General features: G+C 41.7%; 7 protein-coding genes, 4 long non-coding RNA genes and 1 pseudogene across 36 annotated transcripts; 8 read left to right on the top strand and 4 right to left on the bottom strand.

Annotated features, from left to right (window-relative positions):
- Nucleotides 1–18,968: 18,968 nt before the first annotated feature.
- Nucleotides 18,969–33,037, bottom strand: TM2D1 (TM2 domain containing 1). The gene is made up of 7 exons (XM_082228465.1): nt 32,832–33,037; nt 31,506–31,579; nt 30,909–31,017; nt 29,732–29,823; nt 27,008–27,081; nt 22,603–22,721; nt 18,969–19,839 (listed from the first exon to the last, which is right to left on the bottom strand). The coding sequence occupies exons 1-6, from the start codon at nt 32,990–32,992 to the stop codon at nt 22,611–22,613; spliced, it is 621 nt and encodes a 206-aa protein (XP_082084591.1). The 5' UTR covers nt 32,993–33,037; the 3' UTR covers nt 18,969–19,839; nt 22,603–22,610.
- A 1,514-nt stretch (nt 33,038–34,551) lies between these two features.
- PATJ (PATJ crumbs cell polarity complex component) lies at nt 34,552–200,468 on the top strand. 7 transcript variants are annotated; one of them, XM_082228718.1, is made up of 45 exons: nt 34,561–34,948; nt 36,875–36,930; nt 37,021–37,187; nt 37,747–37,941; nt 38,901–39,040; nt 39,662–39,857; nt 40,347–40,475; nt 44,102–44,323; nt 47,259–47,349; nt 47,482–47,573; nt 48,741–48,882; nt 50,227–50,367; nt 54,946–55,022; nt 56,803–56,859; nt 57,904–58,038; nt 59,817–59,984; nt 63,352–63,477; nt 85,163–85,372; nt 88,383–88,502; nt 91,421–91,771; nt 92,681–92,771; nt 92,957–93,089; nt 93,855–93,926; nt 97,283–97,460; nt 98,314–98,424; nt 99,708–99,779; nt 109,949–110,063; nt 133,978–134,174; nt 141,223–141,314; nt 155,943–156,015; nt 159,427–159,519; nt 165,119–165,190; nt 166,799–166,913; nt 167,924–168,054; nt 173,382–173,465; nt 179,626–179,819; nt 181,046–181,193; nt 181,394–181,480; nt 182,886–183,003; nt 184,077–184,117; nt 184,794–184,916; nt 187,184–187,288; nt 191,073–191,176; nt 195,957–196,080; nt 198,364–200,468. In XM_082228718.1, exons 2-45 carry the CDS (start codon nt 36,909–36,911, stop codon nt 198,508–198,510), a joined length of 5,601 nt encoding a protein of 1,866 aa, XP_082084844.1. In that variant the 5' UTR covers nt 34,561–34,948; nt 36,875–36,908; the 3' UTR covers nt 198,511–200,468. The 7 variants fall into 7 exon arrangements, with proteins under 7 accessions (XP_082084847.1, XP_082084846.1, XP_082084844.1 ...); XM_082228715.1 differs by having other exon boundaries at nt 34,563–34,948; nt 109,946–110,063; XM_082228717.1 differs by having other exon boundaries at nt 34,564–34,948; nt 92,684–92,771; nt 109,946–110,063.
- On the top strand, nt 64,728–67,358 carry LOC309534695 (annotated as a pseudogene). Its single transcript has 2 exons — nt 64,728–64,739; nt 66,703–67,358. The product of its transcript is annotated as an uncharacterized misc_RNA (transcript).
- A 22,900-nt stretch (nt 200,469–223,368) lies between the features above and the next one.
- On the top strand, nt 223,369–233,790 carry LOC309535583. The gene is made up of 4 exons (XR_014221302.1): nt 223,369–223,654; nt 230,321–230,393; nt 230,553–230,696; nt 231,788–233,790. It is a non-coding gene; the product is annotated as an uncharacterized lncRNA (long non-coding RNA).
- On the bottom strand, nt 233,632–301,087 carry KANK4 (KN motif and ankyrin repeat domains 4). 5 transcript variants are annotated; one of them, XM_082228724.1, is made up of 11 exons: nt 300,501–301,087; nt 287,314–287,382; nt 258,698–258,784; nt 254,011–256,011; nt 251,453–251,564; nt 248,049–248,273; nt 246,387–246,474; nt 244,911–245,130; nt 241,099–241,241; nt 239,466–239,666; nt 233,632–236,195 (listed from the first exon to the last, which is right to left on the bottom strand). In XM_082228724.1, the coding sequence occupies exons 3-11, from the start codon at nt 258,711–258,713 to the stop codon at nt 236,094–236,096; spliced, it is 3,108 nt and encodes a 1,035-aa protein (XP_082084850.1). In that variant the 5' UTR covers nt 258,714–258,784; nt 287,314–287,382; nt 300,501–301,087; the 3' UTR covers nt 233,632–236,093. The 5 variants fall into 5 exon arrangements, with proteins under 5 accessions (XP_082084850.1, XP_082084848.1, XP_082084851.1 ...); XM_082228722.1 differs by lacking the exons at nt 287,314–287,382; nt 300,501–301,087 and adding an exon at nt 276,892–277,034; XM_082228725.1 differs by lacking the exons at nt 287,314–287,382; nt 300,501–301,087 and adding an exon at nt 276,892–277,034 and having other exon boundaries at nt 254,011–256,008.
- Nucleotides 301,088–301,293: 206 nt separating this feature from the next.
- USP1 (ubiquitin specific peptidase 1) lies at nt 301,294–315,822 on the top strand. The gene is made up of 9 exons (XM_082228729.1): nt 301,294–302,321; nt 303,252–303,484; nt 305,019–305,148; nt 307,115–307,210; nt 308,103–308,263; nt 308,791–309,488; nt 310,658–310,828; nt 312,474–312,675; nt 314,764–315,822. The coding sequence occupies exons 2-9, from the start codon at nt 303,315–303,317 to the stop codon at nt 315,482–315,484; spliced, it is 2,349 nt and encodes a 782-aa protein (XP_082084855.1). The 5' UTR covers nt 301,294–302,321; nt 303,252–303,314; the 3' UTR covers nt 315,485–315,822.
- A 1,188-nt stretch (nt 315,823–317,010) lies between these two features.
- DOCK7 (dedicator of cytokinesis 7) lies at nt 317,011–433,053 on the bottom strand. 13 transcript variants are annotated; one of them, XM_082228699.1, is made up of 51 exons: nt 431,525–433,053; nt 423,404–423,509; nt 409,268–409,443; nt 408,409–408,477; nt 405,416–405,545; nt 405,091–405,303; nt 401,976–402,061; nt 398,588–398,654; nt 396,682–396,831; nt 393,759–393,839; nt 393,364–393,529; nt 392,037–392,179; nt 389,272–389,365; nt 387,909–388,071; nt 370,086–370,203; nt 369,040–369,110; nt 367,083–367,221; nt 366,044–366,145; nt 365,736–365,822; nt 365,318–365,549; nt 364,122–364,286; nt 363,306–363,475; nt 361,095–361,187; nt 359,515–359,604; nt 357,402–357,497; nt 356,047–356,187; nt 355,765–355,878; nt 354,970–355,140; nt 353,682–353,821; nt 352,052–352,221; nt 350,677–350,831; nt 349,599–349,781; nt 348,507–348,642; nt 347,108–347,204; nt 346,378–346,395; nt 342,944–343,040; nt 342,599–342,733; nt 342,183–342,335; nt 341,340–341,498; nt 340,496–340,596; nt 340,213–340,405; nt 339,491–339,634; nt 338,198–338,329; nt 336,419–336,433; nt 328,305–328,439; nt 321,821–321,910; nt 321,070–321,306; nt 320,377–320,520; nt 319,372–319,478; nt 318,208–318,375; nt 317,011–317,494 (listed from the first exon to the last, which is right to left on the bottom strand). In XM_082228699.1, exons 1-51 carry the CDS (start codon nt 431,560–431,562, stop codon nt 317,452–317,454), a joined length of 6,423 nt encoding a protein of 2,140 aa, XP_082084825.1. In that variant the 5' UTR covers nt 431,563–433,053; the 3' UTR covers nt 317,011–317,451. The 13 variants fall into 13 exon arrangements, with proteins under 13 accessions (XP_082084825.1, XP_082084830.1, XP_082084833.1 ...); XM_082228704.1 differs by having other exon boundaries at nt 328,305–328,430; nt 431,525–432,783; XM_082228707.1 differs by lacking the exon at nt 336,419–336,433 and having other exon boundaries at nt 328,305–328,430; nt 431,525–432,783.
- LOC309535591 lies at nt 343,047–346,092 on the top strand. Its single transcript, XR_014221309.1, has 2 exons — nt 343,047–344,710; nt 345,296–346,092. It is a non-coding gene; the product is annotated as an uncharacterized lncRNA (long non-coding RNA).
- On the top strand, nt 372,397–383,969 carry ANGPTL3 (angiopoietin like 3). Its single transcript, XM_082228791.1, has 7 exons — nt 372,397–372,954; nt 375,773–375,883; nt 376,518–376,629; nt 377,289–377,402; nt 378,003–378,098; nt 381,886–382,158; nt 383,735–383,969. The coding sequence occupies exons 1-7, from the start codon at nt 372,466–372,468 to the stop codon at nt 383,917–383,919; spliced, it is 1,380 nt and encodes a 459-aa protein (XP_082084917.1). The 5' UTR covers nt 372,397–372,465; the 3' UTR covers nt 383,920–383,969.
- On the top strand, nt 414,328–416,750 carry LOC309535590. Its single transcript, XR_014221308.1, has 3 exons — nt 414,328–414,466; nt 415,793–415,857; nt 416,656–416,750. It is a non-coding gene; the product is annotated as an uncharacterized lncRNA (long non-coding RNA).
- A 1,903-nt stretch (nt 433,054–434,956) lies between the features above and the next one.
- On the bottom strand, nt 434,957–442,960 carry LOC309535581. Its single transcript, XR_014221299.1, has 3 exons — nt 442,788–442,960; nt 442,377–442,449; nt 434,957–435,554 (listed from the first exon to the last, which is right to left on the bottom strand). It is a non-coding gene; the product is annotated as an uncharacterized lncRNA (long non-coding RNA).
- A 146-nt stretch (nt 442,961–443,106) lies between these two features.
- ATG4C (autophagy related 4C cysteine peptidase) lies at nt 443,107–467,984 on the top strand. Of its 3 annotated transcripts, XM_082228776.1 has the most exons (12): nt 443,108–443,277; nt 443,894–443,958; nt 446,869–446,999; nt 449,054–449,137; nt 450,264–450,497; nt 451,524–451,854; nt 453,958–454,028; nt 456,085–456,206; nt 457,884–457,962; nt 458,671–458,747; nt 461,801–461,920; nt 465,376–467,984. In XM_082228776.1, exons 3-12 carry the CDS (start codon nt 446,924–446,926, stop codon nt 465,544–465,546), a joined length of 1,365 nt encoding a protein of 454 aa, XP_082084902.1. In that variant the 5' UTR covers nt 443,108–443,277; nt 443,894–443,958; nt 446,869–446,923; the 3' UTR covers nt 465,547–467,984. The 3 variants fall into 3 exon arrangements, with proteins under 3 accessions (XP_082084903.1, XP_082084902.1, XP_082084901.1); XM_082228775.1 differs by lacking the exon at nt 443,894–443,958 and having other exon boundaries at nt 443,109–443,277; XM_082228777.1 differs by lacking the exons at nt 443,894–443,958; nt 461,801–461,920; nt 465,376–467,984 and adding an exon at nt 460,683–460,766 and having other exon boundaries at nt 443,107–443,277.
- Nucleotides 467,985–490,595: the final 22,611 nt, after the last annotated feature.

The following is a 490,595-nucleotide window of genomic DNA, read 5'->3' as shown; positions in this document are numbered from 1 at the left end:
CCCTATTCCCAAATCAGCTATCCTCTCCATCAAGAGAGAAGGATCAAGGGAGGAAAGGATTATCTCTCCGTTTGTCCGAATCCATCAGTGACCCCAGTTACAAGTTCAGGAATTCAATTAGTTCCTTGGAATTTTATTGAAAGAGGGATCAGTATTCATGGCAACAGACCTTATGAAAGGTCAGCGTTTGGTAGATTGCTCCTTTCCTTTTCAGCACCAGTTGTGAAGACCAGTTTACTAGATAGGGTGCTAAGTGAGACAGATCACTCTGGATCTCAGAGTTGATCTCCCACGTAGCCATAGAGGAGTATTCATTCAGCCATGGCTCAGCACTTCGTAACCACAATGGATTTCAAAAAGTAAAGCATATGCATAGCATTCTCTTGCTGGACTGAAATGAAACTTAAAAGAGCTTAACTTTGATGCATCTTTAGCTTCTCCTCTCCTCCCAAACAACAAAAAAACTATTGTGAGCAAAGTGGTACGTTAACCTTTTGCCTGTTGATTTATCACTAGGAACTTGGTAAAATATGGGTGTATTTTTGATCACATATTTTGAGTCCCGTATTCTGTTGCATCGTGCATATTTCCAAGCGCATGCAAAGCAGGTGTATGTGCCACAAAGGCGGTAAAGTATAATGAAAAAGTGGAGGCCTGGAAGAATGCATAAATAACGCACATTCAGCAGTAATAATTGAAATGGGGTGGACGAGTTATAGCAGCCCTGGGACATCAGTAAGTTACATGCCCTTGACTTTTTCAGGTTGTAGTTGGGATTGTTATCCCATGATTCATTGATCATGAATAATAGCCAAGCCACCTCAACTTCTCTGTCATATTCTTCTCTTACTCTGACAGGCTTCCACGTCTCATGAGGGATCCTGCAATCTCTGTTTCCTGTCCTTGCCCTCAACTTCATGAGGGTTTTGCAAGCTGGTTTAATTCTGTGTCTTGTTTTCTAATATCCTGTGGGATGAGGTTTCTTCCTTCTTGCAAAATGCAACTACGTCTTCCTTCCGATTACATCATCACCCACTGCTGGCTGGCATGTTATTTGCCTGTCAATGTTCTAGTTTAATGCCTCACCTCCCAGGCCATTACCAGGCTTAGTTTCCCTAAGGAACCACACTCAGTGAGCTATCACCAAGCAGGCCTGGCTTGTATTTTTAACATAGGCTGAATCCAGGGATTGAGTGTTCGGCACAGTTTAACTCCCCAAACCTTGATTAATTCTAACTTTTATTGGGCCCATAAATTGAGGGTGTCTTACACCCCACAAACCCATAACATGTCCTTATCCCAGATACATATATTGGAGTTTCCACCTCCTCCTGCAACATGGGATTTTATTGACCATGAGCATACGTAATCTGTCTTCAACCTTATAATTCCTATTGCATTTCTAGATTTTCTAGATTTATTTAAATATTGTAGCACTTGCTTGCCAGTGTGAGTTCTTAGAGGCATGCACAAGGCCTGGGAACATAGATAACTGGTGTGCAACTGCTGCAGGCCTAGAGACGGTGCATGGACTAAGAACCTTGTTAGGCAAAGCTTCCACATGTGTAATGTGAACATTCCTTTGGTGGCTGCCATTTTGTTTCAGTTGACCCAAATCAGTCAGGCCCAAATATTTTTGTACTTATGATAACTATAGGTTTTGAGTGCTTGGTGTAATTTCCTTTCTTACCTACTAACGCGTTTATTATTTCTGTCCCTAACTGATCAGGGAATTTAGGATCCTCAAAAATGCTTGTAATCCACATTGTATGAACGACAGGTTCCACCTAATGGCGTCCTTTTGGCTGTGTAAAAGATTTGGCTTAATTTGACAAATCCACTAATACTATACTCATGCTTAAGGTATTAGCAATGTCTCTTGTTGAAATATGAGCCCCTGTGGTACCTGAGTGGGGCTGAGCTTATCGTATAACATTACTTTAAGTGGTTGGCTCCTACATATAATCAGTATGCAGAAATACACAGCAGTACACATGTTCTTTAATTTCAGATCACCTGAACTACAAAGTTCATAAATAGCCAGAATAAGAAGTACATTTAAGCACTTAAGTATATAACTTAAATGGAAGGAAACTATGATATCTGTCATCCCATTCACTTTGTCTAGGCCTTGAGGCAGTCTTTGAGGCTCTGGTTCAACTAGATTCCTACAGACTCAATTAACTTTTAAAGGCTGTGAATGAACCATTGAAACCACTGGGGCTACTCATGTGCTTAAATTAAATCACCTGCTTAAGTGCTGAGCTGGATCAGAGCCAGAATAAACTGAGAAACTGAAACCAAGGGAACTAGACATATCACTGTTGCATAAATAGTATAAAAGTTCTAGAAACAGGACAAAAGCTAGAAGGGGGGAAAAGGAATGACTTGGGCTAAACTGTTGAGATGCCTTGCCCATTTGAAATTCATTAACTGAATCAGGGCATTCATCTGCTTCAGTGAAAACCTGAATCATATTAATTACCTTTGTGAACTTTGTTGCTTCAGATACTCATTAAAAGCCCCAAATCCATAAATTTATTCAGTCAATTTAATCTCATGGAAATAATTGGCAGTCAATTGACTTAACCCCAACTGTGGGTTGACTTCATGTATAGATTGTACAAAACTTCTTCATTGAGTTTATGTGTATGAATGAAAAAGTGAAAGAATTATCTCAACTTATCAGTTTTCATCTGGGATCTTTAAACTTCAGATCCACAAGCTTATTTGGGACAAGTCGCAGCTCAGTGTCTTGTTGAAGTCCATCCTCAAAAGCGACAACAGCATTGCCCAATTTTGAAACTCCGCCCCCCCCTTTCAACTCCTGTCTTGCAGCACCATGCTGGCCTATTAAAGTATTGGTACACAACTGCATGATAATGTGCATTCAGTGCTGGTTGCAGGCATATTTTTGGGGTGATGTATATATGTTGTCTCTGTGACACCCCTGTTCCACACTCTTGCTTGTTCTAAAGCACATTCTGCAGGAACAGATTTAATCTGTTGTTATTGTGGAATTCTGGCATGTTCACTGGGAGTTGATCATGGTGTGGATTTGCCAAGTGTGCCTTCCTCTTAGAACATTTCTCCCTTGCGTTCTGAGTTCGAGTGTCTTCAAAGTCCACAACACCTTTGGTAAAGGCTGTTCTCCAACTGGAGTGCTCGCAGGCCAGTGTTTCTCAGTTGTCGGTGTTTATACTACATTTTTTAAGATTTGCCTTGAGAGAGTCTTTAAACCTCTTTTGTTGACCCACCAGCATTACGCTTTCTATTTTTAAGTTCAGAATAGAGTAGTTGTGTTGGAAGACGATAATCAGGCATCCACACGACATGACCAGTCCAACGAAGCTGACTTGGAAGAATCATTGCTTCAACACTGGTGATCTTTGCTTCATCCAGTACACTGATATTAGTTTGCCTGTCTTCCCAAGTGATGTGTAAGATTTTTCGGCGACACCTTTGATGGAATATTTCAAGAAGTTGGAGATGTCGTTTGTAAGTGGTCCATGTTTCACAAGCATACAGTAAGGTTGGTAGTACAATAGCTTTGTAAACAAGCATTTTGGTTTCCCTGTGAATGTCCCGGTCCTCAAACACTCTGCACTTCAATCGAGAGAAAGCCGCTCTCGCAGAGCTAAGGCGATGTTGGATTTTGGCATCAGTGTTGACCCTTCTGGAAAGATAACTAGGTAGGAGAAGTGATCGACATTTTCCAATGTTACACCATTGAGTTGGATTTGTGGCACTGCAGAGGGGTTATTTTGTACTTGTTGGTACAGCACTTTGGTTTTTTGGATGTTGAGTGACAGGCCAAACTTTTCACAAGCTTCTGTGAAGATATTTAGGATGGTTTGGAGGTCATCCTTTGAGCGTGCACACACTACGTTGTCATCAGCATACTGAAGCTCTATATGGTCCAGAAAACTCTGTTTCAACCACCTGGCTTCTTCATTTGCAGAAGCTGCAGGAGATGCAGGAAGAGGAATTGGCAGAATGATAATGGGAGAGACTCTTATGTGGAAGGTTTCCAAATACACCAGTGGATAATGCCAATTGAATCTTTTGGCTTTTTTGTCTTGGGGGTGGGGTGGGGGAAGAGAAACCTAATAAAAGGCAGTTGCCATCATATATAACCCCAAAGCATTGCTCCAACTGGCCAATTTAACTTTTTCCAAATGTTAAGGGACAAAAAACAACCTATAGCTCGATGGTAGAGCGGTTGCTTTGTGTGCAGAAGGTTGGTCACTCCCCAGAATCTCCAAGTAGGGCTGGGAAAGTCTCCTGACTGAAACCCTACAGAGCCATTACCAGTCAGTGTAAACAACACTGAGGTAGATGAACCAAGTATTAGTATATGGCGGCATAGGGTAGGCTGCATCTACCAGTGAAGGTCTGAGGTATGATTCTTTAAACAACACTAAATAATTTCAGCAGGAAGAAGGTAGCAACAATCCATGGACTTAACTCATTTGAGGATCAGGCCATAAAACTCAAACTATGACATAAAAAATAATAATAATGTCCCTATGTTTCATACTACTTTATGGAAATAATATGAAATAAATGAACATCTGGTGGGTTAAGGCTGCCCTGTGAGTTACAGTTGTTAGATTATGCCCATCACCTGCTAGTCAGAATAACTAGAGGGAAGTCATTTATGTCAGTGATCTGAGAAACAAGAAGGATTTGCCCCAGCTTTGGCCAACCTGGAGCCCTCTAGATGTTTTAGACTACAACTCCCACCAGTGCTGACCGGCACTGATAGGAATTGTAGTCCCAAACTTCTGGAGGGCACCAATTGGCCAAGGTCTCTGCACAATAATCAAGAACAGCTCTGAAGAAACTGTTCATCTCCATCAGACCAATAATGCACATTCCAGAAAGAAAAAAAAACTCTGTAAATGTATATCTCTGTGATAGATAGTGATTGCTCCAGCAGAGCCATTACAGCCTATTAGGTCAATATTCTGCATTGCTAAAGTGCTTTAATTAATACACATTTACATAAGATATCAGGAGTTTCTCTCTGAGCCATGACGCAGCCGGGTGGTGGGGGTGGGGGATGTGGAGCGCAGCACCGAGGCTTGCATTGCAATACACAGCACGTCTTAATGCTCAGTTATTTGTTTTAATTTATTAAAAGTGCCTGTCAGAGACTCAAGGCACCAATTACGTTCCTAACAGCATGACTATCTCCATATTCATCAACCGGTGTGTTCTCATGCTTCAGGAAATGAAGGGAATTATATGTTTATGGACTGTACGAGAGAGGATGATGTTCTTAAAGCTCTGCCAACTTGGCCTCCATTCACCAATTGCTTTCTCACTTTCTGGTGTTCTTTTGGAGTCGTTAAAAAACTGTGTAGCTGTGAACTATATGGATACCACTCCATTTATCTATAGGGATGTGAAGCTCCCCAGTTTCTCTATAGGACACATGAGAGTGAAGGGGGGGTTCTTGTTTCTCTCCCCACAAAAAGTTGTGCTTCACAAGCTGAGTTCAGATGCGTGAATGGATGAAATAACAGCTGGTTGTGTTGCTTCCCAGCAGCCCCATAAGCTGCCTGTGACTACGAATATGCCTGCTCAGACATCCATCCGTCCGTCCTTCCCAGAGCTGTGTCTGAACCAACCCCGTAATGCCATGGAGAGCCAAACACGAAGTTCTATGCAATTTACAGAACTGTTGCAACCACCAGTTCTCAAAAGCAAAACCTGACAGAGGAAGTTGTGTTGTTTGAGACTGTCCATTGGCTGGTAGTGATCTCACAGTCAGGGAGAGGAGTGAGAAAATAAAGTGTCAGGAGAGTGATTTGTCAGTGAAAATCTCCCAGTATGTTACCCTGTGAAGAAGGAAGAGCTGATTTGGGCTTTGGGTCGGTTTAGTAAATCTAAAAATGTGTAACTCCACTTGTCTTTTATACTGAATCATTTTAAATAAAGGCTTACTTCAGCGGTTATATTTTAGAGAAGAAGAGGTGTTTATCAGAAAATCCTATCTCCAGCCTTTTACTTTCCGTGGAAACAGACGGCTTGCCTTGCCTCTCTGTAGGATCGTGATTATGACAGAGTTATAAATCATCTGAAGAAACTTTTGCAATACAAATGGAGGTTTGGGATGCATGTGACAAGCTTCTTCAGCCAGCATATCTCATGCACATGTGGAAAATAAACAACTACAAGAGACTTAACGAGCAAGAAAGACGAGAGAAGGTTTGAAGCCTTAGCTCTTGAAGGTCGTGAGAATTTTATTTCAGCAATGTACTTCACCTCAAAGGCCTTATTTCACAGTGGAGTCACCATTATCTTTAGCACCTCTCCCCCCCCCCTCTCACACACAGAGCACTTATATCCCACACAGCGTAATAAAACTTGTCAAAATCAACACTTCACCCCTGTCATAATACCTCTCATCAGTGCTTTTTTCCTAAAAAAAATGTTTAGGGGCACTCTCATTTTCCTACTCATACTGAAATACTGCCCTGCAATGAGGCCAAACTTAGATTCACAAAATGTTTTGGGGTATGCGTACCCCCAAGAAAAAAAGCACTGCCTCTCATTTCTGAAAGTAAAACATCTGCAAGGAAGTACAATTGCAAGGGCCTGGTGGCACAAACACTTTCACCAGTGGAATGGACCCCAAATCAAAGGTGAAGTGGGCTCACTCATAGCTGTGGGACAGGAAGCCTTGAGACTTGGCTGCATCACGTACTTAAGACATATAGGCTTGGGTGGAAGGTGATTTGATCCTGCCTCCCTTGACAACCTGAATGGTGCAAAGTTCTAAACAGGAACTGGCCTGCCTTGCTGGGGGCCTTTGTGTACACCTCTGTCCCTATCTCTGATGTAACTCTTCAGGAGAATTTCTCTTTTGCCTCAGGCAGCCATAGTGTCTCTGACCGACCCCGTCCCATGACTCTTGGCTGCTAGGAGCAGGAGTGTATTTTAGGTGTCCTCTATGCAAAAAGAAGCAAGCCGTGGAGCAAGAGCTCATTGTATATGACAAAAGGGTACAAGGTTTTAGCAGCAGACAGTGTGAGGCCTGATTTGGGGTGTTATAAAAGACCAGCAAATGGGTAATTATTTGTTTTATGATTGCTTAATTCTCCAGCTAGGGGGATTTGCTTGTGAGATTTTCTCCCCCGGGCACCTCAATAACTTGACTGGCCTTTTGTGGGGAGAGTACTATTTGTTACTCTGCCTCAGATGTTTTGGGGCAGCCCTCGCTTATAGCCTGCCTAGAAGCCTCCTCCTCAGATCTCCCTTTAACACTTCAGCCTTTCTCTGTAACAATCATAATAATAGTGAACACCTGAACATTCATTTCCATCTCGCTGCCCCATTTTCCTGCTCCTATGTGAGTGTGGGAGCCTTTATGAAGCGATTACTTAGCTTTGTACACAAACATATTGACCCCACACATTTTCACTGATCTTTTATGAGCCTGTGCTGAATCAAACACATCATTTCCCCATAAAATCACAACATTTTGTGTGTTTTTCTTCTTCTGAAGACCCTGTGGTTTGCATGTTAATTTGGGTATGCCCAAGGAGAAGGGGAGACGGATCAATGGGCTTAAATTATTAAAATTATAAGCATCTGTTAATGATTCAGTCAGGTGTTGTAAAACTTACAGTACATCAATTTGCTTACTATATTAATTTTAGTCATGCACCTTGACAAGAGAAGGAAAGGTGTGACACACATCTCTCTTCTCCTTTACTCACAGTGAATGGAAGTGATTCAGAAATACATAGCCTCCCCCCACACCATCCCGCTTTTTTAAGATTTATACTGAGTGGTGAGCAACTTAGAATGCAGGTGAATGGCAGGTCTGCATTACAAATGCCTGAGGTAACTATAAAAATATAAATGGTATAAGGTTATTGATTTTTTTCCTTGAGGCCACAAATTAGAAATGGCATGCTGAAGGGGGAGCGGAATCACTGGTCTATTCACCAAATTTTAATTAAAACATAAATAAATCATTGTAGTCTCAGCACTTGCATATAAACAATGGGAAAAGATGGCATGCTTACAACAACGTGTCAGTGTTTTGTGACTAACGAGTCAGTGCAAAAATACAACATAAATGGGAACCAGACTCCCAAACTAAATAATATCATATGCAAAACATTTCAGCCTATTACAGCAGAAGCCACTGAAACCACACATTGGGTTTTGGAAGAAGTTGGGAAGAAAGAGGATGATTTTGCAAAGTACAGCAGTACTTTAAAAAACGTTAAACGCTCTTCTGACAAAAAAATTGTGTGTGTGTTGTAGATCTTCCATGGAGTAATGGGCCGCTATGTCCTTATAGCAAACAATAACCATATGCTGTGTTGGGTACAAAGTGTTTGTTGCTTCATCAGTGCTTAAGAAGCTTGGAAAAGGAAGAGTTTTTGTTGTCATAAGCACTCTGTAAAGGCTTTTAATCAAAGCTCAAGGGAACAAAATATTTAATATGGAAAAACAACAATAACAACAACAAGGAGGTTGCATTACAGTATCCTCAAAGGGCTCCCTTGCACTTTGGGAGCAGGAAAGGCTGCCCTGTGACTTCCACTGGGATCTAAGAAGATGCGGAAAGAGCAGTAATATACATTCCCACTTAAGAAAGGGAGATGTTGAAGAAGATAAGGGTAGCAGCATAGAGCTGGAGAAGGAGCAGAAAAGAGATGTACTAAGCTGATCTGAGGGCTGGAACCAGATTGGTGAAGGCTGCTTGAAGGCATCTTGAACATTACCATGACTAAGACGGAGCTATGGAGAGATCCAAGAAAATCAAAAGCTGTGAAGGGTTCCAGAAGAATCAAGAGGTTCACACTTGCCCTGTCCATCCCTCAATGTAGATTGTTTGAGTGACCAAAGCAGTTTTAGTCTCAAAGTGGATCAGAAGCCAGACTGGTAAGAATCCAGATAACATGTTGCTAAAACACTACCATGCAGTCCAACACTTTGCTCAGAAAGTAAGATTAGATAGAGATATAGATAGATAGATAGATGGTAGGTAGGTAGATAGATAGATAGATAGATGATAGATAGATAGATAGATGATAGATAAAAAACAAGCTATGCTATCTATCTATCTATCTATCCATCCATCTCACTACTATCACAGTAAAGCTATCCATAGCCATCAGCTCTGACCTTGTCTTCTTGACCCATCAATGTGCTTTCTAATTCTCTGGACAGGATATTTTGCAAAGTTAAGGGGAAACAGTGCAATAGAGTGCCAGCTGGCAGAGATCATTTACTGAGCCATTTTTGTACTCCTCCTAACTTCTTTAGTGCAGAAAAAGGGCCTGTGCTTACTCAAAGGCTACACACTAAGGTGAGACTGGCAGTTTTATGCTTTGTTTCTTTCATGCAAGGTTGTCTCAGCTGTTAAGTTATATCAAATGTATGGGAGGAAGGTCACAGGCTTGAGTGCCAAAGATTCATCAACAGGCCCCACTAAGCCCCATATCCCGGTTCAAATTCTTTTTAAAAATTCAAAAAGCCTTCTGTTTCCCAGTTGGAATGCTCCTCTAGAAGTGCCTCTAAAATTAAGCTTTAAAATAGAAATTTAAAATCCAGTAGAGTATTCCATCCAATTTGGGCACGACCATGACTGCCTCTTTGTGTTCTTCACAGCTGGTTTATTATTATCGTGATAGGGGTCGGTTTCCACATATAAATTCATAATGTAAGATCAATGCTGCTGGTCCACTGGACGGTTGAGTCCAGTCAAAAGCGACTATAGGGTTGGGGCTCTCATCTCACTTTCAGGCTGAGGGAGCCGGCTTTTGTCCACAGACAGTTTTCTGGGTCATGTGGCCAGCATGACTAAACCACTACTGGCGCACGGAGGACCATGACAAGTGCCAGAGCACATGGGAGTGCCGTTTACCTTCCCGTCGGAGCGGTACCTATTTATCTACTTGCACTGGTGTGCTTTCAAACTGCTAGGTGGGCAGGAGCTGGGACAGAGCAACGGGAGCTCACTCCGTCACGGGGATTCGAAACACCGTCCTTCCGATTGTCAAGCCCAAGAGGCTCAGTGGTTTAGACCACAGCACCACCCGCGTACTTCTGTGAATATATTCTACAGCTTCATTCATCCAAATGCCTTAGGTACATTCAAAGCATTTGGGCAATCAGAAATTTAACTTATCTTGCTAATATTATGTAGGACTGGTATGAGTTGCAGAAAGGACATCCAGTAATTATGCTTATTTTTTTCCTTTTAATATTTTGATTAAAGATACATCGAGCGTTCTTACAGGCCTTTTAACCTGGCAAATTATGGACTGTCCAGCCATTCAGCAGAATAAAACAAATAGGCCAGTGGAGGGTCCTATTGCTATCACAGCATAATCATGTGTATAAATATGGAGGGAACTGTGCTTATATGGCAACATTGCATTGGAATGACATGTGGTTGATGACAATGTAGGTTACATTGTATCGACAGAGGACATATTGATTAACTCAATCTATCTAAGTGGCAAGTACATCATCAGCGATTTGTCATTAATGTGGTATTTACAGTTTTCCCTAGGGATTTACTTTATGAGAATTAGCGTGTGGCAACAAAAGTAGAAATAAATTATGACCACAAAACATCTTCCTCTTCTGACTATAACACATATGCTAATTATTGTGGTCATATATAGATATATAGATATAGACCGAACAAAAGTGGCAATAGGTTTGGAACACAGACATGCTCCTAAGTTGCTCCCAGCATTGAACTATTATAAGGTAATATGGGGAAGTGTTACTGTCTGTCTCATATTATGGCATGTTTAAAGCAGACTACTTCTGGACCCATGGGGCAATGCTCAAATTATGATGGAAATCCACAAGCACCAACCAACCTCTCCAATTTTTGCAAAAACTCCCAAAGTATTTTAAAAACAGCGCTTTGGGGGCTGTGATGAAAAGGTGAGGAGACCAGCCCTGCTCCCTTTAGCTCAAGCATGGGAGTAGCTTTGTGTTCCAGGCCTTCTTCACACACATTTCAAGATAATTTTAGACATGAGAATTACCTGGAGAACCTCCGCTGAAGGTTTGGAAAACTAAACTAAAAAAGATGCATTCTTTTAAAATTAACTTAAATATTCCATCTCTGAGGAAGACGAGAAATTAAAAAAAAACACCACATATATAATGTTGAAAATTATCTACAATGCAAAGAGCACATTTGTATATCTCCACTAATAAGGAATTAGTGCAAAGACACTTTAGAAAACTGCTCAGCTTTGGGCTCCCATAAGTTGCCAGCAGGGCAAAGTGCCACTGTTGGGAAGGAAAGCACAAAGACTGCTTTGCGACATGCCTGTGGACACTTTTGCTTGGTCTTTTATGTGCTCCTGCTTGGCAGCAGCCCCATGTAAAACCAAATAAGGAGGAACTACTTTCAGGCTTGCTAACAATTCTTCCAAAGGGGAGGTCTTTTTCCCCTGCACTCTTCTGTCCCTTAGGAAGTTTTCAATAAATAAAGCATCCTCTGGCATTTGAAGAGTTAATTTGCTGCCATCTAGCGGCCCTCTAGTAATTTTGCAAGCTGTCCTTCAAAGTGCCCTGGAGACAGAGAAGGATCTGTAAAAGGTGTGATATGCTTTGGCATCACCTGTGCTGATACTATGGGCAGGAGGAGGAGGAGCACGCTGTCCCTGCAAAATTATTTGCCCAAGGATTCACGATCACTTTGTTGCTTGTTGAAAGCAGGTTTCTCAAGCACCTTTCAAGGAAAACCCGGCCTTGTTTCGTTTGGAGGGAAAGAAAAAACACCCCACAATTTGCTTATAGTTTCCCTGTGCAAAGATAAATAAAGCACACAGTATGGGATGGCATGCAAGGTCAGTCCAGCCTTGCAAGATAGCAAAGTGATCTGCTTCAGAGGGCACCACGTTGACGAAGGAAAGAGTTGATTCTGAATGGTGCAGAAAGTCTTTTCTTAGCATGAACCTCTTAGTCTCAGGGTCGTAGGTTAGAGACCCATGTGGGGCAAAAAGACCCCTGCATTGCAGGGGGTTGGACTAGATGGCCCTCAGGGTCCCTTCCAACTCTACGATTCTATGAAAAGTGTTAGCACCAGCAAGGGGGCTGGGGGACATTTGGTTTCTGTTCTGAAGAGCGAAATGTATTGGACTTTGCGGCAGAGGCAACACTCAAGTATATTTCATACACTTAGGAAATACACTTCATACACTTAGGATTTCATACACCTGTGTTAACTATCCTGCATACACACCATACGTTTAAAGCACATTATTTTCCTTCAACGAATCCTGGGAACTGCAGTTTACCCATTACAGAGCTACAGTGTCCATTACTCTTAACAAACTACAGTTCCCATGGTTTTTCAGGAGGAATTATGTGTTTGGGTGAAAATTAAAATTATTTGTCTTTTTTTAAATTAAACTGACTGCATTGTGTTGTTTTACAGTTGGATTTCCTTTTAAAGTCTCCATTTTCTCAGTGCCAGTTGTCAAAACTTGTTTATCCAGCTTCATGTAATGCCTTTCAATATGACCACTCGGTAATCATAAATCTCTGCAACTAGCTTGTTCAGTTACCTGAATTTTTGTTACCAAAACATTCTAAACAGCCTCACATGGCACTTACAAGTTGTATTGCATCTCTGCCTTGTTTTTTTTTAAGATATCTGGTTTCATGCAAATATTGCAGCTTTCTTTCCCTGCAGTGCAGGGGAAAGCTATCTGTGGGGAGTGAATTGTGTACTGCGGCAAAAGGCCTCTCTTTTCTATATATATATAATTTGAATTGATTTTCAGTTAATAACTTTTAACCTCCTGAACCAAAGAGTCTGTTGCATGGTACATGCATCAATGCCTGGATGATAGGCTGGAAACTGCTTTCCTATGTGTCTTCACATCCAGCTGCACAATCCTGATACCTGCTGAAGATCTAAGTGAAGATTTGAGATGCTAATAGCTGCTTCTTTTTCTCCAAATGGACTAGTTAAAATCCTACAACATTTAAACAATTTAGGCAAATAATGCAGCTGTTCAAAACAAATCCCTAGTTTGAGCAAGCCAGTAAGCCACAGGAAGAGAGAAAAGCCATCCTGTATTCTAATTTCAGTTTGATTCTCTGAGTGCTATTGCTTAGGAAGACAAAAATAGCCCAGTGAGAACTGAGCATGCTCTGTGGGCATGGAATCCTGACCAGCTATTAGGAGAGGGTGTAGAGAAATTGGGGGGGGGGGAGAGAAAGGAATGGAGTGGAGTGGCTGGAACAATGAACAGAAGTACTTCACGTTAGATATATTCCACCAACTCATTCAAATTCTCAAGGTGGGGTGCAATATTTACAACACAAAACTCTTGCTCATATATTAATAATATCTGTTAGCTTTTAAGGTGCTACTAGACTTTTTTTCTTTGCTGAAAAAGACTAACATAGCAGCTACCTGCTGGTGGTAATCACATCTTTGAAAGATTGCACCCAAACAACACCATCCATGAACAAGAGGGAGTTATCGACAGACTTGGGGTAACTGAGATTGCAGAAGTACAAAAAAACTTTAGGAAAACGCTTCTAAGACAGAGCTGGGAAATTTTTCCGTCCTGGCAGGCCAGATCTTTATTTCTCCCCCACCCCTGCTTGTGGGCCAACGTTAACAGGTCGGCAGGGCTATTGATCTGTCCACCACCCAACATCCTGATACTGTCTGCAGTTGACTGATAGGTAGGCAATCCCACCCATCAGAGTTGTCCTTTGGAGTTGGGGTTATGGGTCTGTTTCACCAGTGCATTCCCTACTGGGAACATTTTAGCAAAGGAGATCCTAGCAGATGAGTGGAAGGTTCAATCTTGTTGGCTACGAGGGTCTGCTTCACCCAAGCACTCTCCACAGGGAATGAGCTAGTGAATCGGTACCTAATGAAATTGAGCCCCACCTCCTTTCCCATCAACTGGGTGATGCCAGCTGATGGACAAATGGGCATGGTTTGGGGTAAATGGCTTCACAGGCCAGCTAGAAAAAGAATCTCCATAACAAAGAAAGGACAATCAAGGTAATATTCTGCTGTCCTACTGCTTTGACTGATTTACAATCAAGAATCACAATTGATCTTGAGCATCAATTGGGGAATATTGCACTAGGCAATTTAAATGACTGCCTGGGACAGTACATTGAAGGGAGAAGGTGGCATATTTTGAGCAGTGGCAATGTTAGATAGTAGTAATGGTCCATCACTAGCATTCCTGTGTTGTGTTTTTGCTTATGTTTCTCTCAAGGACTGCAGGATGTAAGAGGAGGCAAGCAAATGCAGTGCAATAGATTTTAATAAGTGAGGACTTTTAAGAATTGGATTGCAGTTTTATGAAAAATGTGCTCAACAAACATCATCCTAACCAGAAATGCTTGTGTCAAATAGGACTATGTGACCATGAAATTACATGAAGCAGTAGCTGCAGGTAGCAGATTTCAGAAGGGCAGCATTTTCTTATCTCCAAAGTCTAATTGGGAGCAGTGACCATGGTGCTATTAAATTAAACGTACATGTAAATGGCCATTTGCCAAGAAAATCCAACGTGGTCACATTTGATTTCAAAAGGAGAAATTTCCCCCGAATGAGGGGATTGGTAAAAAGGAAGTTGAAAGGCAAAGTCAAGAGGGTCAAATCATTCCAAAATGCCTGGGAGTTGTTTAAAAACACAATAGTGGAAGCTCATCTGGAGTGGATACCGAAGATGAGGAAAGGTACCATGAGGGCCTAGAGCATGCCAAAGTGGTTGATGAACAGAGTCAAAAGAAAGCTTCCTTCAAAAAAATATGGAAGTCTTGTTCAAATAAGGAGATTGCAGAGAAGCTGGACAAATTATTTTGATTTCTGGACATCCAATGAAACTGAATATTGGAATATTCAGGGCACATTAAAGAAAAAACTAAGCAGTTCATGATTAAACCATGGAACTTGCTCCTACTGGAGCCAGTGATAGCCACCAACTTAGACGGCTTTACAAGAGGATTTGATAATTTCATGGTGAATAAGGCTACTAACCACGATGGCTGTGCTCTGCTTCCATGGTTGGAGGGGGTAATACCTCTGAATACTAGATTCTGGAAACCTCAGGAAGCCCTGGTTGTAGGGTTCCCAGAAGAGGATGCTAGGTTAGATGGCACCACTGGCCCAATCCAGAAGGCTGCTCTTATATTTTATTGGTACATGCTGTTAAAACAAAAATGCACAGGGAGAGGGTTGGAATCAATTTACTAGTTTGCTGCAGGAGCAAAAATGTCTAAAGATGATTATATACACTTATGCCTTACGGCTGGTATTTTTCACCATCCCTGCCTTATCATCTTCGGTGTGTGAGAGCTTGTAGTGCAGGTGAGTAAAAGGCGGGCTTTTGTAAATAGTTATTTCAGGACCGAATCCTGACCTAGCAAGCTGTGACTCAAATGAAGCTTTACTTGATGGCTTTGGTTGCCGCCTCATCTGTAGAAGAACTGCAGCAATTTGAGTGAGCCGTTTGTGTTTGGTAACATTTAGGATAAACAACACCCAAGTCCAGTTTACTCTTTTGTGTCTTACATAACGGCCCCTGGTATCTGCTCTGGGCAGGGTAGCCATATAAGGGATAAAGTTCTGCATGTGTATAAAGCAGTGGAGCTGTGTGTGTTTAGACTTACAGTACAGTCATTATTTTAACAGCACTTATTGTGACTTAAGGTCAACATTCGTCTTCCAGAATTTTCTTTATTGAAGGAACGAAGCTTTATGCCATAACCCCATGTCTCTTCTAATTGAATGAGTGCTTCCTTTGTCCTTGAAGCAACAAAGAAATATGTGCATCTAGTCTCTGCAACATGGAGAGCATCTACTTTCAGATTTGGCATGTCTCAACTTTAAAACCAGCTTCTTCTTTTTTTAAAGGTGTATTGGCACACCCCTGCTTAAGTTGCAATGCACAGTACTGAAGGACATTGTTGTGGCTTTCTAGAACAAAGAATTGGCAACTACCACAGCTCAAACACTCACATGCCTATGTGTTTTAGGCATTAATGAGGTCTGTTGGAAGGTTAGGGTCCTTAAGCTTTTCCTTAGCTCTGCTACACATACCTGCAAATTTCTGAATATGCCAGAAAAAAATGCTTTCAAATAACTTGAGTTGGTTAACTGGAATGAAAAGACTCTGAATAGTGTAGTTCCTAAATAACCATGCTTGTTGCTGTTGCCATGTGCTTTCCTTCCTGCATAGAACGAGAGAAGATTGTTCCAGTGTGTGGCACAGAGAAAATGCAGCAAAGGATAATGTAGAGGTGCCCAAATGTGCTGGAAGTAGCTTTTGATACATCACCATGACATGTACGGATGCAGGGTGGCCACTTCTGCATTGTGATAAAAATGGGGATGCGGATTTGCAAAAGCTAATTTGTGTATATAGGTGCAAATTTAGAAATAATTAATACACTGCACTGCCTGAGCAGTGAGTACCTCAGAAAAATCCAAGTACTGATACAGAGAATATTGTTCCCTAGTTTTGCTAGTCTAACACACTGAAGAAGAAGAGTTTGGATTTAATATCCCGCTTTATCACTACCTGAAGAAGTCTCAAAGCGGCTAACATTCTCATTTCCCTTCCTCCCCCACAACAAACACTCTGTGAGGTGAGTGGGGCTGAGAGACTTCAGAGAAGTGTGAGTAGCCCAAGGTCACCCAGCAGCTGCATGTGGAGGAGCAGGGAAGCGAACCTGGTTCACCAGATTACGAGTCCACCACTCTTAACCACTATACCACATAGTGCTATGTTGTTCTACTATATGTAACATACTTCCTAACGTTTTTCATTTCTCTTCAGTCTCTTTGCTATCGTGCCCTGCAAATTATTTCACAGCACATCATTCCATAAGCACAAGCCCTTGCTTCGCTCCTTAACCTGAACTACCACTTGCATAATGCGTGGCAACCTGGTAACCTGCTGTCTAGATTCAGCCTATCTGAACCTAGTTTTTATGTCACTGTCACTTCTAAACTACTAGTTGCATTGTATTTCTGCAAGTATGGTTAACTGTCACTCTGAACTCCTGCACTATCAGTTTTAACTTTAATTTAGACTGGAATCCCTTTGAATTTAGACAGCAATCCCAATACCTTAACTAGGAATAGTCTCTTCAAACTATGACTCAGAAGAAGTAGAGGCTTTCTGGGTAGTTTTTTTAGTAGCTTGTGTTTAGCTGTTGTGGTGGAGGAAAAGCATTTGATGTGCAAAAACTGGCACAGGAGAGTGACACCCAATTATTGCTAGTATCAGTTAATTGTATCTCATGCTAAATTCCTTAACCTTTAAACAGGAGGTGTTCATACCCTAGATAGACTATGGTATGTTAGATATGAGAGTACAAGTCAGCTTGACAAAATCCAGGTACACTTTGTTAATAACCATGTATTATACCTTGAAGAGACATAAGTGCAGGAAAGACGAAAAAAGCTCTGTGCTTGTCAATATTGAGAGCTGGAGGATTAAAACATGGTTCTCTAGCTTTAAATCAGAATATTAATTGTTTAATGCTATATGTTATATGTTTTGGAAGTCTACATTCTCATTGTGTTCAGTGGGCATATTTTCCTATCACCAAGAATTGTTCCACTGCATTGTTCCACTGCATTTCAGAAGTAACCACACTCCAGTAGCTGCACTTTATTTAAAGAGATTTCTTTATCATTTAACTTTATTACAGCAGGCACAGCCTGGACGCTGTTCGAGTGACAAGGACTATTTCCTTAATTACTGTGCATTGATAATAGCATTTACTCTGGCAGCTCCAGTGCTATTCAATCAAGCGAGATTCAATACAAAAAAAGCTGATTTGCCAAAAGGAAGATTAGCATAAGTGCCTGCAGTCACATTCTATTTTTAAAGGTAAAGTTACTTCTTGTCAGAACTTTATTAAAAGCCATAACATGATTACTATCATCTACCTGCTATTGATAAAAAATAAATAAATCTTAAAAATCTGCAAACTTCAATATTCAAGCTAAGGACATTTAACATGCTCCCTCCTCCCATCCTAAAGTATTTGATCACATCTGATTTACAAAAGCAACGGCAGGGTTTATTTCTCATCCTACTCTGACGTAGATACTCAAATTTATTGTACCAAGTTTTCCTCCCCCTAATTTTGTATTGCTGCACTTAGTCATCGCTTGATTAAGTGATGACTAAGGAGATTGCTTTTTAAAATGGAACATTTCTCTTTTTTTTGCAGTGGATCTAGCATAAACTGGAAATGCCGACTTCAGCATTACGCACATCTCTAAGCAGAAGGTTAAACAGGACATTTAAATATTATGGCAAGCTAAGATGAGATCAAAGCTCAGAAAACAAATGGTAACCGGATAACAGCACTTGGTATGCTCAATTATCAAACGTAGAAGATTGAGGACCACATTATGACTTGTACACGTAAATGAGTCCAGCAGGTCAAACCACTAAAGGAAAGGCATATATATTCCATAGCTTCCTCTTAACAAAATGGCAGGCAAACAGTTTTAAATCCTTCTAAAACAGCTGAAAGTGTTGGATAGCCATCTTTTTACAAAGACTCTTGTTGCAGACTATATCTATCTAGCTATCTAGCCAGGGGTTGTTCTGGGCTTGTTCCTTCACAGCTGGCTATTGTTGTGAGAATAAGAGAACAGACACTGCTTCCATAAGTAAAACTATGAAGTCAGTAACTGAGCTCGCTCTTTCAGCAACTCGTTTAACAAGTGCTGATGTAGGCTTAGAGACACAGTGCATTCCCCTCTTATTTTAGCTCTTATGAAGTGGGCCTGACTTTAAACAACAGTTAAGACTTTCCAGGTGGCAACAAAGCTGACAAAAGTGAAATTGCCAACGGTAGTTGTGCTGAAATATTAAGAGACTTTTTATACCTCTCTTCATACTGGGAAAAGCAAAAATGCTTTATGGTTGGAAGAAGTGACAGAAAGAAGACAAGGGAAATGACAGCAATGACCATTGTTTATATTCCTCACGAACAGCAAGATGAAAATGCTACAAACATTTAGCTCTGAATTGGGGAGAGGGACAGTGATGTAAGTGTTCCTAGGGAACAATATTCTTATTCTGTTGAAGGAGGTGAGCCAAGACACTTAAGCTCCAGAGAACCTTTAACACAGGAAGCTATTTATCATAACAAGCTTGGTTGAGACTGCTCCCCATACTGAACCAATTAGAGTAGCTTATTTCGTCATACTTCATAACTTGCAATGATAGGTTTCCAAGCCTGGCACAGTGCAGTAATTGAATTTTGATCAAACACACATGGCCCATAACCCACTATGTGAAACTTTCAGAGCAGTTCGCAGCTTTTAAATATCCAGTCAACTTGTTGCCAAAAGTACAGGATGTACTTGATGCAAGGGAGGGAGAGAATGAATGAGCTGGAACTTGGTACATCTGTAAAACAACATTTTTTTGTCTGACTTCTCCTCTTGCTTTTAAAGAGCAGTCAGGAAAGGGATGCTGAATCTGAGGTCATTTCTTCCTGCCTTTACTTTTATGTTCGCACATGCGCTTTTCAGAGTTTTTATGCAATTTGTATTAAGTCCATTGTGCAGTAATTCATGATGCATTTTCCATAATTTATGTCCATTGTTTATTCTTATTTAACAAAATAATTTAAAAGGAAAGTCACTGTCCTATTCTTGTCGGGGCTATGGTTATTGTCAAAACCATGGCCTGTGTATGATGAAGCTGTCTTCTGCTTTTTGGCATGGGCAGAGACGATGAGACAACTGATGACACAGATGCTTCCATCAAATCATGTCCTTTGGAGGCAGACCCCTTCCATTAGTTATTGTTCAGCTGAACTCTGGAAGAAATCAAAGTATTAAATGATTAATTCCTGTCAGTGGGAAAGCATGAGTGGTTCCATAGCTTCCATGAATGAAAGACAGTTTGTGAAGTTGCCTCTTGTCCCACAGGAACCCAGAGCACAATAGTAGCCTCTTGAGTCGCCTTTGCAACAGCACAGTCAAACACACATCCCCCTCAAAGCCTGAACAATAGCTGCCCCCCATTTGCAGCAAGAATGGAGCTTGGATTTTCTTCACCTTTGTTCTCCTTTCTGCTCCCTTTCATAGGACTAAATTTCTATACGGCTGGTTATAGGATAGACATGAGCTGCATCTTCTCTTCCAACCACACCTTTTATCTATGTTCATTCCCAGCGCTTGTCATCAGGATACTACTGTAGGACACAGCTGCTGCTGGAGCCCCATGGGTGGCAGCTAGGTTAGCTGACTTCTCAGCTTCTTCCTCTTTGCTCTACGTCAGTCTATAGCTTAAAGCAGGGATAACCACTGTGGTGTCTCCAGATATTGCTGGACTCTAGTGAGCATCACCAATGGCCAGGGATGACATGAGCTGTAGTCTGGTAACATCTGGGGGTACATGCTGACAAACTCTGACTTAAAGTATAGCTAAGCACATTAAACTATTGCATACCCTAGAGATAAACACCAGTAGCAGCAAAATGCATATGTGAGCTAGTAGACAGCTGTAAATCACCTACTTCTTGTCACCTGGTTGTGAACCAGCAAGGAAATAAACACATTTCAATGGCAAACTTTTATACACTGGAAAACAATGCAAATGAATGGTATCCTTGGTATGATTTGTAATTGCAGGATACAAATACATTCTGATCGCTTGAAGTTGCAAACTTGCATGCCTGCAAACTTACAATACAGAAGTTTAATATGGAAATCATTGAATATGATCCTGAGAAATATCTGTTGGCTGTTTTCAACTGTATTCGGAAACCACATGGCACCAACTGAGCCAAAGAACTCACTGGCTTAGCACAAATGAGCAAATGTGTGGGTTCCTGGTGAAATCAGTCACTGTGCTCCTCCCCAGTCATTTTGCTCCTGCCATAAGCTGCAGTCTGGCTTAGGGTGCCATCTGAACCTGGGCTCATGATTTAGCTCTCCCTGACAAACCATGAGCTTGTAAAAACCATAGGACAAACCTTAGTTTCAGTTTGTGATTTGTCTAGAGACAGCTAAGTCATGAGCTTGAGTTTTGAATGCTAAGCCAAACCACAGCTTAGCACAGCAGCAAAACAAGTAGGGAGGAACAAAGTGGCCATGATCTCTTCCCTGGGAGCTGGCACATTTTTATAAAGCCATGCTTTGCCGTAACATGATATGTGAACCAGACCACCGGGTGGTACATGAGTCCCATGTGTGTTTTCAAGCCTTCTCCCTATTTCATATAAAATGTGCCTTTTCTCAGTGCATAAGACAGACCTGTCAGGAACATAGGATGTCACTCTAGAAAACTAGAATTTTTATGGCTAGTTTGCTTCAGTTGTCCCATGCGCCCGTTTGAGGGTAAAGGTACCACGTTTGAGGGTAAAGGTACCACGTTTGAGGGTAAAGGTACCACGAGGATATGAAGGTTAGCGGTACCAGCATGCTCAGTTAAAGGATCTCAGGTGACTTGGGTGGCAAGGATACCTGCTTGAGATCTTTAACTGACAAACTTTCCTTGAGAGCTGCTGCCAGAGTAGACAATATTTGTGAAGATGAACCAATGCCTGTTCATCTATATGCCAGTTTCACGCATATAAACAGCTCCATTTGTGATTGCAGAAAATATATATAGGGTTTGAAGGTCTAGAGGCAGCCAAGTCATGAGCCCTTTCAGTTGCCACACATATACATGTGTTGGAGTGAAAGCCAGGGTATTGTCATATTAATTATGAAACTAAATCAAATTCAGAGCACAGCCGTTTTCCTTGCTATTTCTTAATTTTACTAGTGGGAAAACTTAAAAATGAACATGATCCCAATTTGATTGCTGTGTTACTGAACAATTCAGTTGTAGATTTAAAGTACATGTTGCAAACTTCTTCAAAATGGGATTTATATAGTAATTATACTAATGGAAGATAATCTTTGAAATTGTTGAATAGTCTAGAAACTTGATGCATCAACACAGCAGCAGACAGTACTATATAGGCTTTCCTTGTAGGCTAAACACAGACAGGATCAGTGCTGAGCTTATAACCTGACCTTTGCAATGCACTTGTTTCAATAGGCATAAGGTATTTGGTTATGGGGTTTGGCTCCACCTACAGGAAAGAGGAGGCAAAATGTGGGGTAACTAAACATTGCTTTTGCCAAAAACTGCATCTTGCTGTCTTTTCAAGTGAGATCCACCAATATTGGCTTGGTTCACTGTGGAGAAGGTAATGAACAGCCTCCTCTGCCACTGTTAAGAAGAGAATCACATCGTTTCTACCTTCTGCAAACCACGACACAAATGAGAGTTTGGAGTCTTTGCACTGCTGTGTGTTCTTATCATAGGTGAGGGGAAGTTGCATGTGATGGGTGAATGCAGTTTTGAACACTAAAAAGAGATACTCTTGCATTAGTTACAAAATTCCCTAGAATTTGTAGGGGGTTGGTTACAAAAAGATCATGGAACTGTGCAGTTATTCTGGTTTTCTGTTACATGACAAGAAACAAGCATTCGACTCCTCTGTGCCATGCATACTTCATTTTACAAGAGTAATAGTTATTAATCAATTAATGAATTTTTAACATACCCAAATCAAGGCACTTACTGGCATGTTTAAGGGTATATTTGTGGTTTTCTGAATGTCTCATTAGAAATACTCAGTCTGGTAAGTCTTGCTCCATAATAATCTATGATGTAACTGGAGCCATCAGAAGGTCCTACGATCTAAAAGAGAATGCATTACAAAATATATATATTTAAAATCATTTTGAACAAAAATAAAACAAAATACGATTTTGAACAGTATATATGAAAAAGAATCTATTAAAACCATTACCCTAGCCCAGCAAGACATAAAACCTCTAATTAGAGCTAAAACTACTTATTAGAGCTTATTATTCCAAAACAAATATGACTGGAATTCTCTTTTAAATGTTTGTCGGGTGACTCATTTATATACTCTCCCTGCCCAGAACCCAAAAATGTGTACAGGCAGTCACCCATCCAGGCACTAACCAGACTGAGACCTGCTTAGTTTCAGTCAGGTGGTGGGCGCACAAATCTTTAGGTGCAGCTGGGACTTAGAAGCAAACAAAAGCCACAAGATTCCTACAGGAGAATATGCAGTAGCATGTTTAAATTGTTATAACACTGCTGACATTTTCAACAATAGGGTGGAAATCACACTACCTTTACATGTGAAGACTGACACATATATCTCCACAAACATCTGTGTTTAGGAAATTCAGAAACACTGTTTTGTGTTTAAAAGAACCAGCTCTTCAAGTGTCAAGCACAATCAAATGTTTTTACTAAGCAACAGTTTCAGCAACCATTTAAGGCCATTTAGGAAGTAAATACATAGTGCCAAAATAATCTGGAAACATTCCCTTTGGTAAACATCCTTCTCATCCTCAACTTTCTTTAATTTAATATAAAAGCTGACCCAACTGAAAATCCGATCTTTGCATTAAAATGTTTAATTGGCAGGTGTTTACAATTCATCCCAGAAACCTCACAAATTCATTTATGATGGCAACATGGAATTTCAAGCACATTGTTGTAATGGATTGAGTTCAGTATTATATAGGATAGGCTCATAATTACAGTTCCCCCTCCCATGCTGTGAAATTATGTTCTAGCAGTTTTAACGTCACATCAGTTTTACCTAAGACTGCTAACATAGCTGAACAGAGAAGCTGAGAGGAGCTTGAATGGGTAAATTTAAATCAGGGAGTTTAATGTCTGTACTTCTATATTGTATAAAACTTCCACAAACATGTATTTCTTCCTTTGTAATGGCAAACTGAGAAAAGTGTCAATACATGAAATTATTCTGCCAAAACTCCTCTTGAATCCATGAGTATTATATTTCTGGCGTACAATAATTTTAAACCTTTAAGGTTATTTTTAATCATTAGCTGGCAGGTCCAAAACTCATCTATTCTAAGCCCCACTGCTAAAAAAACCAAACCCCACAAACCTTTCCTGTATTTTCAGCCAGAGAACTGTAATCGCTGGCAGTTAACGTCCAAAAATTAATAACATACCTTCCAAGTGTCAGAAACAGAGTGGAAATGTCTGTAACTATGCTTCATAGCAACTGAATTGTTTGGTCCTGAAGTTTAAGTTCTGACACCCCAGGATTCCTTACAGCTATACCTAACCTACTAGTATTACACCTAATACTAGTATTACTAGTATTTACTGGAACCAAACCATGATTATTATTATGCCTAGGTCAAATATTTTAATGAGAAAGCATAATTGGATACAGGGATAATTCTTCCTACAATTCTAACTTTGAGATAAACACTGTGATGGGCCCTATATCTTCCTTTGAAGATATGAGTCTGGATGGTTGACAGCTCTCTGATAGCAGCACCAACGGGACTGCAGATGAGCAAATTATGGTTCTCCCAATTCTAATTAAAAACAAGGAAACAGAGAGGATTTATCACTGTGATCCATTCAAATCTGTGCTGGAACAATACAGATTTTTTTGTTTAATTGGGACTGGAATAAAATATTACTTCCAAAATATTACTTCCATTATTTTGGGGTACCTTTTGATTGTACAAGTTTCCTGTTCAGAGTTTAAGAGTTACCTATTTCTCTGTTAATTAAACCAGGAAGCAACTGTTCAAGGAAAAGTGCCCCAGTTACAAACTATGGCATGAAAGGGGAGTGTAAGATATGAACTGGGTACTCAAGTTTGTAGTGAGTGATGTCTTCACCCATTTCCCACTAATTGCCCACGTGTGTGCCTTTGTACTATATGCTTGTTACATTACAAGATTATTTTTATGTTAACGAATGTTTTCTTCCCTGTTTAGAGATAGAGGCCTTTGTTTGGGGCAATTAGTTTGAGAAAGGAGAGTACAATCTTAGCTAGAAACCAGGTGGTTTCAAGGATCTTCTTCCAGGCTTGGGCAGAATTTATAACATAGTTCTGATAAGGAAAGCTGAAAGACTCAGAGTTGAAAGTAAAGGAAGAGGCACAAATTTTAAATATTGAGTCAAGGCCTAAAGTAATTAAAGAGTAATTTTAACGAGCAAAGTATTCGGATTGTGTCAGGAGATTTGAAATGAGAGGGGTTCTATTATTAGTGAAACCCATAAAGAAGTGGACTTTACCAAGGATGGGGCTTCTCTCTCTCTCTTTCTCTCTCTCTCTCTCTCTCTCTCTCTCTCTCCTGTTAGTTTCTTACATTTAACTTAATTGGCACCCCCCTCCTCAACAGCACATTCCCTGCAGGCATGCTAGCTTGGTGGTGTGGGGAGATGGAGAGTAGGTTGTCTGTTTGCTAAGATGAGGAAATGTGCTTCCAGGAGTAGCTTCATAGTTTTTCTAGGGTTTTTCCTTTTACATTCTATTTTTTATTTTCCCTAAACCTTATGAATTATTTTAGCTCAATATTTCCAACAGAAACCAGTAGCCCTCACCATAGCAATTCTTGTAGATATAAACCTTTGCTTAATATTTTCCAAATTTAAAGTCATTTATTTACTCATTATTCCTTAAAGCCCTTAATTCTATCTCAATATTTGGGAAACACATATCTATGTATCATACATTTAATCTACTTGCTTTAAAATCTTAAGTAACTTTTTGCATATTGTTTCAGAATACCTTTGTAATAAAGTGAAACTTTCCTACTGTTTTTGAGTTAGCTAGACTGCAGCGAGGGTGTTAGGATAACTGCTTTCTTATATTTTATTTTTCATTTATAATTTCTTGTTTTAATACAAACACTTCCTATTTCTTCTCTTCAGCATTTGTAGTAGCCCCATTATTACATCTATTGTAGTATGATCACTTTTATGTAACTTTCTGTTTATTCATATCATGCTTTTGCCATTTTAAATGGATATTTACAATTTCTCGCAATGTTCCAGTTATTTAGTCTTAATACATTTTTTAATTTACTTTCTTTTTGTGTGGTTCTGGCTCTTCAGTCATATAGAAATATGCTCGGTGGAGCATATTAATACAGATTGAATATAGAACCTATTATTCATACTTGCTATTACATGTCGACCAAGAGAGCATGATGTCAAGAAATAGTGAACATCAGTCAGATAGGTAAAGGTTAAGTCAACATTTTTAGCCGGCTGTTCAAGCTGAAATACGTGGAGGCTAAATCAGCTCATATGATTTGGCAGTGCTTGGTTTAGATCACATAGCAAAACATGCATTTTGAGACTAGCAGATACTGTGGCTTTATCTTTGTGGTTCTCAACTATATACAGACAACTCCCTATTTATGCAGGGGTTGCATTCCAAGGCACTGTGCGTGTTGGCGGGATGCAAGTAAGTCCGCCCTATCCCCTTCCAGTGCTGAAAATGGTGTGCGCATCAGCTTGAATGTGTTCAAATGGGAGAGTTGCCTGTATGTAACATAGGTTATAAGTAAAAATTAGGTGACATGGGTCTATAAGCTGACTAATATTACAACAATGGAAAGCAAAGTCCTCCCAGTTATGGAAGATTGGCCTCAGAATATCATAATCTGAATATGTAGTCTTGAATAAATAAAAGAAATCTGAAATCTAGGAACCTCTCTCACACACTTTTCTGGACTGCCAAGCCTCATATATTTTATTAGTGTTTTTCCCTCCTCTGCACCCGCCTCCCAAATGATTTCACTTTTCCCAGCAGTGACTAAGGTATGGAAAAATGGTGTTCCAGTGGCCTCTTTCAGAAATGATACAAATATTTCATTGTTATATAACTCCTACTATTCAAAAATAAATTAAATGTTAATAAACTAGAGCTGCTGGAATAAAAAAAAAGTAAAACACATTCTTTAAAAAATAGAACAGCCCTATAGCAAACTGCTTTTGAAACTGAGAAAAGTATTAAAAGCAGTTATTGACATGGCATGAGAATCAGCTGTTCAGATGGGGGGAAAGGAGAATTCTGCTGGGCTAGCACAAGTCCCTTGCGGAAATCTAAGTAGCTTTTTGGATCCTAGCCAATGTCTTTTATTCTGATGTTGCAAGCTTACCTGCATTGAAATCAGAATGAAGTCTATTAAACTACCGATTCCACAAAATCCTACTGTGCAGAACTTTAATAAACCTGTGAATTAAGTGACAATCATACATTGAAGAGCATAAAAAGGTTTAGAGTGTTAGTTTTTAGACAACAATATATTTTCCTTCATAAAACATCTTTCAATTCCTTAGAAGCCCTTGAGTGTTATCCTGAAGAAGAATATGTGTAGCCAAGAAGTCATTTTTCAGTACTTACTTTACACATACACCCCACCCCACCCAAATAGATTTTTTGTAGGGAGAGATGTGGCTTTGACTGGTACACTACAATTAGCAAAATATGGTGGGTAACTTGGAATGGCCACAAACAAACACAGGGTGATCTCCAACTAAGTAAAGAGTTAGACCCATTGAAATCAATAGACTTAAGTGACTTAAATTCATTGATGTTAATTGGTCTACTCCAAGTATGACTGTAGATATCACCCCCAGGCTGTAAATTTAGACAGCTACATGTAAATGACTTCAGTACAGAAAGTATAAGGGGGAAAGAAAACCCTCTAAACTAGCCGCTCTGAGCCCGGCCTTGGCTGGGGAGGGTGGGGTATAAATAAAAATTATTATTATTATTATTATTATTATTATTATTATTATTATTATTAAACTGATTGGTAGGGACTTGCTCCCTGATATTATGGAAGATGGCCGTTGAGAATTTTATATTTATCTAATGCTAGGAGTCCGTTTGATGCTATGGCCAGGTCCCTGTCCAAACAGCTTCCAATCCAAGACAAAAGTGATAAAAAAAAAAACCAGTGTTAATATAGTAGCAATGTTGTTGCAATTTAGGAAATTTTGGAACAAACTACATTTGCTTACATGGGAGAGCAGAATGTTTGTAAGCATTGTAATAATAAACTGGAGTCCCAGAACTGTCTATTTGTCTAACATGAAGAAGAATGACAGACTTAATGGGTTGTTATTCCATTGGGGAAAACCAAAATGACACTCTATAATCTGAATGGGTTTCACTCCAAATGGGTACATGAGGATTGCTACACTTATAAAAATATGGGCAAATAAATAATTAAAACATCTTTAGCCAAGCATATAAAAGCACAGGCACCACTTCTGCCAACAGTGTCTCAAAACAGCAAGGCCAGCTACTACCAAAATATTTACTGGCAACAGGGAAAAATGCAAAAATAACAGAAAAGCAACATGTGCCAATTCTTTAAAAGATACTTGTCTTCTACCTCTATAGCACTTTCTGCTGAGGCAACAGTCAGGAAAGTCTTCCTGTGGAGCTGCTTGCATTTTAGGGACCTGACAGGCGCCTTATATGCCCAAGTACTGATGTCTGGCAGTACATTTCATGCCAAGACAGAAAAGCTTTTCTAATGTGGAGTCATTTTGTGAAGACAAAAACCATGATAAAATGGCTCTAAGAGATTTTTTTATGATTCCACACAAGTTAATATCTCTGAAATGTCTACTAACCTATTTTCTAAGCCTATGATATTCACATGTGAATGAATTCTGCTTTTAAATAAACGTTTCTTGGGCTGATAGATATTTTCCTAGATCCTTCTCAGTTTTGTTGTGTTTGTTTGATAGGGTGCTGCCAATCATTTTGATTGCTGGTATCAATTGGGACAACACTGATTTATCCTGACTTCATCTCAAGCCATGAAGAATCCTAGAAGGAACAAACACACACACACTTGCTCCATCAACTCCTTTTAACTCCTTAACCTTAGTGAAGCATATGAGTGGGTGTTGTCAATCACATTGGCTGTTTTTGTTGTCTTTTACCCTGATTCTTTTCAAAAGTCCTATTTATTTGGATAAATGAGTATACAACCATAGCCTCAACACACTAAACTCAGTGGCATTTACTCCTCAGCAAGCATGCATAGTATCAGGCAGCTTGTTATACTAAAACCATGATTATTTTTTTACCAAGTTATGAATGTTTTCAGACAAAGCCTAAGCCAAATGACTTCTACCAGATCACACTGAGGATCAAATACCAACTCATGTTTCTTAGTAACCACAGTATTAAGACTGTGGAATACTCTGATTTTACAGGGTATACAGCCAAGAAGGGTATCAAAATGACAAAAGTAGTTTAAATTTGGGAGCAGGGAAGAAAGGAGACAAGAAAGAGGATATTTAAAGCTATGTGATTAATGTAGATCCCTATGAGGATTATAGGCAAGATGGAGGGGCATATCATGTGAGTATGTTTTCAGTGTGGTCAAGGGCAGGACAGACTAAGGGGCTAATGCCTGACTGAGAGTTCTCTTAAGAAAGGCTGCTGAGGGCAAGAGGAAAAAGCCCAAGCATTTACTAAGTTCTCTTTTTGCTCTTTGATACACAGATGCCTAGGAAGCAGGCATGGCTTGTAAACATGGAATTCAATGGAGAAGCTTCACAATGTGATCTGAAATGGCAGGCTTGTGAAAAATATTTACTTTTAAAATATGGTGGTTGACTGGACTAGCCTACCAACTGAGTTTTAATGCTTATTCATCATATACATGGCATAAATTTAGGTCACAAATTGTACTTATCATTACTTCACATTCTAGCTGTGATCAAAAATACACATACATCATAATCTTCAGTGTAATCATCTTTGTTTGCAGTATGAATGGCACCTGCCCTTAATACTGCCTTGATGCATAGTGAGCCATAGTGGTGGCCTAATACTAAGAAGATAAATCACTCACCTAATGCAGGATACCCTAGATAAAACCTATCTGCTCCCAGCCATCCAAGAAATAAAGACAGAGCCACTGCTACTTTGTAGGAGTAACCATTTCTAGAAACAGGAGAGAAATGTGGATGAAAACAATTTGTTAAATCAAACCACCTTGCCCCAGTGAGCAATCTGACCGCTAAATTCTGAACTAGTTGAAGTTTCTGAGCTGTCCTCAGAGGCAGCCCCCCTCCCTATAAAATCTAACCTAGATGTTATCAGAGATAGACAACAGAAGTTAGGCTACCTCTACCAAGATAAGGGTGCATTTGGGCCAGCAGCCGAAGCTGATGGAAGGCACTCCATGCCACTGAGGCCACCTGAGCCTCAAGGAACAGCAATGGAAGCTGTTCTACCTGCTCCTTCAGAGAGAGTGTAAGCCCATCAAGAGCAGGCAACCTCTCATACATCCAGTCTAAGGAGTCACCCACTTAGCAGTGTCTAAGTCTCTGGATTGAGCTCCAGTTTCTTGGCTCTCATCCAGTCCATTAAACAAGGCAAGACCTTAGTCCAGCACATCCACTGCCACACCTGCAAATGTAAAGGAGAAGGAGAGCTGTGGGTTCTTAGCATATTGCTCACAACATACTCCAAACCTCTGGACGACCCCACTCAGTAGTTTCATGTATACGTTAAAACAGCATGGGGGATAAAATCAAACCCTAAGGACCGCAAAATGAAGCATCCACAGAGCCAAACAACGCTCTCCAAGCATCACCCTCTGAGAACAACCATCCAAGTAGGACTGGAACCACCACAAAACAGTGCCACCCATTCACAATGTAGACAGCCACTCCAGAAGGATACCATGGTTGATGGTATTGAAAGTCACTGAGAAGTAAAGGAGAATAAACAGGGACATGTTTTCCCTGTCTCTCCCCTGACAGAGGTAATCATACAAGGCGACCCAAGCAGTTTCTGTGCCAAAACTGGGCCTGAACCTCTTAGATGTGAAGCAGTTTTACTACAATTTCTTAAAACTGACGTGTTACTCCTCTACACTCCTGTCATAGAGCTGAGAAGGAAGAGGGCTAAATCACACTTCAGACTAAGGAGGGGGCTGAAGTATATGAACAATTTTATAATTAATTTAGCCAAGCTTTACAACAAGTGGTGGCATTATATATTGAACAAAAATATTCACTTACACGTTTCGACACTCTATAGGCTTGTAAAATCCAATTTCCTTTCCAGTAAATTGGGTTTCATTCCCAAAGAAATTCTTGCAAGTAATATTTGGTGCTGGAAGACAGCCGACTGCGGGCAAAAAAATAAAAATAAAAAAAAAAAGCATTCTGCACTAAACTCCAGGGAAAGGCCTCCAGGGAAAGAACAAGTGAAATAAATATATGCATGTTTTTATCAAGACAGCTAATACTACACATAGAAGAATGCAACTGTACTACAGATTTAATATAAAATATTTTCTGGAAAAAGTGGAAATATACAAGTTAAGTTTTCTGAATTAACATTATAAAGTAATGACTAGCATGATAAAATAGTTGAACAAATTTCTTTGCACCTATGACACTAGACTATCAAGGTGCATAGAAGGTTGTGGACCAAAGATGTTGACATACCGCTGTAAATAAATACACCAATTATGCATTCAATTATAAATTGTGCCATATGCAGTGTTACTGATCACCACTATACATGATCAATATGGGGTGCGGGAACAGCATTTAGTCAAATAATATGCACCAGTAGCTAGACTAAAAGCATTCTATTGCCATACTCCTTACCATATGCAGTGTGATTTGTACAGTTCAAAGGTTCTTGTGTTTCATTGTCTATTTTAGGATCTTCACAAATATATGTTTGAACAATTAAGGAAAAAAAATATAAACTGAACTCCCATGTTAAGTGTTCAACAATAACAACACAGTAAATTACGATAAATTGTTTTATCTGCCTAAGATTTTACTGGCGGAAGTGGCCTGTTTTCCTTCTTATTACTAATATTTTGGGTATATAAACATATAAACTTTGCATTTGAAAAACGAAGTGCTTAACTAGGCTTTACAAGAGACACAGAGTTTCCTGGTATTTATCTATCTCTTCCTAATAATGTGAGACAAACAAAATGGAAGAGATCAGACAATCATATAATGGTTTAAATAAGCCAAAATCTGAGGAAGATTTTTGCTTATACCCAGACAGCCCTTTGTATGAACTATAATTAAACCTATTCAGTATAGTTTCCCATTTTATCCAATCCAGCAAATAGCAGTTAGCAGTTTCATAACAAATTAAGATGCTATTAAACTATGGTTTAAAAATATGTTATTTAAAACATAGTTTAACATCCTGGCTTTCTTGCTCTGCTAAAACAATTAAATGTTGTACTTTTATCCACAACATATGACCCAGGAGCCTCAGATAGGCGGCCCAATTGTTTAGAACAGGTGTGGGGAACCTGTGGATCTCTAGATGTTGCTAGACTATCCCTGACCACTGGCTGTGCTGGCTGAGGCTAACAGGAGTTGGAGTCCAACAACATCTGAAAAGCCAAACTCTCCATTCGTGAACTAGACTTTTTTCTGCTTAATTTTATTAGCATTCCTTTAGTCCAACACATCACAGATTCAAATAAAGTGATTGTACTACATGTTACCCCAAAACCATTTCAAAGACACATTAGCACAGCGACAGACAAAAGAGGAGTCACTACTCTTAGCCCTTCCCCTACTTAGGGGTCCTTTACCTATAACTTAGGTTAAATATTTTTTCTACACCTGTTCACTGCCTGATGTCAGATAGCCTTGCTTGATGAAGTCACTTCATGAGGTTTAAACATGTATTCCCCCCCCCATATCTTGCCACTTTGCAGCTGCTACTTTTTTGTGTATGGCAGAGCTACTGTGCCCCTTAAGACTACAAAAGATTCAACAGGTGTAGCTTCTGCCCAGCATGCAGCTGAAGTGGTTCGAAGGCCTCACCGGGTGTTTGAAACCGCAGGAGCTCTGCCGGGAAAAGGGGCAGCCCCACGGCCCTCCCCATCCCATTGCAAGGCCCATCACTATGGCAACCAGGCGCTGCTGGGTGCCCTCTGCACAGCTTCAGGATATTGGCCGACTCTCAGGTCTTCGCACTTCAGAGAAGAGTCGTCGCCCACCGCGCCCTGCGCCGCGAGACAAGCCAGGCACAAGGTTCCCAAGGACCAGAGCGCGATCACGCCGCCTTTTTTCCTCTTGTTCCCTGACAGCGGCATCTCCTGCCAGGCGGCCATGTTGGAAAACGAGCCCCCTGGTCAGCTGACGTTTTCGCCCTATCCAGTAGCGTCGACGCGGGCCTCGAAATGGGGCGGAAGAAGCGACGCTGTTCTTTCAGGGAAGCCTTCATTTTCCCATAGCAAAGATGGCCCCCGTTCCTTATAATTTCCAATGCGGTTGAAGGCAGAAAGCACCCGCTTTCCTCCCCGGTAAACGGACAGGCGGCGAAATGGGAAGCCGGGTGCCTTTTGCAAAGATGGACGCTTTCCTAACAAAGCTGCGAGAGGAAGCTCGGCTGCCCTTACTTAAGATGGATCCTTTTGAAGCGCGGAAACTTGACTAAAGTGTTCAGCCCCGTCCCAATCTCAAAACAAAAGCGCGTGCGGTGGTCAGAGGTTGATAGAACCATAAAATAAAGGTGAATGTAGAGTATGAACAAAGGATAAAGCTAAGCTCACAAATTAATGCCTGTGTCATGTTATTTATTCAACTTATATCCCACCCTTCCTCCCGAACACGGTTTCCCAAACTCGGGTCTCAAGTTGTTTTTTTGGACTACAACTCCCATCATCCCTGGGCGTTGGTCCTGCTAGCTAGGGATGATGGGAGTTGTAGTCCAAAAACAGCTGGCGACCCAGTTTAGGAAACCCTGCTCCCGAAGAAGCCCAGGGAGGCATAGAATCCCTTCCGATCTCGTTGATAGGTTCCTCTCGCTTCCATCCACAGTCGCAACCTCTGTTGCATAAAATAAAATAAAAAGCTAACGGGGTTCTGGGGTCTTTCACCGAAATTAAGCAGTTTCACACGCACACGCAAAACGTATATTTGTATATCATAATAAGAAAAAGCTTCACCTGCTGAAAATTTCTGTTAGGTATTTTTTAGGTCCAAAGGGGTGAAGAGGTTCACTGGCAACAGAGATTGGTAAGCATGCATTTAAATGTTTTAAACTAATTTTATAGAATAGAGAAGAGTATTGTGTGGTAACTAAGGTTGCAGTCCTAACCATGTCTATTCAGAAGTAAGCCCTACTGAATTCAATGGGGCTTTCTCAAAGGTAAGTAAATTTAGGATTGCAACCCCACTTCCCTGCTTCTGGTTTCACTGCCACTGGAGCTACGGACCCTTTTGGACCGAGATGACTTGCCACCGTACTCCATGCTCTACCAGATTGGATTGTGTCCATGTGCTCTACCTGGGTTTGCCCTGGTGAAGGGCAGGTAATAAATAACAGCAAAACAATACTTTGCTAAGAAGATTCTTATAACTAACGTGAACTATCCTGGAGCTGAGAATGCATCTCTGAGACACTTGGTTGCCTGCAACTTCATTATTTCCTGTCCGTTTAGGAAAAGTTTAAAAACTATTTATCCCGAGTTCTAATAATAAGTAAAAGCCAAATATGACTTGTGTTTTTTTTTTTCCAACTTAAAAAACCCATAAACTGACTCATGATTTCTTCATGCTTGGGGCTGAGCATATTGCTGGTTTCATAAACAGCTACTGCTAAACCAGCTGGATTCTCTTTCGCCACTGCCGCGTATTCACACGTGTCGGGAATTAATGGCGCGCTGGCGCCTCTCGCTTATCTCCCCTTCATCTTGCTTCTCTTTCACGCCCCCCTCAACCCCTGGATTATTTCCTTCTATGTCTCTCCCCACTTCTTTATGTGCCTGCCCCGGTGCCTTCCCCGCGGCCCTTGGGCTTGTTGGTTCACACCGCGCGGAAATCAAGCGGGGCGAAACCTCGCCGCCTCCTGCCTGCCGCTCTCTCTGCCTTCCTTCCCCTCCAGATCCGGACTCTCCCGGCGTTGGTTTCCTTGCCTAAGGCACGGCTCCCCCTTGCTGCCAGCTTCCTGTGTTGCAGGTGAGGCGCGGCTCCAATCCAGGCTCTCGCTTCCGCCCAGGTAAGAGCGAGTGGAAGATCCGAAAGAGGCAGCCGTGGCAGAGCTCTCCTCCCCCCGCAGAGACCAGGTAAGAGGGGGTCCAGGAACAGGCGACCCTCTCCTCGCCCCCTGTCATTTGCGGGAAAGAGAAGCAGCGCGCAGCCGCTGGAAAAGCAACCGGCGGGGCATTTACAGGGCGCCCTCCACTTACTTCCTGGATGTTTCCAAGTTTCGTCGAAAACACTTGTCGCGCTTCGGGCTGGGCTGCTTTGCAGAGCCCTGAGCTGGGATTTAAATCTCTGTGGGGTTTGTTCCCAGTTCGTGCTTTTCCTTCTAATTATCCAAGGCTAAAAATATTTCATAACAACAATAAAAAAGATGGAAATTCTAATTTTAACTGCAAGCTTCCACACCTACTGGACTTCCTTGTTTTGGCCCTGGCGAGGGGTTTTGATTATTGCATGGTGGTGGCCGCTTTGGGAGTTGTCCTGTTCAAAGTTTGAACATAAACAGTTTAAAACCTAAGAGAGGGTGGAGGAGAAGCGGTGAAAAGCTATTTTTGGCCTGGTTGTAGCTCTCAGTCATGGCGCAACAGGTCCCACACCTTGGCCCCTGACTAGCTGCTGCACCTTGCTTGAGCAGTTTCTGCCTCTCCACCTCTTTACACAGCCTCTCTGGGGGGGCTTGTGAGGCCACCCACAGGTTGAGAGTGGACACACCTGTACTGACCTCACACCACCTGTTTTTGAGGTCTAGCAGCCACCTCTGCTGGTGGAATTTGAGCTTTGTGCCTCTCTGAGGACAACGGGCCATCTTCCCTGTGCTGCACCACTGTCTACAGTGGGCAGTGGCAACAGCACCGACGTCTTTCTACTTCTAGGGCTCAGAGAGTTGCCTGCCGATGGCAGTTGTGTCTCACTCTCCTGACAAAGTGAACAAGTGGAGCGGCAAGGAGCCTCCCCCCTTCTCTTTCTTGTTGACCCTTTTTGTGTTGCACCTTCCTCTAGTTGCCCCTTTCTCTGTGGCTGGTGGCACAGGGAGGGTTAGGTCCAGCAGGGCTTCCCAGGGTGAGCGCTGCTTCACATCTCCTGTCATTTGTGAACTGCCTTTGGGCAGCTTCGTGGAAGAGACTGGGCCAAGTGGGTCTGTCCAGAGAGAGAGAGAACCTAAGCTGTTGCTGCCTCTGCCTGCTCTTGGCAGTAAGCAGATAGGATTGGTTGCAGCAGGCATGGCTCTGCTAAGACATTTGCCGCCTAAGGCAGAACAGCAAAGTGTGCCCTCCCGCAATCCATGCACATAATAGCCACAGCCAGTTAAGTTTATTTTGCCACTCAAGGCAGAACAATCCCCAAAACCCCTCTCACCTTCCCTGGCAATAAAATGCAATAGTAATAAATTAAATAATCATATGAAGCCTTTTTGTGACACCCCAAACCAGCTGCCTAATTCTGCTGCCAATGATAGGGCTTGCTGCTGTAGCACCACTTGGAAGAGTGCCAAAGCAGGGAGGCCAACAGTAATCCAATGTGAATTTAAACTCGCATAATGGGAGAATATGGCAGGGGTGTAAATTTTTGAATTTGCTGGGTCCCTTCTATGTTTATGTGTAGCAGGAAGCTAAATAGCCACATGGATAATTCTTCTCAGCATTGTTTGTGTTATGCTAAATAACAATACATATTGGATAATGCGTATTGTTTTGTGGCTGGGGAATTTTTTTTCTTTTAAATGCTTTAGGCTGCAATCCTGACCCCTGTTGTCTGGAAGTAAGCCCCACTGAATTCAATAGGACTTGCGTATTAATGGATATGGTTAAGATTGTGCTGTTAGTGAAGAAACTGTATTTATCACAATAGTAATCCCCCCATGAACTCCAAACATTTTGACTGAATGTGGGATTTTAAGAAGCAGCTTTTGAGAATGGTTACAGGTATTATGTGTGTGTGTGACATCTTTGCTCCACAAAGAAACATGTTGACCTCAACTTAACTTGTACTTTTATTTTAAAATGCAGATTATTTTGACTACTGCAGCACAGATAAGCCAACATGCCAGAAAATCCTGTTGCAGGTAGGCATCTCTGGAAAAGAATCTCTTGGTCAAATAATCAAATATTTCAAAGCAGGCGTTTAATGTGTGATGTTTTATGGAATCCCACAGATAAGCAGCAGGTGCTGCGGATTCTGGAGCGTCTGCTATTGAAGCTACACGAGAGAGGAGACACTTCACAGATCGATAATCTGGCTTTCCTGTACAATACACTCAAGAACCCCTTGTTTAATCATATGCTGACTCTTCAGCAGTCAATCAAGCAACTGAAAGAACAAGTAAGTTAAAGACTGTGAAGTTTAGCAATGCTGGTGGTTATGTTTGAGGGATGAATTAATGAAATATTCATCACTGACAATGTTGTTTTACACTATATATCTGCTTGGGGTGAATGCTGATGTTTTGTCACTTCTATGGTAAATTTGTCATCATTGTAATCTATCATGGATTTACTAAATCTTTCACTAATTGCTTTCAGACAATTACGTTCTATGTCTGGGTTTTCTGCCTCAAGCAGAGGGTTGGGTCCTGCCCTGGGCTCCTTTTGCAGGAAGGGTGGGATAGAAATTCAGTAACTAAAATAGATAATAAATAGATGACCACAAGGCCCGCCCCCCACTCTGTGATTTGTTACTAATATTATACAAAGGTTTAACATCAGAGGTCAAACTTCCGGCTATCATGCCTTGAACCTAACATCTGAAGTTTTCCTAGAGGTTTTCCTACATTTGGCCACTCCTGAGATAAATAAGAAGCGCTCAATGCATTGACTCACAAATCAACTGGCTGAAGAAACAATTCTTTGTGCAAACAAATGTCTTCCCTTGCTATCCACAGCTCGCTTACATGCCTCCAAATCGTTCAGTGGATTTTGATTTTACCAGGAGAGGTTTGCTGGTGTTCGACGCTGATCAAAATTCTCTTGCTAATGGAAACGTTTATATGACTTGCAACCAAAACAATCAGATGACTCCTCTAGTTCCAAAGCCTGGAGTTGATGAGTTTAATTTGGCAATCCAGAGGATGGCAAAGGTATGGCACAGCACCATTGGCAGACTAAATATATATTTCTCATCCCATTAAGTCCAAATGTTTCTGGTTTTAAAGCTTTACATTTGTACAGCAAAGCATGCAAGTGTATTTTTTTTTTGGGGGGTGCATTATAATTGTATAATGGTAAGTAATAGAAAGCCCATGTTCTAAGTATTTTTTGAGCAGGTTATTGCCAAACCTTGAATTTGTGGCATTTTCTTCGATTCTTGCATGCATTCAATGTTCTTTTTGTAAAAACTCAGGAAGTGTGTAGTCATCATCATCATCAGCGCTTTTTTTCTAAAAAAATGTTTAGGGGTACTCTCATTTTGACTCAAGAAAATCACCATTTTATAGTTCAAATCGGGAAAAATAAATACAGTAAATTGACAAAATTACAAAGACTGACAAAATGTTTAGGGGGGTGTGTCCCCCTGTGTCCCCGCAGAAGAAAAGCACTGATAATAATAATATTGATACCCCACCGATCTGGCTGGGTTTCCCCAGCTGCTCTGGGCAGTTTACAGTATATCTAAAAACATAATAAAAGCATTAAAAACTCCTGATACAGGGCTGCCTTCAAATGTCTTCTAAAAGTTATGTAATTCTTTATTTCCTTGACATCTGAAGGGTGGGCATTCCACAGGGAGGGCGCCACTACTAAGAAGGTCCTCTGCCTGGTTCCCTGTCACTTCGCTTCTTGAAGTGAGAGAACCAGCAGAAGACCCTCGGAGGAGGACCTCAATGTCCAGGCTAAGCAATAAGGGTGGGGACTAGTTTAGTGGTCAATTTCACTATTCTATGTAATGTTATTATTTTGTAATGACATCAAGTTGAAGCCACACATGAAATTTGGTTCTCACTAGGCTTTGCTTGTTTAGGGTTTTTTTGGGGGTGTGTATTTTAAGATAAATGAATAGAATATTGTAAGTTAATTGCTTCTATTTTTCATTTATTAGGGCAGGCAAATAGAAAATATTGCAATAGAGAAGCCATTTAATGGAGGCCTTGGATTTAGTGTGGTTGCTCTTAAAAACCAAAGTCTTGGAGAACCCGGTATCTTTGTCAAGGAAGTTCAGCCAGGAAGCATAGCAGCCAGGTGAGATTCTTGTTTCATATTGTCAAAGCTCATAAAAATAACACGAATTGAATAAAGGGTATGACATTCTTCATGCTGTTCTTTAAAACCATTGTTCTTAAATACTATTGGCATTGCCAGGACCCTAGAGTTGCAAGACAGCCAAGAGTTGTCTTGTCAAATCTCCTTGTTGTAAGGCAGGACATCTTGCCCACCAGCCTGCCACAGATTAGCGGATGTGAACTGGACACCACAGTGCACTAGAAGCAGAGTACAGGGGCAGTATGGACAGCTGCCTGCCAAGGGTGGCTCTGTATAATGAAAGCATATGAGCCAATAATGATAATAATGTTGAGCATTCATTTTAGACTTGAGTAGCCAAGGAGCCCCATCATGATTCCTGTGATTCAGAAGGTGGGCGCTGAGATATAGTGGTCACTTTAATGAATTTATGGACAAGTATGACACAAACTAGGGACAACTCATGCTTTTCTCACTATGCTGCACCAGCCAACCGCAATACTATTAGAGAAGGCAGTTCTGTATCCCCCCACATATCTGTGGGGGGTGTTTGTGTCCTTGACAATCTGTTATGAAGATGCTGGCATGCTCTTTTCAAGCATTTTGTTTGCTTTATCCAAGGGATCAAAGATTAAAGGAGAATGACCAAATACTGGCCATTAATCACACCCTGTTGGATCAGAACATTTCCCATCAACAGGCCATTATATTGCTCCAGCAAGCCACAGGTTCCTTACATTTGATTGTGGCCAGGGAGCCAACCCAGAGAAGCAGTCGGACCTCAACCTCCTTAAGTGATGTTAATTCACTTGAAATGGTAAGTTACAGCTTTGCCAGAATTGAGTTTTGAACTACAAACGTCTTAAAACACATTGTACTGTGTTTACAATGCTCGACAAATTGCACTGGGGCATTTAACTCCGTATGATTAGTGTCTTTGTCTTCCACACAGATATAATGTAGATCAAACTAAATATGCAATAAAAAAACATATTCCTAGATGTATGTGTCAACTTGCAACTCTCTTGGAACAACCTTGCAACTTCAAATGGAGTTGTAAAAATAAAAAAATTGCTTTGTAGGAAGTAACTAGCTAGTAACCCATTGAGTTCAAATGCTATCTCCTGTGTTGTTCTATAAACTTTTTGTGTGCTGTGCATTCTTATTTTTTAATGTTTATTAAATTTCTGTACCACCCTTCATCCAAAGATCATAGGACAGCTTACAATATAAAAACATAACCATACACACTATTGCAGCCCAAAAGTATCATGATAAACAGACTTTCATCTTCTGTCTCTTCCAGATCAATTGGGGCCATGTTGAGGAAGTAGAGCTGGTTAACGATGGCTCAGGATTGGGTTTCGGAATTGTAGGAGGAAAGTCAAGTGGCGTAGTGGTGAGGACTGTTGTCCCTGGAGGTCTGGCAGATAAGGTAACTGGTTTGTACTCTGTCCTTCTTTAAAACAAAACATCCAATAGTTATCAGTTGGAGTTTCAAAGCAAGCTAAGGTGTTGTATTTTAAAGAGTGGCAGGTGCTGGTGGTGGGTGATTGATGCAACCGGTTGGAGACCCCTTGCCTAGCTTAACCTGCACTTCCTTTCACTAGACAATGGAGAAAGATGACAGAGTTATACTCATCTCTTTCCATTTCTACCTCACTCCTGCTGTTAGCAAAGTGAGTGGCAAGCACAATCCTAGCTGTGCTGCTCATTCCATTGTGGGGAGAGGACAGTAATTGGGCAGAAGTGCTGACTCCAGTCCGTGGCCTTTATTTCCACATGCCTATAATGATCAAAGGGACGCGGGTGGCGCTGTGGGTAAAACCTCAGTGCCTAGGACTTGCCGATCGTATGGTCAGCGGTTCGAATCCCCGTGGCGGGGTGAGCTCCCGTCGTTCGGTCCCAGCTCCTGCCCACCTAGCAGTTCAAAAGCACCCCTAAGTGCAAGTAGATAAATAGGTACCGCTTTATAGCGGGAAGGTAAACGGCGTTTCCGTGCGCTGCGCTGGTGCTGGCTCGCCAGAGCAGCTTCGTCACGCTAGCCAAGTGACCCGGAAGTGTCTGCGGACAGCGCTGGCTCCCGGCCTCTAGAGCGAGATGAGCACGCAACCCCAGAGTCGGTCACGACTGGCCCGTACGGGCAGGGGTACCTTTACCTTTACTTATAATGATCAAAGAAGACTGATATTATTCAAGACTCAAGAGTCAGTATCTATAAAAGCAAAACTAAAGCTTGGGCAAGGATAACTAATTTTAAATGTTGACAGTGTCTGTGTTCCAAGTCAGATGAATGGTTTTTCAAGTATGCCACAGTAAGAAGGGGAATTTAGAAAACATGTGCACCATTTGCATCTAAAGATCAGTAATATGTTAACCATTAGACTTAAAGCATTGAAGAGCAGCAACACAAAGCTGTATTCATGCATTATGCCAAACTCAATTAATCACTACATGTACTAACAGCAGTGAGTTTGCTCCCATCCTCCCTATTTGTCTTCCTAACTATTATTATTAATATTAATTAAATTTCTATACCACCCTTCAAAGATAACAGGGTGGTTTACAATATAAATATAACTATCCCTCACCCTCTATTCACAGAGGTTTCCTAGCCAATCAGATTTTGATTCTATCAACCTAATTTGCAGCACACAACACAATAGTTTACTTAGAAACTGGAAGTTGGTTGGGATATTGCTGTGAATGTGTGCGGCCGAGGCTTACCAGTTGTTCAAAACTAAGTTTTGGTGTTGTTTGTGAATGCAGCAAGAAAGTCTATAAACGAATCATATTTGTTTTGGTGCCTGTGGAACTAATACAACTTATGTTGTATTTGAGCTCTCTTACACAGAACTCTCCGGACTTTGCAAATCTGGAGCGTTCATGGTTGAGATTCCCAGAATAATAAATATGAGTTCAAATAGGAATACTATTTAATTATGACATTTTCAAGTAATTTTAGTGGCTTACATAGTTCCCTGCATCTTCCATTTTTATCTTCACAACAACCCTGTGAGGTATATCAGGCAAAAAATAGGATACAGGTCTCCCTGGCTCTAGTCCAGGGCAGTTGTTAGTGTTTCCACCTATAGCTTGATCATGCCAGGAAGATACCTACATGATCATAGAGTTGTGAATCTTCATGCAACAACCCAAGTTGCTTTACAGGCTGTGGGTTTTGGAGTCAGCTGACTGTGCGCTCTTGATAGGAATTGAGACCCTATTTTTTTAGAAATTATGAACCTCTTGTGCTTCCATGTCCATCAGCTGGCACTAAAGGATGCTACACCTTTTGGGATTGGCGTTTCAATGCAACTTTGACTAAAACTTGCTGCCTCTAACCTTGTGGATACAAAGAGGGCTCTGTTTCATTTTATTAATATTAATGTACGGAAAAGAGACAGATTATAGGATGTGTTCCAATTCATAATATAAATGAAAGTTGGGAGACTTGAAGAGTTGAAATTTTAAAAGTTGGCTGTTCTGCCCCCTCTACAAAACTGTCTGTTATAATGAATGCTTTTCTCTTGTGCCTTTGGAACACCTGTTTTGCTGTAAGGAACAAAATGTTTTGGCATCCAAAAGCATATGTCATACTGTCTTAATTTGCAGCAGTCTTGAGTGACTAAGAATAGGGGTACAGTACAAAAAGGAGAGTAATTGTGTTAAATTTGGAAAGAAAAGGAGGAAGAGATAATGGCCACATCCACACGTAACGCTAAGCCAAACCCTCGCATAGGGTGAACATGTTGACTCCCAAGGAGAGGATTGCACTTTCTTTGCTCATTTGTGGACTTTTTACCTCAGCCAGCCAGCCAAGCCAAAGTTTGGCTTAGTGTGTCATCTGAACCAGTGTTTGTCTTTAAGGTCTCTCTTCCTTACCCATGATTTGTAGCCAAGGTTTGTCCTGTGGTTACGGAGGAGAGACCTGAGTAACAATCCCAGGTTCAGACAACATGCTAAGAAAAACTTTGGCTTAGCTGCTGTTCCATGCTGCGCTAAGAAGCCCCCAGAGAGGAACAAAGCCGGTGTGAGCTCCTTAGTGGAAGCCAGCACGGTCCCAGGAAGCCATACTGTGTCTTGCCTTGACATGAAAAAAGGCCACTGACTGGAAGAGCCAGCACTGATATTGAGACATTGTTTGCTTGGGGAGTTTACTTTGGCAAATAGCTGCTCACACAAACAATTTGTTCCACATGGGCAGTGTAATAGCAGAGGACCAGCTCATGGGAGATCACACCAGCTACTTCTGTGACAAAAAGAAATCTGATTCTTGCATGCATCCATCTTGCAGAAGTAACCACCCTATACTTGTCTGAGCCGCTCTTCTGGTGTTCTGGAGCTCATGTGTGGATGGTTGTTCATGTAAAGTCTGAAAAATGACATATCCACTAAATCTGAATTATGAACCTTTGCAGAAGCCAGAATGTTCACTTATGAGGGGAAAGCATATCAGATTTTTTCTGTCAAATTCTCCATGCATGTCTGGGGGTTTATGGACTTGGGTTTGGTGCTTTGTATTGAGACATTATCTGAAATGTTTTACTCGCAAAAAAATGATGGTTTAAGACTCACTCCTATAATTTATTTACTTTTCCCGAGAGTGATCTTGCTTGTAAATATAGTTTGGTGGAAAGTATGTAGAATTACTTAAAAATAAATGGTCTTGCAATGTGCATGTGGCATTTAAGACACTTTTTTCTAGGAGCACTAAATCCAAACCCCTCTATTTGCTTTTCTGTTTAATAGACCAGTTTCTATAGGAAGTTGCAAAACTACAAATATTTTTCTGTAGTAGTTTCCTAATTCCCGCCCCCTTGCCCTTATGAAATAACCAAAGAAGTACAGTAGGTTTTAAAGAAATTGGATATTTAATATTTGGCTTTCCCCCCCCAAAGTAGCATTTGGTGCCGCATTGTTTCATTTGATAGCATTTTGCACGGTCTGGAGGCATTTTGGGGGGGCGGGATATGCAGTTATAGTTTGGCAGTGTCTAATTATACTTTAGTTGCAAATCTTAAAACTATGCAAAAGTAAAGCCTTGTTTGCTACTCAAAGGATGGCAGACTCAGAACTGGTGACCACATCTTGGAAATTGGTGGGACAAACGTGCAAGGAATGAGTAGTGAACAAGTGGCTCAAGTGTTGCGAAACTGCGGGAACCGTGTCAAGATGGTTGTTGCAAGAGACCCCACATGTGAAGTAACAGTGACACCGCCGACCCCTGTAGCCCAGCCTGTTGGTATGCTGTCTCCTTTTCACGACAGGCGATTTGGAACAGTGAGTATCTTCATTCTTTGCAGTTCTTCCACGAGTTGCATTCTGCAGCAAATACACGATTGAAAACTCCATATAGATTGCAAGATTTCAAGGCTATAATTGCCCCCCTCAAGGTGCATCTCAGCAAATGTTCCAAAAATAGTCACTACCACCTCCACCATCACTCACCTTCACTGTAGAAATCCGCAGACTCTCTTGCTAGATTATTTACTACTTCCCTATAGCTGAGCTCCCTTCATTTTCTACAGCTGTTCCTTCTGCCTCAACTGGACATGATTTGTTTGAAGTGGATGCCCTTGTTAGGGAAGGCCTTCCCCTGAGAGGCTCACCTAGCCCTGATAATGGCTGTTTTATATTTGTTGGGCAAAATCCTTATTCTATCAGGTTTAATGTTCTTTAAAGTATTGTTAAGATTCCCTTTTATTTAATAGCCTCATCTTTTGTAGTTGTTAATCTTATAAACCTATTTGTGATGACCGAAGTAGGCGGGATAATCTGTTCTACCTGAATAGCTCATTATACTTGTGACCTATGTAATATAGGTGTATACATGGGGGGGGGGGTCACCCTTCTTACATATTTGGTTCATAGCCTATCTAAAGGTTTGGGAAAGTTAACAAAATATTAAAAATCAGACTACTAAATTAAATTCATCTAACTCCATGGTTCCCAATGTGGGGCACACGCCCCATAGGGGGGCAATTTGATTCTTAAGGGGGGGGGCAATTCGAGAATGAGTTATTAACAGTGAATGGCCTTTTAGGCTTCCTCCATGTGGGTAGGAGTTCCCTTTTTGAATAATGAGAATTATATGTCACAGGAAAGGGGCATCAGGATTTTAGAGATGCTTAGGTGGGCATGGCCAAAAAAAGGTTGGGAACCACTGATCTAACCCCTATTGACAGTTGACAGTCCCCCAACAGAGCTGTTTAACCTCACCTACCAAAAACAATGCAAAAGATGGTATTCAGACTTTAGGAGTAGATCCAAACTTAGTCATAATGCTTAGAGAGTAGACCCCTTAAAAGAAATGGGGCCTAAGTTACTCATGACTGATGTAGGACTGGCGTCCCATTGATTTCAGTGGGTCTAATCTAAGCACGATAAAGTCTGGATCCAGCCCCTTATTTAGAAATTTATCCAAAAGAAGGTTTGGCACTTGACACAGCCCTCTGTTTTAAGTTCCAGGGGTAATGTAATGATGTGCTAGAGTCCTTGTAGCCTACACTAATACATTTGCTGCTAAAATGCATCTTACAAATATGGTTTTAACAAATCTTTATTTTTTGTCACATTAAAGTGTTTTGTTTAAACAAAAGCCCTTCTCAGTTTTGAGTAATTAAAATAAACTAATGCTACTCAAAGTATGCAGGAGGTCTTGAAATGTAAGCAAAGCTGTGCTCGTATTCCATCTGTTGCTACTGTGCTTTTTAGGCGTGGAATATTTTCAGAGATCTCTCTCCTGCCCGGTGGTGTGGTTTTTTCACTGCTGCTGCTTCTGTTCCTTCTCAGCTACTACAGTGAGATATTTGGGGACATGGCTCTTAGAAACATGGGTTTGTATTGTGGGCCCTGCTGCCCAACAGTTAGACAGAATGAGATAGCAGGCCACTGCTTTGGGGAGACATGAAAGGGACAGCAAATTGCTATGTAATTGTCCGTTCATTATTATGACAATTTTTACTGTCAGGGATGGGGAAAGCTGCATGTGGGGTTTTCTGCCTCAGGTGCCAAAATAGATTTGCTGGCTGGCCTTGGGTACTATGAATATGCCTCCTGGCTAGGGAAGAAGCATTTGCGGCTCCATTTAGGGCTGTAAAATACTGGTATATTGGGGGTGGCCCTGGCTGAGGTGATTTCAGTTTTTGTACTCTGATTCCAAATGCATTTTAAGTCTAATGATGCCTCTGGAGAATAATGAAACATTATTCAGATGAAAGGAGAGAAGGTGTAATCTCGGCCCCAGTGCCGTTCTTCTGACTTAATCACCTTAACCTCAAGGAACTCCATGGTGGACCCAAATCAGTTGCTTGCTAGAGATGGAGTTTGTTGAGACTCACTGCAGCCTCTTGATGCAATATGATTGCTTTCCGGCGTGGACTGAGAAGTTCAAGGGAGCCAGGGTGAGGCAGCTGGTTTGGGATGTCATGTCAGGCAGCAAATTTGTACGCCATCCAGTTTATTGCATTTTTACTGCCAGGGGAGGAGGAAGAGGCATCAATAACTTCTTGACTTTGTGCCCATGCTGCTGTAGCCTTGAGTTAGTCTTCTGGATCAACACGATGGACGTTTCCTAGTACCAGGACCTTACATATATGATTAGTTAGTGCAATTCAATATCTTCTATCACTTTGTTCTAAGCTGTTAGTGGCAGTGTGGCCTTGTGGTTGATTATTTTCTTCCATCTTTGCCCTCACTTCATCTTGGACATATCACATTCTTGCTTATCCATTAAATTAAATCATATTGTCCCATATATGTATGTAACCACTCTTTTACAGCTATTTTCCCCTTTTGTATCCTACTTTGGACAAACTCATGTGCCTTTCTAAGGTGGCAAAATGCCTTACTGCATTCGCCACCTCAATTTCACGTTGGGGAATTGCGCATTTGAAATTACTCCTGTGTGAAATGCAAATGTCAGAATTTATCATGGCTCCTGAGCTAAGTCCCACTCCTTTGACAACCTGCTGCAGCCACTGATAGGAGCAACAGGAACACTTTAGAAGAATTTGTTTCAGTACTGAAGCTATGAAAGTAAGAAACCTCTTGTGGACTGAGATTGCAAAAGCATATTGCCCTTGGATTCTGGGACCGAAGAAGCATCCAGTTGGGAGATGAGTTATGGGAATTCATGGCAGAAGCTGGAGAAGTGCTTAATACAGATGTTTATAATCTGAAACTTCAAGCTTCAAAACATGCTTCTATTTCCTAGGAAAATGAAATTCATGAAGTTCAGTTGACTAAGAAGGATGGACAGAGTCTTGGTATAACAATTGTTGGCTATTCAGGAGTTTCTGATACAGGTGAGTTATATGACATTTTCTCTTTTGCTACAGAAACCCCACAAAATGGACTCTTTCCTGGAATCTGTAAAATTTCAACGCATTCAAAATGCAGAATTAACAAGTAACAGTGTTCTTTTTCTTTTCTTTAAGCAGAATCTTCAGGGATTTTTGTCAAAAACATAATACCTGACAGTGCTGCGGAACACAGCGGTCAAATAAAAGTCCATGACAGAATTATTGCTGTAAGTTTAAGTCTTATTTTTGCAGGCTGTAGAATCATACTTTGCAAAACATTACTGGTGTAAGATCTGAGAATGTTAGGCATAAAATAATCTGTTCCAGATTATTTGCTGTCTGAGAATCCCCTTCACATGCCGTCCATCAAATGCGAGTGACTTTTCCCTTATGTAAAGCTTCCCTGCCAGCAAAGTACATTCAAGACCTATGTAGTCTGTGCTGTCCACATGACTGCATCAGTCACATGCAGCTCCCTCCCACCACTCCCTGGTGGCTGCAGCTGCATACAAATGGCATGACCACTGACCGCAAGTTCACCTCTGCAGAAAATGCAATGTGTGTGATAGTATAGGATAATGGCTTGGATCCTCACGTTCCTTCTGTGAAAGGAACAGAACTCATATTTATAGAAAGGTACCTTTTTTTGCCTCCCCCTTTCCACTGTCGTTTCTTGACAGTCTAATCTGGGGGTTGAAGGACTCTGGGAAATGCTACAGAGTATGGTGTAGAGGAATGCAGATAGATGGGAAGCTGACAGATGTCAACTTTTCCCTTGCCTGTGTACAGTGGTACCTCAGGTTAAGTACTTAATTCGTTCCGGAGGTCCGTTCTTAACCTGAAACTGTTCTTAACCTGAAGCACCACTTTAGCTGATGGGGCCTCCTGCTGCCGCTGCGCTGCCGCAGCACGATTTCTGTTTTCATCCTGAAGCAAAGTTCTTAACCCGAGGTACTATTTCTGGGTTAGTGGAGTCTGTAACCTGAAGCGCATGTAACCCGAAGCGTATGTAACCCGAGGTACCACTGTACTTTTATTTTAAAAATCCAGAACTCTTAGTTGCAAGGATCCCATATAATCTGAGAATGTGTTCACTCATGCACACAGTCTCGCAACTGACCAATTTGTGTTATGTTGTGAACTCCCCTGTGATGAAGGGTGGTAAATAAATTTAATAAATAAGCAAATAAATTGCTTTTTCGTGTCTGGGTTGATAGGGAGCCCTGTTGAGCTTAAGTCATGTTATTTAATGTGAGCAATCAGGCTCATCTTCGGATTTTAGAAATGCCCTGTAATTAGCCTTAAAACTGGTGTTATCATTCAAGCAACTTGCTTTCTGACATGGATTTCCATTTAGAAACCAATTGTATGTGTCATACATGTCTATGTATTAGGTCGATGGGATCAACATTCAGAATTATACCAACCAAGAGGTGGTGGAGGCATTGCGAAATACAGGCCCAATTGTACACCTGGCGTTGCTTCGAAAGAAACCGTTGTTTCCTGCTTTCTCTTCAGAAAAAGGCTTAGGCAGAGGTAAAGCTCTTCTTTAACTATACCTAATGTTCTTCTAAGCCAATGCAAATCCCTTGGCATTTATTTCACTGAACACCTTGGCATTTTTGTACTGGTGGTACAGTCTTATTTATTTACATGACTGGTCATTCCTGCAGAACCAGTTCATCCTGGTCATGTTCTTCCACTCTTCTGAGTACATTCTTAAAGGTTTTATGTGGGACTTCACTTGAGGGTAACCATGGTTACTACAGATTGCAGCAGTAACTCAGATCATATTATGCCAGTTTATACACACACACAACTTTATTTTTTCATAACAAACAAACAAACAAACAAACAAAAAGAAACATCAATAACAACCCATTTGTGCTTGGAGGTAGTGGTAGGCTGGATGTGGGCCAATAACCTGAAACTGAATCCTGAAAAGAAAGGGGTGTTCTGTGTCCCAGGTTCTTGTGTCCAGGAGGTGTGGAGGCAGCCTGCCTTTGAAGGAGCCATGTTTGCAGCTTGGGAGATGCTCATGGATTCAGCTCAGTCACTGGATACTCAGGTGCCCTCAGGGGCTAGGAGTATTTAAAGCCCTAAACAACTCGGGGCCCTACAAACCTGAAAGTCTCATTCTCTACAGAGCCCCTCAGGTGCTAAGATTGGCTGTGTGGTGGGGCCCTCTTAGTATTTGCTCTGCCCACAGAAGTGGTGGTGGTTCAGGAGAAGGCATTCTGTGTGGCGGAACTTGTTCCCCACAAAGGTTAATCTGGTAGCTTTATTGTATAACTTCCGGCAAATGCTGAAGACACAACTCTTTACCTTGCCTTTTGACACTGGAAGTTTTGGAGCTACCTTTTGTGATTGTAAGCTATTTTAAACTGTTTTAATAGTGTGTTTTAACATTGTAACTTGCTCTGGTACCTTGGAGTGAAGGGTAGGTAATAAACAACAAAAGCAACATACTCCAGTACTGAGAACATCATTGGTAATCTGTTAGTTTTGGGGCCTTTCAGAAATTAACACATAAACAACAGAGCTCTCAAAATGCTATAATGTGGTCCAACTAACTATATTTACCGTGCTAAATATAAGGTACTGATTACTGTGGAACCATTTATCTTCCTACAACAATGTTATTTTTTTCTTTTCAATAATAAGCTTTCTAATAATTTCTAATAAATTCTGGAATAAATAATTTCTAATAAATTCTGGAATAAATTCTACTCTTTTAAGAACTTCTTGGGGTGAACAAGCCCATTTCTTTACTATTTTGGTAGGTAGAGTAGAGAGAGCTTGCTATCTAAAAGGTTATATAAGTACACTTCTTGCATACAATCCTTGGATTACGCAATTGACTGGAAACTTTTGGAACAGTTGCAGTGCAGCCAAATATGCCAACCTTATCCTTGGCTGGTGCCGTGGAGACTGAGACTACCGTAGATAGTGATAACGAGGAACTTCTAAAGCAAAAAGACAACTCTGAAAACGAGAGGAAGCAAAAACGACATGCAGTTGGTAAGTGATATATCTTTGGAGGAGACTTTTGCTACACTAACCTTCTGTTTGCCAACCATATCATATATGGTCTTTAAGTAGTAGTAGGACAAATGAGTGTCAATAGAGGGGGATATTGAGCAATTAATTTTAGTAGCAGCCTAATTAGGCCTAATAACAGCAGGATATTTTTTGTTGTTGCACATTAAAAACTGGGTCTATTGTTTTTGAAGCTTTGTATCTGTACAGGAGACGCATTATGCTGCAGTTATAGAATTGCTGGAACCCTTGTTTTCTGCTGCAGCTGACAAGTTGTGATGACTTCGTCCGTTTTCACCATATTGGGGCATTCACAGGCTAATTGGAATGATTTTAAAAGAAAATAAGTGGTCTGTGGCATGCGATTCTACATCTGTAGGCTTGTCGTTTCGTAAAATTTTATTTTATTACAGAAAGGTAAAAACCATTTAGGATACAGGAATGTAAAAGTGTTTTCACACTGGTAAATATATTCACTTACCTTTCGTGCTTGAGAGCTAAAAGCAGTCATTTCATTTCAAACATGGTTGATACTAAAACACTGTCTATAAAAGTTCACCCTGGAGCAGAATTTAATGGCCAAATTAAATTCCAAAAATAGGTGCTTATATTGGAAATGCTGACAGGCACTTAATTATAATAGCACTAAACTAAAACGCCCCTAATTTAATGCCCTGTCTAAACTCTAGAAACGCCTTTCAAACTTAATGTAAAAAGTGTGTTTTATAAAATGTCTTTTTTCTCTAGGTCTGATTGTGCTAAGCTTTAATTCAAATTCCTGAATAGATTTAAACAGTGGTGTGCCCTAACAGCTACAATGATGTTGGTACAGTCAGTGAAATATAATTTAATATGATGTTTGCATGAAACCCTTTATTGGGTTCTAGCCGAGTACCTGAGCATCAGTATGATGCATTGGTTAGAATGATAGAATTGTAGATTGGGAGAGACCCCAAGGATCATCTAGTCCAGCCCCCTGCAATGCAGGATTCCTGTCCACAGCTGTCCCTGGATGGGCTCGAACCACCAACCACCTGGTTAACAGTCAGATGCACTGACCCATTGTGCCACAGACTGCACTTTGCCTCTGATCCTGTAGGTCTAAAATCCCTTTGAAGCCATCCAATTGGTGACAATTACTACACCCTGTGGGATCAAATTTCAAAGTTTAAGTATGTGCTGTGTGAAGAAATACTTCAATTTGTCTGTCCTGAATCTTCCACCGTTCAGCTTCTCTGAATGACCCCAAGATCTGGTCCAGAAAAGTTATCTGACTCCATAGTGGACTGCACCATTATTTCAGAGCATCTGGTTGGGGAGTCTTGACAGGTGTTCCAATGGTTTAACTCCTGTCTGGCCATATTCAGAATGTGGTTGAAAGAGACGCTAGTTCAACTCCATGTGCATTGACTTACGGTGTCATAAGGCTTGGTGTTACAGACAATGCTTTATTAAGAGCTACATGAAGCCACATAAGTGTAGATAGGCGTGCAATTTAAGGATGCTTACCTAGAGAGACTTAGCAACCGTATGTCTTCAGTTATATGTTTCCATATTTCAGAGCGTTGTGTACACAAAGCTTCAATGGCAGCTTGCTTACAATTCATTTAATAAAACTGCACACATGTTCTTCCAAAAGTTTACATAGGGCTGTGTAGGAAAGATAACACTGCCTTCAAAGGAACTTGCTTTCATAAAAATGAATCCCATGCAAGATTCTTGATACAGAATCTTGATATAGTTCAGTAAAAGAAATAATCTTAAGTTTCACTGTGGCCTTGCAGAGATCTTTTGTTTATTTATCTTGGACATTCAGGGTCATGCAAAAGGCACAATGGAGTCTTAGAAGCTCAGTGCATCTGAATAAATTCTTACCAGGTAGCAAAGGTAAAACTAGCCTGTGTCATTTGGGAGTCTTCCAAAATGACACTTTGCTCAAATGTTTGAAGGATTATCAGTGAAGATGAAATGCATGCAATCCAATCCCTATGTGTGTTTTTGCCTGGAAGTGAGTTCTTTGGGATTTACTTTCAAATACATGACTTCTTCCTTGATATCTTAGGATGTCATTAAACACTATACACTGACATGCTGTGGTGGTTCTCTGTTTCTAATGAAAGCAAAACCCATTCTCTTAAGTTAAAGACTCAAGACAAGACTGGCTGATTTTCTGTTCAAACAGATCTTTCCTGCAGTAGTTCTATTTAATGTGACATTGTATGTTTTAAAAACATAAATAACAAAATAATGCATGTGGTTTTAGATGGAAAAGCATTAAAGTAAGTGCAGTATGCATTAGGATTTCAGGAACATGGAGTGCGGCTCATATGTAATGTCCTGTTACTTGTCCCAAATGGTAACAAAATAAGCCATAAAATAAAATAGCTTGCGGTAAACTTATCCTCCTGTTGGTGCCACTGTTACTTGAACTTTTCTGTCTGCCTGTGGGAGTTTTTGACTTCTGCAAGTTAAATATTACTTAGGGAAGGAACTTTTTATAAGTACGCTGAGCTTCTGGCTGGGGTCAAATGCAGGGCAGCCAGCCATTTTTATGTTGTCTAGCCATGTCAAATTGTCTTACATGGCTGTAATACCGCTCTGGTTGCATAAGTAAGAAAGCTGAAAAGATATAAATGTCAAGATAGCCAAGTTCCCATGGAAGGCTGGTTCAGAACTGAAGCTGAAGTTCACATGGCTCACTGGCCTGATTAAGCTAAGCAAGGCTTTTATAATAAGAACTCTGGGCCTGCCTAGTCCATCACCCTGTTCTCACTGTGGTCAGTCACAGTGGCGTAGCGTGGGGGGTGCAGGCGGGGCCGCCCGCCCCGGACGCAACTTCTGGGGGGGGGTGCGCGGTCGCACTCACAGCTCTCTGCCCCCTGCTAAAATCCATGGGTTAGGGGGTGCAAATTACTTGCCTTGCCCCGGGTGCTGACAACCCATGCTACGCCACTGGTCAGTCAGATTCCTATGACCAGCTTGCCAGCAGGACCTGAACAGAGCCCTGCTCTCCGCTTTTAGGATTCTCCGCAACTGGTATTCAGAGGTACTTCCTCTTACAGTGGAGGTAGAACACATCAGTTGCTAGCCTCTTCCATGAATTTGTTCAGTCCTTTTTTTAAAGCCATCCAAGTTGCTGGTCATCACTCTTGTAGTAGCAAATTCTATACTTTTAACTATGTGCTGTGTGAAGAGGTTTTATTTTGTGTGCCCTTAATTTCACAGCATTCTGCTTCATTGGATGGCACAGCTTCTAGCTTTATGGGAGAGGAAGAAAAATGTTTATCTGCCTATTTTCTCCGTACCATGCATAACCTTATGCACCTTCCCCATGTTCCCCTTATGTACCTTCCCCCTCCCGAAAGTCCCCTTTCCTCAAAATGGATTTGCTCCATCCTCTTGATAACACTGGGAAACAAATTTTTTGTAGCACTGATACCTGCAGTTGTTCTAACCTAATTTTGACGTGCTGATTTCATATCTGAAGTTGGTTTTGTTCTTGAAGAAGCCATGGTCTGATCTGAAAAATGCAAATGTTTAGGTTACAAAACTATAAAAATAAAAATTAAGTTTGCAAAACAATAATTACCATGTGGTTAGGGTAGATCAACGTGTCAGTATCCACTTATCCCCAGTGTAAATATGACATACTGTATTGGCAAAAGTCGGAAGTTGAAAGATAACTATAGCACATACATGAAAATCAATTTCAGATTTGAAATCAGCATTGAAAGAACATATAAGAATAGTTGAAAAATCTCATGCAACAGAAAATGGGGGGGGGGGGAATTGTTCCCCAGTGTAATTCTTGTTCCTCTTTTCTGCACGTTTCCCATCAATGCAATATCCTTTTTGAGGTGAGGCAACCAGAACCGTATGTTGCTACGTCTGCCAAATGTATAAAGTTCGTGAGTGCATTCTGTTGATGTAGTACTTGATGAGGAGTTGCTGCAAGTGAATGATGGCCCAGTCAGCTTTTATAAATGTCAACTGGTCCTTCTAAGTTAATTGAACTGAACTTTGCAGCCAAGTATGATCAATTGATGCAGCGAAACAATGCAGCGCTCATGTCTCATTGACACAACAGTTGCTGTCCTTACTTTTGAAGCAAAACAAACAGCACTGGATGATGCTTTGTTCTCCTGCAATGTTCTGCTCTACAGGGCAGAATTCTACAGTTTTCCTGGATGCAGGGTTAGCAGCGGCCAGCTTACTGGCTTACCAAAACTGCATGTCGCAGCTGCTTACACAGATTGGGGAGGGCCAAGACAGCAGGGACCTTGGCAAGAGCAGGAATGGCAGTGGAGCCAATCCAGTGCTCCTGCTGCTATTTTTGCAGCTGCAAAGCTCCCTGCTGCCTTCTCCCTCCCCCCCTCGGCATCAGTGCACAGCATTGGGAAGCTAGGAGTGCACTGCCCCCTCCCCACTGCTGTCCCAGGGTAACACTCTTCTTGTACATGGATGTAGGTATAGATATGTTGGTGCTTTATTAATGTGCAATTGGGGGGGGGGGGATGAATTTCTCAAGATCTGGTCTTAAATTTTAATTGTTGCATCTAGGGAAAGCTCCAGAATTGCCAGAAAACAAATTAAAATCCAAGTGGGAAAAACTGCTGGGACCTGACTTTGAAGTTACGGTATGCGTTTGTTTCTGTGTTTCTGTGATATATATTTAGTGTAAGTTTAATATTCTTTACAAATAAACGAGAGTGATTATCTTCTGCATTTCTAGCTACAAGTTAAAAAAAGCAACCCCCCAAACACTCAAGGTTGTAAACAAAACACAACATTTAGAATGTTGAGTAAAATGTTATTACCAAAGACATGAATGGTGCGAAATATACCAATAGAAGATGCAACAACAGCAATCAAAGTTCAAAGAGCGATGCCGGAAGATGTTCACTAGTAAAGGGAAGGCTTTGTTTCAGTGATGTAGTCAAGAGGGGACTGTAGGAGAATGCACCTCTGGGAATATTTTTCACAGCAGGAGTGATGGCATTGTGTGCCAAAGTGCCAGGGAGTTTGATGGTGCCAGATGATCTTCCTTTAGAAGGGTATTGCTATCTTGGCACCACAATTTAAAAGGTCCACGTCCTTTCTGCCTCCACCCTTCCGTAATTCCCCCAATCGTGGCTGTCAGGCAGATTCGTACGTATGGAGGCAATTCTTAAAATATTGCAGTCCAAGGCTATGTAGGGTTTTAAATGTCAAAAGCACTTCAAATTGAACTGAGATGCAAACTGATTGCCAGTGCAGGCGATAAAGAATTGGAGTTGTCTTAACCCCATCTGATCAATTCAAACTATTTCTTAGTGCTGCTAGCTATCCACTAGATATTTCTCCTTTTATTTCAATGATCAACAAAGAGCTTTCTCTTCCAATAAATAATGATCTATAGTTGATTGGACTTTTTGAAAGCAATTAAGGTGACCCCATGATATTCAAGTTTTGTCTGCCCTTTTTAAATATATATAAATGAAACTAGTCAATTATTTTCCTAACCCCATGACTGAAGTCAGACAGTAGTTTTACAGTGAGTTGTAAGTAGCTTTTTGAAACTATACAAAATCTTATTTTACTTGATGAGGAAGTGGCATCATTAATTTAGTTATCAGTATTATATCTGCCTTACAAATATTCCGGGCACTTTACAGATTATTAAAACAATGCACAATGTTAAAGTGCTGTTAATATCTAAATTTCTGAAGCAAAATAGTCTTGTCTGAAAATGAGCAGCAAGAGGTCCCAGCAGACATCTTTCTTCAGAGGCTGTTTCAGATTTTGGTGACACAGCTGAAAAGGCCCTGTCCCACCTGTGTTTCTGATGGTGGGTGGGGGGGGGTAGGGTCTGATGAGCAAAGTGTACAGTACAATGCACCGTGATATTTCTCATTTAATCTCCGCGCATTTAGGCTCTAATGCAATTTAATCTCTACGCAAGCAAGCTCTCAAGTAAAAGTGTGTGTGAATTCAGTTTCAACCACTGCTGGCAATGCATCATTGACATTCCAGAATTACTGCTGGTATGATTGTTTGTTTCAAGGTGGTTTAAAAGAAATTGTTATTATATCTTTATTTTACATGGGGTCCCTGGTCGTCCCTCATCCAAGGAGCTGACTAGATCCACACCTGTTTTGTGTTAGCAGTGCTGCACCTTCAGATGTGCCCAAACCATTAAAAAGACCTGTAGGGTCATATTCTTATGTTTATAGGAGCAGCACAACTGTATCCATACACCACTGTCCTAGTAATATACATGTAGAATAATCAGCACTCTCTCTTCTCTCCACAAAGGGGCATTGCTACGATTTATCTATTTTACATCTGTTGTACACTTACTTTGTTTAGATCACTGACTTTGAAATAAATATAATGCTTTAATGAGTACCCATGGAATCCCTCCTTTTTAATCTTCAGGTTTCAACTGTGGACATGCCAATCACAGATGATGCTGAGCTACAGAAATATTCAAAGGTATTGAGTCGTCCCTTTTTCTATTTCTGTAACACCCTGGGAGTGTAAATAGATATAGTGAACCACCCACTTAGAACTTACTATATTTGAAAGTTTGGGCAAATTCCGGGTTTGTATCTCTCTTTATGTGCTGGACGTGAATTTGTCCCAACAAGCTATTCTGTCCTTTTTCAAATGATAGTCTGTGCAGAATTAAATATATTGGTTAGATGTCAAGTACTGTATTTAGCAGCTTTGCTCTTTGAAATGCTTTGTGCCGATGTCTTGGCTTATTGATTGCTAGGACAGGAGTTGTTGAAGAATGCAAGCCAGAAACATTTTTTTGTAAATCAAACCTTCACCTTGACTACCAGCTGGGAGCAACACAGGCTGCAGTGTAGACTTTACTGTAAGAAGCTACACAAAGTTAGTATGCAATCTGCAAAAGGACAGACCAATGCCAACTCGCTTTGCTGGATTTCATTTGACCAGCTACATCTCATCAGCCTAAATAAACATATAACTTTCTCGATCATCTGAGATTTTCAGGTGATGGGCATTGGCTTCTGCTTTTGGTTTTCTGCCACTTTGCCATCTTGTCCAAACCTGGAACTGTGGGAAACATTTATTATGGTTATTTGAAACAAACCTCCTTCAGAAACCAGAGTTGGATTGTTTGAATCTCACAATATTAACCACATTTTGTCAACTCCTCCTTCTGGCTGCATGGGAGGAGGAGAGGGGAAGGTCGAGCATGCAAACCCAGGTGGAGGCTCACGTTTCACTGAACCATAGTTTAGTGTGATGTCTGAATGCAGCCATTAGACATTAAGCAATAAAACTGCTGAAGCTATAGATAACACTGCAGAGGTGTGGTCTATGACCCTTGCTTTGAGATATTTAAATCTCAGTTCTCCAAATCTATCAATTGACTTCTGTCATCTAGCATGTTCCCAAGAGGCCCTGTCCCTAGAGATCCAAGTTGCTGGAAAAGCTGATAAAATATCATACATTTTGGTTTTTTAACAGCTGCTGCTTACTCACACACTGCTTTGTTTTTAACAGCTCCTACCTATTCACACAATGAGACTGGGGGTGGAACTGGATACATTTGAAGGACATCATTATATATCTTCAATAGCTCCTGATGGTCCAATTGCCAAACTTGGTTTATTGCAGTTGGAGGATGAACTTCTAGAGGTAAAGTTTGTAGACAATACTGTACGTAGCCGTGATATTTAGTCACATTCCAGTGTTTTACTTGTGTTCATGTGGGTGAGACTCATCAGAGTACCTTTCTACATAGCTAGGAAGAGTATTAACAGAAATGAAAGCTATGAGGGGAGGGGAGGAAAGTATGTGCTTAACTCTGGAAGTCTTAGGCCTTTGGGTTTTCCATCTGAGATGCAAGCAGTTCCTCCTTTAAATCATTTAATGCGCTATGTCACAAACTCATGCCCATCAATGCAGTTTGTTTTTCCTTTTGTGACATTCATTATAGGAAATGCTGAGTGCCAAAGGTTTAAAGGACATGGGGGGGGGGGAGAAATATATTGACAATCAACCAGAACTGTAGTATGGAAGTAATAAAGCCTTGCTATGATTTAATTGTTAGTGAATTATTGTTATATAAGCCTGGATTCTGTCTATACATTACTTATCCAAATCCACAACTATGTCCAGAGCTTGTGAAACATTTCTTTCATCCCACTCCTCCAGTTTTGAGTTTTTTCAAAAAATAAACTGGCCTCTTGGTTAAAATATACCCCCTGTTAGCCTAGAGCACATGTTAAAAATTAACCAGGTTATGCACTCCATTAAATAAAAGCTGTAATGGGCAGAAAAAAGTAACAAACTCACAATGAAAACAGCGCTGCCAAACCACTGATATAGCAATCAAGAGACAGGCTGTTGGAATTAATAAGATATGCAAGAGAATGCCCATTGACTGAATAGGAGTCAGTCCATAACTACCATTCCTCCTCTTTGCTGTCCTTCTCAAGACCATTGTTTTGTTTGGAAATTGGCCACTTAGTAATAAGGAAGGAATAAAATGTGTAGAATGAATATGATTCAGAATTATGACATACAGAGAAGGGGCATTGCAATCCTATTCAGATGTGTTTCATCCTGTGAGGAAGGTGTATATGAGTCTTAATTTTGAAAAGAGGATTGGCTACAAATGTGATAATATATATAAATAAATGTTGGAGACTGCTTTAAGAGTTTTGCTTTGAACTGGTGTGCTGGAACTGGAGGTGAGGCTCAGTCAGGGGTGTGAAACCTTTTTCAACCCAAGGATTTCATTCCTTTTGGTGGATGGAGGAACACATGGCAGTGGTGGATGGGGCCAGGGGCAAACGTGGATGGAGCGACAGTGTGATGCTTAGCCCGTAGGCTACCTTCCAGCCACACAGAAGTCAGAGGTACCTACACCATCTACTCCAACCTTACGAGTGGGAAGAATTGTCACATATGATTCAAGGACATGTTGCCAGCCAGACAAAAAGGCTCAAGTAAGGCAGAGAGCAGAGCTGATGTGGGTCGGGGAAGAAGGGGCGTGGCCTGGGCAGGTGGTGGTGTTAGAGTCTCCAGGGTCAGATTGAGAGACTGGGGGAAGGAGGTACATTTGGCCACTGGGCCTGAGGTCTCCCACCCCTGAGATAAAAGCAACTGATTACTTACTCCTTTCATGCGTGCAAACACACACACACACACACACAGAGAGAGAGAGAGAGAGAGAGAGAGAGAGAAAGAGAGAGAGAGAGAGAGAGAGAGAGAAGAATAAAATTAAACCATAATGCATCGCAGCCTGGAAGGACCAAAAGGGCAAAGATCCAACTCAAAAGGGATAATAAGTATTAATTCATACACATATTCCCTTTACAAATATTTATTTTAAAAAATAAAAGTATGATTCAGGGTGGAACCAGATCAGTTGTCTTCAAGTCCATGTATGTTCTCATTTCTTGTCATAGGTAAATGGTGTTCAGCTGTATGGAAAATCCCGCCGTGAGGCAGTTTCTTTTCTTAAGGAAGTGCCTCCTCCATTTACCCTGGTTAGTTGCCGGCGCCTGTTTGATGATGGGACAGAATCCTTTGTGGACGAGCCCACAGCCATTATTGCTTGCTCTCCAGAACCAAAGGTAAAGCAATAACATTTTTAAACATGAAAAGAAAAGGGGAAGGGGGTGCCAACAGATGTACCTTGAGTTTTGGAAGATAATGGGTTGGATCCAGATGTGGCCCCATTGTATTCAGTAGGATTTAAATTAGTCATGACTTAAGCTAGAAATATACCTTCTAGTAACTCTCCTTGCCCAAGTGGTAATGGCTGGGGTAGTTGCAGTTGAACAATGTAGTGGTCTAAAATTGTAACTACTTCTTATTGGCCCTCTAGGCTCAACTAGGAACCAGGTACTTTTCAGAATGCAGTCGTACCTTGGTTTTCAAATTCCTTGATACTCAGACGTTTTGGCTCCCGAACGCCGCAAACCCAGAAGTGAGTGTTCTGGTTTGCGAATGTTTTTTGGAAGCCGAACATCTGACGTGGCTTCCGCTGCTTCTGATTGAGTGCAAGAAGCTCCTGCAGCCAATCGGAAGCCACACTTTGGTTTCTGAATTGTTGAACGGACTAAATTTGACAATCAAGGTACGACTGTATAGAAGTGTTTGCAAGACAGGACAGGGATTGACAAATCAGTAGTAGGAATGGAAGAAAGATGATGTGGGAGAGGAAGGAAATGGAGGTACTGTTGAAGCACTATAAACTCATCAAGGACAATAGTAGGTCAACCAAAACAGTCTAGACTTGAGAAAGTGGTTGAAGGGTTCTAGTTTTCTGCTTCATTTCCCTCTAAATCCATTTTATCCTGGTTTTAGAACTCTTGTGACTTCCCTTTCCTGCAAAAGCCCTGTTAATTGTAGTGTTTTGTAAGCAGACAGAGGGGAAACCAAACACTGGTGTCAGGATCCAAAGTGTAAATGACTGGTGATTTTTTAAAGTTCCATTTAGGTGACAGTGACAGCCCCATCCAAAAAGTGAGGAGACCCTTTATAAGAGCATTTCAGGAAGCTCAGGAGCTACTACTAGAAGAGAGAGCAAGCACAGAAGCATTTTGCTACTCCCACACGGGCTTTGCTGGATCACAGCCTGCAGTTCCAAACATTCCACCAGGGGAGTCATATATCTTCTGTGCATAGTGCAGAAAACGATAGTCACAGCCTCTTTTCTTTTTTGCCTTTTCTCAGTGAACAATGAATCTGATCAGAATCTGAAATTCAGGCTTCACTGCCTTGAATTTTATGAAGCTGAGTGTGTGCTTTTGAACCAAAGCTACAACGGTACTTTAACAAATGCATCTTCCCTGAGAGATATTTCATGTTTGTGACTTTACTACTTTCACTGTAATTGGAAACACCTAGTGGCTTTATCTAGGCAGGTAGCTGGAAACATCATTGTACTAATGATACAAGGTATGTAAATCAATGGGCCGACATGCTGACGGTGTACATCCCATTCATCATTCTTCAGTTTAATAAGGGAGCAAAAGCTTTGAATTATACCTAGTTTCAGCTTCCCCATTAGCTGATTACTTCCATCTTGTGAACAAAGGACCTGATGCAAACTGGAAGAATACAGTTTGAGTTTAATTTTTTCCCCAGAAGTACAGACCTTCTCTTTCAGTGTTCTGTAATAAAGTGAACTTTTGCTTCTGGCTCCATGGCTCCATAATGATGTATCTTCTTGATGTACCAGTGTCCTGCTTTGGATAGCTTAGCGATTAAGTTACCGTATTTTTCGCCCTATAGGACGCACTTTCCCCCCTCCAAAAATGAAGGGGAAATGTGTGTGCGTCCTATGGGGCGAATGCAGGCTTTCGCTGAAGCCTGGAAAGCGAGAGGGGTCGATGCGCACCGACCCCTCTCGCTCTCCAGGCTTCAGAAGAGCTGCAGCGCCAGCTCCACAAGGTTGGGGGACAGCAGGGAGGCGGAACGCCGCCACCCCACTGTCTCCCGATGTGGTATGCAGGCGGGCGGCGGGAAGAAGAGCGCTTCTCCCCGCTGCCTGCCCCACAAGCGCCTGGGGGGGAATTAATTTTTTTCCTTTATTTCCCCCCAAAAAAACTTGGTGCGTCCTATGGGCCGGTGCGTCCTATGGGGCGAAAAATATGGCAAATGTTCCATTTAACTTGCAGTGCAGTGCCAATATACTTCTATGAGTTTATCAGTGGCCACTCAGATCTTTTAAAACAATGGTTTTACGCTGATATCAGGGCATTGTATAAATTTATTTGTCTCTGAGTAATACCACAGAATATGCTTTCTGAATCTATTTACCTTGTTCTTATTATGCGAACATCCCTGAAATGCTGTGATGAAGGGCAGTGTATAAATTTAATTAATAATAATAATAATAATTGTGTTACGTCTAAGTCAGGGATTGTAGTTTGTTTTGCTTCTAATAAATCACAGATAATAAGCTAAGAACGAAACCTTGGCTACAGATCGTAGTTTATCTGGAGCAAAGCCAAAAGCGATCCCTGGCTCAAATGTAGCACTAAGCTAGGGATTGTGGTTTGTTTCTATGCAGTATGAGTGGGGAGGAGCAAAACAGGCACAATTAATTCATGCATGGGTACTGTTATGTTTTTTGGCTTACCAAGCCTTGGTGAGGTCTTCCTTTTTTGACCCTGTACAGTGGTACCTCGGGTTAAGTACTTAATTCGTTCCGGAGATCCGTATTTAACCTGAAACTGTTCTTAACCTGAAGCACCACTTTAGCTAATGGGGCCTCCTCCTGCTGCCACGCCGCCAGAGCACAATTTCTGTTCTCATCCTGAAGCAAAGTTCTTAACCTGAAGCACTATTTCTGGGTTAGCGGAGTATGTAACCTGAAGCGTATGTAACCCGAGGTACCACTGTGCATGTTAAGTCTACCTTCACGTATACAGACTTTTGGTAATGGGACCTCTTTCAGATTTTCAGTGTATGGAGTCATAGCATTGCCTTTCAGAGTCTCCAACTAGAAGTGCCCTTGTATTTCCACTGAAAGCCTTGTGGGATCATGCGACTGAATATTTTATGGCCTTGTTCCTTTGTGCTTTTGCCCTTACTATTTAAAACTATAAATTTTGGATCGTTCAAAGCACTTTATGGATAGTAATCCTTGCAACAATCCTATAGAGGAAGATGGCATGCAAGATACAGTGGCCACCTACAGGGTTCCTGGCAAAGTTAAGTGTTGACCCAGGAGCCTCCAAGATCACAGGCCATACTCTTAGCTTCGTTTGCATACCAGGTTTATTTTATTTTTTGCTTTCCTCTCTGTGCCCTTTTACTTTTATGCATCTAATGCGACCATTGAAGGTTAGCGACCTTAGCTTAAGTGAACTGAGCCAATATCTAGTTTCACAGAATGATTTAAATTCTAGTCCAGGCACCCTCTTCAGCTTCCATATGATGGATAAATTTATCAACAGGGGGAAAAAAGCTTTATATCTTATTTCTCAGGTGAAACCAGGGGAGGAAGAAGAAGAGGAAGAGGTGGAGCTAGAACTTTGGTCTTCCGAAGTCAATGTCATTGAACTTGTAAAAGACACTAAGATGGGCTTAGGATTCAGCATTTTGGACTACCAGGTATGCTGTGCATTCGTGATGATTAATTGCCTTCGATCCTTATTGCATTTACGGTTGTTCCTTAGTATTCCCTGTACGTTTTGTTGACATGATTTTTGCATCTTAGCAAAGAGCTGAGTTGGTTCTTTTGCAGTTTTTGTTTTTAGTCTCAAGAACTTTCTGTGTAGATACATGAGCTGTTTTTAAATAGCTAATAAAAACTACTATCCATTGTTATGGATTGGTGTGGTGAAATAATAATAGGAAGAAGCAGAAGAAGAAGAAGAAGCCATGATTTAATAAACAATAATAATCTCTAAGAAGCATGCTTTGGCTTCTATTTCTAGTTCAGAAGTGTGCAGTATGTGCTTCCTGGTCTGCCTCTTGCCTACTGCCTAATCTTACATGGTCCACAACATTCCCTCCCACTGATCAGCTGAGCTGAGCACTGGGGGAAAATGGGTGATGCTCTAAATGAACATCAACTTTTCTCTGCAGTCCTGCTTCCTTTTCTCCTCCCTCTCTCAGTTGTTCACTTCCGCTGTTAATGAGCCTGACTGGATTACTTCGTACAATTTATAGCTCAATCTGAAAAATTGCTTTATTCACAATTAAAAGACTGGGATGTCTTTATCTAAGTAGTTTTTTTCAGTATTGTTTAGGGACATCAGGCCTCAGAAAGAACCCCTTACTTGAAACTTTGGAGAGCTGTTGCAAATCATGATATATATCACTAGGCTATACAGGCCAATGGCTTGACTCAGTGCAAAGTAACTTTGTTTGGTCATTGCAAAGCAGGGTATTACATTAGCTTCAAAAATTGCTATTATTGCTGCTGTATGAATACTATTACATAGTTCAATAGCAAACTCAAAAGTTTTGAACTGGATTATTTATTTCCTGTTCCGAGGAATATTGTGTTAATTTTTTTATGGAAAGAATAACAAGCCAAAGGAAAGCTTTGTGTTATTTAGGAGAAAATCCTGAGGACAATAATAGAATTTCAGAACTGGAAATGGCGACATCAAGTTTGAACATCATAGCGAAACAGACTCCCTTTTAGAAATCTGTAACAAAGAATGTTCTGGTAATTACAGAAAGCTTGTGCACAATCTCCATAAAAGCTCAATTTTGTCAGCGTAAAATGAAAGTTGTTGCATTTTGAAAATAGTTGAAACTAAAATTTGTCTGAGCAAAGTTTACCAGGAATAGAAAATAGTGTATGCTGCTGATGTCATCAATATGATATTTTTAAAGGCTCCAACTAAGGAATGCAGTTACCGGTAACTCTTTGCCGTAACACATTGCATATATGAGTGCTGTCTAAATGCTTTTGTTTAATAAGACAAATATGTCAAAGGATATAGAAATCTATAATACTTTTACAAAATAAGACACAAACTGGGGATGGATTCAAGACAAATACTTGAGACGTGCTTGTGAAAAGTTTTTTTTCCCCTTGACATATTTTATGTTTAGGAGGGGGTCCCAAATGTTTACAGTATAGCTACCTACTATCCTTTGCAGAGGGCAATAATATGCAGACTTGCTTTTATATTTTTGTATGATCAGAATTAATGGAGGCTTTAATAACAGTTTTTATTTACTTACCGATGCAAATACATTGGCAAGGAATAGGATGCAGCTAAATTTGAATTATTTGAAATGGGCTGTAAGCCATTTAATTTTAGATCTTCCATCATTTTAAGATATTGGTTTATAAAGTGCACTGTGTCCTTGCTGAGCTACTAAGCTTTTTATGGTGCATATCTATTAATGAGGTATATTCAGTCACAGTAACTCTTTTGATAGGCCATGGGGGAGGGGGGCAAATTAATATATGCAACTAGAATTGGCCCTTCTATAATAGACTGGAGTGACCCGTGGAAAACTAAACTGGCCTTAGCCCAGGAATGGCTAACCTGTGGCCCTGTAGTTGTTGTTGACTATAGCTCCCATCATCACTCACCACTAGCTATGGTTGCTGGGACTAGTAGGAGCTGAGAGTCCAACATTTTGAAGGATCACATGTTTTCCATCTCTGACCTAGCCCGTGCTAACCTGACCTCTGTAGTATTTTGCACTTGCTTCTCCACTTCCATCAATCTGTAAGCCAGCCTTCACCAACACAGTGTTCTGGACTATAAAACAGGGGCTGATGGGAGTTGTAGTCCAAAGCATTGAGAGGGCATCTAATAGGCAAAGGCTCTCTAAGTCTACCCTATGATACCACCTTGGGTGTATATATTGGATAATGCTCCCCCTGTGCGTAAGCAACGCAGCCATGCGACTAGAATTGAAGATCGCATCCTTAGAAACTTGCCTGTGGAAGCAAGTCTTCAATTATTGGTTATCATTGTGGCATAGATTACCAGACCATTACCTTGTCCAATGCTTATGGCGAGATGAATTCTCCAGCCTTTGGACTAGTAGAATTCATGCCAAACTCCTGAGCTATGGAATCTCTCCCTTAGATTCCCTAAAACTAGATCAAATCACTGCTCAAAGACTGATCCGCCAAAGACTGGATGACATCGATTTACAGCGAAATTATACGCTGGGGGGAGGTGTTTGTTCGCCCCAGAACATTGGTATCACTTTAACTTACTGCATTCCATCATACCTCTCCTCCCTTTCGACTGTTGCCCATAGGCTGGCCTTCACCAAAGCGAGGTTTAACGTTTTTCCCTCCAATGTCCTGAGACATAGATTCTCAAAGCCTCCGCCATGTGCGAATGTGATAAGGAGACGCTGGAGTCGCTTCAGCACATTATGTTCACTTGCCCCTTATTCAAGGTGCCATGGGCAAATTTGTTGGGATCAATCATACAGAAACTAGAGCACGGGTGTCAAACACAAGGCCCGCGGGCCGAATCCGGCCCGCCAGACCTCATCATGTGGCCCGTGTAGCCCCAGCCCGCTATTAGAAGCCCAGTCGCTTCCCATCCGCCCATCGAGCAGGCTGCTAACGCGACGAATCCTCCCGCTAACGCCAATATCATAAAGGAGATTGCTTACCCTAGCGGCCTTTTTTGAGCATGCGCGACGTCGGGCGTGCAACGCGCATGTGCAAGTGGGGAAGGATTGGGGGGAAAGCCCCGCCGTCGCCGCCTCTGCGCTTGCGCGCTTGAGTTTCTGGGGAAAGGAGGCGGAGGTCGCGTGCGTGCCGCCTTCCCCGCACGTGCATAATAGCTGGCAACCTGTCAGCGCCCGGCCCGTAGCACCCGTTTGCCATTGCTGTGAAAGCCGAGGGGCCCTGTGAGAGGCCCTGGCTGCGAGGCCTGCCGGAGGACAGAGCCTTCTGGGAACACGAGTGGCAGCTCGGCCGCTTTCTCCTCATCGTCGCCTTCCCCGCCGCAGCCACTCACGCTGCTGGTGATGCAGCCCTGCGGCGGGGGCGGGGAGGCGGTGGGCGCCTTGCTGCCGCCCCAGGTGGTGCGGCAGCCACAGCCACCGCTGCGGGGGGCCTCGGAGGCGCCCTCGGGCCTCATGGTCTTCTACGAGCTGGGCCCGGTGGCGGGGGGCGACGCGGACGGCGACGGGGGCGGAGGCAACAGCGCCGGCAGCCCCGGCGGAGGCCTGGAGGATCTGGACGACAAGGAAGAGGGCGGCGCCCAGTTGGGGGAGGAGGAGGAGGCGGCGGCTGCAAGAGCTGCACCTACAAAGGCTGCAGCGAGACCACCACGCAAGTGGCCAAGCAGCGCAAGCCCTGGATGTGCGAGAGGCACCGCAACAAGATGTACAAGGACAAGTACAAGCGCAAGAAGAGCGACCAGGCCTTGGGGGGGGGCGGTGGAAGTGGCGGAGGCGGAGCTGATGCAGAGGGAAGGCAATTTCAGGAGGGATGGGAAAGTGATAATAAAGAGTGGACACATAGTCCACAGATACAACCGGCCCTTTGAGGGTGACCAAACTGCTGGGGCGGCCCCCGATGAATTTGAGTTTGACACCCCTGAACTAGAGGGTACCCCACCAAAATTCCACCTTGCCCAAATCTTGCAGGATAAGGATACCCATACGACCCTGAAAGTGGCTAGGTTCCTGATCGCTGTCCTTACCCAAAAGCGTTGCCAAGGAGCACCACAAGCTAATTAAGGCGTAGTATGCCATTCCATACGGTTGCTGACCTTGAGCCAGACATCCTGGAGAGTGAAGTCAAATGGGCCTTAGAAAGCACTGCAAATAACAAGGCCAGTGGAAGTGATGGTATTCCAGCTGAACTGTTTAAAATTTTAAAAGATGATGCTGTTAAGGTGCTACACTCAATATGCCAGCAAGTTTGGAAAACTCAGCAGTGGCCAGAGGATTGGAGAAGATCAGTCTACATCCCAATCCCAAAGAAAGGCAGTGCCAAAGAATGCTCCAACTACCGCACAATTGCACTCATTTCACACGCTAGCAAGGTTATGCTTGAAATTCTACAAGGAAGGCTCAAGCAGTATGTGGACCGAGAACTCCCAGAAGTGCAAGCTGGATTTAGAAGAGGCAGAGGAACCAGAGACCAAATTGCAAACATGCGCTGGATTATGGAGAAAGCCAGAGAGTTCCAGAAAGACATCTACTTCTGCTTCATTGACTATGCAAAAGCCTTTGACTGTGTTGACCACAGCAAACTATGGCAAGTTCTTAAAGAAATGGGAGTGCCTGATCACCTCATCTGTCTCCTGAGAAATCTCTATGTGGGACAAGAAGCTACAGTTAGAACTGGATATGGAACAACTGATTGGTTCCAAATTGGGAAAGGAGTACGGCAAGGCTGTATATTGTCTCCCTGCTTATTTAACTTATATGCAGAATTCATCATGCGAAAGGCTGGGCTGGATGAATCCCAAGCCGGAATTAAGATTGCCGGAAGAAATATCAACAACCTCAGATATGCAGATGACACAACCTTGATGGCAGAAAGTGAAGAGGAATTAAAGAACCTTTTAATGAGGGTGAAAGAGGAGAGCGCAAAATATGGTCTGAAGCTCAACATCAAAAAAACGAAGATCATGGCCACTGGGCCCATCACCTCCTGGCAAATAGAAGGGGAAGAAATGGAGGCAGTGAGAGATTTTACTTTCTTGGGCTCCATGATCAGTGCAGATGGTGACAGCAGTCACGAAATTAAAAGACGCCTGCTCCTTGGGAGAAAGGCGATGGCAAACCTAGACAACATCTTAAAAAGCAGAGACATCACCTTGCCAACAAAGGTCCGTATAGTAAAAGCCATGGTTTTCCCAGTAGTGATGTATGGAAGTGAGAGCTGGACCATAAAGAAGGCTGATCGCCGAAGAATTGATGCTTTTGAATTATGGTGCTGGAGGAGACTCTTGAGAGTCCCATGGACTGCAAGAAGATCAAACGTCTCCATTCTGAAGGAAATCAGCCCTGAGCGCTCACTGGAAGGACAGATCGTGAAGCTGAGGCTGCAATACTTTGGCCACCTCATGAGAAGAGAAGACTCCCTGGAAAAGACCCTGATGTTGGGAAAGATGGAGGGCACAAGGAGAAGGGGACGACAGAGAATGAGATGGTTGGATGGTGTTCTTGAAGCTACCAGCATGAGTCTGATCAAACTGCGGGAGGCAGTGGAGGACAGAAGTGCCTGGCGTGCTCTGGTCCATGGGGTCACGAAGAGTCGGACACGACTAAACGACTAAACAACAACAACAACAATGCCATTCCATCTTATAGTATTTTATTGTTATAGTAGTGTTTTAGCGGCTGTTTTTTCCCATGTGCACAAGCTGTTATTTATGTCTTGTTTTTATCTGTATGGGCCTACGGCCGTAATAAATTATTATTATTATTATTATTATTATTATTATTATTATTATTATTATTATTATATTGGATAATGCACATAATAGCTTCTCTCAAAAAATTACAGGCACTGCTTTTCTCTCTCCTTCTCAGCCATATTCTTACAAATGCTTTTTAATGTATTTTTTATTAACCTCTTCTCTTTCTTCCTCCCCCGGTCTGTAACCAAGGTTGCTTCCACACAAGGGCCCTTTGGCGCTGCTGAGGCACTGCCGTTTTTGCAATCAGCTGGAAGTCTTGGTAGCAGTAGACCATAGATGCTTCTTGGAAATTGGAATGATTGGAGGGTAGGGATTTCCCTGAGTCAGGGCTCTGAATAAAATGTTTCTTTTCCAGCTTCTAGGGACCATTGGAGGAGATGCTATATGAATGCAGTCACAGTGATTCTCATGACTGCATAGCTGGGGCGGGGATGGGGGAACATGGCTAATGGCTAATCAGTGAAAACAAAATGAAACTACTGGGTGAAAATTATCCAATGTTAGACACTATTCCTGGTGTATCCTTGCAGCCATATCCTTGCTGTAGATGTTTATGTTACCTCCAGATTAGATGTTGTAATTGCTCTATGTGGAGTCACATTTAAAATTCAGCAGCATAGCTTTTGACTGGTATTACCTGTTCTAAGCATGTTTAATGTTACAAGCTACTCAGCTGATTACTAGTCTCAATTCAAGATGGCGGTTAAAGTACTGAGCATTCAGATTTGGGATAATTCAGGGAGCAGCTCTGTTATGAATAGCCCATGTTTTCAAGAGGGTACACAGTACTGGCACCTCTTTGTTGTTGTTAAAAAGTGTGACACTTCCTGTAACAACTTCATTGTTAGTACCGACACCTATTTTTCTATTAAAAAGCAATCTTTGACCACCTAATGAGATCCTATGATAGATGTATTTGCCTTCAGATACCAGATTGATATCCGCTAGGAGCAGGGCTGCCCACACAATTTCAACTTGTTTTCCATGCCAGCTAGCTCAATTGCAACATTTAGATATTGAGTTGATGTTGCTGATTGGTCAGGAATTTGAAGTCTGAAGGGCTATGAAGTATTATATTCTGCTTCTGTTTTCAGCAGCGCTTTTATTTTTAGTGGTTTTAGTATTGCTATGGTTGTTTAATATAAAAACATGGCAAAACATAAAATGTTTAATTTATTTATGTTACACTGTAGCCGTTGGTCCTTTGGGCACTCCTTGTAAGCTGTAACTTGGCTGGCTTATTCTGACTTTTCCGCACAAGTACAGACATGCACTCAGCCAAAGACTGTACGCTGTGGTGTTTGTGTGAACTGGGCCATCATATCAGACAAAGTTAGACAGTAGGAAGGGTGGCTACAGAGAAACTGCCCAAATGGAAAGGGTGGACCATATGTTTTGCCTCTAAAGCTTACTGGAAAAAATATCTGCTCTTTCCAGCAGCATTTGCAATATATCATTATATATTAAAGTGAGTAAATGGCATCCGTTGTGACATTTGTATGGCCGATAACTTAATTTAAAAGTTTTATACTGTGTGAGATAATTAATGAGCTCTAATATCTCTTTGCTGTAATTACATAATAAATCACACACAGTAAAACTCACTTTTGCAAAGCAGGACAGAGGTTTATTACTGGGAGAACAAAGGCCATATCTGAGGCTTTCTGTATTTCTGGAATTCTTAGCCGTTCCTCACTCGTCTGCCTTTTCCAGTATTCTGCTCTTAACTGTGAGCAATACCAGATGAGCTTTTGGAAGGCGAAGGGAATCCCAAAATGGGTGGTTTGGGAATAATTTGCCTGTAGGCTTTAGTTTTATAGGGATGTCAGAAAGAATCTGCAGTTGTTTTTCCCCCATTTTGCATAAACATTTGAAACGTTCTTATGGTTTAGGGTGTAATTTTAGTTGCTGGACAGTTGGCTGTCCAGCATGTTATGTGCATGACCTCCAAAGCTTCACACAGGGGAAGATGATGACTTGCTTGCAATGTGCCTATTCCTGTGGCAAGGATTGTTTTCCTGAAGGCTCTTTGCTCTCCGGCATTATTCATTTGCTTAGCAAATTTATTGGGGTGGGGATAAAGTCAAGAGCACGATAGTGGTTCTTTTGGCAAAAGAAATAATGGTAAATATAAGATTACTATCAATTCAAAATACAGTGGTACCTCTGGTTACGTACTTAATTCATTCCGGAGGTCTGTTCTGAACCTGAAACCATCCTTAACCTGAGGTACCACTTTAGCTAATGGGGCCTCCCGCTGCCGCCGCACAATTTCTGTTCTCATCCTGAGGTAAAGTTCTTAACCAGAGGTACTATTTCTGGGTTAGTGGTGTCTGTAACCCGAAGTGTTTGTAACCCGAGGTACCACTGTACACCTTGGAATCAGCAGTGTGTGAAGTGGCAGGCTATGTACTGCATGGTACCTTAGGGTTTCATGCATGTGCCACTACTGACATGTTCATCCAGCTGGGGATGCAACCAGCTACCCACTCAAAGGGTTTCACTTCTAGAGATAAGGATGCTACCATTTCATACTGTGTTTTAAAAAGAAAACAGAAACAAAACATTCTCCCTTAAGGGAGAATGATGTACCAGGGGCAGGGATTAAAAAACAGGGGATGTTCCTGATAAATAAGGGGTAGTTGGAGGAGATGTGTATGTGCTCTCCTTTGTATTGGATCATTTTTTTCAGAGAACTCCCTTTCTATATCAGTACTCTGGGTCCTTCATGACCTCTAGGAGGAAAGAAGGTTGCTTTGGCATAATTCTGGATTCATCGCTGTCATGGAGGCATGGGTGATCTCCATGCCATGGAATGTTTTCTACCTGCTTAGGCTGGTGACCCAACTCTGCCTCTGTGTGGGTGAAAATACCTTGCCAGAGATTGGCAGGGCTCTGATGAATGGGTGGCAAAGACAAGAGTGGTGGTGGAGGCTGACCCAGGAGAAGAGGCCAATGATTTATGAGGTTTGGTGCCACCTGTGAGGCAGGAGCCAGGGTGGGAGGAAAAGGAAATGCCCAAGCAGTGTGAGGGAGCGAAGGGGGTGCAGGACATGTCAGAAGCAGTGGTATGCGGTCAGTGGAGTAGGAGGACTAGACTAGTCCCCAAAATGTTCCCCTGGCACATCCTTCCAAAAGCCTGGGAAGCTTCTGCCCCCCCCCCCTTAGGGAGGGAGGTGCAATGGTTTTGGAAAAATGACCTTGCAGGCTAAATTTGAGCCCATGCTGTGCCTAATTAGGCCTGTAGCCCTGTGCCTGGATTGTAGTATTTTCAATGGGAACAGTTTTAACATATTCGAGCTTGTGATTTGCTTTTAGCTGATGGTTTCTTCACTGTTTATTTATGTTGACTGATGTATTTTAAAAGTTTTATGTTGTTTTTTTGGCATGTTTTTGTCTAGATAACATATATTGCTTTGGAGGCATTGTTTGTGTTAGGTGACCTATAAATTTTAATTTAATCTACTGAACCAATAGGCCAGTTGATAACTCAGGATTTTTGTGGTGTTGCAAGATGCAGCACAAACCTACATCTGCTGGTTCCCCCATGCCTGGTAATTAAATGTGGGATGGTGTTAAATCTAATATTCTGGCCAAATTCTAGGTTGAGTAATATTCTCTGGCTCCCTTATTTTTTCTCTCCACCATTCTGTTTGGATGAGTAGCTCACCTCCTAACTAACTTTTATGTAGTGTTGCTGGCGAATTCATAGATGACTTCATTTTACTTGATCTGTAGACTTAAAGTTATTTTTCATATGAAGTTCATAAAGGGCTTTGGACAGAAGGTGCTGTAGAAATGGATACTATTTGCCAACAGTATGCAAGTGTTTTGCTTATTAGTAATCTTGGTAAAAATCAATTATTTACCATACATTCCACAAAATGGAGTCTATGAAAGAAAACAAGTCTCTAATGAGCAAACCTCAAAAATTAGAAGTTTGGAAATCAGATATGATCCAGACTGGAGTTTCAATCTCTGGTCAAGAATAAGATTATAGAACTGGAAAGATAAATGAGCTTTTTTATAAATGTACTTTGACCGCACAAATGTGATATGTAGTGCTCTTACTGTGTGTATGGTTTGGCAAGTTTTCACTTAGTTTCCAGCCTAAAATTCTAACGATTTTCCCTAGTCTACAATTTTAACAGCTTCACATTTGTTTTTATTCAATTTCTGTCCGATCAGATATGTTAAAGGCACTATCCTTAATGTATGGAAAACTACGCTCTGTGGAAAATGCATTTAGCTGTAGGATTAATGGTAAAGCCAGGTATATTATCAAATCATTCAACATAATACAACACCAATCAATAATACTTGAAACATTGCTGGGCTTGTTTCTATCACTAAACCAGGGGTTAGCAACTCGCGGCTCCGGAGCCGCATGTGGCTCTTTTACACCTTTGCCGTGACTCCGGGGCGGATACTAGCAAGGGGAGGAGGCGCATTGTGCGCCCCGACACTCCCCACTGTGGCGGGCGCTGTACTGGCTGTGACGTCGCATGGGGGTGGTACGTGCATTAGTCACGCACCATCCCGACGTCACCTTCCCGCCCGCTGTCAGATTGCGGCTCCGGAGATATATTTGTTTTAAATGTCGCAATGGTTTTGCGGCTCCCAGGTTTTTTTTCTTCGGAAAAGGGTCCAAGTGGCTCTTTTTGTCTTAAAGGTTGCAGACCCCTGCACTAAACTAAAGATGGTGGGGATTGAACCTGGATCTTTTCTGCATGCAAAATTATTAATAGGCTGATTTATGTTTTTTAATGCTCTTTGGTAAGATCCTCTATCCCTTGCTCTGCCCAAGTTCCAGCTTTAAATCTCTTTGTTAACCACACAGTTCTCTAACATCTTTGCCCTTATATAATTGGGATGCGGATGGCACTGTGGTTTAAACCACTGCGCCGCTTGGGCTTGCCAGTCGGAAGGTCGGCGGTTCGAATCCCCATGATGGGATGAGCTCCCGTTGCTCAGACCTAGCTCCTGCCAACCTAGCAGTTCAAAAGCACGCAGTGCAAGTAGATAAATAGGTACCTCTCCTGCGGGAAGGTAAACGGCATTTCCTTGCGCTGTCTTGGCTTTGCCAGAAGCGGCTTAGTCATGCTGACCACATGACCTGGAAAAACTGTCAGCGGAAGCGGACAAACGCAGCTCCCCCGGCTTGTAAAGCGAGATGAGCGCCGCAACCCCAGAGTCGTTCGCGACTGGACTTAACTGTCACAGGTACCTTTACCTTTACCTAATTATTAGCATAAGGAGCAGAGGTGCCATTAAAGCATGGAAGCCAGTCTCGTTCACACCATACATTTAAAACCACCATTTTAACAGTCATGGCTTCCCCCAAAGAATCCTGGGAATTCTAATTAGTTAAGGGTCCTGGCTTCACAATCCCAGCACCCTTAACAAAGTACAATTCCCAAGTTTCTCCAGGACTTTTAAAGTTGTGTAATAGAGCTTGAAAAGTATGGTGTTAACCTTTATCCTTTTTCAGAGGTTGATTTGTTGCTTCCATTCCCCTCCCCCCAGTCAGTCTGTCCTGTCTATCTGCACCTGTTGCTACTAGATGCACATCAGGGATGCAATGTTCTTGGGATCTTAGGCAGGTTCTACTAATTTGGTAACTTGGGCAGTATCTTTTTCTTCCTAGGCTTCCTCAAGTGAATAATATCAAAAAGGATATAAAACTCAGAGCCAAGGTTTGGCTACTAACTAATGGATCAGTAGTTGAAACAAGCGTTCTTCTTTCCTTTGTTAACATTCCAGGTTTTATAGTGTCCGCGGCTGGCTTTAGGTTTGCAATGTCAAAAATCTCATCCACTGGTTTTAAATTTGTATAAAATTCTACAAGGACAGCTGGCCTGAGATTTTTCAGGTCTGCAGGGGGGAGGGGCAGAAAAATGCCCAGGATAGGATATGGAATATCACCAAAGGAAGTTCTGGCCCGAAGGGAGCACACAGCTTGGATGGAGGAAAGGCGCAGGTGGTTTTAGAAAAGCCTGTTTGAAAGGATGGCTGGAAGATATTCAGGAATTGATTCTAGGCAGAAGAAATGGATTGAGTGGAAAGCGATTTTATTCTTGAGGTATGAAAATAGCCCTGATGTAGCTTGAGTAAACTGGCTTTTGATCAGGGTGGCCGGTGAATGTTGGATCAAATCCACTTCATGAATCTCATGTTCCAACTTGGTTTAGTCATGCCTATCCTGGCAAATACCCCAGGTACTTTTTCTTCCACCTTTCGGAAACAATCTAGCAAATACGTGACGGCTGTTTTAATCATTACATGCCCTCTGTGGAGAGGGCGGCAACATCCAGGTGCCCATTGGGCCTGGTGGGGCAGAGGGCATGTCGCCAAATGATAGGCAGAACCTATCAAAGCTGGAAGAAAATGGTTCCACAAATCCATTCCACGTTTGGCAGAGTGGTAGGATTTGGAGAGAAGTAACTTCCCCAAGAAACTATGTACAGGCTGCGGTCCTATACAGGCATCTCTTCACTTGTGCACGACTGTGTATATAATTAAATAGTTTAATTCATACCTGGAAATGGAATGAGAGAGCTGGAGAGAGGCTGAAGAGATAGCCTGAGTAGGACTTCCGTGAGGGCAGAGAAGAGTCTGGCGGCACAGCAGGGCTTTTTTCTTTAGGCCCCTCAGCCTCCCCACCTGGTAGCGCAGCAGCAGCAGCACTCCTGCCGGCCCCAGAGTTTCAATTCCAGTTGTGGATATTTTTTGTACAGTATTATTATTATTTTGGAGAGTAGTATTTTGGAGAGGGAGTGGCAGAGGTCATTTAAAGGGTGTTAAGAGGGTGTTCCCCACTTATGCGCATCACACACCGGAACGTAACACCCACATAAGTGGGGAGTTGCTTATACATGCTTACATAAGAGTAAGCCCCAAGGAACTCAATTGAACCTACTTCTGAATAGTCCTGCAGAGAATTGCTCTGTATAGCCCATGAATACCTCACTTTCTCAGGTTGAAAAGAAAACCAGGTTCCCACTTCTATACAATTAAAGTTGCAGAAGCCGCCTGCCTAGTTTTGCATCTGACCATCCTCTGTCTCTTACGTTTTCTCAATTCATGCTTTCACTTGCCCCCCTCCCTTTCTAAGATTGCAGACTTTATGCATCTTTACATGGAAATAAGCCCCAGTGAGCTTGGTGGGATTTCTCCCCCAACAGATAGATATATAAGACAGGGTTGGGGAACCATTTTGGCTCCTTGGGTCAGATCCTTACCAACATCTGACGTGCACACCAAATCTGACATGTGGCAAGGCTCCCCACCTGTCAATCATGTGACATCATTGTAATGAAACATAACTGACAGACGGTTTTGCTCTGATCTTAAAAGGGAAGTGGGAGGTGGCTTGCAAATCTCATGTCAATCTTAAAGACTGACAGATATCACTTTGATTTGCTGGTGTTCCATGCAGCTACTGCTTGCTATATATAAACACTCACACGTAGGCAAGCTCTGCAGAATAAGTTACGGCAATAATCCAAAATTATCATGCCACTACTTAATACTTCACTTGTGTTGTGCTTGGGACTATTGGTAACATAAACAGCAGTTTTAAACCACACATTTTTTGCTGAAAATCAAATACGTTGGTCCTCTGAATGAATGAATTTGGGGATTTCATTCGGCAAATGTACATGGTTGACAATCTCTCCCATAGCAAACCAGTCCAAATGATTACCAGATTAAAATAGCATTTGAACATCTGCCACAGGAACACCAATAATTCTATTGTTGCTGCTTTGACACCAGTTAAATATGATTTCCGAAAGCATCTGTAGTTGGGCCAAGTGGGATTGCCAATCTTGGCAAGGATTAGGCTCCTGTTCCTAAGGAGTTGCTTTAAAGTACAGCGTGTCTCCTTGGATATCCTTTTTTACTTTAGTATATATACTTCTTTCAGTTAGAAGGTCTTTGGTTTGAGAAGAGGGTGGTTGAAGAAAATTTGAAAAGGTTATTTCAACCCCGCAAATCGAAACTGGATTTTAGGCCACCAAGTGAAGAAAGGAAAGAAAGAAAAAATGTTAGGACTAGGCAATGATTTTTGCCAATTCTCCCTGCAGTTATTTTTCTTCTTCTTTGTGTAATTTCTTTCTCTGGATCTTTACTGACATTTTCTACAACAGAAGTCTTGATTAATGCCAGATGTATAGGAAGCGTATGAAATTCATTGCTGTACTCGCCACTGCAGATCAATAAATACCCATGTTTTATTTTCCAAATGCTGCCTTCCACTACTCCTAAAACACCCTTCAGTTTAACAACTTGAATACATTTATGCAGTTTAGGGTTGTATCACTGTCATGGTGGTAAATCAGCACTTTTATATTCTTATCTAGAGGGGCTGGCTTCTGTTCACCTTGTGGGTTTTGGGGTCTGCCTCCCCCCCCCCTCATTCCAAACTTTTGGAGAAGCGTAGGCTTCGTTGGAATTCCCTGTAATTTGTATTTCAGATCTGTTGTCTTCAGTGTGAGGGCTTCTTGTTTGCTTGTTTGTTTTCGTGACAGGCAGCAGGATAGACATTTTTGTAGATCTGTGTCTGATTGAAACTGTTTCTACAAAGTCATCTTCCATAAAACAATCTTTCAGTAAGAGTGGTGAAGAGATCTACTACTTCAGGATAGACCTTGCCCTTGTTTATTCCATGTAACTTGCTTTTGAAGAAGCAACAGCAAAAACAAAGTTGGCCAATGAGGGAATTAAGGATGCAGCTTACTGGCTGGATCCAGTTTTCCTGCCCTAGATATATATGATATATCCAGATATATCCTCCTCCAAGGCCTCTATATGGTTACTGCTCAGAGTCTTATACCTTGGGTCTAACTCATGCTCGTCAACTGTCCTGCTTTGAGCGGGACATCCTGGAATTTCAGGAGCCATTCTTGCTTTTGATTATCTACTGAGATGTTTGTTTTGGCTTCCGCAAGGGCGCAGCCCCAAAATACACCTGTTGGGGGGGGTTGAGCCCTGAAAGATGTGTGTCCCTATTTCCCTATGTGGCATGTTGGAGGGCATGCTACCTTGAGAGGGGCTATGCAGTGACGATCATTGCACATATCTCATGGAACATCATTGGCGGATCAGTGTGCTATTTTTTAATTGTATTTTATTTGGTCTGCCTTCATGCAGTTAACTCTGCATGTAAGCAGGAGCTGCTGGAATTCACTGTACACAGCAGCTACCACAGAAGTCTTTATGCAAACCAGTCCTTACTTGGGGTAATTTTGATGGGTTGTATTCAGTGTAGCACTAAGCAATCTGTTTTGTCACTGCAAGTATTTCTCCTTGCACATTCTTCCCCCCTCCCTACAACATATTCCCTAAATCTGTTCTGGGGTTTCCCCCAAGCCTCTGGAGCAGATTTGGGAATTGCATGGGGCTTGTGCAGGGGGAGGAAATTCCATTGCACTAGTGCTAATCCTTGCGCAAGAGCAACAATTTAATTGAATATCACCCAGAGACTTCAGGTGGCTTTGTTTGTACAGTGGTACCTCGGGTTAAGAACTTAATTCGTTCTGGAGGTCCGTTCTTAGCCTGAAACTGTTCTTAACCTGAGGTACCACTTTTGTTAATGGGGCCTCTTGCTGCTGCCACACTGCCACCGCGCAATTTCTGTTCTCATCCTGAAGCAAAGTTCATAACCCTAGTTACTATTTCTGGGTTAGTGGAGTCTGTAACCTGAAGCGTCTGTAACCTGAGGTACCACTGTAATCCATTTGTTCCCTGCCTTTTGTCTAAGGAACTCAGGGCAACATAAAAGGTTCTCTCTTGCAACAGCCCATGTGGAGTAGGTAGGACTGAGATAATGACTCTTCCAATGTTAGAGGTGCACTTAATGGAGACCTGGGAGAGGAGCTTTTCAATCCAGGTACCCATATAATGGGACTCCTTTTCCAAAAAGATTCAGTCAGCAATTTCTCTCATGATTTTGAGATGGTCTGTTAAGACTGCTTTATTTTGCCCGACTCTGGCTCCCTGTTGTGCTGATTGTGATTTTCTTGTGTTGACCTTGTTTTAATAACTCTGTGTCATGCTCTCAGATTTTTATTGTTAGATTTTGGTACTTTGCAATATGACCTAGCTGCTGCAGAGCCTTGACTACCTATATATCTCCCTTCCGCACAGGCTCTGTGATGAGGACTGCAGATCCTCAGCCACGGAACTGATCTTCAAAACAATTTTTGGAGTGACCACTGTGAATTTCCTAGCAATTCAGGATGTGGTCACTTGCAATATTATGATTTGCAGGTGCTTTTGCAAGACTACTTCACATGTAAAAACTAAAATTGCCTCATGGTGCTCCAGCCCTGTGTCAGTGCAGAATTGGTAACATTATAGAATTTAAAGGTTTCTATGAAGAAAGGGTAGAAGCTTTGTGAATAAAATGGAAAATACGCAACAGAGTTTGAAGAAATAACTTCATAGTTTAATTCTCTAAATGATGTTCTTCAAAATGTAATGCATTTTGTGAGCTGTGATGTGTGTTTCTCTTGGCTCTGCAGTGCAAAATGTGTGGCTTATACAAACTGACCCTATCAAAAGTGTTCTGGTGGTAACTTAAAATGGTACAGACAAATGACTCTGAAAATGTATTTGTTTTGGTGCCTGTTAGCTGTTCTGTTCAGTGTTAGTTCTGATATATTTATATTTGGGTATTTTTGTGGCAGCAGGTATTTTGTGACTTCATTATGCCAACTTTCCTCAGAAAGCTGATTTGTCTGAACCCGGAGCCGAAGGAGTGCCAAAGCTAATATAGTTGGAAAGCAAATGGCGAGAACTGACTTATCTGTGCTTCTTAAAATGGCATGTGGTATTTGTTCTCAGTGAACGAGAACTTGTTCTCAGTGAAGCTGTAGTTACAGAATACAGTGGTACCTCGGGTTAAGAACTTAATTCGTTCCGGAGGTCTGTTCTTAACCTGAAACTGTTCTTAACCTGAGGTACCACTTTAGCTAATGAGGCCTCCCACTGCAGCAGCGCGATTTCTGTTCTCATCCTGAAGCAAAGTTCTTAACCCGAGGTACTATTTCTGGGTTAGTGGAGTCTGTAATCTGAGGCGTCTGTAACCTGAAGCGTCGGGAACCTGAGGTACCACTGTAATTAGGTCTGCCAACTGTTCCGGGTCCTGGGCTTACTGGGGCAATTCAACATAGTAAAGATCAGTGCTATTTTTTTCTGGAAAAAGAGGTGCTGGAACTCACCACAAACACCTCCCTTGTTCTCCTATAATGACAATGGCTCCCACCTGAAAGGTGCGGGAACTCCATTCTGTCGAGTTCTGGCTGAAAAAAAGTACTGGTTAAAGAGGGATACTGACAATTCCCAATGAAAAATGGAGGGCACAAGTGCTGGGGCTCTATCACAGAGTTTGTTCCCTGCACTGGGGGTGACTGGGAATAGAGTCACGATCAGATAAAGTTCACCACCTCCTCCATTGCCCTTCAAGGATCTTGAGTCTTCCCCAGAGATGTTTAGCTATTGAAGCTGCAGTCATGGCTACTCTTTCCACTTCCATGTGAGCTGGCTTTCCTAGTTGGGATAACATTAAAGCAGTCTTCATTCTCAGAGTTTCCGGCTCCACCCTTGGACCCAGTTGGCGGTGGCCACAATGCTCCATCACCAATGCACCATACCCTAGCAGAGCCCTCTAGGTTCCCTTTCCTATTCCTTCTGTTGCCTTCTCTCTTTACTACACCTTTCTACCTTTCCTCCTCGCTCCACTGCTCATCTTGACGCCCTTTCATGCTTAACATTTTGTGGCAATCACACAGGGCCCCCGGACGTTTGACGGTCTATTGACCCTGTGCCACCACAGCGATTGCTTTCTTCACTGCCACCACCCCGTTTCTCACGGGGACACACGGAGTCCAGACAGTTGTTAACAATAACAACTAATCAAGTTTATTTTAAATGCAGGAACAAGCTTATGGTTTCAGTTAGTTTTTCTTGACAGTTTCTTAAATCTTAGTTCCTAACAACTTCAAACTGATCATTCCCAACTATCTATCTGACTCCACCTGACAGTTCCTCTCACTCTTTCACAGTACAACTCGACCAACCCACAGATATATCCTCCCTCTTCCCTCTTCAACTGACTTTCACACAACACCCACTCTCACTCTAATTCGTCCTATCAGTTTCCACTGGCCAATCACACCACACTCATTTTAACCCTTTCCTTATGACCCACCATAGAAGGCAAACGCCACACTCCTTCACTGGCCTGTGCCTGAGCCCACCAAGGTCCCATCCATTTTGTTTCGATATCTCCTGCAGTGCCTTGAGCTGTCACTGAGACCCCTTCACTTGCTGTTTCCTAACCTTGTGGTCCACAGTCCTTTCATAATAATGAAAAATCTTAATCTGATGGCTAAACAAGTAAATCTTTCCCCTGCACACACACACACACTTTTTGGCTAAGAGCGTCAGATGCATTTAGTGATGGATCTTGTTGCTGGTCTGTAAGTGCCCTCTGTTGGCCAATGCTGAAATATCTACTTTAGATTCAATAAATCCATCTTATTGTTATGGCTCCTGGGCACCTGATATTGATATTGGCCCTACACAAAACCTGCCACCAGCTTCAGAAATAAAATGAAATCTGGTATATAATAAGCACTGGTAACTACAGAACATGCCACTGTGTTCTAAGACCTTTTTATTTGCATTTGAAACTATTTGGGAATAGTAAGTGAGATATAGGCTTGAAGGACCAAAGTAATAACTTTTTGGAAGCATCTAGATCAGGGTGGCTCAACTTTTCATACCAAGTGGGCCACAAGAATTAAAAAAAAAAAGGGGTGAAGGACCCTTGGACAGTTAAGTCCAGTCAAAGGCGATTGTGGCACTCATCTTGCTTTCAGGCAGAGGGAGCCGGCGTTTCTCCACAGACAGCTTTCCAGGTCATGTGGCCAGCATAACTAAACTACTTCTGGCTTAACAGAACACCGCGATGGAAGCCAAAGTGCATGGAAATGCTGTTTACCTTCCCGCCGCAGCGGTACCTATTTATCTACTTGCACTTTGTTCATGCTTTCAAACTGCTAGGTTGGCAGAAGCTGGGACAGAGTGACAAGAGCTCACTCCATCGTAGGGATTTGAACTGCCACCTTCTGATCGGCAAGCCCAAGAGGCTCAGTGGTTTAGACCACAGCGCCACCTGCGTCAGCATGGAACCTATGGACTGCACATTGCTTTGTTGCATGGGGGTGATGGGGGGAAGCTGGGCCAAAATTTAAAGCCCTCTCCCGGCCCTTGTGCTACCTTCCAAAGCTGGCCACCCTGAGGTGCTGGCAGGGTCCTAGAGGCCTCCCATCTTCTTCCCAAAGCTGGAAAACAGCTAAACAGGCTTTGGAAAGGAGGCAGGGGGACTCTACTTACTTGGCTTTGGAAAGGCTAAAGGGGTCTGTGTGTGTGAAATGTTGTTGAGGGCTGCCAAAAAAGGCATTGAAGGCCACATGTTAGACCGCCCTGATTTAGATTGTGCTCTGAATGCAAATTCTTCATTTTTAATAATGGAGCGTTCTTGTTTTGTGTATATATATTTATTAATTTAATACATTAACACCCTGTGGTATAGGGCGGTATATAAATTTAATAATTAATAAAGAAGCAAAGAAAGAATTAACACCCCACAATTCTGAATTTAGCAAATAGGTCACAATGTGGGTTACTAAAAGTTAAAACATCAAATACAAACAAGTTGGGGGTAAAAACTGCAGGCAGCCCTTTATTGCTATTCTGAACCAGGATGTAAGTTGCAGTTCAGCCTCCCTGAGCTTGCTGCTCTCCAAAAGTTCTGGATTACAGCTTGCATCATATGATGGAGCTAATGGGGGTTGTAGTCCAGAAGATCCAGAGGGCACCAGGTTGTGGGCCAACAAAGCTAAGTCAGGGGGAAAGAATTGCTTTCTTCTACAGCTGAAGATGCACAAACCGCAGTTCTGGGAGCCAGCAGAATGAAAAGTACAAAGTTAATTCTGATTGTATTTGGTGCCCTTCCTTGTGTACATAAATAGCTTATCTGGATTAAAGCAAATTCTAATGGCCCTTAAATGCAGCAAATCACTTTTTAATGGATAGTGGCAGTGCTTTCTTCGGGGGGGGGGGAGGAACGCAGGGGTACAGATACCCCTAAACATTTCGTGAATCTAAGTTTGGCCTCATTGAGGGGCAGTATTTCCATAAGAGTAGGAAAATGAGAGTACCCCTAAACATTTTTAATAGGAAAAAAAGCACTGGATAGTGGTATTCACAGTCATTGGTCCTGATGGAGAAGGAAAATAAAGTTGTCTAAATGACATAGCCACCACCACAATAGTGCAGCGAGGGACTGATCGGGTATTGTGCGTTGCTAGTTTTCTGAGACCTAGTGCTCTGTCTTGAAGTTCCTCAAATTGGTGGCATTTTAGGAAACTCAAGCAAGCCTCCCAAAACATGGTACTACTTTAAATATGTCTGTTTCATGGCAGAAATGACCAGCAGAATCTGAGACCAGGGAAAAGAGACGGCAGAAGAAGATTGGAAGAAATTTAAGAACTATCTTAAGAAACATTGTAAAATTAATGAATGTTAGAATGATGCTGGTTTAGAAATTAAGTGGATTACAGTTGTAAGGATTAAGTTAAAAGAAAAGAAAGGTTAAAAATTAGATAAACTTAAGGGTGAGGATTTGCTGAATTAAAATTTGAAATTGGAATGCAGAAAGGGGAGGTATGAGGAGGTCGGAGAAGTAAACTATAAGAAAATAAGGGTTTGAAATTATACTTGTTCTTTTTTTGTTTGGGTTTGTTTGTATTGTTGTGTTTGTATGTATAATTTGTGAAACTTTAATAAACATTTTATTAAAAAAATAAAAATATGTCTGTTTCATTGGTCCTTTGCAAAAGGATACTGCTTATGATCTATTTTCCTTAAATGAAAAACTGGGGTCTTTGAACAAAGATGTGGCTTTTGAATCTTTTATTGCTTGACTAATAAAATAAACTAGATTTGTAGGTTTTTCTCCTTCAGCCAACTATATTGCCATCCAAACCTTTTGGGGGACAGACCAGTTTCTCTGTGCAGCAATATGCTGTTTCTAGCTGATTGATCTTTTCCCATTATGTAGCTTCTCTCCTCTTCCTATACAAGAGCTCCCTCTGCTTGAGAATGGTAGCATAGTTATAGCAAATGCATTCTTCATTTTATCCCCTGAATATTTGTATGCTTCGATTCTGCTCTTAATTAGATTTATTATTATTATTTTATTTTTGGAGAGGGTAGATAATTGCCAACACGCCTCAGAACTAATAGAATTTGGCTTCCGCATCCCTTTACTGTCTCTTTATCCTGAAATAATAACTATAAATGGGGCATTTTTTGTTGCAATTAGGTTCTTGGAAAACCATGCTAAAGTCAAGGTGCTGTTGCTTATTATACCTTGGTCTTTTCACGGAATAAAAGAACCACTCCCTGTTTATCCCTGTCACATTGTTGAATGTCTGTGTCTACTGTTGGGTGTCTTGATTTGGTTCCCCAAAATATTATCTGTTTGCCATGTGTCCTTTCTAGTGGAGATGACAATGTACAATATTGTAGAATATCTGAGTAGCCTTGCCTGCCATGTTTTTCTTCCAGTTCTTCTTTTTTTTTTGTCGTATCCACATTTCCTTGTTGAAATGCATGTGCTCTGACACTAGTCTTTGCACTCTTTCTCCCCTCCCTTCGTGACATTCTTATTATCATTTGGCAAACCTTGTCATTTTGCTGCTTTTCCTTCCAGAATTTTTCAACTCTGTGGCCCAAATAGTAATGGAAGCCTTCTGTAGATGTACATATATATATGTTGCTTGTCTGGAAGCATTCCCTCTATCTATATTTAAAAATGACAGTTTCTTTTCTTTATTTTTCAGGACCCCTTAGATCCAACCAAGGCAGCATTTGTGGTCAGTTCACTGGTGCCAAATGGAGTGGCTGAGCGTGGTGGAGAACTCTTCCCTGGTGACCGTCTGGTCTTTGTAAATGACATGTGTTTGCACAATACTACTCTGGCAGAAGCTGTAGAGGTGTTGAAATCTGTGCCGCCAGGAAAAGTTCACCTTGGGATCTGTAAACCTTTGATGGTAAGGGTTTTTAGGGAAGCTTTTAATGTTTGATATATCACAGTATTTTAATATTCTTTTAGAAGCCGTCCAGAGTGGCTGGGGAAGCCCAGCCAGATGGGTGGGGTATAAATAATAATTTGTTGTTGTTGTTGTTGTTGTTGTTGTTGTTGTTGTTTTATGTAACCTCCCAAATTCAGCAAAACTAGTTTGAGTGGAGCTTCTTATGCAACCCAGCTGGGGCTTGCAAGAAGCAGACCAGGCCTGACCCACTAAGTTCTTTGAGCATGGCATATCTTATGAAGCGGTGTGCTGAAGGGCAAATAAACATTTCTCTTTGATATTTTTGGAATGAGAGTTTGAGTCTTGCTGTATACTAAAGACTTGTTTGGATTTCTGTCTCCCATTTATTTTAGAAATCACCCTGTTAGCTGCAATGCAGTTTGAAAATTCAGTAGAATATACAACTTAGATCCATTGATTTCAGTGGATCTAATCTGGGTTTGACTTAGTTCAATACCTTGCAGCGTAAGTGATTTTAAAGCACAGCAGCTGCCAGCCAAGATAAAATCACAGTAGTGAAATCAAAGTCGTGTACAAACAGGAATGTCTTAACCAGTCTCCTAAATTAAAGGAGGATGCCACTGTTGAGAACTTTATGTTTAGGATAGCCACATGATTTTGGATTGATAGGATTCAAAATTCTGACTTTCTCCAGGCAATATTTTTTTTAAAAAATGGCCTTTCCTGTCATCATACAGTCTTGCCCACTTTTACTGAGCTATTTGTTCTGAATCTTTTACGTAGCACAAGTCCTTCTGGAGTAGGATGTCTCATGTAGTCTTTTTCTCCTGTGACCCAGGGCAATTTGGGTTAATCTCTTCAAGAATAGAGAGAGTGCATTGCTGCACAGATTACTGGCATAATGTTCACTCTCTGATGATCAAATAAACCATGATATGAATGAGCATCCTGCACCTACATGCAGCCACTTTGCTCCTCCATTTGCACCAGCACAAAATGGAGCGAGGAAGTCATAGTTCGCCATAGCTTCCCATTACATTCAAACTGAGAAACTGTGAGTAATGGCTTCCAAACCAGCCAGGATATGGAGCCAGCTTTAAGCCATGGCTTGTTCCAATCACACTTTCCCAGCTCGGATATAATGGAAAGATATGTGATACAGTGGAAGGATAAAGTGCACATTGGTACAAAAAGTATTAACTTGACCTACATATATATATGTGAACTGGAGGTAAATGACCAGGGAAGATCAGTGAAAAGGTTGGCCAGTGTGCTGTAGCCGTGAAAAAGGCAAAATCAGTGTTAGGGATCCTTAGGAAATAAAATTGTCAATATAGTACTCTGCTATTATACAAATCTATTGTCTGACTGTACTTGGCACTGTGTACAGTTCTGATTGCTGCACCTCCAAAAGGATATTGCATAGCTTGAAAAGGTTCAGAAAAGGGCAACCAGAATGAGCACAGAGCTTAGACCATTTCCCTGTGAGGACAGGTTACATTATTTGGGGCTTTTTAGTTTAGAAGGGTGATAAGCACCTAGGAACTTAAAAAGTTGCCTTGTATTGAGTCAGCACATTGGTCCCTCTAGTTCAGTGCTGACTCTCAGCAGCCCACCAGAATTCATCCCAACTCTGCCTGGGGATTGAATCTAGGACTTTATATGTGTACAAAGCAGATGGTCTACCACTAAGCTGCAGGCCTTCCTGAACACCTTTGCTACCATTTTCTACAATTTCCCCCCAAGACTAGTACTGGGCAGTGTTACAGATGCCAGAAAATAGATAGTGTAAGGCTGTCAAATTAATACGGCTCTGAATACCAGTTGTACATCACAATATAAATAAGGTGACTGCCTCTGCTCTCGTGTCCTGCTTGTGGACTTCCCATAGGCATCTAGTTGGCCACTGTGAGAAGAGGATGCTGGACCAGCCTTTGGGGGCTCTTATCATTTAAATGTGTCCAATGTCAGTACAGTCATACCTCAGGTTGAATGTGCTTCGGGATGAGCGCGTTCGAGTTACGCTCCGCGGCAACCCGGATGTAACGGAGCCCGTTACTTCCGGGTTTTGCCGCATGCGCAGACGCTCAATATGAAGTCATGCGAAAGCGCAGAAGTGGCGAAAAGCGACTCGTGCATGCGCAGATGTGCCGTCGCTGGTTACGTTTGCTTCTAGATGCGAACGGGGCTCTGGAACGGATCCCGTTCGCATCTAGAGGTACCACTGTATATGCATATTGTTTATTGGTTACTTACTGGCTTTATGGTTCTGAGTACATCTTCTATGTTCTTCATCCATATGGCTGCTTATAAAGGCTCTGATATGATTGGTTCTGGATTTGATGCTTTTTAACATGCCGCACCTTATTATATAAGCTAGATATAGGAAGCTAGTAATATGTATGTGTGTATAAGAATACAGAAAAATATAGTGGACTGTGAGGAAAACAGCAAAAACAAACAAACAAACCAATAAGCCAGACATATGGGCAAGATAAAAATGGTACCCAAGCCCTTATGTTGCACTAATTTTATTTCTTCTACTTTGGTTTATTGCTTTCAGCAAGTTACTACATAAATAAAGTTAGGAAAAACAGCAGGGCAGTTTCTAAGATCATCATCATCATCTATGATTTTCACTGGCCTAAGCAAAACATATTTACATAGCTTTAACTTTTTAATCAAGTGTTTTAAAAGTTTGTAATGCAGTCAAGTGATCCTGGAATAACTGATGTTGTAGACTGCTCAAGCTAAATACTGATGGACCTTGTCAGTCCCCTGGATAGGAGACCACCAAGAGCCCAAGTATAAACAGGACATTTAACATTTTACAATAAAATTTGTACTCTCTACTTTTCTTATGACTTGTGTCTCTTGAGTTTACTTTCTGCATTCCTTCTGGCTTACTTTTCAGCTGTGCCCCTCTGCAAGCTAGTTTCTTGCCACTCTCTTTCTCAAAACGTTTGGCCATTTATATTTTTCTGATTAGTGTCTTATTTTTTTAAAGGGAGGAAATAATCAGCATGGGACCTCTTCTACTGTGGAACCCAAGGGTATTGCTAAAAGTTTTGTATTTCAAGAACCAATAAATGATGTGAACTCATCAATATGCCTTGAAGTTCCAAAGGTATTTGTTGACTGTTTCTTTCGTTAAATTTAAAGTAGTGGTGCATAGAGATTTTTTATTTTTTTAAAATGGTGGGGAGCAGGAAATGTTTCCTGCTTCCATCAGGAACTGAACCTTTTCTCTAGATCAACTGTGTTGTTGTTGTTTAGTCGTTTAGTGGTGTCCAACTCTTCGTGACCCCATGGACCAGAGCACGCCAGGCACTCCTGTCTTCCACTGCCTCCTGCAGTTTGGTCAAACTCATGCTGGTAGCTTCGAGAACACTGTCCAACCATCTCGTCCTCTGTCGTCCCCTTCTCCTTGTGCCCTCACTCTTTCCCAACATCAGGGTCTTTTCCAGGGAGTCTTCTCTTCTCATGAGGTGGCCAAAGTATTGGAGCCTCAGCTTCACGATCTGTCCTTCCAGTGAGCACTCAGGGTTGATTTCCTTAAGAATGGATAGGTTTGATCTTCTTGCAGTCCATGGGACTCTCAAGAGTCTTCTCCAGCACCATAATTCAAAAGCATCAATTCTTCGGCGATCAGCCTTCTTTATGGTCCAGCTCTCACTTCCATACATCACTACTGGAAAAACCATAGCTTTACTGTACACATCCCTAAATAATCTACTCCGATCAATTCCACTATTCCAGAGCAAGCAATTTTTGGGATGCGAATTTTATATACACCAGGTGTATGTTCAGAATGAAAAAAAGGCTTGGCCATCCAGTGTTCTTCATAATGTTCTCGTGAATGTTGTAGTAGGTATAACACTAGGCCTTGAGGGTAAATTTACTGTGAGGTTGAAGCACGTGAAAGTTAGTGGGTACTTGCTAGGTGCAAAATAAGGATCAGGCAGACTCAGCAATGGAGAATAAGAAGGTGAGGTTTATTGCCAGGCAATAAGGACCCAGTTTGGAATCTCTTCCAAAAGGAACTGGGACCCCGACTGACAGAAATCCAGAGGTCTTTATACCTGAGCAAATCACAGCAAATCATAGATCATGAGACAACCATGAGGGATTCACAATATTGTCAGCGAGAATCAGCCAATCAGCAAGCTGTTGTCACGCTACCAGCTCCTGGTCAAGCACTGGTCAAGCACAGGGTTCTAGTTCTGCTTTCCAATGCTTGCAGTGACGCTCAGTCTAACCTCTCCCCTAGTTATGACAGGACAGGGAGTTTTGGAGATTTTGTGGTTTTGCTCTTCCTGTTCTGTGGATTAATTTAGCCTGTATCTGAGGGGAATTTGTACCAGAATCTCTGATTCACGTCTTCCCCTTGTCCAGGGTACACGGATGTTTGTAGGTGAAAGGTCGGTTCCTAACTTTGCTGTTCCAAGCAGTTTGCAGTTAGCTAAGGCACAGTTTCCCTTTGATTCAAAACGGATTATAAAATACTGCAATCCTTGATTATGTGTAAGCATATAGTGGTACCTCGCAAGACGAATGCCTCGCAAGACAAAAAACTCGCTAGACGAAAGGTTTTTCCGTTTTCGATTTGCCTCACAAGACGAATTTCACCTATGGGCTTGCTTCGCAAGACGAAAACGTCTCGCGACTTTGTTTCCTTTGTCTAAAAACAAAGACATGTTTTGTTTATAAAGTTAATTTATTTTCCCTTCAATTTTTGAACTGTTCTTTACAGTATGTGTGACTTTAAAGAGCAGTTGATAAACTGTTGTTGTACCAAATTTGGCTTTGTTTGGACTTTTTTTGACCATAGGAACGCATTAATTGATTTTCAATGCATTCCTATGGGATTTCGTGATGCGCAAGACGAAAAATTCGCTAGACGACAAAACTTGCGGAACGAATTAATTTCGTCTTGCGGGTCACCACTGTATATGAATATATGTTGAATATATCGATTACTGATAACTGATTATATGGATAGCATAGGGGTAGCCCTTCTTCCTTGCCTCAAGGTAAATTGAATTGCCTTGTGCTTCTTTTCCATATACAGTAGTCTCTTTCTATCCCTGCAGCATAGTATATTAATTGGAACCCCACCTCCTTTTGATCTGGCCCCCAACTTCATTTTATAGACTAAAAAAGCCAGATGAAAAGCTGGCTCAAGGCCTTCCTGAAATAGCAGCATGAGAAGACTGGTAGGAGCATCTGGGAAATGAGGGATATCCCCATCACTGCTCCATTCTGCTCCTCAAGTTGCTCTCAGCATTCTGTTGATAGAGTATATGTGCATATGAGAAGAATAGTAGAACACAAATGAGCACCTTTTTTGGCTACATATAGGTTAACAATTTGCAGTGAGCCTCTCAGGCAAAATAGGCTTCCTTCTTGCTCCAGTGCCCCATAGCCTTATGTGTTGCAGCATATTCTGACTTACTTGCTATTAATACTATGGCCCTGGTCCTACATCATAACCAAATATTTGCGCTCATTACTTTCTCCTCTGTTCACGTGCTTCTGTTTCCCTTCCTCATTTTTATAGCAGCTGTAGTTTGCTGTGACATCCAGAGTGGAATACTTCCATTCCAGCCATAGTTTTCAGCCTCTGAACAGAAATGGAAACGTTTAATTTAATCTGGCATTAAACGCAAGGAACCTAGGGGGACCTACTTCCAAGTAAACATGCATGGAGTTGTGCTGCAGTCCCATCAAATTCCACATGTCCCTGGAATTCGCCAAAGCTTGCTTTCATTACAAATTCAGCCAATAGAAGAACTTCTGTACTTCAGTTATTTTTAATACAAAATAATGCTTTATGTATGTGTTTTATTGTACAGTTTCATTTTTCTAATATTGTGAAATTGTTTTATAGATTCCCCCCCCCCCCAAGATAGGCAATAGTTGTAAAATCTAAAACGTTCCCAGGATGCAACTATGATAAACAGTAATTCTCCACCCTCCTTCTTTTAAAAGGGCTACTGCAAATCTCTACTTTCATTTTTGTATTATTGTTCTTATTTAATGCAGGACTTCAGAGCTGAATCTTTCTCTAGAGAGGAACTTGTGGATGAACCGATCCTGCATTTGGGGAGGCAGTTTCAGCTTGCACAGAATGAGATGGATGCTGATAAGGAGTCTTGGGAAATGCACGAGTTTTTGAAGCCTGCAGAGGCTCATCTTGGTGAAGAACGGGAGATGCTGGTGGATGATGAGTATGATGTGGATCAGGATTATTTTGGCTATATGCCACCAGGTGTAAAAGAGCCGGCTCCATCTAGTGAGATCCACGCTGAAACTGGAAGGCATTGGGCAAAGGAGCTAGAGCCTCCTACCATGGAAGAACTAAGTTCTGACATGGGCCTTGGTGCTGCTAAAGAGGTACTTCTTCTTTTTTCTTTGCATATACAGTAGCAAGAAAAGTAGAAACAAGTTTTAATGTGAAGTTTGAGGATGGGATAGGGACGCGGGGTGGCGCTGTGGGTTAAACCACAGAGCCTAGGACTTGCCGATCAGAAGGTCGGCAGTTCGAATCCTCGCAACAGGGTGAGCTCCCGTTGCTCGGTCCCTGCTCCTGCCAACCTAGCATTTCGAAAGCACGTCAAAGTGCAAGCAGGTAAATAGGGAAGGTTAACAGCGTTTCCATGCGCTGCTCTGGTTTGCCAGAAGCGGCTTAGTCCTGCTGGCCACATGACCCGGAAGCTGTACGCTGGCTCCCTTGGCCAATAAAGCGAGATGAGCACCGCAACCCCAGAGTCAGCCATGACTGGACCTAATGGTCAGGGGTCCCTTTACCTTTATGGGGATGGGATGCCCCCTGTTCGTTACGGATATTGCTGGGGAATTTTCTGTTTGAGGGCAAACTCTGATATCTAAATCGGGGATGGTGAGCACAATTCCCTTCCAGGTGCTGCTGGACTTCATCTCCCATCATATTAGCTGGGGCAGATGTGAAATGGAGTCCATCTGCATCTGGAGGGACACAGGTTTAACTAGCACAGATTGAAGCGGTTGATTATTTAGACAATTAGGAATTTTCGCAATAAAGAGGCTTACATGATATTCTGCAAGCGTAATGCTACAAAGTGTAAACAATGTCAGCTGCAATAACTGTGGTTTTGGGCAGCAGGGTTCAATTCATGGTCACATCTTATTTTCATAAGAACATGTTATTGAATTAATTTTAAAAGTTAAGTTTCCAGTAAACTCAGCGTCTCTCTGCAACATAGTGCAATGTCAGCAAATTTCCAAATTTGAATTGCCTGGTTTTTCTCTCTCCCTTTTTCACTGAAGGCTAAAGAAAATGGAATTAACAGTTCAGGGTTCCCTGGAGCATCAGAGTACAGCCAACCAAATACTATCTTGGATGGCCATGGAATGAGTAAGTTATCATCAAATAAATAAATATCAGCTGGATTTATCTTTCTGCCCTTATTGCATTTAATTCATGCAAGATATGTCAGCCTAAACATAAGATGTCTTTGGTCAGTTATTCTAAGCTCACTGTACCTTTTTGCTCACAACCTCCGCATCAATGAACAATAACTGATCTCTTAATTGTGGCAGATGCCAAGATGCAAAATGACACGAAAGCTCCTCTATGTGTTGATGATGATCACGAGAGAAATAACCTGAAGACTGAAAATTGTGACCATTCCAGTGCCCTGGATTCTGCCTCCCTTCGACTAGGGCTGCCGAGGTATGGAAGAGACTCTCAACTTGAAAAATGTTTGCTTATTGTCATGGAAGGTGTAGAAGATACATCACTCACAAAGCTGTGCAAAAAAAACTTTGTTGTCTGTCTTAAAGAATACAAGAGCAGAACAGCAATGGGAAACTCCTGACTCCATCCAGATACAAGCAAGTCCCATGTCACCAAGTAATTACACTGTAGGCCTGTTCAGACATTGTTCCTGAGCACATGATCCATGGGCAGGGATGGGCATGCTATCCATATCTCCATTGCATAAAGCCCCCCACACTTAGTCTGTGGCTATCCCTGTGTTGAGTGGCAAAGGTCTGAAGGAAGATTTACTGTTATTCACTTGAACATGAGTAGAACCCTCCACACAATTGTGTGAGGTGTGTGTATATTCGAATATACTTTGAATATTCACATGTTCAGACAAATACTTGAACATCTCCTGTATACAGTGACACTATGCACACCCTTATTTTGCCTGAACTGAAATAAGTAACAAGGCAGAACTATGTTCTTCAATGGTTTTGGCTTTATTAAAGAGGACCTGGATTTCTCACCCTGTTGTGCAAAGCCAGAGTGTGCTCACTTCCAAGAGCATGGAAAAATGTAACTATTAACTGATAAAAGATGTATCTGTTTTGACCGCTGAATATCTGTTGTAAGCGAAGATAAGGTGGTAAAGGTGTGTGAAGCATAAAGAATGAATGTTAGGAAGCAGAAAAGTGTGGGAAGCTAAAATTCATTTTTATTTTACTTATTTAGTGAATTGCCTGAGAGAGAAGAAGGAGAAGGAGAAGAAACTCCAGTTTTCAGTCACTGGGGAACACCGCAAACGTATGTTGATAAATGTTTCAACATTTCTCCTGCCTTAGAAATTATTTGAGGCCTTTTGGCGTGGAGTGTATGCTTGCCTTAACTTTTCATCTTTTGCCAGTGACTGTTTGCTTGACCGTTTAGTTAATCCATTCATGAATAGCACTGAGGTAGTTGTGATTCCAGCTTTGCTAAATACTACAGATACAATTAATGCTTAGCAGATGTCCTGCTAAAAAAGCTTTATTATATCAATCCTGTTGTTTTTAGAAACTTGCCAGTTTTCCATTGTAGTTAAATTATCAACGAATGTTGGTTCACCAGTGTATTCCTACATGCAGGTTTTGCTATCTAGGCATACCACTTGCATTCAAAGCTCCTGGTAGTCACAAACCTCTAAATGAGGGCAAATTCACACATTAGGGTTTTTGTGTGTGTGTGTGTGTCCCTAAGGTGTATGCCCTTAAAACACATGTATTGTGTATCCAGATATGTAGAATGCTGAGATGTGTTTTGATTAGGCTCTTAGCTTATTATTGCTTTTAATTGTTTTTGAAGTTTTTAAGTAGTTGTTTTTACTGATAATCTCATTGTTTTATACTTCTTATAAACTGCTGTGAGGTTTTTCTTATAGTTAAGCGGTATATATATTTTATTAAATAAGTACGTATTGTAAAAGGTAAAAAAAGTAAAGGATGGTTAAGTCCAGTCAAAGGCGACTATGGTGTTGCAGCGCTGATCTCACTTTCAGGCCAAGGGAGCCGGTGTTTGTCCACAGACATATTTCTGGCTCATGTGAACAATATGACTAAACAGCTTCTGGCACAACAAAACACCGTAACGGAAGCCAGAGCCCATGGAAATGCCGTTTACCTTCCCGCCACAGCAGTACCTACTTATCTACTTGCACTGGCATGCTATCAAATTGGTAGGTTGGCAGAAGCTGAGGCAGAGCAACAGGAACTCACCCGTCATGCGGATTCAAACCAGTGACCTACTGATTGGCAAGCCCAAGAGGCTCAGTGGTTTAGACCACAGCACCACCCGCGTCCCTATAAATATTGTAGAGGTCCATTCATCATGGACATGCAATTAGCTATAACTCTCTATTGAGCTTACACTCTCAGTGGTGAACTGTATTTTGTGAAGTGGCTCTATAGCAATGCTTGTCCAGGGCTAGATCTAGACACATCAAAGAAGCGTTTCAGTTAAACACGTTAACTTTGTATGAGAAATCAGGTTGGAAAAAACGGGCCTCCACAGCACCATCTGGTTTCACAGTGTTATTATAATGCTTATACAATGCGTACGGGATGCGGGTGGCACTGTGGCTAAACCACAGAGCCTAGGGCTTGCTGATCAGAAGGTAGGCGGTTCGAATCCCCGTGACAGGGTGACCTCCCGTTGCTTGGTCCCTGCTCCTGCCAACCTAGCAGTTCAAAAGCATGTCAAAGTGCAAGTAGATAAATAGGTCCCACTCCAGCAGGAAGGTAAATGGTGTTTCCGTGCGCTGCTCTTTTTCGCCAGAAGCGGCTTGGTCATGCTGGCCACATGACCCAGAAGCTGTACACTGGCTCCCTCGGCCAATAAAGCGAGATGAGTGCCACAACCCCAGAGTCGTCTGCGACTGGACCTAATGGTCAGGGGTCCCTTTACCTTTATACAATGCATATTAAGTGCTTTTTCTTTTCCAGTGTAGCTGAGTCCCAGCACTATTTAAAGTAGCTTTACATCCAGCTGCTGCAAGAAGAGAAGAGATGTGTGTGCATGCATGCTGGGCTTTTTGTGTCATGTACTTATTGGGATACTTGTGAGTCTATCTACTAAATCCCCAAAATTTGAGGGAATCTATAAAACCCCGAGGGCCTGACAGGAAGTGCTGTTGAAAGAGGACTGGAGATAAAAACAATGACAAAATGCACATGGTTCTGAAAGATGTGAACCTCTGCATCAGAACTCTTTTCTTTAACTGAGTGGCAAAAACAGATTATTATTATTATTATGCCTAGTTTGCCTTTCAATCTGTGTGGATTTGCTAGTGTTTCACAAAGCAACATATGCCTGCCAACTTACCCGAGTTCATTTCACCTGGATGTTGAATGACGAGTTCTAGGAAAGGAAGTAGGGAGCAGACTTTAAAGATACCCAGTGGCATAGTTAAAATGATAAACTAGTTGATGATGGCAACTGGACAGCAGTTTTTCTTTCTGGGCTTCCCAGCATATGACCTGCATGCTGAATGCAGCTGGCAAAGAGCTGAAGTGCAGGGTTGTGTGTGTATGTATGAGTTCCCTAGTGGTTTAGCTGGAGTTCTCAAGCGCATCAGTCACAACTTCCATTGGAAACCCAAGACCTGCAGTCTGTGCTTGGATGCAAGTCTTTCTATTGGCAGTATGAACCAGTGGAATAACTTTAATCTAACTGGCTTTTGTCAGTACATCAGATTCTCTTCTGGCAATATATATATTTTACTTTAAATCTAACCCTACTAGGTGTGTGGTGTGGTGTGGTGTGGTGTAGTGTGTGTGTGTGGTGATGAGGGTTCTCCGAAGTATGGATATAATAAAAGTGTAAGGTCTAGATTTGTTAGGCATTGTTGACTATCGTAAGACAAGCAAATCCGGCACACAAAGAATGGGTTTCATTTGGACTGCAATAGAAGTGGACTGCTTTTTTATATATATACAGAAGGTTACAGAGCAGTTTCTAAACTAATATATGGGATAAAAGCCAATTGGAGCTGGAGAGTAAGATGCTAAATAAGAACATAAATATAGTGGGTATATCAGTAACCTGGTAGAATGAGAGAATAAGTGGGACAGAGTTATCCCTGAATGCAAACTCTATGGAAAGGAGAGAGGAGGGCATATTGGGTATATTGTTACTATAGCGAAGAGTGGAAATAATGCAATACACAGAAGACTTAAGAGGGAGTAGGTTGCTGTACTAGGTGAATATTTTGATCTGCTCAAGCAGGGTTCTTCTTGTGTCACTTTCTCATGATAAAATGCAGGAACATTTCCTTTAAATTAGTTTCCAGCAAGCAAATTCAGTTGTTGCTGTCATCTGGCTTTTCTGTTGTTCGTAGGATGGGGGTTGTAGCATCATCTCTTATAACATCAGACTGAGGCCTTCTGGAATCACTGAGTGGGTTGAGTTCCCTGCTTTTGCGTGTTTCATCAGAAGGATACTGAGACTGCTTTTCAGCAATTTCCACCAGGCTATAACATAACATACAAATCGCTTCTCATTTTAAAAGGCTTATGTTACACCTTACAAAGAACAATATGTTTAGATTAGCATCAGGACTGCAGAGTGAAACAAAAATCACGTAACTGAACCCTCTCATGTTCAAAGGATTGTCTTACTCTCTACAGTGTTGAAATTTTTCGAGAACCCCATGTGCCACTTGGCATCAGTATTGTTGGCGGACATACAGTTATAAAACGCTTAAAGAATGGAGAAGAACTTAAAGGTATATTTATCAAGCAAGTCTTGGAAGACAGCCCAGCAGGCCGAACGAAAGCTCTCAAAACTGGGGATAAAATACTTGAGGTAAGTTCAGACAAACATCTGTATCTTTAAAAAGTTGCGTCTGTACACACCTGTCTTAGCTGTATGTGTTCAAGCATTAAATGCATATTTTGAACAGGAAATCAAATCAGCCTTAATTGTAAGTAGACATAGTAAACATTCATTTGTGAGTTCAAGATGTATGAATTCAAGATGTGTAAGCTGAGTGTTCTGTATTTGCACACATTGTTAATATCTGAAGGGTGGGTTTGCCCAGGTTCCACATGGAGATGTGTGTGCTCCTTAAGCCTGTGGGAGAGAATGCAGAAGTCCCACTGGAGGTGTTAATACTATGCATAAATACAGGAAGTGCAATTTAATACAGGATTCCTGTGTTCATGCTTTCTGTATATGTGCATATCACTAGCGACTGAAACTACTCAGACTCGCCAAGTCCAATTTCTGACACGAAGGCAGATTATCAAATATGCATTACTTCCTTCCTCAAAATGAATCCATGTGAAACATGCCACTTTGTCAACGAGAAGAAATCAACCATAAGGAAAGAATGTCTTAGCAACGCAACCACAGTTGAGGAAGAGAGCCATGTGTTGCCAGGTTCCTGTCCAGCTACTGTTTCTATGCATTTTCCTATGCCTGCATGTCTTAAAACAATTATTTGTAAATGTGAATGCGTCACTTGTCATAGACTGAGTACCGTGCTGATTTGATTAAGGACAATTTTGAATCACTCATTTAGTTAAATATATTTGCTATAGTAAACCTCTTGGTGACCTTTTTTCGGGCGCTTAATTTTTACTGGCTGAGAGCTTCTGTTGCATCTTGTACTGTGAACAGTGCAGGAGAGCATCTAAATAGGCTTCTTGCTCTGCAGGTGTCCGGAACAGACCTGCAGAATGCAACTCATGAAGAAGCTGTGGAAGCCATAAAAAATGCAGGCAACCCCATAGTGTTTGTTGTTCAGAGTTTGTCTACTCTTCCAAGGGTAAGTTTTGTTCCCTGCTGTTGAAGGTGTGTGTGTTTTTAAAACAAAAACCTGCATCCCTTTTTTTTTTTTAGTTTCCTTCTCATGTTGTCCTAGAACTGAAGGGTTCAAGGTAGATGGCAACCTTCAAATACAAATTCAGCCAAACAAATACAGCATCAGAATGTAAAATCACCCCATACCTACTTCCGGCAGTTAGGAGGTAGCCCAAGACTTGAATGAGTCTCTAGCACAGAGGTGTGGAACCTCTGGGTTTCCTTAAACTAGGAGACAACTTCCAACATTCCTAATGGACATGGTGACTGTGGGCTGCTGGGAACTGGAGCCCAGCATCTGAAGGATGACAGATTCCCTATCCTGGCTCTAGTGGAACACAGTTTTCTTTGTGTGTTTGGTACACAGTTTGTATAGTCAAGAGTGCTCACATTTGCTCTTCAAGAAATGCAGCTTCCGATTAACCAACTGTATTCTGAACTATCACTCATTTTTCTGTACCTCCAGAATAATGATTTTGATCCCAGGCAGTGGCGTAGCGTGGGTTGTCAGCACCCGGGGCAAGGCAAGTAATTTGCGCCCCCTAACCCGTGGATTTGCGCCCCCTAACCCCCAGATGTTGCGCCCGATGCGGCCGGCCCCCCCTGCACCCCCCACGCTACGCCGCTGATCCCAGGTCACCCTTCCATGAATGGGAGGGTTCCTTCCATCGGCAGGAGGACTTTTAGCCTCTTTGCAGGAGAGCTTTGATTTTCTTGTAACAAAACTGAGCTCTGTTCTGGTACTGAAAACAAACTACTGGACTGAATGTATGCTCCGGTGAACCCTTTCCTTAGTTCTATAGTGCCTCCATCCCTTGCCTTTGTTTTGCATTTGGCTCTGCTTGGTGGATTTCAGGGTTTGCGGGAACAAAGTATATCCCTCGAGCCTAAAGTCTTTCCAATATGTACTAAACAGAAAATTTGTTTTCCGAGTACCAATCTTGCATAGCCGACAAAGAGTTTCCCCAAACCTGCTGATATCTCCCTCTTTTGTGTGGATCATGCAGTTTTGTAGAGTAAAATTTTAGGGGCGGGGATTTAAAGGCACAAGGTAGCTGCCAAATGAGGACTGAGCATGCTGAGTTGGGGTGGAATGGGAAGCCAGATGGGGAGGGAGTGATTTGTAATATCCTGCAAGACAAGATGGCTGTCTAGAATCCTGAACAGGAACTTCTCACTTTGTTATAGGCCCCCAATTGTATGGAATGAATGTATAAACAATGTATTTTTTTAAAATGTATTCTGCAGATAGTTTCCATTGTGAACCCCAAGAAAAATAAGGACCACAAAGTTCAAGACCCAGAGGGAGACTGTGGAAAGGTATTGCAGATGCTATCTCTCACTTACAAAATAAACTTCACGTAGTAATACATAATACAGAAGGTAGTTTTTTCCATTTTAAGACACAGGGAGAAATTCCTTTAAACACAAGGATAATATCTAGAGATTTTGTGTGCCTGTGTGTAGATTTGCTTGTATATTTGGAAAGGCAAATAAAAATATGTATTTTATACTTGCAATTGAACTTTACCTCTATTCATAATGTCATGCATAAAAATGAGATAACATTAAAAGCAATAACTCAGTAGCGGCTTAATTAAAAAAGAAATGTGGATTAATGTTCATATTTGAGTGAGTCACAAAAAACCAGTTTTGCTGAAGAGGGGGAGGTGTCTATATTCAAGCCATTTGCAACTCAATCCTATGCATGCAAGTCCCACTGCGATCAGTAGGTGTTACTCCTAGGTAAGTGTAGGGTTCCAGTCTTAAAGAAATTTTTGCCTTTTCAGTTAAATGTTCAGAGTGAACCAAGAAAATGCATGGGCTGATTTTTAGGCTCATAATTTGACCAATGTAAATAAGTCTGTAGATTTGACTCCAACTAGTTTTTAACTCTAGAGGGTTTGTGTGTGTGTTTCCCATTGGGGGAAAAACAGGGATGGCTGGATCAGTCCCAACATTTTATGCACTCCAGCTGCCATCACAGGGAACTATACCAGTCCTCAGAGTACGTTTTGGGATTCATAACCTGCTCCGTCTGCCTTAGAGTGGACAACACAAGCTAATATCTGACCAAGCAGAATAAAGACGGATTCAGATTAAAATAGTGTTGAAATTTCCCTGCCCCTTGCTCTTGCTTGGTAAGCAAACCCCAAAAGGCATGTTTTAAAATTATTTTGAAAGCCGAGAATCCACGGGGGTGGGGCAGCCTGCGGAGGGCATCAGTAATGCCTCCCCCCCACCCCCCGATTATTCACAAATCTGATGTGTAGATTATCCCCATGTGCAAACCCTAAGCATATATTGGAAATCATAATGGAGGCTGGGGAATGCCTTGAAGTTAGAGAGATGAATTGGCAGGGTGATAGATAAAACCAAAGGTTAGGACTGGGCCATGGTAAAGGTACCTCATGAAAACCTTTTTCTGGCAGTGGTGTAGATGCTACTATCTGGGCTATTTGCTTTCGTAGATTTTCACGGGTACAGGAATGCAGGTTTTGGTGTCTTCGGGTGTCTTCCCGTGTAAGAGTCGGGGTGTCTGTGCGACGTTTCGACGAGGTCTCACTCGTCATCTTCAGGCTGGTGCTTTCGGCTTCTTCTTTTTCGGCTTCTCTGTTCCAGTAACAAGAAGCCGAAAGCACCAGCCTGAAGATGACGAGTGAGACCTCGTCGAAACGTCGCACAGACACCCCGACTCTTACACGGGAAGACACCCGAAGACACCAAAACCTACTATCTGGGCTATATATATATATATATATGCTTTCGTAGATTTTCACGGGTACAGGAATGCAGGTTTTGGTGTCTTCGGGTGTCTTCCCGTGTAAGAGTCGGGGTGTCTGGGCGACGTTTCGACGAGGTCTCACTCGTCATCTTCAGGCTGGTGCTTTCGGCTTCTTGTTACTGGAACAGGGCTCTGTTCCAGTAACAAGAAGCCGAAAGCACCAGCCTGAAGATGACGAGTGAGACCTCGTCGAAACGTCGCACAGACACCCCGACTCTTACACGGGAAGACACCCGAAGACACCAAAACCTGCATATATATATATATATATATAAAGATTTTTGTGTGCTTTTAAATTTGCTACTACTTTTTATTTTGTGTTTGTCAGTGGATTTTAGTTCGTTGTGTTATAGGGTCTCATGGGGTGTGTGGTTTTTTTTAAAAAAATGCTGATTAGATTGGGTATTCATGTCATTGAATGTAACTGAATAAATTCAAAAGAATAGAAATAAATCTCATTTTCCTAACTGAGTTAAGGATGTTGCTTGATTAGAAAAAGAAATAGTTGCACAGTAGCTATTACAAAAGAAGATTTTCCCATCCTATCCAAGGAACTTGTTTTTTCATATTAATTAAGAAGGAAGTTTTAGTGTGCATGCGGAAGGAAGGCAGACCAAAGAAGGGGTCTTTCTGCATCTTCCAACTCCTATTTCTGGGTTAGTGCTGAAGAGGTGCGAGACTGGAGTCAGAAGGTTCTCTCTCCTCTAACAGTGGAAATAATGGTCAGGTAAAGACCTTCCCTTGTGTTTTCCCTTGCTGTGTCTCTCCTAGAACATGGCAGGAGCAGAGGTGAAGTGCCTCACGAAAATGAGACAAATTGGTTATGCAGAAATAGCAAGTCTGATTTGCATAATTAATATATCTCATTTGCATAATATGGAGATTATGCTGCTGTGATTTGGACCTTGAATAAAGCAATCCCCAATAAGTAGTTAGAGTATTCGTGGCTGATTTTCATTCTCTGTAGCAGCTCATCTGAAAAAAAGAAGAAGAAGAAACCCCCATCCATTTGCAGTGTATCACCCTTTTAACCTTCTAGATTCCCGATCGCTGCATTTTTACAGTTCAAGAGCCGAGTTCACTAATCCTCCTGAAAGCTGTGAAAGATATCTCTTTCTTTGCTACTATAACTCTGTAAAATGAAATGCATGTACACCTTTTCATGTAGGCGATCAAGATATAAAATAAAACATAACAATTTAAGACATACTCTGCTTGCCTACCAATAATGGATTTTTTCCCCTTTGGAGATTTCTGTATCAGAGCTGCATCAGAAAATCAGAATATTGAACTATTGTGTGTTGAGCCTATGGGCCATGTTTGGTTTCAGCCCAGATTATCATTGCTAATTACTTGAGTCACTAGTGATTTTCTTCCTCTTTGTATTTTTAGAACATGAAAATCATTTTTTGGTAATAACGTATTTGCTATATTTGACAGCTCATTCACAAATGCAAAGGTTTAAGTGCATGGGAGCTGGTAGAATCCATACACTCAAAGCTTGCTTAGTGGTTATGCTCCGCTTTGTTTTTGGCAGGGGAGGAAGTTAGTGGAAGATGGAGAAGCCACACCCCAGTAGATGGTCTAGTGGTGGCAACTGGTCTCTGTCTCTCTTTCTGTCCCTCTCTTTTAAAGTATGCATGCAGTTCTAGTGTATATAACGTTTGTAGCCAGGATGTGTTTATATAAATAACTATAATATCCAATTTAAGATAACATCCAATACATCTGATCAAGTAGACTCTGAGCCATGAAAACTTACAGCGTAATCAATTTGTTAGTCTTTAAGGTGCCACAAATTATTTTTTCTGTTTAGTGCAACAGACTAATGCAGTTATCCCTTTGGAAAGTCCCTAAAATGGTAACTCAGGATTCTTTGATTTTAGCTTAACAAGCTAACAAACTTAACAAACTAGTAGATAAACTATTATTGTGTTTACAGCTGGTAGAGATGAAAAGGCAATCAAACTATTGCTGGGATTGTTCCAATAGAACTGGCATACATAATGAATGAACATTTTGAAATTACTAGTAGCCAGAATCCTATTTACACGACCCACTCCAGCAGAGAGAGTTAAATGTGTCACATTCCTAGGCACCAGCAGTAGTATTTTTCCAGTCTAGGCTGCAATGAAATCAGCCATGCTTGTTCAAGGTGATGATTTCATCCTTTGCCTCTGGGCTTTGGCTCATTGTAAATACAGAAAGTGATCCAAGACATTTCATTCGACAAGCTATTAACAGCCAGAGATAAGTACAGATTAATTTGTATGTTTACCTCGTATTGTAGATAGCAGAAAGCTACGTGATCCTAGGCTATGGAGGTAGATTTAATGCCACAGGTGAAAAGACATATATCCTGGTTCTTCATCTTCTGAAGACAGAACCATTTAAAAAGTAGATTATACAGAGAGGGAGGGAGGGAGGGAGGGAACTAGATATCCAATTGCTAACAAAGTAGTTCCATTAGTGCAAGGACTTCTGGCTGTGCAATGGGACTCCTCTCTTTTCTCTCCCTGCCTCCCCCATCTGTTCTGTCCCCACCCCCCAGCTTCCAGAACAGATTTTGGGGAGGGTACAGTAGTTGTGTGGGGGGAGAGAGTGGAATTTGCATTGCCTAAATGGAAATACTTACAACCACAGAACTATTTAGTTGGATACTGCCCTATACATTCTTTTTTCTCATGGCAGTTCTAGTTTGTAGTTTCACTTAGAAGTGGAATCCAAAATGCTTAGATTCAAGTGTGAGGGATAGCAAGAGGCATGTTTTGGCGTGATCAATAGTACCTGTAGGCTTCTGTGGCTTGTTAAGTGTTTTCTTGTAACTGTTGACTTTTAACCATTGTTATAGTGATGTTCTATATCTTCTTCTTCACTGCTTTTTTTAAAAAAAATAGTACCTTATATGTAAAGAAAAAATAAATAAGTTTTTTCTTAACAGTTTCTTTTCTTTTCTTTCTTTTACTCATTTTACAAGTGGGCCTCAATCTGTGAAGCATTCTTCCACACTGGTGTTCTTTATTGGGAATGTAGTTGATGCAGGCCGTTGTTTCATCTAGTTCAGTATTTTCTACACTGAGTGGCAGTTTCAGTCTAGGGTTTCAGACAGGAATGGTGGTGGTGTTAATTGTTTCTATGCAGAGCATGGGCTCTGCTACTAATTTACAACCATTCCCTGTAGGTAAGAGAATAATTGGCACTTACCCATGTATATTAATAGGCTAGTTCATTGAAGCTCCCCAGCCTTCACATAAGATTTCAAATGTGACCACAGGTAAATAGATAGCGTCAGTGGTGATGCTAGACATCATTTCAGGGGCCCTGATTTCTATTGAGGAGGCTCTGAACTAGGCCCTGTGCCACCTCTCATGCCCCATTTCAATTGTGGCATCACCTGCAGTGCCCCTGACTCTCTGTGCCCAAGGGGGACCGAACTGGTTGTGCTCCCCTAAATCCACCTGTGCTCCAGGAGTCTTTGATTTCAGACACACACATTCATCACTTGATGTTACCATCCCTGATACCTCTGTAGGGAAATTTCAGGGCATGAGAGGCTACACTGAGAAGATATTTTCTGCCTGATCACTAAAGAAAGTCCATGGATCATTGCTCAGTTTCTATCTACATTGTGTACATCAAATCCATGTCCTTATAGCAATGCCAACTTCCCCTTTCAACATGTGGGTATTCCCAAGCTGCCAGTTAAGAAAGCAATTTTATTGTGAAGATGCTTCTCAAGCATTTTTTTTCCCAAATAAAGTTTTAAATTATCTTCCATGAGCCTTGCGGGTAGAAGTTGTACTGTTAAATTATGCAGTATTCCTGGCTGTTCATAACAGGAGCAAAATGTGGTTGTTCTGCTAATGGTTTCTTTTTTTTTATTATTGTAAGCAGTAAGCATTCCTCTCCATCACTTAAGTTCTAATAGGGCACACAGGCACATAGGATTTGATTAAAGGCTAATGGCATTCATGAGTTTTGGAGATGGCATATGATTAGAGATCTCACTGACAAAATCCCACTGTGCTGAGTCTTGTGCGCTAAAATAGAAATCAAGTATATGTATAATAATACATGTTACAATAGGCTCCTAGTCACAGTCCTGAAGGATCAGCTTTGCACTAAAGCTTATATAAAGTCAGGAGAATCTGTTGGTTAGGTTTTTATCTGGATTTTCCATTGGTACACCCAACTCAACTAACAAATTATAACTGCACAAAGTAAGTATTTATTAGAATAGCAGCCCATTGACCCAACCATCACTCTGGGCTGGAGCTCCTTCGGTTTTCAAATGGAGTTTACCCTGTAGAGCCAAACAGGAGTTACAGCTTGGTGAGGAGAAATTTCAAGGTAGAAAAAAATGGAACCTGCCATTGTAACTCATTATAACTTGAGACTCCCAAATGCATTTTAGTTTTAAGTACATGAGATACCATTTATCCTTAAAATTCTGTTGGGCTTTGGTAGCAGATATCCTTGCACTCTACCCAAGCAGTCTTATTTTCTTCTAATACCTGAACTTCTTTATATTGCTCATGTGATTGAATGGTTTTCATTTTAGAGAGAGTTCAGCTTTGCTTGTAATTTTGTTGCTATGAAGCTTTTTTTAACAAGGTAACATTACTTTGGTTGGGACGCAGGTGGCGCTGTGGGTTAAACCACAGAGCCTAGGACTTGCCGATCAGAAGGTCGGCGGTTCGAATCCCTGCGACGGGGTGAGCTCCCGTTGCTCGGTCCCTGCTCCTGCCAACCTAGCAGTTCGAAAGCATAGAATCATAGAATCATAGAATCATAGAATCATAGAGTTGGAAGAGACCACAAGGGCCATCGAGTCCAACCCCCTGCCAAGCAGGAAACACCATCAGAGCACTCCTGACATATGGTTGTCAAGCCTCTGCTTAAAGACCTCCAAAGAAGGAGACTCCACCACACTCCTTGGCAGCAAATTCCACTGTCGAACAGCTCTTACTGTCAGGAAGTTCTTCCGAATGTTTAGGTGGAATCTTCTTTCTTGTAGTTTGGATCCATTGCTCTGTGTCCGCTTCTCTGGAGCAGCAGAAAACAACCTTTCCCTCCCTCCCTCCTCTATGTGACATCCTTTTATATATTTGAACATGGCTATCATATCACCCCTTAACCTCCTCTTCTCCAGGCTAAACATGCCCAGCTCCCTTAGCCGTTCCTCATAAGGCATCGTTTCCAGGCCTTTGACCATTTTGGTTGCATGTCAAAGTTCAAGTAGATAAATAGGTACCGCTCCGGCGGGAAGGTAAATGGCGTTTCCGTGCGCTGCTCTGGTTCGCCAGAAGCGGCTTAGTCATGCTGGCCACATGACCCAGAAGCTGCACGCCGGCTCCTTCGGCCAATAAAGCGAGATGAGCGCCGCAACCCCAGAGTCGATCACGACTGGACCTAATGGTCAGGGGTCCCTTTACCTTTTAACATTACTTTGGTTTTTGTTTAATACCTGCTTTTATTTTTAGTTGAATGAAATTCGTTATATATATATATATATATATATATATGCAGGTTTTGGTGTCTTCGGGTGTCTTCCCGTGTAAGAGTCGGGGTGTCTGTGCGACGTTTCGACGAGGTCTCACTCGTCATCTTCAGGCTGGTGCTTTCGGCTTCTTGTTACTGGAACAGAGCAGAGTCTGGTGTTTGAGTTCCTATAAATACTGTTGAGGGGTGTGGTGTATAGCCTCCAACGTTCTGGGCAGAGAGGAAGTTCCTAGATTAGTGTGCCTTTTCTTCTTTTGTTCCTTAATTACTTGAGGGATATCTTGGGTGATTTCATGAGTGATATTCTGAATACCACTGGGTGGGTCATTAAGTGTAGATTAGTTGCTAAAGCTTTCGTGTCTTGACCTCTTGAGCTTGTGAAGAGTTTTTCTGAGAAGATGGCTGTGCTGCATTTAGTTGTGCTCTGGCTTGGCTTCGTGTATAGGGGCGAGCTGTGGTTTTGTGCCTTGTGCCAGCCAGATCTGTGTAGGGATTGCAGGGGGGTGCAGCATCCGGAGGTGCCACTATAGTTTGGCTACTGGATGGAGTCTGTAATATGTCTGTGGAGAGGGTCTGGGTTTGGGTCTGGTGTGGTTGATTGGTGACGGCGTTCTGTGTGCCTCTGGTTCTGGTGTCGGTTTTTGTGGGGAGGGCTAATTTCCAGATGTCTGGCAGGCGGGACGTGTCGTCACGCTTGTTCATGTTGTGAGGGTGTTTCTCTATCTCGATGGCTTCCATGATTATTCTCTTGTGGTGATGTTCCATGTTAAAGAGCAATTTGGAATCTGCAAAATTAATTTCGTGTCCTGTTTCTTTCATGTGTTGGAAAAGAGAGGAAGTTTTTTCTTCTTTTTTGACGGCATTCTTGTGTTCTGCGATACGTGCATTTATTCGTCTGTTTGTTTGTCCAATGTACGTGGCTGGGCAGACTTTGCAGGGTATTTCATAGACCCCTTGGTTTTCCAGCTGGATTTTGTCTTTTGGGTTTCTGAGGATATTGGCTATTTTTTGGTTGGTGCAGAAGGCTGTTTTGATATTGTGTTTATGGAGGATTTTGCTGATTTTGTCTGTAGTGCCCTTGATATAAGGAAGGAGGGCCATGCCATTGTTTTCTTCTGTGTCTTGGTTTTTGGGGGGTGTTTCTTTTTGGATTAGCTTCGTAACCCTGTTTTTCTGGTATCCATTGGCGATTAACACATTTGAGAGATTCTGTAACTCAGTTGTCAAGTGGTCTTTGTCAGCCAGGCGTTTGGTTCTGGAGATGAGAGTCTTGGCTACGGAGTTTATTTGTGCAGGGTGGTGGTGTGATTGTGCATGTAAGTAGCGGTTGGTGTGTGTTTTTTTCCGGTATATATGCTTTCGTAGATTTTCACGGGTACAGGAATGCAGGTTTTGGTGTCTTCGGCTGTCTTCCCGTGTAAGAGTCGGGGTGTCTGGGCGACGTTTCGACGAGGTCTCACTCGTCATCTTCAGGCTGGTGCTTTCGGCTTCTTGTTACTGGAACAGAGCAGAATCTGGTGTTTGAGTTCCTATAAATACTGTTGAGGGGTGTGGTGTGTAGCCTCCAACGTTCTGGGCAGAGAGGAAGTTCCTAGATTAGTGTGCCTTTTCTTCTTTTGTTCCTTAATTACTTGAGGGATATCTTGAGTGATTTCATGAGTGATATTCTGAATACCACTGGGTGGGTCTGAATACCACTGGGTGGATGCTGCACCCCCCTGCAATCCCTACACAGATCTGGCTGGCACAAGGCACAAAACCACAGCTCGCCCCTATACACGAAGCCAAGCCAGAGCACAACTAAATGCAGCACAGCCATCTTCTCAGAAAAACTCTTCACAAGCTCAAGAGGTCAAGACACGAAAGCTTTAGCAACTAATCTACACTTAATGACCCACCCAGTGGTATTCAGAATATCACTCATGAAATCACTCAAGATATCCCTCAAGTAATTAAGGAACAAAAGAAGAAAAGGCACACTAATCTAGGAACTTCCTCTCTGCCCAGAACGTTGGAGGCTACACACCACACCCCTCAACAGTATTTATAGGAACTCAAACACCAGATTCTGCTCTGTTCCAGTAACAAGAAGCCGAAAGCACCAGCCTGAAGATGACGAGTGAGACCTCGTCGAAACGTCGCCCAGACACCCCGACTCTTACACGGGAAGACACCCGAAGACACCAAAACCTGCATATATATACACACACACACACACACACACACACACACACAAGAAAAAACCACAAGCTGATTTAGAATCATATGTATATTAATATAAATGCCGATGGTTCATACAAGATTGTGACATCCTTCAAGATGTTGCTTTTATTACAGGCGTTGGCAGGAGGTGGGGGTGGGGATCTTTCAAAAAAATGGCATGTGGACCTTTGGTAATCATTCTCTCCTGTAGAAAAAGGATTTTCCGGCCATTTGCGTTGCTCTCATGACATCTGGTACTTACCATTTGTTTACTAAAGTGCACCAAGCTATTAGCATTGTGATTGCATGAGATGCAATTGAGCATAATTCAGTAAAACTGTGCAGCTAAAGAATGATTCAGTTACTTGGAGCCAAGGAAACAGATGCTTGGATGCGTTTGCTGCAGTACTCCTGAGCTCCTTTCTTTGGGACTGATATGCACCACTATATGCATCATTATCGAAAGTGCCTTTATTTATGTGAGGTAATGGAATTTTATTGAAAGTTTTGTAATATATAACGTATCTGAAATGGAGCTGAGCTCCAAGAAAAATATTGTAAGCTATGATGCCTGTAGAGCAGTATCAAAACAGCACATCAAAAAACAGATTTGTTTTTAAAAGGATTAAGGTTCTTGTCAAAAAAAGGGGGGAATGTTTTTAATTGATGTTGTCAGCTAAGTCAGGTAAACCTTGCTGCTATCATGGTTTTGGTATATATATTGATAATGAAGTCCTTTAGCGGGGTGGGGTGGTGGTGTTTGTTCAGAACCCGCTATGAAATCCCATGTTTTGCATTTTCTGCTCTTTGGTTCGGATTTAGAAACATAGTGTGTGGGGTGTGTGTTGTTTTTAAAGCAGTCAAAAATTTCACTGAACCTGAAGCTTCTGAAACTTTTAAATCCAAGATATGCTTCCATAAGTGATTTCTTGAACTGAAGAAGGAAGCAACTCTGAAGGTTTTCTCCATAATGTGCTGAGCTTCCCTTCTCTTTCAGAAGAAAAGTGAAACTCCACCGCCCATGAAATTGCCACCTCCTTACAAAGAAAAGTCCCGCTCTGAAGAGACAGAGGAAGAGGAGGAGGAGGAAGAAGAAGATGACACTTACACAGATGGTGAGTTGTCTTACTTAGTTTTACTAGAGCGACTGAATTTCTGAATAGGATTGCTCTGTATAGAATGGTGCCTTCTAAAACAGCATTGTTGTGTGGTAAGCACATTGTAGAACTGCAGTTAAATGTTGCCAAAGGGAGTGGCCATAGCTCTGTGGTGGAGCATCTACTTTCCATGCAGAAAGTCTCAGGTTCAATCCCTGGTGAGGTTGGGAGAGGCTCCTTTCTAAAACCTCGGAGAGCTGCTGCCAGTCAGTGTAGACAATGCTGAGCTAGATGGACCAGTGGTCTAACTCTGTATAAGGCAGCTTCCTGTGTTCCTATGATACCCTTAATTTGAATGTGAAAAAATATGTATTTTTCACTAAGCTCATAAAAATGGGTCCTCTGAGGTAGATGGTATCCATAGATTAATATCAAACGAGGCTTTAGTTTCTCTTATTTATGTAGCCAGTGCTGAGGATTGTTTCACTGAATGTCAGATCTTGCAGATTTTAGCTCGCTCTGGTACCAAAGAAAAAACAGGGAGTGCTTCCTACTTTTTGTTTATTTGTTTTGTGTGGGAAAGCAAGCAAGCAACAGTGGACATAGTGTGAGTCTCTTGCTATAACAAATGACTGTTTTTACTTAATTGTTTTGCATTTGCGGAGTGGGAAGAGAATTGTAGGATTGGAAGGAGTGATGGTGGATGGCTTAGGTATGTGTTGTAGCAAACTCTGTATTGGCCATTTCCCTGCATTCACTCAAAAGCTCCAGCAGCTGCTGTGTGGGGCAGGGTGGGTTGATCTGAGCCATCTGCAGTTTCAGAGTTGTTGTCAGCATCCATCTACCTCAGGAGACAATGGAGGAGCGCACCTTTAGGATTAAAGTCAAGCCGTTGCAGAGTTACAGTGCCTGCTGTGGAGTATTTTCAGAAAATGTGTGTGGCTTTGCTCCCAACAAGTCCCTTGCCTGGCTTAAGTTCAAAATATATTGAATTCAGGAAAAAATGTTCCTCTTGTTATTTTTTGCTTGCTTTTTAATGAGTTTGTCAGTAAATTTCTAAAATGAAAATTGTGGGCTCAAACTTTGCCTATTGGGACATCATATTAACTGATTCTGCATCCTGCCCAAATCTGGAAAATACAGGTGGTGACTATTTTGCACAGGGATTTTGTTCCTAGCTCCCATGCGTGTCGGAGGAGCACGTAAAATCCTGTCGTGTTCTACATCACGTTCTGCCCTCTTCTGGGTCCAAAACGACCCACACGTCCACGGTTGTGCATCAACTGGACACATGGAAAATGTTTGCCACCTGTAATAATAATCAAAGATCACATTGCTAAAAATAAAAAGAAACTTGTAACAAATTCATTGCGTATATTGCCAATGAGCCCACGTGGGGAGGCAGTTGAACTGTTGACTGACAAGGATGCTGAAAGTATGCTAAAGGAGGAAAAGGAGTTTGAAGTTGACTGACTTGTTTGCTTCGGTCTTCACAGCAGAAGATGCATGGTAGATCCCTTTCTAACTTTCTGAGGAAGCAAGCGATGATCACCAACTCCAATGACTTCAAAAAAGGATTAGGCAAATTCCTGGCAGACAAGGCTATCAATGGTTTACTAGCCATGAAGGCTTTGTTCTGCCTCCAGTGTTGGAGTATGCCTTTGAATACCTGTCACTGAGTATCACAAGTGGAGAGTGCTGTTGCACACAGGTCTTGTTTGCAGATTTCTGGTTGGCCACTGTGAGAACAGGATACTGGTCTAGATGGGCTTTTCTTATTGGACTGCAGTTCCCATCATCTCTGACCTTTGGTCATGCTGCTGGTTTTAATTGGAGTTGGAGAAGGTTCACATGGTCCTTCTTTTAGAGCAGGTATGGCCAAACTTGGCCCTCCAGCTGTTTTGGAACTACAACTCCCATCATCCCTAGCTAACAGGACCAGTGGTCAGGGATGATGGGAATTGTAGTCCCAAAACAGCTGGAGGGCCAAGTTTGGCCATGCCTGCTTTAGAGGGTCAAGGAGTACCATGTGACTTCAGCTTGTTATGAGGCTTCTTTTCTGGTCAAGCTAGTTTCCATTTTGCTAGGCTCTGAACCCACAGCAGATTCAAATCTTGACACACTTTTGGATGAACTCCCATCTGCATGTTCTTTAAACCACCTCAGGTGGCCTAATAATAAGCCCATTCTTAGATATGTTAGGGATGCGGGTGGCACTGTGGGTAAAACCTCAGTGCCTAGGGCTTGCACCCTTAAGTGCAAGTAGATAAATAGGTACCACTTTATAGCGGGAAGGTAACGGCGTTTCCGTGCGCTGCGCTGGTGCTGGCTCGCCAGAGCAGCTTCGTCACGCTGGCCACGTGACCCGGAAGTGTCTCCGGACAGCGCTGGCCCCCGGCCTCTTAAGTGAGATGGGTGCACAACCCTAGAGTCGGACACGACTGGCCCATACGGGCAGGGGTACCTTTACCTTTACCTTACCTAGATATGTTTTGTTTTGTGGAAGAAATCTTTAAAACCATGTTCTTCTGTACATGACACAATCCAATAGTATGTATATTTTGCTATATGTTTGTATGACTTTGACCAGTTTGACCAATCTGACCATGTATTAGTTTACAGACACTTGACTTGCATTGACTGTGTGGTAATGTTATTGAAGAGTGTATCTCCAATTCTTCCTTTCTTTGGACAAGTAGCACTCAAAAGGGGAAGGGGCAAATAATTTGATCGATGGAAAAAATAGCAGTATATAGAGCTATCCTAAAGTGAACAGGAGTCTGTAGTCAAACACTACCTCTCCAATAGATGTCACTGCAGTCACCAGCAAACATTGCTGAACCTGATGTGGACAAGGCAAAATAACTTTAGAAACCTTTCTGAAAAATACAGACTTTCAATATTTAATTTTTGTTCAGTTATTGGATTTTCTTAACATGTTTCTACAACATGTTTCATTCTCTCAATAGTGACACAAAAGCAGGGTTGTAAGCAAGCAGCTTGGGTTTTAATTTTGATGCTGTGCATTTATCTTCATGTGATGGATTTTTGTAAGTAATTTTTTGTTGGCATTGTTCCTATTCTTTCTTTCAATGACCTTTCCCATCATACCTTACTTAAAGGGTGGTGGAATACAAGAATATATTCCTGTCCAATCATGTAAGATTTCATCAAGCATGCACTGCCACGGTCTCTGTAGTGTGACATGACTAAAGTACCAGTGCACAGATTTTTACAGCTGCTGAGGCAGTGTTGGAACCCTTAAAATGTCGTCCCCTAAAACTATTTGGAGAGTTGTAACCAATAACAACATTTTGGCTCTTTCCCTGTTAATACACTGAGCAGATGGTATGTCAATGAATGTACACATGCCCATGTATTTTGGGATGGGGGGGCAGGGAATCCTAGAACACGTTCTTCAGATTCTCCCCCTGCATTTAGAGCAAATAATATATAGGAAATCTCAGTGTTGAATGACTGTTATGCAGGCTTGTGATTAAATTTAACTGCTATGAAAAAGCAATATTTTTAAAATGAGTTACATGTCTCACTTTTCCTGCATTTTACTGACAAGGAATTAAATGCCTTATAATCCGCAGGGCAATGATAAGAATTTGGACTGGATCAATGTCAAGAGAGCAGATAGTTTTGTTTCTGGGTTGCAGACATGATCCTCTGCTGCATCTCCCATTTAATGCGAAAACCGAAAGGTAATACTTATGAAACTCTGCTAGGCTGACAGGCATTCATTGATGATTGGAACCAGAAACATGCATTTCTAAAGGCATGTGACTGGATGTCATAAACCATTTTGCTGTAATTAAGAGCGGGGCATTTAGAATCACATCAGCTGTGTAGCTAGCTGAGGAGGAAAGGGGCAACATTGTGTATAAATTGACTTGTGTTTCGGGACAGGGATGCCATTCGAATATTAGTGATTTCCAGCAGTGCAACAACACAGCAGCAGCAGCAGCAGCACTAGCAGCAGTAGAGCGTCAGTGGGTCAGATGTGGGAAGCCAGGGATTTTCTTTCCCCTGCTGCATAGTTGTGCCGGCAGTTTTGCTGACAGGCGTCACTATTTGGCTTGTGGGCAAGCCTGAAATTAAGTATAATTGATCGCATCTCACAATAGAAAGAGGACTGACAGCTTGCCCTTAAGGCGAGGGAAATCTCTCTGTCAGGCCCAAGGTCGTCAGAAGAAAGACGAGCTCCGAGTCTCTTTCTGTCTATGTGTGTGATGAGGATTTGAGCTGCTCTCAGCATCTGAATGTTTGTCAGGAATGCAGATACCTTGAAGTGCATAGCGATACAGCAATGGTACAAGGGGGTTTCCCAGGTACGTAGCAAAGTATCTATCTATATTGTACTTATTTTCAGCAGCTTGTTTTTCTGTATTTAATAATGAGTGGGAATTAGTAAATGAGAATAACACCATTTTATCTTTTCTTTTCTGAGTTATTTGCATGTAGCAAGGATTGATGGCTAGATGAATTCTGGTGTTGTTGTTTTTAAAAAATGCATTTGGCTAAGTTTGAAGTTTGAAACCATTGATGAAATCCATTTGAGTCAAAATTGAGAGCATCATAAATCTTTCACAGTTGCTTATAATGATCAAACTTACTTATTTGTAACCAAACTGCGTTTTTAAAATGTGAGTGCAGATGGTGGTCCTTATGTATTTTGCCTTTGTTTAGAATACAATTTTAAAAGGTGCTGTTGAAATAACCAGCATTCAGCATTTTCATTGTGTAAGGGCAACAGCATGCAAGTAAACAAACAAACAAACAAACAGGCTATTTCCAAAAAGTGTAGCTATACTATAACATTATTTCTTACTTGCTGGGAGGTGTGATATATTCTCCCTAGCCACATATATCGTGAGAAGGTTTCAAACATTTTGTATGAACTCCCACGTGTGTGTGTGTGTGTAAAATGCACACATACACAAAAGTCTTGGGTCTAAATATGTTACTCTATAAAAGACATGACAGTAATAGTTTGGTAATTTTGGCACACCTCTTTTTGCTTCAACCATTCCTTTGCCAAACACTGCATATATGGAACTTGAAGCTCTTTATTCTGTATACAAAGAGGTAGCTTTGGGTAGCTACAAAGGAGGAATCTCTTAGGGAAGCAGCACTCTATCACCGAGGAACATTTAGCATCACTGCAGTGACTTGCAATTAGAGAGATGACATAACAGGTGGTGAGGAGAGGGGGGTTGTGTGGGCATTTGCCTGATCAGGGATAAATTATAATATCCCACTAATGCATTCCAGAGGCTGCTTTGAAATGTAAGCTGAATGCATGGCCCCAAACAGCATCTTTTTAGCAGTACCTGTTACAAATAACACTATGGCACTGCAGAGGGAGTAAGAAACATCTGATCTAGCCAACCGGCACAACTATGAAAATTATATTACAAAATTTGTCTGTTTTTGAATCTGGAACTTTTGGAAATGCGAACAGTATACAATCTGTTCAAGGCAGGGAAACTTAATACCTGCCAGCATCTTACTGTGTTCTGCAAAACCCGTTGCAGAATATTGTCTGTAATTGCAGAAATTTGCACATTATCTCTCTGTTCATGCTTTTATATTTCCTCTGAAGCTGCTGCTGCTGTTGTTGTTGTTCAGAGGCAGGTTTCTAGATGGAGTTAGTGAAGACCCCTATACTAGACACCACAAGCTGGGGATAACAATGGCCTCATCTTTTATGGGATACAGCTTCATAGAGGCAAATAGCATGACATATGTTCAGCGTCCCATTTCTGACAGCCCCACAGAACGGTTGGCTCAGCCCAGGTTGCTGAGTCGTGTTGGGAAATCACCACAGCTGTGAAAAACTCACGTGATTCCAGCAAGGGGGTCCCTCACCCATGCCCCACACAACTGGGACATAACACTGTTGCCAATGGTGTGATGGGGTGATCCATATCCACAACCATAAGGAGGCATCACCTGCAAATTCCATACATTTAAGGATCACACCTGTTGACAAATAAAATATTTTTTATTGTTAACAAATAAAGATGACCAAAAAAAACCCCAGCACAACCCCTGTGGTGAAGCAAAAACCCTGTGACCAGGGTTGCTAACACTGGGTCCAGAGAAATTCTGGACTACTTTACTCAGTACATGTTACACCATGTAGTAGGGGTGGGTGCCTGGGGAAACAACAGCTGCCCCATTTCCTCTTTACCAGATTGACTGGAGGAGTGAAGTTCCCTCCATGGTCCACTTGGGCAGAGGAGGCTGGTCCCTTAGGGCAAATGGGTCAATGTCCCACCAACCTCAGCCTTCTCTCAGCCAGCCTCCACCTGCCTCTCTTCTTCCTTAAGCTAAGTCCAGAAGGTGGCACTGCCTTTCAGCATCCTTCTCTTGCTCACTCTCAGTGTTGCCCCTTGTAGAACTCAGCAGGGAGCAGGAGGCAGAAGATGGGGAAAAAACTAAGAATTAGTTGGCTCCGCCTGCCATTAGCTTTGGCTCCACCTGCTATTTGGGCTCTCTGTCTTCTGTCCCACCAGTCCTATATGTGTATCAGCCACCCCTGCAACCTGGGTGCCTCTCTCTCTTCCGATTGGCTAGGAGAGAAGCATAGAGGCCAGCTGATAGGAAAGGCTGCACAGGCAGTCAAGGCTCCAGCTGTGAGCACAAAGAATGCACCCGGGAACCCAGGTTTCTTTAACAATTCCGTATCAAAGCCAGTAGTGAGTAGATGGGTGGCTGTTGCATTGCTTACTCTCTCTTTTTTCTTGGCCAACGGTCAGAGAGGTAGTAGTCCAAGAACATCTGATAAACCACCAGTCCCCCAACCCTGCTTTAAGCAGTGCTAATAATTCCTATAGCATTGCAGTGGGAGAGAATGTCTGTATGGCAGGTGCCTGTAATGTTGGTTGAGCATGGTGGCGTGCAGCTGGGAGCATCCGCAAAAAAGAAAGTTCCTCTTGGCCCCCAGGATGCCTGCAATAAGAATCTGATCATGGAGACTTCAAAGCCTGTGGTGGTTCTGCAGCCATGCATATGGTCACTGGAACTCCTGCAATTATTACAGTAATCTGTTTGTGGACTGTAAGTATGAGAGGTGTAAGCACGTTTCCCAGAATAAGCTCTGTGCAGTCAATTTCCAATAGACAGTGTACACACACCTCAAAATTCATTTCAAGGGAGAAATAGTACAAGTACTGTGATGTTTTAGTAGCTCAAACATTTCACTTTACTTAGGAGTTTATTGTTCTGACCCAGGCAAACCATTAGTGATTGTTCTATGCTAGAAATACAGGTTACTGTCTGCAGTCAAACTGATCGAAATAGTTTCATATTCAGGGCTAGACGTCCTTACAGGACTGTCCTATGCAGGTTTATTCAGAACCAAGTCCACTCAGTTCAATGTGTATGGCATTGCAGATATACATTGGGGGAAGAATGAAAGTAGCATTAAGCAGAATGAGCTAGAATCCAAAAAGCATTACGGTAGGACCATGCAATATTGTGTGCTAAGTACTTTTCGTGGGTTTGTTCCTCTAGAGATGTTCATATGCACCTCCCTTCAGTGGAGGCTGATCCACTGGGGCCAGTGGAGAACTGCTCCGCCATCCTCAGCCACCCGCCACCTGCCAGCCTCTCTGCTTACAACTAGTCCGGGCTTTATCTGCCTCTAGCTGTGGCTGCATCTACTGTTGGTCTCCCTGCCTCCTGCCTTGCCAGTCCCCATGGGCACCCACTAATCCCCTTTCTAAGAACTTATTTTTAAAGCTGAATAGCAGGTCTACTTTTCTGAGGCAATTACTCTTTTAGCTTTTCCTCCTTTGTGAACTTTTTGGCACTGTATTTTTATTTTTTAGTCAGGGGAACAGGGAGTTCTTCAGAACATTAGACACAATGCACTTCTTGTTCGATTTGTTGATCACAACTGCAGATGAAACAAAAATTATAATCTGCCCAAAGCTAAAACTTTCTTAGGATTCCTCCTTAATAAGCCATTAAGATGTCTTCCACCTATTCAGCTGTGCAGTAAGGTATGACAAATAAAATGTATGCTTCACATTTTCTTGGAAGTGAAAAGGTTTGGAAGTGAATGCACCTGACCCTTATAGTGTTTGTTACTGGGCTTCTGGGCTTAGTTTAATCAAATAATGGATTCTACTACAACAGTGCTGGCATTTAGTTTTAATTTTTAGACCTGATGCAATGAATAAGGTGGTGTAGTTTTTTATTGTGTATGTTTTATTTTATGTTTGACCATTTTTCCCTACACAAATCTGCTCTAGTGCTGTTGTTTAGAACACACAGAATATACTGTTATGCTGTCCAACATCTTCTTATGTATAGTTCTGGAAAGATGACATATGTTGAGGGGAGAGTTATGCTAATATTAGAGGGAGATCTTTCAAGTGTGCCTCAAAACATTGCTTTTTTCTCTCAGTGATGTACCACAATGATTTCAACTCTTCCATTTATAATTAGCGACTGAAATGGCTTTTATCTGACAGCAGAAAAACTTTTATGCCAAAACTGATCATTGCTTCCATCGTATTATGTTCACATAATTTAATAAGCTATGTTATTTCTGCCTGCATGTTGTCACTTGAGTCAAGACAGTGATCAGAAGTAGAATTTTCAATATGCAAATAAGTTAATAATGAATTCTAATTCTCAGCTGCCTGGCTTTTGGTGGTTTAAATAAAAGAAAACTTATTTAAAAACATTTCAAGTCAAAATTGTTCTAATATGCATTAGACTAAAAGATGTGGCCCTCCCAGAGCCGAAGGGATGCGACAAACATGAAATCCGAATTAATAAAGAATATTGCCGCCCGAGCTTTAATCGGTTTAGATCAAAGCTTCCTTAAAATAGCTAGATGAGGATTTGTACAATAGATGGTCCCTTTGCCCCGTAGAGGAAGGACAAGGAGCCCATGGATCTTTAGAACACAACATCACCCAGAATCGCATGAAAACAAGAATTAGGTTGAAATCTCACAAGAATTCAGATAGGCTGGATACATGGCCTGATTAAGGTTGGCCCCTACCTTGAGAAGTGGCAATTGGATAATAGGGAGGCAGGTATTTCCCTTATATGTATTGTGGGTGCTGGTTCATTAGGGCCAGTGGGGTACTGCTCCACCAACTTATTCTGCCTTAACCTGCCTGATTTATGTCCACTCTAGGCTGGCAGCACTGACTGTCAACTTCCTTAATCTCAGTTGTTACCATTGTAGAACTCTGCAGGAGGGGAAACTAGATTTTCTTAGCTCTACCTGTTATTGGCTCGAGCTCTGCTTATCATTGACACTGGCTCCACCTACCGTTGGCCTCCCTGGCTTCCCCTTACTAAGTCCCATGGGGAACTTGCCTCCACTGCTGATTGCCCTTCATGAGGGCTGAGGAGAAATTTTCCATGCTGCCTAAAATCTGGCATGTTTTCCGCTTTTTATGCCATTCATATTAATTTTATTAGCACAGATTGCCTTTTGGACTGATACAGCTGAACATTTTACTAATTAAACAAAACCTGTTAAGCAAAACTCCCAGCAGCATTTTGTGTGGATTTGTGTGCCTTAAAGCCGTACCTTGGATTTGCCTTGGGGAAACTTTTTCTGCTTTCTCGTCTGTCCCCTTTCCTCACATTTTTAAAATTCCTCCTCCTTGAAGGAATCCAAAATTTCAGTGGTGAAGCATGAAATGATACACTGTGGCCTGGGCTATTAAAAGAGAGGGTTCTTTTTAACCTTAAACAGCAGCAGCATGAAGTATTGGTGCTTTTGCTTTAGCATTCATTTGGGAAAGCATAAAATGAAAATGTGCTGCTGAGCTGTTAATAGCTTTCCTTTCAATATTATTGAGGGATTTGTATCTCTTTTGGTGCTTCAGATGCTGGCAGGTATGTGTAGGCTACCCTGAGCAAATGAAAAGCAAAATTGCATTAAACACATGGCATGTTCTGCCATTAAAATTGGTTCCACAGTTTTTTTGCGCTTTTAGTCAAAAGCCTTTCATTTTGAGGAGCATCTTTTCTGAAAACAATTAGACGTCATGATGGATCTGCACAGGGGATCAGTTCCTGGATCTAACCTATACAGTAACAAAGGTCATGTTGCAAATTTGAACAGCTCAGTTTTTTGGGAAGTGTCATGTTTATGTTTTTCAGCGTGATGGGTTACCTGCATTACAGCAGAATTAAAGAGTGGTTTCAGTGCAGAAAGACAATCTGATACTAGATTGTGAGAGTGCTGCTGGATCAGAGCAAAGTCCTAGCTAATCTTGCAACTTGTTTTTTTTAAGAAAAACCAGCCAGATGCTTCTAAGAAGCCAACAAGCAGGGTATGAAAACACTCCTTGCGGTTCATCCCACATCACAAGCATATAGATGCATGCTGCCTCATAACCTGATGTTTACAGTGGGCTATTTTGGCTAATAGCTTTTCTAATATCTATATTTATTTACTTCAGTGTATAAACCTGCCCTTAATGAAACAGATCCCTGGGCCGGTTAGAGGAGAATACCAAACAATTAAAACTTTTTAAAACGGTCATTTTATAAGCAGTAGTGCAGTGTACAACACTAATGCAGCTGGTGAAGCACACATCTAATAAATGGCCGTATCATCTGCTCTCCTCAAAATATCTGGCTAGAAGTCTTCACCACAGAGAAGGGCCTTTCTTTGATTTCTTTGTGGGGCACCACTAGGTTCAAAGAACATCTAGCTTAGGACATGCATTATACCCTGAGCTCCATTTCCTCCTGTGTAGACTCCATGTTGAAGAGAAACAAGTGGCAAATTGCTTGCTTCTCTTCAGCCTAACTTCCAACTATGGTTGGTGAGGGTTTATGCCTCTGTGTTATTGTCTGCTACCAACATGCACATCAGGGCATGTTCCAGTTGGACTGTCCCTTCTACACAAGAGGGATGTGGTGTTTAAAGTGTTGGTCTACCACCAGGGGGACCATGATACTTTGTCAGATAGCTCACTGGGTGACCTTGGGGAAGCTGTGAATTATTGAACCAGTTTCTGGAGGTGGTTATAGGATGGACAAGGGTTATAGGATGAGACTTAATCCAGTTAGGGCAGTGGGTAGGGAAACTATCTAAAGTTGACTGGAGGTTTATAAGTGGTTTTAACTAGTGTTTTACTCCTCCTAAATGAACTAAGTTGTACACTGTATGGAAATCTTTCTGGACTCAGTGCTAACTGGGGAAGCTCAGGTAGTGTCCAGGAATACCTTTCTCTAGTTTAGTCTGGTACACCAGCTGCAGACCTATCTGGAGTAATCTGACTTTGCCTCCGCCTGTGATGTCCAGTGTGGCCTAGTGTAATGCACTCTATATTCGACTTTGAATTTGAGATGGTGTGGGATGAAGCCACCCAGTACTGGGGTTGGGGGTTAGGCATTCATTCCTCAATTTAAAATGCTTGTTTTAACCTTTTAAAGCCTTCAACAGTTTGAGTCTGAGCTAATGGAAGCATCATCTTTATCCATATTATAACCACCCTGCCCTTTTAAGATTCACAAAAATGGGCTTTCTCACATGACTGCCTTTGAAACAGATTGCTGGGCACAAGGGAAGAGCCTCTTCTGCAGTGGCCTCCTACCTGTGGAATGCACTCCCATCTAGGGTCTGCCAGGCCTGGTTATTACAGGCCACTAGGAAGCCTCTAAAGATGCATTTGTATTTCTTGAGTTACATTTCATTAGACTGCTAATGGCTCTTAGTTGCACTTTGGGGCTAGATTATATATATACCTGTATTTTTCGCTCTATAACACACACCTGACCGTAACATGCACGTAGTTTTTAGAGGAGGAAAATCCGTAGGCATGCCACCCGTAGGCATTCCCTCCATAACACGCACAGACATTTCCCCTTCCTTTTTAGGAGGAAAAAAGTGAGTGTTATGGTGCAAAAAATACGGTATATATATACTTGTTTTAATTAATTTTGTAGGTTTTTTGTGTGTCTTTCATTCTTTGCCATAAACTGCCCTTAAAGGTAGCCTGAAATAGTTTAAAATACTAATACAGTGGTACCTTGGTTTAAGAACAGCTTAGTTTATGAACAACTTGGATTAAGAACACTGCAAACCTGGAAGCAAGTGTTTTGGTTTGTGAACTTTGCCTTGGAAGCAGAACATGTTTCGCTTCCTGTTGAGTGTGTTCCATTTGTAAATTGAGTCCCCCCCGCTGCTATGGGAAAGCACGCCTTGGTTTAAGAACGGACTTCCGGAACGGATTAAGTTCGTAAACCAAGGTACCACTGTAAATGCATCACCATTGTTGCCTTACACGTTTGCTGATGCTCTGTGGAGAAAGAGAAAAATTATGACAAAATCTATACTTTCCGCTATTGTGTAGTATTGCCATGGCTTTGGACCATGGCTTTGTATCCTGTCTTGGACCGTCTCAGACTATTTGTATAGAGAGGATACTAACTGCTTGGTGCTCTCTGGGCAAAACAAAGAGCTCTGCAGCATGAGGAGCACTGCAATGCACTGGTTTTCATTTGCTTAAGTTCTCAATTCTCAACAAATGGGACTTTGCGGAACATGTAGTCCTATGCAATAGTAAGGGATGTGTCTAGTTATTTGTGATGAAGTTTCATTCATTAAAAAGTAATTCTGGTAACAATAATATTGTGGTACCTTGGCATTGAGGACACCTTGACCTACATAGGGCTTATTGAGTGATTACGCCAGAACGCACTCAGATTTCTCAAGGATGACAGACATGGGTCATTAGAAGTTATACTGCTTGGCAGATGGGTATGTCTGCCCTATTGTTGTCTTTTTACATGGTCAGAAATGTTTACTCCTGGTGAAGTGTTCATAGATATTTCCCCAGGGGCAATTGCTATGACACAAAGCAATGACCAAACCCTTTCTGATTTCACAGAAATATAGACATAACATTGGTAAAATTGGGCCCTTTTTGGTTGATCAAAAATCTAAACTGCATAGGATAAAATAGTCTGTAATGTCAATTAGTAATTTAAAGATAATACAAACTGTTGACTTACAGAGAACCCTTCGTTTTATTTTCATCCTATTTCTTGGCATCTCCTTAGTCCCCCAAGACAGCTCACAACATCAATTTAATTCAGTATGCAATTGTTTTGGATGGTCCTTGTGCTCTGAATATGTAATCTTACGTGTTGAAGATTTCTGTGCAATTCAGAATCTCGTTTTCTCCTTAAAACTACTCATTGGTGAATTAAATAGCTTAATACCTCTGTCTCTACAAAGTGATGATGAATTGTAGGAATCATATATGGGCTCTCACTGTTTAATTTGGGAGGATTTTGCATTTCTAGCTCTTAAGAATGTATTTGAACTTTTGGGGCAACCGTGTATGTGTGTCTTTTTGTTCAAAATACTCCTCTCAGCTCAATTCTGCCCTTGGAACTTCTTATCCAGCTGCTTATGTCATTAATGCAGGATTTTATCGGGGGAAGGGAGATGTCTTCATCATTCTCATATTTAATCAGTGCTGTCAGGGTGGTGATCAACAATCAGCCTGCTCTGTTTCTTTCCTAATCTACCTAAAGCATCTGTCCCTTTATTAGCAGTGAGGAAATGGATAAGAAACATGTAGGCAGCTCTTTTCCCAATGTGTACAGTATGGTGTAGTGGTTAAGAGCGGTAGACTCGTAATCTGGAACTGGGTTCGATTCCCCATTCCTCCACATGCAGCTGCTGGGTGACCTTGGGCTAGTCATACTTCTCTGAAGTCTCTCAGCCCCACCCACCTCACAGGGTGTCTGTTGTGGGGGAAGAAAGGAAAGGAGATTGTTAGCTGCTTTGAGACTCCTTAAAGGTAAAGGTAAAGGTACCCCTGCCCGAACGGGCCAGTCTTGACAGACTCTGGGGTTTGTGCGCCCATCTCACATCTATAGGCCGGGGGCCAGCGCTGTCCGGAGACACTTCCGGGTCACGTGGCCAGCGTGACAAAGCTGCATCTGGCAAGCCAGCGCAGCACACGGAACGCCGTTTACCTTCCCGCTGGTAAGCGGTACCTATTTATCTACTTGCACCCGGGGGTGCTTTCGAACTGGTAGGTTGGCAGGCGCTGGGACCGAGCAGCGGGAGCGCACCCCGCCGCGGGGATTCGAACCGCCGACCTTTCGATCGGCAAGCCCTAGGCGCTGAGGCTTTTACCCACAGCGCCACCCGCGTCCCCTTGAGACTCCTTAGGGTAGTGATAAAGCAGGATATCAAATCCAAACTCTTCTTCTTCTTCCCAATTCCCTTATTTTTAAGTATGTAGCACTGCAGGGTTTTATGATGGTGTGGAAGCTCTCTACACTCAGCAGTTGTTACTCTGCATGAATAACTAAATGCCCAGAGGAGATGGGATCAAAGGGTAGGTGTGACTCCTTCTTCATGCAGGAAATAGACAGACCACCCCCAAGAATTGGTTGTCTTAGTCTTCAGAAAGGTAATAGTTAGATTGTTGAACTGCTCCTATAGTCAAGAAGGTTGCCTGTACCACCCAGATGTTGTGGTTAACTGAGTGGGTTAATGCCTAAATAACTTAACTTAAGCTCATTAGCTCTAATCCTGCCCTCTAGGACAGTAGAGAATGTGGGTTGTACCCATGGTTATTTCTACTTGGACTAGACCATTGAAGTTATTAGGCAGGACTAACTTAGGTCTATGCATTTCAGTGAGTCTGCTCTTGAATGGAACTTAGTTGGCTACAACTGTTGTGACGCTCCCTGGGATATTTGAAGAGTGCTGTCATGATTGTGATCCCACCCTTCAGTCTTCTTTGCTCCAGGCTAAACATACACAGCTCCTTCAAACCTAACTCATAGGATTTGCTTTCCATACTGCTGATCATCTTCATTGACCAGTTCATTTTGTCATTCTTAAAACACAGCACCCAGAGCATTCTTGCATTGTGGCAGTTGTGTTGATGCTCACAAGCAGCCAGCTGAACAGCTAAATATGTATGAGATAGCAGCCCTCCTTAGGAAAGGAAACATGCGGGGGAAGCGGGCAGTCGTGATGATGAGCGTGCTGCTTCTTGTATTTTCTGTCACCTTCCAAGTCACAAATGGTGACTGCCTTCAAGCCTGCCTGGCTTAGGTCTTTCAAAGCTTGCAATGGCATCCAGAGGATGCATTATTCCTGGTTCTGAATTTTGTCCTCAGATGTCTTAGAAGTCTGGTGCCAGGCAGCTGACCTGTTTGCAAGAGCAGCAAAGGCCCACTGGCATTTGACCAGGTGGCATCAAAGAGGCAAGAAAGGCAGGACTGTTAGGAAGCAGACGAGATGGTGTTCACAACCCCATTAAGCAGACAGGCCTTTCGTGAAATACAGAGCCACCAAACACTCTCTGGTTTGTGTCCCTGATGAGAAGAGTGAAGAAAGTATAATGTCTTAATTTCAGGGTCGTGGATTTGAGTCCACGTTGGGCAAAAGATTCCTGCATTGCAGGGGGTTGGACTAGCATCATGGGTAGGCAAACTAAGGCCCGGGGGCCACATCTGGCCCAGTCGCCTTCTGAATCAGGCCCACGGACAGTCCTGGAATCAGCGTGTTTTTTTTATATATATATATAAAAAAAAATAAAAATCCGGCCCCCCACAAGGTCTGAGGGACAGTGTACCAGGCCCCCTGCTAAAAAAGTTTGCTGACCCCGGGTCACTAGCTGTGATCCTTGTGGTCCCTTCCAATTCTACAATTCTATGATTCTGTGACATTTCCCACCTCCCCGTCCTGCAGCTTCTAGCTTTCATGCATTGGGTCACAGTGCCCTGTTACACTGCAATCCTGCAAAGCTCAGAGAAGTGAGAATCAAACTCTTGTCAGCTTCTTGTCCATCTTAAGAACGTTTCATCAAGCTACTAGCACTGGCGGAGGAACGGGGGGGAGTGCACTGCCCCCGGCACCATTGGGGAAGGGGGTACCATCATGGCCGCCGCCCCGGACATATGCCGCACACCCTCCCACCATGCCAGGCGCCACGCCCCCAGGACGCACACCACGCCCTGGGGATGCGTGCCAGCCACGCCCCTGTCTGCTCTCCACCCCCGGTGCCAGAGCGTGCAGCTTCACCACTGGCTACTAGGCAAAAGTATCCTGGACATATGTTGTTTTTTAGTAACTTCCAAGCATTTGCTGATTTTATATTTGGGAACAACTCATGAGCCTTTGTGGGAGGACAAGTGGTTCCATTATATTTTCTGTTTTACATTCTTGTATGCTACTTGTATGTTCAAGTCACAGGGGTCCATCAGTCCTTGTTTAATTGAGGTACAGAAATCTCGTGGTGTGTATTCAGTGAGTGGGAGGAGAGCAACATAAATTGCCTTTTCTTGGGTTAGTTACTTCTTTTGATAGTTGTCAAGATTTTTTAATTCAAATTTTGTGTTATCCTAAGATAAGGTTCTAGGAGATATTAGGAAAGATGAACAGTTCTGTTTCTCATTGTTTCGGTGCTAAGGAAATTCTAAACCCCAATTTGTTAAATTGCATCTTTTTAATATGCTCCATTTAGGGACTTGTAAGCTATAATCAGAGAATTAGATGCACTAGCTTCACAGCCCTGTGATTAGCCCTGTGCTCATTTCAAAGAAGTGAAACTAAGAAAGGTATGAATCATTTGATACGCAAGATTGGTCCTGTAATTGTGCATGCAAGCCACACATTGAAGGTGGATAAATACTGAATGAAGAACGTGAAATAGCAGTGCTGTGATTCCATGCCCCCTTGTCTCTCTGCATGGAGGGCTGGTTATTGAGGCAGACATGTCAGCCCACTTATGCTCATTAACATAGGGCAGAAAATTTCATAAATTAATACATCTTACCTTAACTTACCTCCAGCCCATTGATATTAGAGAATTTTATTGTGGTCAAGTAGGATTCATTCATTTCCCTCAAATGCAAATTAGAGTGATCTAATGAGATGATGCAAAATTTGGGGAGGGGCAGAGTGGTATCACATGGATAACTAGAGCTCCAGCTACTATGCCATTATCTTCTTTCAGTCTTTAATAGTAGTCAAGAATGCCATCTTGCATAGCAAATGTCTAGCGTAATCCAAAAGCACAATTCTTGGTGATTGTTCCCTTTTCAGGAGCTTGGATAGAGTAAGGAAAAGTAGGAAACTCTTGGAGCTGCCTGGCTTTTAGGTGTATTCGTGATTTAAAATTGTGCCTTCCACATTCCTGATCCCAGCTGAGCACAACTGTAAAAAAGAGAATATAATACAGTCTAAAGAATTTAGACTGTTCTTGAAGCTACCAGCATGAGTCAAGACTGTTCTTGAAGCTACCAGCATGAGTCTGATCAAACTGCGGGAGGCAGTGGAGGACAGAAGTGCCTGGCGTGCTCTGGTCCATGGGGTCACGAAGAGTCGGACACGACTAAACGACTAAACAACAAAGAATCTAAGCCCATGAGGGCTTTCAGTGTGGGCAGGTACCCAAGAAGTTAGCTAGTTAGTTAGTTAGTTAGCTAGCTAGCTAGCTAGCTAGTTAGTTATTATAAAAAAGGTAAGTCTCTAGCCCTCCTGGATAGAAAGTTACTATGCAAAATGTGCAAGTACCTTCTAGGCAATTGTGTGAAACAAAAGTGATGTGGCCGCCTTGTATATTATTCCTGGTACTGAAGAATGCTCCCTGTGGCTACTAGGCAGCAAAAGCATCACTGTGTGTATGATCTCCATAACTGGGACTAGCAGGACATAGTGACTTCCCATGGTAAGCATTAGTTTGTCATGGGTGGTTGTCTTATGCCCCACTCCCTGTGGTAGCCCTTTTGTGTTACGTCCCCTGTATGGCAGCCATTTTGTGGCTGGCATCCCCAGATCTGCATCAGAGTTCAAACTGGGACCAGTAGTCCAAAAAGGTTAGTGACCTTGGTCTAATGTCTTGCTATTCTAACTAATCATAATAAAACACAACTGTTTGGTGTGTTGTTATTTTTTTAAAAAATGCTGCACTTGTCCAACTGCTCCAAAAGCCTTATCTTGAAAGCAGTTCAACAAATACCAGAGAACTTCTTTATCTTTTGTTTGAGAGATCATGTGACTTGGATGTCAACATCACAGTCATCCTTTACATGTATTTTTGGAAGTAAGTCCCAGTCAACTCAAAAGCTTTTCATCAGGCTACAAAAGTCTTGCTGCCGTTGTCGCTAAACATTTAACATTTAAGTTATTTTGTCAGAATCAGGATTTATTTAACTATTGTAAGGCTTTAAAAGTTATGTTTGGCATTCACTTGTTTTCTGCTTCTGAGCTATTAAGGCACATTCAGAAATCTATATTTTTATTACGTGTTTCAGGGTTAAACAAGGCAACATGAAGCACAGACTGTAGATTAACCCCGCAAATAGACGCAGAAAATGTTAAGAGCAGCACAGTAACCTCTTTTGTTTTTCTTCCATGTTTGCTCTTCAGAAACATAATTACCTGTCAATAAAACTGTGAATCAATGCATGAAGGGAGGAGAACACCTTTTGCTCGTGTTTATCTTTTGAGAATGTTTGCTATTCCCAAATGTGATGCTTTAGAAAGTGATGCTTCAGTGTCTGACAAAATACTTCTTTTGCACAATTTGTCAGTTGACGTTCATGTAAGCCATACCATTGACTAGATATTAAATGGCTCTAATAGCGCTAAGCAAAACAAAACAAATCACTCAATATCCTTTCTGCAATGTAACAACAGAATTGCAATTGCCTTGTGTAAAGTATCTGGTAATGAAAACAGATAACGGAATTCTTTGCAAAAACAGGTACTAATTGGCTTTCCATTGCTTAAGCAGAATTCTTAAATAAAAAAAAATTATACCGCCGAAAGAGGAAAAGGAAGCAAAAATGAGAATGATGGGATTTGAAAGTTGTCTGCAATGCATTTGTTTAGGCAGTAGATATTTGTACAGAATGATTGCCTGATAATGTGATCCATGTTAAGATCTAAAACCAGCAAGCTACCCTAGGGTTAGACAAAGTCCGCAGGAAAATCCAGATGATCTTTGTCTGTTGATTGCATAACTAACACAATGCATTGGCGGGGGGCAGAACCTCAGTTAGCTATGTATTTTTATTGACCTGGGAGGGGCAGCTGCCCCTTCCTGGCTATGCTCATGACATCATGACAGCCCCAGGATTTGCTTGCACTCTGACCTGTAATTTAGAGGACAGAGTTGTCCTTCAAGAGGTATCTAAGTGTTATGTACTGAGGCTCTCACCCTGGGCCAGCAGGGGGTACTGTAGATAGTTTTCACTCAGGTCCACATATGCAAATAAGGGATTGAAAGTGACGTTCAGTGATTGGGTAGTTACAGAAAACAGTTACAGTTGCACTGTAGTGGAGCTCTATATAAGCAGGCTGACAGAACCCTTCAGTTCAGTTCTCTTCTGGCCTGTAAATAAACAAGAGCTGTTTGAAGAATCGCTGTGTTGTCTGATATGTTCACCCACAACTTAACACTAAGCACTGGTAAGAGGGAGGAGCTTGTTGCAGTCCAGACCTTTCATTACTCTAAATTAGTAGCATTTAGCTCCAGCTGGAAGAAACATTACTTTTAAAAGGGAAGCAGCTTGTCAGCATGCATAATGCAATCTTCATACTAGGCCTGCATATATCAAGGTTTCAAGAGCATGCTAAGTTTATAGTTCCCTGCCTCATCCTGCTAATCCACTCTTGCTCTGTGTAACATCTAGCCCGATAAAGAGTTTTTCAACTCAAAAGTCCACTCACTATTTTGCATCATTTTTGTTGGTCCTACTAAAGTTACTGTCCAGGGTGCAGGTTTTGGAGGGTTCTTTCCTTATGGACCAATGTAGCTTTGTTTTTGTAACTAGTATAGTCCTTCACACAAGTGCTTAATCATTTTTTTCTGTGCGGGGGGGGGGGGGAGAAAGAAATCTTATTTGTGTGCAGATTTCTACACATTGCATACTACTGCAATATACACAAGTTCGATATGTGCTGGCTGAGTGAGTGAGGAAATGGCCAGAAAGTGGTTTCAGTTTTCCTTCTGATTGCTCGAGTCCTATCTCAGTGAGCAGAGTGTCTACCTGCAGCTTTCCCTTGGTTTACACTTCCTCATTCCGTATGCATTGCCTTTCTTGCCCCTGCAGATTAGAATGCCAGTACCTGCATTCTACGCCACTACTTTCCTATGCCATTGTGTGAATATCAGGCTCTGTCCTCTGTGCTTGCTGCCTCTCAGACTATGAAATAGAGCGGGATGGCTAAAAGAAACTCGAGGATTGGATAGGAGCAGGGAGTACAGGGAGGAGCGGGCAGGGGACTATCTTTTTTTCCTCATTTATTTATGCCACCCAACTTTTTTTCTGATACTGGGCAAATAGAAAAATTAAGCTAGCCGTGCCCTGCTGCTTTCAGGTGTGTAAATGTATTAGCAGCATCCGTCTGTTTTTTCTTTAATTTTTCCAAGGCTTATCTTAGACGGAACATTAGGCTTGTGTTGAAACATTTGTACATATTTTGCCTGTTCAATAGAGTATTGAATTCAGACCCCACACCAGAGTTCATAAGCAAACTAGTTTATTAACATCATTATGTACAAGTCCATAGCTGAGCTCTTAATACAGGCTTTCAGTGGTGTTTGTTGAATTCAAGCACATAGAATTAAATGTGCGTTGCTCACTGACGTACAACCAAATACCCCCTCCCCCAAACACATACTATTATTTATTAAAGTAAGTGTCACAGAAGGTCCCCTAATATAACTTTGTATGTAACACATTTTAATCAAGGCAGTTAGATCAATTGTGTCATGCTGTGTGGTGAGTTATTAGCTAGAGAAATAGCAAGTGATAAACATAAATGCATTTTGAATCCATCTTCAAGTTACAATTTTTTTTTAAAAAAGAAGAAAAATCCTCCCCCTCAGTCATGGCTTTCCCTCCAAGATGTTTCAATGGAAGCAGTAATTCCATTGAGGTAAGATGCAGCTGAGGACTTTCCAAAGTTCAGGAAAAAATACATGTTATTTTTAGCACTATGTTCACAGCAGCCCTGATCCAGCAATGTAGCCCATTATCTCTTAACTGTATGAACCTTCCAATTCCTTAAGATCTATTTTGAGAACCATTTCCAAGTGCTTTCCCAAAAGAGAGATGATGATGATCAAAGATGCTGGTATCTTGATAGTGGCACCTCAGTTGTGGAAAGCTCCAAAAAAAAAAAACCCCAGTGCCGCCGCTGCCGGTATATTTGATTTTTTTTACTTTTAGGTGCTGTGTAAAAATGCTGCTAAGTTTCCCAAGCTTTTTATTAGAGAATTCCATTGCTGTATCAACTGTTACTATACCCACAGTTTATTGTTACTGCTTTTATGCTTCTTTTCTTTTCGTTTCATTTTTAATTGCTGCTGCTGTTAATTATTGTGTTGTTGGCAGCCTTGTCAACATTTTGTAAGTTGAAAGGTGGGATATTATTTAAATAAAACAATATCTGATCAGCACTTAATAGTTCAGGGGAAGAGTCACTAGCCTTGCCATGGTGCTGTTTTCAGCCTTGTTGTTTGGGGAGATGTGGCTGGATAGATCCTTCTGCATGGAAGTTGTATGCCAGGAACTTTAAATATTTCAAAAACAAAAACAAAGTTTTCCAAAACAGTAGAACAGATTTGGGGAGAAGAGGTTGAAAAAAGCAAGAACGAGCAGTTGAATAGGAAACAAACAAGAGGCATCAAACAGATAGATGTGGTATGTTTGCCATGATGCTTCAGAGTTAAGTTAGCACATCAATAAATCACATGGGCACCAATGACATTTATGCGCTCACACACACCAGACAAACAAACAAACAGCCAAATCGCAGAGGTGTGTAGGGAAGTGGTAAGACATTGCTAGCAATACGAAAAGTTCACCCCAGTGCATTTTCATGGTCTAGTCACTAGACTCTAGTGCACAGTTGTATTCTACATACGGATTACGAGAGCAATAGATATACTAGGTAGAGGAATACCTGAATCCCCCACCCCAAATGACAAAGTCATGTCATTTGAGTTCTGAACAAGCACAATAAAGCCACTGGGTTTTAGGGAAATGTCTTGTTTCTGCTGAACAAACGAGCAACAACTGCACAGCCTATGGCAAGGCCTTTTATAAGCAATTGACAACCTGAGCACTTTTGCACGTATAGAAGGGTAGGGGACAAGAAGAAATAAGTGGAAGGCATTCAACTGATCCTTGTGTCTCGGTCCACATTCAGCCTGAGAGATCTTCCACACTCTTTGTAGTACAGATGAGTGCAGACATTTGGTTTCTTCTTTCCCATTTCTTTCCAGGGGCCCATCATCTGGTATCGTTCACTGTGACAGTGTACTATTTATCTTAATTTCCTTCCATTCAGTAGACTAAACAGTGAGGAGCAAGAAATGCCTTTCTCATTAGGGGGTGAGCTGTCCCATGCTTCCAGCGGTTTCACGCCTGCATTTGTCCATTTGGTCATTAAAATAAGCTTACTCTTTCCAAGTTTCATATCCTATATGATTGACCTAATCATCCATTTAAGAAAAATGTAGCAAACTCTCAAAATTGATAGCCATCTTAGTAGCTGTTCTGAGCTGATACAGCTAAGTACAGGTTGCAAACCTAAATAGAGGTGGAATCTACACATATAAAAACCGTTCTGAAAATGCTTTTTTAAATGTATTTTTTTTAAAAAAAATACATTGAATTTTCCATAAGGCTCACCATTACCATCTAGTGTCATATTGTATATTGTGCTTAAAACGCTTTATTTGCAGCTGTATAGCTGAGTCCTAAGTCCCATTTCAAATCTTGCCACTGTCACTGGATGATCTTAGGCATGCCACTAGATGTTCAATATTATTCTTCCCCCAACACACACTTATGAGCAGTATCGGGATAACTGCAATGGCCTACAGAATACAGCAATTGCAATAATTTTACTTATAAAATCCTTTATCCCAACTTTTGGTTCTTAAAAGTAGCCTTGAGGGGACCGATTAAACAAACAAACAAAACAAACCACAACATATAATCTTAAAAGTCATTAAAACATAATCAACCAGTGTGTGAGAGAGAGAGAAGGATCTGAATATCTAAACTATTGCATAAAAGCATTTATTTATGTATGCATTTATTTACATAGTTGGCTTGCAATTGCTGCAGGCCTGCCAAAACAGAAGAGCCACAGTGTATCCTGACACAAACGCACACCCTCACACCTTCTTCCAATGTAAACACACACACACACACACACGAAAATAGAAATACTAGCTGCTCCATACCATGTTATTTCATAGTAAGCAAGTTGTTCTTGTTTTTTTAAGGACAAATTTTGCTTTCTCTAGGCACGAATGGATGCAAAATAGGTGGTGTGATAATTTCAGGTTGTAAATGCAGAATTAGTTTTCAACTATTGAAACATTGTCCTGTGGTTTGATAGCAATGTCCGTCCTTTAATTTGATAGTTACCCCTCTGTCAAGCTGTTCTTTGGTCTGCTGTTGCTATAGAAACATTTACTCTTCACAGTTAACATTGTACAGTACCGCTAACCTAGTCTCCCAGTGGAACAGTTGTACCTCTGACAGCGATGCAGGCTTAATGTACAGTTCTATATTTATGATCTCATTTCTTTCCTTTGAATGGATTAATTGCTTTCACCTTGTGCTGTTATTGGATGCCACTTTCAAACAATAGTTCAGACTGGGCTTTTTTAAAAAAAGAAACTAGGACTTAAAATGTTGTGGAACAAAGCACTCCTGTGGTATAAAATACAAGGCATATTGGGGTCAGCATGGGCTGATGCAGTACATAAAGGGACAGTATGCAGAATTCTTCCATAATATGCTACCTTTTTAGTATTGCGTGACTAAATTGCAAAACTAGAAGCTCAGGAAACAAATGAAACAAACCAATGAGTTGCACTGAAATTACTTCCCTAAGTATTGTGTGTTTGTCTCTCTTCTTTAATAGAAAAAATCAGGCAAAGATATGCAGATCTGCCCGGGGAATTGCACATTATTGAACTTGAAAAGGACAAGAATGGACTTGGACTCAGCCTGGCTGGCAACAAGGACAGGTCTCGCATGAGCATCTTTGTCGTGGGCATCAGTACAGATGGCCCTGCAGGGAAAGATGGAAGATTACACACTGGAGATGAACTTTTAGAGGTAAGAGTAATCAAAGGAACCCACTGTTGAATTCAAACTAATAATGCAACAGAATTGCCATCCCCACTTCAAAGAAGTGATTCAGATCCTATGACTCAGCCCAGTTTTTTAAAGATTGGTCTTTCAAGAGACTGAATCCTATGAAACATTTTCACATATGTGGAGCCACTTATAATAATTCTTCCAGAAAAGAATCTTTTATTTGGAGCGGCTATTGTACATACAACTTGACTTCAACTGGTCCAGTGATTTGAAGGCTTAGTAAGCAAGCTAAAGTGTGGTATATTTAGATGGGGGCTACTGTTGGTCAAAGAGGAAGGGAATGCCATAAGATTTCATTGATTGTACATCCAGTGGCCAGAGAGAGGTGCGCCCATTCTATGCAGCCCCATAGTTACATAGGATTTCAAAAGAAAAGTCAAATTAATTGCAAGAGTTTAAAAAAGCTGTTGGCTGTGAGTGTGAGCTGACAAATTCATGGCTAAGAGCATAGGAATGTGCCTTATACCAAGTGAGATTATTTGTTCACCTACACCTGAATTGTCGACCCCAGGGGTGGTAAGCCTCCAGCCTGTGGGCTAGATTCGGCTCATATAGCTGTTTTTGGCTAGCCACACCTACTTGTCACTCATGTGACATCATATGACACCAAGTAAGCCCTGTTTGGGATGGTCACAGCTACCAAGGAAGAATTGTTTGATGTTTTATTGTGTTTTTATGTGTGTTGGGGGCCACCCAGAGAGGCTAGGGTGGCCAAGCCAGATGGGTGGGATATAAATAAAATATTATTATTATTATTTGGGAAGGTGCAAGTGTTTGCTGGCAGTGGGGCTTGCATTTGACACTGTTTAAATTCAGGGCCAAATGCAAGTCTTGCTTTTGGGTGGAGCCAATCCATGCCAAAGGCAGTGGGGACATGCAGTCAGCACAGAATTTAGACAGCACTGGATGCAATTCCCACTGCTAATAAACAATTAGGAGCTTATGACCAGAAGTGCAGTCCCAACTTCCTTTGCGATGGGACCTGCATTTGCTGCTGTTTCAATTCACTAAAGGCAAGTCCGCATGTTTTTGTCCAGTGGGCTTAAATCCATCTAATATCATATGACAGGTGCCCTCAGAGGATTTGACCCGCTGGATAAAGGTTCCCCAACCTTCTGACTCTGACTTTGACTAGCTCTCCTGGGCCTCCAGCAGGTTTTTCCCAACCTTGTTGCTTGAGCCTCTTAACAGGAAATGCCAAAGATTTCACTTAGGACCTTCTGCATGCAAAGCCTGCCTGCTTCCACTGAGCTAGGTCTCTCCCACCTTAGCCACAAACTCACTAGATGGACTTAGGCAAACCATTCTTCTCTCATCTTCAGTCCCCATCTGCCCAGAAGCCTAATGCTAAGCTACCTTACTGGGCCATTGTAAGCATTACTGGGGTAATATATGTGAGGTAGTGTGAATACTTGCATGTACCCCATGAATACTAAGTAAATAGTAGTTATAGTTGAAGATGATGATGATGATGATGATACAAGAACGTTATATCTCACAGTAATAATTTGTATTTTTAATGCAGTATTTCCTACTTGGTGACTTCACAGCTTTGCAAAATAAAAAAGGATGCCTGAGGAAATGCGAAAACAATCTAAACATTTGTCAGTGCCTAGGGATCCTCTAATTACATGCTTCTGACATAATGTGTAGATTTGTTTTGATGTAAAATATTGTTGCCTTTCTCTCTGCTGGAATGAAAAACTATTAAAAATCTATTTCACTCATGAAATGTGACAGGCAAATTTGGCATCTCCTTCAATTCCTGTGATGTTTCATATTTCAACAGGATGAGATTCTCTCACTATAAGGTTTAAACTCTGGACAGATATAACATTGTCTTCATACCCAGAACAGAGGAGATGACTGACCATTACTCACATGTACTTTTAAAATTAACTAAATAGAGTCAAATCTTAAAATTAGTTATCCCCCAATATTATTTTTTTGTTAGTGGGGGCAAAAAAAGTGATCAGTTAGGTAAGGAGAAGACAGTTTGTAGCAGGGATTAATATGAGGCTCAGTTCGAGACCTATTTTACTGTGCAGTTAAAGCTGAGGCATACAAAATGATAATAATAGAGAAGTGGAGGCTTAAATGTCTTCTCCTGACCATGTTCCCCTGAAACTGAGGGTGAAGAGTTTCCATGTGAGAATCATTGTCTGTGGTAGGTACAAATTCCTCTCAGCTTATAAATGAATAAGTGTTTCATCTAGATCAGCAGTGAGCAACCTGTGGTCCTCTAGGGATTGTTGGACTCCATCTGCCCCAGGCAGCATGGTTAATTGTTAGGGATGATGGGAGTTGCAGGTTCTCTGTCCCTGATCTAGTCAAAGGTTGCATACTGTAAGGAAGAATCATTTATTAGTATTAATTAGTATTCTTGGCTTAATTGAGGAACCCAAACGCCCAGGTCCATGTTGCTTAGATCTGTTTTCACACAGTGAACCAGAAACTGGTGGCAGCACTGAATGAAGCCTACTAGACAAGAATAAGAATTTACACTGGCATCAATTATCTCACACTACCTTAGGCTTTTCAAACCAATCAGTCATAAGAGAATAGGAATTCTGATTGATGAACCCAAAGGTGCATCTATTCAGATACTCATCAGGATGCTCATCAGCAGGAGATTGTATAGTTTTGAATTCCATCTGAACAATTCGGGAGCTTTGCCCTGCAATGCAGAGGGAAACCTAGTTGTTTGTTCAGTTTTTAGAACCTGAACTATTTTAGTTCCTCTGCTGAAAGTAAGTAATAACAGAAAGATCTATCATATTGACCAAACACCTCATTCAGATTGATTGCTGAACTTGGGGTGCTGCAGGCCCTACATTCTTGGAAATCCAGCATTTGTAATCCACTTTCAACACCAAACTTCCTGACATTTCAGCTGCTGTTGTGCATTTCTGTATCAGCTGGATTTTAATAGATAAGTTATCACCATGGTATAGGAACATGCTGAGTACAAATCATTTTGAGAAGGACTTCTTTTGACAAAGAGGATGAATATGTTCTGTTTGTAAGGAAGTAACTAGACAGGGTAATAAAAAAAATGTAGAAATTATTTTGACCAGCCTTCCATTTTTTTAAAAATAAAGCATACTGCTTTTAAATCCAGTTAATTATATTTGGCTTATCTGTTGAGCTTGTATAATATTAATTTTTGCTGGCAGAACTGCTTGTTGTCTTTCAGCTGGAATGGTCACACTAATGAAATGTGATCAACTTAAAACATAGGTGTGCTGCATACTCTTGGAAAATAAAGACAAAGAAAACAATCATGGGGGGAAGGGGAATCTGTGGCCCTATAGATGTTGTCCGGACCCCCAATTCCCATGAGCCACAGCCAGCACAGCCGATTATCAGGGAAGGGAAGGGACCATAACTCAGTGGTAGAGCATCTCCTTTGCATTCAGAAGCCCTCAGGTTTAATTCATGGTGTAATCAGGTAAGGGTATCTGGTATCCCACCTGTTACACTGCAGAGCCACTAGCAGGTACGCAATATTGAGACAGGATGGACCAATGATCCAGTTCAGCTTAAGGCAGCTTCCTATGTTCCTCTCAGAAGTCAATAAGTTTTCTTGAGTTCTCAGCCTAAATGGAGTGGGGGCTTTTTAAAAAAGGAAGAAGAAGAAAAATATCATTTTCCTCTGGAGACAATTCTCCAGCCCAATCCCCTTCCACATCCTGACACATAGCTGTAATTTCCTCTTCCTTAAATTTCACTCGTTAGTTTTCATTACCTTCTGTACCTCGTCCACCTTCTGCGAAATATTTATGATGTCACCCTCCCACCACTAAGAAATTGCTGCCTGATAAGGCTTTCCTTGTGTTAAATGTTATTTTAGACTTTGTTAATAATTTAGCCACTCTAGTTCCCTAGTTGGTAGTTCCATTTATTTATCTTACTCTCCCATGAGCTTTGCTCTTCCTCCATGACCTCCCTCCCGTTTATCTGTGTTTCTCGTAATGAGCCTAGAGCAGCAGATTTTGTCATTACAGTAAGTCATGGTTCTTTCCTATCCCTATACTGAAGCCTGTAACAAAAGCTATGCAATTGGAGGTTTTTATTAGTTTGTGGGAAGGGAAGAGAAGCCACAGGTTGGGTTTGTGTTTATGATTTATAAAGTTACTGTTAAAAATCAGTAGATTTGCTTATTATTACTATGCTTATATCCCATCTATCCTCCAAGGAGCTATAGTAATATACAGTTTTCTTCTGTGTTATCCTCACAAAAGCCCAGTGAGGTAGGAAAGGCTGAGAGACGGTGACTGGCCCAAGAATAACTCGGTAAACTTCATGGCTGAGTGGGGATTTGAACCGAGGTCTTTCAGGTCCCAGCCCGGCAGTCTAACCAATAACCCGCACTGGTTGCATTCTACAAGCATAGATCTATACTTATGGTTGTTACTGGAAATGTCTGCACCCCGAAATCCAACACTGAGGCACTCAACAGCTGTGTTGAGTTGCCAACTTATGACTGTCCAGTAGTGCCAGCTCAGAACAACTGTTAGAGCTTGAATAGACTGAGCACTGGTATGATCTAGCAGGTAGGTGTTAGCTTGCTGTTCATGGGATAGTCATGGCATGGGTAGATGGTAGAGGGTTTCTAACTTAATTTGGAAAATGGACTGTAGTACACAGCTTAGCAATTTGTGGCCACGCATTCCAGCTGATAACAATTGGAGAAAAACAATTAAGTTGCCTAAATGCACAAGTTTTGTAAGGGAAAGCTCAATCTTGCTTCATGTGGAGGGCTGCCTTCTTCACATGGAGACAGACTTCTGTGACAGTAGGCAGATGGAGGTTAGCACTGCCTGTTTTCGCCCTTCATGCGTTTTTGCACAATATCTTCCTAAAATGCAGTTGTGCTTTAAAAAGACTCCTGTAGAATACTGATCTGAGCTTCTGAAAGGGGAAAAGAGTAATGTAAAGTAAAAGTCTGATATGGTTTGACACTGTAATAGGTTCACAGGAAATGTGATTTCTACTGCCTCAATTCTACAGTGTGTGCAGTTTCTATCTCTCTTTCATTCTGTAGCTTTGTTTGAAGTGGTAGACAATGCAAACTATGTTAATGCCACTAAACTTAACTCCCAAGGTTGTTGTGGCATAATTGTTCCAATTGATAACCAGCCTTGCCCACATGGATAGCTAATGCCAGACTAAAAATGCAGAATGTGAATATAAAATACATAATAAAATGAAAACAAACGAATACGTCTCCTCCCATAAACACGCTTAACATTTAGAATGTTTTCTCTGGTTGAAGAGAATTTTTTTCACCTGGCACCTAAAGCTATATAATGAAGGCACCAGGTGAGTCTCCCTGGGGAGAGCATTCCACAAATGAGGAGCTACGGCAGAAAAGGCCCATTTTGCTACCCTTGGACCTCTCATGGGAGAGGCATGATTGTAGGATCCAGGTCAGTTCATATGGGTAGGGCTGGTCCTTGAGGTCTTTTGGTTCTGAACCGTTTAAGGCTTTATAGGTCAAAACCAGCACTTCGTTGGGTTCAGAAACTAATTGTCAGCTAGTGCTTCTTTCTTCTTCTTTGGTGTTCACTCATAGCGGAGTAAGATTGTCTTCCATGAATACGGTCTTAAAAGTGTGTCCGTAGGTGATTGTGGAGGCCAATTCTGGATCCACACGTCCTTCCACAGTGGGGACATAGGTTTCTGGGTGGTAGTTGATCACGGTGAGGGTTTGCCAAACATGCCTTCCTTTTAGATCGTTTCTCCCTTTTGTCCTGAGTTCGAGGATCTTCAATGTCCATGACACCTTTGGTATAGGCTGTTCTCCAAGTGGAGTGCTCACAGGCCAGTGTTTCCTAATTGCTGGTGTTTATACTACATTTTTTATGGTTTGCCTTGAGAGAGTCTTTAAACCTCTTTTGTGACCACCAGCATTACGCTTTCCATTTTTAAGCTCAGAATAGAGTAGTTAGTTGCTTTGGAAGACAATAATCAGACATCCGAACAACATGACCAGTCCAATGAAGTTAATGTTGAAGAATCATTGCTTCGACACTAGTGATCTTTGCTTCTTCCAGTACACTGGTATTAGTTCGCCTGTCTTCCCAAGTGATGTGTAAAAATTTTCAGAGACACCATTGATGGAATCTCTTGAGGAGTTGGAGAGGATGTTTATAAGCGACCCATGTTTCAAAAGTGAACAGTAAGGTTGGTAGTGCCAGTGCAGTTAGGCTAGGAGCAGTATAATATGCTCAAACCGTCTTGCCCCAGTGTGCAGCCTGGCCACCAAATTCTGCATCAGCTGAATTTTCTGAACCATCTTCAGAGCCAGCCCCACATATAACAAGTTGCAGTAATCTAACCTAGAGGTTACTAGAGCACAGACAAGAGTAGTTAGGCTATTTTTGTTCAGATAGGGGCACAGCTGGGCCACCTGAGCCTCAAGCTGACAGCAAAGGATACAGAAGTACCCCCAAGCCACATACCCACTCCTTCAGAGGGAGTGTAACCCCACTAAGAGCAGGCAACCTCCCAGCCATCTGGTCTAGGGAACTGTCCACTAACAGTGTCTCAGTCTCTGGATTGAGCTTCAGTAGGACCAGAACCATTGCAAAATGATGCCACCCAGCCATAACTCAGACAGCCGCTCCAGAAGGATTTCATGGTCAATGGTATCAAAAGCCGCTGAGAGATTGAGGAGAGTAAGAGACACATTTCTCCTGGCCATCTCCCAACAGAGGTCAAAGCAATTTCTGTGCCAAAACTGGGGCCTAAACCCTGTTGGAAATGGACCTAGAAAATTAGCTTCCTCCAAGAGCAATCAAGGAAAATCAAGCAACACAAACAATCCCTCCTTGCCTATTTCTTTCACTTTCTCCTTTCTTGCTATTGAAGATAAGCTTCATAAAAGAAGGTTAGGATATTTCCTTCAGAGTTATTGATGGTGTAATAAAATTAGAAAACAATACTTAACCTTTTGTTACTGTTTAATTTGTAACTGTCTCAAATATTCTTCATAAAACAGATAAATAACCAGATCTTGTATGGAAGAAGTCACCAGAATGCTTCTGCAATCATTAAGACGGCACCATCAAAGGTCAAGCTGGTATTTATACGGTAAGAATGGCATAGTCATTAACTCTTGTGCTCATCATTAGTGGCCTGAACTTGGGGGAGCTGCAAAATGAGAAAGATTCAGTATTCAAATGAAATTGAGGGCTGCTGAAGTGTGCTCCATTTGTCACACAGTTCCCTTTCTTTCATTTTCCCCCCATGATGTAACCTCTTATTCTGGTGGTGCCCTCATCTGAGTCTACTGAAAACTGATATGTCAATGCCTCGAAATTAAATTACTTTCACATTTTAGCAAGTCATGGAAGACCAGTGTGATAGATTAGAACAGAGCATAAGGTGGTTGGGTAGAAGGCAATCCAAGTAAAACAGAGCAAGCTCTTCTTCAGTTTAACGGAAGATCAGACAATATTAAACTAACTGGATATTGTGTAACTTCCTTGAGCAATTCAGGATCCAAGTAGGAAGGGAAAACAACTAAATGAAAGCAGACTCTCGCCTTTTTCATATGTATTTCATGACTGCAAAAGCAGGAAATTCTTCTCATATAAGCCAAGCCTGATTCAGAAGTGGTGAAGCTGTGGCTCTCCATATATCACTGGACTCCAACTTGAATCGTTCCTCACCTTTGACCACACTGGCTTGGGTTAATGGGAGTAGGAGCATGGCTATATCTGGACAGCTACAACTCCTTAATCCACTGGTGTAGGCCATATGTCTGGCTTGCTGTGCGGAAATAGAGAGACCCTGGAACTGGAAACGACATGAAAATAGCCTGACACCATGAGGGAGGCGGAATTATCTAAACCTAATTCAGTACACAGTTGCTCCAGTTTGGAACAGAAATGGGGAACCTGCAGCCTTTTGCCTAATTTCATGTGATTGGGGGGAGCCCAGGGGACAGAAAGTGGGAGGGAGAGGAGAAATGAGGTTGGGGAAATGAAGAAGGTAGAGGGAGAATGGTAAAGCCCTCTGTGGTTAGTTCAGGCCTCTGGCAGTAACCAAAGTCCCTCCCTCATCAGCCCATTGGACTTGAAAGAAGGGGGAGAGAGAAGTCATGGAGAGAGGAAAAGGGGGGGGGCTCTGCCTACTGCAGCCATGTGGCCCCTGACTTTAGCCCTAAAGGGAATGTAGCATTCAAGAGAAAAAAGGCTCCTCACCCCCAGTCTGGAGTCTCCTTGGATGAAATCCACAAGGACAATTTGTGTGCATGCCATTTATTTGCCTTTGTTGCCATATTTTGATTATTACATATATCCATTCAGTTAAAAGCAAGGCAATCAATGTACTCTAGCCAGCAGGTATAGTGTGTTCAAAAGAAGGTTTCCATTTCCATGGCCTCAGCTGGATGGGGAATTGTGTGCATAAACAGGTCCTGTGTAGGCGGCTAACCTTTCAAATCAGGTAGTTGGGGGTTGTACACATGGAGACCTTTCAGAAAGACCCCGCCAATCAGCTGTTCAAGGAGAGGCGCAGGGGGCTCGCTTTTTAATGGTTCCCTCCTGCTTCTCCTTCCTTGCCAAGAATCCGGCTGGTGGCATTTTAACCTTTTGAAAGAGCTCCTTACAGGTGGATCTGCTACTCTCATTTATGCAAGCTCAGTTGGGTTGGTGCATTAATGTCTATGCTGCTGGGTGGTCCCAGAAGTGATAAGAGAGCACAGGAGGCCATTGCCTAGCAACTGAATGACCAGGTTTGGTTTTTTAATTTGTGTATATTACACAAGCAGAAAGGAGGAAAGACAAGGTAGCATTGGCATGATACGAGAGAAAGCAGGTGCGAGAAGAGAAAGGCCTGCTGACCTTAGGAGTACATCTCTCTTTAGCTCTTGCCCTTGCCATTCCAGTCCCTGGGCAGCTCTTTAAAGCAAGGAAAATAATTCAAGCTGGCAACAAACAGGAAAGCCAGCATTTCCTCATGGGCGGCCTGTCCCATTTCCTCACCTGAGGCAAAATGGGAGTTGCCCCTCCTGCCCCTCTGCCATGCCCCACTTCCACTGCTACTGTGTCCCAGCTCTCACTGTATTCGGTGGGAGCCAGGGTGCTCCTCATAGTGTTGCCACTCACTCAGCTTCTCCACCCAGGGGTGGGGAAGATGAGCAGCAACGCTGCATGCCAGAAGTTCTCTTGAACTTCTACCGCTTGAGGCAGGTTCTTCACCCCACGCCATGGGTTCTAGGAGTGGGGAATCTGAGGCCTGGTAGCCAAATGTGGCTCTCTAGGCTTCTATCTCGCCCTCTCCTCCACACAGGCCTCCTTCCCAAGCCACGCAACGAATGTGTTCTTGCTTGTCTGGATGGAGAGGCGCATATTTATAAACCTCTGACTTTTGAGTGGCTGTATAATCGCTTACCCTGTCTGCTTTTTTGTCACCCATCAATAGCATGTGACCCTCAGAAAGTTGCCCCCAAGGGGATGTGGCTTTTTGGCTGAAAAGGATTTCCCCATCCCTTCTCTACAGGATTGGAATCCGGCTTCGTTACTAAAGCCATGTTTTGCTTTTACTGCTACAATAAGCTTTGCTGACTGTGTGTTCAGTTCAGCTTTTCGCATACTGCCTAATTAGATTTTAGACCTATGGCTGGGGCTATTGTTTTATTTGATCTTTTAAGAAGGTAGAGTGCCCAGCAGATTTTTAGGTGAAGAAAAAAGTATTTGTGACATGTTGGTTTGGATGTAATGATGCCCTGGTGCAAGTGAAAGATGCTTGTGTTTGTGTGGAAATGGAGAAGGAGAGAGAAGAGCAGGGGGTCTCCATTTTCTACCAATTTTTGAAAGTGACAAACCCTGTGTTGAATCAAACACCATTCTGAAGGGTCTCATTGACCCTCAGGAGAGGTGTTCCAGGAAGATGTGGGAATGCAATTAGACAGGAAAGTCCGTTCTGCTATGTGAGAACACCACTAGCAATTCTTAGGATCCATGTTATTATTATTTGGCCTTTGCTGATAGTGTGACTGGGGAACAAATGGCAAACTAGTTGGTTGATTTACTGCAAGGAAGACCACTGGAGGACTTTTGTCATCACTTTGGCTGGTAGCTAAACAGCTCACATTGCAGACGGGATGCCTCATCTGTGGAATGCAAATAGGTCGGCTGCCACGGGGTAAAGGTAGGCAGCAGACAAGCATGATGCTATTACCTGATAGATGTGGAAAGCATTTTTTGAAGCATAGTTTTGTATATGATCTGGTATGACATTTTGAAAGAGACTGGGGAAAGAAATTAGACTATACATGAGAGGCATGGGAATATGGTGTATGGAGAAGAAACTGAGAGGTGAAATATTGTAGGATGTATAGAGGACTTAAGTTCGCTAGGAACACCAGCCAGCCAAACAATTAAGCATGTCCTTTAATCTCTCCCAGACCTTACTTTTGGCTGATCTATATCACCGCAGGCATGAACTTACTTAAAGGCTTCACTTTACTCTGCCCTTATCACATCTGTTAGGCAGGGATATTAATACTGGCTTAGCTTACAGTGTTGATGTAAACACCATTGGGACAATTTTGTGAGGAGGCTATTGCTGTATGTAAAAAAACAACACCTTTTTTAAAGCAAGCTTTGATGTCCTGTGGCAACCAACTACAGAATTAACATGGAAACGTGTTTCCCAGTTTTAGGATTTGAAACTATCACTTGTTCAGATTCTCTCTTCTTAGTTGGATATTATGGAATGGTTTCCCCCTCAAGGCAAACAGATTTAGTTTGGCTGTGGCATGTGCCAGTGACTGTTAAAGTCTGTTGCCTATGCAGTTAACATTATGATTTTCTATTACATGTTCAGCCATTTATCATATTTTGCAGTACAGTATTCTGAAAACCATCATGGACCAGCTATTTCTGTAGATGCTTGTCAATTTTTAATGCGTATTTTATATGTTTCACGCTGGTTTGTAGCCAGAGTGGTAGCCTCATCCCCATCTCAGAATTGGGTTCATCTATACTGGTGATCAAGAGTGAAAATGAAACCACCTCCATCCTTGGTTTCTTGTGTAGTATAGGTCAGGGGGAAATTGACATCCGGGGATGAGGATTTCTTTTCTTTTTGGCATTTTTGTAAAAAAAAAAAAAACTGAACAATTTTGGAGGTTTCCTAAAAAACGCAACAACCTTTGGGGTTTCCTGGTTTTTACTTTTTGAAATATGGCAACCCTATGAATACTGAAGTTTGATTCTGGTACCCACTATTTGTTACTGACCCTCCTTTCTAAGAAATATAAGCAGTGACTAAATCTATGCTCCATATACATTATAAGTGAAAATCAACCTTAGAGTCACTGTGACTGGATCTTAATGTCTCGATAAGTTTGACCATATGTGACTATGGTTGAAGAGCAGACCAAGTAAAATGAAAAATTAGTTGTTATCCTTGGCAGTGCAAGGCAACCAGAGGAGATTAATGATCTTGCTTTCAGCCTCTTACTTTTCTCAGTTACTGAAATTAAATGCCGTGTACAGCAGCTCACTCTCCATTACTTAATTGCATTTGAAAATGTGTCTGGGAAAAGCTGCTCAGACGGTAGAAAAATCATATATGAAACTGGATCCAAGTGGGGTTAGTGATTGCCCTGCTCTTCAAAAGATTGGATTGGTTTATTTAAATAAATATAAAATGGGGCCAATGATAAAGAATGGCTAGTCTTGCATAGGAATTGCGGTTCTCTTTTCCTCCCTTTCAATTATTTAGACAAGAGTCTAACAGATACTTGAATTTTACATATATATAATATCAGTGCTTTTTTTTCTTTAAAAAATGTTTACTCTCATTTTGACTCAGGAAAATCACCATTTTATCGTTCAAATTGGGGAAAAATAAATACACTAAATGGACAAAAGTACAAAGATTCACAAAATGTTTAGGGGTATGCGTACCCCCAGAAAAAAGCACCATATAATATTATATATTATACACACACGTATATAAATAGCCTTTTAGTACTAATGAGGGCCCTCAACATAAACATAAACTTTAAATTTAAAAATAAACTGGGTTAAGAACAGAACATAAAATATCTTAAAACCAGGAGGAGTGGAATCAAACCTTTATATATCAAAAGGTGTGTGTGTGGGGGGGGGAGTTTTGTCCTACTTGCCTTAAAAGTAAAGCAGTTCATAAATTGTGATGAATTAGATCTCTTAAGAACCCCCTCTCGCTACTGATGGTATAACTCAGGAAGTTTTAGGAAAGGAAGGCGGCATCTGCAGTGGCTAGGGTCGTGGCAGGGGGATTTCAGTTTTCTCCCTGACTCAGGAAGGGCATTTCAGCAGTTTTGGGGTTTTAGCTGCTCTGGAAAGAGAGAGTGAATCTCCACGTTGGAGCCACATGTATTCTCAGCTTGATTAAATCAGCACTATAAAAATTGATAATAGTCACTTGAGTTCAGGGTGCCTCTACCATTACAAATTTCTGGTACAAAAAGTACTTTTTGTGAATGACAGGTCTGAAGGAGGCCTAAGGACCATTGTGTGTGGTTATTTGTTCCATTTTGTATACTTGTGTGTATTAAAATGTTGTGTATTTGAATCATAGAATCATAGAATCATAGAATCATAGAGTTGGAAGAGACCACAAGGGCCATCGAGTCCAACCCCCTGCCAAGCAGGAAACACCATCAGAGCACTCCTGACATATGGTTGTCAAGCCTCTGCTTAAAGACCTCCAAAGTAGGAGACTCCACCACACTCCTTGGCAGCAAATTCCACTGTCGAACAGCTCTTACTGTCAGGAAGTTCTTCCTAATGTTTAGGTGGAATCTTCTTTCTTGTAGTTTGGATCCATTGCTCCGTGTCCGCTTCTCCGGAGCAGCAGAAAACAACCTTTCTCCCTCCTCTATGTGACATCCTTTTATATATTTGAACATGGCTATCATATCACCCCTTAACCTCCTCTTCTCCAGGCTAAACATGCCCAGCTCCCTTAGCCGTTCCTCATAAGGCATCGTTTCCAGGCCTTTGACCATTTTGGTTGCCCTCCTCTGGACACGTTCCAGTTTGTCAGTGTCCTTCTTGAATTGTGGTGCCCAGAACTGGACACAGTACTCCAGGTGTGGTCTGACCAGAGCAGAATACAGTGGCACTATTACTTCCCTTGATCTAGATGCTATACTCCTATTGATACAGCCCAGAATTGCATTGGCTTTTTTAGCTGCCGCGTCACACTGTTGGCTCATGTCAAGTTTGTGGTCAACCAAGACTCCTAGATCCTTTTCACATGTACTGCTCTCAAGCCAGGTGTCACCCATCTTGTATTTGTGCCTCTCATTTTTTTTGCCCAAGTGCAATACTTTACATTTCTCCCTGTTAAAATTCATCTTGTTTGTTTTTGCCCAGTTCTCTAATCTGTCAAGGTCGTTTTGAAGTGTGATCCTGTCCTCTGGGGTGTTAGCCACCCCTCCCAGTTTGGTGTCATCTGCAAATTTGATCAGGATGCCCTTGAGTCCATCATCCAAGTCGTTGATAAAGATGTTGAATAAGACCGGGCCCAAGACAGAACCCTGTGGCACCCCACTAGTCACTCTTCTCCAGGATGAAGAGGAACCATTGATGAGCACCCTTTGGGTTCGGTCAGTCAGCCAGTTACAAATCCACTGAGTGGTAGCATAGTCAAGACCGCATTTTACCAGCTTCTTTACAAGAATATCATGGGGCACCTTGTCAAATGCCTTGCTGAAATCAAGGTAGGCTACATCCACTGCGTTCCCTTCATCTACCAGGCTTGTAATTCTGTCAAAAAACGAGATCAGGTTAGTCTGACATGACTTATTTTTCAGAAATCCATGCTGACTATTGGTGATCACAGCATTCCTTTCTAGGTGCTCACAGACTGTTTGCTTAATGATCTGTTCCAGAATCTTCCCTGGTATTGATGTCAGACTGACTGGGCGGTAATTATTTGGGTCCTCTCTTTTCCCCTTTTTGAAAATAGGGACAACATTTGCCCTCCTCCAGTCTGCCGGGACTTCGCCTGTTCTCCAGGAATTCTCAAAGATGACTGCCAGTGGTTCTGAGATCACATCTGCCAGTTCTTTTAATACTCTTGGATGCAGTTCATCTGGCCCTGGAGACTTGAATACATCTAAACTAGCCAAATATTCTTGTACTATCTCCTTAGTTATTCTGGGCTGTGTTTCCTTTGCTGAATCATTTGCTCCAAATTCTTCAGGTCGGGCATTGTTTTCTTTATCGGAGAAGACTGAGGCAAAGAAGGCATTGAGTAGTTCAGCCCTTTCTGTGTCCCCTGTTTGCATTTCACCATCTTCTCCTCTGAGTGACCCCATTGTTTCTTTGTTCTTCCTTTTGCTACGAACATACCCATAAAAGCCTTTTTTGTTGCTTTTAACCTCTCTAGCAAGCCTGAGTTCATTCTGTGCTTTAGCTTTTCTGACTTTGTGTCTACACGTGCTGGCTATTTGTTTGAATTCCTCTTTTGTGGTTTCCCCCCTTTTCCATTTTTTGTACACATCCTTTTTTAATCTTAATTCAGTTAAAAGTTCTTTAGATAGCCACCCTGGCTTTTTTAGGCACCTTCCATGTTTCCGTCTCATTGGTATTGCCTGACATTGTGCTTTTAGTATCTCCCTCTTAACAAACTCCCAGCCATCATGAACTCCCTTTCCTTTTAGTATTGTTGTCCATGGGATCTCACCCAGCACTTCCCTAAGTTTTATGAAGTCGGCTTTCTTAAAGTCAAGAAATTGAGTCCTAGTATGCTTGGCTACTCCTTTCCGCTGTATAGTAAACTTCAGAAGAGCATGATCACTCGCGCCTAATGATCCTTCCACTTCTACCCCACTAACCAGGTCATCAACATTGGTTAGGACCAGATCTAAAATGGCTGTTCCTCTTGTTGCTTCTCCCACTTTCTGGACAATGAAGTTGTCTGCAAGGCCAGTGAGGAATCTGTTTGACCTTATGCTCTTGGCTGAGTTTGACGTCCAACAAATATCTGGGTAATTGAAGTCCCCCATTACTACTATCTCCCTTCCTTTTGCATGCTTGGCCATCTGTTCCAGGAAGGCATCATCTATGTCCTCTGTTTGGCTTGGGGATCTATAGTAAACTCCCACAATGAGGTCTCTGTTATTCTTCTCTCCCTTAATTTTGACCCAAATGCTCTCACTTTGGCTTTGAGGATCTAAATCATGGATCTCTTCACAGGTATACACATCCCTGACATATAACGCCACTCCTCCTCCTTTCTTGTCTGGTCTGTTTCTCTGAAATAGATTGTATCCCCCCATTATTACATTCCAATCGTGGGACTTATCCCACCAGGTTTCAGTGATGCCTATTATGTCATATTTAGTTTGCTGTACCAAGAGCTCAAGCTCATCTTGTTTATTTCCCATGCTTTGCGCATTAGTGTACAGACATTGAAGTCCATTAATCATTCCCCCGTGTCTCTTATTTAAGGATTTTTTCCTCCCACCACTAGGTCCGCGTGCTGTTTGCTCCATTTGGTCTATGACATTTGGATGATCATCTTCATTAATTGATAGACTCCTACCTTCAGGAGCACTGTCTCCCTCCCCCACATTAGTCAGTTTAAAGCCCTCCTGATGAGGTTTCTGAGATTTTTTGCAAAAACATTTCTCCCAACCGTTGTGAGATGCAGCCCATCACTTGCCAGAAGTCCATCTTCAAGAAACTGCAGTCCGTGATCTAAGAATCCAAACCGTTCCTGTTTACACCATTTGCGAAGCCAGCTGTTCACTTCCACTATTTTCCCCTCTCTCCCTGGGCCACGTCGTTCAACTGGGAGGACAGATGAGATGACAATTTGTGCATTTAGTTGCTTCAATTTCCTGCCGAGAGCCTCGTAGTCTCTTTTGATCTTCTGGAGGCTATTGCTTGCAGTGTCGTTGGTTCCCACATGAACCAAGAGGAAGGGGTATTTGTCAGTGGGTTTTATGATTCCTTGCAGTCGTTCAGTTACATCTTGGATCTTAGCCCCGGGGAGACAGCACACTTCCCGAGACATCTTGTCAGGCCCACAGATCACTGCTTCTGTTCCCCTCAGTAGGGAATCCCCTATCACCACTACACGCCTCCTCTTGGGTTTGGTCGGGGTTCTTCCGTGAGCTGTCCGTTCCAAGGTCGCCTGCACATTCCCTGAGGACTGACTTTGCTGCTCGTCTTCATATACCTGATCGACTGTAATGAGGGAGAGATCCTCAAATGGAGTCTGCTCTCCGTCTTCCATGCTAGGGGAGAGGACCTCAAAGCGATTGTGTATTTCTAAGCAATCAGAGTGAACCCTGGGCCTCCTACTTCTTTGAGTCACGTTTCTCCATATATCTGGCTCCTGTGTTGGTGAACTAGACTCCTTCTCAGGGGAGTCCCCTGTCTCCTCCTTGGTGGAGACGGTGTGCTCTGTTGCTTCCAAGAAGAGCTCCAGCTCTCTAATTCTTTGGAGCGTAGCTACAAGTTCCTCCAGTTGCTGGACTTTGTCTTTTAAGAGGGCAATCAACATGCAATTGCTGCAGGTAAAGCTGCCTGCAACCTTTGGCAAGATGGCAAACATTGCGCAGGAATCGCAGGCGACTGCAGCTGTTCCCTCCCCTTCCATCTTGAGATCGTGTCGTTGTGGTTGGCTACAGAGGTCCTCCATCATAAAAAGCTTGAAGACAGGACAAATAACTTCCCTCACACACAAAAACACCTAGATCTCCCTCAACAAACGTTTGAGACTAGCTCCCCTAAATCTAAAAGATGGGTCTAACTGCGCGCGCCTCAACAGAAACCCTGCCCCCTCTGACCTTTACACAGGGAAAACAGCTAATCAGCCTCAAAGAAACACACAGACACAAGAAAACCCTTTTTGCTCCTTCTTCAACTGATGCCCTACAAACTCTGATAAGCTCCTCCCACAGCTAATCCCCTGCCTCAACAGAAACCCTGCCCCCTCTGACCTTTACACAGGGAAAACAGCTAATCAGCCTCAAAGAAACACACAGACACAAGAAAACCCTTTTTGCTCCTTCTTCAACTGCTGCCCTACAAACTCTGATGATTTGGTTAGCTCCAAGGTTTGGTTTTGTTTTGTTTTTTGTAAACCACAAAACTCTGGTCTTAAAAGAAACTCTTTTCCTAATGTCTTCAGTACCTTAAGCTTATTAAAGCATGGGATTGCCACTCCTCCTTGTTTTGCTTGTTTAGATAGATGAAGCATCTATCTATTTTAACAGCTGTTAAAATGTAACTTTGAAAAGTGTGACATGAATTGATAAATTCCAAGACAATACGTGGAAATCTTAGGCTTTAAATAATAACAAACCAACTATTGTAGATAATTAACAATGTATTCATTATACAGATACGTATGGTCTAAAATACTGAACCACAGGGTATAATAATAGCTGGCACTTGTGATGATAAAACAGGCAAATGAGATACAGTTAAATTTGAGAATGTAGGCACTTGGATGCAGAGATCTGTAAAGCAGAGCTCCAGCAATAGATGGAAGGGGTTAGGGGAGAAGTTGAAAAATCTGCTCTGGAGAATTGACATACCATCTGCAACGGTGCAGGATGTGGCCTGGGGACTGAGAGGAGGAAGAGGAATTAGTAAAAAGTGCCTCCACCATCCCTTCTGTCGGCAGAAGCCTCTACCAGAAAAATCCTAGTCGCTTCTGCAAACAGAAGGGACATTGCCATTAACTGAAGGATTCTTTCTATTTGTGGAGGATCTCCACTGGATCCAGTTCGAATTTTAGTTCCTCCTATTTTCTGCTCTGTGGCAGGCCACCTGCTTTGTTTGCAGAATATTTCCGGGTCCTATCACTGGCATCTTCAGGTATGGCTGGAATTTACCATCTGAAATCCTTGAGAGCTGTTGTCAATCAATGTAGATAATACTGAGGTAAATAGAACAATGGTCTGACTTTGTATAAAGCAGCTTCCTGTGTTCCTGTACTTCTGAAATAAATCCTATGTATTCCATTGTATTATGATCCTTTAGCTGACATGCATATTCACACACTTTTCCTAGCATATTTCTTTAAATGAATTAAAACCTGGGACTTTTTGATGGGGGCTTTTCACACTTCCACCTGGAGATAAACTATAGCATTTGGTGTCTGTGATCATCATTTTACACATGGGAGTCACAAACTGATTATGAACTTGAGAAACGTGCATGTGGAAATTCACCTTTTTTTTTTTTTTACTATAGTACTACTGGGAATTGAAAGGCTGTGGCAGATGGTTGCGTTTGTGCTGAGTTTTTATTGTCATGCAGTGTAATTCCAACATTGTGTTCAGGCCCCCTCACTGGCCTGCTTTATCGTGAAAGCGAGGTTGCCATTACTTTCCATTGTAAAATAAATATATTCTGTTTTACAGCTGCTGAGATGGTAGTACAAAAGTCCATTTATTTATTTTCTGTGGTGCCGTTTAAAACACGCCATTACTTTTGAAGCAACCTCCTTTGAAGCAGGACTAAAGTTGTGTTGAATATGTACGGTCACAGCAGGAACAGATTATGTGCGGCAACCTCTTTTCACCTAGTTTTCTTTCTTTTTCTCTTACCTCAGAGAGAGTTGCTTTATATGAATAAAAATTACCATCTCTTTCTAGAATTGCCTATGGTGCAGATTTAATGGTGATGAGGAAAGGCAGGTGGCAGAGGTGTGCTTAAAAAGTGCTCAAAACAATGTCCAGGATCCAAAGGGCACTTGAGGGTGGAGTTACTATGCATCATGCCCTACACAGGACTTCTTTTGGAAATGGCAACCCTGCATTGCATTGTCACATCATGCGTTTCTCTGTACTCAGTATCATTACTTTCAGGACTGGGGAAACAACTTGTGTAAGCCTTCCTAAACATTACTGTGCAAAGGTGCTGCACTGATATCTAGTTGCCCCCTGAGGCACAAGCTTTTCCAACAACTCCCCAGCCTTTAAACTGCAGCTCTTCACACTCCTTCCCTAAGATTAGGAGAGGCTGGGGAAAGGGAATAGCTTTGCTGTATGTGCAGAACTCGCCACAAAGCCTTCTTGCTGCCTAAATCAAAAGAGAGGACTTTTATAGAATGTCTGGAGTTGTTTCACTGCTTACAGATCTCCTCATTAGAAGCTGCATCAAGTGCTACAAAGGCTTTATGCTGATTTCCTTGTTACTTGTGCTGATTAGCTGTTTTATATATTTTTTAAAAAAAATTTAAACCCAACAACTGGCAGAACCTAAATTGGCACCAGACAGAAATTACCAGGGGTTATGGAGCTTTTAGATATGCTGATTAATTCTCATCAGCAGGAGCTACATCATAATTGGTTTGTATGCTTGGGGAAACAAAAGGAGCTAGAAAATTGCCGTTTAACATGCTAGACTGTTTTAAAGGGAGGTTCTTGGAAATGTGAAGTAGAGCTGAGTATCATTTATCTGTAAGAATATTCTGTGCACTTCTGTATGCACTGTTCAAATATTGTCAATTCTGGCTGCCCAGCCCATCAGGTTTTGTGCTAAACAAGAATATGAGAGGTTGAAAGTAGAATATTGATGGCCTTAATCAGAAACTGTTTCTATCAACTATATTAGTACATCACTACAATGCTCCCCCCCAAAAAAAAAATGTTTAGGGGTACTCTCATGTTCCTACTCATATTGAACTACTGCCCCTCATGAGATTCACAAAATGTTTTGGGGTATGTGTACCTCTGCGCCCCCCCCCCAAAGGCACTGCATCACTAGTTATTTGAAGAAAATGCATCAGTCCTTGTTAGGCCACTTGCGGGGGCTTAACATGGCAATCCAGTGTGGTATAGTAGTTAAAGTGTCAGACTAGGACGTGGGAGACCAGGGTTCAAATCCCTCACTCAGTCAGGCAACCTTCGGCCCATCACAGTCTCTCAGCCTAGCTGAGCTTGCAGAGTTGTTGTGAGGATGAAATGGAGAGGGGAGAACTATGTCCCCCCCCCTTGAGTTCCTTCAAGGAAAGATGAGATATAAATGTAGCAGCAGCAGTAGTAATCCTTTTAATTTACAAAGTTGTATACTTCATTTAAAATATTTTTATATGTTCTTCATTACAAATACAAATCCAGAGGGACTTACAAATCAAAACAAATCCAGATGCACCGTACTAGTACTATAAACAATGTGGATAGTTACAACCAGTCAAATAAAAAAATATATCAGTGCTGGTACTTTAGGCCGCCAAAAACCTGGCCAAATACCCATGTCTTCAGCAAGAATCGAAAGGTTAAAGAATAGGCCTCATCCATATCTCAGAGGGCAAGGAGTTCCAAACTAGGTGCCACCACGGAGAAGGCTTTCTTCCCATGTTGCCATATAGCTCAGCTAAGAAGGGTTCCCCAGCAGGTCTTAACAAGCAGGCAAGTATAAACAGGATAAGGAATTCTCCCAGGTGTCTATTCCCCAGATTGTATAGGGTTTTGTAAGTCAATAGGAGTACCTTGAAGTGGTAACATATAGAGAGTATATTTTCTTTCAGAATTGGTATTGCGTATTTGTGACAGGACACCCCAGATAAAAGTGTAACCACCATATTTTGCACTATCTGAAGCTTTCTTCAAGAACAGCCCCACGCAAAGCGCCTCCAGTCTTGAGGTCTCTTGTTTCACTGTGAGCTTCTGGAAATCACAAGCGGGGTGTCTGCTGTTGACCTCAGATCCTGCTGTTTGACTTCCCATAGGCATCTGCTTGGCCATGAGGAGCCATGGGCCTGGTCCAGCAGGCTCTTCTTACGTTCTTATGTACTTTGGCAAGGCCAAATGTGGTAAAAGGCACTTCTTGCTGCAAAGGACACTTGAGCCTCCAGTGATAATGGCTCTGATGGCACTCCCAGGTCACGTGCCAGTTCCTTCAGCGAGAGTGCAACCTGTCCAGAACAGAAAACCTCCCTGATTTCCAGACCTATACCTTATCAGGATTTATATTCAACTTATTGCCCCCCCCCCTTTGACCCACCTCTGTATCTAATCACCAGTCCAAGACCTGCACAGCCTCGACTGGCTTAGTTGTACAGAGAAAGATAGTTGGGTATCATCAGCATACTGGTCACACCAAACCCTCCAATGTGCACTTCCAACAGCTGCAAATAGATGTTGATATAAAAAATTACCATACAGAAAATTGATGGGAGCATAGCGTTCTATGTAAACGTTACAAGAGAGAGCAGTATTGAAAGCACGGTTGGAAATAGCCATTGACAGGAAACATAAGCAGGAAATTGATGTGCCTCTAGGTAGGCCTGTTAAAACAGTATGCTGGCCAGCCCCACTGGGCAATAGCCCTAATCATGCTATATAAGTGGTGCTGGGTTATTTGCATGCAATTTAAAATATGGAAGCTTTCCAAATTACAACGCATTTCCAATGTGGTTCTTAGTGCTAAACTTCTTGCCCCCTTGTTTTAAGCAAAATAAAGAGACAGGTGCATTATTTGGTCAGTATCTAAATGCCTTACATTTTTACAGGGCTATGTATTTTATTGTGCTGAAGGTGCATTTTTCTTGCTCTTGCTAAATGGATCTGGATCTGGTCAGTGCATAGTTGGGAGCCCACCCTGAAATTCTATGTATGCCACCTTAAAGGAGGATTATAAACACAAGAGATAACTAAAATAACCAATAAGAGAAAATGAAGATGTTTTTGCAGTTTGTCTAATGTATTGATTCCCTCTCTTCTCTCCTTTGCTCGCTTTTCAGCAATGATGATGCATTTAACCAGATGGCTGTTGCTCCTTTCCCATTACCCTCCAGCTCCCAGTCTTCCATTGAGGTAAGATACTTTCTGATTAGTGTTTCCTAAATGAAAGCAATTAATCATAATTAGCAGATTAATATAAACCATGGCATTCATCTAATTAAACTCTACAAAAAAACATTCAGCAGAAGGCCAACAGAGCATGAATTTCCCTTCATAATGCAATAGCGTTCACTGTTGTGCACGTCTGTTTGCATTTTTTCAGTGATGCAAAATCAGCTCTATTTAAGTTTGAAACATTAAACACAGAGATGAACTATGCTGAAAACCTGATACCTGAAGCACTTTTCTCTCCCAAAACCAAGGACGGAGCACTCCAGTTCACACAGGGGCACCTTCAGTGTTTTTTGGAGTGACATCCTTGGGTCTTGTTGATGTAGATGTGTGTGTCAAAGAGCATAATGAGAATAAAGGGGCTCGCTGTGTAGGTCAGCACAACCTCTTTATATGAAGTTCTGAGACAAATAGGCAGCAAATTCAAATGATACAGTATAGGTGTTGTGGACTCGAAGCATCTACCTTGTCCTCTCACAGCTGCATTCTGTAGAAGCTCCTCATAAACAATTGTCTTGTCCATCAATACCACCTGGGCATTGAGTCTAGGAACACATACCTTCTGAGACCAGCGCTCCAGAAAGGGCCAAAGCCTCCATAACATTGTGCCTTCAGAAACTGTTCCAGCTAGGCAGCCCAGCAAGATACTATGGCTGATGATATCAAAAGCTACAAAAAGGTTCAGGAGAACTCACAGGATTGCACTCCCCCTGTACATTCCCCTATGTAAGTTATCCATCAAGTTGACAGCCATATCTTTCCTAACTCAGTTGGAAGGCAGGCTAAAACAGATCCAAATAATAATGAGTTTCGTTCAAGACTGTCTGGAGTTAAAAGGCTGCTACTCTCTGCAATACCTTTCTCAAAAATTGTAAATTAGTCACCAGGCAAACACTTGAATCCAAACTCTCCAGCTCCAAATTAGGGTCTAATTATCACTTTTAATGGATCATGCCATCTATTAAAACAGGAACCTTCTATCACGTTGTTAGAGTCAACATGACATTGGAGATAGAGAAATATTAACAGTGGTATTCCCTTGCATGCCAGAGCATCAGGTAGAACTTTTCATCTTGTGCAGAATTGAGTGTGAATTTTCAAGGACAATGGAAAGAGTTTCACTTGTACTTATTCCTATCCGAACGTAACAACTATCGTCAACAATAGAACATTCTTCTTCTGGGCTTAATGAATATTAACAATTCATGGATTCATGGAGTGGATCCAGAGGTAGACCTTGCATATGTCCATAGAAAATGCAGCTGTTGCATGTGCCTACAAGCCCTCTAGGGACGTGGGTGGTGCTGTGGGTTAAACCACAGAGCCTAGGGCTTGCCAATTAGAAAGTTGGCGGTTCGAATCCCTGCGATGGGGTGAGCTCCCGTTGCTTGGTTCCTGCTCCTGCCAACCTAGCAGTTCGAAAGCACATCAAAGTGCAAGTAGATAAATAGGTACCGCTCTGGCGGGAAGGTAAGTGGCATTTCCATGCGCTGCTCTGGTTCGCCAGAAGCGGCTTAGTCATGCTGGCCACATGACCTGGAAGCTGTACGCCGGCTTCCTCAGCCAGTAAAGCGAGATGAGCGCCGCGACCCCAGAGTCGTCCGCGACTGGACCTAACGGTCAGGGGTCCCTTTACCTTTTAGCTTTACAAGCCCTCTGTCTCCAAATAGTGCCATCCACAGCATAATCCAGACAATTGGAAAGCCAGGGAAAAACCTAGGTACATAGCAAATAATTCAAGAAAATGTCCCAAGCTACAAACTGCAGGTCACGTTTTGACCTCTTCATACAACTACATCTGGTCTTATGCCAACTTCACATTTGAACCTCATTGAGTTGCCTTTGGGAAAACCACCATTTTGGACAATGGCCAGTTTCTTCCAGCATCCATTGAAAACAAAACAGTATCTGACTCACAGAGAAAGTAGGTTTCTAGAGTCAGGAAACCCTGGGATTGCTGCCAAACTTATTTGGAAGCCAGGCCAAAAAGATAGTGTATGTATATTGGTGAAATATCATAATATGGAATTCCAGCAGTTTGATAATGAGCATCTATTATTTGCCTTTTGTTTTGACTTGCAAGCCCAATGATTATGCATGGTTACTTTATAAATAAGAGAAAAGATTTTCCTCCTTCACATTGGTCCATGCCCTCGTCAAATACACTTGTTCTCATTTTTATTATAGAGTTGATTTTCTATCATAACCCAGGAGTAGTGTGACACTTTCTGGATAATTACTGTTTCCCTGATTGTATTTTTTTTTTTTTTTTGCTGAATTGATGTTCCCTGGTATTTAGTCAAATATTTCCTTCTATTATCCAGTTCTTCTGCTTTAGTTTCTTTGTGATTTCTCACTCTATACCATTTTTTTTCAACTTTGTGTGTCTTTTATACCCAAACAACATTATTCTGGTAATGACTTGGTGAAATACCTAACATTATGCAGTTGCATAATTTAATCATGTTGCAGTACACCAACAGTTTTTAAAATGTTACTAAAGATGTGGGGTGTGCTGGTGTTCTGTGCCCTGTGTGTGTGCAGCAGAGCAGATTTCACAGGGATAACTCTAGAAAGTCTGGCTTTGAAGGCTATGGATACTTTCCAGTTAACTTGAATGGAGGATTTCATCTTCTGAAAACCTGTTATTTTTCATCTCTGTTATTTATAAGCTGCCTTTCAACCAAAATTGGTTCCCAAGGTAGTTTACAGAATTTTAAAAACTTACATATATTTAAAACCAACAATAGAACTTCAGGCAGAAAACTAAACCATAACAGCCAGTTAACCATTGCTGTTTTATTAAGAGTTTGAGAGTGCACAGAGTGTGGCTCATTTGATGCATGTTCAGGATCTGGGATTTATTAAACTTCCCGGGAATCTCAGCTAGCTAGCTTTCTTTCTTTCTTTTTTCCTTCCTTCCTTCCTTCCTTCCTTCCTTCCTTCCTTCCTTCCTTCCTACTGAGACACATTTCTAACTATTGTGCTGGTGAAAATGTACTGTACCTGTGTTCTTTGCAAAGGAGTGAAAAACCAAAATACTCAGTGTTTTGTACCTTATTCTCTTCCTACTGCTGCTTTTTGGTTCGTAACCTCTATACAGCATGCTTTTTGTGGGAAATGTGCCATCTAAGCCAAGGCTGGGATTGCATTGAAGTGACAGAAAACAAGAGTGATCTGAATGGTCATATGTGGATATTTGTGTTTCCAGAGCCTTGTGGACTATAGCCCAGATGACCAGTTGAACGCTGTTCATGAAAGCAAGGCTGATTTGTTGAGTCTCCCTCCAAAGAAATATATTCTGTAGTTTTATTGTTAAAATCTTAAGTGAAATTCACATTCCTAAATTGAAAAACAAAACTTTTTCACCAGGACCACAGTACCACCGAATCTGCAAGTGGTGAAGAAGATACCAGTTGGGAATTTCTTACAAAAAGCTCAACGGATGATGTGTACACTAAACTAGTAAGCATGCGCTGCAAGAAATATGCAAATTTCTTTACAGAGTCAAGGTTCCAGTAGGGGGAGGGAAACTTGAAAAGGAAAGAGAAGCAGGAAATGACATTGGTGCAGTTTTGCACGCTGTACAGACCAGCCCCAAACAACAGAGAAACTATAATTGAATTTTGGTGCCCTATATGTGTGTTAGAATTGAACCTTGGATTCTCATATTGGGACGGGGCAAACAATCAAAACCATAATACTTTTGGTGAGTGTAAATTAGATAGAGAGGGTAAAATGATGTCAAGGTGGCACAGAACCATGCATGGCATTGAGGACCATAGCTGTTTAGAGATCTTGCTAAGTCCCTCTTTATTTCCACTCACTCAGATTTGTATTTTCAAATGAGCTAAAAACTTGACATTTGAAAAAGTTAATGAACTGTGAGATTCTCAAGATGATAAATTCAGTCTCAATTCTGAATTCAAAAAATGAATTCTGCTGTTCTGAAACTCACATCATCTCAACCCCCACCACATACCCGTCTGCTAATGAGATCTAGCATAAAGTTCCTAGTAGTGGTTTGATAATGCCGTTTATTCCCTGTGGAGAATGTTAGAGAAGAGAGAGAGGCCTGTTGACGGGCCCTTCTGCATGTCCAATGCGGTAATCTTGAGAGGCTTTCCTTCAAGTGCTTCTGCCAACTGAGGTGAAGTGGTTGGTTACCAGAGAGAGAACCTCCTCAGTGGTGGCACCCTATTTGTGGCATTCCCTGCCTGCCCAGAGAGGCCTGGCTGATGTCAGTATTGCTATCCTTTCAATGCCAGGCACTTGTGCACTCTCAGGCTTTTAAATGTATTTGTCTTTTTAAGGTATTGTTGTTTATATTTTATTTATTCGCTTTATTATCGTCTCATTTTTGTGAACTGCCCCAGAAAATTTGCTGAAGAGTAAAATACAAATATTTCGAATAGATGAATTCATCCACCTGGCAGTCAGGAAGAGTGGCACACATCTGTTCTCTGGTAATACTGAGGAAATACATTTTTACATGGATGCTTGAGTGCCTCAGCTGTTCAGCATGCCAATATATTTCAACTGCTTTCTATGTCAAAGCAACTTAAGGCAACCCAATCATGCTAGGCATACAGTTATGGGTATTTTGTATTTATGATTTAAAAGAATAGTATAGAATTCTTGAGATTTCAGGAAGCCTTTGTATGTCAGTGTTCTTTCATGCATTTATTACAGCTATTTATATCCCATTTTTGAGTCTGCAAATCCTTTGACTGCTGCTGCTTATAAGTAACACCAATGTGTATTTTGAGAAGGGGAGGGGAGAGGAATGAGCAGTATCACCATAGAGCAAATTATAAGGAGGATTCCTAGTAGGCAGCTGGTAGTAGATAGCCTCATAAGAGGAGGAAACAGTCCAGCTGCAACAGGAACGGGTTCCTGATATTATCTCTGGCTGCCTCCCTTGCTTTTCTGGAATCCTTCCCACAGGTAAGTTGACAGTAGATGGCTCTGTGGGGGAAGGTGCAATCCAGCGGGAACTGCAGCATGCATTTAATGTTGTCCCTCCCCCAGTGGCGTAGCGTGGGGGGTGCCAGGGGTGCCGGCCGCACCGGGCGCAACATGGGCGGGGGGCGCGCTCGCACTAGCAGCTCTCTGCCCCTACTAAAATCCACGGGTTAGGGAGCCCGCGCTCGCTCGGCTTGGCGAGGAGGTCGCAGAAGGGGGAGAGCAAAGCCTTCTGCCGCGGGCAAAAAAAGGAGAGGAAGCCGGGCGGGCGGGCGGGCGGGCTGGCTGGCGGGGGTCTGGCTGCGCCTGCTGCTGCCGTTGCCGCTGCTGCCGGGGCTTTGACAGCTTGGCGAAGCGGAGGGAGAGGAGCTTTAAGGTAATTGCGGCTCTCTCTCCACTGGCCGCAAGGCTAGTGAGCCGAGCCGAGCCGGGAGTCTGGCGAGGGGGCGGGAAGAGACTTTTCTACCTCGCCTGGTCAAAAAGGAGAGTGGAGTCTCCTCAGGGCGCTCTCAGGCAGGGCAAGGCAAGCAGAGCGAGGAGGAGAGAGAGGGGAAGGGGGGGGAGCAGCCAGGAAACGCTGCGGTGTGGAGGAGGAATCAATTAAGGAGAGAAAGCGAAAAGCCTTGGAGAAAGGGGGGGAAAGGAAAGAAAAGAGGCAGCTCCAGGAGAGCGCGGGGGAAAGAGAAGCCTCGCTGCTGCTGCTTGGGAGAGTAAATTACTGTACTTGCCTTGCCCCGGGTTAGGGGGCGCAAATTAATTGCCTTGCCCCGGGTTAGGGGGCGCAAATTACTTGCCTTGCCCCGGGTGCTGATAACCCACGCTACGCCGCTGCCCTCCCCACAGGCCAGTTTGTGCCAGTTGCCCACGTAGCTGGAGCAGCCTGTGGAGACTTCTTCATCTCTCTGTCAAGCTCTCTTCCCGTTTGACAGATTTTGATCCAAAGGGTTTAAGGCCACCCTCGAGCAGGACATTGGTTGCTTGCACTGTGGCACACAATGTATGAGAAACTGATTGACGTGTCAGCCTCTAAATACCTTGATGAGACTAAAATGAGAATAAGTTGGAGAGAGTAGAGAGCAAGCCATTTCAACACACCCCTGCTTTTAATTTGTCAAAACCCCTTTTTGAGACTAGTAATAGGTCACTGTTGCAAGTCTTCAGCTACCTTCTGCATACTAAAGTTTTCTGCAAATGGAAATGGTTAAAGTACAGCAAAATGCTTTGGATTTATTTCCTCAACATATCAAATATCCTAATATTCAATCTATAAAAGTACTCTTATAGAGCAGCTAACAATAGACACAAAACGATTAAAATTAGACACAAAACGATTAAAATTATGGCAGCACAGCTGACCATAGACTGGTAAAACTGGAGTTAAACTGATGCCTGGGAGACTTCTGTGTTTTAAAAGCTTTACCTGGCACGAGAAAAGGATGTCAAGCTGCTCACCACTCTGGGAAAAAATCAAAATCCAGGGTGAAAAGACCCTCCCCTCTGGTCTACATTTGTTTTACCTTTGACAGCAAAAAGGGACTCCAGAAATGAGAGTTAGGCTAATAGCTACAGTACAAATGCCTAGAAATTGACTATGTAGGCTGGTTTTTCTGTTTTCTTCCTCTGCACACAGCCTATTTTGCATTACTATTCGAATGTCGCCTTCTGAGTGGCTATATTCAGACATAACATTAAATTTTAAAAAATCAGTTCCCAATCTTGAACATTTTTGTCATAATATGTTAGCCTTTTATCCATAATCATAATGGGAAAATATTATGGAATTGAGGATCACAAAGGTGGGCTTCAGGAAGCAGTAATTTATGTGAAGCTGGACTTTTCCATTGTTGGCTTGGGAAAGTAAAAGTTCCCTCCATGCTGGTGCAGCTTGGACTTTGCATAGGTGGGTAGTAGGAGCTCTATGCTCATAGACGCTTGAAGAAGACAATAGAATGCTTGAGGAATTTGACTCTACAAAAAAAATTGATCTGATTTGCACCTCTCAGATGTGCAGATCAGAACTTAAGTATTTTTTATGTCGTTCTTCCCTGAATTTTATGAAACAGTTTTCAGCTGAAACACACACACACACACACACAGTGATAACATTTTTTGATACATTTATCACAAAGTGTTTTGATGCATACATACTTAATTACAAATGTTGTGCAGTTGTTGTTTTATTTGCAGAGAAATGTGGAATTGGGATGGAATGGATTTGGGGCTGAACACAGACAAGCAGAAACAGATCAGAAATATAATGATCTATTTATCCCTAGCAGCTATTAGAAAAAGTCCCTTGCAGGCTTGGGGAACCTTATGGCCTTCCAGATGTTAGACTCTGACTCCTATCAGCCAAGTCACCATAGCCAATTATCAGGGTTGATGGAAGTTGCCAAAGGTTTCTCCACCTGGTCTGCTGCTAGTCTAAGGCATCTGTTCTTGGGTCCTTTAAATTGTAAACGATCACCTTCAAAAGGACCCTGAACTTGTACATGCAGAGACAAATGCAACTGCAGCTTTCATTCACAGTTTATATGATACTAGAAGAAATGCTGTGTTATGTATTAAAAGTGACCCAAGGAAATGTTTTGTTACATTTTGAAGGGTATACCTTTGGTGCATTGCACAATAAGCAAGTGATTTTAAACCTTCCGTGTTGACTTAACAGGGAAATAGCATGAGTGATAGCTCCAGTGTGGTTTTTAGATGTGTGTTCTTACTTTGCTTCACTATACATACAGGGTAATCAAATGTTCTGTTCAGCAGGAGGCTTTTTCAACTTGATCATTATTAAAGCTGAAAGGTGGGTGTCCTTGAATCTGCCCTACTGTCAAGCATCAGCTGAAGTTGATGGCTTCAAAGGAGAGATTCATACTAATATTTCCCGATATTTCTGTGACAAATAAAATACTGATGAGCACACAAATCCAGTGGGGTGTTTTTATTTTCCAGCAGCATAATCTGTCTCTTTAAAATAAAATCATGTGTAATACAGTATTGGAGGACGCAGCTGGCAGTGTGTGGGAAATAAATGTTTGAAGGATGTTTTCCTCGTGGCATCTTTGCAGTATTTCAGCTCAGCCATTCCGCATAATACTAAACATCAATTTTTACCTTATCTGCTTTGTCCCACTGTTATGATATTTTTTAAAAGCAGGTAAAAAATGATGCTTTCGTTGGCAGGACTTTGGTTTGAATAAGCATACTGTATTCAGAGTCTGGAAGTTATGCTATGGTGTCTCACGTTGTGCTTCAAAAATGGGTGCAATTTGCTTATTTTGTGAAATAAGAAAAGCCTACTATACACAAGCTACTACAAAATTGCTATCCCTTGAACGTTGGAAGTCTACCTCAGCCTCCTTTAATGTCTGATATTTCACCAAACATTTTTCACAAGCTTATTTTCTGAACCATAAGGGATAAATGGGTGTTTCTGTTATTCTTCTGCAAAAGGTAATATCTTAGAATGACAAAAACAAAATTCACTTATTAAAGGTGTAGCTGCAGAAGCACAGAAAATATCACAAACATGGTTATCACATTTAATCAGACAAATTAGTTATATTTAGGTTTGAAGAATTAAAGGTAGCATTTTTTGCAGTTCATCTTCTTTAAGTTGTGCATTCTTGTCCTTATTGAGGCATCTGCATTATAAGCATTTTGTAGTAGTTTTCCTACAGACACAGTAGCTATCTAGTTAGGGTACTTGGCTGTGTTCCCAAAGAAGTAAACTGGATTTTGATTGGTCTCACCCTAAATGGCCTTTTCTCAGTTTGGCCTGCTGTCTAAGAAAATGATGACAAGGTAGGCCTTCAGGGGGACTTAAATGTAGTAAGAGAGGTCTAATCTTAAATGAGCCACATGAAAAAGTAAGCAATATATTCCTAATTCTATCTGATTCTAAGCTTCACCTGAAGAGCGTTTAACACGGACCAGTAATCTATGTGGTCTACATGTGCATTGAACTGTGAATTGAGTATTTCAGTATTTATTTCAGGGAATGAGGGCTGCGATAAAACAGGTTACACTTGAAAGTGTGTATCTTTGCACAGGTCTTTGCTTTCAGATAAACCTTTAATTTGGGGGTTGTTTTTGATAGGATGTCGGTGCCAAGCTTGACAAGCAGGTGATAGAGAACCAGCAACCTACAGCAGAGCAACCTACAGAAAATGTATGTATTATATTCCAAATGGTTTCTTATTCATTTATTTTATCATTATTAACAATTTATTATTATTCTTATTATGTATATGTGCGTCTGGTTTAACATGTTTCTCAAGGTGATTTACAAACTTAAATGTAAAAATGACAGAGAGAAAAAAAACAATGGAAAAGAAGGTTTTAAAAAATTACAAACAAACACCTAAGGCGAATATATTTTCATCCACTTAGCTACTAGCCTCCATCTTATTAGGAATAAGACTGTTATCCCTCTTTCAACCAACCTCTGCATCTAGACCTCAATCCAGGGCCTTCTCAGTCCTTCCTCATTCAGGTGTCAACAGAGAAATAGTGTTTGGTAACATCCATGTACTGATAACACCTTACTCCAATTTTCCTTTTGACAGCTCTCAATGACTTCATCTAGTTCTTAAATAGCACTGGAGACAATGCAGTGCTCCATGGCACCACATAGGTCAAAAGTCAGTGGGGGTGGTGAAATAGGAGATAAGGTTGCAACTGTTGCAGAACCATGGCCCCAATCTCTCATAGATGGTCCAGGAAGATGCCCTCCAAAGCTGGTATGAGGTTGAGGAGGAGCTGCAGCATAGTGCTCCTTTTCCCTCTCCCTCATCCATCCATGTAACGAAGGCTGATTCAATCCCAAATCTGGATTTGAAACCAGATTAAAATGTCCCCAAATAATGACTGCAATCCTCTTGAGTAGGACCTTGCACTCAAAGGCCATATTTACAGCTGGACAGTAGTTGTTTGCTATTTAGTTCAGGGTGAGTTTTCCTTTCAGGGAAATGCAATACATTTATCACACCCTGGGCTCACCCATTCATGCCCCTTCATGCCCCTTCCATCTAGCTTTAATGAGCCATGAAAGGCAAGGGTGAAGAGGGCACATCCTTGGGCGCTTACTCCCAAGCATCTGGTCAGTGTCATCAGGCTGCAAAACCCAAAGCTGATACCACAAAGCACAGCTGACTCAGAGCTGCATCAGTTACGGCATCTAGCTCACTACAGAGGTGAACAACTTCTTCCTCAAAATGCCCAGCAAGCAAATCACAGAGGGTTTCTGGGGTGTCCTGGGCTCCATCACCAATATAAATGTCAAGACTAAGACAAGCTCCATTGCAAATGGTTGAAAGACATGGCAATAGAAGCAATGAAATGGCCCCTCTTTGTTGCTTTTACTACCACACAGTAGGTACAGTTGTGGGCTCTTGTAGCAGACCTCTTTTAGCTCAGAAAAAGTACACTTTTATTTAGCTTATAATAGCAAGCTTTTAAATGACCTTGTAAAACAGCCAGAAATAATAATGGAAAACATGGAATTGTTGTAAAACACTTTCAAGATTTTACCAAAGCTCTTAAACTTTATGGTAAATAATGTTTCAGCAGTATGTTCTCTGACCGAAATTTTTGAAATTGCAGCATCAGAGGTAAGTAGATTATTACTTCTAAAGTTGTTAGATGTTATTTTACGCTCCCCACTTCTGATCTATATAAAAGATCTCTCTGTACTGTAGTTTCAACTTCTTGTTTGGGTTTTAGGAGGCTTAACAGTTCAATGTCTTTGATTTATCCCCCCCCCCCTTTTCCCTTCCAGTTTCGTAACCAATTAAAGCAATCAAAGTCTTCAGCAGTAATCCCTATCAGTTTACACAAGATATCCTTGGCTCCGGCACCTTCTTATTCTCCAGAGACAGAGTTCACCAGCAGAAGTATGAACTTCTTACTTCTATCTGAAGAATACCTTTCATTCAATACCAAGCTTTTTAGCATGATAATAGCATGCAATGTTTTCTTTTCTTTTAATTTAAAAGTCTAGATTAACAGCTACAGTGCCGTTTACTTTTACATGCAATTGATTTAATGTATTTTTTCTTAGAACATTTCATGTAACAAACCTGTTTTATCTACCACCTCACTCTGCTGCATGGAAAGACCAGGCGTTGCTGTCCTCCTTCACTCATAAGAATGATGCATGAGCAGTATAGCTGCTGAGATCAGGGCTCAGAAATCTCAGCCATGCTAATTCTGCAATCACCAAAATTCCATAATGTACTAATAAATAACAGAGGTTGCTACAGCTGAGAATTGTGAACTTCTGTCACACTGCTTGTATGAATAAACCAATATTATGAGTAAATAAACTTGTCAACAGCAGTGAAAAGCAAGATCTTGACTGCCCTTCAGGTAGCAGAAGATCCAGAAGAGGATCTGATGTCTGAGTGTGAGCGAGCATGTGTGTGCAGCTAGATATAACGAGTGCCCTAGCTTATCAGAATGGTGTGTCACCTTCCCTAAACGTTAACTTGCATGTGAATTGTGAAATTGCATCCAGAGCCAGTGTGGTGTAGTGGTTAAGAGTGGTAGTCTCGTAATCTGGGGAACTGGGTTCGCGTCTCCGCTCCTCCACATGCAGCTGCTGGGTGACCTTGGGCCAGTCACACTTCTCTGAAGTCTCTCAGCCCCACTCACCTCACAGAGTGTTTGTTGTGGGGGAGGAAGGGAAAGGAGAATGTTAGCCGCTTTGAGACTCCTTAAAGGGAGTGAAAGGCGGGATATCAAATCCAAACTCTTCTTCTTCTTCAAAGCAGCAGACCTCAAATCACAAGAATTTGATGCAGGTGCACACCAAATTTCGACACTGAGTTTATTCCTCTGCAGCTTCTTTCTTTGTTTGGCAATGGTGCTTTTGTTCACTGGTACATTTTATCATTTGTTGCAGGTGGCTTTCCGCTTCCTCTGGTGGATCCAGCGACATGCCCAATAGTTCCTGGACAAGAAATGACTCTGGAAATCTCCAAGGGGCGATCAGGCCTTGGTCTCAGTATTGTAGGAGGAAAGGATACACCACTTGTAAGTTGTTTGGTGGTTTTGGAATACTATTCATGAATCTCAAAGCTACTCCATTTTTGGTACAATGAAAGAAAGAAATGTGGAAATTCCATAATACATGTTTGACATGTACGCTTGGATGTTCCTTTAACAAAGGACGCTGGTGGATACTAATATAGCCACAAATTTAATGAAAGCATTTCATGACCAATATGTATGAGTAGATGTATGATCACGTTCTTATAGTCTAAGCATTCTCTGTTGTGCATGTCTTTAAAACACAAGAAGCTGCTATTTTACTTATTGCTTATATATTTAGCTTATTTCCCACCAATTAAAAATGAATTCAATGTGAATAAAAAATGGTAATTTAGGTAGATACAGTAAGCCATTAATGTTCTATGCATTATGAGTAATGCATAGATCACTCCAACTTAGCTTCTCCTTCTTCACAAATCTTTGACTTGCTGTTACACCTGAACTAATTCAATTTTGGTTACTTTTGCTCCAAACAAGCATTTTAGTTGCATTTTAGTAAGTCAAGAATAGACCTTCTCTTCAGTAAATGGTTTGTTTGAAGCAAACAAAACAGAATTCTATTACAGAAATTAGCAGAAATTAGCAGAAATTTCAGTGTGAAAAGTTATAGAAAATGAAGAATATGCTCCATTTGATTGGGGCCTATCAGCAAATATGGCTAGGAAAGCAACAGCTATAATTAAAATGTATATGAGAGAAAGCAGCAGTCAATATACCAAATCACATAACCTCATTTCCTTGCCATCCTCTTCGTAAGAGCATTAGAAGATTGCTGCCGGAGCAGACCAAAGACCCAGAGGCTAGCGTCCTGTTCCTACACTGGCCAGCCACATGCTTATGGAAAGCCCACCCAAAAAAGAGATGAAGGCAATAACTCTTTCCTGCTGCGATTCACTAGCAAGCGATTCACTTGGAGATAGTATATAGCCATCATGAGTATTAGCCTTTGACAGCCTTATCCTCTATGAATTTGTCTAATCCCCTCTTAAATCTATCTAAGTTGTGCATAAATTCCCTTAACGCAGCATAGCTTAACCTTAACTGTACACACTATGCACTTAGCTTGATCTGCTGTTGCATATTTGATGCTTCCTTTTTCTGATGAATGTCGAGTGCCAGACATGTGCGCTTAGATTTTCTCTTAAGTATATGGTTAAAAGATAGGGGCAGGAGACTAAATATAATAGCTTTTTTCACCAAAGATAAGCTTTTGAAAGTGTGAACTTCAGTATCAGTGTCAAAATTGCATAAAATCACTGGAGGTGTAAAAACATACGTAGATTCTTATTAGAAATATGTGAAAACTGTTCCCATGGATTAACAGATTTCTTCATTGAAAAATCCCTTTTTGAAAGTTTGACTTTTATTGTCAAAATGCAGATTGAGAGTTCCTATCTTTGGATGATATTACTTGGGTATCGTTGGGCTTTTTACAAAATAATCATGTTTTGTACAGGAGAAATGAAATTTCTACCAGCTTCCTATCTGCTGCCTCCTTGCTCTCCACAGGCATGTCTCAGAAGACTGGAAAAATATGGTTCATATTTTTTGCCCATTGTTACGTCATAAAGCTACAGTTTAGCAATTTTCATCCTTTTGAGATCAGGGGCCAACCTTCAGTCCAAATAAGCATTTGGGCACCAACTTCTTAATTTTTTAAAAAAATCATTCATTTCTATGATAGGAATGCTGTAGCTACGAGCCATTTTAGGTCAAGCTGCACCCTGGTATTTGGTCCTGATTCACCTGTTGAAGACTAAAGTATAGTTTGTACAACAGTGAATCCATACAGGTATCATTAAACTGTAGGACTGGATCTTACAACCTTCATATAACAAGGGGGGTCTGAAAAGCTGGTTGTAAGAGAAATCCGTCTCCTGCTTTGTGGCCATTCCAGCTGCATTTTTCACTATTCTTGTGAAAATTATACAGTTATGGGAGCATGCTTAATAAAATTTAAACTGCTTTTTTATTTCGGTAAATGTATTAGCAATTTGACCACACACCTTCTTCCTGTATGCAGCCTTAAGCATTTTTTTCATTCAGCAGTAATTTGTACTACAAATGAATCCAGTGTTCTGTAAATACATGATCACTCATTGCATAGAAACAAACCAGAAGTTTGACATGAGACCTTGACTTTTTGCTAAAGCAGAGTGGTTGTAAATACTGTTAGCGGGACTGCAAAGGACGAAGCTTCAAAAAAAACCAACTCCATCCGTATCTTTATCACAATACTTGCTTTCAGGCAAGGATATTAATATTTTCTTCCTCCTCCATGTCTTTCTCACTTCATGTCACCTTGCCCTGAGTGATGTACTGCTATTTCATTTAAATGTTTTTTAAAACTGAGCACATTCTGTGACCTCCTGCTGACTGCTCTTCCTGTGATGAATAACTTTATACAGAAAGCAAATTCCATGTTACTGAATAAATGAAACATGTTCATTTTCATTAGAATTAGCTCTGAAAGCCACTCTGGAGCATTATTTTGTGTAGATTTTACTGTTCCTATCACATGCTTATGTGCTTAAGACTCAGTAAAAACTTGCTAAAACATATTTATAAATCACTATTTCGTTGAAAAGATCAAAGCAGGTAACAAAAATACATAAACCCATACAGTAAAAACCATATAAAGAGGTTAAAACAGACATCAATTAACTATTGTGGAAAGATTTATTCTTAATTGCCTGCGTAGGACTAGCAGTGGCTGGGGCAACCCAGTCAGATGGGCAGCAAATAAAATAATAATAATAATAATAATAATAATAATAATAATAATAATAATAATAATAGCAGCAGCAGAATACAGAAGTTGTCAGCTGGCCTTTAAAAGTTGGAACAGAAACTACTGTACCTGCTTAATCTTTCTTGGTAAAGCTTTCCACCGGTAGAGCCAGTTTCCATTGGGAGAGCCATTATATCCTAGTTATAAAGGCTTTGAGTCTTCTTGTCAAATTAGCCTTTCCAGCTCGGGGAGTGACCAATAGTGCTCCTGCAGATTATCTCCACAATCAAACTAGGATATAATGGTTCAGGTGATGTAAATTATGTAAATCAATGCAAGGACCATGAGCCTGTCTCAGTAGTAGATTAGCAGCCTGTGCAACTTCCCAATCAGACCCATGGGCAGCCCCACATAGAATGCATTACAGTAATCCAGTATTGAGGTTATCACTGCATGGACCAAAGTGGGCAGGGTATCTCTGTCCAGGAATGGCTTTAGCTGGTGAACGAGGCAAAGCTGGTAAAAGTCGCTCCTAGTCACTGAGGACATTTGGACCTCTGGTAACAACGATGTAACTAGGAGTACCCCCAAGCAGCACACCTGCTCCTTCAGAGGGAGTGCAGCCCCACCCAGAACAGGTACCTTGTATAGTTCCCAAATGTGGGAACCACCCAAAGAGCTTCCTTCTTCAAGGATAGTTTATCAGCCCTCATGCATTCAGATACCAATCCAGAGCTTTCAGACCCTTTCCTGATTCCAATGTTATGGAGAAATAGAGCTTTGTGACATGAGCATTCTGGTTGTCAAGAATCTTTTTTCTACCTGTTGTACCAAGGATGGGACACAGACAGCACTCTCAATTTATGACCTCATAAGCACTCCCTAGTCTTAGAAGCAGTGCTCTTGTTGATGCAAGCTAGAACGATGTTGACCTTGTCATGACACAGCATGCTTTTGATTGATGCTCAGTTCTTTGCTCATTATAACCCCTAAACCAACGTCAGAAATGTGGCTGCCTAGACATTTATTCCTATTTTATACTTGTCCCAGCATTTCTTCCCATATTTTTCTTCCTGCCAAATTTAACCTTCTGTTGCTATCTGCACAGCTCTCCGGTTTTTAAATACAGTTTTTGAATTCTTAGCTTATCCTCCAGAGTATGTACATCCTTCTCAATTTTGTATGGCTGGTTGTTAAAACTGATAGCTTGGGAATATTCCGTGGGAGTATGTGGCATTCCATTTCAAAACAAATGGCATTGCTGGTGAAATGATAAAAAATGTGCTGTTTGAAGTGTTGCCCCCTCCTTTTGGGGGGAGGGGTGTCTACTGCTGACAATAAGTGTATATCACTGAAACATTCCCTAAAGCAACATCTGCTGCTGCCTATATTTTCCAGCCTTGGTAATAAAGTTAATAAATTTTTCAAATTCATTTATTGTGGTGGATTTAACTTGCAGCCATGCTGTACAAGGCTGAACACCCCTGTGAAGGCCTTAAAACAGCCATTACTCATAACACCATGGTTTTAAATTATATATTATAAGTTTATATTAAATTATAAAAGTTAAGCATGCAGGACTGAAAATGCAAGTTGACTTGGAGTTCAGATTTCACTCATGCCTAGCTGTGTATAATATGGTGGAAGTATTACACAGAATAAATAGCCAAATTATGGCTAATGTTAGCCAAAATCTGGATTCTTGCACTGAAAAGAGGAAGAAACCCCCTTTTACCTTAGTGGCTGTGGCAGATATAATGCTGTAATAAAAATACACAAGCATGTTAAAAATACATAGAGTAAAAATGTCCAGTCATTGGTGCTGCCAAAATGTTCAGAAATAATAATAATAATAATAATAATAATAATAATAATAATAATAATAATAATAATTTATTTATACCCCGCCCATCTGGCTAAGTTTCCCCAGCCACTCTGGGCAGCTAAATACCACCCAAAACATATTGGTCTAATGCTGAAATGCTGATAATGTTGGTGTCAGGCGGGCCTCTCTGGGGAGAGCATTCCATAGACAAGGAACTACTTTAGGGGAGAAATGTTATTTCATTGTCACCCACTGGATCTCCTTTGCACAAAGAGCCTCAGATGACAATCCTAAGGTCTGAAATAATGTCAAAACCAGCACTGCAAATTAGACCCAGAAACAAATTGGCATCCAGTGCTGCTAATCACAGTACACCTTGAGGCTACAGAACTGCATGTTCCATTCAAAGTGAATTCCATCCTCTTTCAACAATATTTTCAACCCTGATTAAAACTTACTGACCAGGTTTCCACCTTAACAAATACATGAAAGCATGGTATGAAGCTGGTTAAAGTTGCCCACTATGTGGTTATAGTGATCTTGCAACACGCTCGGTATTTTGCCACAATGGTTAAGAGATCATCAGCGTAATATATGTGGCTGGGGCAACCCAGTCAGATGGGTGGGGTACATGAAAATGACGATGATAGGAAAGGTCACAGTATTTTCATGTCAGTTCTGCATTCTGGACTGTGGTCTCGGAACTTACTTTTAATATATAAGCATTGATACTGAGATTATGTGTTCCGTTAGGATGCTATCGTAATACATGAAGTTTATGAAGAAGGAGCAGCGGCTAGAGATGGCCGACTTTGGGCTGGTGATCAAATCCTTGAGGTAAGATTCATTATTTAACTCTGCAAATATTTCTATGTTCCATACAAAACCAATATTTTAAGAGGGAAAACCATGCATTGTACAAGAAACATGGCTGAAATAATCAACTTCTAAATCAACTTCTAATCTAAATAATAATAGATAATGTGGATTTGATCTACTTCTGCATCTACTTAAAATGTTGAGATCCATACGCATCTATTGATCAGATTTCTTTAACATTTTGTATTTTAAAAAATACATATGTATATTTATCACATTGCAAATATATAAAATACAGGCTAAAACATATGAATGCAAATTATGAACATATTGTAAACATAAATTTCATTGCCAAACAACTTTTTGCTTTTCATCAGATATGCAACAGCATTCTCATGTTCGATTTAAAAATTTAGACAGTAGGCATTAGTGTCATGAGATGACAAATGTTATATCACGTGTCACCATATGTCACAAAATTATTTCTATTTACCATCTTTCTTTTTGATGAGCTGTCAGTTTAGCCACTGATAACAAATCCCAAACTTTATTTAACCAGCCCATTTTAATTTAAGTACAGTGGTACCTCAGGTTATGTACTTAATTCGTTCCGGAGGTCCGTACTTAACCTGAAACTGTTCTTAACCTGAAGCACCACTTTAGCTAATGGGGCCTCCTGCTGCTGCCGCGCCGCCGGAGCCTGATTTCTGTTCTCATCCTGAAGCAAAGTTCTTAACCTGAAGCACTATTTCTGGGTTAGCGGAGTCTGTAACCTGAAGCGTATGTAACCTGAAGCATATGTAACTCGAGGTACCACTGTATTTAAAACTGTATTTAAAATCTTGTATCTATTAACTGAAATTAACAGAAGCTGTTTTTATCTTCTGTAACTAATCTTCATAGCAACTGAGAGCGTGTGTTTTTTACAAGCCACTTTATGAACATTACTGATTTTTCATGTGTCTTGCATTAAGATGTCAGGTAAGGAAGGGTTAAGAAAAAAGCTGGCGTTTGATTGTAGCTTAGAAAAGAAGTCCATTCATGATGGTTGCAGAGTGGATAGAAGTACCTCACTGTCAAGTCAAGAGAAATTCCCAGTCCACCTATTAGGGCTTCCATGTAAGGAGGTTAGAAAAACATTGAGGGCTGCTTGGGAATTACTCTTAACAGCTCTTTCACTGAATGTTTCTTGTTTTGGCTGCTATTCTTAAATAACAGCTGTGTATCACAGTAATGTGTCATTTATAGCAGAATGGACATATCAACCAATAGATTGTTAATGGACCATACAGGAAACATGTTTGTAAACCCAGGTGCAAAAAGCGTGTGCATGTGGCATGGCGCAGGGCCAGCCAAGGGTAGAAATAAGACACAGGACATCAGTATTGAATTGAAACTGGCCACAACTTTTATTGATTACAGCTGTAAGTAGGCTTTGACGAAGGCAATGGGTATCAACCAACTCTCCTACTGGTTGATTAAAAAACCCCACCTAGATTGAGAGTCACCCTATGCCATACATCAAATTAGAGTGAACCCATTAGGGCCGTCACCTGGAAGGGTGCCATGGTCCATCAGTGGCCATGTGGACTCCTGGGCAGAAGCACGTTTTCCCAGTTTGCTTTGGTAGGATATACAATAAGCTAGTGATCCAACCCAATGACTCATCTGCCCAAAGTTATGATGATTGCTCTGAGGGAGGCAAAATCCCACAGCCTGGCCAATTGTCTGCAGGAACAAAATGATTCCCTGCTCCCAAATTCAGCGATTGATTATTCCATAGCAAGGTCCACCCCACCCCCAACCTGCTCGCTCAACTTTGGGTGGACTAATCAGAAACAAGGCAGATGGATGCGAAATCCTGCAATGATCTGAGCAGGGAGGCCTGTAACTTACAGTGGTACCTTGACTGTCGAACGTATTCCATTCCGGAAAACCATTCGACTTCCGAAACATTCGACAACTGCGGCGCAAAGGGCGGTTGGCAAAGTAAATGGAGAAAAAAGAAAAACTGTTTGACTTCCAGGGCACATTCAAAAATGGAAGCAATTACTTTTGGGTTTTTGACGTTCGAAAACGCTTGAAAACAGAGGTACCACTGTATAATGAATAGGCAAACCTGAGTGAAGCCAGAACGGCTGCCGCAAGCACACCCTTTAGCTCACTATGATTGGCCCATTTAAATGGGTGCACCAAGCGATGTGGCCCTGCGGAGAGGCTCTGGTGTCCCCCAATGGCCACATTGTGCAAAATTTGGCCCCAAGACTGGGCCGTATCAGACCACAAACTGCCACTCCCCTGGAGTCTCAGGTATGCGGCCATTGCATGCCCTGGTGCTTGGTACAGTTTGTGGCCATTAGAACTCATCTAAGAATTTAGTGTACAGCACTACATTCATTTAGGTTTTATTGATTTGCCTTGTCAAAGCCAGGCATATGAGCATGGATGTCTGTATGCACATGAACACGCACACATCCATGATGTACAGACACACCCATGCCTCACCCCATACTTTCTGGTTACAGTACTTATAGGTAGCATGTCTTTTTATTTTTCTCTGAATTCACAAGGTGCACGTGCATATTTCTTTTCACAGTGCATGTTTGCACTGAGATTTTGCAGGTTGTCAGGTGTATGTCTAATTGCTGCAGTTCACACATACTAAAGTCTTCAGCGAACACTGGCCCTCCATCTCTCTATACTGCAGAGAGCAAGATCAGCGCAGCCTGAGCAGGCTTTGTGGCTCATTTTATGCTGAAGGCTAAAGTTATTTTTGTACGGAAGAGGTTCAACAATAAAATCGGTTATTGGTTTTCTGTTGACTATTCTCCACTGTTTCCAAGAGAAATCATGTAATCAGTGGCATTGCGGTCCTGGGATGAAAACAGGGGATGAGACACCTGGATAATAACTGGCCACATTTCAAGGTGAAATCAAGTGCTATTCATCTAAAGGAAGCCAACATCCATGTGCCTTATAAAAATAAGGTTCTTAATTTTGCCTGGTAGGCAAGAGGGTGGTGACCGATAGGCCAAAATCTGTTTGGAAAGATTTATTTTAAATGCATCATCAGAAAACCGGTGAATGCATTTTGGTTTATAAAAAGTATAAGCTTAATAGTATCAAGGGCACATTATACATGAATGAATTATTGAGAAAGGAAAATACTATTACATACAATGTGAAGCTTACAATATGCAAGATTAAAGTTATCTACAATTTAACCATTGCTGAGGGCAGCAGTGCTCTACCAAAACTCCACTAGTTAAAGTTTACTGCATAATCCCATCTATCCTAACTACATGGCCTTTGAGTTTAAGAGAAGAACATAGCTACCAGACCAGAGTGAAATTCCGGGAATCAGGCTCCTGGGGGCTTTGATGCATGTTACTAGAGATCACTTTGGTGTCCAGGGTAAATCAAACAGAAAATTGGTCCAGGTAAAAACTAAAGAAAATGTTTAAAAATAAAATAGTGAACCTGACTCTGTTCATTAAACTGAAATGTTTTAACTGTAGCATTAGTTTTAAGAGCAATTTGAAGTTGCAGTGGTGGTCTGGTGTGCCATCTATTGGAATCTAGAAAAATTATTCTCTTATGATTCAAATTATTGAATTGCCTAAACAGAAAAAGAACACTGGTTGCAAATAATGGCTAAACAGCTACTGGTATATGAGTTCTAACATGTTTACAAAAAAGAAGACTCTTAGCTCTCCACATTGTAAACAGATATTAAGTCTACATCCCTCTGTTTTGGTGGCTAGTGTAAAGAATAATGGGAAATTTCCATTTTCAAGGTGGTCTCAGAATGGTATGTGGAATTTCTAAGGCATCAGCTAGGGTTAAATAGACCAGTCTATTTCTGTCCAGTTTCAGTTTTGCTGACACAGAATCATAGGTCCATTCTGTCCAGTTGTGTGGATTTTTTAAAAGAATACACATAAAGTGTGCATTTAAATTGTATCCATTTTATATGCACTTTCTATGTAAGGGTAAAGGGGACCCCTGACCATTAGATCCAGTCGTGACTGACTCTGGGGTTGTGGCGCTCATCTTGCTTTATTGGCCAAGGGAACCGGCGTACAGCTTCCAGGTCATGTGGCCAGCATGACTAAGCCGCTTCTGGCGAACCAGAGCAGCGCACGGAAACGCTGTTTACCTTCCTGCCGGAGCAGTACCTATTTATCTACTTGCACTTTGACGTGCTTTCGAACTGCTAGGTTGGCAGGAGCAGGGACCGAGCAACGGGATTTGAACCGCTGACCTTCTGATCGGCAAGTCCTAGGCTCTGTGGTTTAACCCACAGCGCCACCCGCGTCCTCACTTTCTATGTAAAATACACTTTTTCCAATACATTCTCCCCATGAAATATCCTTTTTTTGTGGACATTCTTTGCATACTGAAACCACATCACAAAATCTAGAGAAGTTCACAATCTAACTGGAAGTTGTGTTCTGATCAGTGACCAAGTTTGGGAATGTTTGAATGGGCTGGTCCACTGTGAAAAGTGGACCAATCAAAACCATCTTCCATCCCTGTGACCATTTTTTTTAAAAGCAGGTAAATCACTGTTGCTTAAATTTATTACCCACCCTGGGATCTTAGGATGGAGGGTGGGTGATTGATGATGATAATTACTCTATATTTCAAAAAGGAGTCTGCTGAATAGACTTCAGACATGCTGAATTTGTACTATAAAATGCTAGGAAAGTTTCCCATAGAACTCGTAAGGGGATCCATGGATGATAGTTCTCCCTAATGTATGCTTAAAAATTCTTACTTCATCAGAAACTAAAAATGGATGCTATGTATGTTCATGACCAAACATTTTTAAAAATGGTTATGCTTCAGATAAGGTAAACATAAAGGTAACTGACCACATTACAGAGTACAGTGGTACCTCGCAAGACGAATGCCTCGCAAGACGAAAAACGCGCAAGACGAAAGAGTTTTCCATTTTTTGAGACGTTCCGCAAGACGAATTTCCCTATGGGCTTGCTTCGCAGGATGAAACGTCTTGCGAGTTCTTGCGAGTTTGTTTCCTTTTTCTTAAAGCCGCTAAGCCGTTAATAGCTGCTAAGCCGCTAAGCCGCTAATAGCTGCTAAGCCGCTAAGCCGCTAATAGCTGCTAAGCCGCTAATAGCTGTGCTTCGCAAGACGAAAAAACCGCAAGACGAAGAGACTCGCGGAACGGATTAATTTCGTCTTGCAAGGCACCACTGTACTGTTATAAACTGGGGGAAGGGGCAAGGATCCCCTAAACTCCTGGCTGCTAGATTCTCCCCATAATTCCTGGATTTATTAAAAGTTGGAATTAACCAAGGTTTTATTAAACCGTGCCAAACTCCGCTGGATTCATCTTATGCTAATGTGCCAGGCCAGCCTGGGATAGCCAGCTGAGTGTGGGTTATAAGAGGAACCAAGATATTAAGGGCTGAGCTATTGACCCATCCAGAAAGCTGTTAGGCGGGTGAAGACTATGCCAGACCAGGAGGGGTGGAGCCCCTCCTCCAGCTGTGTGTTAGTGGGAAGAGACAGTGAGGGTTTAAAGGGTGTAGGATTTCAGTTTGGATGATGTAAGCTTAACGGGAGAAATGTGAGTTTTGCACGCTGGGTGGGGGCCAGAGCTCAAGGCGGGCTGTCTTGTTTTATACTGCAAAGAGGGTCAGACACAATGTTTGGGATCTGAGGGTGCAACAGTGGAAGGAACAGGACCCTATCGGGATATGAATGCTCTGCACTCTCCATCTAAGCACAGGTTGTGTATATGTGTAAATAACCACAGATTCTGCTGTGCCTCATTGTCCAAAAGGAAACACATACCCTGGTGCCTTGCAGCATTTGGAGATCAGGGTGGCATGTGACAATAGTATGCTAGAGGACATCTCGCCTCTTCTAACCTTATTTTTCTATAATTGCAACCTAAAATGAAATAATACAATGAATTGTATTAATCAGTGAACAAGAATGACTAGACTAGTTCTGGGATTTTGCAGTGGGACTCTTTCAGACCTCCTGGCTACATGATTTTGATCATGAAATGCTGCTAAAGTGTTGCTTCCTTTATTCATATGACTTCTTTAACGATAGAAATTGTGATTTGTTCTGAAGTATTACTTTGCTAGACTAATTAAAATCCAATAAGCAAAGAATATAATATGCTTCTGTTTTATTCTAGGTTAATGGCATAGACTTGAGGAATGCCAGCCATGAAGATGCTATAACAGCCTTGAGACAGACGCCTCAGAAAGTACAACTGGTTGTGTATAGAGATGAAGCTCATTATAAAGATGAAGAAAATTTGGAAATTTTCCATGTAGACTTACAAAGAAAAATGGGCAGAGGCTTAGGGCTAAGCATTGTTGGGAAACGGTAAGGGTTACACTTAATCATAGCTCTGTGTGCAGAACATTACAGAGCCTTGTCTTCTCTTAAACTGAAGATCCCTCCACAGAATAAGCTGCAAAGATTATGTGCTCTTTCAGAACAGGTGCAATATTTGTAATGGTTGTTACACCTTTAGCTTTTCTACAAGTAGAAAGGTGAAACATGCAATTAGATGCATTATACCTGAATCTGATTTTCCTTTTACATTTAGGAGGACAAACGTAGTACCTGAGAGCTACTGTAGTGTAATGACAGCTGCCAGTCAGAATGTCACCTCAGCTTCTGACTCACGAGGCAACCTTAGGCAAGCTGTTAACTCTCTCAACACCCTATCTAAAATATGGAAGTAATAATGTTGAGAGTACACTGATAGCAAGAATGATTTAGCCACATGAGAAAACCAGTGTTTTCATTTTAAGATGAGTGTGTGGTCTGATGAACAAGCATTAAGAGGAATAGTTTAGTCGGTAGACAACATGAGACTCTTAATCTCAGAGCTGTGGGTTCGAGCCCCACACTGAGCAACAGTGGGTTGGCCTAGGTGATGCTTATGGTCCCTTCCAACTCTATAATTCTTCTGTGATTCAAGTAGCTGCTCCTTAAAACTCAAGACAGGATTTGCATTGTGTTGCTTGTCCTGGGTAAAGGTAAAGGGACCCCTGACCATTAGGTCCAATCGTGACCGACTCTGGGGTGGCGGCACTCATCTTGCTTTATTGGCCGAGGGAGCCGGCGTACAGCTTCCGGGTCATGTGGCCAGCAGGACTAAGCCACTTCTGGCAAACCAGAGCAGTGCACGGAAATGCCGTTTACCTTCCCGCCAGAGCGGTACCTATTTATCTACTTGCACTTTGACGTGCTTTCGAACTGCTAGGTTGGCAGGAGCTTGTCCTGGTTAGCAATATCTAAATGCCTATATTCCTAAGAATTGTATGTACCTTTTAACAATTATTTATTTGCTTGTTACAGTTATATCCTATTGGTTAATAATAATAAAATCCACAACAGAAAATTACCAGAATACATAGCACATTAAGCAGTAGTACAACCATAAAAATCAAATAAGAACAGATAAAAAGTCTAGAAAGGGGGGGGTATCATTAGATATCTAGACTAAAATGCAGAGCAACAGAGAACATACAATGTGCAAATTGTTTTTAGAAAATATTTTTAGTGGTGCAGCAATGCCTGTGTTTCTTTTCAACTGTTAGAAATGGAAGTGGAGTATTTATCTCTGACGTCGTAAAAGGAGGAGCCGCTGACCTTGATGGGAGGCTAATTCAAGGGGATCAGATCTTGTCTGTCAATGGAGAGGATGTAAGGCATGCTTCACAAGAGGTGGTTGCTACAATTCTTAAGGTAAGTGCATAGTGTATTCTTGAGCACTAAATCATGTTTGCAAGGCTTCTGGAAACCGATTTATTTTTTTTACATTACCATGTGGTTGTGGTTTAGGCAAAAGTATGATTGTTTGCATGGGGCTGGGGGTAATATATCTAGGGGGGAAATTAAAAAGCCACCAGGGTGTAAATTCTGTATGTTTCTTTGCATATCCAAAGTGTGCCCAAGGGCTTGTACAGCTAGAGATTGGACGACTGAAAGCTGGATCTTGGCCGTCATCACGGAAGACATCTCAAAACAGTCAGGTTAGTGGCAGATGGTGCATTAATAAGAAATGGGAAGCTGATGATATAAAACTCAGGATGTGAAGATTTGACCTTGTAATTCTGGAAATTGGTCTTACAACCCAGCTATAGTCGTAACCCAGAGAGTCAAGCTTGTTGTTTCAATATTTTGGGTGACCCAGATGTCTGTGTATTAACCATTGGACAATACAGCCACCCTAAGAGACAGAAAATGGCTTGGCATTCCATTTCATAATACATGGGCAATTTTACTGTGCACTTGTACTTTTTAAAAATGAAATCAATAATTGCACCGACAGGCTGAGAACAATAGATTTTGTTTTCACTTTTATCTTGCCCTTCGGTCCACTTGGAGCCACCAATGTGTCTAGCAAGCTTTTCAGCAATAAAATATGTGGGAAACAGTTGAAAAAAGTCATGTATCAACATTATGCAAATAACATGTGCCAATAATAAAGAAAAGGCTGTATTGTATTCTGACTTAAGAGAGCTGGCCAGCAATCGCTAGGATTTTCACAGGAAAGCATGGAGATTGTTAACTAAGTCATTTATCACCAGTTCCTGTTTCCGCTTGCTGTCATTTTCCAGTCTGTGTGCCCTTCTGTCGCAGACACCCAGGTGCCAAGCTCTCATTTTGTTTCACCTGAACTGCTGCACTGCAACCTTCCCAGTCAACATGTGTATTATTCCTTTGCCTTATTCCCTGCTAGTTTGAAGAGAACTCTAGAGAGCTGACAGCTACTGCTAATGAATTCTCCATGCACCCTGAGGAGCACTAATCCAGATTCTGCAGAAATTTCATTAGCACTCTGTGGCCTAAAAATCTGTTTAGCTAGAGGAGGTTTTCAATTTTTTCACACACAAGACTGCACAGCTAAAACTTGGCAGCTGGGCACCAGATTTGGTTGGCGAATGAAATATTTTGGTGAAACACTCTTGCTGTATTAGAACACATAGGAGTTCTAACCTCTCAAAGCTTTCCTGGAGTTAAGAAGCCAAGCAGAATTGTGTTGTCTGACTACCATCCAGTCTCTTTGAACCTTTTTTAAACACAGATGTTGGGCATCCATATGTAAAAGAAAAACAAGTGCTTCCATGTGATCATGTGACTTATCTGTTTAACATTAGTGTCAGCAGCTGTCTGTTAGTAGCACAGTCTGTCAGTGCTTCTGGAAGTTCTCATCCAATGTTGTAGTGAGGGGAGCAGGTTGCAGATATTATTTATTCATTCTTTAGTGAGGCCATGGATGGATACTGGACAAGAAAAGCTCTGATAACTTCCATTTTGGATTTCTGTAATACATTGTGTGGGGGATGGCCTTCCAGAGGACTGGAAGCCTCTGCAGGTACAAAATACAACTTGGTTCCTTCCTTCATCCTTACCGGTTTTGCCTTTGCATTTCAGATAAGCCAACACAGTGTTCATAGCCACTTTCACCCTACATTTGCTCCGGTTATCTCCACTTTACAGAATTTTGTCAGCACTAAGAGGTCGTCTGCTGATTCCTCTCACAGAAACTCTGGTATGGGACAGAACCTGCAAGCCAATACAACCCTGTGAATTATGCTGAATGTTCACTGCCATCTTATTCTGTTCATTTATAAAACCTAGTTAGGTATTTACTTCTGTATGTAGCAAGGAAGCAATTCTTAGCAATAACTCCTAAATATGAAATAGTCCTGTGAAATATGGAGCAGATGATTAGGAGTTTCTAATGTGCTAATTACAGTTTCTCACATTGTATTTGAAGTGGCCCAGGTCCCGTTTTTCCTTTTTTGAGTCCACTTTGTGCAACATCTAAAGTTGGCTGTTACCTACTAAGGTTCAGGGCCCAATAAACTACTTAATTTGTAATTGGCAACTGGCATTTCCAACTCATTTCTAAATACTGAAGGAAAAGCCCAAACAGACTTTAATTTTTCAGCTATATGGTCCCCCCCCAATATATCTGCAATTAATTCTAGTTATGAACGTTTTAGTGTATGTAGTTAAGCATTGAAAGGTATTTATTTGGGATGTGCACTCGCCAAAATATAAGGTAGCAGACTTTATGCACTCAGCAAGAGCTACTACGCTTGCACATTTCACCCATCGTCAAGAAAACCTATAGCTCATTTTTAATCTCCCAATAGTGATCAGGGCGGAGAGCAAATTCAAACAGACCCCAAACTACATTGGTCAGCCTACGAAGCACTTCAGATCAGGGCTTGCTGTTTTCCAAAGCACTGAATTAGGTTCCAAGGCTTGCAGTTGCACACCCCTAGTATTTATGTCATTTGCAACAAACCTAATAAAGCAAAAGTTAGGCAAAGGACACCCATATTGTATCACCATCTCTGGGCAAAGATATGCAACAGTCACCTTGTGTCTATTGGGGGTATACACTTGAACACACTTCAGTGGATAATGGGTTCCCCACTTCCATGCTCGGTGAATGGCAGGCACTAAGTCCTTTTCCAGTTGCATAATGTATTTCTTGCTCTGGCATAAACAAGCTTTTCATCAGTGATAATTTTGAAACGGCAACCAGGGACTATAATCTCCTGATGGCATTATCTCTTAATTACAGAAACTAATTGTTCATTTCTTTATTAGTTGGGACAGATATGAGCCCGAGGACTGTGGAAATAACAAGAGTGAGTGTCTTTTCTTACTTTTCAAAGCATTTAGTTCTTATTTTAAGTGAAAGGAGCTACATACGGTTCTTTCTGTGTGTAAAAGTTAGCCGCGTTTGTTTCTTTAAAAAAAACAACCCAAAACATTTCTACATTTGTTTCTAAAAAAAATAAATGTTCAGTTTTTATTTGCAGATTTTTATTTTTTTTAATGAGAGGTGATGAACTCACTTTGGGCTGTATGTGAACATGGGACCAAAACTGAGTTTGGCCATTTTGCTGACCCATCCTTAGTAAAATTATATTAATACCTACTAGTGGTGTAGTAGTCAGATTGTATAGTTTTATTTGTTGTGGCCTTTGTATGTGATGTATGTGCCATCATCTTGCTGCAGTTTATGTGCATGAGTTGCTACCAAATTAAGGGTTCTGTGGATCAATAGGAGTCTCATATAAAAGAACCAGTGGCTGCCTTTAGGTTGTGTTTTATTTCTCCAATTGAACAGGCTTTCCATACACACATAAGGATTATCTCCTGTACTTAGTTGTTGCTAAATCAATATTGAATGATGCACAGGAAATTGCTAGAAATTTCGCATCACTGTCATGCTTGGTTTTATTAATTACTAAGGCCCATGTGTTAAATGTCTTGAATGATGTCAACACAAATAGTTATGTTGCCAACCTCTCTGTTAAGGGTCCAAATGATGCTCTTGGTATCAGTATAGCTGGGGGCAAAGGAAGCCCATTGGGAGACATTCCAATTTTCATCGCCATGATTCAAGCCAGTGGAGTAGCAGCACGTACACACAAACTAAAAGTAAGTGAAAAAGATAAAATTATCCATATATATTGTCTTTATTTTCTTGTTGCTGATTTTATGCTCCCCCTCCCCAAGAAAACTGCAAGGGTTATATATTGTTGGATATACTCTGACAGGCATTTCCATTCTATTTCTAATTGTGAAATGTGCTTCTTTCTTTTGATTAGCAAAACCACCTGTGTCAACTACTGTGAGTGATTGCATATCAGTAATAATAGAAAATTGCCTTTTAAATGGACCTTGGTTTGTGGAACCAAGGGTGAGAGTCATGTCATGCAGTCTGCCATTTCAACAAAGCAAGGAAGCTGAAAGAACACAAATTGTCTCTATGAATTTCCTTAAAACCCATATGGATTGTCTTGTGCTAGATCCACTGGCCTGGCTTGTGCTTCACATTAAACCATAGTTCAAAGCAAACTGTGATGTCATGTGAACAAGCAGTTTGCTGGTGCACACTGCTCAGAATTTCCCATAGTGTTGCACCCCTGATCCTGTACTGCAGGCACAGCAAAGCCAAAGCCTGGCTTGTCATGTCACATGGACCAGGGCTCATGTTTCCTCCAAACAAAACATAAATATTGTTCTTGGCTTACTGCTTGTGATTTGGCAGTTTGTTTCACTCACATTAAATTATAGCTAGTTTTAAACTCTGGTTTAAGATGATCTGCAAACTGGGCCATTGTCTGTCTTCTATGTACCTTCCTCTCTGCCTAACTCTAAGAAATACGATTGCTATTTAACCAAGTATTTGGTGATTGAGAAGCCACTTCAGACACTTAAAATGTGCTCAACACTATGTTATTTGACTTTCCTGATGAAACGTGTGTGTAGAGAACTTAAATTGTGACCCGGGACATCCACGGGTACAGCCATAGGTTCAGAGCAATTATTTCTGTCATTGCCACCATGTATTTTTCAGCTTCTGCAATCATAGGAACTCTTTCCAAGTCGCAGCAGCTGTTTTGGCAAACATCCCAAGTCATGGCAAACAGCCCAAGTCCCCAGGGACCCCACAGAATACACTGGGTGGCAAAGATCCTGAATGTCTTACTTGGCCCTAAATGTTTAGGGTATTCAGTAAAGCTATGCATAGAAATAACCTCTTTTTTTAAAAAAAAGAAATGTCTCCTGTGGAAATCCGAAGCATGTTTTGATTGCCTGAAATGGCTCCGAGATTTAGTGCCTACTATTTGGTTAATAGTACCATTTTATTTTTATTTTTGAAGGTAGAATATCTTTGTAGCTTTTGTATCAATATACTTAACTGTAGTGATGTAAAGATGCAAGTATAAGTACCACAAAGATTATGGTTGCCTAAAAACAGCAAGATAAGATATAAGTGCCTTCTTTCCTGAACTGTTCATGCACTCTCGCTAAAAGAAAAAAGAGCTTGCAGAGAGGCATTTCAACTGTTTACTATACAGCTCTGGAATTCTTCCCACTCAGAAAACAACAGCAACTTATCCTGGGAACATGGGGAGCCATATTGTGTGCACCACTGGTACACATATGTACCCTACAGCGATTTCCATGATAGCAGTAGTACTCTACTCTGTACCACATGTCAGGGATGAATTTGTGTATAGGAAGAAGATTGTGTGGGGACACAAGCTGCCTTTTCACTGTGTGAACTGGCCTCAAGACTGAACTTCATCTGGATCTGCTGTAAGACTGTTTGGGTCGACCTGCTTCTTTAGGTGAATGCTAGAACTCTGTGTGGAGGTGATGAGGCCAGTGATAACTGTCATGCCATTTATGTCACGCTTTATTTGAGACAAATGGAAAATTAAACAGGCTGTTGCAGAAAATTAATACTAAACCCTATATCTTCAGTAGTAAGTATTGGTTCCTATGTACCCCATTGACATCTGTGGTCACAGATATACTATCTACCAGAGATCATGTGATTTCTCCCATGACGCTGCATATTGAAAGAATGTGCTTTTGTGCGCCGCATGCATGTGCTTGGACTGCTATAGGCTTTTGCTACTTAGGATGTGTTTTGGTGTAATTCTCTGCTTCCAAAATTTATCAGTGAAGTAGGAGCTCTTTCTTTGTGTTCTACTACTTCCAGGAGGAGTGTTTTATCCTCCCTATGAAAAGTACTCAATGATCAAAACATAGCAGATCTCTATTGTCTTTCTATAACCGGGAAGCATGAGTATGCAGAGTCAGAACTTGCAAGAAACGTTGAGCTTTCTTCCAATTTTCCTTAATGCCAGCAATTTTTCTGTAGCTATTGTACTTTTTTTTTTTCCTTTTAGGTTGGCGATCGGATTGTCAGTATTAATGGGCAGCCTTTGGATGGGCTGTCTCACGCTGATGCAGTTAATCTACTGAAGAATGCTTTCGGGAGCATTATCCTGCAGGTATGATGATAAATTGAACATGCGGCTGCACAAGGATAGATAAATGGTGTTTTTAAAGAAAAGGCTGAGCATCAGTGGCGCAAGGCATCACAGCACGGCAAGGCTCTTGCTGATTTGAATTATGCAAGATGAAAGCAAGAAATTATTTCATTCAAGAGTGCTTTATTCTTGTCCATTCACACTGCGAACATGATCTTATAAAACTGAGGGGGAGAGGGAACGACTTCTTCCTGTACATGAAAAATCATCTAGGCTTTCAGTTTCTGTCACTTTTTAAACAAAACCAAATTCCCTCCTACATAGGTTTGATGGAGCTGCCCATCATGTTAACCTTATTTGTTCTTCAAAGCAGGAGGGGGCACAAGAAATAGCATTGCTTATTTTGAACTGCTATATATGGCTGGTTATCAACCAAGTGGCAGTACTTGGATAGTACAATTGATCTATCATCTTAATTTGGCAGGAGGAAGGGAAAAGGTGTGTTATCTAGTAAGATGCACTCCCTTCGTGTTTGTATGGGAAAGCATTTATTTTCTTAGCAGAGCTAATGAACATGCTTACAGCCCATCTAAAAATAAATAAATGGGCATGCTCTTAATAAAACCAAACTTATTTCACAGTGTTGCCGTGATAAAGGGGTTGAAGGGGTCGGGTCGTACACATTGCCCTAAGGAAGGAAATAATGGGGTAGGGAGTTAAACGCTTTTAAATACCACACCACCACCCACTCCCAGATTTAAGCAATTCACACAAGCGTTCATTCTCAGCAATAACCCATATTGGGGCGGAACCATAAATGTTATGAATGCATAGCAAAACAGAAGAAAGTCAAATTTCTAATTCACTGGTGCCACTCCACAAGAAAGAGGAATGCAAAACCACAAATTCCAGGAGGAATATAAATGGGATTTAAAAACATCCCTAATCTGCCCCTGTTCTAGTTCTTGTCTTATCTGTAAATGCCTTTGCTAGTGCAATAAATGGTAAACTGACAAAATTAAAGCTGCTATCTGAGGTTATGTTAGACTCACTCCATATAGTGAATGCTGCCATGATTGTAGCCAAAATGGGGTCCACTGGAGAAGGAGATATATCAGGATTCTCAGGGAAACCCAAATGTTTGCAGAACTTTACAGAATATTTTTTTTAAAAAATGTAAGGGGCAAAACTCCATTTAAGAAAAGAGCCCAAAGAGGGCTTTACATGCTCAGTAGCCATGGAATGTAGAATGTTAGTTGGAAAAGAAAAATGGAAGTGACTTTGGGGGAGCATATCCATATCTGCTTTATGTAGATTTTGTTGAAGTTAATCTGATAAGGTAAGGCCTGCCTGTGTTCTAATAATAGTAACAGGTTCTAAGCAAGATTTTAAATTATTGAAACTTGGCAAATTAACAAAAATAATTTTGTTAGATACAGCCAATCTAATGCAACTGAGGTCGCCATTATCACCACATGAACAAGCCCAGAATAAAAATCCCAGCCGAAGTTGGATGGTGAACTTTATGAGCAGATGCCATAGTTGTTAATAAACAGTGAAGTGACATTTGTTTGCATCTTTGAAAGTTAATAGAAAATAGCACTGACATGAGCTGGGCATATGACCATACTACTGCTGTCAACCAGAAGTATTGTGATTATACCTACACTGTCCCCAAAATAAGAACAGTATTATTTTAGAATGGCAGGAAACCAGATTCTATGGGGATGCAAGATTAAATATACTTGCTCATGACATGTCTGTTACTCATTACATGTCTGTTATATCAACACTTCCAGAAAAGCAGATTGTTCAGTTGTTCATCTTTTAAAAGGCTACCTCTGCCCCCTGCAGTATGGTTCTTATTTAATAATAATTGACCTACAAAAATAATACAATGCACATATTTTAATTGATTGTTATTTATTCACTTTCAATTTTTGCATTAAATATGCATTAAAATTAAAATTTCTACCAAAAAAAATCTTTTTTTTTGTAGAAAAGACATTTAAGAGTCATTGTGCAACTTGTCTTGTTTACGTTCCTGTATCCAAACAGATCAGCAAAAAAATGGATGTGATGATTAGGAAATGGTTATATTTCATTTTAAATAACTGTACTTCTCATTTGCCCATTGATGAATCCACACCACAGAAGTGAACTCATCCTATCATTTGATAATCATGAGTGACACATCATTAAGTAATTCTATTATCTGCTAAACCACCTCATAGTCACTGGCTATGAAAGGTCAGATAATTGTATCCACTGGTGTGGAAAGCTTTATAGTCGATATGTCTTGGGGCAGGATGGCAAAGGAGTTTGTTAATGCTGTTTGCAAATGGGAGATTAGGATCCTGGGGGAATATTTCATCCCTCCTCGCTGTTTGGATGCTGCTAGTTAATTTAATCAGCTGTCTGCAGGTGTAGTAATGAGATAAGGGGAAGCTTTTTGCAAGGTTGTTGAACTTTGATATGCTCTTACTGCCAGCCACAGATGGGTGAATATAGATATGTCCTCCTGCCAGGTTTTGCTGTTGTTTTAAACCACAAAGCACGAGCATTTTAGCTGTTTTCCCTTCCTACTGGAAAATTATAGTATTATTCTACCTTATGAGTAAGGCAGAACAAGCATATAAAATATTATCTGCTGTTTAATCAATACACTGTGATTCTGAAATCTGGACCATTTATTTTAAGAACACTGAGGGTTAGGATATCAAAACTGGAATATGCCACTAGATTTCTTCTCTTACATGACCCAACTTCACTCAGAGGAGAATGTAGCCTTTTATTAGCTGACTCAGTAATATTAATTGGGTGAAAAGACATGCTGGCTTCTTTTAGAGATGAGCATGTTTCACCATTCTTGCATTGGTTCATCTTATAAATGAACCGACCTATTACTCCCCACTTGGTAAGTAGCTCAATTTATGGCCAAATCAATCCAAGTTTTCATGGAAGCAGCCTTCAGCAAAACAACACAGATGCAAAAGAGTAAAATTTGGAGGGGAGGCAAAGAAAACCCCCACAGAGGACTTTTGGCCAAGACAATCTCCTGTAGGAATGGTCATTTGACACCCAGCTCCCTGTAGTTAGATAATTTTCTAATGCTGTTCCTCTTCTTCGAGGTAAGCATTATTGAGCCCCTTCTTGATTTGCTAATTTTTGTGTCCAAAAATAGCATGTGCAAAAAGCTTAATTCATCCTTGCAATGAATACAGGTAAGGCAAAAGGGGTAGGAGTTTAATATGTTCATCTACTTGCCTTCCAAGTCTAGAAAAAAATAAGCATCATACATGTGTGCATTTATACAGGCTGCAGTCCTATAGATGCTTAACTGGAAGTAAATCTCATTTAACTTGGGGGATTTACTTCTGGGCAAACATACCTTCTTTTCTTTGGAAAAGCTGAATAGGGCTAAATCTAGACACAACAAAAAGTGTTTCTGGAAAACATGTTGTAAACTTCATAATGGGAAATCACGTTGGCTAAAGGTGGCACTCCACAACGCCATCTGGTGTCACAGTGTTATAACACATATAAAACACTTTTTCTTTACTAATGTAGCTGAGTCCCAGGTTATATAAATGGCTTTCATTAGCCGCCTCTCTAGGCACAAATGATGTCTTTATCCACTTAGCTTTAACAATGCTACAGTCTTGAGTGCTTCCACAATTCACTCATCAGTTAAAGTTCCCTTTTAATTAGGAAAAGTGGCTTTCTAAGAATACAGAATTTGCTGCTTGATAATATGCTAGCTAAGATACATGTTTAGATTTGTCACTTTCACTTTGTCTTGCAGGTTGTAGCTGACACCAACATCAGTGCCATTGCCAGCCAGCTAGAGAGTATGACTGCTAGCACTAATTTTAGCCCACCTACAGAAAACCATCCTGAAGACCCAGAGTAAGTTGTGCTGATACTTAAATTTTCTAGAGGAAGCAAAACACTGCCCTGAAGAAGTTGAGAATGCTCAGTTTAACGGCATTGATATTTGGATTTGCGATCAGTTTTAACAAATTACTTTGGACTTTGAGCATAATTTGTCCCTTGCTTTCTATAGCTAAAAGGCTTTTAAGTTGCCATAACAATTTGAGCTTCCATAACTCCAAAATTTTGAATTCCATGCTGTTGTCAAAAATTGCCATTAGTTAGGTGCAGCAGATGGTATGGCTGCTAGTGAAACTGGTTGAATGGTTTAGCTGGGGTGATTTCGTTATGGTATGTTGAGTATCAGAAAGTATTTGAGGTGTTGGTGTCTAAATCTTGGTTTTCCCCCATGTTGTCTGAAATAATGGAGATGCATATAAATGGATTGTATAGGGGGGTGGATTGTAGCTTAATACTGTACACATTGTGAGATTTTCCAAATTCGGTGGGATGAAATATTTATGCTACAATCTATACCATCTTACTTGGAAGTAATCAAACTTAGTAGGGCTTACATTTGACATGTACAGTATCAGTCTTCATGCATAAATCTAATAGATTGTCATACCAAGGGCAGATGATTCTTTTCTCTGTAGTCAAGATCCACAAATGCACTGGAGTTTTCCTTGTAAAATGCCACCCTGTCCATTTGATTGAAATAATTAGGGAGTCCAATTGTGTTTTATAAGCTGGTCTCTGACCGTGATAAATTATCTATTCTATTCTATTCTATTCTATTCTATTCTATTCAACTTAGGGAGTCTTTTTCCTTAATGTACCTCTTGCCTTATGCATCTTACTTTTGCTGCTTCCTTGTGAAATCTTTCAGTCTGAATAATGTCAGGGTTGTATTTATCCAGTGATTCTGAATAAGTATTGCACAATGAAGAATTTTTCATACAACATGTGATCTCTAGACCTTGTGAAAGGAGTGGAGGGGAGGAGTACCGTATTTTTCGCCCTATAGGACGAACCTAGTTTTCAAGGGGGGGGGGAATCAAGGGAAAAAATGTGATTCCCCCCCCCCCGCAGCTCTGGGAGCAGCGGACAGGCTGCACACAGCCTGTGCGCTACTCCAAGACCTTCTCCCTGCTTTTGCGGGAGGTGGAGGAATTCCCCCACCTCCCGCAAAAGCCCACAGGAGCCCCGCGTGACTCCTGCGGGCTTTTCGACCAGGAGGGAGAAGGGACTGAAACGGCCAGTCAGTCCCTTCTCCCTCCTTGGGGAAAAGCCCCCAAGAGCGGCGCGCGGCTCCTGCAGGCTTTTCTACGAGGGGGGGGGAATCCCCCCCCTCGTAGAAAAGCCAGCAGAAGCCGCGGAGCCCCTTTAAAGAGCCCGTGGCTTTTGCCTGCTTTTGCGGGAGGTGGGGGAATTCCCCCATCTCCCGCAAAAGCCCAAAGGAGGGTTGGAGAGTAGCAGGAAGGCATCACACACCTTCCTGCTGCCCCCCATCCTCTGGGGGTGGCGATGGGGGAAGCGCTGCTTTCCCCCACCGCCAGCCTCAAAGAGCAGACTCTCCTGGCTTCAGCAGAAGCAACGCGAAGCCTCCGGAGCGCAGGCTTTGGAGGCTTCGCGTTGCTATCGCTGAAGCCAAGGAGTCTGCATTCGCCCCATAAGACGCACCCACATTTCCCCTTCATTTTTGGAGGGGGAAAAGTGTGTCTTATAGGGCGAAAAATACGGTATATCAGCAAGAGAAAGAGAAAATCAGTGGGGTTTTCAGTGGCATTGCAGGGTGGGTGGGTGGGACCTCAGTCTCCTACCTTGCTTCTTGCCCTTCTTCATGACTAAAAGCAGCCCTATAAATTAGGCATATAAGCAACTATGCAATTTCCTACATGGTATGGGTTGTACCATTCTCCTTTTCTTATTATAGACTTTGGGTAGGGGTCGCTGCTCTTTTTAGAACTTGGGTAGGGAGTATCCTGCCTGTATGTCAGTAGACCCAATGATACATCCCATCTCTATTATTTTAGGAACAAGGGTTAGATGTGCTTTTGTTGTTCAAGAGCACTTGTTGAAATGCTTGGCTGTCCTCAGCCTCTTCCCTTGATAGATTATGTAAACATTTTTGTTTTCAGCTGCTAGTCTTGAATATAATTGCTAATAACACAAAAATATGCAAATGTGAATCTTCCAGGCTGCCAGAAGATTTGGAGGGTTTTATTATTATTATTATTCTGATTGACTTGTGACAACCAATCCTCCTGAGTTTCCTCCACTGATGTGTTGTCATGTTGATTCTGCTTCTATCTGGCTATGTTTTCGCTTGAGCTGAGTTATGACAACTACAATTCCAGATGATCTGCCCTTAGAGAAATTAAATGAAGAACAGCTTTGCCCACTCTTCCTGAAAAAGCTTCTAGATGCATGTTCCATAAAGTTTCTCTTTGGCTTTACTTTTAGTCTTTTCTCCCCTTTGATTCATGATAACACCAGTCACCAAAACTCAAGTTCAGATTACCGTATTTTTCGCCCTATAGGACGCACTTTTTCCCCTCCAAAAATGAAGGGGAAATGTGTGTGCATCCTATGGGGCGAATGCAGGCTTTCACTGAAGCCTGGAGAGCGAGAGGGGTCGGTGCGCACCGACCCCTCTCGCTCTCCGGGCTTCAGGAAGCTCTGCGCAACCCTCGGGAGACCGGCTCTGAGGGTTGCACAGAGCTGCCTGCAGTCCCCACCTCAGCGCAGCTCTGCGCGGCCATCGGGAGCGGGGCGTGAAGTCCCACCCAGCTCCGGATGGCCGCGCAGGGCTGCCTGCAGTCGCCTCTCGCTCTCCGGGCTTCAGGAAACTCTGCACAACCCTCGGGAGACCGGCTCCAAGGGTTGCGCAGAGCTGCCTGCAGTCCCTGGATCAGCGCAGCTCTGCACGGCCACCAGGAGCCGGGCGAGAAGTCCCGCCCCGCTCCCAATGGCTGCACAGAGCTGCCTGCAGTCCCCGGCTCAGCGCAGCTCTGCGCGGTCACCGGGAGCCAGGCGCGAAGTCCCGCCCCGCTCCCGATGGCCACGCAGAGCTGCCTGCAGTCCCGGGATCAGCGCAGCTCTGTGCGGCCACCGGGAGCCGGGCGCGAAGTCCCGCCCCACTCCCGGTGGCCGCGCAGAGCTGTCTGCAGTCCTGGGATCAGCGCACTTCTCCCCATCGCCAGCCCCACAAGCTCGGGGGACAGCAACGGAGGCAGAGCGCGCCTTCCCGCTGTTCCCCGACCTGGTTCTTCCAGCCCCGCACCTGGGGGGAAATAAAAAAAAAATTCTTTATTTCCCCCCAAAAAAACTAGGTGTGTCCTATGGGCCGGAGCGTCCTATGGGGCACAAAATACGGTACTCTTTGCATCTGTTTCATTGAATGGTGCTGGGTTATTTCTTATCAAATGACTCCCCAGTCTTCTTGTAAACATTCCAATTCAGCAATTGGTGTTTTATCTATTTCCTTAACGGGGGGGGGGGGCTCATTTCTGCTGTTGGTTCCATTGCAAGTCAGATGCACATCTCAAAACTTCAAGATTTGCGGTTTGCTGAGCTCCTCTCCAAAGGGGGCTGCCCTGGTATTATTCTCTTCCACATTGGTCGTGGTTAAACAAATATTGGGACTGTCTTCTCTCATCTGTAGCTGCCATCATTAGTAGCTTCACTTCTTAGATAGTGAGCTTCATTTTAAAATACATATACTGTGGAATCACAGGGCCACAAACATCTTTCATACAACCACTTTCCTTCCAGCCTGGATCTTCTGAGTAGCAATTCACTTCAATACCATTCAACAATCTATAGGTTAGTCCTTGCCTGCTGTAAGCAGAGCACAGGTTTCTGCTAGATATAATTGTTTTGAAAAGTACATGCCTCAAGCAAAGCAAATCACTTATGCACTCCTGCTATCGTAGTGTTGCCAACTTTTTGTGAGCTTTCTTCATGCCATGGTTCTCCTCTGTGAACAGCTAAAAACATCAGTAGTTAAACATTTTCTAGTTTTCACTGATGAGAAAAAGTTCAACATTTTCTAGTTTTCACTGATGAGAAAAAGTTCAACTGGCCAATGCCTACCTCTTATGCTGCTGACAAAAGCATATAGAGTCAGAGGTGGAGGAAACCTTAACAGCTCTATTATAGGTCAACACAGGGCCATCATTGGGCACTTCCTGAGGGAAACTCAGCAAGATGGGTGGGGTATAAATTTACTATTATTATTATTATTATTATTATTATTATTATTATTATTATTTTCTCCAGCAAGGAACCCAGTGTCAACCTCCTCAGCCTCCTTGATGTCATTGTCTGTTTATTTGCCCCCTCACAGCATGTAAGCAGTGAGAAGACTGAGGAGATAGACCAGTATCCTTCACATGCCTTTGTTAGAGTGGAACTTTGGGAAGTTGAGAGGATTAGGCCCAGAGGGAAAGTGTAGTGCAAAGGATTGGACAGTATTGCCATCAGTGAGAAGGAGGGGTCTCACTGAGGACATATTTACAAAGGTCCTTCAAAAACCTAGAGCCAGCACTAGTCTCACATAGCTAATTCGTGAGAAAGCCCAGTAGCTCAGTGGTGGAGCGTATCCTTTGTGTACACAAGATCTGAATTTCAGACCTTGGCCTTTCCAATATCAGTGCTTGGAAAGGCTCTTCTGCCTGATACCCTGTAGAGCTACTGCCAACTAGATCAATACACACCATTGATCTGACAGTGTGTGCAGCCGTTTCAATTAGGTTACCTTTCCACTTATTAAATAAGCTCTGTTTTAAGTGGCATTTGCTGTGTTTTCCAGATCACCTCAGCCTAAGATTATTGTGTTGGAGAAAGGCTCAGATGGATTGGGATTTAGTATTGTAGGGGGCTATGGAAGTCCCCATGGAGACCTCCCTATTTATGTCAAGACCATTTTTGCAAAGGTAATCGACAAGAAAAGATGAACCTATGCATGTATCTTCGCTGCTTCAAAATACATTTGTAACAACTAATTTCATTTTAATTTGATCAAAGCCACTCTTTGATTGGGGAACGTGGGGGGCAGTCTGTGAGTTTCCATATCTTGGAAAATTGGAACTACACCCCCAGCAGGCTGTTGCTAAAAAATTTTGAAAGTTGTCTATTGACTAGGTGAATGGATGTCATCAGCTGTGTACACACCATACATTTAAAGCACATACCCTCCTCCAAGAGTCCTGAGAACCATAGTTTAGCTCTCACAGAGCTACAGCCCACTCCCCACCCTTAACAACGTACAGTTCTTAGCAGGAAAGGTTCTTGAAATGTAAGGTGTGTTTACAGTCATCCTTAAAGTTCAGCTTCTATTACATCAGAAAGGTGTTGGGCTCTCAAGCTCTCATTTTTGGAATGACGACAAGTCATTTTCCTAAGTTAGATGCTGAAGGCCCCTTTAAAAGCACCAGCCTGAGGTCCAATTCGCAATTAATGTGTGATAACATGTCAAGTTTTTTTTAAATAGCAGCTGTGGGGAGGAGCTGATCAGAATTGAGATCTCAGCGCATGGGAAAGGGAGGCTTAACTCTGGTACCAGTGCAAATCCCTTCCTGAGCTACTGTTACCAGGAGAGAAGTTTACACAGCTGCTATTTTGATTTTTCAAAGCCATGCATTTTAATTGCAGCCGTGCATTTATCGTCACTCCTAGTTCACCATGATACCTCTGGTATCAGGTGTATCCTTTGTTCCTCTCCAACTTAAAGATTCGAATAAGTGTTCACGTACCTGTTTCTGGGTGTTTTACTCTTTGTTGATCTGGTGCATCATATTCTTTGTTGATTGCATTATTTTCCGTATTTTCATGTTTCTTACTCCCAACTGAACAGTTTTGGGCATTATATGACAAGGTTGCATCAAATTTTATGCACAGCCTGTTGTGCATATCTTGTTTCAATGTTTGCTTAGATGTGCAGAATCTGAAATGCGAAACAGACATTTAAAAAAAAGATGTCTCTGTCAAGAAATTATAAACGGACAGGCATGTGGAATATTGGAGAGCTGAGAACATATAAAAATGCCCACAATCAGTTTTTTTTAAGAAAGAAAAAACTTAAAAGGGGAGTATTAGAAAATGGAACACTATTTGCAATCTGGTTAGCACAGCTTCAGGTACTTCGTTTACACATTAATTAATTAAAAAAATCAGGAGTCCTGCCATGGCCACCTGGAATGCTATGTTTGAGGGGGACTCCTGTTGTGACCTAGCAACTCAGCAATTCACCCAGCAACTGACACAAATAGTATACATCAGTTATCTCATCTTGCAAAGCTGGCAACACTGACCTACTTGGCCAGCATTGTGTTAGTTTTAAAAAAAAGTGGGACAATTTTACATCATCAGTTCACATTTTCAACAAGCTGTGTGTCTGTGATTTGAAGCCGTGTGTGCAAATCTTTATCTTATGATGCATGACTTATTCCTTCCAGAGTTCTTATGTGGGCTATCAGTACACATCTTTTGAAAAGTGGTGCTTCTGCTAACAGCAGCCTGCTGAGTAATAGTGCAACAAAGGAAGTCTTCCTCACCCTTCCCTAAAAGCAGATGGCTAGCCACTGTGTGGCCGATAGCAATCTCTGGAAAGCTAATTCAGCAGCACAAGATGCGGGGTGTGAATCTCAAAAGGACAACTTTATGGAAACTTGGTACTCGTTTATGCAATATGCAAGAACTAGCCCACACAGTGAGAGGCTCCCAGAACTGCATCAGGCCTTCTGGAAAGATCTCATTTCCAAACACTGCATGGCCCAGTTGGCAGCCAACCAGGTCTGGAGCAATTAATGTGTGCCTCTATACCATTGATGGCATATGGGACACATACACCTACATGTGCACTTGATTTCCTCTTCAATCTCTATTACAGTCAGTAATCAGTATTCAGTTGATTTGATCTGGTTCTGTTTGGTTTTATCAAAAAAGAACAAAAATGGCAGGGAGTACTATCGACACGCCTAATCTTGGAGGTGGGGGCAGTCTGGTCTAGAGCAGAATCTTCTCTCCACCCCTTTTCCTCATCATCTGTGAAGTGTTTGAAGCGTTAATGGCCACAAATGCTCCAAGAAGCATTAATAATGTTAATGGAATGTCACCGTTGAGGGTGGTTTGTGTATGTCTCTTTTTATTCTTCTTTAATTAAGCCCCTTCAAATTGCTTGGCCTCTGATGTGCCATTTCTGTTTTTTTTCTTTTCAGGGAGCAGCTGCAGGTGACAGCAGACTGAAGCGTGGTGATCAGATTTTAGCAGTTAATGGAGAGACTCTGGAAGGCGTGACTCATGAGCAAGCTGTAGCAATTCTGAAGCGCCAGAAAGGGACTGTAACACTAACAGTGTTGTCATGAGATTTTGCTGCAAATTCAATCTGGGCTGGATGCAATTTATTTCTGAGCATTGCTAGAGCTGCTATAAAACAATCCTGTGTGGGATGAAAACCCAACTCTGTCTAAATTTAGCACACCATTAATCATGTCGCCTGTGCTGTTTACATCCATTGTATATGTTCGTTTTGCCTAGTCATTGAAACTAATTGTGAAATCCTTAAGTCCACCCACCCCCATTCATCCCTGGTTTCCTTTGAATGTGCTTCCTGGCTCCTGCTTTGCCCAGAACTGCCATCAACCAATAGGAAGTAAAGTCACTGAAACAAAAATTAGCTTATACACAAGAAAGAAATTAGCTTATTGTTGGATCCCATCTCATGCACAGAGATAACTACAGAGTGGCTTTTCATTTCATTCATGGTTTACTTTACGTTCATTCTTCTTTTTTTTCAGCCATTCCAGAAAACATTAAAAATGTAATTCAATTACTGCTGTTCTAAATGATGAAATATCAGATTCTCCCATGGGAAATTAATTGTAAACTGTGTTCTAATCATGAAATGTCAACCCTCCCTGTCTAATCTCTCTGGATAGATATTTGTAAGTTAGTGGCAATCATGACAAGTCAATTTCAGCCTCTCCTTAGTTTGTGTGTGCCATTGTTTTAAAGGCTGGCTCCCAAAAATTATTGAGATGGATTGGCATGAGCCTTTTGAAGGGGCTGTCTCGAGGGAGCTGGTTCAGTGATAGGGATGGTTTGTACAGTATAAAGCTTAATTGCACAGAGGCAGAAGGAAGCACCTTAACTTGAAATAGGGCTACGTATTATTTATAATGACAATATAGCAAAAGAAACCTGGTGGCTCAAGTTAAATTTATGTAGTACAATGTCATTGTCGTCAGTAAACAAAGTGACAATTTTCTATCTAAAGCCTGCAATTTCTGTAGAATGTATGTAAACTGTATGATACAATTAGAATGCAATAACATTCATGTTGATTGTATATGTGCTAAATTGGTCAAAGGTGACACAGTAATCAAAGAAAAGGTGATTTTGTCTCGTTAAGATTATTGTCTTTGTTTTATGTGCTATGTTTGGATATAGCTAATCACAAAGTGCTTTAAGCTACTGGAATACTTTCATGGGTGTTCCTTGAATAGTGCCTGGAAGAAGATTTTAAAGGATTTCTACACATCAGTGTGCAGATTAATGCTAGTAATATTTCTAAGAAATGCTAAGAAAATGTCCCAGGAAGAAAACTGAAGAACCCTTTAAAGGCTGGAGGCATTCTGCTTGATAACATATGCTGAAGTTCACACTGCACACCCATAATTAAACTTGAAAAAGCATTTTAGACTTGTTTAAGGATTGTGACCAAAATCTGTTGATCGTTCTAGTTTAGTTTTGACCCAAAATGTGTAATTTGACAGTTCCCAACCATTCTTTTGAATTTGACCCCAGCTTTTGCCCTTTTATGCATATGTTTCTGATATAAAGAATGATGAGCTTCTATAACTGAGATATTTTGCACTCCCTGTGGCTCAAGGCAGAGATCACATGATTGCTGCTTGTGATTTGCACTCTTCTGTGTGCCACATATAGTACTGCCAAAAACTGCATTGCAGCCTGCAACTGAGCTGGTAGGGAAGTAAGTGCTATATGTAAAAGATAAAAAGGCACAATCTGCTAGGAAGGTCTCCTTGCTTTGAGCCCCGTTGAGATGAATGGGAACTGTCTGAACATGGTGTGGGCAGGGCTTAAGGCAGGAAAACCTCCCAATGGATTGTGCCTCAATTCTTTTAATGAAGCCTGCATTATGCTTCTTCTTTTTTAGTATATGGGCTTTTGGTTTGTTTAATAATGCTGATTTCTGCGATATGGGCGGGAGGTAACAAAACATATAGTTCATTTATGTATGGCAGTAAAATAAAATGTTTTACGACTTCCAAAGATTTGAAATAAAATTCACTTGCAAAAAGTTGGAGGAATACTGGAGCAGAGTCAATATTGCACCAATGCACAGAAGCCTAACTTTATCTTAGAAGAGAAAAGATACATCCCAAATGACATTTTTCCTGGAACTAACGCTTAAAAATGAGTATCATTTGGGAGCATGGGCTAAGGACTGTTGATTCTTAGCAATTTTGTCCCTTGCTAAGTTGTTATTTTTTTTTACTTGTTACCCGCACTTCACACTAAGGTCCCAGGGTGGGTTATAGCATTAAAACACAAGATTAAAAACAATATTGTATCAAGTTGTTATAGCAGGCCTGTGAGGGCGTCAGAGCAATGCTCTCTTGGCCAGGCCTTAAACCACTTGCAATCTAGCCATCAACTTTCCCATTTCATTGCTTGCAGGTCTCTGCCATACCAAGGTGATCTACATGCTCCACAGTGAAAGTGAGGCCAGTCACATGTCACGTGTTCAGCATAACTTGCCATCCCACAGTGAGACAAGAGCCTCAACAGGAGTGCCAGCCACATTAGCTGGTAAATCCCCCAGGGCATTCAGGAATCCATCCATCTTTGAGGGTAGACCATCTCAGTGGATCCCCCACCGTTGCAGAGTAGGATAGCTATATTCAGCCCAAATCTCACCATGGGATTGTCCATCCTCAACACAGCAAGAATATAGTGGTACCTCGGTTTAAGAACAGCCCTGTTTACGAACTACTTGGTATAAGAACTCCGCAAAACCAGAAGTAGTGTTCTGGTTAGCGAACTTAACCTCGGTCTACGAACAGAAGCCGAAAGGTGGAAGGGCACCGGTGGCGGGAGGCCTCATTAGGGAAAGCGCACCTCGGTTTAAGAACAGACTTCCCGAACGGATTAAGTTCGTAAACCGAGATACCAATGTGTTATCAATCTGTTCTAGGGCATATCTAGTCACATATGCTGGACCCTTGGAAATTACACTGAAAACAGAAGAAAGCTAAAACTGCTTTGTAGGCAAATGTTATCTTGCAGTCAATGGCAATAGGAACAGTTTAATGCAGAACAGATTAAGCATGTAATCTGTTGAAATAAGGCCTCTGGCCAATTTCAAGATCAGCAATATGACTCATAATAATAATAATAATAATAATAATAATAATAATAATAATAATAATTTATACCCCGCCCATCTGGCTGGGCCTCCCCAGCCACTCTGGGCGGCTTCCATAGAAACCAAAAATACAGTAAAATATCACACGTTAAAAACTTCCCTGAACAGGGCTGCCTTAAGATGTCTTCTGAATATCAGGTAGTTGTTTATTGCTTTGACATCTGCTGGAAGGGCGTTCCACAGGGCGGGCGCCACTACCGAGAAGGCCCTCTGCCTGGTTCCCTGTAGCTTTGCTTCTCGCAATGAGGGAACCGCCAGAAGGCCCTCGGTGCTGGACCTCAGCGTCCGGGCAGAATGATGGGGGTGGAGACGCTCCTTCAGGTATACTGGACCGAGGCCGTTTAGGGCTTTAAAGGTCAGCACCAACACTTTGAATTGTGCTCGGAAACGTACTGGGAGCCAATGTAGGTCTTTCAAGACCGGTGTTATGTGGTCTCGGCGGCCGCCCCCAGTCACCAGTCTAGCTGCCGCATTCTGGATTAGTTGTAGTTTCCGAGTCACCTTCAAAGGTAGCCCCACATTGCAGTAGTCCAAGCGGGAGATAACCAGAGCATGCACCACTCTGGCGAGACAGTCCGCAGGCAGATAGGGTCTCAGCCTACGTACCAGATGGAGCTGGTAAACAGCTGCCCTGGACACAGATCTGACCTGTGCCTCCATGGACAGCTGTGAGTCCAAAATGACTCCCAGGCTGCGCACCTGGTCCTTCAGGGGCACAGTTACCCCATTCAGGACCAGGGAATCCTCCACACCTGTCCACCTCCTGTCCCCCCAAAACAGTACTTCTGTCTTGTCAGGATTCAACCTCAATCTGTTAGCCGCCATCCATCCTCCAACCGCCTCCAGACACTCACGCAGGACCTTCACCGCCTTCACTGGTTCTGATTTAAAAGAGAGGTAGAGCTGGGTATCATCCGCATACTGATGAACACCCAGCCCAAACCTCCTGATGATCTCTCCCAGCGGCCACATGTAAATGTTGAAAAGCATGGGGGAGAGGACAGAACCCTGAGGCACCCCACAAGTGAGAGCCCGGGGGTCTGAACACTCATCCCCCACCACCACTTTCTGAACATGGCCCAGGAGGAAGGAGCGGAACCACTGTATAACAGTGCCCCTAGCTCCCAGCACCTCAAGACGGTCCAGAAGGATGCTATGGTCGATGGTATCAAACGCCGCTGAGAGATCCAGCAGAACTAGGAAACAGCTCTCACCTTTGTCCCTAGCCCGCCGGAGATCATCAACCAGTGCGACCAAGGCAGTTTCAGTCCCATGATGAGGCCTGAATCCCGACTGGAAGGGATCCAAATGGTCCGCTTCTTCCAGGCGTGCCTGGAGTTGTTCGGCAACCGCTCGCTCAATCACCTTGCCCAGGAATGGAAGATTTGAGACTGGGCGATAGTTGGCCATTGTGGCTGCATCTAAAGATGGTTTTTTAAGAAGCGGTTAAATAACCGCCTCTTTCAGTGGGTCTGGGAAGGCTCCCTCACGGAGGGAAGCATTCACCACCCCACGAAGCCCATCGCCCAGTCCTTCCCGGCTAGCTTTTATAAGGCAGGATGGGCAAGGATCCAGGAGACAGGTGGTTGGTTTCACTCGTCCCAGCAGCCTGTCCACATCCTCGGAGGTAACAGATTGGAATTGATCCCACTCAACTTGACTAGACAGAACTCTAGCACTCTCCCGCCCTGGCCCTGCTCCCACGGTGGAGTCTACTTCTTCCCGAATCTGAGCGACTTTATCTGCAAAAAACTTTGCAAAATCATTGCAGGAGAACATGTGGCCCGTACTGGGCCCCGATGTTGCAGGTGGTTCCGCTAAATTGTGAACCACCTGAAAAAGTCTCCTGCTGCTGTTTTCTGCAGATGCAATAGAGGTGAAGAAATTCTTCTTCGCCATCGCTATCGCCACTTGGTAGGCTCGACGTTGAGCTCTAACCTGTGTCCGGTCAGCTTCAGAATGGGTCATTCGCCACCGGCGCTCTAGCCGTCTCAACGATTGTTTCATTGCCCTCAGATCCGTGGAAAACCACGGGGTTGTCCAGGCTCCATGCAATCAGAGAGGGCGCTTCGGAGCCAAACAGTCAATAGCCCTGGTTAACTCCACATTCCAGCGGGCCACCAGGGAATCAGCTGAAAGGCCATCAACATGGGATAAAGCATCCCCTACCACTCTCTGGAAACCATTTGGATCCATTAAGTGGCAGGGCGGACCATCCGAATTGGTCCCACCTCCCTGCAGAGGGGATGGGTCGCAGAGAAGTCCAGTTGCACCAGGAAGTGATCTGACCATGGCACTTCTTTCGTTTCACTTTTTCTTAGTGTCAGATCACCAACATCCATAGAGGTAAACACCAGGTCCAAGGCATGTCCGTGGCTATGGGTTGGGCCATGGGACAGCCCCATGGAGGCCATGCTTTCCACGAAGTCCCGAGCGGCCCCTTGTAAGGTCGTGTTGGCATGGATGTTAAAATCCCCTAAGACAACCAAGCTAGGTGTCTCCAGGAGAACATCCGCCACAACCTGAAGCAGCTCGGGCAGGGAATCCTTGGCGCAGCAGGGAGGTCGGTACACCAAAAGGAATCCTGTACTGCCCCTATTGCCCAACTTCCAGAACATGTACTCAGAAAACTGGGTAATAATCATTAGGTAATAAGCATCGCCCCCCCCCCCCTCAAGGAACTTCTGCCTGCTGAAATATCTCAGAGACCAGGTGTATAATGTTAAAAGCATTCAATCTGGATAGTTTTTCTGAGCAGCAGGAACCACCAGTGCCCATTTTAAAATTCATTTTTCAAGTGCTAAACCGCTGTTCATGTGACCAAGTGGGGCTGCCCTTTAGAGTGACACTGGCATGCTCTTTCAACAGTCACACCTATATAGCATATGTTCCAGCTATCCATATCCTTATGTTGGCTTTTGGAGCTGCTTTTGCAGGAAAACAAAATATTTGTATGAGCTGGTGAAATTGCTACTCGCCCTGTGCTCTTGGCCTTCTGCTGACTGAACGGGGGGGGGGTAGCTAAGAGTGTGCCTGTTTTTCCTACAGCCTTACAAGTCCTACACCTACAATCAGTTTGATAGAAGGAACGGAACAATACAAATCAAGAAAAGATAAGGAGGGTGGCAAGAATTTCATTGCCAAGAAGCAATTATTTCCACTATGTGGCTTCAGAAGCTGAAGCTTGCGTTGCAAGCCCCAAGTTTATATCAAAGGGAGACTCGGTGCCATTGGAGGGGCATATCATAGGCTCTCCAAGCTGAGTTCCTGCTTCAAAAACACACCCTCAGAGATATTTTCCACATTGACCTACCTCTCTTTAAGATCACAAAGTGGGACGACTTCTCTATTATCTTCAACTTCTTATTGTTAAAGCAATCTTATTCTATGAAATTGAGTTGGAAGAGCATGCTCAGCTGAGACAATTTTATCTGTCTTTATAGCTCTGTGCTTTCGCATTCTTGCCAGATAAGCAGGAAATCTACCCATAACTCTCCGGTTATGAGCCATTAATGTTCTCTGCGGGTCTATCCTCTCTATCTTGGAAAGCAGGTAAAAAGTGAATATATTATTATTGCAGCGCAAAATGGTCTTGGAAAGATATATTTCTTTACTGGCAAATCAAATATAATCACCGCTGCCAGGAACCCTGCCAATAAGCCCATTGCTTTACAATTAAAGTGTTGGAGGTTTGCAAGTTCCATGTGGACAGATTACGGTGGCCATATTTCCATATTGCCAGTCCCCCAAGGCAACCACGCAAAAGGCAAGCTCTTCGACCAGTCAATCCTTTAGGACCAAGGTGGCAAGTGAAGAAAAAAGGACTCTCACCAATGCCGTCTTGGCCGCGGATGCAGTGATGAAAATAAATCGGGGGCCACCTCAAACCACCCCCTACCCCTGGCGCATCTGCCAGAGCAGCACACAGGAGCAGGACTCCACAAGGGCTGCCTAATCGAACTATAGCTTAGGGCCCCACTCTCTTGGCGGCCCCCCAAAAAATTAAAGGAAAAAACTGGATGTACATTTCTAAAAAACAAATAAAAACCTACATATAGCAACAGTGTTTTGTGTTGTGTAGGCTCCTATGATGTGAGTAACGTGCTCCGCCTGCTAGCCTGCTCCCTAAAATATCACTGGTTTGCTCATTTCTATATAAAGGTTGCCTACATTCTGCATGGACTGGTTGTGTGGCAACATGTGCAAATGGCTTTAGATACCAATTAGGTCCATAAATTACCATATAGCATATATTGAACACAAAAAACAGTGACAATTAGTTGTTGACAAAGGACAGCTGGACATATAAAGGGCCCTATTACCTTCAGTAGCTTAGGGCCTCATCAAACCTAAATCCAGCCCTGGCTGCCTCACATTGCCGCAGTGGCAGTTGACCACAAGGAGCTCTCTGACAGGTGATGGAGGGAGTCTCCCTTCTCCTCTGCAGCTGAAAATGGGTCAGAGGGTGAAAACACAAATGTCCCACGGTGCCAACGGGGCAAAGCAAGGGAAAACGCCTGGTGCCCTTCCTCAGAGAAGAAGGAGCGACCCCTGGCCAAGAGGGTGATAGCCTGGTGCTGTGTGGAGGTGTCTGGCACTAAAACCCAATGCACCGAGTGAGAGGAGTGGGGTCGGCAGACGAAGGAGCCTCTGGCTTTGTCTCACAGACAAGAAGTGGCACTTGCCCTCCCAAGTGGAGAGGGAGGCAACAGCTGCCCCCACAAGGTGTGTCTCAGCGCTCCTTGCTCCCCTGCCCCCTCTTCACTCCCTCTTTCACGCGTTCCTCCTTGTTGAGCTTTTTCTGGTAATATCTCCCCCCAAAGTTAAAGTTTGGGGGGATTTTTAAAGCATTTTTAATGCTTTAAATGGCCCTACTTGTCATATGTCTGGGTTTTACGGACATTCTGTCAATTTAGCAAAAATCCACCCGGATGCCATTTTTCAGCCCGATTCCCAGATGTGTCTGGGAAACTCCAGATGTATTGCAGCCATAGGATGGATGCACTTAAAATTATTTTAGGATTATATTCAAGAGCAGCAAGTGTTGCCTGAAGTCACTAGGTTTCCCACAAATATCTAATTGGAGGAAAGAATTGTTTCAGTAATATACAAAAAGTGGCATAATCAGTGAACTGGTATAGGTCTTGTATGTTTGGTGCCCTCTAGTGCCAGGTATCCATTATGAAAATTTGTGCATTGAATTTATTCAGTACAGAGCAGAGGCTCTTAGAAAACAATGAAGTGAGCTTCAGTCTCCTTACCTCTAGGTACCTCAAGTACCTCCTTAATATCAGCCATGACCCAACAGACATTTTGTGACTAGCAGCTGATGTGCTTTTATTGACTAATATGGTATCAGGTTTGGGCAGTAACTAGAAGCATCCCACCTTTTCAGCTGTCATTACCCCTGCATAACAGCTGCTGCTTTGGCCTTCAATTCAGTTTTTGTAAAGATCAGTATATGACCATTTTAAATGAATGAATAAATGAATAATATTACATTAATTCAATAAGCAAGAGTGGCTCATATGCAGGCTGGATACATCCCACAAACATTGTTATTATTATTATTAGGATGTGGGTGGTGCTGTGGTCTAAACCACTGAACCTCTTGGGCTTGCCAATCAGAAGGTCAGCAGTTCGAATCTGTGCAACAGGGCAAGCTCCCATTGCTCTGTCTCAGCTCCTGCCAATCTAGCAGTTCAAAACCATGTCAGTGCAAGTAGATAAATAGGTACCACTGTGGCGGAAATGTAAATGGCATTTAATGTGCTCTGGTTTCTGTCACGGTACTCTGTGCGCCAGTAGTGGTTTAGTCATGCTGGCCACATGACCCAGAAAGCTGTAAGTGGACCAACACCAACTCCCTCGGACTGAAAAGCAAGATGAACACCGCTACCCCATAGTCGCCTTTGACTAGATTTAACCATCCAGGGGTCCTTTACATTATTTATTAGTACTTGTCTAATAGTGGTGACAAAAGATGGAAGACTACCGAAAACCTTTTTTGAATTGACAGACAATATGGACTTAATTGACATTTGGAGAACTAAGAACCCCCTAGGTAAAGAGGGGACATTCTTTTCTGAAGCCCAAAAGACCTGGACAAGGATTGACCAAATCTGGATAACTACAGGAATGGCTCCCAAGATTCAAAAAGTGGAAATCTGCCCAAAAACTTGCTCCGACCATAACCCTGTGAAGATGGAAATGAAACCAACATTGACTGGTTCCTTCAGATGGAGGATGAACGACGCCTTGTTTAGAGATTCAGAAATTATCAAGAAGGCCCAAAAAACTATAAAAGGCTATTTCGAGATAAATTTGAAGACCACAGTGGAAAAAAGAACAATCTGGGACGCAAGCAAAGCCCTAATGAGAGGGTTTTTGATACAACAAAATGCAATAAAAAGGAAAACTCAAAATGAGAAAAAGGAGAAGATCCTGGAGAAAATAAGGGAAGGAGAGAAAAAATTGAGACTTAAACCAAAATCTCAAGAGATTTTGAGAGAAATTAAGTTATATCAAGTACAGTATATGAAAATGATAAATCAGGACATTGAATGGAAAGTTAAACAGATGAGACAAAAGACTTTCAAATCAGCCAATAAATGTGGAAAGTTATTAGCATGGCAGTTGAAGAAGAGACAAAAACTAAATACAGTCACTAATCTTGAAGTCGATGGAAAGAATATACAGAAACCACAGGCGATTAGAAGCTGCTTCCAGAGATATTTTAAACAACTCTACACACAAGGGCCGCATACTGAGTCGGAAATTGACCAATTTCTGAAATCAAATGGATTACAAAAAATTTCACAGGAAAATAAAGTTTTATTGAACTCTAAAATATCTGAACAAGAGGTGGAAGGCGCGATTCAGAATATGCAATTGGGCAAATCTCCAGGGCCTGATGGATTAACCTCCAAGTACTACAGAATTTTAAAAGATTATCTAATCCAACCTTTGAAGGAGGTTTGTAATGAAATTATGGAAGGGAAAAAGGCACCAGAAACGTGGAAAGAAGCTTACATCACACTTATACCGAAAACTGAGATGGAAAAGACACATCTAAAGAACTACCGCCCCATATCCCTACTTAATGTGGATTACAAAATATTTGCAGACATTTTGGCTAGAATATTGAAAAAAGTTTTGGCAGAAGTGATACATAAAGACCAGGCTGGCTTTCTTCCTGGAAGACACTTATCGGACAATACAAGGAATATAATTGACATTTTAGAAAAGCTGCAGGTCAACATTAACACAAAAGCAGTTTTGATTTTTGTAGACGCGGAGAAAGCCATGCTCTTGCCAACTGAGCTATCCAACCTTTGACAACATTTCCTGGAGTTTTATGAAGAAAAATCTTCATGGGATGGGGGTTGGCCAGAATTTTGAAAATGGTATAGGTGTGATATACTCTGAACAAAAAGCTAAATGGATAGTAAATAACATGGTTACAGAAGAGTTTAAAATTGAGAAAGGGACACGACAAGGTTGCCCAATTTCCCCATTGCTTTTTATCTCGGTCCTGGAGGTTTTGCTGAATATGATTAGAAGGGACCAAATGATTCAAGGTATTCAGGTCGGAGTTAAACAATATAAGCTTAAAGCCTTTGCAGATGATCTAGTGATGACATTACAGGAGCCGATATCTAGCACCAAGAGGGCATTAGAAGTAATCCAGGATTTTGGTTAAGTGGCAGGTTTTAAGTTGAACAAAATGAAAACTAAGGTTTTGGAGAAAAAATTGACATTGATAGAGAGAGAGAGGTTTCAGAAAGAGACAGAATTAACATTGGTAAAGAAGGTTAAATATTTGGGGGTGAATATGACATCCAAGAATGTGAATTTGTTTAAAGACAATTATGAGAAATGTTGGTCAGAGGTGAAAAAGGATTTAGAAATTTGGACAAATTTGAAGCTTTCCTTGCTGGGTCGAATTGCTGTCATTAAGATGAATGTATTGCCGAGGATGTTATTTTTATTCCAATCACTGCAAATCATTGATAAAATGGATTGTTTCAAGAAGTGGCAAAGAGACATATCAAGATTTGTCTGGCAGGGCAAAAAGCCCAGAATAAAATTTAAAATTTTAACAGATGCTAAAGACAGAGGGGGGTTTGCCCTGCCAGACTTAAAACTTTACTATGAGTCAGCAGCTTTTTGCTGGCTGAAGGAATGGCTGCTTCTTGAGAACACGGATGTGTTGGACCTTGAAGGGTATGACAATGTATTTGGGTAGCATGCATATCTTTGGTATGGCAAGGTTAAAGGACATAAGGCATTTAGAAACCATATTGTCAGGAAATCACTGTTTAATGTCTGGATAAGGTACAGTGGTACCCCGCAAGACGAACGCCTCGCGAGACGAAAAACTCGCAAAACGAAAGGTTTTTTCGTTTTTGAGTTGCCTCGCAAGACGAATTTCCCTATGGGCTTGCTTCGCAAAACGAAGCTTGCCCCGGGGACAGCGGGTCTTCTCTTTTGAAGCAAGGGGCGGCAGGGAGATCGCTTCTCCCCACTGCCCCTTGCTTCAAAAGAGCTTCCCGCTGCCCCCGGACCTCTTTTGAAGCAAGCGGTTGCGGGGAGATCGGTTCTCCCCACCGCCCCTTGCTTCAAAAGAGGATCTCTTTTGAAGCAAAGGGCGGTGGGGAGAAGCGATCTCCCGGTGCTCCGAAGCGGGGCGGGGGGCGGGAACACCTTCCCCCACCGCCCCGCTTCAGAACGGTGCTCCGAAGCGGGGCGGGGGGGCGGGAACACCTTCCCCCACCGCCCCGCTTCAGAACGGTGCTCCGAAGCCGGGTGGGGGGGCGGGAACACCTGCCCCAGCCGCCGGGCTTCGTAGCGCTGCTGCGAAGCCGGGCGGGGGGGCAGGAACACCTGCCCCAGCCACCCCGCTTCGGAACGCTGCTCCAAAGCGGGGTGGGGGGGCGGGAACACCTGCCCCACCGCAGGTGCTGCGAAGCCGGGCGGGGGGGGGGCGGGAACACCTGCCCCAGCCACCCCGCTTCGGAACGCTGCTCTGAAGCGGGATGGGGGGGCGGGAACACCTGCCCCACCGCCGGGCTTCGTAGAGCTGCTGCGAAGCCGGGCGGGGGGGCGGGAACACCTTCTGAAGGCGGGCGGGGGGCAAAAGTCTTTGTCCACCCTGCCTGCCTTCCCAGGGGCTTTTAAATCGCCCCGGACAGCGGAGAAGTCCTCCGCTGTCCCGGGGCGATTTTAAAATGCCGCCCGCCAGCATTTTAAGATTGCCCGGACAGCGGAGAAGTCCTCCGCTGTCCCGGGTTTTTTTAAAATGCTGGGGGTGGGAAGAAAAGCCCTCCCCCCCAGCCTTCAGAAGAGGTCCGGGGACAGACTGTTCCCGGACCTGGTCTGAAGGCGGTTTCCCTAGGAACGCATTAATTGATTTTCAATGCATTCCTATGGGAAACCATGCATCGCAAGACGAAAAAACTGCAAGACGAAGAGACTTGCGGAACGAATTAATTTCGTCTTGCGAGGCACCACTGTATAAAGATTTTCTAGAGAGTAAAACACCAAGGTGGCTATCACCTATGGAAGCGAAAGCTTTGAAAAAACTGAACATGGAGGCTAAATGGCCAAAATACTGGGAAATTCTAGAACAGGAAGGTGACAAACTGAAATTGCAGAGTTATGACAAGCTTAAGGAGAAGGTGCGAGACTGGCTACATTATTTTCTTTCTTTTCTTTTTTTTTTAAAGAATTTTATTAGTTAAAAATACATAATTTACATTATATTACAAATATATTCATAGCAAAAAATCCGTCAAGAAGTCAAAGAATAACAGAAAAACACAAAAAAGAAAAACAAGAAACAAAGAGAAAAGACAAAAAACAAAATTACAAATAACAGAGCTTCCGTCCAACTCGGTCTTGGAGTTACCAAATCTTATATTACTTCTGCAGCACTAATAAAACAATTATACATCGATGATTCTAACTATCGTCTACTGATAAATTATTTATTCCCTGGGTATTTTCAAAATAAATTAAAAACTTAATCCATTCGTCTTTATACTTGCTTGCGTTATTTTGTCTTATTTTTTGTGTTAATCTCGCTAGTTCAATATATTGATATAACTTCAATTGCCACTCTCCCACCGTAGGTAAATCAGAGGTTTTCCATTTTTGTGCTATTTGGATCCTCGCCGCAGCCAGAGCATATTGGAAAAAAGTTTGGTCTATTTTCTTTATTTCTTTACCAATCAGCCCTAAGAGAAACAGCTCTGGAGTTTTGGGGATGTTATACTTCAAAATTTTTTTCATTTCGTCATGAATTTGCTTCCAGAATTCTTTTATTACATCACAGGTCCACCATATATGAAAAAAGGTCCCAACCTTGTCTCTACATCTCCAGCAGGAGTTATCAACAGATTTATACATTTTTCCCAGCTTTGCTGGGGTCAGGTACCAGCGGTACACCATTTTCTCTAAATTTTCCCGCAGGGTTACACAAGCTGTAAATTTTATACCTTTCGTCCAGAGTGTTCGCCATTTATTGTAATCTATGTTATGACCGAGGTCTTTCTCCCATTTTACCATAGCCCCCTTTACCTGATCTTCCTCGGTGTCCCATTCCACTAGTTGTTTATACATTTTTGAGAGGAGTTTATCATTACTTTCTATAATTTCAACCTGAAACCTCGATTTTTTCCTATTCATACCCAATTTCTTGTGCTCACCCCATAAAGCGTTAATCTGATGATAGAGGAGCCATTCTTTTATTTTATCTTTCAATTCCTCATAAGGCTTCACCCTCCATCCTGTTTCTGTCTTTTCCAAAAGATCCTCATACGTGCATCTTTCGTCCGCCATATTTATTTTTTTTATTTTAATGATATTGGTTGGGGAGAGCCACCAGGGGACACCTTTCTCAATCAGTTTTTTATACCTCCTCCACACTTCCAATAATGGGCCTCTAATTATATGATTAGAAAATCCTCTGTGGGCCTCCCCTTTCTCTTGCCATAGGTAGACATGCCACCCGAATCCGATATTAAAACCCTCCAGATCTAAGAGGTCTGTATTTCTGAGGGTGACCCACTCCTTTATCCAGCAAATACAGGCTGCTTCATAGTACAGCCTAATATTCGGGACTGCGAATCCGCACCTTTCTCTTGAATCTGTTAGATATTTCAACTTTACTCTGGCCCTCTTCCCCTGCCAAATAAACTTAGTCAGGGTTTTTTGCCAGTTCTTAAGGAGGGAGATGCCTTTAATTATCGGGATATTTTGAAAGAGGAATAGCAATCTCGGGAGGATGCACATCTTGATAGCCGACATCCTCCCTGTCCATGAGAGTTTTAATCTATGCCAGGTATCTAGGTCTTTTTTGATATCCTGCCACACCTTATTATAATTATCCTCAATCAGATTTATGTTTTTAGGTGAGAGCCAGATTCCCAGATATTTTACTTTATTCACAATTTTAATGCCAATCTTTTCCTCCAATTGAATTTTCTCCTGTTCAGTCATATTCTTTGTTAGGATTTTTGTTTTCTTTCTGTTTAATCTGAAACCGGACAGCCTGCCAAAATCCTCCAGGAGTTCCACTACTCTACTTGCACTATCCACTGGGTTCTCCACAGACAGAACCAGGTCGTCAGCATAGGCCTTTAGCTTAAATTCTTTCTTCCCAATTTTTATCCCCCTCACATTCACTGCCTCCCTTATTCTATTTGCAATTACTTCTAAAACCATTATAAATAGCAGGGGGGACAGTGGACAACCCTGCCTTGTGCCCTTCTTGATCTTAAACGGTTTCGTGAGATTGTCATTTATAATCAACCTAGCCTGTTGTTCTGAGTATATTGCCCTGATACCTTTCATATAAGGACCTTCAATACCTGCCTTACCCAAGCACTGTATTAAGAACTCCCAAGAGACGTTGTCGAAAGCCTTTTCGGCATCTATAAAGATTAATGCTGCAGGAACGTCTATTCTCATATCTAGGTATTCAATAATGTTTAGTACGTGGCGGACATTTTCTTTTTGGTATCTATTTGGGAGGAAGCCCACTTGATCTTTATGAATATATTTCATTAAAAGCTTCTTAAGTCTGCCAGCCATAATGTCGGCAAAGATCTTGTAGTCGTTATTAAGCAAAGAGATTGGCCTGTAGTTTTTTATATCTGTTTTTTCTTTCTCTGTTTTTGGAATCAAAGTTATATAAGCCTCCTTCCACGAGGCCGGGATCTTCCCCCCCTGAAAGATGTTATTGATCACGTCTTTTAAGACCGGGGCTAGGTGTTCTTCTAATGTTTTATAGTATTTTGCGGAAAGACCGTCCGGCCCTGGGGCTTTCCCGATCTTCATTCTGCTAATGGCCTCCTTAACCTCATTTACTGTGATCTCCTTGTTCAGTTGTATTCTATCCTCTTCTGAAATATATATCCTTTCATTTTGCTCCAGATAGTTTTTAATCTCATCACTGTTTTCCCTTCCTTTTTCATATAATTTTTCAAAAAATTGGGTAAACCTGTTTTCTATTTCCTCTGGGTCTTCTATGATATTATCCTCCAATATTATTTTATTTATCGCATTTTGTTTCTTTCTTTTTCTTAGCTGCCAGGCAAGTAACTTCCCCATTTTATTTGCCGACTCGAAATAGTTTTGTTTTGCAAATTTAATTTTCCACTCTATCTCCTGATTTAATACCGCTGAATATTGGGATTGTAGCACCTTGGCGGCACGATTAGCCGCTTCGTCTGCTGGGTTATTAATTAATTTTTTCTCATAACTTCTCAGTTGGGAGAGGATCTCCTCTTTCTTACGCTCCCTTATCTTTCTCCTGTAATTATTTTGTTGTATTAAGAGACCTCTCAGAACCGCCTTACTGGCGTCCCAGACTACATCTATAGGGGTTTCTTTATTCAGGTTTAAATCTAAGTATTCTTTTAAAGTACCTTTAATTTTTTCCCTCACCTCTTCCCTGTCAAATAGATTCTCACACATCCTCCATCTATATTGTCCCTTCGCTTCATTTTTTATTTCCATATCTAAAGCACAATGATCTGATAATGTCCTGGGGTAAATCTCACATTTCTTAACTCTCATGGAGAGTGTTCTCGTCACCCAGATCTGATCTATTCTACCCCAGCTCTGATGGGGTTCGGAATAATGAGTAAACTGTTTAGAGGTCGGGTTTTGGTATCTCCAGATGTCAATTAGGTCTAAATTTTCTTCCATGTCACTAAAGGATTTCGGCAATTTTCCTCTGTTCCCTTTTCCCTTCTCTGTACTCCTATCTAAGTTCGGCGCTGGGACGCCATTCATATCCCCAAGCAAAATTAATTTGTGGGTGTCCAGTTCTAATAACATACCTTCAAGTTTTACAAAGAACTCTGCTCTATTTGTATTCGGAGCGTATACCGTCACAACATTAATTTTTTCCCCTCTAAAATTTAATTGAATCCCTAGAATTCTTCCCTCCTCATCCTTGCATATCATAGTCGGTTCCCATTTCTCTCTAACGTATATTACTACTCCTCTTTTTTTCCTAACATCAGAATTAATAAAGTCTACCCCTAATTTTTTATTCACCAGAATATGTTTGTGCTTTTTAGCAATATGGGTTTCCTGAAAGCAGATTACATCGTACCTCTTATTTTTCAAAACTTTCTCAATTTTATTCCTTTTAACTTTCTCGTTCAATCCGTTTACATTCCAAGATAAAAATTTCAATGAGTGTGCTATGATTTACCTTTATCTGCTTCCCAACCTTTAACCCTATTCGCAAACTATAATCTCTCTCCTTTGTTTCCTGAGAGCTCCCCCTCTTCTGCCGCATCCGCTCCCACTGCGGCCTCCTCACCATCTTCATCTGATTCCAGTGCCTCCTCCTCTACACCTCTCTCTTCCTCATATCTATTCCTTGTCTCTCCATCCTCTTTTTCCGATCTATTCCTTAATCTATTCTCTGTCTTCCCCAACTCTTTTTCATATCTTCTCAGAAACTTGTCTGCCTCCTGTCTGTCCAGCAATCTAAATTTTTTCTCTTTATAGAAAAAACTAATCCCTTCCGGAAATTCCCATCGAAATGGAATCTCGTTTCTCTTCAGAGCTGCTGCCACTTGTTTATATCCTTCTCTTTTACGAAGTAGCCTGACCGGTATTTCTTTATAGATAATAATAGGCCTTCCATCAATTCTTAGCCTATTGTTGTAGCTCTTTCTCAAAATTAAATTTTTCATTTCCAAAGAATTGAAGATCACCAGGCAGTCCCCCAAGAATTTGCTCACTCTCATATGATTGGGCCTAGTCATTCTATATACATTATCTACAGTAGCTGCCACCTCTTCTTCCCTTAAGTTTAGCCAGTTGGAGAGTTCTTTTATCATTTTTCCTCTAATGTCTTCATTTCTTTCCTCAGCTACTCCCCTAAATTTAAGATGGAGCTGTTTTAACCGCATATCAGCCATGGCTAGGTTGTCCCAAATCCTATCTTGAGAGATGCTTAGCTCTCCCAGTTCTTCTTTTACTTTCACTGTCTCCTTTTTTTGTTCCCTCATCTCTTTCTGCAGCTTTTTGTTAGATTCCTCGATCATTTTGGACTTTACAGAGAGATCTTGGATTTTGGCTGAGAGTTCACCCACTGCTCCCTCTATCTTTTTGTCTATCATCTCCTGGACCTCTCCTAATTTATTTTCCATGTATAATACATTTTGCTTGAACTCCTCCTTTATTTTGACCCACAAATTGTCTAAATCTTTAATTTCCTCCTGCCGTGACATCTTTCTTTCTCCCGGGGTCCCTCCCCCTCTCTTCCACTCTTTTCCGTCCCTTCCCATCATCTCCAAATCTCCGTCCTCCTTCTGCTTCACTTCCCCCCTACCTTTGCTTCCTTCCCTTTTCAATCCCCCCGTTAACCACAGTCGTCGGCAGGAGTTGTCAACAATAACCCAACGAAGTTAACTCAAAAGGTAAAAATAAACCCAGGCAAAAGTAGACCCAAAAAGGGCCCAATATCCAGGCAATGTTAAACACGCCCCTCAGGATTTAATAATGTCCAAACAGTAATGTCCTATAGTCAATCCAATAAAAGAGGATGGGGAGATAAGACCCCACACCTCCTGGCGTTCTCACTTTTTACCCCTGACCAGTCCACTTAGCCCGTCCGTGCGCGGGGGGGTAAAAGGTCCACAATCCAATTTTAACGGTGTCTAGTCCGGGTTAATCCACTTTTATCCCTTGTTGTCAGGTCCAAATTATGGTCAAGTTCCGGGTTGTAATCACGGTTATATACGTCAGACAGTTCAGATTTCAGAAACTTCCAATTAAGATCCGTGTCAAATACAAAAGAAAACAGAAAAGCACCTCTTTAAACCCCGTGGAGTTGATTAGTAGATCTTCCTATTCAACTCCAACCATCAACGCAGATCCTCCCAGCACAGGGAGGGCAAAGCAAACACAAAGGAAGAAAGGAGGAAGCAGCGAGAGCCAAGTGTAGCTGCAGGCACAGAGGTTTTTAAGTTTTCTCCCTTTTAAATCTTCTCACTTTATACCTTATGTCTGCTATCTCCAAGTCCTGGTTGTAGAATTGTAGGCTGCAAACGCTAGCGACCACTTGCCCTTGCTTAACGCCGTGGAAAAAGTAATAAAAAGGGAAAGCAACCCCACAAACAAGTTGTAGCACTCACCAGGGACCAGTTAGTCCTAAGTATCCGTTTCTAACAGTTTTAAATCCTCATAACGTAAAGTTCTCACTCAGACAGACTCTCCTAAACTTCTTCAAATCGTCGACTTTCCGTCTGCGCCATCTTATTTCCTCCACCGAGCGAACTCCCAAACACAATCCAAAGCTTTCCAGGAGCCTCCCAGCTCTATGACTGGCTTTACGCCTTGCTCAATTAAAAGGGAAAGAAAAAAACCCACTAAAAAAACGCTGGGTGTTCCATTCTTTTCTTAAGGAAGCCCGTCGCTCAAACCGGCTGAAGCTCGAGGCGTTGCCCTGCAAAGTCGTTGCCTCCCCAATTCGCGCTCGCGGTCCTTCGCTTCTCCTCGTAAACGCTCCGGAGAACGGTGCGACCGCTATCACGCTGCCGGGTGCCTATCCTCCAGGGGTGCCCCCCCTTGGAGTTTTGGGGGTGCGCTGCGCCCTAGCGTCTCCCCCAAGCCTCTGCAGGACCCGAAAAACCGAGAGCAGGTTTTCCGCGCTTCCTCGCTGGTTGCGACCGGAACCGGAAGTCGGCTACATTATTTTCAAATAAGAGAGGTTTATAACTTAGACAAAAAAATTGGTTTCCAGGTAGAAAAATCAAAGTTAGAAACAGAATTGTTAGAACCCAATGTAAAGACACTTTCGAGAATGTATAATCTGCTGTTGAAATGGAATACTGAGGAAGAAACAGTAAAATCGGCAATGATAAAATGGGCACAAGACATAGGCCATAACATTATGTTCACTGACTGGGAGAAGTTGTGGACCACCGGGATTAAATTCACGGCATGTAATGCCTTAAGAGAGAATATTATGAAAATGATGTATAGGTGGTACATGACCCCAGTCAAGCTTGCAAAGATATATCATTTGCCCGATAACAAATGTTGGAAGTGTAAAGAAATTGAAGGTACTTTTTTTCACCTTTGGTGGACGTGCCCAGGGATTAAGGCTTTCTGGGAAACGATATATAATGAACTGAAAAGGGTATTTAAATATACCTTCCTGAAGAAACCAGAGGCCTTCCTCCTGGGCATAGTTGACCTGTTAAAGAAGGATAGAACTTTCTTTATGTACGCTACAGCAGCAGCAAGAATTCTTATAGCAAAACATTGGAAGACAGAAGATCTACCCACCGTGGAAGACTGGCAGATGCAACTAATTGACTACATGGAGATGGTGGAGATGACTGGCAGAATCCGAGACCAGGGAGAAGAGCAAGTGGAAGAAGATTGGGGGAAATTTAAAATCTATTTGCAGAAACATTGTAAAATTTTTGAATGTTGATGACATTGAAATGAACTGTGGGGGTTCTAGCAACAAGATAAAATTTAAGATTAAACCAACAATAGATAAACTAAGGGCTATGAATTTGCTGAACCAACTTTTAAAAGGGATACAAGAACGGGGGATGTGAGGAAGTCAGGAAAATATGTGAATTTAAGATATAAAATTAAGAAAGAGGGAATTTTTGTGTTTTTCCTATATGTGCTTTTTCTTTTTTACTATCAGTTTTTTAATGTATGCATTTTTGTATTTTTGTGTTTAATGTTTATATTGTTGTATTTTGTAGTATGTATTTTGTGTTTTTATATTTCTTTTGTTCTTGTCTTTGTATTTTTTCTTCTATATTGTGCATTGTTAAAACTTAATAAAAAAATTTACAAAAAAATACATTATTTATTAGTATTATTATCAATCATCATCATCTGGCACTTTCAGCTATCTCAGATGCTATTCACAGTATGATATAAAAAATTGCCTTTTCCCCCCTCAGGTTTTGAAAATGAATCTGTTTAAAAGCAAAATATATGTGTCACTTTCAAGTTCTCGCTGACCACCATACTGCCTCTTGAAGAGATTTATTGCAAAACACGCTTGTGCCTCAGACACTGCCCAGGCCTCAAACCTTGTAGTGTTCTGTGAAGGCCTTATTGTTAGGCAGTGCTGGCTTTTATTATAGAGCCATCTGTGAGGGTGCTGAACTTGGTGCAGGCTAAGAAAAGCTATTGGGTTTTGCCCGTAATGAGCATCCATTAAAAACTCTTACCAAAAAATGGGGGCAGGGGAGTGCTTACTCTGATCTGCTTCTAGACATGCCCAGCAAAAGGAAGCATGTTTTGAGTTACTGTATTTAGGACAAAAACCCTAAAGCATGCTGTTGTGCGCACCAGAAAGGAGGCAGCGATGCCTTAGCCCAATGCACATTACCTGCTTGGCATTTCTACACCCAAAACACACCCAAACTCTGCTTCATTAGGCTGCCTTCTACACATATGCTGTCATCAGTGCTATTATTCTAGAAAAATAGCCTCGGTCCAGTATACCTGAAGGAGCGTCTCCACCTCCATCGTTCTGCCCGGACACTGAGGTCCAGCACCGAGGGCCTTTTGGCGGTTCCCTCACTGCGAGAAGCCAAGTTACAGGGAACCAGGCAGAGGGCCTTCTCGGTCGTGGCGCCCGCCCTGTGGAACGCCCTCCCACCAGATGTCAAAGAAAAAAATAACTACCAAACATTTAGAAGACATCTAAAGGCAGCCCTGTTTAGGGAAGCTTTTAATGTTTAATAGGTTATTGTATTTTAGTGTTTGTTGGAAGCCGCCCAGAGTGGCTGGGGAAACCCAGCCAGATGGGCAGGGTATAAATAATAAGTTTATTATTATTATTATTATTATTATTATTATTATTATTATTAGAGGTGTCGGAACTCACCATGAGCGCCTCCCTTGTTCACTTACAATGGCAATGGTGCCCACCTGAGAGGTGCCGCCAGAACTGAGTTCTGGAGAGTTCCGGCCGGAAAAAAGCAGTGGCTGTGATTCACACATTCACAATGGCTGTCTCAAATTTACACACCTCAGCTTAACTGCGCAGTAAATGTGGCTTACGTTTTCCTTTCTGATTGAAGCTTCTTTGAGGGGAAACGCATCAAGCAGCCGTGAAACTACAAGGCGGCTCTGAAACACTGAGTAATGTCATGGGTACATGGCTTTGAAAGCCAGCAGTGGGAGCATGCTTGACCCAAAGTAAATGGCAAAGTGTACATAGACAGAGACTAACAGCAAAGCAAGGGCATTCTTGGTAATGGTGCCCTTGTGAAACGCTCTACCAAGGAGAACAATCAATTCCTCTTGCCCTTTAGGAAATGTGTTTGCGGTTGGCTGCGGAGCTGGAGTGTTGCTTTTTACGGAGTGTCAGTTGGCCTCTGTATGGGTTGTATGGATAGCAATTGCTAGGTTTTAGTGCCTGGGAAAAGTGGTTCTTGATTATTTCATATTGAATTACTTTTACTGAAAATTGCCTGAACAGTGCTGCAAGAACCTACTGGCATATTTTATTTTAACAAGTATATTCTGCTTTTTGCCATGAAGGTCTCAAAGCGGCTTACACAACGATATCTATTTACCAAATAAATACAATTAACTAACTGGATTGAGAAATCTGGAAGGCGCTATGAATAAATACTAAATCAGACTGGTACTGCCTAACAGTCAAAGGTATGCATTTGGGTGCATAAACTTTATCCATAATTGAACATAATTTCAACATAATTGTGGATAGCAGGTTTTTGTCAGTTGGAATAATAAGATGTTGTTTTCCCAGGCCATTTAACCAAATGTGTGAACAGAAAGGAATTCAACAAATGTCGGATTCCAGCAGAATGCCAGCTAAAATTTAGTGAGAATGCTCTTTCAAAACAATCCTCCTGTAAGACGGAGGAATTGCATTTTCTGTTGTCAAACATTGATTGGTGTTTTGTTCATTCTTGTTCTCTTCATTGAATTACACGCTTAGCAAATGGCTGTGGAAAGTTGATGTGTGTGGGGGCTTTTATGTGAGACGCTGAACTGAAACATGAACCAAAAGTTCTAGTTTGGACCTTTAAATTTTAAACCCCAAATATAGTTTGGAACCAGGCTACCAGGAGAACCACCCAATAGAAACCTGCCTGGGAACATAAGAACATAAGGGCCTGTTGTATCAGGCCAATGGCTCATCTCATCCAGCCTCCATTCCTCACAGTGGCCCTCCAGAGGCTAGTGCGAAACCCGCAAGCAGGAGCTAAAAACTTTTCCCTCCTGTGGTTTCCAGAAACTGGTATTCAGAAACATATTGCCACCAGCCATGGAAACACAGCATTAAGATCTGTTTCAGAGACAGCCCATGCACAGGAGACGGGGCCTTTTCGGTGGTGGCCTCTGAGATACGGAACTTCATCTCCACTGAAGGGTACGCAGTCCCACTTTTAGCTAGTTTTTAAAACTTATTTTGGATTGCTTTAAATTATATTTCCTACATTTCCAGATGGTTTAAGGTGACTGAGCCATTCTATGCTGCTGTTTTGTTTTTTTGAATTAACTTTTTATTTTTTAAAAAATGATGCAGCTGCCTTTATTAGGAAAATAGGAAGCTGACATACGGAGTCAGCTCATTTCCCCACCTAGCCAAGTATTTGTCTACCCTGGTTGAAGATACTTGCACCCCAGTATAGTTCCCCTTTATCACATACACAGCACAGCAGGACAATGACCCTCCCCCCCCCACACACAAAAAGCATACAAATCAATATGGCTAACCGGACCCAACAACCTACCCCGCTACTTACAAACAAGTCACACTGCAATCAACTGAACTCTACCAACCAAGCTCAGGACCCCCTAGTCTCTCGCAATAGCAACAAAAATAAATAAATATATGAACAAAGGACCTGCCTGTGTGAAGCTGACACCAACCCCTGCACTAACACTAGGCAACACAACAACAACAAACAATACCCCCATCTCTCTCCCCACAACTGCAAGATATCTATGGCAAAAGTGCCTCTCACTAAACGTAAATGAACTGTGAAAAAGACTCTTTGAATGGAAAGTGGACACAATAGATGTACCTTTCCCTGTTTGTTTTGTAGCACACACAAAAAATCCTTAATAAAAAAATAATAATTAAAAAAACAAAACAGAACTGTAGAGCTGGAAGGGACCACAAGGTTCATCTAGTCTAACCTTCTGCAGTGCAGGAGTTCTCCAGGGTTTCAAAGAGAAAGCTTTCCTGACCTACCTAGAGATGCTAGGGGTTAAACCTAGGATCATTTTGCATGAAAATTTTACTGTTCTCTTATAATGTTTGGTATTTTTTTGTTTGGCAATATATTTTGTGATCATATAAGTAACGTTGTAAGGGCTATGCCTAAAGAGGCTGCATATAATTTATAGATAGAAATCCATATCCTGTTAAGACTGCAATCCTAGAATGATTTTGTGGGAGTAAGTCTCATTGAATCAAATGGGGCTCCTTTTTAGTAGACCAGCATAGGCTTGCACTGTAATAACCTTTTAGCCCTGCGTCTCATTCTTCGGAAATTTCAGTAGGTGGAGCAATAGACAACATTTTACACAACATGCACCATTTAGTACAGACAAGCCACACAAAACAATTGCATACAAAAAGCATCCTCTGCCTGGTGAATTAAACGGATAAACTGAAATCATAGTTTTTCTTCTTCTTGGACTAGTGTTTGCTGGTCAAATTGTATGAAGACTGCACATGCTTACCAAAATAAAGCAATGCCACCCTGGGGTTTTCTTCACCCTCTAATTTGATGAAGGGTTTTAGTGGACTTGAAAGCTTGCACACTCCTTTTGTGTGCAATTTGATAGGCCTCATGCAGATTTTGGACTTTTTATTATTGGCCAACACAGCTACCTTTGCTTTTTACCAAAGCAAGTTCAATAAAAATAAGCATTCGCCCCCTTTGCCTGGCTCATTCTGTTGACAAAGACCAAAGCACCAAGTTTTAGCTTATTTAAAATCTGTGTCAATAACGCTTTAGTTTAGTAACCAAAGTGCACATCAACATGACACTATTTGTGGAGATTGGATGTTCTTTTTCAGGATTATGAACTATGAAGATTAAGAAGCCCTGGCCTACCTGGAAGCAAGTCCAACGTCCAAAGGTCCGGAAACACAGTCCAGGGTCAATCCAAGTAGCCAAGTCTGAAGCCCAGCAGTCAGGATACAGCCCAGAGTTAAACCCAAAGCACAGTCCCAAGCCAATGTCTATCAACAGGGGCAGCAGAGCAAACACAGCACCTCAGCTCTGCTTCCCTCTTTGTATGCTGATTGCAGCATCTGTGTTTGATGAGGCTTGTGACCTTCACCTGTTCTGAGTCTACTCAAGCTGAGGAATCACATAGCGAGCCCCACCTGGCCAGCTAGGCTGCCCCAGCCTCCTAGAGAGTCTCTGCTGCTGCTCCCTAGGCTTCAGAGTCTGGCTTGTTTGTGGAGACAGGGGCCCCTCTGACTCTGGTGATGGGTCTTGCTGCTCTGGTTCCTGTGCATTGACCTCCGTCCCTTCACCATCGTCTGTCACCCTGTGAGTACTTCCTTCCCAAACCATCTGGAATAGCTCAATCGGTAGAGCATCAGACTCTTAATCTCAGGTTTGTGGGTTCAAGTCCCATGTAGGGCAAAAGATTCCTGCATCGCAGGGCGTTGGACTAGATGATCCTCATGCTCCCTTCCAACTCTACAATTCTATTATTTTCCCATCCTCTGCTTGCCCCAGTGTGTCCCAGTCCTGGCTACATCCCTCCCCCCCCCCCAAAAAAAAAAACAGCTACAGGGAATGGGGTTGTTGTGGAAATTCTGGGTGGGTATTCACAACAGCACAATTCAGAAATAGCTAAGTGACTAGGTCCAAATGGTTTCAATGGATCTCAGTCTCATCTGACTTTTTCTCAATTGTCCTCATAGAGTATATCAGCCAACCTTTGGTGGTGCAGAGTCTCTACATTATATACGTAATGCTTGGGAACAATCAACTCATAACTCCACAATGTGGTTAGGCTACTTCCGCAATAGTTATTGTTTTGCTCCGAATCAGTTTATTAATGAAAAGGGGGGGACCCTTTGGAAATGTGTTTTAGCTGCATGATGTGTTGTCAAAGTGCGTGTTCAGTTTTCACTTTCGAGGACTTCCCCTTCCCTCTTGCACAGTGGACAGCTTTATTCTTCTTCAACAATTTAGATGATGATGTCAGCTGCAGACTTAGATTTTTTAAAAACAAAATCCTGCTGACTAAATACATTTCTGCGCTGTAAGCCAATAAACATTGATTTCTGCAGATGGGAGAAGCCAAGAGATATTAAATGATAACATTTTGTTCGTGATTCTGTGATAGGACCTGGAGAGATTTATAATTATTACCTCTCCGTTTCACTATTATCTTATTTAAGACCCCAGTGTGTGGTGTGGTTGCCAGGCAGCATCCACCATCCTGAGATATTTTCATCATTGCTATTGACCTCTTTAGATCTTGAAAAACATTAATAACCTCCTTTTTCCTGGATGGCCTCATGATCTTGGCATGTACCCTGACTTTGGTATGCACCTTATATTGTATGCATTCAGGTGCCGATTAGAGGCAATCGTTGCTCCACTTTTTATTATAAGATGAGGCTTGCTTCCACATGCATGAAAATTATTTGATGTATAAGTTCAGGAAGAGGACCCGTAGCACAGTGCCAGAGCAAAGTACTTGGTTTCTTGCCAAGGTTCAATCCTTGGTGGCGATGGCAGGATCTGCCAATTTCGGTTCTCTCAGTTTCTCAATCTTAAATTCAGTTTTCCACATTTCTACTTCAGTTTCCAAAGCGTTTTGATGGGGAAAAAAATCCTCAGCATTTTAGTGCTAATTTCTCCTGATAAACACATTTTTTGTATCCAGTTTTGACTAATGTGCACGTTTTTGCAAGCATCGTCTCCTAATGTATTGCATTTTTGTATGTTATTATCACTAATGTAAAAAAAAATATGCACATGCATCCCTAGTACATTATATGCATTCCTGTAAACACCGTTTGGCTGGGAAACTGCATCAGAAAATTTGGATAAGTACAAATTTCAAGGGACGCGGGTGGCGCTGTGGGCTAAAGCCTCAGCGCCTAGGGCTTGCCGATCGAAAGGTCGGCGGTTCGAATCCCCGCGGCGGGGTGCGCTCCCGCTGCTCGGTCCCAGCGCCTGCCAACCTAGCAGTTCGAAAGCACCCCCGGGGCAAGTAGATAAATAGGTACCGCTTACCAGCGGGAAGGTAAACGGCGTTCCGTGTGCTGCGCTGGCTCGCCAGATGCAGCTTTGTCACGCTGGCCACGTGACCCGGAAGTGTCTCCGGACAGCGCTTGCCCCCGGCCAATAGATGTGAGATGGGCGCACAAACCCCAGAGTCTGGCAAGACTGGCCCGTTTGGGCAGGGGTACCTTTACCTTTACCTTTACAAATTTCAAAGGTTGGCTGTGCAAGTTTGACAGATTTGGCTTTAAATGCAAACTGTATGGAATTATTCCCCCTTCACTAGTATGTAGCTGAGCCACAGGACAGAAGACTTGGTGACCTGCTTAAAGGAAGTGGAGGCCAAGGGTGGGCAATCTTTTTTCCCCCTTCTTCTGTCAAGAGTCAAGCGTTCTTGGTGGTAATCTATCAGAGACTGCCTCCTAGTGGTGGGTGGAGCCAGACCTGAAAGTGTGTGTGCCCTCTCTCTCTCCCTCCCTCTCTCCCTCTGTACCCAGCAAAATGCCAAGCAAGGGTCACTCTTGCTGAGGGTCTGAACCGATTCTTTGTAGAGGATTTTTGAAATTAGCCCGAGTCATATGAAATTAGGCTGAGGGCCACAACATGCCCACCTCTAGTGTAGGCCTTGCTGTGATGGATGAACCGATGGTCTGCCTCAAGATAAGGGAGCTTTGTATGTCCATGTGATGTCACGTCACCTGGTCACTAAGCGCTTGATGACTTATCAAGTCATCATGTATGAATTGTCTCCAGTTGAAGACACCATGTTTGTGGTGTTGTGGTGCACAGGACCTGCTTGTGGTAGTATAGCTTTAGGAGGTTCACACACAGACACTTGCCATCTGCCGCTTGATATGGCAGTCATCAAGTGGAAAGAAGCTCACTTTATAATAAAGAATATCTGTGTGTTTTCTGTCTGTTTGTGGATGCCAAGACTCTCATTTATGTGATACGGCCCTACAAAAGAACTGGCTAAATTGTGAACTGAAGTAGAAAAAAACCACCAGATGCTGTATCGTCCTATTCTATCAATGGGCCTTGACGCACAAAGCCACTGGCAAGGATTGCGGCTTGAGCATTGCAGTTGCTTAGGTGGTGCTAGAAAGTTGTTTCTCCTCCCCTGTCATTTTTGCTGTTATTTCCTGAGTGGAAAGAATGCTGTTGTTATGCTTTAAAATACACTGGGAAGAGAAGGGGCCAGTTTCTGTTGTTTATTTTTAAGTCAGAGGCCCTGCCATTCTTGCCTTTTCCGTGGAGTCTAAGACTCGGGGAGACCGCACAGTAAGCCGTGGATTGGACGTTTGCATTCTTGGCATATCTTTGAGTTTATATCATGACAGCTTGCTGGAGGAGAGCTCTTCCATTTCAGTCTGCCCCCAACCACCCTGTTTGCTTTTAATGAGGGCGTCTGGTGCTTCCACCCCTAACCCCTTTCAGCAAAGCAGATAGGGGGACCTTCTGGACAATGTGGCTGAAATGTGTTCTGTTCATCTCAGGGCTGTTTCACATGAGACATTCTGTACTCAGTTTTAGGATATCCAAGAATGCATACATGTTGTGTCAGCTACGAAGTGTGCATGTATAAATGAAAGGTTTTCTTTTCAAAATATTGGCAAGTGATCAGCTGCTTGTGGTGATTTCGAAGCGAAGTAGAGCAGCCCATAGCTATGACTTTGGCTGCATACACACCATACACCCCATCCTGCAAGAATTCTGGGAAATGTAGTTTCCCCCCTCACTGAGTTACAGTTCCCATCACCCTTGACAAACTACTTTCCCCATTACAGTGGTACCTCAGGTTAAGTACTTAATTCGTTCCGGAGGTCTGTATTTAACCTGAAACTGTTCTTAACCTGAAGCCCCACTTTAGCTCATAGGGCCTCCCGCTGCTGCCGCGCCGCCAGAGCATGATTTCTGTTCTCATCCTGAAGCAAAGTTCTTAACCTGAAGCACTATTTCTGGGTACAGTGGTATCTCGGGTTACAGACGCACCAGGTTACAAATGCTTCAGGTTACAGAGTCCACTAACCCAGAAGTAGTACCTCGGGTTAAGAACTTTACCTCAGGATGAGAACAGAAATCGTGTGGTGGCAGCAGCGGGAGGCCCCATTAGCTAAAGTGGTACCTCAGGTTAAGAACAGTTTCAGGTTAAGAATGGACCTCCAGAACGAATTAAGTCCTTAATCCGGGGTACCACTGTATTCTTTTGTGGGAGGGGCAGTAAATATGCTTTAAATTTATGGCGTACACTCATCCTTATCAAAATGGATGTTAATACGTATAACTTTCCTTCCTAAAAGGAAAAAAAACACGCAAGACAGGACACTATATCTCTGTGTACAAACAACACACACACCATACAATTTTAAAGTCTAAGAAAAAACCATTTTAATTACCAGAACATTGCAGATGATGAGAGGTACATTTTATTACCTTCTTTCTGTGCTTTTCCCAATAAACACTCTCATCCACAAAAGGAGGTATTGACAGACTTTGGGTGAAGGAGCAGGGCTTTTTTTCAGCCGGAACTCAGTTCCGGCACCTCTCAGGTGGGTGCCATTGCCATTATAAGAGAACAAGGGAGCCATTCTTGGTGAGTTCCAGCACCTCTTTTTTCTAGAAAAATAGCACTGTGCAGGAGTGCAAATAATATTTAGGAAAGCACCTCAAGGGAGGCATACATCCCCTCTCATGTAAGCAGACCAAGGAGCCCAGTTGCCACAAAATGCTGATTGGCTGTTGGAGGTAGAGGGTGTGTGTGTGTGTGTGTGTGTGTGCGCGCGCGCTGAGGGATAGATGCAAAATCACAATGGGGAGGGGGATGGAACAGAGTACTTGGGAAGAGGGCAAGTTCCAGTTAACAAGCCATAACAGGAAGACTTCACAGTGCAACATTTTGTTGCAAGTACTACTTGTTTTGTGACCAGTCCAGCGCCAGAGATCTGCACATAAACAGAACTGAATGTTCCTATTTCAGTACTTACTATACAGATGTGCATCTGGGTGGATATAATATATCTCCATTGCTTTCAGTGGAAGGCACTGTCAGCATCCTGTTTAAATGTTCCTACCTACCAACCACCTACATTCTTGTGCAACTAGTCACCTATTTGTCTCTGTACATGGTTTCGTTATTGGATCAAGGTATTTGCTATCTGTCACAGTTACGATTCTGTAACATTTAGAATGGTAGAATTCTGAGGGTCATCTGGTCCAATCTCAACTAAGAGCATCCATGACAGAGGGCCACCCAACCTCTGCTTGAAAACCTCTATGGAAGGAGAGTCCACCACCTCCCAAGGGACTCTCTCCCACTATCAAACAGCTCTGTCAGAAAGTTATTCCTGATGTCTAGTTGAAGCCTCCTTTCTTGTAACTTGAATCCATTGGTTCGAATCCTACTCTCCAGAACAGGAGAAAACAAGCTTGCTCCATCTTTCATGTGACAGCCCTTTAGACATTTGTAAGCATGGAACAGATGTATAAATTAATGTGTAATTGTGACAGTGTGGCTATTATTAATCCGCAGTACGTAATGTTGTTGCTGAGCCATTTGAACTGGTGAAGGCTATGTGGTGAGCAAGTCATCATAAAGATACATTTAAAACTGATAAATTACTTCTGTTCCTCACTGCACAGGGAAGTTAATCTACAGGACTGATGGGCCTATAAATAACCTTCAATGAGCTCCTTCCCATTCAGTGTCTAAATTGTTGTTGCTATACAGCACAGTATTAAACTATATTTCTTTAGCAATCAACAGCCTTATTTCTGAACTTGCCAAACTTGAGTGTTTACACTGTCTTAAGACAATAACTGGGATTTTAGACAGTTCTTTTCAGTTCTTTTCAAACATTAAATCAAACTAAGTAAACGATGTGTAGAAAAATACTTTAGGTTAGCACTTCTCTAGATAACAAAAGGCTAAATAGTATCTCTGAAGTGCAAATAAAAACTGCATATGTAAGATCAATATAAAGAATTCTAGCATCTCCAACTGACATCCGCAGAGTTCCCTTGTTCTCTTGGAATGGCCACCTGATAGGTGCCAGAACTGAGTTCCTGTGAGTTGCCCCTGAAAAAGCCCTGGTTACAATATTAGGTTGTGCTACAATATTAGGCTTACATAATGCAAAATTGAAGGAGGTCATTCAGATGTTGTTAATCATCATATTATAGACTGCATAATTTTATATGAATGCAAATGCTATAATTCTATTTGATGCCCACAGGCATTTCAGAGTATAATAAATAACCAGGTTGGCAAGAAGTATATTTTAAATACTTTTATTACCGTATTTTTCGCTCTATAACACGCACCTGACCATAACACGCACGTAGTTTTTAGAGGAGGAAAATCCGTAGGCATGCCACCCGTAGGCATTTCCTCCATAACACGCACAGACATTTCCCCTTACTTTCTAGGAGGAAAAAAGTGAGTGTTATGGTGCAAAAAATTTGGTAATTGCTTCCTGAAAATATCTGAAAACAAGCAAATGTTACATTTTTCACATGGACACAACACGGAATTCACTTGTAGATTCCAGTTTTAGAACACTAAAGTAAAATTTGAAAGCTTGCATTAGATGTCCCTTAGCTTGTGAAATGCAAACATTAAGATATGATTTTAGAATTCTAGCACTCGAACAAGTACAGGCACATTCAAAGAGGGGCCAGCAATGGATAACTTTCTATTGCAACATGAAGCTTGTTGTTTTTTACATTAAACATGTGTATAACCACAGGGTCTTGGTGAGAGACTAGGTTTTAATGCTTTTGTTTTCGGGAATCAGTCCTGTAGGTTTTTAAAAAATAGAATTGTGCCTGGTGGGTACATTTTAGGTTTGTAGGCCTTTGCAGAATTAATATTTATTTAGAGATGGCAATCACACTATATTTAGCTATTATATATAGGGATGCAATCAGATGGATTCTTTATATTTAAATTTGAATTTATTTTTTTCCCTTTAGTGACTCTAGAGAAATTGCATCAGGAGTTCGCTATTAGTGGGTTTTGACAGAGGAATTTGGCTACTATTCACAAGTAAGGCATTTGTGGTTGGTGGACTGTAAGCAGATTACCATATATTCATTTGCAAGCAAGGAATTTATTTATCTGAATAAAGTGAACGATAGTGTATTTTGAATTGTCAGTCACTTTTACTAACAGTGAATTTGGCTTTCCTTTTTTTTACCATTCCAGGGGAAATGGAAGACATTGCTAGAACTTGAACTTCCATTCCTTGAATGGAGCAAGGCTTTCCTTCTTCCTCCTTCTATCTGCAGTGACCTTGGGCTCCCTGAAAATCTGCTCTTGAGGGCTGGCAGGTGCATCTGGAACAGCATGGTAGATTGCATAGGAGGGATTCAAAGCCTGGGGACCCTTCCTTGCATGAACAGAAGCAACTTCCACTCATACATCTTCATCATTAGAATCGAGCCATTGGCAGCATTCATCCATCATAACCAGAACAAATAGATGTTGTTTTTCTATTTTCATGTTTCCAGTAAATAAGGGTGAACCAAAATGGACCAATGAACTGAGTTTCTACCAGGATTTAACAGTCAGATATGCTGTGCAAATTCATAGACTCCTGATCAACCTGGAACCAGGTTGATGTTGATGTGAAGTGAAGCCGCCATTGGTCCATCCAGCTGACTGGGGGCATCTGTCCAGGGTTTCCAGCAGGAGTGCCTCCTGGCCTTAGCTGGAGAGGGGAGGGATTGAATCTGGCACCTTCTGCTTTCAAAGCATGTGAGCTACCGTTGAGCCGTGGCCTTTCCAAACATGGCATTTTCAGCACTGTTTTGTTTTTACATAGCATACTTTTTCATTTATCTGACGGCATTATATAGTTTTATGAATTGTAGGTTTTAACCAACAAAGTTCTGCTCAGAATGGATCCCAGTTAGTCATGCCCACTAATTTCAGTGGGTCTACTCAAGAGTACAATTGAATCTCAATAAAACCCTATGCCTTTAATCAGACTCTGAGTAGACCCATTCACAAATTTGCCATTTGTGAATTTGAGAGGATCTTCGATTCTCTCTCTAGTTTATTCATTATGAAATGGAATATCACTTTAGCTGCCTCTCTGTCTCATTTCGTTTGCTTGACTGTGTTGGATCCTCATATGGTGTTTGTAGGCTATATCCAGCTTTGTGGGTCCCAGGTTTTGTATGTGCCTCCTACCAGAAGCCCAGGCCTTGCTATTGATAATGGAATGTGAGGTGGAATGACCTCCTGTTGCTTTAATGATTACAACAGACTTGTGTGTCTCTGTGTGTTTTTCCTGGAGGACAGTAATGAAAGGAATGCTCAGTTTGAGCCCTTAAAAAAAGGGCAAGGCATGAAGTCCTGTTTTCTTGAGGGTATTTGGGAGTTGTGCAACTGAGGTCTTATGTGAAGAGTCAAATATTTTTGCCCCTGAGCAACAGAATCAACTGCAACCATTAGCTCCATACTTGGTGCTGAAACAAGTATTTTTTGTGGGATCACTTCCGACTGAAGGTGTGGAGGAAAGTGAAGAAAGAAAAGGTAAATAAGGGGCAGGGTGGTGCAGATGGAAAAGTCCATTCAGTTGTCAAGAGCATTTTAATTTTCTTACAAGTTCTTTGTAGAGATTGTGTGACTAATGGAAGCCCGTTTTATTTTTAATGAGGGCTGTTTAATAAGAGTCTTAATTTTTTAAAAGCATCTCTTCTCTCTGCTTTGGTCACCATTATTTTACCTCAGAATGCACCACATATAAGTTTATTTCGACAGCTCAGCTGGATTCTCAAATTGATTTTGTGCTTCTTTCAGCCCTACAGAGCTGGACCATTAATTGATTACCTCTCAAAGCCCGTGACTGCTTTTATCAAACCTGGCATTACTTAACCATTTTATAAAGTTTCCCATCAATGCAATCACGACAGACTTAAACAGATTTAAAAAGAGGCTCTGTCAACTTGTTATATGACTAATTTTAATAGTAATGTACAACAAAGTTCACACAAGTCTCATTCTATTTTTGCTGGAAGGTTACTATAAATGATAGTGTCAGTTCATTTAAAGCATTGAAAGCCGGACGCAAAACAGTTTTAAAAAACCCCAAATTACTTTCAAGGTTTATTGTAGATGGGAGCTCCTTTGTTGTGTGTGTGTCTGTGATCCACACTCAAGCTGCTCAAATGTGATGTGTCTCACTTTGCAGCATCCCCTCTCCATCCCATTGCTGCTAAAAATAAATTTCTGCCTATTTTCTTACAGAAGCTGTACCTTAACAGGTGCATGCATGCAGAATCGAACAAGTGTAGCTTTGTTGCATTTATGACTACCATGCCAAGAGAGCTAATGTCATGACAGAGAAAAATAGAAATCCTGTTGTGAAAGTATTCATTTTTTAAAAGTCGGATAGAATTGCTAGGTACATGTCAAATCCCAACATATGTAATACTGGTTGGGTTTGCAAGTAATGTCCTGCGATGACAGTGAATGGTGCTAAGCCTTGGGGTTGAAAGTCTTCCCATCTCCCCTTTCACATGGCAGAGGATTTGCCACTTAGTTTTATCCTAACCATTGTTCGTTGTGATGTTCAAACCTGGGAAACTATTATTTGTCAAGTTTCAGATCTGTTAATAAGGCAACCTATACAGGTTATGGATTTGTCAAAAATATAGTTTGAAAACAAGCCACTCTCTGAAAGTATAGCTTGATTCCAAACTGCTCTCACTAAACATAGTATTAAAAAGCCTTTGCAGTTCTCTGGGTTTGAATGTCACAGGGAACAATGTTTACTTTAAAATAAGAAGTAGCTCCTCTTCTGGTATGAGAGAGATGAGGGACAAGCACACAAAGCTGAGGTTGTGATTGCCACAACACATGCACATAATGGGAAACCATAATTTCCCATTATATATGGACCCAGCCACAGAGTACCATAAATGGCCTTGTTACAGGGCCAAATTACTTATGATGCAAGAGATCAATGATCAGGACCACTGCATTTTGTTTAATCATTCAAAACAGCCAATTTGATCAGGGAAATAGTGCTGAGGGAAGCTCCTCAGTGCCGCCTTTCTCTCCTCAGAAAAGCGCCAATGCTTCCTGCACATGACCATATCATGCTTGCTATGACCACATCATGAGATTTTCTTTAGCTTTGCCCTAAAGAAATGTGTGCATGCACTGAGAGCTCTGTGACTTTCTTCTTTGAAGAAAAGAACCCTATGCTTCATCCCACACTGTTAATGTAACACACCTGATTTTCAAACGTAGTTCACCATGCAGCAAAGAAGACTGCTATTTTACAGTTCCATTTATTTGCTTAAAATGATGGGTCATTGCAAAACATTGCTCATAGCAGAGACAGCCCAAATAGTTAAGCAAGAGTGATCTGACATGCACGCACCCCAGTTTAACTAGTTTTCAGCATAACATTTGCAGGATAAATTTGAGGCAGAGAAGCTAAGCAGATGCATATTACAGCAAGTTAATGAGGATGAACTTAAATTATCACTTTGACAAAGCTGCTGTTCAAAAGAGGAGGCTCCACTGGAAATGAGGAACTGGTTGCACCGTTTCTGGATTATGGAAGGTATTTTTGTTATTCATTGTGGTTGAGCATTGGGAATTTGAGGGAGATCTTCGTATGTGTGCATTGTAGTGAGTTCTGGAAGGCTGCCAGAGCCCACAGAAGAACTCTGCCTACCCTGTGGGTGGAAGGTTACTCAATAAATGAAACAATATGGCAGATAAATTAGCACAACAGATTTCAATCTACCAAGTTTGGGATTTCCAGCATTTCAGCCTGATGAAACAGATGAGAACAGATGTTTGCCCAAAAGGCACCTTCCATATGAAGCCATAATCAGAAATAGCTCTACAGAACCTAATTATGAAAATATCTTAAACAATAATAATTCTCATGAGGAACTTTATGATCAAGTCATTTTGTTCTACATACTTAGCTTGGTAAAAAAATGAAAAAGCACACTGTATCTTAATTGTGCCCAAACTTCCAGTGAGAAATATACTTCAAAGCTTTCTCTTGGCTGGTTAATTCAAATTCAATTAAAAAAACGTAAGAAAGCCATATATATGATAATTCCAAAGGGATAAAAAACAAGATGGTTGTGCTTTGTGAATATACAGGAAGTAATGTGTGTGTGTTTGGATCCAATACATTCAACTATTTCTGTAAATAATTAGCTATGACTTCTTGCATCAGAGCCATAGAAACCAAACACAACCAAGATATATATTGTACATAATCTAGCCAATCTATATTTGTAGCTGTATGCTGAGTAAATGTTGACTGCCGGTACTTATAGAAATCAATAGTAATAAATAGCACAGTACAACTTACAAGTTAACTGAGACATGCGTTAAGATAGCTGGTTACAAACAACACTCATTATCTAAAGTTACTCCAAAAAAGTATTGCTTTACTGCTGTGCTTGTAGACAAACTGGAAACATCATGTACTTTAAGAGATATATGCTGGACTTTCATTTGAAAAGCAATATCTGTTTTCACAGCCCAACCCAAAGATGTGGTACCAATGCCAAATCAATGACTATCAACTATACTTTAACTCTGTGTCTTAGTTTCCTTTCTTCTCAGTAATGTCTAGTTTTACCCTATATGTGATGCTGTCGTGCTGTGTATTCTTCTTCTTTGTCTCAGAACATCTGCTATCCACAGTGGTGGGCGACAAGGAGAAACAGATAGGGTGGTGATGCAAGGTCAAATATTGCATAAAATGAGACACTCCTGGAAAAGCATGGCGTAATGGCAACAGCACAGTTGGATCCAAAGTTCTGTCGATGAAGTTCTGCTCATGCAATGGGGATCTCTTGAGTCTCAACTCTCAAGTTCTGCTGCGGTTGTCAAAGCCCCTTTGACAAACACATCCAAACTAATGTCTCTTGTAATGACTGCTGAGGTACTAAGAATTGGTACTAATTTGTGCCCTTGTACTGGGATCAGGCCCAAACCATAGCCGTAGCCCAACAGCAACCATCAGTGCTACTGCACTCTTGATTTGTCCCTGATGTGATGCCTCTGATGCAGCAGGGAGAAAGGCTGGTACTTTCCTACAGAGCAGTCAATGGGCTGTGCAGCAACAACAGGCTTAGAACAAAAATAAGTGAATCAGAGGAAGATTTACTGGGCAGGAAGGAAGACTTCCTAGTGTTACCTTATTCACAAGGTACAGAGAATATATTTGAAGTTAATACAAGCTGACACAGCATCAGGCTAACAATAAATTTAAAGTATCTCAGAATTGCTCCATATTACTTGTACCTTCACTGAACCTGGGCAGCTTTGGTGTGGTGGTGATGTCATACCTGAAAGCACATTATCCTTTATGCCCTTGGTCTTCGAAAATGTAGAACTATGCCCAGGGCCAACCTAGTTGCTTCCCTGTAGTTATTCAAGCTTTGAGAAACAAAAAAAAGATAAGCTCAAAGCTGAAGAAGAGACAAGACAACTTGACTTGTGGAAGTAATTACTATTAAGAAAAGGCAATGAAATAATCTAACCATTATTTGTGCCACTGGTCAGAGGTTAAGGCTATAAAAGCAGGTTTAAGGGAGTGACTCATTCATTAGAAATGTATGCAAATAGCTGACATAGTTCTGCCTTTCCGTAAGTAGAGAAATCAGCAGTTATCAGCTATGATCATGGGCATATAAATTGGTTACAGAGCTGGGTAAAATAATGAGTCTTTTGTTATCGGTTTCCCATTCCATCACTTTATGTATTCAGAGGCCGACTGTGCTGTATGTGGCTCCGAAGGAACTCTGCAATTTCCGTGTGGGCAGATTTCAAAGCTATGGACAAAGCAGAATTACCAGCCTACATGAAGGAGAGAAAAAAGGATATTATTATGCCAGCACTCTACGTTTAGACTTAACGTATTTTTCTGTGTATTAGACAAAGTTTTTTGACTCAAAAATCATGTCAAAAAACTGGAGTTGTCTTATACATGGATAGTGGCATGGGGGGGGTAAGCTGCGGGCTGCCAGTCATCTGGTTGGTGGGCGTGCAACTCCCTCCCCCCCCCAATGCTTCAGTGGGAAGTGCGTGTTTCCCACAATGGCGTGGAGGGGAAGCTGCCAGACCATCTCTCCTCATTTTCTTTAAATTTAGTCCCCCAAAATAGGGGGCGTCTTATACATGGAGGTGTTTTATACACAGAAAAATACGGTAAGTCTAAAGCTGTACATACTGTTAAATAAAGAAAAGAAACCACCACCCACATTTATAACAACAGAGCGCCTTCTCCAAAGGAGCCAGCACATTATTTTTTCTAAGCTATGCCTACACACTGCCCAGGCTTACGCCCAGAGAGGTCACTTTGGTGCTGCTAATGCAGCAAAAACAATGTGGAAAGCAGCAATTAAGATTTATTGCTCTCTGCAGCCACAGCAGGCGCTGTGATTCTCCAGTGGTTTGACTTCACCTCTAGAGGTGCACTCCATTGTCTCCTGAGACAGATGGATGCCAACAATGGCAGACTTTGACATAAAGACTCCCAGCCCATTGGGTGAGATTTCATAGCAATTATGAATCAGCATCTTTCAATGGCAGCCTTCCGGATTAGGCATTTGAAGTATTGCAAACAATCACATTTCACTTTATTGACCCCACTTTTTGGCAGACAGAACACAAGGCAAGTCTCATTTTGCAGAAAACAAACAAAAACCAAATACAAAACCCCCCAGGTCTTCTAACAGTACAGCAAAGTGAATTGCTCATTAACAGAGTAGGTCCTTTATAATAGCATATTAGCACTAAATTTCATGTGGAATCAACACGATGTTGATGGTCTCCAGTTGCATCAGTGTACATGCAGTTAAAAGCTTATTGGAAGTCACAGCCCTGCCTCAAGAGTTGTTTGGCTTGGAAATTCTGCTTAAATACCAGGCCGTTTCACTGTGAGGCAAAGCTTGATGGGACACATCTGGATCCAATTAATTATAGCATTTTCTCTAGTTTCTGCCAGCATAAGTAAACCTTTCTTCCTGTGATATAAACTAAACAATGGAAAGAGATAAACTGCTACAGATTTAGTCTACCTGGGGTACTTTTCATATGATTTGAATTCACGCCACATCAGATCAACTCAGGATAAATTACCTAGAGATCAGCTTGGTAGGTTTTGACTGACACTTCCCTAATAATCTATTGGTCGGGTGAAGAACCTATGGCCAACTGGGCATACTTGCTCAGGTCGATGGAAACTGCAGTCAACATCTGCAGGGACATAGGTTCTTCATCCCTAATCTAAACATTAAAAAGCCTAAATTCCCAGTTGGATTTTATTAACATGGCAGGGCAGCCACCCGCAAAATACAGAAGGAAGTGAAAGCCAGACTGGTTCACATTGACCTAGACTTTGATTCAAATTCTTGCTAAGCCATAGAATTTCAGAGACAATGGATGTTCTGAAAGCCCTGTAAAAATACAGGAATAGAGAGCCTATCTGTTGCTGTTAGTATTTATTAAAAACTTCCTCAAATGACCGAAGTGTTCTTTTTTAAGCCTACACTAATTTAAAGAAGTGGCTGTTAAGTAGTAGTCACAACAGGAGAACTGTGGCCATGTTGCGGAAGTAGAAGGCAGACCAGTACACACAAAATAAATCTTAAACAGGCCACTTCTTTTGCTGAAAGGGCATACAAACCAACTGGGTCAGGGAGGTCAACCAAACCAGCTTGCTGTATAACCACAAGGTGGCCTGTGTAAATCATCCATAGGGCAAGCTGAAAACTAACACAAATTGACTCTTCTCAAAACTGAGACCTCAATGTTCAGTATTTATTGAATAGTGGGTAAAAGGAGAATAATTTGAAACTCCCTGCTTGAGTCTTGAAGAATCTAAAGAACCCCAAGAGCCATTTTAAGCCCATCTCACACCCCTTAGGTTGAAAATAATATGTTTATGCCATATTGCTACTCACATTAATTAAGATTGATCTAAAATTGCTCTATCCAGTTTGGATAAAATTTGCTGTATCCTCAGCTCTGTGCCCAAGAGTTGTGGCAAACAGAGTACAGTGGTACCTCGGGTTAAGAACTTAATTCATTCTGGAGGTCTGTTTTTAACCTGAAACTGTTCTTAACCTAAGGTACCACTTTAGCTAATGGGGCCTCCCGCTGCCGCCGCACGATTTCTGTTCTCATCCTGAAGCAAAGTTCTTAACCCAAGGTACTATTTCTGGGTTAGCGGAGTCTGTAACCTGAAGCATCTGTAACCCGAGGTACCACGTATCTTGGCTAAAAATAGGCCAATCGTTGACAGAGGTATTTTCTTTCACAGCCTTGCAAGGAAGCAGCAGCTAGCAACAGCTCATGAGGTTAGGTTTTAAGAGTGAGTGGCAAAAACTGGAATGCCATTGGCAAGGGTAGGAGGAAAGGCAGGCACAAGCTTATAAATGCGAGGAGATCCAGTCCCAATAGCAACTTAATTGGTTGACCTATAGACAAGTGCACAGCTTGGCCAATAATAATAAATGGTATCATTCAAAAATAGATCCTCCCTCAGTAAACCTCTGCCTGTGTGTGAGGCAGCAGCCTGTTAACCTTTGCTCAGTTTATAAGGAAAATGAGACAGGAATCTCATTTGCCTTTTAAGGAGCAGTAAATTTCAGCTTGAAATTTGTTTTCCCAGACTAGAGCATGCGTCCCTGTACATCAGTCTTGTTGTATCATGTGTTTTGTAGTCAACAGTCACTACATACATTGTTCTCAAGCAGTTTTTGCTCACTGTTGTACTGCACCATGGGTTCCGTATTCTTATAGAAACACATACAGTTGGCCTGTGCATGCACGCTACAGCTAAAAAAAACCATAATGCTGTGTCACAGTGAGCAAAAGTTAGGTTAGGAACTACACTGTTTAACAAGGACCCTTGTACAGATCTGACAGTCAAGTCAAGAGCAGCTCTGTCAGAAGAAACCTGAATTTCTAGAAGGTTGCTAGCAATTTCAGGAAAAAACCTCATTATTGCTTCCCAAATTTTATGTTAAAACTCGTTTGAGATAGTATTTAACAGCATTCTTAGTTTTAACATGGTTTGAAATTGCGGGTCCTTATAATTTGGCAAGCATTTATTTCTCTCACCTTGTCAGTCAATGCAGCATCACAACTTGGATGGGTCAAGAGAAGCTTCACAATTTCGATGTTACCATACTGAGAAGCAACCATCAGTGGTGACAAACCAGCATCATCCTGAAGGTTTACATCAGCGCCACATGACAACAAGGCTTTCACCATATCTTCTCTATCATGGCTCACCCCCAGAATTAAGGCAGTCTGGCCTCCCTAGAAAAGAATCAGAAGCAAGAGAGAGAGAGAAAATTAGTTTTTGTATACTATTTCTTATTCTCTCAGTGAAGAAAATCACCAACATTTGTAGCCTGATCTTTAAGGAGGAAAATGGTCCAAGATGGCGAAGGATATAAGGAAGACATGAAAACATGGTGCACTCCGATTCTTTAGTGAATGTTGTACTCCCATCTCTTCATTCTCTCAAAGCTATTTTTTGTGTGTTGCCCAATCTCTGACAAAGCTTCAGAGTTGTGGCTGCCATTTTGTTGAATTATGGGAAGGAAAAAGATTAGAAAAAAGCTCATAATCTCCCTGCTGATAAATATATGTAGCCACTCTAAGATAGCAATGTAAGATAAGCCGGTGAAATTTTGTTGGTCTGTAGATATGAGCAAAATAATTTACCCAACAGAGCTCCTGATACAGGAGACCCTGTTTACAGCACCAACCCTCTGAAGCAGATTTTGAGGGTAAGCAGAGGTCTGGAAAAGAGGATTAGATGAATTCATGGAGGACAGGGATACCAATGGCTACTGAGATCTTATGATGAAGGACTGTGTGTAAATCAAATACATGCATACTAGCCATGATGACTACGCTCGCCTCCACAATTGGGGGCAGCGATGCTTCTGATCAGATGCTGGAAACCATGGGAGGGGAACATGCTGTTGTGCTCAAATCCTGCTGGGTTTCCCACAGGCAAATGTTCAACCACCGTGAGATGAGGATGCTGGACTGCATCGGCCACTGGTCTGATCCAGAAGGCTCTTCTTATGTTCTTATGTATTATTATTATTATTAAATTTTATTTATACCCTGCCCTCCCCAGCCAAGACCGGGCTCAGGGCAGCTAACACCGGTATGAAAACAATTGATTGAAATACAACTTAAAAACAAGATTAAAATACAACATTAAAATGCAGCCTCATTTCAGTAGGAACTCAAATCAAAAACCTTTTTGGGAAAGAAAATGTCAAGTCTTCACCAAGGCCAACTATCCAGACTGGTCCTACGTGGGCCAGAAAAAAGCCAGGGGAGTCCCCAAATAGGAGTTCCAACGCAGGAAGAAGGAAAAATGAAGAGGGGGAGGCGATCAATTTGATTCCAAGCCAAAGGCCAGGCGGAACAACTCTGTCTTACAGGCCCTGTGGAAAGAAATCAGATCCTGCAGGGCCCTGGTCTCATGAGACAGAGTGTTCCACCAGGCCAGAGCCAGTGTCGAAAAGGCCCTGGCTCTGGTTGAATCTAATCTGATATTACAAATATTGTGGCATCTTGATCATGTAAGCAAAGACTGACATTTCAGCACAATATTGTTAAATTAATGTTTTATGAGTCTAGATACCCATGATCACTTTTTTTATATAAAAAAAGCCTTTTGGTGTCTGTAACTCAAAACAAAATGTAGTGACACATTTCAGCATACCTGACTTGCCCGTATATTAACATTGCCTTCTTTCAAGAGCTTCGTGACCACATCCATTTCTTCATCGGTTTCTGCTGATGCAAGTGGTGTGATCATTACTGCTGTATACCCAGCTTTGTTTTGATGGTCCACATCACAGACACCTAAACAAGAGGCAACATTTTTCATCTATCTATATGTACCAGGAGTCAAAGAAGCACAAGGCACGTGAAGCAATATTCTTATTTAATTTACTTGTATCTCAGAGATCAGCCTTCACCAATGCGTAATCCTCCAGATTACAATCAGCTCCACAATGAATGGAAATTAGCTTGCTAGGGCTGATGAGAGCTGTCCTCCAAAACATTTGGAGGACACCGGGCTGGCAAAAGGTTGCCATAGACAGTGCCTTACAGTGCAATCCTATATGTGTCTACTTAGAAGTATGCCCCATTGTTTTCACTGGTATTTCTTCCCATGTAAATGCGTACAGGATTGCAGCCTTAAACACATACATATTTATCACGAATCTGTTTTTTAAAAAGACAATCAGCAACAGATTGTACAGATAACTGTGAAGATCAAGACTTTGATTCATGTTCCTTAGGCTTTAACACACTGAATTATAAATTCAGAGGGATGTATTTTCCAGAGCTAAGCAAGCTTCCTGTTAGAGCAAAGACTCTGGGAACAAAATATGAAGAAGTTACAGCGACAGAAGGGAACACACTCCTTGCATTTTCTACAGCTTCTCAGAATATAGTCAGGACCATGCATGCCTTCTGTAACCACGACCCCGTTTGCACAATTTGTTATGCTGGAATAATGATGATTCCACTCCCTTCAGCTTTTGACTTGTTTGGACAGTTTAAGGGAAAAGACTCAAAAGCTCAAATGGGATAAATGGCAAAATCAGGGGCTCAATTCAGCTCATTGTCACACCAGAACAAGGTCCAGTCTACATTCACTGACAACACTGGCTGGGGGGGGGGGAGAGAGGTCACTGGGCCACTCATGAAGCAATTTCACCAATACTTTACTGATAACTGCATCAGAAAAGATCCCTACGCCAGTCTCGGAAGGGGCAAATTGGTCCTAACAACACTTTCCTCTCATCCCTAGAGAAATTTGGTGGCCTGTGTATGACCCAAGACAGTTTATAAGGGGATAGGCGTGAAATATCTTGGTTATGGGGAATGATATTTTATTCAATATGCCTTGTACTAAATATGTACACTATGTGTTGGATTAGCTAGAAAGGCATATGGGAACAGGAGCTGGCTACCTTGGGAGAAAAAGGGAAATACACATTGATTAGCCCTAGCCACAGATTGCTCATGTGGAGGGCATTAGCATGATTACTTGGAGTGGGGTTGTGCCCTTCACGCTGCCATTGATGTTGCTTCCTCTTCCTCAAATAGCCATGTGCGTCACCCACACTTGTCTGAAGAGAAACCACAGTATTCAAGCTCTTGCTCCTGTGTGGGGCCTCTGCATTATCGGGACACCAGAACAAGCAGGTTCTGGTGTCCTGAACAGCCTCTGTTCATGCAGAGGCCCTACACACACCTAGGGCAATGCACGGTTGCTTCTGGAAGAATTCCTCAGGGTGGGGCTAAAAGCGTTCCCCGCCCCTGGTTCCATGGGTGATGCCCAGCAGTCAAGTATAATGCATGAATAAGGCTATTGTGTCTGGCTTATGGTGAGAGTTTTCCTCATACTCCTTGGCATCAGACCTTGGCTGTCTTAACTTCAAAGGAAGATGTAGGTGTGCAAAAGGAAATAGGTGACTAAAGGATGGAAAAGAAACTGGAAGAAAGAAGTTCAACGGTAGAGCACATACTTCGCATGTATAAAGTCCCAGGTTCAATGTCTTCTCCAAACAAAAGATCTCAAGCAGCAGGGTTGGCAAAGACCTCTGTTTGGAGAGTTGCGCCCAGGCAGAGCAGACAGTACCAAGTTTTTCCTTAAGGTTTGCATCATTGCTAGAACTCCAGGGCATGCTATTATTTTCCTTCTTTCATAGACTTGAAATGAGTTAGTATTTAAAACTCAGTGTGTAGCTTTGAATATAATTGCCCGGGGGCATCTACCAAGAGAACAAAACAACCTTGTTTCAATATTCTGGGGTGGCTTGGAAGTCTTAGTGCAACAATTGATTTATAGACACATATGATAATATGCCATTCTTCTAACATTTTACAGGTTGTCATGCCAACCAGGAAATCAAAGAGCTTCTTTCTTCTTGCTGGAAAATACATGCATGTTTACTGGATAAAAATCTTGTAGGACATTTTACTCTTTCACATCTGACCTGACAGGCCAACCGTTTAGAATGCAGTTTTTATTGCTGAACTCTAGCTTCCCATTTCAGTTTATAAGTAGCAGTCCTCGATTATGAAGTACAGTCATGCTTACTGTGAATGTTAAAGCATAGAATATTTCACAGTTTCCCCCCTGAATTTTGGGTGAGGGGATGTGTAGAAGAGCCTGTGTTGGAGGCCTAACTCTGGTATGCTCTCGCGCCTTAGAGGTCTGTAATTTTCTACCACAATTTTTGGGTTTCAGGTGTCAACTGAAAACACTTTTGTAACTCTTTTGCAATCTGATGAATAGAAGATTACTTCCTTAGCAGCAACGCATGCATCTGTGTCTGAATTACTTGCTATAGTAGGTGTTGTTGTTTTTAGTTTGTACACGTTTTTAGCTATGTTTGGATGCATTTTGCCTAGATATTTTTTTTAATGTACATCACCCCGAGTTCTTTTTGAGGAAGGTTGCATCTATAAGTATCCTAAATAAAGAAACAGAAGTCAGCCATATCTATATTTGAGGGCTGATTGACCCTTTATATAGTAAATATACCTACCGCATATATAATTTAGATCTAACTGCGTAAATGGAGGGACGCGGGTGGCACTGTGGGTTAAACCACAGAGCATAGGACTTGCTAATCAGAAGGTCGGCGGTTCGAATCCTCGCGACGGGGTGAGCTCCCGTTGCTCAGTCCCTGCTCCTGCAAACCTAGCAGTTCGAAAGCACGCCAGTGCAAGTAGATAAATAGGTATCGCTCGGGCAGGAAGGTAAACAGCGTTTCCATGCGCTGCTCTGGTTCGCCATAAGCGGCTTAGTCATGCTGGCCACATGACCCAGAAGCCGTACGCTGGCTCCCTCAGCCAATAAAGTGAGATGAGCGCCGCAACCCCAGAGTCGGCCACAACTGGACCTAATGGTCAGGGGTCCCTTTACCTTTACGTAAATGGAAATACAGTGCATCTCAGCAGTGTGTGACCTGTGTGCCTGCTCAGTGTGCTATCTAGGGGCTAACTGTTGACGGGCAATTTCAAGGCCCTGTTATCCTTTCCTCTAACACTCTGTCTTTCAACCCAATTTCGGTTGAACAGGCCTTCAAACAGAAGACTCCTTCAGGAATGCTTCCAAGCTTATGCTGGCCATTAAGAAGCTATCCTTCTGTAATCACCAAATTCTGATTTTACATTTTTATATGGTTTTATGTATGATCGTTGTCAATCATTATGATAATTTTAAAAGGATTAATGGTATATAAATATTTTTATACACCAAAGGAAAATAAGCAGAGAGCAGTAAATCAGGATACAATGCTAGCTCCCCCTTTGCTACGGAGTGTGGACAAGATCAAAGCATAATGCAGGGAAGCCAGAGAGAAGATTACTGCAATTAAGGGAAAAGAAAACAAGTACCCAGTTGGGCCGTAAGAACTGAGATTGAAAAAGCAGTTTCAGGGAGAGTGTTGAAAGCAGAACAAATGGTCATAATTTTCAGCTCCAAAAAAGCAATTAAGGGATTCTTACCTGTCTCTAAAAGAAGCTTCACAATCCGAAAGTTGGAATGAGAAACACTGTAATGAAGTGCTGTGTTGCCATTCCCATCAGCCAAGTTCACAATTATATTCTCTAACTGTGGATGAATTGCCTCAACCTCTTGGAGGTAAGCTGCCACAATTTCAGGGCTGGAGGATTTCCTGCTTGAGATTCGGAACCACTCCTGGCAGATGGTGCTTAAAACGTGCCTCTAAAAAAGAGACCGACAGCTGATTTAGTCCAACAATGAGGGTATTCCAAACTCTTTAACAACGTTTTTGTGCTTGAAACTCACAGCCAAACCGTTAGTGCCTCCCATTCACCTCTGGGGACCAAGAAAGTTCTCAGATTTCAGTCCATATAGTAACTTACTGCTCTAGGTAAAAACTTCCTCCATGGAACAGCACTGTGAGATGCCAAGATGAGATGATAGCTCTTGCCAGAGCACCTCTGCTAGAGCTGATAGGAGAGTTCAACAACATCTGGATGGCTGCATGCTCCCCAGCCTTGTTGAATCTTAATTCTATTATAGTTTAATGTGCTGTTCCACTGCTTGGGCAGGCTGCAAAAAGCAATCTATAACTGAGACATAATAAATAAATCTATGCATATTTAAACTTGCCTTGTTATGAAATCCTGCTATGGTAGCAGACCAGCACAACACCTTTTCAGTAGCTACTGGACTGATTTGAGTTTTGAGAGATGCAGTGTTGCGGCCAACTAAGTGTAGACCCATTGAAATTCATGAACTGAAGCCAGTCATATCCATTAATATAAATGAGCTTACTCTGAGAATAGCTAATGTTGAATACAACCCAGTTAGTAACAATGGATACAATCTAGCAAAGAGCATTAATACACAATGCTGTACACTCCAAATGAATGGGAGCCAACCATGTAGTACAGAGAGGGCTAAAATCTAGAAGCCCACAGGTTCAAGCTCAGTCTCCTCAGATGCCCACAGATGTAACCTTTTCCCCCCAAGTTCTATCCTGACATCTGCTTTGTGATGATAAATGCAATGGGTTTAAGATGTGGAAAGGTTTTATTATGGTTGATTGCTGCAAATGAATAAACTATATAAAACAAACTTTATTTGGGGAAATGTGTCTTTTACTTCCCTACACCATTTATCAAAACTAGCATTTCATTAATTTAGATTTTGAAAATAGGGAATTCGAAGTTAACCATAACACATCAGTGAAAAGCTGGTGCTAGTATGCCAGGGACAGCTGGGTCAGTAGAGCATGAGGCTCTTAATCTCAGGGTTGTGGGTCTCAGCCCCACATTAGGCAAGAGATTCCTGCATTGCAGGGGAATGGACCAGATGAGCCTCATGGTCCCTTCCAACTTTACAATTCTATTATTCTCTGAGCTGACCATTAACCAAAAATTATCACTGAGAAGGTTCTTAAATTAAGCTGAAACAGAGAGGTGCTCAAAATACAACAGGAAAAATATCAGTACCAGTAATTTGTCCTTTGTGGTTCTTATTTCTGGCAGGTGTTTGCTCAAGATCTGGCATCCTTTCAGAAAATCTGTAGAGGGTTTAAATCTGAAAACGAAAAACATCTTTGTGGATTCACTGTAAAAATAAAATGTGCAAAAACACAGCTTCTTCTCTTTTTTAAGGATAAGATTAGGAAAAATAAATGAATACTGATGGGGGAAGGACCTTATAGCAAAACTGCTCCTCTGCCCCCTGCTACTATTCAATAACTCTCTTTTTTATATGCAACTACAGTGGTACCTCGGGTTACAGACGCTTCAAGTTACAGACACTTCAGGTTACAGACTCCGCTAACCCAGAAATAGTACCTCGGGTTAAGAACTTTGCTTCTGGATGAGAACAGAAATCGCGCAGCAGCGGTGCGGCGGCAGCGGGAGGCCCCATTAGCTAAAGTGCTGCTTCAGGTTAAGAACAGTTTCAGGTTAAGAACGGACCTCCAGAATGAATTAAGTTCTTAACCCGAGGTACCAAAGTATATAATTGAAAGGAGGCTAATGGGCTGCCCACTTCCTTATAAACCATGTATTGAAAAGGTACTGGCCACAAGGCAATACATTGTTAACTTAAGACACTAGATTTAAGAATGGTTCATTTTGTGGTCATTATTTCTGGTATGTAAGTGTGGGCAGTATTAGCTTAGAACATTGGTAATTTCCAGCTCATCAAGGCCTTCCCCACCCCCAAGACAAAGCCTTTCCCCACAGAACGACAGGCCCACCAGGGGGTGTTGGGAGAATAAAATGAGGAGGGGGAGAGTTCCTTGAAGGAAAGAAGGGATATAAATGTAATAAATACAGGTTACTTGAGAAACTACCCTGTTTCTTATATACCCAAAAGGTTACTGTGTTTTGCATTAGTGTTTCTCTTTCAAGTCTCCAAACTACCAGAAACCCACTCCACTGTAACTCAGAGCAGGGCCTCCCGTGTGGCTGCCCGTTGTGTTCAACTGTGTCCCTGTTGACATGCATCAGGGGTCCATTATTTGTACTTTCTGGAAACAACTGATAGCATTTTTGTTTCAACAAGCTCTTGCAGCTCTCTTAGGTGTACATTTTGTGTTGCTTTTAAACCAATCCTTTGTAGTGGTTGTTTTGGTTTTAAAATTTATTTTTAGCTGGGCTTTTTTGTTTGTTATGTTTGTAAATCACTTTGAAAAACAAGCAGAAAATGATTCATAAATGAATAATCACAATACCTTGTCTTCAGTGTTAATTCAAATGCCTTATAGCTCATAACAACTTGGATTTTATTAATGTTTCTCTCAAATACATTATTACACCTGCTGAAAGCAGAATGGAGCAGAAATGACTGATTGTCTGCAGGAATTGTACATGTTCACATTACGTTCCAGCAGCTTTGCTGAAACACCAGCTGCATCGGGCACCTCCTACCTCTAAACTGTGCCAGCTGGTCATTACAAAAGCAACTGTTTAGGAATTGGGGCCTGAGTTTGATTTTTCCTCTTCCCTCCCTGTTTGTGCGTGTGTGATTTTTTTATTTATTTAGATTTTAAACTTGTAGTCAGGGGCTGTTAATTGATTCCATGTAAGCCACTCTGGGAGCTTTTAAAGCTAAAAAATGGGGTACAAATGCTCTAAATAAATAACAAGAACCATTACCTGTCTGCCTTGTGCTGTGTGCTTGGTCGTGTGGTTCCCTCTTGCTCTTCGGGGTCTTCTTTCCTTGCGTAATGGGCAGTTCCAGAAGCTCTTTGTTCACTTTCATTGCCATCTTCACCCCATCTATGCTCATCATTGCCACACTTTCTCTCAGTCTCACTATCTGAATTCCCTTCTGAGGAGCTTTCTTCACAACTGGAATCTTCACTGGATGTGGTTTCGTAACTGGGTGAGGACAGCAGGCATTATTCAGCGTTCCTTCTGTCCGAGAACCAGAGAGCTATAAGCAAAATTGGTGGGCCCTAGGCCCAAAACCCTCTTAAATTTGAAATCCCAGGCTGTGCAAGGGATTTTTTTTATTTATTTGCTGGGACATAAGTAATCTCAGAAGCATGCAAGTTTTTGCTAATTCAAAAGGAATTGGCCTCTTGTGGTTTCAATACCAGTATTATTGCTTGCTTTCCAACTATCATGACGTGGCTCATTCATAATAATACTTTTATGGATCTGTGCCATAAATGTGAGATTGAGGTGAGGTGACATTGCATAATTTCCAGAATGGGGATTATAGGCACTGATGCCAAGGGAAGAACCTGGCATACAATTCTACATGACAACTATGCACATGTCATTGACATCTTTCTCACTGCAAGACTAATATTTAAAACCAATAGCAAAGCAATATTGGTGTGTTAACAACTTTTAGCTTTCTTATTTATGTCCCCAGCTATGACACACGTTTAATGCTTCCATTACAATTAGGAGCATATATCTGAATTCTACTTTACATTGTTTTGGAAAGTATTGTCCCTAATTCAGGGAATGATCCACAAACTTGCGCTCTACTAAGAGCTCCCCAACCTTTTCACTCTAAGCTCCAACACACTTGAAGTCCTGCTTCCACATCGCCCAGGAGCTTGAAATAACAGTTAAAGTAGCCACAACAGCTCCTGGACAGAACTGGAAGCAGATAGCCACTGTACCTAGGGATGAGGGATATATGTAGTGTTGTTCACATTTTAATGCAAAAATATGTCATTTTCACCTCTATAAACAATACAGTACACAAATCAAAATGCAGCTATCCACCAAATTTGTGCTTCTTTGAATTCTGCTGTTCAGTTCTCCAACTATATGTGTACAAAAATGCATATATTTGGGAAAGCACATGAAAATACTTTTATTACTGAATATAGCACACCAAAATGCCTTATATCAGGGGAAATTGTATACCAAAATGTGTATATTGGGAGAAATACACAATAAAATGCTGGTTTACTATTGTTTTTAATTGCACACTGATGCAGAAATGTGGAAAACTGTCCCTTAAGGCTGGAAAAATGAGAAACTGAAAGAAATCAAAATTAAAGATTCATTCATCTCTATCTGTACCTGGCTGGTGAGACTGTTATAAGTGGCCAAAGGTTGTGTTGGAGATTGTTGCATGGCTATTATGTCAAAAAACAAGCCACTGGGTTTGCTAAGGTTTGGCTAGGTATTCTGTTAGTACTACAGATTGGGGGCCATCCCCTTCAGGATGAATTACATTGCTTTTTCATTTTATTCAAATACATTTTCTCCCATGTAGAACTTAAAACATTTTACTAGCATTAGTGCATTTTCAAAGTAAAATGATAAAGTTACCACCTATATATCAAAGCACTTAGAAGCCAATGGTGACTGTTTGCTAAATCACTTCTAAGGGTTGTCCCTTTAAAACTACTTTACTAGATGCTTAGGGATGAAAAGGTGTTAGTCCTCACTCTCAAGATTTTGACCTGAGATGGTGAGGATAGACTATGAAATATACAGGGCACAGACACCAAACAAGTATTGTAATATTTGTAGTGAAGTTTGGGCAGGTACAGATGTCCATGTGGACATGGACTGATAGCAACATGTAGACATGCTAATAATCTGTTTTAATGATTTGTGATATATTTTGAATTTTATGAATGTCGTATCATTGATATTGAGCTGTTCACTTTTTTTAAAAAAAGATGGTAGTATAGAAGTTTTTTGCAAATAAATTAATGTATTTAAACACATGGCCACAAGCTACTTTTGATTCCAATATTCCACCTTTCAAGGAAGTTGAAAGCGATTGCAGCATTAATCTACAGCTACAAATGTCCGGCTTCCTACATGGTTTCTGTCATGGCTCTGTGAGTTTACAAGCAACTACTACACAGCAAACAGCCAGTCCACTTGGATTTGGAACTGGTGAGGAGAGATGCGCTAGGCAGATGGCAGAAGATCTGGTTTACAGGGAAGGTGGGCAAAGCTGATGAGTCTTTCTTAAAACCAACTTGCCTTTTGCACCAGAAACCAAGAGCTGTGGGGTTGCCTAGATACAGTGGTACCTCGGGATGCGAACGGGATCCGTTCTGGAGTCCCGTTAGCATTCTGAAGCAAACGCAACCTGTGTCCATGTGTGTGTGGGTTGCGTTTTGCCGCTTCTGCGCATGCGTGACGTCATTTTGACCATCTGTGCATGCGCATTACGAAACCCAGAAGTAACGTGCTTTGTTACGTCCGGGTCGCCGTGGAGTGCAACCCGATAATACTTAATTTGAAGCACATTTATCCCGAGGTATGACTGTATATGGAAGCTTAAATTAGCACAGTGCCTTTACACCACAGCCAACCATGGCAGTAGTTATTTAAGATTGTGTGGCAAACAACATTCTAGTAATGGGAAGCTGAGTCTTCTGAATAAAAGGTTCACTGGCATTTTTTTAAAAGTCTATTTGTAAAAGAGAGTGAAAAAATATCTAAGTTCAGATTGTTTTGTTCTTTCTACAGAAATCGAGAGAACTCCAAATTGCAAGCTAGTTCCAATGATTTCCTGGCTTTTGGTGTCACTGCTTACTGTAAGTCTGTTTCCTAGCCTACTCACTCAGTGCTAAAGTTACCATTCCTTTTGTGAAGTTTGTGGTGATTTTCAGCTTTCGTTTATATTAGCATAGTACTTTTCAATACTTCTGCTAACAACCTATGTCATGGGTAGTCAAACTAAGGCCTGGGGGCCGGATGCGGCCCAATCACCTCAATCCGGCCTGCGGACGGTCTGGGAATCAGCATTTTTTTATGAGTCGAATGTTTCCTTTTGTTTAAAATGCATCTCTGGGTTATTGGTGGGGCATAGGAATTTGTTTTTCCCCCAGAAAATATAGTCCGGCCCCCCCACATGGTCTGAGGGATGGTGGATCAGCCCCCTGCTGGAAAACTTTGCTCACCCCTGATACATCCTAATGCTTCCTCCAGCCTTTTGCAGCAGTCTCGCCAACATTAGAATGGAGAAGGAATGAATGTGTTTAATACATCAATCTTTTCTTTTGGCATACATTAAAAAGTAGCAATATAAATGACAAGGCAGTGTTGCTTCTTCCATTGATGCTTACCCACCATTTACCCCAACAAACTGAAGGTTCTTTTTGGTGCCGTTACCTCCTGCATGGAAACCAGTGTCCTTCTTTTTCATTATAGATTTAAGGCTTGTGCTTGGAGAAATTTCTAATACAAATATTGAAAACATAGAACATCAGAAATGTTGTAACAGAGTTGTCTTACTTAACTATATAACATACCTTTAACAAACTGAACATGGTAAATAAGTCCCCCTATCTATTGAAAGGCTGATCCCAACACCTCGTAACTCCTACAGCAGTGGCTTTTAATATATATATACACACACACACTGCTTGATTGTAAAAACAAAAACTCAAAAACTGTTCACAACGTGGCTGTTTTTAAGAGACCTATCTTGTCTGGTAGTTCTTCTGTTTGATAGCTTCATAGACTTACCTACCCTACCCTGGTTGGGAAAGGGGGGGACACCAGTGGTTGATATGATGCAGCAGCCAGAGAAGACTCCCCCAATCCTGGGTGCCTAGATGTTGTTGGATGCCAGTTTCCATCAGTATGGTCAATAGTCAGGCACTATGGGTGTTGAAGGCACAGATCCCTCAACCCAGCTTTATGGCCCAACACTGAGCAATGTCACATGCATAACTGCAATAACATTTATTTATTCATCAGTACAAAGACCCATCCCCTTCCCAAGCTACAGCCATTTTGTTGGTGCTTCTATTTTGTTGGGTGTGAAGATGGAATTGACGGTCAGTGGAGTTAAGGGAAGGTGATAGAATAATGTGAAGGATGGAGCAAAAGAATAGGGGTACGTCAGTTCTCCTTCGCTGTGCAAGAGGGCAACAGGAATTTGTAGAAGTGGATAGGACTTTTTCTCAACCACCTTGGAGTCCTTGTTGGTGTTTGTGGAGGACATTCCCATTAGGTTTCCAACATTGCCTGGGCCCATTTTATATGTCCGTGATGCTCAACTCATTATGAAATGTAGTGTTCAGAGGAAAACAAGACAAAGGGAAGATGAAGACAGTGTGGAGAATAGCAGATGGCTCAGTTGCCTCAAGAAACTTAAAATGGAGGCCAATGATGACTCTGCTCTGTTGATACTGCTGTTTAAATATAAAGCTTATATATGTCAGTCACCAACTATCATTGATTTGACTCAAGATGAGGCATTGGTATCAGTGTTTGCCCAGATACTGTTGTCATCAGTTAGTGGCTGTGGTATATGGAATGGCAACTCTGAGACACTTTGCAATATCAGTGTATGGTTGGCATATCTTCCGACTCCACCCTCTAACTAGACTTCCAGTCTGAGCTAGCTGAACTGGTCCAGCTTAAATGTCATCAACTTGGGTCGCTTGGGATTCAGTGAACATAGGACTCCATTGCTTCCATGACATAAAAAGAGAGGATTGAGGGTGGATTTAATGTTTTCCAACTGAATGGAAACAAGTGCTGTGCATTTTGAAGAAGGCACAACTGTAATGGGTCGTTTCAAAAGATTGATAGCTTGGATTAGTCTGTTAGGTTGATTTGGCCCTAGAAACTGAATGGATCCCAAAACATTCTGGTGGGCATACTTTGTGCTACTCTGCTGATCACAGGATAGAATCATAGAGCTGGAAGAGATATCAAGGGTTATCTGGTCCAACTCCCTGCAATGCAGGAATCTCAACACATGGGTCTCCCATCCAATATGAAACCATACTGGATCCTTCTTAGCTTTGCCAATGTGTTTGTAGTTTTATAAATTGTGAAATGGCTCAAAAGAGTTGTGTCCAAGAGTTCTCTATAACTAATGTGGGAATAGACAACTTTACGGAATGAGGAACTGAGCTTGTTGAAAGAGGACAGGTGACATTAATGGCACTTACCTTATGACAGAGCTGACTAGTTGCAGCTGTGCCACAGCAATGGCAACTTTTTCCTCCACCACATCAGGTATCATATAAATGGCTGATAAATTCTACAAAGAGGTTCATCCATGATTTTTCCCACCCTCAGTAAGTGGTGTGAATGGCAAAGAAATGGAAAAAAGGGAACTATGTTGGTACAGCAATGTGAATATTTGCTGTTCTGGGTTTGGGCTGAAAAAACTGGTTGACTCTATTCATAGAAGCCCTATGCACCTTCTTATGAGCAACACGGAACTAGATTGTAGAAGTGCTTTTCACAAACCTATTCCAGCCATCCCTGTTCATCAGTTGAGAAGATGTCATCCATGCCTGTCCATGCCCATTATCTCTTACTATCACTATGAAATTGGTTGTATTAATATGATGCCATGCATTTAAGTGATGTTGGATGATATTTTTTAAGACATAAAAAATGAATTTGGTTTCTAAACTTTCATATTTCCTTAACTGCCACATTAAGTTCTGTTTACATTAAAATAGTGCTTTTCAACAACATGGAAATGTCACAAGAATATTTCTTTTAGTTTCCCTTGTTTGTTTTGGTAAAATGAACATTTTTATTATTATTTTGAAGTAGCAAACATGTTTATTTCATTCAAAATATCTCAGGTGATATTCCTGACTAGCTGCAATGTAAGTGGAAAGGAAAGACTGGCTTTGCCAATATTATTTACCCAACTGTTGATACTGTGTGTTGGAATTCTCCTTGTCTGTCGGCGTTTGTGTTGAGTAGGCAGAGAGCAGCAAGTTCAAGGAATTAACAAGCTGGTTCTGGATGGAGCTAAGCTTTGAGGCGGGCTGCTTAATGGCACTGGCAAGTTCTGGGTACCCGTGTTCTAGGCATGTCCACTGCTCTTGCAACAGATCCTGGATTTTTTTAACGTATTGGCCTACAATGGGATCTGCAGGCGAATTTTTTGGTTCTGGTTGGGTTTCCTCCTCATTCAGCTCCTGCTTAAAATCTTCTTCAAAAAGGCCTTCAGTTCCTCCTGCCTTTGAGCCAACCACCTCAACACCTGAGCAGCTTTCTTCACCAGCAGCAGAGAACTGTGTGTCATAGTTGCACACTCCCTTCTGGTAGTTGTCATTATCAATGTGTTCATCAATCTTCAGTTCATTGTAACTTAGCTCGAGAGGGGAACTATCATTTTCCTGTTTCATTTCTTTCTGCCTCTGGAAAGATGGACGGTCTTTTTCTCCAACATCAACACTTGTCATCTCATGGTGGACATGGAACAGCTTCCTATGCCCTTCCTTTATCTGCAGATTCTTATTATCAATTTCACAGGCATCACACCCTATTGATTCCATAGGCACAGTGATGCTTACATTAACCCCTTTGTCAGATGCCTCCTTAGCTGCCCGTTCGGTATTCACAGCAGCATCATGGTACTGGAGGGCAATTTTGTCCTGCTTGCACGGTGCAATTTCTTTGGTACTCTCCCCACAGAGTTTCTCTTCCAGTTGAGCTTTGGAACTTGCCAGCATTTCAATGCTTCGCTCCTTGGCCTTGATTTCCTTATCCTGCTGCTTCAAGACTACTCGAATCTGCTCAAGTTCTTCTGTCTTGTTGTTGAGCTGTTCCTCCAGAATAGCAATATGCTGCTTTAAGGCTGTTATCTTACTAGGTTCTTCAGAGAGCAAAGGCTTGAGGTTTACGCTTCCTTTCATTTCTCCAGTGCCAGGACTTGTAACTTCATCCCCCTCCTGTAGTCCTGCTGTAACTGTCTCAGTTATGGTGAGCTCTATGTCTTCCTGGGTCTGGCTCTCAGGGTTGTATTCCAAGGCTCTGAAAGTGATCAATTCACTTTGGATGGATGGCCGACAAACATCTGTCTCCATTGCATCACATTCCTCTTCTCCACTCTCAGCAACTGCAAGCAGTTCCTGAGATACTAAATGACCTTGCCATGAAGCACTGGGTTGTATTCTCTCCTTTGTAAGCTCTGGTTGTCCCTGGTCTAGCACATGCTTAGCTTCTTTCTGTTGCCTCGTAAGCTTCTCAGTATCCTGGATGGCCTGACTGATTTGCTCCTTTACAATTTTCAGATTTTCAGGAGATCCCTTGGACCAATCTGAATCCAGTGTTCCCTTTACGGGACTAAAATCAAATTCCAAGCCTTTCCCATCAGAAGACGGAAGGAATGCCAGGGGTGGAAAAGCTTCTGGCTGCGTTTCTACTTCTGAATCCTGGCTTGGTGGCAGCGTGGCAGGCATACTGGATGCCCTCAAAAGCTGAGGCCTCCCTCTACAGTTGCCAGTCTCCTCTTCAAGGTGCACGGCATCTTGCTTGACAGTCTCTATTAAAAGGGCCTTTTTTCTGTAGCTTGGCTCATTTGAGTGGGTTGCTAAGGGCAACGAGTCAGTCGATGTGACGACAGGGCTGCTTTCCTCTGCCCCTAAGGAGGCCTTCCTCTGTGTAAGGAAGCTCTTGTTTGGGGCTGAGGAGTAGGCCCTTGATCCATTTTCTGGAAGGCTGAAGTTGCGAGGCAGCGTGCTGAATTTTGGGTGCTTTGCCTTCCTGTGAATAGGAATCCTCTTGATAGTATTTCCTTTCTCGATGTCATCTACGTACTTCAGGAAGTCAAGATCTAAGTGGAAGCCATAGGGTGTTTCAAGAGAATAGGGGCTTTGGGGTGGATCTTTATCCTCTGGTTTGGACACCCATTCATCTGCTGACATAAAATTAAAAAATTAAAACAGTGTGATAATCTACAAACAACTGTAATATCAAGAAAGTCTGATGTCTGAAACCACTTATAATTCCTACCTCACACCCCTGATAGAAGTCTTTAGCCACTTAATTCTCATGATGGAAAAAGACAATCTGCTAAGGTCACTCTAACCTAACTAACTAGAAATTACAAGGGCATGATGCAACCTGAAGTGACGCAGCCATGTGCTTGAAAAAAGGAATCAACACAGTCTCCTTAGAAGACTGTGCTAGCTCAGTGGCACAGCACCAGGTTGGACTGGGAAAAGTCCCTGCATGACACTCTGGCAGGCCTCTGCCAGTCAGAGTAGACCAAACAGAGTAGCTAGATGAAATAATGGTCTGACTCAGTATAATGCAGCTTCCTGTGTTCCTCTTTTTCTGGCTGGCCATCTGGTCATAACACAGAGTCCTACAGACTCAGCCACTTTCTGACCTAGTGCCCAAGGAGCTCCACTCACAAGCATCTAGTTCTGTGTGGCATAATGTACATACCAAGGGAAGGCCGGGAAAGGAGGGAAGAGGGCTTCTTTTAGCCCTGTGCCCATCTCTTCCAGAGCACATCACAGTGACTATATGGAAATGCATAGTTTCCCATTCGCTGTGTTTCATCGGCATAACCCTCTACCATTAGGATGGGGAGTTGTGAATAAAGGATATGAAAGAAACAGATGAATGCCAGATATGGCGGTCCCAATATTCTATGGTGAGGTCCCTATGGACTTCCCCAAACCCTCTCCCAGCTGTCTCTAAGGCTGCAACAGCATAGAGCCACTGCAGTATTGCTGAAAATCAGCCTATATCAGCATGCATACTCCCCCCCCCCTTTTTTATTGAAATGCTGGCTGTAACTCCAGGCACAACTGCAAGGCAGTTTCACTAAATCACTGTGCAGTTAGCCTCTATCCAAAAGGCAAAAAGAGGGGGGAAACATGGCTGGCAATTTGTCATCTGAGACATCTCTGTACAGTCAGCTTAGATATATAGTCCCGAAGAGGCATGGGCAAATGTATAATCTTGTTTTCAAGGGCTGAATCATGTAATTGTACCACCAAAAGTCATCAAGAATTTGCTAAATAATCACTCTACTTGGTAATTATGTAAATGACAGCTTTTGCAATCCACACAACATATTTGCTTTAAAGTCTGCATGATCCTAATGTATAATAAACCTTTACCATTACACTCAGCATCACTAATATATTCAGCACTGGCTTTCAAACCATGCCAAATGCTTTAAGACATGCATACAAGGTTGATCTGGAAAAGAGAAAACTGAACAGATTGGTTCCTGGGAGTCAGCCTTGATCTCCCTTAAATATATATAAAAAAATGCCTCTGTGTGCACACAAGTTCCCAGGCTAAGAGCTTGGTGCTTTTGCACAAAACCAGACAGAAGGGAATCAGGAAAAGCAGCTATCTTCTTGAGTGGAGCTCAAAGCGCAACTCTTGCTCAACAGATCTCATGGCTCAGTTTACTTTTCATGCTTAGGTATGTATAAGACCCATGAGCAAAAAGTGAGGAGTGGCCCGAATACATGTTGTCTCAGGCAACCATATACTGATTTAGGGGCAAACAAGATGTGACATTATTGACATTGTTTGGCCTTCCATGGTAGCCAGCAATGACAGTCAGCACTGTGGTGTGTAAGGAAGGCTTTTTATCCTTTGACCCCACCACTGTCTGGGTCTGAATTGGGACTCCCTAAATTGCTGTTCACAGTTCAAGGAAAGTTGACCCTTGGCACCAAATGATTTGAACAACATGGCATGCATTTTGGCCTTAAGAGTACAGGACCACGTAGGCCAGTTCTGCCTGCTCTGAAGTGCAACAGCTCTCCGATATCTGTGGCAGAGGTCTTTTTCAGCCCTGCTACCTCAGTCTTCATAACCAGAAATGTCTGGGATTGCAGCTGGGAACTTACGCTTGCAAAACATGCACTCTCCCACTGAGCAAAGGCCTCTCTCCAATGGAGAAAGTTATCCCTCAGCCCCAAAGTACTGAAATACTCCTCCTGCTTCCTCTTATTTTTAAGGGGTGGTGCTGTGGTCTAAACCACCGAGCCTCTTGGGCTTGCCAATCAGAAGGTCAGTAATTTGAATCCGCATGACGGGGTGAGCTGTCCCAGCTTCTGCCAGCCTAGCAGTTCAAAAGCATACCAGTGCAAGTAGATAAATAGGTACTGCTACTGCAGGAAGGTAAACGGCATTTCTGTGCGCTCTGGCACTCGTCATGGTCCTCCGTGTGCCAGTAGCGATTTAGTCATGCTGGCCACATGACCTGGAAAACTGTCTGTGGACAAACACCGACTCCCTTGGCCTGAAAAGCGAGATGAGCACCACACCCCATAGTCACCTTTGACTGGACTTTAAACCATCCAGGGATCCTTTACCTTTAGGGGGAAAGGCCATCAGCTTCTCTCTGCAGGCATAAGGTCCAGAAGCAGACCCCTCCTGCAAGAACCCTATTTTCCCTTTGCACTTACAGATTTTGAACAGAGGTTGGGTGAGTATTCAAAACTGGGGCCTGAACATTTTTAAAAGTCTAATTCAAAAAGCATGAGTTCTTTAATCGTTTAGCAATTAACAGAAAAATGAACAGTATAAAGTTTCTGCCTTTCAATTAAGGTTAAATTCTGTATCCATACCATCTGTATTCTCCATAATGATGACTGCTGTCCACACCACAGATGTCAAGCCATTAGTGAAACATCATCTGAAGACATGTAGTCCACCTTAAAAAAAAAGAGGAGGGGGTGGAAACTGTTAAACAATACAGTTATAGTTATTTCAAGACCTAAGCATCACACTTCCTTTCGATTACTTCTTTATGTACAAACTGCTCACTTCACCAGAATAATCTATTTTTAAACACAGCGCTATTAAGACAGTTTCCGTCTGCATGGAGTGAAATTACTATCCTTTGAGTCCTTATCCAGTAAGCACTTCCAGGCATCTTTTAAATCAATGTTTTCTCTTCTAACTGTAACAGTTCCTGCTCTGAAGACACGGGCGTATCGCTATCAGATCATTTTTCACTGCTAAGCAACAACACACAAGACCAAAGGAAATTCAGAAAGAAATTGGGGAGGTAAAGGGAGGGGAAGATGGAGGAGAGGAAGAAACACTGAGGAGATGCATGTTGAGTAGAAGTTGAGGTGATAAGTAATCACTCATCTTATTACTGTTGGAAGCATTGATTACTCTGGGACATGGCCTATAATTAATGTGCTGTGTACTACAGCTTTCCTAGTTTAAAAAGCAAGGTGGGGGGGCCGGAAGAGAAACTAATTATAGACATGACAAGATATTGCCAGGGTCCTTCCCTAGGGTTCTGCCTCAAGCAGCTGATTATAGACACCTCTAAAGGGCAGCAAACTGACAGATATTTCCAATTCCCATTTATAGATGAACATCCATGGATATGTATTAGCTAATATGAAAGCTGATGTAGGTAGTTTTGGAGAATAACTAGCCCCTTTTTTAAAATAAAAAAATAAAAAAATTCCTTCCAGTAGCACCTTAAAGACCAACTAAGTTAGTTCTTGGTATGAGCTTTTGTGTGCATGCACACTTCTTCAGATATCTGAAGAAGTGTGCATGCACACGAAAGCTCATACCAAGAACTAACTTAGTTGGTCTTTAAGGTGCTACTGGAAGGAATTTTTTTATTTTGACTATGGCAGACCAACACGGCTACCTATCTGTAACTAGCCCCTTTTTTGTATGTGTTAATAGATAGGTCTGGATACAAAAAAAAAAAAAAGAGTTCACACATCACAGTAAATCATAATTCAGCCTTTGCTAACTTGATGCCTGCCCAATGTTTTGGATTACAATTCCCATCAGTTGCGCTGGCTGGCGCTGATGGGAACTGTAGTCCAGAAGATCTGAAGGTTGGAGTAGGCTGCCAGGTTTGGGGGAAATAAGCAAGCAAGCAAGCAACAACAACATATGAATCAGTCCTTAGACATGACCATTACTGCTTACATTCTTGTTTTTCTGCTAGCAAAGCACACATACCCATGTCAATACAACAGACTGTGTCTAACCCTGACTTTTGCCATAAAACAAGCCTCCATGCTTGTCAACGATTATTCAAAAGATTTAGAAAAGCTTCTGTGGTGTTGTCTCTGCTTAGTAGCCATGTTTTCAGCAGTACTGCTAGGTTCCATAAGTCATATACATCAGTAGAAATAAGTTTCTGTGCAGGATTATCTGAACAGTGTGTCAGTAGAACAGTACCAGGAAACCTTCAGTTTAAACTCTAGACAATCATTGTGTAAGCCCAAGTGACATCTTTAATTTTAGTGGACGTATCCATTTGAAAATATGTTCTATAAAATAAGTATATATACAGAAAATGATATAACAAAGATGTAGAATACAGTATGTGTATCAATTAGATGTGGAAATTGTCAACATCAAGCAGGCTTTCTTTATTTGCCTTCGCTTCACATTCACAAGGACATGGTTTATAAAGACAGCTGTGGTTTGCTTTATATTTGCGTCAACTGTAGAACAGGTAAACTGAATCTAAAAATCCAAAACATTCAACACCATGTCAAACTACAGTAGAATCCTGTGCATGTTTACTCAGAAGTAAGCACCATATTATTCATTGTTACTAACTCTCATCTATGCACATGTAGGATTAAGTTCCACTGAGCTGGCAGCAATGGTTTGCCACTTCCGAACTGACAATGCATAGAGTCACTAAGATCAATGCCTGTGGCATTCACTGCAAGGAAGGACCCTTTGATCATTAAGAAGCATTTAAAAACAGTATTTTGAAACCAAGATCATTTCTCCCCAGTGAGATGACAAGTTAATGCATTCTCGTTAAGAGCTATTGCAACAGCTTTCTGATACTGCCTATCATTTGCAACTGCATTGCAGCAATTTAACTCAGCATTTCATTATTGGAGTTCAAACTGGCAGTTAACAGAAGTATTTGGCCAGGTTACCTTCATATCCTCCCAGCTGCCAAATCAAAAGGAAGAAAAGAAACCCAGACAAGCCTTCTCTTTCTAGGAAGCGCTCCAAACACTCCTGAAAAGTCGAGTTACACTGGCAAAACATGTAGTCACTCCAGCTGCTAAAGAGTTGGTCAGCTGACTAATGACCTTGCTTGAAAAGCAAATACAACCTTTACTGTGATAACACAGAAGGATGCAAATAGAAGTCGTGTTCAGGCATGGTAAAAACATGGCATTTGCAAGAATCTTCATATACTTTCCAAAGAAGGATTGTCTTATTTTTGAAGCTCCAAGAGAAACAAAACATCTGATTAACTCCCAAGAGGAAATGCCTGAACCAAGTTGTGAAAGAATTATCATATTTTTTTTTTGAAAGGATTATTTAAAAGGCTGCCAATAATTAACAGTGGCAGAAACATAAAAATTATTTTGGGTAAGACAAGCAAAGCCTGGTTCTACCTCATATCACAAACCTTCCCAAACAGAAACATGATTATATTGTGTATTAATATTCCCTCAGAATTCAGACACTGTGGATTTCAGTAAGTTTTATATTCTAATAAAAAGTTATGGTTTGCAGCCTTAATTAACTGTTCAACTTAGTGTCTGATTTACTTGTAGTCTGCAAGTACTGCTAAAAGGGCAAGTTTTATTTTCTGAATTAAGAACAATGATAGATGCCACATTGATCTGCCTTGTAGCCGTAGGTCTTATGTAGGTAGGAAGGTTTGTTTTAACAGCTGCATGGCAGGCATTCAACAGGAGCTTTTCCCAGCATGGAACTGTTTCACCTGCTGGGCTTCTGCTTAATATGCTGCTGTCAAAAGGTACAGGGGAGCAGGCAGGAAAAAATGCCAAGTAATGGCATAGGAAAGTAAAAGCAGCCCTGCTGGAAAAGGCTATAGCTCAGTGGAAGAAGGGCAATACAGTGGTACCTTGGTTGTCAAAATGATCCATTCCGGGAGTCAGTTTGACTTCTGGAACTGTTTGAAAACCAAGGCATGGCTTCCGATTGGCTGCAGGAGCTTCCTGCACTCAATCGGAAGCCGCGTTGGATGTTTGGCTTCCAAAAAACGTTCGCAAAGCGGAACGCTCACTTCCGGGTTTGCGGCGTTCGGGAGCCAAAATGTCCAAGTACCAAGGCATTTGACAACCAAGGTCCGACTGTAGCTTAGTGTTACAAGATAGGTTGTGCACTCAGAAGGCCCCAGATCCTATCCCCAGCATCTCCTGGTAAGGCAGAGAATGTCCATTACTTGAAGCCCTGGAAAGCTGCTGCCAGTTGGTGTAGACAGTACTGTTCTGAGCTAGATGGGCCAAAGGACTCACTACGTATAAGGCGGCTTCCTACGTTCCTATGGATCAAGCCAAAGGTCCATCTAGCCCAGTTTTCTGTTCTCACAGCAGTGAAGCAGATGGCTATGAGCTCTCTCTTGCTTGTGATCCCCAGAAACTAGTATTTAGAGGTAATAGATAGCCATCGTGGCTAGTAGCCATTGATGCCTTGGGAAAGCAATACAGTGTGTTCATCACTGCTGGGACTGGGACCCTTCTCCTCTCACAGATGTTGTTAGAAGACACTACCTCATCTGTGAGAAAGAAAATGCAACTTGTGAGGCAAATGATCATCACTGCCTCCTCCACCTGGTCCTGCTGTACAGCTCCTCTCTTTGAAGGAACTAAATGCACCTTTCAAAAAAACAAAACGAACAAACAAACTGGGAGGGAAAGGGGTTCTAGTACAGTTTTCAGTCATGGCTGGTTGCTTTTAACCTTTTCAAAGACACAGATAAATTGGTTTTCATTTTCGTTTCTATTTGTTTCTCTCCCCAATCTTCAGTTTGGTTCTCCCCGTTTCCACCTTAGTTTGCAAACTTCTTTTAACTACTGTATGAAAATTCATGCGCATTTTCCTATGCATTTCACCTAGCATTACTCTGCAATTTTGCCTAAAATATACATTTTGTTTCCAATCAGCTTCCCCCCAATTTTGGGACATTATTTTCACTAAAATAAGCATTTGTGTGCGCACTTTTCCTTAACATATGCCTTTGGGGGGGGTGAATGTTGGGTTGGACAACTGCACTGCAAAAAATCAGAGAAGTAGAAATTGTGAAGGATAGGTGTGTTTCACTGCGTACAGTAAGCCCACCACTTACGTGGGGGTTACGTTCTGGGGATCATGCCTAAAGCCAAAACACATTGGGTTCAATGGTGGGTGGGACTGCCAAAGACTCCCCCCCCCCGACGCTACCTCCTTTCCATGCCCTTTTATATTTTACTTTTTGCCAAGAGCATAAAGTTGAATGTGCACATGTTAAATGTGCATAAGTTGTGGGCTTACTGTATTTTATTTGGGAATTGCAAACTGGGTAGGTTACCTAAACAAATTTCCCTGTTATCCCTACTGGCCAATGCTACAGACAAGACAGCTGTCTGGACTAGATGGGGACAAGTGATCTCAACCTTTGTACAACACAGAAGTTGGCTTTCAGCCCCAAATATCAAACCCTGCATCTTAAGTGACAGCTTTCTGCTCCAACAAAAAACCAACCCATAGGACAGTGTTTCCCAACCTTTTTTGGGCAAAGGCACACTTGTTTCATGAAAAAAATCTCGAGGCATACCACCATTACAGCCCCGTGACGTCAGCGCGCAGCGTCACGCCGGGAGGGACATGAATTGGTAGCAAATTACATAATCACCTCCTTGAGGGCTGGCTCATCTTCTCCGAAGGCAGAACCCCATTAATTAACAGCACAGACTCACACCATAGCCAAGACGAGGGGGGGAAACTTCAGTCATGCACAGTCATGCACATGTGGGGGCTAAATGAGGACGAAGACCGGGCAGAGAGCAGGGTTCAAATCACCCCACCTGGCCAGGACAATCCCTGGGTGCTCCCTTGGGCCACTCGCCTGACCCACCTCACAGGGCTGTTGTTGCGACGATAACACGGGGAGAACCACGCGCGCCCCCGGGAGCTCCTTGGAGGAGAAAGCGGGCGATGAATGCAATGCACGAAATATATGAGAGGCGACCAGGTTTTGCAGGTGAGGGGCCCCCGCCAGCCTCCGCTTCCAACACCCGGCGCAACGACGCCGAAGTTTCCCCCCGGGCTCGGCTCGGGGAGCAGCGCTGCTCCCCCCGGCTCCCCTTCGCCCTCCTGGCTCTCTCTGCCGCCCACTGGGGACCCCCCTCACCTGCCAAGTCCGGAGCGCCGGTGGAAGTTGCATGCATGCATGCAGAGCGCCGCGTTGCCATTGCATTGCACTGCATTCCATGCAACGCCTGCACACATGCATTGCCTTGCACGCACGCCAAGGGGTCTCCCCGTGGTCCGATGCGTCCCCTCCGGCGCGGATGCAGCATTGCAAAAATAAAAAACCCCCGACGCAGCCCTACCTGGGGGGCAGCCTCCGCCTCCGCCGCTCCGCCTCCGCGGGGATCCCCGGGCTCCATCCTGCCGCCCGATCTCCGCGGGGGCGCAGGCAGGCTGCGCGGGGTCTGCGCGGAAGAGCTACTAAATAAAAGTAACAACCACATTTGCATTTTAAAGTCACACTGACTACACTTTTGGGGGTTGTTTTTTTTGTTCAGAAAACCATTTCACAGGAAGCAAACTTGTGATGGCAAAAGACAACTTGTGCCAGAACCTGAGCACAAGGCAGAAAGGAACATGCAAAACCATCCCTTCAAAGCAACAGAAACCCATTTCACAGGAGGTAAAGTGGTGAAGCTAAAATAACTTGTCCCAGAACCCAAGTCCAATGGCAGAGATGGGCTCTGATCTCCAACACACAAATACAATCACAGTATCTCTCTATCTCTCTCATGATCACCCCCAAACTCTGCTTCTCACATACCCAACTGCCAAACTCCCTGATGCCAAACAAACAAAATCAAGTTTGTTCATGCTACTAAATAAAAGTAACAACCACATTTGCATTTTAAAGTCACACTGACTACACTTTTGGGGGTTGTTTTTTTAAATAGTGTGAATGGAAAGCAAAGTGAAACAGCTTTGATTGTCTTATGCTACAACACCATGGGTGATTCTGAGTGTTAACGGATGCCACAGCAAAGATGGTTGTTTGCGTAGAAGTGAATTGGGAGCCCAAGAGTTTATTCAATGCACTGACCCCTATACGTTGCTGGTTTCAGCTTTCAACAGCCCCAGCCAGCATGGCCAAGTGCTGGGCTGGGGGAAGCTGCAGTCTATAACAGTACCTGGAAGGCACCATACCTAGTAGAGATGCTAAATAATAACAGCAGTGTCCCATATTTTGGCTGAGGCTTCATATCTTCCTTGTTATACCATCAGTCTACAGAGAACCAGTGAAGACATTGAATCTGTGCAGAAGGACCAGAAAAATCAGCAATGCATCTGTTGTCATTACTGAGCATTCAGCAAGATTGATTTTATACCTCAGCTGCAGTTCAATGAGTAGCATCTGTAAGAGCAGGCAGAAGTGGGAGGAAAGCCCTTTCCAGAGTGATCCTGTGGTTTAAGGAGACCCACTTAAAACCCTGCTGACTAGTTGTTCACTAGCCACCTCTTGACTAGTTGTAAGCAAGGAGGCAGGCAGGCAGGTGGGGTGGAGAGTTGGCTGAGGTTGGTGGGGCAGGGTCCCCATTAACTCTGCCAGTGATGGCAGCTGTCGCTTACAGCAGTGAGAGGTAGTAGGGAGAAAGGGGTACTGTGCCACACTGCTGCCCCTGAGCAAGAGTGGGCTCTGCCAAACCACAAAACAGGCCAGATTAACAAAATCAAGGAAAACATGAACATGCCTTATCTGAGACCCAAGTTGGACGAAAGACCTGACTATTGGCAACGGAGCTTTGTGTGAGGAAACTGGACAAACAACGTCAAAGTGTCACCACACCGCTTCCAAGCTGCAAAGCACACTCAAGTCAGCTGCCAGTTTTTGAGGCTTATTGTTGGGGTCGGTGGGGGAGATCTCATTAGAAGGGGAAAGATTTCATAATAGCTAATAAAACTCGCCAAGGTCTAGATAATGCTTCGATTGTGACCTGAGAGAATATTGCAACAGGAGGTGTGCCAGAGTTCTGTCAAAAGGCTTTCGAGGTGAAACTGAACCCACAACGTTCCGATTTGGTTATCCAGTCATGTCCTACTTATTTTAAAAGTACACCTCTTTTGGATCACGAAAAGGTCATGGGGGCAGGAAGAGGAGGATTAAGCACCTCCTCCTTTGAGCCCTCAAAATTGCTTTGTAGTAGTACAAACGAAAGCAACAAGGGGAATGGCTCTCTCAAGGCATATTGTCATTTTGGATTGAAATTCTAGATGTATTGAAATGTACTGTTGGCTTAATGTAGTCCATCTGGCTACAGGAGCTGAGGTTCAGGGATCCTACAAGAGGAATGTTATAGCTGGACAGGCTCTAGAAAGAAATCTTAGGCGCCTGGAAACACAGCTACCTCAGCCCTTACCCACTTTAATCTGACCTCTCGCCTAGTCCATCCACGATTCCTTGATCTTCTTTCCCTACTGTGAATTCTGCAAGGAGATACACACACAGCACCAAGTGTGAGTGCACATTTGCAGATTGATCATTGTCTATTTTGCGAGATGAATTACTTAAGTAAAAAAAACCAAACCCACACAAACAAATAGAAAGCCAGCTGCCAAAACACTTGGACGTTTAAAACTAAACTCAGCAATCCTAACCTGACCTAAATGGCCGACTGAGCTTTAGGCTGGTCAGGTACACCCATCCCATGGAGGATTAAGATGCTGAATCAACAAATTCCCTTCAGGAGCAGGACTGCGGCATCTCAACAGGAGCTAATTAAGAACTCCTTCCTTGTGGGCATCAACTAGTGTACTGGCAGTGGAAGGACCCCATGGTCTCCTTTATGCTAACCATGCCTTCTGTCATGAAATAGCATTTACGCCCTCATCCTCCTTTGCCAGCTATCCATGTGTGATCTAGCATCTCCTGTTTAAAGGCTCTCCAAAGAGAGGTCTAGGTAGGTGGTCCAGATGAACACAGAGCAGCGAAGCAGAATTGTCAGCAAAAGCCACCTATCAAATGTAAATGCAGACTCTGGGGGAATATATGCAGTACATACTTTTGAAATCTGTTTGGATATATAGATGTGTACATAATGAGTTTTCAATCTGTCAAGTGAAGAACAGGGAGAAGAATTAGTTATGCAGTAAAGGACTCAAATGATACAGGATGCATGAAAAATGCACACACTAAGACTAAAGATGGGATTTCATGCAAAGAAGCAAAGTGTTGAGAGCTAGTTTAGGCTTTACAGAAATCTAAAATTGCTGCCTCTAGCCATGCACATTGACTTCAGTGGCTACAATTAAAAGCTTGAACTACATGACATTGTGTTACTTCTGCCTGCCTGAACATTTATTGACCTTAACATTTGGGGGGAAATTAATGATTCCCTCCCTTATTCTCATCATGCTATATTTTGCTCAACTAAACTACTTATTATACAGCAAAGGGTTGACTATTAGAATATACCGTTATATGATTCACATATGGGCCTGGATAGAAAACTGAATGCTTTTTGGTTCCAGTACCTTAAAGGATTATTAGGTTCAACTGACTGCACTGGCCAACAATAACTAGTTTACTTCTACAGATGCTGCATATTCACAGCTATAGAAAATTCACAGAATACCAGACTATTCGCTGTAATGTGTACATGCACCTAGAATTTCGAGGGGGAGGAATGACAGCACAGCATTCAGATAGTAATTTCCCATGCCCTGTGGAAATAGCAAGTACTTTTTCCCAGAGACGCTGCTGTACACTACATGGGGAGACAGCTTTGTGAGATGCTTTCATGTTTCCATTGGCTGAATGGTGGAGGAGCAGCACAGGCTGAAATTCTGCATTGGCATTTGATTAATCACCCTTTTATGTGCTATCCAATAATATGTGCAGAAACATAACAAAATAAAAGATTTAAAACATTTAAATGAAAATATTTTCTCTCTGTATAACAAAAATGTAAGAATGTCATCATGAAGTCTCCATTGGATGATCTGTAGTGCCGCATCACAATCCTGGGTTTGCATGAAGTCTGGGAACAAAAGTCTGGGAAATTAAAGCCACTCACACTCACCCATCAGGCTTGAGAACCTAGGCCAACATTCTCAGTAAATAACACATTACAAGACCTAGATATCCCACTGCATCCAGAAACCATATGTTGTCAGTTAGCCCAACCATCCTCTCTCATTTGAGCAGCTGTTGTTCAAACCAAGACCTGTAGTGAAGCATCATTTCCTCCCAAGCATGTGGGAGAGAGCTAGGCCACTCTGCACCATCTGCCATTTTAGAATCCCACATTTCAAGTCCTGTCCACCCCCTTCCATACAACAGTATTTTACTGGTCAAATACTGTTCTGGTGCCAGGCAGAGAAAGGTTTTCCAAAGCCTTTAGTATACAGAACTGGAGGCTGGGGCTTTTTATTTATATACTGCTTCATTGCCATGGTGGTTTGTAAGCAGCTTACAAGTATAAGACCAATGACAAAACACACATAACAGTCTCTCATCTCTGCCGTGCAAAACTGCTTGACTGAGTGACAGCTGTTGCAATCCTTTCAAAGAGGAAGGCTGTCAGCACTGGAGTGACGGGATATCTCATCTTCTTAACAGTTGGAAGCCTTTACACACTTACACACACACACACACACACACACACACACCAATCCTGTGCCTGCCAGGATCTGACTGTAAAAAGGCATATATCTACCAGCTGTAATGATAAACTCAAACCTCTCAGGTGTTTTGACAGAACTTTGCACATACTTTGCTTTTAAAATCAGATCTCTGTTTCAGTCAAGTGGAACCATGACATTGCTGGGAGGATCACTCATAATATAAGAGCTGTTTTCTAAAGGCAGTATCAGGTATTCAGGAATATGAAGCAAATCCTTTGGTGCAGAACCACCTCCTCTGGAGCACTTGGATTCAACTTCACAGTGCTGGTCCTTTTTCTTAAACTTCTTATCCATGTAGGAAAGTTTTAATTAAATCCTGAGAGGTGAAGAAGTGTACAAACAATGCAGAGGTCAGTCAGCCCGCAACTGAAATTTGCAAAGAGATCATCTTTTTCTTTTTCTCTTTAAACGACTTCTGATTTTGAATGCTGTGATAGCTACTATCTTGTCTCCCATCAAAAGAAAGTATTTTCTAAGAGATATGAGCTGTTGCTTGGCATTTTCTCCACCGGAGTTTATCTGTCTCTCTCGAGTTGAAAATTTGCAATCAGCGTAATGAAAGCTTTATTTGTCCCTTTAAGCTAGGGATAAGGAACTTTTCCAGCTCCAGGTCTGTATTCCCCGATGGGCAATCTTCTGAGGGGCATATCCTAGTGGTAGGTGTGGTCAGTGCCTGTGGCATTATTACAGGTAAGATATATTCAAGCCTGGGGGGGAAAAACAACAACCCCACAATTAAGGGCATGTATTGGGAGCAGTGAGGGATATGGCCTGGGGCAGAGGGACGGCCTGGGCAGAGTCAGGAGGGCTGGATTTGGCCCCCAGGCCTAGAGTTCCCCACCCCTACAATAAGCTAACATGAGAGATGGATTTGGTTTTTAAAAACTTATTTATAGATTTACTGAGTAATCTTATGTATAGGTAAAGGTAAAGGTACCCCTGCCCGTACAGGCCAGTCGTGTCTGACTCTAGGGTTGTGCGCCCATCTCACTTAAGAGGCCGGGGGCCAGCGCTGTCCGGAGACACTTCCGGGTCACGTGGCCAGCGTGACGAAGCTCCTCTGGCGAGCCGGCACCAGCGCAGCACACAGAAACGGCGTTTACCTTCTCGCTAGAAAGCGGTACCTATTTATCTACTCGCACTTAGGGGTGCTTTCGAACTGCTAGGTGGGCAGGAGCTGGGACTGAAAGACGGGAGCTCACCCCGCCACGGGGATTTGAACCGCCGACCATGCAAGTCCTAGGCACTGAGGTTTTACCCACAGCGCCACCCGCGTCCCGTAATCTTATGTATACTTATCCAAAATTAAAACTCATCTGTTCAATGGGACATTGGTGGGGTTGGGGTTGGGAGGGGGTTATTTATTTATCTACTAGATGTATATACCACACTTCATCATAAGATCACGGGGTGGTTCACATAATAATTTTGATTAGCTTCATAAATATGAAAACACATAGGGTGTTATTCAGCTAGGGTTTACTCACAGCAGACCCACTGAAATTAAAGGCGCATGACTAAGCTAGGGGCATTAATTTTAATAGGTCTACTCTGTATAAAAGTTAGTTTGAATACCACTCATATGATATTGCAAAACAAACACAGCTTTTCAGAGACTTTAGGCACATTAGTTAAAGCTTCTGCCCATCATAATTTCACCAGTGTTTCAACTTGAGAGTATTTTTATACAGAGCATGCACCACAAATTATTCCTTTCTTTTGCCACATAAGGTTAAATACACCACCTCTAATGTTCCAGTTAAACTCTAGACTAACAAAACTCTTGGAGGCATAGAAGGGTTCCTGAATTTGAGACTCCCCCAGGAGACTCCATGCACTGCATGGACTTCGTGCTTTATTAACCCATGAAATAAATTTCCTTGGGCAAAGATGCCCTTTAGTTTCTGTCATTATAAGGAGATTAAACAAAATTAAATAAATCAGATAATCTGTGAGCAATTATTCCATACAAAGTTCTGTGTTAGAAGGCTCACTCTCCTTGACTAATACTGTTCTGAAGTTCCTTGGACTCAGTGCAACAGCTGAGCTGGACTCTAGAGCAAAGGTGACTTGAGAAACCTGCCTCCTATGGCCCCTACTGGTATACTAGAGAAGTAAAGGTTTAGAAAGAAACCTCCTTACAGTTATCAGGCAGCTCCTGCAAGATGCTTTCACATGGCTATGAGAAGGCAAATCCTTTGCCGTGTGTACCGTTTTGAGTACTGAACTGTTTGGAAATTAGTCATGAAACATCTGTCACAGCCAGTGCCAGATGGGACACTGATAGTGAGAAGCACTGGGAAGCAAACAATGGAAGAGATTTCCAAGGAATGGAACTGGTGTTGCTGTGATCGGCTACTGCCTGTGTGCTTACTTCCACACTCCTAGTCAACCCACACATTTGCAGCATGTGCAACCTGCACGATGAGACTCCTCAGTTGCAACTAGTGACTACACTATTAAACATGACAAGCCAGAGATTTTAAAAAATCAGCCCCTGGTGGTAAGCTATATTTATCACAGGGCACTCCGTAAATTTCTAAATCATTGTTGTTGTTTGTCTATGGACCTTATGAGACTTGGATAAACAAAGCTGGCTGCTGTGTAATTAACTTGGAATAATTTAATGTGAACTCAATTACTTTCAAAATAATTGGCAAAACCTCCACTGAGTCCACAGGCAGTTAAATAGCCATTTAACAAGGTGGCAGTAATGACTATACACAGCCATCCATTTCTGACTTAAAATGCCATTTTCTCCTTATACGTAGGGCTGCTTTGATTGAATGTCTTCTGAGCAGATTCTCAGGCATATAATGCCCCTCTCCAAAATTCTGAGGGGGAAGTGTGGCTAAATGCTTTGTAGAAACAAACAAACAAACCAAACCAAACCAAACCAAACCAAACCAACCAACCCCTGACCTATCTCCCATTAGGATATAGTTTGCAGAATCATTTCTATATTTCATTATGTTGCATCCTTTAACAGGTTCTGGCAAAGAGAAAAAGCAAGGCATTTTCTAAAGAGTAAATCATTAACCCACTGAAGTCAACGACAAAGCTCCCATTGACTTCTCTGGGATAAGAACTTGGACGCCAGACAAAGGCAACCTTGCCTCTCCCAAACTAGCTTATCCTTTAGTCATATGTAGCCTTGAGTGCAGGTCAACACCTCCCAACACACCAAATGCTGGGAGAATTATGTTTTTACAAAGCTAGACAAAAATGCTATTTTGTTCACACTGTGAATTGATGGCACAGCAGAAGTTCTGTTATGCAGACAACTGGAGAACAAAGTCTATAATAAATATGCAACATTGAGTGGTTTCCAATGAGCTTGCTTTGTGTGGTTGATACTTAGATTCTGCTGTCCATCATGCACATTGTTCTATGTCCTACATATGGCAATCCAGCAAAGTTAATACCAACAGGTAGAACAGCCTTCTGTGACCTTGGGCTCTCCACCCCCCAATGTTTCTAGCTACAGCTTCCATCATCCTAGCTGTTGGCTTGGGCTGAGGGGGACTGGAGTCCCAAATATCTAGTGGGCACCAAGTTGGGGAACACTTGTCTGGAATGATCCTCTGTCTGTCCCCATAAACCTCAGGTACAGTATGTGCACACCTTTGCAGAAGTGGCTCCTGCTTTCTATGAAAATTAGTGGTTTGATGGGTATGACTTCATAATTTCCATATTGTGATCGTGGAACAAGACAAAAGCAGAAAGGCATATTCATCATGTGGAATAGTGGAGGTTGAGGGGGTGGGGAAACAGGCCTGCAAACCTTAACCGTGTGTGCTTGTTTTTTAAGGAGTCGCTTGTGACCCAAAAAAGTCTCCACAGATAGTTCAGCCTAGGCCTGCGAAGTTATTAAAAACTGAAATGAGTGTTTGATTTAACATGGGCATTTTTTATAACCTCTGCGAATAGGTTTTGAGAATCTAACACCTGTTTCTGCAATCAGCATTTAAATGCTAAGGTGCCTCCATTTGAGCCGGTACTATCACACAGGTTTTAGACTAATTTGTGACCAGAATTAAGTGCCTCGTCTTTAGCTCGCCCTACATGTTTCATGATGATTAATGGCCCAATTGGTTTGGGATGGGAGCCAAATATATCCTGCTCTGCCAAGTGGAGACTGCCACTTAAGGAGGCTGCGCTTTGCTTATTCTTTATCGGTATTTGACTCACCAGCCGACATTTCCTTGTCTTGTAACCAAAATGGTGTCAAACAGACATCACCAAGAGATAAAGGTTAAAAGACAAAACCCAGCCCGCAACAAATATCAGCAAAGGTCACTTCCTAATGACCGTCCTCACTGAACATTCGTTCTGATGTGTTTACAGTAATGTTATATGACACATGACAAAGCCTGTGTGGTGTAGTGGTTAAAGTGTTGGACAAGGACCTGGGAGACCAGGGTTCAAATCCCCACTCAGCCATGAAGCTCATTGGATGACCTTGGGCCAGTCATTGCCTCTCAGCTGACCTACTTCCCAGGGTTGCTGTGGGGAGTTAATTGCAGAGGGGGAGAACCAGGTATGCCACCTTGAGCTCCTAGAATTGTATCAGGGGGAACACTGTACCAGGGAGAATATGAAAACAAGGCAGTGAAGAAGAAAAAAAATATTGATTTGTAAGCATACTCTTAATCTCTTAATTCTGAGAAATTTCTTAATTCCCCAGAATTATGTTGGTCCTACACAATGCTTTGAAGTAAATTGTTTATTCCCTCATTTGGCAGATAACCGCACCTAAATATTTTGGCTGAACAGGCTCTCATAGGCCCGAGAGTGTGGGAGGTAAACCTTTCGTAGGAATCTGAATTTCTCAACTCTGAACTCTACAGAATGTAGTGACCCAATTCGGACTTCGTGTGCTTCAGTTCTGCTCTCCTCAGTTTGTTCACACCCACCCGGGCTCACTTGTACAAACAAGTCTCTAGGCAATCTAACCAAACTACTTCTCTCACAAACAAGAGAAAGGAGGGGGGAATGGTACAGTCATTCCACTTCTAAACGCTGCAATATAGCAATGAAAGGCAGCGAGATGAGTACTCTCTATTCATAAGCATGCATTTAGGTTTCGGACTACAGATTATTTGCCAACTATATTTTTATGAAGCCGTTTTGAGTCCTGTGGAGACTTCTTGACTTCAGAGAAGGAATGGAAGAGTGGAACCTGATTCTGTGGAGGGACCCAGTGGTCTGGGAGGTGCTGACCCATATTGTGAAGAGGCACTTGTTCAGAGAAAGCACACACCCAAGCGTTGAGGGAGAGCCGCCTAACTAGGCCTCAGCTCCACTTGCGGCCAGTGAAGTGCTTCCCACCCCCAAGGAAGCCCCTGAGCCTAGAGTGGATAGTGAGCTGTCAACTGCTCCCATCTCCAAGAATGCATCACTGGTTGCACCAGCGCAAATGGACCCAGCCTTCTGACAGAAGTGCCCGCTTGCTGGCCTGATCCCATGCCTCAGTATGTAAAACACATAAATGGCTGTGCCTACCCCACTCTCCAAAAGCAGAGCTCAGGAGGCATGCCAAGAGATGGGATGGTGTCTTTGTAATTTATGACAATCTTTGTAACTTAGAACTCTGATTTAAGCGGCTGATTTGCACACCTTGTAATCAGTTTTAGAAACTGAGCTATGAAAGCTAGGAGCTAAATGGCACCCTAAACATGGGTTATGGGCGCAACAACGGAATGTCTAGGCACACTTTTTTTATATAACAAGAATACAAAGCTGAAAATGAACTGCAGCTAAAATATTATGTTCACTTTTCACATGGTCTAGTCCTTCCCCTGCCCACCCCACTAATATTCTTAGGAGGGTCTCTTGTCCAGTCTTCAGAGAGTAGCTGGAAGCGGGGAGGCAGAAAAAGGTCCTCCTTTCCTTCCACTCTGCAGTTTTATTCTGAAATCTTAAGCGCAGTACTGCGCCCAGAGCTCAGAAACTGCTCGCATTAATGAAATTCCCTGTCGCAAAATGCTCCTAGAACAATGGGAGTTTCAAAACACTGCTGGTAACCTGACCTATGTTTGGACTGTGCAGCGCGGCCATCTTTGGAATAACACCCTTAGTAGTAACCAAGCCAAGAGTCCCAAGTCCTGGTTGACTAGTGGGAGCCTGGACAGTTTGGAACAACAGCACTAAATCAAGGGTGGGGAACCTCATGCCCAGAGGCCAATGTGGCCCACCAGACCTATCGCTGTGGCCCTCAGGAATCTTCCCAGGCCGTGTCTCCTGTCAGGCCTCATACAGTCTCCACAGGCCAGGTGCTTACCAGCCCTACAATAAACCCTCTTTTGAGTGCTTTTGCCTGGCTGGGATGCGTCCCTGAACTGCGTATATGCGTATTGCTTGGGAGATACGTGTATACGGGTGTGAGTATAGAAATACGAATTTCACATAGCTGGAATGCAGCCTATGGCAGAAAGATAAGAGTCACATCCAGTGTTCCATCTACTTTTATCTCGAAACAGGCCCTCAAGCTGGACAGAGCGGCTTGCAAGACCATATGCAGCCCTCAGGCCTGAGTTTAGCCGCCCTTGCTTTAAAAGGTAAAATATCTGGAAACTCAAGGAAGCTTTTCCTTCTCCTGCAGCAATAGCTAGCTATTTAAGAACATCTTTTTTTTGTTTTCCTTCCGTATTCCATTCTTTAAAAGGAAGCGTGTGCTTCCCTTGCCCCACCAGTGCAGGAGCGCACATCTCTTGTTTCAACAATAAATAAATTAGTAAAAGAGGAATCAGGCTTCCGCGAAACAGCCGTAATACTAAGAGGAAACTTGCCATCCCTCTGCACATCTGCAGAATACATTAGGCTGGGAAAAGAAACCCCTTGGTTTTGGACAAAGGAGTTAAAAAGAGAACCGGAAGGGAATTGTGAATCCCTTGGCACCTGTCTGTTCTTTGTATCAGGTATGTAAGTTGCTCTCTGCCCCTGGAACAGGTAACCTATACGTTAACATAAACAAATGCCAGGATGCTATCAGGAGGGAAGAACTGAGAAGGCGTGTCTGACCATCAATAGTTGTAAGAGTTTGCTATCCACGAATGAATCCAATCACACAATACAGTACCTGTGCTTTCAATTCAGATAAAACAGCAATTACATCAAGGGAAGGGGATTGTGAGGTTGTTTCTGACATGTCTATGATTCTATGTCAAAAATTAGGACATGTGATGTAGCCCCGACTCTAGAAATTATTTAAATCAGATACTCTTCTGGAGCCTTCCCAACACAAAATCACTGGTATTCTAAATACAACAGAACCTGCGCCTCTCCCCACAACTAGACACTTTAAAGACGCATAAGTCAAATGGGTGGGTTGACTTGCTGAGGAGAAAGCACTCTGTGCTTGCTCAGGAGCACTCTTTCTATCTCTCTCCTTTCATGCATCTGAGGTCTGAGTCCCTACTCTGTTTAAACCGATCGGGAGGAGAACCCGAATCGCACCAGCAGACAAACGAGCTGAGCAAGGTAAAAAAGAAAGGCACCGACAACGGGAGATCTGCTGAACTCAGCAAGTGACAAGGAGGACCCACCAGTGGCGCTGAGCTGCGCTTCTCTTAAAGCGCCGGGCTTTTCCTGTCCTTGGTTTTCAACACGGCAGGGACAGATTACATTTCTTCCCTTTGAGCATGATCCTGTAGGGGGCAGCCGCTCCATGCCAGTAAGCGAGCACTTTGGGAAGCAGCAAACTGCCCAAGGAAAAAGAGTCCTTATCATCACCATTCATCATGATGATGATGATGATAATTATTATAATAATAATAATAATAATATAATAGCGTCTCAGTTCGCATTTCTCCGGATAAACCGACTCGAAGCTGCGTTCTCGCGCTGCGCAGCTTCAGTCCCGCCACCATCGACTCTCCCCCAAATTTCTTCGCCGCACCCACACCCCCTTTGCGCCTCTTGCTCTCTCTCTCTCTCCCATCCTTATTTCTGGCCAGCCTGTTCTAAGATCGGAAGATCCCGGTCTCTTGGCGATCGAGCCCCGGGAGCAAAATGTTTTTTAAAGTCCCATTGGTCCTTTGCAATGGGGAGGCGGCAGCAGCAGCAGCGGCAGCCCAGACCTTGAGCTCTGCCGGCGCGGAAGCGAAGGCGCACAAAGAAGGAGGCAAGTTTCCTTTACCTGGGCCCCGTGGCTGGGACTGCAGCTGGCCGGAGTGAGCCCCCCGGCCGCGCCGAGGAGGTGTCCGCCCGGGGCTCCTTTGCCCTCCTGCGCCGGCCGGGGTTGGGGCGGCTGCTGCTCCTGCAGCTCGCTTCCCTGGGCCGGCTGCACAGCGCTCTCTGGAGTCCGGCGAGGTGCTGGAGAAGCAAGCGGGGCTTCTTTGCAGAGTTTATGAGCCTCCTCGCTCGCTGCAGGGGAAAATCTGCCCACAATGCTCTGGCGTTGCAAAAGAGAGAGAGAGGCGCTGCCCCCTCCCCTGCGCTGCTTCGGCTGGCGCGCACAGAGAGCCACCTCTCGTGATCACGTTAAAAGGAAGCATTCGAGTGTCCTATATGTGTGCACGCATCTCCTTCGTGGCCGTTGGGCTTACGTGTGCTTATTTCGAAGTGAGCCCCGCGAAAAGCCGTGAGAGCAAAGGTAGTTAGGGCAGAGTTATTGGGGCGGGGCGGGCTTCGCAGATCGTTCCCTCTGACCTTTCCTTTCCTTTCTAGCCCGCCCTTCTTCACCCCAAGGACTTCAGGGTCGCCTCTTCATTCCTCGCATTTTTAACCCTGTTCCAACAACCACCTTGCGATGTAGGGCAGGCAGAGAGACGGTGACCGAGCCAAGGTCATCCAGTGGTTTTTGCGCCTAAGGGGGTTTGAGCCGCATTGCTGCCCTTTCTTCCTGCTCGTTTTCAAAGTGCATTCTGGAGATAATTTCTATCTAGAGGCTGTAATTTGCATGCAAAGGTTCGGAATACTTCAAACGGGGACCGTGACTGCAGACTTTAATTGCAGCAAACAGAGCTCTATTGTGATCCAGAAGTCAATTGTCTAGAATACAGTACTGGGGTTCATTCTTGGAAGGTGTAATAAATATAATGACAATGCTTTTGAGCATGAACAGTGCCCATATCTAGGTCCACCTCCTTTGGGATTTTCACACACCTTTTCATATAGTATGTGAACTGGCTTCTTGCCAGCAACAGTGGAAATTAAACCAGTTCATATCTTTTATGGGACAAACATCTTTTGGCATCTAAGTATGCAAGTTTTGAAGTTACAGAAGACTTCAGCAAACAAGATTTTTCTCATGTTGTATATATATATTCCATCTGAAACAATATGCTCACGGATAAGCGCTTCTTAGAACAATAGTGCCTTAACCGTGTCAAAAGCTCATAATCCGGCCAGAGCAGGGAAACTTGATATCTGTGTATGTAAATATTTGGAGAGGATAAAATATGTCTGAGAAAATTTCAAATCTCACCTTTATACAGTACATGGATATGTTTCCAATAGGCAGGAGTCCATGCTCAGCCGTGAAGCTCATTGGGTGACTACGTCCAGTGTCCTTTTTGCAGCCAAAAGTACTTCACAGGGTTGTTGTGAGGATCTCTCTCTCTCTGTGTGTGTGTGTGTATGTGTCATTGTGCAGGAATAATGGGATATGTACAGAACACAATGTACTTTTTTCAAGATTTGGTTTTTTAAAAAACTGAGTTAGGTTGCAGTCCTGTACACATTATACTTTGAAGTGTGTCCTATTGAATGTAGTAGGATTGGCTTCTGAGTAGACATACACAGGAGACATACACAGTGCTCTAAGTACATTGTTGTCAAGCTGAGGGTTTGCACATGCTAAAAGCGCATTCAAAGCACATTATTTCCCTCAAATAATTTTGGGCACTGTTGGTTGTTATGAGTTTCTGCTAATTGTAACCCTGACTGCGTTCAGTCCACACTTACTTCATTATCCTGAAATTATCCTTACCTGATAATTTCCAGGTTTAATGTAATCTTTCCAGGATCTAAATGCCACTTCTGGGAATCTAGTGGAAGTTTGACACTTTTTTCTGTGTTATTTGTTTGATCCGTTTGCAACCTTGTTAACTTGGAAAATCCTTGAAGTTTTGCAGTGCAGTATCACGTGATGAAAGTTGGGGAGGTATTCTAACGTTGCATTCTTTCCTGCCATTTAAAACTTAGTCTGACATAGTAAATCAGAAAACCACAGTTCCGTAACTCAACAGGTAAAGGTAAAGGTAAAGGTACCCCTGCCCGAACGGGCCAGTCTTGACAGACTCTGGGTTTTGTGCGCCCATCTCACATCTATTGGCCGGGGGCCAGCGCTGTCCGAAGACACTTCCGGGTCACGTGGCCAGCGTGACAACGCTGCTCTGGCGAGCCAGAGCCGCACACGGAACGCCGTTTACCTTCCCGCTGGTAAGCGGTACCTATTTATCTACTTGCCCCCGGGGGTGCTTTCGAACTGCTAGGTGGGCAGGCGCTGGGACCGAGCAGCAGGAGCGCACCCCGCCGCGGGGATTCGAACCGCCGACCTTTCGATCGGCAAGCCCTAGGCGCTGAGGCTTTAGCCCACAGCGCCACCCGCGTCCCTAACTCAACAGGTACTGCAGTGTAAAAAGAACATGAGAAATCAAGACAGAAGTTCTAGCGTTATAACCAATCTGAATGCAGCATTCCAGCAACCCTTAACAAACTACAATGCCCAGAATTCTTTGAGGGAGGAAGTGGGTTTTGAATGTGCTTTAAATGTGTAGTTTGCACACAGCCATTCACTGATGAATGTTGCAGAATAAAACTACAATGGATGCTGACCCTACACTAGGAATATGCTTCTAATGTGGTTATGACCAATTAAGTATATGACTATTCTTATTTATTTTATATATATATATGAAAATGTATAAACTGCTTGTTCATAAAAATATCCCAGAATACAGTAGAATGCCCAAAGAAGCCTGTGAAACAACAAGCTTTGTTAATACATGGTAGGTGAAGTAGCACCATCCATTTCAAGGAAGCTTTCATAGAATTGCATGACCCATGTAAGGTCACAATGTTGTCATTTCATAGTATTGTGCCACGTACCAGAAAAGTGGTTGGTGCAAAAGGTTAATGCCATGGTGTATTAGCCCAGCACATCTTTGGGCCCCAATACATGCATGCTATGACTAGGAAGCTTAGAGCCAGCACATGCAGCTGCCATTGTAGTGAGCAATGGGCCATCTGAACTCCCTTTCCATGTGCCAAACTAGAATTCCAGAAGTCATTGCAAGACAGTCCTCTCAATGTTGAGGAAATATCCAGATATTTGCCTAGCTATGTCCTTTCTCCGTGAGCAGAGGGGAGGAAAGAGCTACCACAGATCTTTTCAGTGGCCAGTACCAAACTGTGAGGGGGCGGGGTGGGGTCCTATAAAATGGCCCACACATTTTCCAAGCATCTTTGGATGCCCTCTAGTCTGTCTACCCTTTCAAGTAGCCTCTAGGCTTTAACAGACTGGAACATGGACCCAAGCTATCATTGCCAAACATATGACAAGTGGGAAACATCTTGAGATAGTTGCCTCTTGCCATTTCTAAATCAGTGATTATTTCAGCTGCTGCTGCTGCTTTTGGGTTGTCTTGTGATACGGTTCAAACACACAGAAAACACTTTTTAAAAAAATCTGTCCTATTACTAGGCAATAGTACACACTTAAATAAATTAGAATATGAAAACAAGCACTGTTTGCACCCAACACAACACACGGTTCACACACTTACACTGAGAATCTGACAAGACATGGCCTTGCTTGGGCTTGTGTTGTTCCAGCAATGCAAATGAGACTGTTAGGTATGCACTCTGTTTTGCTCTTTGGCCTTCTGTCTGCTCCTGGACAGGAGACACTTGGCAGTCGTATAGCAGTGCTCTCATTAATGCAAGATCAGGTTCCCAGACACACCAAGTCCCACTCATCAATCTTTCTCCTTATACTGAAACCAGCAATGCAATGCTACTCCGGTGCTAAGAGCAAGATGCCCTAGAAGGGGGAAATTCATCCTTCCCAACTTGTTTCTCAGCAATAAACTTATTTATGGCTAAAAATACGTTTTCTTTTCTCTTCTGGAAATGTGCTCCTGAGTCAATCCACCCAATATAGTTTCACAAGATATACAGCATTAGTTGGCCCAGTTATGCAACAAAGGTACTATTTCCTAGGCTTAGGTGTTGCTGGTGTTCTTGCAAATTGAACATGTGAGGTTAGATTGCTATGCAAGCTGCAGGAATCAAAGAGCAAAGCTTAATAAAACAGAAACCAAAGATAGTAGAACCTGAGGCTCTTGAACCTACAACCCTCAGATTGTCATGAACTGGCAGGACAATGGTGAGGAGAGGAGGAGGAGGAAGAAGAATATCCTGGCAAGGGATGAGGCTGGGACTGGGACAAACCAAAGCAAGCAGGGGATAGGGAAGGAAGGACTGTACTCACAAGGTGATGTAGGACGGCAAGGGGATGGCTGTCAGTGCACAGGAACCGGAGCAGCAGGACCCATCATGAACACTGGGCTCTGAGGCGTAGGGAGCAGCAGGAGTGGCGCTGTAAGAGGCTGAGGTAGGCAGTAGCCCACAGCCCAGCTCCCTAGTTGGCCAGGTGGGGCTCGCTAACTCTGGAAGGAAGTGTGTGATAGGCTCAGAACAGGTGAGGGTCACCTGCCTCATCAAGCCCAGATGCTGCCATGCTGCAATCAGCATGCAAAGTTCAAAGAAGGAAGCAGAGCTGAGGTGCTGTGTTTGCTTAGCTGCCCATGTTGAGGCACTTTGGCTTGGATGCTCCTGGATTTCTCTGGGGTTCTGCTTTGGGTTTGACTCTGAACTGTATGCTGATTGTGGAACTTCAGACTTGGCTACTTGGACCTGGACTGTGTTTCTTGGACTTTGGACTTGGCTTGTGTGGCTGCATGACCCCCGGATTTTGGACTTTGGATGCAACATTTTGACTTGCTGCCAGGTAGGCCAGGGGTTCAAGACATCAGACAAGTGTCTGATGCTTTACCGACTGCGCTATCATTACGCTTTTTTAAAAATGCAAGAAAGTGAGAGTTTAGGATTGAGAATAAAGTAGCCATTTGCACTAGTTTGCAGAGGACAGGGTTGTTACTGAAGGATTGTCTGACCCAAGTCTGGTTTAAATATAATTCATCAGAAAAAAGGAGAGCAGGGTCATTGAAGTTGTCCATCAACAGCTGGCACCTAGACAACAAACTGAACAGGCAGGCAGTCTCTCTCTCTCTCTCTCTCTCTCTCTCGTGGTAGATGCTAATTGTATTCAAATATGTGTCTCTTTTTTCTTAGACATAAATGACCACCCTAAGTATTATATTCAGAGAGAGAAGGAATATTGTCAGTTTGGGAGTAAATCATACAGGGGTTTACTTACAACAGAGAATAACTTGGGATATTCATATGTTGTTGTTTTTAAAAAAATACAATTAAAAAGCTGTTTCCTTCATTTTTCAAGCTATGAGCAATACACTTGCAATGACCAATGGGCATTTTTCAATTTTTTAAATATACAGCCAATTCCAGATGCTTCAGAGGTAGTATGCAATATAATTTGTGTGGTTTATCTCCAGCTTTTGGCTATCTGAGATTTATATTTATTCAAGGATAAGATCAGAGGATTTGAGCCACCACCTCTGCTGCTTGGTGAATGTGCAAAAAAGGAAAAAGATTATAATCTGAAATGTTAATGGAGAAAACAAAAAGTGAACATTGCTTGAGAAGGTATAGTGGATGTTTCATACATCTCAAGCTGGCTGGATTTAACACTGATTTTCACTTCTAGTCTGGAGAAATAACAGCAGCAGAGGTGTAAATTTGAACTGAAGCACTGACAAATATTTGACATCAATAACATTTTCTGACTACACCTACAGTTACTCAGGTTTAGCTGCTGTAAGGCTGTATATGCAATACTGGCTTAAAATGCAGCTAGCCCTTTATTTCACAATTTGGTTGGGGGCAGAGAATGCATCCATACTCCCAACATTAGATTGTGAAGCTCTGTACACACAGTTAGCTACAATCCACATCTGTCCTGGAAAATACTGTGTTCTGATGAATTTCCCCCCAAACCAGCTTTGATCTGATTTGAAAACTTCAGCCATATAAGGACATCCATGCCCATTCTCCACCCACTGGTGTGGGCAGTATTAAGTAGTGGGTGGACATAGCAGACGACACAGATATTTCTCCATGTAGTTCTTTATAAGTAAGCTGGGACTGAACTGAACAGCAAACAGCTCAGCCGGCCTGCTTTTATAGGCAGCTGGCTGTCAACATTGTACCAATAGCAGCCCAGAGTTTCCCGCCTAAATTAACTTACCTAGACCTGAGAGAAAACTATATACACAATACCCCCTGCTGGCTAGGGTGAGAACTTCAATACATAACAGGCAAACATCAGGTGACTTAGAAATACAACCATACTGACTTCACTGTCTTTTTAGCCAGTAATGTGTGCACAGTCAGCATTTCAAAATAAACTACAGGGTAGATACAGGATAGCTATGGGTTGTGGTTAACATTGATTTTTATTTTTTTTAAAATATTATGTATTTATTAAACTTCTATACCACCCCTCATCCAAAGAACACAAAAATGCATACCATAGTAATCAACAAAAACAAAATTCCTTCTCTCCCCCCCTCCCAATTTAAAAGGCCCTAGATTGTTTAATTAGTCAAAGGCCTGAGAGAAGAAGAATGTTTTTGCCTGGCGCTTAAAATTAGGGTTGCCATATGTCCTCTTTTTCATGGGTATGTAAAATGAGAGTCACCATAGCGATCCAGATTTAAAAGTAGAAGTCAGCAAAGGTGTCCCTCTTTTTTTTACTCTTCAAAATATGGCAACCCTACCTCAATGTGCGTAACGAAGCTGCCAGGTGAGCCTCCCTTGGGAGAGCATTCCACAAGTGAGGCGCCACCACAGAAAAGGCCTGTTCTTGTGTTTCCACCCTCCAGACTTCTTGTGGAAGAGGCACACAAAGAAGGGCTTCGGATGATGGCCACAGTTTCTGAGTCAGCTCATATGAGGAGAGGCTGCAAAGTAAATGGGTGTGTGTAGCACAGCCTAATTGTCCTTATTTTTCAACGTCCTCAAGGGCAGATTCTCAGGCATCCTTTTCCAATATAGAATAAAGATGGGAAGAATAATGCGAGTGATTATTTTCCTTCTGAAACATGCATTGAGAACTTGCCATGTTGAGCAGATGGGACAGATAGCGGGAAGGGTGGTGGCAGTACAGTACACCTTCTCCCAAGGCCATCCTTACCTTATATTTTATGATAGTTCTAAGATGAGTATTAATCCATGAGTCAGATAAAGCAGTATTTAATCAAGCAATGCTAGCAGGCAATGCAATGTGAATTGGAGGTTAAGGCTGAGTCCCACGCCTGCACTTAGGCAGTATTTCACCTTTAATGAGATTACCTTCCAAGACCCCTGGGGCCTAAAGAAATTAGTAGCATTTAGTGATCTTCTTCAGCGATAGCTCTGTCTTTTGAAAATTAAAATTGATTCTTATTGTCTTGACATGTGAAGATCTTGAATGTGCCCTTTGACCTTGTATGTCTAGGGGAGCTGACAGCAGATGTGGAAGCAAAAGCTCTTATATCACCATGAACAGATTGTGTGTCTCAGGGCCCCAAACGCAGAGGAGGGTGATAGAAAATGGGTACACTCTACCAGGTTCTAGGGGAGCGCAGCTTGGGCTGCAAGCCCATTACTGTGAAGAGAAAAATTGAGGCTCAATGGTAAACCTTGCTTGAGAATAAGTATTCAAATTCCCCCCACCCCGTATTTCCAGCATCTTAGCTGGCGGAGAGGGGAGAAGGAAGTTTAAAAAAGAAAGGAAAGGAAGTGGGATGAGGCTGGATGTTTTGAATGTGGGAGGAAAAAGGGAAGGAAGTGGGTTGGTTTGGATAGATTGTGCATAAAAAGAAGTAGGGTCCATCTGTAAAGTGGGATGACCTGCTGTTGTCCTTCAAGCATTGCCTGCATCTGTATGGGGTGTCCAGCTCTTGTGAGATTGTCTGGAGCCAATTTGCTTGCACGATATGCAACCAACACAGACATGGCCAGCTACGAATATAATATCAGGCAGTCAGAAATGCAAAGAGCACAAGTAATGGGAACTAAAATAGACTAATCAATCCTTCCGTTTTTCAAATAGACAAGGATTGGAAGGGTGCCTTTGTCTGTTTAACTGCTGTTTTTGTTCCACACAATCATTTTCCTCTATAATGCACTGACATGAAGAATGTGCTTTTCCCATCACAAATGCAGTTAGGAGCAAACCTGATCTATTTTTGCTTTAAAAGTTGTGTTTGAGGGCCATTCAAATCAAAGTCGGGTAGGTTATAAAAAGAAAGAAATCCAAAATAATATACACTGAAAAGAGAGCTTCTGACTATCATATTTAGAGCTAATACTTTTTCTTACTCCACGTCACATTGGCAGGTAACCCTGAAGGATTTTCAGTTTGACTTGCTTATTTGAATATCTGGTAATATTTAATTTGTAGGATAATGCTTTCTTGGCACATCCGTGTTCTCTCTCTGACTCTGGAAGACTGTGGTCTGTATGTGTAAGTGGATTTAGGAGGAACCAGTGCCCCAGTCTTGTTAGAGAGATACTTCCAACAATCCAGTCTTGTGTGAAAACATTCACAAGCCAACTCTCAAAAGACCAGAAACTGTCTAACTTTATTTATTCTAGGTAAGCCTTGCAGTCAATAATTTTATTTTTCCTTCCGCTTGTGGACTTGGATAGCTTTTAAAGCATTGTGAAGTTCTTCATGTAAACTTACTGCCAAACCAATTTACCTGGAGTTGCCAAGCTTTAAAAACCATGTGAGCTGTTGTGTGTATACACCAAATGTGTATACATCACACATTATATGGGTATATACCATATATTTAAAGCACATTACCCTGAAAAAGAATGCCAAGAACTGTAGTTTACCCCTCACAGAGTCATCAGCACCCTTAAACTACGGTTCCCAAGATTCATGAGGTGTTTGCTTTAAATGTGTGTAATGTATACAGCTATCAGCCATGTAAACAACATACAAATAGTGCTATGCACTTAGAAGAAGGCAGTCTAACTCTGGAATGTGAGGGTTCTTTCCTATACAGTTCTACCTTGGATACTGAACGCCTTCCAATTCAAACGTTTTGGCTCCTGAACGCCGCAAACCCGGAAATGAGTGTTCCAGTTTGCAAACGTTCGTTGGAACCCAAACATCCGACACAGCTTCCGATTAGCTGCAGGACTTCCGAGGTACAACTGTATTTGCAACCCTCAGCCTCCAAACTTTTGCATATACTTCAGTGGGATTAATTCAGAGCAAGTGTTTCAATGCTATGTTTTAAAATCCTTCTTTTAGGAAAAATGAGTTTATATTTCTCCCAAAGTCATTTTCAATTGCCTTTGTTTTAGTTCCATTTTCCGGCTCGCAATTTATTTTCATCTGGTGCTCAGCGTGCAAAGGTTTAAGATTAAGGCTGTGCATATTTCCGTCTAAAAACAGAATGAAAAATTAAGCAATATTTTACAGGCAGACGTAGCTATTGATAGATGTCTCAGAGAAATTGGAAACCAGCATGCTGTACCTCAGCCAGACAGAGTGATATTTATATTTGTTATAAAAAGCTATTTCATGAGGAGCATGTATTAAACTGAGCACATGGCTATACCGTTCAGAATTGGCTCAAGAATCTGAAGTGCAGTTATAACGAAGTCCCACTAATTTCAGTAGAACTTTCACCAGTTAAAATGCATTTAAGATGACACATTGTGAGCTGCAACCTTAAATGTACTTGTTAGGGAATAAAGCATGGCCGATAATCGGGGATAATGGGAGTTATAGCCCAACAACATCTGGCCACAGCTTTCCCATTCCTGCCCTAGTCTAAGAGTCATGGCTAGCTACCAATACTTTGGTCAATGCTTTCCTATCTTTGTGCTTTTTTACATTATAGTTTATAAATACAAAACCAACAGCTTATAAAATATGTGGAGAATAACAGTAGCAAATACAAAAAGATGTGTGACAAAAAGAGCAGAAGGAAAAACTCGTGTTACTGTCTTCTCTTGCTTCCTTGAGTGGTGAGAAGTTCCAGGGGCAGCACTATGGGATTCATTTTAATTTTGACAAGAGACCACTGCAGACAAATGGTGCCTTTGTAGTATTCCTTCCAATTATAAATATACAAGCAGAACACAGTGGAGGCAGACAGGTGCTCCTTTAGCGGGCAACACAGCTGCTAATTCTGCATGATTCCCAGAGAGCAGCTGCTGCTGCTGCTGCCCTCTCCAAGGCTGCAACACCTCTGTTTAGCTAACTCCAGCTGCCTCTTCTCAAAATTCTAACTGCAAAATGCTTTATTTTACCTAGCACAGTCCTTGCACTGCGCTGTCTCCGATTCCAACCCAATTGGGGATTTTCCCATTCAGGGAACCATCCACTGGTACTGAGAACTGTTAAGGTTCTTAAGTCTCTGACAACTACTATGTGACAGTTCAGACAACTCATCGTGGGAAAACTCACCTAACGTCATTGCCGCTTCCAAACGAGGCTTGGCTGCCATTACTGAAATGGATCACACTTGCAAGTTTCCTGAGGAAGAGAAAATTAGACAAGTTAACAAGAATTAAGAGCACACAGGATAAATAATATATTTAGAAATGTGTCTCTCTTCCTTCAGGTCAGATTCCCTTTAGTGAATGAAAGACAGCATGTACCCCTTCCACAAAGCCGTTGCCCCAAACTCAGGTATATGCTTGCACAAGATCGATTTTTCTTCAGATAGCAAGCTTCTGTTCTGTCACTCACCAACATAAATTAGAATTTCTCTGACAATGGGCTCTCCTCATTATGTCATCAAATTTCTAAAATGGAGTTTCACTAACAAGTAAGGTTCTGGAGGTCCATTCTTAACCCTGAAACTGTTCTTAACCACTTTAGCTAATGGGGCCTCCCGTTGCATCACCACAGTTTCTGTTCTCATCCTGAAGCAAAGTTCTTAACCCGAGGTACTATTTCTGGGTTAGCGGAGTCTGTAACCTGAAGCATCTGTAACCTGAAGCGTCTGTAAGCTGAGGTACCACTGTATAGGCATTCAGCAATCAACTTGTTTTTCCCCCCTCTCAGCTGATCTTGACTATACAAATACTTCGCATTTAAAACCTGCAGGACATTTATTCCTAAATTCTGTAATGTAGCCTCAAGCCCAACCCTTCTGCTGTAGAGAAGTTATAAAAAATAATAACCCTTCTAAAAAAAACCACCACTGCAAAAATACATTTCCTCCTATTGGTCACAAAAAGTTTTATTTGTCTGTGAATTCTGCTTAGGCCTCCTTTCAAAATGCCAGTGTAGTTCCAGGTGTGTTTTTTTAGATGTCACTTTCCCAACAGCATCTTTTGTCATTGTTGACAGGTACGTTTATTTTTGTTCTAATAGAGGAATTCTCACCAGTCTCAAATATGAGGATTCAGAAAGATGATGATGATAATAATTTATTATTTATACCCCGCCCATGTGCCTGGGTTTCCCCAGCCACTCTGGGCGGCTTCCAACAAAGTATTAAAATACAGTAATCCAGTAATAAAATACAGTAAAGATAGCGTACGCTATTCAAATTATTAAAAATGTGTTTATGGTCGGCCAACGCTATTTACTTGATGACTTGTACTTCTGTTTGTGGAACAAATTTGTGTTAGTAGAGACTCCTGCTTAGGGTTGCCATATTCCCAAAAGTGAAATGGGGAGAAATGTGACTCTAGGCATATATTCATGAAAGTTCCAGTAAAATTGTTTCCCATTAAGGTGATTATTTGCGGGGGTCTTTCTATCCTAGGCCCAGAAATGGGGGGTGGGGAGAAAAATGTTCCTTATTACTGGCAATAAAGAGTCAAGGTACACCAGGATTTCTTCACGTTGTGAACTCTCAGCTGTCGTGTGTAGGGAATTCCAGAAGCATCTCCATCACTCAGAAAGCAGAACCCTGACTGGCAGTGGGCCAGGATCCAAAACTAATTCCTTAAGCCAGGTTGCCTTTTCACTTGCTTCTTTTGAAACAGCAGCCCCTAATACCACATGACAAACTACATTTAAAATTGAAGGGTCTTGCTGAAACAGTGTGTGCTACTACATGGGGATAAGATTGAATCTCGGAACCAAACTATTGAATGCACTTGCATTGTCTGAAACATGGTGGTGCTCTATTTTTTTGTTATCATCTTTTCTGTTTAGTTCAAGCTATACGATTGGGTTAGCTTGCTTGTATTATTTTATACCCAGTGGCGTAGCGTGGGGGGTGCAGGGGGGGCCGGGCGCAACATCTGGGGGGAGCGTGCTCGCACTCGCAGCTCTCTGCCCCCTGCTAAAATCCACGGGTTAGGGGGCGCAAATTACTTGCCTTGCCCCGGGTGCTGACAACCTACGCTACGCCACTGTTTATACCATGTTTCATTTAAGTTGTTAAATTTCGTTAGTGTTGTATTGTTTTTATACAAATCCAGGTTAGTTTTTTGTATTTATTGATAATATGTTTACGTACTTCTGTTTCTAATACATTCTTGGAATCAATTTTATTGTTTATATGTTGTGAGCCACTTTGGGCACAGTTTTGTAGAAAAGTGGAATATAAATAAATAGATGATGATGATGATAAGTTGTTTAAAGGAAGAGGTGTCCACTGGCTTAGAATAATGCACTAGCCCTTTAGATCCTGGTCACTGCTGCATACCCTCCAACATTTCTCCAATGAAAATAGGGGCATCCCATTCCACAATGTTAATTTTACTATTTATACCAGCACGTCTTACAGAGTTGCCCCAGCCACTCTGGACAGCTTCCAGCATATATAAAAACATAATAAAACACTTTAAAAACTTCCCTATACAGGATTGCCTTCAGATGGCTCAGGGCTTAGAAAATTCCATACCCTCCAACATTTATCCAATGAAAATAGGGACATCCTAAGGAAAAGTGGGACATTCTGAGATCAAATCAGAAACCGGGACGGCTTCTCAAAATCAGGGATGTCCCTGGAAAATAGGGACACTTGGAGGGTCTGTGGCTGTTAGAGCAATCCTATACATGACTATACTGTACGCAAAGTAATGCGTACAAAAATGAATGTAACAGGGTAAGGGCTGAAACAAAATCCATGCATTATTGAGAGGAACATACAAAAATGCATTATATTAGGGGAAACTGTATACTAAAATGTGCTAATATTAAAACATAATATATTTATATTTAATATGTTTATTTGCTGCCCATCTGCCCCCACCACTCTGGGCAGCTTTCAACAAATTATTTAAAAAACCCAACCATTAAAAACTTCCCTATACAGGGCTTCTAAAAGTCAGGTGTTTATTTTCTTAACATCTGGCAGGAGAAATGCAACACTAAAATGCTGATGGATTTTCACGAGGACTTTTTATCAAAACACTTTTCAAACTGATGTAGAAATGTGGAGAACTAAATTTTGCAAAGCGGGAAAAATGAAAAACTCAGAGAAACCAAACCTACATAATTTGCCCATTCCTGGCTATCATGCACTTGATTCGTCAGAGATTACTGAGAAAATGTGTGTATCTTTTTTTGATGTACGACTGAAGTGTGCCTCTAATTTACTTTAATGCGAGGACTATGCTGCAGTTAGGGACGCGGGTGGCACTGTGGGTTAAACCACAGAGCCTAGGACTTGCCGATCAGAAGGTCGGCGGTTCAAATCCCTGCGACGGGGTGAGCTCCCGTTGCTCAGTCCCTGCTCCTGCTAACCTAGCAGTTTGAAAGCACGTCAAAGTGCAAGTAGATAAATAGGTACCACTCCGGCGGGAAGGTAAACGGCGTTTCCGTGCACTGCTCTGGTTCACCAGAAGCGGCTTAGTCATGCTGGCCACATGACCCGGAAGCTATATGCCGGCTCCCTTGGCCAATAAAGCAAGATGAGTGCCGCAACCCCAGAGTCGGCCACGACTGGACCTAATGGTCAGGGGTCCCTTTACCTTTTTATGCTGCAGTTATCCAGTTTGAAAAATGCTGTTCTGTAGTATTAGTACAGTATTGCAAATTAGGCAAGTGCCCTTACTATTTTGTTTTACCACCATGCATACTATTTAACAGCTGGTTCTTGTCTTATAAATTGTAGACCATTACATGAAACAAAACTTCCTGCATTAGCAGAACTCTAGGAGCAAAACAATCTGAAGGCATCTGATCAGAAATTAGGCTACTCTGCCAAAGACAAATGGATTTTGTCACTCTGGCACTTCAGGAAAATCAGAGCATTTTGCAGTCTTTCCAGCTGTGCGGTCTCTACCTAGTGTTGAGGCCTCAGAAGGGAGGTTAATAAAGGAACATATGGTATGTGTACAATTTGCACAGTGTCCACAGAACTCGCACCATAATTTTGACAATGCAGGAAGCCTATTAGATTTATAGGTTTAATGTTGAAATACCCTGGGGCCGAAGTAGGATTTTAAATAGGCTGGGGTTTCCATGGTTTATGTGAAGCAGAGAAACAACTAAAGGTTGCAGGAGACTCTCTTGCAGGGGTAATGCTTTGTAATGGAGACTCCTTTCAGCTCCTTAAAGATTCTGCCTCCCGGAAAGCTGTGCTTTTCAAGTGCTGTGTGTGGTTATTTTTGGCAAAGTATATGGGGAGCTTTTGGTTTTCCAAGTGCAGTTATTTTTGCAGACTGCAGTTGTTGGTTTTTGGGGGTTTGTAGAGATGAATAAAGACAGACAACAAGATGTTTTCTTTCTGAGAGCTTGCGTGTGTGCCAGATGAAAGTGAGAGAGAGAGAGATTCTTCCTCCTCTAGCCTCACAGCATCTCCTTTTATTCAAAGTTACAAAAAGCATGGCCACGAATGTGCCAGTGGCTGATTGGCTCAATACAAGACAAAGAAACTGAAATCCTATTGGCTCATTTGTATGTAAGGCGGGCTTACATAGCTCCATAGATCTTTGGCACATGAAAGACAGAATGTTAGAGCTGTATTTAGACAGGCATATAAGCTCTTAATCCACCTATGACTAAGATTGATAATGTTATAACGAAGGTGTTTACTAATGTTTAGATTGTTATATAAACTCACACAATTAATTATACATTGAGGATTAACACATCATTGTGATTTACACATCATTGTGAACTAAAGGTGAACTAAAGAAGACAAGTGTGGTATGTAAGGAATGCTATACAGAAAGATCTGTGCCAGGCACAGACCTTTAGCCTTGTGCGTGAAAGAGAGGGAGAGAAGCGTGATTGATTATAAACAGGCCTTATAGTCTGTTTTAGAAGCAAAGAGAAGATAGAAATAATTCCCAGAATGCAGGAGGAAAAGAACCAATGTTTTACTATACTAGGCACATAGAAATAACATGTCTACATCTCCTCCTTTTTTTTCTTCTTTGCGAGGTAAGGCAACTAGGTGAATAAAGCAACAATACTTCCGGATTAGTGGTTTGCCATCAAATGCCGGAAATAATACTGCTAGGCTTGATGGGGCAAAAGTACTTCAAGATTAGTGGTGTGCCAACGAATCTCAAAATAATCCTACCCACATCTCCCCTTTTATTTTTGTTTTTTCTTACTGGTGGCGTTGCCATTTCGCATAATAGGCTGCAAGGAGCGCGCTAGGTGGTGGTGGAGGAGAGAGAAGGCGAGAAAAAAGATTTGTAAGGCTAGGAATGCATTGGAGAAAGCAACAAAACAAAATTAATATACATACAATAATAATTACATAAAAAAAGGCATTGCGTAGCCAATCGAGATTAGGGAGCCACGCCATAGACCACAAGGAAAAGGAATCCCAGAGTCCGGAAAATCCGATATCCTTTTTAATGTGGTGAGTGAGATTTTGCAAATGAGAAATTTGCCTTTGAACGGCCTTAGAATTGTCAGTGATGTTAAAACAGCACATTTCCTTGAATTGTTCGCAACCATAATGATGTACCATGAGTAGGTAGTCCAAAGTAGATTTCGACCTTAATAAACCGTTGCGAAGTTCGGCTTGCTCTGTGTTGAGAAGATGAAGCGCCTGAGAGGTAAAGTTCAGGGATTTTGCTGCAGAGCAAGCTAAGGAATTAATATTTGCGCTATTACGCACAGCCAAACCTGGAACACCTAAGAGAGAGACAGCTAAAGAGATGTATTCAGACCTGCTAGGGAGAGAGACAAGATCATCACAGTCATCAGACAATTCAACACTACGCTGATGTCTAGAGTAAGAGAAATGATGTTTTCCAGGCAATATGATAGACAGACGGCTTAAACAACAAGGTGTGCCGTGACTAATGTTTGCCGGAATGTAATTGAAAGTGTAACCTGGGCAGGACCAAAACCAGCCTGCTGGCAGTTCTGTGTACTTATATATATAAGAAATATTTACATAATCAGAGCAATTAAAGTTATTTTTGCCCATTTTCACGCAGTTTTGTTTCGTACAGTTGACCATACGTGCACAAGTAGCATTATAAGAGGCCATTGCGGAATCCATATAGGATCAGTGGACTTCCAAGTAAGTGGAAGCACAAACTTACTCATTTATTTGAATGGTTGCTTGTAATTGTTGCAACAAATCTCTTCCCCACAAATTAAGATGAATTTTGAGCACACAGGGCTGAATATATGCAATAACTTCAGAGCTATCAGGCAAAGAGACAGGCAGCCACTGTGCGCTTTTGCAAGAAGCCTGATTACCTCCCACGCCCCACACTTCAGGAGAAGTTTCAAGCGGCCAAGTTTGTTCCCAAAAATTACTGGAAATGACCGAAACATCCGCACCAGTGTCTATCAGACCCTCTAATATTTTTCCATTGATTTTATACTTACGAAGGAGTTTCTCTCTTCCAATACGTTGGGTCACAGCTAGAAGCTGTGGGGAAAAAGATAAAGAGAGCTTGTGCAGATTAGTGTCAATAGCGCAAACAACATCAGGTGGTGAAGGCAGCATCACCAAATGAGCAAAAGATTCACCCTTTGTTAACTGCATGGGCATATGGCTCCAAAATTGAACCATGATTGTGCCCACATAGTCAGGAGGCAAGGCACCTGGGATGACATGAATGCCTTGTTTTGCAGCAGAAAATTTAGGTAAAATTAAACCTGTGATATTAGGAGGAAGTGGACCTGCCATTTGGCTGGCCATGATTATGATTTCACCAGGCAATGCAGTGTTTTTGGTCTCTTGATTAATCAAATCAATGGCAAATTCAGAAGGCATATTTTTAGTAACTTTTGCAGCAGCAGAAACCAAAGGCTGACATCTCTCTATTCTTTGGGGCCCGAGAGACTGGGCCCAGTGAAGTTTCCCTGAGACCTACATTGATTTGCCCAATGATAGCCTTTCCCACACTTTGGACATTTTTTGGAAGGTCTGGTCGTGGTATTTGCATTATTATTCTTCTGTGCAGTCCCACCTTGGGCCTTGCACTGCTTTGCAAAATGACCAGGACGGTGACAATTATAACAGTTTCCTGTTTGTCTCACGGAAGCCTGAAGTGCATTGGCAAACAAAGATATTGTATGAGATTGACTCCCTACTTCCGAACACGCTTTTATCAAATCTGCAAGGGAATATGTTGAACGGCTTATGATTGATTGCAGCATTTTTTTACAGTCCATGTTAGAGTTCTCATAAGCCAATTTTTTTAGCAACTCATTCTGAGCCGTTTCATTATCTATCTGTCTACAGATAGATTCCTTCAATCTATCCACAAATTGATGGTATGGCTCTGTATTCTGCTGTTTAACATTTACAAAGGAACTCAGTGGCTGTCCTGAGACAGGAATTTTACGAAATGCACGCTGCACGCAAGTTGCAGTGCGCTGAAAGTGTGAAGGTGACAACACGGCTTGGGCAGCCAGGGTCTCAAATGGAGGAGCGCCGAAAAGCTGGCTTGCTGTATGCGTTGGATCAGCCAGAGCTATGGCGGCATGTTTAAATTCATTTTCAAAAACTAAAAATTGCGCTGGAGATAACATCATCCTCATCAAATCTTTCCAGTCACTCGGAATCATTGTATAAGAGGTAGAAATGCCCTCTATAATACCCATTACATAAGAAGATTTAAGACCTGAATCACTAATGGCTTTCCTGAGATCTTTCATGACAGCATAAGGCAATTTTTCATGATAAACTTGTAATTGCTGACCTCCAGGAGCATTTTGATATGTGAGAGGAAAAATTAATGGCATTTCACCAGCCCATGCAGCTGTTTCTTCCAATGAAAAAAGCCCATCTTGCTTAGCCTGTAAAAGCCCAGCACGGACGGCTCCATATTGTTTTGGCAAAGCAGCATGGTCTAGAGACAAAGAGGAAGGGACAAAGGCATGCCGATTTGCTTGTTCAGGCAGAGAAGGGGGGTGAGGGGGGATTGGGGGGGAATTTGTAAACTGAGACGGTTCAGGAGCAAGGGAAGGAGAAAAGGGAGGGGGATTTCGGCTAGGTGATGAAGGAGACAAAGGGGGCAAAATCAGAGGGTATGGCGGGGGGGAGGTTTCTGCAGTTGCCAGCAATGGAGAAATTGAAAGAGAAGATTGTTCTAATTTTGCTATGGCGTTAGCACACTTTTGCCATGTGAGTAGGCAGCTGATTGGAGCACGTGGCTCGGAAAATAAAATTTTGCCGATCTTCTCCCATGTGCTAATTTGCAATGAGCCTTCTGCTTGATAAAAAGGACATTGATGATTTATTTCCTGCAGTAGCTGTTCAATCTCTTTTAGAGAAATTTGAACTTTGTCTATTGTCTGTCTTACTAACGAAAGAAGCTCTTTCGCGTGAGCCTTTTGCACCTTACTTAAATCCCCTCCCATACTAACGAATTAAGCGCTTTAGACTTTTTCCCAGTCGGGTTAGTATGAGGAATGCTTTTGGCTCTAAAGGGATCTCTATTGGGATCTGATTACTTACCCTTCTTCAGGATCACGTCGGGGTCACCAGATGTTGGTTTTTGGGGGTTTGTAGAGATGAATAAAGACAGACAACGAGATGTTTTCTTTCTGAGAGCTTGCGTGTGTGCCAGATGAAAGTGAGAGAGAGAGAGATTCTTCCTCCTCTAGCCTCACAGCATCTCCTTTTATTCAAAGTTACAAAAAGCATGGCCACGAATGTGCCAGTGGCTGATTGGCTCAATACAAGACAAAGAAACTGAAATCCTATTGGCTCATTTGTATGTAAGGCGGGCTTACATAGCTCCATAGATCTTTGGCACATGAAAGACAGAATGTTAGAGCTGTATTTAGACAGGCATATAAGCTCTTAATCCACCTATGACTAAGATTGATAATGTTATAACGAAGGTGTTTACTAATGTTTAGATTGTTATATAAACTCACACAATTAATTATACATTGAGGATTAACACATCATTGTGATTTACACATCATTGTGAACTAAAGGTGAACTAAAGAAGACAAGTGTGGTATGTAAGGAATGCTATACAGAAAGATCTGTGCCAGGCACAGACCTTTAGCCTTGTGCGTGAAAGAGAGGGAGAGAAGCGTGATTGATTATAAACAGGCCTTATAGTCTGTTTTAGAAGCAAAGAGAAGATAGAAATAATTCCCAGAATGCAGGAGGAAAAGAACCAATGTTTTACTATACTAGGCACATAGAAATAACATGTCTACATGCAGTTATAAAGTTTATAGAATTAGAGCTGGTTTAATCTTATCCATCCATACATTTTTCATTGCACATACCGTAAGCAGGTTTGCTCCCTCCACCACCTGCTTTCTGATGCTGTGCAACAATTTCTGCTTGTGCAATGGGACTCCCCACGCATGCATCACACCCTCCTCAGAGTGTTAGGGGAACTCCTAGAACAGATTGAGGGGATACACAAACAAAAATCCTTGCACTGTTAGAATGAGTGACTTAGCACTACATGGCATTCCACCCTATATGTATACAGTGGTACCTCGGGTTATATACGCTTCAAGTTACAGACTCTGCTAACCCAGAAATAGTGCTTCAGGTTAAGAACTTTGCTTCAGGATGAGAACAGAAATCGTGCTCCGGCGGCGTGGCAGCAGCAGGAGGCCCCATTAGCTAAAGTGGTGCTTCAGGTTAAGAACAGTTTCAGGTTAAGTACGGACCTCTGAAACGAATTAAGTACTTAACCCGAGGTACCAATGTATTTTATCAGGAATAATTTCATATCTGAAAATGCTGATACTTTTTAATATTTTAACTGAAACCTCTGTCCTGCAGCTTCTAGTGTGCTAGGCTTAGGAAAGCCAAATGAACTTTTTTACACAGGACAAGCCCTCTATTTGAAAGACTGTCAGGGGATAGTTTTCCATTTGAAAGGTTCTCTAGCCTAAATGTGGTTTAAAGATAATTATAAGAAGGGAAGCCTTAGTGGTTAGCACCTGGACAGCCATGGTGACATGTACTCTGTTTCTATTACAGAAATTATTTCTGCATTTGCATCTCTCAATAAGTAAATTGGTACATGCAAATTGTATTCGAAACTACATCTTTTGGGGTGATGTGTACTCTGTCTCCATTGATTCTGGAATAAGATATATGCATGCAACCTGAATGAACACATGTGAAACTAACATAGACCAGAAATAGATTGATATGTCTACCTCTATTGCACACAATTGTATATGTTACCATTGGTACTACCTTCTTACTTACGTATATCACCTTGAAGCAAGTTTTAGGGTTTACTTTGAACCTTTTTTCCTAACTAAACTGCAAATACAAGGTCAAGAAACCCGATAAACCTTTACATTTTTTTAAGTATTTACCTTTTCTACAAACCGCACCCAAGGTAAGCATTTTAGTTCTTAGCTTCTATATTTAAAAAATGAAATTGACACTCAGGATCAGTCTTACATTGTGTAGCATGATGGTATGTGAATCTGATGTATCTGTTTCATATTGAATATGAAATATTTACAAAGCTACATCCTCATCTTATGGGGGATTTCATTTTCCTTATATAAATCCTGTCAGTGAAAAGGAGTTGCAAAAAACAGAAGCCCTTATAAGAAACAATGTCTGTGTAATATGAAAGCCATCTTATGAGTAAAGTGGGGGGAAGCATAACTCAGGGCTTCTGAAGGTGTGTGTGTGTGTGTGTGTGTGGTCCATCTTAAATGGAACAAGCCTGTGTTCCCCAGATGTTCACTTTGTCTTGCCTTTGACAGGTTTACAATACTGTATTTAGTTCTTTTTTCTATTGTAAAATAAAGGTGCCATTTCATCACTCTGTTGTGTTGTATAGAACTCTTTAAAAGCACAGAATGTCAGAGAAGTCACTGAAGACCTTCAGCAAGCCATGTTCTGAAAGGAATAACTTATCTCTTCCAGAACTCCAGAGGGCCAATTCACTATTTACACAGTGTTTTTCCCAGTGAGCATTCTAGGGTTATCTAATGCACAGCCTGTGACTATCCAGTCCCAAAAGTTTTTTTTTGGTGACTCCTCAATTTGTCATTTAAAAAATGCTGCAACAACAACAACAGCAATAATGATGATGATGATGATGCAGCTGCTTCAGTGGGTTATATGTTGTGATGCCAACAACACTCCAAAAAAAGTCTGTGTTTTTGTTAAAGTGCTGAATGCTCCTATATGTCCCATGCTGTGATGTCAAGTTTTTTTTTGTGGCCCTCCAAGGCCCCCACCCTAACTTGTCTATTAAATTGTTTCTTTCTGAATGCTCTCATGTGCTTGCCCTGTTTTGATGCCAAAATTACATTTACTGACCACTCCTGTGTCCCTTGCAATGATTCTGATACTATAACTTTTTAATGACTACCCCTTCTTCCTCCTCCTCCTCCTTTGGTGATCACTCATAGCCGAGTAAGATTGTCCTCCAAGAACATGGTCTTAACAGTGAGTCCTTAAGTGACTCTGGAGGCCAATTCTAGATCCACATGTCCTTCCACAGTGGGTACATAGGTTTCCAGGCAGGAGTTGAGGGTTTGCCAAATGTGCCTTCCTCTTAGCTCATTTCTCCTTTTTGCCCTGTGTTCATGCTTCCTCAAAGTACATGACACCTTTGGTAAAGGCTGTTCTCCAATTGGAGCACTTGCAGGCTAGTGTTTCCCAGTTATCAGTGCTTATGTTACATTTTTTTTAAATGTGCCTTGAGAGCATCTTTAAACCTCTTTTGTTGTCCACCAGTATTTCGCTTTCCATTCTTGAGTTGGGAATAGATTAGTTGCTTTGGAAGACAATAATCAGGGCAGCCACACAACATGACCAGTTCAACAAAGTTGTTGTTGAAGAATCATTGCTTCAACAATGGTGATATTTGTTTCTTCCAGTACACTGGCATTAGTTCAGCTGTCTTCCCAAGTGATGTGTTAATTTTTCGGAGGCACCGTTGATGGAATCTTTCGAGGAGTTGGAGATGGCGTTTCTAAGTGGTTCATGTTTCATGAGCGTATAGTAAAGTTGGTAGCAGATTAGCTTTGTATGACTACTCCAATCCCCTCATGAGTGTATCATTTAAAAGCAATGAATTCCTATGCTCCAATCATACAAGTATTTATATGCCACTCCCAATCCATGCCGAATGGTAGCAAAATTCCAGAGGGTTCCAGGTGCTCATCCAAGGTTGTGATCCATGCTGTCAGTGTATGTTAGGTATGAATGAGAAAAAAGAAAGTAAGTCCTGAGACGCAAGGTAGATACCCCCTTTCAACTTTCCCTGTTCCACGTTTAGTTCCAGTAAAAAAATAATAATAGTAAGCTGAGGGACATAGCGTGATGATTCTGGCTGCGGTTTTAAATACAGTACACACACAATATGAGCACCATCTAGTGGAGACAGTGAATATCTGTTTAAACAAACTCCCATATCCAGTTCCTACCTTTTTGTCTTTGATATACTGTACCATTCTTCCTATTCAAGGAACCCATCACAAAGGATATACTATTTTCTCGATGCATGATATTGAAGTTTACACTTGTCAGAAATGACTGGGGCATAAAAGACACCCCCCCAAAAAAAACCCAACAACCCCAAATAGGGGCCCATTAGATTCATGTTTTGCTTAAAATGGAACAAAACAGGTTATGACTACACATCCTGTGTTCTAACACTGAGCAGCCTTCCTCCAGTTTGCTGAGGTTGATGCGACTTGTAGTCCAAGACATCTGGAGAGCACCAGGTTGGGGAAGGCTGCCCTAGACCAAAGCAACTTCATCAATGCATCAAAGCAAAGGGATTCCCAGTTGGTGCTCCAGTGATCAGATTCACCTGCCGTCCCTTGATTTGGCAAAATACAAGCCCAAGTCAAAATTTTGAAAATACAGTGGTACCTCGGGTTACATACGCTTCAGGTTACAGACTCCGCTAACCCAGAGAACAGAAATCGTGTGGCGGCAGCGGGAGGCCCCATTAGCTAAATTGGTGCTTCAGGTTAAGAACAGTTTCAGGTTAAGAACGGACCTCCGGAACGAATTAAGTACTTAACCTGAGGTACCACTGTAGTATAAGGCAGTGTTATCTGATAACTTTCTATTTACCTTTTGAAAAGGCTTTCCTATTCAATTCTGATATCAGTCCCCACCCGAACCTATGTTGACCAAACTATTCTGTTGATCTTCGCACTATTATATCAACTGTTTGCCCCAGCAACGTTCCTCACTAAAGCTTCTATGCCTTAACAGTCTGCATGGCACAGAAATGGCCAACTGGACATTCCCCACAACAAGGCTGTGAAAGGGAAATACTGGGACTTACTATACATTCGTTTTCTTTAGGGGGTGAAGGGTATCCTTGGATATACGGGATCCAATGCCATCCACCTGAGAGTTCTCAAATAACTCAAATGTGAAATTGCTGATCTTCTAAAAGGTGAGAAGGTTGTGGGTCTTCGATTCTAAACACTTATAAAACATCCTGCCAATCCAACTTCAAATACAAGTCAGGACACTGTTATCTCCCTATTGCTGGGGCCTGAAGGTTGAGACCTGTGAGGGAATGGCTAGTCACAAACAAAATCCGATTAATACTGAAGATTAATTGCTGAGACCGAAAGAGAAATTTACAACAATCCTGCAAAGTAGTACAGTGTTGAAGTCCCTCCGACTCCCTGGTGGTAGAAAGGCAAGGCTGGGTGAAGAGCTTGCGAAGCTGATCGTAGCAGAAGCCCCGGTGGAAGGAGGGAGTAGCTGTCTGCTCTGGAGGCAAGTTGTGTAATCAAAGCCATCGCCCTAATCCTGTTTTCCTCCTCCTTCCCTGACCCCAAAGTAGTTTTATGAGAGGGCATATTCCAACCCACGGGGATCTTTTCAGTCTTACTACTACCAATGTGTCAGCCTCCTTTCACAAGTTTCCGTTAAGGCAGTGGCGTAGCGTGGGTTGTCAGCACCCAGGGCAAGGCAAGTAATTTGTGTCCCCTAACCCGTGGATTTGCGCCCCCTAACCTGTGGATTTGCGCCCCCTAACCCTAACCCCCAGTGGTTTGATCTCTTTTTTAAATTGTTGCGAAGGAGTAATTTTAGCCTTAGGCCAGGTATTTGATCTCTTTTTTTAATTGTTGCGAAGGAGTAATTTTAGCCTTAGGCCAGGTATTTGGCAATGCTGGCTGGGGCTGATAGGAGTTGCAACATTTGTAGGACAGCAGATTTGCCAAGTTGGTGACTCCCAGCTCCTCCTCACTGCTTATTTTCTGATCATTACTGGTTTGCCTTTCCAGCACCCCAGGGTGCAGCAAATTACTGTTGCAGATGCTCTTGTGTCAATTTGATGCAGATACTTCTCGCCTTCACTTCCGAGAAGCCCAAAACGAGCATTAAAAGTCAAAACGGAAATCGCCAGCGCGTGTGAGTCTACCCTTTTTTTAATAGATCTACGACTCCACCTAGTTTCCCCTTTCGCGCCTTTTTCTCTCCCCTACGTTCCTTCAGGCCTCTGCGTCCCAGCAACCGTTACACTGTCACTTTTAAAAGAGCACTATGCTTTTCTTTTGGCCTTGGGGGGTAAAGTGATTGGCTAGTCAAAGCAGGCCGCGATTGGTCAAGCGACGGAGCAGGGTGGGGCCGATTCGTATTTCCTTTTCTTCCATCCGTCTCCTGTTGGCGGCGGGCTTTAAGCTTTCCAGCCCAGGCCTCTACCGTTGCACGCGCGCGTTTCCGCGAGGACCCTTCCGAGCTGTCCAAGCCACCCGCCTGAGCCCAAAAGAACGAGGGAGGCAGGGAGGCAGCGATTTTGCTTGCACCAGAAGCGGCGGCGAGCCCCAAACCAACTAGGGAGGCAGTTTGCCGAACTTTTCACCGCCTCAGCGGGCGGTGACCGTGGCTATTATCAAACCGGCATCCGTTCAGGACAACCCCCGAGTCGCCGGGCGGGAGAAACGCGGTGGGGGAACGAGGGGTCCTGGCGGTGTGCAAAACGCGCCAAGTTTCCCGTCGCGGGCGGGTGGGTGTGTGACTGAGCTTGGAGGGACCCCAGATCCCCTCAGTCTATAGAGCAGCTGGGGAAGGGGCTATTCCGGGGCAGCGCCCTCCCGCGCCTCGCCCACGGGGACCTGGCCAGGACGAGAAGATGTAGCGGCGGCGGGTGAGGAGATGCGGCGGCCGCGCCACCATGAGCGGGCGGGGGCACAACTCTGCCTGCTCTTTACCGCCGCCTGGTTCCCCGGGGGGGGGGGGTTCCGAGGGAACGACTGCGGGCCGCTGCTGGTTCTCTGTCGCTTCGAGCCGCAGCCCTGCCTGCCCGAGTGGAGCTTCAGGGAAGAATATTCCTCTTCACCCTTGAGACGGAAATTAGTTGTGAAGTGGAAGGCGCGCTACGGAACTCTCCGCTGCTGGTTTTTTTTTTTTTTTTGTCTGTCACGGGCGGAGCCAGGCTTCGTGTGGAAAGGGGGGGGGGATGCAGAACCTCAGTGAAGTATTTTTATTGATTTGGGGGGGTAGTTGCCCTTCTCCCCTTTTCCCTTGGCTCCGCCCGTGGCGTCTGTGCAGGGGGAGCGTGTCTGCCTGCTTTCCTCCTATGGAAGGTTTTCTCGGCTTTCGGTTTTCATCCTTTTCGCATCCAGTGCCGGGCCGAGAGTATTTTTGGGGGGTCGTTTCTCGAGCTGCCCTCAAAACTTAGGGCGGGGCGGAGGGGGAGATGCCTCGGGGTTGTGTACCGGAAAAGTAACGACATCCCGACGTTCTTAAGTCAAGTACCTGGGGCGATTTGGGGCTTCACTCTGCAGTAAATAGGATTTCCGCCCTGGCCGGTAGCGTCAGATTCCTGCACTGTTTCGCTTCTCCTTAACAACCCAAAAAACAGTTCAGAAGCCGCCGGCTTTTAGTGTCTAGGTCAAAGGGAACTTTGTATTAAGCGGTCGCAGTTTTGAGTTGCATCGCGCGCTAATCAAAGCGCAGTTGTGTTTCCCGGCCCACTTCGGCGTGTGCTCCAGTTGCTCTTGTGAAGCTGTGTCGTCACAATGCACGCTGCCGCTTACAAAACATACAAACGTGGTGTTTTATATGCTTTTGACAGGCATGACTACAGGTTGCAGTTTTATTGCGTTCGTCCCTCGGGGTTCTCTGGTGAGGGCGGAAAATGCCAGGCGTGCTGCCCAGTGACAGTAGCGGGCTTTCAAGAGGCACCCCCACGAAAAGAAGCAGACTTTCACTGAAGTTCTTTCAGAAAAGGGAAACAAAAAGAGCTCTGGATTTTGCAGAATCGGCAGAAAATGAGCAAAAGACTTCAGAATATGAATGTTCTGAAATGTATGTAAGCGTTTATTTTTCATTAACTCATCACAATGTGCAGAGAACTTTTAAAGGCATTTTGGTGGATCTTCATTTCTATATTTGTGTTACAGTGTATGCTTAAAGTTCTGTATCTTACTGTATCAGTTATGCAAAAATCTTATTGGCTGTGCTTAATTACTGTAACTACACATATTTGCATTGGCTTATGTATATCCCAGCCTTCAATTGGCTTTTAATGTTTTCTAACAGAAGACTGTAATGGTAGGCTGTTAACATAATGGGTTATAACTGAAATCAGTTTGATTACTGGCATTCTATCTTGGTGACAATTTGTTTTGTATATAGGTAGCATTATGTACATTCTATGCTAATTGAGGGTAGAACAGGCATAATACAACCCAAGTTTAAGTTTTCAAAACTCCATTGAGCCCAGTGGAAGAGATTTAGGAATGTACTAGACCTTGAACTTTTTTCTGTCAAAGGACTTAGCAGAGTTGGATAGAGAGCAGAGTTGGATACATAGCCTGCTTTGGGTGGAATAACAAAAGTGAACTGTTTAAAACATTAAATTTGGTAGAAAGGTTTTAAAGGATACAGGCCTAAGAATATGTAATGGGAAGTAAGAACTACTGTATTCTGTGTGATTAACTTCTACACACAAGATTGTGCTGCACACCTTCATTCTTGATTGCAGGTTTCTTACACTTTAGCAGGTTGTTTCCATATGAGAAAATACTTAATTTTTTTAAAAAAATAGATTAAGGTGTCAAAATGGAAAACTAATTCAATAGGCTGCACTAGGAATAAACTTTAAATCCTGGTCTAATTATGACCATACAGTATATTGTTGGCCTAATACTTATGTGAAAACGGGAGCTTGTGTGGGATAATAATACTTTAGCCACTGAAAAATTCCTGGCCAGAAAGAAATCTGTTATGTTGTCAAGGAAAACACAAGAGTTATCAATACCATTTTTGTACTTATAATTTTTGTACTTTAATTATCTTATTGTACAGTTAGAGGCGGCTAATTCATTATTTTTGGAGTGTTATTTTTATGTGGTACCTCAATAGTGGTACTCACCCCGTTGTGGGGATTCAAACCGTCAACCTACTGATCAGCTAGCCCAAGAGGCTCAGTGGTATAGACCACAGTGCCACCTGCGTCCCTTGCTCTATCCCAGCTCCTGCCAACTTAGCAGTTCAAAATCACACCAGTGCGAGTAGATAAATAGGTACCTCTGCGGCAGGAAGGTAAACGACATTTCCGTGTTCTGTTGTGCCAGAAGCGTTTTAGTCATGCTGGCCACATGACCCAGAAAGCTGTCTGTGGACAAACGCCGGCTCCCTTGGACTGAAAGCGAGATGAGCGCCACAACCCCATAGTTGCCTTTAACTTGACTTAACTGTCATGGGGTTCTTTACCTTTTACCTTACTACATATAGCAGGGATTAAGAAACAGTATTTTAGTAAAAAGTCAATTTCTAAATTTAGAAGACACCTTGCACGTGTGTATTTTGGAATAAAATATCTTTTTTTGTATGACAGTGACCAGGTAGTTCCTGCAACACAGCCACTTTCACCGTCCCCTATCTGCTGTGAGAAGAAAGACAACATGCTACCTTTTGTGGGCTTGAACAATCTTGGTAACACGTGTTATCTTAACAGTATACTTCAGGTAAGTTCATAACAGGTTAAAAATATAGTGTTGTCTAAAGTAATTTTGTGTGAATTAAGGGAATTAAAAGCTTACTTGGTGGGTATTTACGTGTGCTGCATGAAGGAAGCAACAGAGGAAAGAGGCTGTAGAGAGCAAGATTTTTACCTTTCTCTTATTGTAGACCCATTGCACAATATTAAAATTTATTTCATTCCATATATATTCCATCTTTTGTCATGGAACCCACGGCAGCATACTGGTGGTTCCCAGGAGGTGGTGCAGGCACTGACCAGGTTTCAGGACGTGCTCATAAGTTGGGCAATTTGCTTTTTGTTATAATCATTCCTTTTCCATCTTATGTCCTGATGGACATAAGTTGTGTAACAAATACATTGTACAAACATTGAAGGTATGTGGCAGGCTCTAGGATATTGTTTTCTTAGTATGGTTTGCAAAATATTAAAATGAGGTGTATTTGAAGAGGCTGTACTATGAGTATAATCCATCAAAAGTCAAGCCATTGTCTTTTAACTTCACATTTTCAGAGGAAGTGCTTTAAAAATGCTTGCTTTACCTAGCTCAAAGGGAAAACAAGGAAAGCTAAACATGAAAACAACATTAAAACCATAGTACTGATAAAACCTGCAGTAGCTTGACCCACTATGCCTCCTTTATCCAAACATCTGCTAGATCAAAACAGTTTCACCTGCCTATTGATAACCAGGCCTTGTCAGGAGATTGGAGTTCCAAAATCGAAGCAGAATGATTGAGAAAACTTGGATACACAAGCTATGTAGCATAGCTTTATTTCTGTTTGAGTTTGTTTGGTTTTTTGTAATGGATGTAACCTTAAAAAAATAAAAATAATATGAGAACTTTGAAGCCAGTATATGGCATTTAGAAATAATACTCAAACAACATGAATGAAACAGTGGGGCAGGGGGAAAGTTCTTAAGAACCAATGTACTGTAAAACACTTTAAAAAAATAACAGTATAGGGTGGTACCTCTAGATATGAACGGGATCTGTTCTGAAGCCCATTTCGCATCCTGAAGTAAACGTAAGACGCGAGTGAGCAGGTCGCATTTCGCTGCTTCCACACATGCGTGTGACGTCATTTTGAGTGTCTGCGTGAGCGGCAAAACCCGGAAGTAATGCACTCCGTTACTTCCGGGTCGCCATGGTATGACTTCAGCCCGAGGTATGACTGTAATCAGATTTCAGAATAATCAGATAATAGTAAAAGACAGGTGGTCATAACTATAACACCTTATATACTCAGCAATTTATTAAGGCCTGACACTCGCTCATCATAGAGACATATGTTTAAGATTTATCTTGACAGTATGGTTGTCTTATTTTGCAACAGATATATATTTAGACTTATTTATTCACTTCTGTTTATCTACAGTTACATCTGTTGATGTCAACTTCTAAATTTGTATCCTATTCCTCCAAGGAACTCAAAGTGGCACATGCATTGGGTCATCCTACATTTATTATCTTGCTTTTTCTGCAAGTTTGGGTCAAACTGCACAATCAAATCAATGGCTTAATAAACTAGTTTATTAATGAGTGGCATAACCCTTCCATGCCCTTTTGTTCTACCCACTGAGCAAATGGCTAAGCAGTTCAATATTCTGTTTATAAAAATAGGTTTCTGTTATACACGAGCCTGGAAACCTATGGTTAATGACTTGTGAGGATATTAAGCTATGGTTTGAAGTTAGCTTATTATCTTGGCTTGATTGCAAAGGTGTTCTATACACCCATAAGCCAGGATATAATTTTTTGTGAATCAGGCCATCTAGCGGTTGGTCCAAGGTCAACCAGTGTCCTTCATGACTTAGCAGGGATTTGAAAGCAGGCCTCCCTGATCTAAGTGAAATACTCATTCTGCTACATCACACAAATAAATAGCTAAATATGTGTTTCACGAATTCTGTTTTCCTTCATTGTACTGCATGCCTTGTTCCTATTTTAGGTGCTTTATTTTTGCCCTGGCTTTAAGACTGGAGTGAAACAACTATTTAATATAATTACAAACAAGAAGGAAAGCTTAAAAGGTGACACTGATAAGGTGAGAACATACTATCTATTATTGGGCATATTGTACATAACAAAAGTTAGTATATCATAAGTTCAATATAAACAAATCCTTCCATTGGAAGAAAGTTTATTTTGAAAGATGTCACTTCTGTAGCAGGGTAATTTAGACTTGGCATGCCTTTAGAGGTGCTAGCCCCATTAGCACAAAGCAGTTTGCATTGAAACCACTTGCTATAAGGCTGGACGGTGGGTGGAAACTCAGTTTTAAGTGGTTTGGATGCAAACCACTTTTATGTAATGGAGCAAGCCCCTCTGAAAGAGCACTAAACCTCCATCAGCTTATTGATGCTAACAGGTAGCCCTACTTGCAAAGGCGTTTTAGGGAACTCATTTTAGGATCCTGATTGTTCCATAGTAGCTGTCTATACCTGGTGTCTTATGTGATGTCAGATGTGGGGCAGGCGAACATGGTTTGCAGGAAATGACCTTGTGGGTAAAAGTAGGACACCTGAATGCTGGTTGTTCCTCACCCTTGTTTTAAGACTAGTCAAATGTGTTCCAGGATAGACAGATGATGCCTTATATGGTATCTTTTTATATGGTATGGCATAGAATTAGGACTGAAGCACAATGAAGATTCGTTTGTTAATGTAGTTCTATAGTCACTTTCAGACAGTAAAAGGGTCATTTAATTGAATTCAGTCTTTGGCATTAAGTAAATAACAACCTAATATCGGTACAATGATGATAACATTGATACATTTGAAATTTTGTATCACAGAATCATAATAGCTTGAGCTGATGTGCAAAATGAAATTAAACACATCAATATTATGAAAAAGGATTATAAAATTATGTAACTAGCTAAAAAGGCAAGAAATTTAACTTTCAAATGCAAACACTTATTTTCTCTGTCTTTATAGGGGGAAAGTAAAGAAGATTCTCTTGCAAGCTATGAATTGGTCTGCAGTTTACACTCTTTGATTGTTTCAGTTGAACAGCTTCAGGCCAGCTTTCTCTTAAATTCTGATAAATACACAGATGAACTTGCAACTCAGCCAAGAAGACTACTAAATACGCTTAGGTACAAAAGATGTGTTTCTAACTATTTCTGAAGCAAATGATATGGAATATTGTAATTTTCTACAGAAAGACAGCCTTTTAAGTTTATTGAATTATTCCTATTCACAAATATGTTCTCCAGCATCTTCTTACAGTAGATGTGTTCATTTCTAGTCATTTTATAATGTGAGATAGCTCAGCAACAATGCAGATTGAACCTGTTCTGTGATCTCAAATCAGTCAAATTTAAATGACTGATAGGCAAAAATAGCAAATTATCTGTAATATACTAGTTTTACAAAAATATATCTCCATAATTCTAAATACATAATAGCCTGCAAAACTGAGAACTTGATGAAGCTGTACATCTACCTCATTTTAATTTTGGATCCCCCAAACATAGTGTAGTAACTTGAATTGTACTTAAAATGTGTTCCCAAGAAGGGCACCTGCCAAATTTGGTTATGCTCATGAATCCCTGTCTAAACTGTGTCATTAAGCTATTTTTTGACTGTGTATATTAGGTAATGTGTTGCATTTTTTTTAAAGGGAACTGAACCCCATGTATGAGGGATACTTGCAACATGATGCCCAAGAAGTATTGCAGTGTATATTGGGACATATCCAAGAAACATGTCAGCTGTTGAAGGAACAACTGAAACCCAGATCACTAGAAGAGCCCACAGCTGAACTAAAGAAAACTACTAATCAGGATATTGTCAGTACTGGTATTGTTGAGGAAGATGTTAGTTTGATCTCTGAGCAAGCTATTGAGGACGGTGAAGATAAAACTAACGGAAATGCAAAAAGAAAAAATGATACAGAGGATGGCAATGAAAAGAAAAAATCCAAAGTTTCCAAAGAGAAAAATGGAATAGAAGAGAATCAGAGACGGACCAGGTCAAAGAGAAAAGCCCTGGAGGAAAAACTAGAAAATCAATCTGAAGCAACCATTAAGCATTGCATTGAAAATGAAAATACAAAACCAACCCATAAAAAATCCAGACTTCGATTAAATTGGTTAAAATCTTCAAGCAAGCAACCTAGCATTCTGTCCAAATTTTGTAGTTTGGGAAAGCTGACAACAAACTTGGGGTTCAAAGAGCCTGTTAAAGAAATAGAAAACTCTGGATTCACAGACAGTTTCCGCAAGTGTGAAAATGGCAGCCAAGGAACGGAAGACTATTGTGATCCATCATCTATTGAAAGCACTGTCGAAAAAGAAATTGAAAAACGATGCCAGAGAGGTTAGTCTTATGAGTAACTTGTGTGTGTGCCCAGTTTGCTAAGATCACCTGGCCACATTTTTGTGTTTTCATTAGTGGTAGAAGAGATGGAACAAGTCACATGAATTGCCTCCTTGGCTTGGCTCTTTTTTCTTTTTTACCACAGTCGAGCTATGAAGGCTGTACATATTTTGTGGCTTATATAATATACAGTTGTATATTATATACTAGGAAATAAGCATCATTTAACTCAATGGGCTTACTTCTGAGTAAACATTTTAGGATAGCGCTGTAAACCTAGAAGCAAGACTACTAACCCAACCATGTTTCATGGCTGGGTTTTGTGTCTCACTTTCTCCTGACATTAACTATGCATGGTGGGACACAGGGTGGAAAGAGATTGAGATATGTTTAGTTCCAGCAGTGTAGCTTTCTTGTAGGGCAAAGCAAAGATGGCTGATACTTGCCCTAAGCAAGCAGAACAGTGGCATATTGCAGGGCTGGGTTAACTAGATCTGAGTTGGCAAATATAACAAGCCAAAATGTAATACAGCGAAGGTCAGTGTTTTAACATTTCTAATACTTCTGGATTTAACTTAATGAAAATTAAATCAATAGTTTTAGTATTCTTTAAAACAAAAACTGAAAATACTGGGATTTCTTTGTAGGGGTAGATTGGTAAAGTTCTTTTTTAGATGTAAGAAGCTGCCTAGAATGGTTAAGCCTGTATGCTAAAAGATCTTTTATCTTGCCCTATGGAAAACCATTTCCTGCATAATGAATGATTCTTCTTCACATACTCCCTTTTTGAGTAAACATGCTTAGGGGTGTGCTGGTTGTATCTGAAAGATAGGGCTGCAATGACATTAGCGAGTTCAATATCAAGAATGTACCCCCAGTGTAGTGCCTAATAATTGAAGTTCCTAATAAGAACTACACTGTTCATATGGAGTGGGATCTAAAGAGATCCAAAGAGCTGTGGATGGAACTTCCTGCCTTGGTTTACAGTTTTTGAACTATACTTTGGAGCATTTCCTCTTGCTGCTACAGCTGCTCAAAGATATGGGATTTGGAGGAGTAGTGTCATATGCAGTACGAGGAGCTGCAGTAAGATGATGAAATTCAGAGAACTCTAATAATATCTATTCAGGAAAAGAGTTTAACCTAATCTGGTATGTGCTTCACCTTAGGTTCAGAGTTAGCTGTCTTCGATTTAGTGGAGAGACTCTTCCAGGGTCAGTTGGTGTTACGAACACGATGCTTAGAGTGTGAGAGTTTCACTGAGAGAAGAGAAGACTTTCAAGATATTAGTGTGCCAGTGCAAAAAGAAGAGTTCTCAAAAACAGAAGAGAATTCTGAAAGTAAGTATAAGCCACAGTAAATTTTAAGTATGTCTGTGATTCACATGCCTGTGTTTGGTAGGAGTATGCATACTTTACTTGCCAACTGTAGTTAAATTCTGGGTGTACATTTCTATATATAGTTTTATTATTTTTTAAGTTGTATCCTGACAACTTGTCACCTGATGGGTGCTGACAGACATTACCTTTTAAAGTACATATGCAACCATTTTCTTGGAAACAGCTTTTTCCCAGCTTACACTTGATGCCAAGGGTGGGGCAGGTGGGCATGGTTTGGGGAAAACAGTACTGTGAGTGAAGTTAGGATCCCTGCTAGGCCTAATCAGGCCCATGGGCTGGAGTTCCCCTTCTGTGCTGTAGATCAGCAGGTGAACACTGCTTGATGAAGGAAATTCAGAGCTACAGCTTTCCCCCAGCAGAGATTGCTATTCAGCTCCCAAGAGCAAGGGCCCCTTCCCAGTAATTTTGTTCCACTGTCAAGCTTAAATGTACAGTAATCTTGTAACTTAAGGTCACTACTTTAGGAAACAAGTCTTTGCCCTCTTCTGTATGACAGCCCTACAAGTATCTGGTTGGTTTGTTACATTTTTCTTAGAATGTTTTCATCTGCTGATTTGGTTGCATTTGTGTGCTTTTTAATTTTTTCCATGGCATTAATAAAATGTAAGCTACCTTGGAAGATGCAGATGCATTGGAAGGGTACGGCATAAGTTTTCTAAATAAATATGTCTTTTCACCAGGTGAAACATACCTAGTTTCTCCAACCTTTTCTCATAGGCTTTGTTTTCCATTTTTCATTATCCTCCACTGAACCAATTCCAATTTGTTTATATGCCCTTTAAAAGCACAACACCCAAAACTGGAAATAGTACCTCAAATGTACAGAATAAGGTGACACTGTTATTTAGAAACTAAGATTCTTTGAATACAGCCCCAAAATTGCATTAGCCTTTTTGCAGTTGCACCACACTGATCAGACCTTCTGAGAGAAGAAATAGGTGTGTGCCAGAGGGGTGGTTGTGGTGTGAATGTGCTCAGTATGGTATTTCAGTTGATGGCTATTGTTATCCTATAAAACAGGCATAGGCAAACTCGGCCCTCCAGATGTTTTGAGACTACAGTTCCCATCATCCCTGACCACTGGTCCTGTTAGCTAGGGATGATGGTAGTTGTAATCCCAAAACATCTGGAGGGCCGAGTTTGCCTATGCCTGCTATAAAATGTCCCCATTCTGGTTGCTTAGAAATGTGTGATCATACCAGTCTGTAACGTGCTGAAATGAAGCATGGCAATCTACGTAAGACAGATACTTCCTATAATACAGGTCTTAGTTACATGGAAGAATGCATGGCTCTAGGATTCTGCAGGTTTCTAGGATGGTGTTAAACCCCTTCCCCACCTTAAAGAAACTGCCTTCTGTTTGGTTGTGCTGAAGTATGGAGATTAGGAATTGGCTTTGGAGAGTCATGAGATCACAGCAGAGCATAAGCTTTGGAACCCTGATGTGTAGTTCTCTAGGATTCTGGCACTTTTAAAAACATTTGCTCACATGTCCTGCACTCATATTATCGTGGTCAACAACCTGATTTGTATTTAACTGCTTACAGTATTGGGCAAACTAAATATAAGCAACTTTCTTTTGTAGTTTCTCCAGATCCCAAAACAGAAGTGAAGACTCTGAAGTGGGCAATTTCCCAGTTTGCTTCAGTGGAGAGGATTGTGGGAGAAGATAAATATTTCTGTGAAAACTGTCGTCATTACACAGAAGCTGAACGCAGTCTTCTATTTGACAAAATGCCTGAAGTTATAACCATCCACTTGAAGTGCTTCGCAGCTAGAGGATTAGAGTGAGTATAGTGAATAAACCACATTGAACTACTGGAAGTAAAACTGCACAAATATAAAATAATAAAATGGAACCCACATCAAGTGAATTTAACTTCTGGAAAGAAGAGCATGAACTATATTGTTAGGTATCCCAAAATATACTGTTGAGATTGTGCTTCCCATGGAATTTGCACAGTAGCTCAGTTCCTCTAAGCATGAAGGGGGAGAGAGCAGTGGGACATATCCTGCAGCTTCTTACATCCTTACAACAAAGATATACACTCATGGGGATCTTGTGTGATCAGTGTTTCTGAATGCAGGGAGGGAAGATACAAGACTTCCAGAAATGGTGTGCCTAAAATTATTTGTTCTTGCCACTACTTTTGAAATAAAAAAATTAGTCAGACCATATGGGGTGTTAAAAGTTTCCAGCTCTTTCCAAATTATATGCATGCAAATATCCCTCCTATGGAAAGATCTGCCAGCACAAGCAGCTCAGGATGCAGCGGATCTCCCAATCCTAGTTTAGTTTAGCCTGGTGTAAGTTGCTTAACCCGCTTGAGCTGAAGCTGGTGTTTGTCCTCAAAAACGGGGTGTAATGGGGCAGGACTAGGGAAGGCTGGATTCTAAGCTCATACAGCTCAGTCACATGAGCTGGCAACCTACTGTAGAACACTTATTTTTAAAAGGCTTGTTTTCCCTCAACCAGGTTTGGCAGGAGCAGCCCTGCTGCTTAATGGAGTTTGCATCTGGTGCAATTTTACAGTGGCTTAATTTACATCAGCATGCTTCCAGAGGATTGCTCCCTTAGTGTGCATGTACCTTTAAGCAAAATCCTCCTTCTAAAATAAAAGTCATGTGCTTCATTGTCATTACTTTGGTCACAGTCAAGTACTTTCTTGTAACTCACGCTTTGTTGGGAAAGCAGCCAATATTAAATTCTACTCACCTGGTGATGAATATTTTCTTCAACAGGTAGACCGTGCTAAAGCAGACCTAAATACTACAAAGTGTACAGTTGTCTAGAGAAATAAAAATAAATTAGGCAATAGTACAATGATAGTATTTTATGTGAGTGTGCCTAAACTAGCAAGCACCCCATTAGCAAGGAAAGACTGCTGGGTAGCTTCCTTGATTACTTCTAGGCACGGTGAGAATCAATTGTCTTGGCTTACTTGCCATTATTTTTTCACTAGTTGCAAACTCTCAAAAGACTTAAATGATTAAGATCTATCCACTAATAAATGTGTGTTAGAATATGTATTCTATTCTTCCCACTGTTTCTTGTTTCTCATGGAAGGTCTTAAATATTTTAAAACAGGTATCTCTTCCACTGTAGTCCCACATTATATCTATTTAGGTCATGTTCATAATACATAAAATATATTGCCAAATAAACCCTGTTCTTAATTTTCCACTATTGTATGGCTTTCCTTGCTATTTAAACACCAATCAGCATATAATTATAGACTATCTTTTGTAAGCTTTCAAATATTAGATACCTCAGGCAAAAACCAGTGGATTGTAATAAAAACAAGGCAACCAACAGTTCCTGCTGTTATTTTACTGGAAGTTTAAGTGTAAATTAAAGGCATATCTGAAATTGAATTATCTATTGAGCGGATTCTCTCAACTGTCCCCAATATGAATTTCACTGTTGTGAAACATGAAATTATTTTACAATTTGTAAGTGCAAAGAGATGGGGGGAAATTAGCTGGTGTCTTGTTGTAATGCTTATTCAGAAATACCTATGCAAATTGCTTACCTATTGGGCTGTCTTTTGAAATACCTAATTGTCAAAAAAAAATTACCTTTGTAATAGTTTAAAAAATGAAAAAAGTTGCTGTTGTTCAGTCACTTGATTTGTTACAGCAAGAAATTAAGTACAGTATCTTAATATGTTGGAGATCTAAAAGCTAAGCACTAGAGTACCTCATTTTGGTTCAAGGTTTGCAATATTACTTGGTGATAATGCAAATTTAAGAGAATCCAAGTTTAAGAGTGACTGATATCCTAGAGCAACAGGAAAGCAAACTAGATGAATTTTAAAATTTAAAAGAGCTGTGCAAAGTGACAACATAATCTATTTATTACATTTCTCCCCAAGGTTTGATTGTTACGGTGGGCTGTCCAAGATAAATACTCCTTTACAGACACCTCTCAAGCTGTCTTTGGATGACTGGAGCATAAACCCAGGCAACGAAATATATGGACTGTTTGCTGTAGTGATGCACAGCGGTATTACAATCAGCAGTGGGCACTACACAGCCTCTGTTAAAATTACAAATTTGGATAGCTTGGAATTGGACAAGGACAATTTAACAAGTGATCCATTTTGTAAAATTCACCCAGAGCCACTGAATGAACAAGAAGCAAGAGCTGTCACTGAGGACTATGACGACGGTGAGGTCTCCTTTAGAGTCAGTGGAAGTGCTCAGCCTAACAAAGGACTGAACAAAAAGAATATAGAAGCTGTGGGGCTTCTTGGAGGACAAAAAAGCAAGCTGAACTGTGATTTGCCAAGCAACAAAGCAACCCATTCTGAGATGATGGCTAACATAGTCACTGAAACTAAAAATGCAGAGCATAGCCATGCTAAAGAAGTTGCGGAGTTTGAACGCTGTGAGCAAACTGATCCTGCTATCGGACTAGAAAATAAAGCAATGCATATAATGCAGAGCTTGAAAGAGTATGAGGGGAAGTGGCTACTTTTTGATGATTCCGAAGTGAAAGTTACAGAGGAAAAAGACTTTCTCAACCTTCTGTCCCCCATTTCCTCATCTACATCTACTCCTTACCTGCTGTTTTATAAGAAAATTGTAGAGTGAGGTTGTATTTTAACTATGTAAATAAGTTTAGCATCTGATCAGCACTGAAGAGCACCTATGAAGCTACAGAATGATTCACCAGACTAAGATTCTGTAAAAATGAGATGATTTTTTAAAAGTGGGTAATTATCTTTATAGATTATATACAGATCATAGCAATACAAACCTGTATATATAGTCTGTTGAATAAAATGCTTTAAGAGCACAGTAGCATTTAAAGGTGGTTCTAATTTCGTCACACTACTCATATTCGCTCTCTTTAAAAATAAAGTTATTTGTACTCATATTCTAGAGTGTATAGTTGATATAAATAAATCCAATTGCTTTTGCAAACAAAATATATTTTTTCTTTATTTCTAAAGCCATAAGACCTGAAAAAGTAATTGCTTCTTTTGTGCCCTTACCCTTCTCCATTGTTCCTCATACAGTCAAAATATGTGGTGGGATGCTCATCTCAGTTTCAAGGTAGGAATGCATACATGACTTGGTGTTTCAGTTTTATTTCTGAGTTCAGGTTAAGCTATTTTAGTATAAATATTTAAACTACTGAAATTTTTCTTTAAAAGATAAGCATAGCTAGGTACCAATACAGAGGGTTCCAGTTTCTAAGGACCACTTCACATTTTAGGCATGCAGTACTTTTGAAGGCAACAAATGCATGGGTTGCATAAGGGAGGTTTGATTGGTTGGTACTTTCTATTGAATGTACATGTGATGCTAAAACTAGGTTTGCTTTTGTGTAATCTGTGAACTGAATTTTCAATGTGCTCCACTTACCTTAACACTATTCTAACAGTAGTGGCTTTTACAGATTTCATCCCTTTCAAATATGATTTGTAATTGAGCACAAGGTGGACTAAAGGTATTTTTGGCTAAAGGCAGTTACAACATTTTCCAGTATGATGGTATAGTTTTCGAAGAGAATCATAAAATTTTGTAGTAGGCATATCTACTGAGAAGTTAGTCACTGCTTTAGAGTTTTTTCTCTGTATTAAGTGGTTTACAAATGTTCGTCAATCAACTGAATTGAATTGGGGCTTACTCTCAAATAAGGGGTTAGGATTGCAGCCTTGATGCTGAACTAGCAGTTTGCAAAAAACAGGCAGCACTGAAGCAGTAGCAGTGTTATGTAATGAATACATCATGTGAACACCCAGTCTACTTTATACAAGTCCTTCCTTCCTGTGCAGCATCCTTTGCTGAAGCCAGCTTAGCCTTGCAACAGGAATGAAAGAGATGAGCTACTTATCACCTCATGTCTGCTTGAAAGCCAAAAGTCCCTGCTTCACTTTCAGTGACCCAAAACAGTATTTGAAACTGGAAATTAGCGCTTTAGAAATAGGTTGGCTTTTGTGGACCCACATATCCCCAAGGTCATCCCAGCATTTTGAGGCACAAGCCCAATGTAACCATAGCCACGTGACACAAAAGTTTAAAAGTTTAAAAATGAAAGCATTTTGTACTTACCTTTCTCTAGGATCTTTTTTCACACAAAGATGAATTTTAAAAGCTGGCACACCAAGAAATAAAGTGTAAACATTCAAATATTTAATGGTACCATTAAAATAAACACTGCATTAAAAATGGTTTAAATGCATTTGCAAATGCTCCTAATATAAAATAAATATATGAACTAAAACAAAAACAAATTTAACATTAAAGAATGCTATAAATAATGGTTGATGCATTTGGAGTACCTCTGAATATTAAAAAATGTCTTAAAAAACAGTTGTGTTTACAGTCTCACCAGTAGTTTGTATACTGCTGCCATGGGGTTAAAAAAGGTTTGAAGTCTATATAATAATTCAGAAGGGAAATTTGGCCACTTAACACTTCCATGTAAATTGGTAAAATGTGTGCATGGTGTCCTGAACAAAGTCCAAAGTTTTATTTCCAAATTCCCGGTGTTGATGACACTGCACTCGTTTGTTCAGTACCTTAAAATTCTTAAGTGTATTTTAAGATGCTCAGATGTCCATTTTGCGAAGGCTCATTCTGCTGAAGGAATCTCTGGGGAGGAAAAAACAATGAGATAAGCTACTTCCCAAGCTGAACACCAGAGTCTGGTGGTGAGTAATATTCTGCTACACAAAGTGTTTGCATGTGCAGCTATAAAATTAACTAGTTCTATTCTATCTCAGAAGGGACGCGGGTGGCGCTGTGGGCTAAAGCCTCAGCGCCTAGGGCTTGCCGATCGAAAGGTCGGCGGTTCGAATCCCCGCGGCGGGGTGCGCTCCCGCTGCTCGGTCCCAGCGCCTGCCCACCTAGCAGTTCGAAAGCACCCCCGGGGGCAAGTAGATAAATAGGTACCGCTTACCAGCGGGAAGGTAAACGGCGTTCCGTGTGCGGCTCTGGCTCGCCAGAGCAGCGTTGTCGCGCTGGCCACGTGACCCGGAAGTGTCTCCGGACAGCGCTGGCCCCCGGCCAATAGATGTGAGATGGGCGCACAAACCCCAGAGTCTGTCAAGACTGGCCCGTTCGGGCAGGGGTACCTTTACCTTTACCTATTCTATCTCAGGGGTGACTAGAAGCCTAAGGCTCTGGTCTTCTTAAGTGTGAGAAAGAGGGCTTGGGGCCACAGATATAGGGGTGTTAGTAAAGTAATTGTAATGATTTTATATCACTACAGATAGGAACTTTCAATTTGCCTTCCCATGTACTTTTCCTATCCAGGAGACCTTTTAAAGAAACATTAACAAGAGATGTTAACATATAAAAATTACCTGTGGCAAGCAGCAGGAAGAACCGTCTTGTATAATTGGGGAATTTTTCTATTGATCAGAGGCTGAAGTGCTTCCTTGAGACGGTGGTAATTTCTTTCAAGCTCCCGCTGATACTCTTTTTGATCTGGACCAATCAGGCTCTTGTTCTTGCGCAGTGCATCTTCACACCTAGAAAACAAAAAAATTCAGACAATAGGAAAGTGACCATAGTCTACCCTCTTGGAGCCAGCCAGCAGCATTGTATCTGTCTCCTTTGCGTACACTCCTTGGGCCACAACACTAATTGCACTTATTTGGAAACATCCGAAACTTCCAACGCAGAGTGACTGCAATGCCAAAATTGGCTTTCACACAATAAAACATCAGTCTTTCTGTTCCTTGGAGTAGATGTCTCCAAGTCATCCTAGAAATCTGATTTCTCTAAAGCTGTCTAACAGTATTTAAAAAGAAATGAAGCTACTGCTTCTATACCAAAGCAGCTGGCTATACATGGTTCTCCAACATGTATATAAATGGTAAATACAAAGCACTGTGAGGTTTTCTGTGTTTCCTTGTTTAACAGCAGGAAAGTGCTCACCGTACATGTCCAGAATGCCCCTTGCTTAGAAAAGAAAAAAGGGGACTGCTCCTGAAAGTGCGTCAGCATTCATGGATCAAGGCCAAGACGTGCTGGAAGAACATCAGTGCCACCTAATAATGCCAAATCTGTTGTACGCCTTAGTTGTGCTTTTTTGAGGAATGTAGGATAAAGTTTCAAGGAATTTTCTAAATTATGCAGAAATGAATTAAGAAGCAATATACAGTATCTCAGAAGTCAGACGCCTTGCAACTCGAACGTTTTGGCTCCTGAACGCCGCAAACCCGGAAGTGAGCGTTCTGGTTTGCGAACAATCTTTTGGAACTTGAACGTCCGACACAGCTTCCGATTGGCTACAGGAGATTCCTGCAGCCAATCGAAAGCCATGCCTTGGTTTCCGAATGTTTTGGAAGTCGAACGGATTCTGTTCGACTTCCTATGTACGACTGTACATCGGGGCTGCATGGTGAGAAGGGACTAAAGTAAGTAATCAGACCCGCCACAAGACAATTGATCAACATATCTATCATGATCTTTTTTAGGACAATTAAAATGGGGAAAAAAAGATGTTCATTGAAACACAATACCTTTTTGTGAAGTCTTTGAAACATAGCCGTAGTTTATTATGGTGACGGAAGAGCTTAGGATCGTTCGGTATCTCTGATAAGAAAACCTGTGCAACCTCTAGTGGTCCCTTTAAAGAAGAGGCAGGTAGTGAGATACTTCTGCAGGGCTGGCTACTGGAATCATTTCACATACATGGAAGACTCCATAGAATTTCTTTAGGCTGTCTCCCCACTAGGACCACACTCCACAACCTCCCTTCTCTTCCTCTCTACGTGGACATTTATGCAACTGTCAAGAAGAAGGCAGAGCTGCACAAGGATTGCTTTCAAATGTTGCCTATAGCAGCTCTAAGGATGCATACAAACAGATCTCAAATTAGGACCCACCACACTCTCATTAAATATGTGTGGCTCCCTCCAGACAATGCAGTTGACAGTACTTAGCAAAGATTCAAATACTGATTCGGTCTGACGCCTACCCCTACTTGTTGGTGGGCACTACTGACCTCTAGTTTTTAGGTATCACATAGACATGTTTACCTAGGAATAAGTCCCATTGAACTCAACAGGGCTTTCTTCGGAGCAAACATGTATTATGTACTGCTATTCAGTGAAATGTCTGCCTTTAAAAAAAAAGTGAATCTTTTTTTAGAGATGTTCTGTCCTGGGAAGGGGAGATTACTACATCACATGTTCCATTCAATCAAAAGTGTGCACCCCTTGCTTCTGCTGTTAACTCACAGAACCACTTTGCTTCAGAGAGTGAAACTTGGCGAATGTGCTTCTACACACTCAAATTACTTGCATTTGTACACACTCTGTTAGCCACTACTTCAATAATACTGTCCTCTTAGTTCTTCAATACAAAACAAGTTATTTATATACACTATTATTACTGTTTATATGCAATATATGTTCAGAACCCATTTTTGACAATGTTTTTTAAAATAAGCAAGTCTTAATGGTTGTACTCATGGACCTTTGTGATCAAGACACTGACAGGACCTACAGGTTCTGTATCCTTACCTGATTTACCGTTGTGCCTACTGAACCTTGAAGCACCATCTGGAGCATTTTGGGATCTGCTGGATCTTGATGTGTTGCAAAAGCCAACTCTTGGGTTTTCTTTTGCATATCCTCAATGGCGACTTCAATTGGTGTCAAAATGATCTAAGGAAACGAACACAGGAAAATTTAAGAAGAACATCAGGGATTTCCCTTTTCATTGTGATTACGAGAAAATTTAATTTAGACTCCTAAATAAAGGGAGAATCAGAATTGTCGAGTTGGAAGGGACCCTGAGGATCATCAAGTCCAACCCCTTGCAATGCAGGAATATGCAACTGTCCCATATCATGCAGGGAATCAAACCTGCAACCTTGGTGTTATCAGCACCACACTGTAACCAATTGAGCTATACAGGTGTCTTGATTTTTCTTTTTCCCAGTTGCTAGATGCAAAGTACTACCGAAAAAATTAGAGCAGTTTCCCAGCAATAGTAATCATCAGTATCAAAACCTGACACCTGAAATAAAAGCTCCTCCTCTCAGGCTTTTGCAGTAAAAGCAGCTTTGTAAATGCATCTAAAACACATGCCAATCAATAATCAGCAAGCTGAAACTTTACTGAGCGCATTATTTTTTATGTTAATCATTCCCCCTCTATTTCTGGCATTTCTCCCTCTTAAATTTACAGTTACCATCACTGTTCAGGGCTCACCTCCTCCTTGTGAATGACATTAATCCGGGTTTTAATGTAAGGGAATGCATGTGATGTCGTGAGGATGGTCTTCCTCTTGAACTGTTCATGCAGCTCACCATGAGCTCTGCCATCCAACGTGAAGGGTGTGCAGTACATGAATCGCCGCAAGTTGTAGTTTTTGTCAAAATAGGTTATCCGGTCCTTCATTTCGTACGTGTCAAAGTAAGGCTCCACGTAAGTTATCTGTATATAGGCCTGGGGCAGAAAAACAGACTAGTAGGAATACACTGCAGAATAGTCACCAGCCAACTAGCAACCGCGCATGGCCCTCATTCACTCGTGACGCTGCTCCTGCTGCAGAATTTTTATGTTTGTGAGTGAGCAGCAAGGGGCATTAACCAAGAGACAGAACGAGGCCCACACCAGTGGAAAGCACAACTTGCCGCCATTTTGTCCTCCACACTCTGAACTTATATCTCAGAGCCAGTTGCAAAGATACAAAAGTCTGTGAAAGCAGACAACTCTTGCCTCAGTCTCCCTGGTGAAAATTGTCTAAAAACTGATACCTGATACCTGTATCTAGACTGAGAGAGGCGTGTGGATAAGGTCAGGGAGATCCTGAGATAAATGGCCCTGGTGCAGCATCATCTTAGCCACTCAATTTATTTTCTGGAACCATAGTTTGTAGCTATGCACAAGCCAGGAACAAGGGCACTTCTCACACTAGATACAGGAATGTCCAACTTGATACTTATTTTTAGCTTCTTACCTTGTTGGCATCTAATTTACATTTGTCGACAGGGTTAGAGTCCTTAATCACTTCAACAACATCTTCACCAAACCTTTCTCCATAAAAACCCTGAAAATGATCAACAAGATATTGTAAAGTGCAATCTGGAGCCAAGATTTAAAGGAAGGGTTGGCACATAATGTTAACAGAATCACATGAAAAACAGGACTATGGCTGTGGTGTGGGCTATGCCTGCATAACTTTGGGGAACAATTTTTTTTGGGGGGGCAGGAAAAATAATAACGTGGGGGGGGAGTCTGCCTCAAAGTATTTTGTCAATGTGGACAAATCCCATCATTTTATCACACTGGACAGTGTGTGCAGCAAAACAAGTTTAAAAGACCACACATTACACACTAAGCCAAGATATGAGTGAGCTTTGTTCCCCGAGTGCAACTGTTTTGTTCTTTCATTCATGAGTGTAACGATTTAGTCTTAATTAACAGTAGTTAATAAACTATATATGTAACTCTGTTCAAGCTGAGAAACTATAGTTAATGATTCCTAAACATGTCACGGTCCTAAACCAATGTTAAACCAAGGATTTGTATTCTGGCTTGTTTGGAAGCTCGAAACCATCAGTTCCCAGTCGGAATGTAAGGGGAAACTATAGCTAACTGAAACTTCCTGACTTGTACGAAGCAAAAGGTGAAGCCGCCGTCTGTGGGTGCATGAGGCTCATTCACATCTCAGCTTATTAAGCCAAGGTATGGTTGTCTGTGTTGGTTTCTGCTCTCTTCACTGTGCAGCAGAAGTGCTTGTCACAAGACAATGTTTACATTCCACAGTCAGAGCACTGTTGGGTTTTCACACGGGAATGGGAAGCTGGATGTGACGTACACTGGTTTCCTGTTTTTCACTGTTCTCTCGGTGTTCGTTATTCCGAGAAGAAGGACGGTTGCTTCTCTGCTCCAGCAGAGGCAAGATGCATGTTTGTAACTTCTCAATACTGAACTGAGAATAAAGCAACTTTAAGCATGTGGCACGTACTGTTCATCATTCCGTTGTGCAAAGGACTCTGCAATATCAACATTTTGGTTATGGGCCCAGAAAGACGTAAATCAAACTGAGGAGTGCCGGCAGAGGTACAGAGGAACGGATCGCGTTATCTGCTCTGCGCATCAAGTTTGATTGATGAAGGTATGTGCTCATGCTGCCCGGAGCAGCCTGGCAGCCTGCCAGCTCCTAGTTTATGGTTTTATGGCTGGACTTTGAACTTTTAAAGCCGTTTTGCCGCGATACAGTTTAAGGCAATGGCTGAGAAAGCGAAAGTACTTTTTAAAAGTGCTTTTGGAAAAAGCTGCAGTACTGTGACACAGCTTGATTAAAGCAGCAATGATGGCTGATGCAAAGCTGGCTGATGCTTTTGGGATTCCTAAGCTCAATAAGAATAATTACGCGAACTGGGTGCTATATGCAGAGGCAATTCTGCGGAAAGAAGGTCTGTTTAATGTTATTACAGACAACCCCCCAGCTCCAATTACAGATCAATGGGCTGCTAAGGATTCCAAAGCAAGGGGAACGCTTACATTGATAGTATCCCCAGAAGAGCTCTGTCTGTTGCGTGGCAAGACCACAGCCAGAGAAATTTGGAACACTTTAAGAGAAGCTCACTTCAGGACAGAAGCTGGTTCCTCAATGTACTACTATGGCATGGCTCTTGCTGAAGGTGGAGATGTGCGTAAACACCTGATGGAGATGCAGAATCTGAGACATGAGCTGCAACAGAGAGGACTCAACTTTCCAGAGGCTGTGTATTCCTTTATGATTCTACATTCTTTGGGTCCAAGTTGGGAGTCCGTTGCCACTCAGATTGCTGTTCAACCAACTGCTCAGCTCACAGTAGCCTATGTTACTGCCGTGATCCAGAATGAAGCAGATCGCCGGGGTGCTAGCTGCATGGGTATGGGGGAGTCTTCACAGATGACATCCCAGAGTGCAGTGGAACCACCAGAGGGCGCCAAAGCTTTGATGGCAGTGAAATGCTACTCGTGTGGACGTCTAGGCCATATGAAGAGGGAATGCAAATATCCCAGGGCCAAGACAGAGCAGCGCAGCGGAAGCTCATCGCGTGGAAAAGGCCAAAGCAAAGGCAAAGGTCCGGTGTCCAGGACAATGCAGCACAAGGCAATGGTCTCACGCTTCACTCCGAAGGTCGCAAAGGTCCAGAAGACGTCTAGATCTTTCTTCGTTGTTGATTCAGCAGCTACCCACCACATGTGCAATGACAAGAGACTGTTCGTGTCTTTTACACCGCAGGAAGGTGCGATTCACCAGGCGGATGATCACACGATCCCCAGTCAAGGCTACGGAACTATTGTTCTTCACAGTTTGGACTTATCGATACAGGATGTACTGTATGTTCCAGATGCCACACACAATCTTCTCAGTGTGATGCAGCTGAATGAACGGAACATTGACGTTTCCTTCAAGAACAAGAAATGCACCATCACAAAGAAAGACGATTATGTATTGCATGCTGAATGTGTTGATCGTTTGTTTGTTTTGTATTATGATGATGTTGTGCAGAATGATACTTGTTGCATTGCAGGTTCTAACAAAAGTTTGCATGCAGGATGTATTCATGATTTTCACAGGAAATTTGGTCATTTGCATTTTGAGGCAGTATCTAAAATGCCTACCTTGGTTGAAGGTATGACTATAAAACCCTGCAGGTACCACATGAAGTGCAAAGCATGCGCAGCAAACAAGGTGAAAATGGCTGCGAAAGGTAAGGTGTCTAGTAGGCAAGCTACAGAACCATACCAGATTGTTCATGCTGATTTAGTCGGTCCACTATCGCCCTCTTTGGGTGAAAATAGGTTCTTCATGGTTCTCATTGATGCATTTTCCAGGTATATTTACGTGTATAATCTCAAGCAGAAATCAGAGGCTTTTCCAAGGTTCAAGGAATTCTGTGCTTGGTTGGAAAATGTGCATGGTAAGAAGATAAAGATTCTTTTCACAGATCGCGGGGGAGAATTCACTTCTCAGCAGTTTGAAGCTTTTCTGACTGAGAAAGGAATTCAACACGATTTGTCCAGTCCTCGCTCGCCATGGCAGAATGGACTTTGCGAAAGGGCAAATCAAACATTGCTTCAAGGGTTAAAAACCTTGCTGCATGATGCCAATCTTCCAGAGAGTTATTGGGCCGAATCTCTCTCGTGTTTTGTTTACAGTTACAATCGCAGGTTATCTTCAGCGATTGGTTGTACCCCCTATGAAAAGATGTTTGGTAAGAAACCGTACATCAAACACATGAAAATATTTGGTTCTGATATGTGGATTCATTCACCACAAAGCTCCAAGTTAGGCAAGCGTGGTTTGCATGGTATCTTTCTAGGTTATCAGAAAGGTTCTTACAGAATAATGATGACTGACTCTAAGACAATTAGGCTCACAAGAAGTGTTGAGTACAATGCCAAGTGGGGGGAGAACGTGGGAATTTTCCAATGTTATCCTAATGACAGTGATGAGACTGAGGATAAGCAACAACAGCAACCCACACCCACTGATGAAGGTTCTGATTCTGAGTCTGAAACTGAATCGGGTGATTCAGAGGATTTCAAGAGTGCGAAAGCCTCTATGCGACCCTCTGAAAGCTCTGATCAGGAATTGGAAGAACCATTGTTCACAATAGGTCATTTTTCTCCTAAGAAGGAAGAGGAGAGTGTTGAAGACCAAAGGCTAATTCGCAGGTCACAAAGAGCCACAAAAGGCAGACCTCCAAAGAGATTTGCTGATGAATTTGCTAAGACAGCAGTAGCAGCTGTTAAAAGCTCCAAGAAGGTATTTGAACCTTCAAGTTTCCAAGAAATCCAGGATTTGGATTCTAAGGAAGCTGAGCCATGGTTAAATGCAATGAAGGTTGAGCTTGATTCCTTGGAAAGGAACAAAACTTGGGAGCTAGTTCCAGTAGTTCCAGGAATGAAACTGCTTGGAAGCAAATGGGTCTTCAAAGCGAAGACTGATCAAAATGGCAAGATAGTCAGACACAAAGCCAGATTGGTAGCCAGAGGTTTTGCACAGGTACCAGGTGAAGACTATCACGAGACCTACTCACCCACTGTGAGATATGAGAGCATTAGGCTTATGCTCAAGCTAGCTGCAGAGGAGAATCTTCACATTAGTCACCACGATGTGAATACAGCGTTTTTGTACGGATCTCTAGGTGAATCACTTTATATGCTTCCACCTGATGGCGTACAGGTAAAACAGGGATTTGTTTGTGCTCTGAAAAAGTCCCTTTATGGTCTCAAACAAAGTGCACGGTGTTGGCACACTAAACTCACTGAAGCATTGTTTTCTCTAGGTTTTCAGCAAGGGAAAGCTGATCCATGTGTATTTGTCAAAGAGGAAGGGCAAAAGAAGCTGTATTGTTTGTTTTATGTTGATGATATTTTATTCTTTTGGAAAGATGTCTCAATGTACAATAACGCCCTAGCTCAACTGAAAGAGCACTTTGACATGAAAGATCTTGGTGAGGTAAACAACTACCTATCTCTGGAAATAGAGAAAGACCAAAGTGGTAACATTCTAGTACACCAGTCAAGGAAAATTGCTGATGTGTTAAGCAAACTAAACCTGATGGATGCTAACCCTGTAGACACACCGATGACAACAGGTTATCAGGTAGAAGACACTGAAGAAGCATTTTCTGACACTACACTGTACAGAAGTGTGCTAGGCAAGCTAAACTTCATTGCCAGATGTTCAAGACCTGACATTGCTGTTAGCTGTAATTTGCTAAGCAGACAAGTTAACAATCCTACTGTTAAGGATTGGAAAGCTCTGAAACGCGTAGCACGCTATTTGAAAGGCACTATGCATTACAGACTGAGATTTAACAATCAGAAGTCTGGTGGTCTTGAGATTTTTGCAGATGCAAGTTTTGGAAGTGACACTACAGACAGGAAAAGTACGTCTGGAGTTTGCTACATGTACAATCAGGGTCTTTTTGATTGGTCATGCAAGAAGCAAACAACAATTAGCTTAAGTACTTGTGAAGCTGAACTGAATGCACTGTCTTATTCACTTAAGGATTGTGAATGGTTGTTACAATTGTGCAAAGACATGAAAATTCCTGTCAAATGTCCAATCCAGGTTTACCAGGACAACAAAGCATGTTTGGCTTTGCTGAATTCGGAAGGTTGTAAGCAAAGCACGAAGCACTTGCAATTGAAGTTGCAACATGCTAGGGAACATATTCAGAAGGGACTCGTAACGGTGTCCTATATGCCAGGTAATGAAATTCCTGCTGGTGTATTGTCCAAAATTGTACCAAGGGATCAACACTGTACCTATGTACAGAAGTTGGGTTTGTACTGATATTGTACGAACACGCTGCCCAGTGATGTTCACGGAAAGGGGGAGGATGTTGGTTTCTGCTCTCTTCACTGTGCAGCAGAAGTGCTTGTCACAAGACAATGTTTACATTCCACAGTCAGAGCACTGTTGGGTTTTCACACGGGAATGGGAAGCTGGATGTGACGTACACTGGTTTCCTGTTTTTCACTGTTCTCTCGGTGTTCGTTATTCCGAGAAGAAGGACGGTTGCTTCTCTGCTCCAGCAGAGGCAAGATGCATGTTTGTAACTTCTCAATACTGAACTGAGAATAAAGCAACTTTAAGCATGTGGCACGTACTGTTCATCATTCCGTTGTGCAAAGGACTCTGCAATATCAACAGTCTGAATGCAACCCCATGGCTCAGAACTGGGCTTATCTTGGTACAAGATAAACCTGAGCCTACATTTACCTTGTGGAGGTTTAAAAAGTAAAGTAAACAGGGCTCCTATCTTTGATTGCTCTTTGTGAACGATTGGAAATTACTTGGCCTGAAGGGTCCTTTTCACTCATGCACTGAGCCACAATCCTATTCATGGCTGTCTTGCATATGTGAATGCTACAGCTTATGTGGACAGGACCAAAGGTCAGGTGAACACAGGTTTTTGTTTGTTTTGTTTTTTTGCAGGGGGAGGGAATAAAGTAATCCCTGAACTTGACTCTTTTTATAATTACAATTACAATTATTTATTACTTATACCCCAGCCATCCAACTAGGTTGCCCCAGCCACTTTGGCCAGCCCTCCAATACATTAAGACATCAAACATAAAAAGCTTCCTGATAAAGGGCTGCCTTCATAAAGTTGTGTAATTATTTACTTATTTGACATCTGACGGGAAGGCATTCCACAGGGAAAGGGCCACTACCAAGAAGGCCCTCTGCATGGTTCCCTGTAACCTCAATTCTCATGATGAGGGAACCGCCAGAAGGCCCTCGGAACTGGACTTCAGGGTCTGGGCTGAACAATGGGGGTGGAGATGCTCCTTCAGGTATACAGGGCCGAGGGCTTTAAAGGTCAGCACCAACACTTTGAATTGCATTTGGAAACATACTGGGAGCTCCCTGAAAGCCCATGTAACTACAGGATTGTATTTTAGACTTGCCAAGACCATCTCACCTCTAAGCGATGAGAAATTTCAGCCAATTTTGTTATGGCCGGTTCCTTGTAAACGAACTCTTGTTCATCGAGGTCTCCAAATTTAGTCCCATAAAAACCAACACGGAAGTATGTACCAAACATCCGCTTACCATCCTAGGTGCAGAAAGACGAATAGCATTTCAATACAAAAGCCCCGTCACATCTTTTCATTGCTTTTAACACTCCCTTTGAACACAATGCCATGCAGGAACAAACAAACCAACAATTCGGACTAAAGAGAATTGTAAACTAGTTACAGCAAAAAAAAGGGGGGGCACACTAAAATTTAAACCACACACTTACGAGATTTATGGGAAAGCTAGCCTCAATCATGCAATGGGATAAAAATCAGTAGCTCGGCATAAGAACGGGACCACTTTAGCTAGCCTAATAGGTTTAGAAAGCAATGTTGGCAATAGTCAAGAAAGCAACCTTACAGAAAGGAACACTGTCGTGGCTATTTGCTTTCTTGACACTGGTGGAGCAGCACAGATTTACCACTGGTTAGGTTAGTGTCACTCTGAGTTTGGACCAAGCCAAATTTCCAACACCTAGCGGGTTCGGATCACTCAAGAATCATTAGGGATTCTTGCTGGACTTCACAGTTTACTTGCATGCTTCCGTTCTCTGGGACTGTGGCCTAAAATATGGCATGGACTATGTCATCACCAGAGCAGAATGCTGAAATAATAAATGTGGGGAATAATTGGTGTTATCTAATTTGCTCTTTGCAGCTCATCATTTAAGAAAATGGGAATAAAATGGGTTTAAGGGGTGGAGACGGTGCCTTGGATAGAATAACTTTCCCCCGCATTTGGTGTGTGGACTGTGAGAGACTGCACAGTGGTATAGCATTATATTGTCACCACATCATGCCCTCTCGTGGTTTCTTCTATATGTGATGGCATCAGTGTGATTAGTGCTATGGAAACTAGACTACCGTATGTTTCATTCTGTTCTCTAATAGAGATGAAAGCAGGATCAGGTGGCAACCACTAAACTTTCCTGTAGCCACAGTCCATGAGAACATATTTCGCATGCTGCTGTAAAATGTTAGTGCCACTGGGATCTCTTGTTTTTCCAATGGTACAATTTGCAGAACAAACACTGGAAAGGAGACCTGGTATCGCATCTCCATGCAATTGTATGGATCACTCTGACAATTCACAAATTTTCGAATGCCAATCCATCCTTTCTGCTAGGAAAGCCTCCCAGGTTCCTCTCCCACTTTTCTTTTGGGAGTCTTTGAGATGCAGAGTCGTGTGTCAACTCTCCCACCTATTCACACCCCCTCTATAGTAGGGGAAGTGACTTCACAGCGATTCAAAACAGACAAGTTGTTTTGAGCACATAATTTCTGGGGTGAACCATAGTGCTAAACTGCATTCTTCTGGCATATACAGATGCTCCTGTATTAAGATTCCAAGGAGCTGCTTCCATTTGGCTCAGTGGTAAACTGAGCCGTCTTAACACACCCAACACTTGTGGCAATAAAACTGGGAGGTGGTGCACACTTATGCGGAAGGCAAAAATGTAAACTGAAAGATAAGAGAGCAGCAAATTGTTTGAAATGGAAGCCACCAAATCTGCAGTTTTTTTCCACCAAGTCACAACTGAAAGAATTCACACTGCATGCACATAGTCACAAATATAAGCTGAGAAAAGTACTCCAAATGTTCACCTTTACTCTCATGGCACAGTTATGCTGCAGCACTCAGAATTATATATAAAAAAGGAGCAATGTGATGCACTAGCTGTTGAACTTTGCATCCCACCCTATCCTTGGTGTCTCTGGGCCAGTAACACGTTTCAAAAGATGCTTAACAGGAAAAAAGAAGAGGATTAAAATAGATAAACAAAACCTCCCTCACTAGCTTCCAATTCTAGCTTGAACAGAAAAGATGGACAGCGATTCGGGATAATGCTCTGGGGCCTGGGCCCGGGGGAAACATCATCCAGGGAGACCGTGCAAGAAGAAATTGTCCACCTATGTTAACGGTCAGGATGGCCACACAAAAGAGAAACAGAAGCTCTAAGAACATACAAGGATAAAACTCTTTAGGGCCTCGCAAGTCATAATCTGCGTCTCTAATTGTTACTAAAATATCAAAATGTTGGTGTAGGTCTGGGAGCAACAGCAACCCATTCCTATCAAGTGGTAGTAATCCTCATCTTCATCATTCCCAGGTGACGATGAATCCCCAGGTCTCAGGTAGCGTGCATTATTACTACAGTCAAACTTGGAGAGCACAAAGACATTTCTTGTGGTTGTTATTTTGTAACCTGAGAAAAAAAGTGCACATTCTCTAAATGGAGCTATCAAGTACAGTGGAAGCTTGGTTCCCGAACGGTTTAGTTGCCGAACAAATTGGCCTCCAAACGCTGCAAACCCAGAAGTGTTCCGGTTTGCGAACGTTTTTTGGAAGTCGAACATCCGATGCGGCTTCTGCTTGAGTGCAGGAAGTTCCTGCAGCCAACTGGAATCTGCACCTTGGTTTTCGAATGGTTTCAGGAGTCAAACAGGCTCCCGGAACAGATTAAGTTCAAGAACCAAGGTACCACCGTACTCTTTGGGTCCACCAGTCCAGCAAAAGTCTGCAGACTTTATGTATTGCATTTATATGCCACTTTTCCCTTCAAGGAGCTCCAGGCTAAAAGGCAGAGAATGGCCCAGAGTCACCCAGTGAGCTTCATGGCCAAGTGGGGATTTAAACCTGGTCTTCCAGGTCCTAGTCTGATATTTCTGACCCTCCCAGATCATAGAGTCTACCAATCAACTCAGTCTTTTCTGGATTCAGCTTCAAACACCTTCTCCACATCCCTCCCTATATCCTGGACAGACACTGCCAAACCAGAATTTTAGGACCCAGGTTGATTAGAGAGAGAAATAAATAATGCCATCAGGACACTCCATTTTCATGAGTTTGCCCCATACATCCAGCAGAATAGGATGACAGAGTAAAATGCTACTGGACCTTATAGAAAAGGTCCTGAGAAGATGATGAGTCACCACCCCTTACCATTCTCTGACTGCCTAGCCTGGACTACTGAAGAGCAGTCCTGCGAACACCTGCCTATGCTTGCAATAACGCCAACCTCTCATGTGCCATTGCTCTTCAATGACAGGTAATCTGCTGTGGCCATAAACAAAGATTCTGATAGTTAACTAGATTGGTCAATATCCAGGACAGAAACTGGAACAGGCCCATGAACTGCCCAAGGGAGGTGGAAACAGCTAACGGACTACTTACACAACCCTAAGGAAAAAGTAGAAGTTGCAGAATGGGCAAGAAGTCAGTGTCGGGAAGACTACAGATTAATTTCCCCCATCTTGGAATAGTAGCACAGACAACTTCAGTCTGTGTTAATCCCAACTGGCCTATATAAAAACAAGGTTGACTCAAGTAAGCTACCAGAGTTGACGGCCCTCAGCATATCCTCTATACCAGTGGATGGTATCAAGTTTTCCATGAAAATTGAGAAAGACCCTCACACACATTTCAGCCACTCTGGTGTCATCTCTAAGTTAAGTGCCTGGGTTGCATTTAAGCTTATATTCATAATTACTGTATTTTTTGCACCATAACACTCACTTTTTTCCTCCTAAAAGGTAAGGGGAAATGTCTGTGCGTGTTATGGAGGGAATGCCTATGGGTGGCATGCCTACGGATTTTCCTCCTCTAAAAACTACGTGCGTGCTATGGTTGGGTGCGTGTTATAGAGCGAAAAATACGGTATATGTGTATCCAACAACTGTGGAACACTCTTCTCTCTCTCTGAACACTGGTACCTTATGTCTTTCATCCACATAAATGCACTTACTGTTATTCTCAATGACAATCCGAAGCATTAGAAGTCACTCAGGGCCACTGTGTACATGATGTTTCTTGGACAGTGATATTGTTTCCATTTGCGGGGGAAAGGCATGTACACTGAGCGCCATTGGCAGAAAACACACATACTTAGCTTGGCACATGCAGTGGGAATCACAGCTGCTTCTGAACACACACAACATGTGGCAAAATAGACAACACGTGCATAATTCACTTATGAATTATGTGCATCATAAGAACCTTGTAGGAAAGTGTAACGTATGCAATGTTCCATAAAAGCGACAATGAACTTGATAAAAAGGACTGAAGGACAACAGTTAATTTTATGGCTGACAGTGCTTGTCCACACATGAGCAGGCACCTTCTAAATCTCTGCAACTCTCTCTAGGCTTTTAGAGAACCCAACTTGCTCTCCTGGAGACTCCCCCTCCACATATGCCACAAACTTTAGGGTTCTCCTTGATTTATGTAATAGGAAAGGTAAGCTGTTTGGCTTAGGCAGCATTGTCTGCTAATTGCGCTAACTTCCATTAATAATCTTGGCAACATCATGAGACACTTAAGGAAACTTATGTAATGAATCAAAAGTACTATTACGACAGGAGTTTCAAATAAATAAGCATCATTCTAAGCTTTAACAATGGTCACCTAAGACAAATTAGGAGGTGGTGTTTATAACGAAGGTTCTTTCCATTTAGCTTCCATTAATTTGTGGGGAAGGGAATGGGGGGATGTTGATGGATCAATGCCTAGGAAGATTTTGGGGAAATGTCAACCCAGAGCATGCTGGAATGTGTGCAACACAAGAACCAAAGCACGAAGTTCCATTAACAACAGGCAAAAGATGGGGACATCAATAACATCATATGTCATCATGTTATTGTTCCAAGTGTGTTCTGAATACATGAAGGCTCTATAATTTTGCCCAAAGGTTTTCGCAGAAATCAAAACCCTTGCTTTCAAGCAAACAAAACAAATTAAAACTCCATGGTCTTTGTTTCTGAGAGGTGCTAAAATGCAGTTATGAGAAAGGAAGTTATTATAAAGCATTTAAATCTATTATTTTGAGAAAAAATAATAGCTCCTTGGTAGGCAAAGAGAATGAAGGTGAACACTGTAGAGTCATTACAGAACTGGCAGAGCAGGTATAACAGCCGTCATGACTTATGAAGGGTTCATAATATGTTGTTATGCATGGTAAATATCTGTTGGGTACAAAGTTTTAAGAGGCTCCTTCTGCACATGAACCAAAACCTTTGCCAACTGGATTTACTTAGCCAAAACCAACAGAAATTGTCGCCGAATTTGGCCCTGCTGTTATCCACAGGGAAGTGCAAATAGGCCCAAGGCCGTCTGATCAGAGTCAATAATGCCACATTTTTCATTGCAGTGAAATGGCTAACCCGGCATTTGAATTCGTAACATCAGAGTTGAAGAAGCCAAAAGGCCTACTTAAGTTCAAACCCCTTTCCATGAGGAAAAACCACTCCTCCACGAACGTTTAACTTTAGGAGTTAGCTGGGAAGTTTTTTCCATACAAACCTAATTGGGATTGATTTGTGTGGTGTTTCATAAACCCCTGAGCTGGCATAAGTCATTGGTAAAATGAAATTATTGGGGGATGCCATGGGAGTTTAAAAAAAAAAAAAATCACCAACAACTTAGTAGGAACTTACCACAACAGACAATAGTAAAAGTGGGGAGGAGGATCAGCAACCAGGGCAATAGAGGAGAAAACAGAAAGTATTTTGATTAGGGAAAATCCAAAACAAATAAGCAGCATTTGGCAGCAAATAAACAAAACAAAAAAGTATTTTAAAAACTGGAACTGGGTAAATAACATGCAATGGGTATTAAAAGGCCACACAGAAGGAAAATGTCCAGCAAGAGGAAAGTTCAAGTGCAAAGCAGTGGACAAGAACATAAACCATGGGTGTGTTTTACCATGCAATAGAACATTACTGAATAATGTTAAAATTGTAACTGATGACAGGATATACTTCAGGGGTCGATTTAGCATCACACACATTGATCAGAAAAGATGCTCGCAGGCTGTCGTCCCATTAATGGAACAGCCACAAACTGCCTTTTGCCATGGTTTTGTGCCAATTTTAACACCGCCAGGGAAACCCTTCGGGGGAGGTGAATCATGGTGCAGTTGACAGAAGCAACCAAACTGTATGGGTGCCACTTCAAGCAAGCGCTTGAGCTAAATGGAGAGTCTGTGTGACATGAACTTTGCCTTTCGGTTAAAGTGGGCATTGTAAAAGGCTGCACATGCTTGGGCCAGCTCCCAGGTGGTACAAAAATGCACACCGGCTGATTTTGGGTCCCCAAGCCTCTCGTTGCAGATGGCGGGTCATGGAATTAGCAATCTTGATATGACATGCCTTGATGATGTTTTGAATTGTCTGTAATTGCTCTTCTGAACCAAAGCTCTAAACAAGAGAGCCGGACTCTTATCTGATAGAGCAACATAATCAGAGAAAATCAGAAGCAGAAATCAGCACTTGTACAGCTTTTGGGGAGGTGGAATCCAAAAACTATTCACATATTTACTAACAACAACAAGAGAAAGCAAAACACACATATTTCAGCTACGTACCAAATTCTTAAAATTCCTTACAAAATTGGTCTGCGTTGGTGTATATAAAATATATGTATTTGGAAACATTTCTATTGTTTTTAAATGAGGATGGAGGTTTGATTGGGACATATTAGACACAACTGTAAGGAAATTAGAGGTACTCGAGTCCCACTGAAATCAGAAGGGCTTACCTACTTAAGTGCCCTGTATCACCAATTATTTCAACGGGAATCTGATTTTGGATGAGTTCACACAGAGCTTTATGCCATGGTTAACATAAGCCGGGGTTTCTAAACAAAAAGCACACCGTGGCTTATTAGCATAATTTGTTTGTGGTTAATAAACCATGATTAAGCTGCTGGGCGGGGTTCAGGCGAGAAAATTAAACCATGATTTATTAAACCATGTCTTAGTGTTACGTGCAAACCATGCCACTCTCAAGAATGTGCCTGTCCTGCGACAAAAAATGAAGGTGTCCGCCTTCAAACTTATCTATTTATAGTCTTGGATATTTGTTGCAGTATTTTCCATTATAAAATATTTCTCAACAGGCAGCCATCTTAGGCCGTTGCAGCAAAAAGAACCAAGAATCTTGAGACGTCTGAAAAATAAATGTGCAAGTCTTTAAGGGGCATGATCATCTAAAAGGCAGTTGGGCTGGAAATTTGCTCAGTATGATGGGCCATATTAGAACCATATCAGTAACTTCCAAACAGCTAATCAAATAACACAAAAGGGGTCTTTCTGCTTTTTATCAAAGTCTAACCACAAATCTCAAAGGCAGAATTCTAAGGTTTCGGAAGGTAGTGGACTATCCAGGAAGCAAGGGAACTGTACAACCTCTAAGCTTGCTTCATGAAGCTTAGGAAATCTTTTCAGCAAAACAAAGGCTGAGGCAGAGTCCCTATTTCATATAATTATCTGAAAACCCTCCCCCAATGCCAGATGAAACTGGCATTCTTATACAAGCCAGGGCAAGGTTGGTGGATTGTATCTCCCACAAGATCTTCAAGGATTATTTTCATGGTTTGGGTCCAGACATACATCAGAATCAGCTGTATTAAGTCACTGAACAGCTGCAGAGGAATTTGAATTTTGTACATCTCAGAATCAAAACAAAGGACTCTATCTTGGCACCCAGTTGAAGCCCATTGACCTAATTCTTAAGAGATTTGAGAGCTGGGACTAAACTCAAGTTCATTTCACTCTTGCTCAGAGCTTAATGTAGCAAAAGACTATTAATACTACAGTTATACGTTAGGATACGAGTGAATGTCTTTCTAACGGGAAACAGTTTTTTGCATTCAAGGTCTTTGAGCATTAGAACTTAAATCGACCCCTGTGTTGGGGGGTGAAAATATGGTAGGAAGAAATGGTATTCTGTGTCAATATTGATGAGAAATGGAATACAAAAATAACAAACTAGTGATGGTAAAAAGTGGCTCATTCACCAAAGAACCTCATTAGTGTCATAATACAAATGCATTCATGCACTACCTAAATTGTCTAAAATGACCACAACAGTTTGACTGGTATTTCTTTGGTTAATTAATTCAGGTCAATAGCAGACAGCAACAGAAATACCCACAGCTAGCACATGTGGGCAAAGCATTGGCAAGAGTCATCATCAGACCAATCTATTAGTGTTCTTTACTAACTAAAACATTACCTACCTCCCAGCCAGTACTCTGTGTAATAAAAAGTAAAACAAAAAAACAAAAAACAAAAAGGTATGTCACAGGAACAAGACCAGCTCCTTTTCAAAGGCCAAAACACAACCATCAACAATAAGGTGCTATCCACTTGAAATGGCTTAGCTGCCACACATTTAAGTTAGCCTTTCGTTTCATAGCCCAGAATCAATATTAAGTATGAAGATGCTCCATTATCGGGCGCTGGAAATCGAACGTAAATGCAAATCCTCTGGCAATCGGAAATTATTACATTGCATTCACCATTCCAGCCTGAAGTTCAGCCACTGAAACCCAGGTTAGTCCTGCTGGAGGAATTCAGTTTTTGAGCTGAACGGCATGCTGTGGAACACAATTGCAGTTCCCAAGTAATGAATGGCAATGCTCATTTTGTGTCATTGTTGTTTATATCCATAAAGCAAAATGCAAACCATTCTTCATTTGTGCTTGAGTTCCAGTTAAAAATAATCATATAGCACAACCAGTTGTCCAAACAGTATCTCCCTGCTAAATTCAGGAAGTAAAAATGTAACCAAAATGGAAAATAATAGCCTCAATCTAGCAGAACCTCTGGAGGCCCTGCGCAGATACAAATGCCCTCATTTATCAGTATATGGCCAACAGCTGGCTGCAATTTTGTGCCCAGGCACCCACTGTTCAGCTTCAAATCCTGGTTTCAAATGATTAAGGGGGCATGCTTAACATTAGCTTTCATGTTAATTAACCATGGTTAAATTCAGCTGGCGTTAGCCTGAACTGTCTGGGAATGTGCCTTAAGTTTTGCTTAGAGTCTAATCTGATGCCAGCTGCTGTGGTGCCAACTTGCCCTTGTTTTGGCCCCCACATACCATAGAAAATTTAGCTGTTGCATTCATCAACATGGAAGAAGTAGGACCGCATTGAGTCACATGCTCTTCTCTTGGTATCCACATGTGCTGCATGAATGTCTGCAGAGAGGGGTCCTTCGTCTCTATAACTATACATGCGAAAACCCCGTCCCACCCCAACATTCGTGCTGTAGATGCAGACAACATGGCAGGGCACAGACTGGACTGTGTGAGATGGGAGAGGGCTGCTTGCGGCAGCCTCACTTCTTCTTCCCTTGTTGATGAACATGGGAGCTTTAATGCCTCCACTGGGCTCTTCTCTTGGCCCATGGAGCCATCTTTCAGTGACACTTCCAACCCACTTCTCCACACCCAAAAGTAGGGTCATTCATCACTACGCAGCCTCTACAATGCAGGTCACGGTTTGCACAAGCAGAGAGATGTTGCAGCACCAAAAAAGAGATACCTGCCAAATAGGTAGCTCAAAATGCAAAAGAGTAAAATTAAATCCCCAGGCTGTCCATCTATGTATAGCTTTGGGCTGCAATATTATACCTGCTTACTTACAGCTAAGTAACTCAATGGGAGTAAACAGGATTGCAGTATGAAAACACCTTAACTACAGTTTCACATGTTGTGAAGTCAGTCTCTAGCCTGGAAAACACAAGTAGAGAATGAATTTGTAGCACACTACATGATAGTGACCTGACTTAGGTGAAAGGCTCTGGAAAAATTAGGACTGATCTGATCGCTCTCTTTGCCTAGTTTTGCTGATTTTTTACACTTTGCAATATTGTCCACAAGGTCTCCATATTTTGAATGTTTTGATGACCTGGAAAATAACTGCCATTGAGGTTTCAATGTAACTTGAAGGGAAAATGACACAAATACTTTTAAGGATCTCTGCACTGCAAGCAAGAGCCCAAGTCATTACCTGATGAACTATTTTGGTGAATGCTTCCTGGAGTTTACCGTGAATTGTGGCAAGCTTCTTGGCATCTCTGTTAGCTTCATGAATTGGAATGAGGATTTTGTAAACCTCGTTGACTGCTTCGTACATGCCAGCCTACAAAACAGTGTCAATGTCAGGCGGGTCTATCGATCCATCAAAAAAACAGACATGCAGCAGCCTGAGTACAACATGTTATTAAAATGCTTATATTACAATAATGAAATTAAAACACTTGCTTGGGATTATTTGGTTACTGAGATGGAACAGGTAATGCATGATATAAGTATCAGTCGTGTGTTAGACCTGTGCAAATGTACATTTTGCCAAAAGTTTGCAAGACTCCATGCATCAAAGGCCAATTTAAACTAGATGAATACTGATTTAAGACTCCCAGCTCATGTGCTGGTCCATGTGTGAAGGAAGCAGCTAACAGCCTATGTAGCAGCTGTGCTGGGATGCCAGGATGTTTGCTTCAGCCCATGGAATGAGAGCCTTTTTAAAGATTATATAAAACTGTGTTCCAATCCACAGACAGAAGTTTCCTAACACTACAGTCAAGGCCAACCTTGATGACACAGAAATTTGAGGAACTGTAGTGCTGAACAAGGTTTCATAGCAACTTCTGAATGCACATTCCAGTTGGATCCTGATTTAGCACAGCATGTTGGAGAACCAGCTTAGCCATGATCCCAATGGCACAAAATATGTGGGCTGGTTCGCAAGCAACTTGAGTCAATGCTGCTGCCACTTAAACGACTGAATTCAGTGCAGCTGAGCAGCTGAAATGCAAATACTGAAGTTTCTATACTTTTCATTGTGCATTTGAGTTGCACCCAGTGTTTACTGACATGCAGAACAGGTGGGGAACTATTTTCCGGCCTGCATTCCCACCTGGAAATTCCCCATTCCAGCTGTGAGTGTGGCCAGAGGCAAAAGTGGGCGAAACAACTGATGTGATTCTCACCTGTGTATGCTAGGCTGTATTCAAGCCAGAGGTTTCTATGTCCACATCCCTCCCTCTCTCTCCATTCAAACAAACAAGAGGATTTATCGCAGCTCAAGAACACTTGAGAAGAATGCCGAGCAGAGCAGGTGAGAGGTGGGGTCCAGGGGGAGGGGCCATGTTATGAGAAGGGGCGTGGCCTGGGCATAATCCAGAGGTCTGCATTTGGCCCTCAGGCCTGTGGTTCCCCACCCCAATGCAGGACACTGATCGTATATACTATGCAACCATAAGGGAGTACTGTACTAAATACATGTATTAAACTCTTCTACCATGGAGAAAGAGGCTGCAGCTTGCTCCAGCAATCCAACCAGACCTGCTTCAGTAAAATACTTTCCAGAGCATATTCCTTCTTCATCTGGTGATACGACATCATCAGAAACTGCAGATTCTTCCAGGACGTTTGAGGAGATGTTCTGAGGAAATACATAAAGTTTACTTTCAGCAGTTACAGTTCCAGAGACACTAGAAAAACAACTATTTAAAATTCATTCATTCACCAGGTTCAAGCAATGCTTTGCTGCAAAGTCTGAAACCAAAGTAGCTTCCATTCTGCCGAAGTCCTACTCTAATGGAACATAGTAACATGTAATTAAACTTTAGTTTTTTGTTTTTGCTCTGCAGAATGTTAATTTGAAATATAGGTTTACCCACAAGGTGTTCTTTTTCGGGGGGGAAAGCCACTGTACCAAAGACCTGTCCTCTTTGAGAAGAAACATGAAACCAAACTACTTTAGGAATTATTGGGCAAGTAAATAAGTATGGCAAATTCCTTTGTACATGGCCGAAATTAATAACAGAAAGAGCTTTTAGCTAATGTGCCTCCAATGTATTGTACCAGCAGCCAAAGTGGAGAAATGCAATTCTATCACATGAATTTTTGGGAAATGTTCTTTTAATATAAACAACGCTATGTTTTCTGGGGGGCTGGCATCATTGCTTTGTGAAAAGGCAAGAAGCCCAGCTTTGCGGTTTTGTAAACAAAGAGCATTACCTGAAATGTAACGCATCCTACGGGGAGATATTTCCGATCCTCAAGCATGCTCAAGTATTCAGCAACGAGTCCCGCAGAGTGGACCAAACATTGTGCGGATTCTGCATGATTGCTTCTCTCTGAGTGTTTCCCAGCCATGTTCTGTAGCCAAGTGAGTCGCAGGTCTGGGGAATTCTGGTATCCCTTGGCAATTCTAGTTTTCAAAAACCCAGGAGAGTCACATCAGTGTACGTTTACTTACTCACATTTTCTTAAGACGGCAGAATATCCAGTAAAACTGTACCTGTACATCAAGTCCACCAGCATCTCTGGGTCTTCTTGGTGCTCCTTCATCTTAACTGTATCAGACAGGATCATATGGAGGTTGAACACAAGATCTTGGACCTGAAATGGGAGGGAATGAAACAAATATTCTGCGCAAAACAAGTATTTGTTGGTTACTTCGAATCTGCGTGACAGGAATTCAAATGCGAAAATCGCTTGCCATTGTTCATTTTTTAAAAAATGTATCCTGCCAGGGAGACATCATGTTCCCCTCCATCATTTCTAATTTTGCATTTGTCACCAGTCAATATTTGTTAATTCTGTGTTCATTCATTCATCCAGCAAAGTTGGACTGAATTATTTGAGTGGATGAGCAGTTTCTTAGAAATGTCGAGTCAGACTTCATTTGTTGTTGTTGTTCATTTCACCATTTAATCTGTCTGATTTAGAACCTTAACACAATTATCTATTGTTATTTTATGTGAGACATTTTTAGACCAACTTTCATCAGATTGGATTTCAGAGTGATGCAGAGCAACACAAATGCAAAAGAAACCCTCACCACAAAAAACAAAAACAAACTAGGGCTATCCAATCTGATGCCCCACAGATGTTGCTGGACTTCAACTCCCATCAGCCCCAGTCAGCACATCCATTGGTCAAGGATTATGGGACCTGAAGCCCCCCCCATCTGATTACATTTTCATGTATCACTCCATGTTCACATTCAGGTTTTGCATCATCAGGAATTCCAATATGGATCAACATCCTACTGAGTCTAAAAGCAAGTAAGCTGAAAATTGTGGGTCTTAAGGAAATAAAATAACCCATACTTATCTATGTCAAGTACTATTCCTCCTAACCTGATCAGGGAACGTTGTTTCCCTTAGTTCCAGGTCCTCTTCAGCATAGGTCAAAATGGTTTTCAGAGAACGTCTCAGAAACTCCTCATTAAAATTCTGAGATGTTCCTACTAACGATGAGAGTGACATGGTCACCTGCATTTTCACTCTGGCAAAGTTCTGAAACAAACAAACAAAACATTTTTACTGTGCCAATAATGTCAGGTGACAACACCAGCTTAATAGGCATCGCAGTCCCAAAGCAAAAAGTACACCAAACATTTGATTTTCCTGAAGGGGTCTGGCCAGAACGCCATCCATCAAAATGATTAATTTATAGCTGAGTTGTTTAACTCCAGATTAAAGTGTTCTCCTTTAAAGACGACACAAGCCTTTTGGTCCGTGTGTGACTATTCAGATTTAAAATATATGACCCTCAAAAAATCAGTGCTCCTCACTTGTCTTCTCTTGCACCAGTTTGGATAGGCACTGCACCCCATGCTTGCAGAAACACTATACCAGAGGTGGGTATCTTCAGGCCTGAGGCAGCAATGTGGCCCTCCAGCCCTCTCTATCTGGTCCTCCAAACTCCCCCGCCCCCGGTCCTCACTGGCCCTGCATCACCCTCTGCATATTTTGGCTTGGATGGAATGTGTCCTTGTGTCTGGATGGAGGACAGAAAGGGATGTGCAAGTGTGTGCAAAAGCTAGCCTACTGTACAAATCTAAAATTTAGATTTGTTGCTCCACCCACTTTTGCCTCTCACCCTGCCCACCACTGGCATGCGGCTCTCAAAATGCTGTCCAGAAGAAAATGTGGCCCTTTGGCTGCAAAAGGGCTTTCCCACCCCAGTGCTATACTTACATTCCCAATCTCAAAGTTCTGCCTCATGAGGAGGTACAGGGAGGCGCTGGCATGCGAGCGTATGGTGCCGATGCTACTGCTACAGTGGCGCAGGAGTCGGAGGCATAAGTCTGCACACTGCTCCGTCTCCTCTTCAAAGAGCAGTTCTGGGAACTAGAAGGACAGCGTGAGAGACAAGCATTCAGCAGTCGTGGCTGCACCCCAAACACCAACACAATGTTGAATTAATTGCACCACAATCATCGTGGGCTCAACTTGACCCAGTTGCACGCCCGCTCCCAGTAAAGGAGGCCATCATCAGCCGCAGTTTGCTGGCCACCACTGTGGAGGTCCAACACTTTCCAAATCAGAAAACAAGTTGAATACTGAAGTGAAATTGTAACTCCATGCTGCCCTCCCATCCTCAGGACACTCACCTTTGACACCAAGGCCCTCTGCGTAGCAAAGCAATGCTGCAGGTAAAGAGCGCTCTGGTTGCAAGCCATGCTGTGTAAAAGAACCTTCAGCACTCCGCCAAGAATGCTTTCCTTGGACTCGGTCACAGAGACTGTCTGTAACCAAAGACAATGGAAAAAAGAGAGGAAGTCAGCTTTAGGGCTGTTGCAGACAGAGGTCACAGCAAAGGGAACATGTGCAATGGAGAGAGAATGGCCACTTCAGAATACACTTTCTACAGGGGGCATTGCTAGTCTTGCTCACTATCCCTTCTTCAGGCATTCAGAGCACCGGGAAGGTTGTAAAATGGCCTTTATCATCCTCACCTGGACTACTATCTCCAAAGTATCCAAAATGATCAGATTTGCTTCCGTTGCCAAGTTGCCATCGATAAGAGCCTCGTGTTCTATCTCAGCCCGTGATCTAAAAAAGCATTAAAAATAAATTTTCTTTGGAGAAGCGAGGAAAAGAAACTTTTTGTTGCAGCTGGAAAAATAAGATTGCTTATCAGATAATCACCATGCTCTAACAGAACACTTTAGCAGCAGGAACCACCAAAAACAGGCTCAATACAAAAGCAGGGATGGGGAATCTCTGGCCCTCCAGATGTTATCAGACTCCAGCGCCTATCAGAGCCCAGGCAACATGGCCAATGGTCAAGGGCCTCTGCCTGTGATCCCAGAGATCCAAAGCCAATCAAAGCAGATATTACTGGGCTGGATGGACCAATGTCTTACATGATATAAGAACTTTAAGATGAAATAAAGTTAATAATGCTTGCAACAAAATGAGGAGCAGAGTAATAAAAGATAAAGAGAAAAAGGAAACCACATTAGCATGTTCGTGATAAGCTTGGGAGTACAGTGAGAGAAAAACAGCAGTGGGGGACCCATGGCACTCCCAATGTTGTTGAACTACAACTCCCATCATCCCTAACTGTTGGCCACAGTGGCTGGATCCTATGGGAGTTGGGTTCCACTGACATACAAAGGACCACAGGTTCCCCATCACTTGCTTAAGGAGATGTTACGTTAACAGCTGAGATAGTGTGTGTGTGTGTGTGTGTGTGTGTGTGTGTGTGTTTGTATTTTATAAGAATCTGATGAGAAGCTTGAAGATAAACTGAAACCACTGCACTGTTAAAAAAAATTCAGTGGGATTGTTGCACTTGCTAAGTTTGTAGGAAATTATGGTCTCCCAAATCTTATCAAACCACTTCTATTCAGAAGGTTGCTTGGGTCCCTATTGTGCTACCAGGCAAAAGCCTACTAAAACAGAAGAGACTTTCAACAACATTTTGTGATGTGGAATGGGACAGCTCTTCAAAGAAAAATAGCCCACTGGATGGGCAAACAGAGACAAGGTCTCAGGAAGCCCTCTTCTCTCGAGAAACCAAGAGATTTTTCTTCCATGAAAAATATATGATCTATGGCTCCTCCTGGACATGTCTGAGTTGGCACAACTGAAGTAGTTCTTTGAATCCTAACTAACACGATTTGTATATATCCTCCCTTTCATAAAGGGTCTTTCCCTGCTAACGGTGCCCACTGTTTCTTCATGAAAGCCAAAGGATTAAAATTACAAAGTGTGCCACAGAAACACAGTTTGGTAAGGGAAACTAGGGCTACACTGAAGAAAATGAGTATCTTTTTATTCATCTTTACATCAGTGAAGACAGCATGGCACTTTATGATGTGAACACATGGTGGCGCTAAGAGAATAAATTTCTGGCGAACATTACTAGGTAGTAGGTACCAGTGGAAATGTCTATGTGATGTATGAAACGTCCTGCTGATGTCCTGCTGTGCTATAATGCACCATACATGCTTCCCAAAAGCCGGCAATGATCTGTCATAAATGGTAGCAGTACATGCTACTGTGTGCACCAATCTGGAGCAGGCAATATGCACTGCTAGCAATAGACCAACCAACATCATTTTTACTGGCGTGGTTGGCGGGGGCACATTGTTGGAAAAGTGGAATTTAGTCCTAATTATTCCACTTGACTTCCACTGTAGTATGTGTTGGAAGCTGGCCAGAGTGGCTGGGGCAACCCAGCCAAATGGGCAGGGGATGATAATAAACTAATAATAGTAATAATTCAATTGGTCAATACCATAGCTGTCAAGTGTCCCTTATTTGAAGGGACTGTCCCTTATTCCAGCGCTATGTCCCGCTGCTGTCCCTTATTGATGGATGTCCCTTAAATGATGTCCCTTAAATTTCAAAGGAAGCAGCTCCTCTCCCTCCCTCCCTGCTGGCCAGGGAGGAGGGAGGCTCCAACTGTGTTGCTTGGCTGTGTTGCTCACCCAATAAGAAGTCTAAGAACGATTGGGGGGTGGAGCTTGCATGCCTTGTGTGTGGCTAGTTAATGCAAGCTGAGGGGCGTTTTGAATGCTTGACACCATTTTGTTGCACTTGCTGCTACAAACTTTGCAGTGCAAGGCCAGGCCAGGGAGCCATCTTAAGTTGAGGCTGCATAGGCCTTGTGGTGCATGTGATTCAGATTCTATTCAGTTGAACCTTTGGTTACAAAGTTGGTTGGACAGTGTTCTCGAAGCTACCACAGCATGAGTTTGACCAGACTGCAGGAGGACAGGAAGACTGGAGTGCCTGGAACAGGTGAGGCTGCAGGTCCCTTATTTTGGCTGCTGGTCCCTTATTTTCAAATCTGTAAGTTGACAGCTATGGTCAATACTAGCTGCCTGCTAAAAATCCTACTAGGAGCACCAAGCTCCTCCTTCCCTCTAGGGGTGTGTGGGTGTGTGGGTGTGCAAGGGCAACTTCTATTGCAGTCCTTACATGAAGAGAAATCTTCTGTAGAGCCTGGAGATGGCAGGGCTTGTACCTGGGACCTTACTACATGCAAAGCATATGCACTACCACGGAGTCACACCTTTCCCACATTTTACCACATTTATTTCTGAGCCGGACAGAGCCTTTGGCAGAAAAGGAGAAAGCTGTCCAGGAGCCCAAAACACGGTGATGCATCAGCAGGCTGGACTGAGATCTTGCACAAGAATGAACATCTCCCGGGCTAAATCTGTTTTAAGGGCACTGTCCATACACTCACACTGTGCTAGGCAAAACTGAATTGTACAGAAGGCAGTGAATGTCCTGGTCTTGCAGGTGCTGCAAAGGCTTTGAAAAGGAGAGTGCTCTAGAATTCTTAAAAGGAGATCTACAGATCTCTAGTTTATTCCTGCCTACAGTTTATACGCCATGTGACCTTCTTGCATTTCGGCTGGTGGACCCTTTAACCAAACACCTCCAGAATTTTTACCGGGATCAAATTAAGACTACATCAAAAAGATGTAATGTTAATTGGACTGTCAGGGAACTGCAATTTTCACACCAAAATTCAGATGTGCCCAGCACTATGGGGGGGAAAGGGACACCCTGTAGCAGCATATACACACACCCCCTCACACTTCACAGCCACGTCATGTTGCAAAAAACAAACAAACCCACAGACCTTCTGCAAAGCACCTCAGTCAAACAAAACCTGCACTCAGAGCCTTATTAGAAGACAAAAAGCATGCCAAGCAAAGCTGCAACCGTAAGTCCTACACCTAACCAACACCCCACCCCAACCATTTCAAACCCCAGCAGGCACTCGTACAACAAAAGGAACCACTGAAGTCACAGGCAGGCATACAAAGCTGCTGCCAAGCGCCAAAAGCCAGAATTGCAATAGCAAAAGTACAAACGCACAACAGGGGAAAAAATTAAATACAGCAGTACACCAGTGCTACAGTACCTGGCTGGTTTGTGGCTTCTAAAAACACAGCACATGTGGGAAAAATAATCAAAGTGATGGATTAGGGCAGGAGAGGAGTCAGCTTGGAGAACTCCAGAATGCTCTAATGGAGTAAGTGACCGATGGCACACATGCAATTACACCTAGTTACTCTTGGCTGCAACTTAAAGCACCCTATAGCCGTCTTATCAGTGCATTGGTCATCTTCCCTTACAGCACAATCCTATACAAGTCTAGTCAGGAGCGAGTCCCATTGAGTTTAATGACACTTACTACCAGGGAAATGGGTGTAGGATTGCAACCTCCTTTTCTTTTAAATAAACAACACATGTGTGTGACAGCAGTGTTCTTATGAGGTTAGTCCTATCTCAGTTCAGGTCCAGACCTGCTCATACTGTGAGGAGCAAGGAGCAAGGCAGTCCCTATCTTGGCCAACTGGCCATTTCAACATTAAAAAGTTTGGGTACCAGGCAGAGGGCCTTCTCGGTAGTGGCACCAGCCCTGTAGAACGCCCTCCCACCAGATGTCAAAGAGAAAAATAACTACCAAACTTTTAGAAGACATCTGAAGGCAGCCCTGTTTAGGGAAGCTTTTAATGTTTAATAGGTTATTGTATTTTAGTGTTCTGTTGGAAGCCGCCCAGAGTGGCTGGGGAAACCCAGCCAGATGGGCGGGGTATGAATAATAAATTATTATTATTATATTATTATTATGGGTAAGGTAGCATTACTTGTCAAGTTTTTCCGTGTTCTGTCGCCAGTGAGTCATATCCTTTCTCCATCTCAGGTTCTCTTGACTTCCAAAGGCACTCCCGGAAGGACTTCTTTCTGCCAAGCAAAGGTTTTAAAAAATTGCTTTTAACTTTTTTATCTTTGACTGCTGCGTTTGATGAATTAAATGAGGTATCATGACTACATCCTTCACACACAATGAATGGTTAACCTCACATTAAATGATTATTGCACTTCAAAATTAATTATCATCAGTGTTGACTAATCCTTTCAATACGAAAAGGAACCAGCTTCCAAGCAAACGTGTGAGTAAATCAACACTATCTACCAAAACAGGAGAAGGAAACCTTTTTCAACTGGAGGGCTACATTCCTTCATAAACACCCTTCCAGGGGCCACACACCAGGGGTGGACCAGGGGCCTGAGAAAAAAGGGAGCCGGACAACAGATGTAACATTTCCCTTTGTACATTAGGCTACATTTCAGTCACACGCACACAAAATGTGGAGGAGAGACACTGGTTTTACACATACACACCTCCATCCAAACAGTGGTACCTCAGGTTACATACGCTTCAGGTTACATACGCTTCAGGTTACAGACTCCGCTAACCCAGAAATATTACCTCAGGTTAAGAACTTTGCTTTAGGATGAGAACAGAAATCATGCTCCGGCAGCGCAGCAGCAGCAGGAGGCCCCATTAGCTAAAGTGGTGCTTCAGGTTTCAGGTTAAGAACGGACCTCCGGAATGAATTAAGTACTTAACCCGAGGTACCACTGTAGTAAGAGGAACCGTCAAAATGCAAGGACACTCAAAGAAGTGCGGAGTGCGGTCAGTGAGAGCCAGGGTCCTGAACGGGGCATCACCTGGAGAGAGCTTTGAGGGCCAAATATACAGGTTTGAAGAGCTACATTTGGCCCTCGAGTCTGAGGTTCCCCACCTTTGTTCTGTAATATCTCATTAACACTATCAGGATAGTTTACTATTCATAAATTCAAGACTAGCTCAGTATCAAGGAATGTCGCATCACTGACTCCAGAGGCCTCCACTGCAGAGGGCCCAGTACAACCAATATTTCCCCTGCTCTGTCAGAGTAAAGGACTGCTGGCATGGGGCAGCTTTCATGAAAAGCGGACAGAATCACTGCTCCTATACAGGACTCAGTTGGAGGTCGACTGCTGCTGAAGCAACATCCAAGCTCTGCCTCTTTCTGGCATTCAGCCTGAGCCTGAACAAGGCAGATTTGCTTTGCTTGGCCTGGCTTGTCACTGCAGAGGTCAATGCTTGCAGGAGGACTGTGGCCCCTCTCCCTGTCCATCACACAAAGCTGCCTTAGCACAGTGCATGAAGGGGCCTCCCATTTCAGCCCCTTCTGTCAGGGGAAAGCGTCAACTTACCCAGCTGTCCCCTGCTTCGCCGTACCATTTCTTGCCTCGCCCCGATGCTGCCAAGTATAGCTTCTTCAAGCTTCGCTCTCATGTCTTTTGACTTCTTAAACGTCAGGCTGTTCATTCTTTCAAACACTTTCTTACCCTGAACAGTTCACAAGAAAGAGGACAGAACATGAAACAAGAGTCAGCCCTTTTTAAAAACAAAGAAAGCCCATTATAATTTAATACACAAATAAAGCAAATTATTTAGGCAGCTTCCTATATCTAACACAGAATTTGCAGTATCCACAAATTCTACTTCTAATCTTTCTTTTGGGAGAAGCTAAGACAGTTAAACTTGCTACAAAGTGGTATATATTTCTAGCGTTCAGGGCTTCTTTTTCAGTCGGAACTTGCCGGAACTCAGTTCTGGCACTTCTGAGGTGGGACACCACTGTCATTCTAAAAGAATGAGGGAAGCATTCATGGTAAGTTCCGGCACCTCATTTCCCTAGAAAAATAGCACTGGTAGTGCTGAATCATCCTACGTTTGCTTTCTTGCCTATCCTTGGCTAACTAGAGAACTGTGAATCATGGAGAAATTTGAATCAATCAGTTGTTCCTTCAGCAAAGCAGAGAAAGACCCTTCCGAGCAAACAGGGAGGAGATGGTACTAACTCATTGGCTCTCAAGAATGTTCAGTGGGTACAATCCCAAGCAAGGATTGTATGCTGAGCAAAGCAGGGCAAAGACTCCAGAAGCTCGAAAACAGGAATTTAGTTTCCCTTTCTGATGGGAATTTGGTTTGGTGGAGACTTAAAGGGTGAGAAACACGAAGGAAACATTGTTAGAAGATCTACTTTTAACTGAGTAATGGTTGTGTGGTTCTGAATTCAGCGGCAACCATTTTGTGTGAGGGTGCTGTTCCTGACCCCTGCACATGTTGGCGGAGCATGAATAAGCCTACCTCGCCCTGCCCCATTTTCCGGCCACTTCTAGGCTGGCAGCGACGAGCATGTGCATGATCGCGCATCAATCGGACACATGTACACTGCTTTCTGCCTGTACCGCTTCACTTCTCTGAAAAACATGAGCGTAATTGTCTTGCTGCTACTATACCTTGTATTCGAAGCAAGAAACACAGAGGTAGAGCAAATCCAGTAAACGATTAAGCTGCAGCACAGAAAGGTCCGTGAACCATTTTTGTAGGACACTTTCATCAGCGTTCTTCAGGACCCACAAGAGGCAGATCAGAAGGTTCCGACTTGACTCGGCTGAAAATGTTGAATGCTGCCTATTTGTCTGAAGGCACAGGAAGAATTAGTTAGAATCAGGACCACTTCTTTTGCTTGGAATATTACTCAACCAGCTACTCTTCTGTTCTTCTGGAAGGAGTCTGGTTGAATTTATTTTAACTATTAATTATTATTTGTATGTTTTATTGTGCTTTAAATATTCTATGGGGCAGCCAAATTATATAAATAATAACATTATTATAATTATTACACTGATTTCAAGTACTGGCATAGCCATGAATTGGATCACTGTGAACTATATATCACTTCAATTCTATCTATCTATCTATCTATCTATCTATCTATCTATCTATCATCATCTGCTTTCTTAAGAAATATATTTAAAAATGGAATAGAAATACATTTAAAATTAATTAATTAAATAGTTTAGTTAGTTTGCTACATTTAAACCATTGCTTCACACTGCTATCCCGAAGTGATTTGCAATAATGAAGTATAAAACACACAAGATTTTTTTTTAAAAAAAAACAAATATAAAATGCTAAGCCATCTAAAGGAGCACACAATATCCACACAGGATAGACATCAGTAGCCACCAAAATACTCAAACTGTTTGAACAGGCCTAATGCAAGTCCTCTGAATTTTAACTAAAAATACATTTCCCCCCACATGTGTTTCACAATGGAGAAGCGAGGTTTTAAATCTTGATGTGCAGCCAAAGAGTTTATTATTACACCACTATCTCCCAGGAACAGAGATAATTTTGCTGCAGCGCAATCTATCCGTCACCTCCTCCCACCCACCCTCTATGTTCCAAGAGAGAGTAGTGCCATCTGTTCTGTGATCAGGACTGCCACCCACTCTTGCTGCCTTGCAAACACGGGACATGCACATTTGTCTGTTCACGGGCGTTCTAGAGGGAAAAAACACTTCTCTGTACCGATGACGTTAGGAGAAAACTGCTGGGGCGGGTGAGTTGCGGGACGGAGGTTCCTGCAATAGCCATGGCAACCGTCTGGCTTATCATGCTTCCACCCTCGCTCTCATAGTCCTCCATTGCTGTGCAGCTTGGCCGTCCACGCTGGTTGTGGTTTTCTGTAGAGAAACAAGCCAGTCCCAATGAAGCACCACAGCAACAAGGCTATCCCAATCCGCTACCACCCTCCCAAATGTGTCCCTTAAGTATTGTTTAACTTGGAGGCTAAGCAGTAATAACGCCTTTCACACTGGACTGCAAGCAAGCAAGCAAAGCTATGTTCAAGGTACACTCATAAATTATCTGGATGTAAGTGTAGCATTGCCTCTTTCCCCAGATTCAGGATATCAACCATGCAAACAGTTTGCCAGGGGAAACATATGAACCTGCCTCCTTCTATGCACTCCACCACTGTAGGTTTGTTGTCAGGAGTTGGTATTGTCAGGCAACTGCCAAGGCTTACATTCTAGCTGGTGCCCCACTGTGACCCCTAGAGATCCCTAGTTCCCCTCCTCTTCCTCGTTGCTGTTGCCTGTTCCCCTGGCCTCCTCAGGCATGCCAACAGTAACAAGAGCAAGGAGAAGGAAAAGTATACTCCTGGGCTATGATACAAACTGGGCCCAGAGATCTAAGGGAATGGACACAGTGGCAGGAAAGTGGACTTCTTGCTCAAGGGCCTTTCAAAATCTGGGACCAACACCGATTCCATACAGAAAATTTATAAGGTTAGGTGTGCTTAGCTTAAACAGCAGAACTGTATCTTGTACTCTCAGACTGTTAAAATACTGGTGTACAGACAAACCCAACGTTTCAGTCAGTGAGCCCAATCAATTATCATCTTGTATGAGGCCCACTATCCACTAAATATCTTTTTCAGCAAGGCTTTGAGAGGATCTGATTAATTGGCCCAGATCTGACTGCATCTGCCATTAAAGCTCAATTGCTGTGGGTTTTATTTTTGTTGTGCTTTATTACTGATGTGACTGTATTTCCAACTTGACATTACATTTTGATGAAAAGGGGTGTGTGTGTTAGAAACTTTTTAAATAAAATAAGTAAGAACTCAACATGAGATAGCAACAGGTCAGTGGAGAAGACATTGGCACACATCCTGTTCTGTGTAGCTTTGGGACTACGTGCAAAATTTGATTGCTGATGCAAACACCTGAAGATTTAAGGACTCATTTCCTGGATGTCACTTAGGAATCCCTTGATTTGTTTGTTTGTTTTAAGTTACTTGTTCAAGTGAAAGACAGCACTCAGGCAGCAGCACAACATGTCTGGCAGTTAATCTGCCATTTTTCTTAATGCAAAAGGGGGAAAAAAGCATACGAAATACCTGTGAAATCATACAGCTGGGGCACACTCTCCATGATCACACCAATCAGAGGCAGGTACAGTGTAGCCACCCGGGCCTTTACCTGTGGGTCAGAGTACCGTGGGTCGGAGTCATGGCTGGACAGCAAGTTGTGTACCAAGTTGATGACTTTCTTATGCAATCCAAACAAACTGTTAAGATACGAGTAGGGTTGGAAGGATTAGTTAATAGTTTTAGAGCAGATAAGACTTGGTAAACACACACCTACACCAACACGCTTACTGATACCGCATTTGTCTGTGTGTGCAGTGTGTCTTACAGTTGCACACCTGTATTAAAAGATGCCAGCGTTTTGTCACCTGCAGTAAAGTGGTAAATGAATCATGGTCATGGAGATGGCAATTTCACGGCCCCTGGTTTAACCACTGAAACAGGATTTGTTCATATGCAAACCCTTTAACATTAGCCAAGTGGCCCTCAAACGTGTATTTAGCTCCTACCACCTTTGCAGCAGCTGAAGGTGTGAACCAGTTTTACAGATGCTTCTCTCCTGTCTCCACACAGATCAATGGAGCAAATGCTTTTCAGTCAACTGGCATAGTGAAAGTAATGGGTCAATAAGCAGAAGGACGACCGATGGTAGTTCCCCCAAAGCCCAGTCAATGGGAGCAGGGGCTGCTTATAGATGCCCCTACTGTTTCTTTTTCTCCTGCCAGCTATACATGGTTGCTATGGCTCCCTTAACACTTCCTGCCTCTTTGCTCCATTTTGTAAATTTCTTATCAGACTTCTGCATCTTTGCCTTAGTTGCTGCATCCAGAGTCCCTGGTGGCCACCACAACTTGTGATGATCTGGAAATGCGGCTTGCAACCTAAATATCCACGTGATGGAGACTACACACATGCAAAGAGGTGCTTTTATTTACAAGGCACTACAACAGGCTGCCTGGAAAATCGGAAACGACGTTAAAAACACAGACCACCTATTTGCCAGATGGGGTTATCTATAACATAAATGTAAGCCAATTACAGAGTTGCAAATCTGCCTGCAGATTTGAGGGCAGGGACCACACACCCCTGTGTAGCTGGGGTTAACGGAAACGGTTGGATTTTTAATAACCTGCATGAACACAATTAGTTTCAAAGCGGAAATTAGTGTCCAGGTCTTTGGCAATCAAATATTAGTACTACCATGCTTTGGCTGTGATCCAGAGCTCCATGCATCAATAGGGTTCTCATTGACTCTATGGGTTGTAACCTGCTGAAATTAATAAACCTAAATTAGCCATGTCCATCAGCTTCAGTGGGTCTATGCTCAGTAGAACTAGCACTGAATTCAATCTTGTGGTAGATGGAACACCATGAAAGTGACTATGTTTATGGAGAAGCCCACGCTCTCACCCTGTATATACATGGCTGCCTCATAATACTGATATAAAAAGGCTGCTCTGGTAGGAAATATCTTTGGATAGCAATCAAAGCAGAGGTGCTGATCTGGAGAGCAGCTGGGACTTGCGGAAGAACCTGTTTCCTTCCTTTTCCCTCTAATATCACATTTGAACGCAGCCCTGCCTAAGGCAGAATTCTGCTTGTGAAACATTAGATCTCCTTTGAATTATTCCATCCCGCCCAAAAGAATTGTAAAACTCACCCTTCTGCGTCAGGATCTAAAATGACAGTCAGCTCAGTAAGCACCAGGCCTGACAAGTAGTGCTGCTGGCGGAAAGGCACGGACAGTTCAAACATATTTGCAATCTTCTGGTCCTGGACGTTTGTCGAGAAACCAGAACTCTGTTATGGAAACATTTGTTAAGTTTTACTGTATGTATTTCAGACTGCAACGTGTCGACTGCATTGTCCTCCGGACAGGTTACATTTTATGAACAGACCATTTGGTAATCCTATAAATGTGGCTGGAGCAACCGTAAACAAGAGTCTTGTATAACATACTTAAGACTTTTATTTACAGAACTCCGAAAGATTCCACATGCACTTTGCTAAGCTCTCACAAACACTGCTCTCTATTTTTCTGTATTTCCAGTAAGTGAAGCCAGAATTTTCCCAATTCATGAGCTACACCTCTGAATATAGAATCACATCCCTATGATAAAGTTTTTTCCATCCTCCTCCTCCTCCTAACAACTTAAATACAAAGTCAAGGAGCATGAAATATACAAGCAGTATACACAGTTACACACAGCTTAAATTATCTTCAGTACATATAGTATACCTGCTGTGAGTTACGTTTTACTGTTCCAATAATGTGCGGTATTAAAATGTGCAATATAGATTTGCTTTCCGTTCACCTTATTTAATTTGTATGTAACAGGTAAGCTTGGTCATGAATTGCACGCGGTTCACAGTCTTTCAAAAATTGGAATTATCTAAGCTCTACAGCATTTTGCATAGAGCATGTATGTTGCAACAACCACAGGAGACAAATTCCCTCTATTTTCTGTAAAAAATAATGATTGTTTTTAAGTGCAAGGCTTATAATAAGAGTAAATCTGTCTTCTTCTTCTTACCCAATAGTTGATCACAACGGGACACGACAACCACAAGTGGCAAAAGGTGACTGGCTCTTAATTATCGTGGTGGACACTGACCTTAGGATGCTTGGTGAGTGCTCTACCATCTAGTTCTCTGCCAGTCAATCTGGCTGGCTTTATCCAGTAAAGACAGAGGTGCTATGTGCAAAAATGGTGCTTGCCTTTCCCTAGGAGACTCTCTATTCTCCTGGTTGTCCAGCACCCATATAATTTAAAGCACTTTCCTCAGTCAGTCTGGATGCTGATTACACAAATGAGCACCAAAGGATAACCTACATTCAAAGCAGAACAATACTTGGAAAAGGTACCCCATTCTACAAGTGCTGCCACCACTCACTGGGTTGTTCTTCCCACAAGGCAAGCAATGTCTTTTCTAGGCACCCTGCTCACCTGAGATGTTGCGGAAGACACGGAAGGTGACGGGGATGCCGGGGGTGTCAACAGGCTACATGGTAAATTCAGAGTAACGTAGTGTTCATGGCTGCAGACGATGCGGAGGAAATCCAACCTCAAGGAAACAAGGGTGCTCGGGTTGGGTAAGGAATAAAGCTTGGATGACACCTTGTAAAGACGGGGAAAGCACAGCTAAAGAGTTACAGGCCACAAGAAGCCACTGCCACACAGAAATTACAGCTACACTTAATCCTGCTAGACTGATGACTGGCAGCAGCCACAAGGACCACATAACACGCCCTAAAAGACCTACATTGGTTCCCAGTACATTTCTGAGCACAATTCAAAGTGTTGGTGCTGACCTTTAAAGCCCTACACAGTTTCAGCCCTGTATACCAGAAGGAGCATCTCCACCCCCATTGTTCAGCCCAGACACTGAGGTCCAGCTCCAAGGGCCTTTTGGTGGTTCCTTCACTGAGAGAAGTGAAGCTACAGAAAACCAGACAGAAGATATTTTGGTAGTCGCACCACCCATTCTGTAGAATGCCCTCCCATCAGATGTCAAACCGGCCCAGTGCCCTGGCCTCCCCTGAAAATGCCATTGAACCAGCCTCAAATTGACAACTGAAAGTGAAGCTCCTGTCACTCCACCAGTCATGCTCTTACGAATTCTGCTCCAGAGATGAACTTTCCTTCTGCTCCTACCCTCCTTCTTTCCCCTTCCCTGCTGCAGTCTCCAAAGATTCTCCGCTTTCACCTCATCCCCACCTCTTTTTTATCCGGAGACTTTACCTGTTTGTAGTACACCTTAGTAAGGCTGAAGACAAATCCTCTGTCCATAACAGTGAGTAGATCGTTTAGGAAGAAGGCTAAGCTAGTGTTGAGCCTTTCAATCATTTCAGCATCCTACATTGGGGTGGGGCAGAAGGGAATGAAAGGAAAGGAACAGAGATAAACACTGAGGCTTCATGCTAAGGCCCTCATCCAAGAATCTGTCTTGCATCATCTGGAAGTTATCGTTCAGAATCAGCGGTTAAAATTTTGACAAGAGCCCGGCTGAACTTCTTCCATTACCTTCTGAAACCGGGAGACTATATCACTGGCAATTGTGCTGACCAGAGCAGCTATGTCATCCATGAAGCGCTCCGGAAAACGATTCTTCCTTGGAGCATCGAGTTTGTCAGCAAAATACAAATGATGCACCATACTTTTTACCTGGAGGGAACATATATTATAAGTTGCAGTCAGTTGCAAGGGGAGAGGGTGGGGAGAAAAAAAAAATCAGCCATGGATAGAAAGCACTGTGATTTGATGCCTTTCTTTAACACAAACCAGTCACAGCAATAGCTACAGATCCATCCTGTTTGGTGAGGGGCAGAATTTTCACCTCTAAACATTTCCTGGTGTTTCAAGTGGGGCAAAATACATCCTGTCCTCTCCTTTCAAATTTCCTTTTTGTGCGTGTGCCTGCTCCCAGCCCAAGCTGCTGCTGCGTCTTCTGAGCTATGCTTTCCCTTTTTATTTCTTCTTACACAGTAACTAGGGCCATAGCTCAAGGGTACAGCATCCCATTTGCATGCAGAAGGTCCCAGGTTTAATCCCCAGTATCCCCAGCTAGGGCTTGGCATGTACCCAGTCTGGAATCCTGGAGAACTGCTGCCAGTCAGTGTATGCAATACTGAGCTAGATAGACCAAAGGTCTGACTCAGTGTAAGGCAAACTTCCTACATGGTGAAGTCAAAGCCCCACATAGACAATCAAAAGACCTGTTCCCTGCCTTGCCACAATGCAAGAGTGAGCAATGAAACCGGTGCTGGATCCAAATTTTGCGGAGCCCTTGAATAAGAGGCTTTCAGTGGTATCTCCTTCCTGAGTGGCCTTTCTTCTCACCACCACCGTCACTGCTCCCCATTCACTCCTCCTCTCACTCTGGGCCCAATCTGAAGCATTGGCCAGAAGGAAGATGAAGGCTCATGGCACTGCCCACTCGGGGGGAAACAAGTGAACATAAACAGATAGTGGATAACAGGGGCTGGGCAATAGGCCCCCTCCTGGAATGTAGTTCTTGGTGGCACCTAACCATGCTGACCACCATCACCCACAGCACCCTGAACGAAATGGCTGCAGCACAGAAGGCCAAGTCATGGAGCATTCTCACAGCTGCCTTCGCAATGGGGATGCCCCCACAAACATTTCTCTACACTCCTCTGAGCCCCTTCTCATCACTGAGGGGATTCTGCAAAACTGTTTTTGAGAAGCCGTCTGCCACCCTCCCCTCCAAGGTCCTGTCTCATCTCTAATTCACACTACCTAGCGGAATTATTCAAGGGCATTTCAAGCGTTGCACTAGCACAAGCACCTGGGAAATCAGTGGAATTAAGGTGAAACAGGAGAGAGAGAAAATGAAGCAGATTTCCTTGTTCTCTTACCATAAGTTCGAAGAAGAACCACGCTTGCTGGAGAGCTGCCTCCCGTACACTCCCACTGCAGACAACCCACTGTAAGGCCAGTTCTTCATGAAAAAGCTAGCCAGATTCAAATTCACATTCGGTATCAGTTGCATGACAATTTTCAAACACACAATCCATTAAAAAAAACCACAACAGTAACAATGGACACACAGGGTTGGTGTGGACATAATACTAAAGCATTATTAGACTTAAGAGAACAAGTCTAGCTTCCCTTAGCTCATATGATCCCTCTCTCCTTCCCCAATGCAGATATATAGAGGAATCTGGAAGTTTTTGATTCTGTTTTTTATTATTATAATTAAGCAAAGCTTGTTGTGTCATTCTAACATGGATGAACTGTGGTTAAGTCTTAACTATGGTTGATAGAAACAAATATGAAGTTGGCTTCTTTTCCCTAACCATAGTTAAGATTAACCAGTTTAAGGTTTGAATGATGTATTAAACTGTACTTAATCTAAAAAGTGGAAGCTTCTAGTCTCCTCTTCACAGGTATAGTGGAGAAGTGGAGAGTCCAGGGGGAGGCCAAGCTCATTCTCATAAAGCTAAATCATGGTTAAGCGTTTATGTCCGAACACAGTCACAGTGAAGGATGAGAGTAAGCAAAACAATGAGTGTGAAGGGAACAGCAATGGTAAATGTGCTTTGATGAAATACTTGGGGAACAACATCAGACCACAGTGTGTACTGTGTGTGAGAAATATTTCACATCACCTTGGTCCAGAATTTTATTATCAGTGTTGCTGTTTTTTTTAAAAAAAATCACCCTCTTTCCCTCAAAATGCTTGCTTTAGTTTTAAACATTTTGCCTAGCCTTTTCTTAACAGAATCAAGAAAAGGAGAATCTCTACGGTACACAGGATGATACCTTATCAAAGCAAATTATAATTTGCTCTGTGATTCTGGCAAAGATGATAAACATAAGGCATTGGCTGAATAAATCATCACTAGCTTCTCTCTTCTGGTTCGTGAATTGTTGCCTTCCCTCTTGTTTTTCTTATCTTGGCACCACAAAGGGGCATAATTGACAGCTAATTATGTAGGGATGTTTTGTTGTTTTGTTGAATCAGGCTTTCATAAGGAAGTAGTTTATTCCTAAGCCTGGGGGAGGTGAGAGGGACACTGCTGGAGTGAACATAATCATGCTATCACAGTTGCTTCTGACAACATGCTCCTCTCTCTCATTTTGATCTTGCCAGAGGGGCATAAGACAGAACAGCAGAGGTTGACTGGCCATTTGACATGTATGATTTAGTTGAGATTCCTGCATTGCAGGGAGTTGGACTAGATGACCCTCAGGGTCCCCTTCCAATTCTACAATTCTGTTATTCTATGAAACCATGAGACCCCTGCAACATTAGAACAAACACTTCCCTCAGAGGTGTTAAAAATGCAATTTATGCTTTGGCATGTAGGTAGAGTGCTGCTGAAGCTAAATGTAAGATACAGTTCTGAAGAACAAACAGCCTCCCGGAAGAAGATAGGAGGCAGAGGAGGGAAACAGTTCATCCCTGGAGGGTACTTGACAGGAAGGAGCTCCTGTTTGTTCCTCCCCTACCTTCCGTTGCGGTAGGTGGAAAAGACCTGCTTGGGGAGGTTCCTAGCAGGCTAAAAGTTTAGCAGTGCTATTATCTCTTCCCCTCCCTTAGAAGAAGTAAAGAATGAATGGGAAGGATGATGGAAAAGATGGCAGGAGTTTTTTCTGGCTCTCATTTATTCGCTCCAAAACTTATGAAAAACCAAGACAGAAAATGGCCAGTGGGAGCCACTGCAGAGCCCACATTTCTTGCGCACCTGCTTAAATCTTTGTACTATTCTTGAGAGCATTGTTTAAAATTGGAGAGCGGAACTCTTTTGAAACCATAAGTGGATCTTCTGAAACATTTTATGACAGCCTGAAGCCCAGGCGTTTAAGAAGAACTGAGCAACCTTGGCTCTAAGCTGACTCAGCACTCTCAAAATCAAGACACAAAGGCAGGGAACCCACTAAAGTGTGATGGCTTTAATGGTTTATAATGACTTAAAACTTCCCTGCCTTCCATACAATGTTTAAATTGTCTTCACTAAAATCTACCTTTTTAGTTGGCAACCGTCCTGTTAATGTTTGTAAGAAACTTGACGTCTCTGTGTGCGAAGACATACGATTACAACTTCGGTCTGTAGCCTACAGAGTGGGAAATGAATGAATGATGACAGCACATTAAAGTTGGTTGCGGGTGACATTTGCAGTTTGGGGGCTACGCACATCAACAAAGTAAACAGAAACATCCAGGTATCAAATTCTTTTGTGCATCTCGTCAAATAAAGGCCCAGTCCGGACAATCATTTGAGGAATCATAAGTCAAGATTTATGAAGCTGGGAATGAGTGCAGGGGCCAAGCATCCTTCCCCTCCACCTCCATCCAATCCACATTGTGGAATTCTGGTTTAATGTTCATTAACAAATCGGATCTAAGTCAGGATATGATCTAATTCCGGCTTATTTTCCTTGTTCGTTAACTGACATTAAGACAGAGTTCCTCAGTTTTGATGCAAAAACCAGGATTTTTACACCAAAGCTGTCATGCAGCATGAGGAGAAGAGGGGAGAGTAGGGGAGCTTGACCCTGACTTCATGAGCCATGGCTTACAAAGTCTCAAATGCAATAATCAAGTGCAAAGTTTTTGCATAAAGGTATGTATTGTTGCAAAGCATGAAACTGGTGTGTAGCAGCATTATAGTCTGTTGACGTGTATATTAAGAAAGCAGTATACTTTAAGATATCAGCGCCATTCCTTCCAGCTTAAACAAATGTGGGGTTCTTACCTCCAAAGTATAATCCAATACCAATGGTTATTGCACTAAACGTGACTTTTTTGATTCTTAAATCTGGTTTTAATTTTGACGGCTTTTTGACTAGAATGATGTTCATTTCTATCAGATTTGTTTGGGGTTGAAAAATGTTGTTTTGCTTTTGTAGATAAAGCTGAGAGGTATGTTCAACTGACTTCAACCCAATCATTTGTTGGTACAAATATCCAATAAATCAATAATCATGCAGTGTTAAGAAGTAAGCAGCTAAGGTTATAGTGTCAAGACCCTACACATTTCATACTTTGCAATAAAGGTATCTCTTATGACACCCCCCACAGTATCCAAATGTTATTAGCTGAGATTAAGATCTAACATATACAACAATGCTGTTTTAATTGCAGTCACCTATTCACATGACAAAAGGAGGAGGGGTGGATGAGGAAGAAAAATGCATTATGAAAATGGTAAAAAGGAAAAGTGGCATGTTACCAAAACAACAACAACTTATAATTGGGGAAGGGGATTCTTTGTACATGTTTCCATTAGGAATATGTGTCACCTAACATTCAGAACTTTTGTAGAGGTAGATTATAAAGAAAGGGGAAAAGGAAATTAAATTATATAGCATCATCATTTCACAAACCCCAAAACAACTGAAATACAAAGCGAGGACAAACAGTGGTGGCAAGTGGGTGGTTTTTCATGCAGTGTGGTGGTGGTGGGGGTTGGGAATGAGGACATGGAGCTCTTCAAAATAGATAAAGGCAAGTCAAGAAGACCACAGTGTAAACTTGGGGGGATAAGATGTTCTATAAGGTAATATTAGCCAAGGCAAGAAGAAAGCTCTAATGTAGACACCACCTGTGTAGTCTCTGCACTTGGACTGGGGTTGGATCCCCATGGGGCAGCTTTTGGAGCACCAGTGTTTACCCAGGAATTGGAGCGGTCTAAGCCCTGGGCATATAACAGAAAGCAGCAGGGAAAGGAAAGAAATGTTACATGTTGCATGCCACACAGTACAGGAAAACGCAGAGAAAATCAATTCCTTCAAAGAAACCCAGAGTGTATTCCATACAATTAGTACTGTTAAAACTAACTACGTTTCAGTCCAACGGGTTATTTCTCTCATTTCCTCATCACACACGCGCTCACATGCTAAAAAGATGGATGTCTTCAATAAAGGGCATCTTATCAAATTTCCCTATTTTTTATTGATTTTTAAAAATATATAAGAAAATCACTCTCATAAATATGTGTATGGTGCTGTAACTATAGGCCCAGATCCAAATAAAGTCAGTCACACTGAAATTAGTGGAACTTATAAATGAGTTGCAGTTAAACTTGTCTTATAAATTTCAATGAGATTTAAGAGCAGCTAATTTTGCCTGAATTTGGGTCATTGATTACATCTTAAAGAAACCATTTTTGTGGGTTTTTAAACAAATACAAGAACCATTAAACATTTATCCAGCAGTACATCTAATGGTGTTTGTTCTAGCCATTGACTTTAGACATAAACTTACATATTCAATGTTCAAACGTATTACTTAACATAACCTCTCCACTGAGACTATTGAGCGGTTGGTATAACAAGGATTTTATCTTATTACTTCAAAGAAAGTAGCCTTATCAGGCCTCTCTTCACCAGCTCAGAGTAATGAAACCTGTCCACATACATTTCTGGGCACACAAAAATCGGTATCTGCACACAGATGCACCCAAATTACTGTTTCAAAAGTTTCCTAGTCTCCTGTAAATTGCTACAGCCATCCTGTTGGCATTTTATACTTGGACCAAAGGTCCCTGAACCAAGCATTGGCAAATAAATAATGAATAAACAATCCAGGTCTCAGAGTCAAAATTTATAAACCATGAAGCAATATGAAAGCACTCTTAGGAGTTTAGAAACTTGCAGTAAATAAAGTTCAACAAGCTGGGGCAAGAACAGTCCTGCAATCAAAATTTCTGTAAGATGCAGTTTGTGGTTGGTTGGTGTTCCACCTGCCTTTTAAAAATCCATTGGCCAGTCTGAGTGCCAATCATGTCCTTGTATTGTATTCCTCCTTCCACTCCCCCAGCTCCCACCTCAGACTCCCTCACCCCCTGGGTGCAGGGCAGGAACTGGAATAATCCAATCCATAATTTGGACCCAATCTATATTTTTTTCTAAAGCAAAACAGGATTTCAGAAGCATAGCAAAAAGCCCCAAATCAGATTTTGGTCGGGAAAGAAATTATGACACTTCCAAAGCAAAATTGAGGGTTTCCACTGATTTTGATGTGCCCAGAGTTTTACAATATCTCTGCCAGGCTGTCGCATTACTCCTTCCAGCTTATTAAAAAGCAGAATATGTTTCTGTAAGAAAGCTTCTATCCATTTTTATTGCCAAATTACTCAAGGCCAGGCAGCTCACATAAAACTTATCATATCCAAGGTAAATTCCATGTGCACATCACTCCCTCAGGCATTTCACAAAAAGGTCAAGGTGGTTTAATTAGCAAGACCATCAAATGGATACTTAAATATTCTGAGCTCTCCCAGTCAAAGCCTTTAATGTTTAATAAGAACAACACGTGTCACTTTTTGGGGTGAAATGGTTTTTTTTTTTAATCATTCAAAAATTATTAAATTCCTTGGTGCTTCCATTTCCATCTTGCCCTTTTATACAAACGGGGCGATGACTTAAAAAAATAAAGTGCCTTCGATTGATTTTTCATGTAACTGGGTGTAAAACGCTTTTAAAGTGGCTCATAAAATAATTTGGACCGAAAGGAAAAAGTAAAGGTCAGAACTTCACAATGAAAGAGTCTGCTCTTTCGATGCCTTTGTCCTTGTACAGGTAGAGCACCTTGAAAAGTAACCTGCTTACGACTGCAAACACCCTTTGAGCGCTGCCTACCTGAACAAGCAAGGACACCGCGGCACATTTTAAAGTAAAGGCTGCATCCAATTGAGGGCAGATAACACTGCCTGGACCTCAGTGGGGTTTGAAAATGTAAGAGATTAACTACCTGAATAGGGTTTAGGAATTAAAAATATTGGGCTATCACCCTCAGCTAAGTGCAATCCTACCTTACTCCCGATGATTGATCGGACTTCATCATCGGGTGAGGTTGGAGTGCCAGAGATATCTGGGTTGCTGTTGCTAAGGCTCCTGGAGCGATTCAAGTTTAGGCTTGCTGGTCTGACAGCAGAACGAGCCATGGTGGCGTAATGGACTGATCCTCCCAAGCCACCTGAACCTAAAACAACGAAGCACAATATAACTCAACAAGGCAGCATGAGGCAGAATACCGCATACCAAACCAACACTAGTTCCACTTCAAGTACCAGTCATTTCCACAGCTTCCTCAATGGCGCTGTTGGCAGATCCCTTGGGCTCAAGTCATCCTTTGTGTTGCCTTCACTTCCCATCGGTCTCTGAAAATGATTGCCTTTGAAGCTTTCAAAGGAGGCACTGGAAGCCTCAGCTGGTATGGAATTCATACACTGCCTTCATCAAGATGCCTGCACTTACTCAGTGGTGAGGAAAAGAGCCTGAACAGATGAGCCTTGATTCAACAAACCACAATGGAAGGGGGATCTTCCGACACCACCCACTCCAGCTGATGCTGCTTGTATCCCATAGAAATATGTTCCTTGAGGTTGTGGGACCACTCAGCATGGGTGGACAGGAGATGGAGAGCAACTGTGTGGAGGTGGAAACTGGGAAGCATTAGGGACTCTGGTGCATCCAAGCGATGGTTGTGTGCACCGCCCTTTTTGCCAACTAACTCACATGCTCTCTTGCTAAAACTAGACTCAGCCTCTGACAAACCCCAAGACAACTAACACCTGGAGAAGCATGCCCCGCAGTTCCAACCTTTACCCCCCAAAAGGAGAACTTACCTGAAGATGGTGAATTGGGAGAGGTGTTTGGCAAGCGAAAAACGTAATAAATATATGAGGTGAGGAGGTTGTTTCTGCCATGCTGGTCTTGGTTTCCTTCGAGGTTTTTGTGGAGTCTGTTTACAATAGAGGCCATGGCTTCAAAAGACGCTTGACCCAGATTTACTAAAAATAAATAAATCAAGCAGTTCAGCATTTATCAATATAGGTAACCTCACTATCACAACAGCTTTTTTTTTTTAAAGCTAAGACCACATTCATTTCTCATGAAAAACATTTCCAGAGTAGCTTAAGTATTATGAAATTTAACCCTTAGTGGGGAGAGAAAACACTTGATTAAGTCTTTCTAGGATGCTGAATAGTTTATATAGCATAAATTATAAGTTCCAACAAGGAATTGGGTAAGAAATGGTTCAGGCAGCATGCCAACCAGAAAGAGTGGAATCCAAATTGGTGCACTGTGGACACAAAAAAGTTTTAGATGCAGCAGAGGTGTTTGCTAACGGAATAGAAAGAGAGATAATTTTTGTCATTTCTTCCTTCCTCTATACTTCCCCCCATTCCACCCTGTTCTGGAAGATCTCTCAACTGCCTGAAGCCGATTTTTTTTAAGGTGCTAGGAGTGGCAAAAGGAAAGAAATCGCATCTCCTCCTTGTCCATTAATGGACACCCCCACTGATCAAAGGACACCAACTAGATATCACTAACTGTTGCAGTCAAAATGTTTAGCTCCCTTCCATTTCAATCGTCTACCACAGCTAACAAGTATACATAAGGGATACATATGAAAAGGTATTGAGATGGATGGGGAAGTGTTACATGTATCATAACTGGCCAAACATAATACATTGTTGTCCCTGGGATGACTTCATAGTAATTTCAATTATCCGCACTACAGCACAAAGGAAAAGGCACTGAACGTCAAGCCAGCTCTGGCATACTCTACTGAGAGTAACACAGAAACACACACATGGGGAACGCCAAACATCTCCTAATTCCATTCATTGAGACTTCCAATCAATGATGCCCCCCAAATGTTACAGGTGAACAATGAAAACATCCTTGAGCATGTCCACGAAGAACAAAACGTCAACATGTGATTATGGCAGTTTAAAGTGTGGATGAATTAATGCAGCAGGGAGGGTTCTCTCCAAGGTCTATCATGTTTTAAAAAACCCAAGCATAAATAAAATACCTATTTGGCCAGCAATGATAGGAGGTCGTACAACCAAGAGGATCAGCTTGTCAAGCAAGAGATGGAGAAATCGCACCACAGGCTCCAACTGAGAGGAATTCAGTGCCGAAATACTGCTCTTCAGTTCGTTCTCCAAGTTGTTTTCCATAATTCTCATGTCGCCTATCCGCACAGGGAACATGTGTTCATCCAGGGCATGAACAAGGGCAAAGAACTTGTCAAGGTAAGGGTCCTGCATAGACAAAAGTCCCAACAAAATATACTAAGCCACATTACTTCAAAAGCGAATTATATCTTCTATCTAAACAAAAAATACATATTTTTTTTCTGTGAGAGAGAGAGATAGGAAAAATTATATCCATTCGTATCTAGATTGGACTGAAGCCTTTCTCATGTAGGGACTGCTATGAATACATACCTGTGTATGAATAGATGACACAGCAACTATTTCTACATTAAAAACTCCCTTATGGTTATCTACCCACTTCATTCCAGGCAGGGGCACCTGAGGGTGGGGAGGAAGCAAATAATAAAAGCATTCAGGAGTCTGATTACAACGACAAAGCAGAAATAGCAATTACAGATAGGTCTAGCAAAAGCAGGCATTCCATTCAGTATTAGACATGGAAGATATGAACATCTTTTAAAGCTTGCTGTCTAAGAAAGGGATCAGAATATTTCAGATGACTACTGCTTAAACTGTCATTAGCACAAGGAACTACTGACCTCTGGAGAGAGCACAGAGTATGCCTGGGGTGGTTTCTCTAGCGAAACAGGGAGAAGGAACTGACCGGTTTTCAACCGTCCATTCTGAAGCATTGGTATCCACTGTTAACGGGGGAAAGAAGGCAAAATATCTCATTTGTACACAGGGGTATGTCCAATTCATCCAATGTAATAATAATAAAACTTATCTGAAGGTACAGGATAAGAACAACACACTATCAGAATCACAAGGATTTGGGTTCAAGAGTGCATGGACTTTGTGTTGAGTGGTATAGGCTCCAATTCTTACTCTAAGACAGGGTTGTGGGCCACAATCCCAGAGGCCCCCAGGTTCTCCCTAGGCCATGCCCCCTTTCCCCAGGCAGTGCCCCTCAGTGACCTTGCCCTGCAGCCTTCTTAAGTGCCTTCGCCTTGCTCATATTCGTCTCTGAATGGTGATAATGCCTGTATGGTGCTCTGACTTTTGCTGTGCTGGAATGGAGTCTACTGAACAAAGGCAAGAAACATCTGTTGCTCCAGAAACATTTGGCCCTGGCCCCACCTGCCCCAGAAGGCTGTCCATGAGGTAACGTGGCCCTTGGTTTGAAACAGGTTCCCTACCGCTGCTCTAAAAGGAAGAGGCGGAGGGAAATATAAGACTAGGAAATGGAAAGCATGAAAGGAACGTTTCAAACTAAAGTGGGAACACAAAGGTTCATTTTTATAGAACGAAACTCAGAATAAACCCAAACTGTATTATTTGCAATCCACAAGAATATATCTTTCTGTCCACCGCCAGCTTGCCTCTGTTCTTGTTCCCAATTCTGAGTACCACAGTGGGTGGTCACTTTCAACCTAGTCACACGACACTGAGCTCTCAGTGACATCAAAGAGTCAGAAATTACTAGAATACAGAAATAACCTGAACCAAACAAAATAAAAAAAATCTGTGGCTCTCCTCCTCCCTTCCTGCTCCCAGATGAAAAATGAAAGGAGTGGGGAGTAAAAGGGAGAGAAAGGATTTGTGGGATAAATGGTTTGTTTCTCTGTGTGCTTTTACCGTGTATCCAACAGGCGTCTCCAGAGGAGTATTTTGTTTTTGTTGGCAACTGACATGATAAAAAGTGAAAAGCAGGTGGTGGTGGTCAGTTAAAGTAGCAGGGAGTTTAATCTTGATTTCTTCGTGAAAATCAGGAGATCTGTTTTGAGATAAAAAAATTCATCTGTAAGTATAAAGCTTTAGAAGCCTAGAATACAACCATGCTTAACTGCCTGCCGCTCTTCTGCATTTAAATAGAATCTTCTGGTGTGAGAAGCATAAAGAAAAAAAAGAAGAATTCATAATTCCCACTTAGTTCCTTAATTCCAGAAAACCAAATTTTGGAAGACCTTCAGATGAATTTAGCATTTCTAAGATAAGAGGCAAATTTGCATGATCAAATCTTGGTTTAATGATACAGGAATGCTATTCTTTAAATATTTAATGGCCTGTTTGTTCTCTCTTAGCAAGTTACAGACAGGGAGGCAAGCTTGAGAAACGGTAAACCACTACAGTACTTAAAAAAACCCAAAAAACACTGCATTACAGTAAGATAAATGTACTCATGACTCAGCAAACATCAGAAGTGCTTTGAGCACCTTCAAAACATATCACAGCACTCTGGAAAATTCCTTGCCCTGCTCCCCAACAGCATCAGCTACGAGCTCAAGGAAGAGAGCTGGACCTTGTATGTGATGAACACCACTTTGGAGACAGTGTAAATGTTCAGAAATGCAGTGCAAAATAAATGAACCCAAACTCTTATTGGAGCCGAGCCAGTCTCAGATTGTGCAGAGGAGCACCTTTGAAGCCCTCCCCTGCTCCCAGTGGGGAGGGACAGGGTCCTGGGAGCCTCCAATTTTTGTTGGTTGCTCAGCCCTGGCTACCTAAACCCACCAACATTTATTGACCCCTTTTCTAAGTGTTTTGCTAGAAAACTTGGCATGCCACCAGGATCAAGCTGCATTTGATTTAAAAGTCAAAAGAATGACAAATCCCTGAAAAAGCCAAATAACATATAAATGAGATTTGGACACTTTAAACCTTAATAGGATTTGGGCACTTTGGCCTCAGTCCTAAACCACTTTTACCCTTCATTGGGCTCCATCCAATATATTCCACTATTAATAGCTTGAAGAGGAAGACAAAAATTTTGGACATAATTACAAGAAAAAAATATTCATCACAAACTAAATAAACCTTAAACCCAAATAAACTGAGCATTGGGTCAAGTTCCATTTATGAATGGAATGTCTACCAATTGCAGGATTTAATTTTTAGATGTACTGAATATCTGATTCAATAAATAAACAAGCAAGCAAGCTCAGTGCCTTTTGAAAGACAGACCATATTGCAAGGTTATCTGTTGCCAGGACTTTTTGAATTTGGCATTCCAAAGCGTAAATTTCAATGAAACAAAAATGTCAGATTCTTCATCCAAAATATATTGTGCATGATAGTACAATACTCATATTTTAAAAGTTTTTATATATATATACCATCCTAATGGGTAGCTTTTCTGTATTTAGTCATAGCGTATGCTTACAAACAACACAGTGAAAGCGTTTGTGCCAAGGTGGTGGTTGGTTTCATGAAACGGAGAGCACCTGAGAAAAAAAATCCTACATAAAGACTGCTGCAGTGTTCATGTACTTGACATGCCATGCTTCCCATAGGATTCTTAAAGAAGTCTAAATGCCACCAGCTGCCAATCAATACACATAGTGATAAAACCATTATCAAAAAATGGCATCTCTATAAGGTACGGGTCGAATATATGTATGTATCCTACATTACATTGTCCATAGACCAAGAGGACTGCAGAATCATCAAGGCCTTTGTCACTGTTTTGCTTTATACTTATAATCAAAAGCACCATGCACCTAGCTATTGGTACACTATTGTAACCACTACTGTCTTGCTTCCAGTTGTAATTGCATTATGCACATAGTGTCACGTGACCTCTTTTACATTTTACCTGTTATGATACACAACAGCTGTATATGCTTCTTTCGAAAATTCAGCACAGCTGGATTTCCCAAATATTACCTGCAAAAGGAAATAAAACAAGACAATTTAACATTGCTTTTGAGTTCTAGAAGTTAGGCTAAGAGCCAAGAGCCTTTACCAACATCAGTGAAATGTCGGTCAATTTTGCCAAGGCAAAATGAACACCAGAACCTCTACTGGTAAGACTACATTTTATATAATTATGATGCACGTCAGTTTAAACAATGATTACAAATGGAAAACGGGCAGGAGGCGATTTGGCTGGAATGATGGTTGCTACAATTTCATGAGAGAGGCGATTCCATTTCTCTGCTGCACATTAAGCAATGTTGGTTGTATGAGCATCGTAGAAAAGAAATGGCAAGAACTACATAAGCACAAGCCCAAACGCACCATGAAGTTTGAAAGGTTAGATTAGGCTTGTGTAGGGGCTCATGATTATGGCTATCCAGAAAAGAGTTTTCTCAGCAATGGCCACTCAATCGTGAGACTTTCCAGTTGAGGGTCCTTTACAATGTATAAAAGACCTTTGAAGACAGCTCTTTCCTCACCAGCTGTTAGTGGGTAACATTATCTTGAGGATTTTGTGCTGTGGGTCCTTGGATTTTAATGCTGCTTTTCTCATTTGAAATGCATGGAGCATTTTTTTCTCCAATTCTTATCTTTTATTTGTATATTCTAATGTGTGTAAAACAATCTTAGATGCTGTGGAAGCCACTTTGTAGAGAAGACTTCTGAAAAAGTGGGGTATAAATTTATTCAATTAGTAAATAAATTGGAGGACACAAGATGTCATAAAATAACATGTCATGAATATTTAAATTTAATATGAATTGTGCTCTATTCTTGCTGGGCCTGCAGAAAGGGTAGTAAGCAACATTGAGTCCAAAGCAGACTACTCAGGCTAGATCTACAGAACGCCACATGTAGCATGCATCTAACACCTGAGAAACAATTAGGGCACAAAAGTCAAAAGCAAACACACACACACACACACACACACACACACCATACCGGCATTGCGTTACTTGGATCCTCTCCAAACATAAATTGGACTTTTACAGTGATATTCCGAGCAGATCCTTGACGGTTGGCAAAGTTAAGGCTTTGAGGATAGACATACAGAAGGTTTCTGTAAAAAATAAATGAATATTGCATAATGAATACTGCATCATACAACAATGAAGATATACCAAAGTGTCTTGGGCATCAGTTATAAACTTTGGAGCAATGTAGCAGTGTGTTGTGTGAGGCCAACAATGCACATTATTGCATCTTTTCTGCCTGCTTTCTTACACTTCTGAAACATAAAAAATGCAAAGAGAAATCATGTAAGAGAAGTAGCCTGCAAACAGCAAGGGAAAACGAGAGTCAGAATGCATTATTTCTCAATATATCTTTGCCCATTTTGACATGACGCGTCTAAGTTTTACCATTTGGCTTTTCACAAACTCCCAAACACAAAACATCACTGAGTCACTTGCTACAGATCCTCCACCAATGGTTTGACATATACCATATTCCAGGCATAGGCAAATTCAGCCCTCCATATGTTTTGGGACTACAACTTCCATCATCCCTAGCTAACAGGACCAGTGGTCAGGGATGTTGGGAGTTGTAGTCCCAAAACATCTGAAGGGCCGAGTTTGCCTACGCCTGCCATATTCCATATTCCATGGGCCACAACTTCCCTGACTCACCACGACACTCCATTCTCAATGGGTTGCTTTCAAAGGCTCATATTCTCCAAATAGACAGAATCTCCCTCTGTCAGAGGAAGGAACCTTCTGTTGTCAGTAGCAGATATACCTTCGAATCAAACCCAATAGACTTTGCATTGTTCTTGTGCTACACAGAATGGTGGACTATAGAGCCACATTATCTTTCTGCATTCCATACACTGCAGCAAGCTGAAGTGAGCAGATAGGGCATTCTTTCTGTTTCAAAGGAAGACCTTCATGCTGAATTAAGCGCCGGAATTTCATCCCCATTGGTCATCTGGCTTAATCAATGTTCTCTTTATTATTTCTGCAGGCGGCTGCTGAAATACTTCTTTTTCCCCCTTTTTTGTGGCTCTCCTAAATTACCTCATTCTGGCATGAATACATTTGCTCCTCAACGTGCTTTTTCAAATAAAAATGGATATGAAAATTTACTTTAAAATGTACTTTTCTCATAAAACTTTCATTAAGTGTTATTAGTAGCTTAAGAGAGGGATTTAAATGTATTTGCGAAGCCAAGCTGTGCGATCCCTATATTAAGAACAGTATTCTTCTGGGGACTCATATTGGTACTGGCCATTTTTTTAAAAAGGACTTATGCCCTTTGCACTCTTCTTTGGTGATATTTTCTCTTAAGTACAGGTGAGGAACCTTTCAATCCAAAGTGAAACTATTTCAGTTAGAAGGTTAAAAGTTTCTCCTTCTGTTCAACATGCATCTATTTGCTTTAAAAAGCTCAGCAAATAGAATCCTGCCCTGGGGTTAACAGTGTTGCAAGAGGAAAAGAAACGAAGAGTTAAAACTCCACAACTTGCATCCAATAGGACAAACTTTCTCGTGATGATCCTGGAAGTGACCCTCTTTCTTCCTTGTCTTTGCAATGAATTATCTCTTTAAAACCCTACACTCCTCATATAGCATTCTGCCAGTGGATGGTATATTTTGTCATGGGTATGACCTTCTTATAGTGTACTCCTACACATGAACTTTTCAGAGTCTTATAAATCCCTTACAGCTTTATATCCCCTTTGGGGTTCAATGGTGTCCTAAAGTATGGACGGAATCACTTCTGCTTGAACAACATGGTGGACCCCTTCCTAATTTGCATATATGCTCCCTTTTCAGCCTTTCCTATGATCCACACGGATGCCAACCACCAAGAAGGAATGATGGGTCAAGCAAGGAGAGATCAGTAGTCTCAGGCTCCCCAGGCAGCCAGGGCAAAAGAAGGCTATGCACCGTTGAAGGAGATCAAGGAGGAGGTTCAGTACCATGCTCAGTACTCCTGTAGCTGAGGCCAAAACATACAAGTTGTCTCAGCAAGGTCCTTGAGCAACTGGTCAAATTTTATAGAAGGGCTAGGTAGTCACTGACTAGAAGCCTCATCACTTAAGTACTGCCTGCAGCTGATCTCTCCTCACAGCTGATAAAAAAAAAGTCTGTGTCATAAATGGCTAGTCAGGTTGGTCTGTTTGTTTCGATGTCCAAAAAGCCTAACAAGGACACAGGTTACACTCATTTAAGTTTAATGATCAACTACCTCAACTTGACTTTTCAGGTCTGAGCAGCATATATTTATAGGCAAACTAAGTTGCAAGGACTATCACATAGCAAGGCTAACAGCAGCTTGGAAAAGCTTTTCTTTTCCAAAGGCTATCATAAGCAGAAAGAAAATGAAAATAATACTAGTATTACTCTTCGTAATTTCTCTAGTTGTTGCAACAAGAATAGATGGAGATGAGTTTTCCTTTGTTCCAGAATCTCCTGAGCCAAGGTTTGCTATGCTACATGATGTGCAATTACTAGCCAACGGGCTGCTCCAGCTTGGGCGTGGCCTTAAAGATTTTGCCATCAAGACCAAAGGCCAAATGGATGACATCTTTCAGAAACTTCACCTTTTTGATCAATCTTTTAATGAGATCTCGAAACAAGCCAATGAGATAAAAGAAGACGAGGAACAGCTAAAAAACACTACTTCTATGTTGCAAGTCAATAACGAAGAGATAAGGAACATCTCTGTGGAGCTGAATTCCAAGATAGAAATACTTTCACGGGAGAAGATTCAACTTCAGGATAAAGTAGGGAAGCTGGAAGAAAAAATAACCAAATTGTTTCAGACCCAGATTGAAAATCAGGAGCCCGAAGAAATTGCAGCACTTAAAGTAAGTAGCAGGTATGGAATAGATTTAATATTTCCAAAGTTACCTGAAATGGTTTCCAGGCTACTAATGGAATCCAAAGCTCCAAAGTCAATTATGACCTTGTTGCACTAATATCAGTGATGTAAAATATACTTTACCTAGTGGCTGTTTCATACAGTTTTGCTTTGTTTCCAGTGTTCAGTAAAATTAAGATGCTAAAATGTTTTTAAAAATTAAGATGCTAAATTAGATCACTCTTTGGGGAAGGAATAGCCAAAAATTCCTTTGCAAATCAAGTCAATTTGTGTTCAAGTACAAGTGTATAGGAATATACAGTACAGTATAGGAAAATGTTCTGATGCCTTAGAGCAGTACTCTCCAGATGTTGCTAGACATCACCTTGACTACTGGCTATGCTTGCTGGGGCTGATGGCAGTTAGGAGACCAACAATATCTGCAGGCACCATGTTGGATACCCCTGCTATGATGATCATAATTTTATTATTTATACCCCGCCCATCTGGCTGGGTTTTCCAGTGCAAACATTTTCCAGTGCAAACTGCCCTTGTTTATGCACAGGAATGTTTTCCACTTCAAACATTTCCAGGAAAGCCACATCACTGCATTTTGAGGAATGAAATGAACGTAGTTATCAAGAAAGCAACAACTGGTTCTCTACTGTAAATTTGTTCCTAAATGTTTGTTGTGCATTTATGTAAAATGTATCCTGTGGTACAGGGATACTTCATGACTTTTCTTCTTTAATTAGTTTTTTGGAGGAGGATAGTTTTGGATCAACACCAAACTGCACGGAATATCTAGGGAACTAAACAATGGCTCACATATGCTCTGTGCTTTACCAAAAAGCAACCAGAATGAGATGAATTATTTTAACAAAAGCCAGGGATGGTCAGTGTTCTAAACATGTAAGCCACATGCTTTTGCACCTAGAAATTTTTTTCTGGACAGTCCATAAAGGAAGATAATCAGAGTACCCTGGGTGGCTGGAACCGCTTCCCTTTCATAACATAAGACTATGACATAGGAAAGCCTCATTTATTTTTAAATATTGTACTTTTCACAGCTTGTCCTTACAAAATTTAAAACAGACTGCTGCTTTAAAAATAATAATTCCACAATCAACACAACGAGTAACTCAGCTGCAACTGACAATGTATCAACCAAGTGCCAAAAGCAACATCAGCAAAGCGGCAAAAGATCATGAAATAATTTAAGCAAAAAGCCTAGAAAAATGAAATGGTGTTCAGCTGCTGCCCAAACAATAAAAGCACAAGCACAAAGCATACATTTTGGGGGCAGGATGTCTCCAAGATATGGCAAAACTACTAAGAGCAGTTGGAGCAGAGCCTCTCTGATGACAGTTCACTGAGTAACTTTGTACAAGATGGTCAGGTTTGTATGAGTTGTTGTTGTTGCTGAAGTAGAAGGAAATGGCTTATGAATTCAGCCAGCCAGCCAGGGGAAAGGAAATAGAAGACAATCAGGACTCAAAGGGTAGGAATGAATTAAGAGTTTCTCCATGATGGCCAGCAGTGGTGTACACACCAGTACGAGAAGGGTGCATCAGATGGATTCTCAAAGACTGAATTCCTTAAACTTCCCTTTGGATATCAAAGGTCCTTTCCAGCAAAATGACTTTTTTAGGGGGTGAGATGGGGCGGGATGCCAAAACAGATAATAAAAGCAAGTCCCAGACAGCAGCTTTGCTTCAGTTCCAAGAAACCAGCTCTTAATCCATTGCTCTTTTAGGGCAGACAGCTTTGCTTCAGTTCCAAGAAACCAGCTCTTAATCCATTGCTTTTTTAGGGCAGAGTACAGGATCCATAGATTATGAAGCAAAACAGGATTGTTGCATGATTTGACTATACAAAACCATCCCTCCAAATAAGATTGAGGATATACCTTCTACTTCTGTTTAGCATGGTAAGACAACAGCCTTTGGTGAAATTGGCTTGCACTGAGAGGTGCCCTTCTCCTAGCAGAAAGCCTCCTGCAAGGACCCTAAATCCAAAGAAGCTCTTCTATCAGCAATATTTTACACAAAATCTCTTTTTGTAGCCTACTAGAGCACATATGGGACGTGGGTGATACTGTGGTCTAAACCACAGAGCCTAGGATTTGCCAATCAGAAGGTCGGCGGTTCGAATCCCCGCAACCGGGTGAGCTCCCATTGCTCGGTCCCAGCTCCTGCCCACCTAGCAGTTCAAAAGCACGTCAAGTGCAAGTAGATAAATAGGTACTGCTCCAGCGGGAAGGTAAACAGGTTTCTGTGTGCTGCTCTGGTTCGCCAGAAGCGGCTTAGTCATGCCGGCCACATGACCCAGAAGCTGTCTGTGAACAAATGCCGGCTCCCTCGGCCTACAGAGCGAGATGAGCGCGCAACCCCAGAGTCATCTGCGATGGGCCTAATGGTCAGGGGTACCTTTACCTTTAGAGCACATATACTACAAATCCAAATCAGGGGTGGAAAACCTGCGACCCTTCAGATGTTGGTGAACTTACTCACCAACCGCTTTGAGGGGTTTTTCTACAATAAAGCAGTATATACATTTTATGAAATAAACTCCAACATCCCTCAGCCACAGCCAGCATGGCTGATGCAAGTTGTAGTCCACCAAAATCTGGAAGGCCACAAATTTCCTATGCTTGGCCTGGATCCTCTGTACTCTGCATATTTCTCATGCTGTAAAACACTGACTCCACACTGAAATACATCAGCCAGAGCTTGATCAAGAGTTCATGGACCTGCACTATTAAATTTTCTCCTTCTGCTTCATGGTCCTTTGAAACCAAGCCACTGTTTATGCTCTCCCTGCAGAACTTCGTCGAGCAGCAGGACAACAATCTCAGATCCCTTCTCAAAAGAGTTCAAGCGCAGCACGTTCAAATTGGCAAGCAACAGGAACAAATAGAAGACCTGGAAGAGAAGGTAACATTGCTGCTTTACCAATGACCTCCTCCAAATCAGGGCAGTCTTTTCAGGGATATTAGGTGAGTTTTGAGACAGCTGGGAACTGAGAAATAGGTAAAGGGTGCAGAAATTGGGAGAAATAAAGAACTGATGGAAAAAGTACAAACTACTGAATAAATAGCAAAGTGGACAGGGAATAACTCATCTTACACAATGATTTAATAAATTTCAATACATTTCCATCATGCTCTAAGATAATTTGTGGACACTATGTGTCTTCGCTGTGTATTCCCAATGTAGCTCCAGGATTGGAATGGAAAAATAACATTTCCTTGTATTTCAACTTGAAAAATTCCGAAAACACTTCCTTCAGCTAAAGATCTTTACCACTCTTACCACAAGAGTGGTAAAGATCGTTAGCTGAAGGAAGAAATTGGGCATGCCCCACACATGACTGTAGAAAGGTATTGGGGAGGGGGAATGCTTCATTCTCAGGAATTCTCTTGTAAAGATGTCTCTACCATCAGTAAACCACTTCTCTCCATTTTGTTATCTCAATATATCTGAGCTCCAAAATATCAGTAGATGAATGATGAACTTTACTAACAAAAAACAGACTAATAATAATAATAATAATTCTCTGTCTCCCCAGCTAAGCAGCCCTGGTTTTCAAGACAACACACAGACTTTATTCCCCTTGAGAGAAGAAAATGAAACAAGGCAAACTAAACTTAATACAACAGCTAAAGTTCAAGATTACAAAGGTAACTGCCCCTGTGGAAGAAGAAGGAAACAAGTAATCCTTGTGTACAATGTCATCTGTGAATACTGTTCTAGTGTACATTTTTCTATGGGTATACATCTTTGAATGCCACACTGTTAAATTCTCTTTATTACTGTTGTTGGAAAAACAAGTGTGGCCTTCCACAACATGTTGCAGTGTATCCTCCTTCTGAAAAAGGAAAGCTCCTATTCAGGCTTCCAGTCATCCATTCCCTACAAGTAGGACATTCTACTCTTTCTCCTCCCCACTCCCTGCTCAATTATTTTTTCAACTGTCGCTGTTCATTCTGTTGTTAACAAACATGCTCATTTGGATGCTTTGATGGCGTTTGTCCATTTAGGTTTGTTTTATTTTTAAAAGCTTATTTCTGCAAGCCACAAGTTTTCCCAAAGCATGACAATACTTCCTTCTTGTTTCTCAGCAGCCATTTTGGTTGCCATTTTGTCAGCGCTCACCAACTGGATGGGATAATGTGACATATTAAAAATAATAATAATCAAAGGAATGATTCACAGCATTCTTTATCATCATCATCATCATCATCACAGAACAATACTGAGTGCATTTCAGTGTGCCTTAAACTCACCCCGAACGACTTTAGTCATGCATTTGTAACTTTTAAAATCTTGTTGTTCTTAGGAAATGCTACTGATTGCATGTGGATATACAGCAGAGGTGAAAGATCGAGTGGCATTTATTCTATTAAGCCCAGAGGATCTGAGGCTTTTAATGTCTACTGTGAAATCAAAGCAGGTAAGTCCAGCTACACCAGGGACCATCTAATTCTCCTGCTAAAAATCATTATGGGTTTCATTTTCTGCCCTGAATGATGTTGAGTGTTCCATTAGTGAAACATAGGAAGTGACCTTAGACTGAGTCAGACTATTGGCCCATCTAGCTCAGTATCAGTTTAACTACAGTTGGTCAATAGTTAACTACAATTACCAAATAAAAAAATGGTGCCGTCAGTAGGATCAATTACTGTATTTATGTTCCAACTGGGTCAGATGAGGAAGCCACGACTGAATAATCATCACAACTAAACCTCTTCCAGCAGTGGACAAGTGGCATGGACAACTTTCACACCCATGCATGAAAATTCCCATGGGAGTAAATTCAATGAATACTTTATAAATATTGTGTGTGCACGCATGTGCACACCTGTCCCCCCCCCCATATTTAACTGCAGTAAATTTTTCTATATTTAACTGCATTAAAAGCATTAATGGGGGGAACAATATGGACTGGGCCTATGTTTGCTGCAGTCCAAAACTAGGGGGGAGGGCAATAAAGCAGGTAATATTTATAGTTTATAGTTTATAGATAAGTTTATTTGTCTTTTTTCATACACAGAAAGTGCATGGACAGTTATTCAAAACAGATCTGATGGATCACTAGATTTCAACCAAACCTGGGAGAACTATATTAATGGATTTGGCAACCTGGATGGTAAATACATTCTCTTACATTTCCCTAAATAATTGAAGTATTTTTATGTGCTAAAATAGCAGTTGACTGTGGTTTATGAAAACATCAACACATTAAAGTAAGTGAAAAATACCTTTGGGAGAATAAGGGATGATTCGCTTTTGCTATTTTGGGCATGTTTTAAACAGGTTAGCTTTCTTCACCCCCATTGTTTTGGTCTGCACAGTAAACAGCTTGAGATTCAATCTACCCTTGGACTAACCCACAGAGCCTCAAAGGCAGGATGTCCCTCTAAAGACCAGTTTGCTAAAAGCACATGCAAGATGGGTTAACAGAAAAGAAGTTAATCAGAATGAATAACCTGTCAAAACTGGGTTTTATGGATAGATCCTAATATACCTACCACCCAGATGTTTAAAATACATACACAATGTAGATTAAGAAAAATATACCCTGCACTTTAGATACATATCCACCTTCATGTTTACATTTACAGAACATTTTTGCTTAGGGCTTAAAACCGTTGACTGAGTCTATCAGGCATTTGACTGATGCAGATGACCTGTACAACACCAAGTTGAGATGTACAGTTCATGTGGATGAATCCAAGAATTTAGTTGATTTATGGACTGCTTGACAATCCCAGTCACCACCTTCTTCTATCCTGTCCTCACCCCACTATAACCATGTAATACAAGGAGAGTCTTGCATGGCAACCGCTGCAGTTCCATGCAATGCAATGCAAGATGGGCAAGGCTCAACCTGCCCATTTCACAGAATCACCCTCTTCAGTTTTCACAATTTACTGCACCCTTTTGCAGGCACAAGACTCCCCTCTGTGTTCTTAGTGTGAAGCTTTTCCCTGGCACTGGCAAAGCAGCACTGGCAGCTGCTGTGCTATTATCAAGAGGTAGTGCCTGCTTTTGTTACTTCAAAAACTTTCCAAGTTGAGTGAGTGAGGAAGTATGTAAGGAGGCACTTTCTAGGTGTCTAAAATACTGTATTAAAGCACCAAAGATCTGTAAACATAGCAACGCAGACAAAAATATATTTCTATATCTCAATGTTTTTTGCAGAAAATATTGGACCAAATGAGGCCAGAAAATACTCAAGACCCTTTACAGCATATTAGAATTAAACTTCATAATATACAATAGAAAAGCTGCCATGTAGTGACTGATACAACAGGCGGTTTTCATGCATATCACACAATGAATAGCACTGGGTCAACATAAAGCTCAATGGGTTTCCGCTGAAACAAAATCCTGGTTTCTAAACTTAACCAGCCAATCATCCCATCAGAGGACCAGGCAGAAAGAAACCACCCTTATTTGCACTGGTTAATCATCCACTTGGGACACCAAGGTGCAGGCTAACAGACACATCATCCAGCACACTTTGCTAAAGGTATGTTCCAAGCTGCTTCTACAGAGGTGCTAAAGGGGTGCAAGTGGCAACCCTGTTTGGCTACCAGGACAGGGAGCAACATATATTAGCAATTATCCTGTAATCACTTAGTGAAGTCCTGAAATATTTTGGTCCATAAGTAGTTTGATTGGCTTCATTATCATTACTCGCAAAACCATAATTTCAAGACTGCAAAGTCAATTTTATACGCCTAGAACTGGACTAAACTAACCTGGTGCACTAGTGGAAGCCAGTGAAAGAACTCATGGTGCAATGGGCCTCCTCCTCAATCTGCTCGGGGGGGGGGTCAGGAGAAGTCCCAGAATAGTGTGCAAGCAGAGAAGAGGGGAGATTCTGCCTAGAATGCAGAAATGTTGGCGCTAACAGAACAGTTGTAATAGCAAGGTCTTCAATTCCACCCCTAGCATCTAGGGATGTCTCAAAACATCTAGTTACAGATAGGTAGCTGTGTTGGTCTGCCATAGTCAAAATAAAAAAATTCATTCCAGTAGCACCTTAAAGACTAACTAAGTTAGTTCTTGGTATGAGCTTTCGTGTGCATGCACACTTCTTCAGATACACAAAACATCTATTCTTCTATTACTTACATGAAGTTGAATAATACAGTCAAATCACTGGCCCACCCAGCAATGGCTCTCCAAGATCCCAGGCAAAGAGCCATTTCCTACTATTGCCATCCGAGATCCTTGTTACGAAAAACTCCTGGGGACTGAACTCAGGATGTTAGAGATGCTAAGGAAATGCTGTTATCAGTAAATTATGGGGTTTTCTAGCTGTTATTTGATATGTAAAGCAGACATGTCTAACATCAAAGACTCTCTTCTTAAACCAGACTGTATTGGATTCCGACCAAATGTTACTGGATTCCAACTCCCATCAGTCCCAGACATCATCCAGCAACATCTGGCGGGCCAGGGGTTTCCCACCCCTGCCCTGAAATTCATTACATAGAAAATATTTCCACAAAATGTGGCCCACCATGAGTTTGATGGTTTGCAGTTCACTTGAACTCATGGACAGTTTGTTCCAAAGAAAGGTAGGGGAAATCCAAATAAATTTAGCATATGCAAAAATGTCTGAACGATCACAAGGTCTTCTTAAGGAAAAACTGCACATGTAGATTAGCACAAAAAGTCGTTAAGTGCCATCTCCCCATTTCCTCCCAGCTGGGACCTGTGTTATATAATTTGCATTGAAGACACAAACAAGCTCTGTGCAACTTCATTTCCTCCTAACAGCTACAAATTGTTTTGGCATTCCCATAGCTTGTTAGGGGTATTTTCAGTCCTTCTTATATTAATTGGAAACTATGGTAGCTCCATTTATGACATGATATTGGATTGTCTATGCTGTATGAAAGTCCCCGCAACAATATTGTTCTCAATATGATATTTTGCATTTTTTGTTTTTACAATAATGGTCTTCATTAAAAAATACTGCCCCCTAAATAACGCTCAAGCACCTGGTTCACATGACACAGGAAGCCAAGCTGTGGTTCAAGAGTGAATCTTCCTTTTAAAAATAAAGAGTTCATAAGGTGAAGTTTTCAATACTTTTGAAATCGGAGCTTTAAGAAGCGCTGACTTGGGGAGAAAGTTGATAATTCTTTCCCACAGCAGCAAAATCAAAGTTGAAACTGAGATTTCATCATTACATTGTATAAAGTTTGCCTGGTGGTGAAATCTGAAACATAAATGCAAAATTACATGTTTGTTTTAAAAGGGTACGTTTTATCTTTTCCGCTATTTGTTGTTCAAATGTCCTCTCATTTACCTTTGCCAACTTGGAATGACTCCATTGGCCCAATTTTAGTGAAAAAATGCCTTAATGTAGTTATTCTGGAAAAAAGGTAGAAGAAAATACAACTATTTTTTAAAAGTAGAATCCAATGTACACTTACTTCTAAGAAAACATGCTTAGTTTTGCACTCCATGTAATTCACTTAGAATATTCAATTTAAATGTGCTGTGGTAAATGACACTACCTAAACGCCTATTAAGAGTGCATTCCTTTCTCATGGCTGACACTCCATTTCCATTGCAATTAAATTTTATATATGCCACTCGCTTCACTTATCAGAGAGATTCATTCACACACTTTTGTTAAGTATGCCTTGCATTATCCCTGGCAGACTCTGGCAAGCTGCAAAGTTCCATTCCGTTCATATTTAGTTTTAGTTTCCTGTTTTAATTGATCATTAGTGCATAATCTAAAAGTTGTAAACAAAAAAGAGATATCTCCAAGAGAGATTATCTGAAAAGTTCAAGGGTTCCCAAGACTCAGGTTGTCTGCTTAATTAACCGAATTAGTAACTCTAACTTGCTTATGTCTTGCCATCAGCCTACCCTAATAGTTCGGTCTGTGCAACTTGTATTTTCAGGAGAATTTTGGCTGGGCCTACAAAAGATCTATTCCATTGTAAACCAAGGTGACCACATCCTGCGTATTGAGCTGGAAGACTCAAGAGCTAACCAACGTTATATTGAATACACATTCACCATGGGAGGTTCAGAAACAGACTACACTGCTCTTCTCTCCAGGATTACTGGGAATATCCCTAATGTTCTGCCTGAACAGAAAGAAGTGAAGTTCTCTACAAAAGATCACAACAGCAACACGGAAAGAAAAGTCAACTGTCCAGAAAACAATTCAGGTAGTCTTTTTTGTACAAGCTGCTGCTTTAGTTTTTCTCATAAATCGGGGGGGGAAATACATTCTGGAAGATATAGCTGAAACTTTGTCTACAAAACTTATATATTCCCTGTTCTGAAAAATGAAGCATTAGGAACCAGAAGCAAATTCTGAAGAACAACTGGGTATGTTGGGTGAGGCACTGCACATCTAAGTGGTCTATCATGTTTAGAAACAAACTTATCTGCACTCAGAAAGCTAGCATGTCATAGACACTATACCTTTTTTGCCTCAATATGGTATTTTATAAATGTATATTTAATATAGAGGAGTATCCAGTTGTGTCAAGGGGACGCAGGTGGCGCTGTGGGTAAAACCTCAACGCCTAGGACTTGCCGATCGCATGGTCGGCGTTTCGAATCCCTGCGGCAGGGTGCGCTCCCGTCGTTCGGTCCCAGCGCCTGCCAACCTAGCAGTTCGAAAGCACCCCCGGGTGCAAGTAGATAAATAGGGACCGCTTACTATCTGTACTATCTTGGAAGGCTACATCTCATCAATCTCTGAACATGTGAATCACCCTCTAGAGCAGGGATGGATAAGCTGTGGCCCTCCAGATGTTGGTGTAACTCCCATCCTCTCTATTGGCCATGCTGGCTGGGGCTGCTGGGTGTTGGAGACCAACAACATCTGCAGTGGCACGGGTTCCCCCATCCTTGCTCTAGAGTTTCTCTCCCATATATTTCTAGTCCCTAACTGAACATCAGGCAGAACTTTAGGAAACAGAAATAGAACTAAAAAGTGAAGTGATCTGCCAAAAATCTAAAAAGAGAGAGCATAGCACACAGGAATAACAAACTGGTGATATGATTTCCTGTAGAGCACCTCTAAGTAAATCCACAAGAAGTGCTGGTGTTCTATACACTTTCTCCTTAAACCGGGCAAAAACGTTATTCTGAAATTCCCTTTTCTGCCCCCTCCAATGTGGAAAATTCAAATTTGCAGCATGAATCAGTAAGTTATTTTAATTCATTTGCAGTTCAATCCTATTTATTTTACTTTCTCTAATAAATGTAAATAACTATGAAACCGTATAAAGTTCACTTCTGAGCGTCAGTTTTACAGAGAATATAAGTGTTTGAGATAGATAGGAGTGCTGTGGGGGTTTTTAAATCTGACACTGGGTAATTAAGTTAAAACAGAATGAGTTCTTTTTAAAAAAAGAGAGGTGGGGGTAGGGGCCATTGTATGCAGAATATACCAGGTTCAATCCCTGGCATTTCCAGGTAGAGCTGAGAATATCTTCTACTGAAACGCTGGAGATGTATAGTTCATAGTTCATAGATGTATAGTTCTTCTGAGTTCCCTTCCCCCCGATAAGCAACTCCTCATACCAGGCAGCTACTGTTGATGCTACCAAGGATTCTGAGAAGTGACATCAAACAAGGCATGAGAAGAAATGTGAGAAATCCTCCTCCACACATGGAAGCCACTTCTAGTGCCTAAAGGGGGGGGGGTCTATGAACCACACCCTTAGTCCTTATGACTGTACTACAGTGTTGTCGCTATCAATTAAATGGTGCTTATAATTTCATCTTCAGGTGGTTGGTGGCATACGGCATGTGAAGAAACAAACTTGAATGGAAAATATATCAAGTCAAGTTCAAGAGGAAAACTGGAAAGGAAAAAGAGAGTGCTCTATTGGAAGCCTCAGAAAGGAAGGCCCTATTTTATCAAATCAACCAAACTGATGATACATTCTACAGATTTTGAAAATTTTGACTGAGCATCACCATTTGGAGTCTATCTAATAAAGCACATTATACCTTTGTCAGAGCCAAGTGAAGGCACTTTTCAGTACTCGGGCGAAAGAATTCCATTGTACCTTAATGATATATTTTGTTTCTGTGGCCGCCATATACAAAAAAACAGTATGGTCAAACGATGGGCAGAGTAATGGAAATGGAGAAATGCAGCCAGTTTTTTAGGATTGTTGGTGGCTCTAGAAACCCACTGCTAGCAAGCTTTCCTTAGCTTTCCTAAGGATAGCTATATCTGAAGATGTTTACCATACCAGTGGGAAGGAAGAAGGGAAGGGAAAAGCTTGCCCCAGGTAGGGCTTGAGCTTCCCTACCTTCCCTCCTTTCTCTCAACAGCAGAACTTGTACTACAGGGGAGTTAAGAGAAGCCAACATTACAGGGAAGAAGCGTGGCAAGGAGAAATCTTAGGGCTGAAAGGAAATATGATGCACAGGACAGCAGCTCACCAGCTCACCTGATTTTCCTAGCCTGGCCCAGCCTGTATCACCATAGAAGAGAATTCAGTCACTTCATTTTGATGGCAGAAAATAAGCTACTGCTTTCAGGACACATTTAGGGGGCCATAACCTACTACCGTGGATCTCAATGTCACCATAGGCATGGGGGAAGGCGTTGCCCTTTAGAGGAAAATGTCACTGTTCTCTGTTCAAATCAACAGCTTTCATGGATCTCTATGGAATGAAATAAACAGGGTGCAATGCAGTTCACAGCTTAGGGGGAGCAAGACCTGTCTCTCTGAATGAAGGCTGAACTTGTTTGTATGAAGAAGAACAGACATGCTTTTTACTACACAACACCTGTGACCTACTAGAGCTGGTGCACACCTCTACCTATATAAGAGTTTCCACTGAACTGGATGGCACAAAATAAATCAGCTCCATTCTGGATTTCATTCAAGTGAAGTGTAAAATTTGATTCTTGCCTAGTAGCTGCCCCCACCCCAGTGACATAGAAAAGTGCACCCCCTTAGCTTCTCCCCTATAGAAGAATGTCTGCCATTCAACCCTCCAGAATTTAGGACACCACTGTGGTGATCGTAGCCTCCCACAATTCCTTGCACTAGCCTCTGCTGAGAGAAGGGAAAGGAAATGAGCTAAGCCATGTGGACAAGAATCAATGAGCTCGAGCGAAGTATTAGGGTTGTGTTCTCCCCTTTCCTCCTACCATGTAGTTGGGAAGACTTCTGTCAAGTTTGATTTCTCTTTTACATGTTACACTTAATGCATGGCATGCAGCTGTGTCTGTTTCTTCTTCTGAAATCTAGTATTTAACCCTTTGAATTTCATTGCTGAAGACACAGTGAAGTATCTCTCACAGCTGCTGTGGAGTACCTCAAATAAAGTGTCATATTGCAAATTTATATTAGATCTGCTGCAGGCCTCAAAGCTTTGAAAATCTTTACGCTGATCTTCTGCTTGGCTCTATGACATTTGCCGAATAAACAAATCTGATATCATTTACATTAGCAAACTCATGACCCATTTCTAATAATAAGGAATTTTTCGCTTTTTAGTAATGTAAAATAAGGATCCACATCCATCACTTTTAGAAATAGATTTCCCTCATCAGTGGCCCACCACCGCTCCAAGAAAAAGCAAAGTATCTTTCATCCCAGTTATACAACAAGGCCCTCTAAAGATTACATGACTGTATTATACATATATTATTTGGTAGCACCGTGTCCTTGGGAAGACTTTTACCTGCCTTGATTTATTGCACACTCCCTGATGGTTGGCTGACCACAATTATTATCCCTCTGCCCTAATCCCTAAAAATATACTTAGTTGAAAAGAGACATGGAATTGCCTTCCAAATTCTCTTCCTGATTTGGCATTGAAGTTAATTAAATTTCTCCTTGAGAAACAAGAAATTTGGCCTGTTCCCAGAAGAACAGTCAGGTTTTAGAGAAAGCTGTTTCTGCGATAAAAGAATTTTCAGTTATTCATACGTGATGGCTAAATACAGTTTTCAGAAATATAACTCTTTCCAGACTTCATCTATTGAATAAAATTAAGTCTCTCAACATAAAACCAAATTTGGGAGAAATCACTTTTCAGCTCAGTTAAGCTGTTGAGGGTTGTTGCTTGTTTGTTTTTTGGCCTAGAGTTTTGTGCTGCAGTAAATCAGATTTGGAGAACCTCTTCGATTCCAACTTCCAATATTGTTAGACTCCCAATTTCCATTGGGCCAGTCAGCATGACCAACGGTCAAAAATACTGTTATGTATTTATATTGGTTCTTGTATTGTAAACCACCCTGTGATCTTTGGATTTGAAGGGTGGTATAGAATTATTTATTTTTATTATTATTATTAATGGAAGCTGAAATCCAACCACATCTGGAGGGCCATAGCTTCCCCATCCCTGCTGTAAATTATGCAGCAAAGCTTTTGGAAGCACGTCGGCTCTGGAGTGGCTTAATAACCTTGGTTACAAAAGGATATCATCCCAATGTAAAGAGACAATTATAGATGGTAACTTCACAGTGCCTAACAAACTGAAGTTCAGTCTTGATTTTTATAGCATCAATAACCAAAACGGATGGTGGCATGCCATGAAATCGTGTGCTTTACCGTGCTCTTATGATATACCTCCATCCAGGCATTCTTGCAAATGGCATCAAACCAGACCAGGCCAGGCCATGGAGACATCTCCTATGTGCAAGTGACTAAATGTGCAAGTGGTTAAATGTGAATCAGGCCTCAGTTTTCTTATTACAAGCAGTTCCCCAAATGAAAAAAGCTTCTTCAGACTACTCTAGCACTAGATTAGCTAAACAGAAAACAGAAGGACTTCCAAGGAAGGAGTCAGATGATTGCGGAGTGTATCGATTCTGAAAGTTCGGTGGGAGCAACTGTGAAAGGAAAGAAGCGCTCTCCAAGATGGAATCAGATACTTGTCTAGAGAGCTAATATATTGGGAAGGAAATGTCCCTATTACACAGCATTATAGATACTACTTGAAGGAAGCGTGAATGTCCATATTTTCATATAAACTATCAAGTGGAACACAGCAGTCTTATGCCAAACAATCCAACATCTATTCCACCACTGCAAGGGCGGACACCTGAAAGGGACTCTCAGGATCTATTTATGGACTCTTCTATAGTGCAATGCTATGCACATTTATATGACAGCTAAAGTATGTATTCAATGGAGCATTAAGTAACCTCCCATGGGTGTAAGTAATTCCACTTGTGCAACGGGACTGTCCTCCTATTCCCCCCCCCCCCCGCATGCCCCCTAAAACTGTTCTGGGGATTTCTCCAACCCTCTGGGGCAGATTTAGGGAGAGTGGTGGCACACATGGGGGGAGATGGAGAGACAAGTGTAAATTCTTATGCTGATGAGACAGTTACTTAGCCCTGCACTAGGTACAAGCCTGTGTCGTTATAGATTCAACAGGGCTTATTTCCAGTTAAGAGCATAAGATTGTAGCCACAGGCAGATAAATTAGGAATCTGAATGAATTGTTAAAATATAAAATTCTAAACAGCAATTATGAGAACATGACAGATAAAATTTAGAATTAAACAAAGCAAAGATGAATACAACACTAGGAGAACATTCCTAGAAATAGGAATTGAAAGACTTAGGGCATCTACATTTATTTCATTTTTTACCGGATTGTATGAACAACAGGATAACAACCAACTAGTATATCTCATGTAATCCTCTGAATATGCACTAAACTAAGAACTGGTGACTCTAATCAGCTTCCAGAAATATGAAAACAAAATCCAGAGGATACAGGCTATTGTGGATTTACTAAATGAGAAATTAAAAAGCTTCCCCTGAAGGCTCTTTGTTCTCTGAGCAATTACCTGATTACTGAAAGTGTGATTATCCTGAACAGACTCATCAATCTCTGTGTGATCTGCCTCAATCACTGCATCTGGATGAAAGAGAGCACCATGCACTGTGTGAACTAATTAAAATCTAAATTCCACTCTTACCTGTATGTTGTATTTGGAATATAAACATCCCTTGCAGGAAACTCCAGGATCTCTCTTGTTGGTCGTACTCTGCTATCAGGGTAAAGTTTGACTTGCAGCAACTCTGGCGTTAGACAGTAATGTGGGTTTTCTGGGGCTGGAGAAATGTCTATCTTCAATTGAGCTATGAAGAAAAATTAGCAGTATAACCAATCTGGTAAGCAACCATTTGCCTGGCTGCCCATGATGAGTAACAATCATAGCAGGTGGTGAATCAGGAAAACTTTACAAATTTTGGTCTTTTTTTCCTTTTAGCCACCAAGTTCTAATGTTGCTTTGCATAGGTAGGCAGGCATCATGATATAGTGACAGTGTTGGGATAATATAGTGTTATTGTTTGTGTGTGTAGTGTTAACATAACAATGTTGCTGCTTAATCACATAAAAAAATATGCAATTTCTAGTTACTAAGTAGAGCTACTGCTTTGGAAAACAAGAAAATAATGTTAACACTCTTCTTTTTATTTATTTATTTTAAAAGCGTGCCTTTAAATATTTTCTTGTTCTGCATTAAAAAAGTAAGTTTCACTCTTTCTGAAAGACCACTTGCTCATGTATGTTTTAATAGGAAAACAGGTAGATGCCTTATGTCGAGTCTGATCACCGGTCCATTAGCAGCCTGTCTGATCACTGGCCTATCTAGCAGCCTGCCACAGCCAGGTGCTAAGTCAGGAAGAAGAGCAGAAATAACTTTCCAAGATCAACACCCAGCCTTGTGTCAGAAGGTTAGTAAAATTGTTTTAAGATCTGATCAGTTTGGGGGCTTTACTTGTAACACCTATTTGAGTTTAATAGTCAAAAGGCACGAAAGTAAATATTCACAATTCTTTTCCAAAAGAAGGAATTTGGTGTGATAGCAAACAATATACTGGAAGGTTAGGATTGTCAATCCCCAGAAGAGGTTTTACTTGCTTAAGGCATTGTTGGAAATTGCTGCTATCAAGAATGACTCATAAGGCCTCTCAGACTTTGTTCCTCCTGGGGGCCGAAATCTGAGTCGTTCAGATCCAAAAAAAACCAAGGGAGCCAGCCACGTAGACAACAGTTTCAGAGGAATAGTAGGAGAAAATGAGATTAATTTGTAATATTATTTTTCTAGTTCAGCACTGATGAGCTAGGGAAAAACAAGGAATTAGCTCTCTGTCCAATGTTTGAATCTCATGGAAGCTACTCATGTGTTATAAAATGGTTTACTGGACCCACATACAGTACTGTTACTGAAAAACAAAATACTTAAGCAGATACAGAAACAAAATCGAAGCCATAGTTTAGTGGCTACTAAACTAAAAAAGGCCTCAACCTTCTCAGAAAGATCACCAAAATACCTGTGATAGGCCTCAACCTCCGTAGAACAGAAGATGGCCTTCTCATATCCGCAAGAAACTTATACAGGTCTTCATCACTCAGGCGGTCACCTTCCTATTGTTAATTAAAAATAAAAGCATGCAGTAACTTTCAACTGTGTTCTTAGGTAGAAAAAACCTTTTCTTTTGCATTCTTTATTGCCTTTCATTATATTCCAAGGTTTCAAAGAACTGTCTTTATAATCAAATAACCACTAAAGTGTTATGTTTGTGATGAATTGTTTAAATAGCTCTTCTCTGTTTTAAATTATAACATATTCATAGCTAGATGAGATTCTCTTTTTAATTGCAATCAGGAGTAATTACAGTAAGCCTCCAATATAAAAAAAAAGGCCATAATGATTTCAGGATGGAGGGAACCACTAATGCTCATTTTATTCTCATTTTATAAGTTAAGCAAGGCATATAGCTCTGACTTCTCTGTTCAACTGATCAGAGCAACTTCCTTTGAGTTAGTAGTTATACTCCTATCTGACCAGGAAGAGAATCAGAACCAGAGCCTACAAATGCACTGCAGAGGCTCTAGCAGCAAAACTAAACTACAGTATTTCTTCTTTTACATTGCAATAATCAGACCACATTACAGAAAGTTTTCATTGGGTGTTCATTGAGACTGCACTGAAGTAAGTGGCCTTAAAAGCTGCAGTATGATATCCATCTTGATTGAAGGTAAGAACACCAACAGTTTTGCTACAGGCCTTTCGTACCCCCTTTGCATGTGAATCATAGGGGAAGTGCCACAGCTCTCTGCTTTGCATGCAGTAGGTCCCAGCATCTCCAGGTAAGCCTGGTAATGCCCTTTGGAGAGCAGCTGCCAGCCAGTGTAGACCATATGGAGGTAGATGGACCACTAGTACGAAGGCAGCTTCCTATGTGTTCTACATGTAGAAAGGACTTCTGCTACTAAAGTCCACCTCAAGGTTGTGCAGCTTCCCCTGGCCCCATCCTATGTTAACTGTTGATGATGCCTGTAGGCGACAGCTTACATGGGTAGACCTCTATGCAAGCTGTTTCTGTGCACAACTCGGATTCCCTTGCAGACATCCACACCTAACACATGCATGTTATGGTAGGGCCAAGGACCAAGGTGAACTCACGGCTGGGCCCTGCAGCCCTTTCTATGCATGATGCCTCTTTCTGCATCCAATTTATTTTCTAGAGACCGGCGCAAAGTGGCAAACTTAAGTGATAATAATGAAGGGCTGCGGTTCCTAGGTTGCTGGGCAGAAATATCTACTCTACCCTTCTCATCAGAAATGAGCTTGTGTCACACTGCCCTGAACCACTACAGCTTATGCTAGTCAAGTTGCTAATTAGTTTGATATTTGCTAGTAACAGGAAATTGCCCACAGTGTGAACAATTTCATTCCCTGCAACCTATTAGACAGTGCACATTATTAAAGCGGATTTCCAGTATAATGCACTGTTTAGGGATGTGGGAATTAGAATATAATGCTGAGAATATAGAATTTAGGTCAAATGTAGTTACTTCAGCAGCTAGCGAGAGTGCTAGTTAAGTAAAAGAGGAAAAATAAAAACCTTGGTTGATATATACTTTATTTAACAGTTGCCAACATAACCTTGGTTTTAAAACACACACACAAATATTCTAGATTTATCTTTCTTAATCCTAGCATGCTGCTTATGGGAATCCTGACCTGACCCAGAATCTCCAAGTCCTTGTTTTATAAATCTCTTAATCTGCCTCCTTGCAAAACCCAAGGTGTAGTGGGAGTATTAATCTGGGTTTTTTCAGATCAGTAGACCAAGGTGCTGACCACCTTTGCTGGTATTGTGGTGTTGACATAAAGAAGCACCAATTTTGCATAATCTATGCAGAGCCTATCTAAAATGTCCTGAAGTGAGCTGGCATATCTTCTCCCGATACCCTTTACTTGTTGCCCATAACATGTAGTTCGAATTTACCTGGAACATGTGGTTTTAATTTATTTGTAACACTGGTTGCACCAGTGTTAGAAACTGAGATATGAAAGCTAGGAGCTAAATGGCACCTTAAACCTAGGTTATGGGTGCAACAACAGAATGTCTAGGTGCTTTTTTATATCAAGAATACAAAGCTGAAAATGAATGAACTGCAGCTAAAATATTATGTTCATTTTTCACATGGTCTAGTCTTTCCCCTGCTCACTCCCCTAATATTCTTAAGAGGGTTTCTTCTTCAGTTTTCAGAGAGTAGCTAGAAGTGGGGAGGCAGAAAAAGGTCCTCCTTTCCTTCCAACTCTGCAATTTAAATCTGAAATCTTAGGCACAGTACTATGCCCAGACATCAGAAACTGCTTGTGCTAATTTCCCTGTCGCAAAATGCACCTAGAACAATGGGAGTTTCAAACACTGCTTTGCACCAACCCAAGAACCCAACTAAGGGATTCACTGACCCTGGTCATAAACTTCTCTTATTTATTTTGTATTTTTAGCTTGCCCATTCTGAAAGCTCAGTGTTACTTTAAAGCAGCTGAATTGTAATACAATGCGAGATGCAATAAAATTGCAATTTAAAAGCATACTGTATCTAGCACACAGCATTACAACTTCTACAACCAGGAGAAAAGTCATTAAGTGGTATCCCACAACCACCAGCAATTTTCAAGTGGTTCACAAAGGGAAAAGTTTGGGAACCACTGGTCTAGGGCTAAAAACTCCCATGCCAATCCCTAAAGTGTGAAGACAGTGATGTAATGTTACTGTGAGAATGAATCGTGTAATACCTGTTTAAAGAAGTTTGTCACTGTGAGGGTAGCTGGCCTAAAGTTAGTCAGGTTGCAGGCCTCATCCCCACTCGTTGTCCTTTCCAAGGAACGCCTGCCGACAATGCTAGAATTCCTCCTCTCTGACCACGACCCTTTGCGTTCTTTAAGAAGGAAAGCAGGAAAAAAACAGAGCCAAAATAAAGTCAAATAACTACATTTGTTTTAGGAGCCAGCATGTGAAGAGAATGGCAGTTGCTTGAAATCATGAGAAAGGAAAGACGGAATGGGTGGTTAATGCTAAGACAATCGCACTCCTGAGGCATTAGGAAACAATGAAGCACAGCTGAATACTTCTGCTCCTCTCACATCAACCATACCCCAGTGCCTTGTGCCTATTATGAAAGTCTTTATCATGTGGAGAATTATGTTTTTCTCCTACTGCAAAAAATGATGAAGTTGGCAGTTTTGGGAGGGTGGAGGGGATGAGGAAGATGCTGAACAGTGGTTTCAGATGAGCTGAGCGGCTCACAACGATTAATCCACTCCTTTGGAAAATGCTCATCAGCCTGAAACACTCTCTCAGACTTAGTTCTAGAGAGCATAACAGATGGTTTACGAGGAAAATCCTTGAAAGATAAACCTATTTGTTATTACAGGCTTGTCCTTTTTCCTTTCACCCCATTACCGGGCTTGGGCAAGGGAAAAAATAGGCAAAGCAAGCTGATAAACACATATTGTGCACCAGGCCCAAATGCAAACCCTGAGGCGTTAAAAAAAACAAACCAAAGTAACTATTTTGTTGGATCAGAGTAGTGATCCATTGAAAATGTGGCATCCTTTCTCCAAGGACTGAGCGAAATTCAAGGTGCCACAAAGATGGGGCAAAATAGGGGAAGCTAATGGCAATCCAGGAAAAGCAGCAGCTTTAAACAAAATTTAAAAAGAGATAGCAAGAAAGCATGATGGATAAATAAGAGAAGGCTGTAGAAAATACATAGAGCAGCATGGCAGAAGAATGGGACAAGGAAGGAGAGGCGCTGAAAGCAGCAGAGAACGTTAGCCCCTGACATTCAATTAGAGAAGACTAAAAAGTTAGGAATGGTGCACATACTACCATCTTCTATAGAACTGTACCACCTCCTGGAACGGGCCACTTTTATTGCGAAGGAAAAGCTGCTAGAAAGCCCCAGTCCAAAACAGAAAGATGTTCTGGATCAAGGCCTGCAGCTGGTTTTTCTTCAAAATAGAAGTAGCCATTTTAAGCACGCGGTTTCAAAAGCATAAATGACATGATTCAGTTTGTGTTAAGATTAAGAATCACTTTGTAATTATCTAGATACCTTACCTCCTGCAGCAATTTCCACTTCTGTAGAGTCCCTCTCCAAACTTCCAGCACTGCTGACTATGTTCATTAAATGAATGGCCGTCCATGCAAAAGGCATGCGATATCTGCCAAGCCTTTGGCAAAATTGTTCTGATTGACTTTTCAGTTTTTCTAGCTTTTCCTTGTTCTGCAGAGGTAAAACCCCAAAACTTACAAACTTGAAACATTTCTGAATTTTTTCATACTGCCTCTGCTATAAATAAATGCTGGGATTTCAACAGAAGGAAGTACTGTTTCAATAATGTATGTTTTTTAAAAAAATATATGAGAAACTTGCAACTTTTTTAAGGGCTACAGAACTATTTTAAAAAAGACACCACCTGTATTTAGGTCCAAACCCACTGAAAACTGCTTACCTTTGCTGCATCTGCTTCTTTTAAAATCATATATGGCTCTGCACACTCCCCAATATCTCCCTGTTGTAGTACCTTTTCCAGCTGTGGGGATGGGAAGTGGGATGGGATTGAAGAAGGAAAAGAAGAGGCATGCATGATGTTGGAGATACGTACACCACACATATACACAATGAACTGACTAGCCAGCACAGTTTAAGCTACCCACCCAGACACCCAATCAGGTAGACTGCCCTTCCTCTGTTGCACCAGCAATATAAACCGCAACTATAAAAGGTAAAGAGAGGCTTCAGCTATGTATGTGCAAGCAATTTCAATTGCATAGTCAGTGCCCCTGCAGAAGTCACAGAGGACCCCCTGCCTAAAGTTTTGGCTTTGGGGCTTTGATTGGTTGAGAGCCAAACCAAGACATTGTTGTTGGATGTGCCATGCTCTGGAACATCTAATTACAAGTAAGACCAGACAAGGGAAGAAGAAGAAGAAAAATGCAGTGTGGAGTCTTCCTGTTCAGCTTTCCTGCCACTCCATTCCATTCTCCCCACCGAGCAGTTGGCCAGCACTCCGCAGCCACTGAGCATGCTCAATTCTCATTGGTCCAACCCCCCCCCCCCGTTTTTGTACTTCTGCAAACCTTGATATTTTCCCAAAGCCTGCTGATACCCCCACCTACATCTTCTGTGCGGATGCTGCCATTGTGGCTACATATAGCTACCTAACTAATTTACTGTTAAATATATGTGTCAATTTAAAAAGGAGACACAGCTAAGCAAGAATTTCTGAAAGTATTATTACTTTCTTCAAGGAGAATTTTGGGGAAAACGTGCAGGGGAACTGTACATTCTCCATAAATGTTTTATTTAGCTGTCTCTCTCTTAGAGAAAGAATCAAGCCTTGAAGCAAGGCAGAGAGTTTATGATGGACAGTTTTACCCAGATTGTTTCTTATCTTTTGGCATTTATATTTCTAAAGATCCCTTTGCACAGCTCAATTCAAATGTCACCAAGAGAGGTTAATAACATGGCATTCATTTAGAGAGGTTTTCTTATCGCATTGCTGGTGGGGAAACCCAGGCTCTGCTATAAACAAGAAAAGTTCACTCCCTCATAGATATCCTATGTGGATGAAGCAAGCAAACAAGCTGGAGCAGGAGGCGGGGGGCGGACAACATTTAGGAAACACGCTTGTTCCCAGCAACTAACCATATTCATATATTCATTCACCCTAATCTGATACAATGATATGGCCATGGAAACAGGTTTTTGCATGTGCTCCTCTTGCTGGATCTGGAAATACCTATGCAAAAGGTTGCCGCATGACCAATGTATAATACTGGATGTCTTCACCTAGCACACAGGCATGTTTCCATGACTCCCAAAAGCATCAAAACAGATGGTCAGCACCATCAGTTTGGACAATACTGATAATCTGTGAGGAGGTGGAAGGTGCTAAATTCAGCCCAAGTTCTACATCTTCTCAATTGGGGTGGGTGGGGGTTAAGGTTGGCTTGGAACCAAAGTCCCTCCTCCCACTCTTTCAAAAGCACAAATGGCACTGCCAAGGCTGACAGTTCCAAACATTTGCTAAGTACAGTGGTACTTCGGGTTACACTTTGAGTTACAAACTCCGCTAACCCAGAAGTAGTACCTCAGGTTGAGAACTTTGCCCCAGGATGAGAACAGAAATCGCAGGCTGGCAGCAGCGGGAAGCCCCATTAGGGAAAGCGCGCCTCAGGTTAAGAACGGTTTCAGGTTAAGAACGGACCTCCAGAACGATTAAGTTCATAACCTGAGGTACCACTGTATGCAGATCAGCTAACCTCAACCTGGTATCCTTCAGATGTTCTGTACTGCAATTCCCATTATCCCTAGGAACCAGGGAAATGGGTTGAGGAAGGTAGCATAGGATGTCATAGCTAGTGTGGTTACGTTTTGGAAGCAGGAAGTTTTCTATAAAATAATTCTTCTCACACTGCCCAAATCTCATTTGGGCCCAGATTACATTGCAAACAGCCATTTCACAAACTAACTGGCAGGGGAATGATCTAAAAAGGAGCACAATATATGACGGCACCTGGCCTGTGACATATGACAAGCTGTTTTTCTGGCTTATTTATCCTTCTCACCGACCAAAAACTTAGCACTATTTTCAACAAATGACTGCTAGCTAGGCTCATCTCATTGAGTTTACAAGCATTAATGTGCAAGTGCAAGCTCTTTGAGGTAGATTGCATGGTGTTAATCTTTTTCTCTTTTCTTGTAAAAATCAACTACTGTGAATATATGCAGATTCTGGCTTCAGAAGGTATGCAATGAGACGTGTGCAAAATTTGAGAACAGAATCTCCTCTTAACGCTGCTGTCAATGAGGCTTCTCTCTTGCTTCGGCAATTTGGGAAAACGCAACGTGAATCTCAATCTTAACATATTTCCCATGGCATTAGGAAGCTTTTTTTTCTTCTTCTTCAAAAATTCTATTGCATAGTGACTATCTTAAGTGCCTCCCCCAGGCTAAGGCATTGCTCAATATTGCCCTATCTGCTTTCAGAGTTCAGTAATGTTACAAGTCTAAGGCAAGAAAGGTCAAAGCAAGAATTGTTTTCAGACAGAGCCTATATCTTAGTATCAAAAACCAAACTTCTGGAGATTGAACTCTTCAATTTGAGAATGACTAAATTCAGTCAGCAAAAGGAAATGCCAACACTAAGCAGGGTCATTCTGTAATCTGATTTTCACAAGATTTGTAGTTATCCTTTCAGTTTTCCCTATTGAGGAAGGATAAAATAAACACAGTACTAGCAAAATGCAACCAGGTGATATTTTTTCTTATTATATTGTTATATGGGCACAGAAACTTTAGCTTACTCGTGCCAGGAGATAATGCACTTTTCCGAGATAAAGATTCATAAAGGAGAAAAAAATATTTCTTACCTTTATTACCAGAAAGACATCCTGAGAGGGATATGTAATAGAAAAAATGGCTGACCGGGCCAGAGTGGTTATGGCAGCTGGTGGAACATGAGGACGCAGCATCCCTTTCATTTGTTCAGAGTTTAAATCAAAGTAGAAGTTCTCTGAAATCTAAAAGAAAATTATAGCTAATTACACTGAAATATATCCAAAGGCTTCATCAAATTAAAAAATGTAAAAAAATGTTAACGGACATATGTTAATTTCACTTTCATGCCAACTGTGGTTAGCTTTTAACAGCAGACAAAAAAACCTGGTAGCTAGCCGAATTGTTCATTTCTTAACAGGCTATATAGCTATTTGTCCCAATATGATTTGGGCTTATTTAAAAATAAACCATCACCACCAACAAAAACAACAACTCTGCAGCCCACCAATGATACCATAGAGAAGTATAACCTTTCAAACAAATAAGCAAGGCAATGGCTTTGAAACCAATATACTCCAAACAGCATGCACAGCCAGGGATCCACTTCTCCACTCGTCACCCTCTCCTTGGTACATGCTTCATTGCCCTCCACCAAGAATGACAAGAGAGCCCCAGCCTTCCTCCCTAATTTGGACCTGGATAAGGAGTGGAAAGCATTCCAGTACAGCTTTGCTAATTTGTGATAGCTCAATGCAGCTATGGGGAACATCACCATCCCCCCTCTAGAGGCAACCTAGAGAGAAAGATAGGGATAAAGTTTGGTAGCGGGCACCTCAAATGTTTTGATAGCAGAGGTTTTAGTTATCATGGGGCTTGCCAATTTTCCCTCTCCTTCAGATGATAATTTCCATCTGATCAGAGACCTGATAATCTGAAAATATACTTTAGGGAATTTGGATTTTCTAGATAGATAGATAGATAGACAGACAGATAGATCCTCTTTTTTGGCAAGGATGAATGGTCCTGCTCCAACACCCTTCTCACCTCAGGCCCAAAATAACAGATACTAGTACCCAACAGCTGTCAGACATGTCAATGAAGCTCTCTCATAAGGAAATATAATTTGGATTGAAGTGGGAACTTTCCATCCATAAATCTAGCTTCTTAAAATGATATTGTGTAGTTCCTCTGCACGTGACTGAGGCAGGAGCAAAGAATTGTGGGAGGCAGGCTGAATCTCCTCAGATTTTCCCTCCTGCCTTGACAGAGGAGTTTGCTCCCCCCCCCCCACGTCTCACTGTTCCCCTTATATTCAATTAAGTTTTCTTTCATTATTTCTCTTTGTACTCTTCTTTCTTTGCATTGTTACATTGTCTTCATTTGCTTTCACTCTCTTCATGTTTTCTTTTCCTCCACTGAGGCATTAAAAAAACAACAACACAAGCCCTCCCTCTCCACTTGCTGCTTCTCATTATTTCTTCACTTCCTTGCTGTTTTAAATTGCTTCCTAAACTTTATTTGGTTTTATTTCATTTATTTTTCTATTGCAATAAAAAAAAATATAGAAGTGGAACAAACTCAGGGGCCCATCATGTTTCACTCTCCCTGCTGGATTCAGCTGTTTTTAGTTATGTTCACTGCGTTTTGCCTATTTGGGCTGATGTACACCACCCTGTGCTCTTTTTAAAAAAGGGCATTCTAGAAATATCCTAAATACTGTAAATAAATAAACAAAATAACCAGGCAACCTGTAAAATAGTTTATTGTATCCAGCAACCTCCACCATTCTTTACAGGGTTTGCTTTTTATAGTACTTTCAGCTCCTTCTGTTCTGCTTTCTATTTCTCAATGTAATTTTGAATAGCAGGGATGAAAAACGCAGTATTCCAGTGAAGACTTCAAGTGCTTTTAAGCAGAGAGCTGCTGTTACCACCTACGTTTTACTGCATGCTGTTCAAACACCATGCAAAGGAAGCAAGCATCAAGCAGATAACTCACCTTTTTCTTTTCCTTAACGTCGTACAATGCCAAACTTGCAAAAATCGGCTCTATTTCAATTTCAAATCTTAAAGGAGAAAGAAAGTTTAGCTCTATTTCTTAGATTTTTTTCAGTTTTATACACAACCAAACAGCAACAATGTTATTTCCTAACTGAAACTGCACTACTGCAGCTGTGTGGCTCCCTAGAAATAACTTTAGGATGCCATAGCTCAGGGGTAAAATACATGTTCTGCATATCAAAAGGACACAGGTTCAATCCCTGCTGTCTCCAAGGTATGACTCAGAAAGATTCATGTCTGAAGCCCTGGAGAGTCACTATCTGTCACTTTCAGCAATACTGCACTAGACAAACCAATTGTCAGAAGATGATGATATTTTTTTTTTAAATTTGTATACCACCCTTCCATCTGAAGATCACAGGGCAGTTCACAACTTCTGGGAAACACATACTGCTGACTCTACTTAACAGTTGTGCCATCTAGAGGCAGTCCTGCAAAACCCAAACCTGCAACAAGTTCCCCTGTTCTGATCCTGCATGGGGCCTAATCAGTAGCACCAGCTGACGTGCCTCATCCGAAATATGCTGGTGTTTAAAACAGGTTGTCAGCCAGTTTGACTGCACACCAGCAGCTTATGCACTTTTGTATATTGCTATTCATAAACCTTTTAAAATCTGCTGTGTATTACAAGATCTCAGGTCATAATCTTAAACAGACTTCTAATGAAATCAGTGGGAGAAGTTGTTTACCACTTAGGCTTGAATGTGGATAGACAGCAAACTGGGTCAAAGCCCTACCCTAAGCCCATTATTTGCAACTGTTGAGCTAAAATCAACAGTCCTTCTGCATAAACTGTTTAGGAGCAGGGTGTTAATCACAAATAACTTTATCTCGTTTAAATGCAGTTCTCCAAAGCTGCCAATACCACAATTAATGAATTTACTCCACAGAGATCAATGAGATTATGTCTTTTGTATCAATCAGCTGTTCACCATGGCTTCTATCTTTCTATCACTGGCAGCAGAGAACAAAGAACTGTAAGTCTCAAAACTGTCCCTCTCTTGCCACTAATGGTACCTTTTGCCAGTTAAATAATGACTATTAGCTAATAAAGACTGCCTTCAAAACACTTCTGCTCAAAAGCAAGTCCCATTCATTTCAATAATTGCTCACCACAATTTTTTGAACAGATGGCAGAACACCCTTGCATTTATGACAACTTTTAGACATTGTGATATACTCTGACCTTGTCTGGGATATTTTTCTCTAACACCTGAAAGAATCTGCTAGTGTATATGACTCTTCACTGTCTTGTTACTGCTAGTTCGTTGATCAATACCTGTAATGTTCTTTGTTCTTTTACAAATGCTATTATTATAGCTAATTATTGTATTTTAATATTTCATTTATAATGGACTTTGTTGAATGATGCAGGACTAAAATCTCAGAAGCAAATAAAACATCAGAATTCAGTTTTGAGTATGTGGGCTTAAAGTACCTAAAACTATAAAAACTATATACATATTTGTCCTTCCAGGCACTAAACACAATTCTCATTCTTTTTTTAAAAAAGAGCACAAGATAAAGACAAACATCATTTCTTCAGATCTAATATGAAGAGATTTCTGTAAAAGGAAAATCTTAATTAACTGCTGTAATTTGTTTTTCATATAGCCATTCACTGTACAAGAGTTCTCCTGGGAGCTGCATTCTGGTACAACATCCTGTAAAAGGCTATGCCATGGAATCATCTGGATTAGTGTCAGGACTTAAAAGCAGCTCTCCTCTAGGAGGCAATTCCAACATATATCTTAGTTACGAGAGGCACTCTAGTCTAACTGGAGCTCCCTAACAAGAAGGGTTGACCTAAGTGAGGACACACAAGATGAATACAGCCATGTGGAAAATCAGTTTTGTGCTTTATTTCTCTAAGGGAATACCAGTAAAATTTTACCTTGTGTTATTAGAGAAGAGTTATAGGCAATGAACCAGCTGCAGGTAACCCTACATTCAGGAGCTCCACTTCATTAAACTTGTTTAACAGGTTTCTCTTCTCCCCAGTGAAAGCTTTGCTAACTGCCTCAAGTCTCAAGTCTTAAAGAGGCAGCCATGGATTTAAAGACTCAACTTTGTCTTACTGAATCAGTTGTCTGACTGGTGGTGTAAAATCTCATCTCAAAAAAAAAAAGGCTACATCAATCATGTTGTTTTTAGCCAATTGTCCTTTGTTTGTGGGATAAAAGCCAGATGTAAACAGGATGAGGGAAGGAATTGTGTGTCTGCTGTGAAGTAAGACTTTGCAAACATTACATCTTTATTATACCAGTTGCATTGGCTGCCTGCGTGTTTCTGGATCAATTGAAAGTGCTAGTGTTGACTTTTAAAGCCCTAAACCGTTTAGGGACAGGTTACATGAAAGATGACCTGAACTCATACGAACTTAGCCAGGCCTTAACATCACCCTCAAAGGTGCTGCCTGTGGGTCTACCATCAAGTTCAATTTGTGGGCCTCCCATCAAAATTGGTGAGCACTAGCAATAGGACCTTTCAAGTGGTGATGATCCCGTTAAATTTTCTCCCAGGGGAAATACATCTGGCCCAATCTTTATTTATTTATTTTAATGGACCTCAAAATTCCACATCCCTTCATTAAATTAGCACTTCACTTCCAGTGTGGTGTAGTGGTTAAGAGCAGTAGTCTCGTAATCTGGGGAACCGGGTTCGCGTCTCCGCTCCTCCACATGCAGCTGCTGGGTGACCTTGGGCCAGTCACACTTCTTTGAAGTCTCTCAGCCCCACTCACCTCACAGAGTGTTTGTTGTGGGGGAGGAAGGGAAAGGAGAATGTTAGCCGCTTTGAGACTCCTTAAAGGGAGTGAAAGGCGGGATATCAAATCCAAACTCCTCCTCCTCCTCCTCTTCTTCTTCTTCTTCTTGCACTCAATACCACTTTATTGTATGGGTTTGCTGCCTTGTAGCTCAATCGGTAGAGCATGATACTCTTAAAGCTCAGGGCTGTGGATTTGACCCCCACATTGGGCAAAAGTTCCTTGCTTTGCAGGGCATTGGACTAAATTACCCTCATAGCCCCTTCCAACTCTACAATTCTATGATTCTATAGTACATACCATTTTACAAAAGCATGTATAGGTTTGAATATTGTGGCAAGCTTATTTTATCATTATTTCCAGTGTTTTTAATGTACAATGGGAATATTTAATTGACTTTCTGCCCTCTTTGCACATTAAGGGGCTCAATGTAGAATTTGAAAAATTAATTGTGTCTTGGTAGTTCTATCAGTCCCAATTATCATACAAGGTGCACTGATTTGACAGATCAAATGTAAGCATGCATATTTTTTAAAAAATTAACAACCTTATTACTTACTTTAAAGACAAACACTTTACAAGAAGCCTCTGACCAAAGTGTTCCTTGGGGATTTCAGGGATGCCCAGTCTTTCTATTGGTTCTTCCTGCAATCGGGCACAAATCCAGCAAGTAATGCATGCACTCCTTCCACAAACAAAGTGTATTGTTAAATGGCTAAAGAAGGCAAAGTAGATTTCCTCCCCTCCTATTCAATACAATTTAATCTTCAAGCTTAACAGCGTGTGGCTTTTGCTGCAACTATAAATAACACTGGAGGGGTTTAATTTAGGAGAGCTACTGAATAACGGATTGGAGTTCTGTAAGAAAACTCCTTGGAAAGCGATGATCCAAAAGTCCAGATTTGTGCTTTAATCACATGCTGCTTTGGCAGCAGTTGCATGGAAACAAAAGCAAATACAATCTTAGAGTCAATCCCTTTAAAATCTTTGGCTTCTCCACTCCCCTCTAAACTTTCTACAAAAGCTGGCAAACACCGCTGTTGAAAGTCTAGGACTTGTATTCAACATTAGTCATAAACAAAGTAGACTCATCAAATTCATCCCACTTAAGACAGCTGTGGCCCTACAGGCCTACAAACCCAACAAGTTATGGCAGATCTTCATGCTATTTTGCCTCTCTCTTCTCCCTCACCATCTCATTTTAATGACTTCTGAAATTCAAGTTGTGTGTGTGTGTGTGTGTGTGTATATATATATATATATGCTTTCGTAGATTTTCACGGGTACAGGAATGCAGGTTTTGGTGTCTTCGGGTGTCTTCCCGTGTAAGAGTCGGGGTGTCTGTGCGACGTTTCGACGAGGTCTCACTCGTCATCTTCAGGCTGGTGCTTTCGGCTTCTTGTTACTGGAACAGAGCAGAATCTGGTGTTTGAGTTCCTATAAATACTGTTGAGGGGTGTGGTGTATAGCCTCCAACGTTCTGGGTAGAGAGGAAGTTCCTAGATTAGTGTGCCTCTTCTTCTTTTGTTCCTTAATTACTTGAGGGATATCTTGAGTGATTTCATGAGTGATATTCTGAATACCACTGGGTGGGTCATTAAGTGTAGATTAGTTGCTAAAGCTTTTGTGTCTTGACCTCTTGAGCTTGTGAAGAGTTTTTCTGAGAAGATGGCTGTGCTGCATTTAGTTGTGCTCTGGCTTGGCTTCGTGTATAGGGGCGAGCTGTGGTTTTGTGCCTTGTGCCAGCCAGATCTGTGTAGGGATTGCAGGGGGGTGCAGCATCCGGAGGTGCCACTATAGTTTGGCTACTGGATGGAGTCTGTAATATGTCTGTGGAGAGGGTCTGGGTTTGGGTCTGGTGTGGTTGATTGGTGACGGCGTTCTGTGTGCCTCTGGTTCTGGTGTCGGTTTTTGTGGGGAGGGCTAATTTCCAGATGTCTGGCAGGCGGGACGTGTCGTCACGCTTGTTCATGTTGTGAGGGTGTTTCTCTATCTCGATGGCTTCCATGATTATTCTCTTGTGGTGATGTTCCATGTTAAAGAGCAATTTGGAATCTGCAAAATTAATTTCGTGTCCTGTTTCTTTCATGTGTTGGAAAAGAGAGGAAGTTTTTTCTTCTTTTTTGACGGCATTCTTGTGTTCTGCGATACGTGCATTTATTCGTCTGTTTGTTTGTCCAATGTACGTGGCTGGGCAGACTTTGCAGGGTATTTCATAGACCCCTTGGTTTTCCAGCTGGATTTTGTCTTTTGGGTTTCTGAGGATATTGGCTATTTTTTGGTTGGTGCAGAAGGCTGTTTTGATATTGTGTTTATGGAGGATTTTGCTGATTTTGTCTGTAGTGCCCTTGATATAAGGAAGGAGGGCCATGCCATTGTTTTCTTCTGTGTCTTGGTTTTTGGGGGGTGTTTCTTTTTGGATTAGCTTCGTAACCCTGTTTTTCTGGTATCCATTGGCGATTAACACATTTGAGAGATTCTGTAACTCAGTTGTCAAGTGGTCTTTGTCAGCCAGGCGTTTGGTTCTGGAGATGAGAATCTTGGCTACGGAGTTTATTTGTGCAGGGTGGTGGTGTGATTGTGCATGTAAGTAGCGGTTGGTGTGTGTTTTTTTCTGGTAGATAGTGTGTCCTAGGGAGCCATCAGGTTTTTTGTAGATTAGGACGTCAAGAAAGGGGAGTTGGTTGTTGTCTTCTATTTCCATAGTGAATTGTATTATTGTATATTTTGCAGATTCCAAATTGCTCTTTAACATGGAACATCACCACAAGAGAATAATCATGGAAGCCATCGAGATAGAGAAACACCCTCACAACATGAACAAGCGTGACGACACGTCCCGCCTGCCAGACATCTGGAAATTAGCCCTCCCCACAAAAACCGACACCAGAACCAGAGGCACACAGAACGCCGTCACCAATCAACCACACCAGACCCAAACCCAGACCCTCTCCACAGACATATTACAGACTCCATCCAGTAGCCAAACTATAGTGGCACCTCCGGATGCTGCACCCCCCTGCAATCCCTACACAGATCTGGCTGGCACAAGGCACAAAACCACAGCTCGCCCCTATACACGAAGCCAAGCCAGAGCACAACTAAATGCAGCACAGCCATCTTCTCAGAAAAACTCTTCACAAGCTCAAGAGGTCAAGACACAAAAGCTTTAGCAACTAATCTACACTTAATGACCCACCCAGTGGTATTCAGAATATCACTCATGAAATCACTCAAGATATCCCTCAAGTAATTAAGGAACAAAAGAAGAAAAGGCACACTAATCTAGGAACTTCCTCTCTGCCCAGAACGTTGGAGGCTATACACCACACCCCTCAACAGTATTTATAGGAACTCAAACACCAGATTCTGCTCTGTTCCAGTAACAAGAAGCCGAAAGCACCAGCCTGAAGATGACGAGTGAGACCTCGTCGAAACGTCGCACAGACACCCCGACTCTTACACGGGAAGACACCCGAAGACACCAAAACCTGCATTCCTGTACCCGTGAAAATCTACGAAAGCATATATATATATATATATATATATATATATATATATATATATATTCCAACTATAATAGACCAGCACTCACTACCTGGCTACAGAGTTGGACCTGGCACTTGTGTGTGCTTTGTGTTAGTATTAACAGGTCTCAGTTAAGCTCACAATACCTCATCTGGGGCTGGATGCAATGCAAAAAGTTCCTTGTGTCTGTTGGACTTTCTCTGTTCATCATTCTGATGGTCGATTTCTTCATTTGGGGTCCGATCCAGAAGATTTGGAAGCAAAGCATCTGGGAGGGAGTTTTTCAAGTCAAAAATACTGCAAGCCCAACTGCCCCGTGGCGTGTCATCAATTGACATGGACCGTCTTTTAAGATCATCCTGAGATTGAAGAAATTAAACGAAGCATGTAAAGTGAAATATGGAAAATGTCACATGTATTTTTAACACAGTGATTTTTTTTTTAAAGATGCAGGCTTCATAAAGCACCTACTTGTTCATCCTGGTAATTGTTACCATCCGGAGCTTCATCAGACTCAAATATCTGTTTGGGTAGGCCTTTTTGCCTCTCCTTCTGTTTGTCTAATGTGTTGGGATTAAATCCTGTTCCCAGTTTGTGATATCTATCAAAAAACAGATTGTATTAAGCAATGTCTCTCCTCTACAAAACCAAGCAGAAATGGTGAGCAACATCTGAAAGCTTAATGTCCTCCCCAGAAAATAATTTTTGCTACTCTTGAAAGCATCATTCTGTACATCAAGTTCTGTAACAGGAATTTTTGAAAACAGCATTTTATCTTCTTTGACTGCAGGTGTTGATTCCAGTGTAGGATATTGAGACTTGCAGCCTTAAAAATCAACTCATACTTGTTACTTTTCCTGGCTGCAATAAGAAATGACTCCTGCTGTGACCATATAATCCTATAAGCATAAGCACCTTTCGATCAGCAATGAAATACTTGAAGTGTACCGCGATGTAGCTAAATGCAAACAATTTGTCCTAGAAGTCTGTATCCTTCGCCTCATTAAATCACCAAATATTTTTTATAAGCCAAGTATGACAGCATTTATTTGTTTATTTGCTTGTTTTAGCGTGGCTGCTTTCAAGGTCTCCTTGACCAGCGGTTCCCAATTATCTAACTACTGCGGACCCCCTGTTTTTCAAAAGCCAAGCCATGGACCCTCTACTTTTGAAATTTGTGATACCTCTATGGTAGTTTTTGTTATGTGAATGGTGCCACGGACCTCCTTGGTTCCTTGGACCACCAATTGGGAACCACTGTCTTTGACTATTATAAAGGCTACTGTATCAATTTGAAGTTTAATCCATCCGTATTCTATCGTTGCAACTCAGTGGCTTTTAATCAGAATACAGGAAGAGCCCTGCTGGATGAGATCAAAGGCCCATATAATTCTTTTTCTAATGAGATCGACTCACTTTATCCACACCATAAAAAAAATGTCTAATCTGTCTACGCAGGCATTGTGCATGACCTGGCTCTCAGTAATATCGGTACATATTATCTGACAAAGGTTGTTGATACTTTAGAGCAGGTGAGGGTAATCTCTGGCCCTCCAGTTGTTGCTGGACTACAACTCCCATCATCCCTGGCTGTGCTTGCTAGGGATGATGGGAGTTGTAGTCCAGCAACATCTGGAGCGCCAAAGGTTTCCATGCCTACTATGTATGTTGCTGAATTACAGCTCCCATCTCTCCTGACTATTGGCCATGCTTGATGGGGCTTAATGGAGTTGAAGTCCAATAACATCTGGAGGAACACAAATTCTCAAATCCTGCTCTACTATATAAATCAGAAAGCTCCAAAGGTAAATGTCTAGGAGCCACCATTATTATAGCAGACAATAGTGTCTGTCAGCAGTGCTGGATATATTGGTATAAACCCATATGTGTTCTGACAATCAAGGCAGTTGCAATATTGTGATCATTCTAGCCTATTATTCTCAGAGTTGCCCACCCCCAAGGTGTTGTTGTTACCATTTTCCCAGAAGCCAAATTAAAATTATTCTTTCTGTATGTGATCTTGATGGGTATGTGACAACTCTCTGCCCTTCCTCCTCTATTTCAGCTGCACATCTAAAGAGCGTATTACTGGAACTACTAATGACAACTCTTGGGAAATATGTACATTTATTCTGGCCTCCTGAGAAGCTGACAGCACTCTCCTGTCTCACTGCAATCTCCATTCTGACTGCAAAGAAGGGTGGGTGACAAAAGGCTTATGGGTGGAACCAGATATGACACGGAGCACAAGGGGTTGCCAAATGGAATAGATTGCCCATAATAGGGCTGTCTGGCTAGGATTGCCTGATATGCCTGAGAAGGCCCAATAACATTAATATATTTAACATTGCTACTGGATAATTTTACTTTTAAAACATTCCATATTTTATCAGCGTCGCTCTATGTCAGCCTTCACCTTCCTGGTGCCCTTCAAATGTACTGGAGTACAGCTTCCCCTCAGCCCCAGCCAGCATGGAGGGCAAATTTCTCTAGGCAGTATACAAATATTCTGCTCTACTATAAAGGCAGAACCAGATGAGAAACAGTGGCGGCCAAAACTGGCAAACACCATTTTGTCTACCTCCTTCTGAACCTGACCTGTTAGCCTGGTTTGTTAACTGACATTCAGCCAGAATTACCCCAGTTCAGATATAAAGGGAACTGTGGCTTAACACAAAGCCAGGAATGAAGTGTCAAAGTTGTCACACAAGGGGAGGGGAGGAAGGGTGAGCGAGGAGCCCCCCTCTGCCCCAATGCCTATTCCTGGACTCATAAACCACAGTTCATAAAGTTGTGAATGATAATCTGAACCTGCACACAGAGAAAATGATGCTCCTGCACCGTCGAAAGAGGATTATTTCCTACCGCCTTCCATTTCTTGTTATCAACCTTTTCCACTATTATTATTTTCTTCTTCTTTTTATTCCTCATCTTGGCATTTTCTTTTCTACCTAATTATATAAATCGTTTGAGTAGTTAATAGTGGTTTTACCAAGTGATTACAAAAGCGCTGGGAGGACAAGTGAGCTTGGCATATACTCTAGTCTCACGCAAAAAGGCTCTATTCTGACACGATTTATGAGTCATCCCACTGACTGCTGAACTGCTCCATTGCAAACATCTCGACTGCATACGGCAAGCCCTTTCATCTAACTTGCTTCCTATAAGTATCCACAGCAAAAAGGTGGGGGGAAAGAATATGAATAGGTGACTCATACTTTCTCCATTATTCCCTCCAACGCATTCAGAAAAGTTGTCTCCCCCTTTTCAGGAAGTTATCCTTAAGGGCACCTGCCTAAAAGTGATAACTAAAATAGCAGTACGGTCTTACATTGGCTCTGAATAGTTATTGATAGCTACAGCAACTGCATTCTGAAAATCAGTCGTCGTCGTCCCCCCCCCCCCCGCCCAACACACACAGTTGAAGGGCATCTCTTCAAATATATAACAAATATACAACTTACTTTCTGTTCACAATGGCCCAGTCTTCTGTGTAACTTCTTACGCAATCCCTCACGTGAGGGTCCATTTCACTATAGAGAGGGAGAAATAGCTCTAAATGGTCTCTTCAAATCACAAACATCTTATTTCATTTTAGACTGACAGGCCGAACTACCATTTAATACCCCAGTACAGTGGAACCTTGGTTCCTGAATGGCTTAGTTGCCGAACAAATCAGCTCCCAAGCACCGCAAACCTGGAAGTAAGTGTTCCAGTTTGCAAACATTTTTCGGAAGCTGAACATTCAGCGCAGCTTCCGCTTGAGTGCCGGAAGCTCCTGAAGCCAATCAGAAGCCACACCTTGGTTTTTGATTGGTTTCAGGAGTCAAACGGACTCCCGGAATGGATTAAGTTCAGGAACCAAGGTACCACTGTAATAAATACAGCTTGCATTCTGTAAACATCTACTACATTTCCAGTCATCACAAGTGCATACAGGTTGCCCCACTTTCCTTCATTCAATGTTTATGAACGTGCTTCCTCCACCTTTACGCCATAAGTTACATGCGACACAGGGCCTCTGCTTTTTAGACTCGCAGTCAATTCACTGCCTTTCCCTTGCTTCTCAGCTCAACTGAGAATTTCAAGGGGTACAGTTCCCTTCTCCAAGGCCCCACACTCTGATTCTGCCATCTCTCTGTACCTGTATAACTTGTGCTTCCTTTGCTCTCAAAGCTATCCTGGCTCCAGTGTATAGTTTTGAGTGGTGAAGGAAGAGAAGAATATGGGGATTAAAAAGTCCAACTCCTGTTAATGGCTTCAGCCAGGCCATACCTGCTCAGCTGCAAGCATGGCCCAAGGTCTCTGTTGGCTAGCCCTTACCTCTCTTCGGGTACTGCTGACACAAGCGTTCTGCATTCTCGAGGACTGTAGATAACTTCAATATCGTCAGAAGGAAATTCAAGCAAGTCTCTCAAAGGGCCGCAATCCACTGCAAGTGGATGTGTAAGGAGGTATTCTTCCAAATCCACTGGATCCACAGGCTCAGTAAGAGGCACCTATGAAGATAAAGAAAAGTTATACTAAAGTGTCAACATTTGGCTATTTTAAAATAAATATATCTGTACTTAATTTCCCTGCTCTGCATATTTTGTTTTCCTCTGCAGCTGAAAAATATCAATATCTAAGACTGCCCAGAAATACACAGGACTGCCAATTTCATTAGATGTTAAGGTTTCCAGGCCAAAATCACAAGTACAGACACATCCAGATGGTAACTGCTTTGTTCCCTCACTGGGAAAAACATTTATCTCCTGTAGTAATAGCCCTCAGTCACCACTCCCACAGAAAACAGCCAGACAGCCATGCAGACCATCAAGTCCTTGCTAGGCTCAACAGTCATCCCCATAAAAGCACATGGACTAGAAGATGGGAAATCAATAATAGCAAATTAAAATCTCAGAGCCTGTTCTGAAGACGCATCATGCAAGCATGTGGCTCTTGTCAGTGCCTTAATGGAAGAACCCCATGTAAACTGCATTAATTTCAATCATGGAAGAAAGGCAGGATATAAATGTAGTAACTAAAGCAAAAACAAACTGTTCTACACATACATCCTGCAGAAATTAGTCATGCTATTTAGCTCATGTGTGGCAAAGGCACAAGTTTTATGCCCTTCAAGATGGTATGCAAGTTGCTTTCCTGTGCTTTTTTGTGTCTCAAAAGACAATGGGGTGTACCTCTGGGGGTGAAGTTTAGCAGCACCGAAGTGCCTTCCCTGGGCGATGTGTATGGAGGTCCTGAGCTGCCCAGAAAACAAGACACACACATAATTTGGCCTTCCTGATGTGGCCCAAAGACAAGCAGAGAAATACGTTTGGCACCAGCTTGGCTGCAGAAGCTGCTGGAAGGAGGTGTACAAGGCACCAACTTAGGCACTCCCCTTTGGATTTTTGTAGTAGGGTTTACTCCTCAGCCTTTTCTTCATTGGAAGATATCCCACAAGGCAGCAGAGGTTTAGGATCAGTGTCTTCCTTCTCTTAGATGGGCTACCTTCCCAGGTTGATCAGCCCCAGCTTTCCACTTTCTTGTGAATTTAAGAGATTTTTTTAAGTAGTCTACCAGCAGGAACAGTGCAATGTCAGAGCAGAGGATTTAAAAAAAAGTGGATCAGCCTCACCAAATAAAGGGCTTCCAGTGTCAGAGTTTACTCTTCTTATAGAGGCTAATGTGTCTAGTTCCAGGAGTTCTGTCCTCTCCTCCCAAATGTGGTGTGATGTAGCACAGTGGCTAAGAGGAGTGAGATATGAGCTGGGGAGTAGTTGGTTCAGGTCTCAGATCAGCCATGAATTTGCTAGGTGACCTTTCACAGACCATTATCCTCTCAGTCACAGTCCCACCCCTGTCTGCAATCTGGGGGTAATAATACACATATACAGAACTCTTTGAATATTCTCAAGTCTTATTATTATGCCTGGCTCATGATGGATAACGGACCCTGTGAAAGCCAGCACCTAATTTTATTGAAGCTCGCGCCCATCATCATCATAACTTAATGGCTCATTCTGGGGACAGAGGAAACGCGAGCTACAATTATGCAAGGAATCTGGAGATCCTGGTCCAACACTTGGTGTGCACTATAATATCATCTTCTGCATGGTGAAGGGAAACAGATGGTCCAAACTTCACAGGGGACATGCCAATTGGAACATAATATTCACAAGACAGCTACAGGGTGATTACTCTGCGACCCAGGAATTGGGTCTAGGTATACTTCCACACCAATCTCCCTGAAAATCATTATCGGAAACCCTCATCCAGGTGATATGCCTGGGTTGGGAACTTGCATCACCTCCTCAATGGAATAGTCTTCCTAGGCAGATTTGACTGCCACCTACTCATAAATTTAAACAGTGATGGTTTGTTTTTGTTCTTTACTATTGCTTGTTTTATTCACTGCCTTAACCTTTTTAGCTTCGTTGTTGCTTTAATCCTTTATTTTTGTAAAGTATGTGAGGCACCCTGAAAATATTTCTACTGAAGGGTTTCAAAGAAGTGAATTAAACAAATTCTGTTCACAGGAAAGGCTGTGGCTCAGTGGCAGAGCACATGCTTTTTGAATGCACAAGCTCCCAGGTTCAATCCCCATCTGGGAAAGACCTCCGCCTGAAATGCTAGAGTGCAGCTGCCAGTCAGAGTAGACATTACTAAGTTTGATGGACCGATGGTCAGATTCTTTATAAGGCATCTTCTTATGTTGCACATGCCCAGGTTCTACATTCTGTTCTAAAACAAACTCTATGGAATTTAAGAAGTACAGTATTACAGAAGTAGGTCAAAAATAATTGCCTTCTTATTCTGAGTCTTTCATTTTCTTGAAACAAAACAATGCTACACGCAGTCCAATTCTAGCAAATGAGTGCTACAAATGCACTGGTTTTATACTTTTATTTCTGGGGCTGTGTCGCTTTCCATTTTACTACAAGCCTAAGCAAAAATCATCAAGGTGACTCAGGAGAGAGACATTTCCACCCTTAGGCATCACCAAGTCATGAAAACCTGAGTACTGCCTTAGCTGCTATGTCAGCGTTTAGCAAAGCCTCCAAGGCAACACCTCCATTACTTTCAAAATCAATTCCAAATGCAAAGTAAAGCCTTTGATCTGACCTTCCTTCTCATACAGGGCTGCAAAGTTAAGACTGAATTTGCAAAAGAAAGGGGGAAAGGTGATCAAGCAAAATGGTTCAGGTTGATAGGCTGGTTATTGAGTGGCTGAAGACTTCAAAATAAACCCTACATAAACAAACAGTAGAAACAATATAGACCTCCTAGTCACGGACAAGCGGTGAATATGGGAAACAGCAATACTCTTCATATGAAGATGGAATTCTGAAGATAATCACCTTAAACTAAGAAGGGATGGCTGACCAAACTATGCATAAAGCTTGGTTGCCCTTTAGAAAGTCAGGATTTGGTCCTAGGTCAAGAGGGTTTGATATCCTAATCTGCAACTGTGTTTGAATGTCATGCTAACCATATTGCTCTGGCACGGCTGCAAGGAGCAGCTTGGAAGCGTCGATTTCTTTTGCTCCAAACAGACAATTCAAGTTGGCTTGTTTCACACAAACCATACCACACAAACCAGTAGGCACAGTTTGTCAATGGGAATGGGATGGCAGGGAGCACAAACTCAATGCCTGCCTAGCTCCATTCACATTCTGTCAAGCTATAGTTCAGCATGATGTCAAAACGTGGCCTCTGCATTTGCTTACATGAATCAAGACTTTGTGTGACCATATTCTCAAATAAGCAGAGCACTGGTCTCTAAGAGCTTTGAGACAGACAAACACTTTATAGGTGCAGCTTCAGTGCAACACTTTAAAGAGAGAAGAATAGAGGCAATAGTTGCACTCCCATAAGGAAAGAGGTCAGAAGGTCAGGAGTTCTGCAAATACAGTTTCTCCGGTTCAATCATGCCAAAGATTAGAATGCTAAAAATACTTTTAGGTACCAATTGTTGGCCATTTGAGACTAGAGAGTAAGCTGCTGATGTGCTTGAAGTGAAACACATTTGCCCTGCCTCCCAGAAACACTGGTAATATGGTGACATAAATTTCCTGTGGGATAGATTCTGTTGCCTTTCCCCAAATTCACCATGTGATTTCAACATCTGAAATGGTCTCCCTCTCTTTTCCCATGCAAAAACATTGTTCCCAACAGGAACACCCTCCCTCTCTCTCCACAACATGTGATCGCCATAATCAGCAGCATCCCAGCCCTCTAAATTGCTAGGTTCTGCCGTTTAAGAAAGCTGGAGGGAAAGCACAAATTTGGTGTGCCGCTGTGGTGCTGCAAAGTAAAAGAGTACCCTACACCCCTACGAAGACCTACGTGTTAAACTGTATGTGAAAGAAACACAGAGATAATCAGCTACACAGACAGGAAAGAAAATAAATGGGACAAACTTTTAAACTGAGTACAAACTGATGTGGGCAGGGAATGTGCTGTATTTGTTTTTTCCCCTAATCCTCATCTTCACTAAAAGAGGAAAATTCTAATTATAGACTGGCTGCCCCTCCCAGCACACCGTCATCCTTCACAAAATAAAGTATAAATTATCATCATGCGTCACAGTGATCGTTGGGCAACTGTATTTATTATTTCTCCATCAATTTGAATCAATTCCTGCCAAGAAAACCATATATAGGGTGCCTTCTTTTACAACAAAATATGGTAGGTGAAGAATGATAGGCAAAAAGCAGTAGAGGCTTGCTCAGCTTCTTACCTGACCTCCCAACACTGCCATTCCTGCAGCATACTGGGAAGACAAGGGCAAGGGGTGAGGAGGTAGCAAGGCTGGTGGAGTGCAAACGCACCAGCAGAGCCAATCCAGAGCTCCTGCTAGTGTATTTGCATCATGCCAAACTCTCCCCTTCATGCTCCTGATATGCCAGACCAATGGCAGTGACAAGAGGTCATGTAAGCAATGCAGCCCCTCCCACCACTGCTGGCTGAGAGATTCTCCAAGGGCACTCAATACTTTATACACTACAATGCACATGTTCTTATGACATTGTACAGACTTCCCTGATCTGATACCCTCCAGATGTTTTCAACTACAACTTCCATTACCCCACCCTCACCAGCCAGTATGGCATTGGCCACTGGTGGAAATTGTAGGTCAAAACATCTGGAGAGGACACAGTATATCAAATAGTTCAGCACAGGCCACTGGGTGATACATGACTAAATATGGGCCAGCCACATTCCAAGGCAAATGCACACATTAATTTTTTTATTTGCTTATAGGGAAAGAGAGTATGACTTAAGAAGGCTAGAACAGTCTGTAGAAAGAAAGTACTGGGAGCCAATGTAGACATGATTAGAGCAATAATGTTAGAACAATAAGAGTTAAAACAACAAAGTTTCTATTTTAGGTGCAGAGTGTTCACAAACATCCTTATTCAAGTAATGTCTTTCCTTTTATGAAATGGAAGTAAAACTGCCAACCCATTCCAGGAACTTCATAATAAGAACTGATGTCAACAACGGCTCCAGGAGCTCATCAGCATCCAGAATCAGGTAAGGCATTCACATTTTTGTCCCTACACCTCTTCAGTTGACTATTACAGCATGAAGATGTAAACAAACATAAATGTCAAACCCAGAAGCCAACATTAGCCTCGCCATCTGTGCAGTCAGAAATACTGCCTAACACCTGAGTAAACAGGCAAAACATAAATTCTTGGTTATGAAGAGGAACTAGTTTGTGTCAGCTTATTGGCAGATGAAAGACAAACGCATTATTTTAAACTCTGGCTTTTTATGGTGGAGAGGCGGAGAAAGCAAGCTTTGGAAGGTCAACCTATCTCCTTTCTGGCTATAAGGGATTTGTTGGCACCGCCCTCCTGATGAACAGGTTGCCAACTCCTATTAAGAAAACAATGTTATGACCTTTCCTCAATAAGCCATATCAGGACATGGGCTATTGTGCCAGTCAAGCTTTCAAGTGCTTTTTCAAAGGAACATTGGCGAAGGTATCATTATTTTCACTGTAAAAATTGAAAGCCCATATAAAAGCAGAGAAACAGGACTAACGTGTAACAGGCAACGATGCTCCAAGGCAAGCGATATAAGAAGAAGAAAGTTAAATTGATTCTATGAGTTAGATTCTTCCTGTTTCAGTTGCAGGGCCTATTCATACCTACATTTCCTTCTACAAAAAAATCTGGCACACGCTCACCTATGTCATTTTACAATCAGCAGTGCATCCGCTGTCATACATCAGAATATCCAGCTCTTAGGATACCATCAAAAATATGCATTTATGAAAGTATGCCAAAAGTTGGCTTTTGAACATTGCAGCAGATGCATGCAACCCTACTAGCCTCACCAAGAGGCAGAATACCTCTATTTTAAAATATTTTCTTTTGTAGCTACTACACACCCAAAGGTCACATGAAAATGACCTCAGATAATGAGTTTTGGTCAACAATTCCTCTTAAATATTTTTTCTTCTGTTTCACTCTTTGACATTAGTCATTCTCTTGTTATGCGATTCCAACCACACCCTATTTTTGTTAACATTCTGTCAATGGACCTTGGAGAATAGTTATAGCATCATTAACATCTAACCACTTCTGGTGTTTATTATCATCAGTGAGCACAGCGAACATAATTTATCCCTACCAAATATTGTTTCAGATAGGATAGAAGTTTTGACAACATTATGATTCTTGCTATGGAAAATAGTTTATTATTTCTGTAAGTAACATTTTATTTTATACATGTTGCTCTTTATAGGGATATTTCAAACAATTGTTATTTGTTTGGTGCATTAACTTCCTGCAATACTATTAAGTATGCTTTGTGTCGCTGGCTAAACATCTAACTCAACTAAACTTTCAGAAACTACAGGAGACAAGGTACCACCCTGCCAGCATACAATTGGGAAAACCGTTAAGGCACACTCTGTAAGAATACATATACCATAAAGCCTTCTGTGGCTCTATCCGTTTGAATCTCAGTACACACTCTGTACAGTGGTACCTTGATTGTTGAATGGCTTGGCTCCTGAATGCCTCAAACCCGGAAGTAAGTGTTCTGGTTTGCGAACTTTTTTGGAAGCTGAACATCCGACACGGCTTCCAATTGAGAAGCTCCTGCAGCCAATCGGAAGCTGCGCCTTGGTTTTAGAATGGTTCCAGGAGTCAAACGGACTCCCAGAACAGATTAAATTTGACAACCAAGGTACCACTGTACTGCAAAGAACAGGGCAAAAATGAATTTAAATTGCCTTGAAAGCTTAGTTCTCCTTTCTTGAAAAGCCTGGTTTAAATGTCAAAGTATTTCTATATAACATCCCTAGGGAGAAACTGGAGTAGTTGGAACTCCTTCAAGTTGTCCTTGTTGTACTGTTGCATTTATGAATGCAACAGTAAAATCAACTAGTCAAGGTACAGTCACCACAAGGTAAACAAGCTGTGCAAGAATTACAAAATAGAGAAGCAACAGCCATTAAGTTTGGAAATCTGCTAAGCTCCTAAGGCTGAAATCCTACACTTGCTTACCTGAGAGCAAGTCTTAAGACACTAAATAGGATTTATTTCAGAGGAGACATGCATCGGGGTTGAAGAGGGACACCTATCAGGTATAACTGTCCAATAGCCTAGCACTGGAGGTCATGTTGACAGCTAAGATCATGCTGAACTTTAATTGACAACTGATTCCAACTTATTTTCCCCACGCATGTATTAGGCAATGGTCACCAGTGGCTGGTGTGGTGCGGCAGAGCTGTGGAGCCACCCCACCAACACCAGTCACTACAGCTTATGTGGATGTGGACAGGGGAGCAACAACATCAGGGCTGTGCAGGCACACCAGATTGGCTCTGTGTGTTTTTCTACAGCTGTATTCAAATAACTGGGAAAGAGCTCCATCAGCTGCACCAGAACAAAGAGCCACTCATCATGACTACCTTTGGCATATTCCAGTAATTGCTATAAACATTCTGCCTTCTTCAGCGGTTCACAGCTCTTATGAGGGAACTGCCATCTTAAAGATATACATATATTATATCTATATAAATGTGCACACAGCCCTTAACTAAAATAAGATACCAGCTTGATAGATTGAGTTTATATAAACTATTATCCTTCACCCGGCTCCGTTGGGAAGCGTGCACAGGTAGAGTTAAGGTTGTCAGTGCTTGCATTATAAACCCCTGTCTCAAATGTTTATAACTGGACTGTTACAAGGACGCTCAAGCGTTTTGTCTTTAAGGCTCTGTTATTCTTCACTGTTATGTCCCCTTACTAGCTTGAAAATAAAACTCTGATTCCTATCGACTTTGTCCTTCCCTGGATGTCAAACACAGTATTTTGCAGTATTTTAGTGCTTCCTTCAGCCAGCCAACACTTGTTTCCATTTGCTCTCCTACCTGCATCTCTGCCGTATCATCTGCTACAACATGAGCAATGTGTTAGCTAAGCATGTCTATCTGTTATTCCATCCATACAACACTGTTGTATTTCCTAGTGCCGTTTCATTTTTAAAGTGTCTTGGGGTTTGATGCACAAGCTATTTTGTCAAGGCGGAACCAAACGTGCTGCAAGTGAATCAAAAGAACAGGTCTAAGAGCCTTTTGTTCTAAGAGCATCTCAAATGCTCCAACCTGCATTCTATTTTCAGTGGCTTTTATTCTGTGTGATGATTACTAATGCATTGTAGCAAAAAGGGGCATTCACAAAACACTGGAATCTGTGCCCAAAAAATTCAAGGGGGGGGGGAATTCATTCTAAACCAAGCTTTTTAAAAATATAAAACATTTATTTTTAAAAAACAATTTGTCTTTACTTTTTAAATTTATACCTTATTCACAACTGAGATTTAAATCAAACTGAGTGTTTTCTTAAAGTATGTTTTAACTGCCCTGCAGCTTTCCAAGTTTCCAAATTACTATTACAAAAGTCCTGTATGGTGACGTCTACGGTGCGTTATCTTTGATGGAATTTGCACATATCACAAAATCTCCAATATCTAATAACAAACTCTTACTGAAAATGCAAGTATCATCAAACAGTATGTATGAGCATAAGGAACTACCCTATACAGCAGGGGTCAGCAGCCTTTTTCACCGTGGGCCGGTCCACTGTCCCTCAGACCATGTGGTGGGCCGGACTATATTTGGGGAGAGGGGGAAATGAACGAATTCCTATGGCCCACAAATACCCCAGAGATGCTTTTTAAATAAAAGGACACATTCTACTCATGTAAAAACACGCTGATTCCCGGACCGTCTGCGGGCCAGATTGAGAAGGCGATTGGGCCGCATCTGGCCCATGGGCCTTGGGTTGCCTAGCCCTGCTATACAGAGTTGGGTTATGCGACTATCTATTCTATTCTAATCCTATGGTGATTGGCAACAGCTCTCTAAAGGTGCCAGGATAAAGTATTTTCTAGTTCTGCAACCAGAAATCCTTTGAATTTGAAATGGCAAGGATTAAACAGCTAATTGTGAAAGCACCTAAGTGTGTTTTACCCATACAAGGGACCTGTGCTGACACAGAAAAAGAACAAAATTTGGGAGTGGAAATCTTTCTATTTACCAGTGGCTTTCAAACCCCTGAAATCATGTTTCGTTCTCTATTAAAGAACAATAGCAAACATGCCAGTCAAAGAGAAATAACAACAATGGGTGCTTGACCTACTTGGCTCAATCACCAAGACAGCATTTGTACTACCAAGCAAAGGAGGGAGGGGGGAAATCTAAGGCATTAGATGAAGAAGATCAAAGTCTGCTCTACTATATTCAAAGACAGATAAAGTTCTTAAGCAGCGAAGACAGACAGTAAATTTAACCCTACAGCTGCTGGCTACTCATACATTTACAGGAAGGCAAATCAAATTTCAGGTGTTTACTTAAGTGGCCATGTAGCGAAGGCTTGAAAGACACTTGTGCCTATCTTATCCGCATAACATTGATAAATGTAAGATGTTCAGCTGCTTCCAAATGGGAAAAGGTGTAGCCTTCGAAGCTCTCCCTGGTAAACTCATAGGAGTTACTGTGAAGAAAGGAAACTGGTAACTTATAAGAACCACACTAAAGTGGGGCTGTGGGGATTAACACACAAGAAAAAACATTAATAACCGCTGTTAATATACAGAAGAATGTTCCTGGGTGTGGTGGGATTTCCTGATGCTTTGGTAAATGATGCTAAGAACACCTTTTACTGCAGGCTTTTTCTAAGAAAACAAAATGACAGCGGGGAATATGGTAAATTTAAGTTGATGAACATCCATTTTCCCTGCCAGAATTCTCGCTTTTTAACTGGATTTGTTTTTCTTAAAGGCATAGATTCTCATGTGCTAAATTCCATTCTCCCTAGAGAAATAAGGGCATCCGAGTTTTTCTACTGAGACTCTGGCCTTGCCTGCACTAAAACAGTAGGACTGAGAAACAAGACAAGTATAATTTGTAATTTTATTTATTAATCACTTCATTTAAAAAATACCTTAGGAAACATACAGATCAAAATACAGGCAGGGACCATTTTAGGCATGTCCAATTGATGTGCGATTGCTAACACACAGGTCCTTTTGGACATGAAAGAGAGGTTAATGGGGGTGCTTAGACATGCTCCACCAATATGCATGGGGGCAGGAACAGAACCCACACATGAAATGGTCACTACCTGTTCAGTAAATTCAGCATTATAATCTTAAACAACCCAAGCAATGCAACGTAAGAAAAAACAAAACACATAAATGAGCCAAAGACCATCACAAAACTAAAAACCGCACAGCCACTATTAACCACAAGGCAATAATGCTAGTAACTTTTCACTTGGGGACTGTTGAAATTCCTCCTCCAGGTCTCCATAAGTATTTCTGGAAGGATGACAGCATTAGACTTAGGCATGTGACAGATCAGGCTTCTCCAACCTGATGCCCTCCACTTTGTTAAAAAACAGCAATTCCCATCTCCCCTGGCCGCTTGTCATGATGGATGGGGTTCAGCTGAATTAAGGTCCAGGTTGGGAAGGTCGACATACAGTGTTGAACTTCAATGGAGAGGAAGATCAGGGTTGCATTCCTGCATATCCATGACACACACTAGTTGACTCTGAGTCAGTCACTATCTCACATGATTGAGCCCTTTGGAAGGCAGCATGGAAGAAAAATGTAACCAGTCATCATTCTCTGGACTTCACATTTAGCAGGAGTTTGCCAACCAACAAGCCATGGAAGTATTGATTGAGGTCTAGGTAAAGGTAAAGGTACCCCTGCCCGTACAGGCCAGTCGTGTCCAACTCTAGGGTTGCGTGCTCATCTTGCTCTAGAGGCCGTGAGCAGGCGCTGTCCGAAGACACTTCTGGGTCACGTGGCCAGCATGACGAAGCTGCAGCTGGCGAGCCTGCACCAGCGCAGCACACGGAAACGCTGTTTACCTTCCCGCTATAAAGCAGTCCCTATTTATCTACTTGCACTTAAGAGTGCTTTCGAACTGCTAGGTGGGCAGGAGCTGGAACCGAACGACGGGAGCTCACCCCGTCATGGGGATTCGAACCGCCGACCATACGATCATACCATAGGCACTAAGGTTTTACCCACAGCGCCACCCGCATCCCTTGATTGAGGTCTAGAAGACTCCAATTCAGTGTGTTATCAAAGCACTTTAATTTTTATTCTGAGCAGCCAACTCATAAGTTCGTGCCTTTATGTTTAACAGTGCTAGTTTCTTGGCAATTTAAAATGGTTGAAGAACTCAGCTGATGAGAAAAGGCTGTCACAATTCCAAAATTCTGAGGCTTTTTTTTCCTTCTGCAAATAAAATGTCAAGCAAGGCACAGAGGGAGACAGCCGCAGAGGGGAAAACCTGTTCTAGGAGCTGGAAGGAAACTTAGTACGAAGAAGAAAAGAAAATATGCCTCCTATTTTTCTCTGGTAGCTCAGGAATGAGGATGCTTGCCTAAAGGTGAAATTAACCGACCTGCTTGTATGCAATGCACACACACACATTGAATATATAACTAATCAGCAAAGATTAAATATGCAGATTGGCTGCACCCTATCTTTCAGCAGTGTTTTGAATGGCAATTTTACAGAGATGGCCGCCAAGAGTGTGTTCATAAGAAGCCTATTTGCCTTTAGTGATGCATTTAAACTGGAACTATCTTATACAGATGTGTCTAAGCTGAATGCAAAAAAATATTTTACATCAGCGCTGAAAGATCTAGTCCTGATAAGTGCCTTTGTTATTTAATTAATTAATGACCAATCAGCAATGCTTGCATCTCCACAGGTTGTGCTTGCTGCAGAAATGCCTAGGGATGTGATCGCTATCTGTCTTGCAGACTTAACTGGGTCTCAAAGTCTCTCTCATCCAGTCAACTGTTCCTTTCTCTATTAGTATAGCTGGTGGAGGTGTATAGAAAGGAGAGCGCGGATACTTTTTCTAGACGGTGCCACAAGATGGCAGAATGAATTCTCACCAGCCCTCTTGATAAATCTTGCTCTAATTCTAGTGCCCCATTGGGCAATGGCAAACGTTCAAAGAAATGTCTCAGAAATGAAAGGAAAGAGTAAGAGTCGTTGACCTTTTCATATTTAAATGAAACAAGATTTAACAAATGCACTACCTTTTATTTAATTTCAACATGACTTTTACATTACCTGTCAGGTGATTTGCAGTCTAGCGTATCACTGCATAGTCAGATAATTCATTAGAGTTACTGCCCTGTCATAGATTGCACGAACTGAGCGTGAATACACAACACAATTGCCAATAATTAAAGGTACTCAGCGTGGGGAGGCAACGGGCTGCAATGCATAACCCTTATGCTGCATTGCTGCCACCTCGTTCATTCAGAATATTTGTAAGTGGGAGTATTCAATACGTGAACTACAACCTATAACAGCTTGGGATGAGTTTAACAACACTGTTTTCCATTCCCCTAAATCCTCCTTGGCTCTACCTTAATATTTATTGCTGAATATCTCAACAAGAAATGTCAGGGGTACATTAGCTATCTCCTTCTGTTAATTTTCTGAGGAAGTGAGGCAGCAAACCAACAGTGCTCCCATTCTGGAAACTAGCAACACTCTCTTGAATATGCAGCTATTTTTACTTTTTAAAATACATCTACAACTCTTCCTCACAGCCAATCCTGTTTAATCTAAAGTTAGTTCGGAACATCTTGAAGAATCAGCTACTTGTTTTTAATCTTTTTAGATTAATAATATCCAAGAAACATGTACCTATTGTGAAATTTGTGTAGGGATAATTACACAATCAAAAGTTGTTTCCAACATCTTAAATAATCAGTAATCTTTCAGGGCTTTAGAAGGGACTGATGTCATGCATGGGGATTGATAAGGGATTCAGTGTTGTGGCTCACATACTTCCAATTGTGCAAAGCAGCTTTTCCCTTCTCTCCTCTGCAGCTCCCAGCGCATCCTCAAGATTTGCTATAGAGGGCCAGGAAACCCTCTAGAACAGATTTCGGTGCACACTGGGAAAGCTTATGAAAGAGAAGTCTCATTGTGCAAGCAGAACTCCGCTCATGTGATGCTGGAGACATCCCTAAGTTTGTAGCCACAAAAATATAGCAAAAACACTTAACTAAGGAAGGGAAGCATCCAGAATTAAGAGAGAGGAAGTCCAACAGGATTTTACCTGCTACTTCTTCCCACTGCAGTCCCTGCAAGCTCTCCAAAATTCCGCTGCAGCAGAATTATGGCTGCAGTAGCAGGAGGAGGGGAATGCCAGAATACAGGGGAGATGTCTTAGAATCTTAGACTTTGCAGAGTTGGAAGGGACCACGAGGGTCAAGTCCAATGCAGAGATATTTTGCCCAGCCTGGGCCTCAAGCCAATGACCCAGAGATTAAAGACTCGTGCTCTACCGACTGAGCTACCCCAGCTGTCTTGAATATGCAGAAGGAACTCTTGAATGCAACCCTTTATATGTCTCTCTTAAAAGAGAGCTTTACCTGGCCAATTTTGTATTCTGGACAGTATCCAAGTCTGCAGCTGAGCAAATCCCACACCCTACTGCAAGTAGCTGCACCTGGGCAAAAATCCATATTGCTCATCCTAGTTATGCTGCTGTTCCCGGGGACGCTACATACACGAAATCTGGCACAAGAACTCACACATCCCAATCTCCTTTGTGTAATTAATAATACATCCAGGCACATTCGTTTCCTAGACATGCCCACCACCTTTGAAGATGAAATTTAGAAACTGGGTACAGATACGCTCCTTTAAGGCACTCAGAAAAGGGCCAAACCTCCTTGCCAATTCCAAGTATTGCAAAAGGGTATGCCCTCGGGTTTTCTTGGACATGCGCTTCACACTTGAAGACAGATTTGGGTATCCACACATTAAGCATCCATAGCTAAGAGTGCAATCTAGAAACCAGCAAGCATGCTTGCTCTTACGTATAGGAAAGCCAGATTAAAGCAGTTTGTGTTCTGCACCAGTTCAGCTTTCTTATGAATATAAAAAATTACTTACAGTTGTATGATGGGAAATGCTGCCTCCAATATTAAGGTTCTTGAGAAGCTGCGGTGATCCACCATATTGTCCTGAAATCTGCTTCCGGACTTCAGCTGCCACAGTTCTAGAATGAAAAGGTAATTTTACTCAAATATGACAGGACACTGCTTTTTGTGACAGCATTTTAAAAAATGCCAATATTTGCAGAGCATCAGGGCTCCATCCATGATACATTGCCATGTAGCCTATGCATGTATTAGATTGTATGTATGCAAGTCAAATTCCATTATTTATTTATTTTGTTAATTTATTCTTTAAAAGTTTTAGATTATCAACTGAACTACATGAACCTGTATCAACCCCCAAAAACTCAGTTTATACCAAGAAGTTAATATGGAAGAAATTAGAGAGGGAAAACAGATGGGGAACAGAAATGTTCTGCTATATTCATTTAAATTTATCAGGGTCTTGAATCATATTAAATGACAGTGCAGCCAGTTTTTCTTTGGTTTAGTTTCTGTTTGTTTTAAAACAATCAGAGTAGCAACCGGAGAGCCCAGCCCATTCTTGTCCTATAGACCTTCCCACTTCTGAAGCTTCCAAGGAGCAACAAGCAATATGGTGAGAGAAATCCTAACTCCCTTTTCCTGATGGAAGGGCTTTGGAAAGAGTTGGAACCACTGTCACATCTGTTCATGGTGGCTGGAAGGCAGGATGAACCCTGATCCCCAGTGCTATTACAATGGTAGCAAGACTGGCTTAACTCTACTGCGTCTGTCAAAATGTCCCATTTTCAGGGCTTTCCATTGGCTCCCACACTCACATTTAGTGGACAACAGAAGGCCAGCTAAGAGAGCTGGGATGAGGGACACCTCTGCCTAATCCAATCCTCCTCCCAAACTGACGTGGCGGAGGTGGAGTGGATTGTTCTTTACAAATTTTCACTTTACCTCATGATTCAGAAAGTAATTTACTTCTGAATGCTAAAGTATTACCTTTCATTAATAACAAGAAGGCAAGGATTATCCTCTTGTTCATGAAATAAATATATGCACTGCAAACTTGCCCTTCTTCTATAGTTTGACCCAAAGCCCTCACTCAGAAAATGTCTGACTACGCAAAGCCCTATGCAGAAACAAGACTAGGCATAAGACCTACGAAGGATTAGTCACCAAATGACACAGGTCCATAAATTCTTGCACTGCCTCTCCAAACCATTGCTGCTTTAAATCTTAATAATCAGCATACAGACTGCCAGAGTTTGATAGCCTCTTCAGAGTCCATCAGATGTTTGAGAGGAGGCTTTAAAAGCCTTTAAAGCATGAAATTGACAACACCTTCATCACAGGGATCATCAAAGAAGCCAGCAATGTAAAAGAAATGCTAGGCCAGCAGTGGAGGTAATTGTTTGCCAGAAAGAGAATAGACATGAGTGAGTACAGGAGATAAACTGTTAAGAGTAAGAAGTATGTTCATAACACAAGAACTCACGGTTATCCATTGAAATTGGCAGGAGATGCAGGACTGACAAACAGGAGCAATATTTCATTAAAAGCATATTTAAATGTGTAAAATTCATTGTTACAGGATGTCCCTAAAGCTCTTAAACTCAGATGGGTTTAAAATAGGATTGGACAAATCCCTGACTGTGCAGATGGTGGCTGACTGGAGTTAGAGTTCAACATCTGGAGGGCCATAGGTCCCCCATCACTGGTTGTTGTGTGAATAATGACTGCATGTTTGAGAAGCACTCTGAACACTTGAAAGAGCTATACAGGAGTTCAGGGTTGTTATTATTATGGACCTATCAGTGGCTATTTCCCCACAGTAACAAAGAAGAACTTCCAAGTTTCAAAGATGGGGTACAGACACAAGAGCAGGGAAGACTGTTGTCTTCACACCCTATATGCAAGCTTCCTGGAGACATCTGATCTGTGGGAAAACAGGATGATGACTAAGATGGGACACAAGGGATCTTCTTGTGTTCTTTATTGCTGTGTCCTCATAGGGAGGGCAGATGTTTCCTTAGCCCCCTGAATAGAACTGTCTGCAACAGCATCGTATTTAGTAACTATAAGGAGTAGATTTTGGTTCATCCAACTCTCCCTATCATATGTTAGATCTTGTTCACAGGCAGACCTCCTTTTCTTTAATAAAGCCTGGCTGTAAACTGAAATTCCATGTATTAAGCAGTGAAGAAAGGTGGTGGCCAATTCTTCTGTATTATTCCTTTAGATAAGATGGAGAAACTTCAGCCTCCAGGTGTTGAACTACAATGCCCATCAGCCCCAGCCAGTATCACCAATGGTCAGAGATAATGGAAGTTGTGGTCCAACAACATCTGGAGGGCTGTTGGTTCCCCATTCCTGCTCATATACTAGACTAGGCTTCAGACGAAAAGAGAGCTCACTAGCTAGGCATTTGGTTGGGACCTCCTCTCATTTTTGCAGTTCAAGGAAGTCAGCAAAATAAGTGGCTTTTTCTCTCATTTTGTGTTATGTCATGCCCCTCACAGCAGCGATTTCATGTTGGGCCACAACCACCCCCCATCCCAGCAGCAGGTATTTTGTGACTGGTACCCTTAGCACTCTCTCAAAATACAAAATGTGCCCACTGGCCCAAAAAGGTGGGCAACTCCTGAATGAGTTAACTTTACAGCCATAAGAAGAGATGATTTGCCTTAAAAGCACTTTGAGTCTATTAATGGAACATGTGTAACCTTTTCTTGTGGGATGCATATATTCATTTCTAGGAATTCACTGGCAGCAGGAGGAAAAATAAAGCCTCTGGAATTTGTCTACAAATTGTTACCAGGATGCAACCACAATCCTCCGCCAAGAGAAAACGTAGCTTCTAATATTATCAAAGGATGGAACTATTTATGTTACCAAAGGATATGGAATTAGTTTTCAAAGACTGTCACAAAGGAGAAAAATAATTAACCAAATATTCTACCACATTTGTGATTCAATGAGATCATTATATGCAGAGAGGGTTTTTTTCTGAAACAAAGGTTCATTGACAGTATGTGAAAAGTCCAGACCAAAAAAGACCAAATGTAAATTTTGGAAACCGCTTTTGAAAGTCTGCAACTGCAGACTTTCAGTGTTTTTAAAAATAAAAGTGTTTAAAAAAGACACCCCTATTGTCCTTATATGCATAATTCAAGTATGTGCACTATGTTTAAAATTACGATTACAGTGGTACCTTGGTACTCAAACGCCTTGGTACTCAAACAACTTGGAACCCAAACACTGCAAACCCAGAAGTAAGTGTTCCTGTTCGTGAACATTTTTCAGAAGCCGAATGTGCTCAGTTTTGAATGTTATGCTGAGGTCTGTTTGTTTTTACTATTTATTTTGTGCTTGGGGGGGGGTTCATTGTGGGTTGTTTTGTTTTGTTTTGTGACTATTTAGAACCCAGTTCAGCTACTGATTGACTGTGTGACTGTAGTACATTATTGTTTTAATCTGATGGATCAGTGGTCTCATTAGATAGTAAAATTCATGTTAAATTGCTGTTTTATGGGTTGTTTTTAAAAGTTTGGAACGGATTAATCCATTTTGCATTACTTTCTATGGGAAAGCGCAGCTTGGTTTTGGAACACTTCAGTTTTGGAATGGACTTCCGGAACAGATTAAGTTTGGGAACCAAGGTACCACTGTATATTGTTTTTCAGGGACAGCCAACAGTGCCCTCCACATGTTACAGACTACACTCCTCATCATTCCTATTCTATAGCACCCAACTATAAGCTGTTTCTTGTGAAAAGCTCTGACAATGTTGGCCCAATCTGCACCAGCAATATTTTTGCCAAAATACCTTCCCCCATTCCTCAGTTTTGCTCAAAGTCACCCCAACTGAGCTAAAGACACCAATAAGACCTTTGGATTTCTTACCTAGTTTTTTCCAAATTACATTTTCCATATATCCACAGGCATAGATGTGGCTTTCAAAAGTATGACCAAGTTTTTAAAAAGTTATGTGAAAAGTAGCTCTTAAGAAGTAAAAAAGAAATGTAATAAAGCACTCCTTTTGGTAACATCAGCTGAGCAAGCGGCCAAAAAGAAAAGCAATTCAGGCTTTGTACCGAGCCAACACATAACCAGTTGCAGACTGCAGTGAATCCTTACCACCACTAAAAATCATTGTGAATTTTGCTACTTTCCATAAGAACCAAGAAAGACAACATGACAGAAAGGCTTTGCATTTTGAACTGTTGTTCAAACCCATTAAAACTGGATTCTGGTAAGAAACTAATTTTACTACCGAGAATATCTAAGTATTTTGTGGAATGGTTTAATCGTACAACATGAGCAGCTGTTCACAGCGTGAAGAAAACCAGAGGCTATAAATGGCTTGCATGGGGCCTAAGACTTAAAATTTCAACTTCTGAGATATCAATATTTCAAGAACAATGAAAACTTTTCATGGCTTCTAAATGATTGTTTTTAAAACAAAAAAACTTGAATAAATAGTTTTCACCAGGAGTCTCAAAGATGTTTTAAGGCACCATATGTAAGAGGGGGATTCAGTGTTGGGACAGAAATCTGTACGTTGGAGGAATCAGGCTTTTAGCGCAGCACCCTCCTATTAGGGCCTACTGAAAACCTTTCTTTTTCAGCAAGCCTTCTATAAAGAAGTTCTTATCCCAGTCTGCATCTGAATTGGATTTGAAAATGCTTTATACTGTATATGTCTTTACTACGTATTGATGTATTTTAATTATTAAACACTTCAGGGTGTTTTCATGGGAAGCAATTCATAAATAAATAAAAATAAAATGCAAAAAAATAAATTCCAAAATTGGTTGTAGGGCCTTCTCCCTGCTGATACATCACCACTTCTTATGGATATACCTGAATATATTTCTCTTATTGCTGCTGTTGGAAAAAAAAAAGGGAATACACAGGGATCAAATACAGACAGTTCGTCACTTCTGGTCTCTTCCAGCATTTTCCCTTTCCCTATAAACAAAGTTAAGGACAAGAAAGGTTGACACTCTACTTCTCCTCCCCCCCCCCACCCCCCATTTTTCCTTTGGAGTGGTCCTCTGCCATGAATAGATTCAGTCACTGCTGCCAGAGCTTGCCATTCACAAGGGGTGAAAGTAACATTCTTCTGGCTCCTGCCTTCTGAATAGCTACAATTGAACCGGCCAATGTCAATCTGATGCAGCCACTACTTAAGAGAAGAGCGTTAGCAAGAGCACTTGATCAATCACTCATTGTTCTAATAAGCAAAACAGATTCTTTTCGTTCCCCTGGTGAGGGGTGAAATAAAGTTGCATCACTGCAAACATATTAACTGATTTCAATGGGACTTTCTCTTCGGTATGCATGCTTAGAATTGCAACCTGTGAACCCCAGATTCTCAGACACAGTTATTTCTAGTTGTTGGGGAAGGTGAGGAAGAGAGATTAATAATAATAAGTTGCTTGGGAGCCTAAGTGGAAATCTATTTAATTTCAAATGGAACTCACTTGCCTTAACTGTAGAGTTGCTCCCATGGCACAATCAGCTCCCATGGCAAAATGCACCAGGGAGGAAGGTTTTCTTAACTGCATCCTGCCCCCAATCCTTTATCACTATCTGTCTCTCTAATAGGGAACTCAGCTGGGGAGTGTTGCAGCCCAAAGACTATGAGAAACAAGAGATAGTTTTTTTAAAAAAATGCTCGGGGGAACCTAACAGTCTGCAGGAATACAGAAATATTTAGTAAAAGAAAGTAAGTCTAGGGGGGAAATTGGGACAACATTTCCCCCCCCCCACTAAAAGCAGCCCAAAGAGAAATGAGCATGCTCAGTAGCCACGGAATATCTGAGGAAGGGGTGGAATAGATGTTTTGGAAGAGGGCATGGTGAACTGGAACAAGTAGAATTTACTCTGCAACATTTTGTTACTGGTCCTACATGTAACAGGCATCCCCAAACTCGGCCCTCCAGCGGTTCTGTGACTACAATTCCCATCATCCCTGACCACTGGCCCTGTTAGCTAGGGATGGTGGGAGTTGTAGTCCCAAAACAGCTGGAGGGCCGAGTTTGGGGGTGCCTGAATAATATCTAGCAGGGTGGGGAAAGCTAAGGGAGCAGTGAACAATATCATAACCCTTTACTATGGAATTATTATTACTTCCTTGGTCATGAACTGAAAGCCAGTAATGTAGATTAGCATCACCTACCCAAATATACATGCATGTAGGGAGGACTATTATCCTTAAAATCTCCCCATTACTCAATTTACAGCTGTAATCTAGGCCACATGCACTCTATTCATTTAACACAGGGAACTCTGAGAATTGTACCTCTGTAAAAGGAAGAAGGGTCTCTGCTAAGGGTTCTGAGAATTGTTCAAAGTACAATTCCCAGGAGAAGCCAGGACTGTTAAAGTGGTATGATGCCGCTTTTAAATGTGGTCTAAAACACACTTAGTAGAGAGAAAGGGATTTACCTCTGAGTAAACATGCAAAGGAATGCACTGTAAATGTGTGCCAGTAGTTCAAAGAAGCACAGATGGAACAGCTCTAAAGTTACTGAGGCAGCACTGTGTATAGGTGGAGTAGTGAACTTCAGCATACAGAATATGGCAGTGGCTCCTCTACTCCATATACAGTGGTACCTCGGGTTAAGTACTTAATTTGTTCCGGAGGTCCATACATAACCTGAAACTGTTCTTAACCTGAAGCACCACTTTAGCTAATGGGGCTCCTGCTGCCGCCGCACTGCCAGAGCCCGATTTCTGTTCTTATCCTGAAGCAAAGTTCTTAACCTGAAGCACTATTTCTAGGTTAGCAGAGTGTGTAACCTGAAGCGTATGTAACCTGAAGCGTATGTAACCCAAGGTACCACTGTAAATCCCCACCCCAATATACTGCTCATTGCAACACTTTCCTTGGACTAATAATCTAACTTGCAAACTGGACTTCACTAAGTATAACTAAGATGGTACCAACAGACACCTCAGATATATAGAAAGTATTTCCTCATAAAAGAGAAAGTGAAGAATATACAAACTCTTAACCATCTTGCAGGGAAACTAGCAGGAAATCAAGACCTTGACACATTTATAGTCCTTCCAGTTGCTGTGAAGAAAGAACTTAAGGAAAGGGACACTACAATTCCGGTGCAGGTTGACAGTTGAAAGACAGCAAAGAATTTCAGAGGGTTTTGCATCCCCTGAATATCAGGCCTGATTACTGCTCTCCACCTTATTCTGTGGAATGAGAGATGCTTACCATGCTGTACAGCAGACAAGAAAACATCACTGTGTGTTCTGCACATGACCAAGAACCCATCCCAGATTCCCCTTTGTGTATAATGCACGCATCACCAGCTCCCTCAGGCACATACATCACAACCTTGAAGGCAAAGCCGTGGCGCACCTCACCAGATCACAGCACAGTAGGCAGCTTAGAACCACACTCTGAGAAACACAATTCACAGGCATAAGGACAAGTGGGAGTAAAATACACCAGCCTGCTATACCAATCCGGAGAACAATGCATGACAAAAGGGGCCTGCACACAATCGTCGCCGAATGCAAAGATAAAGAGGGGGGAAAGGACAATGCATGCACGGCAGCTTTTAAGCCAGCGCATAAACGAACGGCATGCTTGGGGTTTGCTCCCGTGCACTTGCAAGCAGCTCACAAAGCACGGCGCAATCACACAATGCAGCCACCTCCCTCCGACGCAGAACCCAGAGTACGGCAAAGCCCTGGGACGACCCTCGCTCGCTTTTTCTGCCAAATCGAGGAGAAACCCCACCAGGCGCCCCGGTGCTCGGCGGACAGAAGGTGCCTGCAGATCGGGGTCACGCAGAGAGCGCAACGCCCTTTCCGATAACACGCGAGCGCACAATGCTCCCCGCCCCCGGGCAACGCGGGGCACCCGAGGACCGAGAGGGTGTGACTCCTGGCAGGACCAGGGCCAGCCCGGAGCGCGCAGCAGCAGCACCCGCCGGGCGAGCCCTTCCCCGCCCCAAGAGCACCCCGGCCACCCGCAGGCTGCCTCGGGGAGAGGCGCGCGGAGACAGGCGGCATCTTAGGCCCCTGGCGCTTCGCCGGCAGAGCCCAAGTGGCAGCTCCTCCGGCAGCAAAGCCCGCGGGGCCCGCAGCTTGGTCTGCGCGCCGCCCGCCTTACCTGCTGATCTTCTGCGCGAAGGCGCGGCGCTCGGCCATGGTTGCTCAGGATCGACAAAAGCAAAAGCGCTTCCAGCTTCCCTCGCCGCCGCCGCCGCCGCCGCCGCTGGAGAACAAGTCAAAGGAGCCAGGAATGGGCGCCGTAATGCTCAGGAGCGCCGCGCAGCCACACGGCGTTGCGCGTCCCGGCCCGCCGGTGCAAGGCCTCCCTTTCCAAGGAAAAAAAAAGGAGAGTGCGCCTCTCGTCGCGTATATATGGCCCGGCCAAGGCAAACGGGAGGAGGAGAGGCTGAGGAGGGGTGGTCCCGCTCGCCCCCAAATCTCTCGCGGGCGGGGGAGGGGCTGGGATCCGGGCTCATCCCGCCTCGCGGAGGGGACGAGTCATCGAGGGGAAGGGAGGGCGCGCCTCCGCCCAGCTCCGGGGAAAGAGATGGGGCAAAGGGCGGGGGCAGAGCCGTGATTCCACTTCCCAAAGCTGGGAGCCTCCCTCTCGAATTCCTGACCGGGCTTTCGGGCTCCTGCTCCGCCCACAAGGAAGACGGAGGGAGGAAGAGATGCAGGTTTGTGGGAACCCGCGTCCGAAAAGAACCTGCGGAGGCGTGGAAGGAGGATTGAGGGGGGATCCTATTATCTTCCCCCCGTCGCCCCCGCCCGTCATTAAAACTGAAATGGTTGGTGCCTGGCGAGTCTTGTGTTATTTTTCCTAGTTGCACGCTATCTCAGGTTTGGGGGTTTTAAGGCTGGAAACTTTAAAACAAGCAGGAATACTGAAGTTTTGTTGGTTGTTTTTTCGCCACGTTCTAAGCTGCGTCTCTTTTCGGAAGGGGCTTTGGTTTTGTGTCATAAGGGCGAGTGCTGCATAATCATAATACAGAGGGGGGAATTACCACGACGCACACTTCAAAATACCCTTCCCAGTTCCCTCTGCCACTTCCCCTTTCTCCGTAGCTTTGCTATTGACCCCACATGATAAACTTCTACTTGTTATTCCTGACTTTTCCCAAACCACCCACCGCCTGTTCCTTACATGGAATCGTAGAGTTGGAAGGGACCACTAGGGTCATCTAGTCCAACCCCCTAGCTCCCTTTCCTCGCCAGACTTTTCATGCTTTTCAAGCTTAGCCTACCATCGCTGAGGACCACGTGAAGTGTTTGGTTACCATTACAGTACTGTACCTCTTTGCAGCCTCCCTTCAGTGACTGAAGTCTGATAGAACAGAAAGTGAAAGCTCTCTCTTCTCTTTTCCACCGTGGTATTAACTGTCTTCACATCCTTGCCGTCTCCAGAAAGCTGCCCTAGATAACAGATAAGTTATTGTTATTAGGGTTATGTATTTATATTCCACCTTTCTTCCATTATGAAGCTCAAGGTGGTGTACATTGGGTTCCCAGGCAATTTCTGGTGCAGGCACTGATCAGACCCAGACCTGATTAGGGTCATTTTATTTTAGAATTATGTGATTTGAAGGGGGGAAACAGCCTTTATGTTCCACCATAAATATGACAAACAAATACACACTCTTCTTCATCACTATAAGGGAGAAAAAGGAAAACGGTAGGGGTTGTCCTGTCCCCAAAAATCAATGCAAAGGAATTATCACATTTACAGTGGTGCCCCGCAAGACGAATGCCTCACAAGACGGAAAACTCGCTAGACGAAAGAGTTTTCCATTTTGGAGGTGCTTCGCAAGACGAAAATGTCTTGCGAGTTCCTGCGGGTTTTTTTTCCTTTCCCCCCCTTTTTCTAAGCCGCTTATCTGCTAAGCCGATAAGCCGCTAATAGCGCTAATCCGTCAACGGGCTTGCTTCGCAAGACGAAAAAACCGCTAGACGAAGAGACTCACAGAACGGATTCTTTTCGTCTTGCGGGGCACCACTGTACTGTCTATAAATCAGTGGTACAGTTAGGGAATTTGGCCTTAATGTTCTTTATGGGTCCTTCTCTGGTAACACTTACTTTACAGTGTGGTAAGCCAGCCATTGGGGAACCCCTTGCTCCTAGCTGTGCAGAAGGGGAGACAGGCGGGTACACTTGCACTGGACCTTGGAGGGCTAAGCCAGCTGGGGGCCTTGCCAAGGACTGGATGCTTTTTTGAGTTTATCATTTGAGTCCAACAGGACTCCCACCCTCAGCATCAGACAAGCTCTGTACAGGCCTGCCCTGCTCATTCTGCTATGTTGGGGCCCTGTACATGTGTCCCAAAGTTCTGCCCTGGCTGGCAGCATCACTAGCATTATCTGAAATGTCAGAGAGCCCACTCCACTGAAACCACAGAAATTCAGTAGCTGCCAGCATGGGCATAGCCAAGGGGAGAGCCTTCTGCCAACCTCGCAGTTGGAAAGCATGCCAGTGCAAGTAGATATATAGGTAAAACAATAGAAATACTTAAGTAACTGAACAATCAAATCAGTTCTGCCCCCCCCTAACAAAGGTCCTGCCCACCCCAAAGTCCTGCCCACCCCCCAAAGTCCTGCCCACCCCCCAAAGTCCTGCCCACCCCCCATGGCTGCCACATACAAGGCTCAGGATATCCTTGGAAGTTTAGAATGGTCCTACAGTTTAAAAGGATGGCAAGTAGCTTTGCAGAACAGCAGAAGTGCCTTGTGTTGAATTTTGAGGAGTATCTGGAATTGGTCACCGCAAGAGAGAGAGTTATTGCCTGATCTTACATTATCTGGACAAACAACTGCAAAACTGCTATTCCTATATGTGACTTGTATGATTTGTTCAGCTTGTATAAGGTAGCTAGAGGTGCTTCTGATTGTAAAACATAAGGTTACAATCTGCAGAAAACAACAGATGTTTATTCCATAATGTTATTCCTATATGAAGTCCATATAATAAACGCTAGGTCTCTGCAGTGTTACTTAGTTTATATATTTGATCTGGTAACAAATTTAAACTTTTTATCATTAATTGTTAATTACTATTTTATATTCACATTGAAATGTCTCACATTTAAAATGTCAGTGCTCAGTTTTCATTAATAAATTGCTTTGAAATGTTGCTTATCTCATTCCCTCTGCTTTGTCATATCCTGTCTTTATTGCTGGGTTTCACTCCTGTTTTGATTTGACTTGGTATTAACAGCACACACTGAATAATTCCATTAAAGCAGACAGTATTTCACATGGGGATAAATGTCTGAAAAATTAAATTGCTAAAATATGTGGAGTTAGGGACAGGGCTGCCTTCGTTATTTGCTAGTATGAAGCACATATGATTTCAGTACTGTAATGCTGCCAACAATAAAACAAAAAACAGCTATTTCATGCAACACTGCAGTGACTCATTAACATTGTGCTTATCAAGTATTTTGTCATATTTTGCTATGAATATATGAGTGTGCTGTCCCCACTCTGGGATCTTCTAAATAACCAATACTTTGGCCCATGTGAAAACTTTTTTTCCCCTTAGAAAGTGAAACAAAATTATGCTGTCAGCAGAAAAATGTGTATTGTTTGTGTAAGTGATCATAGGGTACAAAAATTAATAATCCACAGTCCTCATTTCTAACAAGCTCTTCTGAGACCTGGTCTGCAACAGCCCTGTTTTCAGTCTATTGACTGCCAGATGATTTAGACTACAATCCTAAACACGTCTATATACATCTGGGAGAACTGATAAACTCAATGGGACTTTTGTTGTATAGGATTGCACTGTTTAGACTACAGTGCAGAATTTGAGGCCCAATGTAACATCCAACTAAGGTGTTATGTTAGTGACAAATTCCAGAAGCTAGCACTATCAGCATGAATTTAGCACAACAGATTCACACAAAGCCTCTTCCAGTAAATTTGAACCAAATAGGTATGTTGGCCAAAGTCTTGTTATAATATATTTTAAGGTGTTCAGGTCGTAACTCACCATATCTGAGAGCTAACATTTTAAAATAAATGTTATATCTTGGAAAAGCAGACTAAACAAAGACGTAGTGGGCAAGATGTAAACTTCTATGCTCACACTGAAACATTCCCTGTTTTCTTTTATGTCCTTGTTTCCCTCCCATCTTTAAAAACAATCCCTTCATCTGAAATATATGAATAGGAATAAGACATATGCAACTCAGGCCCAGTTTCTTTATACACTGTCTGCAGTGGTTTTCTGAAGAGCTCAGAAGCCTTTGCAGGGTTTTTAGTGTGGCTGCCACTATTCTGTGGAACGGTATTCCTGTCAAGATATGATAGGCACTCAATATCTGCACTTTCCTGAAACAATTGAAGACATTTTTGTTTCAACCAGATTTCCCAGCTGGATAAATAGGCATTTTGCAAGGGTCTACTTTGTACAGTTTAGGCTTGTTTCAAGTGTATTTATTCTTTATGTATTTTTAACAGCTTTTAATTACCTTCAGTGTAAATTGCCTTGAGACGGTTGTTTAGAAGGTGACCAATAAATTATTGTTGTTAAGGGCACATTTACCTGGGAGTAGGTCTCATTGAACCCAGTGGGACTTACTTCTGAGTAGACCTGCGTGTAATTGCACTGTAGCTGTGAAATCAACACTCACTCAGGTGAGTTGTGTTTTAAAATTGCAGCCTAATCTTGCAACTTGTATGTAAATGTAGCTGGTGTCATATTCATATGTTTGCAGTATATAACAATCACAGTAGTTAAGGAAGAAGAAATTGGTAAATTATTTTTTATGCTTTTAAAATCAAATTACAAAATGTATCAGGCATAATATAATTTTAATACTGCATGCTGAGCAAATGGTGAACAATTACATTTCTAGAAGGAAACTATTAATAGTAATACGGGATGTGCCCAGAATAGGCACTATTAATTAACCTGACTCTTTCTGCTTTTTTAAAAAACCATCTTATTTCTATTTCTAGCCTTCTGAGACTGTAATCTAAATGTATTCATTTTCGCCCTCTGTGGAAAAGACAGTTTAATGGAATTGTACATTATTACTTTACTTACAAGCAGATTGCCTTGGCTTCCTTTTCTAGTCATCTAACTATTCTGACCTTCCTAAGAACCTGAATAGCCACACAGTATGTTTTCAGTGCGATGACTCAGCCCTGAGAATGTGAAGAGTAACTTTGAGCATGTCCAAAAAAATCCTGTATCTTAACCTGCGTAACCTCAAACAATACCTACACCTGGGATTGTAAGAGCACTTGGAGTCACAAGAGGTTATTTACACAGGAGTGCTACCTTTGATGCCCCTCACTGCAGAAATTATGCAGTGCCTAACGCTTTCCCTGTTGCATTTGTCCCCCATCTTGCTTTATCATCTGTGATCTTGGTTTCTAAGGATGAAGATAGATATTGTAAAGTCTGATGGAAGTGGCTTGAAGACCCATGTGCTGCATGCTGAGGCATTTGTTTCCAGGGCAGGGAATGTTCATTCCTTATTCATTGCATTTATGGTGTGTCTGTCTTCACTCTGTCCTGACTTCCTGGACAGGCTAATTGCTTGTTTCACGAGTTTAAAACTACAGAATGACCTACCAGACCTGATGCATGTCTTGGTTTTCAATTTGCACTTGCTTACCTGCTAGACTTCTGATGGTTTGCTCAACCTGTTATGTGGGTGAGTGACATTGAAACATTGCCTTCGTTCTTGGCCTGAAACCCCCAGACAAGCAAAATCAAGTGTGTATATCAGTTTTAAATGCAACACATCTCAATAAATCCTGAAGTTGGTGAGTAACATTCATGAGTTGAAGATCTAATAACAATATGACCCTGGCACATGCTGCATTGGAAAAATGCACAGAGAAATCTCAGGATAAAGCTACCTTTTATTTTTACTTAAAAAAAAAAAATTGTTACGAGCACTAAAAATCATTTTTGCAAATTATGATGTAGAGAAATGCTGAGAATCATGGGCAGTAACAAATAGTCTCAGCTTTCTTATCCGATACATGATGAAAACAGCATAAAGAAGTGTATATCAGCCTCTAAAGTACAGAATTTGAATACCTTTTAAATTCTAACTCCAGTTATACTACTGCTGTTGCTACTACTGCTCATACTGCTACTACTTCTACTTGTTTACCCAGTGTTCCACAATGTAGATTGAAGGACCTTCTCTATACAACTACTGTAAAAAGCTAAATAAAATCTTTCACCTCACTGAATCTCAACAAGCAAATGGGGAGGGGGGAGTGTTTCAGGTTACATTTTCCAATATAGCTGCAGCTCAGTAACAAGCTACTACATCTGTGCCAATGAACTTAAATCATAACAGATGGATGAGGCTAGTAGAAATGTATACATGACCTTGTAAGGAAGACCAACAGATATCACAGACTGTCTGACTCAATTTTTTTCAGTGCATGGAACATTAACCAAAGGAAGTGAAGGAAAAACTGAATTAGTATATGAAAAGGGCCAGAGTTGCCTCCCTGCTCCTCATACGCTTCAAATAACACTATCCACTAAAATTCACATGAACAACAAATCTTGTGTCTCTAGTGCTGACAGGCAGCATTTCTGAGAGCCATAAAGTCCCACATACTTGCCCCACTGTGATTCCCCAGCTACATTCAACCTGCTTTCTAACCATACTCTCTTCCTTATAAATCCTGCTTATCTGCATATGTTTAATTAGTTACAGAATTCTTATCTACTATAGCATCAAGTTAATTAGTCCTAAATAATTATTGTTCTGCATTGCTCAAAAAAGGCTGCTATTAGAGCATTTGTCATGTAGGCCCTGTATCACCCAGTCTCCTCTTTTTGCTTTATCACTGCATCACTCAGGTACTCTTTTGCATTTCCTCTTAAAGACAATATTTACATAATGGGGGCATCTGACAATTAACCCACCGTATTTTTTCATGTATTGGACAAGGTTTTTTACTCAAAAATCATGTCAAAAAACGGGGGTCATCCAATACACAGATAGTGGCATGGGGTGGGGGAGAAGCGGGGGGCTGCCAGCCATGTGGTTGGCGGGAGCGCGGCTTCCCCCGATGCTGCAGCGAGCAGGGAGCGATCTGGGGGGTGTTCCCTGTGCACAGCTCAGCTGCGTGGAAGGGAGAAGCTGTATGCTGCCAGCCAGCTCACTGGCAGGAACGCAACTTCCCCGGATGCCGCTGCTCTAGGGGGGCACTCCCTGGGTTGTTTCCCGCATGCGCCAGCATCAGGGGAGGTTGCACTCCTGCCCACCGGATGGCTGGCAGAAGCACAAATTCCCCCAATGTTGCTGTGTGCGGGAAAACGATCTAGGGAGTGTTTCCTGTCCACAGCTGCCTGGGGAGAGAGGCTCAACAACTTTGGGCCATCTCCCCTAATTTTCTTAAATTTTTATCCCCCAAAATAGGGGGGAGTCTTATACATGGGGGCATCCTATAGACGGAAAAATATGAGATATTATGTGGTGTCTCTGGCAGGAAACCTGTGGGCCTTCAGATGTTGCTGGACTCCAGTTCCCATTATCCCTGAGCACTGGCCATACAGACTGAGGCTGATGGGAGCTGGGAGTCGCACAAATAGGGTGGATTAGAAAACTACATATCTCAGTTGGCAAAGCCCAGGATAAAGAGATGCATATTCTCCATTTGATGGAAAACTATATAATGAAGAAGATGCCAGCCACATCTCTGGGTGGGAGGGAGAATTAATCCTCCTCAATGGAGAGGGAGAAAGGATCAAGGGAAAGCACATGTATACACGAATGCTATTTATTTATTCATTTCATTTAAATACTGCTTTATAGAACTTTTCTGAAGTAAGAGCTTCATTGGCTTCCATGCAACTTCCTATTTGGCTCCACAGAATTCTAGACAAAACTGTGACTTAGTATTGCTCCTTTTGTTTTCCCATTTCCTCATGTACAGGAAGCTTCTAAACAATTGACTTCTGGCCATTAGCTTCCTATGAGGTTAGTTGTTAATATGAACGTTTATTATATCTGTCACTTTCTGGAAATTGAGGAAATGGCTTGCAGCTAATGATCTATGCTTTGGGAGAGACAGAATTTAATATCAAGGTGTGTGTATTTCTTTGTGCATGTGTATGCAGGTGCATGCATGTATATGCTTATTAAATACAGGGAGCACTGCTAGGACATCTAGTTATAGGACCAGCCCAAGACATTTTGGCACCTGAGGCGAACCACAAAATGGTGCCTCCACACCAAGGAAGAAAATCTATATTGGGAACAAGGAAGAGAGGAGACCAGCAGCTCCTCCTATTTGCCAAGAGGGTGCTGCAGAGATGCCATTGCAAGGGGCTGCTGAGATGGCAGATCCAGCCTCCAAGGAGTGCACAACAGCTCTTGCCACCACCACGGCAGCAGGTAATGCATTCCTTGGAGGCCGGATCTGCTGCCCCTGTGGTTCCTGCCACCCGAGGTGGTAGCCCCACCTTGCCTCATGAACAGGCCGTCTCTGCCAAATTATAAAACTGTGAATACTGTAGGGCAGAAATGGAAAACTTTTGTCCATCCAGAAGTTATTAGACTCAAACTCACATCAGCCGCAGCCAGCATGGTTAATGGTCAGGGTGAATGAGAGTTGCAGTCCAACAGATGGAGGGCCCATGTTTCCCACCTCGCTTTGTAGTTTCAAATTAAAAGGGAGAATTAGACCGCAGATAGATGTGAAACATTACGCAAGTATTTATTCAGCTGACGAAAACGACCTGAAAGCAAGTAGTAGCTGTATACTGATATAGCAAAATATCTATGTGAATTCTTAAAATGTTTGCATAATCAGACACTCATCAAAAAGTTCTGTTGTAAAAGGAAGGCAAAAATGACTGCATTTAGATGCAGATAGCACTAAGTGCAGCACTGTGAATAGAAATGAATATATGTCAACAAGGAACATTAAATTAGTGCAATCACTGAATGGGCCACTGACCCTATTTCACTGGAAGAATTTATCCTTTTTAACAGAGTTCCAAAGAACACAATTACATACGTGAATTTGTTCTTTTTGTATTTTAAATGTTTACTGCATTACTGTAGTTTATATGTACTATATGTTTATATGTACCTAGGGTGAAGAACCCTTTTCGGTCTCACACTTCATCATCGATAATCATTTGGGGGCCACATGACAAACTTACCTGAGAATGAAGGTCACAAGCACGCTGACTTTAAAGACTTTGACTCTTCACAGTAAGAATATAGCTCTTAAAAAACTTGCAAGTTAACACTTTCCTTAATCATTCACTTTCCTTATAATTCAGTTACTTCTTTTATCACAAATCTTGGTCTGCTGATGAGCTACTCCAGCATTTATTTGGCCTTGGTATTTCAATAGTGGACCGGTTACGGTTATCATTACATTTCTATCCTGCAAGTTGAAGGTCTTCAGTCAAGGTGTTTTTCTGGCTATTTCATTGTCATGAGCGATGTTATTTTTGGAACGGAGGAATTGTTACAAAGTATATAGTTATTTATGTTAACTTTTAAACCAATGGTTACAAAGTAAATGACTGTGCAGTGACTGTAATTGGTGACAAAACAACCTGACTTTGCATTTGCAGGATATTTACCTCTTTCCAAAATTGTGAGTTTCAGTTTCAAAATACAAAAGTGTTCTATAATCAAAACAAAGAAAAAGCCAGTTCTGCAATAGAAGTCTCCCTATGTTAAGTGGAAATGAGAAAGAAATTCCAAAGGTAGCTATTTTAGCTTAAAAGCAGTGAGCAAGCACAAGTGTATCTTTAAATAAGATACACATAGTGCAAAGGTATAATAAAATTTTGGATGAAGATGCCATTAGAAGAATTATAATTAAAATACAGTGCATACTGTAGTAAGGCATTCATATTATTGTGAAGTGGGAAACCTGGCCAAATTGAAATTATAATTATGTGGGTGACATGCCTGACTTAGGTTTTTAAAATAATACAGGCAAATGTGGCTTTTATTTGGTTTTATCTTTCAATTAGTACATTGGTTTTCAACTTTTTCTGACCCACTATCAACACATTTCTTGATCTGGAGGCCCATTTCTTGATTCCCCCCCCCCTTTACCATTCATTTGTTAGGTGGTAGTGGCGCTGTGGGTAAAAGCCTCAGCGCCTAGGGCTTGCCGATCGAAAGGTCGGCGGTTCAAATCCCTGCGGCGGGGTGCGCTCCCATTGTTCGGTCCCAGCGCCTGTCAACTTAGCAGTTCGAAAGCACCCTCGGGTGCAAGTAGATAAATAGGGACCGCTTACTAGCGGGAAGGTAAACGGCATTTCCGTGTGCGGCTCTGGCTCGCCAGAGCAGCGATGTCACGCTGGCCACGTGACCCGGAAGTGTCTCCGGACAGCGCTGGCCCCTGGCCTCTTGAGTGAGATGGGCGCACAACCCCAGAGTCTGTCAAGACTGGCCCGTACGGGCAGGGGTACCTTTACCTTTTAGTGCTGCTTGAGATCCACCTTACATCATGGCCTGGCAGTGGCTTCTGACCCAGATGAAGACCCATGAACTATTAGTATACACACACCTGTTTAGCTTTCTGTAACTTACCTTTCTCTCTCAGAAACTTTAAATAAAACAAGCTTTCCATTGCTTGGGAGGATCTACATTATGTAAATTATCCACATAGGACCTTACATTAAGAGGGCCATCTGCTGGCGACTAGTTATATCTGCTAAATAGTATCAAGTCCAAATTGTGCCTGTGTCCAAGGCTACTTGGGTCAGTGTAGGTGTAGGATAACTATAAGAAAAGCAAACCTTTCTGTGTGGGTCTTTTCTGATAATATTTTACTTTTATTTTATCATTTTAAAAGTAATTTATACATTATAATGGTTTTTAATGTGTGTGTGTATGAAATACACCTTAGAGTTGATTGGAGGTTATGTATTATCTATTTCTACATACTGTACACACATATTTATACATACATTCATACAGAGCCATTTTTCTAGAAAAAGAGGTGCTGGAACTCACCATGAATGCTTCCCTCATTCTCTTAGAATGGCAATGGTGCCCACCTGAGAGGTGCCGGAACTGAAAAAAAGCCCTGCATACATAAAATATGAAAATGCACTTAATTTTAATACTTAACAGTCACAATGTATTCCTATTTAGAAAATGGATATATTGTATGTTAAGCTGGTAGTTGTTTGCACGGAGAGATAGGCCTACACAACGTTTGCCTGGCTACAGCTTAATCCTCATATAACTTACGGGCTGAAGCAAGCACTCTATGGCTAGTTGCAAAGTATTTTTAGTGTTGTCATTTGCTCTATTAGGAAAATACGCGGTCAAGTTAGAAGGAGCAGAATTTATTTTGTACAGTATTCAGTGGGCACAGAGTGGCTGGGGAACCCAGCCAGATGGGTGGGGTATAAATATTACCATTACCATTATTCATTATCATTATTATTGGCCAAAGAAGAAAATTCTAGGAAACTGAGGTGTCCAACGGTCTCGTTTTCTCTGGGTCTGAACTCCCAAAGTTCTTCAAACTTCGGAGACTACATCTCCCAGAGCGCACTTCTTTCTCAGCGCAGGGGCACCCTCTTACGCCACGGGAGCAGTGCATTCTGGGACTTGTAGTGTCTGGGCAGCTAGCAAATGAGAAGAGTCGCAGTTTTGAATTCCCGCCCTCCCGCTCGCGCCGGTGGTGACCCTCTGCTGTGTAGGAAGATTTGGTTTCCTCCTCAGTCCCGGAAGCGGCGCCACTGGGGGATTCGTAACGGCGCCGACTGGCGCTTATGGTAGCCGGAGTGGGTCAAAAGAGTCGGTGGTGAAGATCGGAAAGTTAAAAAAAAAAAGAAAAAGAGTTTTAAAACAGGAGGGCCTTCCCCCTCCCCTTTCTCGCCTCCTTGTGACTCCGGCGTCCTCGGTGAGCGCGAACTTTAGGGGTCGGGTTGGGGAAAGGAGGACTTCGGGTTCCTCGGGGCCGCTTTCAGTGGGACAAGCATTTCAAGGCAGGGGGACCCTGATGTGCCTTGGGGGTTCCTCTGGAAATCCTTTTGGGGTTTGGGAACGGACGGGGAGCAGCCTTGTCTTGTTGAAGAAGGAGGGGATTTTTTAAATGGGACGTTGAGAGACATACACAGCCATCTCTTCCTATATTACCCAGTGATTTTGGGAAATAACGGCCTCTGCTTTTTGAGCTTTATCTGGAGGTTTTGCAATAAGGGCACATCTTGGGTCGTGGCAAAAAAGGCACGTCCCTGAATAAGGTTTCCGCTCGCAAATTTATCTTGTCCCACTTCCCTCAGTTGCTCCATCTGGGTGCTGAGATGCCACAGATTACCATTTTGGTCTGACATCTGTCCAAACAAGGCGTTTCAGGCTACAGCTGTGTAGAGAACTTAGCATTTCAGGATTCGTTCGTTCGTTTGTTTTTACTTATTTACTCTAAGCCACCCAAGCAACTTTGTTATAGGGTGGCATACAAATGTCATACATAAGTAATAAAATCCCATTCAGCTTGGTTGCTTATTGATACTTAGGCTGCAGCCCTGTGCATCTTGGCACATGAGGAAGTCGCATGGAGTTCAGTGGGTGTTACTTCCAGGTATGTGGGTACAGGATTGTCAACTTAGTGGTTTTTTAAACAGCCTTCTAAAAGAAACAGTGTGAATGTGTGCCAACCCCATTTAGGACACCTTGGCAGTGACAGTGCTCTTTTTCATCTCCTGTTAAAGGTATCAATTTATTTATTTACTAATGGCTCAGGGCAGTATGAGGTGAGAATAACCTCTTGTCTTCAGAAAAATCTAAATTGGTTAAAGCTACCTCAGGATAAATTTGACCTGCTTAATATAGGCATCCCCATCAGACCAGCGTTGCACACCCTTTTGTACTTTTTTCTCATGATCTGTATAAATATAGATAAAAATATAGATAAAAACACCAAACACACCTACTTATTTCTCTGGCATTTATCCTGAGTCTTTCCCTTCTACATCTAGCCCCAATATTTCTCCTTAACACACACATTCATTCCCCAAGAGAAGCCCCTGTCCTCTAAGCTTTCTCCTTATTCTCCATGATCTTAGCCTGCAAATGATCCAGTGCTTTCAAACAACAGTCTTGGAAGCAGCTTTGGGTTTTCTGGTATCTGAATAAAAATAAGTTTACAATTTTTGGCCAGCCCTGGTAGCCAAGCCAAAATTGTGGTTTTAAGGACCCTTCCCCTTTCCTTGTCACTTACTTCACCCTACGCCCCTGCACATAGTCAAGGACTGTCTTCTTTTGTCCCTCCCTAGCTTCAAATCTGGAGCTCAAAAGAGCTGCAAGGAGTTGCGGGTTTGGCTGCTGTATCATACATGATGCCTAGGCATTAAGGAAACTCTTGCTTCACTTTCTTGCTGAAAAGAGGGAAGCGTTCCATTGTTAGCCACTACAGGCTTGTTTCCAATTCTCCAAAACATTGTTGGAAGAGTTGGAAACATTATGCACAAAACCACCCAAATGAATTTAGAATCTTACTGATTGTCATTAGTATGACAATTGAATAAGCTCTAATGCAGTTTCCTATGTTGTCTCAATAATTTATATTTTGTATGTTCCATATGGGAAGTTTTCCAAGAGTGCTTTGGATTGATAGCTTCTTGTTGCATAAGAAATAAAAATAGTGTGCTTTGAGATTCAATTAGGGCAGGGCTAGATAATGTAATGTAATGCCCTCTAGATGTTGTTGGATTCAAAATCCCATCATTCCTGACCATCGGCCATGCTTGGGGCTGACAACAGGGGTATAAATAATAAAACTGTTGTTATCATTCTTCACATCTGGAGGGCACCATATTGGTGAGCCTTGATAGGTGCTTGGGCTTATTTTATTCCTGAAATAGCCAGGGAAAACTTTCAGAGTTGCAGAGTTGCAGATCAATTTTAGCTTTACAAATGTCCTTGATCTTAAAAAGGCAATGAAAGAAATCAGCCCCCCAGAAGCTGCTATTCTTTAGCCGTTTACACTGACATAAAATCTAATGGAGCATATGCAAACTTATCCCTTTCTGAAGTTATGTAAAAACAACCTGTGATTGTTAAAATGAATGCTGATACACTTATTTCCATTCAGCATTGTTTATGTAATGAGATGTCTGTTCAAAATTAAGTACTAATCTTGTGAAGAAATTCTTGCTTTGCTAACCTTGCTTTGTTTGCTTAGCTGTTTTCCAATGCAAATATTTACAGAAGTAGAAAGGAAGGTTAACACTCAACAATAGTTCCTCTATCCATATCCATCCAAAATCCATATCGCAGCAATATCGTTAGTAGCAGCAAAAAGACAAAGTCAAAGGAATAAATTAATATAGTACGTGAACAAGCAAATAGAAACCTGATGTATTATGGTCATTATATAATAACAAACAATGTGATCCATATACAAGCCAGTGAAATTATTTAAACAGTACACTACAAATAGACAGTTCCCCAATCAATTTGGAGTAAGATTTCCATGATTAAAACTCATTTCATGCTTTTTCAACTAATAGAGAGCATGTATGAATGGCAGCCCTCATTGCCTTCATTCTTTGGTGTTTTTCTTCCTTTCTCATTAATGTCAGTACAATAGACCCAGAAAACATATTATTAAATATATATTTTTTAAATCACCCACTCTATGATATAGAATGTATAATGTAAGGCCACTATACATAAAGTAATTGAAATACCTGTTAAGTTCTGTTAAATGCTTTCATGGTAATCTTACATCAAACATCCAATATTATATTTCTTGCCTTGGCACAGTATTTGGTGACATTTTGGTTAGCCTGTTAAAGGTATTGCCTTAATACAGATTTTGATTTTTTTTTAATGAGCCAACGCATCTGACCTTTACTTGTATTCTTCATTTTATAATTGAAAGCCATGCAATGTATAAATTTTCTAGTGAATTTTTAAAGTAGCTCTTTTGCAAGAATAATCTTAACATATTACAGGAGACTTGGTTTTGGTAATTTCTTTTTAAGCATACTCCTCTTTTTCTTTGCAACCCAGATTTCTTCCCTTGTAATACATTTTGGACTGGGATAGAACCCAACTCTCTTAAATAGAGCATTAATATTCATGAGCCCAGAGTCCTGCTTCTGAACAGAATAGACATAATATAAAACTGTGTCCCTTTTGCAGCAATTCAAATATTTTTCTCTGTCTTCCAATTAGTGTTTAGGTGTTCTCAGATGTACACCAATGTAGTCTATGTACACAGGACAGTTTACTGTGAAATAGAGAGCATTTGGAGGACATTATGTTTTATTTAGCGTTGGATGATAATTTTACTGTTGTATATTTGGAATAAAATGTTTTTATTATTTATTCATAGAAGTTACAATTGCTTTTCTCTCTGCAAGTGGAGGCTTCTGAGGTTTTATTGCTCTTCCTAGTCACAATATGTTTAACCACCTAATAACACAAGCATGCTTAGCTATGCCCTGAGTGTTCATGGATGTGTTTATTCCTTTTTGTTTTGCAGTAGCACAGATTAGTGTCTTTTGAGACAGTGATGGCTTTTCCTCTTCATTCTGAACATGGAGGCTGCAGGGACAGATGAAGTAGAGAAAATAAAATCAAAGTTTATGTCTGCATGGCATAATATGAAATACAGTAAGTGAAACGCGATAAATTGCATTGCTTAAAACAATTAATGGAAGAATGCAACCTCATCTTTGAAAATGGATTGTGCATTGTCTCAAATGACTGAAGCTGGTTTGCTGTTCTCAGTTAATGTTAACTGTTGTTAGTGCTGGTACAGATGTAAAGCTAATACTACAAGGGAAGGAAGTGGGAATTTGCACAAGAGAGAGCATGAGTCGTTTTTTGAACTCTGAGGCCCAGTGGACTCATTCAGATGTAATGCCTAAGCCATTTCGTATTATGTGAATGAGACTTGGGTTTGTCAACTTCCTCCCCATCTCTCCTCTCTCAGTGCAACTGCAAAAAGGAGATCAGAAGCATTCACTTCTATTTTTAGCTAACCTTTGTTTAGCATTATGTCCAAAGCAAACTATTTTACCTATGGTTTATGGAAACAAGCCAGCTTTAAGCCATGGTTTATGAAGTTGGCTTGTTTTCATAAACCATAGATAAAGTTTAACCACAGTGTCGGGTTTGGGCGTAATGCTAGACTGCCATCGATTGAAAAGAGAGCTTTTGATCTCATCGTGGCAGTGTCAGAGGAGGAAATACATGAACCAAAGTTTAATACTGTGTCTGAATCAAGCCAGTGAGATAGCAATTAGGGTATGTTTAGTGCTAATGAAATATTGTTGCTTTGTCCTTGCTTAAGATCTCAACTGTACGGTTAAAACATAGTTTAGCTGAGTAGTCTTCAACCTTTTCAGACCCAGTACCCACTTTCAACCCAAATATGTACATGGGAAATAATTTCTTAATTTTTTTGCCATATATTTGTATGGTGGTAGTATGACCTGTCTTAAATCAGGCCATGACCTGGTGATTGGTCCCAGCTGAAGACTGATGATTTAGCTTGTGAAACCCAGCCTTTCCCTTGGAGGGCATCTGTAGATAGACCTACTTGTCATCTTGCAGGTTGGGAGGTTGATGACGTATGAAACTGCCATAGCCATGATTAAGAAAGTGGCTGTGTGATTTCTCCATTAGTTGACAAATTTTTCCTTCTAGAAATTTCTGCGCCTCTTTGGACACCTACTCCTTTGTCACTATTAAAAGAATCACTTGCACTTAAATAGTCAGCAATAGCTGGGGATAAATCAGTGTATTTCCCCATTCTGTAAATTCCCTTTAATCAGATATCCATGACAGATACAAATCTATTCTGATATCATAGTCCACGAGGAAGATGCTAGAAAAGGGGTAGAAGAGGATAGCTTGAGAAAAGAAAATATTTATGAAACTTTCTGCAGAAATAGCCAAAAGAGCAACTGTTGTTTTGTAGTTCCTAATAATTAAAGCTTAAAGAAAGCTTAAAAGATTCTACTAGGTTTTTGTCAGGTTTCTGCTCTCAGTAAAGAGAAACTCAAAAGACATAACTATTTGAAGACTTTTTTAAAAAAACACACACCCCACACCAGTCTTTAATTCTGTCGCTGTTTAATTTTTATTGTTTGCCCTGGATTTCTGGTCCCTATTTTTGATGTGCTTTTAGCCTTCAATCTAGCTGTTTTTCAGCCCCATTTAGCCTTTCCTTCCTCTATGCGAGGAGCAGATCAGGGCTGAGTCAGTGTGAGCACCCCCTGCCCACAAGTTCCCATGACCATGTTGAGGACTGAATATGTTTTTGTATTTGATTGCTTTGAGTGTTGCCTTTCAGAGGGATGAAATGGGCTGGATAGAAATGTTGTATGAATGTTTATTTATTTGAAACATTTATATACTACCTGTATCAAACAAGATCGGATTTATTTCTCAATACTGTGTTTCCACTAGTTGTTACTGCTGCTTGGAAAGTGAAACTTTCTATGTATGCTTTTTTTTAAAGTGCAGACATCAACATAAACTATTTAACAAATTTAACATAGGAATAGCCTAAACCCTATTTGCGTTGTACAAAGCAGAGGAACTTGTTTTTAATAAAAGCTGTGACTGCTCATTTTCTTCCTTGCTTTCTGTGAACTTCATTAAAGTTGGCCTGGAGATCATTTCTAAATGTCTTACTTTGCTTTTCTTCTTCTTTATAGGCTGGGTGTTGAAAACAAAAACTTACTTTAGCAGAAATTCTCCTGTCTTTTTGCTGGGAAAATGCTACCATTTCAAGACTGAAGGTATGTGCTGCAAGCATGTAACTTGATCTTCAGTCCAAATGGACATTGATGCATATATATTACTGTTTCCCACTTGCAATAAGTGGCTGCTGGAAAAGTCTTACATTTCATATGACATATTAAAGCTCTGTTTCCTTACACCCAAAGTTGTACACACAGCTACTAACACAATCTAGTCTGTGTGAAGCCAGCATATACCTCTCAGATCCTCTCTACTTTGTTAAGGACCTTGATGAGTGCAGTTGGAGGGTTGGGTGAGGCATGCATAGGCCTCAAATTCTTTATAGTGGCTTGTGAGCATGTGCAGACTGGGCAAACAGGGCTTTGTAAAATCCTGTGCCAATTCATTTGTGTCTAGGCAACAATTGTGCTTATATGTCAATTACAGCCCTGCCTTAATGTTAGTTACCGTATTTTCTTTGGTTTTCCTTTCTGCAAAAGTTGTATGCAGGATAATTGTTTCTATAATATGGAAGAATGATATAACAAAAACCAATCTAAACTGGCAACTGTTTCTGTTTGCCTTCTGATTTTTATATATTTTTTTCTCCCACATTTCCTTTAAATATTCTGACCTGAAGACACTGGCTTTACCTTTACTCTTTATGGAGTGAAGCCTCTAGCTCAGGGGTAGGTAACCTAAGGGCCATGGGCCACAGGCGGCCCACAGGGGTCATTTAACTGACCCACAAACTGCCCCCGAACCGAGCCGCCCACTCGGTGAGTCCCCGCGCACTGCGCTAAACCGGCACAGCGTGGCTCAGGGACTCACTTGTGCAGTGCCGGAAATCATGTCTGCGCATGCTCAGACGCTGAAAATCGCGTCCGTGCAGGTGCAGACACCGGAAATCGCGGCCGTGCGTGCATGTGATCCGGCCCACGGAGGGATCTTTGCTGGAGTGAACCAGCCCAGTCGAGGTAAACTTTGCCGACCCCTGCTCTAGCTGTATATTCATTCCCTAGGGCAAATACCTGTGAGCTCAAGTTACTATTTTTGTTTTATTATTTTGTAGAGATTTCTCACAGTGGGCTTTGTACTGTTCACAGTTCTGATAAATTGTACAAGATTTTGCAGTTGGTCACTTACTTAAAACAAGTACTAGTTTGTTATGTCTCTCTCTTATAGAGTCAAGTGACACGTCACCAAATGGGTCAAATTATGATATAACAGATGAAGGGATTTCAAGAAATGTGGAGGAGTTCCGTAAAGATTTTATTTCCAGAATATGGCTGACATACAGAGAAGAATTTCCTCAAATCAAGGGCTCAGCTTTAACAACAGACTGTGGCTGGGGCTGTACCCTGAGGACTGGTCAGATGCTTCTAGCACAAGGACTTATTCTTCACTTTCTTGGTAGAGGCAAGTTCCCCAGATTTTTGACCTAGTCAGTTAACTTTTAGTTTTTGATTTGAGGGAATAGGTAACCAAAGGAATTGGGCCATGTGTGCTTATGAGAATGAAGTGTGTTAGAATTGTAGAGTTTGAAGGGACCATGAGGGTCTTCTATCCCAAACGCCTGCAATGGTGGAATTTATTGCCCAACATGGGGCTCAAACCCACAGCCCTGAGATGAATATTCTCATGTTCTACCAACTGAGCTATCCTGAGTGTTAGCCTTTCAAATTCAGTAGTTACATGCAATGCTTATTAGGTTTTTATTCTGAATGATTTTTAAAGAACAGTGTGGGGGATGTATTGGTGGGTGTTGTGAAACTCTGTAAAAACCATAATTATGCAATCCTTTTCCAAAATGGATGCAACTTTCTAATGCCTGTGTTTGGCAAGCATGAATGTATATGTTTTCTTCCCCCAAAATATGTTGCTCTTCTAATGTTTTTTACCCCAAAGATACCTTGACTTTTGTTTCTTATTTAGCATTTGAGAGGATGTAGCCTGTTCCTAAATCTTTCTAAGGCAATCTTGTGGCAATGAGTTTCACAACCTAGTTGTAAAATCATTTGGAGGAAATTGCCCATTTAATAATTTTAAATACAGATTAAAACAATTCAGTTTAACTAAAATTCATTCTAACTTATTGGAAACCACGTTTAATTCATAGAAAAATGAAAAACAATTCAATTGAAAAGTTAGCAGTTAAGTTTGGTGTAATTCAATGACATTTATTAATTCATCGATGCCCCTTAATCCTGTTCTGTGTGAAAAGATTTCTATGTTGTGGTGGAACTGCTATAAAATCAGTGTTGTTGTACTTTTATTCGGAAACTCTGAGATCGTCTGGCTGATGCTAAATCTCTGTTGTTTAGTATAGAAAACAGACAACTTTAAGCTTCTTTAAATTTTCACCAGATAATTTAAAATGAATAAAAATTCTTTAAATTGTTTACTAGCAGGCAAACCATTAAATATATGCTGTGTCTGTCACAGACTGGACGTGGCCAGATGCATTTGTCATTGAAAATTCAGACTCTGAATCATGGACAAGTCACACAGTAAAAAAGCTCACTGCATCCCTCGAAGCATCACGTACAGGAGAGAAAGAATTCAGGAACCAGTCAAGCCACCGCAAGCAAGCCCCAGGGGGGAACTGGGGGAACAGAGAAAGGAGGGATGAACACTTTCATCGAAAAATAATATCGTGGTTTGGCGATTCCCCACTTGCAAATTTTGGCTTGCATCGCCTAACAGAATATGGAAACAAGTCTGGGAAAATAGCTGGAGATTGGTATGGGCCAGCTGTTGTGGCACACCTTTTGAGGTAAAAACAAACTAAATTGTCTTTCACTAATGTATCCAATGGAGAGAGAGCTCATTTTAGCACTGTCTTGAGATTGTCAGCTAATTAGAAAGTAACAATTAAAGCTTTAGCTATATATCCTTTTCATTAGTGATTCAAATTCATAGGATGTGTTCCAGAAAGAAGAAAAGGAAGGAGCAGTCAATATTTCAAGAATGGTCTCTGTTCAAAGTTTCTTTTATTTCTGAAACATTTCCATTGGACTATTCTAGACTACAAAGATTTGTTCCAAACCTAGACTTTTCGTAGGGTATCTTGAATGAAATGTTCTAAAAACCAACAACTCTTTTAACCTTGGAACATGCATAACATTATAGACTACTACTTCTTTTTTTAATACTGTAACCTGGGGGCTGTAATGTACTGATAGTGTAATGAACTGTCAGAGTTTAAAATTGATGTTTTCAGCATTTCTTTGCACACATCAAATTCTTTTGAAATTGTAAGTGTATGGGACTATTAATATTATAATTACATAATAGTAAAAGTAAAGGGTCTGTGACATTCAGCCTAGATTGAAAAAAAGAAAAAAGCTGAAAGTCAGATTTCTCAGTACAGGGTGCCTTTATGTGCCATTTTTTTGGACACCATTGATTTTGTATTTTTATAGTCTTATGTTCTAGGTGGGTCCCAATATGGTCATAAATTGAATCATTAAACCTTCTAAGCACAAGAGGCCAAAGTGCAGATGTAAATTTTTACATTTATATAGATGCAGGAGTCACGTGCTGCTTGTATAGCAAGAATATTCACCTTGAATGAGACTACTGGGAAATAATGCGGTGTCTTGAGAGGTGAAGGTTATTTATCTATCCAGTTGAATTTGCAGAGATAAATAATTGGAATTGACACGGAAAACTTACTAATATTTTCCTAGAATTTCACGTTACACTTTTCAAAAAGGAAGCTTCTAAGGTTTTCGTGTTCCACTTGAATATTTTCTGTAAACCAATACTGCCAGAAATTCATCCATTGCATAGCCACCTTATCTATTCATAGTACACCCACTTGGATCCCTCATACAACTTGGAGCTGATTGTTCTACAAAATGTTCTGAGGCCATCAGTAGCTGACCTTTGGGGGCAATAACAGTATGCATACTTGCACAGGAGTATTTCCCACTGAAACTGGTGGGTCTTACTTCTGAGTAAACAGGCTTGTGCATTTAACTTTGGAGCTAAGGTCATACAATGATTATATATACAGATTGGGTTGGATCCAGACTAGTAATGATGTACAGTCCTTGTGTTCCTGGAAAAGCTTTTGCAGAGGGTTGATGGACCCTCCAGAACAGAATGGGATGTGATGGTGGAAGATTCGGGGACAAGGGGAAAATCAGGATGAAGGGTGAAGAAAAGCCTTTGCCCTCTTTCGCCAGCAGAAACCCTCGGCCAGATCCTGTGGAGGGACAACCCATTATGTCTTTGTGTCCTATAACATGCTCCCAAATCTATTTTACCACATGTATATGTGGTTGGTTATGACTGATAGCAGATTTCTACTGTGTGTACTCTTTATCATAACAGGTTTGTAACATGTTGACACATTATAGTGGGCAATTGGCTTTCTTTACACATTTCAACAAAGATGTGTGCAGTTTCCCTAACTCAGATTTTTCAGCATTTCTTCTTTAGTAAAGAAGAACTATACTAAAACAGGGAACTATACTAAAGCAACATAATGAAAAACAGACTGGCATTGTCTTATGATGCTTGTTTTTAAATTGCTTTTGTTTTCCTTGCTTGCCACATTTTGCAGTCTGCGAATTACACTTGTAGTTCAGCTTTGTGGCAGATTAAGGCTGTGCTTTTCAGCGCTTCTGCCTAGTCTATTTCTCCAGAGTAGGTGATTTTAGGATTGTGTCCTAATAAAACTTCTGGAACATTTGCAAAGCTAAGCAGGGTCCGGTGGGGTTTCAAATTGGATGAGGGACCATGTGTTGAGATTATTTCACTGAAGGGGGTTGGACTAGATGATCCTTGGGATTGCTTCCAACTCTATGGTTATGATCCTGCACCCTAATTCTGTGCATTGTGAACCTAAAGTAAGCCTGTTTGTATTTAGAAAAGCTGTTGAAGAGTCAAGAGACCCTGAGTTACAAGGAATAACTGTCTACGTTGCTCAAGACTGTACAGGTAAGTGGGTTATATTGGCAGTGTTCTTGACCATTGCTAGAGTTAAATCTTACATTTCTTTGTGATGCTAAAAACATAAGAGTTTGATCCAAACATAGAATTTGATCCATTTTGCAAATGGATAGGAACATTTCAATTTGTACTCCTCATGATAGCTTCCTGATCTCAACATTCCAGAGAACCTACTTATTCTTAACCATTTATTTCTTGGGTGGGGAGGTCCCACAATGCAAAAAGAACCCCACTGACGTTCTTCTGGATCAAAGGCTTTACAAACAAAGTTACATATTGCAAAACTTCATATGTAAATAAGATTAATATTAAGCATTGGGGTTAGATTGTAAGCTCTATAGGGCAAAAAGCTTCTTGTTGTTTCACTCTACGGTGTTATTGTATATTGTTGGTGCAGGGTAAATCACAAATGATAATTACTGAATTCCTGGGGATCAATGTTACTGCACTGCCTCTTAAATGTTTGTTTGAGTAACATTTTCTAATGCTGATATATGGAAGCCTTTTCTTTTCTAATACGACCAGAGGATTGTGCACTTCTGTAGCATCTGCCGTGAGCAGGTCCTCTGAACTTATTGACTCCGTGTTTCGGACTCATTCTTCTTTCCCAACATGCACAAACCATTTTAAGTGATATATTAATTCTTTTTCTCTATGGGAAAAAAAATTCCGAGTAATTAAAAGTATAGTTTAAGAAAGCCATCTTCTTTCTCCTGTGCTATTAGATCAATGCAAAAAATTAATTTCCTTCTGCCCTGGAGTAATAATGAATGTTTTCACTTTGCATTGAATACTCAAATATATCAGGCAGGCAATAAAGCAAACACGATCGCGGTTTCCTTATTGGACAAAAGCAGCATAAATGCTCTGATTATGTCTGTGCTGCTTCCAGGCGAGGCTGGATACTCATGCTTTTGCTGAGTACCAGAGGGAGATGCGTAACACTAGGCTTCTGGTAGAGATGCTGCTGTGAGTGAGCGCCCCAAAGCTGTGATATACCCAGGCTGTAAGAGCATAAGAATAGCCTTCTGGATCAGGCCAGTGGTCCATCTGCTCCAGCATCCTGTTCTCACAGTGGCCAACCAGATGCCTGTGAGAAGCCAGGGCATGGAACGGAGCACAAGGGCAACACACTTCCCTCCCATGGTTTCCAGCAACTGGTATTCAGAAGCGTTGCTGCCTCCAGCTCTGGAGGTAAGAGCATAGTCATCTTGGCTAGTAGCCTTGAATAGCCCACTCTTCCATGCACCTTCCATCCCCTGGAACAGGACAATGTTAGCAGCAGCTAGAAGGTCTGTGGGACATGTCCAAACCAGGTATGCCTATGGTTTGCCTAGGCTCAACTGCTTCCTTTCTTAGCAAAGGTTCTTGCAGATTTAATTACGGCATCAGGTTTCATGGCTATGCCATAATACAGTGTGGTTGTCTTGAAGCTGCCAGAAGACAAATTGCTGTTTACGCTCCAGCAGACTAGCAGAGCCCTCTAGAAATCCCTTGCTTTGACATACCTGCATCGGTGTGGCCTAGGAGGGAGAGATGGCGAGCCTAACCCCATTTGCCTGGGAGTGAACCCCCACTGAATTCAATGCAACACACTACTGAATAGATATGCTGTAAATCAGCTAAGTGCTGTTTTCAGTTGGACTCCAAGATGCTCTTGGTGCAGCGCGTGGGTGGACTTCACGCTATATTGACACAGCAATGGAAACCTATTCATGACTAGTGAGCCAGGAAGCTCCAGTCCCATCAGTTCATGTTACAGCAGTTGGGCTTCGTGCAGCACAGGGCTTGTGACATCTCTGGTTTCTGCCCTTAGGCATGCACACTCACACACTTGTGTTTCTGGTCCTCAGTGGGAGGACACAAGAATCCATGAGGAGGGCCAAACAGTGCCAGTTCCCTCCTATCCCCCTTAGAATCAACAGATAACTTGTTTTTTGGTTGGTTTATTCAGTGTGTATTTGGCTTTGTTTGGCTTATTCAGCATGTGTTTGAAAATGCGTTTTTAAAAATCTCCCTTACATTTTGTGTTGCCTCATTCAAGTTTACAAGTCCGATGTTATCGATATGCAGTGCTCTTTCGCGGATGCCAAATCTGTCATCATATTAATTCCTGTGAGGCTGGGAGGAGAAAGAACCAACATGGAATACCTAGAGTTTGTAAAGGTATGAAACGAGTTTCAGTGTCACTTTTCAGAAAGTAACACTAGATGGTATAAAAAGACAGTTAAGGATGGAAATCTTCAATCTATTAAAAGTATTTATGATTTTTACGGTAGTAGATCATAAAGTTTGACTTCAGAAATTTGAAATTTCAGTATGCAGACATAATTGCAGGGCTAGGATATTCAATGTTAAACCAGTTATAACTATTCCAGTCCCTAAATGGCTGTCTTGCTGATGCAGTAATTCAGGATAAAGACTGATCTGATTTCACCTGTATTGGTGGTTCATTCAGTGAGCACCCCCATGCATCCTTGATTTTAAAATGTTACCTAGGATCTTCATCTGTTCCCCACACTTAAGCAGCTGATTAGTGGCATTTACATTAACAGTATCCGTTTTCTGTCTCAGTGGTGCTAATAATCAATTTAAGACTGTCATGGAAGCCCTAAAGATGACTATCTCAAATATCAGCAGTAGTGTACCATCCCTTCAGTCTATGCTCTTGTGACCCTTCTTTTCCGTAAAACACTTGGATATCAAAATTAATAAGCATGTTCAGACACTGGGTGGTATAATATCTGCTGCTGTTGTACCCACATTGGCTGTTGTACTATAGACAGTTCATTGTAATCTCTCGGTTTGGAAATTGTCCTATCCTCTTGCCTTTTTTACACACTTCTAGTCCTCCCTCCGTTAAATGTTTTACCTGGGCCTGTAAAAATGCTCTTCTGAATTAATGGAAGCTGTGCCTAAAGGGAAGAAAAGGGGACCAGCCCTGCTTCTATTTTCACCAAGTACTCTTAAGAAGCAAAGTCTACTTGATTAGTCAGGGGTTCAGAGGCTGTGCTAAATGAAATAAAATGACAATATGGCAGCTATTTGTTTAGCCTGCTCCAAGTGTGAAGGTTTTAAAGTTAGGATTTCCTTCTCATTTGCTTTCTTGTCAATGTCTGGAAGGACAAGTGTCATGCTCCATGTGGACACACAATGGATAGCAACAGTTGAATGAAAAAGAGGATGGGTTTGATTTTTCTTGTCAAAGTAGTTGTAGACGCCAGGGAACCTGCACAGGTTTTGTCAGGAACATTAGCATGCAGTCCTTTGAAATGTGGACCTTTAGATTCTTTATCCCACAGCAGGCTTAACATCGCTCTCTCAAATGCTCCTTAGTCTCAGACTCGCCCTGAGTGCCAGGCTTGTTTGCTCCTTCCCTCCCCGTTGTGGCTCAGTGCCTAGGTGTTTTTGCCATTGCTGTTACTATTCTGGAATGGCTTATCCATGCTTCCTGCAACCCCAAAGTGCCGGGCTTTCTCTTTGCCAAGGGGGGGAGGAGGCCACTTCTTCCCTGGGGCGGCGAGGATGCCTTTGGAAAGTGCAGTCCAAGCAGATCAACCCTTTTGTAGCCTTCTGCTTCCCAGCAGAACACTCTGAGATGGAAGGGGCGGAGCAACCAGAGATGCCAGGGACTGCCAGGCCAAGGGATTCAGGCAGCCCACAGGTTGCTCAGTTCACCTCTGCCTCACACTTTCTCTGAATGCCTTTCTTAGGTAAATGATACTGCTCTGCTTTCCTCTTGTAAGCAGCTTGTACTGAACAAAATTAGCCAGCATGGAATTAAGTCTACTGTGTGGTAATCCTGCCTCTCTCCCCCACCCCATTTATTTATTGTGATGACAGGGGATTTTGAGTCTTGAATACTGCATTGGTATTATTGGTGGCAAACCTAAGCAGTCATATTACTTTGCTGGATTTCAAGGTTAGTATTTTAATAAGGTATGTCTTTTTCAGTGTGGCATACCTCTTCTCTTCTCTTCTCTCCTCCTCACCCCCTCCCACCCGCCAAGCTTTGGAGTTAATAGAAACCCCCTGGGAAGTGGAATGATTAAAATAGCAAAATGAGTACTTTATTAATCAGACTCACCAAAGTCCAGTCATTTGTCATTTGCCCTATATGGTAATTGGATTCTGTAAAATGTACATTTAATTTTCTTTGTTGCACAAACAAGGCATAATTTATTTGTTTCATCAAACTCTCTGAGCCTTTCACTGCTTACTACCTGGCAGATCTTGGTTATATATTTACCCTTTAGTAGTTTAAATGGTACAGGTTGATGACCAAATGACAAGCAAATATGTTCTTCCTGTCATGATGAGGGAGTACAATGCATTTTTCATATGCAAACTCCTGGAATATAATTGTGTGTTTGTAAAAGTAATTTTATCTCCAAAAATTAAATGACAGTCTCATCACTTTATCAAAATTCTGCTTCTACAAGCATATTTGATTATGCAAAAGTTAATCTGTCCTGCAAAAACCTACGCTTCAGTCAATGAATATCAGCCTGGCAGGCAGTTACTTGCTGGGGGTGTCTTTCCCCCCATGGTTCTGCATAGAAATTGGATTGTAAGCAGTGTAATAATAAGGTGTTTTTTGAATTACTTGTCTTTTGTTTTGTCCTTGTAGATGACAGTTTGATTTACATGGATCCTCATTACTGCCAGTCTTTTGTAGATGTCAGCGTAAAGGATTTCCCCCTCGAGGTAGGATGGATAAAGAGCCAGCACTACTGTTTGCTTCATATATGAACCAAACACTAATTACTTAGATCGTTTCTCTTTCTTTCTTTCTTTCTTTCTTTCTTTCTTTCTTTCAACACAGAATCACAAAAAGGAATAAACTAAAAAACGAACCAAGCCAAATTCATTGCTGATGTTTTGTATACAGTGGAATACATATCCTCCAAATTTGTTTGTGTGTCAGATTTTTGCTTTGAGACAACCAAAGTCTTGTTTTGGTGCTTTTGCAACGGGAGTAGCATAACCTCACTCCTTGTTACTCCCCTCCCACTTACAGGAATGTCAAGTGCTGAGTGTCCAGCTTCACTGCTTTGGGAAGGAGAGTTCTCTCAGTTGTGTGTGTGGTTCATACATGAACAGCTCTATGCTCAGACTAAATGCTGCACATGGGGGGGGGGCATGACTTTCCCAGGCTTGGAACTGGGGGAAGGGCTGTATCTCTGGCAAGGGATCTGCTTGGCATGCAGAAGGTCCCAGATTCAACCATTGGGATCTCAAGGTAGGGCTGGGAATGTTCCCTGCCTGGAATCTTGACGAGTCTCTGGCAGTCAGTGCAGACAATACTGAAATGTATGGATCAGTGGCCCGACAGTTTCCTAAGTTCCTATGATTTAGATGGCGGCCACACACAAAACATTAGGGAGTGCAGTGCCTCTGCTATGCCCCTGGGACTGTTTACGGAGCTGAAAGCATGTAGATGGAAATAGTTCTGAGATTATGAATGCCTTTACTTGATCTAAGTTGACTTGCAATGCAAACCTATGATACTTGAATGCAACGGAAGGCAGCATCCCACAATGAAGGTGTGTAGCACTCCACTGTGCTGTCTGCTTTTTCTCCAGACTTTTACCTTTTCCCATGACAAAGGCTGAACATGGACCATGATGCACAAAGAAAGAAGCACCCCCCCCAAAAAAATTGCTTCACTACTTGCTACCAGCAGCAGCTGGCCCAATTTACAGCTAGTCTGCGTCCCAGGAACCCAGGTCTCAGGAGCACAGGAGTGTTGAACCTGTGGCCATCCAGATACTGAACTCCACAGCTTGGTTAGAGTTGATGGGAACTGTAGTCCAACAACATCTGGCAGGCAGTAGGTTCTCCTCTTCATATTTTTTTAAAGCAAGTTTCCAGACCTCTGTCTAGGAGGTAAACTTGAAATCTGCTTGAGCAACTCACAAACAGGCAGGGCACAACAGCCCCACCCATTTTGTGTTTAAAAAATACTGGCTGCAGTGTGAATCAGAGCTTTTGAGCTCGCACTGATGAAGATCCTAGTCACTCCTATAGTCTGCGCAGCTCATCTACTCAAAAGGGCCTATTCTCTCACCCCACTTGAGCTGTTTACATTAATTCTGCCCAGTTTAGCTGCTGCCACTCAGGCTCAGGCATTTTTCCATCTGGATTAAATTGTGCAAATACTTTTTAGCTTGTGTGCAATCCTCAGATTTAGTAGTGAATAAAATAGATTTGCACATACATATCCATTGTAGTATTGTTAAAAGGCTTTTAGCAGGTAGCAGTCCTAGATGAGAAGTTAAGGAACAAGAAGTTAGGTTACAGCAGGTCGAGAGAGAAAGGAATAGAGAGATGTCTGTGAATTATAGTTGTCTATAGTTTATGGAAACGATTTCTTATTAAAGTAATATCTGTTTGCTCAGTTCTTCAATAATCATTTTTTAATAACAACAGTGTCTGATTCTTCCTGATGTCCGAGGTAAAATGGCTACCTGAACATCTGTGGCATAACAAGAACATGCCGATTTGGGTGGTCTCACCTTGCAAGAAGCACTCATTTAACAACTGAATTGTGGATCAGACCTTAATGTTGAGTGCATGTAATAATAATCTGTCCTTGTCTAGGGGTGTCAAAAACTAACAGAAATTGCTTTCTTATTGTAGGTAACAGTTCTGCTAGATTTCTCCATATCATATGTTTTCAGAATTGATAAACTGTCCAGGCTAAGTTGAAAATCAATCCAGTCTGCAGTCAACCTACAGAATCTATTTGTTTGGAAGAGCCTGACCGCTGTTCTATGCATGTAGAGTGTATTTTCTAAGCATTGAGATAAAACTCTGGATGTGATGCACTGCTTTTCAAATGCTGCTGAGCCATCCCCTTTTGTGTGTGTGTCTGTTGGGAAACTTCAGGTTAATGTATTATATCACTGAATTTCAAAAATGAGAATTATTTTTCTAAAGTGGATAAAATGTTCTACTGGGTTACTTTTCTCTGTGTTGAAGAAAAGTAGATCTGTTATATTGGAATCTCACTAATAAAAAGTGCATTGCAATGGAAAATATACATCAGTGGAAAGGAGGTATAATGAAAAATGATTTCATCCAATTCTTCTAAGCCCTTGCAAATTTCTGCAAAACAATAGGGAGGCATGAGCAGCTATCAGGGAATTGTTACTGCTAGTAGATGCTGGCAGTAGGTCTCCAGGTTTTCAGTAAGTTTTCTTTCCCAGTCTTCCTTGGCAATGCAAGACACTGATCCTGTGGTTATTTGCAGGCAAAGCCCGTGTGCTTGCCTGAAAAAGTCAGTTGGGTCATGAAATGGTCAACTTCTCTTTTTATAAAGTTCCTCCCCTGGAAACAGTCACTTAATATCCTTCATGACTTGCATTTTGCAGATTCAAATGTGCAGAGAAAAGCATGTTTATTACTTTAGAAGTGCCGAAAATAAGGACGAAACAACACTGTCTTAAAATACCTGCAAATTATGCCAAATTCCTTTTCTTGCAACACCCATGTCTTTCCACATTGCAGTTGGAGATGATAGGTTTGAAAAAAATTGGGAATTTTGGATTTTTTTGAACATTTAGTTGAGTTTAGCAGCTCTCATTTTTACCATGTAAAAGTCCTTTTTGTTAATTGAACTGGTAAAACTCAGTCAGTTTCATGGAAATGTTTTATGAATCGTTCGGAAACAGAACAAGTAATTGTATCTTATATCAATCATTTTCTCTTGTGCTTTTAAAGCATTTAAAAAATCTTTCACCCACTTATAATTACAGTCATTCCACTGCCCTTCTCCAAAGAAGATGTCTTTTAAAAAAATGGATCCTAGCTGCACTATAGGGTTATATTGTCCAAATGTGCAAGCCTTTGAAAGGGCTTCTGAAGAAATAACTAAGGTAAGCATCCACATGATGAAACTGATACTTCACCTTGTCATCCTTTACTTTTATATTATTTTATTTTGGAACATCTTAAACATAACTCTTCAAGATATATTATCAAGGCTTGAGCCACTGATATGTACTGGCAAAGACAAATATATAAGCTCACCAGCAATCTTTTGTGATCCCATTACATCAGCACAATTGAATTGTAAAGTCTAGATAAAGAAACATCTTAAGTAGATGATTCAGTAACTACTTACACAAGAGTATTTTCAGCAGATATGCCTATCAGCAGAGAAAATGGCCTTTCTTAAAAATAATCAGCATCTTAAAAGGCAGTTTTTTGGGAGGGAGGGAATCACTGACCAAGTTTAACTGAATTACATGGGGTAAATGATCTTGCAATGCATGCATATGTGTACTGTAGAAGTTAAATTAACTGAGATAATTTCCCCCTTCTCAATTATATCAAGACCAAGTATAGGGTTGTCCCACTAGGTGGCAGCATTTAAACGAAAATATTTATGCGGAAAGCTTCAGACACTGAATGATCTTCTACACAAAAAGAATCTTTTAAAAGGCAATCAATTCCTTGCGGATGACTTTAAATGGAAATATTAAATCAAACTAAATTGTGCATTATTATTTGTTAGTGTAAGTATGTTTGTTACATTTACAGATAAAATATTATTACTATGTGTTAGCACCATTTTAAATTTACTGTGAAAGTAAGCACATCCTAGATACAAGCAAACACAGGGTTGTTTATTATATCTGGTATAAACTAAGAAAAAGGAAATAAAATTGTTACATTTAACATATAAAAAGGGAACAGCCACTATATTTGCACAGTAACGCACGCCACTTTCTCTTAATTGTTCGTGCTCACTCCCATCTACTCATCTGTTTGTTTTCATTAAGCTGACATAAATAGTTGCCTTGCTCAAAAGTATGATAGACATTTAAAACTGGTGGTTTAACAAATTCTTGTCTGAAAGATGGCATAGGAGAAGGCTTTCCTAGTACCACTCTTACAGCACTTAGGGTGCAGCCCTAGGCATATGGTGCAAGTCCCATTGAACTCTGATTTGCACTGTTAAAGCTGCTAGGTATTGTGAAGTGGAAGTGTGAAAGTGAAAAAATAAAAAGGAAGGATCTAGGAAGAACCTATGTCATATTGACTCGTTGGCCTTGTTTGCATCTAGCAGTGAGCCATGGTCAGAAATAAACCATGGCTTGTCATGAATCAATGACATGCTGGTGCACACTGCTCAGTTTGCATGTAATGCTAAGCCAAGCTTTGTGGTTTGTTTCTCCTGGAGATCCTGGCAGGATGGAGCAGGCACGATTGACCAGCAGGCAGCAGCACACTGCTCATTCATAGTAAGCCATAGTTTGCTTCTGGCCATTTTTGTTTCTTTATTTTGCTTGATAATTGAATCTACCTTCTAAACAATTCCTAGATGTTGGAGGCCCAAGCTTTGCTCACATCCTTCACGAAGAGAAAGAGAAAATAGGCTGCAGATTTAATAATCCTAGAAAGTAAAGAGGCATTCTGGAGAGGGGAAGGCTTAGAGAGTGGCTCGTCCCAAGGCTATAGGGTTCATGACAGAAATTGCATTTGAACTAGACTTCTTGGCTCATAGCTCACATTTGTAGCCACTAAATGCATTGCGCTGCTTCTTAAGAATTATGGAAATTAGAATTCTCTGTACAGAAGACTGCCTCAATCAAAATTACTTTTCTTAGGAATCATTTTGATTCTGATTTACATTGTATCATTTTTCAGGAATAATTTCCAAATCATTCTTTTGAAAAGAAAGCACTACATACCTTAGAAGCCAGCCCCTGTATCAGCAGGGAGGTATACTAGTTCTGTGTGATTGTCTTACTAAGTGGGGAATTGTTCAAGCAGTGGTACAGAACCAGATATTTTAAAAGTCTTTCATCTCCTTTGAAATGGTCATGGCTGTGTATTTTTTTCATGTACATGCGTACACCATTTCATTTTGTGAGAATCTGATAATTTGGTGTGAAATTTGATAACAATCTTTTTTTCTATCTCAAGCAAGTTTCTAGCTCATGGCTTAATGTGAATTCAGAAATATATAGGCAATTTCTGAAGATAGCTGAAAAAGCAGACCAAGGGGGGCTTTCATTGGGTAAATGGGTTTCAGCCTATCAATTCCCCTTCACAGCTCCTGTATCACATTTCGATTTTGTAGGTCTTGAGTGTCAAAGATTAAGAAGGGTAAAAAATTAGTGCAATCATTTCCACAGTTCTGTGGTCTGAGTTTCCTTACATTCCCTTAACAGTCAGTATTTAGGGAATGGTGGTTTATGATATCTAGTGTCCTCCATACAAATTTAGCATGAAGCCACTAGACTAATGTATATTGTCCTTGCAAAATTGTGTGTGTGTGTGAACACATATATTTTCATCTGTAATGGGAAGAAACTCATCAGACACTGTGTAAGTGGGGAGCCGCTTTTACTTAGTCGTGGTGTTGGCTGTCATGTTGCAAGACACCTGTCAATTAGGAGGGGAAGGCATGCCAGCTAATTTCACAGGCTACCAAACAGCCATCAGAATACCGTGAACTTCTGTTACGGATGTGGGCTGAATTGATCCAATAGCCAAATGATAAAAGGTTGTATCCAATTATCTTGTCCCTTGAGATCTGTTGCCCTGTACCACCTTCCTAAAATGTTCCCCTTTCACATGAGCCTCCTTTTTCCCTCTCTCCTCTGCTCACCACTGATCATGTCTTGGTTCTCCTTGCCCTTCTCTTTCACAATACTATCGGAAGGATGTGATTAAACTGGGATAGAACAGTTTAATGTAATTAAACTGGGATAAAACAGCAGAGCCCAGTTAAAAAATGTGGAATTTGATTTTACTGCAAGCATGATTTTCCCGCTCCTGACTGTTGTTGTTTAATACCTCATTCTGCTTAAAAATTGTTTTGTATTAAATGTGCAATTAAAACTATTTTTGAATTTCTGATTTGACCAGTCCCTCATGTAGATTAATCTGTAGACTAATGTGGCTTTTTAATATGGTGCTGTAACCCTATATGTAATTTAGCTGATTAAAATTATAGCAGTTCAAAGAGCTGGTGCGAAGCTTGGTTTTGAACTTGCTAGGTTTTAGATGTTATACGAGAGAGCTGACTGGGTATGATTTGCTTCGCTTTGGGTGTAATTCTACCATGCAAATAAATGGGTGTTCTAGGTACAGATCTAGTGTGCACACATCTCTGATGGGGAGATGTGGCATTGGGAGGTGTGCCACAGACATGAAAAAGATTTATTTGGGATGATCTGCATGCCCTTTGTGCAGTGTTTTCTGCTTGGTGTTAAAAATGAATGCTCAGTTGACAATGTACCCATAGTTGGAATAAGAGCAGTGCAATGTTCTTTGTCTTCTAATCAATGTTTTCCTCTGATCCTGTGTTTAATTGTAGATCCTGAAATCCTCATCTAAGGAGAACTACCCTTTGTTTACCTTTGTAAATGGGCATTCTAGAGACCATGATTTTCTGATGAGTCCAGTCCTGGAAGAGAGAACCCTTTTCTCTGAGGATGAAAACAAAAAGTTGAAATGTTTTAGTACTGAGGACTTTGTCTTGCTGTGAGGACATTTTATTGTATTTATTCATTTGAAATATTTATGCCCCATCTTTCCACCTGTCAGGATCAATAATGTGGCTTAACATTTAATATTAAAAACAACAGATAAAACAGTTAGTCAGCTTAACCGAAAACATCAGTTCACAGAAAGATAGAAATAAAGCAATACAATTATCCAGGTCTGCTACTGATGATCAGTTCCACCAATGTGTTTTCTAAATCCCAAAAATTTGGGGAGGTGGAAGAACAAAAAAACCCCTCTTGGAAGGGAATCCCACATTCTAGGCACCACAACAAAGAAGACCCTGCTTTGCATAGTTAGTCTCAACATTTCTCAGGGCAGGGGAGTCAGAGCCAAGTTTCTAGCTGTGGCTCAAGTGAAGCCACTGCACCTCCTAGCAGTGAATTCTGGGTGCTGAAGATTCACACATGGGCTAATATGTACTGTACTTTACCTGTCTGAATTGCCTGAGGGAGAAGCAGACAGGTGAAGCAAGTCCTGCCCTGCCCCCCCCATCCCATCTCATGTATGAAGTGGCATCAAGTTGGGATATTTTAACTATCGTTTGGACAGCCCTTCTTCTCATAGCGAACCCACAGTGGTGCAAGAGGTGGCCCTACCTAAAGCAGATGTATGCTCCTAGGTGTACATCTAGGTGTGGTTTATCAGTTTGCTTTGTGCTTGATGGGAAGCAGTAGTCTTGGTGCGTGTGAAGTCTTGGCATACCTTCTTGCCCTGAAAGCAACACCAAGATCTGTAAAGGCGTTGTTGGCCTGGCCTCAGCAGCTGACTTATTCTCTATACGTTTGGATTTGTCTACCAAGCTCGCCATCCCATAGTCTTACCTGCTGTGGCAGTTCCAGAGAACAGTAAGATAGCAATTTCCCTTTGAAAATACATGTGTTGCGTTCTTCAGGTTTCAGATTTTGCCAACGTGTTGTTTTTTTAAAACACACCCTTTGTAAATTTATTATTTTCTTAGATTTTCTTAGATAGTTGATGAATAATGAAATGATGTGCTGGTAAAGGAATAAATCATTGTTTCAGTTCAAATATGGTAGAATATTGAAGGTTATGTGCCAGAGTTACTTTCTCTTTATGGTTTACAGTGTAATCTAAACATTCCCTATTCAAATCAGTTTTTTGACATCGATACCACATATTTTTGGGGATCCCTGATTCAGAGTATCTGTGGTGAACTTCATTCAACCCACTAAAAGGCAGCCGGACATGTGAGGTAACTTATATGGCGAGTTTGCAGTATGGATTCAAATCCATTGAGAACAAGTATTTAGGATGTTGTCTTAATTTAAGATTAATGCGGATAAAGAGTCAGCAAATAAAAATATTAGTGTTACTCTGTCTGAACTCCCATAATGTTTAATAACATAATCATGAAGTGCCACTTCCAGTGTGCATCTTGCTCAAATGTGCATCTATTTTAAAAAACAACAACCAGTAATATGGATGCAATTGTGAAAGCTGAGCTATGTAAGTGCATTAAGGTTCTGCTTAGCAATATTACCTTATAATGGCTAGTCATTAAGATCATAGTGGAACCTTAATAAGAAGAGCTAATACAGTATTGGCTTCTCTCACAATTTGAAAAGGTACGTTACCAATAATAATCTGCAACCAATCACAGTAGACACAAACAGTTATTACACGGGTGCTGTGTGTTTTGTTTCCTGTCTCCAAATACAATTTGGATTCTTATAATATTAACACTGTAGCTTGTAAATCAAAGCATATAACTGCGAGGTGAGAAGTTAACAGCAGACACGCAAGGGGGTGATGATCTGGTTTGTGATACCTCTAGCCACTGATGTACATTTAGAAGTACCAGTCACTTAGCATGTAAATCTCTAACAGCAAGCTTAATTTCAGCGCAGCATATTTTAAGTGCGCACAAATAATATGGGGAAGAAAACTGTTGCTTTCTTAAATGTGAAAATATTAAATGCTCATGCCTTCATTTTAAAAATGTATCGTTATTCCTGGGATGATTTCCCCCCCTGATTTCTAAAGAAACAAGCTATGTAAAATGGCCTGGCTATTGGTTCTGTTTGTTGTAAACCAACATTCTGCTGCGGTTGTCTTGTCTGAATAATAAGCTTCCTGTACCTCCTTTTTACAAGGATGACAAAAAGGACAGTTTATAGACAAAGCACAAAACTTATTTGAACTGTGCCCAATGCAGCTAGATGGGAAACTTGCAAGTCGAATGATGGCTCATTCAGTGGCAAAATGTTTGGGAAGTCATGCAGTGCAATCTTTTGTGGAAGTAAGTTCCAATGTGTTAAGTGTGGCTTACTCTCTAGTAAGTGGTAAGCAAACCTAATGCACAAACGTTTTATTGGTACATGACAATAATGGTAGTGTATTAATTGTAGTATATCTGTATATACAGTTGTATATTTTTCACTAAACAGTACAAAAGACCATTTGTGCATTTCTGCCTTCTGTGCTTCTAAACTACTAATGTTATTCACATTCCTTTTATACCTTTAGTTGCTTTTTTTTTTTTAAGAATGAACTTACCTTTTGCCATTTGACTAGCCCCCAAAAGGAATAAAACTTAACTAGATTGTAGTTTATGAAGGAGCAAAGTTCTCTATGGCTGATCAGTAAGACTTTTAACTTACCGTATATACTTGAGTATAAGCCGAATTTTTCAGCACATTTTTTATGCTGAAAAAGCCCCCCTCGGCTTATATTCGAATGAGGCGGGTGGCAGTGGTGGAGGGACGAGCGGCCTGAAAGGAGCCCTTTCAGGCTGCTCCTCCACCTTTGCCGCAGTTGGCGGTGGAGGAGGAGGAACAAGCAGCCCGAAAACAGCCCTTTCAGGCTGCTTGTTCTTCCTCCACTGCTGCTGCCACCACCAGGTTTGTGGTGTGGTGAATCAGCTAATACTCAAGTCAATAAGTTTTCCCAGTTTTTTGTGCTAAAATTAGGTGCCCCGGCTTATAATCGGGTCGGTTTATACACTCTATCAAGAAAACGCAACATTCTAAAATATAATTATTTTTTAGAACCATCAAAAGACATTTTTTTCTCTGTCATGTAGAGCACTTGAACTAGACATTGTTTGTCAGCTAGTAGCCAAAACAAGGTGTGTCATACTTCTATCTCTTCATAACAAGTGACAAAAGGCCTTGAAATTTTACAAATAATCAGATCACCAAGCTTAATAGCACTGCTATTGGGGTGCGGTTGGTATTAATCTTTTCCATTCTGCTTAATGACTAAACTACTGAAATATTTCTCTGGGTTAGCATACTCCAATGCATTCACATGTAACTTGGAATGTCAGTTTTGCATCGTGCCACTGCCTGCTCTGGCCCCCATCCTAGCTTTGGGATATTCACAGATTGTCCTAAAAGTTTGTGTTACAGTACTGACAAGTTAAATTACTAAGTTACTATAAATTAATGTTTTTCAGTAACTACAGGGGACTTTAATTTGAAACCACGTTAATTACATGGTGATTCTCGTTACCTCTGTTGCATTATCTCCTTGAAATCTCTGCAATTAATTTGTGTCGTTACTGTTGTTGCTGCTGCTGCTTTCAAACACAAACCATCCTAGCATTCATTATCACATACCCAGCAGTTTGCCTGGTGTTTTTCTTTTTTTCTTTTAAAAAGGCATCTTATAAATCAACACCCTAGTTTCATGCCATGATATGTTGAATGAAGATGTGGACACACACTAGGATTAAAATGACCAGAACCTTACTGAGAGGCAATAGGCAACATAGCTAAACTCTGTAAAAATAGTGCAAAGAGGAACTCTTAATATTAGTAGCCCTGACCAGTTTGGGGGAGGCATGGGGGTTCCCAGTGAAAACACTTCTTGCCCATTAAATATAGGCCATAAAGCTGTTCCTCCCAAGGGAGAGAACCAAATTTTTAAACAGGGATCACAACCCTCATTGAAAAGGTTAACTCAGTCTTTGCAGAAAAAGTAGTGCTTCCCGTACAAAGCCACAGGGTTGACAGTAGCCTCGGAAAGATCCTGCCCATATTCATCTTTGCATTTGTTGTCCGCAGATCCTGTGCAGAAGCCCACCTCTTTAATTTAATGTAAACTCCTGGGGGAGTTTTAAAATCCCCGTTATATCCTGAAAACCTTGCCAATCAGTTCCAGCCCTCCCCTTTTGCTTAAGTTATGATCGTCAAGATAAATCATCATGTTGGAACACTGTTCCTCCACCCCCTGCCAGGCTTTTCCATACAGCCAAGGAAGCATTGCTTCACTGCGTGCCCTGAATGCTGAACCAATGTGTCTGTGGCCCTCAGCTGCTTTTGGAGGGGACTCTGAATACTACCTTATCTTTTCATATTGTGGACATAGGGAGGAGAATATAGCACATTGACATCTGATGCAGGAAATCTGTAAACTGGGTTTGTATATATAATACCAGCAAGTGCCCACAAGCACCACTTTGATGTAATCCCACCCCCCATCCAAAGCTGCTTGTGACGGCTACTCCAGCAGTTTTTGCATAAACTTCTTGGAACAGGCCAGTGGCTGCAAGTGTCCTTAATGACACCCTCCTGATCCAAAATTTGAGGCCCTGAACGTGGTCTGTTCTACACCCACAGGTACAGAGGGCCTGATAACCTGACCAGCAGATAAGAGCACTTTGCCTTCACAGTGTTGACTAGTTTGCAAAAACTAAGTAGACAGCCTGCTAATTCTGGAATTCACCGGTGGGTTGGGGGTCCAGAAGAAAAACAACAAATCCCTGTAAGGAGGCCTTTGCAAAACTTGAGCTCTCCAGATGTTTTAGATTACAACAGCCCCAGCCAATCCAGTGTGATAAGAAATGATGGGAATTGTAGTCCAAAACTTCTGGAAGGCATCAGGTTGTCAAAGGTTGTTTTGGTCTATGCAGCAGGGCAGTGCTACAAGTACTCTCAGAAAGTTCTACTAAAGCTGTTAAAATGCCCTTTTCCCATCAAGGATAAGTCAAGCAGTTTTCTACCTAGAGGCATATCCCCTCTGAGTGATGGACCTTTGCTTATAGTCTTTCATGGCCATGACTCGGTACAAACAGATCCCAAATTTTATGATTCAGGCAGTTGGTTGAATAGATCTCAAAGCCAAAGCAATTGTTCCTACAGTGCAGATGCAGGGTGGATTTTTTTAAAATCTCCCTGTGTGGAAAGCCTAGATAGGACTTGAGTGTTTGTACCCAGTCTCTCAACTCAACAGGCAAACAAACCTTGAAATGGATCAGTGGACGTGAAGCAAAAGGTAGGATTTGCAAATGGTAGCAATCTGAACCCCTTTGCACAGAGCTTTCTGAGCTCCACAGCTTAAACAGTGGGATGTTATTTTTTTGTGCGAATGCGAATGCTTGTTTTAATAGGAGCGTGGCCTGGATTTCTCTATCCAGTTTTGGGGGGGCGGGTGGAGTTACTTGCCTAGTAAACAAAGAACAGTAGAATTGATTCTGTCTTCCCTTCCCCCCCTAAAAAAGAAAGATGGTATGAAGCAATAGCAGAGTAATGTTAATTTGTAACTTACTGGTTAGATTACTTGGATTCTCTTTTTAGGGATTGGGGTACATAGCACACCAGGAATGCACAGCATGACCCCTTGTTCTCAGGATTTTTTTGTCAGCCCTACATGAAAGAGGTTTTGTGCTGGGATGCTCCACTCTGAAGCTGTTCTCTGTTTCGCATGTATTTACAGAGATGTATGAATATTTGATTAATGAGTCATGGTCTCTGGAGAAATTTAATAACTCTACTGCTGTACAAAGCCAGCTCCTTTACTGGTAACACAGCTGCCAAGGGTGTCTGTGACACTGAAGCCCTTTCGGGATCTAATGTATGCTGGGAAGTAAATTCTTTCATTACAAGGCGAGACATTATTCACTCCCCAATTTTGAACTTTTGCAAGCTCACTTTGCTGGCTCTGATTTGTAAAGATTTTCCCTGTGGAAACTAATCTGCGGCATGTGAGCTTTCTTGTTTTGGCAAAAGTTGATGGGGAGGCCAGGTTGCAAAGAGACACATCCTGTCCTCCAGCATGTCAGAGGAAAAGACGTTTCCCTTGTATTCTTGCAACACCTTTACTCTAATCTGAAAGATCACTATCAAATGATGTATGTTAAAAACAAAACAAAAAACAACGCACTTGACCTAGGTTGGCATGCATAAGAGTTCAAAATGAATTTCATAAGCTGCAGCAGGGGAGCTGCTAGCTGGGTCCCTTAGTCTGCATTCCTATACAGTGGTACCTTGGGTTACAGACGCTTCAGGTTACAGACTCCGCTAACCCAGAAATATTACCTTGGGTTAAGAAGTTTGCTTCAGGATGAGAACAGAAATCACGCAGCGGCAGTGGGAGACCCCATTAGCTAAAGTGGTACCTCAGGTTAAGAACAGTTTCAGGTTAAGAACGGACCTCCAGAACGAATTAAGTTCTTAACCTGAGGTACCACTGTACATCTTTATCTCTGAGTAAGTCCCATTGAACTCGGTTGGGCTTACCTCTGGGCAAACCTGTATAGAATTGTGGGGTTATACATGTGTACTAGAATGTCATTTCCCCCATGCTTCCAGCATAACCCTCTGTGCGTTTACTGAAAACTTCAATGGGTAGCTAGGTGTAGGACTGCAGCTTTTAAGATAACATGCGGGGAAAGAAAACTGAAGCACAATTGCTGTGGTTTGGTGCACATTTGACTGACCCTGGTAAGACAGAGACAAATGGAGCTCATGATATCTGAATAAGGTTGCAATCGGAAAATTCTGTTGTTAATATCGGCCAGGAATGGTGTCAAGGGTTTTAAAAACTATGGGGATCCAGTGTGTTGTAATGGTTAGAGAGTTGGGCTAAGGAACTGAGAGAGCAGGGTTCAAATCTCCAGTAAGCCATGACCTTGGGCCAGTTGCCATCTCTTAGCCTAACCTACCTCAGAAGGTTGTTGTGAGGATGAAATGGGGGGGGGGACACCATGTACACTACCTTGAGACCCTTAGAAGATAAAGGTGGTATATAAGTGTAATAAATAAATAATAAAACTAAACAGAAAAAGACAGTGTCATCTAGCCTAGCAATTCCATTAAGAGCCTGGTTGGCAACTGTGCTGCATTTATTTCTCCTACCCACCTCCCAGCCAAATCAAACCCACAACCTTGTTAAGATACTTTACTGGGGGAGGGGGGAGTGAGTGTGTGTGTGTTTGGGTGGGAGGAACAGCTATTTTGGATTGTTCAGCATAAAATGTGGTAAAGATATGGAAACAAAAAAGAAATCAATTTAACGACAACTCAGACTTAAGAAATCTGAGAGGAAATTTCATCCGTATCACTTCTCTGTCCTAGGAACCTATGCTTTATTGCTTGTCATAGAATCATAGAATCATAGAGTTGGAAGAGACCACAAGGGCCATCGAGTCCAACCCCCTGCCAAGCAGGAAACACCATCAGAGCACTCCTGACATATGGTTGTCAAGCCTCTGCTGTCTTAGCATAAATCTTAGGTTTTTCTCTCCCCCCCCTCCCAGTTTTGTAGTTTCTGTATGGAGAAGTTAACTGCATTATAATAAAGTTTTATGTCACTGAATTTGTGCGTTTTGGAGGCTAGTTTAAGTTTGCGTGTGCTCTCTCACACACACAGAGTGTTTGTACATTTGGACTAAGCTATCATCTAGGGGATGAAAACAATGCAATGTAATCTATTACATGGATCCACTTGACCCGCATGCACATTGTGTCTGTATTTGTCATGTAAATTAATCTTCTCTTAATGAAGGAGTTGGGAATCTGTGGTCTTCCAACTGCTGCTAGACTCCACCTTCCATTAGACCCAGGTCAGGGATGATGGTGGATGCAGTTCAGCATTACCTGGGTTGCCTCAGGTTCCTCATCCCTGTTTCAACAGTAGCAAACAGCACACCAAGTCAGACCATTGGTCCATGTAGCTCAGTATGCCTGCACTGACCAGAAGTGAGGATTTCAGTCAGGCTCTTTTCCAGCCTTACCTGGAAATGCTTGGGATTGGTTGAACATGGAACCTGGGGGGGGGGAGGGGGAGACACCTGCAGTGCGCATGTAATCAAAAGCACCAATCTTTGTCTTTCTAATTTCAAACTAGCATTGCTCCTTTTTCTTTTTTTGTATGGAGATTTCCACAGGAAATTATTCACTGCCCATTTTCTCATTCTCCAATTTTATTTCTAATATCTCGGGAAAGGGATCAATTCTCACTTAGAAAGTTAGGTAGAGATTTTAGTGGTGTTACTTCAGCTAAACTACTTGAAATAATGGGAAGAAACACTAAAGGAAAGGAAAAGGAAAAGATAAATTTAGTGCAGAGGCTTTCACGGGGAGTTTTAACTGCAGCTTAGAATTATACATGCTATGCAGAATTTCCTGCAACTCCTTCTCCTTAGGGCCACAATGCATTACAGCAGACGTATAATGAAGCTGCTATAAAATCTCTGGTAATTAAGGGGGATTTGACAGTAATTGCAACAGTGAATCAACTTAATTATTACCTGCTTCAAAGAGAGCTAAACTGATGTTATAATCTAACCTTTCCTACTTTTAAAATGAGAGATTAAACAAGTATGTGTAGCATTTAAGAATTAAATCTGTTGAGATAGAATTCTATTAATATGCTTTTACACACACACACACACACACACACACACACACACACAGATATTGCGTATACACAGCTGATGTGAGCAGCAGAGCTATTATCCAACACCCACTGAAACAGCGAACATTTCTTCCTATGTTTAAACAGTTAGGTGTTGTCCAACATCTGTGCTGCAAGCCGTCTCCTTGGCTATTAACAGAGGGACCCATATAAAGCCCTCTGCTATAAAACTGTACCACACAAAGCATACTGAGCCCTCTAGCAGCCTTTAGGAAGAGGTCCAGTGTGATTTCTGGACAGTTTTAAGCACATTGTGCTGAATATGTATTTAAAACAGGGGTGCCAACTCAAATAAAATATTGGGAGGGCAGGTAAGCCCCACCCCACAGAATCAATAACATGATGTGGTACACACACACCATTTGAATGGCCATCAACTTGGGGGGGGGCTGCCCCTCACATATTTTATTGGGGGGGGCAAAGACCCTTTAGCCCCTAGGACTTGGCTCTTATGATTTAAAATATAATGCAAAGCCATATAATCATTGAAGATGCAATAGACCTGAGAGTTGCTTTGTAGGTCTTATTAGAATAGATATTTTATGAGGTTTTTCTTTTAATGCAACGGGTCTTATAGACTAAACATATGCCTTGTTCACAAGCGCAGAAAGTTATAGCCATGTTGCTCCAAAGAGAACATGAGGCATGAAATAGGGGAAACCTTTCCCAACCTCGTTCGGTTTAAATTTCTAATTTTTGTTGTACGCATTACACATTTGGATTTTTTTAAAAAAAGCTTTTGACAAATCCTCCCCACCCAACAAGCTCCTGAGTAGAAAGTAGCAATCAGACCATCACACAAATGTACACATCCTTTTTACTTCTACCATCATTCTTATTTTTATTTTGGAAGTTTCCTGTTTCAAAGTCAAATGTGACTGCATAGGACTCCCTTGGCAATTGTCCACTTGCATATACACTTAATTTTATAGCACTGTGGTTCCTGTTTTTAGCTGGTTGTCTCTCAGCACTTAGGTCTCACATTGGGTCCTGGTGCCATTTCAATTTAAGTCCAATGTCACCTCCTCTCTGGTTGGTTCCATGACCAACTCTTTGAGGGGATAATCATTTAGAAAATCTAAAACATCCATGTTGTTATGACTGGAACACACATTTTCTGAGTCTACGTGAGGGCAATTGAAGTCACCTAGTATTGCAATTTTTTCTCCTTTAGCTCATTCTCCATCATCCTTTAGCAAAAGTGATAAGTTACTTTGGGGGGTCAAGTATTGACACCCGTAGTGAAACTGTGGAGAAATCTGCCCCAGTTAAGACATTTCAAGGTTGTTTGACTCTGTGCTTTCTTTGACATTAATTAATTTCTGCAGAGGGTGTTTCTATTTATGTATATCTTCACCTATGCTGTGCACAAGAACTTTTTTCCTTTACCCAACCCTGGAACTCTTAACTGCTTTTCTGACCACCGCAGAAATGGCTGTTCTTTGAATTCTCAGTAATTTCATACATTGTAAGGGATTGAAAATGGGCCTTATATGACATACATAGAAAGATTCATAATGGTTTTCATACTGGACAGTATCTGTGAAGTCTTAGCAGAATTAACAGAAGTGTGATGGCTGAGACTATGGGTTAATGCCTAAGTAGTTCTAGAAAACATTTTACCGAACTAAACTCACAATAAAGCGATTAGCTCCTTGAGTAGAGCATCAAGGTCAAACTTCTGTCAAGGTCAACTCTCCTTTTATGTTTGTGTGGTAAATGTAGCTCCCATGAGATTTAGCGTTCATGTCTTACAAAATGGAAGTTTTCTCTGCCCTAGAGAAGAAATAGATTTCCAATGGGTATTGACCAACACATTCTGTCAGAATTCTCCCTTAAACATGTTCAGTAGAAATTACTATGGAGGCATTTCTTTTCAACACTGCCAATATTCAAAGCCATGTTTCTGATTTTTGTCAACTGGTGAGCCATAATCTAAAGGTAACAAAAGTTTTGAATCTATGGCTTGTTAAGAGATGGAGCAAGGACCTAAATACATGTTATGACAGAATGAGTAATCATTTTGTTAGTTTTTTTAAATGTTGTACTAGGCATGGGTGAATTGTGATCAGTACTTGAGGCACATGAGATGGGAAGATTTAACTTCCCTCTTCAGCTGCAGTGTTGCTAAAAATTACCCCCAATGTGCACTAATGGGTTTTCCCCCAGCCCCACTTATTTCCATATGAGGTGGAGGAGATCACTGCCAGGGAGGGCAGGCTTAAACCTCCTCTCCCCTCAAGCTGCAGTGCTGATCACAATCCCCACAAACCAGGTGTTTAATTTTGAAAAATGAATGAAATGATTGCCAATAAGGTAATTAGCACAATGTGTAACTTCCTGTGAAGAAAATTAGAATCACAGAATCAGAGAGTTGAAAGGGACCCCAAGAGGCATCTGGTCTAACTTCCTGCAATGCACGAATCCTGCCCACAGACATCCCTGAGTGGGCTTGAACCACCAACCTTCTAGTTAACATCCAGACATAATGCTCTCTTAAAACAAGAAATGGTAGTTTGGCTTAGGTTGTGATATCCTAAAGCATATACAGTGGTACCTCGGGTTACATACACTTCAGGTTACATACGCTTCAGGTTACAGACTCTGCTAACCCAGAAATAGTACCTCGGATTAAGGACTTTGCTTCAGGATGAGAACAGAAATTGTGCTCCGGCGGCGCAGCAGGAGGCCCCATTAGCTAAAGTGGTGCTTCAGGTTAAGAACAGTTTCAGGTTAAGAACGGACCTCCGGAACGAATTATGTTCTTAACCTGAGGTACCACTGTAGTCTGTATGGAGCAATGCCATACCTTTTCTTCAATATCTTATCTTTGCCTTCCTACACAAGGTTTCCTGTTTAGAGAAGACTATTTCTTGTTATGGTGAGGGGCAAAAAGATAGTAAAAGCAAATGCTATTTAAAAACACAGTGTTTTGGGTCTTTTTGTTGTTTTGCAATTTAATCCTGAATATATCAATATATATATATATATATATATATATATATATATATATATATCCCATTGACCTGGTGTAAATCCCTATTTAACCCAATGGGACTCCCCCACGCTGCTCTGCCCCAAGCAGCCATGTATAAATTACACTGTAAGTCTTGCTGTGAATCTTCCTACACCTTTAGTAGTTTCCTGATGCCCATTCAGAATGAGGGCAGGAAGACTTGCCCTAATTACTTTGTTAACAGCATTCTTAACAAGAGTCTAAGAATTTAAAACATATCAGAAAATAATAAGGTCTTCACCTGTTTACTGAAACTCCCCTTGGCGTCATGGTCACCTCGAAGCCAAAAGTAATTGGCATCACAGTGTAATCACATGGGCAACGTGGCCCCTGACTCTTTGGGATAATATTGCCAGCAGGAAAATTGCAACATTTGGAAAAATCAAAATGGTACTGAAGATGCCATCAGATGCAAAAAATCAGATTAAAAACAACAACATGAAAACGACCAGTTCTTAGGAGTTTGTGGGATGGGTAGTGGGCACTTCAGCACCCACTTTGCTTTACTTTGTAAATATTTACTTTATGAACATTGTTTGGAGCTTTGGTACAGTTAACTGCTAGCAGAATATGTGAATAGCTGTGGAAACCCAGTTCCATGGGGGGGGGGGCTGCCATCTAGGGCTAGCTGTGATAATGGAGGCATTCAGAGAAGTAGATGCTTACAGCTTCAAAATTTATGGACTATATAAATCCCCCCTCCTTTTTTTTTTTTTTTTTTGCACAGACTATGATACCAGGCAAAGAAAATGTTTCTTTAAAAATTGCTTTTTTAAACACAAGATTTTGGGACTAGGAATAGAAGTCTTTTCTAAAGGAACCGATGCTCATATGTATAAGTGGGGGGAAATAGGCAAACTTTTAACAAATTTTCATGGGTGCCTTTTGCTATTTTTACAGCACATTTTAAAATAAATGAGAGATTAACGTAGGAAGAAGTACTTAAGATGCATGCTCAGTGGCTATTTTTTCATAACGTTTTAATGGGCTCAGGGCTGAGCTCCACTAAAATCTAGATTTATTAGAAACGTTTCATGCATTTCAATGGAGTTTTTCATCATGAATCTGGATATTTTACATTATTTCCATAGAGTTGACCCTTTGGTTCATTAGAAATGCTCCAGTATAATCAATGGACCATTTCTAATGATCCTGGTTTTACAGCAAAGCCAAGGGTCAGTTGTACTGAAAACAATGGTGCTAACCTCTCGGTTTATTAGGAAAATGCTTCCATGTCTCAATGGAGCACCTCTAATAAATCATATAAATAAGTGCCCTGTACTAAAAATTAAAAGAAAATTGAAGATCCGCTGGTTGTGATCCTTCAGAATCACAGCAAGTTAGAAATTAAGTACCCTACCTCTCCCCTCTAAGGATTTAGCCTGGTGCTGCTTTTGCCCTGAAAGTCCTGTAGCCTTGGAGGCAGATTGGCTTGTAGCTCTGCCTACAGACTTTGACCTCCACCCAGCAGAAAGAGTCTCTCTTGGGGCAGAAGCTTCCTAAAGCTTCCCATCCTCCCCCCTCCCCATCCCAGTGATCCAGGAATGGGACAATTATGTGATGCTCTTCCCAGATGGCTGAGGAGCCCAAATCTAGCTTTTTCCAATGGCTGTTTCCCCAAATATCACAATGTCCTGGAGTGTTGAATTTCCTTTCCAAATTTCCTTCGCTAATTGTGCATGTTCCCACAACAATCTTCATCCCATATTCTCTAGAGCCCAGTTTCCCATTTCTTTTCTCAATAAAAGTGGTAAGTGGTACTGCCTGGAAGTGGATCTAATCTGTAAACATCACTTAACTGATGCTAAACTGTTTGTTCTTATTGCTTCACTTATTGCTTCACTTACAATGCATGCAGATTCACATCTCAGTCACTGAGAGCGGAATTCAACATTGCACTATTATAAATGTTGGCATAGTGGTTAGAGAAATAAGGTAAAGGGCTATTAAGTGGACCAGGACCTGGGAGACGAGTGTTCAAGTCCCCGCTTGGCCATGACACTCACTGAATGACCTGGGGCTAGTCACTTCCTCTCAGCCTAACCTACAGGGCTGTTGTGGGGGTTAAATGAGGAAGAAAACCATGTACGCCACCTGAGCTCCTTGGAGAAAAAGCTGGAATATAAGTACAGTAAATAAACATTCCATCTGTGCATGCATCTCAGTTTGCCCAGTGGAATGATTCCTGTCTCTCCCCAGTGGTATTCCGGGGGTTCTCCTGACTTCCCCAAAGCCAATTTCAGGCAGTGTGGCGGGCATATGGAGGGAGGAAGACAGCCTCTTTGCACAAGTGGAAGCAATTGCATAGGGCTTCTGCTGACACGGTTAGTTCGGTGAATCTTGCCTTAAGCATGTTGGCTAGTAAGGGCTGCGAAAGACCCCTGCCTGTGCCTGAGACCTTGGAGACCTGCTGGACTCGATGGACCCATAGTTTGGGGTCAGTATTAGATAGTCCCATGTGTTCCATGTTTGTTTTGTTTAGACCAGTGGTTCCCAGCCATTTTTTGGTTATGTCCCACCTAAGCATTTCTAAAATCCTCATGCCCCCACTTCCTGTGACATATAATTCTTATTATTCAAAAAGTGAATTCCTATTCACATGGAGGAAGACTAAAGGCCGTTAACTGTTAATAAGTCATTCTCGAATTGCCCTCCTTAAAAATCAAATTGCCCCCATGTGGGGCGCGTGCCCCATATTGGGAACCACAGGTCTAGACCTACCTATGTTGTAAAAATTAAAAGACCAGCATTAATGCAAAGTGTGAGTTGCACCAAGTCCACTTTTCCCCTTTGAAGAACAGTAGAATTTTGTTTCAAAAGAAGCTCACTCTGGCCATACAAAAAATCTTCTGGTATCATAGCAGACCTGACTGTGTCTAGACATCCATCCCTTGACTGTAGAAATGCATCAATTGATTGGGATTGGAAAGAAAGAGGCAGTCCTCACCAGTTTTGGATGACAATTTAGCAACAACTTTTACTTAACTGTTGCCATCAAGAAATAATTTATCCAAGATTAACAAATAGGGAGGTAGGGAGAGGAGGCTTCCTTCCTTCCTTCCTTCCTTCCTTCCTTCCTTCCTTCCTTCCTTCCTTCCTCCCTTTCCCTTAGGTCCTGGCATGGCTATCAGTGCTGCTCTACCTATGGGGTTATCTGTTAACACTCAAGACTTCTGCCTGTGGAAAAGCCCTGTACATGGACGTACAATTAAGCTAACACAGGCTTTCCAGTAGCTATTGAAAATGTGCTAGGTGGTTCCTATCCCACCCCTTGTCCTCTAACAGAGTGTGCAGGGAGAGGTGAATAACTTTGTCCTCTGTATAATCTCCCCACCCCTTTCTATATCCATGAGAAGGGGTCAGCTTCATTTGTCCACTGAAGATCACTCTGGTCTCCCACAATATGCAAAAGCGTGTTACTTGGAAAATTCTGCAGAAAGATTATGAATGCAGAAGCCCAACTAGATTTCATTGATGAAGAATATCTCTGCTCTTCAAATGGAAATTGATCCTGCCCGTTCCTTTGTCCTCTAACTGGCAATGCTATGTGGAAAGGATACAGGCTGTGTGGGGAAATCTTCTTGTCTTGGGATATGATAAAGACCACAGTGTGATTTTAAGCCCTTTCCTTCTCTAGAGGCACCAGTAAATGCACCAAGAGGCAGACAATTTCCTTACCCACTCCCATGAGCTACTGCAGTTAATCATGTCAGCCCATGCTGCTGAGTGCTATGTTTAGGGCCTCTGGCTGACAAAGGCAGGAGTTCATCTTATGGTCCCTAGGGCCATCAAGAAGCCCTAAAATGTTCATTTGTGTTGCCTATTGTCTGACCACATCTGTGTGTGCTTTGCAAGTTTTCAGGGTTCACCTTCAAAGAGGCGAAGAGATGCATACAAATCCCCAACACACCAAGTTAATTTAAGGGTGTGGTGGTGGTGTTTTTTTGCTTTTGAAGTGGTGACTTGCACAGAGTTTCCTGTGTTAATTTGGTGATCTAATCTGGGCTCAGATTTGCACTTCAGCAACCCAGTGGGTTAGGAGGTAAAGACAAATCAGTGATAAAGACCACACACTCTAGATGGTAACTCGCATTCATCATTTGCCTTATTGATACACAGACCCTGTTGTTTCCAGCTGAATGAAAATGTTGGAATCTGTATGTGTGAATGGGTGCATGAATAATTCAGATTCTTAATATCTACTTACAGTAATCAGGATCTTTTATTCAGCCAGACTTCTCCATAAGGTAAAGGGACCCCTGACCATTAGGTCCAGTTGTGGCTGACTCTGGGGTTGCGGCGCTCATCTTGCTTTATTGGCCGAGGGAGCCAGTGTGCAGCTTCCGGGTCATGTGGCCAGCATGACTAAGCTGCTTCTGACAAACCAGAGCAGCGCACGGAAACACCGTTTACCTTTCCCCAGAGTGGTACCTATTTATCTACTTGCACTTTGACGTGCTTTCAAACTGCTAGACTTCTCCATATTTCATGCCAATTTTATCACCTATGTGCAACTACCTAGAGAGTAGCTCATATGCTTTTTGTTAGTCTGTTACTCAGGTGACAGTGACACATTTCAACATATTTGTCGAAATGATCCAGTAATGTTGTGATTCCATGGGGGACTGTGACCCCGGTTGCAAATTTCTGAGGGGGCGCAACCAGCCTCCCCCCTCCCCAAGACAGGCTCCTTCATTGAGGCTGGAGCCACAGGGAGGCAAGCCAGACCAAGACCAGGTCTTTGGGGCTGGGGTGCCACCTCCTCTTCCTTCTTGTGGTTGGTGAAGGGACATCCGTACATGCCCTACCCTGGACCGGCTGAGAGGGAGGCAGGATGAGGGCAACGCTGCCCACTGAGGAGGGATGGAGAAAGAGGAAGGCAGAAAAGCACTTCCGCTTCCATGCCCCAAAGGGGACTTTAGATTGCTCTTAGACCAACTGTCAACCACTCACCCACTGCAATCCACCTCTGAACCTTGCAGGAGTTTCAAAAACAGCCACTAACGTGCCACAGGCTCAACTATACAATAAATCCATTTGGTATGCCTTGAGAAGCTCTTTGAATCACAGCTATTAGCATTATAGTTGTCATATGGATTCATGTAGATGTTACATTTATTTTTGCATATGTGCATATGAGCATACATGCATACTACCCATTTTATTTTTGTAGGCGCTGGAGGAAATAAGAAAGGTAAAAAAAAAATGCCACGGGTTCATTAGTGTGTTGCATGCAATGTGCATTGGAGCATGAGTGCCCCCCCCCCCGCTTTTAGACATCATGATAATATATTTCCTAGAAGAATCATTTCACTTCATCATCACACATGGGCTCCTTTTCTAACCATGTTAATTGTTTCTGCATCAAAATCACCGATGATAACTCTTTCCTGTATTGTCATGTTGTCTATAAATATTTAGCAACTGGCTTGCCTTTTTCTGCGCGGCTCCCGCATTTGAGATGCAAAGGTAGCATCTGCTGAAATTGAAAGCGGCCACATTTTTGCGATTGCTTAATTAAATGCCAAAATTTATCTACATTAACAACAAAGTGGTAAAATTTATTGATCAATTCACATGATATAAGTTGACAAATGGCCCGGGCAATTTCCATAATTTTCTACATGTGTTAAAATTTGTAATGGGGGAAAGAAGAGAGCGGGCGAGAGAGAGCACTATATTAACATTCAATGGGGAATGAAAGTGATGTTTTGTAATAGAAGCTAATGCCCTGCAGCAGTATACTTTGTTTTCCGTGCCCTGTCCAGGCAGAGGCTGTTTGAGTAGTGTACAGATGGGTCTCTGACAGTCCTACAGCTGTTCTCCTAATTGTCCATTAAGTGTTCTATTGATTCCCTGATTCAAAGTACATGTCTTTCAGCTCAACCTATCGTGTGAAGTGGCAGGCACATTCCTTGTAGGATGACAGAGCTGCCTGAAACCTAAAAACGTGGGCTGCCACTTTCAATTGAGCATCCTGCTTTCAAAGGGAAAGGCTTGGTTAAAGGAGCTTTGTAATAGCAGGATGGGATTTTAGTTTCCAAACTTTGAGCATCAATCAATTAAAGCAGCCTTAAGCAAGAGGAGCTTTAATTCCTCGTAAAGGATGTGTCGCTACTGAGGCCTGCCTGATGAAAACATTGGGCAAGCATATTGGCATCCTATTGATAACAAGTTACTAGATTTATTTAACCATATGCAGATCTTCCTCAAATTGTTCTGACGTGAGCCATCAAGGGTATTCTTATTTAACTTGGCGCGCTCTCTCTCTTTAATAGCAAAGCCTAGATCATTGCTGATTCCAGATTATGCCACTCAGAAGCCTGTTTAAAATCATCTTTCTTTAATCTGAAAAAGTGAGACATAGGATGCCTATCAGTGGGAAGAACCATAAATCTTCAAAGAAATGAATAGCCCCAGATAAAACTGTAAAGTTATTTAGTTCTCCACAGAAAGAGGTTTATTAATCTAAAATTTCCAGTCCATTGTGCCATGATTTGGTTTTCACACAATATCTCATTTCTGGCAATGTATAAGGCTTGTATCTCAAGCAAAGAGATGATCGCCTCAAATATGAAATAGAGGTGTCATCGAAGCAAATTCCTTCTAAACAAAAGTGAGGCCGGGATTCTTTAAAAGGTTTTGTTCACCAATATTAGTTTTTAAATAGCCTTTACTGTTAGGATTGGCTTAATTTCAACATATGTACTTTTGAATGTAAATTTGTGTACGTAAGAATTACTTCGTTGTGCCAATGTTTAAAAGATCTTGTTTATAATTTAACAGTTTATACTTATTGGTGTTGAATGTATATTGCTAGAGGACGTTTTTGTTTCATAGAACATAAAACTTTGAGATGTCAAACTTTTACAGATTAAGGGTTTAAGAGAAATTATTCTTATTCTGCTGAATTATTTCCCGTAAACATTAACATCTTATTATTTCATGCCACTTTGTTTTATTGTACATTTTAGCTTTTTCCATACGGGATGCCTAGGTTTGTGGCATTATATCCACCATTATATCTCCCCCGCCCCCAGATGTTAAGTGGTACTATGAACCAGAATTTAAATTTGATGTCCAATTTGTTGCCTGATAGCCAGACCTACTGGTTCTTTCAACTCAGTATTATCAACACTGACTGTTAGTGGATTTCAGATGAGAGCTTCTCTCATCTCTACCTGGAGATGCTGGGAGATTGAACCTTGGACCTTCTGCACCGAAAGCAGGTGCTCTACCATTGAGCTAAGCCCTTTTGAAAAGTCCCACATCTTCACCTTCTTTTAGAACTTTACATTTCTAAAGCCCTTGCCAGGCTTTTCAAAATAAAATCTAAACACGTGAGGGATGGCAACGGCGAGGAGCAATGCAGGTCAAAACACACAGGCTTCATCACCATTTCTGTCACCTTTCAGCTCATGGAAATAGATGTTTTATTTCATGCCTGGAAATAAGGTCTTGGGTTATTCCAGGGCTGGTGGGACATGCACAGCAACGCCTACCATATGGGACATGCAAGCGGCCTTTCCTTTCCCCTTTGGATCTTCTCCACATTTGCAACAAGAACTAAGAAGTAGCAATAGCAGCACAAGTGGAGGTGAGCATCTTATGCATTGTGAGGAGTCAAGTAGAGATAATACCAGCATTAAAAAAAACACCAACCTAATGTGAATTGCATATACTGGGGTTACAACATTCATAAAAATGCACATATCAGTGAGAATAACACTGAGCTTCCTTTTAGGAGAAATTATTTTGCAAAATGTATATATTAGTCAAAATTGCATACCAACTATTAGGAGAAATTTGCGTTAAATGCTGATGAATTTTCATGAGGACACTTTCCCCCAAAAAAGTTTGCAAGCTGGTGTGAAAATGTGGACAACTGAATTTAAGACTTGAAAAATGCAGAACTGAGAGAAAATGAAATCGACAGATTGGCCCATCCCTAATGAGGGCTCCCTGAAGAGGGCTATGTTCCCAGTCTATGGTTATATTTAGTATGCATTCCTCATCTATTTAGATCTTGTTCTATTTACATGGTAGGTTTTTGTGTCTCTCAATATGTGATGGTTTTGCATACATTTACACACATTGAGCATATTCCTATTCTCAATTCAGGATTGTATTTTGGCCATCGTGCATGGATTCAAGATATATCCAAAAGGATATATTATTATTTATTAAATTTGCATACCGCCCTTCATCCATAGATCTCAGGGTGGTTCACAACATAAATTACAATTTAAAAAACACATAATAAAAATAAGAATCAAACCAATAATCCCCATCCCACAACACATTCAAAAGGGCATCAAATGTCAAAGAGATAGGAAAATAATGTTTCTGGTCGTAAGTATAAAAATGTGGTGTTCTTTCAAAGTCTATCTAAGATGGTGACAGGATATATACTCTAATACCAGTAAAAACGTTTTGTGAATCTGCTCAAAAAATCAGCACTTTCAAATACACTGTTAGGAGGGTTTTCACACAAGATTTTCAGAAGCTTTCAGGTGTAGACTTTTGTCTTGTTGAATGAACTTCAGCTACACTAAATTTTAAGTAAATTTGTGATGACTGAGCAATATACATTGGCTGAGCTGAAATCCAATAACCCACAGGACAAATTAATTCTCAACAAAAAGGGCAGAAACCTCAAGTGCCACAAGACTATGGAATCTCCGAGTCTCTCTCTGGAGCCATTTTTGCAAATCACTACTGCTATTCATAATCTAAATCAGTCTCCTTTAGCAGCAGAAAGATCTTTTTTCATGACAAAACAGAAGATGACATTCATTAGTGCCTAACATGCATAAGCTACCTGAAATTTATTGGTGCTTTTCTACTTATGTGGCTATGGCTTCCTTTGCCTACTGAAATGGGCAAATTCCAGGTGTAAAACTTAAAACATATAAATTTCCACTTTTCCCAACAACTTCTGGCACTTTCTTCTATTTTAGAAGCTAGTGCTTAGGAGGAGTACTCCAATATTTTCCACTTGTGTGTCTCAGTGATGGGTTGGCAATAGGGAGTGAAGTAATGAATGGTCTCAATGTGTTGACTGATTCCCTCCCCCCAAACACATTATAACCCCTGGTATTGCTTGACCAAACCTTACCTAACACACCTTTGTGATAATAATAACTGGAAAGAAAATGCTCTTCCTAGGGCTCTCAATAGACATGGCTGTTTCTAGTTTAAAACAAGACACAACATTTATGAGCGCTGGAGAAAGAATTTGACTCCTTATTTATGACCAAGAACCAAGAACAATTCAGATGAGTGAAATGACAGTAATCCACTCATTCCTCTGAAGTACATCCAATTCTCTGAATGTGAGCCATGCAGACAAACCTCAGTACTCTGCTTAGTGTATATCATATGCCTTAAAAAAAAACAACACCAAACCAATTTACAGTTAATTTCTATTAGTTAACTACAAGTGGAATCTGGATTTTCAACACTTACTCATGAATATACTGAATGTTCAAGTTACCTACCACACATTCTTTGGTTTCAAATAGAAATGTAGGCCAGTCTTACATACAGAAATAGGTTTAGATTTCATATCCTCTGTAAAAATGGAAGGTGCTTGTTTGGACTACCTGTAGTGGATTGCCACTTGCTCTTTTTAAATAAATAAATAAATAAATAAATAAATAAATAAATGTACACCCCCGTGCTTCTCAGGGTGGTGTATATGGTGTCATCTCACATATCCTAATTCTACTGAAAAAGAGGGTACGCCCGAACCCTGCATTTAAAGTGCATGGCATCCTGAAAAGAATCCTGGGAACTGTTATTTACTCTTCACAGAACTATAATTTCCAGAACCCTCAACAAACTACAGTTCCCAGAATTCTTTAGGGGAAGCCATGTGCTTTAAATGTGTGGTGTGGGTGCAACCTAGCGTGTTGCAACTGCCAACCAGTGAGTTTCATGGCTGAGCAGAGATTGGAACCTAAAACTTGTGGATCCAAATCAAGAATTCCATTCACCATATCACAATGTTCTTGTTACAATGGAGCCTTGGTTTTCGAACGTAATCCGTTCCAGAAGACCGTTTGACTTCTGAAACATTTGAAAACCGAAAATCAAAGAGCTGTTAGCAATTTCAATGGGGGGGGGAGAAAAACGCGCCTTGGAAGCCGTTTGAGTTCTGAAAAACATTCGAAAACTGGAACACGTTTGGGAGTCAAAACTTTTGGCAATGGAGCCATTCAAGAACCAAGGTTTGACTGTGTCTGTTTTAGATCAATATGGCAAAATATGATCCATCACTTGATTGGGCTCAGGATGTATGGCATATTTTTATGCCCAGCAGCTGTTCCCAGAATCAGATTCACCCAAGGCCAAAATATCATGTAAAGAGAGAAATCATTCTACCTCTGCATTGAAGCCAGGGGAGATACTGGCATGAAATGTCTATCTGACCTGACTGAGGTCATTTTTTTCTCTTCCCTATATAAAATCCTTCTGATCTTTCCCTCACCGTCAGGAACAAGGACACCATTTTGTAACCAAAGTCTGAAATTGATGAAGACCGTTGGGCAAAGGCTTCCTCTAGCTCTTAATCTCTTTAATGCTAGATGTTCAGTTCTTTGTGAAATATATTTATGAAATATAAAAGTGTGTGCCCTAGTGCCTGACGATAGATCGGCTATGCTTTGTGGTTTGTTCACCCTATAAATGTGGGCAACACTCTTGGCCAATCAAGTGAATCCCATCCACTGATATATAGTGCTAGGCTCTAGCGCTTAAAAAAGTTGTTAGAGGAACAGGTTCAGGGTCTGGCCACACAGCAATAACAAGGACTTGGCCGAAGGGTCAGTGTTATGCCTGCAAGTCATATAGGAGCAAACCAAACTGTAATATTTGCTTATTATTCACACTTTTAAAGTTTGCAGTAGACCGTGTCACGCCATGGCTTGCCCTTCATCTGAATCTGAACAAAATGGTTCCCTGATAAAGTGGCCCTCACCAATAAAGGAATATACAGTGTCATTTTCAAACAGGAAAGGAGATATTCACAAGTGTAATTTGATCTTTCTCAGGCTGGTCCTTAAGGAACCAAGTCCTTGGGAAGGGTTTTTGAGGGGGGGGGGCTTTCTGTATTCAGTTCAAACTGTAAGAATACTGGAAGGCCTGGAGCATCCAATTTACCAGAAAGAGAAGTCACAAAGCCTGGCAATATGCGTCCATCCCCTGCCCCGCCCTGGTAAAAGTGCCATGACAAAGTCCATAGTGAGCACACTCATTCCCCTCATCCCCCCCGCCCCCGTTTTGCCATGCTATCTGTAGGATTTTGTACCATTATCATAACATATACAGGAAATAATGGGAACCCAAATGCGTACCCTCCAACATTTATCTGATGAAAACAGGGACATCCCATTTCATAATTATAAGTTTACTATTTATACCCCACACATCTTACTGGGTTGCCCCAACCATTCTGGGCAGCTTCCAACATATATAAAACATAATAAAACACTAAACATTAAAAAAAAAAAAACTTCCCTAGACAGGATTGCCTTCAGGCGGCTCAGGGGTCAGATAACTCCATACCCTCCAACATTTCTCCAATAAAAATAGGAACATCCTAAGGAAAAGTGGGACATTCTGGGATCAAATCAGAAACCAGGGCGGCTTCTCTAAATCAGGGACGTCCCTGGAAAATAGGGACACTTGGAGGGTCTGCAAACAGCATACGAGCTATGGAAATTTGTGACTAGCTAATACTAAGAAAAATGAATAAATTAACGCTATTATCCGGATAGTAGGCAAATGAGATTGCTTGCTCAGTCCTTGTGCCTCTGTAAGCCTGGAGGTGTAAGGTGAATATTGAGCCATCCCATAAGGCAAAGTTCTTGGTTTTGATGGACAATCTCCCTTCCCTAGTGAATAAGTGGCACTGGAGGTTGTGTGTGTGTTTACATCTGCTTCACAGAAATGCTGCTGGACAGAGTATGTGAGTTTCATTACTAAGGGAATGTGGGCACAGTTTGATGTTTTCTGTGATACAAATGGCAGTTACCACACCTGTTCCGTTGAATCTGGTGGTTCTCTGCATTTTGGATGGCAATATGATAGCATCCGCCTGTGAAATTATCTCTCGCTCTTCCATTTGTTTTGTTGGCTGCATAGTAGCTGATCTCTCTTGCAGCTGTATTGTCATGAGACACCCCCCATCATATCATTCAGCCTAGTTTAGTCAGCAGCCTGGGTACCCAAGCTGGTCAAAATACTTGAGTAACCAAAGACACTAACATTTTAGACCTTTGAAAAATAAAAGTGATGAGTAAGGAACAACCCCACATATGGACATAACACGAAAGAGTAAAAACCCAATCCTAGTGTGATTTCATTGGGTTCAGTGCAGTTACACAAGGAACCACATTCCTTCATAAGTTACCTGGGTCTTGTCAGCTTGGACAAAAGAAGCCATTGCAATAACAGGCATATGATACAGGGTATGTCTTTAGTGCTTGGAAAATGTGGTACAGGGTATGTCTTTAGCGCTTGGGAAATGTAATGGAAAATGGAGAGAAACAGCAAAAACTAAATACTGCCTATCTATCTATCTATCTATCTATGTATGTAATTGACAAGGGACTGTTTAAAAGTGTTGAAGCACAGCTTTGCTTAGAAAAAAATTCCTCACAGAAATTCACTTGCAGTGAAACAGATTACACCAACCTTTTAAAATGCAGGTGACTGTCTGCAACATATACCTTTCCTTACACTTTGGAAGTGGTTGAGTGAGAGGTCTGATTAAACATGATACAGAAGGAACTTGCAAGTAGCACTGTTTACTAACATTTCAATTTCTATGCCTCATTTATTAGACTTAGAATAAAAAGGTTAGAGGGGTGTTTGGGATTGTCTTTAACCTTGATGATATTTCCACTGAAGCAGCATAATGGCTCTTAATTGCTTAAGTGAAGAGAACATGTTGACATGTCCTTCTTTGTGCTTAAAGCTCTGTGCCTAAACCATTATGCTAATTCAAGCATTATATACACCGAAGTATTTATGGGACTGACACAAGTGATGTTGCAGGTAAAGGGCTGTGAAATGGTCTGTAAACAGAGAGAATTGATTCCAGGCCCAAAGCAATGCTGTTAAAGTCACAGACATTGAACGGCCAACCCTACAATTTCTATCCAGATTGTCAAACTGGGTCAGACAGTGTCAGCAGGGCTGCCATTATAGATCAGATGGGTGGTTTAATAATATGTAAACCAACCACACAAATGGAAATTAAACACAGAAGCAACTGATAGCTATCTGATAATGCCTTGCAGTGTGGGCAATGAGAAGCAGGGAACAGGTTAAGTTATAGCAATGAA

The sequence above is a fragment of the Podarcis vaucheri genome (genome assembly GCF_965113315.1).
Source record: "Podarcis vaucheri genome assembly, chromosome: 6".
In the NCBI taxonomy this organism is placed as follows: domain Eukaryota; kingdom Metazoa; phylum Chordata; class Lepidosauria; order Squamata; family Lacertidae; genus Podarcis; species Podarcis vaucheri.
Note: the sequence above shows the minus strand (reverse complement) of the source record. Positions and strands in the feature narration are given on the sequence as shown.

What these genes read in the sequence shown, in the direction of transcription:
- TM2D1 (XM_082228465.1), bottom strand. Translation starts at nt 32,992, where the DNA reads ATGGCCGCCTGGCAGGAGATGCCGCTGTCAGGGAACAAGAGGAAAAAA. An exon ending in GAAGACCTGAGAGTCGGCCA is followed by an intron (nt 31,580 to 32,831) that starts ATATCCTGAAGC and finishes AATTGTTCAAAC; the next exon opens with ATATATTTGTGAAGATCCTA. An exon ending in TCTAGGGTATCCTGCATTAG is followed by an intron (nt 27,082 to 29,731) that starts GTGAGTGATTTA and finishes CTTAATTCACAG; the next exon opens with GTTTATTAAAGTTCTGCACA.
- PATJ (XM_082228715.1), top strand. Translation starts at nt 36,909, where the DNA reads ATGCCAGAAAATCCTGTTGCAG. An exon ending in CCAGGAAGCATAGCAGCCAG is followed by an intron (nt 39,041 to 39,661) that starts GTGAGATTCTTG and finishes GCTTTATCCAAG; the next exon opens with GGATCAAAGATTAAAGGAGA. An exon ending in GCAAAAACGACATGCAGTTG is followed by an intron (nt 50,368 to 54,945) that starts GTAAGTGATATA and finishes TGTTGCATCTAG; the next exon opens with GGAAAGCTCCAGAATTGCCA.
- KANK4 (XM_082228724.1), bottom strand. An exon ending in CCACAAAGGACAAATTACTG is followed by an intron (nt 245,131 to 246,386) that starts GTACTGATATTT and finishes TCTCTTTTTTAG; the next exon opens with AGGCACGTTTTAAGCACCAT. An exon ending in GAAGCTTCTTTTAGAGACAG is followed by an intron (nt 241,242 to 244,910) that starts GTAAGAATCCCT and finishes CCTCTTGTTTAG; the next exon opens with GTGTCTGTGATGTGGACCAT.
- USP1 (XM_082228729.1), top strand. Translation starts at nt 303,315, where the DNA reads ATGCCAGGCGTGCTGCCCAGTGACAGTAGCGGGCTTTCAAGAGGCACC. An exon ending in TGAAAAACGATGCCAGAGAG is followed by an intron (nt 309,489 to 310,657) that starts GTTAGTCTTATG and finishes GCTTCACCTTAG; the next exon opens with GTTCAGAGTTAGCTGTCTTC. An exon ending in AACAGAAGAGAATTCTGAAA is followed by an intron (nt 310,829 to 312,473) that starts GTAAGTATAAGC and finishes TTTCTTTTGTAG; the next exon opens with TTTCTCCAGATCCCAAAACA.
- ANGPTL3 (XM_082228791.1), top strand. Translation starts at nt 372,466, where the DNA reads ATGAAAATAATACTAGTATTACTCTTCGTAATTTCTCTAGTTGTTGCA. An exon ending in CTACTGTGAAATCAAAGCAG is followed by an intron (nt 377,403 to 378,002) that starts GTAAGTCCAGCT and finishes TTTCATACACAG; the next exon opens with AAAGTGCATGGACAGTTATT. An exon ending in TGGATTTGGCAACCTGGATG is followed by an intron (nt 378,099 to 381,885) that starts GTAAATACATTC and finishes TTGTATTTTCAG; the next exon opens with GAGAATTTTGGCTGGGCCTA.
- DOCK7 (XM_082228699.1), bottom strand. Translation starts at nt 431,562, where the DNA reads ATGGCCGAGCGCCGCGCCTTCGCGCAGAAGATCAGCAG. An exon ending in TCAGCAGTACCCGAAGAGAG is followed by an intron (nt 408,478 to 409,267) that starts GTAAGGGCTAGC and finishes CCCTCTCTATAG; the next exon opens with TGAAATGGACCCTCACGTGA. An exon ending in ACAATTACCAGGATGAACAA is followed by an intron (nt 405,304 to 405,415) that starts GTAGGTGCTTTA and finishes CTTCAATCTCAG; the next exon opens with GATGATCTTAAAAGACGGTC.
- ATG4C (XM_082228776.1), top strand. Translation starts at nt 446,924, where the DNA reads ATGGAGGCTGCAGGGACAGATGAAGTAGAGAAAATAAAATCAAAGTTT. An exon ending in CTACCATTTCAAGACTGAAG is followed by an intron (nt 449,138 to 450,263) that starts GTATGTGCTGCA and finishes TCTCTCTTATAG; the next exon opens with AGTCAAGTGACACGTCACCA. An exon ending in TCTTCACTTTCTTGGTAGAG is followed by an intron (nt 450,498 to 451,523) that starts GCAAGTTCCCCA and finishes TGTCTGTCACAG; the next exon opens with ACTGGACGTGGCCAGATGCA.